The 576,716-nt window shown below is 37.8% G+C and overlaps 1 protein-coding gene and 2 pseudogenes across 3 annotated transcripts; 2 read left to right on the top strand and 1 right to left on the bottom strand.

The window, feature by feature from the left end:
* Positions 1–188,693: 188,693 nt before the first annotated feature.
* Positions 188,694–439,089, bottom strand: CDH2 (cadherin 2; the record flags this gene model as incomplete). The annotated part of the gene is made up of 16 exons (XM_080714497.1): positions 188,694–188,900; positions 202,686–202,850; positions 222,418–222,557; positions 224,509–224,742; positions 225,035–225,268; positions 231,596–231,738; positions 233,338–233,591; positions 236,829–237,014; positions 237,695–237,832; positions 250,139–250,311; positions 253,942–254,086; positions 257,189–257,344; positions 258,853–258,999; positions 260,640–260,866; positions 405,968–406,085; positions 439,030–439,089. The coding sequence occupies 16 exons, from the start codon at positions 439,087–439,089 to the stop codon at positions 188,694–188,696; spliced, it is 2,727 nt and encodes a 908-aa protein (XP_080570623.1).
* On the top strand, positions 428,491–428,898 carry LOC308275969 (acylphosphatase-2-like; annotated as a pseudogene). Its single transcript has 2 exons — positions 428,491–428,541; positions 428,654–428,898. The product of its transcript is annotated as an acylphosphatase-2-like (transcript).
* A 6,366-nt stretch (positions 439,090–445,455) lies between the features above and the next one.
* LOC308276123 (poly(U)-binding-splicing factor PUF60-like) lies at positions 445,456–464,004 on the top strand (annotated as a pseudogene). Its single transcript has 3 exons — positions 445,456–445,566; positions 448,440–448,571; positions 463,141–464,004. The product of its transcript is annotated as a poly(U)-binding-splicing factor PUF60-like (transcript).
* The last annotated feature ends 112,712 nt before the right edge of the window (positions 464,005–576,716 follow it).

Below are 576,716 nucleotides of genomic sequence, written 5' to 3'. Positions count from 1 at the left end.
GTGTTCTAGAAGTCAATATAATATTATAAGACTTAAATACAGATTCTGGATTTCTAGATAACTAGATATCTTGGGGCAGATATCTAGTTGCCTACTACTCTGCATTCTTATGTGAAATAAAGACTTTTTCAATGTGGATCTATGCTTATCGGACTCATAAAAATAGGAGCATAATCAAGCAGACCTTGGCAAAAATAGTTTCAATCTTCTACCATGACTTTCTGCCTATTCTAGACTTGATTGTTCTGACATATCTTGACGGAAATGTATTGCCTTGTATTTCTCTTTACTCAGTGAACCACCATTACCCACCCAGCCGGCTCTCTTTATTCCCACATGACCCAGGAGTGCCTGCCTTCACATTCAGGTATAGACTTGGTATTTTTATTCTGACCTAGCCGGTACCTTTATGTTCAATCAGTCTATGCATCTTAGGTAGCTGGCACAAGTAGTGTGTGACTTTTCTTGGCTCAGCACCTGGTCCCCTGGGCCACTTACTGGACACTCAGGACATGTTTCTGGCAGCTGGTGATGTGAGATGCTGTTGTCACTGCTGATGTAACATTCTAACATGAGCAGTGTGGCAGGTACAGCTATCAAGTCACACTCAAACAGAGGATCACCTTTAGGTGGGGGCCAATGCCACCCAGACTGATGATTGGCACCCAGGCATCCAGAAGCACTGCTCTGGAACAGCGGCCCATGCAAGCTTGATATGCAAGCATTGTACATTGTTTTAGACACAGTAAGCTTGATATTATTTTTTTCTTCTTTAAGGGATTTAGCAACATGTCCTCTGGGAGAGTCTAGTGTCCTAGAATTTGAAGTAGTTCTGTTGCTGAAAAGCTTCAAAGAAAAGCTCTCTATGAGTCTAAATATAAGAAGAAACGTAGAGGGTCCCTGGTAGGTGACTTAACAGATATTTTCTGATTTAATCAAAGGCCCACATGCTTTATTATGGATCGTCACAAGAATAGATCATGAACTGGTTAACAAGCAGGTGCCAGTGAATACATTGTACAAAATCTTTGTCACCATGTAGGTCATTTTCTAGTGCAGGAAGAGGGCCAAGAATGCCTATCCAATAGGGCTGCTGTAATACAATATAAGTGAGGCCCGGAGTGGAGTGGTGGGCTGAGACAGGAGGATGACAGGTTCACAGCCAACCCCAACAACTTAGTGAGGCTCTCAGCAAGTAGTGAGACCCTGCTTCAAAATAAAAAATAAAAAAAAGCTAGAAGTGTAGCTCAGAGGTAGGATGCCCCTAGGTTCAATCCTCAGTACCACCAAAAAAAAAAAAACCATATATATATATATATATATATATATATATATATATATATATATATACATACATATGTATATGTATATGTATATGTATAGGGTACACATTATATATATTGTATATAAAGTATGTATATATGGTATGTATTATATATACTTACATATATATGCATAGCTTATAAATAACACTAGGTATTTATTGCTCATGGTTACAGAGGCTGATCTAAAATCAGGCTACTGGCAGAGAGCCCTCTTCCTTGAAGGCCATAGTTTTAGTCTAACTTTACCTGGCAAAGAACTGAAAGAGCTCCCACGGGCCAGTTTTATAAGGACACTAATCCTTTTTATGGCAGCAAAGCCCTCCAAAGGCTCACCTCCTAATACTCATTCTTGCTTTGGGTGTTGGAATTTCAACATATCAATTTTCAGACCATCACAGAGACATAGAAAATAGGCATTAAATGAAAATAAGTCCCCTGAACAAAATAACTTGGAAAAAGAGGAAAGATACATAGACATGAAACAGGAAGGTTGGGGCTGCCCTCCCAGAAAAGAGGCCTAGGAGGTAGAGGAGGTGAGGGAAAGGACTGGGTCCAAATTCTTTTTTTTTTTTAATTTTATTTTATTGGTGCACTGTATTCATACATCATAGTGGGATACAAACTTTTGTAGACATACATGCACACATCGCCCAGTCAGCCCCCACCCGATCCCCACCCCATTCTCTCCCCATCCCTCCCTCCCATGCTTGGCTTAGTGGTTGACATCTAGTATTATAGCAATATCCAAAATTAAAAATGATAATCTCACATAACAGTTTCATTTGTCTGATGCCAAGCTTTTGATGATTTAAAGATAACATTTCAATATTTCTTTTTCCTTTCTTTCATACCAGAGCATATTTTTTTCTGTTTTTTGGTGAAACTATCATATATTTATATATTTATTTTTCAGAAAAAAATCTATCCTAATATGGAATATGAATTCTAGATACCCAAAACGATCTTGCAGAAGAACAAAGCTAGCAGATATATATTTTCTGATTTCAAACCATATAAAGCTACAATAATTGAAACAGTGTAGTACTGTTCTAAAGGCAGATATATAAACCATTGGAGTTAAATACAAGCCTAGAGCTAAATTCTTCCCTATATTGTCAAGTTATTTTTGACAAGGTTTCCACGAACATTTGGTGGTGGAAATAATATTCTTTTAACTAAATATTGTTGAAACATAATAATTACATGGAAAAGAATAAAATTGGACCCTTACCTAATCCCACATACAAGTATTAACTCAAAATAGATAAAAGACCTAAATATAAATCTTAAGACTATAAACTTTTAGAAGAAAATCTGGGTCATAAAACCTCACAACATTGAAATTGGCAGTGATTTCTTGGATATGATTTCAATGGCACAGGCAACAGAAGAATATACAAACTCCCTAAAAAATAAAAGAAAATATTGTATATCCAAAGACAATGTAAACAGAGTTAAAAGTTACTAATAGAATTGGATAAAATATTTCCAAATGCTATATATGAAGGTATATTAATATTCCAACTAGAAATCCTAAAAATTAACAACAATAAAGGCAAACAATACAACTTAGAGATAGGTAAAAGACTAACATAAATAATGAATCTCCACAGATAACCAATCTTAGTTATCTGTTGGATGGAAAATCTTGTTTCTCTGGTTCTGGTGTGTGTTACCTATTTCTTCTTTGTAGTTAATCTCTTTGAGTATTTTCTCTAGTGCTGGTTTTGAAGACATAAATTCCTTCAGTTTCTGTTTGTCATGGAAGCTTTGTATTTCTCCATTTAATTTGATAGAAAGTTTTGCTGGATAGGAAATTTTTGGCTGGAAGTTGTTTTCTTTCAGAGTTTGGAATATGTTACTCCAAGCCCTTCTGGCTCTCATGACTTGGTTTGGGAAGTCTGGAGTGATTCTAATTGGTTTGCCTCTGAATGTCACTTGGCCCTTTGTTTTTGTTGCCTTTAAGATTCTCTGCTTGGCTTGCACATTGGTCATTTTGACAATTATGTGGTGTGGGGATCCTCTTCTCCGATCCTGTCTAAAGGGAGTTCTATAAGTTTCCTGGACCTGTGTATCAACCTCTTGCTCTATGTTTGGAAAATTTTCTGCTATTACTTCCTTGAAGAGATTGTTGATCCCTTTGGTTTCACTTTCTTTTCCCTCCTCTATTCCAATTATTCTTAGGTTAGCTCTCTTAAGATGGGCCCATATTTCTTCAATGTCAGATTCCTGCTGTTGGATATTTTTTTCTAGATTAGAAACTATGCATTCATTTTTGGATTGCTCATCTTCTAAGAGCGAGATTCTGTTCTCCATGTGTTCTAATCGGTTGTTTGTGCTTTGAATTGAGGCCTTTACTTCATTAATTGCATCCTTTATCTCTTTTTGGCTCTCTCTGAGTTCTTTTCGAAGCACCTCTATTATTTCTACAGTTATTTTCCTGATTTGATCTTCTAGAAATCTCTGATTTTCTGTTTTATCAGGTTCTGATGTTGTGGGGTTGTGGGCGGTATTCATTGCTCCAGTATTATTCCTCTTTCCCATGATTTCGGATGCTTGTGCCTTCTCTGGGTTCTTCCCTTGGGTCACTATGACTTCACTTAAGGTGTTCTGGATCTCGAGTCAGTAGTATCTCAGACCCCACTACTCCTTTACTGGGTTTTATCACAGAGTCTCCGACCCAGGGAGTCAATAGAGGCTGTTTTAAACTATGGGGGGTGCCAGGTTGCACGTTCTCCTATGGTGTGATATCTCTGCCACCACCACTCCCTCACTGGGTACAGTGAGGTACAGTACTGGGATTTCTCCTTCTGTGGCCCACAATTTGACTCACTGTTCTTGAGTATGCAGATGTAGCTGTACTGGATTCGGCGAATTCACTGCTGCTGCCGCCGCAGGTGGCAATATGGCGCCGTGGCCACGCCCTCGGCCATGAGGCTGGCGTATTTTTTCTTCTCTGGTTTTGATTTCCACTCTGAATCCCTGCAGCGTGTGCTGAGCTCAGCCACTGGGAGCTTATATTCTCTCTGCGCCGAAAGATCCCGCCTGGCTGTTTCGCAGCGGCTCACCTCGGCTTGCTGTAGCCGTCCGATGAGTTCGCCGCTGCCGCCGGCAGTATGGCGCTGCTGCCGCGTCCTCGGGTGCGTGTGTCTCCTCTGTGGCCCTGAGCTCTGTTCTCAGTCCGCTTTCTCTCTGGAGCCTGGTGGTTTTTTTGTTTTTCTGGTGATGGTGTTTTCTGGCTATGAAAGGCGCTGGTTTTGTGGTAATGGAGATTGGTTGTTAGCAGGGCTCTTAAGCCCCGCTTTTCTCGGTCGCCATCTTCCCGGAAGTCTCCTCCAAATTCTTAATTTGTTTTAAATATAGAGTAAATGGTACAAGCTAATAGCTACATTGAAATACAAGAGAAAAAATTTTTAATTAAGGATAACATCACAGCTTTTGACATAGGCAACAGAAAGCAAAAAGTCTGGCATCATTTTCTAAAGCGAGCATTACTGCGTGAGATGGTTTATTACTTGAGCTCCATTTTAAAGATTAAGTTATGTATGTTCCCATTACTTGTGGGATTGACATGGGAGAGCTTTCACATGATGATGGTGGTCTTGAACCAAGTCAGCAGGCCTCAGGAGCCCACAGCTTCTATCACAAAGGCAGGTGGGGTCTCCCTGCTCCTCTCCATATCCTCCAGGGTTGTTTTGAGTGATGCCCTTAGAATCTCAGATGGCTCAGAATGGGCATAGATGAATGGTAGAACTGGAGTCTCTCCACCTGTGCTCGGGGATTTGCAAGCTGCCCTGCCAGTCTAGGACGCTATTCTGCATACTTCCAAACAGAGCAGAGGGACCTGCCTGTTCCCTTAGCTTGACATTTCAGAAATTCCTGCTGCTTATTTCTATCTATATATAGGCTGGTCCAGCCCCGGGCAGGTGCAGGATGCAGAACAAATCTCAGCGCCTCTTCTCTATACCACCCTCCAGCATATGGCATGTGGGTGGAATTAGGTTAAAAAGAACATCAAGGACAACCTTGGAGTAGAAATGAAATCATCACTGAAAGGAAATAGGCGGTGGAATAAAGGAGGGGGTGCTAGATGATAACGAAGATGTTAGAGCACTGATTATATATACAAGGAATCTGCCACTGACCATCTGTCTATTGTTTTTCAAAAGTTTCTACATAGACTATTAAGTTTCAGTCCCAGTAGGGGAGAAGGAAGAAAAGAAAAAGAGATTTACTGGTTATCTGCTATGAGCCAGACATTGGGATAAATACTTTGTGTATACCTTCACATCACCATATGGCTGGTCATTGTGCCAGTTTTATAGAGATATATTCCACTCAACTGAGTCCAGCTTCACAACTATCCAAGATCAATCTATAAACGCCATGAGGCCAGGAACTGTCCTGGCCAGGCTTTTTACTATGCCTCATGCAGCTCCTGGTTCTCTGTGGCTCATGGACTCTTTAGTTAGCAGATGCCTTTCTCCTTCCAGTCCTAGTCCCGAACCCAGGATCATACTTCTCTCCTCCACCCATCTCCCACCTCCCTTCCTCCTCGGACTGAGGGGAGGATGGTCTTAGATGCCCAGCACCGCTCTGTGCACATGGCAATGTGTGTAGCTGCGAGCTCAGCACAGCCGGAGAAGCCAGCAGTGGCTTTCTCAGTAGTAATGCTTCCTACCTAAAAGGGAGCAGCAGGCAGGCTTTGCTGGCAATCTGCAACATGCCCACTCAATGTGCACTGGAAAGGAGAGCCTTCCCTTTTAAGTAGATAGTTGCCCTGCATACATGATCTCCTGGAAGTGTATTGTTCCCCAACAGTTCTGCTTGGGCTCAGCTCTGGACAGACGCCTCCACTACCCGCCAGCTTTTGTGCAGCTGGTTGGGCCACTTCCTGTTCTCTGCCATCTACTTCTCTGAGTCTCTGGCCTTTATGTTTCTGAAGCACACCCAGGCCTCCTAATGGTCTTAACTCATGTACTCATTCAATTGCCATGTATTCCTATCAGAAACACTAACTAAAAATGCAAAATAGCATGTATGTGACATATATTAATAAATTGGGTAAAAAGCTATGGGCATAAGTTTTTAAAGAAAACAGGAGTACTTTATTTTTAATCTGTGTTTATATTTCTACCCAAATGATCAAGATTAGATTGGGTTTTTAATTTTACTCCAAAAAATAAAAATTTGAAAGAACAGTGTCAGACTATATTAATGTGAAATTGTCCTTCACTGATGATTAAAAATAAATTCACACAAATGCAGCAACAGTTTTAATCAGGTGCTAGCTAGTTAAAATCAGTTGCTAAACTTTTCAATTTTAGAGCAATAACTCAAAACACTTGAAATTTTCCAAGTCCTAAAACTCAATCAAAGGAGCAACCCCTTTCTTTACTTTTCTTTCAATCTCTTGACCCTCCCATCAGGCAACAGAATTTTTATTTTACCTAAGAAGTACTTCTGATCTAAAAAAAAAACTCATAATTTTGAAGTAGAATTTAAAATTATTTAAGTTAAAAACATACCCTTTTATAGTTGTGAATTATTCATCTTTGCTATATCCACGACACACTCTGATCTTCATACACAGTTTAATATTAGCAGGAAGAAAAAATATTTATAGTAGTACTTTTGCCACTGGTGGCTTTCCCTCCCCTGGAAAGGAGATACTTTATATTCCAGAGCATATTACCAGTGTCCCCTTTTTATAGCTTCTTCTTGATCCACTTCCTCTATGCACCTTCATTTTACTTATTTCTTTTGCTGATAGAGCATGGACTTTTCAAGTCCCAAATACTTGAAGCGATGTAGGCGATTTGTATCATTAGATCACAGAGTAAAAGATGTACTTGTCAGAGAGAAGGTAGCCAAGGTACTCAGCTTTCTGAGGATTTTCCTCAACACTTTTTTAATGTTGAGGATGAACTGTTTATGATCTGAGAAAGTCAAATCCTACCTTGGTCAGCTCTGTTTTGGTTACTTGATCAAGATGCTAAAAACTCATATTTTTAAGCCAGCATCTCCAGAAGAAAGTAAATCTCTTACAAGGCGATCCTTGTTCCTAAATTGACATCTCAGTCTTGCGCATTATTTGAGTTCTCATTGAAGAGCAGATGGCTCGCCAAGCATGGTGGCTCACACCTGCAATTCCAGGATTTGGGAGGCTGAGACAGGAGCATCGCAGGTTTGAGGCCAGACTCACCATTTAACAGGCCCTCAGGAACTTAATCAGGTTTCGTTTAAAAATAAAAAATAAAATAGGGCTGGGAATATAGCTCAGAGGTAGAACAGCCCTGAGTTTAATTCCCAGTAACACACAAACACGCACACACACACACACACACACACACACACACACACACGAGCAGATGCCTTTAAATACCATGCTTTCTTCTATGCTATATAATGTTTATATGCCTTTTACAATGATTCTTTTCAGAATGCATTGTATTATTTGACCTGGATGGAACTTCTATAATTGTAGAAATTTGTGGGAGATGTGCCATGCTCAGACTTCTTTTCAGGGAACCCATTTCATCCGTATCCCTCTCTTGGTGGGTTTATTCTTCACCAGGACTCTCCTCTGGACATCACAGACGCCAGCACACATGCCAGGAAGTGCGACATAGACATCGCTGGATTACCCAGCCACACAGCTTCTCGCCTTGGCAATATACCACACTTACCATGCCACCAAAAATGTAACATAAATATAACATTAACTGTAATACTTATAACATTTAACATTAAATATAACATATATATATATATATATATATATATATATATATATATAACATTAATTGTTCTTGAGTAGAAAGAGGAGAAAAAATAATCTACTCAAAAGCACCTGCACGAAACAGATGTTCTCTGATAGAAAAACGTGAAGATTAGATATGGAGAATCCTTGAGATAAGTTTTCACAACAATTCGTTCACAATGATCAAAGGGCAAACTGCTTTTCTTTAACAGACAGAAAAGAATTGCTTCTTTAACAGACAGAAAAGAATTGCTTCTTTATTAGAATCATAGTCAGTATCCCTGAGAGGAGAGGACCCACCCCGCATTCATGAGGGTCCATGAGGGTTTTGGCAGAATGTGTCTCAGACACACCCCTCCACTTTTCCTCAACAGACATAGATTGTTTCCTATTAAATTGGCCAAGGGCATCTCTTTTTCTTCTTGAGGAATTAAGGAGAATAACAAATCATGCATTGTGTTCACAGCCAGCTAAAAGGAGAAAGTTCAACACCGCGTGTCTGTGCTGGAAGAGGAAATGCCGTGGGCTGAATGTTAGGACCCAGATTCTTTTTCATCTTTCAGCTTGCTTACCCTCCTTGGAGGAAATGCAGTCATGAAAGAAAAGTTTGCCAGCTTTCCTGATGCTGGTAATGCATGCGTGCGCTCACACTTGCACGTATGCACGTTCACACTTGGAAAGGGTAATGCCTGCTATTTACAACAAAACCAAATGAGTGCTACATCTATGTTTTTCAGATAACTTAGTATTTCTTCTCTCTTTTCCTCGCCTCCTTCCCTGTTCCTTTCGTTCAAACCAGAACGCAGACTGATATACCTTCATTGCTCTCACTCCTTTCCTCTATGACTTGCTAGAAATTAGACTAAATATTTTATTTTGAAATTTTAATCTTAATATTTGTTTCATATCAGTAATAGACTAAGTAGCAAATGATGTTTAACCCAACATCCTCCCAAAATTGAGGAGGCTAAAAATATCATTGAAATAATTTATCTTTAATGTCTGTCTACATATTCTATGACTATTTGGTTTTGAAATCTCTGGGCTAAAAACGTATATGAAGTTTCACGGGAATTCATGGTAGTGAGAATTTCTAGATAGATAAATTTCTGGATAAAATGAAGCTTTCAAGTTAAAGCAAAAACATCCTACATCTGTAAGGGGGTGAGCACTATTTCTTCACGGATGTTTCTAAAATTTCCAAGCCCTAAACATTATATATTTCCAACAAATTATACATAGATAAATTGCTGTGATAAAAATATATTTTTTAAATTGGACAACACAGATTTAATGAGTATTCTCTCATTATATTGCTTACAAGTAACCCTGCATATCATGAGATAACAATCCTGCAGTTGGGAAAATGTCCTAGTTCTGACCACCTGTATTTTAATCATTTTTAACATCTAGCCCAGTGCTGCCTCATATGCCATAAAGGGTATCTTAACTGGTAAATGGAAATTATTTTAAAAGTTCTTTGAAAATTCCAAAGAAAATTGATCCAATTTTCTAATGCCTCATGTAAAAGCTGCACAGAAAATTGCTGAAGAAAAAAAATCATCCTCTGCTTCAATCTTCACAAAGAAGATCAAACTTTCTTTTCAGGAGGAGAAAATTTTCTTACAGAGCATTTATTATAGCTGGGAAAAGCCTCAGAAATGATTCTCATTCTCTCTCTCTCTCTCTCTCTCTCTCTCTCTCTCTCTCTCTCTCTCTCTCTCTCTCTCCCTCTGTCTCTTTTTATGATATTAGAGATTAAACCCAAGTACCCTCAGGAATTTTTTAACTTTTACTATTTATTTATTTATGTATTCATTTATTTATTTATTATTTCCCATGTGGAAGAGTTGACAGCCACAGCCCAGTAGATTCCAGCTCTTATGACCACACGAGATGGATTCAGCAGGCTGACAGTACCACCTCCCCACACTTCCTCCCGATTATGAGAAACAGTGTCTTTTCTATTAAATGTCTCCACGCCATGGGCTGCTGGTATCAGCAGAAGCAAACAAGAGTGGATATCCGCTTTCCCATTGTTTATCTAAAGACACTGGGAGACGATTTAGGAATTGTTGGAAAAGTATTTCTATTAAAAATTTTAATTGTTAATTTTGAGAGGACTTTGATGTCACGTGTTAGCTGTGCTTAAAGCGAGGGAGAGTTGACTTGGCTTGGTGACCCACCTGTTGGGACATAGGAAGGTGACAGAGAGGGGACAGAGTCAGGTAAGTACTGCTCTGGCTTCCCCTCTTTTCAGAAAAAGCACTTCCACACTTAAAGCATAATGAACCAGAACAACCCAGATTTATTTGGAGAGTGAAAGAAAAAAAACTAGTTGCTCTAAGTAGAACAAATTATATTGCAGAGTATTGAACTGTCTTGTAGATTCAACCAAGAACCATTTGTGATCATATTTGTGCAAGGAGGAATGGAAGAAACTTAAATAGACTACAAATTTCAAAGACATTTATTCTAGAAATTATGTACTGCTTGGCTTCATTCTAATTCTTTATAAAATCCTATAATGTATCATTTAACAAATGATCAAGAAACACTCAACAAATGTGCTAACACAGTTCCCTAAAAAAAAGTCCTAAAAGTACATTGCTTACTTGTTCATTTTGGATGATACAGGGGAATAATTCCATTTAAGAGTAAATCAAGATTCTGATGATATATCACATAGTTAATCATGAAATTTTTGCAAACAATCCATAAAAATGTTGATTGGAGAGCAGTGCAGCTGGACAGATTATTTATTAATGGAGTAAAGCTGAGTATGTTGAACATATTGGTAGTCCAGAAAAAAGAAACCCAAATGCCAAATTATGAGCTGCAATGACCTTTATGACCATCCCACCCCTCCACTCCTGTCACCAAGCTTAGGTTGAGCTGGGGACTGTCTTGACTCGGCCAGGCTCATCCCTTCCTGCCTACATTTTTTGTTTCTTTCAGTCTGGAGTGGTTTTCTCCTAGCATTTTGACTAACCGAATTTCTTTTAAACCATAGGCATTCCTGTAGGTATTAGTTTAAATCTCACGAATTTAGACATTTTCTCTAGACAGTCACCTACCCATATCTACCACTCCCATTCTATTCCTGTTTATTTCCTACCAAAGTTTATTTTCCACCTCTCCCACTGAAACATCAACTTCATAAAAGTAAGATCTTGTTTGTTTATTCACAACATCCCCTAGACATAGCCCAGTTTGGGGCTTCCATGGGTATTTGGGTTTTTTTTATTGTTGTTTTGCTTTGTTTTTGTTTTTTTGGTGGGTTGTTTTTTTTTTTTTTTCTGATATTGGAAATTAAGTCCAGGGGCATTCTACCTGTGAGCTACACCCTCAGCCCTTTTAATTTTTTATTTTTGGTGGTACTGGGGTTCCTGGAAACCCTTCTAACTTCAGGCTACATTCCCAGACCAATTTTTTTATATTTTTATTTGGAAACAGGGTCTCAATCTTCCTGTCTCTGCCTCCCAAGCGCGGGGATTACAAGAGTGTGCCACCATGCCCGGCTATTTTTTATTTTTGAACAGGGTCTTGCTAAGTTGTTGAGGGTCTCACTAAGTCTCCAAGGCTGGCCTCAAACCTCTGATCCTCCAGTCTCTTCAACCTCCCAAGTATTGATATTAGAGGCCTGTGCCACTGTGCCTAGCTTTAATGAGTACTTGAGCTAATGAATACACTAACTGATACAGTCCTAAGTGGCGTTCTTGTCCCCAGGCCTCCCCCTGCTCCTCTGTGTCCCAGCTGCCATGGCAGAGCAGGCTTGCTTTCTGTGCATTCCGCCATGATGTTCAGCCTCACCTCAAACTGGGAGCAGTGGAGTGCCCAGCATGGACCTGAAACTATGAACCAAAATAAATCTTACCTTCTTCAATTGTTTTCCTCATCACAGTGATAAAGAGTAGACTAACACATTTACCAATAACCTCAATAAAAAGGAAGGGTTTTCTAACTGTTCAGAATTAACCCAAAGTACATTAGATTATTCCATGAAACAGTGAATTCCTTGTCATCATAGATTCCCTCTGTGTGGTTGTGGGAAGGAATTCCCATACAATGCAAGTTGATTGACTAATGATTTATGACTGATTGTTTAATTATAGTTGGGCTCCTATAGTCCCTAATTTTACTATTATAAGGAATTTGCACTGAATTCTTGCATTTTTTTTATTTTGTGATGTACTATACATGAAAACCTTATTTGAATTGCATACATGCTTTGTCAATCTCTATAAATGATGAAAGTTTATAATATTTTATTATATGTTGATGTCAAGAAAAAGTCAGTCACTCACTCAGGAGCTAAATATTAGTCCATAAGCTAGTAATATTCAAAATGAAGAATAGACTTTATATCAGTAAACCAGGCGCTTGCCTCTAAATTTGTGGCTTGAGAAAAAAGAAAGTCCTGAATATAATAGTGTCACTGGCTCAGTAGGTACTTTAGCTCACACAGATAAAAGTCAAACACAAGCCACAAGGCAACAGAGAAGGTTAGCAAGAAGTATGTGTTGCACTGATTTGTACAACAAGGTGGCTACCCCATAAGCAGAATAGCAAGGGCATCCGCAGTGGACAGCATGTGCATGTTCAGGGGCTAGAAAGTAGCATATTCTTAAGCTATTTTGCAATATCTCCTTGCAGCTGCTCTAATTTGCACATCAAAAAGGCCAAGCATGGAGGTACATGCTTGTAATCCCAGTACTTAGGAGGCTGAGGAAGGAGGATTTGACTTTGGGGCCAGTCTTACTCAGCTACTTAGTGAGGCCGTCTGCAATTTAATTGCCCTTTGCAATTCTGTTTCAAAATAAAAAGAATAAAAAATAGGGCTGGGGGTGCAGCTTGGAGGTAGAATTCCCCTGGATGCAATACCCAGCACTGCAAAATAAATAAATAAATTAATTAATTAATAAAGCCAAAAATGTATTAAGTCTCTTTATGGGTATATCTTGTATTGTGTACATTCATTTAAATGAGGGTCCCTGGCTTCTTTGGAGTGAGCAGTTGCAGTCAGAGTTGCCTGCCCTGGTTTCCTGCTCTCTTGTGGTTGGTTATCAGCAGTGGATGTCCTTTGGGAAGGTCCTCTTACCATTTATTTCAAGCACAAGGTGGGAGGGCAGTTCTATTCTTCTAGCAGTCACCGTCTTAAACCTAATCCAATGCTTCTGCCTCAAACAAAGAAAAGATTTAGATGTTTATTATTATTATTATTATTAATTATTATTATTATTAGTGGTGGCACTGGGGGTGGAATCCAGGGGCTTTCTACCTCTGGGCTATACTCCCAGACCTATTTTATATTTCATTTGGAAACAGGGTCTCACTAAGTTGCTGAGAGCCTCACTAAGTAGCTGAGGCTGGCTTCGAACCTGTGGGATCCTCCTGTCTCAGCCTCCCAAGCGCGGGGATTACAAGCGTGCGCCACCACGCCCAGCAAGATTTAGATGTTTATAATTTTAAAATAAGAATAGAACTATGCCCAGTTAGAGGAAAAGAAACTGTGCTCTAAAGGACAATGAGCCCCCAAAATTGAGCAGCAAGCTCAGAGCTGGAGGTTGACCTTGCTTATCAATTCCCATAGGAGACATACACTTTGGGGTCATATCATAATGTCATCTAAAGGTGCCAGACAAGCCCATGAGTTCAACATATCTGTGGTGACCTTGAGGGAAAGGTCACCCTCTTTACTGCAGTCATTAAGCAACTCTGTTTAAGTTCACCTCTCAGAGGTTCTGGTTTATTATATAATCTAATAATGAGAAAAATGCTCCCATTCTAAATGCTCATTATGGTTTGTGAACTTTAATATCTTTTTTTTTTTTTTTTGGCAGTACTGGGGATGGAACCCAGGGGCATTCAACCTCTGAGCTACACTCCCAGCCCTATATTTTATTCTTTATTTTGAAACAGAGTCTCACTGAGTTGCAAAGGGCCTCACTGAGTAGCGGAGGCTGTCCTGGAACTGTGATCCTCCTGTCTCAGCCTCCCGAATGCTGGGATTACACGCGTGCACCACCACGCCTGTCTCTTTAGCATCATTTTGATTAGCACGAGTTAGCCTTCCCAAGTCTATAAAATGCCAAATGACCAAAAGGGAGGCTGATCACCCCCGGGACACAGAGATATCAAACATGATGGCAGCTTGGGTCGCTGTGTGACACAGGTGCTTGGGTTCCTCTCACCACATGCTGATCTCATTTGAAGCTACACCATTCTGTACCCACTACATGTATAAACATGAGCTTATCAAGCTGTGACAGAATTAACAGAAAGACATGTTTCACTTACTGGTATGAATAGCAGCCACTGAGCACAAGGATCATTAAGAAACAAACCTAAAGGGCAGAGAGTAATTTAGGGCTTTAAGGGGCACGTGTGATGATCTGGAAAGGCAATGTTCGAAGACGGAGGAAAGGCTCATATCGGGGGAGTTTCACTTATTTTTACACTACTGGGATAGAGCCCAGGGCCTCACACGTGCTGTGCAAGAACGCTACCACTGAGCTACAGCCCAGCCTAAAAGGCATGTTTTTAACAATTGGTTATTTTACTTATATTTTTATTCACTTATTTGTGTGTGTGGTACTGATAACTCAACCCTGGACATTCTACCTCTGACCTATTCCCCCGGCCCTATTTTTATTTTTTATTTTAAAGGATCTCACTAAGTTTCAGAGGGCCTCATTAGGTTGCTGAGTCTGGCCTCGAACCTGCAGTCCTCCTATCTCAGCCTCTCATGCACTGAGATTACAAGCGTGCACCACCATGCCTGGCTCAGTTTTTATTTTGAAAGAGTGTCTAAGTTGCTGCAGGCCTCGCTGAGGTGTTGAGTCTGGCCTCAAACCTATAATCCTCCTGTCTCGGCCTCCCAAATACAGGAATTACAGACATGTGCCACCACACCCAGCTATGAGTGACTGATTATTTAACACCTTAGAAATAAGCAAAGCAGCGCCGGACGTGGTGGCGCACGCTTGTAATCCCCGTGCTTGGGAGGCGGAGACAGGAGGATCGCGCAGGTTCCAAGCCAGCTGTGCCGGCTTAAGAGACCCTGTTTCCAAATAAAAATTAAAATAGGTCTGGGGGTGTAGCCTGGAGGTAGAAGGACTTCCAGGAACCCCAGTTCCACCAAAAATAAAAAATAAATAAATAAGCACAGCAGCCGGGCGTGGTGGCGCACGCTCGTAATCCCCGCGCTTGGGAGGCGGAGACAGGTGGATCGCGCAGGTTCGAAGGCAGCCGCGCTGGTTTAAGAGACCCTGTTTCCAAAGAAATATAATACAGGTCTGGGAGTGTATCCTGAGAAGATTTCCATCCCCAGAACCACCAAAAAACTAACTAAATAAAAATAAGCAAAGCGTGACTTCCATAGGAAAATGACTGGGGATAGAGCAGACAGCTAGCAGTATGCGCCTTTGCACCTAGACCCCCGGGCCTGACAAGCTTACTCACTGAGAGGCAAGGCCTGCCGAGCAGGGCTCCGCGAGACGCAGGGACACTGGGAAACCGCAGCTGCTAAAGGAGCTTCACACATTTAACCAGAAAGACGACAGCAAAGCCGTCTTCATCTGTGCACACTTTGGAAAATACAAAAGCTGCAGTTTGCCTTTCGCTGCCAAAAGAGTAGAAGGAGAAACTGCTCGGTGTGGCTCGAGTTGAGACTGAAATGGAGCAAAGCACTCTGGGGCCTCGGAGCTCGGCGGCCGGGTCACTGTCCCCACTGCCCCGGGGCCCTTTCCGCCCTCCATCCCGGCACTGTGTGGTTCACACAGAAAGGACGTGACTGTGTCTTGCATTTCTTTGTGCTTGGGCTGTGTTGGGGAGTGACTCAGTGACATCACAGCAGAGAGTTTATAAATGATGCATGAAATTAAATGCTCTTACCCAGTGCACAAAGAGAATACTACTGTTAACTGCGATGTGGCCCTGGTCCCTGGCAATTCAGCGGCTAGGGGCTGCGGAAAACATACACTCGGCGCTCCGACTCCTTATCACCCCGCCCCCAAATAATTTGCTCAGAATGTAAAAGAATTCTCTCCTATGTTTCTTCCTCTCATTTCTTAGACAGTCCCTCCCAGAGGTTGAGCCATACCCTTGGGGAGCAAATTATGTTCATAGACATAAATAGAAGTTTTGTTGATTTCATAAAAAGAAAGCATTTTTCTTTCCTTCTCCCCTCCTCCCTTTTAATAAAGGTTTGTGAATCTAACCAGGAAAAAAAATGAGGCGAAGGGAAGACAATGCCACTTGGCTTTGCAGTTGATGAATTCAAAGCCTAAACCGAAATTCGTACTTGCCCAGTAACTTCAGACCAAAATCCAGTTGCTTCCCCGGGCTTAATGAAACCGGCAGCCAACCTGTAAGGAAAGGAAGATGCAGTGGCCATCCAGAGACCGAAAAACAAGGCATAGAAGGTGTTTTTTATTGTACTGGTGCTCCAGCAAGTCAGTGCTAGATGCAGAAATTGGGAACTGTTGTACGGGGTTTTTCCTCACAGCCTGCAGATGGTGCAGCGGCTGAACCATGGGGCACCAATGCCCCTGCCCCTGCACACGTGACAGGTGACAACAATATTGATTATTTTGCATTTTAAGTCAGCTAAGCTCATATTATTTTATATGTTCTAAAATAGTTCAGCATCTGGAAATTCTAGATGCATGATTTTGTAGAGTGAACAAAACTGTGAGCTCTTATTATAGGACACGAGCTGTCTGTAAGCAGTGAAACAAAACAGAAAAGAATGAAGAATGGCCTCCCAGGTATATTCAAATCCAAATGGCATATGTAGCTTTTTTAACTCTTAACTTACTTTGGAAAATAGCCATTTATAAAATATCTGGAATTCACTATTTATGGAAACGGGGGTGGTTATTAACTTCCAAAGAAAAAAACTATCCATTTACTCGGTGGCTACCCTTCTCCAATAATGAGGAGCCCCTCTCTCTAGCAGGCTTGGGTATATCGTCTGGCTGTCCTACACCATTGGATGTGAGATTCAGTAAAGAAGTCAAAAGTCTGTTTTCAGCATTCCAAAAAACCACAGCAAACATTAAAACATGCAAGTAATGCAGCCAACTGTGTAAAAAAAGGACTAATTCCCAGATTGAAGTAATGAGAAAGCTAAGCTAGGAAGCCAATTTACAGAAGCCATATTCACCTGGCTTTAAGCAGGCACCTGCAGAGAAGCCATCAGAGTATCTCACCAGCCTGCCAAAACAAAGCTGGGCAAACTTCCTCTCTCTCAGTGAAGGATGCTAGTGGCCTAGCGCTTGGTAATTGTTTCAAAGACAATGAGCAGCAGCCACATTGCTACGGGTCTCCATCCAGGCCGCTTTTTCAAGATTCATGGTCTTGATGAATTCTGTTCAGTGACTCTCAGTGCCACAGCTTGGTGGAGTACTAGTTTGTCACTAATTCACAGAAATAACTATACTCCGGTATCAGATTCTGCCATCTCCATGTAAAGATGTGATCCAGAATGTGCGGATGTTTAAAGCATGGATTTATGAGAACTTAGATCTGAGGTAAAAAAAAATTGAGGCCAAGTTCTGAGACACCTGAGGAAATGTGATTTTTGTTTCCTTCTGAAATGAGTCACTTTGTACATGGAGATGTATAGCAGCTTGGTTAAACCTAACATACAATCGGGAGTAAATATATTTATTTCAGTGCAATTCATTGTGGGCTAAGGAGCTCAAAGCTCTTTCTTTATGCATTCTCTAATTGGGCAATGTTTTTGTAAGATATGAGGACTGTTGAAATCAAGAATTCTTCCTCAGCATAAAGACCCAGTTTGCTCTAACTGCAAAAATGCTCTTTTACTCATTTTCCTTAGGTAAATTTGCAATGGTGTTTTAACATCTGAAAATGCCATCCATGAATTTAAATTTCTGCATCATTAAATGGGCAACAAGCTAACGCTGGTTGATGAAAATATGAGCTGGAAGATAACAGCACCATATGGAATGATGATCACATAATGAACCAGGAAACCAAAAGCTAAATGAGTCAGGCTGCTTCGAAATATAAAACAAGGTTATAACACTCTTCTGAAATTACCATACACACAAATGGTAAAGGACACCACTTTCCCAACTAGATATTATCACCTCAGCTCAGTAAGTCTTAAAATAGCCCCAAATTGTTCATAAGGATGAGGTAGCTCTCATGAACTTCAAAGAAATTAGAAAAAAATGCTGACCCTTTCTTTTCTATAAAACTTCAGGCTATGCTTTTGACTCACTCTATTACTTCTCCACCCATAATACAAAATGTGATGATGGGCAGGCAATATTACTTTTAAGTTGAAAGCTCTAGACTTCCAGTCACAGCTATGGCTGGGATTTATACAACTAAATTGTTTTACTAACAGTAACTGGTTTCAATGAGCCATAAGTTCAGGATGATGATATAGAAAGAAACAGATAATGTTTTCTCCTCCTTGGTTTATTATTACTCAAGGTACTTTGATATGTTATGTTTTATGAACTACAACTCAATGGTCATGGCTTAAATTACAACCAAACAAGACTGCAGATACACATACTACAATATTACCTGCAATAATATCAAGCAGCATGTAAATCAAGTTGTAATGATTTAGATGTTCCCAGTGGGGTTTGTTTCTTGGTTGGTTGGTGGTAATGAGGATTAAACCACAGGGATATTCTACCTCCAAGCTACATCCCTAGCCCTTTTGTTTTTTTTTAAACAAAGTCTTGCTAATTTTCTGAGATCCTCACTAAGTTAATTTGCTGATCTCCACTAAGTTAATTTGCTGAGATCCTCACTAATTTGCTAAGGCTGGCCTTAAACCTGCAATCAGGACTCCTGTCACAACCTCCCAAATACTAGGATTAGAGAAATTCACCATCATGTCTGGCTAGATTCTCTCAGTATTTAAACCAGGGAATAGTAAATTTTCAAAGACTTAGTCACCATAACACCTTGACTAATATACTAAGATACGTAGATTACCTGGCATAGTCAATAGAAACAAGCTAAGTATGCACTGGATTTCCGTGTGAAATATCTAGTTTAATCCCCAAGAAAAGCTGTGAATTAGGTTTTACTATTTATCTTACATATAAAGATTTGAAAGACTTTTTCTTAGTTCACACAGTAAATATAAACAGAACTAAACCTAGAACAATAATAGCAAAACTTGTGAAGTGTTCTACCGGTTCATAAAGCATTGCTGAGAACTACACAGACTCCATTTAATCCTCAGGAGGAGAAACTGAGGCCCAAAGTCAAATGGTTCGTGGTTAGCAGTGTGGCACTAGAGCCCGTGCTTTCAACCATCACCTGGTCCTTCCTCTTTGATCTTAAGAGCTTCTGGATAAATAAAAGAAATACTGAAGCCAGGACTCTGGCTCAGTCTTGCACAGTGCGAATTGCTCTAGAATTATAATAGTAAAAAAGAATGATTGAGCTAGGTGTCGTAGTGCATGCCTATAATCCCAATACCTGGGAAGCTGAGACAGAAAGATCACAGATTTGAGGACAGTCTCAGCAATTTAGAAAGACCCTCAGAAACATAGCAAGATCCTGTTTCATAAACAACAAAAAAGGCTGAGGTTGTAGCTTGAAAATAGAATGCCCCTGAGTACAATACCAAGTATAAAAAGGAAAGAAAGGAAGAAAGAAAGAAAGAAAGAAAGAAAGAAAGAAAGAAAGAAAGAAAGAAAGAAAGATTGAGTTTCCAAATTTTCTGAAAGTAAATAATTAAATAAAATATTTTTGTCATTTTCAGATATTTGTTTTTATATTTTTATTGGTGCCTTATATCTCATATAATAATGTAATTCATAGTGACAACATGCTAAAATTGCTATATTTATGTCGTTCTCTTTTTTGGAAAGCAGCAATTTTGCTCTAAACCACCTAGAAATATTTAATAAATGACAATATTTTCATTTCAAATGTTCCTATACAGAACAGTATAATACAATATGATAATTTAATTACTCCAATAGGATAAGATTTGGTCAAAAGTGGAGATAAAGGAGAATAATCATAAAGTAGGTTTAATATAAATATTTTACATCTGCTTCCAAAGATTCTGATGCTGTAAGGATAAAAGACCTAGGACAAGCAGCACACGTCACACAGGAAGCACTAGATCATTTTGATGTTGTTCCAGCAATTTTTAAAAAATAAATATTTCATGCACTACTTTGAAAGAGTCATAGTCGCATTTTGCATTTTGTGTCAAACATATCTAATGAACTATTAATGGACTTGAGCATATCGTACAGTAGTGTCTTTTAAGTGATGGTTTGTAGCTGGTTCTGTATGGAAATGAAAATAAGGACTTAGAAACTCTTGGCATAAAATTTCTAGTTGTATGCAATTATTAAATATTAATATTGAGATTGACAGGTGAACCATGTGTACTAGACACTATCCATGTCTAGTGATCTAGAGTTTTTAATGTAATGTAGTAATAGGTCACATGGGATAGTTTACAAATTGCATTTAGAGGAAAGCAGAATTTATGAAGTCAGTAATCAATGAACTTTCTATTACACAGAGAACGTCCATAAACATGATTATTAATCATGATTTTAAAGGTTTCAAAATAGCCCGTTTCGTGAAAAATGGATTTAAATAAGGTCTCCATGGATAGTCATTGAGATATGTGACATGAAGATTCTGTTTGAGTTTTCTCACCATCTTCTTATTACAGAAATTCAGAAAATGCTAAGTTGAGCGAATGTGGACGTTGTGAAAATAAAAGTAAAAGAATAGCAAATACAATTTACTACTTGCCATTTTGAGCCTTACTGTTAAAAGAATGACAGTGTGGTATTCTCATAAAAAGGGGGTTAGGCCTTCTCAAGAAAGAAAGAGAAATGGCAAATTGAAAAAAAAATTAGACAAAGCAGGTCAAAGGTCCAAACAATAACAGCTGAGTTTCATCCTAACTTTACTTTGTCATGCATGTAATATTTCACATGGAGAATAACTTATTTGATTCAACAATTTTCTTAATTATAACGTTTGTACCAAAATATGAATGAATATAATTCCTACTAGAACTCTTGGGGGAAAGTATTTTATACACTAAATAGATTGTTATTAGCCTAAATAAATATTCTAAAAAAAATGAACCAAATACGAAAGAATAAATATATTTTAATAAAAAGAATAGCTATTTTAATCAAGTTACTATCCCTCTGCTTGACATAGTCCAGATATACCGAAGGCATCATTACGTGCTGTGTTGTGTCACCCCAAAAAGAAATGTTGACAGTCCAATTACCAATATCTGAATATGACCATATTTGGAAATAGAGTTACTGTAGATGTAATTAAACAAAGATGAAGTTCGCATTGGAATGGTTCCCTAATCGGTCTGACTGGGGTTCTCACATAATGACAGATGTACAAAGAGGAAAGCCCATGTATGTGGTAACAAAAGGTGAAGGCTAGAATCTGCTGCCACCGATTAAGGAAACTGAAATAGACAAGGAGGGCCCCTCAGCTAGAAGAGCAAGGTTTGCCGACACTGGGCTCGGACTTCTAGGGGACAGAATTATGAAATGAAATTTTCTTTTTTTTTTTTTTTAATTGGTGCACTGTATTCATACATCATAGTGGGATACACACTTTTGTAGACATACATGCACACATTGCCCAGTCAGCCCCCACCCGATCCCCACCCCATTCTCTCCCCATCCCTCCCTCCCATGCTTGGCTTAGTGGTTGACATCTAGTATTATAGCAATTTATCAAAAATTAAAAATTATAATCTCACATAACAGTTTCATTTGTCTGATACCAAGCTTTTGATGACCTAAAGATAACATTTCAATATTTCTTTTTGCTTTCTTTCTTACCAGAGAATATTTTTTTTCTATTTTTTAGGTGAAGCTATCATATATTTATATATTTATTTTTCAGAAAAAATACTATCCTAATATGGAATATGGACTCTAGGTACCCACAACGATCTTGAAAAAGAACAAAGCTAGAAGATGTATATTTTCTGATTTCAAGCCATATAAAGCTACAATAATTGAAACAGTGTAGTAATATTCTAAAGGCAGATATATAAACCATTGGAGTTAAATAAAAGCCTAGAGCTAAATTCTTCCCTATATTGTCAAGTTATTTTTGACAAGGTTTCCACGAACATTTGGTGGTGGGAATAATAATCTTTTAACTAAATATTATTGAAAAATAATAATTACATGGAAAAGAATAAAATTGGGCCCTTACCTAATCCCATATACAAATATTAACTCAAAATAGATAAAAGACCTAAATATAAATCTTAAGACTATAAACTTTTAGGAGAAAATATGGGTTATAAAACCTCACAACATTGAAATTGGCAGTGATTTCTTGGTTATGATTTCAATGGCACAGGCAACAGAAGAGTATACAAACTCCCTAAAAAAATAAAAAACATATTGTATATCCAAAGACAATGTAAACAGAGTTAACAGTTACTAATAGAATGGGATAAAATATTTCCAAATGCTATATCTGAAGGTATATTAATATTCCAACTAGAAATCCTAAAAATTAACAAACAATAAAGGCAAACAATACCCTTTAGAGATAGGTAAAAGACTAACATAAATAATGAATCTCCACAGATAACCAATCTTAGTTGTCTGTTGGATGGAAAATCTTGTTTCTCTAGTTCTGATGTGTGTTACCTATTTCTTCTTTGTAGTTAATCTCTTTAAGTATTTTCTCTAGTGCTGGTTTTGAAGACATAAATTCCTTCAGTTTCTGTTTGTCATGGAAGCTTCTTATTTCTCCATCTAATTTGATAGAAAGTTTTGCTGGGTAGGAAATTTTTGGCTGGAAGTTGTTTTCTTTCAAAATTGGGAATATGTTACTCCAAGCCCTTCTGGCTCTCATAACTTGGTTTGGGAAGTCTGGAGTGATTCTAATTGGTTTGCCTCTGAATGTCACTTGGCCCTTTACTTTTGTTGCCTTTAAGATTCTCTGCTTGGCTTCCACATTGGTCATTTTGACAATTATGTGGCGTGGGGATCCTCTTCTCCGATCCTGTCTAAAGGGAGTTCTATAAGTTTCCTGGACCTGCGTATCGACCTCTTGCTCTATGTCTGGAAAATTTTCTGCTATTACTTCCTTGAAGAGATTGTTGATCCCTTTGGTTTCACTTTCTTTTCCCTCCTCTATTCCAATTATTCTTACGTTAGCTCTCTTAAAATGGGCCCATATTTCTTCAATATCAGATTCCTGCTGTCGGATATTTTTTTCTAGATTAGAAACTATGCGTTCTTTTTTGGAATGATTATCTTCTAAGAGCGAGATTCTGTTCTCCATGTGTTCTAATCGGTTGTTTGTGCTTTGAATTGAGGCCTTTACTTCATTAATTGCATCCTTTATCTCTTTTTGGCTCTCTCTGAGTTCTTTTCAAAGCACCTCTATTATTTCTACAGTTATTTTTCTGATTTGATCTTCTAGAAATCTCTGATTTTCTGTTTTATCGGGTTCTGATGTTGTGGGGTTGTGGGCATTCATTGCTCCAGTATTATTCCTCTTTCCCATGATTTCGGAAGTTTGTGCCTTCTCTGGGTTCTTCCCTTGGGTCACTATGACTTCACTTAAGGTGCTCTGGATCTCGAGTCTGTAGTATCTCAGACCCCACTACTCCTTTACTGGGTTGTATCACAGAGTCTCCGACCCAGAGAGTCGATAGAGGCTGCTTTAGACTGTGGGGGGGTGCCTGGTTGCACGTTCTCCTATGGTGTGATATCACTGCCACCGCCCCTCTCCCGCTGGGTAAAGTCCCAGTGAGTACAGTACTGGGATTTCTCCTCTGGAGCCCGCAATTTGACTCACTGTTCTTGAGTACGCAGATGTAGCTGTACTGGATTCGGTGAATTCTCTGCTGCTTCCGCCAGTGGCAATATGGCGCCGCTGCTATGCCCTCGGCTGTGGGGCTGGAGTTTTTTTTCTTGGTTTTGATTTCCACTCTGAATCCCTGCAGCGTGTGCTGAGCTCAGCCACTGCGAGCTTTAGATGCTTCCTGCGCCGAGAAATCCCGCCTGGCTGTTCCGCAGCGGTTCCCCTCGGCTTGTTGTGGCCGTCCCGTGAACTCGCCGGTGCCGCCGGCAGTATGGCTGCTGCCACGTCCTCGGGCGTGAAGCCGCTTCCTCGGGCGTGAGGATCTCCTCTGTGGCTCTGTTCTCAGTCCGCTTTCTCTCTGTAGCCTGGTGATTTTTTTTTTCCTGGTGATGTTGTTTTCTGGCTTTGAAAGGCGCTGATTTTGTAGTAATGGAGATTTGTTGTTAGCGGGGCTCTTAAGCCCCGCTTTTCTCGGTCGCCATCTTCCCGGAAGTCCCCGAAGAGAATCTTAAAATCCCACTACTTTTCAAGATTTGATTTGTCATTTAAACTAAGAGGACAAATCCATCTGTTTCTACCTCTGGGACTGAGGGCTTTTTAGATTCTGGAGGCTTTCTGAAGAAGTGAAACATTGCTGCTGCGGAGGCTGCTGCTGCGGAGGCTGCGGAGGCTGCGGAGGCTGCTGCTGCTGCTGCTGCTGCTGCTATCTGAGGCTCGAGCCGCAGTCCTGAAATGAAATTTTCTGTTGTTTTAAGCCACCCAGCTTTTAGTACATTGTTACAGGAGGCCTGTGAAACTAGGATGGGCACAATAGAAATGCTATTTTTCTCCATTCTGAGATCCCTTTCTACTTACATAGAGGGCAGGATAAGGGAGTTTCATAAACCTGAGTTTGAGTTTGAATCCTGATGGAGCTATGTACTTGTAGTTTTTAGCAATTCTCTAAACTTTTCCAAACTCTGGGTCACTCCTCTGGAAAGTGAGAATGAGCAGTCATATGGTTCCTGAGAAGATTAAATAAGATGCTGTCTTTAGCGTGCCTGGTACATATGAGGCACACAGTAAATCATAACTTCAGTTTCTCCATCCCCCATCACATGTCGTAATAAAAATTAAACAGGACAGTACATTAAGTGCTTTTAGTGTAGAAACTTGCTATACATTTTCTTATTCTGATATCACCAATAACTTGGACCTGTAATGAAAGCTGAAAAGAGCCCCATCTCAAAGAAGGTGGTTGAAATCCTGAGTGTCAGGGGAGAGCCTGGGGAGAGTTTTAAGGGATATGAGAGTTTCTATTGTAATTCTCAACACTGTGATTCAGGACCCTGCCATAAACAGCAGAAGACTCAGTGCAATATGGTCGCTTTCAACACCCAAAAAATCCCCATGGAATGTCAGTGAAGGCAGCCTCTCCTTCGTTTCTTCAGCCCAGTTCCTTAAGAATTTGCCCCGAGTCCCTGGTCAATGGCAGCCTTCAACTCAACTCAAAATAAAATAAAATAAAATAAAATAACTTCTTGTAGCAAAGAAATGTCCAGAAAGACAAAGGACAAAAACATCCACTGACTATGATATTTGTCTCAGAAAACAATGTCAAGCTAGCATTTTGGTATAAGATTATAGACCAATATCCCTAATGAACATAGATGCAAAAATTCTAAATAAAATACTAGCTATACGCATTCAAAACCATATCAAGAGAATAGTACACCATGACCAAGTTGGTTTCATCCCAGAAAAACAAGGCTGGTTCAACATATGCAAATCAATACATGTTATTTACCACATAAATAGAATGAAGGACAAAAAACACATCATCATATCAATAGATGCTGAAAAAGCATTGGACAAAATCCAACACCCATTTCATAAAGAAATCAAATAACAACAAATGCTGGCAAGGATGTGGGGAAAGAGGAACTCTTTTACAGTGTTGGTGGGAGTGCAAACTAGTTCAGCCACTATGGAGATCAGTGCAGAGATTCCTTAGAAAACTGAGACTACATCCACCATTTGATCCAGCTTCACCACTCCTGGGTATTTTTCCAAAGGGGTTGAAATCAGAGAGCTACAGTAACATATGCATACCTATGTTCATAGCAGCACAATTCGTAATAGCCAAGAATGAATATAGCATGGTTACCCTGGACACTCATTGTTGGGAGGGGGAAAGGGAAAACGAGGGTGAGGGGAAGAGGGCACCAAGCACAGTTTAAATGTATACCACTTTTTTTTTCTAGTGGTACTGGGGTTCCTGGAAGCCCTTCTACATCCGGGCTACACTCCCAGACCTATTTTATACTTTCTTACTTTTGGAAATATGGTCTCTTAAGCCAGCATGGCTGGCTTTGGACCTGCGTGATCCTCCTGTCTCCACCTCCCAAGCACAGGGATTATAAGCGTGCGCCACCATGCCCAGCTATACCACTTATTTTCAATAAAAAAAAGATGTTTCCAACAAGGAGCTGCAGTAGCTATATTGAGTAAGGTCAATGCCAAACTCAGAGACAACCCAGGGTCTAGCCAGAAAGAGACAAATTGGGGTCCCAGAAGGTAACAAGACTATCTGAATCTACTCTAGTCACCTTAGCCTATCTTGACTAAACTTCAGCAATCTAAAGAAGAGGGGTATGGGGTTTTTTGTTGTTGTTGTTGTTTTTCTTTAAGAAAAAGGCAAGAATAGCTATTTTTGGTTTTGTACTGGGTATTTAACCAGGTTCCAAGGGTATTCTACCTCCAAGATACACCCCCATCCTTATTTTAATTTTTTTATTTTGAAAGAGGGTCTCATTAAATTGCTGAGGGCCTCACTGAGTTGCTGAGTCTGGCATGGAACCTGCAATCCTCCCATCTCAGTCTCCCAGGTGCTGGGATTACAGGAGTATACTGTTACATCTGGCTAATACTAGCCTTTAGAAAGGAGAAGGAGGAGGAGGAGGAGGAGGAGGAGGAGGAGGAGGAGGAGGAGGAGGAGGAGGAGGAGGAGGAGGAGGAAAAGGAAAGAGAAAGAAAGAAATTGGATAATTCTTAGAAATTGCTCTAAAATCTAAGAAAGCAGCTGTCAGGAACCCAAGTATTTGACTTTCCCTCTTTGGGTGTTTAACAGAGGAAGAAAGTACAATTTTCTTCCTGGCACTAAGAGTTACTCCCTGCCAAGTCATTCTCTTTCTTAGTCCCTTCAACTAACTTATCTTAGCCCAAGATGAAAAACAAAGCCATCAAACATATTGTCAGCTAAATATACCAAAGCACATCTCTGGAACCTATTTTTAAGTAAAGAAAATCTTCAGTTCCTATTCCAATAAAAAGATAACCCCCAAAATGGTCAAATGGTCAAATAATTCCAGGAATTATTGAACTTGAACGTCTCCTGCGAGTAAGCTGGTGTGTGACTTCCTAGGCCTTTAAAGAAGCATCTGGGAGAGGATCAACAACAGAACTATGCAATATGTAAATCATATGGGGCAGATCTGTATACAAACATCATGGTCTCTAAAGGACGCACAGAGAAGCAGCGAGGGTCACAAGAGGATCAGGACAGGAGGGTGAGCCCCAGGCACCATCCCTGCTACCCCTTCTCTCCTCTCCCTCTCAATGTCCAACCCCAGAGGAGCTTGAGTCCCATAGGAGGAAGAGGAACCACAGTGACAGAGCAGACCACACCCCCACTCCATGGCGGGTCAGGCTCCCTGGGGTACGATCAACCCTGCACTGGAATGTCAAGTTTGACGCTTGAGTTCTGAGTCAGATTGGTCCAGATTTTAATAACCATAACTGAAAGGACTGCTGTTCCAGATTTCAGTGGATAAAAGAATGTGTCAATAGAACACGCTTGAAAGCGATGATTGAATAAAAATAAACCTTTTTTGTGCTTGCACACCACGGAGCACAGGACTGCTTTACTGCACAGAAAGTTAAGGATCCAGAGGGAGGTGCTGCTGAATAACGCAGCAGCGCAGGTCTCCAGGACTAGGGAGCAGTGTGAACGCCCCCTGCTAGGGAACTAGTGGGCCACCTCGGGGCTAAGGGGAGCCGGGAAATGCTGTCCTTATCCTGAATGTAATGAGAAATCTCTGAAGTGAATGAAGGAGACATGGTGCCGTGACATTTGAAAGTGTGGGTTCTGGCGTGGGCTGTAGGATTCAGGGAGGATGCATAGGGGAAGAGCTGAGGTGACCTAACCTCTGTGGCCCCCTGCCCACCGGGGATGTGGTGCTGAAGTGGAACGTAGAAGGACAAAGAAAGGGCTTACTTTGGTGGATTAAGAATTGCTGGGTGGAATGACGGGCTTTAAATTACTTTTCAAATAATTGAGTTAATATGTCAAACGAATTCATCTGGTTAGTAGAGCAATGTTTGGAATCCCTCCTACTTGGAAGCCAAGTTTACCATTAAAAGGACAAATTAGGTAAGGTTCAGATAAGAAAAAGCTGGGATATTTGCTTAAACTAGAGTTTCTCTGGTCCACAGAAAGTATGGTGTTGGTTGGGGGGAGTGGTATTGAAACGCAAACACAACCCAGCTCAGCACTCTTTCTGGAAGCAGAGCTGACAGTGCTTTGAAACTCCAACACTAATTAGTAATAAGGAAGACATCTTATCTGTAACATCTCATCGCCCCTGCACTTATTCCCTTCAGAACTTACTATGGTGGTTGGCACTTGCATGAAAAGGTAGGTATTTAGGATCCCATCTAAGTGTCATTCATAAAGAAATAGCTAATGGTGTTGAGGAACTAAAGAGAATACAGAATTTGAAGAGAAATTATAAGAGAGCTGAGGGTATAGCTCTGTGGTAGAACATAATCTTAGCATGCCTGAGGCCCTGGGTCCAAATTCCCAGCATCCCCGTTTCCCCCAAAAAGAAGAGATAAATTGGAAGGACTACCAATCAACTAAATATCAAGCATAGACAAAAGGGGAAAATAGGTTCCTGTTTTTAGAAAAAAAATTAATGGAGAAATGGTGGTTTCACTATTAGGAAAAAAGGAAACGACAGATTTCAGAGCAAAGGGAAGAGAGCAGAGTGTGATTGGAAACCAGAGTGCCTGCATTATGTACACAGCACTTAGAAATAAGAGGCCAGACCTCCAGGGGCCGCATCCCTTCTCCTGCCTGCCTACCTACCCGTGCAGACAGAGGCTGGAGTTCTTCTTTGTTCCCTGCTAGAAAGAGAAACTGAGTCCCAGCTTTAGCACCCACCGTGGGTACAAGAATAAACAACAATCTAGTTTTCATGCTGACTGATCTAACTCCCCAAGAGTTGGCAATGTCTCCACATATTTGAGAGCAGAGACTCGGGGTAAGCAAATGCTGAACTAATAGCTAAGGCCTGCAACTGTAGACACTGTGAAGTTTGTGACAGGCAGTAATGAAAATGTCGAATGCCACATGCATGAGGAACTTGGTGCATAAGAAACACATGTTATTTAACAAGCTGCCACTGAGTGAACAAAAAACAGCTGAAATCGGGCTAGAGGCAGCCAAGAACACACTGCTGAAGTCATTACAGAGCAATATAGGATCGGCTCGGCACAGCAGAGCTGTGGTTCTCATTCTGCCAAGAGTCCAGATCAAGAGGGGATGCACCAGTGTGCAGGAAGACTGGCCATAAAGGAAAAAGCGACTAATCATTTAAAGCTCAGTACTCCATGGCATGGCAAGTGGAAAAGACAGAAGGCAATCGCCCCCCTCTAAAATGAGCTTGGCCCTGGCTTATCCCGTGATAGTCTTTTTAGGTTAGCTGCACTCTTAATACCTTCTACCAACAGGGACAATAATCTCCTGAAAAAGGAGGTTTCCAAGTGTACTTGGGACTTTGCAGAGTCCCCTCTAGCAAGAAGAACCTCACTAGATGCCACTACCTTATCATGAACTTCCAAGCCTCCTGAACTGTAAGCCAAATAAACCTTTCTTCTTTGTAAATTACTCTGTGATATTCAGTTTTAGCAACAGAAAATAGTACATGCTTAAATAAGAATTCTGCAATAAATTCATGCAAATAAAATTTTAATTCAAAGACCAATTAAAAAGTTGAATCTAATATCAAAAGAAGAACTAATTTAAGCATTTATAAGCTTTTTATTGGTGCATTGTTGTTATACATCTTAATGGGATTCATAAACTTTTAAACTCACTTTTTGTAAGAATTATGGTAGAATAGTTAGGAAGATTCATTTTAACATCCTAGTCTTGCAGTTGGCTATAGAACATGAGCTAGTTAATTACTCTTGTGTCTTACTTTCTTCACCTAAAATTGAATCTCATAAGAGTTCCTTATAAGGTACTTTATGAGGTATACTTAGAATTAAATAAAAAAAATGAGTAACATTCTTACAATACAATCAGGCACCTATTTCTGGTTCATTAAATGTTAGTTTAATAGATGCAAATCTGACTTCCTGCACAATCGAGAGAAACCAATTGAATTTCTATGGCCCAAAAACTTTCTCTAGATAAGAATTATTTGCATTGTATCAGTGCTATATAAGTTAACTTCTACAGAGTTAACTTCTAGTGTGTTAGTCAGCTTTGTGTTGCTGTGAACAAAATACCTGACAAGAACAACTTAAAGGAAAAAATATTTATTTTGGCTCATAACCAGAGGATTTAGGCCACAGTCTACTACCTGCAGGGTAGGAACATCCTGATGAGAGGATGTGGCAGAGGAAAGCTGCTCAGCTCATGCAGCTGGGAAGTAGAGAACGGGAGCTGAGGTGAAGATAAAACTGTGCAGCGCATGCCTCCAGTAACCTACTTCCTCCATTGAGGTCCCCCTTTCAGAAGTCCATCCAGCTATCCATTCATACTGATCCATTAAATGTATTAGTTGACTGATGAGGTCAGAGGCCTCATGATCCAATAATTGTCTAAGATCCCCCACATCCAAACCTTGCTTCACTGCAAATCATGCTTTCAACACATGGACTTTTGGGGAAGATTCTAGATTCAAACTACATCTAGTTATCTGTATAAAATGACAAAGTATCTTGAAGACAATTAAAATAAAAGACCCCATAGAATCAGATAACACTGAAAACTATGCTCCAAACTATGCATAATATTTTGATGATATCTGGCAATCTTTTGGACCAAATAAAAGTACTTCTGTCGGGGCCCACTCGGCAGGACCGAGGTGGCACCCAGGCTTGTTGCCAGCGTGGACTCAAGATGGCGCCTGGGCTTGCAGCCAAGTCACGAGGCTCACGAGGCTGGCGGTGCCCTGAGCCTGCGCAGTGAGCCCTATCAGGCGCCTTACGGATAATTAGCGACGCAACGCCTCGTGCTACCACCTGCCCGCCCAGGAGAAGGTTAAAAAGCGCGCATGCCCTAGCGGGAGAGAGAAAGGAGAAGGAGAAGAGAAGAGGGTTGGTGGACAGGAAGAGCAGTTCCTTGGCGGACTGCTCCGGGCTCCGAGCTGGGACGGACATGTTCACAAAGCCACCATTGTGACCGGTGTGTGCTGCGGCAGAGACGTAGAGTGCCACGGAGGAGGGTTGGTGGAGTGATGAGGGAGAGGATAGAAGACTGATGTTGTTTTTACCTGAGAGGGCATTGAGAGAGCATTAAAGAGGAATGGTAACTGTACAAGAACCTGGGGTAATAAAACTGCTTGAGGAAGATCGTGTAAGAGTCGTCACTGCGCACGACAAGTGGTGGCCCGTACGGGGATCTTCGCTTTGATCAGAACCTCGGCAGTCCCGGGCAGCCGGCTGGTAAGTACTCCTTTGACTCCGAAAAGGGAGGAGGAGGCTCCATTAAGGAGGATATTTTTTAGTGTTTTCCCCGATCAAAGGGGGCTCCATTAAGGAGGATATTTTCCCCGATCAAAGGGGGCTCCATTAAGGAGGATATTTAGTAAATAAGGCTCGCGGATAAGCGAGGCTCGCGGAAAAGCGAGGGACAGCGCTGTATTTTCCCCGATCAAAGGGGGCTCCATTAAGGAGGATATTTAGTAAATAAGGCTCGCGGATAAGCGAGGCTCGCGGAAAAGCGAGGGACAGCGCTGTATTTTCCCCGATCAAAGGGGGCTCCATTAAGGAGGATATTTAGTAAATAAGGCTCGCGGATAAGCGAGGCTCGCGGAAAAGCGAGGGACAGCGCTGTATTTTCCCCGATCAAAGGGGGCTCCATTAAGGAGGATATTTTTTAGTGTAAGCAAGTTATTTCCCCGATCAAAGGGGGCTCCATTAAGGAGGATATTTTCCCCGATCAAAGGGGGCTCCATTAAGGAGGATATTTTTTAGTGTAAGCAAGTTAGAGAATCGGGCTGGTCCTGATTCGACTCCCTCTCCTAATCCGCCACCATAGATGGAAGACACCTGAGGTTAGTTGGAAAAGGCGCCTAATGTGTAAAGGATAGGTCAGAAGATTAGTTCCTAACGTAAGAGTTGTAAACTGCTGCTCGGTACCGTAGAGATGAGTTGTTTTCTTTAAGATCTTTGGGGAATTATTTCTACTTTCCCTCTTCCTTTACCTTGGTTAATGATAGTTTAGGTTGTTTTATTGATACCTGTTTTCTGACTTTCTGCTATGCTTCTATGCACCCTTGGAGACTTTGGAATTTCTGCTCTTATTGCTGTAATTGTGGCCTCTGTGGCCGTGGCAGTTATTGCAGCCACTATAAATGCTCTATCCTCACATGTGGCTGCTGGCATGGCTCAGCAAGCTCAATTATCTGGACTATATGTATAACGTATGTGCAGTATCAGAATTTCTCCCATGCAGGCAATTTGTTTCGTCAATTAAGCAAGACGCTTCTAGGAACTTGGAGCCGTGAATTTGAACACACCATGATTGAGCTACGAGCGTCCATCGCTGCAATTAATTCTACCCGCGTGGAAGTTGCCGCAGTGCAACAATGAATGGACTTAATACACGGAACATTGGGTTTTTTAAAAGACTGGGGTGGCATGGCGTTCTGGGCATTCTTGCTGGTGGTAGCATGATGTTTCATGGTTGGATATATCAGGCGAACTCGACAACGCACACTGCAACAACAGCGCATATTGGTGCAAGCTCTGGCAGCCCTAGAAGCTGGCTTATCTCCCCATGTATGGCTCAGTATGCTGGATCGGTAGTCAGTGACGGGTAAGATCGTCCCCGGGACCTTTCAACCTAAGACAGGGAAACAATCATGCTATTGTTCTCCCAATGACGGGTAAGAATGGTCCTTGAGGGTCGGCAACCTAAGACAGGCACGATCCCGAGCCTTATTTTAATAAAACAAAAAGGGAGATATGTCGGGGCCCACTCGGCAGGACCGAGGTGGCACCCAGGCTTGTTGCCAGCGTGGACTCAAGATGGCGCCTGGGCTTGCAGCCAAGTCACGAGGCTCACGAGGCTGGCGGTGCCCTGAGCCTGCGCAGTGAGCCCTATCAGGCGCCTTACGGATAATTAGCGACGCAACGCCTCGTGCTACCACCTGCCCGCCCAGGAGAAGGTTAAAAAGCGCGCATGCCCTAGCGGGAGAGAGAAAGGAGAAGGAGAAGAGAAGAGGGTTGGTGGACAGGAAGAGCAGTTCCTTGGCGGACTGCTCCGGGCTCCGAGCTGGGACGGACATGTTCACAAAGCCACCATTGTGACCGGTGTGTGCTGCGGCAGAGACGTAGAGTGCCACGGAGGAGGGTTGGTGGAGTGATGAGGGAGAGGATAGAAGACTGATGTTGTTTTTACCTGAGAGGGCGTTGAGAGAGCATTAAAGAGGAATGGTAACTGTACAAGAACCTGGGGTAATAAAACTGCTTGAGGAAGATCGTGTAAGAGTCGTCACTGCGTGCGACATACTTCAGATTTTTTGGTATAATCTCCCCCCCTTAATCAAGGATAACTCTAAATAAAATTGTGGAAGGTTGATCTCATTAGCTTTGCCCTGGTCATTGGCATAGAGGCAGCAAGAATCCTTCTACAATTTGCTTTGGAAATCTGAATCTCTACAGTATTAAATACCCACAAAATTAACCATTCTTGAGAGGTTTCATTAGAAAATTTAGGTTAGATTTTTTTAAGTTTATCTTAGCTGCTGGCCCAGAGGCTAGGATATTAAGTCCCCTCAAAAAAAAAAATCTCTTCACCAAATTTGATCTAAAGTGTCCATAGGAAAATCCTCTCTTCTCAAGGTCTCTCTCCTGCCAGAGGTAACCTTCCTGGCCATTGTGAGGTTAGCCCCTATAAGTCAGGCTCTGGAACAGCATTCCTGAGGGGCCTTTATAGACATTGACTTTGTAGGAAAATCATAAATAAATAACATAATTCAACTTTGTTTCCTTAAAATTGTCTGTCTTACTTGATTAAATAGGAACCATTCTCAAATATGACATGATGAGCAAGAACTTGGTTTCACGTGTGATTAAAAAATTATATCCTTTTACAAAGGAGAAGAGATTCTTATTGAGCCTATAAAAATACAGGTAACTATGCTTGCCACGAACAAACAATAAGGATACTAGGTAAGTGTTACGATTTGGACTGTGACTGTTACCCCAGGGACCTTTGTTAGACCCCTGAGAATAATTCCAAAAAACCCCACAAAAGCTGCAGGTTCTTGTCCTGAGCTAAGGATAGATAGATATGCAAGAGCCCAGACTCTTGCCGAAGATTTAAAGAAGTTTATTTTGTGCCACATGAATCCAGAAATTAGTACTGTGGCTATCTGAAATAACTTTGGGACCATTTGAATAAAGATTTTAGATGATTTAGTTTATTAAGAAGATGTAAATACAGAGGACAGTTACGGCCTCATGTTACCCAAGGGGGGGCTTCGAACAAAATCACTGAAGTACAAAACACAGAACAGACATTTTTGGGGTTTTTTTTGGTGGTATTGGGGTTCTTGGAAGCCCTTTTACCTCTGGGCTACACGCCCAGACACCTATTTTATACTTTTTTATTTGGAAACAGGGTCTCTTAAGCCATCGCAGCTGGCTTCGAACCTGCACGATCCTCCTGTCTCCGCCTCCCAAGCGTGGGGATTACAAAGCATGCACCACCACGTCCAGTGGAACAGACTTTTTATACACATGACATCCTCCATCTTGTTTCACCTAATTCTGACATAGTAAAAATCCCTGTAAAGTCCCCCCCCCCTTTTCCTGCCGAGGTGTCTCCTTTCATGAAAGTCGACCCACTCCTTCCATCCTAGCTAGATTATCCAATTATGTAAACCTGTCTTCAGAATGAGGATAAGGAAGTCCTAGTTCCCCTCTCCTATCAACTTGCTAATTACCTTTAGCTAGGTTAATTTACATTAGAATAGTTACCTGCTTCTTGGCAGAAACCAAGTCCCTCACCCAATTTTTGAAATATATTTATTAATAATCAGAGCTTTGTCAAATCTTCCTAAGCCATTCCCAATACTGGTACAAGTTACAGGGGCTTTACTAAGTTGCTGAGGCTGTCTTGCAATCCTCTTGTCTCAGCCTTTCAAGTACTGAAATTATAGGCATGCACCAGTGAGACCAACCAGATTCATATATTTTATATATTCAAATATAACCTTGGAAAATGTGAGCATATCTTCTGATTTGGCAAATTATTAAAATTTATTTTCAGCATCATTTTATAAGACCTAATTATTAAATTAAATTTTACAGAGATCTGTATCTAAAAATCCTTTTAAGATATATATGAGATACTAAAAGTTATTCTAAAAGTTCTATCATACACACGTACACACATGCACAAACACACACACACACACACACACACACACATACACACAAGTTTTCAGAGAAAATCTGGGGCATGTGGTTAAGATAAGACTACAAATGGGTGCCTAAGAAACAACACTTGATTACTCATTTACTCAAAGTGACACCAAACCATTTAAAAGAAAACATAAAGGTAACAAAAAGCAAAAGACCATTAGTCTTTCATTTGAAGCTTTGTTCTTTGTTAGTTCTTTTCTCCCTAAATAATCTCGATGAAAGTCCTCTATAACTGTTTAAAGAAAATTTTTTAAAATGTAAAATCATTACTTTCATATAGACATAATATGAGCATGTGTCAGATTTTTATTTAACTCATTAGTTAATGAGGGAACTAGAAAAGGTGTTACAACCAGTTCAAAGAAAAATGAAAAGATCACTCTAACTCATAAGCCCATCAGAAATTATGAAATTAATTTAATTGACCCAACACTGTCATCTTCCACAGTAGGGGGTGGAAGTCAATTGAACATCTACCAGACAGTATTTTTTTGCATATATGTAGACAAGAATTAATTGCATTTGCTATTAGTGCTGACAAGTTCACTTTTCTCTCTACAGAGTTACAGGATAACTACAGATTACAAAGCCCCAAACTATTTGTTACAGATAACAAATAGTCCAGAAAAATGTGTGTGGCACCATGCACTAATATCCCAATGAAGACATCTACTCATCTTTGGTCCATTTAAAAGTCTTCTGAATTTTTTTCCTCATCCTCTGACACAATGGGAAGCCTCCAGGACCCTTTTCCATGAGCTAGCCAAACTTCTTAATATTTACAACCACTTATTAAATATTTTTACCATAATTCCTGCACATAATACAAAATAAGAATTTTTGTACTTGATGAGCTCTTATAACAATGGTAATGACAGATCAGTAAACAGAGCAAAGATAAGCACAAGGGACTTACAGGAGGAGACAGCCCAACCCAGTCTTCAAAGTCAGAGAAGGCTCTCTGGAGTTAGCAAGCAGATGGGGAAGAGTGGCTGGAAAGGAACAAGAAGAAAGGAGCTCCAGAAGGGAGAAATGGCAGCACCTCCCCTGGAGACCATTCAGACTGGTGAGTTTAGGGAACTTCAAATGCTCACTTAGGCTGTGAAGGTTTACTATTGTCCTTGACTCGGCTCAGAAATAAGCCCCTGGGTAGCAGTAGCTTCCTCACTGCTTTAAGGGATATAAAAAAAATTACATAGTAAACTCATAATAGTCAAAATATGTAAGCAGGGTATTGTAAATAATCCTTAGTCAATCTTAAAAATGGCTTTTGGCCATTCTGAATATTGCCTAGGAATTATTTATAATGCCTGATAAAACACTGTGTGATAACATAAGCACACACAATTGAGAGTTTATTAAAATTTAATCCCAATTTTAAAAGTAGTCAGAAAGTATTAACACTATAATAAAGTGTTATGGTTTGGCCAAAACGTTATGGTTTGAACTGTTACGATTTGGGGGAACTGTCCCCGAGAAAACTCTGTTAGGCTCCCAGAAACTATTCTTGTAACTGCAGGTCCTTGTTCTGGACTTAGGATTGATACAGTCAGAACTCTTCCTGAAGATTTAAATGAGTTAATTATTACAAAGATAGAAATACAGGTTGTAATTGTTATGGCACCATTAGAAAGAGGGAAAGATAGAGCTTAGAGTAAAGCACTATGCCACAAAGTGACATAGTGGGATGACCCAGAACAAAGTCACCAAAGATTCCTAGACACACAGTATTCTTATAACCAGACTTCTGACCCGACTAGATTCGCCCCCTCCAGGGCAGAGGGGCCAGCTCTGTCTCCAGCAGACTCCCATGCCTTTTGTTACACTCCAAAACGTGTTAAGTTGCTTATCTGGAGTCTGGGACTCCCCCACATCCATTGAGGAAGTCCCCTTCTCTTAGTAAAAAGACCCTAGGCTCTTGGGCTTCCTTTATCTCTTGCTAGTTACTCTTGAGGCCTGGAAATCTGCAGCCCTTTCCTTGAAGCTCCTGGCTTTTTTTTTTTTATTACCAAAGATATATTTTGAAAATGGAAAATATTTCCCAATACTACTACATTAATACATTTTGAAACCTTTCCCAATACTGGTACAAAAGGATTTTATTTTAAAATCAGCATCAACTTTTTTGAGTAAAAGTTATAAAAGACTCTTATAAGTTCAAATTACTACTTCCTAGGGTTGGTAAAGAGTATCGGGTGTGTGTGTGTGTCTGTTTTACTGGGGATTGAACCCAGAGGCATTCTACCTCTGAGATACACCCCCAGCCCTATTTTATTTTTATTTTGAAACAGGGCCTTGCTAGATTGCTGAGTCTCACTACTTGCTGAGGCTATCCTTGAACTGGAGATCCTGCTGTCTCAGCCTGCCAAGTATTGGAATTACAGGGGTGTTCCATCATGTCCAGCTGATAAATTTTTACATCAGCAAATGACTATCTTTTTGTATGTGCTGCCATATTAAACATAGGACTAAATTTTTATTACTCTTGGTAAGCAGGGCTATTAGGAAGAAATGCTATTGGGTAAATATGTCCCCAGCTATGCCTATCCTAACTCCCAAATTATATCTGGAAAAATGAGATTGTAATCACCTGGCAGATGGCCCCACAGGGAAAAACTCTTCATAAAAATGGCAGATACCATTTTCATTTATTTACTACATGCCAGAAATGTGAAAACATTACTACATGTTTTAGTTATGAAATTACCATCCTCATTTTACAGAGTAAACTCGAATAAACTAAGGATCAGGAAGATCAAATAAATTGGTCCTAAAGTCTCACAAATCTATAACCTCCTGAGAAAAATAGAGCTCCCCAAGGACTTTTAAATAATGGCATTTATTCACAGTAGTTGAGTATGTAAAAGAGGACTTTGTTTTCTGGGACATAGACTTTTGAACCCAAACCACACCTTCCTTGAATATTGGTAGAGACCTAGATAAAAATACAAATGCAAGTCCACATACCATACATCTCAATATTAAAATAATAAGCAAGACTAACAAACTATACTGCTTCTTTGATAAATATGCTTTGTAAAGACTAGAGGCCTTGTTACAATGTATATGCTCTCTGCTCACAGCTGGGTTCCTTGCATCTCCCCCATGCCCTCTATGCAGTAAGTCCTGGCTCTGTCCTACACTGCAGGGAGCCTGGCACACACCTGTGTGACTAACCCATCCCACACTCCCATCCTCCATCCACAACCCAGCTTCACTCTCCATTGGTACTGGAGGTGTTGTCTAGGTCCAGGGTATGGACGTATAGAGAAGTTCTACACAAGATCTGCAGGCAAACTTGAGGTTTTTGGACAGGGATTCTGAGGAATGCATAGTTAGAAATGCACTATTCAAAGGACCCTTTGATGCGGGTGTGATGGCGCAGGCTTGTAATCCCAGTACTTGGGAGGCTGAGACAGGAGGATCTGGGTTTGTAGACAGCCTTAGCTTCTTAGTGAGGCCCTTTGCAACTCAGTGAGACCCTGTTTCAAAAGAAAGTAAAACCACGCTTGGGAGGCTGAGACAGGAGGATTGCACAGGTTCGAAGCCAGCCTCAGTTACTTAGTGAGGCTCTCAGCAACTTAGTGAGACCCTGTTTCCAAATAAAAGAGAAAATAGGTCTAGAAGTATAGCCTGGAGGTAGAAAGCCCCTAGGTTTCACCCCCATTACCACAAAAAATAAAAACAAAAACTAAAATAATAATAATAATAATAATAATAATAATAATAATAGAATTTAAAAATAGGACTAAGGGTGTAGCTCGGAGGTAGAATGCCTCTGGGTTCTATCCCCAGTACTGCAAAAAAAAAAAAAAAAAAAGACTCTTTGAACCTGCCCTTGTCCTTGAATATTTATGACCAGTCTTCGTTCAGTGCAAAAATGGAAGTAAGCATTTTGAGTCTTTCCTAGTAATGTGACATTGCTGTAACTCCCAAGTCCAAGGTTTAGTATGTTTATTGCTTGGCCCAAATTAGGAAATTTTTGAAGGGGAGGGGGTGTCTTCCCCACAGGTGGATAGAAAAGCTCCATCTAGAAAGAGACTCGGGGAGATGCTGGGGTTCACTTCGGCCCAGCCTGCGAAGGGACCAAGTAGGAGTCTCTACAACAAAGACTTCCCAAAATGGGCATCTCTTATCCAGATCTAAGAGCAGCTCCGCCTTTTAAAATACCGTGTGTGCTTTCTCAGTCTTACTTTACACATCTGCACACGCAACGCAGACCCCTGGGCTCTGATTAAGCTGCTAGAACCATGGAAGCAAGCACTGAAATTACTGTACTGGCTTTGGGAATGCTACAGAACAATACACATAGCTGGTAAGTGGCTAATGGGAAACCACTAAGCCTGTACCACTGCTCCCAGCATTCTACTGATTAGCTGCAGCCGGAAAACCAGGTGAAAGCCAATAAAGTTCAGCTCCTATTAATTCCAGACCTTTTTTTTTTTTTCTTTTTTTGAGAGTCTGGGGATGGAACCCAAAAGCATTCAACCTCCGAGCTACACCCCCTGCCCTATTTTTTTATTCTTTATTTTGTTTTTGTTTGTTTTTTGTTTGGTGGTACTGAGGTTCCTGGAAGCCCTTCTACCTCCAGGCTACACTCCCAGACCTATTTTATATTTTTTTATTTGGAAACAAGGTCTCTTAAGCCAGCTAGGCTGGCTCCAAACCAGTGCAATCCTACTGTCTCTGCCTCCCAAGCATGGGGATTACAAGCGTGCGCCACCACGCCCAGTCTATTCTTTATTTTGAACCAGGGTCTCACTAAGTTGCAAAGGGCCTCATTAGGTAGCTGAGGCTGTCCACGAACCACGATCCTCTGGTCTCAGCCTCCCAAAAACATGCACCACCATGCCAGGCTAATTCAAGATTATTTTTATAGCCCAATGGAAGGATTATAGATCTGTTTTTTTCTTGCCTCAAACCTCAGTTCTTGTTGGAGACACATTCTACAGCTGTTTTTCCCCTCACATATCTGTTGATAAAGGAATTTTAAAATAAAGGGAAGAAATTTAAGGCGCTTTTTTTTTTTTGGTGCAGTACTAGAGATGAAACCCAGGAATATTTTACCTCTGAGCTACAAACTCAGTCCTATTTTAATTTTTGTTCTGCAACAGAATCTCACTAGCCTCAAACTTATGATCCTCATGTCTCAGTCTCTCAACTACTGGGATTACAGATGAGTACCATCATGCCCAGCAAAAAATAAATTTTTTAAAGAGTAAAACAAATAGGACTCAACATATTATTTGCAGGCATGTTGATATTATGGCCTAAAGGTGTTGACCAGAAATTAATATTTTGAAAAATGGCATGGGATAAAAAAATATAATTTGCCACTGTGACATTTTTCTCCTTATAATCTATTTGCTTAATTTTTAACATGTGTATCTCCCACTCTTTACCCATCTTCTTTATTTCTGCATTCCCCTGATACACGCTCATGTGCACCAACACCAATAAACCAAGAGCTGAAAAGCATAGTAATGATTTCTTTTTGTTTAAACACTCCATTTGACTATAAATAAATCATAAGCCTAGTAAATACATATTTTATGTAGCTGATACAATAGACTATCATTTTAAAGAAATAAATACCTAGCTCCAATTAACTCATTTTTATAAAACTGTCAACCTTTACTCAATCCTAGCTTACCTTGTAGAAATTTCCTCTCACTCAAAACTCAAAATTGGATAGTCCAGATTTTATGCAGATCAGCAGCAGAAAAGGTAAAGTAAAGGGAGTCTGCCTGAGGGTGTGTTCCACAGAGAAATTTCACTCACCTTCTCTCGTGCTACTTCTATATTTTGTGACAAATAGATCCCCTTCACTTAGGGCTAGGGTTTTGTTCAGCAAAAAGATCACTATTAACTTTATATGAAGGTTCTTAAAGCTTTTAAACTGACAGGAATTTTCAATATCACACTTAGAATTGCCTAAATAGTGTTCAGTAGCACCAATAACTTAGTGAAATGTGAGTTCCCATAAGTACATACACAATTTTAACCCTGGGATAGTCTGTCAACAATAACCCATTTGCTCAAACAGTGACGAGATCACTGTAGGCATGGATGGTTTAAGTCTGTTTTTCCTGAGCCTTTCTTAGTATTAACTTATCTTAGGTAAGCATATTTTCCCTCCCCCAGACAAGTGATTCTAAGCTTCAGTGCGCATAAGAATCATTCTGAGTATTTTTAAAAATTCAGATTCCCTAGCTGTGTTCTTAGACATTACAATTCGGCAGGTCTGAGATCTTGCCAGGAATCTGCATTTTAACAAGTATTCCAGGTGATTCCAATGCACTTGTTCCATGGACTGACCTAATTGAATCATAAATGGTTGACACCAGAATGGATTAACTAGTACCTACTGGCAATTCGAGCTCTTTTTATTTTGATAACCAAAGTATCATGATAGGAAAAAAGTACAACTTTAGAGTGACTCGCAATCTAGTAAGTACAGTTGCCCCTCAGCATCTGCAAGGCATTGGTCCTAGGGGGTCCCCAACTCCACCCAGCCATACCAGAGCCAAGGATGTTCAAGTCCTTATATGAAATGTTGTTGTATTTGCATGTAACCTACACACATCCTCTGTATACTCTAAATCATCTCCAGATTACTTATCATACCTAATATAATGTAAATGTTATGTAAATAGTTGTTATGCTGTATTTATTTAGGGAATAATGACAAAAAATTTGTACATATTCAGATGCAATTTAAAAAAAATTTTCCATCCATCTTTGGTTGAATCCATGAATACAGTTCCCACAGATACAGAGGGCAGACTGTATTATGTAAATTGAGTGAATATAGACTCAAATATTTTCAAAGTTACCAAAGTAAACACAGATTTATAGTCTCGTCAGAAAATTTTCATAATTAAAGTTACCAAAACCTAGAAATAAAGTAAAAAGATTACTGCATGTCATTTCAATGGTATGGCTAACAGGCTTATCCTAAGAATATTTAATAAAGAAAGTATCTACTATTTAATATTTAAATAAAGTCCATACATTGGGAAGTTGTATGTAAATTTGTATCTATAGGAAATATAATCCTAAAAGTTAAAGTCTTGTTGTTCTGTAAGACATTATTCAGTTTTGCATCCATGTGCAATTTATTTCAATGTTTTGTATCTTGCTGACAACATTTACATCTCCATTTTACAAATTCTCCTTTGAACCCATCTAACCTCTTACCGGTTATTTATTAAGCAATGGGTCAAATAAAGCATTGATTTGTATGAGAATCATGTCTTACTTTTTCAAATTGTGATTTGGCAGTTGAGGAAGTCCATTGAGATGCTAAGGCCAGAACCAATCTGTATTGGCTAAAAGTATGACTTCTTGCATCCTTTAAGCCCAACCACAACTTTTCTTGACCCCTCAAGTGATTTTGCAATTAGCACTCAACTCTCCAGCCCACTCTATTTCTTTATTTAGTTTCTTGCCTGTTTTGTGTTTTGTTTGTTGTTCTGGACCACATTCAGTTCTGATTCTCATATATGCACAGCTATATATTCTTTCCAACCAGGGGTAGCAGTAGGAATCTGGTTTCCTGACCAACAGATTGGCTGTTCCAAGATGATAGACATCTGCCCTCTGTGAGGGGAGACCACAGAGAAATGCTTTTCCTGTTTGTCTCTTTATGTGCTCAAATAAATTAAGAAAATATCGTAGACACATTAAAGGAAAATCACTCTCTGAGTTTGAGTTTTTGTGTTTCTGTGTTAACTCTGACATTTGGATCAGATTGTACACATTAAATGTGTGTCTGTGTCTGTAACTGATAAAAGCTTTACTTCTTTGTGTGAATTTGAAAATTTTCCTACCTCTGAAGGATATTCATAGACTAGCTGGCAGTGTCACTTGAAATAGAGAACTCTGTTTTGTATCGGTTTGTAGGGTTTGGTAAATGTCTACCTAAAATTATCATTCTTTAAATTCCCCCAGAAAATAAAGAAGCTGAACATTAAATGTGATAGCCCTTGAAAACTAAATAAATGATTAGCCAAGAAGGGTATTAATAGAAGAAGCCATATTCACATAAGCAAGATGAACCTTTGTATAAATAAAAATAGTTTGATAGTTTTGGTGAAGAAAACAGCTTTATAGCTGTTTATATAGCTTTATATATGATGGCCCACACCTGTAATCCTAGTGCTTGGGATCCTGAGAGGCTGATTGCTGGTTGGAGGCTACCCTCAGCAATTTAGGAAGGCCCTGAGCAACTTAGTGAGATCTTATTTCCAAATAAAAAATAAGAAGGGCTGTGGTGTAGCTTGGAGACAGAATACCTGGGTTCAACCCCCAGTACAAGAGAGAGGGAGAGAAAGAGAGAGAAAAAAAAACAGCTATGTATCTTTCCTGTAATTGTATCAGAGGTCAGTATGATATAAGAATGTTTTAATTTTTAGTAAGATTTGATTTCTTTCTTTCATGAATTTTTAAAGCTTCTTATGCAGTTTTCTTGGCCAAATAAGCAAATACTACTAAGATTAATTTTAAGAGCATGAAAAATGTATAAACTTGTGTTCAACTAAAATTAATTATAATTCTGATAAGCTTTTGATATAAACAGTAATTATGCTCTATAAAGTTTCAGCTTAAACATAATTTATAAGATCCTTAGTTAACTCAAGAAACCTTGGACTAATTTTAGAGAGTTACTTATTAGGTAATATTCAGGAACCTGGTTTATTTCTTTACCTTTTGTGTGTGTGTGTGTGTGTGTGTGTGTGTGTGTGTGTGTGTGTGTGTGTATGTGTGTGTGTTGCCAGAGAGGTTAATGATTGAACCCAGGGGTGTTCTACCACTAAGCCACACTCCCAGCCCTGTTTTATTTTATTTTGATATTGAAATAAATTCTTACTAAATTTCTGAGGTTAGCCTCAAGCCTGTGATCCTTGTCTCAGCCTCCCAAGTACTGGGATTACAGACATGAACCACTGTTCCTGGCTGATACCTGTATTATTAAGTAAAATAAAACAGATGCTTCTTGAGTCGTGATGGAGTTATGGCTCAAAGTTGAAAACACTTGAGTGTACTTGACCTAATAAACATCATTGCTTAGCCACAGTGCACACTGGAGAGGACCAGCATTTGCCTCTGACCCATGGCTGACTGTGAGGCTACTGGTCAGCATCCCAAGAGAGGATCACACCAATATCACTAGCCTGGGAAAAGATCGAAGTTCAAAAATGTATTTTTAAATTATTGAATACTTGTTTCTTTTGCACCATTATTAAGCTAAAAGCCTTTAGTAAAAATACATGTACACATACATGTTGAATATACATATTGTGCTTCTTAATATAATACAATATAATGGCTATAATCTTTGGTGATGTTTGCTATGAAGTCTGTTTACTCTTGCCATTTCAAGAATGTATAAAACTGAAGCTGTACACATTGGTGTATGCCTGTAATCCCAATACTTGGGAGGCTATAGTAGGGCACCCTGGTTTCAATCCCCAGTACCACACACACACGCACACACACAAAAATAATAATAATAATAATAATAATAATAATAATAAATAAATATATAAAACTGACATATGGGTATACTGGGTCTGAAACTTGCTGATTTTTTGGCTAAACTTTTTGTGTGATTTGAGCAACTATCAATGACCTACCTCTCTACAAATTAGAAGTTAATTTGGTAAAAGTTTTATTTAGTATGCATAATTGAGATTGTACCAGAAGAATGAGCAGCAGAGAAATATAACTGTGTATGTAAGGTAATAGGATGTATGTTTGTTTTTCTAAGAAAACAAGAGCGATTTTGTCCTAAAGAAGAGTGTTGTATTATTCCAAGATATTAAAGAGCCCAGTGAAGGACAAAACTTAAGTTGGAATAGCAAGTTTTAGATGTTTGGAAGGAACTGGACTTTGTTTGCATTGGCTTATAATACCCAATCTGAAAAACACAGTTTTGATAAAGTTTTCTGAGTCTCTCTGGCTTTATTCCCAAGTTAATTTGTAAAGAGCTTGAGAAACCTCTTCTGGAAAGTATTATACTAATGCAAATTAGCAAATGGCATTCTCTCTGTTAAAAATAATAACTGATCTTGAAATATTTAGTCTTAACAATGAAGAGTAGGTGGTTACACGTCTTTTGCATAATCTGTCTAAATAGAATCCATACTCATCATTATAATTTTAGGTATCTTTTGTTTTTTTGTTTTGATTTGTTTTTGTCATACTGGGAATTGAACCCATACTGCCTCTGAGCACACACCTATTCCTATTTTGTGTTTTATTCTAAAACAGAGTCTAAATTGCTGAAGCTGGCCACGAACTTGCGATCCCCCTGCCTCAGCTTTCCATATATTGGGCACATGAAGGGCACATGTCTAAAGATGGTGCCTGATGGGAGAGCCCAAGGAGGGGCCAGAAATGGCCTAACATGTCCTGGCCTCTCTTGATTGGAAGGAAAGTGTCATCACACACGTGATCAGTGCATGCACAATACATGATCACAGTAAAGAGTAATGGATAGAAGTCTGCGTGATAAATGTGACCTTTAAGCTGATTGGCCCAGCTACTCCCCTGTTGGAAACCCCCGTTTATGGTTTAATGCTTTATAAGAATGCTTGTTACTACAATAAAGGAGTTCCTGCTTTGACTTGGCTCCCTGTAGCGTCTGATTGTCTCCGGGAGTGGAGGCTGGGGAACAGGCCGACAGCGCACTCACCTTTCTCCAGACTCTTGCCACCTCAACCTTTAGGGGTGGTGGGCACGACCCCCCAACAATTACAGGCCTGCACCACCACACCCTGCTCCTTTTGTTGTTTTATCATGTCCTCCATCAAAATCTTTTTAATAAAAAAAGGTAAAAGTTTGCTCACTTGTAAAAGCACTAGATTCTCTAGAAGCTGGTGTTGAGAGTTGGCTTTCGGGGTCAACATTTACCTATTGCCTAAAGACTTCTACATGCTACAGGTTTGAATTTGTATCTCCAACCAAAGGATTGTCTCAGCAATTCATGAAAAGGTTGATAGCTGCAATTTCAAGGCAGAGACTCATGGAGCAGACTATGAAGCTCAAAGATAACTTCACTTAGAAGGGACAGGACAGAGCATATGCGGAGTAGGACATTGGCAGAAGATGAACAGTGTTGCCACCCCAACCCCAGACACACAGAAAACAGCATGGAGGCTCTGGATCATATGTGATTTATAGAGTACCCAGCACCGACCCAAATGGTCAGGCCTTAACACCCAGGATCTGATTGCCCACTGGAGAGGGTCACCTGCTAAGGAGCCTGCTTGGAAAGGCAGCTCTCTGCAAGCTGAGGAAGCTGTCAGTTAGGCTGCCTGCTGACAGATGAGCAAGAAGTCCTTCCCTGGGCAAGAAATGAGCAGCTCATCTCCATGCCCACACAGCCCCTGCCACTGTAGCCTTCTGCCATGGTCAGGTCTAAGTTCATTGTTGTTAGCTGGATTAAATGGGTGCCTGAATGCCCGATTTTATGAACCTGTGGTCCTATTTCAATCAAATGATCTCTTTCCTTCTTTCCCTCTTTCTTTCTTTCCTTCTTTTTTCAGGTTTGGATATGGAACCCATGGACATTCAACCTCCTAGCTACAGCCCCCTATTTTTTAATTCTTTATTTTTGAAACAGGGTCTCACTAAGTTGCGAAGGGACTCACTAAGTAGCTGAGGCTGTCCATGAACCGCCATCCTCTGGTCTCAGCCTCCTGAATGCTGGGATTATAAGAGTATACCACCACACCTGGCTCAAGTGATAAATCTCTTTCTAATAACCCTTAATTTTACTTTATCAGAATCAGAATACAAACATAGAACAGTTTTCATTGTAAGTTTTTCATCTTATAAAACTAACTTTGAGGTTTCTCCTTTGGCCCCTGAATACTCATAGATGTCTCTTCTTTATCCTATAAAAAGAGGAATGCTACAAACATTGGGCCATTATGACTCTACTTCAAATTTCTCAATTAGTTCAATGCTATTGTAAGAACGTTCATATAAGCTGTCAGTTCGAAGATTAAGTGTGAGTAAAGGTTATTATTAATAAAATTGTTTCAGAAATTATACCTGTACTTTACAGTAAACTTTCTCATAATGGGATCTTCAGAACTCATCTCTGGCTCTTGCCCATAAACACAAATTCTAGGCCTTGGATATAGCTTGGATATAGTAAGGCATGTGGCCCCTAAGTTTGAACTTTTACACCAAAGAAAAAAGAGAAACAGAAAGAGAAACAGAGACAGAAAAAAAAGTAAAAAGAAAAAAGGAAAGAAAGAAGTAAAGGAGGAGAGAAGGAAAGAAAGAAAAAGCCTAGATCCCACCCCAGAGTTACTGAATGAGAAATTATAGGGATGGGTCCAGCACTGCTTTAATATGCCTTCTAAGAGAAAAGCTTGCAAACCATTTCCTTATGAAATAGATCGAAAAGCCCTGGGAATGTGTTAATCTCCTCAATGTCCATTATGTTTCTTTACCCTCAGGAGAAACATTGGTCAGATTCTCATGAAAGATTTATGCATTTTATTACAAAAGAGAATTTTATATTTCTGAATTTTTATGTTATTGCTTCTGTAATGCATTAATCACGGCCTTTAATCACATTATCCAGCAGGTTTCTGTCTGACCTATTGCTGGCCTAAACACTTCTATCAACTACAGGCTTGAATTTGTATCTTCAACCAAAGATACAAATAGTCTGAGTGACTCATGGGAAGTTTGATACCAGTAACTTCAAAACATAGACTCATGGGTCAGACGATGGAGCTCAAAGATAATCTCACTTAGATATACCTTCTAAAGACAAAATCAGGATGTGCAATACATTTCACTCCAGAAGCATATGAGGTCATGAAAGCAAAACAAAAATTAATTTCATCAAACTAAAGGAAACATTGAGAAATAGTTAACTCTAGTTCTTTATTTTTAAATATACTTGTCAATTTTAATGTTCTATTGTCAATTGTTATATAAAAAGGCTTTTTATTTTTTTTAATTTTTTATTGGTGCATGTAGTCATATATCTTAATGGAATACAAGGTGGTAGAGGCTTATGAAATTTTAAATGCTCCTAATTCTCAATTTAGTAGGCCATGTTTCTGCTCATTGAAATGAAACATTTCGTAAATGGCAGTTGATATTTTTTAAACCCTCACCACTCAAATACTCTTAATTTTAATGATTGTATGGCTGTTTGCATATTTTTAATGGGAATATTTCTTCTTCCTTAATAGAGTATAATTGTACAATTTAATTGTGTGACCACAGCCATATCTGGAGTGTCATATTTGAGAGTGATTTTTACTTGATATGGTATAACTATCTCACCATTAAAAAATACGAATGACATGTAATATGATATGCCTACAAGACCATCAAAAAATTGCCCTGTAGTCTTTTCTGTTTCTTAAAAGTTTCAAGTATACAAGAGTAAGGAAAGTCATTTTTTAAGTAGTCAAACCTTATAAAACATTGGGAATATCTATGAGATAGGACTTCACTCTGTCTTATAAGTACTGAGGGTAAAATTTCCTGGAGGGAGTTTTCTGGCCTTGGTTACCTATACTCACAATAGAAGAGCAAATAACAGAGGCTTTAAAAAATCTGTGCCAAAATTCTTTAAGAAAATTTTCAAACAGTTAATTTTATCATCGTAATTTGCAAAATACTATTTGCTTGGAAAGCCTCACGTGTGTTATTTATACTTCTTGTTGCACCTATGTAAATAATCAAACAAAATTAAATGAATCTAGCCCCTTTTGTTCTCAAGAATAGATTCTGAAGATTATTTATAGTTATGGTGGGTTGTGGGAAAATGGTTGGGAAAATTCTTAAAAACAGAATATAGTTTAGAAAGTTGGATGTGCTTACAGTGTCATTGTTGAACTATGAGTTGCATAAATTGGAGAATGCGTCAATTGAATGTTGTTCAATATTTTTAATTAGGATTCAGACACTCTGAAATAATATGATAATTTGTCAGGTAGAAAAGATAATTCAGCATCTTACTTTGCACACCATTAGCCATTTTTTAAAACCTCTTCATGTAAATTTGTTTCAGCATTCCTTTGACAACCTGACTGTATAAATTTTTGCTTCTTAATTTCTCCTTTGAACCAACCCTGCCTTCTTACTGGTTTCCTCATCAATTAATGAGCTGAATAAAATCTTTGATATGTGTTCACTTTACATTAGTATGAGAGTCATATTTTTTACTTTGAGAATCTACTTTGATACTTGAGACTGGATGCGTTTTGGAATTCAAAATTCACCTGATTTTTTAAAATGCAGAGATATATATTTTATATATGCAGCACTCCATACACTAACTTCTTAAAATTTCTACAGGGAAATACATTCATATTTATACTCAGTGGCATAAAAATATTATAAACAATTTTATTTCAGATTTGGTTTGACCATGTTACTCTGAACCATATTCAAGACAGGTCGAGATACTACCAAATTAGTTATGACAGATGTGTCCACTTTCAGCACTTAAATTTTGGTAGGCAATTAAGGGATTGGGAACTTACAGTTTCTATTACAATTTCAAGCTATATCAATTCAGCTTTAAGGAAATCATGCCAAGCATAATATGGAAAGGAGGAAGCATGAGCCCTCAGAAACCATTCGTAATTGAATACCTCAGACTGCGATCCAATGTGAGCCATTTCCTTGAGAGAGCAATAGAGTTATAAAAATACAACACTCAAAATAATAGCTAACACTCTCTGATCCAAGTTTAGAAAGACTTCATACTCAAGAGCCCTAGCAATCAAATAAAAGAGCAAACAAAACTGAAGAAACATAAAAGATAGGAATAAAACTTTCTGAGGTCTAAAATAGGTAATACTTTTTAATAATAATCTGTGGATAAAATAGCAAATATTAATCTCTGCATAAAATAGCAAATCTCTTGGAGTCTTTAAGTACTTAAAAGCAAAATATTTCTAAAAATAAATTCCAATTTGTTAATAGCAAAATTAAAAAGTATCCTTTCACATTTCAGGCATGTGAAACATACCCTTCCATAAATAAGGACTTGAAGCATAAAAATTAAAGACTTAAAGCTGGGCGTGGTGGCGCACGCTTGTAGTCCCTGCTTGGGAGGTGGAAACAGGCGGATCGTGCAGGTTCAAAGCCAGCCATGCTGGCTTAAGAGACCCTGTTTCCAAATAAAAAGTATAAAATAGGTCTGGGAGTGTAGCCCGGAGGTAGAAGGGCTTTAGGAACCCCAGTACCACACACACAAAAAAAAACACAGATCATTTTATAAAAATAGGAACAGAAGAAATTTTACTGCAAATAAAACGTTTGTACATTTACCTGATTTTTTCATAATTTTATGCAATATTTATAAACTTGGTGACTTTGCTTTGAATTTCAAACTGCTAGTTCTTAAACTTTCCCCTTAGCAAACAGTTTAAATTTTTATTGCTCTGTTTGTTTGTTTTAATTTTAAGGAATAATAGAAAGGCATAGATTTCTGCTTTTAAAATAACTTATGGGGCTGCTGGGTGTGGTGGTGCACGCTTGTAATCCCCGCGTTTGGGAGGCAGAGACAGGAGGATCGTGTAGGTTCAAAGCCAGCCTCAGCTACTTAGTGAGGCTCTCAGCAACTAAGTGAGACCCTGTTTCCAAATAAAGTATAAAATAGGCCTGGGAGTAGAGCCCAGAGGTAGAAAAGCCCCTGGGTTCTACCCCCCCAGTACCACCAAAAATTTAACAATAACTAAATGAAACTTTCTCCCCCATCCCTAGTTTATCAGAGAAAAAAATGAAATAGAAGAAAAGGGATCCCTGGACAAGCAGGAGAACTGGGGTCACTGGGTAGAAAGAGGACCATTTGAATGTGCATCATAGTGGAACTGGTTCTCCTTTTGTTGCCTCCAAAGTTTAAATTATAATTAAATCTTTGATACCAAGTAAAATGAGACCAGAGAAGTGCTATACTGGTCCCAGTTGTTGGAAGTTCTGCCGGGAGTAGATCCCTATCTTTCCCATCTCTCAGTGCTATCACCCTTTTAAATTTGCCATAGTTTGAGCAACCTGCTCTGGTACATGGATCTTAGTGTCCAGTGAAAAATATGTGTGTACTCCCTCAGGTCCCATGGGAGGTGTAACATCGAAGTTGACCCTCTTCTGCCACCATCCAGGTATTTAGTCATCCAAGAAGAAATAAAAATGAAATTGCAGCAATAAGAAATGAACAAAAGATTGGAGCTGAAGATCTCAAGTGCTTGCCTTTTGCCCAGTGACCAGATAACTAGAACTATCTGCATTAGATATGCAGCATGGAGTTTTTATCATTTTTACCTAAAGATGCCTCTTTTTTGGTAATGACAAATGTGTTTTTTTATTTAAAAAAAACTGGTTTTTCTCAATACACCTTTAAAGGTGTTTAAATTGTTTTATATCTGGCCAAGTTGGGATTTCTTTAAGAACTTCATTTTTAATTTGTAATAAAAGTTTACCAAGAGGGGCCAAAATGGCAGCGGCCACTGTCGCAGTGGCAACTGTAGCTGCAACAACAATAGTTGGCAGCAGCCAAATAGGTCATGTATTCCTCTGAGAAACCCCGGGCATCAGATTTTAGTTTAATATCTGATTGGGACATTATATAGAGACATTTATAACAATGACTTTCTGCCTAAAATATAAGAGAGAAGAGACAGATCTGGATGGTAGAGATGGCGGCAGTGGTGGCAGCAGCAGCAGCCAGTATTCAGGAGAGGTAGATAAATCCAATCCAACCCGCCTTGAACTGTTGGAGAAATCTCCCCCAAAAAGGCTGTGCCTGCCCCACATGCTCAGGAATTCTGGACAACATACTATGTAAAAACAATGCTCTGGAGGAGGGCTAAGATGGCAGCGGCGACAGCAGCCCGTATTGGGGAGAGGGAGGTAGATTCATTCTAATCCACCCTGAACTTTTGAGGCCGGGCCTGGAGCCTGCCCTGGGGCACGGCTGGATCTGGAGCCAGAGAGGCCAGGCCTGGAGCCTGTTGCACCACAGGCCTAGAACTGGGGCCTGCTCTACAGCAAAGGGCCAGCAGGTTTCTTCGGCAGTGTGGCAGGAAGCACTAGAAGCTGCTACTGCCTCATCTAATCTCTCAGGGAATTTCCAGATCCAAGTGCCCTCTATTTAAAAAAAAATTGGTTGTGAGAGGATCATATTGTCAAAGTTACTCACCTTCTGGCTTTCAGGTTTTCATTGAGTGGGAATAAGTGTGGAGAAATAGAAGTTCTAATACATTGTTAGTGGAATTGCAAGTTGGTGCAACCACTTTGGAGAACAGTATAGAAAATCCTCAGAAGAAGGAAAACGAACTTACCATATCTTGGTATCTAACAAAAATAATGAAAACCAAAATATCAAACTAATGCATGAACAACCATGTTCATAACTGCACAGTTCACCATTGCCAAATTGTGGAACCAGCCAAGATGTCCTTCAACAGATGAGTGGATTTCAAAACTATGGGATATGTACACAATGGAATTTTGCCCAGCAATAAGGGAGAACAAAATTATGGCATTTACAGAGAAATGTCACAAAAAATAAGAAATCAGATGCTTTTCTTAATGTGCAAAATATTAGTGAGAAATGGGTAAAGGAGGAACTCTAGATGAAGAAGGGACCCTATAGAGGAGCAATGAAGGTGACATATCTGAGGGGATAAAAGGGAGGATAAGGGAAGCTCTTTAAAGCACACGATGTACTTAAACATGTCAAAGTCAATCAGGACACAAGCATGGGTAGGAAGGAGTGGGAGGGAAGGGGTTAGAGATCGGGTAGGAGCTGACTGGGTGATGTGTGCATGTATATCTCCACAAGTTTTTTATCCCATTGAGATGTATGACTACAATGCACCAATAAAAATTTATAAAAAATAAAATAAAGGTTTACAACTTGATTTTTTCAAAAAAGTCAACAAATTGCAAGCACCTGTTAATAAAGGTCTTAAATAATAAAAAAAGCTAGACTTAGATCTAGCTATGTGTCCTGTATTCGTCCACTAATTTATCTTTCTAAATTTATACACTAAACCAACATGCTTCTACTATATAATTTTCACATAATAATCCAAAATTATACTTAATACACTCATAGTACACGAACAGGATTTAATTCAATACCAAACATAAATCTAGCAAATACAGTGTTAAAAGCCATCTTTCCTAAAGTTTGTTCCATCAAAAATCATAACATATTATCTCAGCTTTAAAAACAACAAGTAATGGAATGTTTAATATATGATTTCTTACTTAAAAATTGCCATATGCAGATATTTTAAACTATGGTAAATATCACAAATAAGCATTAATCTTGTATATGTATTAATTTTAAGAAGTTAGCTGTTTTGTGTGTGTTGCAATTTGACATTCCTCTAGAAATAGAGCATGAATGCTGTGGTTTTAGAGTACATTTACACATTTGGTACATTTTAAAATATATTAGAAGCCCGGGCATGGTGGTACACACTTGTAATCGCAGCATTTGGGAGGCTGAGACCAAAAAATCGCGGTTCACGGACAGCCTCAGCAATTAGTGAGGCCCTCCACAACTTAGTGAGACCCTATTTCAAAATAAAGAATAAAAAACACAACAGGGCAGGGGTGTAGCTCGGAGGTCAAATGCCCCCAGGTTCCATCCCCAGACCTGCAAAAAAAAAAAGCATTGGAATTAGAAGCAGGCCTCTTGCCCTGCACATCACTTCTCAAGGTTTGTGGCCCATGCAACTGTCTTTCAAACATCACTATCCCCCGGCCAAACCTGAGACCAATTCAGTTGCACATAGTTTTTTCTTTTTCTTTTTCTTTTTTTTTTTTTTTTTTTTTTTAGATTTTACCATCATTCAGGCAAGAACCTATCCCTCAATTATTTTCTGAAACTCCTCGTATGGTTCCAATATGTAGCTGAGTTTGAGAGCCACTGCTGCTACTGGGAGGACCTTACTCAAGAGAGCCTTCATGAGTTTATTCAGGAGCTTTATGCGCTGTGGGAAAAGTCCCAGCAAACTTGAATGCCACTGCCCATTCTCCTAGGACCCAGTGAAGAGGAGCATGAAGATTCATCCATTTGGATGCAGAAGCACAGTCTACTTTGCAGCTGTGGGTAAGGCTACTGTGTCATTTAAGTCTGCAAAACACTTTCCACTGATGTTATGTGCACATGTGAAATTACCAGTGCCAATCTCAATATCATGTGTGGAGAAGGGGAAGGGTGGGGTGAGAGAAGGGGGGAGCTCACAAGGGCTGTGTGCATGTGTGTCTCTGAAATATACTATGATGTCAAACTATAATGCACCAATGAAAGTGCATAAAAGTAAATGTTTGGTTAAACAAACTTATTGTACCTGGGTGTGGTGACACACAACTATAATCCCAGGTTGAGACAGAATTGCAGGTCTGAGCAATTTATCAAGACCCTCTGCAACTTAGTGTGACCCAGTTTCAAAGTAAATGACAACACTAACAATAACTAATAATAATAATAACAACAGTAAAAATGGTTGGGTGAAATACAGAAGTAGAAAGACCCTGGTTCAATCCCTAGTAACAAAATCAAACAAACAAACAAACAAATTTGTTTTAAGCTTTTCTTGTTAACCTGTCTTGTTATAGCCATGAACCAAGCGGTGGATGAGAGAAAGTTTTTTTTCCAGTACCTGGCAGATTCTAGGTAGATTATGTTCTGAGAGATGAGTGGAAAAGAAAGGGAGGCTATAGGAATAGGGGTCCATTAGTCTAAGAGAGGTTTCACTTGTAGTTTCAGAATTGGAATTAGAAAGCCGGGCATGATGGCGCATGCTTGTAATCCCAGCATTCAGGAGGCTGAGACCTAAGGATCAAAGTTCGCAGACAGCCTCAGCTACTTAGTGAGGCCCTTTGCAACTCAGTGAGACCCTGTTTCACAATAAAGAATAAAAAATAGGACAGGGGGTGTATCTCGAAAGTTGAATACCTCTGGGTTCCATCACCAGACCCACACACACCAAAAAAACCTCTTGCTCCTACAATTTCTCACTTGCCAATAAGCCATACTTGTGTTCTGAACCTCAGGAGTGGTATCTTACTGGCTGTAATGGGGTGGGATTTTCTATACCCTATTAATCTCACCCACAGACTCAACTATGACCACATAATGCTAAAGCAGGAGTATCAGTTTGGTTAAATTAGTTTATCAGTTTGGTTAAATGCTACATTTTATAGAGAGAAACCAAATCAGTCCAGCCAGTTACTTGTGTCCTGTATTATGGCAAAAATAGAATGGTTTTCTAATGACTTAGCTTTTTCAACTTGTCAGTTGGCAGCAGGCACATACAGCTCCTGCTATAAACACTTCAACTTTTTTTATTAAAAGATAACTGAATATAACACTGAAGGAATATTTTCTCACATTCTACTTTACACAGCCCAAGCTACATTTTTTGGGGGGGGTGGTATTGGGGTTCCTGGAAGCCCTTCTACCTCCAGGCTACACTCCCAGAACTATTTTATATTTTTGAAAAGGCTTCGAACCTGCGCGATCCTCCTGTCTCCGCCTCCCAAGTGCGGGGATTACAAGCGTGAACCACCACGTTCGGCACCCCAAACTACATTTTAAAACTATGATTTGTGAATTAGTAAATTAAATATCAGTAATAATAACATTGAATATTTTTGTAAATCTTTGGCCATTTGTGTGTATTCTGGTCTAGTGCTCACTTAAAATATTGTTATTAGTGGTTTTACTATTGAGTCTTTGGAATTTCTGATATATTCTAGATACCAACCCCATGTTGGACATATAATTTACAAAGATTTTCATCTTTTTCTATAGTTGTCTCCTTTTTTATTATTTTCTTTGCTGTACAGAAGAGTTTAGTAAGGAAAATAATGATGAATGCCACTAATCATCAGGGAAACAATCAAAATTACATTGAGATGTCATCTCACTTCAGGCTCCTATCAATATAACTAAAGATATCAAGTGCTGGTGAAGACGTAGAGAAGAGAATCCTTTTATGTTGTTGGTGGAAATGTGAACTCCCATGCTTATTACAGCATGACTGGCAATACCCAAGAAACAAAAACAACCAAAATCTCCATCAACAAATGGATGGATTAAAAAAAAAATGTAGCAGGAACTCAGCAAGGTGGTGACTGAGAGATGAAGCACATCTCAGTCTTGTAAAACCTGAAATTCAACCACCATGAAGGCAGCTCTTTGACAAGAGGGGAAAAAAGCAGAGAAAAGTTGAACAAAGCCACAAAAAACTGAACTACAGTGGAACAAAATCTAGGAGAAAGAACAGGTGATAGCAAAGTGCCTCACGTGCACCTCACCGGGCAAATGTCTACACCAGGTGGCCATACCATTTTGGCTTGTCTGCTCCTAGCCAGGAATGCTAGCACTGTGTCCCTGAGAGACCCCCGACAAAGAAACCAACTTGATGTGAAGTAAGTGGCTGCAGATCTTCAGCATTATAATCTGAAGCACCTGGCTTCAGGTTCAACAGATATTCAATAGCCTGGATGCCTAGCCAGAACCTACAGCAGCAGCAGTGCACAGCACACCTCACCCTCCAGAGAACCAGAGAAGTGCTCGATGGTAAGTTAACTGTAAGTCTCAGTCAGAGACCACCCAGCACAGCTACAGGGATTCATGTGACAAGCAATAGACTCTCGGAGTCTGAGACTTTGCAGTTCACCCCTGAGAAGATTAGGTTGAAGGCTGCTGCCAAACACAGTAGAGGTTTGGGAGAGGCCCATAATGCCCAGGGTGCAGTATCCACACAGAGTTTCAAGAGATCTCCTCATGATTACCCTGGACACCTGCCATTAGTGTAGAAAGTGAGAGAGAGAGAGAGAGACAGAGAGACAGACCCAGGTCCTGTGGAAAGCACAGAGCATAGGGATTATAAGGCGTCCATTCCCAGTAACAACCACTGCCTGCATAAACAGAGAGAGACACAGAAACGAACCATGTAGAGAATGCTGATACCCAAGAAGGCAGCAGAAAAGGCACCAGCAGCACTCAGCACCTGCACTGACAAATAAAGACACCAATTCAGTGTCCTAATCATTTTAGAAGACCCAAGAGTGGGGCCGCAAACTGACATTGCTACTACAGATTACTGAGCAAATGAGAATACTTGGAACATGCTCAAGAACATTCTACAGTAAGTAGGCATTAAAGAGATTAAAGTATCCATGCAGACCAGGAGGACTGTAGAGGTTTGTACTTGTATATGTATAAGGTATTTTTGTTCGTCTGGTTGGTTGGTTGTTTTGTTATTTTCTGTGTTTGTTTGTTTGTTCTCTTCCCCATTCATTTTACAAAGAGCTTTCTTCCTCTATTTTTATTTACTCTCTTCCCTCCAAAGTTTTTCCCCTCTCTTCTTTGTTTTATATTAAATACATTTCATAACAAAGTGCCTAAATACTCTACATTGACTACTAGAATCCTCCTATATATTCACTCTCGATTCTATCATATATAACCTTACTACACTTAAACTCTCATTCTTCTTGATCATATCCTCTGCTTTAACCCATTTCTGTACCCATCAATCTGGCTCTTTCCCCCTCACTCTACTTTCACCATTGAATACAACATACCTTGCCCTTGTATATACCAGCTGATAACCTAAATACCTACTGCTGAGATTTCATCAAAGAGGTAAGCCACCAGAAAGGACTGCCAGACACTAAGGATAAACTAACCAAAGCTGATAGGTGTAAATGTCCAACACATACATGCTGAAGTTTAAAAACCCATAGGTCACAAGCTGTTCTGCTCACACCTCTGGGCCAACTCCATATAAAGGAGAACACCAGACCTTAACACCTGAAACTCATCAATGCTACCACTGCAGTGGACAGAAGGAATCCCAGAGTAAGCACAATACAGTATTGACAAACTACAGGTAGAACCACAGTGGGATGATAGTAGACACAGTTTTCAAGGTTAGTATCAAAGGGTGATAAATACACAACAGAGAACAGAAAAGGACCATACAAAAGAGGCTAATCAATTGTGAGGCATACCTTGTAGAAATACTTACCTCTATAAGATAATATTAAGAAAGAGAAAATAGACTTAAGAAACCTGTAGACTGAAAGAAAGCTATCATAAGCAACAAAGATATAAACTTAAGTTGAAAATTACAAACCAGGCATGCTGTTACATGCTTGTAATCCCAGTACAAAAGAGAGTAATTACAAAGAAGAAATAATAAATGCCAGAAGCAAAGAAACAATAATTTCTATCAAATAACTCAGCAAAGAAGAACAAACACTACTTCAAACAGAAGTGAAAACTCAAAATGTTAGTAATTAAAAATCATCTCTTAAGAATTATATTGAATATAAATGAACTAAACTCTCCAATAAAAAAGACGTAAGGTGGAAAAAATGGGTTAAAAGTCAGAATCCATCTATATGCTGCCTGCAAGAAACACTTCTTATAAGTAAAGATACTCACAAACTAAAAGTGAAGGGCTGGAGCAAAGTAATCCATAACAATGGAACTTGAAGACAAGTAGGAGTAACAACCATGATATCAGACAAATTAGACTTCAAGCATAAGCTTGTCAGAAAAGACAAAGCAGGTAATTTTTTACTGGCAAAAGAAATAATGCAGCAAGAGGAAATAACAATAGTTATGCAACAAGTTATACAAGTTATGCAACAAGTATGCCCCAAACATAGGTACAGCCACTTTCATAAAACAAAGTCTTTGTCACATTAAGTCACACATAGATCCCAATACAATAATATTGGGAGACTTCAAAACTCCTCCCACACCATTAGACCAATCTTCTAAACAAAAGATCAGTAAAGATACTTCAGGCCTAAAGAAAACCATAAACCAAATGAACCTATTAGAAACATACTGAATATTTCACCTAACTACAACAGATTTCTGAGCTGCTAACCAAACCTTCTCCAAAATGGACCACATCCTGAGCCACAACGTGAACACTAAAAATTTTTTTAAAATGTTACATAATCCCCTGTGTCTTTTCATACCACAATGGAATAACTAGAAATCAACTATAAAAAGACTCAGAGTAACTACGTATACACATGGAGACTGAACACCACACTGATGAATAAGGATTGGGTCATAGAAGAAGTAAAAGGTGAAATGAAGAAATTCCTAAATAACAAAAATATAGACACATCATATTAAAACCTCTGGGATACCTTGAAGGCAGTATTATGAGGAAATTTCATAGCACTGAGCATTCATGTAAGAAGAACAGAAAATCACCAAATAAATAGTCTAATGACATACCTCAAAGCCCTTGAAAAACAGGAATAATCTAACTCCAAAGCCAATAGAAGACAGGAAATTATTAAAAATCAGGGCAGAAATCAATAAAATAAAAAAATTTTAAAATACAGATAATTATTAAAACCAAAAACTGGTTTCTCAAAGAAAAGAAAAAGATAAATCACTACCAACCTATCCAAAAAAATGAAAGAATAAATCCAACTTACTAAAATATGAGATGAATAAGGAGATATTACCACTGACAGTGTGGAAATCCAGAGGATTATTCCAACAGAATGGAAAATCTAGAAGAAATTAACAAGTTTCTAGATACATACAAACTTCCAAATTAGTCAAATAGGAAAAAATAACTAAAACTATCCTTATTTGCAGATGACATGGTACTATTCTTAGAATTCTCAACAAACTCAACCAAATTACAAATTCAGCAAAATGTCTGGGTAAAATCAATCTTAAAAGATCAGAAGCTTTCCTGTATGCCAACCATAAATCCACTGAAAAAGAAATCCAGTAAAAACTTCCACTCACACTATCCCACAAAAAAATTAAAATACTTAGAAATAAACCTAACCAAGGAGGTGAAAAAAATATCTAGACAAAAATGATAAGCCAGGTGTGGTGGCACACGCCTGTAATCCAAGCCCTTGGGAGCCTGAGATAGGATTGCGCAGGTTCGAAGCCAGCCTCAGCTACTTAGTGAGTCTCTCAGCAACTAAGTGAGACCCTGTTTTCAAATAAAATATAAAATAAGTCTGGGAGTGTAGCCCGGAAGTAGAAAGCCCCTGGATTCCATCTCTAGTACCACACACACACACACACACACACACACACACACACACGATGATAAAACATTGAAAGAAGAAATCAAAGATCTTAGAAGATGGAAAGATCTTCCATGTTTTTGTAGAGGCAGAACAAACATCATCAAAGTGACCATTCTTCCAAAAGTGTTTATAGATTCAAGGTAATGCCTGTTAAATTAGCAGTCATTTCTCAAAGACATAAAAAAATCAGTCCTTAAATTCACTTGGAACAATAAAAAACCCAGAAGAGCAAAAGTAGTTCTCAGCAACACGAACCACATGGAAGGCATCACAATACCTGACTGCAAACTATACAACAAAGTCATAATAATGAAGACAAAATAATATTGGCACAAAAGCATACATGTAGAAGACTGGAGCAGAACAGAAGACTCAGAAACAAATCCACACACTTACATCCAATTGATTTTTTATAAAAGGGCTAAAAACATACACTGGAAAAAAGCCTGTTCAAAAAATGATGTTGGTAAAAATGGGCAATCATATGCAGAAAAATGAAAATAATCCCCATTTTCTCACCCTGCACTAGATCAATTCAAGATGGATTAAAAACTTGGAAATCAGACCATAGATCTTGTAGCCCCTTAAAGTGGGCACAGATCCAACACTTCGACATATAGGGACAGGTAAATAACTTTCTCAATATAACCCCAAAGGTTTAAGAACTAAAATGGAGGATCAATATGTGTGACTACATTGAACTGTGGAGCTTCCATACAGCAAAGGAAACTATCAAGAACCTCAACAGAGAGTCTTCAGAATGGGAGAAAATTTTTGCCAAATACTCCTCCAACAGAGGACTAATATCTAGAATACAGAGAACTCAAGTAACTCACCTCTAGGAAAACAAATAACCTAATCAAAAATGGGCAAGTAAACTAAATAGACACTTCATAAAAGAAGAAATTCAAATGGCCAATAAGTGTATGAAAAAATGCTTAACATCATTAGCAATCAGAGAAATGCAAATCAGAACCGCCTTGAGATTTCACCTAACTTCAATTAGAATGGTAATTATTAAGAACACACACAAAAAAAAAACAAATGCTGTCAAGGGTGTGAAGAAATGGAAACACTAATACATTGTTGGTGGGATTGCCAATTAGTACAACTACTAATAACTACTAAGAAAAAATATGGCATATCTATAGCTGAAATACTCTACAGGAATACCATTGAGCCATAAAAGGGAATGTTGTCGTTTGTGACATCGAGGAACTAGAGCTCAAGCACTGCATGATCTTACTTATATTCAATATAAGAAAGTTGATCTCATAGAAGATGAGAGTGAGCCAGTGTGGTGGCACACCTCTTATAATTTCAGTACTAGGGACCCTGAGACAGGAGGATTGCAGATTTGAGGCTAGCCTTAGCAACTTAGCGAGGCTTTCCAAAACTTAGAGAGACCCTGTCTCAAAATAAAAAGTACAATAAGGCTGGGTGCGTAGTCCAGAGGTAGTATGCCCCTGGGTTCAATTTCCCATTTCCCCCTCCAAAAAAAAAAGTAACAAAACAAAAATACAGAAGTTGAGAGTAGAACAATGGTTATCAGAGGCTGAGGAGAATTAGAGGAGAAAAGACCTGCAGAGAGTTGATCAATGGATGCTCACTTACAGTATCAGAAAGTTCAGTTGTTCTAAGCAATGGATGCCTTGAAACCAGTTTCTCTGGAAGCTGAGGCAGAAAGATCTCAAGTTTGTGGCCAGTCTGGGCAAATTAGGATAACTTGTTTCAAAATAAATAAAAATGTTTGGAGATTTAGTACAGTAGAGCACACTGGATTTAATCCCTAGTACATTGTTTAAAAAGAAAAAAGCTAGAATTTTGAGTGTGTGTGTGTGTGTGTGTGTGTGTGTGTGTGTGTGTGTGTTACTGGGGATGGAACCCAGAGCCATTCTACCTCTGAGCTACACCCCTAGCCTCATTTTTTTATTCTTTATTTTGAAACAAGGTCTCACTGAGTTAGATATGCCTTAACCATGTTACCACACTACCAAGTACAATTTTTGGTTTTATGTATTACTTAAAAATAAACTGAATTTAAGACCTAAAAATCTACATACACATGATAATTGGCTAAAGAAGATAAAGTTCGGTAATTACTTGAGGCAAACAGCCTTGTATGCATTTTATCCAAAGTATTATTTATCATATTAAGAAAAATTTGTCTATTTTTTAAAATAGGTAAGGAAATATCAGCAATAGGCACTCCATTCTTTATTCACAGTCTCAAAGACAGTATATTTGTAGTTTTTCAAGTAATATTGAAAGTAAAATGGAATGTTACATTCATTCTTTTCAAAAAGAAATTATTTGGTAAACAACATTATCTTGAAAGGAACTATTTCTTTTTAATGCTTATCATGCTTTCTTTGTATTCAGTTTAAATGTCACGCATCAGCATCTATAGGTGGGCTATTGTCAGTGACCTTTACATTATGTGGAAAAACACCAGAGTGTTTTTTTCTTGTATTTTCAAGTAAATGGGGAAAACACTCTTTCATTGCCAGAAACACCTGCAATCAGAGCTCAGTATTTGAAATTACAATCACAGTCAATAAATATTGATGACAAATTCAAGAGAATTCTGTGGATCCCTTGAGCAGACATCCAAAATCACAGGGTAGAAGTAAGTTTTTCTTAATAGGCAGAAAATGGTAACCTTAACCCAGGAGCTTCTATATTTATACAGAATAGAGGAGAAGAGCTTTGCCTAAACAGAAACTTGTATCCTAAGATGTCTTTATATATTTTATACACATATATGTATGTATATACAAACATGAGTCTCTATTGCAAATTAATAACAAAAAAGATTAGGTAATTAAATGTTAATGAATCAAACTGGTGTTTATATTTTGGATTTCTGGCTTAATAGGGTTAGCATTTAAATGGTCAGCTTTGAATTTAACACACAGCTATTAAGATGCATCGAGGGAATTCTTGGGCTTTTTTTGGCCATTGCTTTACATTGGCTGGCTATAGACTCAACAAAACAGCAGAGATGGGATTTACATAGTGAAGAATATTTTTGTTAATGGAAGGAAAAAAAAAGCTTTCTTTAAAAATAAGTATAGAAAGAAAGAAATGGTGTTGAGAGGCTGGCATGTGGGAAAAACAAAATCTTCCTCCCTCCTCCACCAGCCCTAAGATTCCCATTGTCATTCTCTTCTTTCCCTCTAATGCTTCAATGCAAATTTGTTCTTGTTCCCAAGCATTCGCCTTGTATGTTGCTCACAGCGTCTCAACCCCCTCTCAAAGGATTCCTTGGATCCTGAGCCAAATGCCTAGAAGATTCATTATTCTGGACTTTCTGAGGTTAACACCCAGATCCTCCCTTTGTGACAATACAGGTCCAGGAGGAATGGGGAGCGGATTACATGAAAATTCCTAAGGACATTGTCTATAGAAAAGAGGGCAATAATTAAGAGATAATGTGAAAAGGGAGAGAACATTCTCACGCGATAATGGTCTCCTGCTGCTAAAAGAATGCCAAGGCAAGGCCAGCACCGCTTATGGAAAATACATGCCAGGAGAGGGAGGTTAAGACATTGACTTGCAGCTCAGAAGAGACAGTCTCTTGGTAAAGTCCTGTTCCTCCTAGTCATCAAAGATGATTCTATCATTTTATCCAAGAGATATTAATGCAGAAGTGGGGTGTTCACTGTGTCATTAGCAGCCTGAAGAGTTAGACGGCTGTGATAAATATACATAGATAAATAGAAAATAATTGTCATGTTTTCCACTGGGTATGAAAGGTGAAAATATACTGTTTTATTTTGCTTTGTTTTGTTTGCTGCACTGGGGATGAACCCCAGGGCCATTCGACCTCCGAGTTACACTCCCAGTCCTATTAAAACAGGGGTTTCTTGAGAGGAAACCCTGCGTTTCCTCAAGATGAAACGGAGTTTCCTAAGAAGGAACTCGACGTTTCCTTACCGGGTCTGCAGACCTCGGGGGGGGGGGGGTAAAAGGTTTATTGGGAGCAGCAGGGAATGGGGGAGGGTGGCTGAAGACCCCCAAAGGGGCTGGAACTCTGGGTCCAGCAGCTGCCTTCAGGACAATACTTGAGAGTAGCCCAGGCTGAATTGCCTTCAGGTGCAGGCTGCTTTCTTCCAGAGCCCACGCAATCTGCCAGAAGAGAATAGAGAAAGTGACCAAACGCTCCAAAGGGGCTGTCGGGTCTCTGTTGTCCAGTAGCTGCCTTCAGGTCACTACCCGAGTGTCACCTGAGCCAAGTGCCGTCAATTACAAACTACTTTCTCCCAGAGTCCACGCAATCTGCCAGAAAAGAGGTACAGATCACCCCTAGGGGCCCTGGTCAGCCTTGATGTCCAGCAGAGGCCTTCAGGTCACTACTCGAGAGTAGCCCGAGCCACGTGCCCTCAGATGCACTCTGCCTTCTCTCAGGGCCAACACGACCTGCAAGAGAGAGAACAGCTCCCCAAAAGGGAAGGGGGTCCCGAGATGGAAAAGCCCCTTTTGCTATCTGACTAGGGCATTGCCAATGCCTGCTAGTCCTCTTTTGGTTAGGGTGACTTTTGGGATCCCAGGAATTCTGGGAAGCAGCTCTCATAATTTGCATAGGGTATTTGCAAGTCCTTGAAGAATCTCCTTTCAGCAGAAATAAGAGACTTGCTCTTGGGTTTGGGCTCCTGGGTTTGTTGATTAGTAAACCGATGGCTTTGTGAAGCTCTGGTCCTTCTTTTTTTTGTGTGTGTGGTGGTACTGGGGTTCCTGGAAGCCCTTCTACCTCTGGGCTACACTCCCAGACCTATTTTTACATTTTTATTTGGAAACAGGGTCTCCTAAACCAGTGCACGCAACTGGCTTCAAACCTGTGCAATCCTCCTGTCTCTGCCTCTCAAGCGCGGGGATTACAAGCGTGCACCACCACGCCCGGCGCTCTGGTCCTTCTTATCTCTGAGCCTTTGGAGTTTCAGATATTTGTTGCCCCTCGGGAAACTCTGGAAATTAACTTTTTTCTACCGAGGCCTTTTCCCTATCTGCCTATTTCCTTTTTATCTCCTCACTATTTTTTATTCTTTACTTTGAAACAGAGTCTCACTGAGTTGCAAAGGACCTCACTAAGTAGCTGAGGCTGTCCGTGAACCACAATCCTCCTTGTCTCAGCCTCCCGAATGCTGGAGTTACAAGCATGCACCACTTGCCCAGCTGCAAATATAATTTTTAACAAGGTCTCATTAGATTGTGCTCGGAGTGATTCCAATTGTTTAGTATCAGTGTGTATTCTATAGAATCTGTGTCAAAACTGTACCCTTTCCTTTGTTTTCAAAGAAAGGAATTGCTGTGGAAGTGGAAACTGAAGGTTGGAAGATCTGGGTACCAGTAAGGGGGAGGTAGTCTTTATAGCAGAAATATTTCAAGATAAGTGGGCTTTTCATACTGACAAGTCACACAAGACTAATTCCAGGGTTATATTTCTCAAGATGAACTCCAAAGAAATTATAAGGTTGTTTCAAATGTTAATAAATGTAACCTGCTGTGACAAGGTTGTTTAAGTGTTTTGAGTCACCCATGGAATGACACAACAACCTACTGCTTAAAAAACAAACATTAATACAGGCAAAATTTTTCCAATGAATGAAGTACACGTTTTATTCAGTCATGTCAGAAAGCATACTAAAGAACACTAATTCTGTACCTGTGTGACATTTCTAATTGTATTCACCATAAACAAAGTTCCAAAGCTACATAAAGACAATAAATATTTGGTAAACAACTACTATATATAGACATCGCATTGGTTATCACTGGACACATGACCTAAGTACCTGTAAAATATTTATATCCCAAGCAAAGAAGGACAACTGTACCTATTTTCAAAAATATAGACACCTGTAGCACTGTCACACACACCTGTAATCTCAGTACCTGAAAGAATCAAAGGTTTGAGGACAACCTCATGAATTTAATGAGGTCCTCGGCAACTTAGAAAGACCCTGTTTCAAAAAAAAAAAAACTGCTGGGAGTGTAGTTTGATGGTAGAGAACCCCTGGGTTTACTCCCTAGTGTAAAAAAAATTGCTAGGACCCAAGAAGAACCAATACATTCTAGTTATTAAGGTCATGGACAGCTTTATAGCGAGGTACATGATGACCAAGAATGGGACCAAATCAGGTGACAGGTAACCCTCTTTTATTTGAAACTCCCAGTGGCTCCCATATTGTTAGTTAGCAGATGGAGTCAGCTGGGACAGACTGAAGTTGACCTGCAGGGACTCACTTGACCCCCTCCTCTGTGGAAAAAGGACAGATAGGGGATCCACTGGAGCAAAGCAGAAGCTTACCTGCAGAACTTTGCACACTCTGATCCCCTTCCCTATGAAAAGGGAAGGAGAAGCAATTCAAGGTCACTAAGGTGGGACCTACAAAGAAAGGGCAGTCAATCCCCCAAAGAGATGTATCCAGAGGGAATCTCGACCTGTGACCAACTCCATGCTACTTTCCCAAGCCCAGAAACAGACCGTGTCAGACCCCATGGCCCCAGAATGCCTTTCCACTCCTGGGAGTAGCTCATCCCAGAGGCTTCCCTCTGGGACATAACCTTTTTCCCTTTTTTTCAGGGTCTTTCTCATAGGACACCTTCACTTTGCTAAATAAACCTCCTGCATACCATAGTTGTGCTTCCTGTTTGATTGCTTTCCAGGCAGATAAGCATGTGCTGAGATTGTATTGAATATTTTTTAAATCTCCTACCTGGCATAAATATCATTCAAGGTACAAGAAGAAATCCTTCCAACAGCCCACCAGCCGTCCATTCACTCTGTGGGCAGGCGTCCTTCCACTGTCCTGTTCTTTGTCCTGATCACCTGGGTCTCCTTGCTATTCTTAAAACCAGGGTGTTTAACACACTGCACCCTGCCCTGAGGTACTCCTTGTACAGGGCAGCAGCTATTTACTATGAGCTACTCTACTCTGAGCACAAATGCTAAGGCAGAGCTGTCACGGGAGAAGGGTTGATTTCATGAAAGGTCTGAAGCAGTAGGGGAGAGAGGAGAGCACAACTCAGGACTAGTGGGCCTGTAGCTTACTTGAGGGAAAGAAAGTCAACATAAGCCAGAGAGAAACATACAGACTCATTTAGGGATGTAGAAAATATATATGCATGGTAGAATGCAAGCACCTCAAAAGTGAGAGGCACAACAGGTGTGGTGGTGCATGCTTATAATCCCAGCGTTCTGGAGGCAGAGACTGGAAGATTGCGATTCCAGACAGACTCAGTTACATAGCAAGACTCTGCAGCTCAATGAAACCCTGTTTCAAAATAAAGAATAAAAATAGGGCTGAGGGTTTAGCTTAGAGATAGAATGCCCCTGGGTTCCACCCCCAATACCACAAAAAAAAAAAAAATGAGAGGCATCTTTTGGGGATCCATGGATCTCCTTTTAGAGGAGATTTTCATGTAAGATGGATAGGAGATATATATAAGGTATATATATATGGATAATCCAATGGCCACAAGATGATTAGGGTGGGTTGGTCATTTTATGGGTCCAGATGGGCCCTTCACTATCTTGTCAATAGGTATCTCTTTTTGTTAAACTGTTCAAAGACAGCTAACAGCACCCAAGGAAATTACTACTCTGTTGAAACCATTTACAGGTGAAATGGCTAACAGTGTCCAAGGAGATTACTTTTTTGTGTGACTTCTGTCTTCTGACCAATAGCTATCCCTCCTGTTCAACTGTTCCTAGGTTGAATAACTAACAGTACAAAGAATTTTGTGAGTTTCCAGTATAGTTACTAGCCGCCTTTCTAGATTCTTTGTGTGGTCTCTGTTTTCTGATCAATAGATAACCCTTTGGGGATAGTCAGCAGTACTCAGGGTAATTAAAAAAGACTTATAAATTCCCCAGCAATCTGGGAGTAACAGGCCTGGCTGGAGAGTAAGTGTACTGGGGGATTTTGTTACAGGTGTCCATATTAAAATTACATTTTCTTGTTTTTCTTTTATTTCTTCTAGCTTACCTTAGAATTACTTGGTAACTTGTTTGGGCAAATAGATAACCATCAGATGTTGCATATGCAGAAATTATTGAAAAGAATAATACCCAGCTGCCCTGAAGATTTATAAGGCACATTATAAATAAATTAATAATTCTAAAGAAAAATGACCACCCATGAACTTACCCAATTTAGCCAGAAGTACATGGATACATGAGTATAACAGATCCATATCAGGAAAATCAGGTCACTGAGCTTATAAAATATACCTGACCAAGAATGATGCAACACATAAAACACCTGAAACACATAAAAGGGAGGTGGCACCTAAGATGGGGACGCTGCAGCACACCTACCTGTCGTCATATCAGACTATCTGGTGAATGCATCCAGAGGATGACAAAGGATGAGCGTTCAAGTCTGTCCCTCATGCTCTAGCAGCCTGATCTCCCCACTTGGCGCTGCCTGCTGTCCTAACCTTCATCTTGAATAGTTTCTGCACCCTAATCAGCCCTGAATATTTTGCAGGAACTCAGGCAGCTGTGTTATCTCTCTACCTTTGCTTTTGCTTATGCCTTTTGAAATCCGTGGCTGCCTTAATCCTTTTTAGTCTTTCTGTAATATGCATATGTTAATAAGTATGTATATATAAAACATATAATATATACATATATGTTGATATGTATACATTTTATAAAGCATAATGTGCTATTTGAGTATTAGAGATGTTAGTAAATAAGATAAATATAGAATAAAGAACTTGTGAGTGCCTCAGTCGTGATACCAAGTGAATGGTCAGTATTTCAGGGAATTACATCCAGCAAAAATAATGCACCTGCTGAACTTATCATTATTCAATAAATTCAGACATTATGGAGAAACAGAAGTGTGTGTGGTTGAGGTCAATAGTATGGTTCAGCCAGGCGTGGTGGCGCACACTTGTAATCCCCGCGCTCGGGAGGCGGAGACAGGAGGATCACACAGGTTTGAAGCCTAATATGTGTGAGGTGTGGTGGAATGCATTCTCCCTTTCAACAATATTTTTCCTATTCCTTAGTCAGTAAGACACCTCCTTTGTGCCTGTAATTCCTGCAAATACTCTTACTGCTCTTGTTAGAGACTCTCCTCTCTCACCTTGTTCAGACCTTACCCCTGCAGGGTTGGGACATTCCTGCATCATAAAGCCCACTCTCCTTGTTCAGGGGTTTTCTACCCCAATTTCATGTCAGCACTGGACCTGCTGTCTTATGAGTCATCTTGCTGTTCTTTCCCTGAACTTGACTTTAGAACTCAGTCACTTAGAACAATTTTTTAAAAACAAATAGTTGCGTGCATAGGGGCATACACCTGTAATCTCAGTACGTGAGAGGCCGAGATAGGAGGATCACAGGTTTATAGCTAGCCTCAGCAACTTACACCCTCCACAACTTAGTGAGACCCTGTTTGAAAATAAAAAAAAATAAAATAGGGATGGGAGTGGAGCTCAGAATTAGAACACCCTTGAGTTCAATCAATCCTTAGTATAAAAAAAAAAAACAGCTACTAAATAAAATAGCAGAAAGGATCACAAGGATCAATGGTTTAGACCCATAGTTGAAAAACACTCTCCATCAATCCACAGTGGATAAATCAACTTAAATTTAATATAGATATTAGTATTGTTTGTGTTATATTACAATGTCATCAGGCATAACAGGATTCAACAAAGTGGTAGTTTTCACACTGAATGTTTGTTGCTCACTAATATAGACAAATTACTGGAAATATTATAAACTATATGAAACATTTGTTAAAATTCTTTCATTCCTTTTTGTGACTACAGTATAATGAATTCTACGTAACATAAATAGCAGCTATTACTATTTAATATACAGTCTTATTCTTATTTGGACTTCAATATTCTGTTTAATTAAGTAAAAGTTATACAGTAAGCAGGAGCTTTGAGGTGGAACTTGCAAGCTTTCCTCCAGTGGGGTGGGCAGTGAGACAGCTTTTAGTAAAAATGATGAGTTTGGAGAATTTGTAAAACTCGAGTCTTGATTTTTATAGTTCCCATTAGAGTTTCTGGATGAGTGAGTTTCTTTTCTGCTAATAATATTTTTAGAATTACTGGAAGAGAGATGAATTTTAAAATAATCTTTGGGTTTTTTTTTTCCTTTTCTTTAAGCAGTGTTTCACTGTGTTGGCCAGGCTGAGCTCAAACTCCTAGGCTCAAACAATCCTGTCTCAGCCTGGCAAGTAGCTGGGATCAAGAGCACATCGGCACATTTGTTTGTTTGTTTCTGTGGTACTAAGGATTGAACGCAGAGCGTTATACCTCTCAGCTACACCCACATCCTATTTCATTTTTTAATTTAAAATAGTGTCTCACTAAGTTGCTAAGGCTAGCCTGGACCTGTGATCTTCCTGTCTCAACCTCTCAAGTACTGGGATGACAGGCATGTGCCACCATGGCCCACTCATTACCACATTTTTTAAATAAATATTTTTATCAGAACAGAAGAAATTCTAAGTTCCTTGAAGTCCAGTTACATTCTGATAGACCTTATGTAATGGACTGATAAATGCACATGAAAAAGGAAAAGTCTGGTTTGCAGCTTAAGGAAGGACACAGCTTCCAGAAAGTAGGGTAGGAAACCCTAGGTACTCTGACCAAATCTACCTCACACAGTCATGTTGGGAAAATAAAAAAAAATTTTTTGAAAACATACCTAACACTTAAAAGTCACTCAAAACTATTTATTCTGGTGGTAGCACATGCCTATAATTCCAGAATTTAGGAGGCTGAGACAAGGGGATCACAGGTTCAAGGATGGCCTGAGGGGACCTCGGCATCTTAGTGATACCATTTAAGAATTAAAAACATTAAAATGGAAAAGCTGTGGGTGTAGCTTGGAGGTGTAATGCCTGAGTTCAATCCCTTCTACTAAAAACAAGATGAAACAGAAGCTGTTTATTTTTTCACTTTTTCTCCTCTCCATTATCGTTTTACTTACATTTTCTAGATATGAACCTTAATTTTTACCTAGGAAATTTTGATACATTAAAACATTTCATATTAAAATATTTTAGGCATTCAAAAATATTTTAAAATGATAGGTTAATAAAAACCAATTTTGGTAAAAAAAAAACTTTTAGTGATTTTTCTCACAGGTAACATGAAATGAAATATATTTTTACCTCTTCATTCAGCTAGGCACAGAGGGGGCATAACCAAAGTGTTCAAATATATATAATTTTTGTTCCACAATCCCTTCTTGCTCCATGGGTAGATTGTGAGTCCATGCAATTTTCCTAACTGATGATATTCACTCTACCATCTCCAAGTACAAACCTAGAAAGTCAGATCTAAACTGATGATTCTTCAGCAACAGAAAAATTACAATCATCTTAGGAAGTCCAACAATTGATTCCTGAGGTATAGGAACATAAGGATGTCTGACATTAAAATTAAGAATTTCTCATATTAAGAATGAATATATAAAATTAACACTGCTTTAAACTTGTAGAAGAATAATTGTCGTCATCTAATACTTATTGGAAATGAAAGGCTTATGTACCTTTCTCTTTGAAAAATGAAATAGCCTCATAATACTCATACCCTTTCAGCTCTTCTATTTGAGTATTAATTTCCTAATCCAAAATGTCCAGCCGTTCTCAAATATCTATATTGTCTTGCTATCCTACATAATATTTCTGACACAGGCATCATATGTTTCTTTGAGAATCTTTAAAAACCTGAGCATTTTAGCTTGTTGTAGGACTCGTTATTCTTAGGTGCTATGGTCTATTAAGCGAAGAATTCTCTGGGCTTCTTTTGCCTGAGTAAGCCAGTTTCACCCCTTTCAAAGAAAACCATGATTCTGTATGAAAGGGGCCAAAAAGTCATGTAATTATATTTGAAAGGGAAAAGAAGAAAAGAAGTTGGTTGTATGTGTAAGGCCTTTTCAGAATGGGAAAATTCAGTATAGTCTGACAGGAGGCCGGGAGAGTAGCTTCCAATATATAGAAGGAAAGAAGCAACTCTGCAAAATTAAAGATATATTTTGCTGACTTCATAATGTAAGCAGGCATTAATATATCTGCTCATCCAACACACTTCTGTTGAGTGATAACTATGTAAGGGAGCTTCTGTTAAGTTTTCATTTTGTTCAAACAAATTGTGTGAAGGCAAATATTGACCTGCATTTTAAGTTCTGCTCTGTGCTAGAAAGACCAGTATAGATGGTAGCTGCTATTCAGGAGCTTTCCTACAGTTTGAGTGTTGAATGTTCCCCGAAGGCCCTGGTGTTAAAGGCTGGATCCCCAGCATTGCTATTTGGAAGGTGACAGAACCTTTAAGAGTTGAGAACCAGTAAGAGTTCTCATTTCTTAAGTCATTAATAAAAAAAAAATTATTGAATTCTTAGTATGTGACTGTCATTGTTCTCGTCACTGGGATGCAGCAGTGAACAACACAGTTGAAACTTTTAGCTTACACGCTGACTGGAGACAAAGGTAAACCTATGAATATGTACAATTCATTACATGCTATTTTATGGTGAAGATAATAGGCTGTGTAAAAGTTGGTGCAAAGAGGACTAGAAAGAGGGAAAAGAGAGATGATGTGGAGTGCTCGAGTTCTTGTGATATATGATATAAACAAGGATGTGAGACATAAGGTCATCAAAACCACAAAATTGTCAGTCACAGTCCAAAGGCAAATGGTTGCCCCGGCTATGCATCTAGGGGGAAAGAGGATAGAGTCTAGGCAGGATCTTACAGTTTTCGAGGCCCTTCTTCATGCAAGTGGTTACATGGAGCAGAAGAGGGGTCAGGAGAGTGGTCCTTCCATCTGAAGACATGGAGTTCTATGGCTCCTCCCTCCCTCCCTCCCTCAGGTGCTTCCTCCCTCCTTACTTTGCTAAATTCCCCAAATAGATTTTTTTAACTAGATCACCATCACCTACATGTATTAAAGCAGAAAATATCTTCTTTAAATTTTCTGAATAAATTGCTAAAAAATACCTGCAACATTTTCATATAAAGTAAGAAAGCACTAACATTAAATTAAATTTTTCTTAAAAAAGACTTGATGGCTTGTGTTTTTCCAAAAAAATAATAATAATAATAATATCCACAACCATCTTTACTCTCTTCTACTTTCAAGTGACAAATAAAAAAGAAAATATATATATGATTATTGCTGGTTCTAGCACAAAATGATTAAACTATATGTTTCTAATTACAAATGACCTACTAAAATTGGAAAAAAGAATAGTTCTCAAAACATAATCAACTCCACAAAATTGTCCCTAAGGCTTAGTGAGCTGTGGCTTAGCCAGAGCTGATTGGGACCATCAACAAAGGAAAATCGTGCTTAATAATGTAATTGTTGGCTACCCCCCACTTCAGCTGGGGACTTTTCCATTTGGATGCTTCTGCGGACCCTGGGGAGGGAGTATTTGGAGAGAGCTTAGCATTGGACACTGACAAACTGCCTTTTTTCTGGCTATAAATAAGAACAACCATGCGTCTCAAGGAAGGTAATGACTTTTGCTGAGCGCAGAGGATAAAAACCAAGTGCATGTGGGTAGCTGTTCCTAAGCATGGATTTAGCAGGTTATATATATGTGTTTGTTGTGTATTGTCATTTAAGTTACAAGCTGTATGTGGCACGTGAATGAAGCCCTCGTTTTTCTAGTTTTTCTGTGAAGCAAATGCATTCACTTCCGTGAGAGGTGGTATCAATCCAAGGGGAACTTTTAAAAACTTACTTCTCTGTCAATTGACAGTATGTGAGAATGGCATAGCCAATCTCAGTGTTCTGTTTTGGAAATGGGCGAGTGGGGATAGGAAAAGCCCACCAAGTGCTGTGTGTATGCGCATCACTAACACTGCGCTGTGAGATGATAATGCATTACTAAATGCACATATCCACAACAATTTTACTGTCCCTTATATATTCAAGATTTCCTTTTATTTGGTATTTCTACTTAGCCAGAGTGCATTATATAAAATACATAAGCATTTAAAATATAGCATGCATTGCTTATTCTACCTTCAAGCTACACAGCTCCTGTCTTTAGTCCTTCATTCACTGTTTCAAACATCTCACCACCGGACTCCCTCTCTGCATTACACTCTGCATCCAGCCTCTGCTAAAGCCCCACTTTCAATAGACAACAGTCATCACTGGTTGCCAAGTCCACCCACTCTTCAGTGTGTTTTCTTTCTGCAAAATCACACTGCTGATCAGCAACACTCTCTCAAGTTCTCTGCTTCCTTGCCTAATAGTCCACAGGTTTTATTTTTTTCTCTTTCTTACCTAGAATTGCTTCTTCTGACTTTATTTCTAATCTATTTCCCTGCTTCTAGGTCCTGTAAATGGTGGCTTGAAGTTCCCTATTAGCCCTCTTCTCAATCCTCTGTTTTCTAGGAGAATGCACTTCAATTATTATCTCTAAGTAAAGGACTTGATTTCTCTCTTGAGTTCATCCCAAATATATGTGTTTCAGAGCAATTGGCAAAGCTAGAATAATGCAACTTGCAGCTGGCTCTGCTGTGAGCAGCCCCAAAGGATGCAAACACTTTTACTTCAACTGGAAGAGGAGCCAGAGCAGCCAGACCTCCTTTCCTTTTAGAGAGCTTTATAGAAAAGACAGTTGTCATGAAAGAAGGAAAAGTAGGGCAGAACAAAGAGGAAGAGAGAAGCTTGGGTGGTCTTCAGCTTCTGTTCAGCTGTCAAATCACAGTATTTGTGTTAGGTTTTCATCACTGGGACCAATAAACCAGGCATGAGCAGTTTAAAGGAGGCTGGTTTATTTGGCTCAGTTTTAGAGGCTCCTGTCTGTAGTTGACAGGCTTCACTCCTGTGGGCATGAGGTGAGACAGAACATCATGGTAGCTGGGTGTGGTAAAGGAGTGCTGTCCAGCTCATGGTAGCCAGGAAGCAGAGAGAGAAAGGTAGATGGGGGCTGAGGAGAAGATCAACACTTACAGGTCACATCCCCAGTGACCTACTTCCTCCACCCAGGTCCCACTTCCAATAGTCCATTCAGCTATCAGTGGATTAATCTACTGAAGAGGTCAGATCCTCATTATTCAATTGCTTTCCAGAATTCCCACCTCTGAACATACGATATATTGGGGGACATCCAGATCAAAACCATGGGGTGTATATATTGTGGTTTGGATCTTAAACGTCTCCCCCAAGCCCTATTTGTTGGAAGCTTGATTTCTAGCACATGGAGCTACTGAGATGTAGTGGAACCATTAGTAAGGTGGACCCTCCTGGAATAAAATTCGGTCATGGGGAGGATGTCATGGGAGTGGATGCTGGGTCCCTGGTCCTTTTCTGTCTTTTTCTTTCCATGAGATTAGTAACATTATCCCTCCACAATGGACTACTTCCCCAGAGACCCAAAGCAAGGGGCCAACTGACCATGGACTGAAACCTCTGAAACTGTGAGCCAAAACCAACATTTTCTCTTTTAAAGTCTATTGTTTCACCCGGACATGGTAGCACGCCCTTGTAATCCCAGTACTTAGGAGGCTGAGACAGGATAGGTTTGCGTCCAGCCCCAGCACCCTAGTAAGGCTCTCCACAACTTAATGAGACTCTGTTTCAAAATAAAGACTAAAGATAGGGTTGGGGGCATATCTCAGAGGTAGAATACCCTCAGTACTGCAAAATAAACAAATAAATAAATAAATAAATAAATATTTGATTATATCTGGCATCATGTCACAGTAAGGGAAACTTGACTAACACATTATCCTACTAGCAGCTAAAAGTTTACCTGGAGAATTTTTTAAATTCATGAACTCTAGTCTTATAATGTGGATCACATTAACAATGGCATATATTCACACATTACTTGGTGCCCTCCTCCCTTCCTTGCTTCCTCCGTCCCTCCCTCCCAATACTGAGTGTCCAGGTTAACAATGTTATATTCACATGTATATACATAGTCAAATGTAGCTTTTCCTCGAGAATGTTTAATTCATTAGTTTCCATCCCATTTTTAAATTCTTCTCTCTTTGTACTTGATGTTAATATCAGTTCATCTTTCCACTTATGTAGGTTTAAAGAATCAGCACAACTTTAATTCCTCTCTCTAGCTGTGGGCTCGTTTTCATTTCCTACCTTTTTTACATCCCTCCTCCATCCCCACTCATTCTACCTGGATTGCTGCTATAGAGTTGCTAACCACTCCTCACCCCAACAGCTCCACTCCTGTACCCTGTACTCTGTTCTCAGAGGTCATAAGAGGTCTAACTTTACAGTTTCTAGTTATACAACTAGGTGTGTGTGTGTGTGTGTGTGTGTGTGTGTGTGTGTGTGTGTGTTTTACTCAGGATAGAACCCAGAGCATTCTACCTTTGAGCTATACCTTCAGCCCTATTTTATTTTTTTTATTTTGAAAATGGTCTCACTAAGCTGTGGAAGGCCTCACAAGGTTGCTGCCTCTCAAGTACTGAAATTACAGGCATGGACCACCATTCCAGGCTAAATTTTTGTTTTTGTTACTGTATTTTTTACAGAAAAATAATTCTTTAAAAGTCTCAAGACAAATAATTAAAATTACCATGGTTGATAATGTCATGAAGCTCAAAAATGTGACTAGTAGGCAATTTCATAAATTAAGGTCAAGCTCTGTTTCTCTGTCCCAGCACCAACAGGGGAAGTATTATAAATATTCTTCTTTCCAATGAATAGTATAATTCCCTTGATTGTGAACAAAGGCCATTTATTAACATTACATATAATTAATGTTAAAATGTGGTTGTAAATATTCATTTGTAATCTAGGAGAAAGAAGTTGTAAGACATCCAACCAACAAGCAGAAGGCTTTGAATATAAAGAGAGTGAAAAGTCTACCTACAAAAAGAAGGTATGCTAGTCTGTGGAGCTGGCCAGGCAAGCTTTGATATGATGAGACAACCTGCCAGTAGCAGTGTGTGTATATATGTGTGGGTTTGTTTGTATGTGTCTCAAACCAATGAAAAAACCTCTGTTTCCTCAAAATAACCAACTTTGAGTCATATGAGGTCAAATACAGAGGACTAAACAAAAATTCCAGAAGCTATCATGTCATGATGATGATGATGATGCTGAGGAGATAGAAAGGAAATAGGCAGATAGGGAAAAGGCCTTGGTAGAAAAAGTTAATTTCCTGAGTTTCCTGAGGGGCGACAAATGCCTGAAACTCCAAAGGCTCAGAGATAAGAAGGCCAGAGCTTCACAAAGCCATCCTGAGTTTCCTAATCAACAAACCCACAGAGCAAGTCTGGCATTCCTGAAAGGAGACCCTTTAAAGGACTTGCAAATGCCCTATGCAAATTCTCCTTGGAATCCCAAAAGTCACCCTAACCAAAAGCGAACTTGCAAGCGGTCAGGCATCGGCCAGTCAGATGGCAAAAGGGGGACTTTCCCGCTCGGGACCCCCTCCCCTTTTGGGTCGTGTTGGCCCTGAGAGAAGGCAGAGTGCATCTGAGAGCACGTGGCTCGGGCGACTCTCGAGTAGTGACCTGAAGGCCTCTGCTGGACATCATGGCTGACCAGGCCCCTAGGGGTGACCTGTACCTCTTTTCTGGCAGATTGCGTGAACTCTGGGAGAAAGTAGTTTGCAACTGATGGGCACTTGGCTCGGGCGACACTCGGGTAGTGACCCTGAAGGCAGCTACTGGACCCCGGAGTTCCGACCGCCCCTATGGGGTGTTTGGCCACTTTTCTCTATTCCCTTCTGGCAGATCGCGTGGACTCTGGAAGAAAACAGCCTGCACCTGAAGGCAATTCGGCTTGGGCTACTCTCAAGTATTGTCCTGAAGGCAGCTGCTAGACCTAGAGTTCCAGCCCCTTTGGGGGTGTTCAGCCACCCTTGCCCCATTCCCTGCTGCTTCCAATAAACCTTTTACTCCCCTTCCTGAGGTCTGCGGGTGTCATTCTTCACTCAACATAGACAAGAACTCGCCGGGGTTTCCTCTCAAGAAACCCCCATTTCAATGCCACCATCATGTCTCCACATCCTGCTTTCAAAAGAACTAGGAGATGCCCCCAAAGTAAACAGCTATCAAAACAGAAGCCACTTACTGATGGGAGAGAGCATAGTAGGGCATTCAGATTTGCTCCTATTTTCCCATGCGAAGTTTTGTGATGTCAGTGATCTAATATTCTATGTCTGTCTCAGCAGCTCACTCCTTAGTCTAACTGCATCATAGACTGGTTCTATGTCTCTTCCCCACCTCAAAGGGAGCAACTCTCTTGCCAATCTTTGTGACTTGCCCATAATGTAAGTGACTCAATACATCAGGATCAATTGTTCCAGGAATGGTAGCACATGCCTGTAATCCTAGTACTTGGGAGGCTGAGACAGGTGGATCACAGGTTTGAGGACAGTCTCGGCAAGGTAGTAAGACTCTCAGCAATAGAGAAATACTATTTCAAAACAAAATAAAATAGGACTAGGAGTGTATCTCAGAGGTAGAATACTCCTGGGTTTAATCCCCAGTACCTCCCCAGAAAGGGGGCAATTATATTCATCACACTGAACATAAATGGCCTCAATTCCCCAATAAAAAGACATAAGGTGGCAAAATAGATTAAAAGCCAGAATTTATAATATATATATATATATATATATATATATATATATATATATATATACACAAAATCTGCTGCCTGTAAGAAACCTACCTTACAAGTAAAGATAGTAACAAACTAAGGTAAAAGGCTAGAGCAAAGTAATCCATGGCAATGAAACTTGAAGACAGCAGGAGTAGCAACTATGATATCAGACAAGTTAGACTTCAAGCCCAAACTTATTAAAAGTGACAACACAGGCCATTTTTACTGGTAAAAGGAACCATCTAGCAAAAGGAAATAATGATAGTCAACATTTATGCCCCAAAATAGGTGCAGCTACTTTCATAAAAACACACTCTTTGTAACATTAAGTCACACATAAGTCCCAATACAATAATACTGGGAGACTTCAACACCCCTCTCACACCAGTAGATCAATCATCTAGACAAAAGGTCAGTAAAGATGCTTAACACCTAAAGAATACCATCAACCAAATGGACCTATGAGACACATATAGAATATTCCACCAAACTGCAGCAGAGTTCACATTTTTCTCAGCTGCTCATGGAACCTTCTCCAAAATAAATCACATCCTGGGACACAAAGTGAGCAAAAAAAAATTCAAAAAATCTGACATACTTCCCTGTGTCTTTTCAGACCATAATGGAATGAAACTAGAAATCAACTATATGAAGACCCACAGAAACCACATAAACATGTGGAGACTAAATACCACACTGCTTAATGAAGAATGAATCATAGAAGAAGTAAGGGGTGACCCAAGAAGTTTCTAGAAACAAACAAAAATAAAGATACAGTATATCAAGACCTGTGGGACACTTTAAAGGCAGTTTTAAGAGGAAATTTTATAGCACTGAGTGCCCACATTAAAAGAACAGAAAATCACCAAATAAATAACCTAATGACACACCTAAAAGCCCTTGAAAAACAGAAACAGTCTAACCCCAAAGCCAGTAGTAGATAGAAAATATTAAAATCAGAGCAAAAACCAATGAAGAGGAGAATAAAAAAAAAAAAAAACAGAAAATCAACAAAACCAAAAGCTGATTTCTCAAAAAAATTAACAAGATATATAAAGCACTAGCCAATTTAAACAAGAAGAGAGAGAGAGAGAGAGAGAGAGAGAGAGAGAGAGAGAGAATCAAACCAAATTACAAAGATAAGAGATGAAAAAGGATATATTACCACCAATAGAGTAATTTCTAACTGTAGAAATTCAGAGGATTATCAGAAACTACTTCAAAAAACTATGCTCCAACAAAATGGAAAATCTGGATTAAATTGAAAACTTTCTAGATAAATACAACCTTTCTAACCTGAGTCAAGAAGATATAGAAAATTTAAATCAACCAATAGCAATCAAAGAGATTGAAACAGCATAAAGAGCCTACCATCAAAGAAAAGCCCAGGACCAGATGGTTTCCTTAGTGAATTTTATGAAAATCTTTATAGAAGAGCTAATCCCAATACTTCTAAATCTATTTCATGAAATAGAAAGGAATGGGACTCTCCCAAATATATTCTGTCAAGCCAACATCACATTAATACCAAAACCAAATAAAGACAGCTCAAGGAAGTAAAACTACAGGCCTATTTCACTGATGAACTTGGATGTAAAACTACTAAGCAAAATACTAGCAACACGCATTCAAACCCACATCAAGAAAATCATAAACTATGAACAAGTAGGGTTTATTTCAGGGATGGAAGGCTGGCTCAACATATGAAAATCAATCCATGCAATTCATCACATAAAACCAAAAACAAAAATCATATGAAAATTTCAATAGATGCTGAAAAAGCGTTTCACAAAATCCAATGTCTGTTTATGCTAAAAACACCACAGAGAATTGGAATAGAAGGAACATACCTCAAAATCATAAAGGCAATCTACAATAGTCCCATAGCCAACATCATATTAAATGGAGAAAAACTTCGAGAATTCCCCCTAAAAACAGGAACAAGACAAGGATGTCCATTATCACCACTTCTTTTCAGTACAGTACTTGAGACTCTAGCCAGAGCAATAAGGCAAGACAAGGAAATCAAAGGAGTACAATAAGGAAAAGAAGAACTCAAGCTTTCACTATTTGCAGATGACATGGTACTACACCAACAAACTCAACCAAAAGGCTTATAGAACTAATCAACAAATTCATCAGAGTGTCTGGATACAAAATCAATATTAAAAAATTGGAAGCTCTTCTGTATACCAACCATAAATCCACTGAAAAAGAAATCCAGAAATTTACTTTCACTCAGGATATCCCACAAAAAAATAAAATACTTAGGAATAAACTTAAACAAGGAGGTAAAAGATCTTTACAAAGAAAATTATAAAACAGTGAATAAAGAAACCAAAGAAGACCATAGAAGATGGAAAGATCTTCCATGTTCATGGATAGGCAGAATAAATATCATCAAACAGTATATACTTCCAAAAGTGATCCTCAAATTAAACCAATATCCATTAAATTACCAAAGTCATTCCTCACAGACAGAAACATCAGTTCTTAAATTCATTTGGAAGAAGAAACAAAAAACCAGAATAGCCAAAGTAGTTTTCAGCTACAAAATCCATTTAGGAGAAATCACAATACCTAACTTTAAAGTAAACTGAAAAACCACAGTAATAAAAATAGCATGGTACTGGCACAAAAACAGATACATAGACCAATGGAGCTAAATAGAAGACTTACAGCCAATTGATTTTTGACAAAGGGGGCAAAAACATACACTGGAAAAAAAAGCCTGTTCAACAAATGGTACTGGCAAAATTGGTTAGCCATATGCAGAAAAATGGAAATAAACCCCACTTTCTCATCCTGTACAAGAGTCAATTTAAGATGGATCAAAGACTTGGAAATTAGACCAGAGACCTTGAGGTTCAGCACTGCCACACATAGGCACAGGTAAAATTATCTCAACAAGACCCCAAAGCACAAGAAACTAAAAGGCAGATCAAGATGTGGGATTGCATGAAACTGAAAAGCTTCTTTATAGCAAAGGAAACTATCAATAACCTCAATCAAGAGTCAACAGAATGGGAGAAGGTTTTTGTCACTTACTCCTTTGATAGAGGACTAATATCTAGAACATACAGAGAACTCAAGAAATTCAGTACTAAGAAAACAAATAACCCAATCAAAAATGGGCAAGTGAACTAAATAGACACTTCATGAAGGAAGAAATTCAAATGACCAATAAATACATGAAAAAATGCTCAACATTATTAGCAATCAGCAGATGCAAATCAAAATTACCCTGAGATTTCACCTATCTCCAACTAGAATGTCAATCATTCAAAACACAAACAACAACAAATGCTGGCAAGGATGTGAAGAAGTGGGAACTCTAATACATTGTTGGTGGGATTGCAAATTAGTGCAATCACTTTGGAAAACAGTATGGAGGATCCTCAGAAGAATGGTAATGAACTTATCATATGATCCAGCAATACTCCTTCTGGGTATCTACCCAAAAGAATGGAAACAAAACTATCAAACTAATGCATGTGTTTACTATTCATAGCTGCAAAATTCACTATTGCCAAACTATGGAACCAGCCAAGATGTCCATCAAAAGATGAATGGATTACAAAACTATGGGATATGTACACAATGGAATTTTTACTCACCCATAAAGAATAACAAAATTACATCATTTACAGGGAAATGGAGGAAACTGGAGAATATTATGCTAAATGAGATTAGTCAGTCACAAAAAATAAGAAATCAATGACCTACCTAATATGCAATAGTTAGAGAGAAAATGGGTCATAGGAGGAACTATAGATGAAGAAGGAGATACTATAGATGAGCAAATAAGGTGACCTAACTGAGGGGATGGGAAGGGGGAAGAGGAAAATTCTCTAATGTTCATGATGTACATAAACATACCAAAGCCAATTACCAGGTCAAACATGATAAGCAGAGAGGGGGAGGGAATGGGATAGGAATTGGGTAAGGGCTAATTGGGTGAGGTGTGCATGTATCCCTCCATCTTGTACTGCATTAAGATTTGTGCCTACAACGCACCAATAAAAATTTTAAAAAATTAAATAAAAATAAAATATTAAAACAGAACTTAATTTGACCCAAATAATTGCACTCTTATTAAACCATTGTTATACATATATCCATACTCATATATATACTTGTAAATTCACAAGTTCTAAGTTTCTTAATGAATTAGGTAAGAACCTGTACCTAATTGTGCTAATTTTCTTCCATGAGAATATATTAAGCTGGACCCTAACTACACTTCAGATCATGTTTCTCCGGTTTTTTCCTGCCTTTTAAGCTCAGACTTTTGGCATTGTCCCATTTTCTCATTTCTTTAACAATTCATGATTTTACTGGGGTTTTTGGTTTGATAGTAGTTGTGTTTTACTTTTATCTCCACATGAAGAATTTAGTTAATTCTCAAATTTATTTTTTTCACCTTCTTAATGTTCAAGTTTCACCTAGAACATGATCTTCTTGACACCTTGGTATGGAAAAGTCCTTCTTCAAATGTTTAGGTGTACATAACCATCATTGCATTATTGCTGGCTTTTTTATGGGACTAGGGATTGAACCCATGAGCAGTCTATCTCTGACCTACACCTCCAGCCTTATTTTATTTTTTAATAATGAAACAGGGTCTCACTAAGTTGTAGAGTATCATTCTAAGTTTCTAAGGCTGGCCAAGAACCTATGATGCTACTGTCTTAGCTTCCCAAATATTGGGATACAAAGAAGCACCACTACATCTGGCATATATTCCCAACTAAGCCATGTGTTTGTTGAAGGTTTATCTTGTTCACTCTGTTGGTATCTAAAACACCTAATGCAGTGCCAAGATTGCTGTAGAGTTTCAATAAATGTTTGCCTAGTGAAGTCCAAAATATAAACAAGCATTACCATTTTGTTGTCTTTGGGAAGATTCTATATTCATTTATCAGGGGGGAAAAAAGTATACTGAGTCCTTACTTTCCTGAACTCTGCTAGAAGCATTTGAACTCATATCACCTCTGTAAAGAGATATGTTATTTTCTCTTTTAAGTATGTCACCCTCAGAACTCATTTCATCATGCAAGAGGTATTACTTAATATATCCAGAACTAAAATACCATATCTAAGGCTCTTGTTGTCCTTCCTGTGCAAAAATACTATTTATATGTTCTATATCATTTACTCTAACTACGTAACTATACATAGTACTTTATGTAGCAGATATGGTCCACAAAATGTTGCTTAAAATAAAATAGTATTTTCCAGTTAAATAGCATTGTCATTTCAAGGATTATGCTTTCTTTGTTTGTAGTGAACACCAATTGGCAGTAGTTCTTCATGTTTTGTTACTTCAGAATTTTTCTCTCAATTAATTAATTACATATAAATGCAGCTTAAAATATTGGAGAAGTATATATCTAAAGAACTCCTTAAAATGACTGCTTTTAATTCAATGAATGACACATTATTTAACCTTTGCATAACAACAGCCCACACATATCTGGGATTTAATGTGCCCTTTCTCAAAGGGTGTTCAATCAACATTTTATATCTGCAACAATGACATTCAAATTCAGTTTTTTCTTTTTAAAGGAAATTTTTTTCACTCTTACACTGCCAATACTGAAATTGCCACAACTAACAGATTTTTCAGGAGGATGAAATAATGTGTGTGAGGAAAAAAATGTGATAGGGAAGTTTGACAGTGTTTTCACTAAGCAAAGGCTGAAATTAGAAGCTGGTTACATGAGACATAGCTAAGAAGACATGACATTAAATATGCAGTGATATGTTAAAACCCTGTTCAAATAACAGATCATCCCAGTGAAAAGTATCGGTGGTTATGGTTATTTTTGCCATGAAAAATAATATTAAAATCAGAACATTAGAAGCTATCTTAATTTAGAATAATACACTTATAATTGGAAGAGGCAGGTAAGTAGGGATTTTTGTAGCCCCAATATGAACTCTACCTACCAGAGAACAATAGAGGGACCCATAAAAATGCTAGATGAGCTGTTAAGGCAGCACTTGCCTTCTTCGAGCTATTTCAAAACTCAGTAATCAAAGGAATTTTATTACATGTATCAGGGTAAATTCATTCATTCACCTTGAAATTCTAACACCTCCTTAGGGAAACAGAAAAAGCTATGATACATCTTGGTAGTGACACAAAAAAGATAATGTTAACAAATTTTTTTCAAAGATAAATGATTTGGGATAGGCAAATTTTATTTGAGGAAAGAATAAGAAATCCATCTAAACAATAGGGGTAAGAATCATCTCTATGGGCAATCTAGAAAGAAAATTCTGAAAAGAAATAGGACCCATTAAAAGAAAATGTTTGTCTCCTACTGGGTACTGATTTATTATCAGCAGACAGGGAGAAGTGTGGCTTGGATTCCTAGCACCACTTTCTCTGTCTTCACAGGAGATGCTGCATCTGCCATCCAGGTGCTGGTTTGGTCTATACTTGTTTTATTTATAAGAGCTGATGGGATCATAGCCAACCTGATATAAATGCAGATGTCTGCAGAGTCCCTAAACCCCTTGGTGGACAATACTTAGATGTGTCTTTTTCAGTAGATATGATCAGTTCAAAATGGTATCTTTCTATATCCATGTCTTAGAGGGCCAAATTGAGCCAAGAAGCTATGATTCTCCTTAAGCTTTTGTGATCTAATCCTTATCTATAGGAGAGCTAGTAATAGAGACTATTACTTTGTCTATAGGATTACCTAACTAGCTAAATATTGAAAAGTTAGTTTGCCTGCACTATCACACCAACCAATGTAAGTGATAATTGTAATTAAAATAACTGATTTCTTTAGTGCCACAATTCCCACTTTGTTCATGACATTTAGGAAGCCTGAAACTAGCTGTCCTGTAGATATGGGTACTAAGGTACATCTCAGAGACCTTTTGTTTCAAATCAGTATGAACTGGCTGAAGCCTTGGAATAATCTGGTCAAGCAGTTTCAAGGACTAGAGAAGAAGAAAAACAATAAGCATCCTCAGGAAGGTAAATAACAAGTAGCTACATATGCAAAATGTAAATAGCACTGCTATTTAAAACCCCTCAAAGCAAATTAAGATCCTTTAAGGCAACAAGCAATAGCTGAGTAGTAATCCTATCCCTAGCAGAGTTCTTCCAAGATTATTCCCAACATAGCCTTGAAAAGGCAAAGGTCCTGGTTCATTATCTGAGCAGCACATGAAACTATTCCATGGCCAGAGGAACATACTGGTTAGTAATTGTGAGTTCTAGATACTTTCCAAATGACCTGCTATATGGAAAAGGTTTCTCTCTTGGCTTCATATACAAGGAAATGTCCCTGTGTTATGGACTGAATGCCCCCACTGCTATTTGGAGAAGAGGCATTTGGGAATGGTTAGGTCATGAGAATGACCTCACATGCTCTATAATAGCTCAGACAGCTAGGTCTCCTTCCTTCTGCTAAGTAAGAATGCAACAGAAGTCAGAAGTCTACAGTATGGGAGAAGGCCCTCACTAGAACCCAGCCATTACCCTGACCTCAGACCTCCAGCTTCCCAAATCATAAGAAATAAATCTCTGTGGTGCCTAAGCCACTGGTATCTGGTGCTGTCTTAGAGCATCCCGAGCAGGCTCTGTAATTTTGCATGTGGCTATCTGTTTGCTTTCAGAGTCACATTGGCTTATGCTATGTGAATTGTAACTTTCAGCCCACCCCAAAGATATAGGAATGACATGTGACAGCTCTGGAACTCCTAAGCAGTACAAACTCCCACTGCAGTCAGTAGCCTTCCCAAGTCACAAATGTGTAGAGAAATTTTGTTCAAACTAAATACAAACCAGATACAAAGGCTCTACCAGTCATATACAAAGTTATGTAATCAGATGCAATCCAACCAATATATATGGGTATTATCAGAAATGCACCATTTTTTTTCATCTTCATAATAAACCTTTAGGGTAGCTCTTATCATCTCCATCTACCAGCTAAGTTCACCTGACCCATAAGTGAGGTGAAAAATGCAGAGCTGAGAGGCCAACTCAAAGCTGTCTGCCTCCAAAGACAGATCTTTCCAATAAGAACTGTTGTTTCTCTCTCAAAGGCAAATTATAAAAGAAGACTGGCAGAATGATGGTAGCAATGCTAATGGAAACATTAATTACCATTCCTCTTGCCATTGCTCCCAGTTACTCTCTACCCCACCTCTGTAATGAAAGAACTTAAACTTTTTAATTTCTTTTTTTTTTTTTTTTTTTTTTTGGTGGTACTGGGGAAACCCTTCTACCTCCAGGCTACACTCCCAGACCTATTTTTTATATTTTTATTTGGAAACAGGGTCTCTTAAGCCAGCCAGGCTAGCTTCGAACCTCCACAATCCTCCTCCTGTCTCCGGCTCCCAAGCACGGAGATTACAAGCGTGCACCACCATGCCCGGCAAACATTTTAATTTCTAATCAGCATCTGAGGAAAAAAAATTAAGGTCCCACTTGGGGAAATGATCTGACTGCATCCATGAACTAGTGCCTGACAATTTTGTCACTCTGATTCCATGGCTAAATCACTCGACCTCAATAAAATTATCTCTCTCTTCTTATTTCAGTGCCAGGGAAGAGGCCAAGGAAGGGACTCAGCCTCCTTGGTTCTGTCTAAATGTTTTATCAGTGGTGCCATATTTTATCTACATGCCCAAATAAAAAATAGGACAAGAGATAAAAGCAACACATGAGGGGCAAATGGGTGTGAAAAAAGCAGCACATGCTATCCATGTCAAGAGAAGGGAACAGTGGACAATGAATGTATTTTGTTGTTGAATTCACCTCATCTGTAGTGTCACTATGAGACAAATGTCTGAGTGTAAATTTTTAAGTTAAAATTAAAATTATCTACACACAGGGAAAAGAGAGAGAGAGAGAGAGAGAGAGAGAGAGAGAGAGAGAGAGAGAGAGAGAGAGAGAGAGAGAGAAGGGAACAGTGAAAGCAGTGCATTCGGAGCTAAACTTTGAAAACCCAAGAACTATGACTTTGACTGTTTAACTCAATTTCCTGCCCTGACTTGTCTGCTGCTGACTATTTTGAAGACAGCTGAAACCAACATGAAGCAGGGATAGAGGAAAGGGTGGAATTATGAGACCTACACAACCCTACACCATCAATTGCACTCATTATTTTCAGTTCATTGAAAGAAAATGACCTGAAATTGGCTGATCCTTTGGCCAGGGGAGAGGTGAACCTACTTCTCGACCAATCTAAAAGCTTCTAAGTCATTCTCTATGTCCTAGAAGAACTAAGCACATAATGTGCCCAAAGAAAAGTAATTCTAGCAAGTTTCATTAGTGGGTATAACTCAGAAGTAGATGCAGCAGTCTAGAATTTCAAAAAATACTGTATTAAGACGCATAATTTGTGGACAGTATGTAATTTTTTGTGTGTCGGAAATACTGGGAATTGAACCTAGGGGCATTCTTGCTCCAAGGTACGCTCTCAGCCCTTTTATCTTTTTTGTTTTGAAAGAGAATCTCCCTAAATTGCTGAGGGTTTCACTAGGTTTCGGAAGTTGGCTTCCAACCTGTGATCCTCCTGTCTCAGCCTCCAAAGTACTTGAATTATAGGTGTGTGACACCACACCCAGATGACAGTATGTAATTTTTTAAAACTCTCAATTTACTCAACTAAGAAATGGAAATATTAATATTATTAAATCATTGTGAGAATCTAATTAAATTAAATGCATACATACATATATATATATATGAGTATGTGTTGGTGTATGTATAAACATGAAATCTCCAGCCTTAAATGAATGAGTGCCCTTCTCTTTCCTGGCATATCCAATGCCTTGATATATCCAATGATTCTGTACTCTGAAACATTAACATTTGAATTATCCTTAATTTACTAGTTTCCAAGGCAAGTTGAGTTTTATGTGAGCATCAGTTTGTACAACTTACTTTCTTAGTGCCCATCATAATCTATCAGGTAGCTTGAGGGACTCAATTTCCTCTTCACTTTCGATCCCTGCTACCAAGGCCACTCTCATACACTGCCATGATCGATGCTTAAATCATGGAATTAGAACATTTAAAAGTAGGAATGAGCCGGGCGTGGTGGCGCACGCTTGTAATCCCCGCGCTGGGGAGGCAGAGACAAGAGGATCGCGCAGGTTCGAAGCCAGCCGCGCGCGCTGGCTTAGGAGACCCTGTTTCCAAATAAAAATGTAAAAATAGGTCTGGGAGTGTAGCCCGAAGATAGAAGGGCTTCCAGGAACCCCAGTACCACCAAAAAAAAAAAAAAAAAGTAGGAATGAATCCAACAATGTAATTCAGTTTATCCCTTCTCTGGCCATTTAATTCCCAAAGTGAACTCAAGGAATGGCATTCTTGCAAGTTAGTTTTGGTTTTTACCATTGGAAGGATGAAAAGCTCCTGGCTTCATATTTGGAGGGGATACAGTGAAGGAAGGGTGGCGGGGGGGGGGGGTGCATGGCCTTGAGCTCTCTTTTTCATGCATATCATTTATTTAAATATTGTTTTTGTGTTATAACTAAAAAATTATCTTGCCTGATTAAACACATTGATTCTTTTAACAATCATAGAAGTCACAAGTTGTGGCAATGCCTTTAATTAGAGTACTTGGGAGGATGAAACAGGAGGATCAAAGGTTTGAGATCTGCCTCAGCAATCTGGCAAATCTCAGACACCTGTTTCAAAACAAAACAATAAGAAAAGGACTGGAAGTATAGCTTGGAGATATCCCCAGTACCACATACACGAAAAAAAGTTTCTAAAAGACTGTCTTAGTAATCTATGTAAATGCAGATGTTTCATAATAATTAGCATATTGTAGGTGTTCCCTAATATTTGTAGAGAAAACTGAACAGGTATGTCTCAAAAATTACTAAAGGAGAGAGACTAAAAGAAAAAATAAATTCCTACTCATGGGGGATGGGGAATAACTCTTTTAGATGGAATGAGATTTACTGAGTCAAAATATATGAAACCAAATTAGACAGAAAAAGCCTTCTACAAAATCAAAATCATCTCCCAAAAGATGTAATGAATGTTTCCATATTTGAGTCACTTCAAACTATACTGAGCAATCTAAAATATGTAATTATAAAGCCCTATAAAAATAAAAATGTATGTTCCAAGGAAAGATGTTGTGCTCCTGATTTGAAACCAAGATGGACCAGCATTCAGAACATGCTAATCTCCTTAAATCTCAGTTTCCAGATCTGATAGCACTTACCTTATCCCCCAGGCCATCAGGAAGCTAATTAGCTGTGTGGGCAAGCTAACATGAAGACCTTTTCATGAAAGGTGTTACAGTTGGCCAAGAAATTCATCCTAGCATTTATTTCAACTGGAAAATTCCTTCAATTATTATAAGGGGAAAAAAATCCACAAATGAATCACCGGGTTTTATCCTTCATAAATTTTTAAATCAAAAGATCTTTTAACTTTAATATAGGTCTAATTATAGATAAAGTTTACAGAAAATTCTGAAGCACTATATAAGGCCAAGGAATCTGGGAATGACCAAACTTAGACATATATTGTCCCTGAAGTCTGTGGAATTACCTGTTTATTCTTGGCAATGGTTTGCAGGCCAAGGGGCCAGGGCTTACGTGGTAACATAATAGCCACCAGCCATCTCAATGAATCCATGAAAGACACTTCCCAAAGCACTTGATATTCAAAAGCAAATGAACTTGATTAACTCTGCCATTTATATTCCAAACTCTACTTGACTGATGGGAACATATTTCAGAGAATATTACTGTGAGATAGGTTTTGAAAGTCTTCTTCGACTTCACATTGGAGAAAAAATGCTATTATTCTATCCTCTCCTTCTAAGCCCACTTTTGTGGAAAGAAAAAAAGCCATAAAATCATTGGAGCATAAATGTAGTGAGAATATAGCTTTTTTGAATTAAAAGTTAGGAAGAGGTTTTTCTTTAATTAGCGTTTATTTCTCTATGTTATATAAGAAAAGATACAAAAATTGTTTTTGAAATTTGGTTTTTAAGGGACTATTTTTCTACAAAAGAGCATGATTGAATAAAATTTTTATTAGTCATAAAGGGATAACATATTGAAAAAAAACAAATGCAGGACTAGAATCACAAGACTAGGATTCTGTTTCTACCATGCTCCAGTCATGTGTTTTTGGTCAAGATGTAATATCCCTTCAGTTTTCTCACCTGTTAAAAGAGAGAGTATATTTGAGCTCCCATTTAATATGATTGTAATGAAGATTAAATAGGACAATGTATTTGAGCGCATTAGGAAATTGTAACAAAATTTTAAATGAAATATCATAGGTATATTTACTGCTAATATCTAGACCATATCATTGAATAATAATTATTTAATATCAACATATTAATTTAAATTTTTTATTGAATTTTTGTTCTTAAAGAAGGGGACATTTTGGCCAGGGGTGGTGTTTCCTGTAATCCCACTATTTGGAAGGCTGAAACAGGAGGATCACAGGTTCGAAGTCAGTTTCAGCAACTTAGCAAGACTGTCAGTAACCTAGCAAGAACCTGTTTCAAAACAAAAAATAAGGGTTGGTGATAGAGCTTGGAGGCAGAATGTCCCTGGGTTCACTCCCCAGTGCTACAGGCACATACACACACAAATAGGGCTGACGGTATAGCTCTGAGGTAGAATGCCCCTGAGTTCACTCCCCAGTGCCAAAAGAGGAGGACATCTTCATTATTATCACCTCCATCATTTCTTACTTTCTGTGTGATATAATGTTTAAATTATGTGATATTTTATCCCCAGATTTTGCATTCTTACTATTCAATCAATGTTGCTTTAGGTTAATATAAAGTTTACAAAATAATTTGATCAAGATTTAACTTTATGTTTCAGCCCTCCTTGGGAAGCCATTTGCTTCTCACTCACATACTTTATTTAGGACAGTAACTGCCTGACAGGACACAGCTCTCTAAGCCTACCATGGAATTTCTGTTCCTTAGGCCTGGGGTAAAAAAAAATTAAAATTAAAAAAATTAAAAAACCATTCATTTCTTACATATCACCAGATGCTTTCTTTTTCTTGTTTTTCTTGGGATAAAATATTCTTTTAAATCATTGCTATTTCTGAGAAGTTTACTATCAATTGTTCCTTCATGGAAAAACTTGTTCTCTTTGACTGATTTTAAGATATTTCTCTTCTTTAACAATTTGAAATTTTGAGCTGCACATGGTGACGCACACTTGTAATTCCAGTATTTGGAAGTCTGAGACAGGAGGATCGTGCAGGTTCAAAGTCAGCTTCAGCTACTTAGTGAGGCTCTCAGCAATTTAATGCGATCCTGTTTCTAAATAAAAAAACATAAAATAGGTTTGGGAGTGTAGTCCAGAGGTTCAAATATTGTGTCATCTCCATCCCTTCTGTTCTTATTCACTCTTATTTAAAGAGATATTTCCTATCTCTTTGTTTTCCTGAGCCATATTTGCAAAATATACCATCAAGGCCCTTGCTCTCCAAAGTTTGAGGATCACCTGATGGCTTAGTATAAATGCCATTTTCTGTGTTTTTATCCCAGAGGAACAGATTCAGATCCTATGTTTGACAATTCCCCAGGTAACTGCTATATACTTAAGTTTGAGAAGACCAGCTCTCTGCAAGTGTGTCTCACTTGCTGTTTACTCATGGTTCAACACGACCATTGCAGTGATTCTTTTAAAATTTCTGAAACTTTTATTGGTTCTTTTTCAAATTTATCATTCCTATTTATGGTGTATTTTTTCTTTGTCCATTTTGTTAGTTTGTTTGCTTGTTTGGTGTGTGTGTGTGTGTGTGTGTGTGTGTGAGAGAGAGAGAGAGAGAGAGAGAGAGAGAGAGAGAGAGAGAGTGTTTCTGAGGATTAAACCTTAAACTCAGGGGTATCCTACATCCAAGACACATGCTCCAGCCCCTTTTGTTTTGTTTTGGAACAGGATCTAGCTAGGTTGCTCAGTCTTAGGACATTGCCGAGGCTATCCTTAAACCTGCAATTCTCCTATCTCAGCCTCCCAAGTACTGAGATTATAGGTATGTGCCACCACACCTGGCTCCTTTGTTCCATTTTTTACTCAACTTTTTCTTTTTATACAATTTAGTAAGTCTATATTCTTTTATTTATTTATTTATTTTATTTATTCTCAACTGGGAATTGAGCCCTGGGGCATTCTACCTCTGAAATACACCCCCAGCTCTATTTTATTTTTATTTTGAAACAGGGTCTTGGTAGGTTAATGAGAGTTTCACTGCTTGCTGAGGCTGTCCTATTATCTCAGCCTCTCAAGTGTTAGGATTACAGGCATGCTCCACCACGCCTGGCTAGAAATTCTATATTCTCAGTGTAACTACTTTAGTATTTAAACATGTTGGGGGTCCCAAGGTGTGGCTCACATCTGCATGTTTTCAATGACTGTGGATTTGAATGCTGTGCTTCTATGTTTCTGGAGGTCCAAATTTGCTCCTCCCATTTGAATTTTGGTTCTGCCAAGTGACCTCATCGAACCAGAGATCACTTTCTAGTCTTGATGTTACCAACAACCATTCTAGGAAATCTCCCTGGATCCCAGTTTGCCTACCTAGGCTGTCTGCCCACCCAAGTAATAAGAAAACATGAAAACAAACATAAATTGTACGGTTTGATAAACTGGGGAGAAGCAGCTAGATTATTTCTCCTTGAGTCCTACAGCAGTAGGTATAATTTATTCAAGATAAACAAACAAGCAAAAAGAAAACAAAACAGGAGATACCTTGTTGTAGATTTAGCTAGCTGTGCTACCAGAGAATCTGTTCTTTTTAGCTTCTCTGGTTCAGGGCTGAACCAGGGGGAACTTTTTCAGTTATCATTATCAGCATGAGGAAATTCGAGATGCAGAAGAACAATTATCAGGAAATTGCTTTTAATTTTAAATAAACTCTATTTTGTAGAGCTTTTAATAACACAGAAAGAAGGTGACTTAATCTCCAAATCTACATGAGATGCTTATACCCGATGTAAATCCAGAAAGTTATCTCTGTCATCTCCCTTGGCCAGGATGCATTTTTCCTATCCAGCCAGTCACTGAGGGGTCCTACTCTTGTGTTAATGTCTTGCCATACTTTTCTTATCATCAAGGCAGCTCCATCCACTAAAGAGAGACAGGAATCTCTTAGAAAGGTATACTGTTAGCCAGGAAACTCACTGGGATTTTAGCTAAGATGTTTCTATCCCAAAATATGACAGATGTGATTTGCTTTAGTAATCTTATTCAACTTGACTTTCCTCATACTTTACAAATCTGTGTGATGTCCACCTTCCCTGTTGTATTAATGCATACAATCAATAGTACATATATTTATTGAAAAAATAGAACAGGAACAATAAAAGCACAATAGAATAGGTCTCTGCCCATAGTTAAATCTCCAAACTAGATGGTCTACTAGATATCTGCGTGCAGGAATCTCACCATAGTCCTGAAATAAAACTCTTACAGTGGAGCACCAATTTATGACGACATTAGCCTCTAAAGTAAGCACAGAAGCCACAATCAAATACAGGCAAATGTACCCTGAGGAATATGGAAAGCACAGTAATGACCAGAGACACTGTTGCTCAAGGACAACTCAGAGTGGGTGCCAAGCAGAATGCAGGGCTTGCCAGGATACTGTTCACGTAGCAGGTACCACAAACCATAAGGATTTAGAGATTCTAAGAAGTTTGAGGTTTGGATGTGGTCAGGTCAGCAGGGCAAACCAAAGAAAAATAATTGTACTGTAAAAAGGAAGCCTTCTAGATTCTCCTTCTAATTATGCCTGTCTAAAATGCTGTCATCAGATCTAACATACTGACTTAAATCTTAAGCCCAACAACACAACATGGATGTTTTCTTGTTTTTTAAGTGACCATAGCAATCTATTCTCCATTAAACAATTAGGGATGCAAACCACTGCAATGAAAATGATTCTAGGTAAATAAATACCTAGAGACAACCCTTCAATTTTGGAGACTTGTATTTAACTGTGAATGTTGCCTTCTATTACTGGAAACCACTTATAGATTCTCTAAAGTGGTCACTTAAGAAAAGAGTACGACTTCTTTTTAGAGACAGTTTGAGATTACTAACTTCTGAAAGAGGTGTGTGTGTGTGTGTGTGTGTGTGTGTGTGTGTGTGTGTGTGTGTGTGTGTCTCACTGGGGTTTGAGGCCAGAGGTATTCTACCTCCGAGCTGCACCCCAGCCCTATCTTATTTTTATTTGGAAACTAGGTTAATGCAAGTCTTACTACTTGCTGGGACTGTCCTCAAACCTGTGATCCTTCCATTTCAGCCTTCTAAGTACTAAGATTACAAATGTGTGCCGCCACGCCTACCTCTTCAGGTTGTTCCAAAAGGCATGGAACAGACATCTAGTGTTTTTCTGGTCAGGGCATGGAGGCATGGGAGATATTTATAATACGGTGACCTGGTAAGAGTAAGAGTGCATAATATTTACTTAAAATAACTAATTTAACCTAGTTTTCTTTCTATCATAGATTGATGGGATTCTTTTATTTAATCATTGTATGCATCAGCATTCTTCCACAAACATGTACACACACATATAAAGAAAAAGACGTGAAGAATGTAAGAATGTGTTGCTCTCTAGCAAGGGAGGCAAAAAACAGCCTCACAGATTAGGACAGGAGTATAAGGGATACACACCGAGAATGTGGTGGCAAAAAAGGAGAAGCAGCCACAGCACACCAGAGCATGAATGACCTCTTTCTTTCTTTTCTTGGTTCCAGATTCATCTAAAGGGACTTACTCTATAAAAAGCATCTTGAATCATGGCTAAGAGATGAGTGAGGACCATTTTCAGGTCCACCAGGTAAAGATGCTAAGACTGCAGCAGGCTGTATGGGAATATTTCCTGACAGACAGGTATGGAAGATGAGGCGTGCATGTCTCTTCTTTCCCCGACTTCTGCCTTCGGCGCAGAACCCTTTCATCAGGTCAGACTCCGAAGCTGAAGTGCTCCTCGTCTGGGCTCAGCTTGCCCCACCTTCCCAGCTTCTATCTGCGCTGTCTTCCTGGGGCCTTTGACTTTGGAGTGCCTATGGGTGTGAGAGCAGGCAAGTGCCAAGGAACAGGTGTGCCTGGCGAATTTCACTGTCGGCTTAGGGTTCAGGAAAACTGCCCAACATGTAATTATTCTGGTTATGCTAACTTTTTTTCAACCTTATAGATCAGGCAACTTCTTAAAATTCTCAAAACGTTACTAGCAGCAACCATCTGCCTCATTTACTTTCATAAGCAAAAAACCAAAACACAGTTTTCCCTCATTATTTCTATGAGGACATTAAAAAAAGATGAAGATAGGATGGCAAAGAACTCTGACACCTAACCAGCAAAGCCTGGTGCTGCCAGGAGGAAAACTCCTTTTATCTTAGCTGCAGTGATTCCTGGTCACCTGGAGATCTTTCTCTGAGGAAAGCCTGCCCGCTGGCTCAGCAGCTTCTGTGGTGTCCTGGCTGCTCTCGGTTCTGTTTGAAGCTGGGCTGTGCAGGTCCTCCCAGGACTCCTGGGTCCTTCCTGTCCAGTGCCGCTTTTCCACTGCAGTTCACTAAAAAGCAAAAGGCAGCAGCTGGTCTTCTGCTCTTTCTTGCTTTTTATCCCTCTAAGGGTGACTTAAACTACTACAAGTAAAAATTTGACTTTTGTTTTACAGCACCTTTCTGGAATATATGATTTCTGTCTCCCAAATGACCTTCCCTGACTCAGTAAAAATCTTAAAACAACAACAAAGAGAGCCAACATGGTTTTATTTTATTAATCCCCTAAAAGCATGCAATAAAAGATCAGGAAGAGATGACCTCTGTCACCTGAAGGGAGAATCATTTTAATGGCTCAGATGACTCCCACATCCCAGATCCTAGCTGGACACTATAGGATTAGATGTCCCAGAGTCTCACAAAATGCCACAGCATCGGGAACCAAGAGAAAGAAGAACAATATCCATGACCTTGATTTTGTAGACCTTAAATCACCTTGCTTCTCTGATTTCAGAATGGCTACTGCTGCTGGAGCCCTCCTGCAAGCACAGAACTATTTGAAAAACTATCCCTTTAAGGTACAATTGATTTAGCCATAAATAAATCCTGGAGGGAACATCCTGCTCTCTGCCAGTATGGCCAGCATGCACGATGTGCAAGTTCTTCCACACAGCGATAGTAGACAGGACCAGCATTAGCTGGAAAATGTAATTTGCTCCATGAAGCATACTCATTTCTTTCCCTGATTACTGGCTGCTCCCTTCACAAATGCACCCGCCCCTTGCCAGTCCACATCTACCAGGGTTTTTCTTGTGCCAGGAGCAAATATTTATCAGATAGGTTATTATTTTTATCATAAAGAAAATACACAGGTCAAATATCTATGTGAATTCAATTATAAAAACCATGTCTTCCCCCCAGCCAGTTTCTAATTGAGTAATTACAAGTATTACAAGGTTCACTGAGACTTTACCAGACACCAACAATACATTATTCTCTTATTTAGCATCCTTCTAAATCCATGATATTTCTACTAAAAGAGAAGGTTAATCTAGATTAGTACAGTGTTCACTGAAAAGATACTGTGTTCATCAGAATTATCATTTTGATGAGACTGGTTTTCATCAAGAGCTTTAAAATGAACAGCACTCGGGTTTTCTGTAAACACCAAAACACACTAACAGAAGTATATTTCGGTTTGGTCTTCGGGTAGGCCAGGGACCGAAGCAGCTTTCCTTTCTGCCAGTCTGTCACAATTCTCTCAATTACTGCTCCTTTCTTAGGTTTGAGTTCTCAAAGCGTGTGCCCTGTAGGCAAAGGAAATGGCTATTCTTATCTCCACAGGAGTAGAGCGCAGTGTGATTCCTCCCAAGAGATGACAAGAGCAAATGATTATCATTCCTCTAGGTTCAAATTGTCTTGGCTATACATCCAAGTTCGTGATGAACACAGTTGTTTATGGCTCAACGAGAGGAAACATCTTGACAAAGTCCTGGGGGGGATAGGACTAATAAATAATGATCATGAAGGGACATCTGTTTATGAAAAAGAGAGAGAAAAATTACAAACTGTGATATAAATTGTCTCTATTTAATTATCAAAAAATAGATACATCAGATTGGACAATTTTCATTCTGCTAGGAAATACTGTTGGAGTTGAGTTTGCAGTATGATGGGAAAGAACCTAATCTAAATTCCTAGATACAAACCCCACGCCGGCTCTTCTCACAGCCTGGAGCACCACTGCCAGCAATTTCCTCTCCTTCTCTCATAGTTTCTTCAATTGTTAAAAATAAAAAGGTGGTGCGCTCATTTGCAAGGGCTACTGTAACACAGCACTGCAAATGAGTGGTTTAGATAGCACTCCAGAAGCAGAAGGCTGAAGCCAAGGTGGCAGCAGGGCTGGTTGTTTCTGCCTTGCAAGAGGGAAGAATCTGTTCCAGGCCATTCCTAACTGCTTGTAAGGGGTAATGTTCTTCCTGTGTCTTTTCATGTCTTCTTTCTATGGTGTCTTTCTGTTCACCTTACCACACCCCTTTTTTTTTTGTGTGTGGTACTGGGGTTCCTGGAAACCCTTCTACCTCTGGGCTACACTCCCAGACCTATTTTTATACTTTTTTATTTGGAAACAGGGTCTCTTAAGCCAGCGCACACAGCTGGCTTCAAACCTATGCTATCCTCCTGTCTCCGCCTCCCAAGCGCAGGGATTACAAGCATGCGCCACCAGCCTAGCTATAAGGAGGCCAGTCTTTTGGATTGAACCCGCATGACCTCATTGTAACTAGATACATCTGAAATGACCATGTCTCCAGTCTCCAAATAGGACACATTCTGAGGTTCTGGGGATCAGGACTTCAGCATATGAATTAATCTGGGGGGTGTGAATTCAGTCTTTAATACTTGGACTGATAAAACTCTCTAAGTGTCAGCTCAACTGCAGAATTGGGTTTTTCTCTTAATAACTTATAAAATCCAACTAAAATAAATTGAAACAGAAAATAAGGAGTGGCTTTGGCTAAATTATATCATACACCCCCAGATCTTTAAAATAAGTATCTTGAAACAGGATCTTTCTAACTTTCTGAGGGTCTTAACTAAGTACCTGAGGCTGACCTCAAACCTGTGACCTTCCTGTCTCACCTCCCAAGTACTGAGATTACAAGTGTGTGCCAGACATCCATGAACACATCACTCAATTAGCCCTTACCCAATTCCTACCCCATTCCTTGCATTTTCTTCCTTTTCATGTTTGGCTTAGTTATTGAATTTGATATTGGTTGTTACAGTATATCATGTTCATTAGAGAATTTCCCTCTTTCCCGCTCCCATACCCTCAGTTATGTTGCCTTGTTTGCACATCTATAGTATCTTCTTCTTCATCTAGAGTTTCTCCTATGACCCATTTTCTCCCTAGCTTCTGCATATTAGGAGAGAATCCAATTTGTTATTTTTTGTGACTGACTATTCTCACTTAGAATAACATTCTCCAGTTTCATCCATTTCCCTGTAAATGACATAATTGTATTCTTCTTTATGGCTGAATAAAATTTCATGCTGATTTTTGTATGGCTGGATACAAAATCAATCTTAAAAATTTGGAAGCTTTCCTTTATACCAATCATAAATGCACTGAAAACACTTCCACTCAAAATATTCTATAAAAAATAAAATACTTAGGAATAAACTTAACCAAGGAGGTAAAAGACGAAGAAAATTATAAAACATTGAAAAAGGAAATCAAAGATGAACTTAGAAGTAGAAAGATCCTCTATGTTCATGGATAGGCAGAGTAAATATCAAAATGTTCATACTTCCAAAAGTGATCTACAGATTCAACCCAATACCCATTAAATTACCAAGGTCATTCCTTACAGACATAGAAAAATCAGTTCTTAAATTCATTTGGAACAACAAAATACCCAGAATAGCCAAAGTAGTTCTGAGCAACAACAAAAAAAATGCAGGAGGAATCATAATAACTGATTTTAAAGTATACTACAAAGCCATAGTAATAAAAAACAGCATGGTACTGGCACAAAAACAGATACATAGATCAGTGGAGCAGAATGGAAGACTCAAAAACAAATCTGCACACTTTCTACTTTTTAAAGACAGAGGAAGAAGATGGCAGCTTTACTCTCTAGCTATTTTGGCACACCTCCTCTGGGCAGCACAGGAGCAGCTGTGACACCTGACTTCAATCCTGACCTTTCTCTGCTGCTCGATGCAGATGCAGAAGCATGGAGCCCACCATAGCTGCTCTGAAGGACTAGAGACCCCTTTTCTTTTTCTTTCTTTTTTTTTTCAGTACTGGGGATAGGATCCAGGGGCATTCTACCTCCAAGTGACACCCCTAGCCATATTTTTTTATTCTTTCTAATTTTGAAACAGGGTCTCACTCAGTTGTGAAAGGTCTCACTTAGTAGCTGAGGCTATCCACAAACTGTGATCCTCCAGTATCAGCCTCTAAAATATTGGAATTATAAGCATGTGCCACCATGCCCAGACCCCATTTTTATTTACTTATTTTTACCACTCTTGAATCACTTTCTTAGATGATTTTTATTGAGTGTGCATTTTTAATCCAGAAATTCTAAAGCAGGCTTGTAAAGCACAAGGTAGGTGGTCCAACACTGTGTGATAGTGACATTAAGCTTCATATTTGCAACTAGTTGTTTGACTCAAGGTTTGAGTGTAGTACAGTCCTTTGTAACTTTCATATATGACTCTAATCACAGGTGAAGTGTGACATTTTTAATACTTACATGGAAATACTAAGTGTTCTCAAGTGTTGATATGGCCAGATGGGGAGGTGCTCACACTACTGAGAGTTTTTCTGGGTTGGAAATTTGGGGCTGCAAGTTGCTTTCTTTCAGAGTTTGGAATATGTTACTCCAGGCCCTTCTGGCTTTCATGACTTGGTGTGGGAAGTCTGGAGTGATTCTAATTGGTTTGCCTCTGTATGTCACTTGGACTTTTGTTTTTGTTGCCTTTAAGATTTTCTCCTTGGCTTCTACACTGGGCAGTTTGACTATTATGTGGCACAGTGAACCTTTTCTCTGAGCTTGTCTAAAGGGGGTTCTATAAGTTTCCTGTATCCATGTATTGACCTCTTGCTCTGTGTTTGGAAAATTTTATGCTATTGCTTCTTTGAAAAGATTGTTGATCCCTTTGGTTTCACCTTCTTTTCCTTCCTCTATGTTAAATATTCTTAGGTTAGTCTTTTAAGACAGGTGAAAGCCAGGCATGGTGGTACACACTTGTAATCTCAGCATTTGGGAGGCTAAAACCAGAGGATCATGGCTCATGGACAGCCTCAGCTACTTAGTGAGGCCCTCCACAACTTAGTGAGACCCTGTCTCAAAATATAGAATAAAAAAATAGGGCAGGGGGTGTAGCTCAGAGCTCAAATACCCCTGGATTCCATACCCAAACCCACACACAAAAAAAGACAGGCCAGTATTTCTTCAATATCCAATTCATGCTGTCAAATTGTTTTTCCTAAGTTATATACTATGCATTCATTTTTTGAGTGATCATCTTCTAGGAGTGAGATTCCATTCTCCATGTGGTCTAATCAGTTGTTTATAGTTTGAATTGGTCCCTTCACTTCAATTATTGCATCCTTTATTTCTTTCAGACTCTCTCTAAATTCTTTTTGGAAGTCCTATATTATTTCTACAGTTACATTTCTAATTTGACCTTCTGGAGATCTCTGCAATTCTATGTTATCAGGTTCTGTTATTTTGGGGTGTGGAAGTTCATTGCTTCCTTATTATTTCTCCTTTTCATGATTTCAGTAGTTTGTATCTGTTGCTTTTGATAGATTTTTCTCAGTCTCTAGATGTCAGCTGGTATATCCAAGGGTAAGTTGTATTGTATTCACCAGTGAAGGTTGGGTGAGGAGGAAAGTGAAGTCTTAAATGGAAGAATAGAGTAAAGCCAAAGATAGGGTTGAATAGAATAAGAGTATGAGTTTGGTAAGTAGTATATACTATAGATTAGAGATAGTAAAAATGTAGGAGTATTCTAGTAACCAATGTAGAGTTTCTGGTATGGTGATATAGAGTGGATATAATATAAGACAAGGGAGAGAGAAAAAGAAGTTAGAAAAGAGATAAAGAGAAGAGAATAGGTATGTACAAGGGAAGAAGCTTGATAGAGGGTTTGAGAAGAGGGTAAAAAAAACAGACACACACACACACACACACACACACACACACACACACACACACAGAACAAAAAAGCTAAAACATGCTGACCAGTGAGTCAGCATGCAGGAACACCATGGCAGAAAACTGCTGGGGCATTCTATTTTCAGCCGAGGCTTCTGTGCAGTGCTCCTATTGGTGGTAACAGAGCCTCACAATCTTTATACCATTGGCTTAAGGGGATTTCAGGGGAGAGGCTGACACTCCCAATTTCCATAAAAATGCTATCTTTAAAATAACACTAAATCATTTTTGGTAGGATTGCAAATTAGTGCAACCACTTTGGAAAACAGTACGGAGAATGGAAATGAGCTTACCATTTGATCCAGCAATACCACTTCTGGGTATCTACCCAAAAGATATGAAACCAAACTACCAAAGTAATGCATGTGTATCTATGTTCATAGCTATATAATTCGCCATTGCCAAACTATGGTACCAGTGAAGATGTCCATCAACAGATGAATGGATTATAAAACTGTGGGATATGTACACAATGGAATTTTACTCAGCTATAAAGAAAAACACAAAAAAAAATCATTTAAAAGGAAATGATGTAACTGGAGGACATTATGCTAAGTGAGATTAGCCAGTCACAAAAAAGAAGAAGAAATTGGATGCTTTCCCTAATATGTGAAAGCTAGGGAGAAATGGGTAACAGGAAGAACTCTAGATTCTATAGATGAGCAAATAAGGCTACCTAGGATGGGAGGGAGGAAGAGGGAAATTTTCTAAAACACATGATGTACTTGTATGTCTCCACTATCTTTTATCCCATTAAGATGTATGACTACAATGCACCAATAAAAAAATTAAAGAAAAAAATTAAAAAAAAAAAAACACAAGCCCACATAAGGTTATACAATGGCAGTTTTACAAAATGGAGCCCAAGTTAAGCTATTCCTTTGATAGAAAAGATATAGTTTTATTCTCACAATTTTGCCCTCTTTTTGTTAATACACTACTATTCTTTTCTTCAGGCATATAACTTTTGCTCTCAAGGGTGTCATCAACTTTAACATCATCAGCTAATTCACATCTCGACCTAAATGATTTTTCTAGAGAATTTTACTGGTGGAATCTAGTTCTTTAACTATTCCCTTGATGGCATCTCGGGTATAGTTGACAAATCTCTGCAGATTATACTATGATTTAGTCTACAAAACACAAAACCAAAAATAAGAAGCATACAATTTTGAATTTCAACTACTAGTCCTCTATTACTACTAATAATTTGCTTATTTCATATTATTTTGTGAATGAGTATATGTGTTTCAGTCAAGCTGGCATGAAAGTTACAAATAAGAATTTAAAAACCCCAGCAAGGTGCAATAAAAAAAAAAAACTCCTGTAACTCTAATACATAGGAGGCAGGTTCCATGACATTGTGCGTTTTCAAACTAAAAAATAAAATAGGGCTAGGGGTAACTCTGAGTTAACCACTCCTTTGGGTTCAATCTCTGGTATGACAAAAAAAGCTGAGAAAAACTTTATAAATATAGGTCCTGACCAAATAAATCTATGAGCTAAATATTTTCTATATTCTATACATTAAGGATCTCTGAAGTATACCAAGACTTTTTTTTTTCTTTCTGTACTGGGAGCATTCTACCTCTGAGCTATAAATACCCCAACCCTATTTTTATTCTTTATTTTGAAACAAGGTCTCACTAAGTTACAGAGGGCCCAAGTAGCTGAGGGTGGCTGCTAACCTGTGATCCTCCTTTCTCAGCCTCCCAAGTACTGGGTTTACAAATATGTGCCACCATGCCCAGCTTCTACCGAGACTTAAATTCACACATAATTACACTGAGAAAATTTATGTTAATTTGTAAATTAATGATGAGATATATCAGACTCACTACCCCCAAACAAATAAGTTAACATTTTAATGTATTTAGTGGGACATAGTTAGTGCTCATATCTGTGGAAATGCACGAAAATTCAATATTCATTTCCAAATAATCGCTTTATTAATTTTCTCTATCGAGAAAAATTTCTAGGAATTATAGTACTGTTTTTAATATACATGGTGAGTGGCCACAACTTTCAAGCAGTCATAATTCTATTGCATGTGCTCTTAACATAATCTTGGCGTCAAATAGTTTCCAGGTGCACCTGCAGAGAGCAGATGGCGCTCAGCCTCTCTGCTGTGGGCCGGGTCTTATTCTCAGCCTGTATCTCCCTTTCCTGGAAGCCCAGCACCAGGTGTTTGAGTCTCTTTTTTCTGTTCCATGCACACTGCATGCTCCTTTGCTTCCCAGATTAACAAAAGTATTCTTTACTCATTCTGTACTTATAATATTTTGATTAGTCTTTTTAAATTAATTATGTGACCCTGAGAAAAGTTGGCAAATAGGAATGAATTCAAGGGTGTAAATTTTCTCCAAGGACAGTAGCAGCTGGAGCAGCCATGTGAAGTTTCCTCATTTTACTCCACAACTAAGAAGATTATGGAAACGTTTTACCAGGAAAAATAATAAAGAAAAGGAAAAAGTTTACTATTTCTGTTCTTCTTCTCACTGTTTTTTATAAGCTGAGTTCCTAACAAGTAACATCAACTGTTCAATTGAGAAAGGATATAAATGTGTAAATTCCAAAAAGTAGAGAAACAGATTATGAGACAACATGAGAAAAATCACAACTTCAATTTAGCCAAGAAATAAAAATGAAAATGGGATATCATTATTTACTTATTAAATGGCCGGCCAATCCATTCTAGTATTAGTCTTAACTATTTCTAAAAGTAGAGAATATAGGTCAAATTTTTTGATGTTTCTACCACTTTTTTAAGATATTGGAGTTTTTAGGATATATATTTTTAAAATATACAAAAAAAGGATATTACAAATGTACATCAAGATTTTTAGTGCAAATGAATTATATTAACAGTTATTGGAAAAATTAAATTATATTCTTCTAACAAAAGGATAATTAAATCCATTTCCGATCACCAACTTAATAGGCTATCATGCTATAAAAATAATTATTTAGCATAATATAGCAACATGGAAATATACTTATTAAATAATGTTACATAATGTACATTGGTTCCTTGTGAGTACATCACTATAAAATTGTTCAATAAAATAGGGGTAAATTGTGTAGTTCAGTGAATTAGAGGAATGTGTATTTTTACTTTTCCATTATTTTTATTATAAAGTTAGTGTTTTAAAATTTGTAATACTAGCCGGATGTGGTGGCAAGGCTTGTAATCCTGGCATCGGGAGATGGAGACTGGAGGATCGTGGTTAGCAGACAGCCTCCGCTACTTAGTGAGGCTCTTTGCAAGTCAAAAAATAAAAAAGACTAAAAATAGGACTGGGGGGTGTAGCTCGGAGGTATAATGTCCCTGGGTTCTATCCCCAGTACCTCAAAAACAAAACATTGCAATACTAATATTCTTCCATAAATCCACAGTCTAAGTGGCAGCATCTCAGTTCAGTCAAAACCCAGCTGATCAGCATCTAAATTCAACAGTGCGGGACTGAGTAGTGACTGGCCCGTAACCATAATTGCAGATGTAGTGAGTGGTGCTGTTCTTCAAGGAAAACTATCTCTCTGCTAGTACCCAGGATTTCAGTAATAATTTTATGTTAGGATGCCATCCTTGATAGTTAAACAAAAATAAAATATCTCTGGCAATATGTACAATTTAAAACGGGATTTGACTTACTTTCTTGGGAAGCTTCTCTATGGCCTTTCTTACTGACTCTGGCAACTTCCCAGATTTCAAAGTATCATTAAAAGTTTCAAGGCAAAAAACAAAGTATGCCAAGCAACTTTGTCAGAGTGAAGCCAGAAGCCCATCTGCTTCATTGTCTTATTGAATTTGTCACATTTTAGGTAGAGTTCCTTTTCTAATGATCAATCTCTCCAAAGGATGACAAGAATTACCTCACTGTATAAGTAAATTGTGACAGTTGTCTACTTAGATATGACATTCTTTCTCCCAAAATTCCACTGTTTACACAAACATCGAAAAGTTTATTTTCAATATCCAATGTTGAAGTCCCTGCTGGTCCTGAATATTGAACAGCCTCCTTACTGGTCACCTCAGGTCGACACCCACCCACGTCAGTCAGCCTCACATTGGAACCAGAGGCACATTTCCAAAGCACTATTGCATTGTGTCATCATTTCCATCACCTCTGTGTTCTGCCCACTCCCATCACTTACTGGTGCCAAAGACCAGCTCCAGCCAATTCAGGGTTTCTCAAAGGTGGTGAGGAGTCGGCGACTTGAGGGAATGAGAGACAGCCGTTTTGGAGGCGTGACTCTGCCATACAGAGTTAATGCTTTATTTTTATATGCTTTTACACAGAAATATTTGATATTAACAACTTTTGACAAAACACATTCTCAATACATCTGGATATAAACAACATTTAGAAAAACATGTTTTCAGTACACCTAGGTACATTTTGCACTTTATCTGGAACAATTCAACCTGCCTCGATGAGCTCATATCCCAATACCCGAAATTATCCAAATTAACGTCATACAAATCATTCTGGTTACCTAGCCACAAACATCAATTTTATTCTAATTATTAACCTAACTAACAATGGAGCTCTGCAAAGCACGTTCAAACCTAAAGCTAAACTGAAAGTACAGAAAATAAGGGGCTTTTTCCATTAAAAGGAACACAAAGATTTTAAAAGATCTTTAAGGGGCACAAAATATTTTATTTTTATATTTTATATTTTAAATACTAAATATGCAGTTTATTTTCTTAAATTCTTATGATCTTTGGTCAGAAACATCAGAAAGGGGAGGCTCTGCCTAGCCAATTTCTCCATCACACATAATAAACTTTAACTAAGCTTATCCTTAATTACTAAATGCTAAACTTACTGTTTCTACTTCTAAAATTAGCTGCTAATTTTATCTCTTATTTTTTACTACTAGGTATTCTATAACTTATTTTGACCTTTACCACACATTCTCCACCTTTCCACTGCGGACCTGTGCAGCACCATGGTTGTAACTCCTGGTTATATATTCAACTGGACGTTCACCCTTCTGCTACCCTTCTCTGAGTTAGCTCTGCTCTCCACTCAGACCTCAGCTCCAGAAGCCTTTCCTGACCCTCCAGGATAGGTCAGACCCACCGTTGTACCTCTAGCTCTTCCTCATGCTTATCACCAGTTTATATGCTCATATACTTATTTGATATTAATGCCTTCTTTCCCACTAGTCTCTAATCTCCACCAAAACAGAGACCACACGATATTCTCTCTCAATCCTTAGCACTCAGCAGAGTTATGCTCACAGAGCAGGCACTGAGTAAATGAATTAAAGCCCCCCAAAATTTTAGTTTCTGTTGTTTTGCCTCTCTGGGTTCTTTTCCTCTATGCTTAATAACACTGTTATTTACCTAATATAGATTTAAAAAATCACCATGATCCTACTTAAAATAGTGTATATTGACATTGTTAATGTGAATTACCTAATAAAGTATAGGTGCTAAACAAGAATTTTTAATGAGTAATAGAAATGTCTAATGTATCTACCTAGCAAGATAAAAATGTGCAGAGTAAAATACAAATATCTGTTTACTCGATTTCAGATATATAAGGAAGGCAATCTAGAAAAACCAAAAATAGCTTGTTTCTTACCTTGTAAGCATTCTTTGAAATCTAGTTTTCCCCAGACACAGCATGGCTAGATTATATAGCTAATATAAGCACAGCCTCTGCTCTCAAGAAGTTTCCTCTGTACACAACAACCTTGCAACACTGGAGAGGTCTTTCAAATCTTGTTGTCTCACACTATAGAATTTCGGAGACATGAAGTTCTTTCCCTTCTAACACATTTTGTCATCAGTGTATTCATATTTTACAGACAGCCTGATCATCTTTGTTTTATGATAGGGGAAGCTTTCTAACATATCTATAACAGGTATTCCACAAATGTGTGTCAAGTGGATTTAATATTTATTTATGGTAGTTTTAAAAGCAAAATTTTATTACCACATGTGTGTGTGTGTGTGTGTGTGTGTGTGTGTGTGTGTGTGTTACTAAGGATTCAATATATGGTATTCCACCTCCAAACTACAATGCCCTCTCCCTGTGATTTTTAATTGTGTTGTCTGAAATAGGGTGTTGCTAGATTGATAAGGGCCTTGCTAAGTGGCTAATACTAGTCTGCACCTGTAATTTTTGTTTTAGCCTCCCCAATACTGGTATTAAAGATGTATGCCAGCATGCCCAGCTACTATCGCGTTCTTTTACCTTCATGAGCTCTCCCACTGGTCGCATGTAACTGTAATGGAAGAGAGACATCTTTCAACTAGGATCGGTTCCATGCATGATGATGAGAGACACGTGGCATAGATCAGAATATCCAAGTTGAAGATTTCTATGTCCATCTCTACATAGCCTTCAGCAAAGTCAAGATGTTTAGAAATATTAGAAAAATGAAGTCAAGATGTTTTGAAATATTAGAAAAATGATTGGGCACCTTCCACTGGAATTAGATAGTAGCAAGAGTCCAACACAATGAATTAAAAAATAGATCAAGAATTCTAGAAGTCCATGCATGAGCAACTTGACTGAAAGCAACTTTTCAACTGTAAGATGGGATAATAATAATTATGCTTTCCTCAAGGGTTTTCATTAATATTGGGAAAGTGCTTTAATCTGATACTAGAAAAAGATGTTTTAGAAGAAAGAAGTATAGTGTGGTGATAGTGTGGGTGCGTGTTGCATAAGCATCCAGGCATAGCTTTTTAAGAAAGTAGAAATTCAAAGGGATTTTGTTTTCAAAGCTTATGAAAAAAGTAAGAAGAGGTTGCATGATTACGTTTATTATATAACATATATTTAGCTATTTATCAAGTCATAGAATTGAAGAAACACAATAACAGCTGGTACTGGCTAAAAATTAGTATACTTAATTAAAAATTAGATGTAGATACTGGCAGCTTTGGTTTCACAAGATACCTGTCCTACTCACTGCAGGGAATTTCCATTCCACTTAGTACAATTAGTACATCAATGCACAGAAGCATGTTGTAAGCAGATACTGTAGGAAGGAGGAGACCAGCTACAGTGGACCAGGACAGCAAACAAAACTATAATTATTTCATTAAAATTATTTTAAATAATTTCAGTTGTGTTCATATTGACTTTTCAAAAATATGTGCACATTTTCAATTTTAGAGAATAAGGCAAAACATAGGAAATAAATGAAACTTACTCCTAGAGCTAAAATAGTAAAAAAAAAAAAACTATTTTTAAAATACTACTGCATTTCTTTCCAGTTTTATATTTGCATATATATATATGCATATATATGTACATTTGTATATATACGTCACAATTCCTCTTAAAAAATGATTATTGTATATATTCTCTTTGAGGATAGGATTAAATTTAGGATTCAGTTTAGAGATGTATTTAAGGTTAAGGTCATGTTTAAACATTTTTATTTCATTAAATGTTTTTATGAAATGTGTTATAATGACTGTATAATATTTAACCATATAATTTTGTGATGTTTTAAATGATATCCTCATTGTAGACATTTAGATGATTTTAGAATTGGATTTTTGTTTTTAATTTCCTTTTTTCTCATATACTGTTGAGTCTCTATGTTTAATAACTTATATATCTAACAGATTTTTAGATAAAAGTGTTTGAAATCATAAAGGATTTTTATTATGAGTATAGAAATTTTTTAGGACATTAGTAATTGTTATCAACAGTGTATTCAAGCATTCATATCAATACAAACTTAACAAAGTAAACAATAAAAATCTTGAACCAATTCATAAAATAATAATTTTTTTTGTGGTACTGGGAATTGAACTCAGGGCATTCTACATCTGAGATGATTTTGAAACAAGGTATCACTGAGTTTTTGAGGGTCTTGCTAAGTTTTTGAGGCAGCCCTGGAACTGTGATTCTTTCGTCTCAGCCTCCTAACTACTGGAATTACAGACATGTACCACCATGCCTGGCTCAAATCTTTATTATTATAATAATGTGCATTTTTATTACTAATAAGTTTACATAATTTTTACCTTGTTTTGCAAGTTAGTATTTCATATATGTTTCAGTAGTGATATCAGTATTTTTATTGATCTGTAAATATCTTAGATACCAATATATTAACTAATAAATTTGAACTATTTCTTCAACTTTTCTTTGTATTTTGATTTTGTTCAGAATGCTTTTTAATATTCATTCTTGAATTAGTTATTAAAAGATAAGTATAGGCAGTAGAACATTCTGAGCCCTGGTAATACAGAAATGAACAACACGCCCCAAAATATGGGCTTTGTGAAACTTGAACAAAATAGACAAAGATTCTGGCCTTTGTGAAACTTATATTATAGTTGATGAAAAATATAGCAGATAAAAAACTAATATTATGTTAGAAGGAGATAAATGATAAGGGACATAAAAGGTGCTACTTGGCTGGGTGTGGTGGGGACACATGCCTGTAATCCCAGTTCTTAGGGGCTGAGAAACGATGTTCACAGGTTTGAGACCAGCTTTAGCAACTTAGCAAAGCCCTTGGAAACTTAGCAAAAAAATTCTATTTCAAAATTTAAAAAAAAAAAATGGAACTTGGGTACATGTATCTCAGTAACACACACACACAAATGCTAGTTATACGAAAGTTGTAATTTTCTTTTTGTGTGTGTGTGGTACTGGGGATGGAACCCAGGGGCCTTCTATCTCCAGGCTACACTCTTAGACCTATTTTATATATATTTTTATTTGGAAACAGGGTCTCTTAGCCAGCAGAGGCTGGCTTCGAACCTGCACCATCCTCCTGTCTTAGCCTCCCAAGCGCAGGGATTACAAGTGTGCGCCACCACGCCCGGCATCTTTTCTATTTTTTGAAACAGGGTTTGACTGAGTTGCAAAGGGCCTTGCTAAGTAGCTGAGGCTGTCCATTAACCGCAATCCTCCTGTCTCTGCCTCCCAAATGATGGAATTACAAGTGTGCACCCTCACACCCCGTGGAAGTTGTAATTTTCCATAGGGAGGTCAAAACTTGAGCAAAAACTTGAAGGAGGTGTGGGAGCAGGTCAGGTAAAAGACATAATAATTACAAAAGTCCATAGCCGAGATGCGCCAGTCACATTTAAGAAATAGAAGGGAGTGTGGCGTGGTGGCATACACCTGTAATCCTAGTACATGGGAGGCTGAGATGGTTCAAGACAAGACTCAGCAAATTAGGGACACTTTTAGCATCCCAGTCAGACTGTATTTACAACAAATATGAAAAAGAGCTGAGGATCTTATCTCAGAGGTCGAATGCCCATGGGCTTAGTCACCAGCACTACAAAAGGAAGAGAAAGAGAAAGAATTCAGATCGAGATACTTACTTGGCAATTATCACCATATAGGCGATATTTAAAGACACGAGATAAGATATTTTTTAAAATTATAAATAATTTTATAAAGCCACTAATTTGTGATGCTTAAAGAAAAATGGAATATTTATTGGTATGGCATGAGTTAGCAATTATACAACACAAATTTCTTAAAATTAAGTTATAAGGCCGGGCACTGTGGCACAAGGTATTTAGGAGGCTGAGACAGAAGGACCACAGAATTGCGGCCAGCCTCAGCTACTTAGTGAGGTCCTCTGCAACTTAGTGTGACCCTGTTTTGAAATTAAGAATAAACAATAGGGCTGGGGGGGTAGCTTGGAGGTAGAAGTTCCCTGGGTTTCATCCCCAGGACAGCAAAAAAAAAAAAGTAAATTATAAGTAAATAGATGAGATTTCTATAAATAGCCTATGGAACTTGAGTTTCGCAAAACTCTTTGGGGTTCACTACTTTCGAGGTGATGATGGCTAAATGGAAAATGTCGCAGGTGAAGTGCTTTCTGCTCTTTTAAAAGATGGCACAAGTAAGAGGCAGATAAAAGTTAATTATCTCAGTTCTCACCAAAGAAATAAAGAGCCATGCAACAAAGTTTTAAAGTAACTCTGCAAGTCCCCTTGAGAGCTAGCTGTGATGGATACTAGGTATCTCTCATGGTAATAATGAATGCTCACAGGGCAAAGCAAAGAAAGAGTACTTTCTCAGAGTTCAGCTTAATCTATAAAAGTGCCGATCTTTCTGAAAAGAAATAACAAAAACCACTTTCATCTGATGTCTTCTCATTAAGCACTTCTCATTCCTGAAATTTTCCTTTTTGGTATTAGATTCTCATTGATTATTACATGTTTATGTTTATGGTTTTCTCCCTTTTTACATGGCAATCAGTTGTTATAATTTCATTACTTTTTACCTTATTGCCCTTTTTCTATTTGATCTAAACTCTAAAATATTTAGTGGTCCCTACTGGCCAACAGAAATAAGAAATGCCCTAAATTTAGGTGTTTGCATTTTTGCGTGCCTAAATTGTCAGAACCTGGCCTACAAAAGCCTTTATGTCGTTAGATAAGTAAGAAGTCATCGTGTTTAGACATAATTTCCTATTGATGCTAGTCCCAAGGATTATGGAATGAATTTATTCCACTGCTTACCCTAAATGCGTTGTAGCAAATATCTTTTATTAGCTTCTTCATTATTTTTCTAGGGCTGACATAACAAAAACTGGACAAATTAAACACTGAAATCTTCTTCCTAACACTCCAGGAGGCTAGAAGTCCAAAGTCAATCTGTTGGCATGGCTGCTTCTTCGGAGACCTACCTCCTCGGTTTCCAGGTGGCCACCTCCTCCGCAAGTCTTTGCGTGGCTGTCCTTCCAATTTGTTCTGTGTCCAATTTTTTCTTCCTTTTTCTTCCTCTTTCTCTTTCTGCTTGAAGTAGTCAAATTATTTTGTTTTTGAAATGTACCTATTTTGAAATATGAAATATATATGTGAATAAGCCTTACTTTAAAGATAAATTCTAGAGCCAGGTGCGGTGGCGCACACTTATAATCCCAGTATTTGAGAGGCGGAGACAGGGGGATCTGGGTTTGAGGCCAGCCTCAGTTATTTAGTTAGCCCCTCTATAACTTAGTGAGAGCCTGTTTCAAAATAAAGAAGAAAAAATGGGGCTTGGGGTGTAGCTCAGTGATAAAATGCCACTGGGTTCAATCCCTAGTACTATAAAAACATAAATAAAAACAAAAAGTAAATTTTAAATGCTGACAATATTAATGATCAAAGCAAATTATATGAACAATGAATACATCCTATGTATTATAAAAATGTTAATTTCTAATGAGGCTCCCTCTGGAAAGCATTTTGGTAGACTTTCAGTTTTGAGTCTGATATATATAAAATTTAGAATTCCTCTCCAAATACTTAAGTAAAAAGCTGAAGAAACTAAAAAAGCAACAACTCTTCTTACACCCTTTAGAGCAGATAAGTCCAGGGCAAACTGCTGCCCCCCAAACTAGAAAGACAGAAAGATCAGTGTAGTTAGGTGCAAGGTGCCACAGCAGACCAGCCTCATGGGACCAGCACCTGGGTGGGAAACATGAACTAGAGTTGATAAACTACTGGGATCCCTGTGAACAACCTGGTAGCTAGAAACTCTAGGGAGGCTAGTCTTGGATTGACCCTATACTTCTGTGAGTTATGTCTCTGGACACTCCACCAAGGTCTCTCAATAATGATTGGAGAAAAATCCCCTCCTGCTTTCAGAGAGGGAAGAAAGAGTAAACATTGTGAAGTATACCAGAGCAGTCTGCTCATCTTAATGAGACCTGCACAAAAACAACAACACAACAACAAAGAACGCAAAGAAAGTAGAAGCATTAGAACCAAACTCCTCCGATATGAAAGATACGTTGGCATTATCAAACAGGGAGCTGAAAATCAACATAAGCTGGGTGTGGTGGCGCACGCTTGTAATCCCAGCATTCGGGAGACTGAGACCGGAGGATCGCAGTACGAGGACAGCCTCAGCTACTTAGTGAGACCTTTTGCAACTCAGTGAGACCCTATTTCAAAATGAAGAATAACAAATAGGGCTGGGGGTATTGCTCAGAGGTAGAATGCCCGTGGGATCCATGGTTCCATCCCTAGTACCACACACACAAAATAAATCAAAACAATTAATAGGCTAGTAGAAAAAAATTAGACAATATGGAAGAACAGATGGATAATATAAGCAGAAAGATAACGATTCAATGAAAAAATACTAGAAAAAATAAAAACTATAGCAGAAGAAGACTACCTTTGATGGGCTCTTGTAGACTAGATACTACTGGAGAAGAGTCCTGGAGCTTGAAGACTTGTTGAAAGAAATATTCAAATATAAAAATTAAAGAGAAGAAGACTGTAAAAATATTCAAGAACTGGGATATTTATGAATTGGAAGGGAACTAAAAATATGTATCTTATGTACAGTAGGAATACCAAAAGGAAAAGCAAGAGGGAAAGAAATAGGGTAGTATTTGACAATTGACTGAGAATTTCCCAAGTTTATGTCAGAACTCATAAAACTCAACAATACAAAAGTGAACAACTGAATTAAAAACAGGCAAAAGACCCTAAGAAATACCTCTCTCACAGACTAAACAATATTGAAACTGGGTGTGGTGGCAACTGAATTAAAAACAACTGAATTAAAAAATGGGCAAAAGACCCTAAGAAATACCTCTCTCACAGATTAAGCAATATTAAAACTGGGTGTGGTGACACATGCCTATGAAACCAGTATTTGGGAGGCTGAGACAGAAGAATTGCAGGTTTATAGCCAGCCTCAGGAATCTCCTGAGGTCCTCTGCAACTAAGTGAGATCATGTTTCAAAGTAAAAACAAACAAACAAACAAAAAGTAAATAAATAAGGCTGGGAGTGTAGCTCACAGGTAAAATGCCTCTGGGTTCAATCTTCAGTAGGACACACACTCGAAAATGCGATATTGAAATGTCACTACATACCTATGATATCAGAGAAAATCCAAAACACTAATGAGTAACAAGAACCATCATTTATTGATGGTGGGAATGCAAAGTGATACAGCCAGTTTGGAAGACAGTTTGGCAGTTCCTTACAAAATCAAATTCTTATAAAATGCTTACCATATAATCCAGTTATGATGCTCACTGAAATGTACTCAACTAAGTTGAAAACCTAAGTTCATCCAAAACCTGTACATGGGTGTTTATATCAGCCTCATCCACAATTGTCCAAACTTGGAAGTAACCAAGATGCCGTTTGGCAAACACTTCGATGATCATGATGCACATACACAAAATTATCAATGCAACTTCAAGATCATGCACAAGGAGGCTGGGGGGGGGGGGAGGTTACTGAAGCCAGAGTTCTGAGTGCATGTATGTCTCAACTACTCTGAACTTCATCGTGATGTATGATAACAGTGTGTCAATAAAAAATTTTTAAATTAAAAAGATGTCCTTTGGCAGGGAAGTAGATAAATAAAATGTGGTACTTCCAGGCGATGGGATATTATTGAGTCCTAAAACATAAACTATCAAGCCATAAAAAAATTGAGGAAATTTGAAACCTATTTGAAAGAAACCTATCTTCAAAGGCAACATGCCGTACTTACATACCATAGGACTGATCGGCGGTGCCAAGGGTTGATGGAGAGGGAAGGATGGTTAGGCAGAACACAGAAAGCTTTCAAAGCAATGAAACTATTCTCTAATGGTGAATACATGTAAGTATATATTTGTTAAAATCCACTGAATATACAGCACCAAAAGTTAACTCTAATATGGAGTTTGGGGGATAAGGACGTGTTAAAGTAGGTTCATCAATTGTGACAAATGACTTTAGTGTGGAAAGTTGAGAGTGGGGGAGGCTGAGGGAGAAGGTACGTGAAATAATTCTTTACCTTCTGATAAATTTTGCTGTGGAAGTAAAATGATTCTTCAAAATAAAATCTAAGAAATGTATTTTAGAATCACTTTTTATTCATGTATAATATAAAAATATGAAAAAGAAAAATTCATCTGAACTGTTATAAAGAACACTGCTACTAACATTATCTGCCATCAAAATGGAGAGAATAGCATCTAAATATGTATTTGGATGTTTTATTTGTCTCTAGATTTCTAAACACAATAGTGTCACTTGCTTTTACCTAACTTCCATTGAATTGAAGTGATATTTATGATAAAGTAAAATTCACTCTAGAGGCAGTAGAATGGTTATAAGAAAAGTAAAATTATTCCTTTTGTGTATGAGTGCCGGAGATGCAGCTAACAAGATTCAATGCTCAATTTATTCATCTCTTTAATAGCAGAGATTGTGGGGAATGAATGAAAATAATTGTTATCAAATGAAAGAAAAATTGGACAAGAAGCATTGGACAATCATATTTTATTTATTCAGCTATATAAATGGTTCCCTTTACCAAAAAATCTCCAAAAAAATTAGGAATTAAGATGGATATTCAACAAATTTTCTATGAACTTTTCAACTACACTTGTCATTGAATAGAGATTTGTCAGAACACATCTTAAGTATTCTAAGAAAAGAGTTAAGGAAGGTGGAATGATAAAATGAATAAAATTACTCCGAAGTTATATGTTTGGCCTTATATCCCTATAAGAGTCCTTGCTATATCAATTACAAGAAGTATCATTCTTTGTTATGGGGTAAAGAATCTACTGTATCTTTTCCAAAGGTAAAGAGAAGTAGTAGCATAAATTCAGACTCTGTCATTGGACCTGTTTAAGTGAGCCTTCCTGAATACGATGACAGAATTATATTTTATAAGGGATAAAATTATAATTCTGACTTGCTGAATTATTTATGATAATTTCTCTAATGTTCACTTTTGATTGAAGGGTCCTAATCAGAAATACATTTGCTAATTCACAATAAGAAATGGAAGACTTAGCCAACAATGTGCTTCGATATCAACATTCAACAACTGCACTATTATCAGGGCTCATTTCAAATCAAGTATGTGATTCAGAAGAACTTGGAGTAATGAGTAGACAGCAGAAGGGTGGTGAAGAAGAAATATTGCTTCTAAAATACTAAAGTAATGGAGCAAAAGCTTTGAAAATGCAAGCAATCCCATTTGAGGTATATACTTGCCATCTCTATTTCACCAAAAAGGATAATTGTAGTCTGGTTTTCAATTATGCACTCAAAATGCATATCAGTGTGTTTTCTCAAAGTAGCCAAAAGCAATATTTCCATTTCTACCCTGGAGTTTATTTTACTAAAGGAATAAAAAAAAAAGGGATCACATTAAAATATATATACCCACATCTGACTTATACCCAAATAGTATATTGCCTCTTTAAGTGTAGTTTCCATAAAAATTTTGGTTCTTGTGGATTATGTAACTTCAGCCTCTCTAATCCTGAAATATTGTATATAGTGTCCTCTTTTTCTGTTAATAAGAGTGGAATCTGCTGGGTATGGTGGTACATGCCTGTAATCCCAGTACGTGGGATACTGAGACAAAAGGATCAAAGGTTCGAGAACAGGCTCAGCAACTTAATGAGACTCTCTGCAACCTCATAAAAAGGAGACCCTGTTTCCAAACAAAAAATAGAAAAGGGCTAGAGGTGTAGCTCAAAGGTAAAATGCCTCTGGGTTCAATCCCCAGTACCACGCATACAAAAATGGAATCTGACTACATTAAGCCGAGAGAGGAGGATTGTACAGGGACTCACAGGGTGGAAAAGGAGGAGCAATAGAGACTTGGGAAGCCAAGCCCCTTGGTAGCCTGGAGATGGCGTCAGCAGGAGCACAGACCAGCCTTTCGACCTTCAGCTTGACAATGATTTAGCTCCAATTTCTTCATGTCCTTGCAGGTAGCCCTGTTCGAAATTTCTCCATCAGCACCCACTTAGGGCGTGAATTTACCCCTCTGATAAACTGAGAAGGCAGGGGTGAGGGGCAGGGACAGAATGGGGACAGTGAAAGAGAGGAGAATCCCTGTGTCTGGATACTAGAGTGAGTCGCACCCGCACACGGATGGAGGGAGGGTATTTCTTCAAATGAGAGGGGTGTGCAGTCACCAGCAGAAGGAAGGAGATGTCAGGAGAACCCTGCCTTCCACTCCCCCCAAAAAGGAAAGAGGAAAATGATCGAGGAAATTACTCATCACAGTAACAAGGACATAATAAGTATTTAATAAATATTAATCAGAATGAATCTAGAATAAACTAAATAAACTCAACAACACATTTTTTTTTTTACAGGTCTGGGGATGGAACGCAGGGGTATTCAACTTCTGAGCTACACCCCTTGCCTTATTTTTTATTGTTTATTTTGAAGCAGGGTCTCACTAAATTGCAGAAGGCCTCACTAAGGAGCCGAGGCTATCCACGAAATGCCATCCTCCAGTCTCAGCCTCCCCAGTGCTGGGATTACAGGTGTGTGCCACCAAGCCCAACTTCAACAACACATTAAATCTATAATATGGGCCTTAACTGTGTCCTCAGAAAAAGGTTTCAAGTATTTTTCAACTAAATTATTTTTAGTTCTGTGATATTTGAAAAAGGAATCATTTTCTTCTACATTATCTAGAAATGAGAAGCAAAGACTTTCTTTAGAACAAGCTCAAAGTTAAGCAAAAGCATCCTCAATGTTGCATTTGGCTTTAACTCACAACCCTCGGAATTATTCTAGAAGCTTCTCATATTTAAAAAGAACTCTCAGTCAGGTGTGGTACAGCCCTCTAATACCAGTACTTGGGTCTCAGGTTCCAAGCCAGCCTCCGCAAAGAAGTGAGACCTTCAGCAACTTAGTGGGCCCTGGTTTCAAAATAAAAAGTGAAAAGGGCATAGGATGTAGCTCAGCAGCAAAATATGTTTCAATCTCCAGTATCACACACACTCACACACACAAAAAGCAGCTCTCTTCAATAATTCCACCCCCACAGCCAATGTCTCCTGTTCTCATTAGGCCTCTATCAAAACCCTTCTTGGGTGCTTCCTCCCTGACTGAGAGGGCTGTACCACACCTGACTGAGAGTTCTTTTTAAATATGAGAAGCTTCTAGAATAATTCCGAGGGTTGTGAGTTAGAGCCAAATACAACATTGAGGATGCTTTTGCTTAACTTTGAGCTTGTTCTAAAGAAAGTCTTTGCTTCTCCTCCCATTTTGACAGAAATAAGAGACTAAGGGGAGCCATTTGTAATCCCAGTACTTGGGAGGATGAGACAGGAGGACCACAGGTTTGCCGCCAGCCTCAGTTACTAGTGAGATCCCCCGCAACTTCGTGAGACCCTGATTCAAAAATAAAAAGGATAAGTTGGGCATGGTGGCCCATGCTTGTAATTACAGTATATGGGAGGCTGAGCAGGAGGATTGCAGATTCAAAGCCAACCTTGGCAACTTAGCGAGACCCTGTTTCCAAATAAGAAATAAAATTGGACTAGAGTATAATTCGGAGATAGAATGCCCCTGGATTCAATCCCCAGTACCAAATTAATAATAATAATAATAATAATAATAATAATAATAATAATAAATTAAAAATAAAAAGGATAAAAAGTAGGGCTCGAAGTATAGCTCATGGGTTGAATGCCCTTGGGTTCCATCTCTAGTACCACAAAAAAGAATAAAGACAAGAGAAAGAAGGAAAGAAAGAGAAGGAAGGAAAGAGATAAAGAAAGAAGGAAAGAAAGAAAGAAAGAGAAAGAAGGAAGGAAAGAAAGAAAAGAAAGAAAGAAAGCTAAGGGGGACTGGGCATGACATTACATACCTGTAATCCCAGTACCTGGGAAGCTGAAACAAGAGGATCACGGTTCAAGACCAACATTGGCAACTTAATCAAAATAGCGAGGCCCTGTTTCAAAATATAGATACATAGATAGATAGATAGATAGATAGATAGATAGATAGATAGATAGATAGATAGATAGATAAGGGTTGGTGGGAGCCAGGCATGGCGGCACACACTTGTAATCCCAGAACTTGGGAGCCTGAGACAGGAGGATGGCAGGTTCACAGCCAGCCTCAGCTAATTAGTGAGGCCCTCTGCAACCTAGTGAGACCTTGTTTCAAAATAAATAATAAAAAAGTAGGTCTGGGGGTGTACCTTGTAGGTAGAATTCCTCTAGGTTCCATCCCCAATACCACACGTACACACAAAAAGGTTGGTGGTATAGCTCAGAGAAGGTAGACTGAACCTGAGAAGAGAGAGAGAGAGAAGAGAGGGAGGGAGAGAGGGAGGGAGGGAGGGAGGGAGGGGATCTTCTCTGGCTTCGGAATTCCCACAGTTCTGAAAGGACAGGGCAGACCAGTGCTGAATGTTGCTAGTCCCTTTAGGATGGTCACCATTTGGAGGAAGAACTCCGAGGGGCAAGCACACTGCCACAAATAAGAATCTGCTCCAGTTCAAGCAGTTCTTCTTCCCTGCAAAGTCAGTGGGATGAAACTGTCTCAAATAATTCTGTTTTAGCTGTCGATCCGCCAGCCCCCTCCTGCCTTTGTTTTGAGTGCTAATCACTGCCAGAAAGCACTCAAATAATATTATTCAGCTGCTTTGGGAAACACCCTCTGTGCTCCTTCCCTTCTATTTTAGTGTTGTTTCCTTCCTTCCTGCCTCCCTTCCTTCCTGCCTGCCTTCTTTCCTCCCCTCTTCTTATGTTCTTTCTTCTTTTAACTACACACAAGAAAAATATAAGTTAATGAGGATGCAGAACAGTGGAATAAAATCATTGAGGAAGGTAAGAATTACAATTTTAGGTCTGACTCAGCCACCAACTAGCTGGGGTAAGAACCAGTCTCTTAAGCTTTCTGGGCCTATTTTCTCACATCTAAATGAAGAGGCCTGAGAACAATTATTCACGAATATTCTCTCACCCCAGGCAGCTCTGTGCTAGGCAGTGTGTCAGAAATTCCAGTTTAGAGATGAATAGATTGCAAAATTATAGGATATACACACAGTGGAATTCTACCCAGCCACCGGGAAGAACAAAATAATATCATTTGCAGTAAAATGGATGGACCTGGAGAACATTATATTAAGTAAGATTAACCAATCACAGAAAGTGCAGGGTCTTAGCTAGGGGGTAATTGGGATAAAAGAGGGAATTTAGGTAAAGGAGGAGAGAAGGTGGTCTTGAGGAGGGGAGAAAGGGAATTAATGAAGAAAATTCTTCCACTGACAGTATGTACCTGTGTGGAAGCACTGATGCCAATCTCAGCATCTTGTGTTGGGAAGCGGGAGCGAGTGGGAAGGGAGCAGGAGGAAGCCCGCCAAGTGCTGTGTGCACCTATATAACTATCGCTGTGAACTACATTCTGGTGTGAGATGATAATGCGCCATCAGGTATAAAAAAGTTCCCGTTTAGCATTTGTAGTAGATATCTTTTAAAAATATGTGAGTCCCCAAACCCTATCAAGACTATAGGTTTCCTCCCTTTCCCTTCTTGCAAAGAGTCCACCAACTGGCTCCCTGGACATTACTAACAGAATGAAGCGTCACCTTCTGCAGCAGCACATCAAAGTCGAGGTTGAGAACCCTGATTTAAAGCATGTAAGAAGTCCCTTCAGACTCTGACATGGATTCGAACTGGTTTGAGTTGTTCTCTTGCTTCATCTCTGAGGATAAATTAAGGACTCCTCTCAGCCCAAGAGAAGACTCTATGTCAAGGACACAGATTGAGGCTACCACACATTTTGGAGGGAAAATTAACTATACATAGCACGGGGCCGACATAACCCCTGCAGAATTGCTCCCCTGTGGCTCACAGGGCTTGCTGTTTTGTTTTCTGCTTTCTTCTTTCTCAGGTAGCTAGTCTAGTCGGAAAACTCTGCTTTTGCACAGCACAGTGGGACCAGGGATGAGTCCAGAAAAAATGAAGGTAGAAGCTAGACTTGTCATGTCTGCAAGTAACTAAAGGAGCTGTGTACTGTGCGCCTGACTGCACGATTAGGGCAGGAGTCCAGCATTCTGTGCTGACTCAGAAAAGTATAAAGATGACATGTATAACCAGTGTACATCCTCTGCACTTGTTCCCTGGGAAACTGAGGAACACACCAAAAGTTCAACTTAGCACTTGGTCAAGGTTTGAGCACGGCAGATAACCCAGAAGGCACAATGTGAGACGGAGTATCAGGCAGCCTCGCATGACTGGTTTTTGGTGGGATCAGAAAATTAGGAATGGATTCACCACAATTTCCAGCTCTATCACTCCTGGGTATACTTCAAAAGGGACTGGAATCCAAATGTTGTAGTAATATATGCATATCCATGCTTATAGAAGCACAATTTACAATAGCCAAATTATGGAACCAACCTAGGTGTTCATCAACAGAATGCATTACATAAGTACAGGAGATATAGATAGATGATAGATAGATAGATAGATAGATATAGATAGATAGATGTATATATGTATACACACACATACACACACACACACACACACACACACACACATATACACAATGGAATTTTACTCATAAAATGAACAAAATTATGTCATTTGCAGGGAAACAGATAGACCTGGGAATATTAGGTTAAGTGAGATTAGCCAGTCACAGAAAATGAAGGGTCATAGATTTTCTCTCACATGTGAAAAGAGGGAGTAATCAGAATACCAGAGGGACTTCAGATAATGGAGGGGAAACCCCATGAAGGCAGGGAGATGGTCTAGGGGAGGGCGTGGGGAGAGTGCGAATCAATGAAGGAATCAGAGTAAGAGTTTTTAAAGTTTTTAAATCACAAGACAAGAAGCTCTACCATTCAATTTTCTGATAATATTCAGATGTTACAATTCCCTACCTCCCCACAAAAACCTCTGCAATGAATGAAGCGTGGTTTTATTTCTGGATGGTGGTAAAGATGCCACCACATCTTTCATAAAATTGGAACTATGTAATAATGGCAAACTATTCATTGTTTATTGCTCATTCTAATTTTTATTCATGGCTAGTTCTGGGATTAGAGAAAGCAATTATGCTTGCAAATGAAGGTTGTATCTGCAGGAAAGTTGTTATAGGGAAAAAGGCATGTTGGAATATAGAAAATATTTGCTTATTTTGAGAATCACTGGGAAGTAGTTGGCCTACATTACTTTTAACTTGGAAATAATTCATGTTGATAAGCAATTAATTTCATGCAGGCTTTATAAAACATGCACTGGGACAAAGTATGGTAATCAAGATGCATTGATCACTTTTAGAAATTTATAGCAAGAGAAAGCGAGTTAAAACGTAGCTTTATGCAGCATATGTCTTATGATAGGGGCATGGATAAGTATGTTGGATTCAATTCTAATGCTAAAAATGGCCTATCCTAAAGGTAAAACGTGGTACTTGAGCCACAAAGTCCACATCCTGTGTGAGAGGCTCAAGGTCCTCTCTCACCTGGCCCATGCCTGCATTTCTGATCACTTCTTATCTCAACTTCCAACCCAGGAATGTTAACCCACAGCAGTTTCTAATCATACAGCCGGTTCTTCTGTTCCTTCATTCATGATCATTAGTTGCTTATTTCTTTTCTGATTAATGTGAGAGTTTGAAGGAAGCTTTATTGACCACTTAGCCCCTGTGAGGGCACAGAGCCTGACATACCATTGGCATTTATAAAGACTTACGAATTCGACTGAGAAAATGGTTTCTTTTCCATGAGGCTTTCTTAACAGAAATTCTGCTTCTCCTTAGTGCTCTCACAATATTTTATACTTTCTACAACTTTATTCTTCCTTCTCCTATTGCACAACTATGCAGAACAAGGCCGTTGTTCTTTTCCTCTTTTCCCATCCCTTGCACGGTGCTCGCCACATACTGAGATCAGATGTATTAACTGAGCTAATTATAGGTAGACCAGGGGTGGATCAAATACCTTAGTCATAATATTAATGAATGCCTTTTTATTCATTTTTCCTAATCAGCACTTATTAGTTTTTCAAGATTTTAGACAGTATGTTTGATGTCATGATAAAATCAAGTCAAATTCAAGATTGTTAAGAGTTAACCTAAGAATAAAAGCAAGAACATTAAAAATAATCAAATATTTAAAGGGTCAAATCCTACATAAGTGTTCAAAAAACATTTTTCAATCAAGTGATTTTTCCACTAAAATACATCCATTGATTGGCATTTTGGTTTTCTCAAACTTACTTGTTGTGTGGAGACAATTGCAGGTATGAGGAACACTGGAAAAATAAGTACCATCCAAGATTCCTCCCCTGGTACACTTTGTATCACAGACAGAGCCAGCTTCATTGCGTCTGTACATTGCAGTAACAGCAGTCTGGCAATGCGCCTCCAGTCTCTCACTCCATAAACTCTAAAAGATTCTAGCTGGGTGTGGTGGTACACACCTATAACCCCAGTACTTGGGAGACTGAGACAGGTGGATCATAGGTTGGAGGCCATTGCATATTATATTAGTTAATTCCTGTTTTTAAAGACAAACAAAAAGCCGGGCGTGGTGGCGCACGCTTGTAATCCCTGTACTTGGGAGGCTGAGACAGGAGGGTCGCACAGGTTCAAAGCCAGCCTCAGCTACTTAGTGAGGCTCTCAGAAACTTAGTGAGACCCTGTTTCCAAATAAAATATAAAATACGTCTGGGAGTGTACCCCAGAGGTAGAAAGCTCCTGGGTTCTACCCCTGGTACCACAAAAAAAAAAAAAAAAGACAAACAGGCTGGGCATGGAGCTCAGAGATAGAATGCTCTGGGATCAATCTCCAGGAACACAAACACACACACACACACACACACACACACACACACACACACACACGAGAGAGAGAGAGAGAGAGAGAGAGAGAGAGAGAAGAAAAAGAAGGCTCAAAGTTAAGTGTACAGCCTGAATGTACAATAACAAGACCATAATTTTAATAGTGTAGACTGGAAATTTGACAACAAAGGGGATTTTAGGTGTTATACACACATATACACTATACATGAGTATCTATTTGGCAATGTTAACCATTTCATCATGGGTGAACATATCAAAATATCATGTTTAAGGAGACATAGTGGCCCACACTTTAATTCCAGTACTTGGGCGTCTGAGACGGGAGGATTGCAGGCTGCTGTCCAGCTTCAGCAGCTTAGTGAGGCCCTCAGCAACTTAGTGAAACTGTTTCCAAATAAAAAAATAAAATAGAGCTGGAGCTGGAGCTCAGAATTAGAATGCCCCTGGGTTTCACTCTCAATACCATAAAAAGAAAAATGAATCATGTTAAGGCATGCAGCTGTAGCCCAGTGGTAGAGCACTTGCTTAGCAAGCATCAGGCCCTGGGTTCAAAAAAGAAAAAGAAGAAAAAGAAAAATGGCCCACACATATTTTATACATATGCAATAAAATAGACTGATAAAGGTCATTACATGATAATATAGCCGGGCGTGGTGGGGCCCACTTGTAATCCCAGCGCTTGGGAGGCTGAGACAAGAGAGAGGATTGCACAGGTTTGAAGCCAGCCTCAGTTACTTAGTAAGGCTCTCAGCAACTTAGTGAGACCTTGTTTCCAAATAAAGTATAAAATAGATCTGGGAGTATACCACTGAAGTTCTACCATAAAAGCCCCTGGGTTCCAACCCCAGTACCCCCCCCCCCAAAAAAAAACTACATGGTAAATATAAAAAAAAATTGTGATTTAAAAGACATGCTTCAAATGATAGTTCAAATATTAATTGCCACAAAATAACTACAATAAATACAATCATCTGACCTTTCACAGCTGAAAAGTGGTTTGACTTTCAATGATTTTGCACTTTAAGAATTACAAACCTAAGAATCTCTAGGTCTTCCTTTTTGAAACAGATTTGATAATGACCAGCCAAGTGGATCGTCTTTCTTTTTCTTTGTCTAGTTTTATTTGCATGGATGGTTTTTATCTAGTATCCAACAGCTCTCTAGCTCACAAGCTATTCAGCCCAAGTCGTAATTTCATGACAAAATATATTTTTAGCCAGGCATGGTGGTACACACCTGTAATCCCAGTACCTGGGAGGCTGAGACAGAAGAATCACAGGCTTGCTGACAACCTCAGCAATTTACTGAGGCCCCTCACAACTTAGTGAGACCCTGATTCAAAATAAAAATAATATAAAGGACCGAGACCGTAGCTTAGAGGTAGAATGCCCCTAACCAACTACACACACACACTTTTCTTTCTTTCCTATTTGGGAAAATTCTAGGCCAAACTTTACAGTGACTATACTGTAATCTTCAGTTACTTACTTGAGCCCTCTGTATTGAAGAAACCATGATTCAAATAAGAAGAAAATGTTTCCTCTTCATCTATTTTTTTCAAGGAGGAGAACAAGATTCATTAGGTTATGGCTATTCATGTTTTGGGCATTATAGTAGCCATGAAAGAGATTGTTAAAATTTCACTAATCATCCTTCATTGTCCGCATTAGATTGCCCACATAAGCCAGGCATGGTGGCACACGCTTGTAATCCCCGCACTTGGGAGGTTGAGACAGGAGGATCACACAGGTTTGAAGCCAGCCTCAGCTACTTAGTGAGGCTTTCAGCAACCTAGTGAGACCCTGTTTCCAAATAAAATATAAAAAAGGTCTGGGAGTGTAGCCCAGAGGTTAAAAGCCTCTGGGTTCCACCCCCAGTACCACCAAAAAAAAAAAAAAAAAAAAGAATGCCCACATAAACTTGGCATCCAGTATGGCCCTTGGCAGATACCAGTGCTGCCCTGGTGCCACTCTCAGCTAACATCAAGTCGTACACATTTAGTGGTGTGCTGCAATACAAATTCTGCTATTAGATTCTGAAGCAAAGGGCACTCAACTGATCACAGTAGCATAACTTAAAAAAATACAGAATTTCACTGAAATTTTTCTCTTTCATATTCTTTTTTTGAGACCAACCTAAGCAAGATAAATTATATAGCTGGAGGTATTTTTCCGAGAAAATTATTTGGGAATGAAAAATCGAGGTTAGCTTCCCATGGCCTCAGCAACCTTAACTGGAGCATCACTATTGCTTTTCCTTAAATTAGATTTTCAGCGATATCTGCCACTTGCTATTCGGGGCTCAGCCTTGGCACAGCACGTGCCCCAGAATGCAGGCAGCAGGACAGGCAATTAGATCGGCTCAGGTTGGTGCACAGTTCTGTTCTAAATTTGTCAAGTAAGGGCTTGAGCTACAAATAATATTAAAGAGCAGATCATAGGCTGATTCTAAATTTTATTTCTTTAAGATACTCTATCCCATTTTAATCGAGACGCAACATCTCACACATCTCAGGGATGGCTCCCAGGAGACTGAGAATTGGGTCAAATATGAACCACCTGGGAAGCTTTCAAAGCATATAAATATTCACAGTCTTGATTCAGTCCCTCTTTCCAATGCTCTTTTTATTCCCTTCTATGGGTGTAACTTGGAAAAAATTATCTGATATTTTCTATATACAGTGTTTTCTAATATTACAAATTACAGGGTTTTATGACACCAAACCTGGAGCTGAAATAGAGTTTCTTATTTGACAAAAATAAATTAATATTTTTTTAAAAAGGGAAATCTTTTGGCTTCCACTATGAAAGGGAAACATCCAAGCAGGTAGGAGTGGCTTGCACAGCAGCAGCCACTCCACTCAGGCTAGCCAGGAAATGGTTATACATTCAAGAGGAGAAGTAATTTTTGCCTCTCCTATATTCCAATCAGTACAATTCTCTGAAGCTCTATCCCAGAAAAAATAGCACAAAAAAAAATTGTCATTCTCCACAAGCATTTTATTTATGGCAGTATAGTCATGTGTAGAAGCATTTTTAATGGCATTGGTCATGTGTAGCCTAATATGGGACATTTTTTGAGAAATGCATTATTGATGGGTTTCGTCATTGGCAAACACCGTAGCGCACATTCACACAGACCTGCTTGGTACAGGTCAGTCATTAGGTTTGGTCTTGTGATTGAGTCAAGAAATGAAGTAAACAGGAGATTATGAGGCTGCTTTTGGAGTTACACAGCATAGTTTCGTACTGTAAACTATTTTTTAATAAGTGGGAAGATCGCACTTAAAAATAACAATAAAATGGGCATGGTGGTACAACACCTGTAATCTCAGTGCTGGGAGGCTGAGACAGAAGGATCTCAGGTTTGAGGCCTTAGCAACTTAGCGAGACTGTTTATAAATAAATGTTATAAATATATATATATGTGTGTGTGTGTGTGTGTGTGTGTGTGTGTGTGTGTATACAGGAATTAAAAATGTCTCAGGGTTCAATGTCCAGTACCAGAGCAATAAAATAATGATAATATTTTGGCATAGTATATAAACCAGAAATATCATTATTTATCATCTATCAACTATTATTACAAAATTATGTGTGTGATACTTTTATATGACTGACAGAACAGTAGGTCTGTTTAAGCCAAACTGGCATTACCATAAACACTATAAAGTGCTGTACTAGGACAATAGCACGACTACAATACTATTAGGTGAAAGAAAATTTTAAGCTCCACTCTAATTCTGTGGGATTTCTGTTGTTGACCAAAATGTCATTCTGTAGTATGACTGGGTTCTGAAAAACTCAAAAACAGGAAAACTATGCGTGTATACATATCGATAGCTTTATATCTCTCTATATATATTCTGATACACTCTAAAGACTGTTCACCAAAACAGAGACGGACTTGGAAAATAAACATTTCCTGAAACGCCTGTCTGAATCCTCCATGTGTGAATCTAGGTACCAGAATCTGGAATTTGATTTCTTATGTTTATGAATTCATGGTGATGACTCTTTCACCAGTACTCTTATTATACCTACACATTTTAGACATGGTCAGCAATGAGAAATGGACAATACAGCAGCCAAAGGTTGAGCTCTGAGGCCATGCAACGTGCTAGCGGGAGGTGCTGCTCTGAACAAGACCACAGGAAGCATGTCTGCAGTCAAACAAAGAGGTTTATGGACAAACGAAGAGGTGAGGCATTGGAAAGGTGGTGATACCTTAGTAAGATGCTATTTAAAAATATTGGGCACCCAGGCATGGTGGTGCACACTTTTAATTCCAATACTTGGAGGCTGAGACAGGAGGATCTCAAGTTCACAGCCAACATCAGCTACTCAGTGAGGTCCTCTGCAACTTAGTGAGACTCTGTTTCAAAATAAAGAGTTAAAAAATACGGCAGGGGGTGTAGCTCGGAGGTAGAATGCCTCTCGGTTCAATCCCCAGTGCCGCAAAAAAGAAAAAAAGTATTGGGGCTAGCTGAGCATGGTGGCGCATGCCTGCAGTCCTAGTACTTGCGAGGCTGAGACAGGAGGACTGCAGGCCAGCCTCAGAAACTTAGCAAGGCCCTCAGCAACTTAATGGACCCTGCCTCAAAATAAAAAACAAAATAGGGCTGGTGGTCCAGCTCAAAGCTAGAAAGCTCCTTGATTCACTACCCAGTAACCAAGAGAAAAAAAAGGATTGAGACTCATAAAGAACACAATTATGTCACTCACAGGAAAATGAATGGGGCTGGAGACCATTATAATAGGCAAAACAAGCCAGATACACATGGCTAGAGTTTGCATCTTTTCTCTCCTATTCAAAAGCTAGGAATAAAATGACGATGTGTAGAGGGGAGAATCTCAGGAAAATAGAAGGAAAACCAGTACCAGAGAGGAACTGGGTAATTCAACTGATCAAAATATATTATGTTTATGTACAAATATGCCAGATGGACTGAACCCAGGGCCTTCTGCTTTCCAGCTACATTCAAGACCTATTTCCTTTATTTCTTTTCTTGTCTTCCTTTTCTTTCCTTCTTTCTTTCTTTCTTTCTTTCTTTCTTTCTTTCTTTCTTTCTTTCTTTCTTATCAGTGTCTTACCAAATTGCTGAGACTGGTTCCCAGGTTTGAAGCAAGTGAGGAGACTGGTGTTCAGAGGTAGACTGCACCTGGATTCAACCTCTAGTACCCAAAATAATGGTCTTTTGTTTTACCTCAAAAATAATAATTTATAAGGAAACTGCTAATTGCTTTCCAGGTCTTATTCCCTTCAACCTTCCAGACAGCTCTGTGCGCCAGCTCTCTACTCGTCCTCATTTGTCACAGGAAGAAACTGGGTCACACCAACCCTGTGCAGAGCGGAGCCTGTCTAGGATGCGGCCCTGGCCTGGGCTCAGCACACACTGCCACATGCCCACCAGCAAACAGGTGAATGCATAGTTTTGTTCTGTGTGTGTGTGTGTGTGTGTGTGTGTGTGTGTGTGTGTGTGTATGTATGTGTTTTACTGGGGATTGAACCCAGAGGCATTTTACCTCCAAGCTACACCCCAACCCTTTTAATTTTTGTTTTGAAATAAGGTCTCACTAGGGTGCTGAGGGTCTTGCTGAACTGCTGAGGCTGGCCTTGAACTTATGATCCTCCTCTCTCAGCCTCCTAAGTACTGAGATTACAGACTTGCACCACCACCCTCGACTCTGTTCATTTTGAACAAATGATGTCTGTGGTGTGGCACTGTATTATTACAAAGCCCAAGGGCCTTGTTCTTCTCCCTGGTCCTTTTCTGAGCTCCTATTTAACATACATTGCTAACACGTTATACACCTGCCCCATCTTCACAGTGAGCAAGATGCAGAAGGGGAAACCGATAGGGACGATTCTATGTGGAGAGTGGTCTGAAAAGTCAAGTTGCGAGATTTACACACACACACACACACATTCACCGTGGCCTGGTTCAATTTGAATTTTAAATAAACCATAGTTTATCCCACAGTTTATCTATTTAAGTATAAAATTCATGGTTTATCTGAAATTAAAATGATCCAAGTGTCCTGTGTTTTGTCTGGCAATTCACCTCTAAAAATTTGGTGAATTAAAAAAAATCTATCCATGAAATAAATTTATTTTTGTTATCATCTTGGTTGTGACAAGAAAGAGATGAGTCTTCCACTTTTTGTGGCACTAGAAATTGAAGCCAGGGGAATTCTACCTCCCAGCTACATTCTTAGCCATATTTTATTTTTGAAACAGAGTCTCACCAAGTTGCTGAGGCCATGAACTTGTGACTTTTCTGTCTCAGCCTCCTAAGAACTGGGATTACATGTGCACATACACAATTTTGCGGGTCTGGGGGTGGAACCCAGGGACATTCGACCTCCGAGCTATACCCTCTCCCCTATTTTTCATTCTTTATTTTGAAAAGGGTCTCACTAAGTTACAGAGGGCCTCACTAAGTAGCCGAGGCTGCCCGCAAACAGCGCTCCTCCTATCTCAGCCTCCTAAATGTGGGGATGACAAGCTGCACCACCCCTGGCTTCCAGCTGTTCATCCACTTTTTGAGGGCTGAGAATTCTACTCTATTTATTTCTATAGTCCACACATTTAGCATAGGTAGACCACAGATGTTTTTTGAGCTAAAGGAAATTAGAGTCTTTATACACATATACATCAAAACATACATATAATGATTGAAGTTGGGCATAGGAGTATAGCATTTTATGAAAAACTTCAGCATTATCATTTTTTAAGAGTAAAGATGTACCATCTCTCATTCACTCAACAGTTCTATGAAGTCTCTATGTCCCAGGCTCTAATCAGCCCTGGAACTACAAAGAGAATCTCCCAGTTTAAGGAAAGCTAAAAGAGAGACTAGCTTAGCTAACTAGTAGGTATTTTCTAATCCTTTGATTTTTTATTTATCTTGCACATCCTTTAATAAACATTTATTCTTTGGTTTTGTGAAATGAATATGCTTTAACAGTTTGTTCAGGAGAACATGTAATTAATTTTCTCCTTGGCCTCTGTGACACTCATAAGATCTCTGGACTGTTGACTGCTGCCTGCTGTGGGAGTTTGGTACTAATTTAGCAAGCAAGCTTGTCCTAATTATTACTGCAGACCTGAGTCATAGTGGGTTTTGGAAGAATTTCTTCTCCCTATTGCCAGAGAACATTGATGATAACAAATAATATTTCAAGGTTTGGTCATCATAGAATAGACTGGTGACCTTCACAATTAATAGTAGATAGCATGAAATAGTTAGGAAAAGACTAGCCATGCTTTGCAAGGAAGATATTCATTAAAAACTTCATGCTAAAAACAAAAGCTAGAATCCATTGTCACAAATGTACAAAGAGAGAAGAAAAAAAAAATATATATATATATATATATATATATATATATATATATTCCACTAATTATTTTTCCTGAAAGCATTAATTGGATGTAGAAAGGCCTATAACTAAGATTTCCTGCTGTACATGTGTAATATCATCCTATGGATATTGAATACTATTTGATTGTCTGAGACATCACTGATAAACAAAAATGTCTAGCGATTGCTTGTCTTGGAGTTCAAGGAAAACCTAAGGATTCTCTAAAGCAGCTAAGCACCTAAGAAAATGCTCTAAAATACGGGAGGGAAGGCGAATGCAGTGGCACACACTTGTATTCCCAGTACTTGGGAGGCTGAGGAGAAAGATCACAGTCTAAAGACCAGCCTCAGCAAGTTAGCGAAACCCTGTTTCAAAATGAAAATTAAACTAGGGTCAGGTGTATAGCTCAGAGGTAGAATGCCTTTGTGTTCAATCCAGAGCACCACAGAAAAATAAATAAAAATGGGAAGTAAATAACAGCCTATAATGCCAGGCGTGGTGGCACACGCTTGTAATCCCCGCGCTTGGGAGTTGGAGACAGGAGAATCGCGCAGGTTCGAAGCCAGCTGCGCTGGCGTAAGAGACCCTGTTTCAAAAATATAAAATAGGATTTTTAGACTTCCGGGAAGATGGCGACCGAGAAAAGCGGGGCTTAAGAGCCCCGCTAACAACCAATCTCCATTACCACAAAATCAGCGCCTTTCATAGCCAGAAAACACCATCACCAGTGAAACAAAAAATCACCAGGCTCCAGAGAGAAAGCGGACTGAGAACAGAGCCACAGAGGAGATAACCGGCCTCACGCCTGAGGACGCAGCAGACGCGGCAGCAGCGCCATACTGCCGGCGGCACTGGCGAATTCACGGGACAGCTACAGCAAGCCGAGGTGAGCAGCTGCGGGACAGCCAGGCGGGATCTTTCGGCGCAGAGAGCATCTAAAGCTCCCAGTGGCCGAGCTCAGCACACGCTGCAGGGATTCAGAGTGGAAATCAAAACCAAGAAGAAAAACACCAGCCCCACAGCCGAGGGCGTAGCAGCGGCGCCATATTGCCACCGGCGGCAGCAGCACTGAATTCAGCGAGGCCAGTACAGCTACATCTGCGTACTCAAGAACAGTGAGTCAAATTGCGGGCCACAGAGGAGAAATCCCAGTACTGTACTCCCTGGGACTTGACCCAGTGGGTGAGGGGCAGTGGCAGAGATATCACACCATAGGAGAACGTGCAATCTGGCACCCCCCACAGTTTAAAGCAGCCTCTATCGACTCTCTGGGTCGGAGACTCTGTGATAAAACCCAGTAAAGGAGTAGTAGGGTCTGAGATACTACTGACTTGAGATCCAGAACACCTTAAGTGAAGTCATAGTGACCCAAGGGAAGAACCCAGAGAAGGCACAAACTTCCGAAATCATGGGAAAGAGGAATAATACTGGAGCAATAAATGCCCACAACCCCACAACATCAGAACCCGATAAAACTGAAAATCAGAGATTTCTAGAAGATCAAATCAGGAAAATAACTGTAGAAATAATAGAGGTGCTTCGAAAAGAACTCAGAGAGAGCCAAAAAGAGATAAAGGATGCAATTAATGAAGTAAAGGCCTCAATTCAAAGCACAAACAACCGATTAGAACACATGGAGAACAGAATCTTGCTCTTAGAAGATGAGCAATCCAAAAATAAACGCATAGTTTCTAATCTAGAAAAAAATATCCGACAGCAGGAATCTGATATTGAAGAAATATGGGCCCATTTTAAGAGAGCTAACCTAAGAATAATTGGAATAGAGGAGGGAAAAGAAAGTGAAATCAAAGGGATCAACAATCTCTTCAAGGAAGTAATAGCAGAAAATTTTCCATACATAGAGCAAGAGGTCGATACACAGGTCCAGGAAACTTATAGAACTCCCTTCAGACAGGATCGGAGAAGAGGATCCCCACGCCACATAATTGTCAAAATGACCAATGTGGAAGCCAAGCAGAGAATCTTAAAGGCAACAAAAACAAAGGGCCAAGTGACATTCAGAGGCAAACCAATTAGAATCACTCCAGACTTCCCAAACCAAGTTATGAGAGCCAGAAGGGCTTGGAGTAACATATTCCAAACTCTGAAAGAAAACAACTTCCAGCCAAAAATTTCCTACCCAGCAAAACTTTCTATCAAATTAGATGGAGAAATAAGAAGCTTCCATGACAAACAGAAACTGAAGGAATTCCTGTCTTCAAAACCAGCGCTAGAGAAAATACTCAAAGAGATTAACTACAAAGAAGAAATAGGTAACACACTCCAGAACTAGAGAAACAAGATTTTCCATCCAACAGACAACTAAGATTGGTTATCTGTGGAGATTCATTATTTATGTTAGTCTTTTACCTATCTCTAAAGGGTATTGTTTGCCTTTATTGTTGTTAATTTCTAGGATTTCTAGTTGGAATATTAATATACCTTCAGATATAGCATTTGGAAATATTTTACCCCATTCTATTAGTAACTGTTAACTCTGTTTACATTGTCTTTGGATATACAATATTTTCTTTTATTTTTTAGGGAGTTTGTATACTCCTCTGTTGCCTGTGCCATTGAAATCATAACCAAGAAATCACTGCCAATTTCAATGTTGTGAGGTTTAATGACCCAGATTTTCTCCTAAAAGTTTATAGTCTTAAGATTTATATTTAGGCCTATTATCTATTTTGAGTTAATATTTGTATATAGGATTAGGTAAGGGTCCAATTTTATTCTTTTCCATGTAATTATTATTTTTTAATAATATTTAGTTAAAAGATTAATATTTCCACCACCAAATGTTCGTGGAAACCTTGTCAAAAATAACTTGACAATACAGGGAAGAATTTAGCTCTAGGCTTTTATTTAACTCCAATGGTTTATATATCTGCCTTTAGAATAGTACTACACTGTTTCAATTTTTGTAGCTTTATATGATTTGAAATCAGAAAATATATATCTTCTAGCTTTGTTCTTTTTCAAGATCGTTTTGGGTATCTAGAATCCATATTCCATATTAGGATAGATTTTTTTCTGAAAAATAAATATATAAATATATGATAGTTTCACCTAAAAAAATAGAAAAAAAATTCTCTGGTAAGAAAGAAAGCAAAAAGAAATATTGAAATGTTATCTTTAAGTCATCAAAAGCTTGGTATCAGACAAATGAAACTGTTATGTGAGATTATCATTTTTAATTTTAGATAAATTGCCATAATACTAAATGTCAACTACTAAGCCAAGCATGGGAGGGAGGGATAGGGAGAGAATGGGGTGGGGACTGGGTAGGGGCTGACTGGGAAAAGTGTGCATGTATGTCTACAAAAGTATGTATCCTACTATGATGTATGAATACAGTGCACCAATAAAAATAAATAAATAAATTTTAAAAAATTATCTCTATTTAAATATATATATATATATATATATATATATATATATATATATATATATATATAAAATAGGTCTGGGAGTGTAGCCTGGAGGTAGAAGGGCTTCCAGGAACCCCAGTACCACAGAAGAAGAAGAAGAAGAAGAAGAAGAAGAAGAAGAAGAAGAAGAAGAAGGAGGAGGAGGAGGAGGAGGAGGAGGAGGAGGAGGAGGAGGAGGAGGAGGAGAAGGAGGAGGAGGGAAAAAAAATAACAGCCTATAATGAGAAACTCAGATGGAACTACCTCTCTACCTGGCATGTAGAAAAAGAGCAATAAATATGAATGAGCAACCTGATTGCATAAAAATAATTCACAGAGCCAGGCAAAGTGGCGCACACTTGTAATCCCAGCATTCAGGAGGCTGAGACAGGAGGATCCGGATTCACAGCCAACCTCAGCTACTTAGTGAGGCCCTTTGCAACTCAGTGAGACCCTGTTTCAAAATAAAGAATTAAAAAATGGGGCTGGGCATGTAGCTTGGAGGTAGAATGCTCCTGGGGTCCATCCCCAGTACCAAAAAAAAAAAAAAAAAAAAGAATTCACAGCTCACTAAATAACAAGCAGGGATGCCGCACAATGGGAAAAGGTGGAAGAGATGTGTTCCAAGAATCTGCAGGCCAGGTTCTGGATTTGCTCGAGCAAGTCCCTTGGGGTCCGGGTGATCTGTGCTCACAATGACTTCATAAGCAAAGGAAGACGTCCAGGACAGAGAGCTATGCTTTGTTGCTGACCTCAGGGCCTGCATAGTCAGTCCTGCACCCTCACTCTCCAGTATACTTTGCCCATACGATCTCAGTGATATTATATACACAAACAGATATCCCCTGCTAGGTAGTGCTGTATTTTCTAAGAGACTCATTTAGTTTTAAATCAAAAGGACTTATGCCTTTGATTTTGGACCATTCGGTGAACAAACTAAACCAGGATTGTAAAATATAGTCACCTTGAAGTGTCAGAGCTTGAAATATAGTTGAATCACACAGGGAAACTAGAAATACTAGTCACCATTTGTTGTAGCTTTTTAACAAATAGATTAGTGAAATCACCTGATCAAATGTTTCTTTGTCTAATCACCCTTCTTCATATGATAGAAGGCTTTACTTTCCCCAGGCCTCACAGCTACTAAATTCAAGGTATGTAAGAAATCCATTGCTACTAATTGTGTCTTCTAATGATTTTATCAATATTTTCCATTACTTATCATGTCTTTATCTCTCAATAACTTTAAATCAGTTATAAAAACAACCCCAGTTTTCCAATAAATTGAGGTACAAAGCAGAGACAATGTCTACAGTTTATGTCACGCACCATGCTCTGCAACTAATATCCCCATCCACAAAAAAAGTTAGAAAGTATTACATCAAATTAAAAAAAAAAAACTCAGTCTTAAAGGAGACTATGTAATTTGCCCCAAGTTAGAAATTACAGTCTGAAATTATTTACAATTATGGCCCAAATAAAATTGCTTTATTTAATCCTCTTTGAAACTGTGGCTTGTACAGATGAAATTTTGTCTTCTGCTGTTGCTGATATTTTCTGGCAAAAACTTGATGCTAGGGTATTTGCCTATATTAATTTTTTAAACGATGTTTCACCAATGTCTAACAGTAAGACCCTACTAAAGAAAATCTAAAGATTATATCATGAAACAGTTTGTCTTTAAAAATGCAATTGAATTAAACATTCTAGAGAAAGTTCAAAATGTTGGCTCACAATTTTAGGTCTAGAGGTATTCTTGTGATCTCTCAACTTAGTTAATCCTATACCATTATAAAGAAACACAGAGGGCCTCTGAATCATGTTGATCATAGCCTTGGAGAAAGTTTACAATTCTTCCTTCTTTTCTTTTGGAAACTTTTTTTTGTGTATATATATGGGGTGGGAGGTGGGGGTGGTTCTGGGAATTTAACCCAGAGGTATTCTACTTCTGAGCTACATACACCCCAGCACTATTTTATTTACTTGTAAACAGAGTCTCACTAAGTTGCTTAAAGCCTCTCAAGGTTGTTGAGGCTGGCCTCACACCTATGATCCCCCTGTTTCAGTCTCCTATTGTATTACAGGTATGCACCACCAAGCCAGACTTGTGGAAACTTTTCTCTTGATAAATTCGTTAACAAAACCCAGTGTCTGTCCATTGCATTTTCCTGCTCCGTTGAAAGAAGAGAAGAAAATCTTCCATTCACATTCCTACAATCAAAGCAGTGGAACTGGGTTTCTTCTCAGCAGCCCATTATCCCGAGATGCACGGCTAGAGGGCCTGTGGATTAGCTATTAGGAAAAAGGCTCATGACCCCTGAGGAAGAATTTGCCAACCAATTTCATAGGAATCACTTTGCACTTTGCCCCCTTCTGTCTGGATGGGTAAATCAGTTTCAATGAAATCATCTCAGGTCATCTTTCCTGCATAGCTTGCTTGTTGTGGATGTGGCTCTTGTCAGGTGGAATTCCCAATGTTTCAGAAGCACACCTGTCATACCTAACTGCCCGAAATGATTTGCCCAGCCAGAATTACACAGTCGGAGTCTAATCCTGGAATGGATTTTCTCATTTCCCAAGCAGTGCTGTACCCTTTTCCACTGCCTCCTCCCCCTAATAAAATTGTTCTAGCTAATTGCTGGATGAGAGAACATGAGACTCTATGAAACCTCCCCAGTGGCAATGAAATTAAAAGGGGAAGAGACAGGACACATCTGTGTGCTGATTACCGGTAGAGGACAAAAGTCTTTTTGAAAATCATGTTCTTTTCAAGCAATAAGCTCTTATAATAGATTCCCACCCTTAGAGATTAAAAAGCTTCAGGGCTGTACAAATAACAATAATCAGATCAGAAACTGTTAAAAGTGTAAGACAGATAAACCCAATGAGAAACCTAGAGGGGGAAGCAGATACGCATTGCATCTGAGTTAAAATGTCACTGAAGCTATTTCTCTCTGGAGGCCTTTTTTTTTTCTTGAAGAGAGAAGAAAGCACTGATTAGAAAGAGAAAAAAATCTTATGCGTTTTAAACAGAAAGATGATTCCCATCGAAGGCCTTTCTGTCTGGTGGTGTCTTGTTTCTTTTGCATCTAACCCTGTGTCACTGCAGGGCAGCTTGCTCTTATCTCTTCTAAAAAGTTGTGGCTAAAAAATGTTCCAGGCAGGTAGAGAAGTAAATGTAGAAGCAAATTGAAAACGAGGGAAAGCGTGTAGTTAAAACACAATCAGAGTGCTGGGGATGTAGCTCAGTGGTAGAGCCCTTGCTTAGAATGTGTGAGGCCTGGGTTCAATTCCCAGCCCCATCAAAAAGAAAAAGAAAAGAAAAGAAAAGGACCACCAGAAAGTCCCCCTACTCATCCCCCCCTTGACTTCTTGCCAGGTGTGGTGGCTCACACTTGTAATCCCTGCGCTTGGGAGGCTGAGACAGGAGGATCGCACAGGTTCGAAGCCAGCCTCAGCTACTTAGTGAGGCTCTCAGCAACTTAGTGAGACCCTGTTTCCAAATAAAATGTAAAATAGGTCTGGTATAGCCTGGAGGTAGAAAGCCTCTGGGTTCCACCCCAGTACCACAAAAATAAATAAATAAATAAATAAATAAAAACACAATCAGATTCAAAGTTGGGCTGTTGAACACTAACAACAGACAAGAAGCTCATGTATCGCTCAGTGCTTCATCCAGGTCAAGGAGGTTGCCAGATATAAAAGAATAGCAATGCCGAGGATTTCTACTCAGTAAGCCACCTAACACAGAGCCCCACCAGGACTTGGCTTCTATTTTTAATTCACTTTCTGAGAGTCTTGATTGCTTAGGAAAAATATAAAATGAGTCCTTGATGTAGATAAATGTTGTTTTACCACTTGGATACCAATACTTGATTTTAACACTTCTCTGAGTCACAGGCTCATTTTTTAAACAGCTTTATTGAGGTATAATTTACATATCATAAAGTTCATCCATTTCAGTTGGACAATTCGACTCGAACAGAATGGAGTTGTACAACCATCGCTATAATATTTTCTTTTATTTTTTGTTTTCTGCAGTTTGAATACAAATATACCTAGGGATTTTTTTTTTCTTTTCTGACATTTACCCCACCCTATGTTTTCTTGGTTTTCTAGATTTGTGGTTTTCCTCTACTATTAATTTTGGAACTCTCTGGGCCATTATTACTTCAAATATTTATCCCACTCAGTGTCTCCTCTGGCTTTCTGGCAGGCATATAGGACTCCTTTTGCAGTTATCTCACAGTCTTGGTGTCCGCCCTGTTTGGTTTTCTCTTCTCATTTAAGATCCAGAAGTGGCTAGTGACTTCCCTTTAATTCACAGGCTCTTTCCATGGCTATGTCAAAACTACTGGTCAGCCTTTTATAAGCACCCCTCAGTTATCATTTTTATTTTTATTTCTAAAATTTCCTTTTAATTCTTTCATAAACTTTCCATCTCTTGCATTATTGTTCTTGCATTTTTTATTTTTCAAGAAAGACTTTAGCAATTCAACATCTATGCCATATCTGAGATTGATTCAGAGGATCACTCTAACTATTCAGACTATTAATGTTTTTCCCTATAGGATACCTGATCATTCTTTTGCTAAAAGCAGGCATAGACGGTAAGTTAAATAGGCCCTTAGTGTGAGGATGTATGATTAGGATACATAACCAGGCTCTGATGCAAACTACTGTAAACATTTGCTAAAGCTACAGGTGCCAGTCTGAATTCATACAGTACCTCACCTCCTGATTTTGGGCATTCCTAAGTAGGCCTCACCAGAAAAAGTGTGTCAACTCTCATCCACTGGTATTATATTAGATATATTAGAGCCTTACTGTCCTGAAGACAGGTGTCGGAGAAGAAGAGCATTTTGTAATATTATAATTTTCATGTCATGGAGGTTGGAGGAGAGAGGGGGGGGAGGGGAGGGAAGGAGGGAAGAGAGAGAGAGAGAGAGAGAGAGAGAGAGAGAGAGAGAGAGAGAGAGAGAGAGAGAAAAGGAAGCCTTTATATAATCCCCAAAGTCGCACTCCCAGGGACTCACCTTCAGCCACACCCTACCAGCCTACCAGGTACCACTTCTGGGACCACAGCCCTTATAGACCAATTACATTAGCTCCCAACATTAAGTGAGCTCTTTAAGGGACATGGCTTCTCAACATGTATTATTTATTTTTGGAGAAAATATTCTAAATCCCCTCTTCTAGCTTTTGCAGATAAACAGTATATCATTGTGATCTATAATCACCCTACTATGCAATAGCACACCAAAAGTTCTTACTTTGAACTGGAATTTAGCACGCACTGAGCAACTTTACCCCATCTCTCCTTCCTGCTAATCTCACCAGCTCCTGATAACCACTGCATTACTCAACTTCCATGAAATTAATGACATAAATTTAAAATGCTGTCACACAACAATAAATATATTTTGTATTCAAATACCAAGTAAATTTAACAGAACTAAAGAGGAAAATACACTTTCTCATCCTGCATAAGAATCAATTCAAGATGAATCAAAGACTTGGAAATCAGACCCAAGACCTTGCAGCTCCTTGAAGAGGGTATACACACACGTGTACACACACACACACACACACACACACACACACACACGTGTGTGTGTGACACGTGTGTGTGTGTGGCCCTGAGGATGGAACCAAGGGGCCTCTACCTCCAGACTACACCCCCGACCTACTTTATATTTTATTTTGAGACAGGGTCTCACTAAGTTGCTGAGAGCCTCACTAAGTAGCTGAGGCTGGCTTTGAACCTGTGCGATCCTCCTGTATCAGCCTCCCAAGTACTGGGATTGCAACTGTGCGCCACCACGCCCAGCTTTGAAAATGGCATATATCCGACACTTCAACACAGGTAAAAACTTTCTCAACAAGACCCCAGAGGCACAAGAAATTAAAAGGAGGACCAATATATGAGATTGCACTAAACTGAAGAGCTTTTGTACATCAAAGGAAACTATCAAGAACCTCAACAATAGCCGACAGAATGGGAGAAAATAGCATGGGAATTATACCCTATAAAAATTTATCACAAGCCAGGCGTGGTGGCGCAGGTTTGTAATCCCAGCATTCGGGAGACTGAGGCAGGAGGATCAAAGTTCGCGGACAGCCTCAGCTACTCAGTGAGGCCCTCTGCAACTCAGTGAGCCCCTGTTTCAAAATAAAGAATAAAAACTAGGGCAGGGACTGTAGCTCAGAGGTCAAATGCCCCTGGGTTCCATCCCCAGACCCAAAAAAAAAAAAAAAATATTTATGACTACAGTGCACCAATTTAAGAAAAAAGAAGAAAAAAAGAAAAATAATTAATAATAATTTTTTTAAATAGGTGTAAAAAGAACTTTTTTTTTTTTTGGCAGTACTGGGAATAGAACCCAGGTGCATTCTACCCCTGAGCTACACCCTAGCCCCTATTTTTTTTTTTTTTTTTTTGATGTGTGTGGTACTGGGGTTCCTGGAAGCCATCCTACCTCCGGGCTACACTCCCAGACCTACTTTATAATTTTATTTGGAAACAGGGTCTCTTAAACCAGCACAGCTGGCTTCGAACCTGCGCGATCCTCCTGTCTCCGCCTCCCAAGCGCAGGGATTTACAAGCGAGTGGCCCAGCCCTATTTTTTATCCTTTGTTTTGAAACAGGGTCTCACTGCGTTGCAAAAGGCCTCAAAAGTAGCTGAGGCTGTCTTCGAACCGCAATCCTCTTAATGCTGTCTTAATGCAAATATTTTAATTGACCAAATTACTAAATAAAAATGGTATTCATAGAGATAGATGATAGCTGAAGGCAGTATTGGGACTTCAATTTTAGAAATATTCGTTTTGTAGTAATATTTTAAAAATGTGCGTGTAACTACCTAGGAAGAATTTGGTTATATGAATTTGAAATTTCAGTACTAAGGGCTGGACACGTTTATTTAAGATTCCTCATTACAAAAATAGCTATTAGGACAATAAATTCAAACAAGATCATTTATATTAATTCTTCTGAATTAGGAAGAACAAGAATACCTCACAATTGCACTAATGGTGCTTTGTAGATAAACCTCTTAAATTAAAAAGAAATGGAGTAAGCGATTATCTTGCATATATTAAAAATATGAACCTAGCTGGGTGTGGTGGCGCATGCTTGTAATCCCCACGCTTGGGAGGCAGAGACGGGAGGATCGCTCTGGTTTGAAGCTAGCCGGGCTGGCTTAAGAGACCCTGTTTCCAAATAAAAATATAAAATAGGTCTAGGAGTGTAGTCCGGAGGTAGAAGGACTTCCAGGAACCCCAGTACCACCAAAAATAAATAAATAAATATATATACATATATATATGTATGTATGTGTGTGTATATATATATATATATATATATATATATATATGAATGAGCCTATGGTATCAACTAATGTGGTATAAATAAATTACTGTGACCAATACGATTCATGAAATACACAACTACAACAACACAATATTATAAATTAATGTTATATATTTTGTCTGTTTGAAATATTAACCAATTTTATTTATTAAATGTTACATATATAGGAAAATATACCCCTAAATCTACCTAGACATTTTCTGAATCTGAAGCTCTTTTGTCCTGAGGCGAGATCAGCAATAATCCAGACCACTGTTGCCCCCAGGTCGTAAGTTGCTGTTGTTTTTCTCTAGCTGCTTTCCAGACATTTTGCTTGTAGTTAGCCGTAAGAGTTTGATTATGGTGTATCTTGGCATTATTATTTGGGTTTTATTCTTTTGGGGATTCATTCAGCTTCTTTTATCTACATGTTTATACCTTCCATCAAATTCAGAAAAAAAGAATTATTTCTTCAAAAATTTTAGCACTACATTCTTTGATATTTTTTATAATTCTGATGACAAAAAATGTTAGATTTCTTATTTTTCTCTAAAGTCCTATATTATTCTTTTCCTGTTTTGTCAATTAGATAATTTCTACCAATCTATTTTCAAGTTCACGGTCTTTCCTCTATCACCTTTACTAAAGTCACCAAGTGATTTTTTTTATTTTAGTAATTCTATTTTTCATTTCTAAAATAGACACTGGTTCTTTTTTTCTTTTTCTGGGGGGGAGGGAATACTTGTTTTTTTATATCTTCTGTTTTGTTACTAAAGTTTTCTATTTTAAGGTTTTTCATGGTCAGTCATTGGAGTATTGTTAAGTAGTTGCTTTTAAATCCTGCCAGATAATTTTAACATTTTCATTAATTCATCATTGGTTGTCTTACGGCATTCTGAATATTATGAGACTCTGTATCTAATTTTAATCCTGTGGAGAATATTAGTACTTTATTTTAATAGACATTTGACCTGATTAGTTTAGTAGTCAAATCTCAATCTACCCTCTATTGGATTTGGTTTTAATGTCAGTTTGACTCTTCTGGTCCCTCCTGTGGTTTTTTTTTCCCCCCCACTATTTTTCCTACTGAAGTATTGTTGGGTGCCTGGGATCTGAAATCCTGGAGAGATAGAAGAAAGAATAAAAGTCATCTCTGAGGCTCTACTTTCTGATTTTTAAATCAAAATTGCCTGTGTATCTATCTCTGCAGCACGGTACATACTTCTAGGTGTTGGTTGTAAAAACAAAAAGCATTAATAGCAATAAAGACTGTCACTACAAGATTTATTCTTAAATAATTGGAAACCTGCATGTGTCAAGTGATATAATCTTGAAATATATATATGAATCACATGTATACACACTAAAACTGACAATACTACCAAGAGAAATGGACAAGTCAACAATCTCAGAAAGAGTTTACTATCATTTTTTCTGGCGATTATTAGATTAAAGAGGCCAAATATCAGAAGAGATACAGAAGAGTTGAAAAGCACAAGTGAAAAAAACCTTAGTCCCATGTTCTTGTAAACGACACTGCACCCAGCAACAAACAGAATGTGTTCCTTTCAAACACTATATAAGATATTTAGAGGGTGTATTCATTCAAGTCACCCCTCCATGCCAGTCTGGTATGGAGCTGTACCTATCCTCTGTATTTCTATCTTTTAATAAACTTCTTTAAATCTTCAAAAAAAATATATTTAGAAACTTGAACACATAATGGATTACAAATAAAATCTCAATTGATTCCCAAAATTGGTAATCTGATCACAATTCAGTACTTAATAATAGAGTGTCTACTACCTGCTTACAAGCTCTGGCCTCCATGAACAAAATAGCACACCATTATGTTATATACCTTCATATAATTGAGAACTTTTAGGATCAATGACACACTTAACAAATACAAGCATGTGAGATTCCAGGAGGAATGGGTTTACATTAGGAATAGCCTTCTTTACAGACATGTGAAGTTCAACCACATTATACAGAATACTCCTAGGAAGGCCACTCAGTGTTATATGTAAAGGGTTAAGGTTGTTTACTCCTCCATCCTGAGGTCTCTCCTGTGAGTTGGCTTGGATTGAGGATGGTGAAATCTTGGCAATAGTGCAGCTTAGTTCTGAGTATGGTATCAGTGGGGAAAGGGGAGCTGTTGGAATATTTGCCTGTGGATACAATTTTAAGAAGAGCAAACGGAAAAGAGTACTTATTGGCACATACTGAGAGGAAAAGAAAAGAGCCTGCAGTGAGTCTCAAGATACCCAATTAAGATAAAATTAAATCATGCAAATATTGATCCAGTTAAATTTGCCAGGGGTAAGTCTTATTATCAGTCAAAAAATTTAAATCAAATAGCAAAGAACTGTAGGAAAGGCAAAACCTATATGTGTATACATTTAATCAGAGGAATAGCACTAATACAGTCAACACTTTCTCTTTATCTGCATTACTTATTATTTATTAACTTTCAGTTTTTTATTATGATTAATTATGTTTACAATATCAGACTCCTCCGGTGTTTAAATCTATCATAGATAATGTTCTACCCTTAAGGAGCTACCATTTTGTTTAAGTAAGATGCACTCAATTTTAGGCAATTTGCACAGAACTAAATACAAAATGGGCCACAGAATACCCATGAGCACCACAATGGTATGTGGGCTCTGGATGCACCTACACACTGGCTACTTACGATTCCATGGATTAGAGTAGTTGACTTTTTCATCACTAGTTGAAAATGTCTTTAACTCTACAAGTGTATTGGAATGAATGCACATCTTATTCTTTTTTGTAAGATTTGTTTTTTCTTTATTTTGAAACAGGGTCTCACTGGGTTACAAAGAACCTCACTAAGTAGCTGAGGCAGTCCACAAACCGCAATCCTCCAGTTTCCACCTCCCAAATGCTGGGATTACAAGCATGTGCCACCATGCCTGGCTAAGACTTGGTTTTTTCTAAAGATATAGTTCTCAAAAGCAAAAATCTCCATTAAAAAGTCTACATCAAAGCCGGGCGTGGTGGTACACACTTTTAATCCCAGCATTTGGGAGGCTGAGACCAGAGGATCTCGGTTCGCAGACAGCCTCAGCTACTTAGTGAAGCCCTCTGCAACTTAGTGAGACCCTGTTTCAAAATAGAGAATAGAAAATAGGGCAGGAGGTGTAGCTCAGAGGTCAAATGCTCCTGGGTTTCATCTCCAGTACTGCAAAAAAAAAAAAAAAAAAAGTCTACATCAAAGCAAAGTAATAAAAAGTATTTCATCAGCTGGACTTGGTGGCACACACCTATAATCCCAGTACTTAAAAGTCTGTGACAGAAAGAATGCACGCTTGCAGTCAACCTCAGCAACTTAGTGAAACTCTCAGGAACTTAGTGAGATCTTGTTTTAATAAAAAATAAAATAGAGTTGAGAGTGTGACTCAGAGATATAATGCCTCAGTACCAACACCAACACCAACACCACCACCACCACTACTACTACTACTACTACTACTAATAATAATAATAATAATAATAATAATGATAATAATAATAAATTCCCAAGAATGGTCTAAACAATTAGGCATTATCTTCATCATTTTAGGTAATTTTTCAAAGTTGTTAGCCATAAAGTAGAAAGGGTCTCTGATAAAGAAAGTAGGTGATATATTTTAAGTCTACCAAATCACAAGTGAGTGCAGACCACATCAAAGCAGCCATTTGAAGGCCACACTTGTCATTGGTGCTGACCTTGATCAACACATTCTGGGTTTTCATTTTTGGAATTGCATTCACATTTCACAAAGTATTCTGAAACATAATCCTTGGTGGAGGAGAATCTTCATCCTTTGACAGTGGATTTGATTTTTGAAAAGAAAGTTATGTGGAGTTCAGGATAGTGAATAGAATGGATGGTGACTCTTGTTAATAGAACTCTGGGCTAGAAATGAGTCATGATTTCAAACAATTGCAATTGCTCCACAGGACATTTCCAATGGATTTCACACAAACAACACCTTTGCTTAAACTTCCAGAGAACTTATTTTGAAGGACAATATTCATTTGTTTGCCTTAGTTATGGCATTGGCATTTAAACAACAATATCTTATCATTCCTCGCAGTGCAACCTTAGAGGCTATATAGCACCTGCTGGCCTGAATGTTGAAGGCTCCCACCTCTCTCACAGCCATTACATTTCTTTTTTTTCTAAAATACTTTTATCTGGGTATGGTGGCACATGCCTGTAATTTCAGTACTTGTGGGGGCTGAGAAATGAGGATCACAGATTTGAGTATAGCCACAGCAATTTAACAAGGCCCTGTTTCAAACTATAAAATAAAAAGGGCTGCGGTGTAGCTCAGAAGTAGAATGCCGTTGGGCTCAACTGCCAGTGTTACAAAAAAAAAAAAAAAAAAAAAAAAACTTAAAAGTTTCTTCTCATCAAAAGAAACCACCAAGAGCCTAAAGAGGAAGCCTACAGAATGGGGAAAAATCTTTACCAGCCACCACTCAGGTAGAGAGCTAATGTCCAGAATATACAAACAGCTCAAAAGACTCTACACTAGCAAAACAAACAACCCAATCAAGAAATGGGCAACTGAAATGAATAGACACTTCACAAAAGAAGAGATAGAAATGGCCAATAGATACATGAAAAGATGTTCAACATCACTAGCCATCAAGAAGATACAAATCAAAACTACGCTGAGATTCCACCTAACCCCAATCAGAGTGGCAAGCATAAAGAAATCAAAGAACAACAATTACTGTCGAGGATGTGGGGAAAGAGGAACTCTTTAACCTGTTGGTGGGAGTGTAAACTAGTTCAACCACTGTGGAGATCAGTATAGAGATTCCTTAGAAAACTGGGATCAGTCCACAGGGCAGCCAGGCCACTACTGGGGCCGTCAAGAGCGGGATCGGTCCTTGCAATGCGGCACGCACAGAGAAATATCGCAGAAAATAAAAATCAGATGCTTCCCCTAATCAGCAAAAACTAGGAGTAAAGGGGCAACAGGAAGAGGTCGAGCTATGGAAAGGGCCCTATAGTGAAGCAACTAAGGTGACCAATCAGAGGGTATGGAATAGGGGAGGGTGGAGCCTCTTTAAAACGCAGGAGGTACATAAACAAATATATCAAAGTTAATCACCAAACAAGCATGGGATCAAGGGAAGGGGGGAGGGAATGGGATGGGGGCTGGATGAGGGCTAATTGGATGATGTGTGCTTGTATATCCTCTCAAGTCTTGTACTCCAATGTGATATATGATTACCATGCACCAATTAAAATAAATAAATAAATAAATAGTATCATAATAAAAATAAATAAAAGTAATATATAAAAAAAAGAAAACTGGGAATAGATCCACCATATAATCCGGCTATACCACTCCTGGGTATCTTTCCAAAGGGGTTTGAAACAGGGGTTTCTTGCGAGAAAACCCGAGAGTGTCGCCCGAGCCAAGTGCCCATCAGTTGCAAACTACTTTCTCCCAGAGTCCACGCGATCTGCCAAAAAAGAGGTACAGGTCACCCCTAGGGGCCTGGTCAGCCATGATGTCCAGCAGAGGCCTTCAGGTCACTACTCGAGAGTCGCCCCAGCCACATGCCTTCAGATGCACTCTGCCTTCTCTCAGGGCCAACATGACCTGCGAGAGAGAGAACAGCTCCCCAAAAGGGGAGGGGGTCCGGAGCGGGAAGTCCCCCGCTTTTGCCATCTGACTGGCCGAAGCCTGACCACTTGCAAGTCCCTTTGTGGTTAGGGTAACTTTGAGATTTCAAGGAGAATTTGCATAGGACATTTGCAAGTTCTTTGAAGGGTCTCCTTTCAGGAATGCCAGACTTGCTTGGTGGGTTTGTTGATTAGGAAACTCAGGATGGCTTTGTGAAGCTCTGGCCTTCTCATCTCCTGAGCCTTTGGAATTTCAGGCATTTGTTGCCCCTCAGGAAACTCAGGAAATTAGCTTTTTTCTACCAAGGCCTTTTCCCTATCTGCCTATTTCCTTTCTATCTCCTCAGGGTTGAAATCAGAGAACTACAGTAACATATACATACCCATGTTCATAGCAGCACAATTCATAATGGCCAAAATATGGAACCAACCTAGGTCTCCATCAACAGATGAGTGGATTGCAAAATTATGGGCAAGACACACATGGAATTCTATTCAGCTAATAAAGAAGAATAAAATAATAGCATTCTCAAGAAGATGGAGGAACTGGAGAATATTATGTTAAGTGAGATTAGTCAAGCACAGAAAGAGAAGGGACATGTGTTTTCTCTAATGTGCCCAAACTAGGGACTAGTGGGAATACTAGAGGGACTCCAGAAGATGGAGGGGAAACCTCAGCAAAGCTAGAATGGAAGGAGAGGAGAGGAAGAAGGCTGAGGTTGATTAATGGAGGAGCTACATCTGAATATGTGTAAAACTATGAATATATCATGTTTAACCTGGATACTCATTGTTGGGATGGGGAGAAGGGGAACCGGCAGGGCGGGGGGAAACAAGCAAAATCTAAATGTATACCATTTTCAATATGTTCCACATGTAAATAAAAGTGTGTATGTGTGTGTGTGTGTGTGTGTGTGTGTGTGTGTGTGTGTTATAATTATACATGCATATGGTTTAAGAGTCTCTAAGTGGTGATAATAGCTGATGTGGTCAGGCCTCAGCTCTCTGGGGGTTGGCACCTCCTTGCAAATACCCCTGCCTAGCAGAAATGGAATCTCTAGCCTCCTGAGGAGCTCTGAGTCCCACCTCTTTTCTCTGTCTCAGAGGGGGGTGCTAGACTTCAAAGCTTCTTTTCCTTCCTCACTCCAGCAGCCCAGAGGCAGCCACAAATCAGGGCTGTTTCACAGAGGCTTAGAGAATGATAAAAGTGGAGAATGACAAAGCAGGAGGTTTCCTACCTTCCTATTGGTTAAAACTTGACAAAGACCAAGTCAAAATTTCCCCAAAGGAACACACAGAGTGGAGAGAGTTGGGGAAGCAAAGCAACAGCTCTTATGGCTCCAAGATGTGTAATCATGTGCACACACACCCCGGTTTCTGTGCAGAATCCAGGGTCAGAAACTTCCTCTCCTGCCCTGACTGCAAGTTTTCTCCATCACTTGCTGCTCCCTCCTCCCATCCCTCCTCCCACCCCCCCTCCCATCCCTCCTCCTCCTCCCTCCAGGGGTCTGGGCCCTCCTTGACAGTGCTTGGGGCCATTGATAAGTCTAATGGTCTAATTTTCTGGTTTTCCCTTTCTGATTCTAGAGAGATTTGCAGCCAGTTTCTCTCCTTTAGCTGCTGAAATCCCCTCTTCATTACTCTTCAGGCAGTGCAGTGAGGGGGGGAAGTGCACAGGCTGTGATTCCAGCCTTGGGAGCCACTTTCCCGAGTGTTACGAGGACTGAGCAAGTGGGTGCACAGGAAGCGTGGAGCATGACATTGGCCCAGAACAGGCCTTTGGGTGGATGCTATTAGTATTGTTAGTAAGACTTTATTTTCACTGTGCTCAGCAAACAAAACCTTCCTATGCCACCAGTGCAGGATGCCCTCACCCCACAGGATCCAAGGTCTTGCCCTTTTCTGCTTGCACTTAGTCCTTGAGGAGAAGGAAAGAGGAATGCCTGCCACCTCCCAAGACTTTTATCTGGAACAGGCTTTATCTCCTTCACCGTGGGGATTTTCCCCAGGCTCTTTGTTCCCTATTTCAGAGCTTATTTTGCTTCCCTTTTGTGTAGCATTTTCTTCTATAGGGGGGTAGAGTTGCCCTATTTACAAGAGTAGCTATCACCATGGCAACTTGGTATTTTGATACAGGCATGAAACAATTCTGAGGGAAAAATAGATCCCTTATTTTTCAACTTTGGCATGTAGATGTATGGGAATCAAAATACTTGCCCAACACTATATAGCTGGTTCAAATGTCAAAGCAAAGAAACAAGTTTTGTTGAGATTTTAAATAAGTATTGAGCAATCACAGCATGCCTTCAATTGAGCAGAACATTCTCACAATTAATTTCTGCCTCTTCGACACTAATGCCTGAAGGCAACGTGGCACATGCTTTGGTGAACTTATTCTGTGAATGAAAAATTGATATTGGTGGTTGGACAAAGAAGCACTGTGTTCACTCACATTGAAAAAAAACAGCACTGTGAAAGAAAGATGCCAATTGGAGTTTTGGGGATATTTTGTTTTTTAAGAGAGAACAAGACAGGAATTTGGGAAATCACCACTAGTGATCAGAGAAATGTGCGCATATCACTTAGATATTGTAAAAGGAAGAAGCGGGCTGGTTTTCGTTATTGAGTGCCTACTCTGTACCAGGCTCCCTTCTATGATCTGCCAACACAGGATAATGAACCATCACTCAGTCCTCTTGTCTTTGGCACTCTTTGTTTGGTAAGAAAGCAAATAATTATAATACGATGTGAAGCATCTCTATAAAAACAACTACAAAGATGCTGTGATGGAAGAGAAAGAGAGGTGCTTTGCCTTCCAGGGTGGACAGCTGGGAAGCTGTAAGGAAGACACCGGCTCCTGTAATCTGGCTGCCAACACTGTTCATTTATCTCCAGAGCATGAGCTTCTTGTGTTTCCTCTGGCAAACAGAAGCAAGCCAATCTTTACCTTGGCATCGTCCAACAACCTAGTGATTCCTAGGACTAGAGATTGCCATGCTGTTATAAAATAATTTTTCATGATGACATAAGAATAGACACATGTTCAAAAATGGCTCAGCAAAGTGATTTTTTTTTTTTTTTGCAAAAAATAGTTCTTGCCACCAGGGAAATCAAGTATGCAAACACACTGAACTAGAAGCTGGCCCAGTTTTTAATATTCCTAATGAAACTTTCTGTACCAAACTCTGATTGGTGGGAGTGTGGTTTCACAGACTCATGCAATTGGCTAGTTTATCTTGAACAGGTTGTCAGGGGAGGATTGGCATTTGGAATTTTTATTTTTATTTTTAATTTTTGGTGGTACTAGGGATTGAACCCAGGGTCATTCTACCTCCAAGATACACCCCCACCTTGTTTTTTTAATTCTTTATTTTGAAACAGAGTCTCACTGAGTTGCAAAGAGCCTCATTAAGTAGCCCAGGCTGTCTGCACACCATGATCCTCCTGTCTCAGCCCAAATGCTGAGATTACAAGAGTGTAACACCATGCCCAGTGGCATTCACAATGTTTAAAGAAATGCTAACTTATAAAAGAACAAGAGCTAAGTTACAAATGGTAGTTTTACAAAGTGGAGCTTAATTAAGTTATTCCTTTGCTAGAAAGATCTATTTATATTCTCATACATACTAAACTCATTTTTTACAAATGCACTAGTGTGTGTGTGTGTGTGTGTGTGTGTGCGCGTATGTGTGTGTGTGTGTGTGTGTGTGTGTGTGCGTGACCCTAAGGTTATTCTATCTCTGAGCTGCACCCCAGTCCTTTTTAGTTTTTATTTTAAAGCAGGGTCTTGCTAAGTTGCTGAGGCTGGCCTTGAACCTTCCATTCTCCTATCTCAGTGTGGGGACCATGAAAACATGGCGTTTCTTAGGCTCCCTTGTCTCCCTTTCTGCTAAATGCCAATGTTATATGAAAAGCATCTAAGCACGCCCTTGGAGATTCCATGTTGCCTCGCTCTGGATCCAGGCATGATGTCACCTTTGTTAACTCTGCACATCAGCCCTTTGTTAACCCTGGGTCCCGGAATGGTGCCACCTTTATTCTGCTTTGGTATATGCACTGGATAGGGACTAGGCACTGTGCAGAGCTCCTTTGCAGAAGCCTCTGGCAGAGCACTATTGTCCTCAGCCAGCTGCATTGGGTACTAGAGGCCTAAGTCTCCTCTTTCAGCCTACTGAAGCTGGAATAAAGCCATGCCTCCCCCAACTCTGCCACACTGACCCCCAGTGCTTCGCTTCTTTTATGGAACTTGCGAATTCCCAACCTTAGTAAGCTGTACAAGGCTCGCCCTCCAAAATACTAGGATCACAGATGTGCCCTACCATACCTGGCTCCTTGTTTTCTTATGTTTCCTCATCTTGTTCCATCTACCTGATATCTCTCTGCTATAGGGTGCCTCCCCCCTTATCACATACATGTTTCTTCTTAGTAACTTTTATGTCTTCCAGGCCCTGGCTTAGATGTCTCTTTCTGAGGTAACCGGTTGAGGACCCCCAGGGGGTGCTCTAGTGCACCTCCTGCAATATGTTGGTAAAAGTGCTTAGTCATTGACTTTTATCATCTTACTCATGCAATTCACTCCCTTCCTTCACTAGGGAACAATGTGTATTGCTCACTTTGTATTCTCAGACCCCAAATTAATGCCTGCAAAAATAGATGTATAAATGAATCAAAGGAGACACTGCATACTATAAGCGTCCAATAATGGAAAGAACTACTTTGTCCCACGTTGTTTCCTTGTATTTGTTTTAGAGAGTCTTCTTGAAAGATACAGGTGGCTAAACTAGATGAGAAATAAAAATCCCAATCCATTTCACTTTGCGGGTAATTTTATTTTAAAATAATTTCAAAATTGTGGAAGAGTTGGAACATTAGTATAAGTGGCTGCATAATCCGCTTACCCAGAATTTTAAAATGGCTTACATTTTGCCTCATTTGTTCTACCATTCTCTTCTTTGCTTCCTTTCCCCATATACAGACATACCATGGGGAAATTGTTTCAGAACTCTTGTGGGTACCAAAATCCAAGGATGCTCAAGACTTTTCATACAATGATGTAATATATGCAGATAACCTACACATATCCTATCATGTACTTTACATTATCTCCAGAGTGGTTATAATATCTAACACAATGTAAATACTATGTAAATAATTGTTATGCTGTGCTGTTTTATTTAAGGACTAGTGAAAGGGGAAGAAGTCTGTTTATGTTCAATAAAGATGTCTTTTTTTCCCAAATATTTTCAATCTGTGGTTGTTGGTTAAATTCACAGATGCAGAACCCTCAGATACAGAGGGCCAATTGTATATGTTCATGAACATAAATGCATTTTTTGAACCATTTGAGAGTAAGTTGGAGAGATTATACCGTTTTACTTCTGCATACTTCAGCGTAAATTTTCCATCAGAAAGAATCTCCTTTTACTATAATTACAGTGCAGTCATCAAATATGAAAATTTAATATTATGTTAATATCTAATCAACACTATATATTTAAATTTTATTAATTATACCAATAATGTTCTTTTTACTTGTTTTTACCCAGTCCAGGATCCAATCCCAGATCACACATTCTATATGGCTAGAGCATGTCTCATTATTGTTCTTTAATCTGGAATTATTTCTCAAACCTTCCTTTGTCTTCATTTGAAGAATATAAGAGAGATATTTGGGGTTAGTTTTTTCTTTTTTCCTTTGCAGGTCTGGGAATGGAACCCAGAGGCATTTGACCTCTGAGCTACACCCCTCCCCTATTATTTTTTATTCTTTATTTTAAAACAGGGTCTCACTAAGTTGCAGAGGGCCTCACGAAGTAGCTGAGACTGTCCGTGAATTGTGATCCTCCTGTCTCAGCCTCTCAAATGCTGAGATTATAATCCTGTGCCACCAGGCATGGCTTGGGGTTAGTTTAATGCTTATTCATAATTAGATCCAGGTTACTTTATTTTATTTTGACCAGAAATACTATAGAAGTGAGGTTAGGTCTTTCCTGGTGGAGCATGTCAGAAAGAGTATGATTTTAGTCTGTCTCTACACTGGCAATGGTAACTGATCACTTGGTTAAGGTGATTTCTCCAGTTTCTCTATTAAGGAATTTCCCTCTTCCATAGTAAAATTTCTGTTTATTCCTCTGTAGTTAACAAGTAATTATATGCCCATAGGTATATATTTATATAACTAGCAAAATAGATAGATATGGGCAGGCAGGCAGATTAGACAGCTAGGGACTTAGAAGGTAAGTTATTTGAAAACATTACTTTCTAAAACTAATACAAGAGAAATCGAAATGTTTTTGAATTTGTTAAAGAAATTAAACTCAAATATTTTTCTTTATAGAAAATATTATACACATGCAAACAAAGGTATGCACATGCGTATACACACATGCACATATGCAGATGCATGCACACACGTACAAACACGCGCGCACACACACACAAAACCTCTTGATTTGTCTTCTCTGGAGATACAAATGACTTTCATTCTTGGTATTAATATTTATTTTTTATTGATCAGTCTAGATGTTTTTCAATCTGTTGATCCTTTTAAAGAATCAGCTTTTAGCTTATTGATTGCTGGTATGTTCTATTTCTATTTCACTTATTTCTTAATCTTAATTTGTTTCTTCTTCCACTTGGGTTTAATTAGCTCAATTTTTTATGAAGATGGAAACTTGAACATTGACTTTAAATGTTTTTTGTTTAGAAACATTTAAATCTGCACACTTGGTTACAAACAGTTTCAGCTGTATCCCACGAATTTTGTCATTTGTTTCATTATCATTCGGTTTGATGTTATTTATAATTTCTGATGTGTGTGTTTAATTTCTCTTGTGATTTCTAGGACTCGTGGGTTATTTGAAAGTTTTCTATTTAATTTGCAAACATGTAGACCTTTTAAAATATTTTACTGTTGAGCTCGGGGTGTGGCTCAATGGTACAGCACTTGCCTAGGAAGTACAAGGCCCTCGGCTCAATCCACAGCACCACACAAAGAATACTATAAAGCCAAAAAAATTTATCGTTATTACTTAAACTTTAATTTTATTGTGCTCAAAGATCCTAATCTGCATATTTCAATCTTTTGAAATTTATTGTCTTGTGATCTATTATATGCTCTATTTTGCTGAGTAAGTACTCCATGCACATTTATTAGGTCTATGCATGTGTTAGGCAATTGTTAGCTGTTCTACAATGTCGATTAAGTCAAGTTGTTCAGCAGTGTTGTGCAGTTCTGCTACATAACTATTGATGTTTCATGTAATTGTTCTAGCAATGACAGAGAATACTAAAATCTCCAAATCTCTTAATTTGTTCATTTCTCATTTTATTGTCTTAAATTTGTTTTGTATTTTGAAGATCTGCTTTAAGAGTTTATGCTTTAATGGATCATTTCATCAATATTATATTTTGTCTGAAATCTATTTTTTCTGACAATAATACAGTCATGCTGGTTGTCTCATATCTATTGCTTTGTGGCATAGCTTTTCGCATATACTTGTTACTGACTTGTCTTAGCCTTTATAAACACAGTGTATCTCTTGCAAAACAAAACTTTGGCCTTGCTCTTTTCATTTTCTGACACTCTCTACCTTTAAAGAAAGTGCTTTGCGGGGCGTGATGGTGCTCACTTGTAATCCCAGCACCTGGGAGGCTGAGACAGGAGGATCGCGGTTCGCGGACAGCCTCAGCTACTTCGTGAGGCCCTCTGCAACTCAGTGAGCCCTTGTTTCAAAATAAAGAATAAAAAGTAGGGTAGCGGGTATAGCTCAGAGGTCAAATGCCCCTGGGCTCCATCCCCCAAATCGCAAAAAGAAGAAAGTGCTTTGTCCAGTGACAACCCATTTTAATATTGAGATTGGCTTTATTTGCCTGCCATTGTGATATTGGGTTTTTATTTGCCCCATATGATTTGAATCATCCCATTTTTTCTTTTTCTTTCTTTAGGGTCAAATATCTTCCAGGATATACATTTAATTTCTCTCTCTCTGGGAGTTATAGTATGAATCTTAAAATCATCATAGTCTACCAAGTATTATACTATTCACCTAAAATGTCAGAAGATTGCAACTGTGTAATCCTGTTACCATATTTTTTATCCTGATGTTTTCATATCATTTTTATTTATAGAAAAATAAAATGAAAAAATACAGTATTTTATGTTCACTCAAAGGAACCATTTTAGTATTCTTTATGTCCAGAAGAATTGTGATATAATTTCCTTCAGCTTGAAATTTTCTTTTTAGCATATTTTGTAGTGTAGATCTGATGGTGAATAATATTCCCACTTTTGTTTATTTTGAAATGAAGGCTTCATGTCTGAAAAATAGTTTAACTGGATATATAATTGTTAGTGGCTGGTTTTATTTTTCAACAGTTCAAAGATGTCACTGCACTCATAGTGTTTGGCTTTCACTGTTTTTTAAGAAAAAATACCAAAATTTATATTTTTGTATATGTCATTTTTATCTAGCTGTTTTCAATTTTTTGTTTGTTTTTCAGCAATTTTATAATTTGTCTAAATGCAGTTTGCTATGCTTAAACTTAAAGTTCATTCTATGAATATCTTTGATCTGGATATTATATTTTTCACCTGTGTGTGTGTGTGTGTGTGTGTGTGTGTGTGTGTGTGTGTGTGTGTTTAGTAAAGATTGAACCCAGGGGTATTTCTCAAAGCTACATCCCTTGCCTATTATTATTATTATTATTATTATTATTATTTTATTTTTATTTTTTTTGGTGGTACTGGTACTGGGGTTCCTGGAAACCCTTCTATCTTCGGGCTACACTCCAAGACCTATTTTATATTATTTTTATTTAGAAACAGGCTGACTTCAAACCTGCACAATCCTCCTGTCTCTGCCTCCCTAGTGCGGGGATTACAAGCGTGTGCCACCACGCCTGGCTTATTATTATTTTGAAGCCCAGTTTTGCTAACTTGCTGAGGCTAGCTACCAAACCTGCTATCTTCCTTTCTCAGTTTCTTAAGTACTGGGATTACAGGTGTGAGTGCCTTAACCCTTCCTGTGCATGGGAGTTCAAGCTAATCTAACATTTGGGCAATGCTTATTCACAAATTTCTGGGGTGACCCTTTAGACACATTCCTTTGATCTGGGACTTCCCTTCCTAGTTCCTTGTCATTTTGAGCTCCTCAAGGCTGACCTCTACTTTCTTGAGCAAGCCAAGGTCTTTGCATACGCTTAGCCTTCCTCCTGTGGACAACTGCATGTATTGTCAGCAGATGCACTATGAACCAAAACCCACCCACGGCTCTTCTCTTTCCAGAGAAAATTCCTCTCCAGATTTTGCCTGCTTTTGATTTCTGCTCAGTGCTCCTTGCCCAAAGTTTAGAATCATTATAGAGAGGAAATTTAGTCCATATATATATTGTGAAATTACCAAAAATGGAATCTGTCAAAGTGAGTTCTTTCTATACTCTGGTTTTCTGTATAAAATAAGAAAACATTCAACAACACATTTATACCAGATATTTGAGATTTTTGTCAAGATTTATTTTTGCTTCATAATATCTCTCCAGGTAACTTTATCTATAATCATGACCTCTTTATCTCACTTACTGATGCCCTCGCAGGCCTTTAACGTTTTAGACCATGCCATTCTCTTGAGCACCAAGTCTAGATTTTGAACCATATCCCTATCCAAATTAATCCAATTATATTTTCTTTGACAAACTTTGCACATATCACCAGTGGAAAATGGCAACCCCAGTTGTGGGTTTCTGAAAATTATATTTCTGTTTTCGTCTCATTGCTTGTCAGTCTCTGCATTAGGTCCTTGCATGTGACTGTTTCCCTAAATACACTGTAAATTCCTTGTTGCCAGAAGCCGTATCTCATTTATCTTCACACTGCTAGTACCTAACTCATTTCTTTTGCTGGAAAGTATTTATTGAAACCAGATTTCATAAGGAAAAAAAAGTCCTGGTTTGATAAAAGAAAAAAAGGTAGTATGATCTCAAAAAAGTTTTTTGCTTCTTATAAAATTGAAATGCTTGGTTTTTTAGTAGAATAATACAGGAGCTTTTAGGAATGTAAGTGAAGCAACACAGTGGCCCACTGCTTAAAAAGACTTTATTTATTTATTTATTTATTTATTTATTTATTTTTATTTATTTTTTTGCGGGTCTGGGGGTGGAACCCAGGGGCATTCGACCTCCGAGCTACACCCCCTGCCCTATTTTTTATTCTTTATTTTGAAACCGGGTCTCACTGAGTTGCAGAGGGCCTCACTAGGTAGCTGAGGCTGTCCGCGAACCGCGATCCTCCTGTCTCAGCCTCCCGAATGCTGGGATTACAAGCGTGCGCCACCACGCCCGGCTGACTTTATTTATTTATTTATGAGATTGAACCTAGGAGCATTCCACCTCCAAGCTACCTCCCCAGCCTTATTTTATGTTTTATTTTGTAGCAAAATCTCACTCCTTAAATTGCTGAGGCTGACCTTGAACTTGCTATCCTCCTGTCTTTGTCTCCTAGGTACTGAGATTACAGGCACGTGTAACCATGTCCAGCTTTGTAGAGATACTTTTAAAGGCAAATATTTAATTTTTATTCAATGAGATATTGACATCTACCTATTAAAAAAGAAGAGGTATACTTTTCTCAAAACATTTCTTAACTTCAAGTGCAGAGCTATATATATTTTGGGAAGTATATATGTTAACTTTTTCTGCTATAAGTAGAAGGGACTACTTCTCATTTAGAAAGTGATAATTTTCCAGCTTTCATTTTCTCACAAAGTAGTCTAATAATAATAAAAACAGCAAGTTCTAATATTTACTAAATATTATATACACAAGGCACCATTTAAAGTACTTAACATATAATAATTCATCTACTACTACTCAGAAATACTAAAATATGTGATATTATTATATTCGTTTTCTCAGTTAATAAAATCAGAAGTTAGGCTGAAGATAATTTAGTCTTTTTTTTTTTTTTTTTTTTTTTTTTTTTTTGGTAACTGAGTTTAACCCAGAGCAGTCCATTTCCAAGCTACACTCCCAACCCTATTTTACTTTTTATTTGGAAACAGGGTCTTGCTAAATGACTGACTCTGGCAGTGGACCTGCGATCCTCCTGTTTCAGTCTCCCAAGTACTGGGAGTACAGGATTGCACCTGCAACCCCAGCTCATTTCAGTCCTTCTTCCCCTCTTTGACCACAGACCTACTCTGTGAATACAGTGTGGTTCCTCTCTGCATACTAATTACTTACTTCTTCTACCAGCTTTGCTTTTACAGTCTTGTGTTTGCCTCTCATCTAATTCACAAAGCATGACTTCACTAGTGATCAATTACCTAATAGGATGTTTTTTATGCTTGCAATCTTGGGCAAAAGCTCCTTATCTCTATCACTGCAGTGAGCTTCCATTTTTGTCCTGTTATGGTTGTCTGTCACTAATTCTAACTTTGACTTGAAGAAGTAATCCTTTTCAATCACAAGAAGCCAATAAGCAATTTATGTCCACATAACAACAACCCTCAACCTGCTTACAGTTGACTTTCCTCCATGTTGAATGATCTGTTACAGTGTATTGATGTCCCTTGATATCCAGGAGAAGTGATTCGATATTACAAATATCATTTTTATAGGTCCTAGGATCTCTGAAGCGAGGATAGAAGTTTCTTCTTTTGTGGTTTATCATATCACCAGGTATTTAAATTTTGAGGTTTACTTTATATAAAAGGTACAGTAAAATTTTTGAAGCCTTATAAATTCTCTTTACCAGAATACAGCATACTAGTACTATTGCTGAGATAATGAAAACAATAATTCACTCACTTTTTACCATGCTAATTATTTATTTATGGAGAGATTTAGTAGACATTAAATTAGTATTTTAGTTACACATATATAGATTGTGTGTGTGTGTGTGTGTGTGTGTGTGTGTGTGTGTGTGTTACTGGGGAGTAAACTTAGGGGCCTTCTACCTTCAAGACACACCCCTAGCTCTATTTTGTTTTTTACTTTGAAAGAGATTCTTGATAAGTTGTTGAGAGCTTGTCTAAGTTGTTGAGGCTGGCCTTGAACCTACCATCCTTCTATCTCAGCCTCCTAAATCCTGGGATTACAAGCTTTTACCATCACACCTGGCTCTAGTTTTATTCAAGCCAGTATTTATATTTCAACCTGTAAAGAATTGGCAGTTAGTAAGAAACATGAAAATAGCAACCAAGACAAGAAAATTGTTTCCTTTTGAGAGATACTTATATGAGAAAATAGTATTGACAATAATGGGATTGTGGTTCACATTTAGAGGGCGCCCTGCCCGCGAGTACCCTTGAAGTAACACGTTAAATTTGCCTGTTTCTAACGTTCTGATTTATGCATTGCCTTATTCAGTATGTAGGAATACTGGTTTCTGAAGTGCATCCCATAATTATACGGCAATACCATTTCTTTTTGTTTATAAAAATATCATTAGTGCGCACATGAAATGTAACTTCTTGAAGCAGTGTCCTAGGAATCGATGGCATCTTTTTCTCTCCAGCTTTCATTTCACTCCTGTTCAAAAGGTCAAGATTTCTGTTTGGTGATGATTTGAAAACAGTGCTGCCCCAGAAAATAATAGATATAGCAAAGATTGAAAAATTGCACAAGCTTTTAGTGGATAGCATTTAATAAGTATGTGGAAATATACAAGCATATCAATTATTCATAATAATATAAGAAATAGGACATATTATTTCATTGAATTTCCTGGTTATTTAAGGTTTGTTTCATTTGTACTAGTAGTGTGAGCCAGGTCATTTATGTCTCATTGAGTTAGTTTGTATTTTTTAAAACATAGATATTATTAACCAAACTTTGGTCTTCAGTTTGGAAATCACAACATACATTGCATGGTCAATATTCTTGAAAAGAATACTGAAATTTAAAGCTACAAAAGAGTAATATTGTCCCAAACAAATTTTAAAATCTCAAATGTAAATTTTAATTCAAAAATTGATAAAAAAAAAACGTTTTAGAAAACAACTAGATAACTTGGAATTTATGCAATCTTATTTAAAGAGATGATGATAAAATGCAAATATGAAATTGCCTCTAGTTCTCTTAGCTAAAAGAATAAATCTTAGCTGAATCATTTATCTCTCTTTATACATATTCATATTCTTTCTGTAGCCTGAAAACTCAGAGGTAAAAAGGAAAGCCCTTTAGCAGTATCTAGGATGCTATTGGTAAACATATTAAAAGTCATGATATTTGGCAACATGCCTTCTTCTAGTCTCTTCTTCTTTCTACCCATGCTTACATTCTTATGGTGTCTCTGTCTCGAGCTAGGCTATTTTGTCTTCCTCAAATAAACCAAAATCAGATTCATATTTCATTTTAATCTGTTTATCCTAAGAAATTACCGCCACCTGCCTCTCATGAAGAACAGCACGTCTTTGGGTGAACTGTTAACATAACGTCTGGCTTTACCCTTTTCAAATGACATATGTATTGTTTGGCTTTATTGTATAACAGAAACTAATTTTACTAGGAAATTTCTACCATCTTTTTATGACAATTGGTATTATATACATAAATAAAGCATTTGAATAAAATTTATTTTTCCTTTTGCAAGATAGTCTTACGTTGTACTCATTGGGAATTATGAACCAATTAACCTTCCATGATTTTTGAGACTTCCTGTTTCTCATTATATTTTTAATAGTCCTTTGGTCTTAGGTAAAAGAAAATCACCTAAATTGTTTTAAGCAAAGAGCCAACCTGGTGCAAGAGTTCAGGGGCCTCTTTTGGAACCTGTGTGCAGTAATGGAGTTGGTGAATATCAGAGAAGGAGGGACTGGACCGCCTGACTCAAGCAAGCCTTCAGTCCCCTCTCATTTCTTTGTCTTTTTGCACCAGATGACTTAGTTCCTTGTTGAACCATTCTTTGCAGTTGATCCAGATGGTAGAAAATGGAAAAAGAAAAGAAAAGAAAAGAAAATAGATGCCATTATTGTTCGCAACGACATGATTTCAGATGCGAACTAGGATCAGCCCCACTTTGGTCTGAGGACTGAGTGTCTGACATGAACTAAGTGCTCCTGTTATAAAGTTTGTAAATGGTGAACAGGAGCTTTGAAGGAACACAGACGGCTTGGTTTTTAACTCTCAAATGACTTACATGAGATTCTGACTTACCAAAGAGATAAATGAGTAGAATAATAGGCTGATCTCATCTATTAATTGATTTTTAGTATTTGTCAGTTACCAAGCAGATACTATTCAAATATATCTAGAACTTTATTTAAGGGATAATTACAATTGGCTTTGTTTTGTAACCATGTCTAGTGAATCCTACTGAGATGTTAACAGTATTGCCACTTGGTATTATAGTTGGTGGCATACCTCCTATGGCTAATGATGAGAGCCAGTGGATTCGTATGTAGCTATAACTATGAAATATTGTTGGCCCTGACACTTTCCTCTGGTGTAATGTGGTTCACAGTCATTAGGTCAGAAGGCAGCGATGGCAGATGCACTGCTGAGATCATGATGCTTGTGAAGCAAGGTAAGAGGTGTGTGTACTGTGTGGCCCGGGCTTTTGTAGAAAGAAACTGACATCCTGGGACTCACCTATACTCCCTCTTAACATGTTCCATTAATGAAGTGTGAGAGAAAATGATTTTTTTATGGTAGTCCATATTGAATTCAGGTGCATTCTTCCCCTTTGCTATACCCCACTTCAATTTTATTTTTAGTTTGAAACAATGTCTCACTAAGTTGCTGAGGATTTCATTCAGTTGCTGAAGCTGTTCTCAAACTTGAAATCTTATCTCAGCCTCCAAAGTACTGGGATTACAGGTGTGTACTGTCATGCCCAGCTGCTAAGTTGCTTTTGATGCTGTTATAGAAACTAAATAAAAAAATGTGTCCTCTTTACTGTCCCTAGCATCAACTTCATGAATAAAGGGATTTTTTTTTTAATTGAGATCTTGGTTGAAGAGAAAACTCAGTAAGTCCATTAACTCTGGCCTTTAAAAAAAAATAACTTACTTTAATTTCCTGCATTTTGGAGGTCTTGTTGAGAAAGGTACTGCCTGTGTCTATATGTTGGAGTGTTGAACCTATTCCCTCCTCTAATAACTTTATAGTCTCTGGACTAATTTCTAAGTCTTTGATCTATCTTTAGTTGATTCTTGTGCACGGTGAGAGGTAAAGATGTAGTTCCATCTTTCTACAAATGGATAGCCAGTTCTCCCAACACCATTGTTGAAACTGTCTTTTCTCCAGCGTATGAGTTTGGCCCCTTTGTCAAAGATTAATTGATTATAGGTGTGTGGGTTTCTTTCTTTCTTTTTCTTTCTTTTTTTTTTTTTTTTTTGGTGGCACTAGAGTTCCTGGAAACCCTTCTCCCTCCAGGCTACACTCCTAGAACTATTTTATACTTTTATTTGGAGACAGGGCCTCTTAAGCCAGTGAGGCTGGCTTCGAACCCGCGCGATACTCCAGTCTCCGCCTCCCTAGTGCAGGGATTACAAACATGTGCCACCACACCCGGCATTATTTCTGTATCTTCTATTCTGTTCCATTGGTCTGCATGCCTGTTGTTGTGCCAATACCATGCTGTTTTTACTACAATTGCTCGGTAGTGTAATTTGAAGTCAGGGATTGTAATGTCTCCTGCATGGTTCTTATTGCTGAGAATTGCTTTAGCTATTCTGGGTCTTTTCTATCTCCATATAAAATTAATGACTGATTTTTCTAGGTCTATGAAGAATGTTGTTGGTATTTTGATAGGATTTGCATTGAATCTGCAGATCACTTTTTGCAGAATGGCCATTTTGATGATGCTTATTCTGCCTATCCATGAGCAAGGGAGATCTTTTCATTTTTCAAGGTCTTCCTCAATTTCTTTCTTTAATGTTTTATAGTTTTCATTGTAGAGGTTTTTTACATCTTTGGTTAGGTTTATTCCTAGGTAGTTTATTGGTTTTGAGGTTATAGTAAATGAAATTGTTTTCTTTATTTCTTTCAGTGGGATGGCATCAAACTAAAAAATTTCTGCTCATCAAAGGAAACCATCAAGAACCTAAAGAGAAAGTCTACAGAATGGGAGAAGATCTCTACCAGTCACCACTCTGATAGAAGGTTAATATCCAGAATATACAAAGAGCTCAAAAGACTCTATACTAGCAAGACAAATAACCCAATCAAGAAATGGGCAACTGAACTGAATAGACACTTCACAAAAGAAGAGATACAAATGGCCAATAGATACATGAAAAAAACGTTCAACATCATTAGCCATCAGGGAGATGCAAATCAAAACTACGCTGAGATTCCATCTAATCCCAGTCAGAGTGGCAAGCAAAAGAAGTCAAATAACAACAAATGCTGGCAAAGATGAGGGGAAAGATGAACTCTTTTACACTGTTGGTGGGAGAGAAATCTAGTTCAGCCACCATGGAGATCAGTGTGGACATTCCTTAGAAAACTGGGAATGGATCCGCCCATACCACTTCTGGGTATCTTTCCAAAGGCATTGAAATCAGATAACTACAGTAACATATGCATACACATGTTCATAGCAGCACAATTTGTAATAGCCAAAATACAGAACCAAACTTGGCCTCCTTCAACAGATGAGTGGATTGCAACATTATAGGAAATACACACAATGGGATCCTACTCAACAATAAAGAAGAACAAAATCATGTCATTGGCAAGAAGATGGAAAGACCTGGAGACCAGTATGTTAAGTGAGGTCAGCCAGGCACAGAAGGAGAAGGAACGAAGGGACATGTTTCCTCTAATGTGCCCAAATTAGGGAGTGGGAGGGATACCAGAGGGACTCCAGATGATGGAGGGGAAACCTCAGCAAAGCTAGAATGGAAGGAGAGGAGAGGAAGAAGGCTGAGGTTGATTAATGGAGGAGCTACATCCGAATATGGGTGAAAGTATGAATGTAGCATGGTCAACCTGGACACTCGTTGTTAGGAGGAGAGGAAGGGGAAGTGGGGGAGAGGGCACCAAGCACTGTCTGAATATATGCCATTTTCAATATGATCCACACAAAAATAAAAAAATATATAAAAAATAACTTCTCGCCGGGCATGGTGGTGCACGCTTGTAATCCCAACATTCGGGAGGCTGAGACCAAGAGGATCGTGGTTCATGGCCAGCCTCAGCTACTTGGTAAGGTCTTCTGCAACTCAGTGAGACCCAGCTTCAAAATAAAGAATAAAATATAGGGTAGGGGGTGTATGTAGCTCAGAGGTCGAATGCCCCTGTGTTCTATCCCCAGAACTACAAAAAAGGAAAAGGAAAAAATAATAACTTCTTTGCTTTCAACTACTTGTCTGTAAAGTATAGGGGTATGCTCTGAACTAATTGTTTAGCCATCCACATAATTAAATTAAATCATAATGTATATCATTCCTGCACCTCTAAATCATTTTGTGATTATTATGATTTTGCTACAATAATCAATTTGAATTTTCTTAATTCCATCATTAGGTTGGAAAAAGAAGAGAAAGAAGGAAGGAGAGAAGAGGAGAGTGAGGAAGACTGATAAACTCATTAGAAAAGATGTCTCAAGGCCCCTCACAGTGGCTTTTACTTTGAGAAGTTAATTATAACTATCTGAGCCTGCTGTTGAAGTGCACATCTATAATCCTAGTTACTGGGAAGCTGAGACAGGAGGATCGCAGGTTCAAGGACAGCCTCAGCAAGTAGTGAGTCTCATCAACCTAGTTAGACTGTATTTTAAAAACAGAGTTGGGAGTATAGCTTAGAGGTAGAATGCCTGTGGGTTTAATTATGTGTGTGTGTGTGTGTGTGTGTGTGTGTGTGTGTGTGTGAGACCAGCCCAGGCAACACAGGTGTTAGTTAGCTTTGTGTTACTGCAACAAACACCCAAGATAACTTGGTTATAAAAAGAGGAAGGTTTTTTTTTTTGTCTCACAGTTTTAGAGGCTAAGTCCATGATTGGTTAGACATGTTACTTTGGGCCTGTGCTGTGGCAGCATAACATGAAGGGCGTGTCAGAGGAGAAAACCGTTCTCATGGAGGAAGTGGAAGGGAGTCAGGCCCACTATACCCTTCAAGGGCACATTTCCAATGACCCTAAGACCTCCCACCAGGCCCTGCCTTCTAAATTTTTACCACTTTCCAAAGGCATCAAGCTAGTAACAAAGCTTTTTAACATAGGTAACTTGGGTAGACATTTAAGATCCAAACTATAGGATGCCACTGCAAACCCAGTACAAATTTAAGAGAACTTATTGGTTTTGATATCATAGTGTTCAAGGGCTAATAAATTTAGAGATATTTGATTGACATCTTTAATGTATTTGAAAGCCACTGGACAGTCTCATAGAATAATGTAAATCCTAAAGAGAAGGGATTAAACTGGGTGTGGTTGACACACATCTGTAATCTTAGTATTTGGGAGTCTGAGACAAGAAGGACCCCAGGCTGGGGGCCAGCCTCTGCACCTTCCTGAGACTCGCAGCAACCTAGTGAGGCCCTGTTTCAAAACAAAAGTAAAAAGGCATCGCTGGGGTGTGCCTGGGGGTGGTGTAGCTCGGCAGCAGAATGCCCCAGGGTCCAATCCCTAGTACTAAAGGAAAACAAAAGTTTTATTATCACCGAAAAGGTACAAAATATTTCCCATACAAGCAAGAAAAGGTGAACTGAATAGTAGCTTGTATCCTTATTCTAATAAGTAGAGAAAGGCGCGGCGGAGCGACAGTGCAAAGCAGGCCCGGGATTTCTCCATGGCACCTGCCCAGGCTCACACCGCCCTCCCACCGCACAGGCTCAGCTTTGTTTCTTCCTGGTTCTGTTTCCATTTCCGGTCTGGTTACCTGCTGTCTGCATCTATGTCTCTCAGTGAAGTCCCCGCGGCCTGACAAGATTCTGTCAGCAGTTGGGAGCCACTTATTTTTGATGTGCAGGTTTCCTTTCAAGCTACCAAAGGCTCCTTTAGTGCTACAATAGATGCCTTTTTCTATGGAATCGGAACGGTTGGTCAATTGTCTCTTTCTTTCAAGAAACCTTGCAGCCTGGCATGCTTGTAATCCCAGGGTTTGGGAGGCTGAGACAGGAGGACAGCGGTTTGAGGACAGCCTCAGCTACTTAGTGAGTTTCTTTGCAACTCTGTTTCAAAATAAAGAATAAAAAATAGGGCTGGGGTGTAGCTCAGAGGTACCAAAAAAAAAAAAAAAAAAGAAACCTTTCCAATTTTAGCACAATGTCCTTTCATGCCTTAAAGTTCATTTCTAAACCAACATTTCCCACACAATAATGTTCATAATCATTTATTGAATAAAATATGACCACAATCAAGAAACAATGAACAAAATCACCGACCTGAACTTCCTTTGGTCACTGCATGGAAACCATACTTATTTTATTTAGAACAAGATTTTGGAGGAGCGCTGTCAACACTAGAAGCGGGTTTTTCTCTGTGATGAGAATCCTGTGGGATTCTCAGAGTAGTTGATTTATATTCTCAAATCCCCATTCCTAGGTAGACTACAGTGTTTTCCTAGGCTTTAGGATTTTACTTTGCTTGAATTAGTAGTAAAGATTCTAGCACTTTTTGATGTGTTTTTTCTTCATGGAGATTTGATTGGTTCATAGCATTTGGACATTGAGTCATTTTGAAATACACTTTTGCTCTATTATACAGCTTGATAGAAACTATCATTCTTTCAATTGCCAATCATAAAATATGGTAAATAGGATGAACTTAATGCTTATTTTTCCCTCCCTCTCTATTAGCCATCACTAACCACATTTTGTGTGTGTGTGTGTGTGTGTGTGTGTGTGTGTGTGTGTGTGTGTACTGGCAATTGAACCTAGGGCATTCTACCACTGAACTATACCCCAAATCCTATTTTTCATTTTGAGACAGTCTCTCTAAATTTTTGAGGCTGGCCTCTAATCTGCTATCCTCCTGTCATAGTCTCCCAAGTATTGGAATTATAGCCATGTGCCACAACACTGAGCTTAACCTTCACTCTTGAATTGTTTCTATGGTTCTTTTTATTCTACTTTCCACATGGATTCATTTGCTCAAAGCACATCAGAGCATCTCCCAAATTGCTTGAGTCTTTCTGTTTTATCCAGTCTTACAACCACAGCCAAGCATCCATGACTTAATTATCTTATGTTTGGGTCCTGCAGGGCACAACTGCCTCATCGCTGTTTAGTCTTAACTCACTGCTTTTCATTCTTTCTGTGATAGCTTAGCTATTAGCTTATGAAAGGTAAGGAAATAAATACTATGATTTCATAGTGACATTTCACAACACCACTGAAATTATCAATATAAGCAAAATGAGAACATTCCCTACCTTTTCGTTTTTGCAGTACCGGGGATGGAACCTTGGGAATTCTACCTTCGAGTTGCACCCCCAGCCCTATTCTTTATTTTGAAACAGGGTCTCACTGTGTTGCAAAGGGCCTCACTAAGTAGTAGCTGAGGCTGGTCACGAGCCGTGAGCCTCCTGTCTCAGCCTCCTAAATGCTGAGATTACAAGCATGTGCCACCATGCCTGGCTGATTTCCTTACTTTTAAAACAATGCGTGTGTGTGTGTGTGTGTGTGTGTGTGTGTGTGTGTGTGTGTGTTACTAGGGTTCCTAGAAACCCTTCTACCTCTGGGCTACACTCTCAGACACCTATTTTTTTATATTTTTATTTGGAAACAGGGTCTCCTAAGCCACCAAGGCTGGCTTCGAACCTGTGCGATCCTCCTGTCTCTGCCTCCAAAGTGTGGGGATTACAAACGTGCGCCACCACACCGGGCTAAAACAATGCTTTCTTTTTTTTTTTTTTTTTTTTTAATCTTTCTCTTATGACAGAGTCACCCTAATATTAACAGTGTCTAAAACCTCTGAAGATTTTAGTTGGGCCCTGCAGACTCCAGAGAGCTACCATTGTGATGACTCAAGAAAATAAACCTAATAGTAGTTTTCTCTCATTCTAAATTCTTCCACAGCTTTCTGTAACACAAGGCATAAAAGTTAGAATTTTTTCCATATGTAGAGAGCTGAGCTTGCTCTGAACCGAACCCCACCTTTATTGAGTGTCATTTCCTGTCATTCTGCCCTCTGGTCCTATCAAATGACCGGACCATTTCCAAAGCATACCTTGAAATCATATCTTGTGTTGTACTGATTTATTGTCTTTGTAAAATGTTTCCTTCTAGAATTTTCTGCTTCGTCATGTGAGCTTGGAAGACTGTCTTTCTGTGACTCTGCCAGGATGAGGAAGTTGGGCAAAAAATTCAGATTCTGCCTTTAATGCCGCAGTGGGCTCAGGCTGCTTCTGCGGCCTCACTTCCCACCTCCTGCAGCACCTGGGCACTTGTTTACCTTGTCCTGCACCAGGAAGTCTTTGAAGGAAGATCACACATTTTATCTCCCCTTATTATAAACTCTTGTTTAACGTGGCTTAATCAATAGCATTTTTCAATGACAGCCTATCTTTCTAGGATGACATACAAAATAAAACACACTTCCTTTATTATTTGTAGTTTTACACTGCACAAAAGTTGTCTTTTAAGGAATGAAAAAACTTTTTTATGTCACCCGTGTTAAGTTTTTAGGCACAATAAAAAAGGCGAGAGAGACTGGTGCGCCAAAAAGAAAAGAATTTTAATACGGTCTTCTCTTGGGGATAGGAACTGGACTGCTCCTGAAGACCTCCGAGCTCCTCCGACGCTGGAAGGGAAAGGCCCTTCCTTTTAAAGTTTACATCTTGTGGATGGGGTTTAGCGCGGAAACTCCGCCCCTCTCACGGTATTGCCCAGCAGAGTCTCCTCCTTTCCTAAGGTCCCGCCCCACGGGATGAAACCTGTCATCCCGTAAAATAGTAAATTTAACAAAAGCCTCTTAAGAAGACTTCCCTAAAACTTGAACTATTTGATTTATGTCAATATATCATCCTGTTGCACTATCAATATAACTGTAAAATAGATCATAACTAAAAACAGGTCATCTTGGGCAATTCAGATATTTTAGCTTTATATTTTAAATTTTATTCTTAGCCATGGGAAACTGAGTTAAACTTATAGACTCAGTTTGTAGGTTTATACATAATGAACAATTCTCTGTTAATCACAAGCAGAGGTGAGAAAATAAAAATTAACATTCATATATATTTGCATTCTTCAAGGTTTCACTTTCACGTGCCTTTTTCTTTTTCTTTCTTTCTTTTTTTACTCTCACAATAGCCTTTTAGTTTAAACACACAGCACACGTTATTATTTGCTCATGGTATGGATAAAGGTATAGAGTCTGTCCTGTCAAGACTTCTTGGTGTATGTGTGGTCACTGCATTACCACATGGCACTTCTCGAGTTGCTAGTTGTTTATAACTCATGGCTCCTGGCTCCAAAACCCTTCTCTCTCCATTCAACTATCAGTACTCATCATTCTATGGAGTCAGCTACCTACAGCTCCCTTAAATAAACACAACGGTATATCTCTCATCCATTCTTTCACTGTTATTTTTTCTTTCTTATGTTTTCTTATCCCTTTGTATTCAGTTCTTTCTGCTTGGTTTCAAAGAGACGTGAGATAGGAGACCAATGATTCAACTTGACTCACAATAATAAAACATGCTCAAAATTTAAAGATATTCTAGTTCAAAATAAAACTTGTATTAATGCCCATTTAATCTACTGGCATAAAGAAAATGTACAAGCATAATAGTTATGTTAATTCAAATTCAAAATGCTTATTTGGCATTTTACTAAAGGATAGCCACCAAAAGAAAGAAAGAAAGAAAAAAGGAAGAAAGAAAGATAGATTAAGGTATAGGAACAGAAAAAAAATCAACCTTTGCATTATGTTTTTGCAATCAAAGTGGTTTTCAAAGATTTGAGGTTAAAGTAAATTTTACTTTGTTGTAAAGCAAAACCTGTATGATTTTTAAAAAATATTTCTCCTAGCAAAACACTGAAGACCATGACATAATACATATAAATTGCTTGATGTTAATGTAGTAGAATTTTTTTTTTTCTTTGTGGTACTGGGGTGAAACCCAGAGGCTTTCTATCTCCCGGTTATACTCCCAGACCTATTTTATATTTTATTTGGAAACAGGGTCTCACTAAGTTGCTGAGAGCCTCACTAAGTAGCTGAGGCTGGCTTCGAACCTGCGCGATCCCCCTTTTTCAGCCTCCCAAGCGCTGGGATTACAAGTGTGCACTACCACTCCTGGCTTAATGTAGTAGAATTTTAAAGCAAGGCATAACAATTAATTGGTCTAGTAACATACAGGCATATGCAAATATTATTTGCTAAAATGGAATGTTTTAAGGAAAGCAAATGCATTTTTAACAATAATTCAAATGTTTGAGTGACATAATATTTACAATCTAGATGGAAAAAATTTCATTAAATTTTAGAAATAAATCCTTAAAGTGCACACCAGGGACTTATCTTTCTTGGTTAGGAGAAGCTTCAGGGGCTTCTTTATGTGCTTTTTTTAGGAATGGACCTAGCATTTCCCACCTCCATTATTTCGTGAGCTTCCTCTCCTCCTGGTTTGGCTGCACCCAAGGCCTACTGAGTTTTCCCGCATTTTTTTCTTTGGAGATACCAAAGCAAGCATACTACCCTTTCATATATGAACTAATCATCTGAGTAAATTCCTGGAGTCCAAACAGAACTGGAGTTGTAGAAATATTCTTGTCTGTTAATGTCTGTCCGTAAGAGCTACAATACTTCTATTTCAATCTGCCATCCCCCTGCTTGCTCTGCGCTAATATTTCTACTGATTATTTACCTAATTTCCACAAAGCACTAGAAACACACAGAAGGACAAGAAGAAAAAAAAGAACAAAAAAGTAAAATACCACACTAGGCATGGTGGCGCATGCTTGTAATCCCCGCACTTGGGAGGCGGACACAGGAGGATCGCGCAGATTCAAAGCCAGCCTCGCTGGTTTAAGAGACCCTGTTTCCAAATTTAAAAAGTATAAAATAGGTCTGGGAGGGTATCCCGGAGGTAGAAGGGCTTCCAGGAACCCCAGTACCACAAAAAAAAAAAAAGAAAAAAGAAAAATGTAAAGTATCACTAAACACCTCCATGTCATTCATAGTGGAAATATATACATTGGGCGGTTTATATCCAATACAACATGCAAATAGAAAATGAGCATCAGATGTTACTGATGTTAATCTTTGCCCACGCACCTCATGCTCTTGCTGGAAATTGCAATGTGGCACCCTCTGGTCATCTCTTTCCACACTGTCTTAATCCCAAAGGGTTCTCTTCCTAAACAAAGACTTTTTTTTCTGAAAGAGGAATTCTTATATTGGGGTGGGGAACTAATTTTGTTTTCACGACTTCACATAATAAAATGGCTAACTTATCAAAGTTAAAAATAAATTAATAGGCCAGGTGTGGTGGCGCATGTTTGTAATTCCGGTACTTAGGAGGCCGAGACAGGAGGATCTGGGTTCTTAGCCAGCCTCAACTATTTAGTGAGGCCCTCCACAACTTAGTGAGACCTTGTTTCAAAAACAAAAAGAATAAAAAAACAGGGCTGCAGATGTAGCTTGGAGGCAGAATGTCCCTGGGTTCAATCCCCAGAACTGAAAACAAAAAACAAACAAACAAAAAAAAACAAGTTAATAGGCATTCATGGTGAGGCATCTTTTAGAACCTTCTGGAGAACTAAATAATGTCCTTCATTAGTTTTGAGAGTACTATTGTGAACCCTCTTCCAGGATTGTCTCCCAAAGCTGTAAAATCATCCTAAGGCTGTCCATGCCCAGTTACTGGTCTATATAGGGCTGTATAGGCATGACCCCTGGCCTCAATTTGGAATAACCACAAGGACCATCATAGCTTTACAATTTTTTGAGGTGTAACTGAAAGCCTTTATTGAGAACTCATGACAGTCCAACTTCTTCAGCCCAAGCTGGCCTCTTTCCCTTCCTTTCCATAAGAATGGATCTTAAAAGTACTCCCTATATCCTTTCTGCACACTAATATCCATCTCTTTCTGCTTCCTTTGGAACCCATTCCATTTTGGTATGATCTTCATTAGTGTTCCTCCATATGGTTACAAGCCATCAAAATCAGAGGAATCCCTCACAAACACTTTTATATAAAGCCAGATGGGTTCTTCTGGCTTAGAGAGTAGTATTGATTATATTGGCAATTAAGCCAGGTATTAGTGTTTATTTACTTATCTCCAGAAATTATAATGTGTAATAAGTTTTGGGAACCACTGGCCAGTAAACACTACCACTTTCCATTAAGTCCCTCTACTTTTCTGGGTGTCTTTTCCTGTTGAAAGTATCTTTGCTTCCATTGGGCCTGGTAGAACTCACTTGTAACCCCACATTTCAAAGGCTGAGTCATGAGAATCGTGGTTTGTAGCCAGCCTCAGCTATGTAGTGAGGCCCTTTGCAACTCAATGAGACCCTGTTTCAAAATAAAGAATAAAAAATATAGGGCTGGAGGTGTTGCTGGGAGGTAGAATGCCCCTGGATTCCATCCCCAGTACCCCCCCAAAAAACAAAGAAAGACAGTGTCTTTGCTTCCAGTTAGTCTCTAGATTCCACATATGACCTTCTGAGACTAGCTGATCTCTAAGTCCATCTATTTTCTTGTAAATTACATAATATTGTTTCCCTTTAAGACTAAAACAATTCCACTGTGTGTATATATCGAATTTTTATTATCCATTCTTCTGTTGGTGGACACCAAGGTTGATTCTACAATTTGGCTATTATCTCACCTAGAGTGTATAAGAGTTCTTACTTCCCCACATCTTTGCCAGCATTTATTATTTGTGTTCATGATGATGGCCATTCTAACTGGAGTTAGATGGAATCTCAGTGTAGTCTTGATTAGCATTTCCCTGATTTTTAAGGGAATTTAGATAAATGAAGAGAGAGAAGAGTGGAATACTGAAAGGGGACTGAAGAGGGGGAGGAGAACTGGTAAAGGAAACAGTTCAAGTAATGCTATGTCCATATATGAAGGTATCTATACAAATATCAGTGGTATGAATAGAAAGAGGTGGGTGGTAGAGTTGGATCCAGAGGGAAGCACACCAAGTCTTGACTAGGGCAATAGTTTTATCTAGTTCTTGTCTAAGGAGCCATGCTTTTACCATGTTGAGTCCAATGAGTGGTTTCAGTTTCCTTGGCTGAGCAAGCTGTTCATCCATTGTTGAAAGTCACTATGATTTGATTTATTCACATATTGCATCTTTCCTAGGTAACTAGTCATGTTAGAGCTACAGTATGCAATTGAAGAACCAACTTAATATATACAAACAGTGAAAAATAGGATTCTCCAAAAAACAAACAGTTGTTTCCATCATTCAATCCTTGTATCCCAGTCATATTTTCAATAAACTTTCTGGGGAAAAAAATCAGTGAACAAGAAAACCTTAGAGCAAATGGAAAGACTGATAGCTATACCCTTGCCCTGTTTTGCTGTCCTGGCATGTGTGTGTGTGTGTGTGTGTGTGTGTGTGTGTGTGTGTGTGTTTTGTTTGTTTTTGCGGGTCTGGGAATGTAACCCAGGGACATTTGACCTCTGGGTTACACCCCCTGCCCTATTTTTTATTCTTTATTTTGAAACCAAGTCTCACTGAGTTGCAGAGGGCCTCACTAAGTAGCTGAGGCTGTCCGCAAACCATGATCCTCCTGTCTCAGCCCTCCAAATGCTGGGATTACAAGCCTGCGCCACCATGACCGGCTTGGCATCTGTATTCTGACACAGGTAATCATTAGGTTACAGCTCATCAGAGAGTTGCATATTCAAAGCTCCAATCTAGATAGCACCTTTTTGATCATTCATATGCCCTTCATTTTTTCAAATTATATTTTCTTTAAAATTATTTTATTAATGCCTTACAATTATGCATCATAGTGAGGTTCAGTGATAAAAACATACATGCACACAGCTCATATACCTAAAACCTAACATGTATATAGCACTTTTAAGTCTATAAAATAACTTTGTCAATTGTTTCACTTTACATTCTTCAATTGTGCTGAATAATTTAATGATTTAATAACTTGTGTTACATTCTTAAAAAGGAGACCCACATCCTCGCCAGCATTTGTTGTTTGTGTTTTTAATGATTGCCATTCTTACTGGAGTTAGGTGAAATCTCAGGGTAGTTTTGATTTGCATCTCTCTTGTTTCTAATGATGTTGAACATTTTTTCATTAATTTATTGACCATTTGAATTTCTTCTTTTGTGAAGTGGAAAAGGTGTCATAGAAGTTCAGAACTCTAGATGAGGAAGGAGAAACCATAGCTGAGCAAATAAGGCTACCTAACTGAGGGGGATGGGAGGGAGGAGGGAGTAAATTCCCTAGTGTATATGAAGGACATTTATAACCACATCAAAATCAAACACTAAGCCAAACATGAGAGGGAAGGAGGGTGAGGGGTTAGGGTGGGAATTGGGGAAGGGCTAAGTAAGTGATGTGTGCATGTATGCCTCTACCATCTTGTACCCAATTAAAATGTATGAATACAATGCACCAATAAAAAATTAAGTAAAATACCGGAGAGAAAAATACCTGAAATAAAACACCTTGAAAAGGGGATCATGCTTAACAACAGCATTTGATATATTTGCTTCTATGCTCTGTATATACAGTTATTAAGGTTTAATGTTGCATGATGATCTAATTTTTTAATGATTCCTATACATGCAGTCAAAGGGTTTAAGAGGAATGATGCTGTTAAGAAGGAAATAATAAGAAGTGGGTGTAGAATGAAGTGAGCCCAGCTAAAATGTATGATTCTGCTAACAGAGCTGAGTTATTAAATCTGCATTTTAAATGCACAAGTTCACAGGGAAAATCTCCAAAGTAATAAAGTTTGATCTCTTTAGGATCTATTGCTTTCAGGCAATTTAATCATTTTTTAGCATTTCTGTGGTTCCAAGTTTCTTGGATATTCTTGGATATTCTTCCAGAGCTGGCAATTAAGGAAACCAAGTTGACAGGTGTTGAAGCTTTCTGGCCACTAGAGCCTGGAATCATGCATTATTTTACTTTAATAAACTTGACTATGATGGCTAAATTATATAAAACATATTAATACTGCTTGTAATATGTTTGAAGCAAAGACTGTGGAAAACTAAAATATTTTTCTTTCAATCCAAAGAGGCAAAAGAACGTATCTCATCAAGGTAAAAGCACAATGAAAGAGAAAAAAGAATACGTATTATAGAATTTAAAGTTCTTCCTGACAAGGATCTTCTACACTGCTGATGGGATTGTAAATTAGTGTAGCCACTATGGAGATCAGTGTAGAGGTTTCTCAGAAAACTGGGAATAGATTCAGCATATGATCCAACTATATAACTGTTGAGTATCTTTTCATAGGGACTGAAACCATAATATTATAGTGATATATGCATATTTATGTTTATAGTAGCACAATTTACAACAGCCAAATTATGGAATCAATGTAGGTGTCCATCGACAGATGAGTAGATCACAAATTTACAGGCTATTCGCACAATAAAATTCTACTCAGTAATAAAGAAGAGCAAAATTATTCCAGTTGCAGGAAAACAGATGGAGCTGGAGAATATTATATTAAGATTAGCCAGGCACAAAAAGTGAAAGGTCATTTGCTTTTCTCATATGTGTAAGTTAGGGAATAATTGGGATACCAGCGGGACTTCAGATAGTGGAGAAGCGCCAGTGGAGCAAGGGAGGTGGTCCAGGGGAAGGTCACAGTAGTGGTGGTGGGATAATTAATAAAGGCCACACTCCCATTGATATTATGTACATGTGTGAAAATACAAATGCCAATTTGAAGATCATGTATGGAAAAAGGGAGGGACTAGGGGGATCCAGGAGGAAGCCCAACAAATACTGTGTGCGTATATGTCACAATCACTCCATAATACATTATGATGTGAGGATACAATGCACCAATACGACTTAAAAAAATTCTTACAGAAGTTCTGTGTAAAGCTTTGCCAATACTGTCTGAAAAAACACGAATTGTGAAACCTTCAAATAATGTCCTCCAGTTTCATCCATTTCCCAGTAAATGATGTAATTGTGTTTTTCTTTATAGCTGAGTAAAATTCCACTGTGTACATATCCCATAGTTTTGTAATCCATTCATCTGTTGATGGACATCCTGGCTGATTGCATAGTTTGGCAGTGGTGAATTGTGTGGCTATGAACATAGATATGCATGCATCAGTTTGGTAGTTTGGCTTTCTTTCTTTTGCGTAGAAATCCAGAAGTGGTATTGCTGGATCAAATGGTAAGTTCATTCCCATTCTTCTGAGGATCCTTCGTACTGTTTTCCAAAGTGGTTGCACCAATTTGCAATCCCACCAACAATGTATTAGAGTTCCCATTTCTCCACATCCTCACCAGCATTTGTTGTTGTTTGTGTTTTGAATGATTGCCATTCAGTTGGAGTTAAGTGAAATCTCAGGTCAGTTTTGATTTGCATCTGTCTGATTGCTAATTATGTTGAGCATTTTTTCATGCATTTATTTGCCATTTGAATTTCTTATTTCATGAAGTGTTTATTATGTAAAAGCTAGGGAGAAATGGGTAACAGGAGGAACTCTAGATGAAGAAGGAGATACTATAGAGGAGCAAATAAGGTGACCTAACTGAGGGGATGGGAGGGGAAAAGAGGGAAACTCTCTAAAGCACATGATGTACTTAAACAAACATATTAAAGTCAATCGCTAAGCCAAGCATGGGTAGGAGGGATGGGGAGGAAATGGGAGGGGATTGAGTGATGTGTTCATATATGTCTCCACAAGTCTTTAATTTCATTAAGATGTATCACTACAATGCAGCAATAAAAAACTTCAAATAAAAGGCTTTTTGAGCATGAAAATATTTTCTCCTGTAAATTATAAAGGGATGTGAAGTTAACTATGGGTCCACTGATAAACATGACCACATCTTCCTAGCAGTAAATAGCAATAGCTGACTTCTATGGCATGCTATGTTCTATGTATTACAGGCTTTTCCCCCACAATACCCCTGGATATGCCCCTGTTACACATACCAGGTCAACCAGACATTAAACAAATCATTTGAGGCAATGCTGCTATTAAGGAGCAGAGGTGGAACAAGGTACTGTGGGCACACCTGCAGTCCCAGCTACTCCAGAGGCTGAGGTATGTGGATTCTTTCGGCCCATGTGTTTGGTAATATGATGAGACCCCATCTCTTAAAAAAAAATGCAGGGATGGTGTCTAGACCCAAGATAAATCATGCTAGTCTGTGTCTTCCAGTAATGTTTAATTTCCCCTGAAGACACCAGAGGATATAGAGGCTTTCAAAAGGCCAAAAATTAGTATATTAAAAAAAAAACAAACCAGGTTATGTTGGATGAAGAAACAAAAGATTCATCTTCCCTAGTGGAGAAGAAAATGAATTTCTGCTAGCAAACTAAATGTTTCCTCAGAGACTGAAAATATTACTTTTATTTCTAAAGTGTTCACCTTACCAATGGAAAATGAACCATCAGGGCCAGTATCCTGTCCAGGCAGATGAGGACAGTAAGGCAGCATTCTAGGACATAGACTAAAGACACAAATGTTGACAATGTGCCAGTCTCAGTGCAGGTGGTGAGAAAAAAAGAACCTAGTGAGTGTATTAAATTTTAAAATTTCACTTCCCTCTCCCAGGCATCTATACGAATGTACTTGCTTAAAATTTCATAGAATATGTAGTGTTTGTTGCAAAATGGGTGATTCATTTTTAAATTAAATCAGTTACATTGAACTGAATTAAAGATTTAATTTAGAAAAATAGAGAAATTTGGCTGTCTTGATCTTCAAAAATGAAGATCCTACATTTTTCAGGCTAATATCCAAAGAGAACTGCCTGTGGAATTGTTTTTCCTTTGCGTGCTTATCCCTGTGGTCTCGTTCAGTGCCTGCTGCAGTGTGTGGTAAAGCTATGTATAAACTCTACAGCCAGACAGGTGGGCTTCCATCCTGGCTCTGCTATTGAAAAGTGCAAAGTCTGAGGAAAAGTCATTTGACTTCTGCTAAATTCTTCAGTTAAGAAACTGGACTTTTATACCTTGAAATGGATTTCAGAGGCTCAAATACACTGATGCCAGCACTTTATTTATGTTACTAAAAAGCCTCACTGTAAAGTTTTCTTAACCATTGCAACATGCCATCTTTTAGGGGGGCAGACAATTAGTCATATGAAGCTTCATGATCTTTGGATTGTTAAAATGTGAGAAACTGATAAATATTCTCCAATCATGAAAGAAGTCAACTTTTGTTTATATGTTCCTGGTGGGGCCAGGGAAAATCTGGCACTGGTTTAGTTTGATTTATTCAGACTGTAGAGGTCTCACTGTAGTGGAATGGAGCCAAAAATTCCACCTGAAAGAACCCGGGACAAAGAGAACAAGTCTCATTCAGCTATGATTGGTAATGCATTTATCAATCCTTAAAGAGTAAGATGGAGGAAAAACAGGAAGTAAGAAAAGTATGTAATGAAACAAGAAATACAGTATTAAAAGTCTCAACCATCCCCCCAAATATAGAAGCCATTTAAAATGAAAATAAACCAAACTTTAAAATAGTCTCATCCATTACAGTCATATTTCTCCTCTGACCCTGGATGTTAATACAATAAACTTCTTAACCACACATAATCCTAAACCACATTAAAAAAGCAAACTCTAAAATTATACTATATACAGTTTATAATTCCACAAATTTGAACCTGAAAAAATAAGTCACCACTGATAAATGTATATGCATTAACCTAGGAGACAAAGGTCAATATCCTTAAATTTGAGTCTCTTTGTTCAAAGCTCATTGGTTGCAGATAAAGATCAGAAACACATTACTGTAGAAGCTGATGTCCATTTATTAAGCTTGCCATGCATTCCTGAACTTATAAATGCCTTTAAGAAGTATTCTTGAGGTCAACATGTTTGAACCTTAAAAGCAGCATAAATTAATATTTAATACAGATATTGGTTTGGAGTAGCAGAATATCTGCGCTGTGTCCATCATGTTTCCAATTCACACAAATGTTTCCAGTCAAGAGAGGTAAATCACCTACCCCACCCTATCCTACCATCTGTACCTCTGGCGCCAATTAGAGGTCGTACACCTCTCCTCATCTGGTTCCTTTCCTTAAGGTGGTCCACCAACTAATGTTTTCCCAGAAAGGAGGATATTTTGTGTATTATTATTCATTATTGAGAACATGGTAATAATACAACTTTCAAGTATTTTATATTTGCATTATTTCAAAATAGTCTCCCATGAGTCAAAAAGTGACAGTTCAGAACACTGTGATTCTCTTAGGTCTTCTTTGAGTTGGTCTTCTAATATTTCCTTTGAATTAAACAATGAAACATTTTTACCCCAATGAAGAAAAAAGAGTGAATGTCATGAACATCTAAAGAAATTTTAAAAAGCACAATAGAATCTTTTGGCTCCTCTGATGAAGAAAAAAAAAGGTAAGCTTCTATGGGGTAAATATGAGGAAAGAGATCTGATATTTTAATGCTTCTTCTACTTTTCACACTATGGAGGTTAGCTGATACTTTGTTGGCCAGGAGATAACCCAGAGAGCTTGGGGAGAGTCAGTGAGAACATGCCTTCCCATACATGGCTCACTGAGGGCACATTCAGAAATGGGGTCAAAGGTTACTGTTCCTTACTCCCTCCCTGCCTTTTTTTACTGGAGGTTGAATCCAGGGTATTGGACCTCTGAGACACACCCCAGCACTCCCACCCCTTTTCAGTTTTGAACAGTCATCTGCTAAGTTGCTGAAGCTGACCTCAAATCTATGATCCTGTCTCAGCCTCCCGAATACTAAGATTGCAGGTATGTACACCATGCCCAGCCATGTTACTGGTTTTCAAAGATGGTAAACTGCAAAAATCAAGTTGTCAAGACTGATGTTTTGGCCAATCCATTATATACTGCCTGTTTGAAAAAGTCAGTGAAATAAAATTTGATAATTTATGTATTGTATACAATGATATAAAAAACAAAAATATTCAGAAGTTGTTAATGGTAAAGAAGTGGACCAAGTTTTACCAGGCTGTAATCAAATACATATTTGGTGAATAAAAAAAGAAAAAGAAAAAAAATAACACCCCCATCTTCAAAAAAAAAAAAAGGGAGGAAAACAGGTGTGGCTATATTTAATCAGACAAAATAAAATTCAGAGCTAAAAGCACCAAAAGTTACTAAGTAAGATACTTCCCATTATAAAAGTACAGTCCTACTGTACTTTTAGGTCCAGGACTTTTAAGTACTTTTAACAAAGATATGAAGTTTTAAGCATATATCACCATGCCCTGGAAATGTAAAATTATTCAAAACCAAGTAGAAAATGTTAATAACTCTATCAGAATATTAGACCCAAAATAAGTAAAACACTAGGTACTTGAAAGAAGAATTTGTAGTAAGCTTGGAAAATCTGAACCCAATAATTAAGTAAACTAGTATTTACCAATTAATCAAGAAACTTTAAGTAGTACAATAAATAGGTACTTCTGATTATTTAATTTTAAGAAGATAATACTCTGCATTATTTTCTGTTAATTAATTTTTAAAGGCTGGATTATATTATTCAGAAAAATATAACGTGTGAAAACTGATCAAAAGGAAGCATAATACTTGAATATGCTAACCTGAACTAAGAAAAATCTGTTTCCACGATGGCAAAACTGCAGGAGAGTTTACCGCATGTTTTTCGGGCGGATAATCATAATTTATATGAAGCATTAAGAAAGAAAATGAAAAAAGTCAATCTTCCAAAGAATTTATTTTAGGCCAGCATAAACCTAGGACAAAAATTTAGCAAGAGTAGTGAAAAAACAGGAGTATAAGAAAACCACATATCATTTAAAATTCCTAAGTAAAATAGCAGCAAAGCAAGTCTATCAGTCCATTAAAAGAATTACTTTATGACAAGTAGAAATTATTCCAGGAAAGTGATCCAATGTAAAAGGATCTAATGACATCAGTGGCAATTCACCATATTAATGAGTTAATATATAATCATCTCGGTAGAGTGAGGGAACGAATTTCATAAAATTGAATATACACAATAAAAATATCAAATATGCTAGATATGATGTCTGATCCAGAGTAAGTTTATGTATAATGGTGAAATACACATACCATCTGATTATAGTCACGAATAAGAAAACTTTATAGTCATCACTGCTACTAACTGTATAGGGAAGAGAGCAAGTATTAATCTTGGAAACAAGGAAAAATGCCACTAATCTGTCAGGAATACCCAAGAAAATCATCAAAATCTATTAGAACTAATATAAGAGAAAAACAAGATATAAACAAGAAGAGTAGAAGTTGGTAAATCTCTGAGAGCAAAAAAAAATTCATTAGAAAAACTGGAAAGTAGAGACACTCAATAGTAAAAAAATTATCAAACAATAATAGTACAATAAAATGAGATGTTTAGTAAAACTCAATAATCTGAAAGGTGAGAAAGCTATTATAGTATTGGATGGGGTAATAAATGGAACTGTTAACTTTTCACAACTCAATGAAGTTTTTAATACAAGTTGTCATGGCACTTGACAAAAATGTTTCTAAAATATATGCACAAGATAAAATGTGGGAGAATATAGAAAATTTTGACTAAAGATAAAAGTGTGGAGAGTGGTTTGTCAAAAGTGACATTTTAGTGTGATCAGTTCAGAAAATTGTAGAAATTAAATATCAATGCAACAGAATAAAAGACCAAGAAACAAGCATATTTTATATGGCAATTATGTACGTGAAAGTGATAAAGTTTGAATGTCACATGATTGGGTTAAGGCTAAATTTTTTTTACAAGTGATATTTTGAAAATTGATCCTATATTTGGAACTTCTGAAAAATAAGTTAGATTTCTACATCATACAAAACAATTTCTAGGTAAACTGAAGTGTTAAATGTTATTTGGAGGTGGAAAGATTACTATAAAAATCAGAATAATTGGAAAGTCAGAATAAATGGCAAAAAAACCATCACTGATAAATTTACAAGATTAGCAAAATCAAGAAAAAATACATATGTAATTTATATATAATTACATTATGTATAATTATATACATAATATAATTTACTGAAAAAGGCTAATAACTAAATAGGGAAATAAAAACAGATTTAAATAAACACAAATGGCTAATCAACATTAAAAAGAAAATCCTCACCTCACATCGTGAGTGGAGTGGGGAAAGTTTAATTATTAATAAGAGATATCTTGTTGTTCATTATGGCAAGACATTTAAACAAGAGAAATGTCCGGGATTGTTGAGGACGAGGGTAAATAGTTTTTTTGTAGATAATGTTGGTAGTTTAAATTGATGTAGTCTTTAATCAGGGAAATTTGGCAGTGTCTTTTATTACAGAAAATGACACATTTCACAGGGATTCCAAGTCTCTGTGCATGTTTTGCATCGATCATACTGCAGAAAAGATCCGAGCCACCAAAAAATGGCCTAGGAAAACATGTTTCTGGATCAAGTCCGTAAACCATAGCCATAAATATAGTCTTCAAGGCTTTATTACATTACACAGTTAGTAATTTTACAGAGTACTTAAAACTAGTATTGTGGCCTAACTCAAAGGGCAACTTCTGAAGAAAAAGAGTAAGACCTTGGATAGATTGTCTTACATTTTGTGGTTGCTATTTTGAGCTGCAGAAAGTCCTTTGGTCAAAGCAGGAAGTTGCTGACTTTTAGAAAGCCTCATCTTTTAGCTAAAAGGCACTTTGAAGTGATGCTGAAACATTTATAATTTCAGCCATATTTACTTAACTTCCTCCTAAGCCTGTAATTCCAGCTCCAAGCATTTAATTTAGAGAAATACTCCCACAGAGAGACTTGCCCAAGAATATCAACTATGGCATTGTTTTCGATAGTGAAAATAACTGGAAAAACAAATTAAGTAGAAATGATTCAGTTCCACGATTATGCTCAACATGTTATGGAATAATCTATGGCAGTTAAAAGGTTGAGGTAGGTGATATATATATAAATTATATATATTTATATATATAAATTATATATATATGTATATATTTCTAAGATATTCCCCTAGTGAAATGTTATAAAAATTAACTTTATGAAAATGTGTATAAATGTTATAGAACAAGAATAAAAATGGCAACCAGAAAATGATTCAATAGCATGTTTGATTTTTGTGTGTATGTGAGAGATGTTACTGGAGATTGTACCCAGGGGCATTCTATCTCTAAGCTACACTACCAGCCTCATTTTTTTTTTTTTTTGTAACTCTAAGTTACTCTTGCTAAATTGCTGAGGCTGGCCTCAATCTGTGATCCTCCTGTCTCACTCTCCCAAGTACTGGGATTACAGGTGTGTACCACCATGCTCAGCCAATAACACTATTATTTTCATATCATGGAATATTATAGAGCAGCTAAAAGGATGAGGTAGATGTATATACAGAGTAATATCAAAAAATTCCAAGACATATTCCTAATTAAATTGTAGAAAAACATGTTATACAACCCCATTTTCACAAATAAAAGCACAATAAATTTTTGAAAATATGCATGTAAAATACTTCTTGGAATAAAATCCAGAAAGTATAACCATCAAAACACAAGTTTCAACTGTAGCAGGATAGGGGCTTCAAATTTTATTGGTTTATTGTTTTTGTAAACGCTTTTTTTTTTTTTAGTTTTTAGTCCTTTTATTTTTTATGTTTTATTTTATTTTATTTTTTGTGGTATTGGGGTTACTGGAAACCCTTCTACTTCCGGGCTACACTCCCAGACCTATTTTATACTTTTTTATTTGTTAACAGGGTCTCCTAAGCCAGCGCTGCTGGCTGGCTTCGAACCTGTGCCATCCTCCTGTCTCCGCCTCCCAAGCGCGGGGATTACAAGCATGCGCCACCACGCCCGGCTTTGTAAATGCTTTTAAAAAGAAAATTTAGTTATGTACTACATCTTCAAAAAAAGAGATGTTTTAGCCAGGTATGATGGTGCACGCTTGTAATCCCAGCATTTGGGAGGCTGAGACAAGAGGATCACAGTTCGCAGACAGCCTCAGCTACTTAGGCCCTTCACAACTCAGTGAGACCCTGTTTCAAAATAAAGAATAAATACTAGTGTTGGGGGCGTAGCTTGGAGGTAGAATGCCCCAAGGTTCCATCCCCAGTACTGCAGAAAAAAAAAATCTTTTTAAAAAAATATAAATTCTGACATTTATGGATTATGTATATATCTAAAATGTCCAGCCTCAGCATCTTAGCAAGATGTTGTCTCAAATCAAAAAAAGGGCTGAAAATTTCGCGCAGTGGTAGACTACCCCAGGGTTCCATCTGCAGTACCAAAAACAAAAAACAAAAAAGAAAATATTTTTAATTAATGTTTATTAAACTTTACATATACACTCAATTGAATCTTTTATAGTGTTTATCTAAATGATGTAAATTTAAAATGTTTGAATTTAAAAAGATAGTTCAGTTTTCATTTAAATATATACCAGCCAGGAAACAGTCTAAGAACTAATTTTAGAAAGCACTATTCCAATTAACAAATTTAGTAAGTTTTCATTACAAAATTTCCCGGAGGCAAGCCCTGCCATTTAATGATTAGAAAAGTAACAAGAAAAGGCTGGGTGTGGTGGCACACGCTTGTAATCCCTGCGCTTGGGAGGCGGAGACAAAAGGATGGCGCAGGTTTGAAGCCAGCCATGCTGGCTTAAGAGACCCTGTTTCCAAATTTTAAAAAAGTATAAAAATAGGTCTGGGAGTGTAGCCTGGAGGTAGAAGGGTTTCCAAGAACCCCAGTACCATCACCAAAAAAAAAAAAAAAAAAAAAGGAAAGGAAAGTAACAAAAAAGCATTGCCCAGAGTGAATCAATAGAAAAATTTTACTATTATACAAAACCTTTATGTTATAAAAAAGCTTACTAGAGGAATGCCTTACATCAGCATTTCTCAAAGTGTGCAGTATGAGAATAGATACTGTGATCATGACTGAAGTGAAGAGAAAAACAGCAAGAATGTCTTCAGGACTCCTAAAATTCACTTGTGGATCACAGTGAGATATAACACAATTTTACAAAGCTTAGAATGGTTTTTTTTTTTATGGTCCTGTTTGGACATATCAGACATGTCAAACTAAATCAAATGGTCAAGTCACTTCACCAAAGTTAGTCCAACCTAAGTATGATTACTTAGTATATAAACGGATGGCTTTGTCCAATCGCATGACAATTTCGGTGTCCACTGCAGTCTCCAGGTTATGAGTCCTGTAACCCACTTTCTTGAGTCTCTTATTCTACTTCTGTAATGGGCAAGCCCTGTTAGAATTAGCTTAACCATAAGCTTGAGAAAGCAAAACACACATTCTATTAAGAACTGCACCCAGGTTCACTGGCATTAAGGGATGTGATTTGTGTTTCACTGGTTGGTTCTACTCCCGGGTCTTGTGATGTTTTACTTCTGAAGATGAGAAGATCCAAGGATTGTCTGTGTGTGCACCACACCTGTGGCTGCTGGGCCACACATTTCAGTGGTAAATGGTGCAAGAACAAACGCATGGCTTTGTACTGATGTTCTCCAGTACTTGGGATGTTTGCATCACTCAAAGCAGCTCAAGTAGAAAAGAAAAAGTTCAAACCAGTCACCAGATCCAAAATTAGCATTTTATTCAGAACGCTGGGGTCAGAGGTGTATCATTTATATTCTGGTACACAATACAGAGGCAAAGCTGTTGTCAGAAGTCTCTCCAGTTTAAAAGCTTTTAAAATTTTTTTTTTTTTTAAAAACACACACTTAGTAGTGCTACCAGTGTCAGGCCACCCCTATCTTTTCTTGACTTTCCTTTTTTAATTTTTTTGGTACAAATTATGTAAAACATTTGTGCTAAGAACTTTTCTCCCTCCCCAAAACAAAACAAAAAAGAAAATAAAAATTAAAAAAAAATTAAAAAATTAAAAATTGAGTATCCTAACTACAGCTCAACAATTGAATCAAATGTCACTTTGTCTGTAAATACTTTATCCATAACGAAAGATATAAACATGCAAAAAACCTGAATCCATAGTCCAAGTAATACATACACATGTTCTGAGGTTTCTGCACTTCTCCGCAGACGATGCCGACAAAGCATTATGTACACAAATCATTTTTACAGCGAGGTGGAAAAATACAGTAAATAAAAAAGTGTACATGGATTAAGACCAAAATGTGTCTAACATTCTAGTTATGAAAAAATTCAATTTGCTACAAATTGGTGATATGAAAACTCCCTTTATTTGCAACCAGCTGCATAAGTTTTAAGATTTTAGTGAAAAAAAAATCTAAAGTCTAAAACTAGAAGTAATGTACATTTTCCAACCTCATGGTCTCATCCCCCAAGATAATAAAATCGCTCCATGAGTTCTTTTTGTTTGTTTGTTTGTTTAATTCTGTATTTTAACAAAAGCAAATGCAATGTAACAAAAGCGTGTTGAAGCATATCATGGTTTAACTTACTGCTCCCACCACAAAATATTTTGTCTTTTACTTATCGTTTCAGAAATCAGTACCATTAAAGCCTTAAACATAAAACTAATTCCAATCTGAAAAAGGTACAAAAAGGCACATAAAATCCCAGTGCTCTGTACTGTAAAATTCAAGTGTAACTGAGCTCAGTGTTTTCCAAACAGTATTGGATCACTGATATTCCCTCTGAGCCCAAATTGGTTTGCAGCCTATGCCAAAGCCTCCAGCAAGCACTGTGCTAGTAGACTACAACGTTAAAGCCTAGCTTCTGTATGCTTTTTGGGAATATCAGTTGAAATTGTTTGTACTTGTCCAAAAACCAAGTTCACCCTGAAGTTCAGTCATCACCTCCACCATACATGTCAGCAAGTTTCTTGAACCGTGGTCCCCAGTCGTTCAGGTAATCATAGTCCTGCTCTCCACCACTACTCGAGGAATTAAGGGAGCTCAGGGACCCAGCGGTGGAGCCACTGCCTTCATAGTCGAAGACTAAGAGGGAGTCGTAGGGCGGAGCTGTGGGATCATTGTCGGCAGCTTTAAGGCCCTGCAATTTGGAACGACAAAGGAAGAAAGAGTAAGAGAGGGTTGCACTTTGCAAAACCACAAGCTGATCCTAGGAAACTCATGGGATCATACATTTGTTTGCAAATTTGCATTCGCCAGCGTGCAGTGCTTTCAACACATAGAAATGGGGGTTATCACTGTTTGAAAGTTAGATGAAAACTAAACTATTTCTTTCCTCTGCAAAGAAGCAATGCTAAGGAGTTTGGCTCAGCATGGCCAAGACCTAAAATGGGGAGAATTTAACTGGTGACTATGCTTGACAAATGCAGAAGTGGAGGCGCAGTGCTTGAAGCAGTTAGAGAGGATTTTAAGTAACATGATATGTAGAACACGACTGCTGCTAGAATACAGACAATCTCATTGAAAACCAAGCTAAATTATCTCATGGTAATTACCATAACATCAATTCATTTATTCACTACACATGGGATAGCTACTATCCTTGCCAGGATGTCTGATAAATGCAACTGTGTAATAGCTCACTGAATGATTTCATGGTAGTATGGATTATTTGAAATATACAAAGGATATGAAATGTGTGACTCATGGTCCCCAATCAAAGTCAAGTTCAGGAGACTTTGGCAATTAACAAGTTGAACAGGAATTATATATGACATGGCAAAGAGAAAATTATATGAGTGCCAAAAGGCCCTTGATCCTCTGTCATATTATAGTTAGTCTAACAGGCATTTCCACAATATGAAACAAATGACAAATAAATACAAAACTGTGAAGTCTAGGCAAAAATCATCATAATGCTAAAAATGTTCTGACTACCATGACAAGTTAAACATTCATAGTGCAAGCTGCACTGTACCTGAGATCTAATTTTGGAAGGATATCAAGGAAAGATGGAAAATTTGTTACTGATGGACATACAATGTAGAATTAATTGATAAATTGTGAATAGGTATTAGTTTTTAAAATCAGAGTAACTTGTAGTTTTCATAGGCTCTAGAACAGTCATGATTCAATACTTGTACAAAATAGTATAAATATTGGAAAAATGCAAATCTTGTAAAAATTACGTGCAATATTTCACTCTTAAGATTTAAAAATGAAGAAATAAGGAAATAATTACCATCATTTTTTAATTCCTGCAAATAGGAAGTAAATTCCTAATTATGTACTACAAAACTTTTTTTTGTGGTACTGGGTTCCTGGAAGCCCTTCTACCTTCGGGCTACACTCCCAGACCTATTTTTTATATTTTTATTTGGAAACAGGGTGTCTTAAGCCAGTGCAGCTGGCTTCGAACCTGCACGATCCTCCTGTCTCTGCCTCCCAAGCATGGGGATTACAAGCGTGCACCACCATGCCCGGTGTACTATAAAACTTTTAAGTTTTTAATACTAGTCCTTTTAGAATTATCTTTAGTGCTTTCTCTCTTTCATTTAATACTCTGAGATACAACAACATTAAATTTCAAATATTCATTTCTTTTTACAACACTGCTTTTTAAATGGTGGTGGGCTTAGAGTGGCCTCATTTACCTAAGATGCATCACAGATTGTCCTCCTGGAGAGATCAATACTTCCAATCACATGTATTTTATGAACATGTGTCTGTGTTTTTTCTTTAAAATAAGCATGTGTTCATCTATTCTTTCAAGTTTGAAGAGGAGGAATCAAGAAAAAACATATGTGGAGGCGAGGGAGAAAATGGGTCATAGAAAGAACTCTAGACGAAGGAGAAATTTAGATGAGCAAATAAGGTGACCTAACAGCGGGGGATGGGAGAGAGAAGACAGAAATTCCTTAATGTACACAATATACATTCACAAACATTGAAGTCAATCACTAAGCCAAAGGTGAGAAGGAGGGAGGGGGAGGGAATGCAGTGGAAATTGGGGAAGGGCTAAATGAGTGGTGTGCATGTATGCCTCTACCTTTTTGTACTCCAATACGATAGATGACTACATAAAAAATCTTAAAAAATCACACCAAGAAAATCATACAGGACAGTACGATGGTGCATACTTGTAATTCTAACAATCAGGAGGTGGAGACTGGAGGATCATGGTTTGCAGACAGCCTCAGCTACTTTAGTGAGGCACTTCACAATTCAATGAGACCCTCTTTCAAAAATAAAAGGACTAGCTGGGCATGGTAGCACATGCACACTTGTAATCCCTGTGCTTGGGAGGTGGAGACAGGATAGAGCAGGTTCAAAGCCAGCTGTGCTGGCTTAAGAGACCCTGTTTCCAAATACAAAAATATAAAAAATAGGTCTGGGAGTGTAGCCGGGAGGTAAAAGAGCTTCCAGGAACCCAAGCACCACAACAAATAAATAAATAAATAAATAATAAAAAAAATAAAAGGAATAAAAACTAGGGTTGGGGGTGTAGCTCAGAGGTAGAATGCCCCAATGCCCCTAGGCTCTATCTCCAGTAACACACACACACACACACACACACACACACACACACACACACATCATACATCATGACCAAATAGAGTTAATCCTAGGGATGCAAGGCTAGTTCAACATATGAAAATTAATCCATGTAATTCATGGATTCACATAAACAGAACCAAAGACAAAAATCACATGATCATTTCAATAGATGCTGAAAAAGCATTTGACAAAATTCAGCATCCATTTATGTTAAAAGCGCTGCAGAGAACTGGAAGAGAAGAAATCTACAACAGGTCCACAGCCAACATCATATTAAATGGGGAAAAACTGCAAGAATTCCCCCTAAAAACAGGAACAAGACAAGGATGTCCATTTCACCAATTCTTTTCTTTTACTTGAGATTAGCCAGAGCAATAAGGCAAGAAAAGGAAATCCAAGGAGTACATATAGGAAAAGAAAAATGAAAACTTTCACTATTTGCAGATGACACGAAAATATACTTAAGAGATCCAACAAACTCAACCGAAAGGCTTATAGAACTGATCAAATAAATTTTAACAAATTGGAAGCTTTTCTGTATACCATCCATAAATCCACTGAAATAGAAATCCAGAAAACACTTCCATTCAGGATATCCCATAAAAAAAAATGGAATACTTAGGAATAAACTTAACCAAACAAGTAAAAGACTTGTATAAAGAAAATTATAAAACATTGAAAAAAGAAATCAAAGAAGACCTTAGAAGAGGGAAAGATCTTCCATGTTCTTGGATAGGCAGAATAAATACCATCCAAATGGCCATACATCCAAAAGTGATCTACAGATTTAATGTAATACCCATTAAATTACCAAGATCATTCCTCTTACATAGAAAAACCAGTCCTTAAATTCATCTGGAAAAACAAAACACCAGAATAGCCAACATAGCAGTAGCAAAAATCATACAAGAGAAATGCCTGACTTTAAAGTATACCATAAAGCCACAGTAATAAAAGCATCATGGTACTGGCATAAAAACAGATACATACACCAATGGAGCAGAACAGAAGACTCAGAAACAAATCTACACACAGCCAATTGATTTTTGACAAAGGGACCAAAAACATACACTGGAAAAAAAGATAGCCTCTTCAACAAATGTTGTTGACAAAACTGGTTAACCATATGCAGAAAAATGGAAATAAACCCCACTTTTCTTACCCTGCATAAGAGTCAATTCAAGATGGATCAAAGACTTGGAAATTAGATGAGGGACCATGAACTTCCTTTACGAGGGTATAAGTCCAACACTTTAACACATAGGCACAGGTAAAAAATATCTCACCAAGACTCCAAAGGCACAAGAAACTAAAAGGCAGATCGAGATGTGGCATTGCATAAAACTTCAAAGCTTCTGCACAGCAAAGGAAACTATCAAGAGCCTTAATTAACTGAGCCGACAAAATGGGAGAAAATTTTTGTCACCTGTTCCTCCAATAGAGGACTAATATCTAGAATAAACAGAGAACTCAAGAAACTCAGCATTAAGAAAATAAATAACCCAACCAAAAAAGGCACATGAACTAGACACTTCAACAAAGAAATTCAAATGACCAATAAAAGTATGAAAAAATGCTCATAATTAGCAATCAGAGAGATACAAATCAAAACTATTCTGCTATTTCCCCTAACTCCAACTTAGAATAACAATAATTCAAAACACCACCAACAACAAATGCTGGCGAGGATGTGGAGAAGTAGGAACTTTAAAACACTGTTGATGGGATTGCAAATTAGTGCAACCACTCTGGAAAACAATATGGAGGATCCTCAGAAAAATAGGAATGAACTTACCATATGATCTAACAATGCCACTTCTGGCTACCCAAAAAGAAAGGAAACCAAACTACCAAACTAATACATACGTATGTATGTTCATAGCCACACAATTCACCATTGATAAACTATGGAACCAGCCAAGATGTCCATCAATGGATGAATGGATTACAAAATTATGGGATATGTACATAATGGAATTTTACTCAGCCATAAAGAAAACAAAATTATGTCATTTACAGAGAAATGGATGAAACTGAAGAACATTATGTGAGATTAGTCAGTCAAAAAATAAGAAATTGATGGTCTCCCTAATATTTGGAAGGTAAGGAGGAACTGGGTCATAAGGAGGAACTCTAGATGAAGGAGAAACTTCATCTAGAGTGGTATGTAAGAGATCAGATATTGGATGACATGTCAGCTCTCCACAGTTGTAGCTGTGGGGCCTCAGCACTTCTTCCTCTACAACTGTAATAACAAGTTTATTGTGAACAGCAAATGTGGTAGAGGGATTAAGTTGCTCACCACAGTGCCTGGGACATGTGGAGCTTAATGAGTATCAGCTGTCGTTATATTATCATAATTTTTTTTAAGTTTAAAGAAAAATTTCTTGCTTTGCAATTTGAAAGAACAAAGTGAAGAAACAATAATTTAAGAAATAAAATGAAAGCTGCTAGACTTTAATAAAAAAAAACAAGAATGAGAAGTATACTCTAGTCAGGGATGGAAGTACACACCTGAAATCCCATTAGTTGGGAGGCTGAGACAGGAGGATCACAGGTTTGAAGCCAGTATTGGGGTTGAAGATGTGATAATTTAATGATAACTTAATGATAAAGCAAGTCTTCAGCAATCTACTTCAATTCATACAATAAATAATAAATAATTTTAGGAAGAATCCTCCTTATTTTTAGAATAAGCTGCAAGGCAATTTTGCTGAAGCTGAGAAGCACCACAGCCTAGTTTCTCGGAATTCCTAACTCCCTTCTGTGGTTGACTGTGTTACTGTCCTGAGTAATTCACTACCCTTTTTTTCTGTAGGGGATCCCACACCACGCTACCACAAGTGCCTCTGTGGAGCTAGAGTTCACTTCTCCCACCCACTGCCCGGTGGGGAAGGGACTGGCTGTGGCTGAGAGTGTAACTAGCAGTGAAGATTGGCTGCTCAGGGCGCTGGTGTTTTTCTACCAGTTTCTTCGGTTCTGCCCAGAACATCCTGCCCAGAAAGAGATATAACTTCCACCTCTATCTCTTGCAATGAAGAAGGCATGAGGGTCAGAAACTGAGCCCTTGATGGACTTTAGCTGACTTATAACTTGAGCAAGAAGCAAACCTTTGTTTACTTTGTAAGCCAACTATTCTTGGGCATTTTTAGTTACTGGAGACTTAGTTGGCAAAAGCCAAATGATGCCTCTTCATTTTACCTGCATTAATAGATCCAATTCAAGGAGTGCTGGCTGAGCGTCTGATTGTAACTTACTCTGCGTGGGGGAGGAGACATGGTTAGTAAGCTAGGTCCACTGCCTGGCCTCTAAAGTTTGTGTTCACACACACACACTCTTTCTTTTTCCTAAAAAATATAGCAATTGCAAATATGTAATGAGAAATTCCTTTCGTTCAGCACTATATAATTTGGGTCCACACAAGAACTTGACCCAAGAACGATCTGAAGAAAAATCAAGAAGAATCAGGTAAATTCCTGATAAGAAGAATGGATCCCTGGAAACAAGTATTAAAATTTCATTAGAACAACTGGTTTATCAGACAGCAGAGACAATGGCAAAGATCTCCCTGTTCATTCCATCAGCTTTTCACAATCTTCTCTCCTTCTTTCTTCCTCCTCCTCCTTCTTCTGTCAGTACTGGGGATTGAAACCTATAGCAACTACCTCTGAGTTACATTCCCAGCCCTTATTATTATTTTTTATTTTGAAACAAGGTCTTGCTAAATTGATGAGGCTGGCCTTTAACTGCTATCCTCCTGTCTCAGCTTCCCAAATAGTGGGATTAAGACCTCAGCCACCATGCCCCACTGGAATTAATTTTTTAAGTGAAAATACAGAGTACTGTCCATTCCTTACAGTATCAGCACCAAATTGGAAATACAGGAAGGTTAAAACTAAGATTAGCTCTCAAGAGTCAATAGCAGGGCCAAAAGTGTGACTAGATTCAGTGGAGGGAAACTGAAGGCCTATGTTTACTGTGCCAGGGAATAAACTCAAGAAGCCATCTGGTTTTGGCATGCGTGTTAAAGGAACCCAAGCTGAATGTGGTGGCGCACACTTGTAATCCCAGCATTTAGAAGGCTGAGACAGGAGGATCTGGGTTCGTGGACAGCTTCAGCTACGTAGTGAGGCCCTTGCTCCGCAATTCAATGAGACCTTGTTTCAAAACAAAGAATAAAAAATAGGGCAGGGGGTGTAGCTTGGAGGTAGAATGCCCCTGGGTTCCATCCCCAGTACCATAAAAAAAGGATCCCAGGACTGATGTCTAAGCACCCTAATTCAAGGGCTTAAAATAAATATAATGTTGGAGATAATCTACTCTCTTACCCATTACTGAGATTCCTAAAAATATTCTTTTGGTTTTGATTATTTCTTTTTTAAGCTCCTGCATTGGTTTTCTGATCATCCCAGTAGTTTTTGAATATGTTTTTCTTCTTTTAGAAAAAAGGTCTAAGCCAGAAAATTCATTAGTGAGAGACCACTGTGCTGTGTGAGAGCACGACACATTGTCTTAGGGCTTAATGATTACAGAATGGCAAAACCACTGAACTTTTCAAGAATTCTCAGGCAAACCATCTTCCTAGGTGGGAGGTTAAGTTCTTTAAGTCCCTTCTGCTTGGTAGCACTGATTTTTATCTGAGAATAAAATATTACTCTTTTGAATGAAGTATTATATACATTCTTGGTAATATTGTGGTAATTCTAAAATACCTGGAGTCTAGCCTTGAAAAACTGATGGTAACAGGCATGGAACTGGGCAGAATGTGCAGAATAAACATTGGGGAAAGAGAACCTTCTGGTCCTCCTTTCTGGGACTACTTTACTCTTGATGTGGATACCTTTTCTCGTGGTGCATAATGTGCTGTTGCCAAATTTATAAATTGACTTCATGTGTTTCTCTAGGTCTGTCTAAATTTAGCCAAGTATGCTCATTTTACCTTTCCTAGAGACACAGATCTCAAAGTCTATATATATTTATCTTGATATATTTTCTGTAGTTTGAGGCTCTGCAAAGTGAAAGAGGGATAGCTGAATTCTTGTTGAGCATATATTTATAGACTTCTGATCCTATACTTTCTGAGTGGAGACATGTTTTTATGGGACTATAAAAACCCACACATTTCAGTGAAGAATACATAATAATACAAAAAGAAAGAGGTCTATTGCTCCCCTTACTTTCTGTCTTCTATCTTGTACCATTGCTTTAGCTTAGGTTCTCACGACACCCTGCCTGGACCAGTCTTCCTATCGCTAGTACTGTTCCTGCTTCTTTCCTACAAATTAGTCTTGGTTTCTCTCTCTAATGCTAATGTCACTCCCCTGAGTAAAACCTTACGAGTGTTTTCTATGATCTACGGCAGTGTTTCCCACATAATGGAAGGGCTTCCCCAAGCATGTACAAAATGGTTTTTAATTGGTGCGTGGATACTTTAAAGCAATTCGTTTAGTTTAAGAAAATTAACTTTAAAATTGATTAAAAGTTTAAGTAAATGATAGAATAGATGTGCAGAGATGGGAAAACCAGGTGTTTCTCAATGCCTGCTGTTTGGGTGGCCTACAGGATAAAAGAAGGGTGTTCTGTGACACTTGTGTGTCCACGCTCTTCTATTTGTTACTCTCAGTCCCAACAAGCACGATAGGACCACTCAGCAAGCCTGCAAGTATCGTGTCCTTGTTATTGCTGTGCGGTCACATGCTCATATCCTTCTAACTGAAGTGTGGTTCAAATTGTTTGAAATGTTTAATGTTTCCTCTCATTTTAAACAAATCTGACTTAATACCCACAAATGACCCATCCAAAAGCTCATAAAAATGTGTCTTCTGCTGTGTGGACTTCCCCAGTCATGAGTGGGAGCCATCCCTGTGATCTCTCTGGTCCCTTCCTCTTTTCGTCATCCTGTTTGGAGTGGCTGCACTGTGACACTCTTGCACTCACATATGCACCCTGCTTTCTAATACAGTGCCAGGCACTTGGCAGCTATTCTACCAGGCCACTCTGCACTACTGTTCTGGACTTAGGTGTATGTGTATACATTTTCCCTCTCAGTATCTAGTTAATGTTTTTATCTACTCCTAGGAGAAAAAGCTGTGAGCTAGGTTTAAAATATATGTGGACATAAAAGTACATCATATTGATATTACAGTGAGATTCTGTGATTTTTACAGACCAACATTACTATTCCTTCTTTGGGGACTTTCATTTTGCTGAAAGCAATTTTTTACTTTTGACCAGACAGGATTTTATTTATCTTTTTAATTTAAAATTAGAAAACAGAATAAATTCATTTACTCCTAAAAGTTAACTGTAATATTCATTGATGTGTAATTACAAATAAGAGACTTGAGAATGTGACAAAAACTATACTAATTAGTGTACAGGGAAGATACCATTATGTTCACAGTGCAATCTTTTTTATTTATTTTTTTGTGGTTTTGAGGATCGAACTGAAAAGCATTCATTCTATCTCTGAGCTACATCCCCAGCCCTATTTTATTTAGTTTTGAAACAGGGTCTTGCTAAATTTCTGAGGCTGACCTTGAACCTAAGATACTCCTATCTCAGCATTCCAAATACTGGGATGTGTGATGACATGCCCAGTTCTCACTGCAATCTTAAAAGAAGGGTCCATTAGTATCACCATCATACAAATAAGAAAACTGGAAATCCAAGAGGTTAAATCCAAGAAGCTTGACCCTGAACAAGGTAAGACAACTGTTAGTGCGACAGCCAGATTTGAGCTCAAATACGTAACTTGTGCAAAAGTGTAATGGGCTATTTTAAAGAGAACAAATTAAATGTAAACAGAAGGGAAAATACTTTAAACCTTAATAGTTTCAAGAAAATTATTCTAGAAGAATCTTCCATGTTTCATAAATGATAGAAATCAAAAGACAAATTTTTAACAAGATGCACTTTGTTTTTATATGTCTGATATGCAAGTATTCAGGATTAGTAAAGTTATTGACAGTATGCTAATATATACTGTCAGGCTGAGATAAAAAATTTGTTTCAAATTTTTACTCTACATAGGTTATGACTGAAAACTCAAAGTAGAATAAAATTTGTAATTGAAATAAAAAAATATGTGACTTGCTGGGCATGGTAGCGCATCCTTGCAATTCCAGTACTTGGGAGGCTGCAACAGGAGGGTCGCAGGTTCATGGCCAGCCTCAGTTATAGTGAGGCCCTCTGCAACTTAGTGAGACCCTGATTCAAACATAGAGAATAAAAAGTAGGGTTGGGGGTGTATCTCAGAGGTAGAATGCACCTGGGTTCAATTCCCAGTACTCCAAAAATAAAAAGTCACTTGTTTTACTCTACCTACCAAACTGAAAATAAGTTTTCATTTTTTATATTCAAGGCAACATTCATTCATTATTTAAATAAACAAACTAGAAAAATACTCTCATGAGCTTTCCTATTCGTTACATGTCTAAAAACACTAATTATAATCATCAGTATATTATTCTTCCTTTGGAACACTCAGTATTCTAAATCAAGTAAGACCTGGAGATAAATGAATTTGTGCGCATTTTCAAGGATTTTACAAAATGTGCTTGAGTTCATTCTAGGTATCTTCAACTGTTTTAAAACTTAACATGTTTTATGTTTGCCTATTAAGTCAATGAAACATATCAAATATGTCTTAATGGGCATCTGGATGGAGGAATCTACACGATGTTTTTGAGAGTCATGATAATTTTCATCTCCCTGACCATCACATCCCTGGAACTCTCTGTTCGGTTGTTTGCTGTTACATCGTAACCTCCTTAGCTCTCTCTAATTGTAGGGACATTTCTATGTGCAGATTTTTGGTTCCCAATTCTCCATGTCTCTATTTTGTTCTCACATTCAATTTAATAGAATTAGTTGTCTTTTTAGAAATGATTTTCAAATCAAATCCTTTAATTATTCATCAATCGAAGGGGCCTCACCCCACCCCAAAGCACCTCTTCCCTGGACCATAAGAGGGCTCAGGCGGGCTGCAGGGACACCATGGCCTGGGTGTTTCCAAGGAAGCTGAGTTCCAGGTAGGATGGGCTGACACTGCTGGATGGCTCCTAACCCATGTTCTGTGCCCCTGACTTTTCCTGGCTTGGTAACAACTTCAAAAAGGAACAATTTATAGAGAAGAAGGAAGCCAATTTGAGGCAGGAAGACCAGCACAGAATGACAAGCTGCAACTGTGAATGATAAATAGGGTTCTCTGTTGCAGGCCTGTAAGATGCAGGTGGGGGAGAGGCCTGGGATGAAGCTGGCAATATAAAGCTTCAAAAACAGGGATGCTTGCTTGTGCAGAGGCTTCTCATTTAGGATGGGGGTTACATCCATTGTAGGTCATAATTTGAAAATGTATTTAATAACCTAACCTACAAACATAGCTTAGCAACACAATACATTTTAGAATCTTGGTTGAATGGGAGCTGCATCTTGCTGCCCCTGCCCAGCATGCCACAGGGTATTGTAGTACATTCCGCTAATTTGGGGAAAAATTCACATTCAAAACGTAAGGCATGGTTTATACCAAAGATTATCATCTTTGCACCCTTATAAAGTAAAAAAATCAAAATTCTCAACAAGTGCGGGTAGCAAAGTAGGAAACGCACACACAATAACCGTTCCTGCCTCATTACCTTTTATCTAATATTACTGGCAGTATGTTACATATAGCAGGCATTCAAGAGTCACTTGCTGAATGGATGATCCTAAACCAAGTTTGAAATGATTTAAAAATGAGCAATTTTAAACATATGCAGATGATCCTCTAATTATGACTCTATTCTAGAAGTTAATTTGCAATTGTTTGGAATGAAGTTCTTCAAAGAAGTAATCACACATGTTTGTTATGATCTGAAGCTGCCTTGTCGAATGTATAACTGACCTAAGCACTGTTACAGAAAAAGAAATCCCAAGAGAAATTCATACTGTGACTCTTTCTACTGTGGCATCATAAGGGCCCAGGTAACTGAACCTGATTAACTAGTTGCTCTACTCTATCTACCGAAGAAAAACAAATGCAGTCACTGCAACAACAACCAAAAAAAAAAAAAAAAAAAAAAAAGTCAATGAAGCCACATAGACACACATCCATTCAGAAAACACACACTAAATAATAACTTAGAATCACCAATATACTTGTTTTCTAAATGTGATCAACACCAGTGGAATAAAAAGCTTTAGATTTGGTGTTTACTGAATCTCATTCAAATGCAAACTTGGTGGTACCATCAACTTTGTGTCCTATACACCTGCTATAGTACTGCATGGCCTAAAATAAGAGAAGTTGGCAGTATACTAGAGGCATAGGTTATAAAGAAATGCACAAGCCATAGTCCTTATCCTGGAGAGAACTCACATCACTGAACTGGAGCACAAAATGAAGAGATGCACCCTAGGTGGGGAGGGTTATGGCAAAGGAAGCATCTTGTTGGCCTTTTCCACAGTTATCAAGGAAGGCTTCACAGAAAAGGGGATTTTTATGTTGAATCCTTACAGCTAAGGAGTCTTTAGATGGTCACAAAGGTATGGAGTTTATAGAAGGAATTTAATTTTTTTTGTACTGGGAGTTGGGGACTCTACCTCTGAGCTGCATCATGAGACTTCATTATTATTAAATTTTGATATACAAGGTCTCACTCAATTGCCCAGACTAAGCATAAGCTTGTGATCCTCCTACCTCTGCCTCTCCAGTCTCTGGGATGACAGGCCTCTGCTACTGCACGGCTTTGTAGAAGTTACTGTCAGTTCGAAAGTGTAGATAGTTTGGGGGGAACTGCTAACTGCTCATTAAGGCCATTAGGGAATGTAGGAAGAGATGGGGTTGGCAGGAATCAGTTTACAAATTGTCTTATAAATGCTAAGTTTTTATTATTATCACCAGAAAGAATATCATAGATAAGTTTGAATACCACAGAATACTGAAACTTCAGAAAGAGGCAGAAACAAGTAGTAAGTCTTTGTTGCATGACACTCAAGACAGAATTCCTGCTTTCAGCATCCAGCACTTATCCCTATGGCAAAAAAAATTATACGCATCTCAGAACCCAATAATCACCGAAACAACCCAACTATTTCTTATAATGGTAAACAGTAAATCATAAGTAAAATCATAAGTTATTCTTACATGTACTAAAGAATCTAGTCCTATATATAAATTCCCAAGAATGCCTCCAAGTAGGTCCATATGTAAAAGAACTGGGAAAAATGGGCCATATTTTTGTAGAAAAGGAAGTTACTGGCATTGTTTATACTTTCCATCTGCTTTTAATTCATATTTACTATAAATTAACCTATTATATGCTTTACAGAAGTGAGTATATATGTTTAGAAAGAGGTCTATTTTATTTAGAAATAGGCAGTAATGATACTTGTGGAGGTAGGTAAATATTCCAACATTGTTTCAAAACTTTTATTACAAGATGTAAGTGTACCTAAAAAGCTAAGGTAGACTAGTGATGTTTATATATTACAGAATTATTTCAAGTAGGTCCAAGAAATAAGCAGTTCCTTGAACACAAGATTGAAGGCTTCATATAACAGATGTATACCATTTCAAATGCACCGACACCAGTTGTTATCTTGGAGATACTGAGGATATGACTACAAAACATGCCTCTTGCCCTACATTCACAGTCAACATCAGTATGTGTCACTGTATTATACGAACAATAAAAATTCAATATGAGAATTACAGTAAAATCATAGCTATGATCAAAAAAGTATAAATTATTTTACTTCAAACCTTATGTATAAAATGTAGCACAGTTCTTGGTCAGTAATGTAAGAATGCTATAATGATTTTGACAGTAAAAATTGTAACTGTTATATTCAACAGAAAATTAGCTTCCTCGCACAGAAGCTCTTAGAACTCCTCAGCTAGGTGAGTATTAAATCATATAATATTTAATTTAGTTCCTCTTCCACTAATCTCCTCTGATAGAGTCCTTACATGTGCACTGAATCTCACCATATGTGAATACAAAGAGTACAGTGTGGAAAATTAAAAGGAACTATTGTTCTGTTTATTGTTGCTAATAGAAAAATTAAAATGCTCGATTATTGTTAGTCTGTTATTTGAAGTCCAAAGAAAAACCTTTCCTTGGAGAAAGTGGAAGTAGTATTGAAAATATATGATGAGTGTCATTTTACACAAGCAAAATATTAGTTGGCAGGTACTTTTTGAATAAAAACACCCAAATTTGTTTTATGTTACTGAAGACACACTTGTTTTCACATAAAGATAAACTTAAAAAATAATTGTTTTAATGAACTACATAGGTGTATTGCAAGCAACTTGTGACCTACATAGATCTAACATTAGCATAAAATAAAAAGCCTTATAAAGAAAGCGAGTCTTTCTCTGCACCTCATTAATGAAGTCCCCGATGTCCCCAGGGTGTGGGGCTGCAGAGCGGACTGGATACTGTGGCTCGGCGTGGATGGGTCTCTCGTCCAGCCGCCGGATTCCCGCAGGCTTAATGGCGTCCGGCTCCACCGTGTCCGGCTGCTGGAGCTGGCTCAGGTCATAGTCCTGGGAAAGACAAAGTAAAAAACCCAGGGTAGATGGGCGCAAAGATAGAAAATGACAACCTTTGTTTCTCAACACATACGCAGAATGCATAGAAATGAGTGAAATTTAACATAATGGAAAAGTTGCCACTAGGAGTTTTTCATGTTATGATTAAATATTTCTTTCACACAGCTCTTTCTTCTGTGTTTTTCATTTCTACAGTCTGTGCTCCATCTGCTTTCAACCCTGCCTCATCATTCCCCAGTGGGAAACAGCAGTGTGATGAGGTCTTGCTACAAAATGACTGAGGAAGCGACTAGAACCTAGAGTTGAACCACAGTAGCAAAAGAGCAAATCTAATGTCACTATCATTAAAAACAAAGTGGTAAGAGTGCCTTTTCCTGTTCACTAAAGGATCAGCCCATCAACATTGCAAAGCCATCCCACATCCCTACTAGAACAGGAGTCCACAAATTATGCTCTGTGGGCCCAGTCTGTTCTGTGGCCTATTTTTCCTTAAGAATGGCTTTTACATTTTCAAAGAGTTACTTAAAATATCAACAAAGAAAATACTTAAAATATGCTACAGGGACTAAATGTAACCCACAGAACCCAAACCCTCTTCTATCTGGCCCTATGCAGAAAAAGCTAGACAACCTCTGGTCGAGGGATGCTGGGCCAGGGAGTGGGAAATCTCCCTCCAATGCAACCCTGTGGAGTGTCTTCGGAAAACAGGCTGTCCACTTGCAGAATCACAGATTAGAACTTGTGGAGAAGGATGCTCTGAGCATAGGCTGGGCCCTCAGAACTATTTTCAGTAAATGTATCAGCCAGTGGGACAGGAATATATAAAGAAACTGACTATAAAATAGAAATGAATCAAAATTTTAGGTTTGGGCAAATACTTTACACTTTTCAAACCTTAAAATCTGGGGCTATAAAATGTCATTTCCCCAGCTTAACCAAAATGCTCCCATTCAACACTGACATTTATAGAAAGTACTGATTTTATGGCACTCGCCTTGGCTCAGGCTTCACCTCTCTAAGCTCTGAATAAAGCCTTTCACAGTTATCTCTACAGTGGTTTAGATTTATTCAAACTTAGACATTTACCGCGTTTGTCAGTGTTCTGGGTGTTTTACGTATGTCTGCTCATTTAATCTTCTAAACACATTTAGGAGACAAGGGAACTGAGTTTTGAGTAACCCAGATAACTCACGTACGGTCCTATATTTACTAAGGTATAGAAAGAGATTCCGATTCCAAATGCATGGGACTCCACTGCCTGGCTCTTGTCATAGATGTATGACCAAGAGGCAAGTTTGACTTGCACAGTGGATTTAGGGAGTGATGAACTAGACAGAAGAAAGTATGGAGAGGAAGGAATGGTCTGAGGAATGATTAAAGTGACAAAGGAGACAGAGGAGAGAGGTCACTAAACTGCAGACCCATCATCTTCCAGACTCTTAAGAAGGGGGTTAATTTGCTATGGTCACACAAGTTCTACACCATTAGGATGGGAATCAAATTATGTGTCTGTCTTTGAGAAGTCTGAAATAAAGCTTAACTCTATAGGATCATGGAGGCACTCAGGATGATAATATTCCCCCTAAATCAGAGCTTCATCTAGTGGACAGGTGACATCCTTGAGTTTCTGTGATGGACAAGCTCCTCTTCTTGCGAGTATGCAAGGTGGGGAGGAAGGCACAAACAGAGGAAGACATTTCAGAGTGAGGTGCGAGCACAAGGTACAAAATACTCTGAGAAGCCGGGTGCATTGGCACACACCCGTAACCCCAGTGCTTGTGAGGCTGAGACAGGAGGACTGTAGGTTTGAGGCCAGCATCTGCAACTTAGTGAGACCCTGCTTTAGAATAAAAATATTTAGGGCTACGGGTGTAGCTCAGAGGTAGACCCCCTTGGGGTTCAATCCCCAGTACTAAGGGGAGAGAGCAGTGTTGAGGGAGAACTGAAAAGGCGAGCAAAGCATCATAGCATTGCCAGGTCAGCCTTTCAAATCATCCACATAGGTCTCAAGTGGAAATGGCCTGGCTTTGCACAAATGTGCTCTATTTTCAATTTTATAGAACTATAAGTTGTAGAAATAATCTTAAGGGCCTACAATGATGTAACATGTAAAAGTTTTTGAAATATTAAAATCTATGCCAAATAAAAAGAGGTTTATTTAGAGAATTTAGAATGCTTTTATGATAAGCAGTTTGGTTTCTCAGACCATGTTTAATTACCTAACTACTGAGCATAGGAGAGTGGGGTAAATGACAAATAAGTTTGCATTGTAACTATTTCTTAAAGCTTTCTCTAGAAAGGGAAAAAAATAGGTGTAAGTATAATGGTAAAACAATGTTTTTACCTAGAGTGTGAAAATGCTTGGTTAAAAGTCTACAGTAAAAATAAGCAATTGACTCCTCATGTTTAAGGACTTCCTTTTACCTGGTGATATATTGTTGATTATCCTGGATATAGTCTATAATTCACTGTGACCATTATAAGAACATAGAGGCATTTTTTTGTATAATCAGTGACACCCCTCCTCAAATGTGGGCTTTGCTCATGCCATTCTTAACTTGTAAAGAACACCTCTATCCTGACTCCTTATACAACTTCCACTGTAGCCAAAGGTTGGAAATAAAAATGCATTTTCATTGGCCAGCAGTGTTTCAAATACATTCAAAGAAGACTGGCACCTATACATGTGTGTGTCTCACTGACATCTACTTCTGCAAAGACCCGCAGAGGAGAGCTCACTTTCTTTTTTTTTTTTTTTAATTTTATTTTATTGGTGCACTGTATTCATACATCATAGTGGGATACAAACTTTTGTAGACATACATGCACACATCGCCCAGTCAGCCCCCACCCGATCCCCACCCCATTCTCTCCCCATCCCTCCTTCCCATGCTTGGCTTAGTAGTTGACATCTAGTATTATAGCAATTTATCCAAAATTAAAAATGATAATCTCACATAACAGTTTCATTTGTCTGATACCAAGCGTTTGATGATTTAAAGATAGCATTTCAATATTTCTTTTTGCTTTCTTTCTTACTAGAGCATATTTTTTTTCTGTTTTTTTAGGTGAAACTATCATATATTTATATATTTATTTTTCAGAAAAAAATCTATCCTAATATGGAATATGAATTCTAGATACCCAAAACGATCTTGAAAAAGAACAAAGCTAGCAGATATATATTTTCTGATTTCAAACCATATAAAGCTACAATAATTGAAACAGTGTAGTACTGTTCTAAAGGCAGATATATAGACCATTGGAGTTAAATACAAGCCTAGAGCTAAATTCCTCCCTATATTGTCAAGTTATTTTTGACAAGGTTTCCACGAACATTTGGTGGTGGAAATAATAATCTTTTAACTAAATATTGTTGAAAAATAATAATTACATGGAAAAGAATAAAATTGGACCTTTACCTAATCCCATATACAAGTATTAACTCAAAATAGATAAAAGACCTAAATATAAATCTTAAGACTATAAACTTTTAGGAGAAAATCTGGGTCATAAAACCTCACAACATTGAAATTGGCAGTGATTTCTTGGATATGATTTCAATGGCACAGGCAACAGAAGAATATACAAACTCCCTAAAAAATAAAAGAAAATATTGTATATCCAAAGACAATGTAAACAGAGTTAAAAGTTACTAATAGAATTGGATAAAATATTTCCAAATGCTATATCTGAAGGTATATTAATATTCCAACTAGAAATCCTAAAAATTAACAACAATAAAGGCAAACAATACAACTTAGAGATAGGTAAAAGACTAACATAAATAATGAATCTCCACAGATAACCAATCTTAGTTGTCTGTTGGATGGAAACTCTTGTTTCTCTGGTTCTGGTGAGTGTTACCTATTTCTTCCTTGTAGTTAATCTCTTTGAGTATTTTCTCTAGCGCTGGTTTTGAAGACATAAATTCCTTCAGTTTCTGTTTGTCATGGAAGCTTCTTATTTCTCCATCTAATTTGATAGAAAGTTTTGCTGGATAGGAAATTTTTGGCTGGAAGTTGTTTTCTTTCAGAGTTTGGAATATGTTACTCCAAGCCCTTCTGGCTCTCATGACTTGGTTTGGGAAGTCTGGAGTGATTCTAATTGGTTTGCCTCTGAATGTCAATTGGCCCTTTGTTTTTGTTGCCTTTAAGATTCTCTGCTTGGCTTCCACATTGGTCATTTTGACAATTATATGGCGTGGGGATCCTCTTCTCCGATCCTGTCTAAAGGGAGTTCTATAAGTTTCCTGGATCTGTGTATCAACCTCTTGCTCTATATTTGGAAAATTTTCTGCTATTACTTCCTTGAAGAGATTGTTGATCCCTTTGGTATCACTTTCTTTTCTCTCCTCTATTCCAATTATTCTTAGGTTAGCTCTCTTAAGATGGGCCCATATTTCTTCAATGTCAGATTCCTGCTGTTGGATATTTTTGTCTAGATTAGAAACTATGCGTTCATTTTTGGAATGATCATCTTCTAAGAGCGAGATTCTGTTCTCCATGTGGTCTAATCGGTTGTTTGTGCTTTGAATTGAGGCCTTTACTTCATTAATTGCATCCTTTATCTCTTTTTGGCTCTCTCTGAGTTCTTTTCGAAGCACCTCTATTATTTCTACAGTTATTTTCCTGATTTGATCTTCTAGAAATCTCTGATTTTCTGTTTTATCAGGTTCTGATGTTGTGGGGTTGTGCACATTCATTACTCCAGTGTTATTCCTCTTTCCCATGATTTCGGAAGTTTGTGCCTTCTCTGGGTTCTTCCCTTGGGTCACTATGGCTTCACTTAAGGTGCTCTGGATCTCGAGTCTGTATTATCTCAGACCCCACTACTCCTTTACTGGGTTGTATCACAGAGTCTCCGACCCAGGGAGTCGATAGAGGCTGCTTTAGACTGTGGGGGGTGCCAGGTTGCACGTTCTCCTATGGTGTGATATCTCTGCCACCACCACTCCCTCACTGGGTCAAGTCCCAGGAGGCCCAATACTGCGATTTCTCCTCTGTGGCCCGCAATTTGACTCACTGTTCTTGAGTAGGCAGATGTAGCTGTACTGGACTCGGTGAATTCACTGCTGCTGCCGCTGCCGGTGGCAATATGGCGCCTCTGCCACGCCCTCGGCCATGAGGCTGGCGTATTTTTTCTTCTCTGGTTTTGATTTCCACTCTGAATCCCTGCAGCGTGTGCTGAGCTCAGCCACTGGGAGCTTTAAATGCTGTCTGCGCCAAAAGATCCCGCCTGGCTGTTCCGCAGCGGCTCACCTGGCTTGCTGTAGCCGTCCGTTGAGTTCGCCGCTGCCGCCGGCAGTATGGCGCTGCTGCTGCGTCCTCGGGCGCGTGTGTCTCCTCTGTGGCCCTGAGCTCTGTTCTCAGTCCGCTTTCTCTCTGGAGCCTGGTGGGTTTTTTTGTTTTTCTGGTGATGGTGTTTTCTGGCTATGAAAGGCGCTCTTTTTGTGGTAATGGAGATTGGTTGTTAGCGGGACTCTTAAGCCCCGCTTTTCTCGGTCGCCATCTCCCGGAAGTCTTATTTTTTATCGAGAGCTCACTTTCTGACACAACACTGTGCTGCAGCTGACCACAGCTCTGCCCTCTGGACAAGGCAGCAACCCCCGCCCTGCTTCACTTACTAGTGTGTGCATAATATACTTGTTATCATTACACTCTATTATACATGTACAACAGCATAAAATTGTAGGTTTTGATCTTTCTTTTGATAGCCTTTTTCTACTACTGAAAGAACCAGAGAGCAGGAGTAATCTTAATATTTCTTGGGTCCTACTCTGTCTCCTTGACCATTAATGTATCAGGCCCACAGAAAATGTTCTTTCAAAATAGCTGCTGAATACAATTTCAGTGATGATATTCATACCAGATAGTGAAAGGGCAGCTAGTTTAAGACATATGACTTGGAATGCATCACACATCACAGCAGAAATTCACAATGAGGAAGGAGAGAGAAAACCCTGGTGCACTGCTGAGAATCATTTCCTTGGTGACCCCTACCCCCATTATGGAAGCCTGCTGAATCCCTCAGTTGGAATGATACTGAAAATAGTTAGAAAGTCATTGGTTTGCAGGAAATTAAAAAAGGTTAGTTTCTCTGTGGTGGTTTCCACGTGTCTCCTGCATGTGGGACATGTAAAAATCCAGTGGTGGTACAGCAGGAAACATGTGGATGTGTCTTCAGGTCACAGGGGTGGGCTCCGCAGGGACAGCCATCTGTACTACATGACTGTACTAATTTTAGACCTTTTGATAAAGGGTCACCCTATGTGAATTTTCTAAATTACACATCTTTATAATCCCACAATGCTCTTCTTAAACACAAATTACAACATGTAAGGTGAGAAGTATCATAAGAGTTACAGAGACTAAAATGTTCTCAAGGTCTTAGGGGTCATGGCCTTACTTCCAAAGATTAAAAATAATCCACAAAAAATCTTTATTTGGTTCCTAAAATTCTGGAGAAATAATTGATCTGAAAATTCTCTTCTGATGGTCAACCCTCACAATGATAACTTCCTTCCCCAAATTAGATTTCAAATGAAAGCCAAGAAAAGGCTTGATTTAACTACTGCATGGAATATGAGCTAATTGTAGACATTTAAAAGGAGGCCAGACTTAGGGTTTTCAGAATACTAACATTATATGTAACTCAAAGTTTTCTTTTCTCTATGATTAAAATATCTAAAAGGTAATTCAATTCTAGGAAACTTACAAGTTAGTAAAGAGCTACCGTTCTTGTTCTGATTTTTATTGTTCTACTCTACTACTTGCAATGATTCATAATTTGTTGAGAAAATAATAACAAAAATTGAGGTCAGGGAGCTCGGCATGGTGGAATATGCCTGTAATCTCAGTCCCTGAAAGACTGTGACAGGAGGGTAACAGGTTAAAGACCAGCCTTTAGCAACTTAGCGAGCATTCAGCAATGGAGTGAGGCCCTATTTCAAAATAAAAATAAAGTAGGGCTGGGGTGTAGCTTGGAGGTAGAATGCCCTTGAGTTCAATCCCTAGGATCATCGTCATCATCATAGAATAAAATAGTGACGCATCAACACATTACCATACCACTGCTGACAAGTCAAACACTCTAAAGTTCCATGTAGAACCTGATTTTTTTCCTCAGTGAAAATATAGGTAATATGGTAGCTATATACCTATACAGGTAAAAATGGTGTGAAAAACTAGGCAGACTCTGGGATTATTAAAGTTCCCCACAAATAAAATATTTGCTGAAAGCTATTCTGGATCAAGTCATAGACATAGTAGAGATTAAAAAAAAAAAAAACCCTGAGGATTTAATATAAACAAATGAAGGATCTTCATTCTCTTCTTTCATATATATGTTAATCTTGTTGGGTAGCCAGTTCTCCGCTTTCCACAAGGAAGATAGCCGAGGCCTCTCTAAGAGGAATGTGTTCATCATTCCCACCTCAGTGGCTTACTGGGAATGCAGTCCAGCACAGTTTTGGAAATGCTACCTATTTACAGAATTGTGAATGAGTTGCGATTTTTTTCAAAATATTTTTCTTACTGTGAAATTTTGGCATTTTCCTTGGGTAAAATACAGCAAATATGCAGTCCAATTTAATTTGACTCAAATATTTTCCAAGTACAACTTGGGTCAGAGACTTGTTTAGTGAAGTCAGAGAGCTTTTAGTCTAATATTTCATTAAAGGGCATATTTAAAGATCATTAAGGCAATATATAAAATCTCAAATATTACAAAATACAGAGTGGGGATGTGAGTAGCTGGGAAGGAGGTATTTCTAAGAGGAATAAGTATGTGGATGCACCCAGCCTTCAAGATCCAGCAGGACAGGGCCTCAGGAAGACCATGCTCCTCCTGAAATCAGAGTACTTTCTTTCTCTTAATGTTTCTAATTTCTGGTTCTTTCCAAAACAACTCAGTTATAGGCCTACTAGAATGAATATATTCCTAAAACCTTGCAAGCACTGTCTGTCTTGAAGATAAGAGTTTAGTCACTAAATGTATCTTCATTTCTATATTTTCATCCCAAGACTCAGCTTCTCACAAAACCAAAAATGTAGCTGGGTGTGGTGGTGCACACTTGTAATTTCAGTACTTGGGAGACTGAGACAGGACGATCGTGCAGGTTCGAAGCCAGCCTCAACTACTTAGTGAGGCCCAGCAACTTGGTGAGACCCTGTTTCCAAATAAAATATTAACAGGTCTGGGGTTGTAGTCTGGAGGTAGAAGGCCCTTCAGTTCCATCCCCAGTACCACAAAAAATTCACCACTTGGATAAAGATCAAAATCATTAAAACAGTGAAGAAGGTGACTCTCTTTCAGGGGTCCCTCCTCCCTTTGTGTAGGGAGTTAATTACTATCTTCCCTTGATTTAAAATAAATTTTCATATTTCCGCAAAAATAAAATAAGTAATGAAGAAATGGCAACTTTGTTGGGTAATATGGTGAGAGAATGGAAACTTCCCCTAGGTTAAGCCATATCATTCTGGAATAAATATTCTTGGTTTTCTGATAAATTTATTCCTAATTCAGTTCATAGTATTTGACTTAAGAAAATGGATTTTGAAGTTAAGCATACTTTAATTCGAATCCTGGTTCCAGCACAACTTAAATATGTGACCTAGAGGAGGTTACTTAAAGTTATTGTGCTAAGTTTAGAAATCAGTATTCAATCTCTGCACTAAAAGTGAATGAGGACATGATTAATAAGTCTATAGCAAGGTTCAACAAAAATTTTTTGTTAGGGCCCCAACAGTAAATATCCTAAAGTTTTTGGGCCACACAATCTCTGTTGCAGTATCTCAACTGCTGCTGCAGTATCATACAAAATACATAAGTAGTGGACACAGGTCCTGGCTCTGCTCCAGTAAATCTACATTTGTAAAAACAGGCAGTTGCTGAATTTGGATACTGGTCAAACTTTAATCAAAAGCATTTTAGCATCTCAACCCCCACCCTTTGCACAGTGCTAATACATACTTGACATTCAAATTCTCATCAAATGTTATTACGGGGAGAATGTCAAATTTCCCTTTCCCTAAACCCAAATATAAATCTCTGACTATCCAGGAAAATGGATATTAAAATAATATAATATGTAAGGTAGTCTGTTCATTCACATGAAATGACAGGAGTAGCAAAGAATCATGTGCAATTATATGAAGATTAAAGGTATTTAATAAACAACAGGGACAGCCATATGTTATCTGTGGCTTGGCAATATGTGTCCCCTGGTCATAAATATATGGAGAATAGCATTCAGAATGGGCAGGGGAATGAGACAGTCGTAAAACTTCCTTCTATGAGGTCAAGGTCCCTCTTTCAGTAACTAGTACACTCTAGTGTTTACAGGTGGGTATAAATAGATTAATTGCTTGGAAACATCATTAGTAGGGCATCATTGTTGCTTTAGCTAACAATATAATTGTTGGAAGTTAAGTCTAGATTTATCCATCTGGTACTTTACTTATAAAGTAAAATGGTTTTGTAACACAATTATTTAAAAAAAATCGAATATACCATAATTAAGTTACACAAATTGATACCTGAGATTGCTAAGATATCCAGAGATACCCTGGCTCAAAGAGAGATCTCTTGACTCAGAAAAGTGCCTTGGTTGGCCTCAAGGGACTTTCTTGTACTTATGATCCATTCCTTTATGTAGACATCCTGCCTGGATTTTAGATTTTAGTTCCTGTTGTCCAAATTATATAATAAGATTTATTTATTTATCATAGTTATGTGGCTGCTCAGATTGGTTCTCCAGATTTTAACTCTGTAAAATGCGCTCAATTTTGCATGTTATAGTTAACCAATTAGTTGGGTCTTATCCTTTGCCTGTTCTAAAGCCAGATTACTAATGGTCAATTTATAAGCTGTGGCTGAACCTCTAGCCTTGCTGGTCTTACCCAGTACTACCTGCCTGCTGTAAACCAATGAGACTGAAAATAAACTTATACCATGTGATCTCCAGTGCAGTGCATAAGAGCTTGAACTCTTGCACCTCACAGACCTGGGTTTGAAACCACTAGTAGCAGTGTCTACTTCACAATCATTAGGAATAATAAGAGGTATGCAAACCAAGAGCACAGTATGGGGCTTGACACAGAACAGGTATGTGATGGAGGCTAGTGTTTATAAACACTGCAGTCATTTCACACAGATATGAGATCTCAACAGATGAAAGAGAAATGATCAGGGTTGTAATAATTAATCCTATACACAGTGTTGCAAACTAATAAGCTGAGGAATAAAGCCTAATGTAGTATAATTAACGTTCTGTAAGTACTGCCAGGTGCCAGCTGTCCTAAGGTACTTGCTGTCATTTGGACATGGAATGTCCAACAGAAATGTTTATATGATGACAATGCATAAATGTTCAGAGATGAATTAACTGAGTCAGGGCTCTAAACTCATCAATAGATGAATCTATTTATGGATAAGTGATTTGAATGAATTTAATACATGGTAATTGTAGAGGTGGGGAGTGGCTGGAGAAGGTAGGTCACTAGGGGTTTGATCCTCAGGACAACAAAAGCCCCTGGTCCCTCCCCTCCAATTCCCACTGCCTTGAGCAGCTTTCCCCTGTCACACCCTGACACCATGATGCTTCTGTATTGGAAGTGATTAGCCGTGGGCTGAACCCCTGAAAATGTGGGCCAAACAAAGCTCTAAGTTGTTCCTGTCAGGTATTTTGGTCATAGTATGAAAACGCTAACTAACACAGTACTAGAATACAAAGTGATTAAGACAAATGTTTATCCTCATAGAGCTAAAAGTCAGGACCAGCGTAGGACACCTAAGTTCAAAATGAAAGGAGACATGGATGCTGAGGAGCTGGGAGCAGAGCATTCTTTAATTCAGCCTGCGGCCCCAAGATGAGATGAAGCCTCATCTTGAGATGAATCTTGATGGCCTGGAGAGGTTGATACAGGGATTAAGCCAAGGAAGCAAAGAATAATATAGACAGGACACAGCAAGCAGCTCAATCCCGCTGCACTTTATTTAGTTTTTTTTTTTTTTGGTGGTACTGGGGGTGGAACGGGGCGGCTTTTCTACCTCTGGGCTGTACTCCCAGACCTATTTTATACTTTATTGGAAAGAAGGGTCTCACTGAGTTGCCGAGAGTCTCACTACGTAGCCGAGGCTGGCTTAGAACCTGTGCGATCCTCCTGTCTCAGCGTCCCAAGCACTGAGATTACAAGTGTGTGCCACCATGTGTGGCTTAGTACAGCTGCACTTTAAAATTCAAAGTAGAGGACAAACAAAGTCATAAATTTTAAAGTCTCTGTTCCTAAAAGTCAATTCCCAGGTCATGAGCACTGTGGTTTCTTGCCCCATCTCAGTCCTTTGCACTCTGCTGAACATTCCTGTGTCCTTGAGGCTCTAGGGATCTACTTAGGTACTGAGACTAATTTGCATGAGTAACCCAAGAAATCAATTTTGTTGTAAAAAGAAGTCAATTGATGCAGTAATTGCATCTATATCTTTTGGGCTAGAAACCTGGGATGCTCAAAGAATCTCATATTATGGCTCTGTCCTAAAACCATATGCGATTCTTGACATGTTTAAGTGCTCAGGCCTGCTCAAAAATACTCTATGGTGACAGAGAGCACCAGGTGCTTTCTCTAGTTTAAGGGAAGCTGCCCTCCTGGTTGTTGGTGAGCCCTGCACACTGATTCTCAGGTCCACTTTGTTTTTATGAGCTGCTGCACCTATTCTATCTCATCTGTGTCCATGGATGTATTTACCACTGGTCTGTCCAAACTGGCCAGAAAAAAAAAATGCAACCTATTGTTGGTAGGGTAAAAACTGTTCTCACTGAACCTTCTGAACAATTCTCTAAACTCAAATACCTAACCTGGGGGTTGGGGATGAGGTGGGGAAGAGACCTGCTGTTGTTTACTAAACCTATTTATTCTATTTTCTAGGCAGACAGCTAAAAGATATTGCCCAGGGACTTGGGAGTAGAACTGATGTGTGTCTCGTCCAGTCCTGATCCATAAAACCTCCCAAAGTCATCCTCCATAATTATGTATGGCTAGAGTGTCCTTGGAAGCCTCCTGTGGAAGATGGTGGAACTATGGGCTTGCTGTGTCCCTGAATTACTGTAGTGTGGAGAAAATATCCTAATTCTAGGTCACACACTCATGACCTGCCATCCAATTACTGTTAAGTAAGCATGAAACACATTTCAACTAGGCTTCTGCCACTGAAGCTTTAGAGTTTGTAATGGCAGCTATGTGTGGCTAATCCATTTTCTTTTTTTAAACAAGCAATATAAAAATCTATCACATAGTTTTAGTACCTTTTCCTTATGAAAATCTGTGTTAATCCAAAGACCAATGATTTAACTGTTAAGAACAGAAAAAAATACTTGATAATATATACTGATGGGCCAAAAGGCCTCAAAACAAAGCTTGAGGAAGGGGATGTTTCAAATAACATTATATCCATACATGAAGGTATCACTATGAATCTTACTAACATGTATAGAGAGGAAGGTAAAGAGAGTAAGGTGAGATACAAAGGGAAAGATGCCAAGTGCTGTGTGCACATATTTATGTATCACATTGACTCTCACTATGATGTATAATTACAATGCACCAATAAAAGGATTTTAAAAAGCCCAATAACTAGTATGTAATTTAATCAGGGCCTGTAAGTATACAGGCTGATAATATAAACCAATAAAACTTGTCTGGAATGGAAAAAAATGGAAAATTATTCCAACATGCTTGCCCTATTTAATGAGAAAAGCTCCTATTCCATTTTAAATAACTGTGTCATGAGAGAATGCTGGCTACATTTCTATATCTTTCCATTTTTGTAAAGGATTGGTAAATAAGAATTTTATGTGCATTTTTTTCAATTTTCGAATTCTTCAGGCTAAATGAAATACAGCTGTGGGCTGTATAGAAACAGATCACAATGTAAACTGTTATTTTAAAGTAGCACAGAAGCCATCTTTCAGTTGTGGCCCCCAAATCATGAGGGTTGGAATAAGGTGCTTTCTTTAGGAGTTCAGAACCATCTCAGATGCCAAAGAAACTATCTGTGAGCATATCTGCAAACTATGAGAAATAAAATTTGGAAATTCAGATGGAGTCTCACTCCTGAAACTTCAAACCCAGCATGTTCACTGAGCCTAAGAAGCACTGGGGCTTGTCTGAAGGGGTAATGGGACATCAGCTGATAGAAGACAGACCCTGCGTACAGTGTGTGAGGGCCACGGATCCTAGAGCATCCAAGAGAAATCTGATGTGGAAACTCAAACCACCACGCAACCCTTCTGTCGGGGTTTGCTCTCATCTGATCAGTGTCAGCTTTCATCTCCAATGAGCCAACACTACAAAGCCCTGTCTTCCCACTGCTGGCACTGCTCCCTGAGCCAACATTTAGGCTCCCCTGGGTTTTGGCTTCCACCAACAGCCTTGTGATTCCCCACCATAAATAGCAGCTCCTTCTCTCATAGGATGAAAGTATCCCTAGCAGCCCATGACCCCATGATGGATATCTTTACAGGTTAGAAAGGAAACTGTTAGATGTCCCAAAGCCTACTTCAAGGACAGGACAGCCTTCTGATAAACTCAAATGACAGGATGCAAGTCAGGGTTTTAGTTGCTTGGTTGAAAATGAACTTTGCCAAGAATAGTATAAGATATGGTACACACACCATCTTGTTTGGACTCAGGCAGAGAAGGATTTAATCCTCACATTGCTGCTTTCTAACAGAGTATGCCTACTCTGCTTGCTGCTAGGAATTAGTGTCTAATGAAATCATAGATATAAAACACTAAGTGTGGGGGTGCACACTTGTGATCCTAGAATTTGGGAAGCTGGGACTGGAGGATCGCGGTTCGCAGACAGCCTCAGCTACTTAGTGAGGCCCTCTGCAACTCAGTGAGACCCTGTTTCAAAATAAAAAATACAAAAAGGGTAGGGGGTGTAGCTTGGAGGTCGAATGCTCCTGGGTTCCATCCTCAGACCCTCCCTACACAAAATGAATAAATAAATAAAGCACTTAGGACAGTGTCTATCACGTAGGGTATAATGCACAATAGCTTTTTATAACATGGTGAAGAATATAGCTGCCTAAAGCCATGTGATGTAGGTAAGGTAGTTTAAATTTAGTGCCAGTGAGCATTGTTCACATGATATATGCTCAATCAATATGCATTTAATACGAGAATAATCATAGTAAAGTCTAAGCTTTAAAGAGCAGCAAGTAACTGTTCCTGTTTCTTATCCTGGGGCTAAAGGAGGATGATCCAAGGAAAGTGAGTGCTCAGCTATACTGTACAATTTCCCTGATTTTATTAGTGAAGTTGATAGGGAATAATCTGGAAGTAGAGATCACTGGAAGCGGTACTGTCTGCATCCAGCCCCACTGGTCTAAAGGGCACTGAAGGACATTTACTGATGAGGGTTATTACACAGGCCTTGATAGCCAGCAAGAGGCTGGCTGGTGATGGTGGTGGAGGAGATAAAGAAGGAATCTCAGCCTCTGAAAAGAGACCTGGACATTATGCTAAAAGTGTCTTTTCCAACAGCCCTGGAGATAACACTCCTGTCATTCTGTCAGAACACACCCAAGGCCAGTTTTAAAAATGTGCCTAGCCCAGGATCCTGACCTGCACTCTTCCCAGGACAGAATAACCACAAGCTCTGATGAACCTCCACTATACACCAGGCAAGAAAAAAAAAAAAAAAAGTTCTTTTTCTTTCTTTATGTAGGCTTCTCTTATTCTGTTAAGGAAATTAACAATCTTGGCACTGAACTTAGAGATCTTAATCAAAGGCTAGGAAGATAAGAACTCCCCCGATGAAGGACTGTTTTGCTGTTCTTTCTTTCTAATCATTTGACTGCCAGTAAGAGGGAAGGGTGGAATCTTGGCTAAGTCAGCCTGAGGAGGATCTTGAGACTACTGCCATATACCAGCCTTTGGGTACCCAGAGTCTCACTTGGTGTCCATCAGCTACCTAAGCTGGCCTTGAGATCCTTAAAACTGGACAAACAAAATGTGATAAATTCTTTTAAGAGAATATTATTCACCAATAGCAAACACCAATCCTTTAAAACTGTCAAGCTGAGACATGGAACCCACCAGACCTGCGCCTGGCTATGACTGTGGCTTAAAATCCACCCACACTAAAACCCACCCACACCTTCAGCTGACACACATGCTTTGCAAAATACCAGCTATGTGTAATGAGAACTGACAAAACTTGTCTATAATGTGGCATGGCACCAGTCCTATTTCCTAGGCCCATATCCTCAAATAATTAATAAAAATTATGATTCATATCCCATTGTCAGCAAGGCTTCATGCACACCACAAAGAAATACAACTTCTAATAGGGAACCACACGTGAATTTTCGAAAACTAAATATTGCTTATTTCAATCTGAGCAAAATTTCTTAGGAACTGACCATGGTCTTAAGACTTAAAGCAAGAACATCTATTTAGAAAATAAAGAACTTAAGATTAAACACACTTAGAAAGTAAGAAGATCACTAAATAATTTCCTTTTATCCTAAGAGGAAAAAAGTAAAACAATTCACCAAAAATCTTGAAAAACACATTTGAAGACTACACTTGGAGGTTTTACTTTATCAGGGATTAAGTCATCATAGGGGAGCTGGCAGCTGGGAGGGACATGATGGCACAAACCTGTGACCCTAGTATGTGGGAGCCTGAGACAGGAAGATCACAGGTTCAAGTCCAAGGCCAGTATGTGTAGCTTAGTGAGACTTTGTTTTAAAAAGTTGGCTGGGGATATAGTTCAGAGTTAGAGGACCCCTGGGTTCAATCCTAACTACCACCACCACCACCAAGAAAAAAAAAAGAAAAATACTCAAAGGAACAGTATTTAAAACAACATGGTAAATAGAAAAATGGAACATAGAACATGTAGTTCTGCTTTATGAAAGTGAACCAGAGCTGGATATTCATAAAGAAAACACAAATATTCTAATCATATCTTATACCAAATAGAAACATCAATTACAAATGGATCACAATTACTATAGGTAAAATGATAGAGCTTTGAGAAAATATAATAAAGATATTTTGGCCAGGAGTGGTGGCACAAGCCTGTCATCCTAGTACTTGTGAGGCTGAGAAAGAGGATCACAGGTTTAAGATTAACCTCAGAAACTTAGAAACTAAGTGACTAACTTGACTCCACAACACAGCAAGACCCTATTTCAAAAATAAACAAATAAGCCCATAAAAAACAGAAACAAGAAAGATAGGTGTGGAGGCAGAACTTCTCTGGGTTCAAATCCTCAGTAATAAACACAAAAAGGATACTTGGGGGGTGTTCGTTAAATTAGGGTAGATAAATAAAATACAAAAGCACTATTAAGAATAAAAAAAGTTGATAAAATGGACCTTATTTAAAATGAAAACTTCTGTGCTGAATGTGGTGGTGCACACTTGTAATCCCAGTACTTGGGAAGCTGAGACAGGAGGATCACATGTTCGCAGCCAACCTCAACAATCTTGTAAGGCACCTCTGCAATTCGTGAGAGGCTGTTACCAAAATTTAAAAAACAGGGCTGGGTGTGTAGTTTGGAGGTAGAATGCCTCGGGCTCAATCCCCAGTACCACACACACATACACACACAATGAACAAATAAAAAACTACAAAACAACCAGAAAACCTTCTGTTCATCCAAATGTACCACAGAAAGAATGGAAAAGCAAACTGCAGAAGGAGATGAAGATATTTGTAATACATTTACCTATCAAAGAACTCATTTCTATGACTTATGAAGACCTCCAACCAACCCCTAAGAAAAAGGCAGATTATCCTAGAGAAAAAAAAAAAAAAAACTGAAGAAATTTTAAAAAATGAAGAAAAAAAAAAAAAACCTGAAGAGAAACTTCATGGGATATATCAAAAAGGCAAATATTCCAGAAGGAAAATCCCAATTAAATCACAAGGAGACTCATACACTCAAAGTGCCTAAAGTTTATGTGTCTGAAAGACTCCAAGTGCTAGTGAAGATGATGACATGGGGCAATCAGAAATGTCATACACTTTCCTCCCTTTGGGAAACTGCAGAACTGCTCTAAAGCCACAAACATGCACGCACCAGTAGAAACTCTCAAGATGGTTTATATGAGCTTTAGTCATAAATACTCAACTGGATAAACTTCAGTGTCTAAGAGTAAGACAGTAGATAAGTAAAATGTGGTTAATTAAAAAGAAAAAACAGAATATATCAGACATGGTGGCTCACACTTACAATCTCAGCATTTGGAAGGCTGAGGATCACAGTTCACGGACAGCCTCAGCTACTACTTGGTGAGGCCCTTTGCAACTTGAAAGTAAAGAATAAAAAGTAGGGCTAGGGGTGTATCTCGAAGATAGAATGCTCCTGGGTTCTATTTTTTTTTTAAAAAAAAACAAAAACAAAAACAAAAAAACAACAGATTACTATTCATCAATGGCAAAAACGAACTACTTCTATATATAACATGGATGAATCTCACGGGTTATAATGTTGAGTAATGGATGCTAGACACAAAATATACCCAAAGTATGTTACCTGTTAACATTAAGGTTATGCTAACTTCTGCTGATAGAGATAATACAATACTTGTTACTTTTAGCAGCAGTCATGTGATTTGGTGGGGGGTACAAGGGAGGCTGCTGGAATTGTTGAAGTCAATAAAACAATTTCTTGAAGGGAGTGGTGTGGAAAGGGGAAGAAAGATTAAGATCAGGTAACAGTAAGTATCCCATCCATGCTCTAAGATGCTGGGTGGGAACCATCTTGGATCTTGCCTCTGGACCTCTGATTTTGTGCAGTATCTGGTTATTACTGGTGGTCTTTCAATTATCATTACTTTTACTGAAGCTTAAGTTGGCTTTAGGTTTGAAATGCTTTGAAAATGATAAATAATGACACAAAAGATAAACAAAAAGGTTTATAGGAATTGTGATAAATATATATTTGTTGATCTTAAATGTAGCTAGGAGAGTGAAAGGAGAGAGCAATTACGATTAAGCCAAACACAAATTTTAAGATTCAAAGACATTTATGAGCAAGAAACCCTGGGGTATATTTATAGAGCCACTATAATTAGTGAATATTCAAAACAACTTTGCACACTTTAGTCAACTTTTCAACATATTTGAAACATGCATCTTTTCTAAATGATAGTTGAGGTACTGTAAACCAAGCATAGGACCTGGGATAAGAAGATGTGGGTCATATCCCTGGCCCTGGGAGTTAGGAGCTCTGAGGAAAAAAAAATCACAATTATGTGCATATTTAAAAGGCAAAACTCTAGTGGGCTGCCACAAAAATTAAATACAAGAACAAAAGTAAATGCAGTTCGTAAAATAAATGTGATATATCCTTTCCTCAAAAGAAATGAAGAAATGAAAGAAAAAACTGAAGATTTGCTTTATTTGAGTCAACAGCCCTATCACTGATGTCTACACATATATTTAAAACAGTGTATTACTGCTGATGCAAAATCCAAAAATTCTGAGTTCTTTTCAGTCCTGGCATTTGTTTAAGCAAGCAGAAATGGCTTAAGCAATCAATTGTAGTTAAGAAATACCTGTCATAGTGATTTCTCATGGATTTCATTAATACCTTCAATCATTTCAAGAGGAAGTTTATCAACACAGTTAATCTGTGACATCAGAGACCTGAACGTATATCCTGCATCTATTATTTTCTAGGTACATTATTTTCTAGAATCCAACTTAGGTTCAATTTTTTATCACCCAAATTGAAGCTCTTCACAGTAATATCGAAGGTTTCAAAGACTTAAGAGATAACATTTAATGTACTTTCAGAAGGTCTGGCATGGAGTACAGATCTGATGAATGTTAGCTATTAAATATCTAAAATGTTGCTTCTGAGCACACAAAGATCTTTGATTTCCATGTATTGGTCATTTTAATCCTTAAAATGTAGGCAGCCCCATTAATTACACAGTGACTCCAAAGAGCATGTTATTTAATAATAAGAGAATTTTGACATCTATTGAACCACTGCTAAGAGCCAAGCACATCACAGAAACTATGGATACAAAGATCAACTAGATGTCTCATTTCAAATACGTGTGAGAGTGTGTGTGTGTGTGTGTGTGTGTGTGTGTATGACCCTTGAGAGCAAATATTTTTTGGCTCTGTCCACTTCTGTATTATAATAGATTAAGATCATGCATGGAATATTGAGTTTGCATGGTAAATTCGTGTGATTTAGTGCCTTTATTATCATACATACATTCTGATGTAGAAACACCTTTTAGTTATACTTGAATCAACAGTGAAGAGAAAATGCAGGAAAACATTTTAATCAGTATATTATATAACTGGAATTGGGTTCCAATCCTAGACTCCTTGAAAAACAGTAATTTTCTTACAAAATAAGAACAATAACACTTGATACTTTAAAAAATTTAATAAATATGTGGGAAAAATTCACCAGCTGATACTACAATCATAGAAAAGAAAACTGAAAACATTTCTTTCACCATTTAATTTACATGATGATAAAATTTTCTTTTAAAGATAAATGAAAAATAGTGCTCACCTGGTCTTCCTCTCCTCCACCTTCTTCATCATATTTTAAAATATTATCTCTGACATCATCTTCTGGGTCGATTAAAAGTTGCTTGGCCTGGCGTTCTTTATCACGGCGCTTCATCCATACCACAAACATCAGTACAAGAACTAGGCAGAGACATAGTAAAAATACACAATATCACAATTTTGAAAGCCCGACCTGTCTAATCACAGTCTCCAACCCTGTTTATATTTAAATAGGTAGAAGGTGTGTAATGCTTTAATTCTACTCTCTATATCTAGCCTTGCACTGAGAGAAATAAAATGAAGCCGAAAGAGCTCTGGGTTCCTTGAGCATGGGAAGACCTGGGCTCCAAGCCCTCATGACCTGTGAACTCACTAAGCGAATGTCTACCCTCAGTTTCATTACTGACACATGGGGCACAATATCATCTTTTGTCTTCATTTGGGCTTGCTAGAGGATGGCCCTTAAGAGAATGTTTCATAAATTCTGAAGACACAAAGCAGTAAGTTAAACTGTTGTTTCATTCAGACTCGCCAATCAGCGTTATATTGCTAAATTCAGGGAAAATGGCACTTCTCTAGGGGGCGAGTGTTGTCTTGATGACTTGAGTAAGAAATTGAAAGTGGATCCGAAATGGGATCTTAAGTTTTTTTTGACTCCCAAAGGCCAGTACTCTTCTTGCCACACTGTTCTAATTCCCTTTTCAACCCAACTGCAAGTTTCAGCTACAACTCGGAGATTAGTTTGAATGCTGAAAAAATATTAGGTTTCCATGCTTCACACTATGTGCTGGGTCCGGAACCATAAGTTTCTCAGAGTTGATGTTAAAATCAGCACCAATTCATTTTCCTTCAAAATGCCATAGTCACCTCTTCATGCCTTCATCCATCATACCTACATTTTTCTTGATAAGGTTGGCATTTACAGCACGTTTCAGTTGAAAGTGAAACATGTCCCTAAGTGCGCATCAAGGAATGAATTCTGTCTAAAATTTGAGGGTATCAGTTTACATCCTGAAACAAAAGATTTAATGTCTCCTATTTGAGCACATTTTATTATTGGTCATAAAAGAAAATATCCTCCTTTTAAAGCCAGATACATGATCTCATCTGCCATTGTTCCAGGGCTAAATCTAGCAAGTGGATTATTAGTATAGCATACAAGTTTCAAATTATAGCTACAAAAGTCTCCACACAGGAAGTAAAAAAATGCTCAGGCTTCTATAGTAATTGCTTAGAATAAAGGGATGGAATTCTAAATTACCAGAACACTTGTAAATGGAGAAAACATAAAAGAAATGGCCAACATTTTCAAGAAAGTGATTGGTGCATAAGCATGATCACACAATAAACTAAGTCCTGCTGCTATACTACAATAAAACACAGGGACCAGGCAATTTATTCTTTTAACCTGCATGCTTAGAAGCGGTTCCTAAAGTACTTTCCAGCGGTTAATTTCTTGCATTCCACTGAACCAAAGACTGCAAAGTATCTTAAAAAGAAGCAATTCCTTAATCTGCACTTCCTCTAAGGACAGACAATTTATTGAGCTGTGTAATCATTTCTATTATCAAATGTGCTGTGTGTGAAGTACAGTCTTTCACTATTTAGTACAGGTCTTCAGAAACAAACACCTTGATTCCCGCATGACTGGAGCAGGTTGCTGACTATGCTTTATGTGAAGGAAAGTGAAGGAAAGCAATATACTTATTTTCCTAAATCATCAACTATGTGCCACAAATTCATACTCAAATCATAAGTGCCCAAACTTAGGACTGTTTAACTTTTTTTTCTATGAAAAGAGTTTTCTATAGCTCCCCAAGCAATCAGCACCAAAAACAAAAAAAGATGAAAAAAATGGTAGGAAGGCATGGAAGCATTCTAAAGGATTGCTACAAACATGCACACACTTGAAACAATGCTCAGAGTTTCTTTATTCTTAAGGGGACATGGTTGTGTCCCATGTATGACTGGCAAGACAATACCCGGATGTCAGAGGACTGGTAGATTATTTTGGAAGGCAACAATAGTTATTTTGCTGGACATCCTAGAGAGAGGCAAAAGGAGTGAGAGGCTAGGACCAGGGGCCACTCACTGAGCAGGATGATGATGCACAGCAGGATGGCGATGATGGCGCCCGTGCCGAGCCCCGCGCCCACAATCCTGTCCACGTCTGTGCAGTCGCCGTTGGAGTCACACTGGCAAACCTTCACTCGGAGGATGGAAATATTGGACTTGGGAGGATTACCGGAATCTGTGATTATGATTGGAACTTCATAGATACCCGCTTCAAGGAATTTTATCTTTAAATTAAGCTGAGCAAAATCACCTGAACAAAAAGAGGGAAAAATATAGTTAGACATTTAATATAAAAAACTGTTGAAAGAAGAAATGGCTGGAATGTATCTGCTACCTAATCATAAACCTAAAGCAAATCATTCCTCTGGTGCATTGTGAAGAGAGTTGTGGCTTTAAGGGATCTTAATATATTACTTAAACTTTCAGTAGCTTTTAGAATATATTTAATGAGAAGATTATGAAGCGCGTAAAAATTAACTTTTCATACCAGGCTTTGAAACCTCTCAACTGCACATATATTCAAATAATTAACCTGTTCTTACCATTAAGTCGAGTGATGGTCCAATTTCTCTTAATAGTCACTGGAGATAAAGGGAGATCAAAAGCAAATGGTCCAGCATTTGGATCGATGTCATAATCAAGTGCTGTGATGTTAATTGAATTGGGGTCTGGAGTTTCGCAAGTCTCTGCCTCTTGAGGTAACACTTGAGGGGCATTGTCATTAATATCAAGTAAATAGATTTGCAGCGTTCCTGTTCCACTCATAGGAGGAATTCCTAAAAAGGGAGATAAATCACAACTGATGCTGAGCAACTGTCTCCAAGGAGCCTCAATTACAGTGAAATTCTCTAGCTTCCAGCCTTCTCATTCCCGCTGCTCTCTTTGTGGTTCTGGAACTTGAACTCAGGGTCATACTACCTCCCAGCTACATCCCCAGCCAGGTCACCAAGAGTCTTACTCAGTTGTTGAGGCTGATCTTAAGCCTGTAAGCTTCCTGTGTCAGCTTCCCAAGTACTAAGATTACAGTTAAGTGCCACCGTGCTCAGTACCTTCTTGCCCTTATTGCTGTGTTATCCTGGAAATATGTAGTTTCCCCTGTATCTGATAAGATGGCTTTTGGAACAAGTACACTTCTTTCCTCCCAGGGTGACCATGAGACTTCAGTGCTGGTTTGTAGGGGCTGAGCATTGTGATAATAGATACCAGGGATCCCAGGCCTCCCACACTGTTCATTGCTCAGGATCTGTGCACACTACACTCCCCCAGGCACTGTGGTGAGGTCCAGAACGCAGGGCACTCGGCTCACAAATTTATGGACTGCATCCTTTTGGCACAGAACTAGGACATGTGCATGAAAGAACAGAAGAGTGCTTTGAAAGCTGAACATGGCCGTGAGTAGTCACAATAGTCGTAGACAAGTGATACAGAACCACAGGTCTTGTCTCAGGATGGATACTACAGAGGAGAGAAATGTTATCTATTGGCCAGCCAACTTCATGCTTGAGAAAGAATTAGGTTGTTCTCTGAGATTATTTCACTGTCCCCCAATGAAGTATGTTTAAACAATGAGGATCCTCAGGCTCTGTCAACTGCTCTAGGGCACTTACTTGCTCTTATATAAAGGGTGGGGTGTTTCTAAAGACTGCTCTGCCCAATCCTAAACCCACTCAAATTCCACTATAAAATGTCATCTCTATCACCCCATGGGATAATTCAGTCTGGCCATTTGTCTTCTGTATATTATAAATAGTCATGCATATATTAAATTATACATATATATATACATAAATATTTTATAGCCATGCATACTGAGCACCAGAAATTTAGTGATCTACTCAAAATCATACAACTAGGAAGGTACACATACATATATAATCTTCAAAGAGAGGTAAGTAAATATCTCTACAATCTTCTGTGAAGAATATGATGATTCTGAGAGTAAGATCATTGATAATTGAAGCCAGGTTGTTTAAAATTTCAATATTACTTAAAACCACTATGATATTTGGTAGTTTCTTAACTTTCACATTTATTATTACACTTAAGATTACTTGGTTCTTGTAACGGCTTTATAGAATAGGCAACAGTCAAATAACTAATAAAACCAAGGCACAAGAGTATGAGAGTAGGAACATTAAGAAGCAAAACTGACACTCAAATTCGGGCCCTCTGACTGACAGTGACGTGCATAGTTGCATCCCAGATACATAGATTTTTTTTTTTTTTTTTTTTTGGTGGTACTGGGGTTCCTGGAAGCCCTTCTACCTCCGGGCTACACTCCCAGACCTATTTTTACAATTGTATTTGGAAACAGGGTCTCCTAAGCCAAGCGCGCGTGGCTGGCTTTGAACCTGTGCGATCCTCCTGTCTCCGCCTCCCAAGCGCGGGGATTACAAGCATGCGCCACCACGCCCGGCTTCCAGATACATAGATTTAATAGCTTAGCTCTCTTCTCTCTCATCAAAGCTCTTTTATTTATTTATTTATTTTGGTGGTACTGAGGGTGGCTTTCTACCTCCGGGCTACAGTCTCAGACCCACTTTATATTTTATTTGGAAACAGGGTCTCACTAAGTTGCTGAGAGCCTCACTAAGTAGCTGAGGCTGGCTTTGAACCTGCACAATCCTCCTGTCTCAGCCTCCCAAGTGCTGAAATTACAAGACTGCACCACCACACCCAGCATATAATAAAAACCTCTTTTAAAATAGGAAACAATCTACCTTGGTGAATCTCACAGTCAACACACACACACACACACACACACACACACACACACACACACACAATTTTATGATTCTTTATCTCTCAAGATTGTGGTTCAAGATATATTACTTTACTTTCCACTGTAAAGATACAGCTTCCTTGAAGTAAGGAAGTATAACAGACTCTAATGTGCAATGGTGTTAAATGGAGACTGTTCCTATAAAGGTGCAGCTCTAAACATTTGAACAGTATGTTCAAACTGTGATCCTCCTGTCTCAGGCTCCCAAATGCTCAAATTACAAGCATGAGCCACCACGTCTGGCTCAAACTGCACAAGTTGACCACCGACTGAAAGTCTATTTATTTTTAATATTCACATTCTTCATGGTCTAACTCTAAAAACGTTTGAAAATATACTTGTGATTCAGTATTAAAGCTATTCATTCATAAGAGAAAGATTTAAGTGCTTAGTATGTGCTAGGTATTGCTTTTAAAGTTTTACATGTAGAAACCATTATATCTTCCTCAAAACACTGATTTGGCTGTTGTTATTAGCCTGTTTAAGAACAATAAGTAGATACTTCACAAAAGAAGAAATTCAAATGGCCAGTAAATGTATAAAAAATGCTCAACATTACTGGCAATCAGAGAGATGCAAATCAAAACTACCCTGAGATTTCACCTAACTCCAACTAGGATGGCAACCATTCAAAACACAAACAACAGGCCAGGTGTGGTGAGGCACATTTGTAATCCCAGCATTTGGGAGGCAAAAACTGGAGGATCATGGCTCATGAACAGCCTTAGCTACTTAGCGAGGCCCTTTGCAACTCAGAGAAACTCTGTTTCAAAAATAATAATAAAGCCGGGCGTGGTGGCGCACGCTTGTAATCCCCGCACTTGGGAGGCAGAGACAGGAGGATCGCGCTGGTTCGGAGCCAGCCTCGCTGGCTTAAGAGACTCTGTTTCCACATAAAAATGTTAAAAAATAGGTCTGGGAGTGTAGCCCGTGGGAGTGTATACCGGAGGTAGAAGGGCTTCCAGGAACCCCAGTACCACCAAAAAATAAAAAAAAAAAATAATAATAATAAAAAAAGACCAAATGTTAGGGCTGGGGGTGTAGCTCCAAGGTACAGTACCCCTGAGTTCCATCCCTGGTACTGCAAAACAACAACAACAACAACAACAAACCATACAAACACCAACAAATGCTGGCAAGGATGTGGAGAAGTAGGAACTCTTAATACATTGTTGGTAGGATTGCAAATTAGTGCAACCACTTTGGAAAACAGTATGGAGGATCCTCAGAAGAAAGGGAATGAACTTACCATATCACTTCTGGGTCTCTACCCAAAAGAAAGGAAACCAAAGTACCAAACTAATGTATGCATATCTATGTTCATAGCTGTAAAATTCAGAATTGCCAAACTATGAAACCAGCCAAGATGTCCATCAACAGATGAGTGGATTACAAAACTGTGGGATCTGTGCACAATGGAATTTTACTCAGCCATAAAAAATATAATTACATCATTTACAGGGAAATGGATGGAACTGAAGAACATTATTCAAAGTAAGATTATGTCAGTAAAAAAAAAATCAATGCTCTCCCTAATATGTGGAAGCTAGGGAGAAAATGGATCATAGGAGAAACTCTAGATGAAGGAGATACTCTAGATGAGTAAACAAGGTGACCTAACTGAGGGGGATGGGAGGGAGAATAGGGAAATTCTTTAATGTACATGATGTACGTTCACAAGCATATTAAAGCCAATTGCTAAGCCAAATATGAAAAGGAAGGAGGGGGACAGAATGGGGTGGAAATTGGAGAAGGGCTAATTGGGTGATATGTGCATGTATGCCTCTACCATCTTGTACTCTATTAAGATTTATGACTACAAAAGCCGGGCGTGGTGGCACACGCTTGTAATCCCCGTGCTTGGGAGCCAGAGACAGGAGGATCACGCAGGTTCGAAGCCAGCCGCACACGCTGGCTTAGGAGACCTTGTTTCCAAATAAAAATGTAAAAATAGTTCTGGGAGTGTAGCCTGGAAGTAGAAGGGCTTCCAGGAACCCCAGTACCACCACCACCACCACACACACACACACACACACACACACACACACACACACACAAATATATATATAATATAATATATATATATATATATATTTATGACTACAATACACCAATAAAATTTAAAACAATAACAAAATGAAACCAATTAAAACCCCATCACCCCCGGGTATGGTGGCATACGCTTGTAGTCCCCACGCTTGGGAGGCGGAGACAGGAGGATCACGCAGGTTCAAAGCCAGCCTTGCTGGCTTAAGAGACTGTTTCCAAAATAAAATAATAAATAAAATAAAATAAAATAAAATAAAATAGTTCTGGGAGTGTAACATGGAGGTAGAAGGGTTTCCTGGAACCCCAGTACCACCACCAAAATCAAACCAAAACAAAACAAAACCCATCACTATTTCCACACTTAGAGAATAGTACAGCATTTTTGATAACCAAGGCTATGCACACTAACTACAATCTTGGCCACACAAATAGTATTTTGAGTATGTATGCACAGGATTAGAAGGTCATCCAACTATGATGCTTGTGATTACATGACTTTGTTTTTGTTTTTTCTTGTGTTTTTTGTTTCCTATAATGAGCATATTAACTTACAAATGAAGATTATTATTTTTTTTTTTTTGGTACTTGGGGGTGGAACCCAGAAACTTTTTTTTTTTACCTCCAGGCTATACTCCGAGACCTATTTTATATTTTATTTGGAACCAGGGTCTCACTAAGTTGCTGAAAGCCTAAGTAGCTGAGGCTGGTTTCGAACCTGTGAGATCTTCCTGTCTCAGCCTCTGAAGCATGAGGATTCCAAGTGTGCACCACCACGCTCGGCTCATAAAACATTATTTTACAGGGGAAAAAAAGGAAGTAGTAGAGGAGCTTAGGTCCAGGGGGTCAAGGAGAACACCAGAAGGCCTCCCTCTCAATGTGTGTGTGTGTGTGTGTGTGTGTGTGTATGTGCATGGTGCGTGTATATATATATATATATATATATATATATATATATAGCAAGTGCATATATACATATGGTGTGTGTATATGTATATATGTGTAGATATGGGGTGTGTGCATATTTATATATATGGTATGTATATATATGGTGTGTGTGCATGTGTGTATATGTATATATATGGTATATGTACATATATATAGTTTTGTGTGTGTGTGCTTGCATGGGTATGTGTATGTGTGTGTGTGTGTGTGTGTGTGTGTGTGTCATAATGGGGAGTGAAAATGAATTCAGGGCAATCTACTTCTGAACTATGCCCCCTACAGGCCCACTTTATTTATTTACTTATATTTTGAAACAGTATCTCACTAAGTTGCTGAGGGCCTAAGTAGCTGAGGCTAGCCTTAAATTGTGATTCTCCTATCTCAGCCTCCCAATACTGGGATTACAGGCAAGTGTCACCATGCCTAGCATAGAGCCCACATTCTTAAGCACATGTCACACTGAGTGCTAAGAAAACAAAAAGGGCCATCATTATGCTATTTAAGTCTCTTTATTTTAGATATCTAAAAAAGCACATACCTATTTATCTGAACCAACTGAAACCCAGCAAAGATCCAGAAAGAATACTAAAATGGTGTCAAAGTGTATGTTCTAAAGCCAATACCCGAATGCTTACATACTCACTTTTCTCAATTTATGCACATAACTTAGAGTCCCTTGCCCATGGCAGAGAGATACAGACTAATAGCCACAAACACACTAAGAAAAAGGAACATCAAAAGATCAACTAAGCCAGGCGTGGTGGCACATGCTTGTAATCCCAGCATTTGAGAGGCTGAGACAGGAGGATTGCAGTTTCTGGACAGTCTCAGCTACTTAGTGAGGTCCTTTGCAACTCACTGAGTCCCTGTTTCAACATAAAAAATAAAATAGGTCTGGGGGTATTGCTCAGAGGTAGAATGCCTCTGGGTTCAATCCACAGTACTGCGGGGGGGGGGGATAAGACCAACTCAAGTGACAAAGTCTGGGGACACTGAGGGTTGATTATTTCTGCAGTAATTGGGGCACCAATGTGTGCCAGGACAGGAAAATACCACATGTCCACAATCATCATGTCAGGCTACCATGGAAGATGTATGGACAAAGAGAACACTCATTACAGACAACAGAAAAATATGTCATAGAAAGCACACAGGAAATGAAAAATAAATATTGGGGCCCTATAAAAGAGTCGGGGCCCTATGAGTAGTAAAGGTCAGTTTTCTAGACAATTCAGTCTTATAGAAAACCTCAACTGTACATGCAATAATGAGGCTCTACTCTCTTTAAGCAATGTACAAGATGACACAAAGACTACATTTAATTACAAACCATTGTCAGAAGCAAGGAAAGTCGCATTATATATATTGTTTTTCACATTTGGTGATTCTCTGTCCAAAACAGCAATTGTAGTGATTTGACCATTCACAGGATCTATTTTTAACCAATTGGCAGGATCAGATAATTTTGTATATCTACAAAATAAAAGCACAGCAATTTTAGGGTTTTTTTTTTTACAAAACATAAAAATAAAGCTTGCTTTATATATTAAATTGCACAAATATAACCAGCTCATCAAGTTGCATTTTGGTAGATGAAGGGTAGAAACAGAACAGCTTCAACATAGAAAATAATTTTTGTGGCAGTGATTTGGGAGATGCATTAAGGTCAGACATGCAGGGAACACTCTACAGGTGTTTAGAGGAAAGCCCAGGAGCAGTCTCCCTGTTGCAGTATAAGGTGGACCAGAGAGATCTTCCTTTAGGATCCAACTGATAATAACACGGTGGCATAAAACAGCATGCTTATATTCAGGAACCCTAATGCACAGAAGCTTATTTGATATCACAGACTCCTTTCTTAGCACGACAGAGATTAATCTCACTGGAAAGATACCCATATAATCCCATTCTTACTAGCACATCTCATCCAGAGTCAACACTATCTATCTTTTAAAGAAGTATCATCAGTTGAATCCTGCATCAATAGGTATCAACTTAAACTCCATTTTCACTAGAGGTAAGTGAGCTTTTCAAGCTCAGTATCTTATGTATATAGTGAAGAAAATGTGTTTGCAGAGGTAAGAACTGTTGGATTTCAATACACTTATTAATTTAGCTTTTTAGCTATCTTGACTTCAATGCATGGTGGAGTGAAGGATAAATGCAGCAGTTCTGACAGAAATTAAAGTATGAGCTAATTTTAAGAATTATCACCAGCTATGGATAAGGATCACATAGGATACACTTTGCCAGTCATCTACTCCCTCATGAAGAAAGATAAATTAGATTTTGCTGAGTGTGGAAATATTTACAGGCACACTTTATAAATTCACTGTACAGTTAAGGGATGATTATAATTAGCTCTTAGATCTTGGTTTTAGCATGAGTTTTCTTTTTTTCCTGATGTGTGGAAGAGAGATAAATGCTAAAAGATTATAAAATTTCCCTATTTATTCTCTGAAATTTTTGAGGTGTTTGTTATAAAAGCACCAGCTAGATAACTAATTTTAAAAAGGAAAGATTTTTTTTTTCAAATGAGCAGGTCAATTTTACATATTTTTAATGTAATATGTTATAGGCTGAGAGAAATTAAGTAACATTATCTTGGAAAATATTTACCCCATTATGAGATTTTTCTATGAGTGTTGATGAACTAAAAAAGCCTTTTCTTTATAAGAAATAACCTCCAGCTGGGTACAGTGGCATGTGCCTGTAACACCAGTATTTGGGGGGCTAAGAAAGGAGGACTGCAAGTTTGAGGCCAGACTTGGCAACTTTGCAAGACCTTGTTTTTTTTTTTTTTTTAAAGAAGAAAAAAGAACAAAGGGCTGGGAGTGTGGCTCAGGAGTGGAATGCCCCTGAGTTCAATATACAGTCACAAGAACCAAAAAGAAACAAAGAATTTTTTTCCTCTCAAAAATTCTCTGTAAGATCCAAACATATTAGGATAAAATACAAAACATATAGTTAATAGTTTCTATGTTAAGGAAGGTTTCATACTCAAACGCATAAACTTTATGCATGGTATACAATAGAATATAATTACAAGCTACAGTGAACAGCACGCCATACCTAATATTTTGCTGCATATATCGATCTGGGTCCTGAGCAGTGAATGTTGTCAACATGGTGCCCGCATGAAGGCCTTCTTCTTGGCGAATGATCTTAGGGTTGGGGGCAAAATAAGGGTTTTCATTCACATCAATAACTGTAACAGACACAGTGGCAGTCGACTGAGGTGGGTGTTGAATTCCCTTGGCTAATGGCACTTGATTTTCCGCAGCAACAGTAAGGACAAACATCCTATTTGTTTCAAAATCTATTGGCTGGAAAAAAGAGAAAAGGGAAGCCATATTATTTTCAGAAATTAGGATATTTGTATTCTTAGCTCATTTTTCTATGAAATCCATTCCCAAAGCTTTGTTTTTTAAATTCATAGCTGGGCGTGGTGACACACACTTGTAATCCTAGTACTTGGGAGACCGAGACAGGAGGGTAACAGATTTGAGGCTAGACTCAGGTAATTAGTGAGGCCCTCTGCAACTTAGTGAGACACTATTTCAAAATAAAGAGTAAAGAATAAGACTGGGGGTGTAGCTGGAGGTAGAATGCCCTTGGGTCCATCCCTACTCTCACACTCCTAAGTTTCCTCTCAAATTCTTAGAAAACATGTGTTGGCGTGGTTAGTCATTGAAATACTTATTCCAGTTTAACCTAATTGTAAGTCTTGGCTACTTCAAAAACTTATGTCCAGTAAATAATGCATAGAACTGTTGCACAGATCTATTTAGGCATATAAAAATTCATTATTTTTAAAAGTAGCACTTGTCATGGTTAGATATACAATGTCCCCTGAAGAGCTCCAATGTCAATGTTCAGAGTTGATGTAACTGAGTCATCAGGGCTGTAATCTCATCCACAGACACATCTAGTGGGTCCACCTGTGTGGAAAGCCAGGCCAGGGGGGTGTTGCTGGAGAAGCCGCAGCCCCAGGGACTGTGCGTGTGTCTTTGGTCCCTTGCTTGCTGGCGGTTTCTCTGCTTCTGGCTTCCATGAGGTGAGAGGAGAGCCTCGCTCTGTCTCTGCTTTCTGGCACCATGCTCTGAGATGTGCAGACACTGGCTCCAGGTGGACTGAACCTGGAATCTCCAGAGACTAAATAATCCTGTAAATCTGCCTTCCTCCCTCTAAGATGTGTGGTCACAGTTTCTGTGGATTATAGAGTAAGAATATTGACAGAGGCAGCATTGTTAATCAAAAATACTAAATAATATGAGGTTACATGAGACAAGGAGTATACTCTCAAATATTGGTACAAGACCGCTACTCATCCAGGAAAGCTCTTACTAGTCTGTGACGAACTGAAAAACAAAAACAAAGCATTTGGGAGGCTGAGACAAGAGGATTGCAGTTCGCATGCAGCCTCAGCTACTTAGTGAGGTCCTTTGCAATTCAATGAGACCCTGTTTAAAATAAAGAATAAAAAATAGGGCTGAGGGTTTGGCTTAGAGGTAAAATATCCCTGGGTTCCATCCCAGTACCAGAAAAAAAAAACCCAGAAAAATATGCTTAGTATTATTAAACATTCATGTATTTTTCATAATTTGAAGAACACACATGTATGCACAAATACATCTTTTAATAGTGATAGGATTTTTAAATAGTTACTAACAGTAATTTCTGCCAGCAGGTTTTTTTCTCCCTTCTTTGTGATTTAGAAAATTAAAACTCTGTTGTCTTCAAAAACAATTTTGAGTATTTTCCTGGCTTGTAAAAGACCCCACATTTAAGAACAACATTCAGCTTATGATGCACAAGTAATTCTTCATGTAAATATGAACTTCCAAAGTTCCACTGAATCTTAGTGTCAATGGAATGTTTCAGGAGTTGAATGAGCAGTAAGATTTTTAAAAAATTTTTTTGGTGGTACTGGGGGTAGAACCCAGGGTATTTCTTTCTCTGGGCTATACTCCCAGACCTATTTTGGAAACAGGGTCTCACTAAGTTGCTGAGAGCCTCACTAAGTAGCTGAGGCTAGCTTTGAACCTGTGCGAACCTCCTGTCTCAGCCTCCCAAGTACTAGGATTAAAGCGTGCACCAGCACTTGGCTGAGCAGACTGGAACTTTACTTAACTTCTTTTGACCATCTTTTTAGTGCAAGTGCAAAAAAATCCTACAGTGTGGCAATAATAGGGAAGAAAGGGCAGGGCAAGTGCACAAGCCGTCACAGTGGCTGCAGAACGGAGCTTCCTGAGAAACCCACATCATCAGCACAAACCACCTCTTTTTCCTACCTAGGCCACCCCCCCAAGTGTTCAAACGCTGTTTTTCTTTTATCACTCCAGAATCTGCAATTCATATCCCCTTTATCAAGTATTTTAAACAAGACAGGAAAAATGGCAGAAAGTAAATCTTGGTTGATTTCAACGCCCAACATAAAATCTACTTATGCTAAGCAGTATTTGCAGAGTTCCAGGTCCTTCAATGTATATGAAACTCATTACTTTCATGGCAATGCCATTATTTAGGTGCTGTTATCAGCCTCTCTTTCTGTATGAGGAACCTGAGGTTAAGTGCCCAACAGGAGTAAACAGATCTGTGACAGGTAGCTGGGCTCTGGGGCTGGTGTTTTTAGTCACTATTCTGTAGTTGTTCAGAAAGTTTCTACAGCCCACCCTATTCCACTCATCTTATAAACAGTGTATGATTCTTAACAACTGGTGCTTCCACATACATTTCTCTAGGAGGCCAACGCTATGGTTCACTGAAAGTCAAGAATGCTCAGGTGAAAGGCAAAGGAGTTAATCTTCACTGAGTGGTTAAAAGGAAGGTACATTTGTTTTTTAAAAAAACTTTTACATTATAGTTATACATTTATTATATCTGAAAAATATTCCTTTTGCATCCAGCAATGAACGGTTTTGCTAGGTTCTTTTTTTGACAAAGTTCTCTAATGTTCATGATGTACATTAACAAACATATCAATCACTAAGCCAAACATGAGGAGGGAGGGTGAGGGAGGGGACAGGACCGGAACTGGGTAAGGGCTAACTGGGTGATGTGTGCATGTATGTCTCTAACACCTTGTACTCTATTATGATGTATGACTACAATGCACCAATAAAAAATAAAAAGAGGAATCTGTTCCTTATTTTTTAAAAGCATTTATATCAATACTGTAAATGAAAGCATTTAAAAAACCCAGGCCCTCTTCCTGCCTATTCATTCTATTTTGCTTCTGTGCCGTCTTTTGGTTCATTCACTACCTGCCAATATTCTAATAGCTCCAAATATGAGGAAAAGTAGGGATGGCTTATCATTCCTAATAGCTACCAACTGGTGATCAAAACCTCACAATGTGAAATATGTTTGTGCAGGGTGGTATAGCTGGGTCATATGGATCCATTCTCAGCCAAACTGAGTGTAAAACAATCATTTTCTAGTGATAATGGGAGCACATCTATCTAACCTATCAAATACATGCAAACTGCAGATTTGGAAATATCTGGCAGGGAAAATGGAAGAGGATCTACTGGTCACTGCTGAGCACTGGAAACACTTACTTTTACCACGGTGACTAACCCGTCATTGCTGTTTGGGTCAGTCTGAATGGCAAAACGTCCTGTAGGGTCTCCACCACTGATTCTGTACACCGCGTTCCAGGCTGGTGTATGAGGCTGGTCCTTATCGGTCACAGTCAGATTTGCTACTATGACATCCACCCTGTTCTCAGGGACTTCACCATAGAACTATGAGAAAGACAAACAGCAGTCAGAGCGACCATGTGGACCACTGAAGGATGGGTGGTCACGATGACCAAAATACCTTATTTTAACTGCCCCATTAAATCTCGATTATCTACACTAAATGAAGATATCAGTAATTACAGAATTCATGTTTGCCTTTAAAAATACTATAGTACTTTTCAGCATTTATGTTTGCCTTTAAAAATACTATAGCACTCTTCAGCCCACAATATTTTTACATATTATGTTAAATTTTCATTAATATTAAAATTAGCATCCATTTGTATCTAGGTGATTTATTTGGGATTTGGGGAAAGGACTTGTCTGTGGATATAATTTTACTTGAGATATAGATAATTATATGCTGACAAAGAATAAATAAGTCAAAGAGATCATGCACCTAAAAATATAAGTATTTTGTTATAATGGCACAAAGTCTTTTAAGGACATTTGTTCCACACAGCATATTTTAACATCTTTAACAATGGGACCTAGGACAATGAAAAGCAAACTACTCAGATGTCTGATTTAAAGCCCTGGAGACCAACGCCTCCGAGTCAGTGGCCATTCTACCATTAGGTTCAGCAAGCTCCACTTCTATTTAACACATTTACTATTTATGACAAAACTTCCACATAATGGGTCACAGACCTCAAGTTCCTTGAGTGACAAGCTGTACTTACTGTCATGGCGGTGAACTCTGGAGGATTGTCATTGACGTCTGTCACGGTGATGACGGCTGTGGCTGTGTTTGAAAGGCCGTAGGTGGGATTGCCCTCCATGTCTGTAGCTTGAATTATTAGCGTATACTGTTGCACTTTCTAAAAAGACATAAAGATAAGAACTTAAATGAGACTAATTCTTCAAGAAAGCCCAACAGTTGTTCTGTAAATGGCTCTTTATTACACAGGAAAGCACAGCATCATTCATGGTGATTAACATTACTTGAAATTTCCCAAGTGGAACTGTTTACTTTAAACTTACAAAGCACAGGTCTGGTCCTTGTCTAGAGACTTAACTGTGTATATTCACTTCTAAGCAGTAAAGAATGTGTTGCAGATGTGTGAAAATTCACAGCTAAGCTGAAGCCTCCATCTGGTTTCAACCTCTCCTTTTTCTTTACAAGACTATGATCAAACATTCTAGCCTTTGGGTTTATACTGACTTTCTGATGCTAATTTTACCCAGTTTAAGATAGTAAAGACAATGAAGAAGCTCAAGAAAGGTGAAAGCTTATATCATTCACAAGGTATAAATGCTTTGCATATACATTTATACACACATATATACATATGTACACACATATAGATATAGAATATATATGTGTGTGAATATAATATATATATATATATATATATATATATATATATATATATATATATATGTAGTAAGAGGGTTAATACAGTATTTTCCCTGAATTTTTATTAGTGCAACTATTCAACACTATTAATTACATTATGATGTGAGATTATAATGCATCAATAAAAGTCTAAAAATCTATGTAGGAGATATTTTTAAACAAAGTAAAAAGCTAATTGAAGCCAATTGGTTGAAGCTTGTGATCTCATTGTGATTGAGGCCTGTGCCTGTGATTTCAGTGACTCAGGAACTGAGACAGTAGGATTGCAAGTTTAAAGCCAGCCTGGGCAACTTAGTGAGACCCTGTCTCAAAAATATAATAAAATGAAAGACCAGGGCATGTAGTTCAGTGGTAGAGCACTCATCCCCAACACTGTAAAACAAATCCAAACAAAGCAAAACATAAAACCCACACAATACAAAGATAGTTTTGGAACATAATAGGTAATTATTTAATAACTGCAATCAACTGACTGATATTTAGATATAATACTCATGTCCACTGTTTTGATTTCAGGTCTAAATGGATCAAGATACAAATATGTTTAAGTAAAGATGATTATCATAAGATAGACATTCACTATTCCAAATTCCAGACTGACTATTTCAGAAGGGAGCCAAATTAAGATGTAATGTGTCAAAGAGAATATCCTGTGGTTGTCTGAGAAGTCTACAGCATTAGCCGACAAAGTTTTATATTAGGAAAATCTAGCCAAAGACAGTATCCAAGATAATCTAAAATCATTTGGAATTTCTGTAAAATTGGCACAGACAGAAAAATACAGATCATATTCATAAATGTTAAAACACTCTGAACAAAATTTACTTCTTCATATAAAACAAAAACCAAACAACCACTGCAGCAAAGTGTGGTTTTTCCTGCTTCTAAATATAGCTAACATTATGAATGGCCATTCTTAGGGGATTTCTGGAGCTTGGATAGATCAGGCATAAATTGTAGTTTTTCGTTTGGCTGTCGGAGGGAAGGGCAAGAAAAAGAAAAAAGGAAAAGAAAGGAAATCCAAACTTGCATATCAGATTTAAAGTCTCTGCCTATGCAAATGTCGACCACTAGCAGTTATTTACTTTAGTTAGTGTTAGTCTTCCTAAAGGAGAAAATACCAAATTTTGCTGAATTAAAAACAAAACCCTAAGCCGGGCCTGGTGGCATACGCATTTGGGAAGCTGAGACAGGAGGATCATGGTTCATGGCCAGCCTCAGCTACTTAGTGAGGCCCTTGGTAACTCAGTGACACCCTGTTTCAAAATAAAGAATAAAAACGAGGGCTGGGGGTGTTCCATTCCCAGTACCACACAACAAAAAACAAAAACCACAAAGGAGTCCACAAAGGAGTCCTGAGGTTGAAGCGTTTTACTTTGTTCATCTGGTCCCCACCAGGTGCCACTTAGGCAGGCTGCACTGTTGCCCAATGATTTCCCTCCTCAGCCAATGCCACGGGAGCCGACTGCTCTGCTGGTTAGAGGAGGTGTTTTAATCCTCCTGGTAGAGAAGATATTTTAGTTTAGCTTTCTTGATGAAAATAAAAATTTATTATGACTTTTGAAATTCCATTTTTATAAGGTTCTACTTAGAGAAACAGATGAACATTTCATAAAAAGAAAAAGAAGAGTTTATTTTTTAAGAACTTAAAAACATACAGATATATGGAGATACAGTGCTTTATGAGAATCTACTCTATAAAATATTTAAATTACAGAATATATAAACTATTTTACTTAGAGCTGAAATATTGGGATTAGTATCTAAAATTTAAATTTCCTATTGCTTCAAGCTAGTCTTCAAATCTTGAACTTTTAAAAGAACATTATTGTTTCTAAAATACAACATCTATGCAAATTAAATAAAACAACTGGTAAATAATATAATCTCCATTCTCAAGTACTTGATTGACAAAATGTTCTTATATTTAGTAAGATGACTTGATAGCCTATGTTTTAGGCAATCAACCCATACAGAACTTCTTGCCTAAACTGGTCATTGGGCATCTGCCTCTGACTGACTGACCTTTAGATTCCCTCCCAATTTGAATTCCCACTCCCACAGCACCAAATTGGATCCAGGGGATTCTGCTTTAAAATTTTTCATCACTTTCTGTTCTAAGGAAGTTAAAATCTCAGGCCATCTACATCCTTATTAATCCTTCCCTCTCTGTGACTCACCATGCTACGAAAGCTATCCTTTATCATTCATTTACCTTGTATTAATCTTCAAAAGTGCTTTCATGATGCCATGGTAATTGCATTTGGCAATTCTCTCTGCCTAGAACAGTGGTTCTCAACAAGGGTGACTGTGTCCTGCCAGGGGACATATTTTGTTGTCCCAAAGTGCAGAGCAGTATAGGCATCTAATATGTAGAAGCCAGAGTTTCTGCTGAATGTACATAGGACAGGACCTAAAACAAATAATTATGTAGTCCAAATGTCAAAGTGCCATGGCTAAGTAATCCTGGCCAGGACACCCTGCCTGCATTCTGAGCCCAGCAAACACAAAGTTTAAAAGTCTATGACTTTGAATCAGAGCTGTTTTTGTGTCCTCCAGATTGTGGCCTTACAACACAACATAACCACCGTTTCTAGTTTAATATGGCTGTTATAATGTGTATGTCTGTTTTTGCTGCACTATGCATATGTGTGAAAATACACACACACACACACACACAACACACACACACACACACACACCTTTCCAAAGATTCTTGTTTTGTTAATGTTTCTTCATTGATACATAGCAGTACATTACACTGTATAGTACAATTATTTATTAAAACTTCTATTGAGAGTTGGCATGGTGGCACACAATTGTAATCCCAGCATTTGGGAAGCTGAGACAGGATGATCACTGTTCATGGACAGCCTCAGTTACTTACTGAAGCCCTTTGCAAGTCAGTGAGATTCTGTTTCAAAATAAAGAATAAAAATAAAAATTAGGGCTGGGGGTGTAGCAATTCGAAGGTAGAACATATCCCTGGGTTCCATCCCCAGTACTGAAAAAAAAAATTATATTGAGAGCATAAACTACCATCCTTCAAGCTGCCAGTGATTCACATACAATTTTCCCAATTTTGCTGTAATCTCATATATCCATACCATGAGTCATTTCCTATTTATCATCCTTTTTAAAGCTGAAATTTATTTATTACAAGATTCATGAATGAAAAACAAGTTATCACTTGCCATAAATATAATTTTAAATAATAAACACAATACAATTCTTGGGTTCTGGCAGTGTCTACTTGGAATAGCATCTAAGAGGCATGGGATTTCTTCTGACAGGCTTCTCTGCGTGCATCAAGGCAATCCATTACACATTTTTTAAAACTAACTTTACTTTCTAGGACAGGTGTCATGCACAAACGGTCTAAAACTAAAAACAAAACAAAACAAAACAAAAAACAACAATATGGAGGATCCTCAGAAGAATGGGAGCGAACTTATATGATCCGGCAATACCACTTCTGGCTATCTACAAAGGAAACCAAACTTCCAAGCTAATGCATGGGTATCTATGTTCATAGCTGCACAATTCAAACTATGGAACCAGCCAAGATGTCCATCAACAGATGAATGGATAACAAAACCATGGAATATATACACAATGGAATTTTACTCAGCCATAAATAAAAACACATTTACAAGGAAATAGATGGAACTGGAGGACATTATGCTAAGTGAGATTAGTCAGCCACAAAAGTAAGAAATTGGATGCTCTCCCTAATCTGTGAAAGCTAGGGAGAAAATGGGTCACAGAAGGAACTCTAGATGAAGAAGTAGATTCTATAGATTAGCAAATAAGGCGATATAAGTGAGGGGATGGGAGGAGGGAACTGGGAAATTCTCTAATGCACATGATGTACTTTAACAATCATATGAATGTCAATCACCAAGCCAAACATGAGATGAAGGGAGAGGGAGGGAATGAAGTGGGAATTGGGTAAAAGGTAATTGGGTGATGTGCGCATGTATGTCTCCACCATGTTGTATCCCATTAAGATGTATTACTACGATGCACCAATAAAAAAATTTAAAAAAAGAAAAGTAGGCATTCTTCATCTTTAGTTTCCTAGCTATTCAAGTTCCTATTGATATCACTTTCTTGAGAACTTTTAATGGAGGTACCCAAACTACTCCTCAAAGCTTGAAGGAAGGAAGGAATATGTAAGATATTTAGAAGGAAAATGACAAAAACTTGATAACTGAATAGACTGGGGTTGGAGAATTGCTGTATGACTCTGGAAGACAGAAGAGAGGGTATTAGTCACATGAAATGAGAAATTCATTATGAATCATAGATTTAGAAGGATAGAATAGCATTTGAATCATAGTGTCAGAAAAGATACATAAGTAATAATGTCACAAAAATTTAAGAGGGAAGTACAGGTTTATGATCCACAGGTCAAAATATTTACTGCTGGTCCTGGTGGCACAGGCCTATAACCGCAGTACTTGGGAAACTGGGACAGGAGGATCCCAAGTTTGAAGCCAGCCTGGGCAATTAAGTGAGGTTCTATTTCAGAATAAAAAATAAAAAGAGTTAGCTGGGCGGGGTGGTGCATGCTTGTAATCCCCAGGCTTGGGAGGCTGAGACAGGAGGATCGCACAGGTTCGAAGCCAGCCTCAGCTACTTAGTGAGGCTCTCAGCAACTTAGTGAGACCCTGTTTCCAAATAAAATATAAAAATAGCCGGGCATGGTGGCGCACGCTTGTAATCCCCACGCTTGGGAGGCTGAGACAGGAGGATCGCATGGGTTCGAAGCCAGCCTCAGCTACTTAGTAGTGAGGCTATCAGCAACTTAGTGAGACCCTGTTTCCAAATAAAATATAAAATAGGTCTGGGAGTATAGCCCAGAGATAGAAAGCCTCTAGGTTCCACCCCCAGTACCACCAAAAAATAAAAAATAAGACTTCCGGGAAGATGGCGACAGAGAAAAGCGGGGCTTAAGAGTCCCGCTAACAACCAATCTCCATTACCACAAAAAGAGCGCCTTTCATAGCCAGAAAACACCATCACCAGAAAAACAAAAAAACCCACCAGGCTCCAGAGAGAAAGCGGACTGAGAACAGAGCTCAGGGCCACAGAGGAGACACACGAGCCCGGGACGCGGCAGCAGCGCCATACTGCTGGCGGCAGCGGCGAACTCAACGGACGGCTACAGCAAGCCAGGTGAGCCGCTGCGGAACAGCCAGGCGGGATCTTTTGGCGCAGACAGCATTTAAAGCTCCCAGTGGCTGAGCTCAGCACACGCTGCAGGGATTCAGAGTGGAAATCAAAACCAGAGAAGAAAAAATACGCCAGCCTCATGGCCGAGGGCGTGGCAGAGGCGCCATATTGCCACCGGCAGCGGCAGCAGCAGTGAATTCACCGAGTCCAGTACAGCTACATCTGCCTACTCAAGAACAGTGAGTCAAATTGCGGGCCACAGAGGAGAAATCGCAGTATTGGGCCTCCTGGGACTTGACCCAGTGAGGGAGTGGTGGTGGCAGAGATATCACACCATAGGAGAACGTGCAACCTGGCACCCCCCACAGTCTAAAGCAGCCTCTATCGACTCCCTGGGTCGGAGACTCTGTGATACAACCCAGTAAAGGAGTAGTGGGGTCTGAGATAATACAGACTCGAGATCCAGAGCACCTTAAGTGAAGCCATAGTGACCCAAGGGAAGAACCCAGAGAAGGCACAAACTTCCGAAATCATGGGAAAGAGGAATAACACTGGAGTAATGAATGTGCACAACCCCACAACATCAGAACCTGATAAAACAGAAAATCAGAGATTTCTAGAAGATCAAATCAGGAAAATAACTGTAGAAATAATAGAGGTGCTTCGAAAAGAACTCAGAGAGAGCCAAAAAGAGATAAAGGATGCAATTAATGAAGTAAAGGCCTCAATTCAAAGCACAAACAACCGATTAGACCACATGGAGAACAGAATCTCGCTCTTAGAAGATGATCATTCCAAAAATGAACGCATAGTTTCTAATCTAGACAAAAATATCCAACAGCAGGAATCTGACATTGAAGAAATATGGGCCCATCTTAAGAGAGCTAACCTAAGAATAATTGGAATAGAGGAGAGAAAAGAAAGTGATACCAAAGGGATCAACAATCTCTTCAAGGAAGTAATAGCAGAAAATTTTCCAAATATAGAGCAAGAGGTTGATACACAGATCCAGGAAACTTATAGAATTCCCTTTAGACAGGATCGGAGAAGAGGATCCCCACGCCATATAATTGTCAAAATGACCAATGTGGAAGCCAAGCAGAGAATCTTAAAGGCAACAAAAACAAAGGGCCAATTGACATTCAGAGGCAAACCAATTAGAATCACTCCAGACTTCCCAAACCAAGTCATGAGAGCCAGAAGGGCTTGGAGTAACATATTCCAAACTCTGAAAGAAAACAACTTCCAGCCAAAAATTTCCTATCCAGCAAAACTTTCTATCAAATTAGATGGAGAAATAAGAAGCTTCCATGACAAACAGAAACTGAAGGAATTTATGTCTTCAAAACCAGCGCTAGAGAAAATACTCAAAGAGATTAACTACAAGGAAGAAATAGGTAACACTCACCAGAACCAGAGAAACAAGAGTTTCCATCCAACAGACAACTAAGATTGGTTATCTGTGGAGATTCATTATTTATGTTAGTCTTTTACCTATCTCTAAGTTGTATTGTTTGCCTTTATTGTTGTTAATTTTTAGGATTTCTAGTTGGAATATTAATATACCTTCAGATATAGCATTTGGAAATATTTTATCCAATTCTATTAGTAACTTTTAACTCTGTTTACATTGTCTTTGGATATACATTATTTTCTTTTATTTTTTAGGGAGTTTGTATACTCCTCTGTTGCCTGTGCCATTGAAATCATATCCAAGAAATCACTGCCAATTTCAATGTTGTGAGGTTTTATGACCCAGATTTTCTCCTAAAAGTTTATAGTCTTAAGATTTATATTTAGGTCTTTTATCTATTTTGAGTTAATACTTGTATATGGGATTAGGTAAAGGTCCAATTTTATTCTTTTCCATGTAATTATTATTTTTCAACAATATTTAGTTAAAAGATTATTATTTCCACCACCAAATGTTCGTGGAAACCTTGTCAAAAATAACTTGACAATATAGGGAAGAATTTAGCTCTAGGTTTGTATTTAACTCCAATGGTCTATATATCTGCCTTTAGAACAGTACTACACTGTTTCAATTATTGTAGCTTTATATGATTTGAAATCAGAAAATATATATCTGCTAGCTTTGTTCTTTTTCAAGATCGTTCTGGGTATCTAGAATTCATATTCCATATTAGGATAGATTTTTTTTCTGAAAAATAAATATATAAATATATGATAGTTTCACCCAAAAAAACAGAAAAAAATATGCTCTAGTAAGAAAGAAAGCAAAAAGAAATATTGAAATGCTATCTTTAAATCATCAAACACTTGGTATCAGACAAATGAAACTGTTATGTGAGATTATCATTTTTAATTTTGGATAAATTGCTATAATACTAGATGTCAACCACTAAGCCAAGCATGGGAAGGAGGGATGGGGAGAGAATGGGGTGGGGATCGGGTGGGGGCTGACTGGGCGATGTGTGCATGTATGTCTACAAAAGTTTGTATCCCACTATGATGTATGAATACAGTGCACCAATAAAATAAAATTAAAAAAAAAAACGTGGGGGTGAGGTGGCCAGCTGGTGAAAAAAATAAAAATAAAAAAATAAATAAATAAAAAGGACTGGAGGTATATCTCATAGGTAGAATGCTTTTGGGTCAATCTTTAGTACCACGCACACACACAAAATTATTTACTGAGAACCCCAGTTCCCTTATCTGTGAAAAGAGACTGAACGCCCTATCTACCTTGTAAATTTGTAGTCTAATTTTTTTTTTTTCATGTTTGCTGTGTGCGGACACTGTCTTAAGGGCCTTGGGAATAAAAATCAATGACTTGATTGAGTTTGAGCACATTGTCAAGCATAGGGCTAAGCACTACATAATTTCAGTGCTAAGCACTACATAATTTCATGTGGTCCTCACAATAAGCCTATGAGGTGAAGTTTTTTTTTTTTTTTTTTAAATGAGAAAATTGAGTTCAGGGCTGCAACAGGCTTGTCAAGGACACCCAGCCATAAGTGGTAGAGACAAGACTCAAACCCAAGTCTTTCTGAGCAGAGGGAGTCTGTATCATTAATTGCTTCCCTACATGCTCTCCGAAGTAAGTTGCAGGTGTGCTGGGGCTTATCTGTTATCCTAGCCACCGGAGAGGCTCAGGCAAGAGAAACACTTAGCCTCATATGTTTGAGACCAGCCTTGGCAGCATACTGAGACCTCCCATTTCAAAGAAAATAAAAGAATACAGGAGCAACATGTACCTGTCTCCAGTAGGGAAGAGGCCAGGTTTCAGGAGGATGAGGGAAGAGTGGGGGCTGAGTAGATGGCTGCCCTGTTGGGAGGTCTAATGCCCAAGTGAAGGAGAATACCTAACTTGAACATTACTTCAGAGTTCCTGTGCAGGGTAGAAAGATGAGGGGCTCCTGTCTCAGTGAATTCCCAGAATAGGAATCCAGATATAATTTCTATCTAACATAGTCTCTGTATGTAGATATGTAGGCAGAGTCACTGTGGGTGCCCAGAAAAGGTGATAAGGATTGGCTCTCAAATACTGAGGATCAGCCTGGCACAGAGATAGGAAAGGAATATTTAGACAGAAAACAGGAACAGAAGAACATAAAATTCCACTGTTATACAAGAAACCACATGTGCTATGAATGGTTGGGCATCATTTGTTCAAAGTGGGAGGCAAGAAATTCTGGGGGATCAGGCCAAAAGAGGCACAGAGGTCAAGGCTGTAGGGCATTTATACAGTGCCACATTAAAGAGCTCTTGACTTCCTCTCAGGGAGCACAGAGAGCAGCTTACTATCCAGGAGACTCAGCACATTGGCTGACTATGGAGGAGCCTGAAGACAGGCCAGAAAAGCAGGAAACCATTCCCTCGGGACAGAACAAAGAGCAGAGAGCACAAATGAAAGGGTTAATAGTCTTGGAAAACAGAAAGCAGCATTCTTTCCTTGCCATGAGAAAAATAGGAGGAGTAAAAGTGATGCTGCTCAGTCAGTAGATGATGCAGCCATGGATGATAGCAAAGAGAAGAAAAATGACCAAGATATACTGAGCTCTATGCAGAACGGAACGGAACATGTACTATGTTATATAATCCTTCCAACCCTCCCATGAGATAGCTATGCTGGAGCTGAGATTATAGGCTAACAGAGGTCAAATGGCCTATAACAGGCAGAACTGAATTTAAACATTTAAGCCGTTGTATCCTATCATGGACAGTGTCCAAAATGGGCAGGAGACAGAAATAAAGAGAAGAGGAAGAGGAGGCCAGTATAGCCACCAGTAATCTAAGGAGAGGTCAGTGGAGATAAAGAACTGGAGACTGGATAACGTTGTAGGTACAGCTTTAGGTCTTAAGAAACTAATGAATACATTTGTTTTTAAATTGCAAATTAATAAAAAATAAAAGGTAGAATTTCAGTAAGCATTTCAATGATTAGGGATTCTATCCTAATTAGGGATTCTATATTGAGAGGATGAAAACTGGAATTACTTTTGACCAAAAGAAAACTGTAAATTCTAATACAAAGAAAAGAAATTCAAGCTTACGGGAACCTGAAAAAGTCAAAGTTACTTATCTTTGGCCACAGGCAGAATTACCATAAACCATCCAAGATAGATACTTTTTATTTGTTAAATGACTTTTGGACAAGGAAGATTTTCTGTAAATTTTCCTAGTAACTCATTACAGTGTTTAATAATTTCACTGTCAATAAAAAAATTCTCATAGTGTACTGAACCAGGACTTTATAGTTTCAAGTCCACTTCTGTCTTAGTGTCACCAAAGGGTAGTGAACACCTTCTCCCTCTATTGGAATATATACCTCACCATGATAATGGCCTCATTTCCAGCTTTCATCCTCCAAACTAATAGCTTCTTTGACTTTTAAACATGATTGGTCTACTTTAGGAACGATATTTTTAATTTGCCCTGCCTCATTTTTGCCATAAAACAGCCAGAGTAAATGTGATAGGAATATTACAGATGAAAACAAGATGAAGCCCTATTTCTGAATCTCACAATAACAGTGTAAAAGCAAGAGAAATATTAGGACTGTGAACTGAGCTAAATCCACATGGCATGTGGGCATCCTGGCACTCAAGAAAGAATACTGGAAAAATACCCCATAATCTCATATGAAACATAGCATTCATGCTGAGTTCACTGGCATATAAGAATAGTGTCCCAAACAGTAATAGAATAGGTGAAAAACATACATATTCTGAATATCACTGAACAAAAAGTACTTTTGCAAAATCTAAATTCATTTCAGCAAGCTCTGATGCAAAATCTCAGAAAGAATCACTCACAATCAAAAGCTAATAGGTACAATGTCACAAGCAGACATCTAACTCCTAAGTAAAGCTTTCGGCTCAATTGTGAATAAAAATATCTTGATTGGCTCATATTACTTTATGATGGTGCTCCTAGCACTAGCTTGTAGATATAATTAATTGCAATAGCAATGTTTTCTTCAATCCAGTTTCAGTGAATAGTACTATAGCAAATAAAGCATAAAAACAACTTTCAAAATCTCTGTCAATAATTTTTATTGTGTTGGGTATAACATTTCCTTTAGACATACATAATCTTATGTCTCATTACAGTAAAAGCTAGCTCAGCCAGAAATCCACAAAGTATGGATCTCTATGAGTTGACACTTTGATAATTCACTCAAGCCATGATTATAGATGGCCAGAATAATGACCTTGAGTTTCTGCAAGAAAATGGTCAGGAAAGAACAGAGAAAAAACATGTGGACATATTTTCATTAGGGCTACAGTTTTCAGGAAAAGATATAAACAGAACTTGAATTAGAACCTGGAGAACTGAAACGCTCAAGATCAAGAAAAAAATGCAAAGCATTCCTGGCAGAAGAGGTCACTAGAAGGAAAATACAGAGGTGAATATAAACACAACAGGTGCAGGGATCCCTTTAAGTTGATCCACTTGGAGATCTACTAAAACACTTATTTTCCCTGTGATTGTGATACTCTATGGTATTTCAATGCCTTCAACACTGCAGGCCTTTTCAGCAAAATATTGTGCCAGAAATGTGTTTCCCTACATTTATAGCTTTAAATGCTTGTCAGTAGAATTATTGCAGTTACTTCCATTCAAACCTGGTAAATAAATTAATCTTAGAGTCAAGGCACAAAGTTCTAATAAAGGAGATAATCTCCTTGCATTAAATCAGGCTACCCACAGGGGATGCAAAAGACCTAATCACATGCATGCTATTTGTAGCCTCTTAAAGATACAAGAGTTAAAAATTACTTAAATTTATGCATGCATTATTTGGCAATGATGTTTAATTTAGTTCTCAACAAAAACCTTGATTATAAAAACTGGGGAAATGCAAAGAACTAAAAAAAAAGATACAGAGTGTTGGCTTAACTTAGTCCATTACAATTCTAAATATTGTACAGGCTCGCAGTGATTTATGGAGTATACATACATCACAAACAATATGAAGTTTAGTTAAAGAATTATACAACCGATTAATGAACTTTAGCATGTGAATAACAATGTGAGGATATCACTACCTAGAGTTAAAATATATGACACTGTTCACCTTTAAGATTAAAAAAAATTCAAAGAGAGTTACTGGTTGGCTTACTTCTCGGTCAAGTCCAGCTGCCACTGTGATGATGTCGCCAGTCTCGTTGTTGATGGTAAACATGTTGGGTGAAGGGGTGCTTGGGGCCTGCGATAGGATTCTATACCTCAGCATCCCATTCAGGGCATTTGGATCATCAGCATCAATAGCAGTAACAGTCATCACATATGTTCCTAGGGATAACAGATAAGAAAAATTAACATTTATCCTTTATTTCTTATAATACAAAGGAGGCATATTTACTATGCTCATCTGTCTTCTTTCTGCTTTTTCAAAAGAGACATTTTAAATCATTTAGATGATTAAAAATAGAAAGCACAGTCCACCTAGTAGTTGGAAGAAAAAGTATAAATGCACACTCAATTTTTCCATAAAGCAGAAGCCAAATTCATCCTATCATTCCAAAATTGTTCATTTCACTTTGATATCTTAATTTACATAACATTCAAATAATAAAGTAAGATATAGATGGATCAGAAATTTTTTCTACGGCCACTGATTCCTTCCCTCTGTTGTGTTTGCTTCTGTTATGTATAACACTGAAAATGACATGCTGAGAATGATTCTCCTTAATGGCTTAGTCACTTTCTGAAAGTCAGCTCTGGGAATAGCAAGGCATACTTCATCACGTGGGTCATAAGGAGCCACCTCAGGCATTACTGCTTTGGTACATTGAACAGAGATTTGGAACTGCACCTCATTCTTCCTTGGAGATTAAAAGAACACTGTAACAACGTGAGGACCTCAATTTATCGAGTATTTTGGAATATAAGTCTATAATACATTAGGATCAAGTAAGTCTAAACTAACCAAAAAACTCTAATTTAGAAATCAAGAATATAAAAATAGTATTCAGAATAGTTTGGTCTATGGCTTTTTTTTTTTTTTTTTTTTTTTTGGTTTGGGTACTGGGAATTGAACTCATGGGATGTTCTACTTCTGAGTTACGCATCAGCATTTTTATTTTGAAACAGGGTCTTGCTAAGTTGCCGAGGATCTCACTAAATTGCTGAAGCTGGCCTCAGCTCTGTCTGTGATCTTCCTGTCCCAGTTTTCCAAGTTTTGAGATTTTAGGCATGTGCCACCATGCTCAGTTCCACAGGATCTAAGAACTGATATCTCTAGTCGACCTCCTTGACTCCATTTAGCTGTTTACTTTCAGTATTAAGAATTCCCCATTTACTCTTCTATCTGTATGTCATATTATCACATTAGAATTAACCATGGCTTGCTCATGTTATTCAAATTTCATTTCTGTGCTTATCCATCTGAACAGGATACCCTTTTTAGTTATGTGCCATCTCTTCATCCTTATTTTTACCCCCAAAACTTCACTGCATATTTGTTTGTTGACTCCTACAAGGGCTTGAAACTGCTTATCACTCATGTCCACAAAGACAGGAAAAGGCCTGACAAATAGCACCTTCTTTATATAAAGATTTGCTATATAAATGAACAAAATGTTAATATGAAAAGTATGTTTCAGAGCCTTGAGCCAAAAACTGATAGAACAGTCTGATTCAGGAGTGATCACATTATCAAACCTACCTAGAAAGATGTTTTCAGACTCACAGAAAAACCACAGGAAATACACTCAGGAGATGTCTTTAGTTCTAGTGATTACCCAGGGTCCTTTATTTATAGAAGGCTTAAATGGAAATCCATAGTCAAACGTATAATAAATACAGCTCAAATGGTTTATTTTTATCCATTTAGATGAGGGATTATATTTTATAAAGCTTGAAATAACAGAAAAAAATAAATGATTTAGAAAACAAAATATATTCAGTCAAAAAATCCCAAAGTTTATCTATTTTTGAGAATACTTGTGTACGGCATGCTTTTGTAGGGCTGTGTTTAACATGCCTCAATTATGTTGTATTTTAGAATGCTGAATAAACCTACTTTGAAATGTGAATCAGGAGTCAGAAGAAGCCTCCTGCACAGCCCCTGTCTCCTGCAGTAACCCTCCACTGCTACCCCTACTGCTTTTCTGAGGATCCATGAAAATGCATTTGGACCAAGAGAAAGTATGCACACAAGTGCTACCATTTATAACTTAGTTTATGCATAGGAAGTGACATCAACTGGTCCAGATGACTTTTGGAATGTGGAATGTTCCCCACCAAAGCTCATACATTGGGTAATATAATAATATTCAGAGATGAAATAGTTGAAAGTTGAGGGTTCTAACCTCATCAGTGGGTTAATTCATGGATGAATTAATAACTGGAATGATGTGCTGGGCGGTGACTACAGGAAGGCAGGGTGTGGCTGGGGTAGGTGTGTCACAGGTAGCATGACCTTGGGGGCTCTATCTGTCCCTGGCTCCTGTGTCTGCTCTTTGCCCTGAGATGAGTAGCTGCCCTCCGCTACATCCTGCCACCATGAAGTTTCTGCCTTGGAGCTGGCCGACCATGAACTAAACCTCTAACACTGTGAGCCAAAATAAACCTTTCCTGCTTTAAGTTGTTTTCGTCTAGTGTTTTGTTCACAGTGATGCAAAGCCGACCAATACAAGGACCAAGGTAGCACCGTTTTAAATGTTGAATCTTTACAGTATACAAAATGAGTAATATAGCTAATTCCATCTCTCTAAATACCAAATGTGTTCAGGAAGCTTTGCCAAACATTTACCATCTCTATACCAACTTTTCTTTCTTTTTCTTTTTCTTTTGGTAGTACTAGGGATTGAACCTAAGGCATTCTATCTCTGAGCTACACCCCCAGCCCTAATTATATTTTATTTGGACACAGGGTCTTACTAAATTTCTGAGAGCCTTACTAAATTGCTGAGACTAGCAGTGAACCTGTGATCCTCCTGTCTCAACCTCCCAAGTACTGGGATTCCATGCAGGACCTACTACACCCAGCCTCCAACTATTTTCTTGTCCTCTTTTCAAATTAACCATGCCTGGTCTAGGTTACTGTGACTGAAGTCTGCAGTGCTTTCAGTACAAAACTATGAAACCTTAGTCAAATACCAACATTACAATGGCAAGACACTTTTAGCAAGGGCAGTATCTAGGCGGGACCACTTTCTGTCATGTTAGTTTAAAAGAGGGTTGCAGAAATCTTTAGGGTCACTCTGGAAATAGCATCACTAGAGGGCAGCAGGTACAGCTGTCCCCATGTCCCCACCCTACTTGTGTTCACCACCTGGTCCTGGGCATACCAGGAAGCTTCAAGGCCTTTCCAGTTAGGTTTTGTGGTTGTTGATACTGGGAATTGAACCCAGGGGCATTCTACCCCTGAGCTACACTTACAGCCTTTATTTTTTATTTTGAAACAGGGTCTCCGTAAGTAGCTTGGGGCCTCATTGAATTGCTGAAGCTGGCTTTGAACCCACAATCCTCTTGTCTCAGCCTCCCAAATACTGAAATTCCAGGTGTGGGGTCATACCCGGCATCCTTTTGGATTTTCTTTCTGCTACGTCATATCTCCTCTAATGGATTCTGTGCTTCTCAAGTAGAAAGCCTCGTGTGGCCAGTGATCACTTTCAAGCTGCCCTGTTTTAACCACAGCATATGAAAGGCTCCCACAGATGATTCTATCCGATAGAATCCACTACTATAGTAACTGTTTTCAAGGATAAGGTAAATCATCTTGTGGGCAGAAGGAGATGTGTTTTATTTTCTATTTTCACTCTTCAATTTTTTTCTAGGTTACCTCCTTTGCCCTAAAAGCATATGAATGAAAGAAAATGACACTAAGAGGTTCATGTAATTTCTCCTTTCTTGTCTTATATGACAGTGCTGCTTACAGAGCATTTCCTCAAACCAAATTATTATATTCAAACTTACCAGGCTTTGATCCCTCAGGAACAGTCCCATTCCACACTTGGTGCAAGAACTCAGGTCTGTTATCATTCATGTCGATGACATTGATGACAATGTCAATAGGGTTCTCCACTTGATTGCCATTAATATCTACTGCATGTGCCCTTAACTGTAACAGGAATTGGAAAACACAGGTACTTAGCAGGTCTGCCACCAAGAACATACAACACAAAATCACGGTCAAGAATGGGATGGCAGCTACAAAACAAAAGCTCTTTTTCTCTAAAACTTTAATTTGTGTGTGTGTGTGTGTGTGTGTGTGTGTGTGTGTGTGTGTGTGTGTGTATGTGGTACTGGGGATTTAAGCCAGGGATATTTTACCTCTGAGCTACACCACTAGCCCTATTTTTTATTCTTTAATTTTTTGAAACAGGGTCTCACTGAATTGCAAAGGGCCTAAGAAGCTGAGGCTGGCTGTGAGCCGTAGTCCTCCTGTCTCAGCCTCCCAAATATGCTGGATTACAAGCGTGTGTCACCATGCCCTGCTCTTCCCCAAAACTTTAAGTTCATCCCTTTCTCTATATAGGTGCTCAATGCACAGTGGATTTTCAACTGAATTAATCCAGATACAAAAGAGTAAGGTGAAAATAAACCAGCATTTGAGGAATTGCTAGGTAACTAAACACTAGGGCACACTGCTCTGTCTGTTGACAGACCCCGGACCCAGAGGCAGTTCAGCCAACCTCCAAAATCCCGCCGTGAAGCTAGTACATATGATAGAGTCAGGGTAATGTGTGGTACTGCCACAGAGTAGTCATAATGATTAAGAGAACAGGCTAAGTATAGAAAAATTAAATGTACAAAGAGAATTTTCAGAGTAGGGTTATTTTTTACTCCTAAATAAATCACTCATTGACATTAACATGCATGAGTATATGAGATAGTTATTCCTCTTTGAAGCCCTAGTTCTGTGAACAGGTATTTTTTGTGATATTTTATATTATTACTTTTAAACAAATGTAATAATTCAGCTACTCTTTGCAGGGTATCTCCAAAATCTTTTCATCCAGTACATCAATCTGTTCAGTCCTTTTCAACGGCTGTCTAGTATTCCATCAGACTGTTTCTTTTTAACTGGAATGGTTTTACAATTTTGCTTTTATTTGTGATGCTGACTGTTGGTTTCTGTTGGCTATGTTTGACCAAGTTAAAGAAGAATCAACATATCATTCTTTTTAGTGATTACTAAACAAGAGAACAGTACAAATTTTATTTTGCTTTCCAATATCTATAAAGATAATAAATTTCCTATATTTATATTATGTATTATATTCCATTAACAGATTTTCAATACTGAGCCTTCATTATAATTATATAAAATACTGAATATTAATACTGCTTCTTAATACTTGAAATTCTTTAATTAATTCTATTTTCAGGGTATTTCTCATTTACTGCACACATTGCAATGAGAAATAATAAAAATAAGAAATAAGAAATTAGCAATGGCATTTAAAGAAAAATAATTTACTTCAAAACTGAACTGAATATATTTATTTCCTGAAATTTTTTTGTGGGTCTGGTGATGGAACCCAGGGACATTCGACCACTGAGCTATACCCCTGCCCTAGTTTTTATTTTGAAACAGGGTCTCACTAAGTTGCGGAGGGCCTCACTAAGTAGCTGAAGCTGTCCGTGATTCCCTATCCTCTGGTCTCAGCCTCCCGAATGCGTGGATTACAAGCATGTGCCATCACGCCCAGCTATTTCCTGAGTTTTAATCAAAGAAGTTCAGACAGTGATATTTATAATTATAAATTAGACTAGTCTGATTAAAGACTGTTCTAGTACATGCTACCATAATCAATGTTCCCTATTAATACCATGTAGTCTTGGTTTAAGGTTTAGAAGTTTTACTTTTTCTATTTTAGGATAATATAAAATAGAATTGCCTGCTTCCTCAAGAATTTTCTAAGATTGGGATGACAAAGCAATCAAGGCTTTGATACAAAAAAATAATGAGTAATGGTTCTTAGAACAGTTCCACTTTTGCATATGCATAATTGTTTGGATCTAGGGGAATCTGTTACAGAATCAATAGTTTAGAAAAGTGTGTAGGTGTAAGAATTCAACAACTGTATCAATGAGAAAAAAAAGAAATTCAGCAAGAAAGATATGCATCCATAAAATAAAAGCTTTAATAACAAAGTGTCAGCAGGGGAACTAATTCAATATATGGTATTGGGACAACAGGCTAGCTATAAAAAAATTGAGTCTCGTGGATCTGTACCCCTCTCTCCTTTTACTAAAATAACTCCACAGAGGATAAAATTTTAAATACAAAATTAAATACACAAAACATAAAATTTGGAACATGAGCATCTTGAACTAGGGAAAGCCTTTATTAATATTTCTGGAAAGCTAAAATGTATAAATTATTTGTGCTGGGGATTGAATACAGGGGCATTCTACCTCTGGGTTACACCCCAGCCTGCCCTATTTTATTATTTTTAGTTGGAAAGTAAGTGGCTTTGAACCTGTGATCCTCCTGTCTCAGCCCCCAAGTACTGAGATTACAGGAATGTACCAACATGCGTGGCTTGATAATTTAAAAAAATGAATTTGACAATGTAAAAACTTTAATATGATGTTGGCTGTGGGCCTCTCGTATTCTGCCTTTATGATATTAGGGTATGTTTCTTCTATTCCAATTCTCTGCAGTGTTTTTAGCATAAATGGGTATTGGCCAAAATTATAAACAATATTTAAGAAAAAACAAAAAAGGGAAATCAAGGCACAATTCGAGCATTCATAGGCTTAGTTGATAAAACGGTTCTTAATACAGAAAGAGGAAAAAAATCTACAAAAATTTAAAGTAAAATAGTAATAGGAGATTTCACTTTGATTGCACTACTACGCCTCCATCCACCTGCCTTTCGTTTACATGCTACAGTTTTGACCCGGTTCATATTAGTTTGTTCTTACACGTTTTTTTAAGCCATGTAACTGACGGCAAGTAGCTAAATGTAAAGAGTGATAAGATGCTAGGCAATTTACCTTTTTTCTTTTTTCTTTTTATGGCATTAATTTTTTTAAGCAAGAGCATTTATCAATTCTGTAAACACATTAAAATTATTATCATAAGTCAAATGGCTACAAATAAAATTTCTCTAAATATCCAGCCTCCCAGATTGAAATGAGGCTCTGGTAAGCTCCAAACACATTTAGAAGAGTATGCACACATAAATTTGTCAGCCGGTTGGAATCTTACATGAAATCGGGCTATCAGCTCACGATCCAAAGGCTTTGTCACCGACAGCTGACCTGAGATGGGGTTGATAATGAAGATGCCAGTCGGAGGCTGGTCAGCTCCAGGCCCAGTGACACTGTACCGCAGAGAGAGGTTTTTATCCCTATCGGACCTGATCTGAGGACCAAGAAAACAATCACATTAAATGAGAGACTAACTGAGCTCATTACCAGAAACAGGCACACCACTCTTCATGCCCTTGTCCATCAAACTTGCTCTATCTCTTCCCAGAACACCACTGCACCGCCCGTGCCTACCCCTCCTCTTTGCTTCTTGGTAATAGGCTTCAAAAGAAGATGTCACCTATCACCAGAAAGACTGGGAACAAACATTCACATCTAAAAGAGCACTTGCTAGGAATAGTGTGAAAAGTCAAAATTCAGCAGTGTCAGTTTTGAGACAGAATCTGCAGGTTAGACTATTTAACACAGTTAACAGGTGTCCAATTTCATTAAAATGAAAGTTGTTAGCCTTTTCCTACAAGCTACAGTAACACATAATTGTCTAACCAGAGTGTGAAATATCCTCTCGTGGAACTCTAACATATTTAAACCTGGACATCATATTGCTTTACTTGCCCTGTACCAAAGCTATTCATCACGAACAAAGCTTTCCATGTCATTTTAAGGTAGCATTGAATACATGTCTCTTTATGAATAACAAAGCATATAGGAAAGAACCTCAAAATACATTTTTAAACTCCCAAACACTACCTTCAGTTTAAGCTCACTTCCTTCTGTTTAAAATACACTACTCCCAGGAAAATTAGGTCAACCTATTGGCAGTCACCAGATGCCAAGCAAGCTATGGAGACAGACAGAGGAAGGCAGACACAGATACAGTTTGGAGGTAATGATAACAGATATGTATGTGGTATGCAAATAAACTTAATCCATTAATAGAATCCAGTCCTGTTCTTTTGTAGATGAAGCAACACTATTTTTCCACATTCCTTTGAGGTAGAAAAAAACAGAAAGCACCTTTATTTGGGGGTTATATTCATTTGTAAATTAAATGATAATGTGCATAGGACAGACTATACAACAAAAGTGGTTTACTCAAACGTTTTTAGTAGGCATGTGTTGGATGCTACAATAATAATCTATAGGAAATTTACATTTTAATAAATGGGAATATGATAATTTTGTCTTATTGTCCTTTTTGTTTTAAACGATGGGTTTTTAATTTATTAAACATGCAAAAAAAAAGGCTGTATTTTTATTTCTGTATCTGATGCTATGCATCTGGAATAACTGAAAAACAAACAAACAAACTTACTCCTCAAATTTGAAAGCTTCTAAAAGGGAAGTTCCAGTCTGTGCTATGAGGGTGGAGAATGGGTGGGAATACATGCTGGCGTTAGGCCTGCGAATACATACTGAACAAGCTTTATCATCCAGAGTGTCTAGGACCTACAGAGAGCTCTACTTAGAAATAATCCAAGAGATAAAAAAGGAAAACACTGAGAGGCTGTTTTTAACATTGTAGAAATTACCTCTATACAAATTTTTTTCCACATTACATGTCAACATGTCATAAGCTATACTTAGTAAAAAATAGATTATAAACTTTTCTAATGCGTACTTGCCACATACTATGAAAAAAATAAAATTGTGCCACCCTACCCTGACAAGCTCTTGTGGAAAAGGTCCTCTGGAGTTTTCTGGCAAGTTGATTGGAGGTATGACCCAGTCTCTCTTCTGCCTTTGTAGGGAGCCACTGTGCTTGGTGAGTTGTCTTGGGAAGATTATCTCTTGAATTTCATGGGATTCCTTTGCATTAAAATACAGTAAGATACTCCTGAGTACTAGAAAAACATCTTTTGAAAGAACATCAATATTAATGGATACCTAAGCATAGGAACTATAGTTTATAATGAACAAAAAAATAACTCTTATGGCTCTTTCCTTGTCCCTTTATTAAAATAAAAAACACTATAAATTTTGGGGTTGCACTGTTCATTAAAAAACTGAATTTTCAATTTATTAGAAGGCTCTGTTGTGTAAACTATTTGCAGTTCTATAAACCATCTTAGATAGTAGTTAATATTGAGCAAAATTTAATAGTACCCTTTATATATTTCTCATTAGTTTATACCACATTTCAGGTAATGTGCTCCTGTACATTAAATTTAGATCTTGATATGCTAAAATATAATTTGAATTCCAAGAGAAGTTTAATACATACTGCTAAGGAATGTCTCAAATATTTATGACCCTATTAAATCCCACAGAATTAATGCTGTAATTATTCTAAACCTATGTCAGCCATGATGGATGCTGTAAAATGACCCACTTTGCAAACTGGGTATTAATCTTTGCTATATGTCAACATTTTCTTCTGTTTCTCCAAATCTCTGTAGATATTTGGTGTTTCAGTGCACATATCCAAGCTAGTTTCCTGGGACACGGAGGACCAAGGATAACAAAAGCATCTTTTCACCTTATTAGCTTAAGGTTCCTCACTTTCTATTACCTAAGTGCCATGATTTCCTTTACCAGCTAATTGATTAACTAAAAGTCCACATAATGAAACCTTAACACCAATATAAGAGAAAAAAAGAGAATTTTTTCCTCTGATATATTCATTCATACTTGATTTAGAATACATATTTCACATTTAGGATTAAATATCAGAAATGAGTGCATGTGTTCTTATCTTTAATTGTATAATAAATGTACAAAATTTAAATAGTCATAGCTCTTAAAACCATGGACTTCAGAATATATAAGTAACTCCTCATATGTATTTTGGATTAACTTAAAAAGCACAACATTCAGAAGATAGTATTATCATAACCTTCCTGAAGAAGTTATTATAGCCTGTTTAAAATTCATGCTATAGTGACTTACAAAGTGTTCAATAAATGTTTGTTGAGTTGCACTGAACAGTATTCTCTTGGAAGTGTATCTTGTCTATTTTATCTTTGCTCACAGCACTTTCCACCAGAGGAAGTGTAACAGTAGTACAAATAATTCAAGCTCCCCAACTTGATTATTAAAGGACAAGACAAAACCCTAAGCTCATTACCAGCAACACTTTTCTTTCACTACTGTAAATCCGTATATCTTATCTAATAATAAAATTGACCACTGGCATCTTGCAAAAAACTGTTTACTGTGTGTTTCTATTTAATAGTTTGTAAAGCTTCTAAGAAATCTGAAACAAACTACTATTAATTTAAATTAAGAACTTAAAGAATAAGCAAATATTTCAAATAGAATTTCTAGTTGCTTAAAGTATACTTCCTCTAAAATTTAAAATGCCAAGAAAATACTAGTGAAGTGACTGAAGTAGATAAAAATTCTAATACTGACTGTCCATATATGAGTTATGAACCAAAGTAATACATTTAGTTCAAACTGCATAATATTTTTATTTTAAACATTAGCTCCCATATTGGACACTGTACCTTTGCTGGCTCCTCAGCTGAGCTTGGCTTGAGGCTCAGTCTTACTGCCACTTGCCACTTTTCCTGAGTTTCCTTGTCTTGGGCATAGATCAGGAACTTAGCATGCTCGGAAGAGAGCGGGATGCTCCTTACAGCATACACCATACCGTCTTCATCCACCTGGAAATCTGCAGGCTCACTGCTTTCATAACGCACTTTTCTTTTTCCATTGCAGTTGCTAAACTTCACTGTAAAAGAAAGCATATGTTCAATTATACTACAGGCATGAAGACAATCACCACCCAAATCTATACCAAGCTTAGGTAGGATGAAACATGAAAGTTTTATTTTTCTATTTTGATAGCCATATTCATTCTATAGATGCAGCAAGGTCTTTCATATCTGCAGATTCGGCAAAACAGGATTCAATCGACCTTAACAAATTGCAGATTGAAAATATTCCAAAAGAAAAAATAAAATGCATCTGTACTATTGTGCTAGACAGGTACAGCCTTTTTTTTTTTTTCTTGTCATCATTACTTGAATAAGACAGCACAAATAATGACAGAGCAGCTACACTGCATTAGGTATGAAGAGAAATCTAGAGATGATTTAGAGTATGCAGCAGTTTATGCATAGGTCATATGTACATTCTATGCCATTTTATGTCTGGGACTTGAGCATCCATGGGTTTTGTTTCTGATGGGGTCCTGGAACAAATCCCTCACAGATACCAATGGATAGCTGCATAAGATTGTGGTTTGAAACTTTTTTTTTTTCAAAGCCTCTCCTATCCCTCCTAGTCCCCTGGATATACTGGGCTTTCAGGTACATCTATTACCCTAACGCCATTCATGGATGCTGCCCTACTCACTAGCAAACTCCTGTCACCCTTCATTCCTTGCTCCAAAATCAGTGAAAGTAGAACAGACTCCTGTCTTCAGTCCTCAAGTAGCAATCTGGGCTCTACTACTAGCCTCTTGGCCATCCCTGAAATTCACTGGGAGAGAAACTTTACTGTAAATTTTCTTAGTGCTTTTGTATGCCCTGTGCATTTCCTGGCACAAAAATCCTGGAATGATTTTTGAACAAATGTTTAAAGGAAGAAATAATGCTTTTACATATCTTCTTTATTAATTTTGATGCCCACTATGCTTTAGAATTATAAGACCTTATGATTATTAAAGGTGAATAATTAAGCAATTTGTATTTCTTCATGGCACTTAACAACAGTTCTATTGAGCAGCAACAATTTCACAAATTTCCAAACAAACAAAAATAAATATATCTAAAAAATCTTAAATTTTAAAATCTATGCCCGAAGATTAAAAAGATTGAAAAGTTTCAGTGTCTGAATTATCTCAATCTCCGCATAATGACTAAAAGACATAAAATTGAAAAAAAACCCACTGCTTTCTATAATGAAATATCAATCAATTCATGTCTCAAGAGATAGCAGAAGTTAAACTATGTATTTATGCATGTAGAACTAGATATAGTCAAGACAAAATAAAATGATAAAATATAAGTCTTGTAATGAAGATTATTTTCTTTATTGTCCTTAATCATTCTTTCTGCAGTAAAACTCTATAAAAATACTATGTATGTAAGTATCAAACAAAACAATTTTTCATTTCCATAGACAACCGATACTGAATTCCTTCCACAATCACATAAGACACACTATGGGAAGCAACTGACAAGTACATATTACAAAGTATAATCACGAACATTCTTCAAGAATCGAAGTACAGATTTATAAACTCCCTCACCACCAAACATACAATCTGATAACAGTTATTTTGGTCTTCTTAGCCTGAATTCACTGAGACGTACATAATACCACAGCCCAATAACACACATGCGTATTTCCCTTAGTAACCATAAAGTACTTGATAGAAGCAAAAAAATAAATACTTTAACTACGGAATGTATTATTTTCCATGTGGCAGCGCACACAGCATCTTTCATACTTTGATTGTTTCAAAATGAAAATAAAAGTTGTATTTTCATTATTATTATGTTAAACCAAAATGTTTGCCTTTAGAATACTGGCAAAATAGCCGGGTGTGGTGGCGCACGCTTGTAATCCCCGTGCTTGGGAGGCGGAGACAGGAGGATCGCGCAGGTTCTAAGCCAAATAAAAAAGTATAAAAATAGGTCTGGGAGTGTAGCCCAGATGTAGAACTGTTTCCAGAAACCCCAGTACCAACCCCCCCAAAAAAATACTGGGAAAATATCCAATTACCCGTTTTCCGTGTCATGTGACTTAAATTTAAAATGAAAAATGGGTTATTTTTCTGGAGCACATTGTCACAGATTACCTTTTATTTACAACCAAACAAAAAGTGAGAATTTTTATTGGAATGTTGCTGAGAAGTCAAAATGACAAAGTTTTGCTATCATTTCGTGTTAAAGTACCTTTTGTGATCACAAAAGGAATTCATGAAATTTAAACTAGATCAGAAAAATTAAATTCCCTTCTGCATATTCTTGTTCAATCTTCCTGTGCTGGCATTAGCCCTCATCAATCCACTGCTGCCTCCTGGTTGATCTCCTCCCATCTCCAGGTCTCAGCCCACCCCTGAAAGACTAACAGTAATTTTTCTCCTCCCTGCTTAAAATCCATGATACTAGGCATGAACTCTCAATGCTCTCCTAATTCTTTATTTATACTTTTATTGGTACAATACAACTGTACATCATTGTGAGAGTCAATGTGATACAAATGCACACAGCATTCTGACCAAACATCATTTCCTAAAACATAATCTGTCCCATCAGACAGCCATCCTAGTCATAGTGAAACCCCAGAAGCATCCCATGGCTGCCACACCCACACTCAACACTAGCCCATTTTCCACATCACAGCCCTAGAGACCAGGCCATCATTCCAAGGCCAGAGCCCACTACCAAAATGCTCTTGAGAAGATGCCAGCCTATGTTCTCATTTAAGAGTGCTCTAAACTTTTTATATAATTTTTGCATTGCCTGTAAATTCAAATGTATTAACACTTTATTATTATAATCATTAAAACACATAATGCTACTTATTAATAGTTTCAGGCCACTAGATCTCACTCTAGACAGCCAATAAACTCATTTTGGTTTCTTTACAGGGAGTCTTGGTTCTTTTGTTAGCTGTGATAGGCAGTGGTGACGGGACTATACAAATGCTCATTAACCCCATTTAAACCCTGCAACTTTCAAAACACTACAAAGCAGACGGGAATCTCAGAAGTAACATTCAGCAACAGAACAAACAAAAAACACAGGTATTCAAATAATTTACTTTGTATCAAGTTGTTGATATTGCCAGAAAACTGGGTATTTGCTGAGTGCCTGTCCATTGCATGGGATAAATAAAATTAGGTTATATACTTTAACCTTAATAATAACTTCCTGAAGCTCAGAGTCATCTATACCCATAGATGTGTGACTTCCATGGGCATGAAAGTACAAAATTAACTAAAATCATGATCCCTAAGCCTGAAACCTAAAACCTTAAAAAATAAAATAAAAGATCTGACAAACAGGCCTGATGAAGGCTCATGAAGAGCCTCTTTTATGTGGCATGCCAAATTTATACTTCTGGGAGTAATATGGTAAGTGGTACATTAAAAAAAATCAAAGACAGCCGGGCATGGTGGTGCACACTTGTAATCCCAGCCTTTGGGAGGCTGAGACCAGAGGATCACGGTTCACGGACCGCTTCAGCTACTTAGTGAGGCCCTCTGCGACTCAGTGAGACCGTGTTTCAAAATAAAGAATAAAAAATTAGGCAGGGGTTGTAACTCAAAGGTCAAATGCCTCTGGGTTCCATTCCTAGACCCACAAAATAATAATAAAAAAAAATCAATGACACAGAATAGCCAAAGAAATTCTGATTAACAAGAACTATGCTGGAGGCATCATAATACCTGATTTCAAATTATACTACGGAGCTACTGGATTGGTACAGAAGCAACATGGTATTGGCACGAAAGTGCCACACAGACCAACAGAAAAGGATAGAAGCTAACAGAAATAAATCCACACACATATAGCAGGTTGACTGTTTACAAAAGAGCCAAAAACATACACTGGTGAAAAGATAGCCTTTTTCAACAAATAGTGCTGAGAAAGCTGTATAGCTATACGAAGAAGAGTGAAATTAGATTCCTATTTCTCATCCTGTACAAAAGTCAACTAAAAGTGGATCAAAGACCTGCAAATTAAAACTAGAAACTATGCAATTAGTCAAAGAAAATACTGGACCTACTCTTCAACACACAAGCCGCAGCAGACACTGTCTCAACAAAATCTCCAAAGCTCATGAAGTAAAACTGAGAATTAACAAATGAGATAGCATCAAATTAAAAAGCTTCTTGTGAGAAAAGGAAAGAATCAAGAATCTCAAGAGAGAATCTACAGATTGGAAGAAAATCTACTCTAATAGAGGACTAATATCTAGAATGTATAAAGAACCCCCAAAATTTAACACCAACAGATAACCCAATAAAAATGGGTAATTGAACTGAATTAACATGTCTCAAAAGAAAAAATATAAGTGACCAATAAATATATAAAACAGTTAAATATTATTAGCAATTAGGGAAATGCAAATAAAAATTACACTCAGATTCCATTTAACTCCAGTTAGAATGATAATCATCAAGAATATAAACAATAATAAATGTTGGTGAGGATATGGGGAAATAAGAATCCTTATGCATTCCTGGCAGAATTATAAATTAATGCAAGTACTATGAAGATCAGTAGAGATGTTCCTCAAAAATCTAGGAATGAAATCGCCATATCAATGAGCAATACCACTCTTTGGTACCTTTTCCAATGGAGTGAATTCAGAATACTATAGTGACAGGTGTATATCCATGTTTATAGAAGAATAATTCACAATAGTCAAGTTATAAAAACAATCTATGGGTCAAAATGAGTGGACAAAGAAAATATGGTACAAGGACTTCTACTCAGTCATAGAGAAGCACAAAATTATGTCATTTGCAGGAAAATCAATGGGATTAGATAATATTATGGTGAGATCAGCCAGTCTCAGAAAGTCAAGTGTTGTATGTTACTCTCATAGGTAGAAGCTAAAGAGAAAATAGGAAACATCAAGGCCTCTAATTAATGCAGAGAGGGTCCTATTAGAATAATGAAAAGAGATGGGGGAGAGAGGCAGGGGACGAAGAAGGATTGAAGAAAATAATACTATGACAATATGTGAAGGTGTTACTACCAAGCTGGAGCATGTTCAGGTGGAGTGAGCAGGCAAAAGAGGGAAATTCATACTTGGTACTGTGGGCGCTCTGGGGGAAAGAAGGCTTCTGAAAACAATGCATTTGGAAAAACCAAACAAAAGTGCCTTTTCTTCAGAGGGCCAAAGGAACCCTATGAATGAGAAATGGTTAGCTTTTGAGAGTCTGACACTAGGAAAACACTTTGGAGGAAACTGTATAAACACCAGTTACTGAAAAGTATTTAGTTATTCTACCTTTGCCTCTAACTTATACTGAGTTTGAATTAGTTAAATAAGTGTATTAAATTTTTCCAAGTTTTAACAACAAATGTTAATTCTCATTTGATCTAATGTTAAAATAAGCAAAATTGGGTGGGGTTTCAAATAAACATATAGCCGGGTGTGGTGGTGCGTGCTTGTAATCCCAGCATTTGGGAGGCTGTCAAGAGGATTGCGGTTTGCAGACGGCCTTGGCTAACTAGTGAGGCCCTTTGCAACTCATTGAGATCCTGTTTCAAAATAAAGAATAAAAAATAGGGCTAGAGGTGTAGCTCGAAGGTAGAACGTCCCCAGAATATGAATATAAATATATATTAAATTTCATAATTCCCTTTGTACATTCCGCTAGTACAAAAAAAATCTATATTCTTCAGTAAAAAAGTCAAATATCCATTAAAAAAGTCTCCTTGGTGAAATCTAGTCCTGACTTCATCCTAAGGTTGTAAATTATTCCATGTGTGTATTTGGCTAAATAATTTTAGCCATGTTTTGTTATTTTCAGGTCATACAAATTAAAATGCTTATTAATTTCAATAGGAAAAATGTGGATTCCATTTCTTGTCCACTGGTCAATATTGATCATTAATTTATTTGTAATGGGAATAAATCCAAAGGGCACTGTGTATTCTACATCCAAGGTATATCCTTGGCCCTACTTTATTTTTTATTTTGAAACAACGGTTGCTAAGTTGCTTAAGCTGGCTTTGAACCTATTATCCTCCTCTCTTAGTCTACTGATTACTGATTACAGGAGTGTGCCTCCTGTAATTACTGATTACGGGAGTGTGCCTACATGCCCAGCTTGGTCAATGTTTATTGTTTGCTACCTTCTTCGCATGTGATTTACATATAGATAGGTATATTTTCTCAAATTTGTCATTTACATCCCGGTCCTAGGATCAAGCTTTGAAACTTATTCGAGGATTTTTTTTAACAGAAACCTAGAAGTTAATGGGGAAGAAGAGGGATAACTCCTATATTATAGGATCTTGACTGTACTACTAATATATATTCATAATTTATAAATTATATATAGTTGTAGTTTACAAGCACTCAAAAAAGTTTTAGGATGAAATTAAAATAAGAGTGGTCAGAAACCATTTCAAAGGTGAAAATAAACAGCTAAGAGACATGATTTAATTATTAGAATTTAACTTTGAAGATAAAAAAGTAAATATCATGGACCTTTCATTCTTGTAAAAAGAGATGCATAGTTCACTGAAGCCAACTTGGTTCTATTATGAATATATATTCCTTTTGGATAGTAGGTAGAGATTTTCTACTTTTGTTTTTCAAAACATGAGCAGTTTTATCACTTTTTAATATGGGGAAGGAAAAATTATCTTAAAATGATACTATTCTGTGTGATACAAAAATTAAGCTATAACATATATTTGCAAAATCCATTGAACTGTACAATAGAAAATGAACCATATTATAAATTATGAACTTGAATTAACAACAATGCATCATTACTGGTTTATTCATTGTAACAAATACACCAAGGTAATGCAAGATATTAATAATATGGGAACCTGTGGAAGGGAGGGCTATATATGGAACTATGTAATTACCAATCAGTTTTTCTATAAACCTAAAACTAGTAAAAAGGTAAAAATAAATAAATGAATAAATAAATAAATGGTTTCCCTTATAAATTGTGGTCTAAGTTTCTCCTATTGATATCTCAAAAGAATGGATAGTTGTCAATATCCCCACTCTGTCCAAAATATTAGAATGTACTACTGTCTCAAAATGATATGTTGGGTATTATAACTGAATTAGTCTGAAGTATAGATATTGAGCTAATGTTTAAATAAAGCCATCCTATTTTATCAGATAAATGTAATAAAGTTGAAATTCTATTATTTTTAAAATGATCAAAGAACGTGACTTAAGATCTTTTCTTTTCTCTGACAGTTCAATATCACTTACATTATAACATTAATTTTGCTTAAGTACTCAGATCATACAAACTAGAAAATCCAGAATTTTATAACACAAGAAGAAAGGAAATGCACAAGCTTGGCCAACAAAATTAGTCACATTTTTAAAAAGTCTACAGACAATTAGTTTGTAGCTAAAACTACCATAATATTAAACGAGAAATTTTTATTAGACTATGTTTAGTTTACATGCATTGTACACAGATACTGTGTCCTAGCTAGCATAAAACTTTGTTAACATGATTAATACAATATTAAACACTAGGGAAATAATTAAAGTACATTTTACTCGTAACAAAATACTTCATATTAATGTTAACCATAAACCCATAATATCCTTATAAAGTATTAACAGGAAGCCATAGAACATATATGTATGTATGTAGTAGCAGCTAATGGTACTACATAAAACATATGAATTAAAATGTGCAAATATTCACACATGGCTTATATTTGCTCAAGCAAAATATCATACCATATTTAGGAACAATTATGAGAATACTGTATTTTCATATTTAAATATGCCTTTTATTTTTAATTGTTTTCCAAATTAACAGCTATTTTTAGGTAGTTTGGAAAATTCTATAGAGAGCTTGCTGAAAAGTAGTAATTTTATTTCCTTTATATCATGTAAGTAGAATAAGAAATTAAAATATAAAGTTTTAGGGAATATATGAACTACTTTATATGCATAAAACTTTCAATTAAAATATTTTAAATTTTTAATGAGTTTTTTTGAGTTTGTATTCTTAAAATACCTTTTTATAGTAAGTTTTATGATTGAAACATTAAATTCTTGACAATTGCAATTAATAAAAACTTTATTCACAAAAGTTTATGTCAGCAAAGGGCAATGTGATATTTATCACCTGTTCTCCAAATGACAAGAAATGTTCCACAAGTAATAAATTTATCAAGTATCATGTTCCTTCTTTTCCTCACACTGACAAATGAAATTCCTTGTGGAAATGTAACTGTTCTTTAGAAATTTTCCCACTCAGTATTTCAGAACAATGAATGAAACATTACCTTAAGCATTCACAGGTATTGCTCTAATAGTCTTAATAATTCTTCTTTAGTATCACAATGAGCCATTTTTATCTTATTCCCAAAGCTGAATTTTTGCTTCAAATTTATAAGCTCTATACATAGAATATTTCTGACAGGCCTTTGTGGTTTTCAATTAAGTTCATTCAGGTGCTCCAAAATGCCAGGTAAGCTAGCTATTTTCTCAAGTGAATAACTCTTCTTTAACAAATCTGCAATAAGTAATATTCAAACTTTCTCAGCATCCTTTTTTTTGGTGGTGGTGGTACTGGGGTTCCTGGAAGCCCTTCTACCTCCGGGCTACACTCCCAGACATATTTTATACTTTTTATTTGGAAACAGGGTCTCTTAAGCCAGTGCTGCTGGCTTCGAACCTGCGCGATCCTCCTGTCTCCGCCTCCCAAGCGCGGGGATGACAAGCCTGTGCCACTAGGCCCGGCTGCATCCATTTTTCTATTAGACAACATCGTCTTGAAGGAAAAAGAAAAGTGTCTATCAGACAGCTTGCGCACTTTGGTAAATATCAGTAAATCTGAGACATTAATTCCTTTGCATTAAGCTGAGGCCATTTATTTAGATTCATATTTTCATAGTATTTAGATTTATAGGCAATCTTTTATGTACAAGAGATTTTATGTGAGTAAAACTTTCAGCCTGATCTCTTAATGTGTACACTTCAAAGTCACTTTAACTTCTCTACGTCCTAGCACTGTAGTCACAGCATCAGCCTCCTGTAACATATGCTAGACATCATACTTGATAGTAGTCATCTATTTCCTTGCCTCCACAATTCACCAAAGTTTGTTTGATACATTTTTTTCAGAATAAATGATGACCTTCAAGAATCTTGTTTAGCATTAGCTTATTTACTTATGTCTTAAAGTCAAGGATATGAAATGATAACTCGTGTGTGTGTGTGTGTGTGTGTGTGTGTGTGTTTTACTGAGGATTGAACCCAGAGGCATTCTAACTGAGTTATAACCTGAGCCTACTTTATTTTTTATTTGAAACAGTCTCACTAATTGCTGAGGCTGGCCTCAAACCTATGACCCTCCTGTTTCAGCCTCCCGAGTACTGGGATTACAGGTTTGCACTACCACACCTAGCTTAACTTTCTGATTTGATAATTCTTTTGATTAGTCCATTGCTATGACGTGGACCTGCCATCACTTACTGTACTGGCTGGTTGTCCATTCTATTTCTTCTGCTTCACTGGTTCCCAGTGTATCATTGATGAGGTATAGGTAGGCTGGTAAAATATATTCCTCAATTGTTGGAATCATTTTGATTCAAAGCATTATGTGGGAAACCCTGCAAACTGTTTTTAAGGTTTGATCACTTAGTGCTGTACTCAGTCTTATAACGGTACTTTCCTACATTCTGCTCAAGATGTTTGTTTTGGAGTGAAGTACACACCACAATTTGTCATGCAGGTAGCTTCTTCACTTAATATTTTTGCATGCAAATGAAGTATTTAGCTTACATGTGTGAATAATTATAAGGGCATATGAATTCCAATTTCATAGGATGATTATAATATTACCAAGTTAGCTTCTTAATCATTTGGGTGATAATTCTAGTGACTCTAAAGTCATTTCAGCTTTCATTTTTAAATTATCCATTGGGGGATGAATTCTAGAAACTCCCAAGTCTTCCCAGCTTCTTTCTTACCCACTGTCTTGAGAAAGTAGACACATGTAAAAATGGTTTCTAAGAGGAAAAAAAACAGATTTCAGGCATGTATAACTTCATAAAATCTATTTTAAAATAATATACTATATGTAATTCAGGTGTGGTGGCACATACCCATAATTCCAGTACTTGGGCAGCTGAGACAGGAGGATTGCAGGTTTGAAAGCAGCCTCAACAATGGCTAGAGTCTTAGTAACTACTGATACCCCGTTTCAAAATAAAAATAATAAAATGGAATGGGGATATAGCTCAGAGTTAGAAAGCCCCTTGGTTAAATACACAGTACCACAAATAATAATAATAACAACAACAACATAGATAATATCATATGAAATAATCAAATATATGTATATACTTGAGATCATCCATATTTTAGAAATACTTTAAAATAAAGCACATGAAAACTTGGAAATAAAACATACATGAATCTGTAATAGATTAAGTAAAAGTATTTTAAAACAATCAATTCCTGAAACTTCTTTGCTAGTAATTTAGCAAATTTTATACTCAGAAAAAACAACTTAATTCTAAGAAATTTATTTCTAAGCAATTATTTCTAAATTTTAAGGAACTTATTTCTAAAATTTCAAGTACTATAAACAGAAATTATAAGGTATACAAAGAGCAATCACTGACTTACATCAAGACAAAGACTGACTAAATTTTAATCTTAAAATCCAATAGGAAGGAAGAAAGGAAGGAAGGAGGGAAGGCAGGCTGGCAGGCAAAGAAAAAGAAGAGAGAGAAAAAATGAAATTATACAAAACAATTTTCTAATATCTGACAAAAGCATTAAATAATATTAATATATGTCTTATATTATAGAATTAAATAGTAAAATGTGAACAAAACTTAAATTGAGATAAATAAATTGAAAGCAAATTAAACTGAAAGATTAAAAAATAACACTTGCATAAAGTTAGTCACTAAGCCAAACGAGAGAAGGAGGGAGGGGAAGAAATAGGGCGGGAACTGGTGAAGGGCTAAATGAGTGATGTGTGCACGTATGCCTTTACCATCTTGTACTCCACTAAGATGTATGGCTACAATTCAACAATATAAAATAATAATATTGCATAAAATTTTAACTCAGGCTAAACACTGACACTAAAGCAGTAACAAAATTAGCTTGGGGATTGTTTCAGTAAGCATTCTCACTGTTGTAACCCAAAACTACTGATCCCCCACAATTTAGGGCTGCTCACACTTGAGGGGATTTCAAAGGTTCAGACCACGTTAAGCCAGGTGAAGTGTGAAGAGTTCAGGGCATGTCACAGTCAGCAGAGAAAGAGGGAGAGCACAAAAGCACTGCTCTTATATCAAGAGGCCTGAAGCAAGAGAGAGAGTAAGGGAGGAAGAAGCACATACAATTCTCAAGGACATACCCCTATAGCCTCAGCACCCAGCCCCAGCTCCAACATGGCTGTTTTGTCTCTGGCATGAGATCAGGGAACAGTATAAATTCAAACCATAAAAGGGATTTGGTGTTAAAGTAGAGAAATTTTGTTCTTGCTCCTTGGACAAGTGTTTGATCAAAGAGAGGACCTGGGGAAATGCTGTGTGGGAGATACTTCCTACAATGAATCTATGCATGACTCACTCAGAAAAATAATAGAAAATAATAAAAAATTCTTTTCCAATTTTTAGAGACAGCTATTAAGAACAATTAAATATAATTTCAAACTTTTTATTATAAAAGTGTTTACTATCTAAGCTACACTGGATTCCATCCAAACCCAGTCAGAATGGCAATCATGAAGTCAAACAAAAATGCTGGTGAGGATCTAGGGAAACAGGATGCTTCCTGTACTGTTGGTGTGATTGCAAGTTAGTACAGCTGCTATGGAAATCAGTGTGGAACTTCTGCAGTGGGAACTGGGAATGGATCTACTATATGACTCTGCTATACCACGCCTGGGTATCTTTCCTAAGGGACTGAAATCAGAATATTATGGTAATGTATGCATATCTATGTTTATTTAAAAAATTTCTAAGGGCCTATGAATTCGGAATGAAGATGATCATTATCATATTATCTAATTAGTATATCAATCATTTAAGGGGGTATATTCTACTGACTCTGAAGTCAGTAGACTTCACTGACCAATAAGTACTGCTGGGGCAACAAATAGCTTTATCACAAAAGTAGAAACCTGTATTTCTGTGTGAAATTTTAAATTGTAAAGAAGTGGTTACATGCTGGTAGGCTCAACCAAGTCTTTAGACATGCTTTGTGTGATCCCAATAGCATGTTGAACAAAGTAATTTCATGTTATTCTGAGTCTTCTACCTCCTATGGGAGGTCCACAGATAAACCCAGACTCTAGTTTTCTCAGAAAATGAGACTCCTAGAGTGCTACCCGATATCTTTTTTTCACTATCCATTTACTTTCTACTACCTAATCCTATTTCTATTCTATCAACAGGGTAGAGGTTATTTAGACCAAAATACAATGGTGGATTGAATCAATTGAGAAATCTTGGAATTGTCCTTTGAAAAATTGAAGTAGAACTGCTAGGTGAGATATTCAGAAAGCCTCCAGAACAGAATGATGGAGGTAACAGGAACAGGTATGCAATTACTTGTTAGAACATCTCCAACCAGACACTGCTACCCTGTATACCACCCTAAAATTCCTCTTCTTGATACTTGGGAATTGTTCTTTTCTCACTAATAGCAATTCTGTACAGCAGAAAATGTGTGTCACTTGCGCAGTGAAACAAGGGTTGGTAGAACACTTGTATCCCATTCATTGCATTCCATGTGGGTTATGGTGGTCTGTTTTGCCATACTGCTGATAGATCAAGCTTTATATAGGCAAAATACTCACCAAAATCTTCAGGTTTTCTCCCCTTCTTAGACATTCAGAAAAATTACACTTATCTTCTTGGAACTTAGGTAAGACAACTGGGCCTGGGGGCTGAAATGATATATATCTCTTCCCAGAAGTATCATTTAAGAGTTGCTGTCCTATTTCCCTCCAGGGACAATTATGAAGAACATGTCAGATGAAAATACAGGACCATGGAGAGCTGCTCCCAGGGCCACCAGACCCATCATGAACTTTGCATGTCAGAGTTAAACTTAGCAATTTGATGATAGTCGGGCATGGGGATGCATGCCTGTAATCCCAGTAGTTGGGACACAGGTTCAAATCCAGCCATAGCAACTTAGTGAGACCCTAAGACCCTGTTTAAAAATTTTAAAAAGGCTGGGGGTGTCGTCCATTAAAAGGACTATAGGTTCTACCCCTCAGTACAAGAAAGAAAAACAAAAGAAATAAAAGAAGGAAGAAGAAAAGATGAAAGTAGGGAGGAAGAAAAACTGTTGGCAATAGCAGAATACATGCTTGATACAGCCTACACTTGGGGAACCTACAGCACTCTCAATGAAAGGAAATTAGGATGAAATGTTTAAAAAGATGCAATAAATTCAAAATTAATAAATTCAAAATAAATTCAAAATTACTGTTAAGCTCATGAAAGAGAATACTTTATTCCTAAAAGTCTTGATATTTCTCCCCACAAAAGATCTTATTATAATTTCCTGAGAACATGAAATCTGCTAGAGCAGGTGTCGTTTCTTTTCTAGGGAAAGTCATGTAATATTTAGTTAACATGTGTACACAAGTTTCCACAAGTAAAAAGAAAGGAATGAAGCACTATAATGTTCTTCTTCAATATGAAATTTGAAAAAAATAAAAAGTAGACAAGATAGAGAATAATGATTACACCAAAATACAAAACTTAGATTTTCAATAGCCTAATAATATTGTGTGTACAGTTTTACTTATTAAATTATTAGAAAGGCAGTAGGACCACTGCATTCTCTCTTGTATATATTATAATAGCTCAAAAATTTAAGCAGTTATTCACTTCATTGATATTCTTCTTCCAGGTATCTCAGTGCCAGGAAGTTCAATGAATAGATCCAGTCACAAATATGAAAATATCAATGCTCAGGTGGACTTTTCTTTCTATATATAGAACATACCCATTAACAAACTACACTGAAATATCACTGCATTTATTCAATTACGCTCATAGAGTTCAGGTAGCAGACTCTCCCTTTCCCCGAGTGTATGGTTATCAGCCTCTGCAATTTGATGTAATTTAGCTAGCTCTCTTTTCAGGCTACTTATGTCAATAAAGTATTATTTTTATAATAGGTTTTATTTAACTCTTAAAGAAGAAAAGAGTTTCCAATATAAATTTCTAATAATTGAAGTGTTTTAAAACATCACTAAAAAAGAAAAAAAATGAAACCATCAAAACCCTTTTCTTGTCTCATCAATTTCAACAATGTGGCCTCAAAATATGCCACAGAGACCTGTAAAAGTGAATGTGTCCCCACCGTGAACTAAACATGGACACACCGGGGAACAAAGAATGTTACATGTTTTTTGAATAAAAGTAAGAAGTACATAGGACATACTGTTCATTAAGCGAATTAGCCCCACTGGTACAGTATATCACATTTGTTGATATTAATGTTAATCAACCTACTAAAATCATATATGAAAATAAACATTTCCTAATGGTAAGGTTATAAAATAAGCAAAATAGTAAGATTTTACTCTAAATATTTACAATCTATAAAATATCTATTCTTTTACTTAGGAGAAAAATATCATGATCACATATGAAGAAAACAGCTCTTGAAAATTTGCCATAGTAGTATAGAACTCATAGTTCAAACCCTGATTTCTAAATTTATACTGCCAATCCGTCAAAGAGGATTTCACTGGGTGCTGGAAAGTACCTTGTAAGTAATGATACTGAACTTTTCATAGAAAGTAAACTATAAACATTTGATAAAAGCAACACCAAAGTCAAAATCCAGTTATTTCGAAAGGTTGCCTACATTTTTTGAACATTAGCATCATGATGTGTACTAAATATTTTATTAAGTATTTGAACTCTGTGTGTATATACATGTATACATACACATAGGATTCCATAAAAATTTCAGCAGTATTCTTATTTGTCTCAGAAAGGCAATAAAGTCATTGAAAGTAATAACATAAAATCTCTAAATTGTGCATCTATGTTCATAGCTACAAAATTCACAATTGCCAAAATATGGAACCAGCCAAGATGATCAACAGATAGATGAATTATAAAACTATGTATACAATAGAATTTTACTCAGCCATAAAAAAATTACATCACTTATAGAAAAATGGATGGAACTGGAGAACATTATGCTAAGTGAGATTAGTTAGTCACAAAAAGTAAGAAATCTTATATTCTCCTTAATATGGTGAAGCTAGAGAGAAAGGGGTAGAGGGGAATTGTCTAATGTACATGATGTACATTCACAAACATAAATGTCCGTTACCAAGCCAAACATGACGAGAGAGGGAGAGGGAATAGGATGGGAATTGGGGAAGGGCTAAATGAGAGATGTGCGCATTATACCTCTAACATATTGTACTCCATTAAGATGTATGGCTACAATAACCCAGTTTTTTAAATGAAAAAAATTATTAAATTATTAATTCAAATTCAATAATGTATTAATAATGATAAATTATATTTGGGAAATATCATCATATAACCTGGGAAACAACCTCGTCTCTCAGTACATCTTTTAATGATTGTCTCCACTCACTATTTTCCAACTTTTTGAAAAATTATTGCATAAACCCTAGAAAGCTGCTCTAGAAGCAGAAGGTACTGTTCCAACAACTTAAAAGAAATAGTATTTTTAGACCTAATTTAACTTGCTCTAGTTTAACACAAAATGGGACAATCACTGAAAACATAGAAAACACACACACACACACACACACACACACACACACACACACACACACCCCAGAACAGAAATGATGAAAGAACTTTCTAATGTGATGTTTTTGGTCTTAAAAATTAAGATATTAAGACTTTATGATAGTATAATATGACAGAGTGGGTTCAATAAAACGGGGAGAACAACATATAGTTCTTAATAAAATATAGTTCGTAGTTCTTAATAACATAAGTTCTTAATAACATATAGTTCGTAATAAAATATTTAAAGATCATTTGAGGCTGTGCATGGTAGCGCATGCTTGTAATCCCAGCATTCGGGAGAATTTGGGAGAATTGGGGAGAATTCGGGAGGATCATGGTTCGTGGACAGCCTCAGCTACTTAGTGAGGCCCTTTGCAACTCGGTGAGACCATGCTTCAAAAAATAAAAAGACTAAAAATAGGACTGGGGGTGTAGCTCAGAATGCCTCTTGGTTCCATCCCCAGTACCACACACACACAAAAAGATATTTAAAGTTCATATGATTTACACACATATATAAAATGCTTAAGTTGGGTAAAGTTTTTTAAATGCCAGTAGTTTTATTTGGAAATTATACTTAATGCTTACTAATTTTTATTATGGTATCCAGTAACTGTAGTCATAACAAAATGTTATCACTGGTTTTAAAAAGAAAAATGAAACAACAACCAAAGTATCCTTTTCAAAAATGTTCCCTCCTTGTGTCACTGCCGAAAGGAACATCTACCTCTATGAGCATGTGAATTCAGCCATCCAATACCTGCCGCTTCAACTGGGAATTATAATCCTTATCCTCGTTAATGGGATGGCATTTCCTCTTGGAGATATGACTGGACTCCTACTTCACCACTCCCATTAGTTACTTCAAAGTGGGTCAGTGGTGGTGCACTGTCACACTACGGCCATCTCAGGAGTGCTCCAGCTCCACACCACAAAATCTCAGTGCATGAGCGTTCTGCCAACTAGAATTAATCCCACTCCACCCCTCCCCAAATGCTGTTAGGGCATTTAGCTCAGCTTTTAGGCATACTCACGAAGGGTCAAGGTATCTTTACATGTTATAGAGATAAGGACTTTTCATATTTAATCTATCCTATATAAATACACAAGCACTTATTAAAAGATTTTATACATTAATCAAGATGATTTTAAGACAAATATCTTGCACACATGCCATTTGCTTCCAACTTACATTTCTCAATTTGTATGCATTAGCTACAATAAACTGAATTTAGCTGAAACAATAACCTCATCCCATCCTGATGAGCAGACTCAAGAAGCAGACTAGTCAGAATTCTATTCTTTTTCTTAAAAGCCCCAGCAATACAAATGTTTCAGGATAATATGCTAAAAAATCCTTTAAAAAACTAATTTACAGTAGATGATTAACCTCCAGAAGCATATAAGTCAAGAAAAACAACAGATGTGAATAATTAGGACTGCAACCCTCACCCCCCCAAAAACAGGAATGATGAAAGAATAGCTATTAAATGTGATTTTCTGTTGTTACAAAAAAGAAACTTAAGGCATGAATATTTTCTGAGAGCATGGCATGACAGAGTGAGTGTATCAAAATATACAGTAGTAATAATAAGGTATAAGAAAATTTAAAAATAGAAGAAACTAGATGAACTCCAAAAACATAAACTTGTCTCCCTGTGGGCCAGAAATGAACCAGTAAAATCATCATCTGGATAGGCCATCAGGGGCACCTGGAAAGCTCTGCCTCTGCAGGGGATGGCGTGAAAATGAGAGGTAGCAGGGTACAGCACGGGATGCCACCTGACTCCAAGAAACAGGGCCAGCACAGTGGCTGAGACTGGGTTTGTGCAAGTACAGGATGAGAGATGCGAACAAAAAATTTCATGCACAGAGCTTCAAATTACCAAATCATTATGCACACAAAAATTATCAAGTGCTAGCCAGGTGTGGTGGCCCATGAGAATCACACGTTCGAGTTCAGCGTCATCAACTTAGCGAGGAACTTAGCAACTTAGCAACACCCTGTTTCCAAATACAAAATAAGATAGGGCTGGGAGTATAACTCAGAGCCTCAACACTGGGTTCAATTCTTAAACACACACACACACACACACACACACGCACGCACGCACGCACGCTAAGGACAGACCCTAACCACTCAGAATGCAATTCACACATGGGAGAAGGCTTCTGGCTATTCATTCTTCATCATTTTTGATGCTTAGGGTTCAACACAGGACTTTCACATTTTCCATTTTCACCCTAAGTGATTTCAAGTAGAACTAAGGTTTAAAGTCATCTGTGTATTGAGAAGAATCTTGAACTTGGACTCTACACTTTGATCATTCTACTACGATTTATACTCCTATATCTAACTGCCCGGAGACATATCCAATAGGCAATTCAATCTGAGCAGATGCCAAAACCAACTCATTGTCCGCTTCCCCTCCCCAAGTCCTGGGTAACCACAGCTATGGTAGACACCTTTTGTCCTTCACTCAGATGCTCAGATCACAAATGTAGGAGTTATTTCTGACTCTTGCCTTATTCCTTCTATATGAAAGTTGTCACCTCCATTTTCAAAACATATGCCTAACACTGGCACTTCTACCAATCTTACCGTTGGTCAGTATCTAGTCTAAGTCGCAGACAGAACCTATAACTTTTCTCCGTTTCCACTCTTCACAATATCTATGGTAGTCTCTCTTTTTTCTTGTGGTAACTGGGGATTGTATCTAGGGGCATTCTACTTATGAGATACACTTCCATCCCTTTTTAATTATTTATTTTTAAAATTTTGAAACAAGGTCTTGCTAGGTTGCTGAGAATCTTGCCAAGTTCCTGAAGCTACTGTGGAATCTGCGATCTTCCTGTCTCAGCCTTCCAACTACTGGGATTACACGTTAAACCAGAGAATGAATAAAAGGAACATGTGCACTCTTCTTTTATTTATTAGCTGGCTGAAGTAGAAATGAGTTATATGAATCATAAAATGCATGGAGAGGAAAATGTAGTTTCTTCTTTTACATTTTTTTATTGGTGCATTATTGTCATACATCTTAATGGGATAAAAGACTTGTGGAGACATATACGCACACATCATCCAATTAGCCCTTACCTGATCCCGAACCCATTCCCTCTCTGTCCCTCCTTCCCATTATTGGCTTATTGCTTGACCTTGATATGTTTATTTAAGTATATCATGCACTTTAGAGAGTTTCCTTGTAGTTCTTAACGGCTAAGCGAATAATAAGGGCAGAAAATCAGCTTGCAATTTAGTTACTGGTCTAATGACAAGAACATCTAGCCATGGCCGAGATGTCATAAGGCACCCAGAATCTCAGCTTTGACCTTGTGTGCCACATTGCCTCCAAAGCAGAGCAACATTGGACTTTGAAAAAATTTCATCTGGCTCTTCAGCAGTAATATATAAGGTAAACGACAGCAATAGTTTAGTGTTGCTCCAGAGTTTGTTGATATATGCACTAAGTCTACAGCAAATTGGTGTCTAAAGAAAATAAGCACAAAGATTAAAAAAATAAGGCTCAGGATCTTATCCATCAATGAGAACACAGATAGGATGATACATAGCACATGGCGACAAAGAGGAAGGTAGACTGCTGATGTCCTCAGTTTCGACTGCAGTTGTGAAGAACATGACATCAAATGATTTCTTTTGTATACATGTGTAAATTCATCTTTATACAAAAGTGAGATGTTTAGCATTGTACACTATGCAGAAAAAATAATCAAATATTATTTTCCTCTCTCAGGAGTTCAGAATATCTGTGATATAGTATCTCAATTGGATACTATTGATCCAAAGACTCTCACATAGTGTGTGTGTGTGTGTGTGTGTGTGTGTGTGTGTGTGTGTGTGTTCAGATAATAGCTTCCCATACTTACATGTAGGAAAATAAAAAGCCAGGGAACCCAAGTTACCCACTCACATTGAAAGTGGTGTGTTGCAATGATGCCCAGATTAGGGGTGGGGATCTTGGTATCACCCACAAAATTGCAAGGCAAAGGAAAATTTCAATTTTAGTTGGATTGCCCAAGCTTATTAAAAATTAACCAAATGACTCCTAATCTGTCATTTAAGATGAAATTTAGAGATAGAGATGAGAAAGTCCCTAGTCATTAGAAGCATACATTTAGGGCAAAGAGCCTTCAAAAATTTAGAGTAATATGAACAATGCATAACAAAATAAGCAAAGCCACTTGATAGAAATGGCAGTGGCTTTTTTTTCTTTTTTGGTGGTACTAGATATTAAACTCAGGTGTCTTGTAGATCCAAGATATACCTCCTAATTATTTTGCTTTGAAACAGGGTCTTACTAGGTTGTTGAGGCTGGTCTTCAACTTGTGATCCGTGTACAGGGATTATGGGTATGTGTCAGTATGTGGGGCTGACACCTAGATTTTGAGATGATCCAAGCAAGATACAGGCAAAAGGTGGAAGCTTCACTGGGAACAGGGCCACGTACGCCAGGAAAGGCAATCTATTCACAGATTGGATGTCTGGTGGCCATGAATAGTTGGAAAGTATTTTTTCTAGGACAAATTTGTTTAGCATGGTGTTTTTAGGAGACATTATCTTTTTTAAAATTTTTATTGGTGCACTGTATTCATACATCATAGTGGGATACAAAAAAAACTTGTAGACATACATGCACACATCGCCAGTCAACCCCCACCTGATCCCCACCCCATTCTCTCCCCATCCCTCCTTCCCATGCCTGGCTTAGTGGTTGACATCTAGTATTATAGCAATTTATCCAAAATTAAAAATGATAATCTCACATAACAGTTTCATTTGTCTGATACCAAGCTTTTGATAACTTAAAGATAACATTTCAATATTTCTTTTTGCTTTCTTTCTTACCAGAGAATATTTTTTTCTTTTCTTTTTTTTTAGGTGAAACTATCATATATTTATATATTTTTTTCAGAAAAAAGTCTGTCCTAATATGGAATATGGACTCTAGATAGCCAAAACAATCTCGAAAAAGAACAAAGTTAGAAGATGTATATTTTCTGATTTCAAACCATATAAAGCTACAATAATTGAAACAATGTAGTACTGTTCTAAAGGCAGATATATAAACTATTGGAGCTAAATAAAAGCCTAGAGCTAAATTCTTCCATATATTGTCAAGTTATATTTGACAAGGTTTCCACGAACATTTGGTGGAGGAAATAATAATCTTTTAATTAAATATTGTTGAAAAATTAAAATTACATGAAAAAGAATAAAATTGGACCCTTACCTAATCCCATATACAAATATTAACTCAAAATAGATAAAAGAGCTAAATATAAATCTTAAGACTATAAACTTTTAGAAGAAAATCTGGGTCATAAACCTCACAACACTGAAATTGGCAGTGATTTCTTGGATATGATTTCAATGGCACAGGCAACAGAAGGGTAAATAAACTCCCTAAAAAATAAAAAAAAATATTGTATATCCAAAGACAATGTAAACAGAGTTAAAAGTTACTGATAGAATGGGATAAAATATTTCCAAATGCTGTATCTGAAGGTATATTAATATTCCAACTAGAAATCCTAAAAATTAACAACAATAAAAGCAAACAATACAATTTAGATAGTTAAAAGACTAACATAAATAATGAATCTCCACAGAAAACTAATCTTAGTTGTCTTTTGGATGGAAAATCTTGTTTCTCTCCCTCCCCGTCCCTCCCTCCCTTGCTTGGCTTAGTGATTGACTTTGATATGTTTAAGTACTTTATGTGTTTTAGAGATTTTCCTCTTCCCCCTTCCTTTCTCCTCCTTTGGGTTGTCTTGTTTGCTCTATAGGATTTCCTCTTTCAAGAGTTCCTCCTATGACCCATTTCTCCCTAACTCTCACATATTAGGGAAAGCATCTGATTTCTTATTTTTTGTGACTGACTAATCTCACTTAGTATAATGTCCTCCAGTTCCATCCATTTCCCTAAAAATGATGTATAACAAAACTATGGGATATGTATACAATGGAATTTTACTCAGCCATCAAAGGAGACATTATCTTTGTGAGGTTGGGATTTCTATAAAATAACGTCTCTTACTGAGTAAAGCAATATCCAGGTAGACTAAAATCCATTAGGCCAAAACAAAAATGGCAATATAGGCACAAACTACAGCTTTAGTTACAGATGTACATGAATTGGTTTATAGAATTTAAGTGCTGTATATTTATAAGTGTGTGACATCCATATCCCACAGCAGGATTAACAGCTAAAATTTAAATGTCACTGTCATTTTCCATTTACCTAATCCCATGGGTTTGACCAACTAATGTGAGGAAGACCATTAGAGGCATTGTTTAAACAGAGAGATTATTAAGAATACACAACAAAAATGTAAAATGTGATTGTAAAAAGGAGATTGATTTCACAAATAACACAGAAAACTCAGCTCTATCATATAACAGTCATGCCTTATATAAATTATAGTCTAGCCAACAGGGGCAAGAGATATGCAATTTAATTTGGACTACAGTACAGAAGTAACCTCCCTATCTAATGAGATGAATTATTAATACATACTAAAAGACACTAAAAAAAGCCCTTGCTTGTATGAAGGCCAACTCTACTCATATATTTTATAAGTAATCTTCAATAAGCCACTATCATTTTATACTCAATTGAAGCACAATCTCAACTAGAATGTTTTAGTATACTTTTTTCTCTAATTAGGTTAAGTTGCACTGATAACAGGATTCTTATCATTTCATTCCTACTTGGTGCAAAAGTGAAGAGTGGAAAATCAGCCAGTCCATGTGGCTCTGCTGGTGGTTCACAGACGCCAAATGGTTTCCAAATAGCTTTGTGTCCATCTCTTCAGTTGTAGTAGGAGGGAGTCTCACAATGTCAGGCCTCTGCTCTGTTAATGTCTTTTAAAGCACTACAAATCTGCATATACCAATAACCTAAACATCCACATCCCAACAAGTCCCCGAGCAAATAGCTCCTCTGAAGGCTAGACTCCTGTCTCCTTGCTTTATTATTATTGAATAGCCCTTATGAAGAATACAATGGTTTTTCTGGGACCAAAAGCACATGAGAAAACCTATAGAAATAATTTTTTTAATACTTATTATTTCTGGCTGTTAAAAGCAAAAATATTCCAAAGCAAAGTTAAAATCCAACTATCCCATCCCACATAATTACAGACAAAAGGGCAGCTATAACTATAGTGATAAAAATTATACTAATTATTCAATTGTCACTGTTCCTTTTCAATAGGTTAAAAAATTACTCAGGAAATAATGAATAGTAATTTATAATCTAGGTGCTTTTCTTTTGCTCAAATTTTCATGTCATCACAAAAAGGGAAAAAACATAAGCAATTCTGTTTGACATGCAACGGTTTCTATAATAGACCATTCACCCTTTCGGCATGAAATGGATTTCAATCATTTCAGCAATGAGATGTTACAATGGCTTTCTATCCTAAAAGAACAATTCTAAATATTGTAAATTCTAAATACCATACCTTAAATTTTAAATTCTAAATACTATACCGTAAACCTTTACTCATAATGGGTATCAAATAGAAAAGATAAGATTCAAACTTTTATAAATAAGAAACACAAAACAGATGTAACTCTGGAAAATAAAATTGTGTTTTTAGACGCCTATGGATATATTAATAATGTCTCAGCATTTACAAGATAGGATACATGCTCTTCAGGAAAGATAAATGGAGACTGGAGAGAGATATGGATAGAAAGCCAATATGATTCTGTTTCTGGTTTAAGTAACAAATGGGTAGGTGCTTCTTCAATCTTTTTGTCACATTAGTATCTTTTAAGATATTCTAATTGTATAAACTCAGTATTTGTTATAAAAGAGCCATTCTATATTCAGTTTTCTTATCATAATAGCCATACACAGACATTGCAGGGCAAGTTTTGCTTTGTAATGAGCGGCATTCTTTTTCTCAGATTCAAAGTCATTTTCCTTAACAGCCTACTTTATATGCACACATTACCTTTTGATAACTGTTTTCATAGAGTACAGTTTAGACTTTAAAACAAGCTTCTTTGTGGAATATTGTATTCCTACATAGTTTTAAACCCCTTGATCTTTGTCAAATTTTCTCAAAATTAACGAGGTTAACCTTCATTTTTCAGGCTTTAAAAATTATCTTTTATTATCACAGGCTTTTCAGTCAAAGATGACACTACATACTTAGGTGCTTTTTAAAATTTGACTTTTTTTAAGGAAATTTACTAAGCTCAAAGTAGACATTCAAAGAAGAAATATATATAACTTTCTTAATCTTGAATACGTTTATTAGGCATCTAAATATAGGTAAATCCTGCTTAAAATAAAATAGTCTTATAAAAATAAAAACTTCCTAACTGAAAATTAAAGATATATTAACAAAGGCTTCATTTTGCAAAGTCCCTTTTCTTAGCTTTATGGCAGCCTGGTGTCCCTAGTCTTTTTATGCTTGAATGTGTATGTCCTACTCCAAGGTAGACACTGTGAGAGATCTGGGAGTAAGCATCTTCCTATCAAGAACATCACAATCCCATCTAATTCCCCCAGCAAATTATGTGGACTAGGAAGAATATCTGCTTAATGGGGAATGGAGGTAGTAGGCCAAGAAATTTCAAAGCTAAAGTTAACATTTCATAGCATAAATAAATATCACAAAAATATAAAATTTAATCACAAATATTTGGTTTATAAAGTGCTAATTTACCTGCAGTTTGCAAGAAAATTTTCATTATAAAGAAAGAGAATATAGATTGTTGTTAAGTATTGTCAGCTAGATTTGAAAATGCACTTTGTTTTGAAATACAAATATACAACTCTCTAAACATACAACTCTAGAAAAGGCAAAAAAAAAAAAAAAAAATCTTGCAGCTTTTTCGGTCCTTCCTTAACCCATACCCAACTTCACAGAATAAAATTTGCAGGTTTTGTTATTATACCTCAGATTGATTTTACTTATTTTTTAAAAAATTTTATTGGTGCATTTTCGTCATACATCTTAATGGAGTACAAGATGGTAGAGGCATACATGCACACATCACACATTTAGCCCTTCCCCAATTCCCACGCTATTATCTCCCCCACCTTCTCATCTTTGCCTTAGTGATTGACATTGATATGTTTGTGAATGTACATCAGGTACGTTTGGGAATTTCCCTTTTTCCACTTCTCATTCCCTCAAGTTTGGTTGCCTTATTTGTGCATCTATGCTCTCTCCTTCTTCATCTAGACTTCCTCCTATGACCTTTTTTCCCCCTAGCTTCTGTGTATTAGGGAGGTCATCTGATTTTTACTTTTTGAGATTGACTAATTTCCTTAGTATAATGTCCTCCAGTTCCATCTATTTCCCTATAAATGATGTAATTTTGTTCTTCTTTATGGCTGAGTGAAATTCCAATGTGTACATATCCCATAGTTTTGTCATCCATGATTTTAGAAAAAGAAAATTCATAGAACCATTGAATTCTTTGTATAAAATATAAAATATATTTTGGACACAAGCCTTTCATTTTATGCTACTTTGTTTCCCAAGTTAAGGAAATCACTGTATTAGAGAGAATGAAAATAGCATTTTTTCTTCATCTGAAAGGAAAATTTAGAACTTTGCTTGATTCTTCAATTTCTCACTGAGGATACAGCTAGAGCTCCTTAATAAAAACATGCCATCGAGTTCCCAGCTCCCATAATCCTTCTGCTTAGTGAATAAAGTCATAATAGGTATGTCAGAATGAAAACAGGGATAAAGTTCTTTTGAGCTGACGGAAATGCCTAGGCAGCTTTTTATAACTAGAATACTGACCATCAGCAAAACAGAGATTGGGCGGCTCCAACAGAGCCCATATTACATCTGATTCACTGATTCCTTTCAAATTCTTGCCCCCAACCTTGGGCACAGCATTAAACCTTTCTGAACCCTGACAGTTCTTTTTCTTTTTTTGGGTTTGCAAAACAAAATACAATGTAAGAATAAACTTTCAGGGGCTGAAATAGCATTAACATTTGGACAAATCTCTCCCATTTGCTTTTTTTTAGACACATGTCCTATTTAATTTTTTCAGCTAGTAGCTATTTGTCACTTATCTTAACCAATCCGAGTAAATACACCTACAACTCTCCTGGGTTTCTCTGAAAAAATGAGTTAGGTGAAAAGTCAGTAGTAAATGCGTTTTGTATATCCATCAACACTCAAAATGCTTCTAAGATAATTAAGAACGGCAATGAATTGTTGGTTTTATACTTTAAATTAGGTCTAAGCCCAAAATTAATGTCAAAAAAGGGCGCATCTCAGACTACATGTTAAAATATAAAATTTCCTGATTAAAGAGATGTACTCTCGAGATCTGAGCCAGCGTGATGGGGACACGATTCTCTGGAGAAGGGACGATACGTGACTAGATGAGAGGATGCAGAATGGTGGTGACGGGAGAAAAGTGAAGGTTCTAACAGGGATTCCAGTATTTTGGTGGAAAGATGAACAGAAATAGGCTAAAATGCATTTCAGACATAATTTACTTAGCATTAAAAGATTATCTAATCTATATATGTTCTGAGTGTTTGACATTAAACTAGGTATAGCAAGTTCATAAATTATTATACAGGCCTTTTCTTGGAGGAGTTACTAGCTGTCTAAATATAGAAACAGATATACAAATTATTTGGCTAGCTGACATCCCAGGACTGAGGTGAAATTTCTTAGGAATAAAGTCATGACTAGCTGGCCGTGGAGGCGCACGCTTGTAATCCCCGCGCTTGGGAGGCAGAGACAGGAGGATCGCGCAGGTTTGAAGCCAGCTGCGAGCGCTGGCTTAGGAGGCCCTGTTTCCAAATAAAAATGTAAAAATAGGTCTGGGAGTGTAGCCCGGAGGTAGAAGGGCTTCCAGGAACCCCAGTAACACCAAAAAATAAAAAATAAAAAATAAATTAAAAAAAAATAAAGTCATGACTAATCTAGCATTTCTCTGCTGAGATCATCTTGTTTAGTTGTCTCACTGACAGAAAACATGAGAGCCATCTCATAGCTAGAGATCTCTTCAAAAATATATGAAAATGTACTGATGCTAACCTTTGCTTTACTTTGTCTTTACTGAATTATTTTCTTTCCTTTAGGACCTCTGGTAATTTTTTCCTTTCTTCTGCATCATAGTTTAATATGCTACTACTTTATCAAATGTAAAACTCACAAAACTACTTTAAGAACATCACTGGTGTCATAAATTACCATCACAACATTTTGAGCACTTACTGAATGCAAAATGCTTTTCAACTTTTATAAATCCCATGAGACTTTGCAATTTCTTATAAACTTAAGCATCTTTGAAAGTATTCATAATAACTCAGCAATCCATATCCCATCTCTGGAGTTGTACACAGGATAGTGGCCTCCATGAGGCCCCTATAGACTAAGGTCTCTTGAACAATGGCCTCCCAGATTGGCTTTGGCGTCACACAGAGTCCCTTCATTTCCTTTTTTTCCACAGCCATTAAAAGTTATTTTCTAGTCAACCTGTAGTCCATATTAACTGGCCTCTTGAGTGAATCAACATTCCTGACAACTATAGATGTGGCCACATTGAGGAGGGCCGGGACACTGGGCTGCCCAGTGTTCAGGGTCAGGACCCTGGTGCCTTAGTCCTGTGCTCAGGGGCATCCTCCCAGTGCTCCTACCAATCTTCCTTGGATTTAGGAGGCTGGGTTGGTAGTTCAATGATTTCACATCCATGATCTGTTTGATCTTTACAACTCTAGCCTAAGCAGGCAGAAACTCATATTCCCACTTTATGCATGAATTAACTATGTCTCAGAAAGATTTAGCTACTTGCCCTAGGTCCCACAACTGTCAAAAAGAACAAACTGCCATTATTAGGAATCAAAAGAGCCACAAATAATGATAAGTTTCTAGTTTACATTTAGTTTATGGCTTGTTATAATTACCTATTTTCTGCCCTTCTAGTGCCAATTTTTTGTGAGTGGGGATACTGGGGCTTGAACTCAGGAGTATTCTGCCTCTGAGTTACACCTCAAGGCCTACTTTATTTACTTTTTTCTTTTTTTTAAATTTTATTGGTGCATTGTAGTCATACATCTTCATGGGATAAAAGATGGTGTAGACATAAATGCACACATTACCGCATTTTATTTTTTTACTTTGAAACAGGATTTCACTAGGTTTCTGGGGCTGTGATCCTCTGTCTCAGCCTCCCAAGCACTAGGATTACAAGTATTCACCACCATGCTCAGCCCCGAGTTAGGATTTTGCAGTCTGTATTGTGTGTTTTGTAGTCCATCTTATGTCATCACTCATTTATAAGAATACATTTTCCCCCTATTTTACCAGCTGTAGGGTCAGGGAATGCCATCACACTTAAGAGACCTGTGTGGCTATGAAATAGATCTTGATCATCTACAGTGGTAGTATAAACACAAAAAATAAACCTAAGCTAAATCACTCAACATTAAAGGTACATGAAAAGGAAAGTATTGGACAATCAATTAATAGTTTGTGTCTTTTTAACCATACACTGACAGTAATGCATGTTTTAATATTGGCAAGCACTGGTGTGGAATGTCTAAATCGGAAGCATTTCTTCTTAATTGAACACATAAAATTTTTATTATGATATTTTAAAATAATAGATATGTTTAGTTATGCCCAAAGATCTCATTGAAATCCAGCTGAACATTAGTGCAAAAGGCCTGTGTTTAAGTATCCACCCAAGTGTGTGACATGCTATGGTTCTGACCACATGCTTTCCTTACAGTGAAGACACTGCTCTAGGAAAGAGTATTATCCCAGAGTTACTTCTTATCAAGATAGGAACAGTACCCCTTTCTCATGGCTCATAGCATTTCAGCAGTTAAAAGATTCACTTAAGCTGAGGCACATTTTGATTCCCAATATGGCAATACTCCAAAAACCAGATGTCATTGGAGTGAGATCCACTACACCAGCAAAGTACCAACTCACTTTGAATTAGATAAAATTCCATGATGAGTAGATAATGCAAATTTCCCCAGGCTGGTGTTCTGATACAAATTCTGTTTCTATTTTCATTATACACAAAAACTGTGTGTGTGTGTGTGTGTGTGTGTGTGTGTGTGTGTGTGTGTGTAGTGCTGGAGACTGAACTCAGGGGTACTCTACTTACAAGCTATAGCTTCAGTCCTGTTTGTTTTTGTTTTTTTAAACAAGGTGTCACTAAATTGCTGAGGCTGGCCTCAAATTTGTGATCTTCCTGTCTCAGTTTCCCAAGTACTGAGATCACAGGTGGGTACCACCATACCCAGCTTCAACACAAAGACATTTAAGTCTGTTACTTCCTGTTCATGAAAGTATTGAGAGTAAAATTACCCATAGGTAGTAAAAAGTGGTCACTGCTTGAAAAATATCAGATGCAGACAGGAGAGGAGCAACGTAAAGCAGAAGTGGAACCAACAGAGTCCAAATGAATTTTGATACAAATTTTTGTAAAGCATTCTCAATAAATATTGCCCTAGTAAGTGCTGAAAATACTGAATACCACAATGGGTAACTCCAGTCTTTGTCCTCCATACACTCAAAAAAGAGTGACTGAATAATAATTACAATGATTCTAATTCCTTATTTGTACATTAAAAGATCTTTGGTCCCTTAACTTAGTGATTATGCTAACCAAACTATAAAACTAGCTCATATAATCCTAATAATAACTCTAAAAGGTAGATGGTATTTAGAGACTAAAACAAAAACAAAAACAAAGGGAGATAAAATACCAGACCCAAGGTCAAGGGGTGGCTGAGCTGATATTTAAATATGCCTGTGTGATTCCAAAACCTAGCATGTTTTTACAAAAATCCACAATACCTTTCAGTTACTAAGAGAGGAGGGCTTAGGAAGCTTAACTGCAGAGTTAAAAATGAGCTATCAGTTATTATCTTTATGAGTAAAATATTTTCCTTTGAAATAGCACTAGATTACAAACTTACAAAATAATAAAATCTTAAAAATTTCGTACATTCATACTTACAGGAATCTCTTAATTGGCATGATTATAAGTAGTTTTCTGATGTGAAAATCTGTCAATTTCATTTTAAAATTAGGTATCCATATGCACCTGGTCTGCATAAATATATTTGACTTTTTTAAAATAAAAAACGAACCAGAATTCATTTAACTTTTTGCTGGAATCACACAATGGATTTTATACAAAATAAAGAGAAAATATTTCTACTGAATGCTTTCCACTTTAATCAGAGCCTGAAATCAGACTCAAGTCTCACCAGGCAATGTGCAAAGAGGGACAGTGAGCAGGCATCCATGGGTTTTCAGTGAATAAGTGTCCAAGACAACCAGAAAACATGCCACCACAGTGCAAGCACCATGTAGGCTTACCCAGAGAGATGAGAGAATTAGCCCAGCAAAGAATCTACATCTGCTGTCCTTCTTTAGATTAAGCATTCTAAACAGAATGCAGAAGCACTGCAGGAAGCGTGGACTTGGCTCGGCATTATTTTTTATACATGTTTCTGCATTGATAGAGGGCTTGTGTTCTAAGAGCTGCCACCAATAAACAATCCCACACTTTAAATGTTTTCTGGAGCTTCAGAAACAAATTACTATATTTGTAGTAACAATAAGAATCATTGAAATGCTTATAATTACTTGAAGAATTTCATTTAAATATACTTTTGTGGAAAAATAAGTTAACACTCAGAAAAAATTTACTTCTAAATAGTATTTCTCAATTTCATTATTCTTTTTGTAGTTACAACTGAGAAGCTGTTAATACTAGGAGGACAATCAACATTATAAAAACAGAAAATGAGAGAACTATAACTGGTGTATTTGAAATGTTGTACTGCTAATAAGCATTTTTATTTGGTGTATCTTTTTTATATTTTACTAGTGCATTTTATTTTTTAATTTTTCTTATAATATGGATATAAAAACAAAATTGTATTATAGTAGAGTATAATTAGATCAACTGATTTCTTTGTCATTTATACACAGACAAATTTTTCTACTTTTATAATGACCTGAAATAATGCTTTATTAATTAACTTTAGGAACATTCTACGTCAGAAGTTCTCTGGTACTTTCACGATTCCCCTACCACAGATGACATCTAAAGTGCTCTCTTCGATACTTAAATGCACTCTTAATGGTATTAAACTGGCGTGCCTATATTGGTGCTCCAAAGGAATATGAATAGTAACTTTGATAATTTCTGTTTTTGAAATACGGGGACAAGTCATCTTACTTTAATAAGTCTTATAAAATCATTGATTCATGTGACAATTACTTATTCAGCATCAACTATGTTCTAGGTACTGTGACAACCTATAGGGATGAAGCAGTGAACAAAAGAGAAAAACACAAAAACAGTGTTGAAGAAAAATAACGTACTGTTTGCACTGACTAAGCAAATTTTTATAGAAAGTCAAAGACTTAAAAACACTCTTAGCATTCTTTCTGGTTAAAGTCTATGAGAGGGAGTTCACCATGTGCACTAAAAATAAAATACTAAAATTCAGACTAATGCCTATAGCAGGAAGTCTGTCTGGCAAGAGAGATGGAAGCAGCACAGAACCCATCCTACTAGAAGAGATGCTGGTAACTGAAAAACAGGTGTGGGGTGAGGCAGCCTGGGGCCAGGTTCAAGGAAGGGCATCAGGTAAACCCATCAGTGGTGGCAGCAATGAGTTTTCACTCCATCTTGTTTCATTCCAAACGATATTTTTTCCTCATGAAATAAATAGTAAACTTTGATAATTTCTGTTCTTTTTTTTTTTTTTTGGAAATACGGAGACAAGTCATCTTACTTTAACATGTTGTATAAAAAAAGAAATGAATAGACATTTTGATGAATTTATTGAGGTACTACTATTTCTAACATACACATATATTATATTGTACTATACATTATGCTATATATTATTACATTTAGTTTAACATTTAATATGCTGACATATACTAATATACATTTAGATTTATTATTCAAAAATGTTGTTGGACTTTTTTTTCTTTGCGGCATTAGGAATTGAAACCAGAAATTCTACTCTGAGCGGCACCGCTAGATATTTTTTATTTTTTATTTTGAAAGAGCATCTAAGTTGTTGAGGTCTCATCCCCAAGATATATCATTATATAGAACCATTCCAAAGCCTAAAAAAAAAAGCAATCCCAAACACTTCTAGTTTCAAGTATTTTGGAGAGGGGATATATATGTAGATGACTTTGGAATCTGAGGTCTTCCCACATAAAAAATCATAGATGAACTTCTATTTGTGGCTCTGAACTATTAACTAATTGACCAATTTCCTGAGATAGGGTCTCCGTTCTGTTGTGCAAGCTGGTCCTGAACTCTCACACTGCAGTGATCTTCCTGTCTCAGGCTCAGGACACTATGCTGGCTCCTATGGTATGTGCATGCATGTGTGTGCACGTGTTTGCATGCATGTGTACACTTTCCCTCTCCATTTCCACGTGTATATGCACCTGCACATGTCTATGCCTATGTATTCACATATGCGTATACACATATATATTATACATCTAAAGCATCTGTGTGTATATAATAATCAGGGCTTGCCGTGCATGCTTTCAATAAATATGAGCCATGATTACTTCATTTTGGCTTAAATCCATCTCTAACCCAGTACTCTTCCTTAAGGCTCAGAACCACAGGAGCCAGGTATGGTGTCATGAGGCTTAGGCAGGAGGATCACTGCTCTCTGGCAATTTACCACCAGCATGGGAAATACCATAAAATTCTCAGAAAATAAATGATAAATAATAAATAAATACATTAATTAATGCTACAGATCTAAGTGCCTGTGTGGCTTTTTTATATGGATAGATCTCGGATCCCAAATCTAAAAGGGATAATTAGCATGCACAATTCTCTCTCACTGATCTTAAAGAGCCTCACTACCTACCGCAAGCCCCAGTTACCTAGCCACACATGATCATCTTAGCATCTTTAGACAGCTACTGTTCTCTGGGCCCTCAACACTCCTTGGCTCCATCTCCTCCACTTCTCCCTGGCACACAGAGCTTCCACACCTCTCATCAGCCTTCCAGTAATAGCTTTCTAACTGATGACAGTTTGCCCTTGTTACAATCACCTAATTTACCCTCCAAACAGCTGATGAATAAGTCTTTGTAAAACTCAAAGCTGATCAGGTTTAAATCTATTAATAGTCTTCATTGATTAGAGAATAAAGATTTACTCTTTGGGCCACTACACATGTCCTTCAGCGATATGGCCCTGGCCTCAAGTCAATTCCTTCATCGTGGCCTGCGTAGTGAGCTCTATTCCACTTGTATTCAATCGCTTATAGTTTCTGGAACACATTTACCCTGCTCAGACTTCTGTGGCCTTGCCTATGCTGGTCTACTGGGTGCAGTGCCCTTGCTAAAACACTCTTGGCAAGTGGCTACTCATCTTTCAAGGATCAATTCCTTTATGGAGCCCCAGCATATAAAGTCCTCGCTTATGATTGTGTTCCAACAATACCCCTTAAACACTCCCATCAGGGCACTCAAACTTGATTTTCACATGCTGATTTACTTATGTTCCCAAACTAAAGGGTAGAACTGTGCCATATATACTTAGGGGCTTTGGGGCTCAGCTCAGACCTGGCATAAAACACATATTTAATATATGCCTGCTGAATATGTAAAGATAAATAAGGCTAAACAAATGTCAACAACACAGAAAAAGAAAACTAAGAGAATTTAACAACTAGAAGCCAAGATGAGAGTACACTGCATACTCTAGACATTCAGCTCAGTGTCTTTCACGGGACCCACAACAAAACAAAATAGAATAGCCCTTTCTCATTGTGCTTTCCACTTATTAAGCAAGTACCCCATCATGCTTTCATCGGATGCCTAACTTCAGGTAACCAAGAATTCAATAAAGCTGTTGTGATACACTTTCAAAAATGATCCAGTCAAGCCCTCCTTTTTATTGGGTGGCTATTTCATCTGGATGACAATTGGAGAAGCATTATAAATAAAATATAACTCAGTGCTAAAAAAGCACTTTGCAAATTTACAGAATGCATCCTAGATGACAAAGTTATAAAAATTTTCCTCTAAACTAAGTAAAACCGATGCAATTTATCAAGAGTCAGCTCAGTCAATTAAAAAATAAAAAATAAATGAGCTGGGCATAGTGGAATACACTTATAATACCAGTACTCAGGAGACTAAGACAGGAGAATTGGAAGTTCAAAGCTAGCCTTAGCACTTAGAGAGACCCCGTGTTTCAAAATTAAAAAAACAAAATAAGGCTGGGATGTAGCTCAGAAGTAGAATGCTCCTGGGCTTCAATCCCCAGTAGCACTGAAAAAAAAAAAAAAAAAGAAATGAATAGACATTTTGATGAATTTATTGAGGTACTGCTAATTTTAACATATACATATATCACACTATTTATTATACTGTACTATATATTATGATATATATAATTATATTTAGTATAACATTTAATATGCTGACATATACCAATATATGTTTATATTTATTATTCAAAAATGTTGTTGGACTTTTTTTCTTTGTGGTATTAGGGATTGAACACAGTTGTTCTACTCTGAGCTGCACCCCCAGACCTATTTTATTTTTTATTTTGAAAGAGCATCTCACTAAGTTGATAAGGTCCTCAGTAAATTATTGGGGATGACAGTGAATCTGTGATCCTCCTGTCTTGGCCTCCCAAGTACTGGTATTACAAAATCACGTGCCACCATGCCCAGTTGGTAGACTTCTAAAAGAATTTCATGTAGAGAAAAAAGATTTGACCTATGCTGAATTAGAGTAATGGGTAAAAGTGGAAGAAATCTTATCCTATTAAGCAGAAGTAAATGTCTCCTTTTGAAGCAGCCTTAAGGTAAATACACAATGTTACTTCTGTGCAATCTAAAGGGTAGTTGAAAAAGACTATGAATTTCAAGAATCACGCATTACTGCAATGTGCTGGGAACTGAACGATTGTACTTCATGGGAATCCTGGAGGGATGTCTTTACAATTCAAGTCTTCTATGGCCTTGTGATCTGCCAGGCTCCAGGCAGTTCACAAACAAGTTACCATCATTCCCTAGGAAGTGTAGGAGAATCAACTGCATTATGGGGGGAAAAAAAAAAAAAAACTAAGCAACGTAAATACGAAGCTTGCTAGAAGCCAAGAAATGAGATAATGATAAAAGTCAGACTACCTATCATAGAAATCTTGGTCCTCTATACTCATGGCTGAGCAAGAAAACATATATTTTTAAAAAATCTCATTTTCTATCTCATCATGTTTTAAGAACAGAGGGTCAGATTGGTCTTCTCAGAAGGTAAGATTGCAGTATTTGCGATTTTACCCATTTAAAAGAAATGAAACAATTTGCCTTCTAAAATCATGCTAGACTTGTTAGTTTAGCAGGTATCAGAAAAGGGGAGAAGAAAAACAAAGTTTTCGCCTGGCTACTTAAGACCAGGTTGCCGTAGAGATCACTTCAAAATGAAGAATAAGGACATGAAACTTTGAATTGTGATGTAATTTTACTTCTGTTTGGTGTTTCATGGTAAAGAATAACAGGGAGGGGATGAAATAAGCTTTTCTATGACCTTTTCGCTTTGCCTGTATCTATCTGCTTTTCACTTAAAATTATGGATAGAGATTTTATTACGGTAAATGTATACATAGAGAGAATTCTACAGAATGAACCTCCCCAGGGGTAATAGCTAATAATTCTGGCTTTAAAAAATAAAGAATAACTGAATTTGATAGGGAATGTGGGAGGAGGGTTAATTGCTCCCAAGGCATACAAAGCGGTGCCCAGAGGCCGACCTATCGGTGCTGCAGCTTGCCCGCATTTATCACAGCTGCCATGTTATTCACAGTGCTGCATCCTAGCCCATGTGGAGGCATTCCTCTTTTAATAAACTGAAGAGCCATAACAATGACATGAATTTGAATGTGAGCAGAGAATGCTGAACCTCTAACTAAATGCACCAGTCTCTTCACAACACACTAACCCTGCCAGCAAAAACAACACACTAAATTTCTGTTGAAACACAAATGGTAGAGCGTGAAATAGCAGCCTGCCACCAGACACTAGGAGTTTGATTTTCATCAATGGCAGCTGAAACAGCCCTCTCCTCCCACTTCTGCATTGAAAAAGTAAGATAAAATAGATGATGCTTTGTGCATATGAGTGGGAGGAGAAGCCCGGCTGATCTGCTTGCCGTCCGGCAGCTCGAAGCCCACAGTAGCCCCAACACCTGACCACTCGGCTTCCTAGCCTGAATGAAACAAATACTCCTCAAACTTCACTCCAAGGAATACATGGTCATTTTATAAAAGATTCTGCTGGTGTCACATCATCTATCTGAAAACTTTTCAAACCGGAGGGTCTCTGATTGAGTTGTTCGGGGTCATGTGGATGTAAAAGGAAAAGTTTGGAAAAATAAACTTACAAGTGGTGAGAGGAAAATGAATCCAGCCAGGGAATGCATTTCAAAAGCTTCCTCTGTGATTACTACACAGAAATGTGCGAAGGACATCAAGGACTTGCACCAAAACCACAATCCCTAGGTGCTATTCAACTGTTTCCAACTCACCTGTTACAATGCTAAACACGCTCCTGAACTCTCTGCCTTCTGCAAGAGATGAAACTCTCATGCAGAGATGAGATGAACAATACACATATACACTGTGATAGGACTGATGGGAAATTTAGACCTAATAAAGCAGATTGATAAGATAGGTGGAAAACACCCTCAGCTAGATCCCATTATTACTGGTTCCAGAGAAGCACCAACCTATTTTAAAACTATTTATGAACATTTTTTTTTTTTTTTTTTTTTTTGCTGGGGACGACTTATTAACCAGAAGCAGAGTGACAGGATTAACTCATCACTGAGTATGAGACCACATGCACATTGTCAAGAAACAGTCAAATACCGACATCTCCATCACGGAAACATCTCAGCCAAGTCAAGCAGACCCCGTCATTGTTTTAGCAACTTTTGAAACAAATATTAACAATGATGATGGCCATCATCATTTCAACAGTTTGGATTATCACACAGCAAATATTTACTAATCTCCTTCCCCTGGAGTGAGTAGAATATACATTCCATTTCATAGATGTTGGACATGGAGACGTGTCATGTTTTTGACATTCTGATGTTGGTGGATGTAACGTAAGTAACTGTATGAAATGTGCTCCCCTGAGGGGCTTGTCTTCTTGGAGGATGCTACCCCGAAGCAAAGGTATGATCTGCCCACCCCTGAGTCAGGACAGGGGTAGAGGTAGAGAAAATCTAGGCTCAGCCTGTAGTTGGATGTAAGCCCATCTGATATCAGCTGAGTGCCACCCAGCCCACACATACTGCCGCAAGTGACTGATGTTCACAGGCACCAAGTGTTGGAGTGGCTTTTCACATAGCATCACTATGGCAACCGCTAACTGAGATAGCAATACTAATAATTACATAATTGCTATCTCAACAAGTGACTATAGATTAAATAACAGGGGCAAAATAAAGCTAAAATGCAGATATTCAGTATGTCTGAGGGCATATAATTTGGTTATATGCCTTAGTACAACTTGACCTCAATTTTACCCCCCACTCTGACTTTTCTATACCCACAAAGGTAGTTGCTGACATCCATTAAATACCATATCCTCGGCACAAAATCAATCACTTTCCAGTCTTTTGATTCTTAATTCACATAATACAAATATTCTCCTTTCCCACTGAGGAAACTGAGATGTGCAGAGATCTCTGAGATCCTACAGCTAAGGGGCTGCCGCTCTAGGCTTCAGAAAAGAGCTTCCTTCGTATTTACCATATTTGTTAGGCATTTTTCTATTTAGAAGTGTTTAAAGAGGGAACAAGAGGGCTCACAGAGGAGCTGTCATGTCCTCCTCACTTGTGTTGCTCTGTGGGGATCATCCAGCACTGAAAAGCTTTCCCACCCCAGATGGCCCACTTGATAAGGAGATGCTCTAAGTATGTGTGGAACTCTCTTCTTGAAAAGCAGAAATGTGGTAGGGAAAATTCGTAGGGAAGCCATAAAGTTAGCTCAAAGATCTTTTTTAAAAGTTTATTTTAGCCGGGCGTGGTGGCACACCCTTGTAATCCCTGCACTTGGGTGGAGGAGACAGGAGGATTAAGCAGGTTCAAAGCCAGCCTCGCTGGTTTAAGAGACCCTGTTTCCAAATAAAATATAAATAGGTCTGCGAGTGTACCCCAGAGGTAGGAGGGTTCCATCCCCAGTACCACAAGAAAAAAGTTTATTTATTTTTTGCTAGGATCATTAAGATAATTCAGTCTTGATATGGACTATGCATAGAAAAAATCCATTTTATTTTGTTAAAAAAATATATTTTCCTAACCAGGTATATTTCTAATGAATTCATACTGAAAACCAATATGAAAAAGGCTTAATATGCTCAAACAATTTTCCTTTTCTGATTCTCATCCCTATGCATGTTATGTAAAAAATGTAACTATGAGTATTTTTCTTGAGATAGTTTTTGAAAGATATTGAGACAGATATTAAAAATTTCCAAGTATTACAGTAAAGTAGTATTAATATTTCTTTTGCTTATGCAAGTTTTACCAGATATACTTCTTAATAAGTAGATGAGCTCTTTCATAGTGAAATTTAAGGATAGCTAAAATGCTAGGCAAAAATCTTTCAAAACTTAAGATGTGATAAAAATCACAAACTAAACATAATGATTAGGAGTAACAAAGACCTTGGGAAAATAACACAGGCATTAAAAATAATCCCTGAATAAATAATAGAATGACATTATCACTACAGTAATATTAAAACTGTAATTAAAAATGCCTGCTCATCCTGACTAATGCAGTGTGTGTGTGTGTGTGTGTGTGTGTGTGTGTGTGTGTGTGTGTACCGCACTGGTGTAAGAGACCCTGTTTCAAAAATATAAAATAGGTCTGGGAGTGTAGCCCAGAGGTAGAAGAGCTTCCAGGAACCCCAGTACCACAAAAAAAAAAAAAAAAAAAAAAAAAAAACCAAAAACTAAAGTGTTAGGTAGCCAGGCATGGTGCTGCACTCTTATAATTCCAGCATTCAGGAGGCAAAGACCAGAGGATCCTGGTTCATGGACAGCCTCAGCTGCTTAGCAAGGCCCTTTGCAAGTCAGTGAGACCTGTTTCAAAAATAAAAAGACTAAAAAATAGGACTGGGGGTGTAGTTCAAAGGAATAATGCCCCTAGGTTCCATCTCTGGTACCGCAAAAAATAATAATAAATAAATAAAATATTAGGTGCCAAACCTTTTAAATAAAAAAACTAAATAACTGAATTGCTTATGCAAATGACCATAATCAAAAGATGTCTGCTACCAATTTATAGAATTGTTAATAAATTTCCCAGCACTATTAGGACTGTCCCTCTGTCTATAGGGAAACTGTCTGACTCCACTTGCTGATGTGGTTAATGTTTACTATTACATCTTTTCCCACAAGCCACTTTGTGATACTAATAAGGACCTGACTGCATTAGTTCTTCCTGGGAATAGTTACAAAATACACAAAATGAAATAGTACAGTGACCTCAGAACACTCACCCAGGCTGAACAATTTTCAAAATTTTATCATGTTTTTCTTCTATCCCTCTTGTTGTAGTTGCCTAAGTATTTTAAAGAAAATCTGAGATTCCACTGATAGGCATCTCTAAAAATATGAATACATTTTTATGAGAACTGCAATGACATTACAGCACTAACAAAATTAATGATAATTTTTAGCATCATGGGATAAGCAGTTTATGAAGCTAAAGAAATTTCTTTTCCACCATACTATATTTTGAAAGCTCTATAGTTCCAAAAGTGAAAAATCAAAACATGAAAAATAGTTAGAAGTTATCATTTTAATTTTCAATTTATTACCCAGGAGAAGCGATTTTTATGAGAGAGGTATAACTGAAAGAAGACAGGGAAGCATTATGCATATCAAATTTATAATTAAGTTGATGAAGGAAAAGAAACCATTACTTAAATTTGAGTTTATATTTAAGCTATAAGAATATGAAAAACTAAATTTAAAGTTCTCAGTCTTTTTTTCCATTAAAAAGTACAGAAAAGTGAGCTCTGAAACACTTGCTTTCTTGGGTTTAACTTAAATGAAAAGCTAATATATTTAACAGTTTGCTTCTCTGCAGGGCTAATTCATACTTGTTTGGAAAGGGAGAGAAATTTGAAAGACTGCAGAGAAATGTTTCAAAGTAACTAAATAAGGCTCTAACTTCAATGTTGCAAATTCATCAGGACTATCAATAATGGGAAAAGAGAAAGAAAGATGCACTGAACAAAGCAACAACTGCCTGAAAATGAAAATGTATGTCCTTGACCCAGTCCTTCAACACCAAGAAAGAACTAACTGAAATGCTGAAACATGTTGACTTCTTTAACATTTAAAACATTCAGCAGGGGCCAGCAAGACCAGAACTGGGGCCTCCCATGAGGCAAGGCCCCTGCTTGAGCCAGGGACGTCTGGATCAGTCCACTGAGTAGCCAGGCCACTACTGGGACCATCAAGAGTGGGATCGGTACTTGCAACGCAGCATGCACAGAGAAATATCGCAGAAAATATAAATCAGACGCTTCTCTTAATCAGCAATAACTAGGAGGAAAAGGGCAACAGGAAGAGGTTGAGCTATAGAAAGGGCCCTATAGTGAAGCAACTAATGTGACCAATCAGAGGGTATGTAATACTGGAGGAATTAAAAGCAGGAGGTACATAAACAAATGTATCAAAGTTAATCACCAAAGAAGCGTGGGATGGAGGGAGGGGGAGGGAATGGGATGGGGGCTGGAGGAGGGCTAATTGGATGATGTGTGCTTGTATATCCTCTCAAGTCTTGTACTCCAATGTGATTGATATATGACTACAATGCACCAATTTAAAAAATAAATTAATTAAAAAAATAAATAAAACATTCATCAATCTCCTATGAGTCACTCAAAAATTATCTTCCCCATATAATGGGCTCAATTGTGCACCCCTAAAATGCACATATACATTGAAGTCCTGACTCATAATACCTCAAAATGTGATTGTATTTGCAGCAAAGGCCTTTCAAGAGGTGACTCGGCTAAATGGGGACCCTAATCCAATATGATTTGTGATCTCATATAAAGAGGAAATCTGGACCCAGGCATGCATGTGGAAAGACCATGCAAGGCACAGCTAGAAGGAAGCCAAGAAAGAGGCCTCAAAAGAAACTAAACCTGCCCGCACCGTGATCCGACTAACAACCTTAGGTAGGGTTGAAGAACACATTTCTGTTATTTAAGCCTCTCTGCCTGTGATTTGGGTTCTGGCAATTCAGGCTGATCACAACAGAATGCTGGGAAGAAAAAGACAACCTTCAAACTCTAAAAAATTCATCTTTGAATTCATTTGTAACCAGACAAGTTAATAGAAAATTATTTTAAGGCTAAGTTTTAAATATTTTCACAGATTATTTTTAAAGATAATACCTACTGCAATTCATTAAGATTATCAAGTTATCCAGTCAACAAGTTCTCTATCACAGAGAGACATAAATGTGTACATGCATTTATGTGCTTATATTTCATATAAATCTATTATACACATAAGTATACATATGTATACTACAAACCTAAAAATGCTCATACACATTTGTGTAAATAAGATTACAGTGAGATTGGATGATAGGTCTCTGCTACATGTTGAACTTTAAAAGGACCCTATGTTAGGATTAGTTCCCCTTGTGTTATTGAGAGGTGGTAAAAGCTTGAAGTGGTGGCCTTTGGAGTGTGCCCCTCAGGGGATGGTGGGGCTACGGTCTCTTCCCTTCTCCTCCTCCTTTGCTGCCTGGTCAGGAGGGGAGTAGGTGCACTGCCACACTCCCACCATGATACTCTGCCTCACCACAGGCCCAAAGCCACAGGGTGCTTGACAATGGACTGACTCAGTCCTCCAAAATTATTTGCCAAAATGAAAATGTTTTCTTTAAAGTTAATGATCTCAGGTATTTGTCTTAGTAACAGAAAACCGATAGACAGGGTCTCCTTTTGAATTTTGATCCAAAAACTGGATCACTTGTTCCATATCATTTAACCACAATCTAGATTTTTCCTAATTGTATTTCTTTTAAGTTTATACACTAGAAACTCCATGAGCTTCAAATTCTGTTTTTTGTTTGAAGGCAAACAAGGTCACAGGTATGTGCGTTTCTATCACAAGAACGAAGTAACAGATTGATTATCTTTCTGTCATTAATGATCACTGTTCAGGTTGTGCAAGCTAGTCATACCAATACAAGGGAAGCTGAGACCGGAGAATTGCAGGTTCAAGGCCAACCTCAGCAATTTAGTTAGCAAGATCCTGTTTCAATACAGAAAAAGAAAACTGAAGAGCTGCTGTGCAGTAAAGAGAACTAACAAGAACCTCAACAGAGAGTTGACAGAATAGATTTTTGACAGCTACTCCTTTGATAAAGAACTAATATCTAGAATATACACAGAACTCAAGAAACTCATCCCTAAGAAAACAAGTAACCCAATTAAAAAGCAGGCAAGCAAGCCTGGCAAGGTGGTGCAACGCTTGTAATCCCAGCATTCGGGAGGCTGAGACGGGAGGATCATGGTTCGCACACAGCCTGAGCTACTTAGTGAGGCCCTTTACAATTCAGTGAGACCCTGTTTCAAGGTAAAGAAAAAATAGACAACTGGTAGTGTGTCTTGGAGGTAAAATGTCCCTGGGTTCCATCCCTAGTACCACAAAAACAACAAAACAAGCCGGGCATGGTGGCACATGCTTTTAATCCCAGCATTTAGAAGGTAGACCAGAGGGTCGCAGTTTGCAGGCAGCCTCAGCTACTTAGCGAGGCCCTTTGCAACTAAGTGAGAACCTGTTTCAAAACTAAGAATAAAAAAGAAAAGACTAAAAGAAGACTAAAAAAAAATAGGGCTGGAAGTGTAGCTTGGAGGTACAATGCCACTAGGTTCCATCCCCAGTATTGAAACAAAACAAACAAACAAACAAATAAACAAAAAAGCGGGCAAGTGAACTAAATATACACTTCACACACACACACACACGCATGCACACACACACACACACACACACACACACAATATGGCCAATATATGTATGAAAAAGTGTTTAACATCATTAGCAAACAGAAAAATGAAAATTAAAACTATCCTGAGGTTTTACCTAACTCCAAGTAGAATGACAATCAGAAATACAAACAACAACAAATTGTGGCTAAGATGTGGAAAAGTGGGAACTCTAATACATTGTTGATGGAATTGCAAATTAGTACAACCTGTTTGGAAAAGAGTATTGGAGGATCCTCAGTAGAATGGGAATTAGCCTACCAAATGATCCAGCAATACCACTTCTGGGTATCTTCCCAAAAGAATAGAAACCAAACTACCAAACTGATGCATAACATATCTATGTTCATAGCCACACAATTCACAATATAGAACCAGCCAAGATGCCCATCCACAGATGAATGGATTACAAAACTATGGAATATGTACGTAATGGAATTTTACTCAGCCATAAAGAAGAACAAAATTACATCATTTATAGGGAAATGGATGAAACTCGAGAACATTATGGCGGGTGAGATTAGCCAATGACAAAAAGTGCAAAGTTAGATGTTCTCCCCAATATGCAGAAGCTGGGGAGAGAATAGGACATAGTAGGGGCCCTAGACAAAGGAGGCGAAACTTTAGATGAGTAAAGAAGGTGACCTAACTGAGGGAGACGGGAGGGGGAAGAGGGAAGCATCTTAATATACATGATGTACAATCACAAGCTTATCAAAGTCAGTCACTAAGCCCAGTTGGAGAAGGAGGAGGGGGAGGAAATAGAGTGGGAATTGAGGAAGGCTAAATGTGTGATGTGTTATGTATGCCTTTATCATTCTGTACTTTATGATGATGTAAGATTATAATGCACCAATAAATTTAAAAATTAAAAAATAAAATAGAAAAAAGAAATAGGAGAACTGAGATGCAAGATGGTGACAATCAAATTTTTAATCTCTTCTTTACTGAATAACTGCATTATTTGTATGATGAAGAACTTGCCATATGCTTAACCTGAGGTACAGTCATCGTAGGAAAAGCAAAAGAAGGATTTGATTCTTTCCTTTTATTTGAAAATTCTCCAACAATGATCAATGGATAGGTTGTATGTGTGTGTACGTGTGTACATGTGCACATATGTATGGGGGAGGTCTTTCCCTTTCCACACTGAAGTTATTCACTTTGGTAACAGCCACCTTGGCCTGGTCTTAACAAAACCAATAATGGTTGATAGTCTCTTGGTATCTGGCAGGGCAAGAGCTCATATTCTTCTGGTCTTAGACATGGACTCAACCGTTTCTTCAAGGAGCCCCTGTTCCTTTTGGTGATCTCAGTATAAATCTCAAGCATATTCATTGCTATTTTTATGGTCCTTATTTTCAAAAGATAAATCTTGGCAATCAGCGATTTTAAAATAAAATTATTTTTCTATTTCTCATTCAGATTCAGAATTTCAGTGTTTATAGTTAATGTCACTGATTTTACACTTCTACATTTTTTCTTCTAATCAAAACCATTTCTTTACTTGCTTTGTGCCACAGAGTATACATGAACATATCTATTTTCCAAAGTAGCAAACATAATTTTGAAACATAATTTTGAAAAAGGCTAAGATTAACCCCACTGCTTTTTTATATCAAGATATATACCACTAAGGATACATAGTCAGGTTTCTGAGTTTTAATAGCATTTGAAATGGTTCTTCTCTCTGGGTATTCCAGAAACTAGTTATACAGTGATTTTTATTTTATTTTTTAGTGATGGTTTTATACTTATGCAAAAATATGCTACTTCCAAAATCAAGTCTACAAAACATTCCCTTTGATAAAACAGTAGTACTATTTATTAAAAGTATTTCCCTCATCTATGCTATTTTTGCTTAATACTTTATCCTAGCAATCTATGCATAGCAGATGATAGCTAGCCCTCATTCTTGTGTGTGAGTTATTAAGAATTAACTGCAGGGGTAGTCTATCTCTAGCTATGTCCCAAGCCCTATTGTATTTTTTTTTATTTTGAAACATAGTCTCACTAAGTTGTTGAAGGTCTCAACTAACTGAGGGTGGCTCCAATCTATGACCCTCTGGTCTCAGCCTCCCAAATCCAAATGCCTGGATGACTGGCTGATGTCATCACGCCCAGCTCCCTCACTCCCTTTGAAAGGCATCAGTCCTCTTGCTAGCATACCTCCTAAAGTGAATGTACCAGAATTTACTCAGCTAGTCTCTGATTCATAGTCATTTGGTCTGTCTCAGTCCTTAAAATCTACAAACAGCTGCAACGAACAGTCTTTCTTTTTTGTAATAATTTTGTGAGATGTTTATTTTTTCCAGCTTTTCACCTTTTTTTTTTTTTTTTTTTTTTTTTTGGTGGTACTGGGGTTCCTGGAAGCCTTTCTACCTCCGGGCTACACTCCAAGACTCATTTTATATTTTTATTTGGAAACAGGGTCTCTTAAGCCAGCGAGGCTGGCTTCAAACCAGCAATATCCTCCTGTCTCTGCCTCCCAAGTGTGGGGATTACAAGCGTGCGCCACCACGCCCGGCAACCTATTTCTTTTTTAAAATTAAAAAGTGGCTAAAATTATTTCAAAAGGAAGAGACTAATGTAATGTAATGTAACAGAACAGTTTATTGTAAAAGTCATCCATTTGTTCACTAAATGAAAGGCGCTCTCAACTTGTCTGACAGAAAATATATAACATATTCAACTAATTAACTACAATTCATAATCTAATATATTCAATCAGAGTCAAAAATAGAGCTTCAGTTTGGCCTAGCTTTATTATTTTATAGCATATTATAGATGAAAACTATTATTATTCCCAGGCCTTTTTATAATGACATAATTTTTACAACTCTGTTACTGTAAATCAGTAATCCACACTGTACAACTGAGCTCATGGTACAAATATTACATATATTAACATGAAATCAGGCAATTTGGTATATGAAAAGTTTCCAAATTTTAATGATCCAGTAAGAAAAATGAAATAAAAAAATCACAAACTGAGAGCTCACATTTCATAAAAGCCTAATAAAGTCCCAAGTTGTTAAAACCATATTTTAATATCATAAAAAAGTAAACAGTGCCTTAATGCTACTGCTTAAATCTTGTCATTTTCACGGTGATTTTTTTTTTTGGGGGGGTAATGTAGCACTGCAAAATCCTATTTGATTTTTTGTGTGTATGTGTATCAAGGACGGAACCCAAGGGCATTTTACTTTTGAGCAACACTCCCAGCCTTATTTATTTTTTATTTTGAAAGAGGGTCTCACTGAGTTGCAAAGGGCCTCACTAAGTACCTGAGGCTGTCTCCGAACTATGATCCTCCTGTCTCAGCCTCCCATGCTGGGATTACAAGCATGAGCCACCATGTCCGGCTTGATTCTTTAAAAGCTATTTGGAAAAATTCACACACCAAAAAAATTATTATGGGGTAACAATGATGCTCGTATTAATTTTCTCACATCTTGAATATTAACCATTTTACTGAAGATTTCATTCTGAACATATTCACTATTTGACGTTCGTGTGTGTGTGTGTGTGTGTGTGTGTGTAGGATGGATGGTAATAGAAATTGAACTCAGAGGCACTGGGCCTACTGAGCTACCATCCCCAGACCCATTTTACTTTTTATTTTGAAACAGGATCTCACTAAGATCTGAGGGCTGGCCTTGAACCTTAAGACCCTCCAGTCTCAGCCTCTCAAATACTGGGATTTAAGTGTGCACCACCATACTGGTTTGGTGTTCTTCAAAAGCCAAAGTGGGCAGAGAAGTCAATAGCCAACAAAAGTGGAAGTACAATGACTACAGGAAAAAGGTTATCACATGTTTGAGAAAATGGCTAAAGAAAGATCCATTTAGGAATTGCTCAGTGAAGACTATGACAGTGTTTCTTAACGTAGAGCAAATAAAAATGGGGAATTCTGGCAATTTGTTTGCAGGGGCATATCCCCACCATTGCCCCAGATCTCTCCCTCCCATTGTAAAGAGCACTAAAGCATCATTAACAAGTCCTAAGGAAAACTTTTTACAAGGACTCCTTTCTACTCTACATGCAAAACTATATGTCAGCAGGAGGCCTTTAGCTTCAGGAAGCCATAAACTGAAGCTTGAACCCAGTAATGATCAGCAGCAGGGTGTCTACACAGACAAATGTACTTGGCAAGTATAGAGTTGACAGAGGAACTGTGTATACTTCTCTCTGTATGCTATACAGCCCTGAAATTTGCAGAGCTGCTTCCAAAAGGAGTAATGACTTCTCTACATATTTTCCCTGAATGGAGCTTCTTATTATTATAGATTACCATTTCTATTCTACAATATTCAGAAATCACCAGCAGTATATATAATGCATATAACCAGGCCCAATTTATCCTATCCTTAAGATCAACCGGGACACAGGAAAAGGTAATATAACATTTACTGCCTGCCTGAGAGGCGTTAACAACACTAACGTGTTAAAATATATCCTGTCCTTCATTTATTTTTCCAGACATGTCTGGATGAAAAACATCTGGAGATCTCTTAAAACTAGGAATTCTTCAAAGGATGTGGAGTGAGTTTTTCTCTTGCCTGTCTCAAGCGGAGCCTCACCTCTGAATGAGGCAATGGGTTAGGAGAACCCCTGGGAGTGGGGACAGTTTTCTTGCCCCTTTTCTATCATTGGCTTCCTTAAACAACTTCATTTTCCAGGAGGCTCTAGCCAGAGCATGTGGGGGCATAACAGTGTAAATTGAAAAGGGAAGTTAGAAGATGAGGGAGGGGGAAAACAAATGCATAAATGAAGAAGAAATAAAAACTGAGAGACTAAAGCAGAAAGCAAAAGATATATGATGGATCCAACTTTTTCCTCCAGTTCTCAGGTATGAGGGAAAAAAGTCAGAAGCATAAAGTCATATTTCACAAAAGTTCAAAATATGAAATAAAGTATTTACGTAAAGTAAGAAATCACCCAAGTTACTGGACACTTGAGAGATCCAGGTCCATTTCTTTTAGATCTCTCTAGGTAATTTATCAGAAATATTTCTAAATCACAATCTGGCTTCTCCTCCCCTTATTGGACACTCTAAAATCACTCCCAGCAAATCCCATTATTCAGGGTGTGAAAGGGAGGAGCTCTGAACCTTAACTTTCCTCTCCTTCATGATATACTTGCCTTTGCTGTTTCCTGCTCTCTCAGCTCATCTTCTCCAAGAACCATACATTTTCAGCTGCCTTTCTTCCCAGGAAGGATTTCTTGTACTCAAAGATGTCCTAAATGAAGCTGTTATTCCATTTGATTATAATGTTCAGTGGCCACTAAAAAACTGAGTTCACTGTGTCCAATCCATTTGGAGCTAACCCCAGCACTTTTCAACTTCAGTCCCTCTTATAAATTAAAACTCTTGGTAGCGGAGCCAAAAGCTCACTCACCAAGGTTTTTGTTTGTTTGTTTGTTTGTTTTGTTTTTCCCCCTACTGACACTTCACTGTTCAAAGAGGAGACAAAATCTAAGCCAAAATCAAAGCCAGTATCAGGATGCCGGTAGTAGATTGATCAGCCAATAGCCCAAACAGAATTTTAATTGCCAAAGATATGGCATAAAAAAGGGAACTTGAAGGGGGTGTAGCTTGGAGGTCGAATGCCCCTGGGTTCCAACCCCAGACCCACCAAAAAAAAAAAAAAAAAAAGAAAAAGGAACTTAAGAAATATCCATTCTAGAGCAATTGAAATGAAGCGATCTTTCAAAAGGACTGCTATTTTCAACTATATGTGCTTCTATTTCCTAATATGGAAGAAGGATTACTATTCTACATTCTCAGACACTGGCTCAAGTGCCAAGAATGCTGGCTACACTGATAATCCAGTCATTGTCAACCTACAAGGAAACCCATGGTCACTAGCTGTAGAATTGGGCTCTTGTTTGCCTAGGGTACTGGCATGATAAGTAACTTACATCATTCTCTTCTTCTTGATCATTATCATCATCATCCTGCTTGATTCTCCAATATTAAATTTTGCAGAAGACCATAACCAAGCACATCTGAGAGATATAGAGATCTCAGCAGTTCCCTTGGTTATAAGGTGGTTACTGACTCATAAAAGCAGAATTGTCACTGCCCTTCATTTCTTTCAGGCAGTGCCAGACTTAAATGCTAGAGGTTCCAAGAAGACCACAAAATTAAACTGTGTTCTTGTTAGCTTTGAAGATTATCCATGAAAATATGCACTAAATCCAACAAAGAAAGCATCGTATGGCTGCCCACAGAGAAGGTGAGGGGATGAAGTCAGGCTTGGGCTACATTCCCCTATTGGTTTATCAAATAGTGCAGAGTGTGCTATGTTTCAGGATGTGAGTGTGTGTCAGTTTATTTCACAACTGTCTCTGATAACAACCATTTAAAAAGTATTAAACACTGGATTTTAAGAAGTTATCCTTAAATTTAAAACATTTAACTCAACTGGACTGAACTAGAGGGCACATTTCTTGCAAGAGAAAAAAAAAAGACTAGCTACATCATTTACCAAATATAAAATACATTCCCTTCAAAATTAATTACAGATTAATTTCACATACAGATATTTTATAAGGAGAAACACCAGTTTTACATTATTAAAATATAACTTGGGTTTCTACCTAGAGTATTTTTAGATTTTAAGGCTGCCACCTTTAGAGCAAAAGTTCAAACAAAGGCTCCTATGTTTAATGCATCAAGAATTTTGAGAATAATTCTTGATAGGAATGCATGGAATTGTATTGACAACCTCCTTTTCCAAATAGACCCCATTTTGCTTTTCAAAAGCAAAACTCTTCTTTTCTTACTGCTTATCAAACAGACAAGCATGTAATTAAAACCATTTTACTAATTCTCTCTTTGGTTTAGATGCCATGGAAAAGCTGGTAGTACTCCACTGTTTGAATAATGATTTCTATTATAGTCAAACTGAATCCTAAATGTATAAAGGATAAGTTTTACTAGTGAATTGGACAGAAAAAAATTTAATTTAAAAATTACAAAAATGTTTATTGTCAAAATTTCAAATCCACAATATGAGCACATTTAACATTCAGAAATCTCAATTCTTAAGGTATTATGTATATACTCCTCCAATGTAAAACAAAACAAAAAATTGGAAAACTCACACAATATAAAAACTCAAAAGTAAATTTCAATAAAACTCAAAATAAAAGCCCTAAAATAAGAACAGCACAGAAATTTAGTTTCCGTTTTGGATCTTTTGCCTCATAAACAAATGAACCTCTAACAATAAAACTTCATAAAATGGAGGTGAAAATAAATTCTCTAAATTTACTAACAAACAGATTTCTGGGATTTACATACTTTCTGTTAGTGATAATAAGCAACTCATAAAAATCTTCACCAGCTCTGAAAGCAAATATTTTCATACTCATACTGATTATGAAATATATGCATATTTTTTGTTTTGGGTTTGTTTGCTTTTTGCCCTTTTCTAGTGGCAGTGCCTAATTTGTAACACTTTACTGAGGAATAATCCACATATAAAATCCACCCATTTATATTAAGCAATTCAATGACTCAGTATATTCATAGTTGTACATACACTGCCACAATTTTAGAATACTCCCCCCCAAAATACTTTGCACCTAATAGCCACTGCCCCTACTCCAATACCCCTGTCTGATAGACCAACTCCTCACCACTCAGCTCTAGGCAACCTCTAATCTACTTTCTTCCTATAGATTTATCTATTCGAGACATTTTATATAAATGGAATTATACGATATGTGGTCTTTTATGACTAGCTTATTTTACTTAGCAACATATTTCCAAGTTTACCCTGCAGTACATATATCAGGTATTTGGGTCATAATCCTGAAAAATACTATCCGAAACACAATGATCCCAAATCTTTAAATTCAGAAATATCAAAGTCTCTAAAGCCTAAAAATTCCAAACATAAAGATCCCAAAGCTATACAGTTCTAGGTTAAAAAAAATTCAAAACTACTCAAGAGACATATTTATGTATTTTTAAAGAGTTACTATTTGAGAAGCACAAAAACAACAGAATACTTCATACAATACTTTATACAAAAAAACAACGTATGTTTGCAAGCATAAATAGGGATAGTAATAGTAATCACATGATTCTAACAGCTACATGCAAACCATATTCATAAAAAATAGGTCATAAAGCTTAATGTATAAACGTGCATCACTACAGTGGCAAATGTCTGCATTCAGTCTTAAAACTATAGTCACGAGAAACAAAATGGCAGACAATATAAGTCGTTAGACAAGATGGATATAAAACTGTGATGGCTCATCCAAAGAGCCAGGATCTTGAAACATGTTCTTTCACAAATGAAGGACAAGAAAGGACATTTCTTTATTCACTGAGAAAGTTTCAGTGTTTAGAGGTAAACACATAAGGCATGTTGACATTGTGATAATGTGATTTCTTGAAGTCAATTTTTTTTTTTTGCAAAAAGTACATTAAACTTATTATATGTATCTCTACACAATTTATACCTCTGGTATTGCAAATGATGCAAAGATAAAACAACATTTTTTTTTCTTTGTGATACTGGGGATGAAACCCAGAGGCATTCTACCTCCAAGCTACATCTCCAGCCCTATTTTTTATTCTTTTTTGAAACAGGGTCTCATTGAGTTGCAAAGGGCCTATGTAAAAGAACCCTGATCCAACTGTCTCAGCCTCCCAAATGCTGGGATTACAAATGTGTACCACTACACCCAACTAAAACAACAAAATTTAATCCTGATTCTTTTTAAATGGGGCTAGGAAAAGGAAGAAGACTGAAGACTTTTTCAGTCTTTTTTTTTTTTGAGTCTTTTGAAAAAAGACTCAACATATGAAAAGCGTATCACGGGGATGGATAATGAGCAGTTACAGGGAGATGGTCCCTAAGACTGAGTCCCTTTTCAGGATTATTGACTATATTTTAAAGGTGTGCATCAAGACAAGTAACTGCTTTGTGGAGGCATCGCTGCTCTTGGAAAATATGCTCACATTCTTTTGCTGCATGGCACTACTCTTTCTATAATTGTATGGTGCACATCAACATCAGCATTGCCCATTAAACTATTTTATCTTCTGTGCCACGTTTCTATGTTGTGTAGGGTCTGGGAACATTCTTTCTGCATACACTCATACATAGGTCACAGATTTGGCAGAACCAATAATGGTGATCAAACAGCAACACTACTGTATGTCTCTTATCCTACCTACACATTATTTTCTAGCAAGTCAGTCATTTCATTTGCTTCTTCAGCCAAATGTGGCTTTTATTCATTAAACACTCCTATAATTTCCTTGATTGGAAGTAATGCAAATGAAGACAAATGACACCATTTTAAGCTCAGGTTTTTATTACTGTTGTATCATATGGGAAATACCTTCCCCATAATTCAAATTTCTCCTCTCTTATTGGCCCTTGTTTTTCCCCATGGGATTTGCAGTCATCAGTATTTGGACTTTCAATATTTGTGTTTATAATCTTTCAAGATTTTGATTCATAGGATTTTATATTTTAGGATCCTCAGTCTTTTGGGATTATGACTTTTGGGTTATGAATTTTATGATTTTTGATCATTCAAGATTCCATCATTAGGTATTATGGCATTTGGATTGATATTTGGAGATTATGATTAGTCCAGATGAATAAGTATTCTATTTTTATGGTTAGGTAATATAAGATGAAATGGACTTTTTACATGTTATATTCCCATTCATCAATGGATGGAAGTTGTGATTCTTTCCAATTGTCAACTTTCCCCTCAGTACTTGTACTGTGTCCAGAGCAGCAGGAAGGCTAGGCAAGTGCTCTACCACTGAACTACAGCTCAAGTCCCCAATTGACTCCTTCTTAAAAACAGTATCTCTTATCTCAATTTATTTTTATTTTATTTATTTTTTTTTTTTGCGGGTCTGGGGATGGAACCCAGGGGCATTTGACCTCCGGGCTACACCCCCTGCCCTATTTTTTATTCTTTATTTTGAAACCGGGTCTCACTGAGTTGCAGAGGGCCTCACTAAGTAGCTGAGGCTGTCCGCGAACCGCGATCCTCCAGGTCTCAGCCTCCCGAATGCTGGGATTACAAGCGTGCGCCACCACGCCCGGCTTTCTTATCTCAATTTACATTCTTCACTAGACGTTTATCCTATCACGCCCTATAAAGCACTCTCTCTCAAAATAAAATAATGTACGTTTGTTTAGATTGTAGTCAAAAGGATTCAATGTCTCTGAGAATCCAATTTCAATAATCATAGGTAAGGTCTACCACTTTCTGTCAAGTGCAATTTTCTTTCTTTTTTATTTTTTTATTTTTTTCAGATAGTGGGGATGGAACCCAGTATACTTCCAAGCTATACCCCCCAGCCCTATTTTTGATTCTTTATTTTGAAACAGGGTCTCACTGAGTTGCAAAGAGCCTCACCAAGTAGATGAGGCTGTCTATGAACCGCAATCCTTCAGTCTCAGCCTCCTGAATGCTAGGATTACAAGCATGTATCACCACACCTGGCTTTCAATTTTCTCATTTATAAAAGAATAGAATAACTACCAAAAGATATAATTTGATTTTAAAGTTTTAGGAAAGTAGAAATTGATGATCACAAGATGGTGGAGGGAATTATCAAAATAAAGCTAAAGAAAAACCCAATGTGCTATAGTAACAATAGTCTAACGTCAGTCGAAAAGAAGGGAAACAGAATTTCCTTCCTAGAGTCTTTGTTAAGGATCTCAGTGGCTTCATTCCTCCAGAAACAGAGGGTCAAAGAGTCCATGGATGATTCAGCCTCCTGGGAAACATCCCCAAATCTTAAACATTTGAAGCAATATTTCAAACTTTGAAAGCTATTGGTGAAAAAAGAAAATAAAAATTCAGAGCTCCTTGCTATAAGGTATCAACATTATTAGCAAGTGTAATTTTTTTTTTTTTTTTTTGGTGGTACTGGGGTTCCTGGAAACCCTTCTACCTCCGGGCTACACTCCCAGACCTATTTTCTTACTTTTTTAAATTTGGAAACAGGGTCTCTTAAGCCAGCACGGCTGGCTTAGAACCTGCACAATCCTCCTGTCTCCACCTCCCAGGTGTGGGGTTTACAAGTGTGCGCCACCACGACCGGCTTTTTTTTGTGTGTGTGAGTCTGGGGATGGAACCAGGGGCATTCGACCTCCAAGCTACTTGTAAATATAAAGAATGCTCCCAAGCCGGGCATGGAGGCGCAAACTTGTAATCCCCGCACTTGGGAGGCGGAGACAGGAGGATCATGCTGGTTCAAAGCCAGCCTTACAGGCTTAAGAGACCTGTTTCCAAATAAAATATTAAAAATAGGTGTCTGGGAGTGTAGGCCAGAGATAGAAGGGTTTCCAGGAACCCCAGTATCACCAAAAGAAGAAAAAAAAAACTTCCACCAGTCCAAACATGAATAGTCAGCATGCATTTTACAGCCCAACAAAAGCTAAACTAATAACACACACAAATACTTAGGTCACTATAAAGACCACTTTGAACATTCTGCGAAAAGACACACAGATAGATAAATGTTCCTAACTGGTACACACCATATCAACAAGTTAAAAATAAACCAAATTCACTCATAGTGTAGATAATGTAGACACACAGTGAGTAGAAGTTGTGAACAGCAGGACCAAAACAGACATTAAGCCTTTTGATGAGACCACGACCCTTGATATTCATATGTTAAGATATTAACATTATTAACTATCAATCAGTACTAGTAGATTTAAGAGAAAACATAGTCTTCAGACAGCTGAAAAGAAATGTCCTCCAGGTAAAGAGCTGCAGTGAGCAAGTGAAAGAGAGTGAGCAGCCGACCAAGGTGAACTGGATCCCAAGCTGTTGCATCAACTGGTGACTGATCTGACCCAACCTAATTGCACAATACTGATGAAGAGGCAGGCTATTCACTCTCAACTCTTCCTAATAACATAAAAACCTTAAATAGAAAAAGGACAAACCAATCCTCAGCATGTAAAAACCCATCCGTATTCTTTCTCTCTTGTTATTTTTGGATAACAGAAAAGGGACAATTGTCACATGTTACAAAAGGGACATATCCTAGAGTTCTCCCTTAGTACAAGAATAAACCTGGCAAGATTTTAAGAATATTTCTGTTTACCATATGCAATAGAACCACCATGAAAATTATTTTAACCACTTTGAAATTATAGTCATCTTGACTTTTATTAATTTGGGAAAATGTACATTATTTAAAACTTTCTATACAAAGATTCATATACCTCTTTGAGTGACAGTATTTTTAATTTTGGAAATATAATTGCACTGTAATGCTAACCTTTCCTTCGCTTGTTTATATAGAATTTGGTATGCTTCTTCAAAATTCCTTTTGAAGGGCCAGGCGTGGTGGCACATGCTTGTAATTCCAGCATTTGGGAGGCTGAGACAGGAGGATCACGGTTTCTGGACAGCCTCAGCTACTTAGTGAGGCTTTTTGCAACACAGAGAGACCCTGTTTCAAAAATAAAAACAATAAAAAATAGGGCTGGGGGTGGGTGTAGCTTGGAGGTAGAGTGCCCCAGGGTTCCATTCCTAGTACCTAGTACTGAAAAAAAAATAATAAAAAGAAAATTCTTTTGAAGAAAACAATATGAAAAGGCCTATACAATTACCCTTTAAGTAGATAAAAGGATAGATTTTATTCTGAACCTCCACCATCACTCCTGTCTTTCAAAGGAAGTACTTACTCATTTTATGCTCTTTCAATAATACTAACACCATTTGTTAAAAATTTCAACTCTCAAGTATGTAAATGACAACTAATCTGCATTTACACCACTTGCCAGGGTATCTTACTCTGAATGCTTCTCCCCTGAGATCTTGGAAATAAAAGACAGTATTTGACATCTCACCTTGTGCTGTTAGGAGAGTCCTTGGGCAGTCACGGGTTCAATTGATATTTGTGTTATCAACACAGAGACAAAAAAAAAAAGAGCAGATCTAATAGAAGGTGAGGCGTACGAAAGCACGCACTTGTATGTGGTGGGAGCAGTGACTATAATGACCCTGGGCTGTATTTAGTGCTGACATTCTGTCTTACCTGGATACATCTTAGGAACTTGTTTCTCAGCTTCCCACCGCACCATGAGCTCCTGTTAAGATCCTCTCTCCCTGAAAACTCAATACAATATAGCTGGCCTCTTAAAAATAAATAATCAAATTAAGTTAAAATCTACTCTAAAACCTCTAGAATAGCCACAGAAGCCTGATTGGCAAATGTGGGTTAAGGCAACAGAAAGCAGGGTAACTAACCAGACAGTTAATTTATACGCTTAAGAGTCAGAGATAGGGTGGAAATTAGGGGTGGTTTGAGAATGTGCCTTTGAAGAAAGCCAGAATTCATTAAGCCAAAAAAATTTATGCTTAATTTCTAGGTATACTATCCTCTCTCTATAAGGCCAACGGTAAACACTGTATGGGAAATAATAGTTTTTTTTAGTATGTCACTTTACAATTCCAACTATAACTACCACCATTATAATTTATGAAGTACTCTTATACTCATCTCACTTGAATCATATTATAAGCCCTATGAGGAAGGTATAATTACCGCTATTTTAACTGTTAGGGCTTGGAAAAATTAGTGAAATTTGGTAAGAAGCAGAACAGACTTTGAACGGGAGTGTCACTCACTCCACATCAGGTGCTCATTCTATAGTGCCATGTCCTTTCTCGTAGGAGGAGATGACAACCACCAGCACATAAAGAAGCCAAGGAGAGCTCTGAACCTCGTGCCCAGCCAGTGCATCTGAACAGAAAACACCGCTGGCCTGGCCTCCATGCCCAGGCTGGCCCTCACTTGCTCAGACAACCTCTGCTTTACAAACTGCTTGCCTCTCCCAGGGCAAATAGGAGCCCCTGGAATACACACAGCGCTGAGCCCTGTGGAGGCAGCACTCCTGGGCCCAGCCCCTCAGAGCTCATGGCCTAACTAGGACAACAAAGCATAAACAAGTCATTAAATATCACAAGGTGTAGGAGCGTCAAGCACAGGCAGGGAGGCAGCTGAGTGGAGTATGTCAGGAAACAGTAAAAAGCCATATTAGGAATCATGAGCAGTCCCGCTGGTGGTGGGATTTGGATTAAATTACAACTAGATTTGACTTACTTATTATTCAGGAGACATTCTGTTTTTCAATTATTTTTTCTCCTCCACATTAGGCCACCCATTCTTAAAGCCCAGAGCATTAATTTGATTTCCCACCAATAATTTGGAGATAATGATTTGTGTCTCGGTTCTGCCTGTATGGATCTTCCTCTGATAATTTGGAAAGAAAATGATGTGTGTCTCCCTCTTTTCAGACAGTGGCCTTAGGGATTTATTCATCATGGGGGCAGGGCTCAGCTTTTCTGACAGCTTTAGGAAACAGAAAGTCAGGAATCCAGAATTGAACAAATCTGTCAAATTCATTTTCTTTCAGAGGTTTTCTGCCAATTTTTGCTCCCTCCCCCTCTTCAACTTACATCCCTTTCCCCCCCTTCCTTTAAGCAAAAGAAAGAAATTGAAAACATTTGTCTGTGCTGTCCTAAAGACAGACTAAAAATGCTACTAAGCAAAATTGCAGGTGTGCACGCATCAGAAGGTCACTCTCAGCTCCTTGGAGATAAAGCAGGAAGTCAAGAAGAAAAAGTCTCTGTGAATGAAGGAGCAGGGGTGCAGGGGAGGGACAACTTGCCCATCACTGTCACAGTCTCAGAGCACTGGGGACAGCAGGCAGGCATCATCTGCCTTCTGGGCTGTGTGACTCTGACCGGCCTCAACCAGCTCTTAATCTTTCCATTAGCCAGAAAGCAGGAACGAAATTAAACCTATTTTATTGCTAAATAATTAACGATCCACTGGCATTCTGACAAGTTAGCATGCAGTTTTTTAATCAGCAGCCTAAGTAATTTTGTTTTTAAGCTTCTTAAGATACTGTCACTTAAATATTCTAGATGAGGCTACACCCATCATCCATTTCCTAGAGATAGCTTGCAGGAGGTGTTCTTCCACTTCCTCTTCCTAAGAGCCTCAGTGTGGCTCCTTTCTCACGCAGGAATCACACCACTCACCCTAGTGGCAATAATATGCCCACAATAGTCCCAACTTTATTAGGAAAAAAATGACTATGTTTATGAGACCTCCTTTTTTATATTATATCTCACATCATATTGTAGTTTGCAGTGATAGTGACATACGCACACAGTGGGCTTTCCTCTTCTAAGATCCTAGAAAATCAGCACTCAATAGAGAAAACAGCCCTCAACAAGGTTATCATGGACCCCTTAATTGCAAAAGTCAAGCATTCTGTACAATGTTGGTCAAGAAAAACACACTACAGTTAAGTTGGCACAGGTCTGTAATACCGATGCTTGAGAGGCTTAGACAGGAGGATCTCAGGTTCAAGGCCAACAGCATCTAGTAATTTAGCGAGACCCTGTTTCAAAATGAATAAGATGGAGTTGGGAGTATAGCTCAGAGGTCGAACAGCCAAAGGTTCGACCAATACCACAAAATGAAAATAAAACACAACAATATTTGACGCCAAATGAAACTGCTTCCCTCTCTGCCTCGGGTCTCTGCCCCCAGCTCCAGGCTCTAGGTCCCCAGGTATCACTCTCCCCAGCGCCTCGCCTATGTCTCCGTCTTCTCCCTTTTGGTCTCTCTGTTTTAGCTCTCCCTCGGGTTCCCTGGTTGAATCTCTTCTACATGATAGAAAGGCTCCTTGCTGTCCTAGCTAATCACCAATCCTTCCCAAACACAAGCCTTCTCCCAGCTTCGAAGACTTATTGTGAGTGTCCTGCTTCAGGGTGTCTGTGTTCAGGGTGCCTGACAAAGGTCTTCTCATCCTTGAAAATGACAACTGTCATGGTTCTCCATTCTTACCACAATCTCTGATCATGTACTTATTAGCAATCAATTGTACTAGTTTTATCAGGTCAGAAGCTACCGTGTTCCTTTAGAACTTAGTAATTAACCCATAAAGAGTTCTAAATAATAAGAGACTAAAAGCTATAGCCCAAAGATGGGAGAATAAAACTAAAATTAACCTTTTGCAATAATTTTACATAGGAGAAGCACAGAGAAACATTTACTAGTAAAAACACAGAGATATATTTACTTGTAAAATGCATTCTTCTAACAAAACTAATCAATAAAAAACTTAAATACTTGCTCACACAGCAACAATTTTTCTGCTTTATGCAGTTTAGTATTTGAAAATGAGGGTTATCATATAGTTAATAAAAATGCATATATGTTCAAAAGCATAGAAACCCCAGTTGGATTCACGGGTTTCACACAAGCCTCTATGTATAAATGTATACAGGTTTAGTGTTCCTAATCTAACATTTTCCAAATTGAAACACTCTAAAATCTAAAAAATATTGAACACTGACATGATACTTAAACAAAGTTTGGCTTTTGAAGCATTTCAGGTTTAGGGTCTTCAGTTCAGTGACTCTCAACCAGTAAAATATATGCAAATATTCCAAAATTCAAAAAACTTTAAAATCTGAAACCCTTATCTTCCCAAGCATATAGTAAATAAATGTTCAACCTGTGTATCTACATGTACTTATATATGCACACATAAAAGCATACCTGGAGTCCTTATTTCTGTCTTAGCTATCAACATACAAATTACCAATAATGTCACAAATTATTTAAGTGGTGACATAGAATATTTTATCCAAAAAAATCGTAACTTTATAGATGCACATGAGCCAGAGGGTACTCCAAGAATATCAATGATAATCATTATGCCTGTAATTTGGATTACATTTCCTTCAGTTCTCTCATGTAAACAAATCTTCCAAATAGCCCTATTAGTAAATGAAATATTTACTACATCAATAAAATTGCCACAAAATTTGCTGACCAAAAATGTTTTTAATGTAGAAAAGTTCATCTCACAAGGAATTTATTTCATATCCATTGTCAAGGTTCACATACCAGAAAGGCTTTTAATGGCGCCCTTTTCTAATGACATTGTTTTTAAGGTTTTTTTTTTAAAATCAATGTTAATATAAGGTTTCTTAGTTGGTTCCTTTTCTTTAAACATTATGAATCAAGTTCTTGAAAATGAAAATGCTAATTTAAATTGGGCTTTTAGAAATATTCCTTGCAATGAGTCTTTACATTATTTATCTGTAATTGTGAGGGGGGTGGTTGTAAGGATTAGGGTGACCTTGAGCTTTTTCAGTTTTTCACAAGCAGATATTGTTTGTTCAGATTGTAGTGAAGATCATAACCTATGAGAAACATTTGGCCTGGTACTTGGTACACAGAAAGGGTTTATTATTCACATTTATTGAACTGACAAAAAAAAAAAAAAAACTACTGAGGAATATAGTACAGCCTTCTCAGTGAGAACACCTGGATTCAAAATTAGTTTGGTTTTGTACTAGCCATGTGATTTTAGGAGGAATTTACTTACTTGTCCAAAGTTCAGTGTCCTTAAGTGCAAAAAAATAGCAAGACCACCTATCTTCTCCTGGGGTTAGTGCAAGATCCAATGAGCTAATGTATATGAAGAGCTTGGCACAGTGCCTGGCCGCTCATCATCTTGTTTACACTGTACCAATTTCATTAGCATGTGGGGTTTGGGGAGAGTACACTGGAGGCAGGGAGATATGTCCAAAGAATCCTGAAAGACTTCAGGTTCTCTACAGAACTTTTCTGTTATTTTTATTTACACGATTATTTTTTGAGTTAGCAAGTATTCTTAATTGCCCCTTGTATTCAGGTGTACAAAGAAATACAAACTAGTCATGTCAAGGTGGACTTAAAATATAATCCTTAATTTCTGGTCAATCCAAGGTCAAATGAAGCCATACCATGCTGAATGAAGTGCTGAGCCAGTAGGACTAAGAAAAGCAGTGAGGAAGCCTAGCATCACAGGGCGCAGGCATACGTGGACGAACCCCTCAGTGTGCCAGTCAGCCTCAACAAAACTAAACATTCATAACACCATGTTGTCTCTAATTTCAATTTTAAAATGTCTTCAGTTTTTTGGTCTGTGTTTAATTATTTTATGAGACATACAATAAAGGTTTAATTAGTTTTATATTTTGCAAGTTTATCACAAGTATGATTTAATTGTAAACCTAACTGAAAGAAGGCCTTTATTTCTCAAGTGTGAAAAATTTTTAGGAATGTGTTGATTAATTTACCAGATACCCTTAGAAAAACATATCCAATCAACCTTTTCTATCTCTAATAAATGAGAAAGCAAAGAATTGTGAATACTAAGTGAGATCATGTAAGATAAGACATCATGCAACATAAATACTTTACACTACCTGTCACTTGCCCTCAATATATGTTGGCCTTTATCATTATACTAACCATGTTATTATCACAGATCAAAGATGAGAATAAAACCTAAGTGCTACATAGTATGCATCAGATAGTAGAATTGGCAATAAATGTTAATTTTATCTTTTCTATTTTAAATAATTATTGTTTTTCTGGTACACTGGCCAGAGTGTTTTCTATTTTAAGTTGACTAAAACTAGTTAAAAAAAATACTATCAAGATTATGACTTGCACTATTGTATCAAATGTAATAGTGTGCTGTAACTTTCTCACCAAACTGAAAGCAATGAAAACTTAGCAAAGGAAGATATGATCAAATGTGAAATCACACTATATCAAAAGAAATATTTTAATAAAGGAAATCACCAATACCGTAACATTCAAATATTCTTATTTAGATCAATGCGATTCTCTTCATGATTCCTAAAAATCTGTGAATGCCATTTTTTTTTAACTGTAGAAGTCCTCCAATAACCAACAGAAAAAATAAAGAAAATTGCAAAATATTTCTTGTTTCAAAAAAAAGGAATAGTGGTTGCCAATAAGATTTATTGTTCACCTATAAAGTGGAAGCTTTGCAAAATTCTAGACACGAGCTCAAATCTGTGGCTACAGTAGGGAAGGCAGTACGTGGTTATCAAGTCCAAGATTGATTAAGGTCTTCTGGGAGAACATCAATCTGGACTGTAAACTTTATACCAGGAGACATCCATCCCATGGCACATATTCTGTCTCTTTGCAAAATATCCTTGGAAGCCGCAGTTATTACATGCCTTTTGAATTTCCACATGAAATGAAAAGAAGTTCAAAGTTAAAATCTTACAGTGTGCTTCTCCAGATCATTCTAGACCCCAGAATTCTTTGGATTAACTGAAAAGATTCTCCAAAGCTTAGAGAACTTCCCAGGTCAGCTGGCTGACATCATACCTTGGGCAAATACTACGCTAAACTGATTGAATCTATATAAAGGAAAGTACATGTGCAAATGAAAATGGAGACTCATTAAACTCGATGTCTTGAATAAAAGAGAGGAACTTGAACGTCAGAGATGGCTAAGGTAGAGTGTAGGGTAAGTGCTTCAAATAGATTTAGGAAGTCGAGGCCATAGTTGGTGACTAACTGGGGACAAAAAACCAGTTCCTAAGAATGACAGGTCATGCCCTACAGGGCCTTACCTTAGTGTGTGTGTGTGTGTGTGTGTGTACACGCACACACACAGGATTGATTCTCCAAACTAAATCCCCAGCCCTTTTTATTTATTTTGAAAAGGGTCTTACTAGGTTGCTAAGAGCCCCTCTAAACTGCTGAGGCTGTCCTCAATCCTGTGATCCTCCTGTCTCAGCCTCTCCTTCACACTGGACACCCATATACACTACAATTCTTCCTTCCAGTACACCAGGCTTCTCAGGACCCAGGCTTTCACACATGGACACACACATTTCTGCCTGAAATGCCCTTCTCTTGCTAAAAAATGCCTACTTATGTTTCAAGACCCTAGAGAAACATTCCCACACATCCAAAACTTTCTGTGCCCTTCCCCCCAACAGTTTAATCCCAGTCTTTTATGCATCCAAAGCACACTGCTCATTCTTCCATTGTGAGCAGCGTATTTCACATGGGGTAGAACAATCAAATTCCTGATAACTCAGTAAAGGACTTTCCTCCTGGATGCTAATAATGTTGTTTCTGAGCACACTAATCAGGAGAACCTACCTTTAACTGCAATTATTTGCTTACCTTGCTTTACTAATAGATTTTTTGGTTTCTTAAGCCTTTAGGAATTATCTTATTTATTTCTGTACCTGGCAAATTAGCAAGAGCTCAACAAATATTTGCTAAATAAAAATGTAAAATAGTCTAATATTTAGCTATCTAAATTGTCCACAACTTGTTCTGATCCTTAGCTAAATTTCTCAAAACAAAGCTGGAGCTAAATTTTAATTTGCCTTATCTTCACTGATAAGCAGGGACAGCAGTAGTTTTCACCCTCCCTCCTTTGCTCTCTAATATTTTTTCTATTCATTTTTAGTTTCTCCACTGATTCTTTAAAAAATGACACTGTTTAGACAAAGCAATTATTTCATAGTAAAGCACAATGTGTTACATGATTCCCACCCTGTTGTCAATGAGAATAAGGATTCAGATGTACTTGGGTATTTCCAGTAAAATGTTAATTTATTTTGCTTTCCTTTGGTGCATATTATTATGCTTTTTGAAAGATTCTAGCTGTTTAGTAAATCACCTGAATATTTTTCCTTTGTAAAGTGAATGTACTTTTATCAGAGATAAGATGACAAGTCCTTAAGAGTGAGAGCACCTGGTGCAGCAGGGCGTTGTCCAGAGACCTGCACCATCATGGCTGTGCTGTTGATGGAGACTTTATTGTAGCAGAGAGTGGGTATCTTTTTAATTTTATTTGATTTTTATTTTGTGGTACTGGTAATTTAACTCTGGGTCATTCTACTTTTGAGCTACATCCCCAGATATACAAATACATGTATATAAACATATATATGTGTGTATATATATGTGTGTGTGTGTGTGTGTGTGTATGTGTGTGTGTGTACATATACATATATTTTTAATTTTGAAAAAAAGGTCTTGCTAAGTTGTTAAAGGTCTTACTATTTTGCTAAGGCCAGCTTCAAACCTGAGATCTCTTGTCTCAGCCTCTCAAGTATAGGGATTACAGGTGTGCATCAGCAACTCAGCTATTCTAATACATACTATGAGAACCTTTTTTTTTTAAGTAAACTTTTTTGTTTGTTTGTTTCTTCCTTTTTTATTTCTTTTTCTTGAGAGAATGTTCCATATGTCCATAGGGTCTTAACTTAGTGTTAAAAAACTGGCCCATTCTTGTATAAGCAATAAAAAAGAAAATTTTAGCAAAAGGAAAATATAAAGACAGAAAACTGTCCTCTTATATCTGAACATAAAACTGAAAATCTCTAGAATGGCTTTACCAGAATGTAATTCCAGGGCCCTGAGGAGATTTTAGAGACTGCTGTCCAATTCTTTTTTTTTTTTTGGTGGTACTGGGGATCCTGGAAGCCCTTCTACTTCCGAGCTACACTCCCAGACCTATTTATTTTATGTTTTTATTTTGAAATAGGGTCTCTTAAGCCAGTGAGGCTGGCTTTGAATCTGTGCGATCCTCCTGTCTCTGCCTCCCAAGCAGGGGGGATTACAAGTGTGCGCCACCACGCCCGGCACTGCTATCCAATTCTTCAGGAAGAAGACAAAGCTGATATTCAAAGAAGAAACAAGACATTATCCTAATTAATATGCCTAACGATCGAGGAAAGACAAGAACCTGAGGGCAAAGCAAAAACCAAAATGATACTGGCTCCCAGGCCAAACAGAAACCTAGTAATGAATACAGACTATGCTAAAGTCTGGAAGCTTCATGGGGACTTTCTGAAAACCACACAAAATACCGTAATGCAGAAATATGTGTTTCCATCCCCCATTTACAGAGGCAATTTGAAATATCCCTAATCCCTGATCAACAAGAATTTAAATTTCCTACAAATTATGTTAGAGCACAAGTTTACAGTTCTTATTGGTTTCTGTAAGATATCTCATCTTCTAAATTTTAAACTGTGAAATGAAAGCACTACCACAGCACAAGTAAGGAAAAAGAAACATTCTAGGAAATAAAAGCTCTGAAACTTTTGTTTATCAAGAAATTCTCATATAAATTATCATGAATCTTAAAAGAGTTTAAAATTATTTTGTTTTTATGTTTACCGCTTATTTGTGAGATCATGCTAAAATTTTACCAAAGACCAACCTACCTCATGTCTTATGTAGGAAACCGAAGAGATAGAATTTCCTTCACTCATTCAGCTCATTTTACTGTATACCTGAGATGTCCCACATCTGATATAACAAGGACAAATATTTAATACAAAAAGCCTCAGTTTTACATCATATTTCCTATAGTATATAGATATCCTCTGAGCTTAACACCTTAACACTTAGTAAGTAACTACTAGAAAGAACAGACCTGCCTATGTGGGCTTTTGGTTTTGGAGGGGTACAGTGGATTGAACACGGGGGTGGTCTCCAACTGCTACAACTATGCAAAATCCTCAACACTTTTTTTTTTATTTTGAAACAAGTTCTCCCTAAATTCTCAAGTGACCTTGAACTTGCAATCCTATTGCCTAAACCTTCAGAGTGGCTGGGATTATAGGCTGGCACCTTCATGCCTGGCCATTGGTGCCTTCCACTTTGGAAGTCTACTTCTCCAGAAGCAAAAATCCTCAGAGCAACTATGGCATGGAGCCTGAGCCTTGCCTTCCTCACCTGAGAAGAGGCTGCTGTGTTAACAAAAGGCAAAGGGTCTACCAAAATTTCTTGTGCACCACAGTGAAGTGCTACATAAAGCTGCATCACAGAGTATTAAGCTCAAGATGTGACCTGTTCATCTGGGTCAGGATGAGCTCTCTTTTTCCTGAATCCTGCAAATCTAACACTTTAGTATATAATTACCTTTTAATTATTTAGTTATGACAGTAATCCTCCATAGCTACATTTCATACCCTTAGGACAGATGACAGATCCCATCTTATATATGTAAAATACTACTCAAAACGAGTATTAATTAATCCATTTACTATTGAAGGCTTGGGAAAAGCCATTTTAAAAATAAGCAAGTAATATAAATATCAATGTCAACTTTTAAAAGATGTTTTGAAATGATAAGGAATATCACATAAACAGGTTATTTTTAAAGTATTTTTAAAACTAGCTGTATATTTTATCTGATAATGTTTTATAAGTTATAATATGTCTTTAAATTCTTAGATCATCTTACAAAAGTAAATTTCTCCATTATATGTGTAAAAGTAGATTAATTGCATTATTTACTTATCATGTGTAACAATACTTCATGAGGAAAATCATCCAGTTTTATATGGCTCATAATGTTACGGATTGGGAGAGTATGGTTTGGGGGAAAACTGGTCCTGTGGACCCCTGTTTGGGTCCTGGACACAATTTCCCTCAAACCACAACAAAACCCAAAACGACCAAAAACGAAAAAAAACCGCGGGTTCTTGTTCTGAGCTAAGGATAAATATTCATAGCTTGAACACTTGCTGAAGATTTAAAGAAGTTTATTAGAAAGATAGAAATACAGAAGATAGTTACAGCCCCATGCCAAAATGGCATGGAGGGGTGACTCAAATGAATACACCAAAGGGATCACACGTGGACCGGACTTTTTATACCCATGACCTCCATCTTGTTTGCGTAATTCTGACATAGTGAACGTCCCTGTAAGGTACCTCCCCTTACACTGTAAGGTACCTCCCCCAACAAGGTGTGGAAAGGTGTCTCCTTTCATGAAGGTCGACCCCTCCTACAATCTAAGCTAGTTTATCTAATCATGTAGATCTGTCTTTAGATGGAGAAAGGCCTAGTTCTCCTCTCCTAAGATCTGTCTTTAGTTAGAGAAAAGCCTAGTTCTCCTCTCCTATAGACTTGTTAATTACTTTTAGCTATGTTAATTTACATTGGAATAGTTGCCTGCTTTTAGGCAGAAAGCAAGTCCTTGCACAGATTTGCCCTTCACCCAATTTTTGAAATATTAATAATCATAGCTTTCTCAAATCTTCCTAGGCCATTCCCAAATACTGGTACATTAAGACTGCTGAATAGTTGGTGAGTTTATAATCTACACTACAAATATTAGCACCAGTCAACAATGGTTTAATGGCCAGCTGGGTGCCTGCTGAACCCCGCGTATAACTTGGCATTAAGATAATGAAATAAAAATGAATAAATGCTTGCCAAAGGTGAAATATTTTAGAGGAGAGTATTTTATTTAATCAAAGTGCACAGCATACACAGGAAAGGAAACAAGAGCTTGGCATTTCCTTTAAAGGCAAATCTTCCATTCAATACCATCTTTTTGCAGTATCTCTTCTGATCATATAATCAAGTCCGAGATTAATTGAATGGTCTTTAAAATATTGCTATGTACCAATGACAAGATGAGTAAATGACTGACCCAGTATTTTCTACTTATTATAAGGACTATGGCCAATTTAAGACTTCTAAAAGCTTTTTAAGTGTCTACATAATATTTCAGGGCACAGTTGCAGTTCTTCACTGGAGACAGGATTACAAAGGTTGGTGTAGACTAACAAAATTAAATCAAGTTCTTAAGTATTTTTATCACATAAGAGACTTTAATAAGCACCCCCATCCAAAAATTAATTTACATTTTCCCTACAAATTGCTCAAAGATTCACAAAGCAATTCTTATCATCTCATTAATTCTATTTTATATTAGATGATAAAATGGTGCATTACACATGTTGTTTTATGACCACACAGCTGTTCTTTAAATTTCTGTTATCTTAATTGTACTTAAGCTTTAGTTTCTTGCATATAATAAAAAATTCACTTTAAATTTTTTGTTTGTTTGTTTAGTTACTGGGGCTGTAGCTCAGTGGTAGAGCCAATGCTTAGCACGTATGAATCTCTGAGTTCAATCCTCAGACCAAACGAATACAGAAACCAAAAAATATTTCTTAGGACACAAGGGAAAATAACAGGAAAAAGTACTGTCAATATACACACACGATGAGTTGCTATCATCTTTTAAATTGAAATTTTCAGCACCAGTGGAGGTCTAGACAACAGCAACCAGAAAGTTTTCTCTGTTTCCAATGTAGGACCATGGACTTAAGTTTAGTTTATATTCTTCAGGGTTAAATAATTTAACAGGGTCTAAAATATCTATGAGCAGCCTAAAAACAAGTAACAATTTATGCCAGCCAAGCAGATTAAAATGCTGATATTATATGTTCTTGCCTTTGGACTTCCAAGGGGAAAAGGTCTGGCAAAACATTTGTTGCTGTTGATCTGTTTGTGGAACCATTCCCTCAATTAGCTCCTGAGACAAAGATGGAATAATTAAGTAACTAAAAATAACAACCCCATCCCAGAAACTCATTTTCAACATCAAGACCAATTCTGCAGCAGTACCTTGCCTACATTTTGTATTTTATTGTCCTACTTCATCTCTTCCCAAAGGTGCTAATGAATAGGCAAATAAAGTATAGGCAAATAAAGTAATGGTTAATATAAGACTAAGAAGAAAAGGGAAGACTTTCTTGCAATAGAAAAGTGGGTAATCTACTATCTGATCACAAGTATTGTTATACTACAAAAAAGGGGACCATGTTGGACTGGGCAAAATACAGTAAAGAAAATAAATTGTTTTTAACATCTTTCAAGCACAATCTATGAACAAATTATGAACAATTACGAACTAGAAAACTCTTTAATGATCATTTTATGGCTGAAAAAAATAAAACCTCAGAAGTAAGAGACTCACTCAAAGTCACAAAGCTGTACAAAACTGGTGCTCACATATTTTCTTATTTGAAGGTCAAGGATCTGCTGCAATATGCCCTCATACTTCACTGCAGTTTGGTTTATGGTCTTTCATTCATAAAAGGTCTAATAAATTTTAAGACTGGTTGCAATATAAATACACAATAGTCAAGTGGATTAAAACAGGTTGTCTGAGACAAATGGGAACAGAGATAGCACTAAGCCAGGACTGGCAATCGTTGTCCTAAATTTAAGATTTGGTGCCCCACAAGAGTGGCTCTGAGAAGTTCTTTGTGCTCATGTTCTCACATGGCAATGATGGGAGGGTAAGTATTTTGGTTTAGTGAGCCCGACCTCTGCCTTGCTGAGTTCAGCAGAGAGCAATTTTGCTGAGTTTATAGAGAGCTGTGTTCAGCTTCAGTCATACAGAACCCGAAGCCTGTCTCTGCAGCCAGTAATAAATCAGCCATGAAGATTGTCTAACAAATGCAAATGTTCAATCATCAAGAATATAAGCTCAGGGCTAGGAGCTCACATGCATGGGTTCTGTACATTTTAGCTCTCTGTATTTAGATTCTGAACTTTCACAACTATCACATAAAGACAGTATCTACTATATTTATGTAGCCTAAGTTAATAGGGGAAGAATGTTCTCATTCATCTATTGTTGTTTCTTTGCTGTATTGTTCTTATGAGAAGACTCAAGAGCACAAAATACTAAGAATAGTAAGAACTGTCAATGTTTCTAGAGTTGCTTTTTGTGTCTTCATCTATGGTCAAATATCTGAGCTACAGCCAGAGAATCTGTCCCCTTACTCAGTTTCTCCAAGCCACAGGAAGGAGGAGGCCAATTTCCACACTATTTCTCACAGAAGCAGAGAAGGGATAGTACTGGGAAATGATGTGTCAGTACATCATAAAAATAAAAGGAGAAGAGGAAAAGAACATAAAAACACATTTTCACACTGGACTCATAGCCAACCAACATATGAGTCCCTAACCACCCTCAGTGGCATGCCAGCCAGCTTAACAACTGTTGTTTCCACTTTGGCCCGTTCCTTCAGCCCATGCACTCAGCAAAACCTCCACACTGGAAACAAAAGCCGACGATTTCTAGAGAAAATCTTGTAACTGCCTTAAGTCCTAATTGGGTAACTGCTAACTATCAAATTTGGCTGTTCTTCTTACAGCTTTCTCCCGTACCCTCAGGCAGGCTATTCTGATCTTTCACTAGGCTCTGGCTCAACCAACAGGTGACCTCACATCCCACACTCCTGGGAAGAAAAAGGCCACCAGCTGTGGTCAAAATTCAACTCACCCCTCTTCTACTATAAAGTATCAACCGCCAGCCATCTCATCTTCAGTACTCAGGTGGGGAAGCCCTATTCCTGTTAGGGACCAATCTCCCATTTTTTTATTTGATCCTGATTGAATCTAAAGACACAGTTTACCTAGTCTCTTCCTTTTCCAACTTCTATCTTTAGACTTCTTTGGAAAACATGCTATAAGCTTGTTAAAAATGATCACTACTGGGAGGGAGGAAAAAGGAAATTTTCTACAACACACAATGTACTTAAACATATCGAAGTCAACCACAAAGCCAAGCATGGGAAGAAGGGATGGGGAGGGAATGGGATGGGAATTGGGTAGGGGCTAAATGGGTGATGTGTACATGTATGTCCACACAAGTTTTTTTACCCCAATATGATATATGAATATAATGCACCAATAAATTTTTTAAATGGTCATCACCCCCCCACATGCCTCCTGCCCTGACCTTATCTTAATGTACTCTCTTCTCTACTTGGTAGTCTCTACCTCACCCACCATCCTCATCACATGCATAAACAAACATACCACAACACAAAACTCAAACATACCAAAAAAAGACTTTCCCTAACCTAGCAACAACAGAACTGCAAATACCACATTCTACCCTGCTTCTCTGAACAGGTATAACTTTCTACCTCAGGCTTCTAAATCACCACCTGCCCCTCAAATCTTTACCCAGGGCATCGTTCCCATGTCAGGGACTCTGTGAGTCATCTTGTATGATTTCTTTCAGCACTACATGGTATCTACATACCACTCCCTACTGAATGTTCCTAGGCCTGGGCCTTCTAGCTCAGAAAGTCATGTTCACATATCTGACACTGTAATGACTGTGGGCATCTCCAAGTTAAATACCATCAGGTACATCAGCAAATCCTCAACTTTCATCTAAACCTGGCCCTGTACTCTCTAATTCTTTTTCCTAGCACCAGACCATAGTCCCTGAATCCCAGTGCATAATAATGTGTGTGAGAATGTACAAGCACTGAAAGTAATGAGTGAACAGACTGATTAATTACTTCTAATACAGTTATCACCCATTTTCTATGAAATGAGCACTGGGACCTATGAACTAACAACATGATAGTCAATGCCATAGGACACAAGTGATAAACTCTCATCTTTTCTAAAGAGGAATAAAAGCATTGTCCATCTTAAATCATTTTCACCACTGACTTATAAGTTTGTTCTAAAAATGAATGACATTTAGTGACCAGAATATGAGACCTCTGAGACCACGCAAATTTCTGCCTAAGACTGGGAGAACTTCAACCTCCAAGCAGGCAGAAGCAGTGCAGCTAAATTTACTGTGGAATCACCTAGTTTTTAGCTGACAGAATTAAGAAAATGTGTTTATACAATTAGAATAAGGGATTGATGAGATTACTATTTTCTTGCCCCAATGATGCAGCTGTTCAGGTCAGAACTATCAGACAGTTCATTCCAGTGTTGAAATGTTATCATTCTTCAGGTATCTTTATGATTAAATAATTCTACCTCTGCTTAGTTCCTTCAATCTCCTCTCAAACTTTGGTAATTTCCTTGAATTACTAAGCATTCATTGTTTTTAAATAAAAGGCCCATATGCTTATCATTCAATCAAATCAGAAGCCTTCTGTCTCCCACTTAGACTATGCATATAACACAAATCTTCACAGTGTAATCAGAAATAGAAAAGAGAATATTTCCTGTATCAGACTCACACTCTGAAAAGACCAGGACCCTCTAAACTCTGTGGAGTCATTGATCATGGTTCTAAATAGTATATGAATCTGGACAATTACAAATGTATGGTTTTGCCTTTTGCTCATGCACGAGACACACCAGGGGCTTGCCTCACCGTGAATGGCTTCTTGTGTTCACTCAGTTTCCCAGCCTATGTTCTCATCTCATTAGAATTTCTGTATCCTCTGGTCCTGCAGAGTTCCCTTTACCTTCTTTTGTATCAGACAAAAGATGGTAATTTACGTCTAATTAACGGAACTGAGTCATAATGAGTTCTTTTCTCTTAGACAGCATTTGAATGTCCAAAATAACCAGGGAGATTGGGCTTTTTAGTCTTGCTCTAGCCTAAGGTTTTCTAACACAATGCTCTCATTCAGGCCTCCTGCTTTGCATACAGTCAGAGGGCTGGAGGTTATCCACATTGTGAAATTCTTTGGCTAGTTATTCCCATAGTGATTTAATAGCAGGCAGGCCTTTTTAATATTTTCTGCTAAGCAGCACTGTTGAAATAGTTGAGCTTACGAAGGCATCCTTTTTATGTCTCTTACTTAGACTTGGATATGATATCTTTTGCCAGTTGATGAATTTGATAGAAGCTTTATGAGATCAATTTCCTTGCAAAAGATACAAAAGACAGGATAAAAAGACAAGTTTGATGCAAAGTGCACAAAGGGCTGTGCATCTGTGTGAAAAGAAGCCTGATAAAGCATAGAACGGTTCTCCCAGCACCTTGAGGAGGACTGGGATGCATGATGTATACACCTCACTTGCCTAAAGAAAGCAGAGGCATATGTCCCATCAGAAGCAGTAATCCGGTGAAAGTGCAGGAAGCATCTTCTGTTTTGCTCATGTGCCAGGGTATTTTAAATGCCCTCTATTCTATACAGGTCACATGCTAGCACAAACACTCCCCAGGGTCTGGGCTCCACTGGCATCACGCCCTTCTGCAAACACCAGTTAGACACACTGTGTTTTCACCCCAGGAACTGTCTTCACCCAAGCTTTTCATTTCATTGGGGTAAGAAGAAAACAATAATCTTTCTCTCTACATATCAAATACATCAAAGCCCAAAGAGGCATTCCTTTGATATAGCATGTTTATATATAAAAAAAGTTTGGAGCAAGACCTCTGAAGCCATCACCAAACTCTGCTGAACCACACATTCATCTGTGCTACAGTCCTTACAGGTGTAGCCTCTCAACAAACAAATAAGCAAAAATGAAACCAAAACCAAACATAACAAAAATGAAACTAAAAACAACAACAACAAAAAAAACAAAACCTCCTAAAAGAAAACAAAAGAAAAGCAAGGCTTTTACTTCCATCCCAGGAGTCCAGGGATAGGGAAATTATAGTTGTGTAATAGAGCAGGACAGGCGGATGCGACCACACATACTCCGATATATACTGTTTGTCACATCGGCTCCTTTCCTCCTCCTCAAAGAGAGTAGAATGGAAAATTTATAAACATGAGTTCCTCCAGAGATACACTTGATTTGTCAAAATGGAAAGATGACCCTTAGGTAACTAGGCTGCTTAATGAAAATATTAAACCAGACAGTAAGTCAGAGAAAATTAAATACTAGCTTGATTAATTAGGCTTAATGGGTGAGAAGCAAGTCATTTATTACATTAAGTTGACAAAAACAGGGTAAAGAAAGAGACTATTTCACATCAGATTAAAGTATACTTTACTTTTTTCTAGGGGAGAAGGAATATATTGACACTCATATAATCAACTACATTTATAAGCACTACAGGCACTTTTAAGAAACTGCCCTTGCCTCTTGAGATTGAAAATCTAACGTGAAAAATAAGACATATATAAGCCCCAAGGAGAAAATGAGCTTGAATGCTAATTTTTAAATCTGACACTTGAACCACAATTCTTTTCATTCAAACTAAGTTGAAAATCATTTGGACTCCTCCAAGTTAGCTCAGATACCCTTTCTAGAACGAAGCCCAGTGATTTAGTAGCCCAATCCTGCACCCCAGGCTCACATCCTGGACGGTATTCAGACTCTCCACACTGGAGGAGACAAGCCAGGAACAGGTCAGACCTAGAGAGGCCTGGTGAGCTGGACCCCTAAAGAGATGGACAGGGACATAGGGGTTTCTTCTTCCACAGAGTGTGGGAGGGTGTTCTCTAGCAGGGTATGTTCCAGCAGCCACCTTCTGAGAAAGTCAAGTGTTTCCAAATTGGGGCCTCTCTGTACCTAACACCTGACAAGAGAGCCATGATACAAAACAGCACAAATGCTAAGGGAGAGAAGCAGATACGGCATATCACAAAACACACACACACACACACACACACACACACACACACACACACACACACACACACATTCCTCGCTGGGTGTCAGGAAAAGAATATAGTGAAGTTCTAAGAGAAATCAAGCTTGCCTTAAACAAATTAATACTTAAATTAACACACTAAAGTATAAGTTGGAAAACAGCCATTCTGAAGGGCTCTGCAAACAGACTACAACTCACACTATGTGGCCTGTTGTATTCATTTTTCTTTCTCATTACTGAATAGAGGTAGGAAGGAGAAAAAGAGACAGTACAACATCAGAACAGGAGCCTGTCCCTTTCACTAGTGATACAAACCTATCTGTGCTGTAGAAGATAGTTTCATTCCAGAAAAAAGGGCTACAAACAAATTTCATAAAAATCTAAATGCCAGACCAACTTCTCTGACCCTGTCAGATGTGGATACCCGTCAACGGATACCTCTACGAGAAAGATTTTAGGATTACAAATAAAGAAGTCAGAAGCACAACCAAAGTCCTTCCAGGTAATAACTAGAGAAAGAGCAATAATATGCAGTCACAGCTTTAAAGGGATAACTAATTGCATATATTTTTCCTATTATGATTATATAATCTTTGGTCATATTTTCTTTTTTTCTTTTTTATTGGTGCATTGTAGTCATGCATCGTAATGGGGTACTAGACAGTAGAGGCACACATGCATACATCAACAAATTAGCCCTTACCCAGTTCCTGCTGGTAACATTTTCTAAATGTAGCTGATTTTAAAAAATGGTTATTGTCCCTTTCTATATACAGGGGTTTGTCGTTCTTCATAACTTTTTTCCAAAAAATGGTTGCATATAAATTGACTGACAGTTGATGCTGTGGTTTGGCTGTGTCCCCCAAATTGCATATGTTAGAAACAATCTCCCAGGCAGCAGTGCTGGATCTGGTGGGTGACTAAATCATGAAGGCTAGGCCCCATGATTAGATTAGTGTTGTTATCATGAGAGTATATTAGTTATCTCTAGAGTGGGCTTGCTATAAAATGAACTTCATCCCCTTACACTTCTTTCTCTTGCCCTTCTGCTTTCTACCATGAGACGACCAAGCTGAAGGCCCTCCCTCCTCACATGCTGGCCATGCTCTTGGACTTCCTAGCCTCCAGAACAATAAGACAAATTAGCTCTGTTGTTTATAAATCATGAGTCTTGGGTTATAGTAGCAAAAAATGAACTAAAGTAGAACATTGTAATAAGAAATGAGGCTACTGCTATAAAAAATGTAAGAAGTGGCTTTGAAATTGGGTGATGGGTAGAAGTAGAAAAATTTGAAGAAGCAGGCTAGAAAAAGGTTGGATTTTCATAAAAGGCTGTTAAGGGCTATTTCAGTTAAGGGTCAGATGAAGAAGAGAGCTGTATGGAATGCCTGAATTATCTTAGAGATTACTTAAGTGGTCAAGACCAGAATGTTGGTAGAAGTATGGATGACAAAGACAATTCTAATGAGGTCTCAAAGGGAAATGAGGAACCAGGTATTAGAAAGTAGAGTAAAGGTCATATTTATTATAAAGTTACAAGGACCTTTTCCAAATTATGTCCATGCCTGAGGGCTTCATGGAAAATGAAGTTTAAGAGGGATGAGCTAGAAAATCTGGCAGAAGAAATTCCTAAAAATAATAATGAACAAGCTGCATGGCTACTTTTAATTGCTTCAGTCAAATTAGTAGACGGAAATAATATTTTTTTAAAAATTGTATGGAAGGGAATACACACAGTAATGTGTGCCCATACGTTTAGATCACTTTGAATTTCACCATGGTGTGTAATTACATTGCACACACCCCCCACACAAAAGAAAAAATGCAGGGGGGAAAAAAAGGGCTTGGAAACTATTGCCTGGACATGTAAAGAGTGAAAAAGCGAGTTTAGGAGAGGGAAAAAAAAAAAGAGTGTGGCAGGCAGGGCATTGGAGAGGGTACTCTTGCAGAGCGGATGAGTATGGATCAAAAGGTTGACAGAGACAATGGAAGAATGACCTCAAAGGCTTTTCAGAGATGGGGACCTGCCCTCCCATCACAGGCCCAGAGATTAAGGATGGTGGAATAGTTTTGGTTAATGGGCCTGGAGCACCCTCATGGTCTCCCTGGCTATAGCTGCTTTGGATTTCTGTTTGTGGAATTCCAGTACAGTGCTCATCTGTTGCCCAGCCATGGCTCAGGCAGATTCAGGTGTGGCCCAAACTACCACTGTGGATGCACAAGCTGGACCCACTGGAAGTGCCCAAATGGTGCTAATTCTCCTGGTGCAGAGAATTCAAGAGCTGTGGGGTGTGGCTTTTTCCACCTAGATTTCAAAGTTTGTTACAGACAGCCTAGTGGGCTCAGGAAAAGACCTCACACTATGGTGGAGCTACCAGACAAAAACCCTAGTGGAGCTGGCCAGGCTAGGCACTCCTGAGGCCCTAGAACTGTAGACATACAGGTGGATAATGCCATCTTGGGAGAGCCCTCGGGACTAGACTGCACCCATGGATAGTGAAGGTTGGACTAAACTTGTTAGAAAAGGAGTTCCCTAAAGCCTTGGGGGCCCATGCCCATGGCAGTGTGCCCAGGATGTGGGGTATGAAATCTAAGGAAATTATTTTCCAGCTTTAACACTTTATGTTTTCCCTTTGGGGCTTAAGACTTACTTAGGACCAGTTACCCCTTCCTTTTGCCTCTTTGTCTCTTTTGGAGTTGGAATGTCTATTCTATGCCTATGCCACCACTGCACTTCAGATGTATGTAACTTGTCATTTTCACGAGCTTATAACTAGAGAGTATTTGTCTTAGGATGAATTAATGCCTTTAGTCTTACTCATATCAAATTTAGATAAGCCAGGCGTGGTGGCCCACACTTGTGAGCTCCAGCATTTAGGGGGTGAGATAGGAGGATTGCAGTTCGCTGCCAGCCTCAGCTACTTAATGAGGCCCTATGCTAACTCAGTGAGACACTGTTTCAAAATAAAGAATAAATATAGGGCAGGGGGTGTAGCTTGGAGGAAGAATGCCGTTGAGTTCCATCCACAGCACCAAACACACAAAAAATAAAATAATAAAAAAAATTTAGATAAGACTCTGAACTTTAGATCTAGAGTTGATACTGGAACAATTAAGACTTTGGGGGCTCTGGAGACAAAATAGAGTTAAGTCTATAAGCAGAAGTCACTAAGATAGTGTTTAAATAGAATACAGTTCAACTTCAAAAGTCTTGATATTAGAGTTAAGGTTAGCTGAATACACACCCTATCTTATTACAACAAATACGTTCAGCAATAAATATTTACTGGGGAGTACCTCCTACCTACAGTATATGAACATTGCTAGGAATACAGGTGGACACAAGGGCAGGGCCAACATTTCCTATTGTAGTGGATCTCTCCACACTTTCAACCCAAGTTTATAAGACAAAATAATCTTCAACATTCACCATGAATCATGCTGTTAAAGACTCTTTGATGGTATTCTCTTAGTAAATCTTTGAGGTTATAATAATTTAAAAAATGGATAACTGTCACACTTCAAAATATTGTTGAATGCCATAGCTGCAAGAGTCTTGGAGATCACTGAATCTAGATGTTCTTTTCTTTTATGAATACAAGTACAAGAGCCAATTTTAAGTTTATAAACAAGACAAAAACACACAAAAACAAAGCACTATACGGGCCCTTTAAAAGTAATTGTTCTTTTGCACATCTGTAGACTAATATAATGCATCTGTAGACTAAGGTAAAGCATAGTAAAATAGCTACTTTGAATTCGATATGCTTTAAAATGCACGTGTATTACATTAATCTTAATAACTAAGCTAATTTGAAGAACAGTGACAAATGTGTGGTATTGGTTGGCATATGGATTGTGTATTCTGAGAAATCTTTCAGGGGTCCCTGAAAGAACCAAACAGCTCATTCATCTCCATCATATCACACCTGATGTACAACTGAAAGCCAGGAATGACTAAGCCATCTTCCCAGGCAACACTTAACTAGCAAGAACATGAGGGCCAACCTGCCTCTAGTCCTGTCCACACATACCTGCTATGTGCTACTCCAAAGCTTTCTACCACATAATAGAATTCTTCAGATACAAAACTCAGTATTTTCCTACAGTTATTAGAATCCCCCCTCTTTGGTATTTCAGAAAACTCTTGACAATGTTATAAATGTCCTTCTCCTTCCAATCTATGATAGTAAGAACCTAACGAAATCTAAAATATAACTTAAGGACAAAAGAAAAATTTTCTTTTATTGTACAGTAGAACGTTGTATTTATCATGGACTAAAAATACCTAGAAGCCAGCACAATATTTCTAATGTAATATGTATTTATTTTTGTTTAGAATGTGAAAAAAAATCCTTTCATTCCTTTTTACTCTGCTTACAACTGGAACATTGAGATAATAGAGATTAAGCCCTAAATTTTATATACAATAGTGGTTGAATTCAAGAGAACTGAAAAACATTTGTCTCTACAAGCTAATACACAATATGTTAGTCCTCTGGGCAGTTTACATTGATTTTGCATTTAATTGCTCGGGTTGACTTTCCCATATTTTCTAGGACAAAGTTATAAAAATGAAAGAATCTAGAGATACTCTGATATGAAGCCAAAGGAAGAAAGTAAATTTAGAAGTACAACCTATATGATTGCTAAGAGAATTTTTTTCTTTCTACCAGAAGTGGACATGGGATCATAAACCAAAATCAGAACAGAGGTGATAAAATTGCACTTTCTCCCCTCTTTCATTCTCTACCCCTCCCCTTTCTTAAATTACTCTGAGAAACAAAAGCAACAAAAATATTAAAAACCTGAAACACAAACATCATTCACCTACTCTGTAATAAATTGAGCTTAACCCTCTTTAGTTCAGTTACCTAATAGAGTTTCTCTTTCAGACTATCTGGCAAATATTTTATTTTTATTTTTTATTTTTTTTATTTTTGGTGGTACTGGGGTTCCTGGAAGCCCTTTTACCGCCGGGCTACACTCCCAAACCTATTTTATATTTTTTTTATTTGGAAACAGGGTCTCTTAAGCCAGCAAGGCTGGCTCCGAACCAGCGCGATCCTCCTGTCTCTGCCTCCCAAGCGCGGGGATTACAAGCGTGCGCCACCACGCCCGCGGCAAATATTCTATAATTATTTCCATACGTTTTTATAAAGTAGAAAAAACTCTTATTTGTTTTTATCTATAAAAAGATAAAAATGATATTCAGATAGGAATAAAGCAGTTAATTCTAATAATTGACTTGAATTTTTTTTCAACATAAAGGTTTACTAAAGCTGTACAGAAAACAATATTGTAAAGACAACCTACTGATCTATTTGAAGGCGCTACCATTGGGAAATTAATTAGCAAAGTACCAATGATTTCAGGACATCCTCATAGCAGTTCTATGGAAGTGACAAGGATGGGAACTATTTCCAAAGGAAAGGCTTGTCTTTTCATTTGATTGAGCTATTTTATTGCCCCTGTATTAACTGCTCTAAGTGACTTAAAGTACCACAGGCTGGGTTGCTGACTAACAGAAATACATTCTCTCACAATTCCGGAGGTTAGAAATCTGCCATTAACGCGTTTCCTGCAGCCTTTATTCTTTATTGTGGATGGTCATCTTTTCCCTGTCATGCGGTCTTCCCTTTAGTTTGTCTACATTGTCATTGGCCCCCTCCTCTTCTTCCTCCTCCTCTCCTCAACCAGGGCATCGCGCCTCTGAGTTAAACCCTTTTTCTTTGTTTTGTTTTCAAACGGGGTTTCCCTGAGTTGTTGAAAGTCTTGCTAAGTTACTGAGGCTAGTTTCAAACTTTTGATCCTTTGTTTCAGCCTCCCAAGTACTGGGTTTACAAGACCATACCACCTTGCTCAGCTCTAATCTCTCTTCTTATAAGTATACTAGTCATTGAATTGGGCTTACCCTAATGAGGGCACTTTCATGTAATTCTGTAAATATTCTATTTCCAAAACAGACACATTCTGTAGTTCTATGGGTTAGAATTTCAACATGTGCATTTTAGGGGGACACGATTCAATCCATAATACCCTCACTAACTAAAATATAACTCTTCATTTTTTAGTGGATCTATAATGTCTAATTTTTGTAGCCCAACATTTAACAACAGTATTATTTCTTTGTCCTCAGAGGAAAAGGAAGAAAAACTTCAGACTAAGTCAGGGACATTACTGACTATGATACCAAACCAACAACTTACTGCTAGTCATGGTGTAGCCTGAGCCCGTGTTATTGAAGGAATGATTATTTTTTATAACTTTGAAATGACCATTTATTAAATAAAATATGCATATGTCTAAAGAACAGTGCTAATCATAAATTTCAGACATCATTCCTCAGAAGTCCAATGTAATTAAACTATACTCAATCCAGTTATTAAAATTCCTTCAACAACCATATTTCAAAGAATTAGAATAAAATATCGATCAGAACAGGAAAAATGCACAAGTATAAAAAAAATCTAAAATCACAAAAGTCTGTAAACTTAGTGTTGACAAATGTTAACACATAACAGTCTTTTGTGAGACAAAAACTCTATGAAGATACTCTATGAAAGTACAGTAAGAAAAATTTCAGCCAGGAGTGGTGGCGCATGCTTGTAATCCCCACGCTTTGGAGGCTGAGACAGGAGGGTCGCACAAGTTCGAAGCCAGCCTCAGCTACTTAGTGAGGCTCTCAGCAACTTAGTGAGACCCTGTTTCCAAATAAAATGTAAAATAGGGATGGAGGTATAGCCTGGATGCAAAAAGCCCTTGGGTTCCACCCCCAGGACCACAAAAGAAAGAAAGAAGGAAGGAAGGAAGGAAGGAAGGAAGGAAGGAAGGAAGGAAGGAAGAAAGAAAGGATCTCATAGTTCAGAAATAGGAGCAAATCATATTTCTAGTATATTCAAGCCTAAGCTGCCCCATACAGCAGCTAGGTCACTCACTCTTTCCAAAGGCAACCCATGAGATGGGTTAGTTTTCATATTACTGAAGAAACCACAACTGCGGTTAACAGTGAACTGTTGCTTCTGCCACTTTCCAGGACTCTTGGAAAAGGACGGTGAGCCGAACTTGTGTGCCACTTCCTAAGTTAGCTCCATGTAGAGTCACTGGGGAACAGTATGCAGCAGCTGTTTTCCTCACCTTTTGTTCCAGAGGAAAACAGGTGACAATGCTATGAACCTTTCTCTAGGAGAAAACAACAACAACAACAACAACACACACACACACACACACACACACACACACACACACTGGCAATTCAGAGAGTCTAAATGCAATCTTAAAGAGTATTCTAAAATAGTCAAGCATGGTAGCACACACCTTTAATTCTAGTACATGAAAGGCTGACATCAGAAGATGGCAGGTTCAAGGCCACTGTGTAAAAACTTACCAAGACTCTGTTTCAAAATAAAACATAAAACAAAATTTTATGCCCAGAAAAGTAGAACACCGTTGGGTTCAATCCCCAGTGCCAGCCACACTCAGAATTACTCCTAAATTAAAACCTCTGACTTAGCTCAAAAAAAAAAGAGAGAGAAAAAGAAAAAGAAAGAAGTAAAGTCCGAGTTGCAAGATGCTAAGTGAAGTCTCACTTCTGAGCTTTCTCCTTAACTGAAAGACAGTTCCTATGTAATACTGGAATAAGCAACACTCTCTTAAGCTTTAAAAATATCAGTTAATCAATAATATACAGCTTCAAAGGTATCTTTCTGCCACTTATACTAATCCAAAAAGGAGGCAGCTATGACAGCATTGTCTATAGTGATTACAATGACACACCTTCATCTTTTAAAGTCTAACCAAAGTAAAAAAGAAAACAAAACATTGTATTGTTCTCAAAACTTCTAAACACTCGGCTGTTTAGAAAGTTCAGACAAAACACAGTGGAAAATACCATTAACATCAGCCAGTTGCATTTTGTCTTCCCTGACAGAAAAAAGTACCAATGTGTACATGTTTTGACACAAAGAAAACCAAAACTAAGCTCCAAAAGTTGACTTCAATCTCATCTTTAAAAAGAAAGAATAAATAAACTGGGCACGGTGCTGCATGCCTGTAATCCCAGTATTCGGAAGGCTGAGACAGAGACCTCAGGTTGGAGGCCAGCCTCAGCAACTTAGCAAAACCCTGTTTCAATATCAAAAATAAAAAGACCTGTGGAGTAGCTCAAAGACAGACTGTCCATAGGTTCAAGTCCTAGTACCACAAAAATAAAAACAAAAATAAAAAATACAGAAATACCAGTGTCACAGTGGTCAGTTTCCATGAAAGCAGAGATCTGAGCTGGTGGCTGAGCAGTCTGTGTCAGTAACACAGCCAAGGAGTTACACAGGCATGAGTCTAAATGGTTCTTGATCTGATTAAAAACTCTCAGACTTGAATGTGCATGGAAGCACAGAATGTTCTTCATTATATTTATAAGAAAATATATCCTTCTAGAATTTTGAGATAATCTCTTCCTGAGGAAAAAAAGAAAACTCTCAGCCAGGCTGGGGAAAGTTACAACTGCTTTAGAGCCTAATTTCCTGGACCATAAAAAGGAAGATTTAAAATAGATGGTTGCTGAAGCTTCTGTCCACTCTACTACATCTCTAGGACTTAAGACTTTTAGTGAAGAAGGCAGAGACTCAGAAGTATCCAGGCCAATTTAGCTAAAATAAAATCTATAAAGTTTGTGAAAACTATAAAGAATTTATAACATGTTGTAACATATATTTCCAATAAGTTCTGATCATTACTACTGTATGTAATAGTGTCTTGACTCATACTTTTTTTTTTTTTTGCAGGTCTGAGGATGGAACCCAGAGGCATTTGACCTCTGAGCTACATTCCCTGCCCAATTTTTTATTCTTTATTTTGAACAGGGTCTCACTGAGTTGCGGAGGGTCTCACTAAGTAGCTGAGGCTGTCCATGAACCACAATCGTCCAGTCTCAGCCTCCCAAATGCTGGGATTACAAGCGTGTGCCACCATGCCTGGCTACTTTTTAGTTCTTAAAGACCATTTGGAACTTTATTTTTTTCACTCAGTATGTTGTACTTTATTTGTATTTTATATGAATATTTTAAAATTTATATGTGGAACATACTGAAAATGGTATACATTTAGACTGTGCTTGGTCCCTTCCCCTGCCCTGTTCCCTTCTCCCGCTCCCAACAATGAGTGTCCAGGTTAACCATGCTATCTATATTCATACTTCTACACATATTCGGATGTAGCTTCTCCATTAATCAATCTCAGCCTTCTTCCTCTCCTATCCTTCCATTCTAGCTTTGCTGAGATTTCCCCTCCATTATCTGGAATCCCTCTGATATTCCCAATACTCCCTAATTTGAGCATATTAGAGAAAATATATGTCCTTTCTCTTTTTGTGCTTGTCTGATCTAACTTAACATAATATTCTCCAAGTCTTTCCATGTTCTTGCAAATGGCATGATTTTATTCTTCTTTATAGTTGAATAGAATTCCATTGTGTGTATTTCCCATAAATTAGCAATCTATTCATCAGTTGATGGCAACCTAAGTTGGTCCCATATTTTGGCTATTACAAATTGTGCCGTTATGAACATAGGTATGCATATGTTACTGTAGTTCTCTGATTTCAACCCCTTTGGTAAAATATCCAGGAGTGGTAGAGCTAGATCATATAGTGGATCTATTCCCAGTCTTCTAAGGAATCTCCACAGTGATCTCCATAGCAGCTGGACTAGTTTTTACTCCCACCAACAGTGTAAAAGAGTTCCTCTTTCCCCACATCCTTTGCCAGCATTTGTTATTATTTAATTTCTTTATGCTTGCCACTCTGATTGGGGTTAGATGGAATCTCAGAGTAGTTTTGATTTGCATCTCCCTGATGGCTAGTGATGTTGTATCTATTGGCCATTTGTATCTCTTCCTTTGTGAAGTGTCTATTCAGTTCAGTTGCCCATTTCTTGATTGGGTTATTTGTTTTGCTAGTCTTTTGAGTTCTTTGTATATTCTGAATATAAGCCCTCTATCAGAGTGGTGGCTGGTAAAGATCTTCTATTCTGTAGACTTTCTCATTAGGTTCTTGGTGGTTTCCTTTGATGAGAAGAAACTTTTAAGTTTGATGCCATCCCACTTGTTAATTCTTGCTTTAATTTCCTGTGCTTTGGAGGTCTTATTGAGAAAGTTACCTCCTGTGCCTATATGTTGGAGTGTTGAGCCTATGCCTTCCTCTAATAACTTCACAGTCTCTGGTCTAATTTCTAATTTCTTTGATCCATCTCGAGTTGATTCCCATGCACAGTAAGAGGTAAGGATTTAGTTCCATCTTTCTATAAATGGATAGCCAGTTCTCCTAGCACCATTTGTTGAAAAGGCTGTTTTTTTTCTCTAGCGTATGAGTTTGGCCCCTTTGTCAAAGATTAATTGACTATAGGTGTGTGGGTTTATTTCTGTATCTTCTATTCCATTTCACTCGTCAGTCTGCCTGTTGTTGTGCCAATACCATGCTGTTTTTACTACTAGTGCTCTATAATATAATTTGAACTCTGGAATTGTGATGCTTCCTGACTGATTTTTATTGCTGAGGATTGCTTTGGCTATTCTGGGTCTTTTCTTTCTCCATATAAAATTCATGACTGATTTTTCTAGGTCTATGAAGACTATTGTTGGTATCTTAATGAGAATTGCATTGAATCTATAGATCGCTTTCGGCAGAGTGGCCATTTTGATGATATTTATTCTGCCTATCCATGAGCAATGGAAATCTTTCCATCTTCCAAGGTCGTCTTCAATTTCATTCTTTAATGTTTTATTGTTTTCTTTGTAGAGGTCTTTTACATGTTTGGTTAGGTTTATTACTAGGTATTATATTGATTTTGAGGTTATAGTGAATGGAATTGTTTTATTTCCTTCATTGTGGATTCATTGTTGGCATAAATAAAAGCAACTGATTCCTTTAGGTTGAACTTTAAAGTCTTATTTCACACTGTCAATTACCCTCGGGCTCAAATGTTTCCTTCCTGAAAATTGTCTGGCCAGACTACAAGGACCCGGGATTTTTCATCTTCGTGTACTTCATGCTCAATAAAACTCAGCAGAACACATGAACTTCCAGTAAATTCATGCTTTATGAACAAACACACTAAGGAACAGATGAACAACCATGTATGAGCATGACAAATTAAAAATAAAAAAGATCTGAGAGTGGGTTTCAGAAGCACCTAGAAGAGGGGACAAATATATGTAGGAAAGCACTGATTACAATGTACTGTGACTAAGGTCCACAGTGGAGAACACACCCACAGCACAATAACAGCACAGAGAAAAATGAGGAAATTGGCGTGAGACATGAGGTTATTACTGTGACAAACTGAATGTGTTACAACATCAGAAATTAAACTATTTTGGAGTTATATACTAGCTCTGCTTCTCTTACAGGCCACCCTGAGGGTTGTTCAGACATGTGTTTCATGTCTGAACATGAAAAAAGTGTTCCATGTCAAGTGTTCCATGTCAAGTGAGAACCCAACAGTATGTGGTGCTATTCCCTCTACAACAGTGGACATATAAAGGTACAATTACAGACTTTACATTTAAATATGTAAAATAAAGAAGGGAATGACCTTAAATGAGACAAAGAAAGGATCCTCTAGGCAAATACTCAGCCAAAAGTTACAAAAGATTTAATACAACACAAAATTACAATAATACATATTATTACAAAAAAGATGCCTGCTAGTTATCAAAGGCAAATAAATTAAAGTAACTTTAAGATGACATTTTATGCTGCTAAGAAAATAGAATTTTTTCAAATAGCCCACACATAACATGTAATAATGGGAAACTTGGTAGATTAACTGATTTGCAATACATCTATTTGGAAAGTAATATAAAATACACAAAAACAGCTATGAAGCAATTTCATGTATTTCCATGTTGAAGAAGATAGGCTCAAAGATATGCCACAAGAAATAAAATAGATAGAAGCATAATTTGGAATTATCTATAATAATCAAAAATGGTACAACCTAACTGAAGGGGGTGAGAGGGGGAGAAGAATGAAATTCCCTAATGTAGATGATGTACATTCCTAAACATATTAAAGGCAATCACTATGCCAAAGATGAGAAGAGGGAGGGAGGATGAGGGAATGGAGCAGAAAGAAGGAAGGGCTTAATAAGTGATATGTGCATGTATGCCTCTATCATCTTGGGTCCTGTCTAGATGCAAGACTACCATGCATCAATAAAATAAAATATATGACAATTAAGATGAAATACTCACAAAAAGTAAAAAAAAAAAAAACAAGCACAAAATCCAAAATGATAAAATTAGGGAAGAATGTTAAATTAAAATGTGACAACACAATCTAATATTACATACTCAATAATTTATTATCATAAAGACACTAGGGAAACAAACCAAAAGTTATTATGAGAATATGTAAAAATATGAAATACCACATGCACTTTGTAAATAAGAGTTAAATAGCTATATCAGCATTTGCTCTTTTTCAGAAGCACTTAAAATAATAAGTTAGGCAAGTGCCCTACTTGAGAAAAAAATTCACGCAAAATTAAAAATCACTCACAAATGTAGTAAAGTATGTAAATTTATAGCATTAGATGATTTTTCCAATAATAATTTTCAAGTCATCTTTCAATGACTAGCATACATGCCACTTTGGTTCAGCCACTTAATTCTCACAGCAGAAAGTAATATTTTCTCCAAACTCTGTATTTCCAATGTATTTCGAATGCATTCTGCTTAGAGTCCCTGAGGCATCCGTCAGGATCTCTCTTATAGCAGAGGGTATAGATGTGCCTGCTCTAACATTCTGAATGGGAATGAGGGGTACCTTTTCTTTACTTCTGCATCTGTGCCTACAAGTAACAACAAATGTGTACTCATGTTTCTTGTGTTAGATATCTGGGAAACAAGCTAGAAAAAAATCAAAGATAGGTTGGGAATGCCTATAGACAGTCTGAGTTCTTCTGTACATCCATGGTGATAATATTCCAAAGAAAATAAAGTCATGTCGTTTCATTCTTTATTTTTAAAAAATGAATTCAAAATGAAATAGTCGAACCAGTCTCTAACTTCACCAATAAAAAGTAGTAGTTGGACTAAAAATAAAAGTCCTAACAGTTCCTACAGAAGCATTCATATCTAATCTACATTTCTCTCCATGACTAAAGGACTCTGCAATTCAACTTACATACATTAGAACAAATTTACTATAAAGGACCATTGAAATAAAAATGCTGTCTGTACTTTTTCATATTCCTATAAAGATAGTAAAAATTTGATAAAAAAGCAGAGTTCTTTGTTAATTTCCTTCTATGCAGATCACAAAGGAATCTTATAAAAAAACAGTTTTGATTTACATATGCTATGTCCAAAATTTTCACTTATGCATAAAACTTATTCTGTGAGAGTAATCATGGGTGTGATAAAGATTAAGATACAAGATGTTTTTCCCCAGAATTGCATATGACAGTGATAACTTAGAAAGAATAATTAAAGTGACCTATAAAAGGACCTTAATCGCCAGACATTACAGTAGCACACACCTGTAATTCTAGTACCTTGAAGGCTGCTAGAAGCCCTACAGGAGGAGCCTCAGCAACTTATTGAGACCCTGTTTTAAAATAAAGAATAAAAAAAATAGGGCTGGGGGTATAGCTCGAAGGTAGACTGCTCCTGGGTTCCATCCCCAGTACCAATAAATTAATTAATTAATTAATTAATTAGACTGAGATATAGAGCTCATAGGTAGAATGCCACTGAATTCAATCCCTAGTATCACAAAATAAATGACCATAATTAAATAAACTAATAGCACACCAGTAGGTTCTATTGCTACATAGATATTAAATTTTTAAAACATTTAATCACATAGAAAAATATCCCAAATATACTATTAAGGAAAATTCATAAATGTACAGTGGAACACAATTTTTGCAAAAGAAAAACATTAAAGTGATCAATGTATTCTCACTAATTAAACCTTTACGTATGGGAGGAAACTGAATTTACACTAAATTTACAAAATTTAGAAGATATAGCTTCTAGGGAATGGGGTTAGGTTCTTGCGGGCCTCTGGTCATATTTTTTGTCAACTGATCAATAACTAGTTTCACATGAATTTCCCTGTGTGTGTGTGTTACTGTCGGTTGAACACAAAAACATTCTACATCTGAGACATATCCCTCACCCCTGTTTTATTTTTTATTTTGATACAGGTTCTCACTATGTTGTAGAGGGCTTCATTAAGTTGCTGAGACTGGATAGGAACCTGTAATCCTTCTGTTTCAGTCTCTCAAATACTGAAATTACAAGTGTGCACTACCACTCCTGGCTATGAACTTCTATTTAACCACATCTTATATAGTGTATGCTACTGATTCATAATACTGAATGGATGGCCAACTGTACTGTAATTCTGACTAAACAAAATGTATCTGCCACACATACTTTCTCCACAAGGCACATCATAGCGTTCATGCACTTAGGAAAACCAGATAGCACTTCAGTACTACAAATATCAAGGGTTCATTTTAAACAGCAAAATCACCAACAAAAGTAAAAAATTGAAAAAAAAGAAAAGAAAAGAAAAGAAAGAACAGTTATTTTCAGCCTCAGAGCTGAAACAAGGCAGAGTGTCACCTGGCTCAACCTCAGCTGGAAGGCATATGTCCACAACTCCAGTGGGTTGCCTGGGGTTACAAATAAACCTTAGAGAGTATGTGAATTCACAACTGCAGAGCTCACGAATGGGGAGGATTGATGCTATCTACTCACAAGTAGAGAAAATAACTGGGTGGATATAAGGAGTACAGAACTCCAGGAGGTAGGTCAGGTACAGGTAATATTTATTACCTTCTTTTCACTCTGCTGTTTAAAGGTAAATTTAAAATGCTCTGATTATTTTTTAAAAAGGCACATCCAAGCTGGACTTGGTGGCACACATTTGTAATCCTAGTACTTAGGAGGATAAGACAGGAGGATCATAGGTGAAGTCCTTGCAACTTAGAAAGATTCTGTTTCAAAGTAAACAAATAAAATAGAGCTGGAGTGTAGCTCAGAGTTGGAATGCTTCTGGGTTCAATCTCTAGTAAAATAAATAAATAAATAAAACTCATTTTTATTTTCTTCCTATAGTGATATTTGATTACAGGAACAAAATGGCTATTGGCAAAGTCCTTTTAAGTATGGTGCTTCCAATGGAATTCTACTCAGCTATAAAGAAGAAAATCAGGTCATTAGCAAGAAGATGAAAAGACCTGGAGAACATTACGTTAAGTGATATCAGCCAAGCACAGAAAGAGAAGGGCCATATGTTTTCTCTTATATGCCCAAAGTAGGGACTATTAAGAATACCAGAGGAGCTGGGCATGGTGGCGCACGCTTGTAATCCCCATGCTTGGGAGGCGGAGACAGGAGGATCTCGCAGGTTTGAAGCCAGCCTCACTGGCTTAAGAGACCCTGTTTCCAAATAAAAATATAAAAATAGGTCTGAGAGTGTAGCCCGGAGATAGAAGGGTTTCCAGGAACCCCAGTACCACCAAAAAAAAATAAAAAATAAAAAATACCAGAGGGACTCCAGATAATGGAGGGGAAATCACAGCAAAGCTAGAATGGAAGGACAGGAGAGGAAGAAGGCTGAGGTTGATTAATGGAGGAGCTACATCCGAATATGTGTAAAAGTATAAATATAGCATGGTCAACCTGGACACTAATTGTTGGGAGGGAGGGAGGAGAAAGAGGGGGAAGGGGAAGAGGGCACCAAACAGTCTGAATGTATGCCATTTTCAATATGTTCCACATAAAAATAAAAATAATAAATAATAAAATGGTGCTTCTATCTTAAGATCATATATTGTTATTTGAAATTAAACCATGTACTCTGAACACTGGCAGTAAAAAATTTTGTCAAAAACTAAAAGACTGGAAGTCAAGAGGTCTTTATATTTTTATGGTGAAAATATCAGACTAAGAGAAAATAGAGTCAAATTATGTATAGTACAAACAATTCATTTTTTCAAAACACTGATGTTTTGCTTCTTTTTATGTTTGTAATAACATGAATCAGGTTGTTACCAGTTTTAGTTTTAATTTTTAGTTTTCACTGAACTTTTTTTTTTTTTTTTGTAGTACTGGGGATGGAACCCAGGGTCATTTTACCTTCAAGCTATACCCCAAGCCCTATTTTTTATTCTTTATTTTGAAACAGGGTCTCACCGAGTTGCAAAGGGACTCACTAAGTAGCTGTGTCTGTCCAAGAACTGTGATCCTCCTGTCTCAGCCTTCCAAATGTGCGCCATCACTCCCGGCTTTGAACATTTTCTATCAATCAATATCTAAAAAGCTGTTATTATTCAGTGAAAAATAAATATAAATGGCAAGAAGCCACTAGATAGAAACTTAATAAAGGCAAAACCAAAATGAATTATGGCAAAAAGAAGATAAATATTAAAGATAGGTACAAACCATATTCAATATAAATACTAATACACATAAATATGCAGCCAAGGCCATGAAAGTATAAAAAAATTGAGACATGAAAGTATAAAAAATTATGGAAGAAACTAAAAATGTGGAATTTAGGAAGAAAAAGGCTTATATATTTTTGCATATCTCTGAGTACAGTCAAAGTGGGTATAACCTTCAACTTAGTCCACATGTCAAATAAAGACATAATATTTCAAACAAGTATTTCTGACGATGTGGATTTTTTTAACTATCAAAATTACATATATTTCTAGAAATACCATACAAAAACTTATGATTCTTTAATTTCTCTTATGAACACTCATTCACTTGTCCATCATCTATCCATCCACCCATATATACATTCAAATATTTACTAATTCCTGATGTTTGTAAAGCACTCTCCTGAGGCAACAGACAGACCCATATGTGGTAGTTAATTTTCTATGTCAACCTAACCGGGTCATACAGTGTCCAGGTATGAGGCCAAACATTATTCTGGGTATTTCTAAGAGCTTGAATTTGGATGACAGCCACACTCACATCAATAAACAGAGCAAAGTAGATTGCCTTCCCTGATGTGGGTGGGCCTTCATCAACCAGGAAGGCTGGAAGAGCTTTACAAAAAGCTTGACCTTCCTCCAGGCACAAGAGATTTGTTCTTGCCTGACTCAACTGGGACATCAGCTTTCTCCTGCTAGCAGATTTAAACTCAAACACTGGTTCTTCCTATGTCTCCATCCTGCCTACCTTTGAACTAATCCTACATCAAGCTCTCTTGAGTCTCACAGTGATTCAGCGAAGCAAGAGAGGCTTGGAACTAGTTTTGAGACCGGTCAGATTCCATAATCACATGAGCCACTTCTTTACAATAAATCTTGAGAAAAAGAGAAAAGGTTTTGTTTTACTAAAAGATTTGGAAAAAGAAAAAAAATAGGCCACAGCATTAAAGGCCAGTGCACTATACTACATTCAGTGTTTCTCTGTATTAGCCTGTTTTCCATTGCTATAACAAAATACCTGAAATTAGATAATTCATAAAGAAAAGAGATTTATTTAGCTCACAGTTTAAGAGGATAAAAGTCCCAAAGTGGGTATACACGTTTGTTCAGCCTCTAGGTCACAATATGACGAAGTGGAAAGGTAACCAGCTATGGGCAGAAGGTGCAAGCAGATGCTGTGACACTACTTACTAACCATCTGTTCTTGTGAGAGCTCACTCACTGTAAGATCAGTATTAATCGTTTCCAAGGAGTACCCTCTCTCAATAACCTTGCAATTTTCTGCTATGCTCTGTCTCTTAAAGGTTCTACCACCTCTCACACTGTCATGCTAGGGACCAAGCTTTCAGCCTGTGAGTCCTTGGGGAAGACCATATCTGGACAACAGCACTGGCACTAACTGAAGCTTTTAAACCTTTTCTTTTACTGAGCAAGAAGGTATGAATGCAGTGAAAACAACTCCATCAACTTCATAAAGAGGGATTAACTAGAATTCATTCAAACACATGCTTTCAAAACATGAAAATTTACAAAAAGCATTAAAAGTGTCAGTAACATATTACCTGTGGTACTTCATATTTGCTATCAATACGTACTTTCTACAACATCCCAGTATAGAATCAATGATCACTTATTCATGATAATTTAGAAACATAAAACTTTAACTCAGCTACTGTGGATGACCAAAATTAATGTTAATGGTTTAAACAATGTTTGAGTCACTTTTTATGTGAATACCTTAGCAGTTTGAGTCCCAATCACTGTCGTACATATCCAAACTATTGTTCAAGGGTAGTTCCAAGCTTCCCACATTCCACAATTTTAAGCTACATAAATAACCTCTACTTTACCAGCAGTGTCATATGACAACTGTCACTATTTATATGACTCTCCTGACTGAACACAATTTAATTTTTATGCATCATAATGAAGTTAGTGGTGAGTTTTCCTGCCTTTCAAAGTCATCTGCACCTGGATGCATTTCTTTAATAGCTCCCTATTAACTTATATTTTTCAAAAAGCCACCTGGAGACTTGACTGTAACCACACCTGTGATTTATAAACAAATATACCATAACACATTTGGGAATTTAATTGCACCAACCTTATTAAATACCCATGTGCAATTTATTCTGAGTGAAAGGCTATGCTTGCCCAAAATAAGGGTTCTTGAGAATCTTAAGTTTTGAAAAGAAAAGAATTTACTGAAATTAAAAAAAATAAACTTTTCTGGAATCCAGGAAACTAAACTGCATAGCTTGAAGCAGACAATAGATTACAAAAAGCTGCCCTAAGCATGAAAGGCTTTCTAATTTCCTTGATTACATAAGAATTCCAAATATACGGAAGACAAATATATTTCACCTAACAAGATGCCCTACTTTAGTTTTACTGAAAATCTCATCAAAGTCAACATTAGACACTTGTGCACATGTTTCAGGTTTTTTTTTTCTTCTTTGTGATACTGGGGATGGAACCCAGGGATATTTTACCTCAGAGCTACACCCCCAGCCCTATTTTTTTATTCTTTGAAACAGGGTGTAGCTGAGGCTGTCCTTCGGTTTCAGCCTCCCCAGTGCTGGGATTACAAGTATGCATCATCTCGCCCAACTCACCCCCTCCATTTTCACCTGTTTCTCAAATTGCTGACAAGGGAAACAAGCATGTTCCTATTTCTATAAATAAATGGCCACATTTTATATCCATTCATTTTTATGAAGGAGGAAACAACTTGTCTCTAAAATCTGTTTGTGTCTTTAATTATCCAATTGGAAGCGAGAGCAAAAAGCAAGTGGGTCCCTCCTCTCTTAGGAGAAAATTACTTTCCTGTTGCAAACTGGACAAGCAAGGGTTATTTTTAAGAAGAAAACATTAAATGGAGAATTGAAATCCCAAGTTTTTTTTTTAATTGACGGGCTGTAAAATGCCTAAAGAATTAGGAAACTAAAATTTCAAACACAGTATGGCATTATGATCCATCTCTAAAGAATAATTTCTTAAATTTAAAACAAAAATGGAAACAGAGAGGCAGCAGCACAGACTAATATCCTTGCTCTCTGGTTCTATACATTCAGCCCTGTAGTCGAGGGTGTGAACTGTGTACAATATAGGAGGCCCATTTCCACAGTGCGATTCCAACAATGAGTGACAAGTAGTTGGTACCTTGGGAAAGAGGCATTGCAAAGCTGATTATTTTGTAATGAATATGCAAATTATTCCCTTGCCTTTTTAAGTCAAGAGTTTAGGCACTTAAAGTAAATTAAATATAGAAAATCATAATACCTATCTTGTGATGTGGAGTGACTTATGGTCATTGAGAGGCCTTATTTATTTGGCTTATTTGTGGGAATAGTGACAAGGTGTCTGAGAAATGGCCCAAAATTATTTATCTGAGGAACCAAAATGGAAAATAAAAAGAAACATAAAGTACAAAAATTAGTTTTAAGGCAGAGTGAGCAACACCATGTCTCTAAGAATCTTTAATACCTCAAGTGAAGCTGGTTTTCAGATGATAAAAAAATTTATGGCAAAAATCTGAGGTTGAGTAATAAACTTTAACATATATGCATAAATACATACATGTACCAGTATTGGAAAATGGCCTAAAAAGGCTCAAAAAAGAAATTTTGGTTATATATCTAGGTGTATAGAAAGCAGAGTTCAGATCTGTTAAAAAAAAAAAAAAAAGCATTTAGGGCCTGGTTACTGTCAGGCACTCAAGTAGCTGTTATAATGCAAAGTGAATGGAATTAAATAAATAAAATGACTAACAAATGCTTATCATGTGTTTATATTATATAAACTTATCAACAGGATTTTTAAAATGCAGTTTTAAAAATTGGAGGCTCTACAATGAACACCACTGGCTGGGAGGAAGCAGAGCAGCACTTCTGGCAAACGCTGCCAGCTGTGGCCAGTGACTTTAAGGTCCTGCAGCGCCTCTGGATGTCAACTTTCTGTGACACTTCCTGTCTGCATCGCCAAATACACAATTAGTATTAATTACACTAGGTTATATTCTTAATTTTGGCTCCTAAAATAATTTATATAAAGAAATTCTATAAACAATGCTATTAAAATTTCTATTAGTTGTCTACCAAATAGGTTGACCATGAAAATATTCACCATGTGTATTCATTAAAAAGACCCCAGGAAGCCAGGTATGGTGGCATATGCTTATAATCTGAGAATGGAGGATGATGGTTTCTGGATAGCCTCAACTATTACTTAGTGAGGCCCTCTGCATAAAAAATAGGGCGGAGGGCAAATGCCTCTGAGTTCTATCCCCAGACCCGAAGGGGGGGGGGGTGGGGTGGGAAAAGGGACCCAGAGCCTGGCGTGGTGGCGCACACTTGTAATCCCCGCGCTTGGGAGGCAGAGACAGGAGGATCGCGCTGGTTCGGAGCCAGCCTCGCTGGCTTAAGAGACCCTGTTTCCACATAAAGTTAAAAAATAGGTCTGGGAGTGTAGCCCGTGGGAGTATAGCCCGGAGGTAGAAAGGCTTCCAGGAACCCCAGTACCACCAAAAAAAAAAAAAAAAAAGGGACCCGGGGACTTTGTTTCTAAAGAAATTAACAAAACCAAAATAAATTAGAAGTGGCTGGGCATGGTGGGTGCACTTTGTAATCTCTGTGCTTAGGAGGTGGAGATAGGAGGATTGCGAAGGTTCGAAGCCAGCCTCCCTGGCTTAAGAGACCCTGCTCCCCCCCCACAAAAAAAAAAGAAAGTCTGGGAGTGTAGCACGGAGGTAGAAGGGTTCCATCCCAGTACCACCACCAAAATAAATTAAAAGTGTACAGGTGTTTGTTCAGTGTCAGAAAATTTATTCCCATGAAAATTTAAATAGCTGGTGTTCTCTTAAAAGGAGGGTTAATAAACAGATCACCTTCAACTGTCATCCTTTTCAAATATGTTTTTTTTTTAATCATAAAGCAAGCCGGGCATGGTGCTGCACACTTGTGATCCCAGTACATGGGAGGCTGAGACAGGAGAATCCAGGTTCCTGGCCAGTCTCACTACATAGTGAGGCCCCCCGTAACTTAGTGAGATCTGGTTTCAAAATAAAGAATGAAAAAATCGGGCTAGGCTGTAGCTCAGAGGTAAAATGACCCCAGGGTTCAAGCCCCAGCACGCCCCCTCACAAGCACAAACTGAATAAAAGAACCAGGAAGCATTCCAAGAATCTGATTATTTTATGAAGAATTCTTATCTTTTGTCATTATCATATTAAGCTGTTATTAAGAAGCAATAGTCCTAAAATTGGATCATAATAAGTTTACTTAACCTCATCTAAGAATAATTATTATCACCTTCATGGTTAATTCACAAATGGAATTAAAAATTCCTTAACAGGCAAAAAACACAAAATCATTTGACAAAGCATATATAGAGATGCAAATATATGTATGTGTGTGCATGTATATATAATGTAAACTAAAATAATGAAGTATACTTAAAATCAATCCACTCCCTTCTAACTTCTTACCTTGATTGGGCATGTTTAGAATGACATTTAATATATTTAACATCATACAAGACATATGGCAAATGGTACATACATTAATATGTATTATACAGCTAGTGTATGTTCTGGTTTTATTATTAAATAATATCAGGGCTTTATTTTTATTTTTCTTTCTTTTTTATTGGTGCATTGTAGTCATACATCTTAAATGGGTACATGATGGTGCAGACATACATGCACACATCACTCATTTAGCTGTTCCCCAATTTCCGCCCCAATCCCTCCCCTTCCCTCCTGCTCAAGATTGGCTTAGTGATTGATGTTTGTGAATGTACATTGCATGCATTAGATTTTTTAGAAATAGTATGCTTATTGAGGAGAATGTGCCATGGTGAAAAGACTTGACCTGGAGCTAGGTGGGGGTCCTGGGTTAGAATAGTTCTCACTTTAGCTATGTGTCCTTGGGCATGTCACTTGATCTTTCTGAAATACATTCTCTTCCGTTGTAAATTGAGAAGACTGTGGTTACAAAGCTCTGAAGTTCCATCCTGTACTAATAACCTATGAGTCTGTGAGAAAGTTCATAAATATTCCATAATCTTCCTTTTACCAAAATGTTACTTCCAAATATAGATAACCTTTCATGACACAAAGCAAATGTTATGACAAGGTACCTTTCAATTAATGCAAATTTTAAAGTTACTATTTAAAACAATTCAAAAATAGAGCACGCTCTATCAAGATGTTGTGATTTCAGATATATCAGAACATAACAGGTATCGCACGCCAATCAAAATAAATCTGAATGAAGCAAATTATAAAGTATGAATGTTAGAGTACCAGAATACTTCCAAATTCCTGCTATGATTTTCAAAGTAAGTTTTTCCTAAGGAGAAACAAATTCCTAATTAAACAGAATCCATTAACTATATATATATTATTAAAATATTTTTATTGTAATATTAAGAGAAAAGTTTAAACTGACTACAGAGCAAATTTTTATCGGTCATTCAATTAATCTTTTTCATTCTCATCTAACTTCTGGGCTATGGTCTGTATCACAAAACACTAAAATGAAAAAATTTAACTTTGAAAAATGTTCATCCAATTCAATGTTAATCCTTAATTAGAAACTAATTCTATTCATTAAATTATCATAATCAACAAAGTACTCTAATATGCTTCATGAAGATGTTTAAACTATTTATAGAAAAAATTAGAATGGGTTTCTAGTGAACCCCTACATGGCTTAATAAAAATCAAGTTAATTGAGGATTTACTATAAAAGCAATAACAAGAAGTTGTATTGACATGATGAGTAGGATGCATTCCTTTTAATAATTTCTCACAATAAGATGTGATTCACAGAACTCATTCACAAGTTCTCTGTTCTGAGATTGCTAATGTGAGATTCTTGAGAATTTTAATTTTCTGCCCCAATCAGTTACCATTAGCAAATGTGGAATAGGAAAGTGTTAGTTATATCTGTGTTATAAGCATCAACTTACCAAGTTGTTTCCCTTGCAGTTGGGTAGTTTGACCTTACCTCTTGTAAGAAAAATTACCCACAACAGTTACACATTTCTATATTTAAAAAAAAAATCACATCCATTTAACTATTAAACAGTTGAGGAAAGCCACAAGATGAGCTCCATATGTGTTTCAGAGCATCTACCTCATAGAGTCGAGTCTTGTTTTTGGCTTAATGAAACTATTCTTTAAAACTTTTTCCCATTAATGACAAATACCTATCAGCATTTCAAACCTCTAATTCATGTCCTTAAAGTAATTTATAGTGTAAGTTTGGCATCTATATTTATGGCATTTATGTCAGAGTAGCATGAGATAATTCTTTTTTACAATTTATTTATCTAGTAACATAGTTAGTTAAATTTATTTTGGGTGTAAGCAAAAAACAAATCAAAATTTTGTACGAAGGAGTCAACTCAATCTGACATTGGTTTTAAACACACACACACATACACACACACCACCACCACCACCACCACCACCACCACCACCACCAGTTCTATGACAAGTATTTTGTGCAATGAATAACCTGATAAAACCCTACAAGTTCAAGAATTAAAATCATACCAAACCAAAATATACCACCCTTTACTATGTAATGTTTCAGGAAAAATATTTGACTATAAGATCAAGGTACATCATTTCACTTAATCTAGATTTGCAACATCCCATTTTAATACTAATATATATTTTGTTTAAAATGGGGAAAATTTAGTTTATCCTTGCTCTGATAGTGAAGTATGGAGTAAGAGACGGTATGCATAGTAAATGAAAACTGTTCAATCATACAAGACTCTAGGAACACTATGCTGACGGTTTTTTTATTTTTTATTTTTGGTGGTACTGGGGTTCCTGGAAGCCCTTCTACCTCCAGGCTACACTCCCAGACCTATTTTTACATTCTCATTTTGGAAACAGGGTCTCCTAAGCCAGCGCGCGTGGCTGGCTTCGAACCTGCGCGATCCTCCTGTCTCTGCCTCCCAAGCGCGGGGATTACAAGCGTGCGCCACCACGCCCGGCTGCTGACGGTTATTTAATTTGGCACAAGATTAAACAAACAGAAGCCCAATGTAGAAAATAAGAGAATTATAAATGATTTGATACATGATATGCATAATATAATTATAAATATTGATACCAATCTTGTATGTATAATATTTTAAGCATTACAAATAAGCATATTAGAAGTCAAAAGAGAGATATGTCACAAGAAGTATGGTCTCCTTTGGGAAAAAAGTAAGTTTTTAAAAATGCATTTAATTAGCGTGTAAAAAAAAAAAGATCCAGTGAATAATACTAATTATCACTTTCTAGCCTTCACTAACACTTTGTGGTCTAGCAGAAGAGGGGAGGGAAAAAGGAAAAAGAAATAAAGAAAAACAATCTGACTCCAAATATTCAAGGCTTCCTCTAACACCCTTCTGACAAGATTAATCTTCAAAGAATTTTCTTGTTTACAATACAAATCTTCTTCTCTGTTACAAATTAAACCCAATTATCTGGCCAAACAGTTTCCATAATAAAACCTGGTAGACAGAGGAAGCAGAAACCTTTCCAGTTTTTCATTTCCAATTGATAGCCTGGAGGTTTCAAGAAGTGAAAACCACTCTTCCTTATCCCATTAACACATAGGTGTTGAGGGGCAAGGAAACCCCTGGAAAGATAAATGGCCTAGTTTTCTTTGGATCAGGCTTTGGAGACAACTTCCAAAGATCTGAAAGTGTTGAAAACTATCAGTGGCTTATTTGAGCAATAAATTTAAAAACTACTATGAGAAACACAGCACTCCTCAGAAAAGCATCAGTAGTGCTTTTTGATGAATGTATGCTATACTTATTGGTGTACCTAGACATTACTGAAGGATACAGATACACAAAGAAACAGATTCACCTGTTAAGAGAGCAGGGAGAATATAAGCACATATCACTAGAATCTTGGCCAAATCTAACTCACCCTGATATCTAGTCCAGAAGCTGCTCAAGACACATTTGTATCCCTGTAACAATCAAATATAACACCCATCCAATGAGGTATTTCAGAAAATCAAGTTTATTCTCAATCTTTAAAGTACATGCCTAATACATGCGACTTTAAATGACAAAATTAAAGTCTAGATCATTCTATGGCACTGTTTTTATTAGTCAGACAACCAATGAGAAGGTTTTAGCTAGTCATTTTCTAGCTATGTGAACTGGCCTTGCGAAAATAAAAGTCCTTGACAAAAATGTGCAGTTTGAACAGAATAGTCTTTTCCACATTTTCTTAACCTAATCTAGAAGCAGAAGTAATGTCTATATAAATAAATTTATTTTTCTACCTTCCTACTTTGTAGAAATCTATTTGCCTGGCCAGCTGAGAAAGGCAAAATAATGAAACTCGTGTCCAGTCATACCTCAACAGGCTTTGTTCCTGTTGAACATTAAATATCATACTGACAACATAACAGTGCTTTGCTAATACTAAAAGCAGTATGATTAATCGTATTAGACCAGCATCTGAACCATGGCTACCAGAAGATGGGAGAGGATTAGACTGCTAATAACATAAGGACTGTACCTACAGATTCCTCTTACCAGGGCTAATAAGGAGCAGAAGCAAATGTTCATGTTTAAACACCCAACAAGAATTAAGAACATATTCCATAGAAGCAAGACACCTATTGTAGCAAAGTAAATATGGTTTTGGTAAACTGACCTGTGACACTAACTTTTTCCTTATTAAGAAAAAAAAAAAAAAAAAGCCAGGCGTGGTAGCACACGCTTGTAATCTCGTGCTTGGGAGGCTGAGACAGGACTATTGCACAGGTTTGAAGCCAGCCTTGGATACTTAGTGAGGCTCTCAGCAAATTAGTGAAACCCTGTTTCCAAATAAAATATAAAATATGTCTGGGAGTATAACCCAGAGGTAGAAAAGCCCCTGGGTTCCACCCCAAGTACCACACACACACACACACACACACACACACACACACACGATATTGTTGACAAAGTGTTTTACTAATTTCTAAAAAAAAAAAGACAGCCAAAAAAAGATTGTTATCTAATTTTAAGTTAGTGAATTCCTATATTCTCACATATTTAGAAGTGAACAGTAATAGTTTTTTCATCCTTGAATACTTCAGGAAGGATTTAAAAGTAAATTCTGTCGCTGAACCTAGTGAAAACTTAAAGCTAAGCACTTTGGCCATATCTCCATTTAAGTATTATAGTAATAAATAAAAACAGACAATATAAAGAGTTACATATGGAACAACTATTCATGTAAGACACTTATGGGATTGTTATTCTTAAGAACTAAAAAAAATATTTATTTTTGCAAATTCCAATATCATTTAAGACAGAACCAAGCATTTGCTTCAAGGTGATTTCACAAGTAACTGGTACAAAAATTTCTTTGATGCATTTTTATACTTAACAATAATGAAACGTAAAAAGACCATGTCCAGATAATCCAAAGATAACAAAAGCTTTTTATGCTGTTCATAAAATTATCTATCCTATCATAAATAAAAACACATTAAAAATGCCAACACTTTTTAAGGGTTCTTTCTCACTTTCTTTTCCATATGCCAAAATAATATTTTATAAAAATGCTGGTTAATAAATGCTATTCCCTTGCTTTTAGGAATGATCATCCAAAAATTTACATGCTTTACTTCTGGACAAAATAATTTTTAACAAAAGGAAATATCATGGCAAGAACATACAAATCTGGGGCCACCTGTTGTCCTGTTTTGAGATTATGAGGCAATAGCCTGACACACTTAGGAATATATCCCTTTCTGAATTAAGAAGTTGGTGTTGCCCATGTTAATACATGAAATGAAACATGCTGGCTCACACTGTACTAATTACACATGGGATTCTCTGCTGTTATCTCTGCTGTTTAGCATTGTTCCCTGGTTAATTCTGCTTTGTTTTAGTTGCAGCCAAAGGCTAGCTTAACAAGAGTGTTTCCCTGCATTGGACCCTTTGCCAGCCCCATTCTTTCACTGTGGAATTTTTTTTTTGAAAATTAATCTGGGAGCTTTGTGAGTTGCTGAGTTAGGGCCAAGAGGAGAAAGAGATTTCTGCAGCCAGGACATTCGTGGGAAGCAAACTTAGGGAAAGAGGAATAATGAGGATAGAACCAAGAAAAGGAGTCAGCTGGCCAAATGGCCACAGCAATGGTCAGCAGGGCAGCTTCCCATCACAAAAGCTTTGGCCTTTGTCCCTCAAGCTTAAAATAATAAATTTGCACTGTAATAGGCTGATTTACCTAAGCAAGAGCTCACATTATCAGGGGGGAAATATTAAATATGCAGGCTCTTGGAAAACCAAAGGTAGAACAAAGATGCCTTCCTGTCATAAAAAATAATAATAAATTAAAATGAATAAGGAAAGGAATGAACGTGTAAGAAACACACAATTTATGTGCTAGAACAAATGTGTTATTTACTGCAAAGAGAGTTCTAAGGAGAAAAATATCCTTGAATATAAAGGGTACAGTCGAGGCTAGAGAGAAGAGGCAACCTTTGGCCGGCCAAGGGCATCTAGCTGCACAGAACAAGACTGGCTCTAGAACCCAGTTTGCTTTTCTCTAAATTATGGGTTCTCTTTTCCAAACCACACTCTGAGGTCCACCTCACAGACCAAAAGAAGTCAGGGTACATCAATCTGAATGAGATTATTGTGTGAGAGAAATAAAAGAGAATGCAAAAGAAAGAGCCTGCCCCACCAGCAAGGTGTGTGCAGTCACAGAGGGTGAGCCTCCTTGCTTACTTCTGTGAGGGGAAGAGTTCTTACCAACCCCCAAGTCTGACAGTGGCCCCCTGGCCTACTTACCTCTGGCCTTGGAAGCAGCCAAGACAAAAGAAGACAAGAAAACAAGAAAGCAGGGCTTTTATTATCAAATCTCAACGCCATGCTGGGCTTCCTCTGAAGCCCAGGTGCTGACCCACGTGGAGACAACCTGTATATCACACTTTTGTCCTATCCTTTCTCCCTGAACAGCAAAATTTCCCCTGAATTTCTTTTTTTTTTTTTTTTTTGGTACTGGGAGTGGAACCCAGGGGCTTGTCTTCTTCCAGGCTATACTCCCAGACCTATTTTATACTTTATTTGGAAACAGGGTCTCACTAAGTTGCTGAGAGCCTCACTCAGTAGCTGAGGCTGGCTTTAAACCTATGCGATCCTCCTGTCTCAGCCTCCCAAGTGCTGGGATTACAATTGTGCGCCACCACCCCAGGCCTCTCCCCTGGATTTTAAATATTACTTAAAATAACCTTAAAATAGAAGTGACTTTTTAAAAGACTGAAAACATATTTTAGGTAAAAACACTCTCTACTTCTTTATAGAAAAGAACTCTTAATTTGTGTGAGCAAAAAAAGAATCTTAGAAATCATCTAAGATATATCATTTTAAAGGTGAAAAGTCAGAGGATCAGAAACAGGTGTTTTTCTGCAATTCAAAAGAGTTCTTAGATGTTTTTTGATTGTCCTGAAACTTTTTGAGTAAAGAGTAAAATGGTGAGAACCTTAATTTTAAGAAATTCAAAACCTGGATCTGTACACGCTATCAATTAGCTCAGAGACTTGGAAAAGTCCTGCACCTTCTTCATACCCAGTATACAAATGTGCAACAGGGTAAATGATTGAAGAAAATAATCTATAAGGCTCCCCACACCATGTATATTTACTTTTGAGGGGTAGTTACTGGAGATTGAAGGCAGGGGCATTCTACCTCAGAGCTCAACCTCAACCTCATTCATCCAGTCATATATATATATATATATATATATATATATATATATATATATATATATTTTTTTTTTTTTTTTTTTTTTTTTTTTTTTTTTTTTTTTTTTAGAAATAGGGCCTCCCTGAGTTGCTGAGTCTGACTTCAAATCTGCGATTCTTCTGTCTCACGTGCCAGGTCTACTCCAAATTAAACAGAATAAATAATCAGAATAAAGTTCAGTTTAACAACAGTTAAAATTATCGTTTCAAAAATTTCAAGCTATGCAAGTTTTATAAGTGTACACTTATTTTTTTATAGACTTTCTTTCCTTGCCTCTACCACACACTCCTATTCTTCTATCGACAAAACTAGAAGGGCAGTTTGACCTTATCCTTTAAGGGTAACAGACAATGAGCCCGACAAACAATTAGCTGTTAACAGTTAGATATATTTAGCATTTAAGAAATGCACTATCAGTGCACTGGAAGTATTTGGAAAGTTCAGTCATCTGGAGATAGAGCGTGAATCACATCCATGTCACCAGCCACTTATCTAATCGAGCCCACTATAAATGCAAGACTCCATGGCTCCAGGGCTGGTTTGTTTCATATTTTAGCTCCACCGTCACAAATCACTGAACCAAAATAAAACTTTCTGACTTTCTGTATTCACTATCCCAAAATGGGTTAGTGATGTCTCAGCCTGCGGAATTCCGCACCGTAATCTTAATGAGCATGAAGGGATCCGGCTGCTCAGGCACCATGATAACAAATGGCCAGGCAAGAGGCCAGACTCAGATTCCTTTGAAGGAGGCAGGGAGGTGATGGATTCAGCAAAAGGCCGTGAATTCTACTACATAAAATTTCACTTAAAACTTCAAACACTTGTTAAAAAAAAAAAAGTTAACAAGTCTGCTTGAAAAAAAATACTGTTTCCTAAAGCCACATCACAGTGCTATCTGGTCATCAATGAATACCCAAGAATCTTTACTTCCTAAAAGTAAAGTATGTAACCTCCTATAAATATCATCTAATTGGTAACTTAATCCTTATTTAAAAAGAAAAAAAAAAACTTTGAGGACCTCTGTCCACAGTCAAAGTAACAAAGATTTACAAATTCAAACATACAGATCAAAGCCCAAACCCTTATCTCCACAGGGTGGCAAGCAAACAAAGGCCTGAGCCATCTACAGCCTGAACACTGATTCTCTCAGAGAAGAAAAGCCAACCAACCACAAAGACATCAAAGAGACTAAATCTGTGCACCAGAAACAATACAAAACAATTACATCTTTTTGACTAAAATTTTAAAATGCTGGAAAATGAGTAAACATACTGGAAAGAATGAACAGAATATGATGACGGTATATATTTTTTCAATACAACTAATATTTATCAGGTCTTGGGTAAAACAATGAACTGGGTATTAAGGTACAAAGAAACCAAACACGATATAGAACAGTACTAACTGATGAAAATATTAGGTGATTTGTATGTGTAATTTGAAATTTTCCAGCTACCAGAATATAGAGGCAAAAGGATAGAGGTGAAATAGATTTTGATAGTGTATTTTATCAATATTAAAAAAGAGATGATTTATTTTGTCACACACTAAGTCTTCTAAATCTGGAGTAGTCACATTACACATGATCTGAGTCTGCAGTGGCTGGTTACTGTCTACCATATTGGACAGAACATTTTTAACGCCAATGTTTTTATCAGAAATGCAAATGTGTCAAAATGCTGTTTTAAGCCACGTTTTGTGGTGCATGCTTGTAATCCCAGTACTTGGGGGCTGAGACAGGAGGATTGCAGGTTAGAGGACATCCTCAGCAAGTAGTGGGACTCTCATCCACCTAGTAAAATCCTGTTTCAAATTAAAAAAAAAAAAAAAAAATAGGGCTGGGGTGTAGCTCTGAGTTAGAATGCCCTTAGGTTCAATCCTCTGTACACTCCCCTACACACAAGGCTGTGAAAGGAAAAGAAAAAATGATAAGAATATTTTCATAAAAGATGTGCCACAAATATTTTCCACTGGCTAAAAATGAAAGGTGAGAAGTCTGGTGTGTTGGTGCCTGCCTGGAATCCCAGGCTTTGGAGGCTGTGACGGCAGGACTGCAGATTTGAGATCCAACATAGCAACTTAGGAAGACTCTCAGCAACCTTGTAAGACCCTGCTTTAAAATCTGTTTCAAAATAAAAAATCAGCTGGGAGTAGTGGCACACGTTTATAATCCCCGCACTTGGGAGGCTGAGACAGGAGAGTCACACAGATTAGATGCCAGCCTCAGCTACCTGGCGAGGCTCTCAGCAATTTAGAGAGATCCTGTTTCCAAATAAAATATAAAATAGGTCTGGGAGTATAGCCCTGAGGTAGAAAATCTCTGGGTTCCTGGGGTGTGGTGGCACAGGCTTGTAATCCCCATGCTTGGGAGGCGGAGACAGGAGGATCTCAGGTTTGAAGTCAGCCGCACTGGTTTAAGAGATCCTGTTTCCAAATAAAAGATATAAAAAAATAGGTCTGGGAGTGTAGCCTGGAGGTAAAAAGGCTTCCAGGAACCCCACTACCACCAGAAAGGCTCTGGGTTCCACCCCCAGTATACCAAAATAAATAAATAAAATAAATATAAAAAAATCAAATAGGGCTGGGGTTGTAGGTCAGAGATAAAACACCTCTGGGTTCAATCCCCAGTACCACAGGAAAAAAAATGAAGATGAGATAGATTAGGCATAAGTAAAAATAATTTAGACTTAGACATTAGATAGAACTTCGTAGCTGATGGGACTAACACATTTCTACAGTAGGCATACAGAATCTTCTTTTGAAAACTGTATAAAATAAGTGTGATTAAAAAAAAGGAATAATCTCTAAGACAGACAGAGAAAATGCAATGCCTCTGCTATATATATTCCTTTAAGCTTTTAATGACAAGTCCATCATAAAGACTGAATAATTTATATAAACTCCAAAGAAGCATAATCAAAATATGCATTTTACTTAAAAAATAATGGCAGTATTGGGAGAAAGAGAAATGAAAAAGACTACAACAAGAGCAGTCATCTAGAAAGAAATCAGATGCCACAGCACTTAGCAGTGCTATCCTCACAAGTGAGATGTTAAGTGGGGCCAGAAAACTGGATCCTAAAATATTTTCAACTTATTCCAAGTCTATGTGCACACACTACAAATTATCCTCATACAATCATTATAAAAACACATATTTGGTAAGAAAAATATATCACTAATATTTTTATTTGGGTTACTTAAGCTTTTTGAATTCCTACATTGTGCTATAAGTTTATGAACCATAAAATGGGCTTTAAATTAATTTATATTAGATTCTTCTCCTTTAAATCTAATGCCACAGAGCCGTCAAAGATAGTTTTTAATGATGACTCACATGTCAAGCTACAGCTTTAAGATGACATTATCTGGACTGGATGTCAGTAAAGCACGTAGATTATAATGTCATGAGAGATATAAGTTATCGGGCCTACAAATTTTGAGGTTGTCATTACGTTATTAATATGTTATGATCATAGGCACATTGCAACTTTTCGCTCATCCTGCCCATCTTTTTTTGTAAATCAGTGTATTACTCTCTATCTAAATTATAGGTTGCCTCAGAATGGAAAATATATTTGAAAAAATATCTAACAATGAGCAGTATTAAGGTTCAGCTTCTGTTTATCAAAAATGTGTAGACCAGCTGAGTGTGATGGTACACACATGTAATCCCAGTAACTTGGGGGGCAGAAACAGGAGGATTGCAGGTTTGAATCCAGCCTCATCAACTTAGTGAGGCTCTCAGCAATTTAGCAAAATTCTGTTTCCAAATAAAATCAGGCTGGGGAGTAGAGCTTGGAGGTAGAATGTCCCTGGGTTCAATCCCCAGCACTACAGGGGGGAATAAAGTAAGCACCTAATTCTTCTTAACCTTTTTCCTGCCCAATCTACCCAAGCAATATAACAAACCCCTAAGAGTAACAAAAGACCATAATTGGTGTTCAGTGACCTCAAGAAGAAGTAAACATAGCTCAGGGAAGACCTAAAGATTCTCACAATGCTGGTACTTGGTGTGGAAGTTACCACGGAGGATTTTATGGGAAATATTTCTGACAAAGATTCCCCTATCTACAAGGTGCCACAGTGATTACTTCCATAAGAAATACCCTGTGGAGTTATGCCTGGTGGTACATACCTGTAACCCAATACTTCAGAGGCTGAGAGGAGGATCTCAGATTCTAGGCCAGAGAGCAGTAACTTAGACCCTATTTCACTTTTTAAAATACAGAAGTCTGGGGGTGTATCTCAGTGTTAGAATGTCCCTAGGTTTCATCCCTAGTACGTTAAAAAAAAAAAAAAAAAAAACATGTGGGAAGGGTGCATGAGTCATATCCTTTAAAATCCTGCTCTGTTCATCAGAACCTCCAAACTGGAAGAAACAAGAATGTCCCCAGCATGAATCACTCTTCTGGGCTGATGGCTTCAATATCCATCAGTAACTTGGAAGAAGAAATAAAACTAGACAATCCCTAGAATTCTCAAGCACAGGACAGGGATGCTGTTTTCTACTGGCTGGTGACACAGATCCCTCTGATCTCTGGTATCTTTCTTGGAGAAATTTCTGATAGAAGAGTCCCCAGCTGCATGATCCTGAGGATAAAAAGGGAGATGCCTGCAGCCCTAAGTGTACACTCCAGCACCTCCACAACCAATAACCATGGGCCAGATTTCCAATGTGCTCAGAGTCTTCCACAGGCAGGAACTCCATTTATATAAACATGCCCATATGTGAGTTAGAACGTTTACAAATTCAAGTGATGGAACAAGGGGGAGAAGCTGAACTCCCCATTATTGACAGATCTTTGGTCTAGATCTGTCAATAAATATCAAGAAAAACAAGTCAATATATCTCATAAAATTTTAATAATGAATTTTTATTAGGTGAGTCTACGTTTGTCACATTATCCTATTTATCATTCTTGACATTAAACAATGTTAATAATTATTTGTTTACTTAATAAAATGGTTCTCAACCAGAGGTGGTTTTGCCCTCTACGTAGCCCTGGGCAAATGTTGGAGATATTTCTGGTTGTCCTAATTGGGGCATCTAATGGGCAGAGGTCAAGGACTTTACACAACACCTTACGATACAGGAAGTGAGCTCATGTGCTCAATAATTACCTGATTCAAAATGCCAGCAGTGCTGAGGTTAGAAACCCTGGCTTTGTTTTTACCAGGCATATTTTTTAAAAGCTTACTAGGTTTTAAAATTTATATGGGTTGGCATTTCTAAGCTAAAAGGGACAACTTGTTTTGGGGGCGATACTAGTAGGTAATAAAAATAGAGTTTAATTATCAAGAAATTTTTGTACTAGATGACTTAAATATCAGAACACTTACAGTAGTAAGAACAACAAGCCAGGTGTGGTGGTACAAGCCTGTAATTCCAGTACATGGGAGGTTGGGACAGGAAGATCACAAGTTCAAGACCAACCTCAACAATAAAGCAGACTCTCAACAACCTAGCAAGACTCTGAAGCATTTGGGAGGCTAAGACCTGAGGATCACGGTTCTCAGACAGCCTCAGTTACTTAGCAAGGTCCCTTTGCAACTCAGTGAGACCCTGTTTCAAAGATAAAAAGAATAAAAAATAGGGGTGGGGTGTAGCTCAGAGGTACAATGCTCCTTGGTTCATCCCCAGTACTGAAAAAATAAATGAAGAAATAAGTAAATAAATAATGTAAAAGAACTGGAATGTAGCTCAGAGATATAATGGCCCTGGGTTCAATCCTCAACACACACACACACACACACACACACACACACACACACACACGATAAAAGATAATATTTGAAAAGTGCTTTACATTTTACTAAATATTTTACCATAATTTCTCACCAAACTCTGCATTCTTTTGAACCACTTTGGGTCATACTATGCAGATTTTAGCTAAGCCAAAGCAATGCTTTTCAAGAAGTAGCTACTTCAGGGGGAAGTCAGTTATTTACCACTGTAAGATTTTTAAGTGGAGAGTGAAGGGCCATGCATGTGCCTATTTTAGAAACAACTCCTCAAAAGGCTAGAGTAAACCAAATGATACCAAAGGCCATTGACATTCAAGGTTCTTATATAAAACCAATCAATAACTGCTATTTCCTTGTTTGTCTTTGATCCCAAGCACAGAATAAGTAAGACACAAAGTTGTTTGAACACTCCATACAGAAACTCCTGGCTTCGTGAACTAAACCCAGCATTACTACATGCAACTGAGGTGCCTTTATGTAATAAGTATCTATCTTCAGAATAAAAGGAGAAGAATCAATATTTCATTATTTTAAAAACTAGATTACTCCAATTTTGTAGGCAGGGTTGGATTCATTAAGCAGCCTCATCATCTATAAATATGCCTGCAATCTGGTTTTGTACTCTTCCTCCCTCAGAAATCACAATATATTCAAATTACATTTTCTAACTTTTGAATATTGAGAAAGGGTTTGCTTATCATAGTCATTTTTTCACCCTGATATTTAATGTTCCTTCACATTAAAATTGATTGAAAATGTCAAAATGAGAAGCAATGACACACATATAGAAATCTATGCACCTACTGTCCAAAGTTCAATTTGTTTCCAATGAGACTAAATGAGACTGGAAATACCAACCTCAAACTAAATAAACTAATCCATATGGTAGACATGTGATCCAAGGGAAATATGGCTAAAGGGAAAATATAGGACTGGAACAAATGTTCACAACCAGCAGGACACGGCTATCCCTTCTAGGCAGGCCACCTGGCCCTGCACCCCTGCAGGAGCTCGAACTGGACCTGCTGCCTGCACCAAATTCACACCAATAACTTTGCTTTTGACCTGGTTCAGAGATCTTGTATAAGTGCTCCTAGTATACAGTGGAATTAAGCTCCTGATTGTAATTTAGGAACCAGAACTGAACATCACAAGTTCACAAAATTTATTTATGAAGAGTCTAAACAAAAGGAAAGGTACACAGCCTTAAAGAAATGTGAATTACACAGATGTATATACAAGTCCTGCTTTGTAGGTGTAAATTTTTTTTAAATGCTGACATTCTGTTTTATTTTGTAGTAGTTTTAACATGAAAATGATCAGTAAAATGATAATCATGGACCTGAAAGTACTCTTAGGAGTCACTTAGTACAAGACTTGCATTTTACAGATGAGGGCAAGGGTGACCAGAGGTGCTGCACGTCATGGTAAAGTTGAGCTCAACCTAAAATCCAAGCTCCTGGCTGTTAAGCTATCACTTTCCCCATAATGCTGGCCACTTGCCATCTAAACAACATGCAAACACTTGGGAAGACAATTTAATAGCTTTCATCTATAAAACCTAGAAACGTCACCTGACTCGATTTAAAAAGAACTTAAAGAGTGATGTGATAGCTCCATCTATATTTAAATATTTTCAAATTTCCTTCCAAATTGAGTCAATGTATATTCTCTTCTGTTTTCTCTATCAAGTGCCCCTCATGGTATGATTTTATACATACCATAAAACAGGCTTTCAAAAGTTATGTATGTGATTACTAATGTTCACATACTATACTTTCAAGGACAAGGAATAGTAAAAAAGGAGAGTAAGAAGTTAAGGCATAGAGATAATATAGGGAAAACAAAACTGGAAACAAATACGGATTTTGCTACAAAGGTACCACACATATTCACAGCTTGGCAAAGTGCTCCATCTTCTATTATGTGTAGCTTTTAGTGACATCCATATTGATCTTCATTGTTCTAATGTAATTAGATAATCAAAAAAAATAACCAACTCTTTTCAAAAGAATACTGCTAAAAAGGACAAATTCCAATGGGATGGGAATTGGGTAGGGTTTAAATCGGTGATGTGTACATGTATGTCCACTCAAGTTTTTTACCCCAAAATGATGTATGAATATAATGCACCAATAAAAAATTTTAAAAAAGGACAAATTCCAAAGTTCTCATTAAAGAGAATGACAAAAACAAGCTGCAATCTGGTGAGCCAAGAGCTCTTGTGGCCAGTGTTTCATAATACTGTCGAGGTTTCATTAGTTTTTGCTTAATCTTTTCTAACTTTGTGTGTGTGTGTGTGTGTGTGTGTGTGTGTGTGTGTGTGTGTGTGTTGACTTTAGGTTGTACAACGTGGAGGTCAAACTAGATTTTGCTATGTTTGGAATTTGAGGAATAAAAACCAAACAATGTAGCCAAGGACAGCTTAGCCAGCACACCTAATGATTTTTCATGTAATTCACTAGTTCTGTATCAAAACCAGACATTTCTTTCTTAAGATTGCTCATCTAAAATGTCTAGATGTTATAGTCTTATTAAGTTGGAAAATTAAAACTCTCACTTGCTAAATAAAGGATAAAATACACACTGGCTACTTTTCTGTTAAAAAAAACTTTCTTAATCATGTAAAAACAGACATAAAGTTGTTCACCTTGTTTCCTGACACGTTAAACTGACCGCAGTGTGGGTAACTTAATAATTTATTAAAAATTAGAAGCCGCCGGGCATCGTGGTGCAGGCTTGTAATCCCTGCACTTGGAAGGCAGAGACAGGAGGATCGATTGCACAGGTGTGAGCCAACCTCGCTGGCTTAAGAGAACCTGTTTCCAAATAAAAATATAAAATAGGTCTGGGAGTGTAGTCCGGAGGTAGAAGGGTTTCCAGGAACCCCAGTACAGAAGAAGAAGAAGGAGAAGGAGAAGGAGAAGGAGAAGGAGAAGGAGAAGGAGAAGGAGAAGGAGAAGGAGAAGGAGAAGGAGAAGGAGAAGGGGGGGGAGAAGCAAGAGGGCACAGACCACCAAACATGGATCTCTGTCACTAATTAAGTATCCTCTACCACACAATCAGATCCCTCAGCTATTAAAGTTCTAAAATTTGAGATCACTGCATTTCCAAAATAAGAGATTTTGTATGCAGAATTTGTGTAGCATTTAATAATATCTTAATATTGAACAATAATGAATGGACTTTCATTCTGGCATGATGGTGCATTCCACCATGCACCCAGTACTTGGGAGACTGAGACAAGAGGATCACAGTTCGAGGAAAATCTCAGCAAGTAGTAAGACTCTCATCAACCTAGCCAGAACTTGCCTCAAAATAAAAATAATAAAAAATAAGGCTGAAGGTATAGCTCAGAGGTAGATGCCCTGAGTTTAATCTCCAGTAACACACACACACACACAAACACAAATACACACATGTGCACGCATACACACATACACAAAAAATGGACTTTCTATAAATGATCAATAACAATGCAAACACAGAAAATTACATGTCTGCTATTTATTTATTTACTTATTTATTTACTTATTTATTGGTGGTACTGGGGTTCCTGGAAGCCCTTCTACCTCCGGGCTACACTCCCAGACCTATTTTATATTTTTATTTGGAAACAGGGTCTCTTAAGCCAGAACAGCTGGCTTCAAACCTTCGCGATCCTCCTGTCTCCACCTCCAAAGCGCGGGGATTACAAACGTGCGCCACAACACCCGGCCATGTCTGCTATTTATATGCACCAATACTATTCTGCGCTTGGGCAGGAAATGTAACCCAATATTAATTCTTACCTTATTCTATAATAATAGCTGTTGTATCCTGAAACACTACCACGAAGAATAAAAAGTGTCTTTCCTTACTTCTATCGTGCCTTATAAAATCCCTTGGCCAATGGCATAAAAGGCTAAGTGATATTGTGGAACTTTTAGATCACAACTTTAAAAAGAAGCAGCAGCCAGGTGTGGTGGTGCACACTTGTACTTGGGAGGCTGAGACAGGAGGACCACAGGTTCAAGGACAGACTCAGCACGTAGTTAAGATTTTCATCAACCTAGTAAGACCCTGTTTCCAAATAAAAATAGAATAGGGCTGGGGGTGTAGCTCAGAGGTAGAATGTCCCTGGGTCCAATCCCCAGAGCCACAAAATATAAAATAAAATAAAAAGAAGGAGCACAGTTGGTTGCCTGGACCAGGCCCTTGACTGGTGGCCATCTTGATTATGCAAGGGAGGACAAGGCTCTGGGAAGACGAAAGCTAGTGAGGCCTGGATCTCAGGATGACTATGTTACAAAGTCATGGTTCTGTACCTGGAATACTAAACTAATGCGTACATGTAAAAGAAATAAACTGTCTCGTTTAAATTGTTTTTTCTAACTCCTACTTCACACAACCAAACACATATCTTAATTAAAAAAATGAAGTGAACAACTACTTACAAAAATCATCCCCAAGTACTCTGGTTAAATTATGTCACAGAAACAAACATGTACATCATATATCAATAGGTATATATTGGTCTTGATCATTTTTAGATAACAGAGCAATGCTTATAGTCAAGATATTTCTTAAATTCCTTCTCCCTAATGCATTCACCTGGATTGGGTGTTTTAAAATATTATTGGTCCAGATTTAGCAAAGAAATTACAGAATACTCCGTAATAGAAATGAAAGAATACAAACATTGATACTTAAGTTGTATGTGCATCACTTGGCTTTCTTCCAAATATTTGATGTTATATGGTAATAGATATGAAATAAATATATGCCAGTGTATGACCAAATTTGACATGTAACCCAATCATACTTGGCTGAACAGACTACGTGTATTTAGCAAACAAGACATGATCATAAAGACAGATGAGCAATACTGGTAAAGAAACAGACATAGTAGGGTCACATGATTTATGCCTAAATTAGAAAACCTACAGTACCTTATTGACTTCATATATCCCATCCTAAATTGTGAATCTAAGAGTGAAAGAGAAGTATTGAAGAAAATTCAGATATAACACACCCATAGGTATCAAAAAGTTGTTTTGCCGTTTTAACTTTCTTTTAAAATGATTTTCAAATTTGAAAATTAAACTCTTTGGCAAAGTTTTCTGCCCTTGTCAAGAGAAAGCCCCACTGACCACAGGTGTAAGCTTTCACTAATGGAAATTGACTCCACCCCCAGGGATGGTGATAGTTTATAGTTACTAAGCTTGTTCCAAGTCAAGGGCAAATGGAGACATGCATGGAAACCACAGCAACATACTAGTACTATTCTGTGAAGCTTCACATAAGTATCCAGTACTTAGAATAAGTTTTACTCAATAGTAGCTTTCAGGCAACTGAAAACCACCACAAGAAATCCTTAACATTCTGGTTACTCAGAGGTGAAGGGTCAATGGAAAACACCCAAATAAACCAAATGGTCCAACATATCATTACAAATGGCATGCAAAACATGTGACTGTTTTTATAAAGAAACAGATATTTTCATCTTAACCACTCTATTTAAACTATTCACAGAAGGCCACAAAGACTGCTGCTCCTTTTCATTATGTCCCATTTTTCTTGGCCTCACTGCAGTATTCTAATTTCTTGGTCATTCTTTAATTCTGGGATTTTTCTTTCTCCTTAGTTTATATTTACTGGTTACTTCCCAACCTCCTTCAGTCTCACCTTTGGGTCCCACAATTTCATATCCAGTATTCTTTCTTCTTCTCTGTATTCTGGTTTCAAACACTATCTCTAATGCTTTAGATTCCCAAATTTCTTCCCTAAATCTAGGCCCAAGTCACAGCTATCATATGACCCCCTTGTCTTCCCGACAATTCATATCCATCATCATCTTTCATTAATTCAGTTCAAATATACTGAGTGTGGACCAAGCACCAGAGATCAAGATTACCAAGAAAAATAAGGTCTCTATAGTCTTAGTAAAATCACACTCACATTAGTGTAGCATTAAATAAAAGGTTTACTGGTAGCACCAAAGTACCCATCTCATTAGCTAAGCACAAAGCTGTGGATTTTTACAAGTCTCAAGCAGAAAAGTTAGTAGGGGCTGAGCTTGCTGGTGCATGCTTATAAAACTAGTACGTGGGAGGCTTAGACAGGAGGATCCAGGTTAGAGGTCAACAACTTAAGGAAATTCTCAGCAACTTAGTAGAACTTGCTTCAAAATTAAAAATTAAAAAAAAAAAAAAAGGACTGGGAGTGTAGCTTGGAGGTAGAAGGTCCCTGGGCTCAAGGGCTCAATCTTCAATACCCAAAAAAAAAAAAAAAAAAAAAGAAAGAAAGAAAAAAAAGAAAGAAAGAAAAAGAAAAAGGAAAAGAAAAAGAAAAGTTGAGGGAAAATTAAGAGGGTGGTTAGAAGGGTGCGAGTGGCATGTCAATATCACTACAACCTACATTATGATGTGAGACCATAATACACTGATAAAAGGATAAAAATTAAAAAGGGAGGGTGAGAGTGACGTGAGCACAGGCACGCAGGGGAAGGCAGAGAAGGCAAAGGCTTAGTTCAGTGGCCTAGGCCTGGAGGTGATGAGCCACTGCTGCCTCCTGTCCCACTCTCCGTACCACCTGGCCTCTGCCTCCCCATCTTGCTGAGTGGCACCTGCATTCTTCTTTTTTTTAAATTTTTTTTTTATTGGTGCATTATATTCATACAACTTATTGGGGTAAAAAACTTGTGTGTACAAACATGTACTCATCGCTGATTTAACCCCTACCCAAATTCCACCCCATTCCCTCCCCGTCCCTCCCTCCCTTGCTTGGCTTAGTGATTGACTTCGATATGTTTAAGTACATTGTGAGCTTTAGAGATTTTCCTCTTCCCCCCTCATTCTTCTAATCACTTTTATTTACAACCTTGAAAATCTTAGGCTCTCTGCTCTTCCTAGGATCCCCCCACAAGAGCCAGCAGAGCATCTTAAGCAGTTTCTTCTAATTTGTGCAGCTGTTTTAAGACTGACCATGGTATCTCTAACAAACCTTTCCCAACCTCCACTAGGAAAAAAGTAGTCACTGTTTCCAGGATCTTAAAATGTTTTGTCTATATTTGTATCAAAAATCTCCACTACTTGATGTGAAACTTATGAAAAGCAAAACTATTTTTATCCACATTTGTACCTCAGTCTTTGTATATACACCAGGTACTCGAAGGTGCCCTTTCTCCAAGTAGGTTTTAGGGGTTATTGTTTAGCTTGGTTTGGTACACCTCATTACACTAAATGTGGTTATGGAGAATATTCCAATTATCTCATTTTAACCTATTAGTAAAGTCAACATAATTAAGTTAGCTAAGCTGAATTTTTGCTTTAATTATTGGAATCTATAGTGGGAGAGGGAAGTCATATAATCTGCAAAACTGTTTCCAAGTCTAGAATTCTACTAGTTTTCAATCATAGAAAATATGGATCACTAAGGAAAGTTAGTACTAAGATTTCTAACTGAGAAATAAATTGTCTTAGATCAACACCATACAAGGAGATTTCTCCAAACTTTCTTAGACATTTTTTTTATTAGACAGACTAGATATACTTCATTTTAATACCCAAAGTATATACATTTAATGAGTATGAATATAAACATTTTCAGAAACTCAGTATAATAAAAACTGGAGAATAGAAATTCTTTAATTGGCCTCTTATGAATTATGTAATGTTCTTATACCAAAACAAATAGTTTCTAATATCTAGAATAATAATTATAAAGATACACTTTTGCAGCAAAAACCCCACAAAATATTGTAGGACATTTTGGGGCCATAATAGAAGTTTGTAAAAAGTAGATTGAGGTACAGTAGCCAACAAGGTGACCCACTATTTTAACATTTTACATGAGGGATCACATTTTACGCTGCAGTTACGCCTATCTTCATATAAGTGCTAAAAACTGATACAAATACTCTATATTATTATACTAAATGTAGAAATACTTTTAAAGATAAGAGAAACACTGTTTTAAAAACTCACTAGAAGCAAATCCTGCTCAAAAGCAAAACTCAAGCCTGGTATATGACAATCATCTTAGTACTTGGGAGGCTGAGACAGGAAGATAGTGATAGCAGGTTTGAGACCACCTCAGTAGCATAGTACAGCCCTCAACAACCTAGCATTACCTGTTTTCAAAATAAAAGATTTTTTAAAAGGGATTGGGGTGTAGATCAGAGGTACAATCCTTCTGATCCAAAGTCCTGTACCATAAACAAACACACACAAAAAAAACCTCAGGAAGTACCAAAACAATACCAAAACACTTTTGGTACTTTTGCACTTTGTTTTAGTCGTGCTACAAACCAATACATTTATATTAAAGTTACAGTTGACAGATCACCTCTTCAATATTATGATTATCCACATACTTTTATCATAAGTATGCTGCTAACCTGTGGGCATATTTTTATAAAATAAAAGATTTTATTCAAAGCCACTTAGTAGCAATCATCTTATGTGATTGTCACATATCAACTGAAGCAGTATTTTGCTAACACTCACTTTTTTTTCTTTCTTGAATTAAATTACTTTGAGTCACTCATTCTTCATTATTATAAAGGACATGTCTTTGGATAGACCCGAGAGTGAGGAGCGTGGAGCTAATTTGGAGGGGCCCAAAACTGTTGCTCCGTCCTGGTTAAATAGAAAAACCCTCAAACATAATTTTGACTTTGTGTTACAACAGAAAAACAGACACCTTCGTACCCCAGCAACTATGCTCAGAAGGGAATTACAGCACAGACTTTATTACACTCTATCGATCTCACTAAATAAAGGGTTTTGAATGTATTGATCAGTTCAGACTAAACCCCTGTTTGCAAGACTATGCGTGATGTGGAGCTCCCTTCACAGAGGAAAGACGAACAGAAAGCACTTTTGTTCTCGGGCGGCCACAGAGCAGCATTTTACACCAAGTAGTAGCTTAACATGATTAAAATAATAGACAGCATTCAGTTAGAGAACAGGGAAAGAGACAAAATTCGTGTTAAATTCAAAGATTTCCTAGTCTTAACATGACATACTAATAAGTCAAAGGTAAAATGGCTTTAAAAAGAAATATTTTCTTTGCATAGTTATTAGTAGAATGGCAATTTTGTTTTGATCACTTTCTACAAACCCCAAAATTTTGGTCATAATTATTTAAAAATTATATGCAAACTCCCCACCACCACCACCCTCTTGTCACTTTCCCTATAATTGTGACAGGGCGAACAGGGAGGGTAAATCCAAGACTGATGCTAAGGTTTATTTTGTACATCTGCTCATTTACATTTTCATTTGGAAGGACATGATTTTCTTTAGTCAAACTCAATTCTCATTCAAAGTTAGCCCAAATATGCTGTGAATTGATCTTATTACAATAAAATATTACAATAAAATTGCTGCCAAAATTTACAGTGAGCTTTTATCTCTGAACAAAAAAAGGAAAAGCACACCCCATTTCCTGGTTTTTAGAACACAGGCTGACCACTTTTCTGATTTTGTTAAGTGTCCATCTTGACACTGTCAAAAAGTTCTGAATCTTAAATAAAATTAAAACCTAGTTGTCTTTCTAAATATCAGCTCAGAAAACATTTCCCAAAAGGCTTTCCACCTTGTCTTACAAATTCAGTGGGTTAAGTATTCTGTGACTAATGGCAGATTACTAATTTGCCATTACTACTCCAATATTCTGGTATTTAAAACAGAGGAAGGCAATGATTTCCTATTATTTTATTTTTTATTTTATTTATTTATATTTTTGTTTGTGGTACTAGGGGTGGACCCCAGAGGCTTTCTACCTCCGGGCTATACTCCCAGACCTATTTTCTATTTTATTTGGAAACAGGGTCTCACTAAGTTGCTGAGAGGCTGACTTAGAACCTGTGCGATCCTCCTGTCTCAGCCTCCCAAATCCGGGGATTACAAGTGTGAGCCACCACGCCCAGCTCAATGATTTCATATTAGATTAATGCACTAATCCATCCATCCATCTATCCATCTATCCATCTATCCATCCTTCCTTCCTTCCTTCCTCCTTTTTCCTCCCTCCCTACTTCCTAACTCCCTTCCTTTTTGTACTAGAGATTGAGTCCCAAAGCACTATACCTCTGAGCTACACCCTTAGCCTTCTTTTCTTTTCTTTTTTTTTTTCCCCTTTCCAAACAGGGTCTCCCTAGATTGCTGAGAGTCTCACTGCATTGCTGAGGCTGTCCTCAAACATTCAATCTTCCTCTCTCATCTTCCCAAGTACTTCTGATAGGTCTAAAAGATGCAAAGTACTTGGTTCTAGTTCAAAGGAAGAGAATTCCAGCCAAGGGACTAAATTTCAACTTGAATAAAACTCAAATACTGGTTTGGCTACTGAATATTTGAATGGTGAGCATCTTTAGCAAACTACTAAGCCTCTCAGTTTCATTATGAGACATATGATTGTTAATTCACTGGGTGGGTTCTGAAATTTTTAGAATTGAAAATAGAATTAGATATCAATGAATTTATCCATTAATTTTTGTACTGTGGGGCTGACCTAGGAGCATCTAGCCTCCACCCTTCTTATTTTTTATTTTGAAACTGGATCTCACTAAGTTGCTGGGAACCTCGCTATGTTTCTCAAGCTGGCCTCAAACCTGTGACCCTCCTATCTCAGACCTTCAACCAGTGAGATTTCAGGCATATACCACCACACCCAGCTCAGATGAGCTATTTTTAAAATTGTCTGGGACTGAGGTTCTATCTTTATAGCCACTCTATCAGGAGTATGTTATAGCTGTCACAGAGATATTAAGACTTTTCAGTTAAGGACAGAGGAGAAACTTCTATTTCATAATTTATGTCCCAGTACATGAGATATGAGAAACTCTTTAATTCCTTCCTCCAAAGGCCAAGAAGCCAGAAACCCAATACACTACTGCACCATTAATGCTGCATTTAACCAATATTTACAAAGAGCCTAGAATAAATACAGGAACTCCTGTGGCTCAATTAAGACACTGAAAGTAAAAACTAGTATCGCCACAGTATTTCCAAAAAAGTCAGGGAAAGGAAAAAAGAAAAGCTAAAAAAATAAAAGCATTTTAAAAATTCATTTTCGAGCTGGGCTGCTGAAGACCAGCTCCAGCCAATGCAGGGTTCTCGAAGGTGGTGAGGAGTTGGAGACTTGAGGGAATGAGAGACAGCCTTTTTTGGAGGCATGACTCTGCCATTCAGAGTCAATGCTTTATTTTTATATGCTTTTACACGGAAGTATTTGGTATTAACAATTTTCAGCAAAACATATCCTTAGTACACCTGGATACAAATAACTTTTAGCAAAAGTACACCTGGGTACATTTTGCGCTTTATCTGGAATAATTTCAACCTGCCCTGATGAGTTCATATCCCAATACTGTGGTTGAAAAAACCACCCGAAATTATCTACATTAACATCATACAGTTCATTCTGGTTACCTAGCCACAAAAATCAATTCTATCCTAATTATTAACCTAACTAGCAATGGAATTTTGCAAAGCACATTCAAACCTAAGGCTAAGCCAAAAGCACATTACACGCTTGTCATCCCAGCATTCGAGAGGCTGAAACCAGAGGATCGCAGTTCACGGACAGCCTCAGCTACTTAAGTGAGGCCCTTTGAACTCAGTGAGACCCTGCTTCAAAATAAAGAATAAAGAACAGGGCATGGGATGTAGCTCGGAGGTTGAATGCCCCCCTAACCCACCAAAAAAAAAAAAAAATATATATATATATATATATATATATATATATATATATATATATATATATAATTTAAAGGGCACAAAGTGTTTTACTTTTATATTTCGTATTTTAAAATACAAAGTATACAACTGATTTTCTTGCATTCTTATATTAGGTCAGAAAACACTAAAAAGGGGGGCCTTGCCTAGCCAATCTCTCCATCACTCATAGTAAACTTTAACTAAACTTATCCTTAACTACTAAATGCTAAACTTACTGTTTCTACTTTTAAAATTATCTGTTAATTTTATATGCTATTTTGGACCATTAGGTATTCTATTAACTTATTTTGACCCAACCACCAAACCCATACTGAACTTATTCTAACATAAAATGTCTACACCTAATTTTCTATAATACCTATTAAGTTGTTTACTAAGAAAATTGTTTTGTGCTTTAGTGAGTAAGTACCAAAGAGGTCCCTGCCTACCCAGCCTTTCCATATCTATTTACATGCGAAAACCCATTTTCCCTTAACTCTTACTATCCATACTCCATCCTATATTATTCCTATAAAGGGGAGGGCTAGATTAGCTCTGGACCCTGAAGCTGCAACCATGGATGCTCTTTGATCATATAAACTGACCCAATTAATTTTGCAAGTATCATGTCAGGCTTTCCTTAAAAGACTCTATAAACAACTGTAACTGTTTCCATTTTTACTACCAGATTCTTACTCTTTGGGATTTTATGAATTTCTGAACAATTCCCAGGTTTCTTAATACCCTTTTCCTGTAACATCTTCATATACAAAGAACAGCATATCTCACTGAGACCACCTAGATTGTTTGGCTTTATTAATAATCCAATTCGAACAGAGAATATAAACAGGGTCAATGTGAGCGTAGTTGTCATCCTCCTGCCTTGCAGGAGTCTCCTCCTCTCCCTGGGACCTTGTCAAATAGCTCGAGGGACCTAGGCCTCACCACGGGGCATCATGGCGCACACTTGTAATCCCAGTATTCGGGAGGTTGAGACAGGAGGATCATGGTTCTTGGGACAGCCTCAGCTACTTTGGAAGGCCCTTTGCAACTCAGTGAGACCCTGTTTCAAAATAAAGAATAAAAAATAGGGCTGGGAGGTAACTCAGAAGTAGAATACCCCTGGGTTCCATCCCTAGTACTGCAAAAAAAAAAAAAAATAGCAATAATAATAATAATAATAATAATAATAATAATAATAATTTTCTTCTTAAAAAGGGGCCAGAATTAAATAAAAATATGTAGAGAAGAGAAAGAATGAGAAGTTGAACCTAAAATCTTATTTTACAAAATATATACATCTACCCTAACACTTTCATATAAACATGTAAATATGTAAACATTAAACATAAATTCACTTAATTTCTGAAAATATTTCATGTTAAAAGTTATAGAAGGAAAAAACTAAACATAATGAACAATTATTGAGCATTTACTACATGCTATGCAATTTATTCTGAGTACTTTGTACTAACACAAACAGGAATGTACAGTCTATTTCAAATATTAGTATTCTTTGTTTTCAATAAGGAAAATAAAGAGGTCTCACTTATGACCACAGTGATCATGACTCCTAATTATCAAATATATAGGTTTGCCTTTAGGAAATATTGGGAGGTATATAAAATACATGATATTTTTTATTTTTCCTTAATTTTGAATTGAAAATAGTATGGACCTTTAAAAATATGTAATATGTAAACTTATGGTCAACAGCATCGTCTAATATTTTGGCCACTCAGATTGAAAGGACGTGATTCACATTTTAAGAAAAACAAGTAAGTATACAATAAAATGAGATTGTCAGATGGCCATATATTGTTTATTCCACAGAAACATCCAGCCATATATTCGTAAAAACTGTATAATTCTTTTCTTTGGAGATTTCCATCAGCCTGAGAAAAACAGACCTTACGCTGGCTATTCTTTGTTGGCTATATAGCGTCATGAAATAGGTATATAAATAATATTTAAATAGAAATTATTATAGGTTAGTATGGCTGCATGATAAATCCTCAAAAAATCAAAATAAATCATTTATTTTAAATATAGTTCATAGCATATCCCAGAGTGAGAAGGATGGCACGTGGCATTTAGAGTTTTTCATTTACTAGGTGGATACTAATGCAAAATCTTTAGCGCTTTTGAATCTGCTTACTGGATTCCTTTAAAATAAGCATAGCTGGGCATTGTGGTGCGCGTTTATAATCCCCGCGCTTGGGAGGCAGAGACAGGAGGATCATGCTGGTTCAAAGGCTGGTTCGAAGACAGCTGGGCTGGCTTATTAATAGACACTGTTTCCAAATAAAAAGTATAAAATAGGTCTGGGAGTGTAGCCCAGAGGTAGAAGGGCTTCCAGGAACCTCAGTACCACCAAAAATAAATAAATTAAAAAAATAAAATAAGCATAAAATTAATGCTACCCCAATTGGTCACTGTAATATTGAGCTAATACACCAAGGACCTTAATGTAGTATGTGGAATTCAAGCATATTTGGTACACTTACAAAAATGTAAAATATAGTTAGAAAGCTTCTAATCTCTTATTGATAAATAATTATCTTTAAAAAAGTCATTATTTGGGGTAAAGAACTCACAGATGGACAGAGGTGGCCAGTAGGCTCAGGAGGAACAGATGAGCTCATGCAAGGAAGAGCAATGTAATCACCTGGTGCAGCTGGAACCTGTAAGTAACACTTCCATGTGATGGGACTCGGAATGTCCACAGGGTGACTGGACAAAAAAATCACAAGGTTCCAGGGCCAGATTCAAAGGCTAGTGCACGCTTGGCCCAGACAGCTGGACTTTCAAGGCACAGGGTGGGATCTTCAGGAGACAGACACAGTATCTGCTTTATATAACAAACTCCAGCAGCAGTATGAAAGGGAGCTTGAAGAACTGTATATTTTTAAGGACCAGCATTTATTTTGTGTGTGTGTGTGTGTGTGTGTGTGTGTGTGTGTGTGTGTGTGTGTGACTAAGAGTGGGAACCCAGGGGCTTTTCTACCTCTGGGCTATACTCCCAGACCTATTTTATATTTTATTTGGAAATAGGTTCTTACTAAGTTGCTGAGAGCCTCACTAAGTAGCTGAGGCTGGCTTCCAACCTGTGTGATCCTCCTGTCTCAGCCTCCCAAACCCTGGGATTACAAGCGTGCGCCACCACGCCTGGCTGAAGACCAGCATTTTATTACTTATAAAATTACTTCTTTTGTAGAGAGAAAGAAATAACAAGTCATCCTATCTGCCAACCTGAAGTAGAGAAAAAATACTAAAATTAACAGGGCTTTCCTCCAGGCTCCCATAGGAGCAGTTATGGATATAGTTGATAGATTCAGTATCTGAGTGGCTTGGGAATTTAAAAGCTCCCCAATAATAACAGCAAATTCAAATCTGGTAGCCACAGTGGCAGGTTTTTCTAGCCCTATATGAAACTGAGGAAGCAGCCATCGGCTCAAGGCCCTGAGGCAAATGGAAAATAATTTCTTCATAGTGAGCAATGATCAAATCATTTTACCTATTCAAAAGTATACTTAGGATTTTATTTAAAATTATTAAAATAATGCCCATTTCATTTTTTAAAAAGAAAAATAATCTCAGAGCTCCAAGGCTGACTACAACATAATAATTTGAGTCATGCCAAAAAATGCAAATATATAATGAATATAACTAGATTTGGAAAAAGTAGAGTTTATTATGGTAGAAAACAGAGGTACCTTAAATGTATAAAGATCCTTCAGTCAGGCATGGTGGCACATGATTCTAATCCCAGTATTTGGGTGGCTGAGACAGGAGGATTATGCAGGTTCGAAGCCAGCCTCAGCTACTTAGTGAGGCTCTCAGCAACCTAGTACAAATAAAATACAAAATAGGTGTGGGAGTATAGCCCAAAGGTCGAAAGCCCCGGGGTTCAATCCCCAGTACCACAAATAAAAAATATGTAAAAATCCTCCAATGGTATTTTACTCATGAATGTAATCAGACAATTATATCATATGGGAATAAAATATGTAATATATCCACTTTCACTTTATATGAACATGTAAACTGTGCTAATTGTATGGTTGACATATTACAAAGCTCTAAATCAAAGTGTATGGAAGCTACTTACTAAAGACTATGAAAGTCAAATATTTTGCAAAAATAAACTATCAACTTGGAGGGGGAATACTGGGGATCGAACCCAGAGGCATTCTATTTCTGAGTTATACCCCTAGCTACATTTCTAATTACACAACTTTTTAAAATAGCGTCTCACTAACCTTTTGTAAGCCTCCCTAAGTTGCTGAGGCAGGCCATGAACCTACAATCCTCCTGTCTCAGCCTCCTAAGTACTGGGATTATGGGCATATGCCAGTGTGTCCAACCTAAATTATCAAATATTAACTTATAATCTGAGTGGTACATATTTTAAGTAATTAATAAAAGGATAAAATAATAATCAATAAAAGTCATTTGTCACCTTGGGATACTTTACATATTCCAAAATTGACTAGAGGAAGCAGAAAAGTGACTATCAGGTAACATCAGGACACCACAAACAGCTAATGGAGTCTATGGCAACTCACTTAACATGCTTTAAAATTTTTATATTTTGTTATTCTCTAAATTTAAATTCTCAATATTCTGTAAACATCTTACATTAAAAATTTTATATTCCTTAAATTTTTAATGTTCTTCCAATATTCTTTAAATTTTTTTCATTCTTTTAAAATATTTTCTAGAAATCACGTCAATATTTCAATTGGTTTTTTGCAATGAAATGTAAAATAAAATCATATTAATAGGCTACATTAGGATATATAATTAGGTTCTGAAAACCTTTTTGAATTGTAACTAACTGTGACAATCTTAACACAACATTTATAGATCATTCATCAAGGACTTAATGGGTATAATATAATATTATGAGTATGTACCTAAAATATCATATGCATATTTACTTCTCATAATGTACATAATGTGCCTACCCTCCAGGGAATCTCAGCTGCTTGACTGCAATATCCCAAGTTTTTAAAAATTTCTTTTAATAGCATTCATAAAATAAAGACTTAATACATCTAGAATTTAGCCCGTGGTGTGTGTGTGTGTGTGTGTGTGTGTGTGTGTGTGTGTGTGTGTGTGTTACTGGGAATGGAACCAGGGGCATTCTACCTCCAAGTTATACGCACCCCTGTCCATTTTTTTATTCTTTATTTTGAAACAGGGTCTCACTGAATTGCAAAGGCTCGTTAAGTAGCTGAGGTAGGCCTCGAACTGTGGTCCTCCTGCCTCAGCCTCCCAAATGCTGGGATTATAAATGTTTGCCACCACGCCTGGCTTAAGTTTCAGCCTTTTATTGATGAGGTTACCTTTCACAGAAGGGCATACAGACACAGGAACAGGACGAATTTAGCCACATATTCAACAAGCAATCTGGTCTACTTATTTAGTTCCAGCAGATATGCCAGTGATACAAACTGAAAGCCTATTTACACCACTAGTTTGCTTAGAAATAAAAGTCAATTTGACTAATTTGAGATGCAAATGACGATGGATAGGATACATCTGTAATACCTAATAATATCAGACCTACATAGAAAGATTTCAAATTAAGAATCATATATAATGTAATTCTTACCTTTGCAATATGCAAATGCTCCTTAAAACACCTTATGTAATCTTCTGGTTAATATCTACTCTACTAAAAATTATTTTATTTTCAAAATATCACTGAGTCAAAACTTGACTCACTAGGTAACACTAAGATTATTTTTCTCTTAATGTATTACACGGGAGAGGCCACCAAGCACAGTCTAAATGTATACCATTTTCAATATGTTCCACATATAAATAAAATTTTAAAAAAATGTATTACACTCAGCTTAATCTATATAACTAATATCACATCTTTAAAAAATCTTAAACTTGTAAATAAATAAAACTTGTGTATAAAAATCTATCTGCGGACTTCCAGGAAGATGGCGACCGAGAAAAGAGGGGCTTAAGAGCCCCGCTAACAACCAATCTTTATTACCACAAAATCAGCACCTTTCATAGCCAGAAAACACCATCACCAGAGAAACAAAAAAACACCAGCCCCAGAGAGGAGGGGGGGGTCTCAGAACGGAGCTCAGAGCCACAGAGGAGATACTCCGGCCTCATGCCCGAGGACACGGCAGCAGCACCTTACTGCCGGTGGCAGCAGCGAATTCACCAGACTCGCTACAGACCAACGCACTCAACAGACCAACGCACTCAACAGCCCACCAGGCTCCAGAGAGGAGCGGCAGACAGCGAGTTGAGTGTACGAATAAAAAAAAAAAAAAAAATCTGTCTGCAACTTATGCAAATATACTTTAACTATGTTAACAGTCAAAAATATTTGAAATAAATCTGCCTGGGTATATCAGTATATGAAAGATAAAAAAATATTAAAACTTTATTTTTCTTAAGGAGAGTCTATCTTATTTGCAAAATAGATTATGATCTGTTAGAATTTAATCCTGGCTACAACTTGCAAAATACAAATTAATTCTCATAAAAAGTGAATGACTGTATATTAGCAATCATAATTTATATCTTTCTTATTACTCATTTTGGGACATGTACAATTGCAAAAGAAAAGTGTTATTAGGCCAACAAAGCAGAATTACTGAAATAATTTGACATTAATCATGGTGTCCTGCTCTGCCACTTCCTAGAAAGAACAACGAGCCATTTCACTTTTGGCTTCAGATTTAACTTGTAAGACAGCCAAGCACAGTGCCCACTCCTCACAGGAGACTGCAAGGCACACGGGAGCTAATTCACACAAAGCACTTTCGTACCCAGTACACGGTGTTCAGTGACTATTAGTCAGCAGCTCACGATGGTTTTATCATTGCAGTACACTAACAGAGGGACTGTGGTCACGGGCAAGTCACAGCTGGTCATCAGAGGTCTGCACTGCTGTAGGACAGGCAGAAACCCTTTGGAAAGACTTTGGAGACAAGTACTCCCTCCACCCTAGAAAGCAAAAGGCAACACTTTTTAAAGTGCAGACAGCAACACATCATTAGTATAATCAGAGCAGAAGAGGATGAAAAGTAGTGTATGTCTCAAAAGAAAGGGTAACACCATTTGAAATACATACATTAAGAGCCAGGTCTGAGGTCATATGTGTTCCTAACAAAACAACTTGAATACTACTGCTACCCTACAGGGTCCAAATTAGACAACTATTATAGGAATGACACCAAGCCCAGTCCAAGTCCTGTTGAAATGAAGAATTCCCAGATGTGTCATAACCACTGAACAGGGCTCTTCTAGGGGGCCTGCTTGAGAGAGTCTGGGCTCCGACCCCAGTGTTTTAAGTTGAAAACTGTGTTACCTCCTCAGGGGAAGGGTGAGCTGTGATCTGCCAGGCCTTTACAATGTGGAGTTAAGACTGTGAGAACAACAACCTTTCCTTTAACATGCTCTAAAATAGTCAAAGAATTAAATAGTATTTAGAAGGCTGAGCCATAAGTAACACAGATTTTTGATGAGCTACTTTTGAAAGATCAGGTTCAGGAAAAATTTTAAATCAGACATACAGGCAAACATACACACTCATCCATTAATTGGAACCTTAATTTTTTTTTCTTTTTGTGGTGCTGGAGATGGAGCCCAGGGGCATTCTACCTCCAAGCTACATCCCCAGACCTATTTTTTATTCTTTACTTTGAAATAGGGTCTCACTGAGTTGCAAAGGACCTCACTAAGTAGCCCAGGCTGTCTGCAAACCACAATCCTCCTGTCTTAGTCTCCCAAATGCTGGGAGCTCAGGAACCTTAATGTTTTTGTTTTTGTTTTGTTTTTTTGCAGTTACTGGGGATGAAACTCAGAGGCATTCTACCTCCAGTTACACTCCCAGCACTATTTTTTATTCCTTATTTTGAAACAAGGTCTCATTGAGTTGCAAGGGCCTCATTTAGTAGCTGAGTCTGTCAGCTGCACCATGATCCTCCTGTCTCCACATTCCTGATTGTTGGGATTACAAATACGCGCCACAACGCCTGGCCTTGGGAACTTTAATTTTAAAAATCTTTCTTTAAATAATTTTCTTTGATAATCAGACCTATGACCAATAAATTATTCTGAAAATCTGAAAAAGCAAGTATCAAATAAGGTAAACAAATTCAGTGTAACTCACTTATTAATTGGCCTTAGGCAAAAAGAAAGTTATCCTAACTTATATAGTAAAATTGAAAGTAATAATTTCCTTATGTTTTCCTACCTTTTTTTTTTTTACAAATTTAAGATAATATTATAACATCATGATTTTCAAACAAATAATAAAACTTGTATTTTCTGCTAGGAAAAACAAAAAATTGTTCAGTGACATTTCTGTCAGTTTTTAGAAATCTAACACTCTGAATCACTTTTGCACCTTTATTTTGTGAGAAAAGAGGCCAAAGTAGTAAAGATGATGATAGCAAAGTCTCTATACAAGCACACTGTGGTTTTCTAATGACCTCTGATAAAGCCTTCAACACAGCACATCAATCGCTATCATGTTGATTTTATATTATGATTTGATCTAGAAAAGGCCCTTGATTTTTCCCTATATACTTTTACAATATATTCATATAAGAAAATCAAATTATTTCAGAAAATATTTAGAAAAAATGCTTCATTTAGGGGGAGTAAAAAAAAAAAAAAAGATAAAGTGTAAAAGAAACATTCCCAAAGCATTCTTCATGGTCTGAAACAGTGTGTCCCTCAGTTAAAATTGCCTTTTGCCCAAATACTTTCAACCAATTTTTAAGCTAACATCACATTTCCATCATTCTAAAATATGACCTCATTAAAAATTTCAATAGTCTTTCTGCAATAAATAATATTCTATTTGACCCCGTTTTCTAAATTTCAGTGAATCTCAGCATTTATGCTTACATTCATTCATTCCTTTATCAACTGATATCAAATGGCTGAGATCTGACAGGGGCTTTGCTAGGTGCTGGGAGGAGGACAGAGTAAACGACACAGCCTCTACCTTAGACAGCTAACAACCATGCCAGGCCATAGTAGAAAGCACAGAAATAGCCAGGCGTGGTGGTGCACACTTGAAATCCCCGCACTTGGGAGGCGAAGACAGGAGGATCGCACAGGTTCGAAGCCCCTCACTGGCTTAAGAGACCCTGTTTCCAAATAAAAATATAAAATAGGTCTTGGAGTGTAGCCCAGTACCACCAAAAAAAAAAAAAAAAAAAAGCACAGCAATGAACCCCACGTCCAAGCAGCATCTTTTATGTCTCTAACATGATGCTTCCCTTTTCTGGCTATACCATATCCACCAGCCTCTCATTCCCCTGTCAGTTAGGAAGCGTGGGCTTACAACCCTGTCAAGGTCCTCAGTGGGACCCAGTCAGGGAGGATGCAACTCAGTGCACATAACAGGAAACTCATCTCTCACCACCTCTTGCAAGGCAACTGGTGGAGCTTATTAGCTAATATGCCTGGAGGCCCAGGACTAAGGAAGGCTTCTGGGTTATATAATTCAGTAGTTCTGTAATTTTACTTAGGGACAAATTTCTTTCCACTTTGCCTAAAAGTGGATGGCTGAGAAGGATACTTGGGATAATTTTTTTTCTTGTCTTCATCCAAGGAGGGAGAGAAACGGAAGGAGGAAAGGGGGGAAAAGACAACAGGATGAGAGGAAGCAGTATTCCCCTCACCTTGATCTCTGGCTCAAAGGGCTCCACTGTGATGAGAGGGATGGGGTTATGGTGTCTCATCCCTAGAGTCAGAGGAAGACTTAACTTCTCCTGAAGCTACGAGTGGCAGGTGAGCTGCAGGGAGCAGGTATCCAAACATTCACTGGAGGAATGGTCTCTGGGAGGTGCCAGTGTCCACTGTGAAACCATCTCACACTCCACATGATGCACTGTTCTCTGCCAAGCTCCAAAACTGCTTAATCTTTTTTTCTCAGCTGTAGGTAATCCCTACCCTAAAGCCAACTCAGATTCCTCATTCTGACACTCAAACATCTGCAGGACCATGTTTGGGGCGAGTATTCCGCAAAAAAATTGATCCTCCCATGTTAATCTGACCTCATGGGTTTACTTCTTATCTATCCTTCCTTCTTTATCTATCTAAACTCTTCTTCCAAGTACAGATCAATGACCTTCTCCAAAATGTCACCCCTGCCTGATCTGATTTCTCACTTGCCTGAATTTTGAGGACCACCCTGTGAGACAGCATGATACATCATTAGAAAAAACGCAGGGGCAGAAGCCCTGCAGGCCTGAATCATATCCCAGGGCCACCACTTACTAAGGTATGCCTTCAGTAAGTAAATTTAAAACTCGTTACAACTGAATTTCCTTGCCCACAGCACAGGATTACCACTTTTGTGAGGTCATTTTAAAGTCTAAAGATAGGTCCTACTAGGAATGTGGCATATATAAATCACTTTATAAAATCTATTGTCATCATGGAGCTGTGAAATCTCTGGCATTTCTAGGCAATATGCACTGCCTTCTTGTGCTATGACAGGATAGAGCTTTCCTTAGCACATATCCTGGAGTAAACAGAAAGAGGTATGGCTGTATCTCTGCTCAATTAACTTCTGGGCACTGTATATTACAAAGCCAAGATGTTGCTTTATGTGTTCAACATTTGTCTTTTATCATCTGCCATAGAAATGAATTTCTATCTCTTAAGCAGAGAACATTTGTCAGTTCAAGTATGCTGGGTAGATGGAAGACAGACGACACAAAGCACTTATTCCTCTCCTTGACCCTCCAACCAAAATATAAATAAGAGTAGCTGAGAACACATCAGGGTTCTAAAATGTGGAACAGCAGTACCAAAAACTTGAGAAGAAACTTGAGTGTACTCATTGACATTTCAAGGGAACTGAACACAGTTTTGTGCATTCTCAAAAAATGGAGAAAATAATCATTCCTGCTGGCTGGCACCATGGAGTTTAAAAATATAAGCAGTAGCCGGGCGTGGTGGCGCACACTTGTAATCCCCGTGCTTGAGAGGCGGAGACAGGAGGACCGTGCAGGTTCATCAAAGCCCCTCACTGGCTTAAAAGACCCTGTTTCCAAATAAAAATATAAAATAGGCCTGGGAGTGTAGCCCGGAGGTATAAGGGTTCCACTCCAGTACCAGAAAAATAAATAAATAAATTAATTAATTAATTAAATAAAAATAGGGTGGGGGTGTAACTCAGAGGTTGAATGCCCCTGGGTTCCATCCCCAGATCCGAAACACACACACACACACACACACACACACACACACACACACACACACAAACAGGCAGCAAGTAAGTAAGGCTAGTGGGCCAGGGCAGACGGATAGTGTCCAAACGCTCCAGCAGAAGCAGGCTTACCGAGAAGCACTGACATCACGAGCTAGAGGTTAAGGACCCTACATAATAAACACAAATCAGAACACAGCTGCAAAATATGTCCAGCCACTAACTCAACACTGATTCCACTGAATCATGATGCTCTGTGGACTGAGAATTGTGTGAAAATAGAAACACCCATGTTCTACCTGACTCAGTGAATATATTGAATTTCAGACAGCTAAAATAAAATTATTTCAGAGGTATAAAATGCTATGCAACTATGTGTTTATAAATAACCAATCTAAATGCCAAATACAAGGTGTTTCTTGCGGGTTTTTTTTTGTTTTTGTTTTGTTTTTCTGGTACTGAGGATGGAACACAGCAGCATTTTACCTCTGAGTACCTCCCCTGCCCTATTTTATTCTTTATTTTGTGTGGTAGTAGGGATTGAACTCAGAGGCGTGACCTCTAATTTAAATCCCACAACCCAATTTTATTTTGTTTTTTGTTTTGAAAAAGTGTCCTGCTAGATTGCTGAGAGCCTCACTACTAGCTAAAGTTGTCCTGGAACCTGAAGTCCCTCCTGACTCAGTTGCCCAAGTACTGGATTACAGGCATGGGCCACTATGCCTGGCTTTATTTTCTGTTTTGAAACAGGGTCTCATTATGTTGCTGCAGTTGGCTGCAAACATGTGATCCTCCTGTCTCAGTCTCCCAAGTACGAAGATTATGGGCATGTGCCACCACTGCTGGCTTCTTCCAAATTTTAATGTAGGAGTGCTGAAATGTCCATGTGTGAACAGCAGACATCATCTATTAGTAATTGAGCAAAAATTACATCTATTCTTACTAATTTCTGAGTCTTTTTGTTTTTATCACTGTTCAGAAAATAACAAATTATAATCATTTGTGAAGAAGAGTTAAATAATTAGGATATTTAAATATAAGACTATTAAAAATGGAAAAAGAATTTATGAAAAATTAAAATTTATATAGTAGAGTAAGAATGTGGTACAGAGGCTTTACAAGTTCAAGTAGTTGTTATGGGATTATAAGATAAGGGTCTGTTTTCCTACAATTTATATGCAACAAGATGCTTTAGTAAATGTGTCTTCTGCATGCATAGAATGGATGACAATTCAACAAAAGATGCCACAGCAGATCTAAGTGATTGAACTCAAAGAGTAATTACATGTATATATAATGTGAATACTTGCAAAATTTAATTTTACAAAAGAATTAGGAGAACAAATATTCAGTTCCATGGAGATTTTTCTCTGATCTCTTCATTCGGAAAATAATATTTTTGGCCTTTTAAACCATGTGGATCCAGGCATGGTGGCACATGCTTGTAATTCCAGTACTTGGGAGGCTGAGACAAGAGAATCACAGGTTTGCAGCCAGCCTCAACTACTTAGGCCCACTATAACTTAGTGAGACCCTGTTTCAAAACAAAGAATAAAAAATAGGGCTGCACATGTAGCTTGGAGGTAGAATACCCCTGTATTCAATCCCCAGTACTGCAAAATCAACCAACCAACCAATCAACCATGTAGAAATATAAAAAGAAAACATTTATAATTTATATGATTACCACAAACTATGGCTCTTTTCCCTACTACCATAACTAATCAAGTGTTAGCCAGGCACTAGCATTTTCCAAACAATGTACAGTGACTTCCTTATACACAATAGAAAACAAATACTGTTGAATGAGTGTGAAGAACACCCATTTTCTGGGCCAGGAGAACTTCCTTGTTAACACTTTCTTAAATTTGTAATACATAATAAACATGAGAATAATTTATTTAAAGATAAAACTTTTAAATGAAAGAAAAAGTAATAATTAACTGGCACTGATTTGTTGGATTTGAAAATATAATCCAAGACACTGCAAACTAAAGTCAAGTCCTAAGTTGAAAGGAGAACACTAGGAAGCTCAGCTGATGGCATCAGAAAGCAAAGGCAGCATTAGTGGGAGATCTCCCTGCCAGCAGTGCACGTGCTCGAAACACAGCAGCGAGGGCAAATGAGTTGCCCAGGAGGAGGAGCTTTTAGCCACAGGAATTAACTGAGAACGAGAACCTACGGGCCCTTTTCTATGCTGTATGCTATAATCTTTCTTTATTATTATCAATTAAGTAAAGAATCCTAGTCTCAATTTGCTTAATAATTATACTAGACCTTCCTATCTTATTTGAACATCTGGTGAAATACACCATCAGTTGCTTAAGGACAAACAAAAAATGTAAAAATTATACATACACATCTCCAAAAGTGGCACTCTGAATTTCAATCTAGATACGACATAGGTAATGAGTATCAGCATCAAAGATGATTCCCTAAAAGACTTGATTTTCTTACAACAGCAGAAAAATGAGGCATCCACAAAGGAACTTTATCCACACTGAGAAAGAAAGATTTATATATCAAGCTGCAACTTTCCCCTTATAAAAGAGGAAAACCCAACCCCGGTAATCTATAAAATATTTGACAATAAACAATTAAAGAGGCAAACTTTAGTTTCCTGTAGAGACACACTTAAAACTCAAAGTTACTAAAGATCAAACAAGAAAAACAAAATTAATCTCATATCAAAATGCCGTAAGAAACATCTTTGTCCTATATCCACCAGTTTAGGACAACCATTGACACTGTCATTCTATTGACATTAAAGTCTACAAGATGAAATGAGGCTTTTAACAGCTATAGATGTGCTCTGATAAGATATGTGCATTCTTGGCAATAATTTTCCATTTTTTGATAAAAACCAAAATTTATTTCTCATGAGAGATCTGAAACAGTCATAACTGGATGATTTAAATTCCCTGTTACTTATGTCTTCATGTATCTGCAATAGACATTTTTTTTCCATTGCCTGACATTAAGAAATTCTATTTTAAGAAAATCATAGGCCAAGAATTGAAATATAGTCTTAGCATGTGTCTTGAAGTAGCTCTAGGCTAAAATTCACCAATCTCTTCCTGATCATTTAATGATTTAAAGAGGGTGTGTGTTTGTGAGAGCCAGGGAGGAAGAGAGAAAGAAAGAGATCAAGCTCGATCATTTAATGGCTATGTCATCTGAAACTTATAGATTTTATTGTACACCTATGTGTTCAAATGAGGATTTAAAATAAGCACTGGAACTGTTTCCTAGGGCTACCATGTCTTTGGAATGTCAGCTGGGTCTCCAGATGGTGTTGAAGCTAGGGCCTTTAAAAAATAAATCTATAGGGCCGATATTTATGTACAAAAAGCAATTTTACAAGTGCAAGATGGTAAGAAGTTTATCAGAAAAAACTTCCAAGAGTTTAGTTAACTACAACCTTAGCAGGAGCCCACAAAATGGCACAGCCATAAATAATGCAAATTCCACCTGGGCTGCCCTGGCAGGTGCCACATCCACACCAAGGCAAGAGGAGTATCTCTGCTGCCTGTTTCAGGACACACTTGAATAAATTTCAGTTGTGGAGGGAACCTCAGTTTTCTGTTTGAAAGGAAAGAGTGAACAGAATTGCTCAAACATCACTAAATAAAGTGTTTGATGTTCAGCCTGGGGCTGGGCAGATTGAAGGAGGCCACGAGTTTATATTCAGGTATCCGAGGGATCCCTACAATGCAGTTTCCTCCCATAGGGCCCTTGCTTGTCTCTATAAACCAACTGATTCTGCAGAGGTGACAAAAGAAAGGGTCTCTGAGCTCCACAGACTCTCCTTACTCAGTGTAGCACCAGAGAAACCACTGGGTAAAAACTTAGAAACATATGCTTTGGTGGAACATTTAAAGAAATTGCTTTAACAAAATTCTCCAAAAATGGAGCAGACTTTGAAAGGGAATGATCCTTCCCCATTTTGGGGGAAGCTAGTAGCAGTAGTATTCTTGCAGAAACTGGATAACCATCTGTCAAGAATGTGGCAGCAATGAAAATACTATTTACATCATAGAGCACCACAAGGGTTTCATTTTCATCCTCCCTGCCATTTCTGTAGGAAAAAAAAAAAAAAAAAAAACCTCTCCTGCTGACATAAAATCAGCTGGCCAAAATGGCCAAGGGACTGTTAACCATTTAAGGAGTGACTGACCAACAGGTCGTACAGTGAGTCCCAAACACAGACTTATGAACACATCTGGGGAGGTGTGGTGCATGCCTGTAATGCCAGTACTTTGGGACGCTGAGACAGGACCAAATGTTTGAAGCCAACCATAGCAACCTAGTGAAACCCCCAGCAACTTAGATCCTGATTCAAAATAAAAAATAAAATAGGGCTGAGGTAGAGCTTGGAGGTGGAATGCCCTTGAGCTTGGAGGTGGAATGCCCCTGGGTTCAATTTCCATCCAGTACCACAAGAACGAAAGCAAGGGAGGGAGGGAGGGCTGATTTCTAAGTTCCACTGGGTCTCATTTAATTAGCCTATTTTATATTGTCCTAGCAGTTCTCTTCTTTCTTCTGTACCATCAGTTTTTTCCTCCTTACCAGATTCTTTGTCTTCATCATACATCTTAACTCCAATATTTTATAAAATATACACAGTTGACCTCATTCCCTTTCCAACTAACATTCGATTTCTTTCTTTTAATGAAAAATTCAATCATTACCAAACTTCCTTCCTCTTACTTATTGCTGAACACACACAAATCAAGTGTTTGATCCTTGTCCCTGAGAGTTTTTATCAAAGATACCAGTAATGCCGCATTGCTGAACCCAATGCAATGGTAAATTCTCAGTCCTCACCTGAGCTAGCCCTTCTTTAGCATCCGGAGTAGATGGGCACTTCACCCCTCTGAAGCACTTCCCCACCTTACCTCCAAAACATTACACCCTGCCCGTGGTCCTCCTGCTTCACAATTGGTCTCTCTCAGTCTCTTCCTCCTATTAATTTCAATTTCCTAAACGCACAGTCCCCAGAAGCTTGAAACTTACACTCTTTTCTTTCCTTGATTTCTCCTCCTCCCATCTCTCCTTGTGATTTTGCTCAGTGTAATGGCTTTACTTACTCTTTGGAGACACAGTACTTTTCACCCTGCAGTCTGGCCCTCTCCACTCAACTTGAGACCCATATTTGAATGTCTCCTTGATGTCATCTCAGCAGACCATACCAAATTCCTGATCCTCCCCAATACAGTGAATAACAACTTTCCCAGAGCCAAGAGACAATACCATGGAGTTTTGTGTTGACTCTTCATTTTCTAACACCCTTAATTTTCTATCCAATCCATATATTCTGTCATCTCCAACTTCAAATATATTCAGAGAAAGAAGTTAGGCCGCTATCCAATGCCATATACAAAATTAACTAAAAGCAGACCAATAACTAGCTATCAAAGTGCTTTTAGCTATAAAACTCTTAGAAGAAAACACAAGAGCAATTCTTCACAACCTTCAAATCTGCAATGAATTCTTGGATACAACACCAAAAGTAAGAACAACAAAAGTAAAACAAATTGCATCAGTTGTACTTCATCAAAACTAAAAACTTGTGCATCAAAGGACATTATCAGGAAAGTGAAAAGACAACTACTGTGGTCTGGCTGTTCATGCCCCCCTCATAATTCACATGCAGAGGCTCTAACCACTAGTGTGATAGTATGAGGAAATGGGGCATCTGGGAGGTAAATGTCATGAGCTCTTTGTTCTTATGAATGGTATTTGTACCCTTTATGAGAGACCCCAGAGAGCTCCCCTGCCCCTTCTGCCATGTGTGGTTACAGTGAGATGATGACTCTGTGAGGAAACAGACCCTCACCAGACACTAAAACTTTCAGCACTTTGATTTGGACTTCAGAGCTTCTAGAACTGTGAGATATCCATTTATCTTGTTTATAAATGACTCAATTTATGGTGCTTTGCTATAGTAGTCTAAACAGAGTAACACAATACAATAATATATAGACAGGGAGAAATAATTTGCAAATCATTTATCTTATAAAGATCTAGCATCCAGAATATATTAAAATATATTAAAAATTCTTATGACACAAAAACAAAAAAGGCCAGGTGTGGTGGCATACTCTTGTAATCCCAGCATTTGGGAGGTGGAGACAAGAGGATCGCAATTTTTGGACACCCTCAGCTACTTAGTGAGGCCCTTTGCAACTCCGTGAGACCCTGTTTCAAAAATAAAAAAACGTCCAAAAAATAGGGCTGGGTTTGTAGCTCTGAGGTAGAGTGCCCTTGGGTTCCATCCCCAACTAAATTAAAAACTGGGGAAAGGACTTGTGTAGAAATTTCTCCAAAAAGATATACAAATGATACACATGAAAAGATATTCAACATCATTAGTCATCAGAAAAATCAAAACCATTATTATTCATACCCACTAATGTGGAAACAAAATAAACGTAAAATAACAGTGCTGGTGAGTGTATAGAAAAATTGGAACCCTTGTGCACTGATCAGGAGAATACAAAATAGTTCACTTGCTATGGACAGCAATATAAGTTCTCAAAAGTTAAACACAGAATTATTGTATAATCTCTCAATTCCATTCCAGGTATATACCAAGAAGAATCAAAAACAGGTATCCAAAAAAAGCACATATTATAAATGTATATGCATGTTCATACAGGCACTACTCACAACTACCAAAAGGTATAAACAACTCAAGCATTCATTAACAGATGAACGGACAAACTTTGGAATATATGCGTGTGTGTACATATGTATAGATACATATATTCCAAATCCTGAGCCATAAGAAATGAGATACTGATATAACTTAGACCACAGTTGAAACTTCAAAACATTATGCTAAGTGAAAGAGGCCAGGTGCAAAAAAGACCTTGGGGCTGGAGGGATCAGGAAGAAAATTCACTTTGAAGCTGCGGAACTTCAGAACTGGACCAAAGTGCTGGTTGAAACATGCTGTGAAATGTACCAAGTGCCACTGTATCGTTGACTTTAAAATGTTTAATTTTAGGTTATGTTAGTTTCAGGTTAATACATTTTTTAATTCAAAAATTCCCTTCCCACCACTGCAGCCATCGGGGTCCATATCACCACTTTGCTCACCTGGATTATCACCAGCCTCTGGCTGATCTCCCCTTCCTCTGCTCTCCTTGGTCTTTTTTCAATGCAGCAGCAAGAATGATTTCATTTTGGAAGTCAGATCATGTCCTTCCTCTGCTGAATTCCCTCTAACAGCTCTTTACCTCCTCATAACCCAAGCCAAAGTCCTTAAAACAGTCTACAAAGCCCCATAGAAAGTGGGCCATTAGTGCTCTGAACTCATCTAACCTCTCCATCTCAGTCAACCCCACTCCTTTAACACTGATGCTATACTCCTGCCACAGGGCCCTTGCATTTGCTATTTGCTCTGTTTTTTTTTTAATAGATCGAGGACAGCCTCAGCTATTTGCTCTGTTTTCAATGCTCCTTCACCAGATACCTAGAGCTCTTAGATCAACAGCAACATCAGCTCCTCCTCACTGTCTACCATACAATGCTGCTTCCCTAGCCATCCTTTTTAAACTGCAGAACCACAGTCTCCCTTTCCTCATCTTTGCTTTTATTTTCTGCAGTATTTTTTATTACTTAACAGAGTATATTATACTTATTTATTATGTTTACTTTCTACTCCCCCTCAATGCTGGCCTAGAAGCCTAAATGGAAAGGAAGTTAAGAGTCTCTGATCTTATAAGGACAAATCTTGTATCTTTGGGGTACCTGATTGTTAATGTCAAGTATGGCAGACGTAGAACCTTGACTTGCTTCCTTTAACATGTATCTCCTGGTTATAAGTTTGTGAGGGAGCAAACCTCAGCTACTCCAAATTACCTCAGGCTAGAAATAACCGCATATGGACCTAAAAATGTGATCACCCACACTGCTTATCTTGGTTTGAAGCACTGCATTAAGAGTGCTTGGCCTCTGCCGGGCATGATGGCACAGGCTTGCAATCCCAGTTCTTGGAAGGCTGAGACAAGAGGATTTCAGTTCACAGCCAGCCTCAGCTACTTAGTGAGGCCCTCCACAACTCAGTGAGATCCTGATTCAAAACAAAGAATAAAAAATAGGGCTGGGAGTATAACTCAGTGGTAGAAAGCCTCTCGATTCAATCCCCAGCAACACACACACACACACACACACACACACACACACACACACACACAGCTTGACCTAAAATACATCCAAAGGAATAGAAAAATTTCCAAATACTTGAAGTCCAAATAATTATAATAAAAGTACGGATGAAAGCCCTTGATTCCTTCTTTGATCTTATCATATAGTTAATTGTTCCTAAAAAAACAAATTTAAAAAATACCACATATGATATGTTTTTTAAAAAAATGTCATTCCTGAGAATATCTGGCTCCATTTCACTTGTTCTTCCTTGAATTTTACCATCAATATCCAAGAGAAAAAAATCCTTGTACTTAGTACCATTTTCCACAATCAACTGAAAATCAGTAAAATGTAAGAGCCTGCCTGGATTTATAAACAATATGTTTATAAACCTAGTTTCCAAGTATTTTAAAACATTTACACACTCAATAACAACAAAGATTTATCAAAATAAAAACATAAATCAAACCCAAAGCCAAGGCTTCATACAGATTAATACAAATCTCTTTCCCCACTCAGTCATATATATCATAGAAAAGCACTCATATTATTTAAAATGGTACAGCTGTAGAGTCCTACTAGAGTAATAAAAATATTTCAGGACTGTTATCTAAAAATCAACTCCCACATTAACGTAGTCAAGCTTCAATCAGTAAGCAAACTAATCTAAATCAATTCCTTCTAGTTGAAAATACTCATCATGAGCTGCCCAGAGGTGGTGAATATGAATGGATTACTGAAAATGTTCATGTAATTGCCAGTTGCTATTTATATTGACAGACTTGGGGAACAAATGTGTAAGCCTGCAAACCACCAAGGCAACACAAACAGAAGTATCACTTGGCATCTACCCTAAGGAAGCCCAGGGTCCTCTCTACAATGTCACAGTGAGGTTGTCATTTCACAGTATCAGATACTGCTGGTGACAGAATGGAAATTTACAACTGCAGTTATTCTGTTTTTAAATAATTTGCTACCACAAGAGATTCTTTTTTTCTATCTCAATGGAGCATAAGTTAAACATTAAGGACTAAGTATCATTTTCAAAAGCCCTAGATTTTTTGCTTGAAAGCACATATGTACAAAACAACAAAGGGAAAATAATAGAAGGATATTTTTAATTATAGAAGTTGTTGTTTAACTGATAATCCCCAATTTCCATACACATGTAGCAACATACAAATCATGGTGTTAAATGCAAGAGAGGACCAGCCCTTGCCAAGAGACACTTGGATATTTAGGCCTGTTCCCTCAGCCTTCACCCCTCTCTGTTCTATCCTACAATGGTGTTTTATCATTACCATCATCAGAACTAGATTAGGTACTAGGAAACCAGGTCTAATTCCAGGTTGCAGCTAACAATCCGAAGAGCTATATAATCATGGAAAAGCCTATAATCTCTCTGAGCTCTAATTTGCTTGTCTATAAAATGAGGGGGTTGGCAATGAATGCTTTAAAAACAGAACAGAAAAAAAATGCAAGGTAAAAATGACTACCTAAACATAATGGAATCGATCCCAAATTATAAAGGGAACCACATAAATGCCATAGGCTAAAAAATAAATGCTTTTCACTATAAGAGAAAAGATAAAATGAGATAATTTATGAAACTACATGGTGATGAGGACAATGAAAGGAACAAAGATACTTTTAGGCCTTACAAAGATTTCTACAAAAGGAAAAACAAAAGTCAAACTCTACATTCCCTCTGACCTAGTACTTCTACTTTTGAACACAAATTCCCAAAGAAAGAATCTATAAAGAAAAATCAAAGTTCTCTAAAAACAATCTCTATAACAGCACTATATATAAGAGAGAAAAGTTGGAAACAACCTGTATGTTCAGAAATAGAGGTACAGTTAAGTAAAATCTGGTTGTACTAACAAAATAGAAGGACATATATAGCCATTTAAAAAAAAAAAAAAATTTGGGCCGGGTGTGGTGGCGCACACTTGTAATCCCCGCGCTTGGGAGGCAGAGACAGGAGGATCACGCAGGTTCGAAGCCAGCCGCACGCGCTGGCTTAGGAGACCCTGTTTCCAAATATAAAATGTAAAAATAGGTCTGGGAGTGTAGCCCGGAGGTAGAAGGGCTTCCAGGAACCCCAGTACCACCAAAAAAAAAAAAAAAAAAAAAAAATTTGGACTATCTTCAAACAATAGAAGTGTTCGTGTGATATAGCATGAGATACAATGACTGATCATGAAGGTTGATTACCAAATGCATTCTCTGCCTTTATTATCACTCACACATGCACAGACACTACTGATGAAAACCAAAAGATAAACTAGGGATAGAACTCGTTCTTTGGGTATGATATTTCTATAGAATTAATCATAACAAAAGTAAATAAAAGGGTAACAAAGAGGACTGAATTTTCTCTATATCACTTACTGTCCAGTTTGGACATTTCATGCTTCCTAAAATGTTTGACTAATATCACCTTATATCTTCATCTGAAACTCAATGATATTCAAGTTCATTCACTTAAGATTGTTACTCAATTATTTGAAAATTAATCCAAATTAATGATACCTTTGAAAAAAATATTAAACTTTTTTAAGAGTCCTAGTGTTCCCAATGTGTCTTATGAAACTATATTACACATTTTAACAGGCCACTGTCCTCTTCTCCCCAAATGTTATTAAGGGAAAATTAAAGTAAAAAGCCAGAGTGAGGAGTTATGCTATAAGAAAAATTCAAGGTAAAAATGGTAGCCAAAGCATACAAAATTGATCCTAACCCATAAAGGCAAACACATACATAAGATTTTAAAAAATGTGTTTACCAGGCAAGAAAGAGAAAATGAGAAAACGTTGAGAAATTAAGTGGCAATGACTCTAAAGACAACCTTAGAAGGGTAGAATATGCCATGAAGAAAATGCCTTGGAAAATTTTATGTGTAATGTGCCTCTTGTGTACAATTTCTTCTTTTACTTCTTTTCTTTAACACTACAGGACACTAACCCATGGACAAAAGTGATCACTCTGGTTGATTCTGCAGCTGACCTCTTCCTGCTGTATTGCTTACAAGGTGAATGGACTTATTGCAGTACATGGGATCCATGAATAGAATTATGGCATGGTGTTTGGCTTTCATGTATAGAAACAGTTTTGGATTATCATACACTAAAAATTCCAAAAATATATAAAAGGTAAAAGCCTGAGATCATTTTAAGTGAGAATCTGCTGAAAGAAGCATTACCTGGCAACAACACTCCTGGAAAGAGAAATGATGACGCTTTACAAAAGCCTAAGTAAATTCTCTTCCTTTCAAAACGTTATCTTTCTCTACTAATCAATATTTTTAAATGGTATGTTTTAGACTTGAAGATACTGGTGTCTTTTAATGTCTTCTGGGAATGATAAAGGAAAAAAAAAAGGAACTGGTATACCATGTGCAAAATTCTACCAGACAATATACACACTTCTCTCAGAGACTGCAGGAGCACAAAGTCAAAAATATTTTTTATTTTTCACATTTCAACTTCAACAAAAACCCCATGTTTCTAAGGTTATACTATATTGGCAAGAAGCTAAGCCAAATTTGTACCATCACGGGCATTATCTAAAAATTAGAAAACAAGCTATCATGTCTAACCCTATTCAAAAGCCCAAGTAATTAATCTAAGTCAATGGTTTGTAGTAACAGAGCATGTGTTTATGTGTAATCAACAAATTATAAGCTTTTAGGGAAAAGGAAGTATCCATTTAAAAATGAATCCCAAAAATATACTGCAAAAATGTAACAAATTCCCTGAGCTGTTTTATCTGTCTCAATTATCCCATGGAATCGTGTCAATATATTTTGCACTTTAAATAATATTTACACATCATATAGGTTCTAAGATGCCACCTAATAATTTACAGATTTAAAGCAAGTAATAAGCATTAAGTTAAACATTAAGTTGAACAAACTTTACATAGTGACTTGAATTAAACCACCATTATTTGATTGTTACCTACCAGATAAGATAGCAATGCAGTGTTAAGACAGAATAAAACTCAACACTTACTCATTTAAAGACCATGTAATGAGGCAGCAACAAGAACATGCTTTTAAGAAGATTAAAAACCAACTTTAGAAAGATCACATAGGTGCAACAAACCATAATTTAAATAAAAATTAAAAGAAAATGTAAGTTACACCAAAGAATCTCAGCAGCTAAGAGGCCATTTATATTGCAGGGTACTCTCACTACTGCATTCCTAAGTATGGTGCCATTAAGATTTGTCAGTGCTTTGGAGACACTTCAATTAAGGCTATGTTGTAGAGCTCTGGGTAAATTAATTAGTTCAGGTTACACAGATTTTCTAAATGCAGCTCTCGAAAACAGCCTCAGAGATATGCAAGATTTGCATGGAATTAAAACTGAAATAAAACTTACTAATCAATTCTTCTTGCTTTCACATTTCAATGACATTTTGTGTAATGATAAATAAGCCCATGAAAGTACTACTAACCAAAATTTTATTTGCTTTTAGTTGGAGCTAAAGGAAGGGGCTTTCAATTTTGCTTTCAAGATTCAAGCTTTATTTCAGATTTTATCTAGACTTGTTGGCAAGTATATGATAACTATAATGAACTTGATCCATATTTACATGGAAAATGAGTCTATATTCGAAATTCACATATGCTACAACTGAATTCGCTATCTAGTAATTTCTATAAACAATGTCATAACAAAAAATACAAAAATACAGATTTCATGCTCCTGCACTGAGATATCATTTGTTAAATTTCTTTATAATATATTTAAATATGAAAGTGTGACATATTTCATCAAAGAAAATATTATAAAATTTTCCTTTGTTTAATTCACAATACTAGGTGATAAATGATTTTTTAATCTATTAGAACCAGATGTCTGAAAAATATTATTCTTCAAAATAAGTAAAATATGTGCACAAAGAGTAAAAAGCAGTTGTGTGAAGGGTCTTAAAGTAAACTGAAAAAGGAAGAAATATGAATTCTTTGAGACCAGGAGCCTTCTAATTATGTTCATAAGAGATATATGAGCTCTTCTATAATACTAAAATAAAGTCCCTACAGTCTCATTATACTGGTTGTGAAAAATTCATACTTGTTATACCACAGAGATGATTCAGAGACTTTTTAATGGCTAATTTGTTTCAAGAGCATGGGCACTGTATGTACAAACATATCTTTTAAGATAGTACCATTGAGAAGAGGCTGTCCTTCATGCACATCCTTCGATAACACGGCACTATAAACATCTTCAGGAAATCCAGTCTTGCATAATGCGATTTCACCAGAAGCAGAAACCTCTACAGATGCCTGTAACACAAGAAAACAAAAGTGTGTGCGATGATGGCTACTGCCTTCAACTGAGAAACATTCCACTTGGCATCAAGCCTCATTTTTTAACTATCTTGTACAAACAACCCCTTTGTTTCTGAAGGGTTACAATTAGAATACAGAGGGCAAAGGGTTAATCTTTTTGATAACTGAAGTAGAAGAAACAAATCCCACTTGTCTAGTCTAGTAAAAATCTAAATAATACACATTCCAGATTCTCCTAAGGACCGATCATTTCCATTAAAATGGCCTTTGTGCTTGGAGAACTAGCAAGTGGGCATGGAGCTGGGGGGCAGCCAAGTGGCCTTTGGGTCCCACACACCACCAGTACCAACTGAACTGGCTGCTCATGAGAAATGTGTAAATTGAAGGTATAATAGGTTTTAAATTCTCATCTCTATGAAGTTCTCTATGAAGTTGTTTCAAAATGCTTTGAAATTAAAAATAAAACTTATTAAATGACACACAGCTCTATAAACCAAGTCAAACCAACCAATCAAAAGTATGTTTCTCTAATTTGGAGAATGGGACATATTAAAAATATAAATACAAGCCAGGCATAGTGCTGAAGGTCTGTAATTTCAGTACTTGGGAAACTGACACAGGAGGATCACACGTTTAAGGCCAGCCTCAACAGTTTAGGGAGACCCAGTTTCAAAATCAAAAATAAAATAGGGCTGGGAGTGTAGTTTGAAGTTAGAATACCTACTCCGGGTTCAATCCCCAGTATAAAGGAAGGAGGGAAGGAAGGAGAGGGAGGGAAGGAGAGGATGGAAGGGATGGAGGGGGACATTTTATTATATTTTAAACTAAAAATTAACCAAGAATGTCTTGTCATATTCCTATCAACACACAGTGATTTGGCACATTCCTATAATCCCAGTAGTTTGGAGACTAAGACAGTAGGATGGTAGGTTGTAGGTTCCAAGCCAGCATCTGCCACTTAGCAAGATCCTCAACAACTTAGTGATACCCCATTTCTAAAACAAACAAATACACAAAAAACAGAACTGAGGGTGTAGCTCAAAGACAGAATGCCCAAGTCCAATCCCCAGTACTACAAAAAAAAAAAAGTGCTAAAACTTAGTCACACCAAATGCTACTAAACTACCCCTCCAAGTTAGTTTCACTATTTCTATTTCCTCAGGCCCCACTAACACAATCACAGGATAACCTGTCCTAGCAGAGATCCAGGAACATTTACATTAATTACAGGTAGATCTACTAAACACTGACAGAGATTCAAAGAGAGGAGGAGAAAATAAGCAGAAGCTGTTTCACTAACCTAGACAGTATTAAAACAGTCCATACTGGAGAAGAGAATCAGAAATCCAGCAGCAAAAAACAAATAAAATAAAATAAAATAAAATAAAATAAAAAGGGAAGTCTCAGACACTGAGAGAATCAAAAATAGGTGTCTGGTTGAAGCAATACGATACAGCTTCATAATTAAAGGAATACCTGGACTGTGCATATAAGTTTTGCAAATGTTGAAAAAATTCAGACTAATCTAAGAATTAAACTATTCTTTTCAAACTTGAGAAAATTAAGACAAATATATTAAATATACAAAAGTGACAATGAGATATTAGTTCAGACTAGACTCAACAAATTTATGGACAGTTTTAAGTCTGTCAGGCACAAGAACAGGTTACATGAAGTCCAGAGTACACAGGAACCAATCCTTCTCCACTGGGGTGAGTGAAATCTGGTACAGTCACCTTGGGGTACAATTTGGCAAGTTTATTCCTAGGGAAGCGCTCTCTCCTGGAGGCTCTAGTAGACATATGCAGGGATGCTCATTGAAGCATGCTTATAACTGCAGAAATTGTAGTCTACATAAAAGTCATCAACGAGAATAGACAAATATATTTTGCAGAGCCAATGAAAGGAAGATAAGGGAGCTGGATGTGGTGGCAAATAATTGTAATCCCTGCATTCAAGAGGCTGAGACAGGAGGATCCAGTTCATGAACAGCCTCAGCTATTTAGTGAGGTTCTTTGCAACTCAATGAGATCCTGTTTCTAAATAAGGAATTAAAAAATAGGGCTGGGGCTATAGCTTGGAGGTAGAATGCCCCTAGGTTCCATCCACAGATCCCCAGTACCCCCCCCACACACACACACACAAAACAGAAAGAAAGAAAAGAAGATGAGCAACCTTAAAACTGAAGAACTGAAGAACAGAGCTACCTCTCAAAAATAAAGCAACTCTAAACAAAAATGCTCAAGATCCTTGGAAGCCTAAAAGAGAAATTTAACTGGAAGTCAAACCAGGGATGACTACTATTTTTAGTAGACTCAAAACCAATTTCTCTGACATTCCAAATTAAAAACAAAATATGTGGCAGTATGAATGTTGCAAAAAATAAAAAACAATAAAAAGCATGATTAATGATCATGTTTGTATAAAATTTAAACATCAAAGAGATAGTATAATGTTATGGACACATAACTATGTAGGAAGAAAATAAAGATGCACAAGGTAGTGATAATAGCTACCCCAGAGAGGAGAAAAATAGGAAACACATCAGAAAAGATTGTGCAGGTAGCTTCAAAATTATCTGTAATAATTCATTTCTTTCAAAAAGAATCTAAAGCAAACCAGGTAAAATGTGAAGACTGCCCTAGGCATGTAAATACAAATTGTTTTATTCCATACATATTCTACATGGTCTATATCTTACAATAAAAGACAAAAATTAGGAACCAGCTAAGAAGTGAAGTGCCCCATGCCCATCAAGTCTGGAGCAAACACCAGGAGATGTTAGGATACTTTACCCAGGTACCTATACTAGCCTGGCATAGAGCAGGCATGTGGAAAGGGAAGGGAAAGACCTTTTTGTTAGTCAACCAATGAAAATAAAGGGAGCTCCCAGTTTTCCATACGAAGTGGACAAATGTGACACAGACCTGAGTTCCACTGCCATATTAGGGGTCTACCTCCCTGCCCCTGGCTCAGGATTCTAACAGAGAAGCTGGTGGACCATATCCCACCAGGGGAGGTAGGTCCGGGAGAGCTGGGGAGGGCAGCTAGCCAGAAGCAAACAATGGGAGGCACTTGGCAAAGGGGATGCACATTTTAGCTTGGACATTAAGGTTAGGACAGGCTGTAGTTTTATAGAAAAGAACTTGCAAATCAATGAAATCTAAAGACAAAATTTAAAAAAGGAAGCTTTTCTTCAATTCCAGGACTAATGCCTAGCTTCCCAGTGGATCTGCCCTAAGGAATGGGAACTAGCAGTGATGGGCCCCTGGTCCAAACCCATAGGAATCATGCCCTCAACAAGGCCATAAGGAATAAGGTAGATGCTCTTTTTTGGGGGGTGGGGGGCGTTTACTGGGGATTTTCCACAGGGGCATCCTACCTCCAAGTTACACCCACAAAATATTTTTAGTTTGAAACAGGGTCTCCCTAAGTTTCTGAGGGCCTCGCTAAATTGCTGAGGCTGTTCTTGAACCTTTGGTCCTCCTGTCTCAACCTCCCAAATACTGAAATTGCAGGTGTGTACTACCATGCTCAGTGTGAATGTTGAGTCTCATGCTCAATCTCCCCCTTATTTCAGAAAAAGAAATTTTTGTTACCTATTACTTACATGTTATCCTATATCTCTCTCTGCTCATTTTCCTCACATTTGAAAGGATTTTGAAAACAGTATTTGTAAAGCGCATCTCTAACAAATCTTAGCTACTCATAATAAATACCCATAGAGGCCATGAGTTACCTTGTGACTTTTTTTTAGAAGGTCTGGGGATGGAACCTAGGGGCATTCGACCTCCAAGCTATACCCGCAGCATTATTTTTTTATTTTGTATTTTGAAACAGGGTCTCACTAAGTTGCGGAGGACCTCACTAAGTAACTGAAGCTATCTGCGAACTGTGATCCTCAGGTCTCAGCCTCTTGAATGCTGGGACTACAAGTGTATGCCACCACGCCCAGCTACCTTGTGACTTTTAAGTGCATTTTATTTAAAGACTTCTAAATTTTTCTTCCCCAAGAAAAAAAGTGGATCAAAAAAATAACATGCTATTTTCAATCTATAACATGTTTTCAGGCTCCAATTAATTATTAAAATATTTATTTTTTCTACAAACTTATTAATTTCCCCCCTTAACTTTCAGTCTAAAATAATAAAACATGCTCAACAAATAGGAAACACTCAAATCAATACAATCTTGAAAATGAGATATTGTAGGCTTACTTTATGCCAAGCTCTGTGCTAGTAAATCTACTCCTAGGCTGATGGTGGCATTAAAATAAGTCTGAAACTGGAGGAGGGGACCACAAAGCTGGTAAGCAGGATATACCTAGGGGAGTTAAATCTGTTCTCTCCTCTTGAAGACTCTGATGGCAATGGCTTTTCAACAAGAAAGTTCTCTAGCTAATTCTTGAATGTTCCTCAATAGTGGCTCCCAACCAGGGGTGATTTTAGCCCCAGGGGAAATCTGGCAAAGTACACACTTTTTTGGCTACTAAAACTTAGAGGGGATTACTGCTGGCTTCCAGTGATAGACACCAAGGGTAATACCAACCATTATACCATGTACAGGACAGGATCTACTGCAAAGATGTACCCAATCTAAAATACTGATAGAGCCAAAGTTAAAAAATCTTGTATACAGCAACTACAAAAAGGGCCATCCACCAATCCTCTCACACCATCAGTGGCTCACGGTCTCCTTAAGCAGTCCACTAAGTCATTGTTGGGACATCTTCCTTTTCCAGAAAACCAAAGCCCAGCCCCTGTGCCTTACTATACCTTTAACTGATCTCTCTGCCAGGCCCAAGGCGAAATTAGAAATTGAGAAAGGAAATCTCTGCCCTCAATTAGTTCACTGTAGATACAAGAAAAATATTGTGAATAGCACACATTTCCCTATATGTGAATAGTGCAAAGGCCAGTGGGCTTTTTCTGTGCACACAATAAGCAAATCTATTATTTTCTGTAAACTAGTAAATATTTTAGGCTTTACAGGCCTTGGGGATCTCTATTTAAAGTGCTAAACTTTGCTATTGAAATGTAAAAATAGTCACAGATAATTGGCAAATGAATGAGCAAGGTTATGTTCAATTCAATAAAACTTTCTTTTGGGGCACTAAATGTGAATTTGATTAAAATTTCAAGTGTCAAAAATATTCCTTTTCTCTTGATTTTTAAAAAGCATTTGCTCATTTAAAGCATGAAAAACATTCTTGACCACAGAAAAGCAGGCAGCAGGCTTAGAGACTACAGATCCTTGGGATAGTGTAAATTTTATGCAACACTGCTATCTCACTTAATTTGCCTAAAAGAATTATCAGTATCTTACAAATGAGCAAACAGGTTCTCACAGACATCAAGATACCAGACTTCACATCTAGGGAGGGGAAGAGGGAGGATTCCAACACTGTAGTCTTTCTAAGTACAACAAATAATTATAATTCTTTCGAGAAACATTTACTGAATGTCCATGCCACTGTGATACAGAGAATAGGGTACAGCCCCTGCCCTTAAGAAGATCAAGGCTTAATGTAGACACACAGACATGCAGAGGCCACGGACAGAGGCTTGGAGTAGCAAGACGGTGGGGATGGCAGGAATGCCATCCCAGGCACTCATTGCTTGAACTGAAACAGGCAGCAAGAAACAGCACAGCGCACAGGAATTACAATGAGTTCAGTGTCACTGGAGTCCAAGAAGCAAGGCAGGAAGTCAGAAGTCAAGACTGGCCGGTTAGAGAGGGTCAGATCATGGATAGTAGTTGGGAACTTGGGGTTATCCTACTGGCCAAGAGAAACCAGGAGGGCACAGATTGTATTTTATAGAGAATTCCCAGATTGCTCTGTGGGAATGAGGTGGATGACAAGTGACAGCCAGGGCAGGGGGGAAGGGTGAGAAAGGGGCAGATTTTATCAATATGCAGACAGTTTAAACTGAAAGGGCTTAGTGAGACCAGGGAGTCACAGAGAGAGGGAAGGAGGAAATGATGCCCCCCTCTACTTCCAGCTGAGTAACTGTGGACATGGATGCCACAAACTAGAAAAGATAATCACAAAATTATAATGCCAGAAACAAAATGCTAAAGAGGCAGAAAAAATGGGAAGATAAATCTGCCCCAGGAAGTCAAAGAAGATTCCACAGCTGAAGTGACATTTAGGATCTGACTTTAAAGATGATTAAAAATTTGCCAAGAGAAAGAGGAGGAAGTGGAAAAGAGCATCTCAGGCAAAAGGTACAGCAGAGCAAAGCCCTCGTTGATTTATGTTGAGCCTTCCATCCACCAGAAACAACCCTGATCTATTTTACCACACAACTGGCAAGTCCCATTTTCTTTTCTGGTTCTTTGCTGCTGATTTTGGGGCCTCTAGGAGCAGTCATTTACATTTAACCCTCTAAAATTTTAGTTCAATAAGTAATTATTCTATCTGATATTAATTATCCCTTTCAGCTTTACGTATCAAGAAAGTCTAATGAGACATGCCAATATTTTCATCAAGATGCCACTCGGATGCTAAAGCCAGGAGTCACATGCACAGACATGGCATACAATCTTTACTAGCCCAGAGCCTTAAGCCAAGCTCTTGAGAAGTGTTTGAAACATCAATGACTTCCAATATGCCAGACCACATGACTTTGAATCCCAGCACATCACTACTGACCGTGAGACCTCAGCAAAGTCCTAGTTCCCCCATCTGCACAGTAAGAGTAATAAAGATAATACCCACTCATGGGTAGGTTTGAGGATTAGATGAGCTAACATGTATAAAGCACTCAGAGCAGAGTCTGGCACACAGGAATTCAACTTATCAGCTATTAGCTATAGTGGTATTGACACTATTAGGACATCATGAATCCAACACATGGTATGTCTGTCACAAAGCCCACTAGCTCCCCAGCTTATTCAGCCTAGCTCGCCATCTGGAACATTTGTTTAAAATACTGATTCTTGGAACCTGAGACTCACTACTGCAGAATCTCAAGGAATGTGGTAAATAAATCTATTTAGCACATGCCTATCTGCATTTGGAGGAAGCATACCAAAATTTTGGCCCTAGTCTTCAAGTCTAATAACTTAGCAACAACAAAAAAAGAATAAAGAAGCCATTATTTTGCTGTTCTGTTTCCTCTTCTTTTGTTAGAAAACGACACCATCTCCATTTTGTCGTTTTTGCTTGTAATAGGGACATCACCCCATCTCCCATCCTTAAAATAATTCTCTTCTGCACAATTGCTCAAAGATGACAAGCAGTCTGCAGGTTTTCCCGGACTACCAGGGTGAAATTCATGCTGGTCAGAGGATCTGAACTCATTTAGTGCTGCCCGGGGCTCTTACACAATCAGCTCACCTATCTTGAGTTTCAATTTCCTCTTACAAGTATTTGCCCTACTCTTCCCAGGCTGAAGATCGACCTCACTGTCTAAAAAGGCAGAAGTGTAATAGGAGTTGAGGAGCTCCGCTTGCCTGTTAGGATTAGTCTCTCTGTCCTGGTTCTGAACTTGCAGTGATGGTGTTTTTTTTGTTCTTGTTAAATTTTCCCACAGTCTCAATAATGTGAGTTTTAATGCCCCAAGTCCACTACATTTTAGTTTCCCATTATCACTATTCTTTTTATACTCATCTTTGGTCCCTGGATCTGCTTTACAATTTCCTCCAAATCACTCCTAAAACCAAGCTCTTAACTATTCCAAGTGGAGCCACAGTGGACTGACTGACCTCCTTGCCTCTCCTTTCCACTTTAGTCTTGATCAAGATTGATATAAATATTGGCTAAAAACTTCATATATGAAAGCAGCCTGCACCAAAAAAAAATCTATTTTCTTTCTAGTATGAAAACTGCCTGATTCAGGCCTATACTCTGAATTATCATAAACTCTTAATCAACTGACTATCCCCTCAAAGTGTCCACCTCTTCCTTTTCTCCTATCAGATATTCCATGGGCATAACCTAGTTATAGTAAGATTATTGTGATTATCAAATGCAGTCAACAAAGGTAAAACCTTTTTGTATATGTGCTGCCTTCTCCTTTGGGGTAAGAAAGGTAAGAATGTACAGTGTTAAAATGGGGGACTGCAGCAAAGCTCTTGGGCTTTAATTCATCCACCCCAAAACCTGTATGACCTTGATAAGCTATATGACCTCATCTATCCTTCAGGTTCTTCCTCTACAATAGTAGCAAAGCAGTCATAATAGTTAAAAGTAGGGGTCTGTATAGGATTTTTGTGAAGACTATATAAAGGGCTTAAAAATAGCTGGTGGCTGGGTGAGGTGGTGCATGCCTATAATTCCAGTAGTTGGGAGGCTGCAATAGGGGGGTTGCAGATTTGAGCACAATGCATGGTAACTTAATGAAACCTCTATCTCAAAATAAAAAAGAAAAAGGGCTGGGGTGCAGCTCAGTGTTAGAAGATGCCCCTGGGTTAAATCCCCAGTGCTACACACACCAAAAAAAAAAATTCCTGAGTCACCACAAGACAAGATATTGCTAATATGTCTCTGCTATTTTTTTTTTTTTGTTGTTGTTGTGGATACTTTTATCTCTTTGTTTGGAAATACCTGAGAAATGTTTAAAAAGTAAGTTATGGGGAGCCAGGCGTGGTGGCTCATGCTTGTAATCCCAGCATTCGGGAGGCTGAGACAGGAGGATCCGGGTTCGCGGCCAGCCTCAGCTACTTAGTGAGGCCCTCTGCAATTCAGTGAGACCCTCTTTCAAAATAAAGAATAAAAAATAGCGGTGGGGGTGTAGCTCGGAGGTAGAATGCTCCTGGGTTCCATCCCCAGTACCACAAAACAAAAGTTATGGGGCAGAGAGTATAGTTCAGTAGTAAAGCATATGCTTAGCATGAATGAGGTTCAATTCTCAGTACCGAAATCAAAACAAAAACAAAGCAGAAGTAGGGAGATCCTAAAGAAGGCAAGGCTGTAAAAAATAAAAATTAATTCACAAACATGGACAAAAGAAACACAGGTGAAATTCCTTTCATAGTATGTGTGATTTGTGGGTTAAGGGGTGTGGGTAAAGGGAGGGGGCATGACTATAGTAATGTTTTTATTATATAATTATGTCATACAAATAATGTGAACAAATATAAACAATTAATGGAGACACTGATAAAGTTAGTTGGATGCATGGTAATAGAATAACAGAAGTTTTCAATACCAATTCTGCAGGACTATTTTAATCCAATTTATCACCATATAGTTGTATTTACAAAATTCTCCACATTTCACAGGATTCCATCTGTGATGTTGAAGGGTTCATTAAAATTATTTAAAAGTTACTACCATTCTTTAAAGACTTTCTGTGTCAGTAATGCTACAGATGACACTCTGAATTTCTGAAGTTTAAGATGCGCAGCTAATTCCTGGACTTTTGTTTCATCATTCTAAGTAAAAGTATGGCACTTTACATGGGTCTTTGACTCTTTCTGTACCTTCATGATACACTCTATACCAGCTTAGGGACAAAGATACCTGTCCAACGCCACACCCTTGCCCACCACAGGATTCTTTACTTTAATTATTTTATTAAGGTATCTTTAATATTGCACGTGTAACTCCTTTTAGTTTTTGGATTGCCATTGTTTAATCAAGTGATGATAAATAAAAGACTGAAATGATAACACTGATGCTGGGACATAAACCTGACAACCCTATAGATACTGAACTCAGAACGGCCATAAGAAAGTGCTCCAACAGCTTGATGGGCAGACATGTTGAGTGCAACATGCAAAATGCAGTTTAGAATGTCACTCTGGCAGGCGTTGCATCTATGGAAGCTTTCTACAGTATATAAACATACACATATCAGTATGGTCCGCATAGATTGTTGCAATCTCAGACCTACTCAGTTCACTTGAAGGGAAGCTCCCTAGGTTTCCAGGCATCCTCGAGGGCTCTCTCAAAATACAGGAGCTTAAAATTTAGTGTACTACATGGCTAGTAGAATGGTTAGTGAAATGCCTATAGGCTGAACTGGCTCCAGTAAAAGCTTAACACAATCATTAGATAGCACATCCCGTTAGAGAGGATCAGAGAAGAGGATCCCCACGCCAAATAACTGTCAAAATGACCACTGTGGAAGCCAAGCAGAGAATCTTAAAGGCAACAAAAACAAAGGGCCAAGTGACATTCAGAGGCAAACCAATTAGAATCACTCCAGACTTCCCAAACCAAGTCATGAGAGCCAGAAGGGCTTGGAGTAACATATTCCAAACTCTGAAAGAAAACAACTTCCAGCCAAAAATTTCCTCAAAGACATTAATTACAAAGAAGAAATAGGTAACACGCACCAGAACCAGAGAAACAAGATTTTCCATCCAACAGACAACTAAGATTGGTTATCTGTGGAGATTCATTATTTATGTTAGTCTTTTAGCTATCTCTAAATTGTATTGTTTGCTTTTATTGTTGCTAAATTTTAGGATTTCTGGTTGGAATATTAATATACCTTCAGATATAGCATTTGTGAAATATTTTATCCCATTCTATCAGTAACTTTTAACTCTGTTTACATTGTCTTTGGATATACATTATTTTTTTTATTTTTTAGGGAGTTTATTTACCCTTTTGTTGCCTGTGCCATTGAAATCATATCCAAGAAATCACTGCCAATTTCAATGTTGTGAGATTTTATGACCCAGATTTTCTTCTAAAAGTTTATAGTATTAAGATTTATACTTAGGTCTTTTATCTATTTTGAGTTAATATTTGTATATATGCTAGGTAAGGGTCCAATTTTATTATTTTTCATGCAATTATTATTTTTCAACAATATTTAGTTAAAGATTAGTATTTCCTCCACCAAATGTTCGTGGAAACCTTATCAAAAATAACTTGACAATATATGGAAGAATTTATCTCTAGGCTTTTATTTAACTCCAATGGTTTATATATCTGCCTCTGGAACAGTACTACACTGTTTCAATTATTGTAGCTTTATATGGTTTGAAATCAGAAAATATTCATCTTCTAGCTTTTTTCTTCTTTGAGATTGTTTTGGGTATCCTGATATTCCATATCAGGATAGATTTTTTTCTGAAAAATAAATAAATAAATGTATGATAGCTTCACCTAAAAAAAAAAAAAGAAAAGAAAAAAATATTCTCTGGTAAGAAAGAAAGCAAAAAGAAATATTGTACTATTATCTTTTAGTCATCAAAAGCTTGGTATCAGACAAATGAAACTTTTTTGTGAGATTATCATCGTTAATATTGGATAAATTTCTATAAAACTAGATGTCAACTACTAAGCCAAGCATGGGAAGGAGGGATGGGGAGGGAACGGGGTGGGGATCGGGTAGGGCTAACTGGGCGATGTGTGCATGTATGTCTACAAAAGTATTTTCTTTATACCATTATGATGTATGAATACATTGCACCAATAAAAAATTAAAAATTAAAAAATTTAAAAAATTTAAAAAATAAAAAAAGAAGCTATGCAATTAAAGTGCCATTAGAATTTCAGAGCTGGGAGTGATGGCACACATTTCTAATCCAGTACTTGGGAGACTGAGACAGGAGGATCACAGGTTTGAGGACCACCTCAGCAATGTAGCAAGACTCTCAGTGACCTAGTGAGACCCTATTTCAAAATAAAAATTATAAAAAGGGCTGGGCATGTTTCTTGAAGCTAGGATCCCGAAATTGCAAAAAGAAAACAGTTCCAGAAGTGCCTAGGGCAATTTCTCATCCAAAAAGATGGTTGATCTCTGATTAGACGGATTATCTCTATCCACTCCCTACACTCACCAGAGATCACAACATGCTTATAGGTCCTATTCAATATATCATAAGATAGTAGAGTACTTGGCATGAGATTGCAATTTTGTGTGTGTGGGGGTCTGAGGATGGAACCCAGGGGCATTCAACCTCTGAGCTATACCCCTTGATCTGTTTTTCTATTTTCTATTTTGAAACAGGGTCTCATTAAGTTACGGAAGGCCTCACTATATTGCTGAAGCTGTCCGCAAACCGCGATCCTCCGGTTCAGCCTCCCGAATGCTGGGATGACAAGTGTGCACCACCACGCCCAGCAATGCACTTATAATCAACCCAGGAATTCATTCAAACTAAAAACACTGAGTATCAAAGATTGTCAGTATCTATTGAGTGTTTACCACAAGCTAGGAAGTGTACCACAATTCTTCCCATGCAAAATACCCTAAATAAAGCCTCCTAACAACACTATATGGTAGGGGCTATGAGTAGAGTTATTTTTCAGGCAAGGTACAAACTGAGAGAAAACTATCCTTAGTCATTTGGCTGGTCAAAACCACTGCCCTGCTGTTAAAAACAAGCCATCAGAAAGCATCTACATAGACTGACAAAAAATGCCTAGCTGGAAAAGGGTTGGAAATTGTCCTACATAAATGGAGATCAAGTGAGAAATCTACCTTTTCACATAATTAATTTCCCCTAAATATGATGCTCACATATGATGTGATATAATACTAACTATATGTTAATAAAATAGTTTCAATGTTCTCTTCATTATGAAAAATATTGAAGAGAAAAACATTGGGTCAAACCTTCTTGAACATCCCCCCCCCTTTTTTTTTGTGGTACTGGGGGTGGAACCCAGAGGCTTTCTACCTCCGGGCTATCCCAGACCTTTTTTATATTTTATTTGGAAACAGGGCCTCACTAAGTAGCTGAGGCTGGCTTCGAACCTGTGCGATCCTCCTGTCTCAGCCTCCCAAGCACAGGGATTACAAGTGTGCGCCACCACGCCCGGCCTCCCAGACCTATTTTATACTTTATTTTGAAACAGGGTCTCACTACATTGCTGAGAGACTCACTAAATAGCTGAGGCTGGCTTCAAATCTGTGCTATCCTCCTGTCTCAGCCTCCCAAACGCTGGGATTACAAGTGTGTGCCACTATGCCCGGCCAAACATCCTATATTTTAACCAATTAAATAAAAACTATTCTCTTACACCCAAAGTCTTCTAAAAATACACATGACAAATGATCACTAGGTACTTATAGCTAGTTTATTAATTTTCAGTGATGGTGTTGATTAGGGAATGATTCTAATCTGTAAGATACAGTCTGTATACTTTCAGTACTCTAGAGTCCCTTGTATTCATGTACAATTAGGCCTGATTCATAAACCGTGGAGCATGGTTTCACTTTTTAAAAATGGTTACAGATGTTTACTGCCCCATAACTCTGATTTGATTTGAATATCTGGCCAGAGTTGCAATTTACCTAATTATGAGTCCCTGATAAGGTAAACACAACCCATGTGTAACATTATTCTTATGAGAAATAACATTCCAGGCAAGGCCTCCAGAAGTACACCGCAGTGCAAGAAGGGCACTGTCCACACTTCAGAGTTCAAAGCCATTCCTTAAATTACCCCAGGGCAATTCTAGCGGAGTTCTAATTAGACTGAGCTATAAAGAAACAAATCTACAAGTCCTGCTTGCTAACTGAGAGGCGCCCAACTAAGAGCCTCTTCCCCTTGGGACTCAGGGCCAAGGACTAGCCTTTCTAGCCCAGGCCTATCTTCAGAGACTTGAGCATTTAGTTAGTTTCACTGCTTAAGCTACAGAAAGAGCAGCTTCTTCCCCTCCTGATGCTGCAAACTCTCACCCAAACACTCCAGCTCTTTCCATTCCAACTTTCAGTCATACCTGAGTGGCTTTCTCACAGTACAGTCCAGGAGCAGACTTCTAGGAGTCTTCAACAATCTTTCAGGGGATCTGCACAAACTGATATACCCACCCTCAGTCCCTCCCTTCCTTCCTCTCTTTCTGTGTGTGTGTGTGTGTGTGTGTGTGTGTGTGTGTGTGTGTGTGTAGGTTTAACTGGAGATTAAACCCAGCACACTCTGCCTCTGAGATATACCCTCAGCCATTTTTATTACTTTTGGTTTTGAAACAGGCTCTCAGTAAGTTGTGGAGAGCCTTATTAAGTGGCTGAGGCTGGCTGTGAACCTGTGATCCTTCTGTCTTAACTCCCAAAGGCTAGTATTCCAGGCATGCACCACCACGTCCAGCCCCAAGACTGTTTTCATGATAACATTACTTGCCTTGTTCACTTTCATTCTCTCCTGCCAGTAAATGGACGTTTCCAGAGGCTACATGGTACATGCTACCTTAACACAGTAAACGCAGAAGCAATCATCGTATCGTTGAGCCAGGCATTAAATAGATTACAAAATGTAGAAGCATAATTTTACTACTCTTCCTATTAATTTTATTTTTCTGTTTTGGAAAATGTAGTCACTTTTTAACCAAAATTAGTATTTGTTTCATAAGCTTGATATTTTAAATGAATTAATAAATATTATAATTGTATAAATATTATACAATTTTCTTGGTTTAATTTCTCTGTGTTAAACACTGATGGATATTACCACATTATAAAAGCTCATTGGAGAATTCAGTCATTTTTTTGGTGGTACTAGGGATGGAACCCAGGGACCTTCTACCTCCAGGCTACACTTCCAGACCTATTTCATATATATACATATATGTGTGTGTGTGTATGTATATTTATTTATTATTTATTTATTATTTATTTATTTGGAAACAGGGTCTTTTAAGCCAGCAGAGGCTGGCTTCGAACCTGCGCAATCCTCCAGTCTCAGCCTCCCATGTGTGGGGGATTATAAGCATGCACCACCATGCTCAGCTATTCAGTCATTTTTGAATGTAGACAATTCTTCAGAGGAAGCAGTTTGTGTGCTCTTGATCTACAGAAGAGAGGAATGGGCTGGATTTGCATGAAGGCTGCAACTGAGAATGCCATCTGGGCAGCCAGTGAGCAACCTGCCCTACTCCTCCCACCTGGGAGTGACAGGATGCAGAAAACAAGTGTGCTCACCTCCTGTTCCATGCTGGGAGCTCAGAGATCCCCTGCAGCCAGGGAGCAACACTGCAGAGACAGGCCCAAGGGAAGGGGCACCCTCCAGCTTTACTCCCTGGCACTACTTCCCTAGCCCTTCTGACTGACCTTTCACTTGGTTCAGAACTTCGGCAGGGAGAACAGGTCCTATTCCCTGGGCTCCTTTCAAAGACTTCAAGTTTTGGTAAATTACCCAAGGACCTTGAGGAATAAAAAAGGAGTCCAACAGTGAAAGATAAAATAATAATCATGGTTCCCGGAGGGGCTGGGGCAAGGAAAGGGTTTATTTTTGTTGTTGTTCTTTGTTTGTGGTACTGGGGGTGGAACCCAGGGGCTTTTCTATCTCCTGGCTATACTCCCAGACCTATTTTATACTTTATTTGGAAACAGGGTCTCACTAAGTTGCTGAGAGCCTCACTAAGTAGCTGACGCTGGCTTCGAACCTGTGAGATCCTCCTGTCTCAGCCTCCTAAGGGCTGGGATTACAACTGTGCACCACCACGCCTGGCAAGGAAAGGGTTTATGACTCAGACCCTGCACTTTTGTTAACTTAGTGGTTGGCAGCCTTGACTGTGCAGTGTAGCTGGTTTTTATAGTTGGGCAGGTGGATTTTTAACATCTAGCTTTAATTTATGAACCACAGGGTGTTTTGATCTTGATGTGTGACCACAGCTTAGGGTGGCTTATTCTCCAAGAAAGTGGCTGTTAGAGATTCAGGAACTAGAACAAAAAATAGACCTCAAGAAAGGCCACAGGTTTTCAAGAAAGAGGCAGGGTGTGGTGCCCTTAGCCAGTGGTGCTGTTGCAGCTGGGCCCTAGTAAGATCTGAGTTAGCGCAAGACCTTCACAGGTGGCCATGGGCCCCAGACTGAATAAGGAGAGAAGAGTGAGGTGCAGAAAATGGGATTACTTCAACATCCACGGCCTGGAGACTAGTGAGAAGTGCAATATTTACTATTTTTAAGTGACAATGAGTGCAAGAGCCCTAGCAAAGCGCTCACTTTAAATTATCTGTGACAGGATCATGAGAGCTGCCTAAGGTTCAAAGTGCACTCTTCAATCAAGGTCAAAGAGGGCACATCTTGGAGTCTGTGGCTTGACCACACACTCAAGGGTCAGCCCCCACCAACTGGTCTAGATGGTCTTTACAAACGAAGAAGAAATCTACTCTTGCAGACAGCATCCTTTGTTCAAACCAAGTCCACACGTGGCACTGGGAAGAGCCAGCAGACTGAAAACACCTGCTTCCAAGGGGGCTTGCCAACCAGTCACCCACAGACCAAACCCACACTGATGCCAGCACTGGATGTCAGAATCACAGGGCTCCAAGGAAAGGAGGTTTGAATGTGTGGTTATGATCTGAGACTCAGCTGGGAGCAGCTCCCAGTGGGTGGTAAAGTTTAGCATCTTGGGGGGGGGGTCCACCTATGCATACTCTATTTTCCTTCAGAAAGGTAGCACTTGTAATACTGCCATCATTGTACAAGGCTTTGAACTGTCTAGTGGTACATGTCTTTTCCGATGCTTCGACTATCTGGCATCCAGGAACAGCTAAAATACAGAATATTTTCTTAGACCACCCTCAGTGCTTCTTCCCAGATAGCAAGGGCTCTGGAAGTACAAAAGTCTTTGGAACACTTAGAACAAGCCTTGGAAAACAGTTCTGCATGGGATAACTCATCGAGGAGTAGGGACTTTCCACCTCTACAGCTGCTGATGATTGTTGTGACCAAACAACAATGTGATCTTGCAAACCCACAGAGGACCAGAGTCTCAACATGAAGCTATAGATTTTCTAAGACATTATGAAGTTGGGAATAAGACCATCTTGAGAGATGTCCATCTCCAGTGTGTACTCTTAATGGTTAAAAACATTGGCTCAACTGTTAACGCAAACTCTGGGACCATGTACATAGAACCTTTAGTCCCTACTTCCATTTAGTGGACTATGCCAGCTGCAATGCTTATGAGCTCCGTCTACTTCTTGGTGAGCACCTAGTCCCTTTGCCAGCTCATTTCTGCTGGGAGGCAGCCAGTCAGCTCAAGTATTGTTACAATGCAGATCTTGCTGGGTAGGATGAAGGACAGGGTTATCCCAGGCTATCAAAAATGGGAAGTGAGGGGTAATTAGGTGGATATATTTAAGCCACATCCACCAACCTTGTCTCCATCAGTAATACAGGTTATATTTTGATTCTCATTTCCTGATTCTTTTGTCTTATTTTTCCACAACTTAGATGGAGAAGCAGCACTATATTTTAGGCTACTCCAAAGACAAAAGTTATCTACAAAGTCACAATTTTACTTAATTCTCAAGGGCACTGGCCAAATAACTGTTATGCCACCAGCAAGGCCATGGCCATGAGCCCTTTCCAATAGTTTGATGCTGAGGGCCTGAGAGCAGACATCCAGGACTCTGCAATTGCTTGGGGGAGCTGAGAACTGAGAACAGAAAGCCACAGGTGCCCTTAGAATACCGCATGGGTAAGGGTCTAGACAAAGCTATGTGTGATCAAAAGAAAAAGAGGCAATTTACTGAAAGAGCCATCAATCACTCATCAGATATTTGCAACTATTTTAGTCACAACCAAGGCACTGTATGTCTAGCAGCAGGCAGCCTATTCTACCTGCTTGTGGTTAATTCTGTTAGATCTTCCCTTAGCAAGGTCAAATTTGCTGCCCGAAACTGAGATCTTTAAAGTCTTCATTCTAAACTCCAAATCCAGGGCTAAGAACGTAGCTCAATGTTATAGTGCTCATGCAGTATGCATGAGGTCCTAGGTTCCATTCCTAGCCCCATAAAAAAATAAATATATAGAAATAAAGTCCAAATCCTCTTGCTCCCACTGGTTTTACAGATTTCCATGGAACTCTTTGAGTTGTTATCAGAGAGGTGTTAACTCAGTTCAAGCACCATCTGCCACTTCCTAGAAGCATGCCTTTCAGAGTAGTTTAAGCCAGGTGCCAAGCAGATGTTTGTAAATAGTAATGATAAGAATGCCTAATGCCTGCCTATTACAGGAGATTACAGGAAAGAATGCAGGTAAAGTGCTTGATATTGCACACAGTAAGCACTCAGCAAATACTATATTTCATCACAAGAGTCAGTTTTTAAGAAGGCCTGAAATCCTTGGAAATACAACTTCATACATGCCATTCCAAAGGGAATGGGCAGCAAGACCAAGCTGCAGGGAAGTTATGAACTTTTTCCAATGAGTTAGGTTAGTGTTCACTAGAGAAGAAAATGTCAAAACACATAAAAAATTCACAAACCCATTAGTAACCAGAAGAGATCAATTTAAAGCCAAAAGAGAAACAACTGTGTTGTCCATCCAGCAAACTTGAAATTTTTAATGTATGTCTTAAAATATTTTAAATTTATGGAAAAAGTATTTGGAGTTCTGGTGGACGAGTCTGGAAAATACTCTTGCAATATTTGGTAAAGATGAACATGTGCATAGCTAGCAATCCAGCAATTCTACTCCTACATACATACTCCAGAAAATAACATCATCCTATCACCTGGGAGCTGCCTGGACACAAGAGTTCTCAGGCTCCACTGTGGACTTACAGAATCAGAAGCTCAGAGTAAGGTTTAAGTAAGCTTCCTGATAATTCTTCCATGAGTTAAAGTTTGTAAAATACAGCCCTAGCTAGACCTGGTGGTGCAAACCTACAATCCCAGTACTTAGGAAACTGACACAGGACAATCTCAGGTTTGAAGTCAGCCTCAGTAATTCAGTGAGGCTCGAATCAACCTAAGGAGACTCTATTTTCAAATAAAAAATAAAATAGGGCTGTGGGTATAGCTCAGAGGTAGAATGCCTCTGAGTTCAATCCACCATATTTTACACACACACACACACACACACACACACACAGCCCTACAGTATTTCCTAAATTAATGCCCAGTGACATACATAGACATGTTGAGAGCAAAAATCTGACACTACACACTCAGGCACATCAGCAAGAAAAAAGTTAAGTAATCTGTTCCATATTCATAGCATGCAATGCTACACACCAGAAAAATGAACAAGTTATAGCTACACAACACAAATGAATGAATTTTACAGGTATAATGCCAAGGAGAAAGAGCAAATTAAAGAAAAAACATGATATATTTCCACATGTGCATGGTAATTTATCTATCTATGCATGACATATAGACATACATTTAAAAACTTCTAAATATACATATTCAGACGATATATACATGGATGATGACTCTATAAAGGAAAGCAATGAGTAAGTATTAGAAGAAAGCCAGGGAATAAGAGCGGTGGTATGGGGTCTTCCAAGTAGTGGCAATATTCTATTATTTAACCTGGTTTCTAGATATACCAATAAATTTATATATTATATTCTTTCAAGTATACAAATGTATTTTATATATTTTTCTAATGTACCATACTTCACAATGCTTTCAAAGGAGATGATTTTCAAACACATAAACAATGGAAATATGCTTTAGTTTTTCTTTTTTCTTGAATTCAAATTCATATCAAACCTATGGCATGAACATTCTGGCATCTGACTGCTTGTGTATGAATTATAAGAAGCTTGGGCACCTTAGTAAACCCATTCATGTGTTGGTATCTTCGTATATAAAATAGGTATTTCTCTGAGAAATTAAACATGTAAAGTGCTTATAACAGTTCCTAGCATATAGTGATTTCTCAAAAATAATAGCCTACTACTATAACAGAAGTCTACTAGGTTAAAAGCAACACTTCCATCTCGATAGAACAATGAGTCGACCTTCATTTGTTTGCAGATGCCACACTGACATCAACCAATGTAACTTCACAACCTCCTCAATTAGGTCTTCACTGTCATGTTAAAAGTATTAAGAGACTGAGTTTCAGGTTAGTCTCAACACACACACACACACACACACACACACACACACACACACACACTGTCTCCCCCCCCTACAAGTGCATGAACATGTATGCATGGGCCCATATCTGGGCATTCAAAAATAAAATCAAAGAAGGAAGAAGCAGATCTAAAATAGCTCCTATCTGATTACCTATTATCTCCAAATCAAATCACTTGCAGAATAACACTGTACATACACTAATCCCTTTTCCTAATTATAAAGAAGGTGGAATTGTATCAGCCTCAACAACATCTGTTAAAATTTAAGGAGGACTGCTGGGCGTGGTGGCGCACGCTTGTAATCCCCACCCTTGGGAGGTAGACACAGGAGGATCATGCAGGTTCCAAGCAAGCCTTGCTGGTTTATGAGACCCTGTTTCCAAATAAAATATAAAAATAGGTCTGGGAGTGTAGCCTGGAGATAGTACCAACAAAACACCAGTACCAACAAAAACAACAACAACAACAAAAAACAAAATTTAAGGATGACTGTTAAATTATGTGCCTTTCAAGGGTGGCATAAGAACATTGGTAGGTAGACCATACAGAGCTACAAGTTTTCCGGCTGCACTGCTAAATACAGAACAAAGCAGTATACACATTAAGTATTCAAAATTATCTGAAAAATTTTGTGTTTGTCTAAAACAATGGTAATGACTAGAATCCAAAATTTTCAATTAAAAAATCTAACATTTAATTCACCACATGAAAACATTCTTATACACACATAGGCACATTTATTCATCATAACAACCTCATGATAGAGAGTACTGATTGTATGTACCTTACAGATGGGTATAGGGTACATTAAGGCCAGAAATGTCCAGTATGTTATACACATTCACACTACTAAAAAAGTGTCAGAATGTCAAGGAATCAATATAGCTCTAGAGTCTTCTTTCTTAAACCCTGTATAATACTGCCTCTCTTGGCTAGTAAATCAGTGTAATTTAAGAGAGCACAAAGAAAGAGGTCCCAAATGTACAGAAATTCTATACTTAATAAAGGGAGCATTTAAATTCAGAAAAAATCAAATTTCATTTACCAAATGAGGATAAATGTGTTACTATGTGTATGTATAACATATATGCACATAGTTATATATGTGTGCATGTACATTATATATAATTATATACATATTATAATGTATACATATAAAATCTAGGGGAAAATAAAATAAAAACTCATATATTATACCATATCCAAAAATAGTTTTCAGGTAGGTAAAATATCTAAATGTAAAAATATAAACAGATAAGTAAAAACTTATATAGCATGAGGTTTCAGAAATCTGCTGATTTACATCTTGGCTCACACGCTATATTATTTTAAGATAAATATCAAATATATACATATGTATATTTTATTTATGAAGAACAAAGACAGGAAAAATAAGGAATTGAAATCCTGGCAATATCCACTATAGATGCAAATACAGCAATAAAAATATAATCTTTTTGTCTCCCAATTTTTTTATCCTAAAATGTTTTAAGCAATCTACAGGATAATCCATGGTTCACTACATTTAGATACACCACTAATCTACCTTTAAAACACAGCTCCATTAAGAAGGTCTTAAATGAATAGACAGACCATAAACCACATCATGGATTTAACTCAGTTTCATTACAAGGTACTGAACGCTGTATCAGGTTATAAATTTAATCAATGATTATGATATTCATCCCCAAATGTTCTTACTTATCAGTCAAACAGAGAGGACAGAACTATAAATAAAACTAAATGGCAGAAACACAAACAGTGATAATCCCTTTTATGGTTTTAAAAAAAGCAATGTGTTGAAGCTAAAGCAAGTTATATACAAATGACATATCAATAAGCAAAGCTCACACAATTAGTACTATCTTTTTTGGGGGGAGAGATTGTACTGGGGATGGAACCCAGAGGCATCCTACCTCCGAGCTATACCCCCAGTCCTATTTTTTATTCTTTACTTTGAAAAAGGGTCCCACTGAGTTACAAAGGACCTCATAAGTAGCTGAGGCTGTCCATGAACCGCAATCCTCCTGTCTCATCCTCCCAAATGCTGGGATTACAAGCATGCATCACCACGCACAGCTGGATACCATCTTTTTAGATAGAGTAAAATAAAGTCCAAACATGTAGGAACACAAATAAACTAGAACTGCCTTGACACCAACAAATCCTTGGTAGGCATCTAGCTATGGAACTTCATTGCTTAGTCTTCATCATTTTGTAGGAACTCTTCTACCTAACACACATACATTATAAACAGAGAAACCACAAGAAAAAAAGAAATGTTTGGACAAGTATGAACACTATGCAACTGTTGGGACAAACTCTTTAGATCTTTAAAAGAGCTACACAAACTCAAAAGAGGGTCAACTATACCCAACGGATGCTGAAAAGCCAGAAAACTAGCAATTTGAGGCATTATAAACCCCTCTAACTAACCTTTTTAAAATTAAAAACTAGAATGAAAACCAAGTACGGCTTTGTTGAAAAGTGGAGCACCAGTAGGCTCAGAGAAGTTATTAAGAAGCTTCATTAGATTTGAATAGGCTAACACTCAAATCTTCTGCATGGGTAGCAGGGCGGGGCGCGCGCAGTGGTCCCATGTGCGTCCTGCTGACGGCCGCAAAGTCGCCTCGCCTTGAATCCTGGGCAGAGGGCTCGCCGCTGCCATGTCTGCCACCAAGACTCTCAAATCCGTGGACTACGAGGTGTTCGGGAGAGTGCAGGAGCTCTGTTCTCCTTATATCAACATTTGGTTCCAAAAATCCCAGATTATGAAATCCCATAACTTTTAGATTTTTGTCTGAAGTGGAGTTCCCACACTTTTGTAAGGTGGGTGTTTGTTTCAGAATGTACACAGAAGGTGAAGCTAAGAAAATAGGAGTGGTTGGTTGGGTGAAGAATACCAACAAAAGCACCATGACAGGCCAAGTGCAAGGCCCAGAAGAGAAGGTCAATTCCATAAAGTCCTGGCTGAGAAAGGTTGGAAGTCCTAGTTCTCACATCGACCGCACAGACTTTTCTAATGAAAAGCCATCTCTAAACTCGAATACTCTAACTTTAGTATTCGATACTAATGGAAAGGAAATTCAAAATATAATGCTTACATTGCACAATAGACATCATATGTTAGGTATATATTCTATAATAACAGCAGAGTAGAATGTAAAAAGGGAACTTATTGTTCTGAAAGCTGTACAATTGCATGTAACTAGAAATGTCTGATGCAAATAGTTTCACACAACTATGTTTTTAACAAGCAAAGCCATACTATTCTAAAATAAAAATGCCATTAAAATATATAATACAAATATTCAATTTAATCTTGTCTCATGGAATCTAATTTCAGTGAACATCACAAATTTTCTATAAATTATTTTAGGTACTATTATTTATAGTAAATTTTAATATATTATGAAAAATAATTTGTTATTAAAGCTGAGTAATCCATTATTAAAGTTTTTAAAAGAACCAATGGTTAAAATAAATGTATGTGGTAATCCACATAACCATAAAAAAAAAAAACTTCTGCATGAAAACTTTTGGTCAAAAAAATATTTAGTCCTTTGCTTCTACCGTCTTTCTAATAAATGTAAGGGCAAGAGAGTATATTTCAAAAGAATTCCAAGTATCTTTAGCTCTTGGCTAAAGCAAAACTGCCTAATTACCAGAACTACAAAAAAATAATTTGAATAGGAAAACCCATAAAAGGTAGTTAGCAGCTTAACACCATAAATGTGTAAGTAACATTTAGTTGGAATGAAATAATTAATCTTAGCCAGAAGCAGTGGCACACACTTGTAATCCCACTACCTGGGAGGCTGAGACAGGAGAATCAGGATCACAGGTTTGAGGCCAATAAAAAGAATCCCAGAGAGACCCTGTTTTAAAATAAAAAAGTAAAATAAGATAGAGCTGAGAGCTCAGAGGTAGACCCCTGACCCTGGGTTCAATCCCTAGTACCACCTCACAGATATTTCTATAGTGCCCATGAACCTTTTCTAATTTTGTGACTATTACAAATATATATGGCAGGAAAGTATGGATAATTTTATGTAGTGGGTGGAAGATAAAACAGAGTATGGCATAAAACAGGAAAAAGCAACAAAATCTATGTTTTTAGAAATCAAGTAAATAGTTATCATTGGAAGATGGTTAAAATTGGAAGGGAACACTGCTAGAATGCTGGTAAAACTGTCTTGACTTACTGCTGATTAAAGAGGATGGTCAGTTTAGGATTATTTAGTAGAATGTCGATTTATCTATGCAATTTCCTGAATGCATTTGACACATCCAAAGAGGAAGTATGTGTGAGTGTGAGTGTGTGAGGGGGTGTGATCTGAATTTTGAATTCCTATAAAAATGAGGAAGACACCAGAACTCAATCTTCGAGATGTTGATACCAAATAAACTGTACCAGATGCAGATGCCAAAGGAGCTGCAAAAAGCCAGTGTTTCCACTGTGCAAAACTAATTTGATTTACTGGACCAAAAGACCATGAAGAATGAACTTCAGACTGAATCTTTGTGTTAACCAATTAAGACAATACAATGAAAAAAAGAGAGAAAACATAATAAAATATAATACAATAAAGTGGTCACAATTTATTAAAGATTTATGTTAAACAGTGATGGGCCCTTTTAAGCTTAATAAAATTAATGTTTTTTGTCATTTATTTAAAGTTTCACTTAATTGCTTTCCAACCAACTAATAAATATTTTGTGCAAGATTAAAGACAAGTCAAGTGCATCCACACACCCACAATAGGTCAAGTTACAAATGAAACAGTTCTAGGCTTTCTCATCAGTAAACAAATCAGTGCCTGTCCTCAGTCCCTCCACAAAATATCCACAGGAACCTGTTCGCATTAAGTCCTTTCAAGATGTGGACATAACACATATTTTAAAAGATTAGAAGTAACTTCATTTGTGAGAAAAAGTAATTAAAATATTTTAACATGGAGAATGTCATTAAACATTTAAACACTTCTAAAATTGGCAATATTTTGCATTTATGTTCACAGCGAAGAATAAAAAAAAGTAGTTTTGAAAAAAACATGTGTAGCCTGTGGCCTGAGACCTTATAGGATACTTGAAAGTAGTTTAAGTTCTAGAATTCACACACAAACATTATTTTAAAGCATATAATTTGTCAAGCAACACAATTTGAAAACCTTTCTAAAACGTGTAATGCGTCATTTCAGTTTCTTCTTCTTTCTCCAAGAGAACATATAAAAAGTGAATTAAAATATAAAGCATTACATTTTGGCTTCAAATACTACAAAAAAGGAAAATATATCGGACATACATAAGACTATGGAACTCAAGTATTAGTCACATAAAAAATAACAGCTGAGTAGAAAGGAACTGAAACTCTATTGTGATACTCATGTTCCAAGAATTACGTAAAAAAAAGACTGCATCTGGTAAAGGAGAAATCATATACTCTGGTATAAATTCACTTGACGATGACAGATATGCTTATATTCTAGCATCTCATAATGTCTCAGTTCCAGTTTTATCATCTTCAAAGTGGAAATAAAATCTCCCATGTCAGAGTTAAAAAAATAATAATTTGCAAAAGCAATATAATTGTTTCTTTTCCCTGAAGTAAAAAATACTTAATTTTTAGAATTTAATGTTATCGGAAATTAATTTGAAAAAAAAATTTGAAGAAGTAGAAGCAAATACTTAAAGCTGCAATGATTTTCTCTGGTGTGAGTGTGAATACTAAATGAAATGTTCTAAAATTGAAGATGGAAGAAAAAAATTAAAATGGCAATCTTTACAACCCATACTAAAAGCAACAAGATCAAAGTCCAATGTTTTGCAATAGGAGAAAAGTGAATAAACTCAAAATTTATTTTAATAATGATAAATCCCCCAGTTATTTGACTTTTCTAGTTGTAGAATTTCTAGTAAAGATTAGAAGTTACCTATCTTTTAATTTACTTTTTTTTTTTTTTTACTAATCATAAATCTACCAAAAATTAAATAATTTACTGCAACGGACAGAAAATCTGGGTATACATGTTTCAAATACTGAAGGTCAAGTACATGTTCTTAAAAATTAACAGAAAAACTAATGTTAGAGTATAATTACATTATGTAACAGTATATAAGTGCATTATGATGCAGCTAGCTTGCCTGCCTTCCTTTCTCCCTCCTCTTTCTCCCCTTCTTACCTTATTTCCTAGTATACTTAGGCATATTTAGTGAAAGAAATCCTTAGAACAGATCATGGATCAAGCATCTCTCCAAGTTACTTTATTATGCATATCATATATTTATGATAGCACCTTTTTTAAGCAATTCAAGCTGTTTATAAAATATTACAGAACTAATTCTCCCAATGCTACCTGAAAAATTCCAAGTTGAATTGGTTATCTGATAATCAACAGTCCATACACCCGAATATCTGATTCCTATAACAAATGGAATCTCAAGCTCCAGATACTAGAATAAGATCTACTATAGAACTATACTTCCACTATGAGAAAAGATAAAAATTAGATGTTTCTCTGGCTGATTAGAGGAATGTAAGAAACATCAAATGGCTTAGCCAAAGACTATAATCTCTCAGATACAGATAACGCAATGTGGTCTTTCCATGAGGTCAAAATGGAAATGTATCCATTATTTATGGACCCAGCGATTTAGCCTATCTTCCTTTAGACCTACTTATAAATTAGCAGCTATAGGTTCTCCTAATCTAAGAGTGATCTACTGTTAGTTTCAGTTCAGTTTTTTTCTACTTTGCTTAATTTTCTACTCTTTGGTTATATCTTATTATCTGTACCTTTGTCTAACCGATCCCTTCAGAAAACTGAAATCCCAATGATTCTTTGGCTATTCTCTTCTGTAATTTTTCTAGATGCATGTCTATTCTCCAAACATGGATTGGTTTAATAATCACTGTCTTGAGCCCATAGTAGTAAAACCAAAATGTGTTTTTACATACAGTAGGAGTTCTCAAATCTGGTTGGGCAATATACAATAATCTATTAAATCATTTTTAACTGATGGACATTTGGAGATCAACTAATCCAATCTTTACTAATCAGAAATAATGCTACAAATGAACATTTTTGTGTATGTATATACATCACAAATACATTATACTTACAAAAGAATAACTAGAGTAAGACTTTTTGTGAAAAAGGGCTATAGTTTTAATGCTGACTCATATTAACTCATAGATTCTCATGGAGGAAACGTATCCATTACGTTTCCATCCATTCCATCTTCTCTAAAAGAAATATAAAGCACAAAAGAAATGAAATAAACATTTTTTTCAAAAATCACTTACCTTTCTATAAACCTAATTCCCTCCTCAAAAATAGTTTATTGGTACTGGGCATGGTAGCGCACGCTTATAATCCCCATGCTTGGGAGGCAGAGACAGGAGGATCATGAAGGTTCGAAGCCAGCCTCACTGGCTTAAGAGACCCTATTTCCAAATAAAAATATAAAGATGGGTCTGGGAGTGTAGCCTGTAGATAGAAGAGTTTCCAGGAACCCCAGTACTAGTAAAAATAGAATAATCAATAAAGAAAAATTAAGTTTAAAAATCAAGAATATAAAAACGCAAAGCCAGATGTGATGGCACACACTTATAATCACAGTACTTGGGAGGCTGAGAAAGGAGGATCACAGGCTCTCAGCTAGCTTCAGCTACTTAGTGAGGCCCTCTGCAACTTAGTGAGACTCTTTCAAAATAAAAAATGAAAAATAGGGATGGGGTGTAGGTTGGAGGTAGAATCCCTCTGGGTTCAATTCCCAGAACCACAACAAACAAAAAAACAAACAAAAATGACATCTAACCCATCATGCTTGATAAACTGTTAATTTTCAGTAAGCCTTCAAAAATCACATTTTTCTATTCCGAGTATCTGAAAATTCCTGTTTTTTTATGAAAATTAAAATCATTCCAAAGTCTTAAAAAGAACATATTTCAGATATTTTTAAGTAATCCCAAGAATCACAGAACTGGAAAGTCCCTTAAAGATCAACTAATCTAACCAGGAACAAGATTGCACTGCTAAAGAAAATGAGGTCCTGGGAATTTAAGAGAGAAGAGCACATCCAGACCTCCAGCTTTCTACCCTGGACAAAGTTATATTCCTGATGACCAAATTATTTATTACATGCCCAAAGACATCAATCAAGTATGAACTGACGCTTGATGTTATGTATCTACTGAATGTTTCAGTAGACTTAAATGTAGATAGCAGTCCTCATTTTGTGTGTGTGTGTGTGTGCACACATGTGCACATGCACAATCCCAAGGCTCCGTATGTTGAATGACGTACACTGCAAGCACAGCTGGAAGCTCACACAGAAAAATGGGTAAGTACTGAATGAAGAGTAATCAGGAATAATAAACTTAGGACTTATGCATAACCTAAGTTTTCCTTTAAAAATGCTATCATAAGTCATAATCTTTAAGTCCATACCTTTTGAAAGGTCCCATTTATCTCTTGAATACACTTTTGTCTACTTTAAATTCATCATTTTATATATGGAGAAGATGTAGCTCTTTCTAAATTATTAATTTGTATATACTTCTTCTCAAGTGTACATAGGTAGGGCTTCTGAATTAAAATTTATGTATGGCCAGGCGTGGTGGCGCACGCTTGCAATCCCTGCACTTGGGAGGCTGAGACAGGAGGACACCACGGGTTCGAAGCCAGCCTCAGCTACTTAGTGAGGCTTTCAGCAACTTAGTGAGACCCTGTTTCCAAATAAAATATAAAAAAAGGCCTGGGAGTATAGTCCAGAGGTAGAAAGCCTCTGGGTTCCACCCCCAGTACCACCAAAAATAATAAATAAATAAATAAAAATAAATAAAATTTATGTATGATATTTCATTAACTACAATGATTATCATTTGCTTAGACTGATATATTTTTGGGGGGATACTGGGGATTGAACCCAGGGGTATTCTACTTCTGAGCTATACCCCCAGCCCTTTTTATTTTTTAATTTGAAACAGGGTCCCACTAAGTTGCTGAGGGTCTGTTTAAGTTGCTTGGGCTGGTCTGAAGCCTGTGATCCTCCTTACTCACAGGTATGCACTACCATGCCCAGTGATATAATTATTTGGAAACATAAAAATAAAATTTTAGTAGGAAAAAACACAGACATGAAGCTTGGACAGTGACTTGTTGATACACATTATATTTCAATATGTACTTCTTTACTCAACATGAAAACACTTAGGTTCTAGGTGTACTGATTGCTGATGTAAAATACTTATCCAAAAGATGAAATCCAAATTTCAAATCCAGCATACTTTTAAATGGTTGATAAAATTCAGTGCCAAGTGTGAGCAGTGCTTAAACTTGATTACTTTTTGTATTTGAGCCAAAAGAACAAAATTTGAATAATGTTAACTTGGGCAAAATGGTAGCATGTATATACAAACACTGCACTTCTTAAATAACAGCTCTGATTTTTCCTTGAAAACTCACTCTTCCAAGTTGAGAATAGCCCCTTGAAAACAGGATGCAGATCTGAGTCACTTCAGATTAGAAAAAGGCATTTTAAAGCAAGATTAACTGTTGCTTTAAGTCTTGACATTTTCTAATTAACAACCCTAAAGCTTAATGAGGCACAACAGATTTAAGAATTAAAGAATTTTAATGAATAGAAAATTAAAGACAGTGTGGTATAATATACTATCATCAACTTAATCATATAGATACCATAATCTAAAGATTATGGTATTGATAAGCAAAAAAACAAGAACTATCAAAAGATAATTTCCTCCTAAAATCTCATTTTGACCTTTTAGAAGATTAATGCTGACTTCCGAGAAGGTATGAAAGTCAAAAGTATACTCCATGTCTATTCTGAACTTGTTTTGTGAGGCCTACGTGTGTGTTGTTTAAAAATATGCCTGTAGTTATTTTAGGCCATATTAGTTATTGTTTTCAAATTACATCTAGTACATCTGCACTGTATTTGTAATGACCACATTTAGGAGAAAAGAAAATAGCAACGATGTTCAATACGTAAAATTAACTATGAATACAAACTAAGTTACTTCTTATTTTCACAAGAACTTAATTTAAACAATGAAAATCAAATAATCAATGAAAATGCTTTATATTTAAAACAATTATGAATCCTAAACTTTCACATCATAAAACAATGCTTTCTTTTTTGTTTTGTGTGTTGAATATTAGTCTCTTTAAAGTCTGTACCTAACAGGTGAGAAATGCATATGGCTTATGCATCTTTTCTTTCACGGTCTTCATCCATGGTCTGAAACTAGGACCTATGAGATAAGACTAAGAATCGAGAATTTCTATGAACATTAAGGTATTGTACTTGGTGCCTCATCACCCATTAAGTGTATTTAATTAGAACAATGGGCTATGCAATTAAGATGTGAACCAGAAAAAAAAAAAAAACAGGTTTCTAATCTATTAATTACTGGGCTAGTAGTAAAAGCAAAATTGGTTTTCCCTAATGACAAACCTAAGAAAGAATTTGAAAGTCACTTGAATAATTTAAAAAGAAAGCTAATCATAATTTTTCTTACTGCTTCATCATTTAAAGTTCAAACATTTTCAATGTAAAAGACAATGCAAATACCTTAAGTTAGAATGAGGAAGGGCAGAAAATCTTTAAGCAGAATATTATATTATGTAATATCAGTGAGAATTATATAAATCTAGGTAACACAATAACTACCCTAATAAAGATTCTCTCAAAGTAAAACAAAGATCTTGGATACTTTCAGTAGCAATCAAAAACAGAGCCCTCTGAGCACTCTACTCCTATCAATACGAATTACCTGCCCATTCTCTTTTCTAAAACTCTTGGATGCTCAGTCAGAACTGAAAAAAAAAAAAAAAAAAAAAAACTTACAGCAGAAGACTGCAGAGGAACCAGGTTCACCTTGCAGACAGATCTAGGGTTTTTTTGGTGTGTAAAGCAAACCATTAGCTTAAAGTGGTTTCTAGTCTCAGCTACACACTGACATTATGCATTTAACCCTAAAACACATGAGGCTTCAACATTTTCTCCATTCCTAATGACCTTTCAAGTCATTCCATTCTATTACTTGACCTGCACTCATGAGTTAGATAGAAGCTGTGAAACGACTTGATGACAAAGTAATAATGTCGTCTTTGTGAAGGTTTTAAAAGTCCACATCAGTACAGAAGAAACTGAGGAAGAACATACATGGACAAAGATAACCCTATTACCTAAGGTCTGCATAGAGTATTTTTAAAATGTCCAAAATTCACACCTGACTCCGAGGCAGATGGCTACAAGAAAAAATAAGATTGCTCCACATTTGACTTTCCATGGTATTAATGAAGGACAAACACCTAACGTTAATGAAGACATTAAATGAAGACAAACACCTAAAATACAGCATTGTTAGAACTTACATTTAGACTTTTAAAATAGAGTGAAAATTACTATCTACTTCTGGTTTCACACTCAAGATGTATTGTCTATAAATAAGTCTTTTCAGTGATATACAAGACATATATTTAAGAGTTTTGTTGATTTATAACATCTCCTTTGTTCAAAAAAATAGAAAAAAGTTATTCGGATATGCATAGGATTCTTGCCTTCCCTTTAACTTCCCCTCAACTGGAAGTAGCACATTTTTCCTTCTTCTCCATCAGCCTAACCTCTTTCAAAAGCTCCATTTTTAAAAAAAAAAGAAACAATAAATGAAGTGACAGGAGGTGAAAGAGTGAGGAGCTTGCGCTCTGAGAATAAAGGGCGGTTTTATAACAGGAGGTACTTTTGTTAGCAAGTGACTGGCAGGTCTCCTCCTCCAAGTTAGAAAAAATTCCATCCACTCCCCAAAACTGCAGAGGCCAAAAATGTCTAGTCTAATAGTTCTGAAACCCCAGAGTGGAGAGTGGAGGGAGGGCTGGGGGAGGGGGCGGTGGGGGAAGGGGAGAGAGAAAGACCGGCAGGAGAGGAAAGAACAAAAGAAGAAACCCAAGAAGGGGGACGGGGAGGACGGGACCCGAGCGACCTCGGAGCGGGCAGTGGGGACGGCCTCCGAGGGGGCGAGCGAGGCCCCGGGGGCGGTCTGCGGAGCCTGGCGGCGCCCCGCGCGCCGCGCCATGGCGCACCATGGACAGGGCTCCGCGCGGCCGCGGCCCACACCCTCCGGGGCGGCGGGCGAGCTCGGAGACCGCGTTCGCCGGCCCCTCCCGCCCGGGGGCGCGCGGGGCCCGACCGTGCGGACCCCGGGGCGACCCGCGCCCGCGACCCACCCCCACCCCAGCCCGCGCGCCTGGCGCTCGGCGGCCGCGCCCGCAGCGACCAGGGCTGCCCCCGGCCCCCGGACGGCGGCGCTCGGGGCAGGGGCTCCCCGCAGACCGCCGGGCCCGCAGCGAGGGCGACACACCCCTCTGCCCGGCGCCGGCCCGCGCGCGGCCTCGCGAGGGCCCGGGCACCCGGCCGGGCGCCGCGGGAAAGTTGGCCGGGCCCGGGCGCGGCGGGACCGCGAGCAGCCGGAGCAGGTGCCCTGCGTGCAGGGCCCGCGACGCCGGCCGGGGCGCGCTCCAGAGCCCGCAAAGTGCGGACGGCTGCGGGCGCCCGCGGCCCCGGACCCACGCGGGCGGGCACCGGCGCCGGCCGAGGGGCATCAGCCCCGGGGCGGAACTTCTCCCCGGCCGGCCGCCCGGCGCTGCGGGTCCCAGGCCGGGCTTCCCTGCCAGTGGGACCGCGACCCAGAAAATCGAGAGGCCGGGATAGGAAAGGAGCCGGAGGCAACTCTGGGCCGGGCTAAAGACAATGGCAGAGGAGCCCCGGGGCACGGGAGGGGCGCGGCGCCGGGCGGGGTGGGTCGAGGCAAGTTCCGTAACTAAGACACCGAGTGGGAATCTCTGCTGCAAACTCGCGACCCATCCCCGCAGGGGCGAGGGAGCCTTTCCGGCAAAGTGCGGTGCGAGGGCCGAGAGGCGCAGAAGACCGCAGGACCTGGGAGTTGCACGCCTCCCCTCGGCTGCCGGGGACGACCCCCGCCCGCCGGCGCCCGGCCCCGCCGCGCCCTGGGGCGGAGGCGCAGGGCCCGCCGGCCCGGAGCCGGGCTGCGCAGTTCCCCGCCGCGGCGCCGCACCTCCCTCCCGGGCGCGCAGCCGGCCCCGCAGCGGCGCGGGGAACAAAGGGACCGGCCGCCGCGCCCCGCCCGCCCGCCCGCAGCCCGGCCGGCCGCCGCGTACCTGGAGCAGGGCCGCCAGCAGCGGCAGCAGGGTCCGCGGCGCTCCCGCTGTCCGGCACATGGAGGCGGAGAGGGGCCGAGCGAGCAGCCGGAGGCGGCGGCGGCAGCGGCGGCGGCGGGGAGACGGCTCCAGGCAGTTTCCACGCCTTCCCTTCCCTCCCCACCCCACCCCCTGCTCGCCGCTCCGCGCTCCCGCCAATGGAGAGCGAGCTGGTGACAAATAGCGGGCCGCGGAGTCCGCGGGACTCGCACCAGGAGTAATAAAGCAGACCGAGGGCTGGGAGCGGGAGGCGGCAGGGGGCGGGCGCGGGCGAGGGCGTGGGATGCGGGGCTGGCGCGCGCAGGGCTGGCTCGCCGCGCGGCCTCCGGCTCCTCTCGGGCAGGCGCCGCGGGCTGCAGCCTCCGCCGCGCACGCCGCGCCGCCGAGGGCCGCCCCGGCTCCGTCTGCGTCCCCGGCGGGGACACGGCGCCCGGCCCGGCCGCGCGGGTGACGCCCGGGGCCGGCGCGGCTGCTACCGCGGCCCCAGCTGCCGCGAGCCCGCGCCCTCCGCGCCCCCTCCCGGCCCCGCGCCGCCCGCCGCCCGCTCGGCCTCCGCCTGCGCCACCTGAGCCGCCGCCGCCGCTCTCCCGCGCTCGCCCCGCCGCCCCCCCGCGCCGCCGCCCCGCCCGCGCCCGCCCGCGCGCGGCCAATGGGAGCCCCGAGCTGCCGCGCCGGCCGCCGCCCCCGCCCGCCCGGGCCCGCAGCCGCTGCAGCCCGCGGGGGGTCGCCGGCCAGGCCCGGGTGCGCCCCGCACCGCCGCGGCAGGTGGGGGGGCTGCGGGAAGACAGAACTTGCGCAGGAACTTGAGGGGCGGCGGGCTTCCCGTGGGTCCGCGAGGGGGCCCTTTTGGAGCTAGGGAAGGATGCCTGCCAGGCCGCCTAAGGCACGCTTCTCGGTTTTGTCATTCATTTGAGACGGGTTATTTTTCCGGGCAGGTGGCAGACACCGCAAACTAAGGACGTAAGCAAAGCCCATCCCGGCTATTGTCAGTGGAGAAGCTGGCCGGGAGCAACCTGCTGGCCGCGCGCGAGACGCCAGCCCCTGGCCTGGGCGCTTGCGCCTCTCCAGACCCCACCCTGTGCACCTGCTGGCACTGCCAAGTTTTTGTGCTCTTGTTTTGCTTTCTTTTGTCCATTCTGGGAGTTTGAGTGTGCGTGCTATTTTACTTAAAGTCCTTCGTCTTATATTTTTACCCGTTTGTGATACTGTTCTTGTTCGGGGGCAGTTTGGGGGACATTGACACCCTCCTGCACCACCCCCACAGTTAAAGATAGGATTAAAAAAGAGAATTAAAACCAGATCTCCCCGTGAAAATAGGATTATCTAAATGACAAAATGACCGATACAGAGTTCGCACCATGTAAAGGAACTGGGAAGGCAGCACAAAGAATGAGAGAGAGAAGTTTGGGTCTGGAGTCTTTATCAAACGGGGGAGGAAGCAGTTGATTCTGGCAAGGTAATGTTCTTTTCCAGGAACCTTTTTACAGGTAAATAAAATATCAGTTTTATGTAAGCATTTCAACACTTGGGAAGTCAGTGAACTTCATTGCAGTAAATGAACAAATTCGGTACTTTGAGCAACTGAAATACTAATATTATTGATATTATTGAAATTGATGGCGAAACTCAAAAAATTAATTACTAATTTTGTTAACTGATGTAGCTTTTAATAATGTACTATCGCTGGTTAGATTTTTAAAAATTTAATATTCAACTAATTAAAATATAATATTGTCTTTCTAAAACTCAAAAATTTTTCTGGATTTTCTTCTCTGAAGAATAAAAAAGGTTGTGTTGATTAAATTTAAAAGAGACAAAGGGCTTGGCTAGATAGTTATCAGAATTGCTTGTTGTTTCTCTTCATTTTATTGCTAGAAGTTATTGTCATATTTTTCATATTATTGATCATTGGCCTAAAAGTTACATGCCATAGGAAATTTATAAATTGCACTTTTAGGGAGTCACTCATAATAATAATATTGTTGCAGTATGGGATGTGTTTGTTGTATTCCTAAGTGGGATTCACAGATTTCATCTCCATGCCTACGAGTTAAGCTGTGGTCCTGGGCACGCGGTCCTGGTTGTGCCCTCAACTTCCCAGCGGGATTCATTGCTGTTTATTGCCCTTCGGGTTAATTTTAAGGCAGAACAGATTTTAATAGGAATAACTCCATTGCTTGTTAGTGTCATCTGCTTCAAGCTTTAAACATCATGCCCCCTATAAACTCTTGCTGTGACTTCAAAATCTGGAATGGTTATCTTGTCAACTATTTATCTGATTCCAACAGTTTTTGATCATTTGTGTAAGCATTTGCAGCATTTTTAAAATCCAGTTTGCATGCCTGTGGCTTTTCAATGGCTGTGAATTCTTTTGGAATCTTGCCTGACTTTAATCTGATCACTTGACCAGCTAAATCTTCCTAGTCGCCCTTGGATTGCTAGAAGAAATAGACTAGTCTAAATCAAGATGTTGGAGACTTTGTGCATCCCTTTGACTGTGGCACCGAGCAGAGCTTGACTTTTATAGCACCTTGCTTAATATCATCTGATAGTACACTTCATTTCTCTGAGCACGTGATGACCATATCCTCAGACTCTGAGTCACTGCATTGCATCCTATAAAACTTCAGGAATGCCGGACACTTGCCAGGGACCCAGGTGGTTTGGGAGGTGGAATGCAGGAAGAAAGGGATTTAATATAAATCAAGACTGGGCTCATATACCAGAAATTTAATCCTTGACTTCCAACCATTAGACTGCTGAGAATTTACTACAAGATGCCTGCAAATGTGTACATGCATTAAGCATTGTAGACAGACTGAATCAGCCATCCCTTCACACATAACCAGTTTTCATACACATGTGGATACCATCAGGATTCTTGTAAAACATCTCTTCAAAGAAGCCTCATAATAACCTTTTACCCTGGTATCTTTTTAAGACAATAGATGCTAAATGTACAAAAGTATCTTGTGGGTATAAAGGTCTTACAAGCTGGGCGTGGTAGCTCATGCTTGTAATCTCAGTGCTTGGGAGGCTGAGACAGGAGGAACAGTAATTACTAATCTGGTGGCCCAAAGATATTCACTAAATAATTCTCTCTTTACCCAGAGATTTCTAATGTGGTCATATATTAAAAAATCTCTGGCACATACCTATAATCCCAGTACTTGGGAGGCTGAGATAGGAAGATCACAGGTTCAAGGCCAGCTCCAGCTGCTTAGTGAGACCCTGTTTCAAAATAAAAAATAGGGCTAGGGATGAAGCTTGGAGGTAGAATGTCCCTGGGTTCAGTCTTCAGTAACACAAAAAAACAAAGAAAAAAAGTCTTCCTCACATAGAAACGAATGTCAAACAATAGTAGTGAAGTCAGTACCCTCTTCTCCATACACCTCCTGCAGACACACCTCCAAGGCAGGACCCACATTTTCCTTTGGCTGTCACCTAGCAGAGTGTCCTTCCCAAATGGTCAGTGAAGATCTTTCCTTTTTCCCAATTTCTGGGAAAAGTTAGGATTGTTCCATGTTCCTTAGGAAGGAAGAACTCTCAAATTAATCTTCCTCCCCACCAACCTGGTGTAAGTTAAAGCTGACCTTCTTTGGATAGTATCTCTTTCATAGAATCATTGAAAGTTCTAAAAGAAATGTTAAATAAGGTTTGGGCAGCCCAGCATGGTGTCACACTCCTATATTCCCAGTACTTGGAAGACTGAGGCAGGACGATGATGGGTTCCAGGCTAGCTCTTGCTGTAAGCACTTAGTGAGACCATTTCAAAATTAAAATAGGACTGGGGTTGTACATCTGTGGTGGAATGCTTCTGGGCTCAGTCCCCACCACCATAAAAAAGATGGTCTCTGTAATCCCCATAGTTTGCAGATGGATGCTCAAGGTTTTAAAAGGTTATACAAGGCTTGCAGCTGGCAAGAAGGCACACAGAATAGAAGGCAAAGTCTCCTCCTCCACATCTTACCCAGGCTCTTTAACCTTATTTCAAGAAACCTCTATAACATTATAAAATTTTATATATGGGACAAGAGGAGGATGGCCTAAAAAGGAAGAAGAAAAAGTAATGATGCTAAGAATCATTTGCTGCTTTCCCAACTATTTTGTTCAAAGCATGCATGAAATTGGGAACAGAACTCTGCTTTTCCTTCCATTGGTCTCAGTCCTCATGTGCCTCTCTTAGTGTGAGCATCTCGCCTTTCTTAGTGTGACTCTGGTACTTGACAATCCAACTTTTTGATACAGCCTGGCTGCTAAACACAAGCCAGCTGTTCATCTGGTACCCAACCAGAGAAGTAGTGATCAGTTCCAACACTAGAAGGAAAACCTGGCTAATTTTTTTTTTATTCACACTTGCTTTGAAATATTATTTTCTTTTGTTCCATTCAAAATCAAACTCAGTGACTTCCTGGAAGATACAAGGAATTAAGAAACTTGAAGTACATATGGATAGGTAAGTGAGTTACAAATTTGCCAGATGAGCAGCTCAGCAGAGGGAAGTAATTCATAAGAAGCTCTGTATTCATGAAAAGAAACCCAACTAAAAAGAAAATGAAGAAGGAATTAATTTCTGGAAGGTAGAAGTGTATAGTAAGTAGACGGGGCTTTGGATCAAGTAGAACTGGCTCTGTGACCTTGACTGAGTTTATTAACATTCCTAAGGCTCTTTTTCCTTATTTCTAAAATGTGGGTAACCTCAGGTGTTTGTGTGTGTGTTTTCTCCTCCTGGGGATTAGAAACCATTCCCTTTTGCATGCTTGACAAGTGTTCTACCAGGCTGGCTGGCCTTAAACCTGTGAACCTCCTGCTTCAACATCCCGAGCGGCTTGGATTATAGGCATGTGCCACCAAGCTTAGCTAATACCATTATTTGAGAAAGGCTGGCTGGAACACAGTTGGGTCTGTGCATTAAATTTACTGATTCCCACAGGGATTAGAAGCAGAATTACCCAGGAATCTCAAGAATGCTTTTCCCATCACCCCCAACTCTGTCTCCAATTATTTTTAAAGAAGGACTGTTAATAAAAATTTTATTTGGGTTGTTTGAATCTTATAGAACACAAAGTCTCTAATGTAAAAAGTAATGTTGACTAAATAATCTATGGACTGACCAAAGAGAGAAGAATTTGATGGCTTTGTAACATACAGAAGACCAATTTGGGCATATGAAAATTTTCATAGGAAATTTTAGTATCAATTTATTTATGTTGTTTTAACTTATAAATTTAAAATATCAACTTATAAATTGATAAATATCAACTTATAAATTTAAAATATAAATTTAGTATCAACTTAATGTATATGATGGGAAACAAATTTATTTCTCATCTCTTCAGTTAATACCAGAACGAGCACTACAACTAATTTTGCTTAGGATATTTCTTCTATAAACCTGACTTTTGTTGTTTCGGGAGTCATTTTCTGTGCCAGAAGCCCTCACTGAATTTGATCTCCAGCACTGCCCAAAACAAAAACAAACTCCTTGAACCATTTTCCGCCTATGCAACTCCAGAGTCCAGTTTGCATAGTTGATCTCATGAGTCCTGCTTACAAATGAGCTATATGAGAAAATATGATTTGCATGATATCCAAGAAATCTACCTTTTGCATGAGATGTTTGGACATTTATGAGGTGGCATCAGCACATTGGATAACTCAAAACCCAAAAGGCCTGTTTTTCAAGATAAAGGGACCTCAAAGGAAATGAAACATCACACTGAAGACTTTGGTAATATTTAATTGTGCCAAACTTTTGCCCTCATATTTGTGTGTGTGTGTGCTTATTAAAATATTTATTTTATCCCCATTTATTCACAAATTGTTAAAATAACATATGTATCATGCCCATTAAAAAGGCAACATTCATAGGTATTTGATAAATTATATCATTAAATGCACAACAACCATTCATACATTATGCTGTGTCTACCTTATGTTACAATACCAAGTGAATATAGATGGTCTGAGTATTTCTTTTAAACAGCAAAAAATTGTTTCTTTTAATCAGTAAAAAATTAACAATATTTCCCTTTACTACCAAATTTATAAGGTATGTCACTGTGATCCACTCTTTACATACTAGCTCAAATTGCTGAGTGATAATCACACATAAGCATTTTCCTTCCAGGAGGTCTATTACTTTGAGTCCTAGAGGAAAAAAAAAATTAAGACACCTTTGCAAGAGAAGGAAATAGTCTCATTTCTAAAGTTGTTATGACAGCCAATAATAAACATTTATTTGCATTGCAAAAGCAATTTATCCAAGTCAGATGAAATTGGAAACTCTTGGAGGCTGTCTGGGACAAGGGAGGTCTCAACTTGAGAGAAGAGGGCTTTGGGGGCTTTCTCATCAATGCAGCAAGGGAAGGGTGGAGGCAGGGACCGATGGGCAAATTGCCCATCAGAGAGGACAAAGCACTGAGCACTGTGCTCTGCAGTAAGATGCGGGCTCATGCTGTGGCTGGAATGTGGCTACCGCCAATCGACATGATTTGGGTAAGGTTATGATCTTAATAATTGCTCAAAACACATTTGCCCAGCTTTTGGAGCAAGTCAAGCAGAAAAGCAGGACAGGACATGGGATTTGGAAGAGAGCATGGGAACCGGCAAGATGCAATGAGATTCAGTCTGTCCTCTCCAAGAATTTGCACACACAAGGGCAAATCCTTGACAGAAAGAAAGATTTTTATGAAAGCCTGGCTGGGGATGCAGCTCATGTTCTCAGCTCTAAAACTAGTAGTACAGATGCTAACTACTGAAATTTTAAAAATTCCTATCTTAAGGTGTATTTGTAAGAGGAAATTATTTAAAATATGTTTTTGTACTTTGCACCCCTTTTCAGTCAAAATAAGCAGATCATTATATTCATGGGATAATATAAGCTTTAACTGAAAAAGATAAAAACTAATTTCCTGACTTTGTTTTCTCTCACTCTCTGAAATTCCCAGGCTTTGGGGGAAGTAGAAATTTCTCTACCTCTGATCCTCAATTTTCTTCCTCCTTATCTCCCACCTGTTCCCACTCTTGGTGTCACTCTCACGGCAAAGAAATGTCCAGGAAGATCTCTTGAGTTTTATCTTACAGCCTCTCTGATACTTTGTTAGTATTTTCCCTAGAGCTTTTGGTAGCACACTAATTTTGTTGGAAGAAACTTGCTCTTGTTTCATGAATGTTAAGAGCTTCTCTTATCTATTCACATATATTTTTTTTCGGCTTCCTGCTTTATCTGAGTTTCCTCTTTTATTGCTTTTCTTGCAGTGTTTGTTCTTTTCTCTATCTTTTATGTTCAAGGCTTTCTTGGGAAGGTGGTTATATTTAGTATGCAGGATTTTATTTAATCCTCACAGTTCCAGTGAGTACCATCCCTCAGTATGCTTGAATCATGAATTCAGAGCCTATCCTATGGCATCTTCTGAGACCATTCTCTTTGACACCCCCAGACCTTTTTTAGGTTGCAACAGAGTCTCACTAAATTGCTGAGGCTGGACTCAAACCTGTGATCTTCCTGTTTCAGCCTCCCAATTACAGAGATTACAGACATGTGCCACCATGCCTAGCTCCAGGGAAATTTTTAAGCTGGATGCATTTGGCAGTGACTAGTAGTAAAACAAACAAAACCCACCATGATAAGTTCTTATAGCTCCTGCTTTTGAAGGCAGGCAACGTCTGCCTTCAAAAATCTTTTAGGTTGTAGAACCTAGAAAAGAGCCGGGCGTGGTGGCGCATGCTTGTAATCCCCGCACTTGGGAGGCTGAGACAGGAGGATTGAACGGGTTCGAAGCCAGCCTCAGCTACTCAGTGAGGCTTCCAGCAACGTAGTGAGACCCTGTTTCCAAATAAAATATAATAAAAATGGTCTGGGAGCATAGCCCGGAGGTAGAAAGTCTCTGGGTTCCACCCCCAGTACCACCAAAAAAATAAAAAATAGAACCTAGAAAAGGCAACACCAGACCCCAGCTAAAATCTTAAATGTATTCCTCTGTGGGGTGTGTTGTATTCTTGTTTTGAACAGTTCAGTAGCTTGCACACAATAGACCTTCAAGATAACCCTTTGGATTCTAAATTCTGCAGTTTAGATCACTCTCAGCATCTTCTATAATTAACATAATTGGGGTATTATCAAAGATAAAGTAATATATTTGCTAATTCATAATTTTTCAAAATTAATATTTTAAAATTCTGTGTTTAATAATCTTCACTGTCTCAATGAAAAAATAGTATCTTCTTAAATCTTTAAACAACCAACATCATAGCTTTTCAGATATCAGATACTTGGATATTTATGCAGAATTTTAACATACAAGTAAAATTTTAAGCCAGGCTTGTAATCCCAGCATTTGGGAAGCCAAAAGAGGAGGATTGCGGGTCATGGACAGCCTCAGTTACTTAGTGAGGCCCTTTTTAGCTCAGTGAGACCCTATTTCAAAATAATAGAAAATAAGACTGGGGGTGTAGCTTGAAGTTAGAATGCTCCTGGGTTCCGTCCCCAGTACGGCAAAAAGTAACATTTTTACCTAGTTATCATTTTTCCAACTTTATTTTTATTTAGAAATATTTGACATTTTTCACTAAGTAATTTTTTACTTTTGTCCTCCTTTGATTAAAAACCATAACTAATAGAATGTCTTGCTTTTCTATGATGTATATAATTTGAAAAAAAATCTATTCTGAGTCATCTTTCAGTTTCTTAAAATCAAGCAAGAAAAAACTAGTAGGAAGGGAGTAGGTGGGAGGAAGTAACAAAAAGATAGTGAATTATAGCCACCACTGATTTTTTTGTTTTGTTTTTTGTTTGAATGTAGGATGCAGCCTTGCCCTTTCAACCAACCAGTAGGAGGTGCTCAGAGTTTGGAACAAACCTTTCTAACCTTTCTGGTTATTCCTAGTCTACTTCTTATGTTATGTAGAACTTCTATTTAATTTTAGAAATTTTATTTCATTTGAGCTTACCACTTGTACAAATTGTCAAACTGACAGCTCTGGGAACCTAAGCCATCCAATTAGTCCAAAAAACAAATGTTTCTGTGGCATCTATCACCACAGAACACCAATAGGTCCTCAGACAAACACAGGTTAAAAGAAAATCATGCATTTGAGAAGGAAACCCTTCATGGCTACTTTGCCTTTGGAGGGATATCGTTGATATTAATTAGTGTAGAGCAGTGGTCTTCAAGTTTTCCCAAGGGTTCTACCTAACTTTGTTAAATAGAAGGCATATTAGTATCTTGAATATGCCCACAGGGTAGAATCTGCTGTCATAACGCAGTTTCATAGCTGTACCTTATGGATACACTCAGACTGTATTCATTTTGTTTCTGCCATTCTTGCTTTTTGTTGGCTATAACAGACACAAATTGGAAACTTGACAGGTGTTTGACACAATTATGAATATAAATGGAACCAAGAAAACCAATGGACAGTACGCCCCATCCTTGGTGGATTTCCACCGGCCCCTCAGGCACTGTTTTGGGAACAGCTGGAGGATTTTAAGTGGCTTATTTGTAAGAGAAGTTATTGTCAGGGTTACAGGTTTCAATACAAATACTGTAATTATAATACACTGTGCTTTAACTACTTACATGATTTAATAATGGCTTTGATAATCCTGTGTCAATTATCAAGTTCAGTGTGTCACAGACTGATAGATTGATATATTAGTAATTTTTTAATTTAATTTTCTAGCTGGTTGTGGTGGTACACACCTGTAACCCTCGTTCTTGAAAGGCTGAGACAGGAGGATTACTGGTTCAAGGCCAGCCTCAGCAACTTAGAAAGACCATGTTTCAAAATAAAAAGTAAAAAGGGTTCAAGCTATAGCTCAGAGGTAGAATGCCCCCCAGTTCAATCCTCAGTACAAAAAAAAAAAAAAATCTCTATTGGAGGAAATAGAAGTACAACATTTCAAAATTGTACACCTCAGACAATACAAAGATAGGTTTTTTTTTAAAAAAAAAAATAATTACCACTTGTAGTCAACTTCTTGGGAATAGGAATACTCATCTTGCTTACTTTCATATCTTTGGCACCCAACTCACATCAGGCCTTAAGTTCAGGTATGTGCCTGAACTAAGAGACAGCATGTCTGCACTGCACAATGTAGATGGTGACACCTACTGGTGTCTCAGAATTTTGCACCCCAGATCCATAAGACACCCTTCTTGTCTAAAAGAGATAAAGATATTTCAAAGCAGTATTTTTCTGTTAACATTAATCTTGCCAACAAAGTCATATTGGAGCATGACTACCAGCTCAGATAAGACAAAGCATAGTGTGTTAAAAAAAAATCTCTAGCCCAGTGTGATAGTGCACGGTTGTAAACCTGGGAGGCTGAGACAGGAGGATTGCAGGTTTGTGGCCAGCCTCAGCTATTTAGTGAGGCCCTGTTTTAATATAAAAGAACAAAAAATAGAACTAGGTGTGTAGCTCAGAGGTAGAATGCCCCTGAATTCAATCTCCAGTACAAAAAAAATCTCTAGAACTCAGTGGCTTAAATTAGCAAAGGTTTTATTCTTGAACACATATTTAGTTGCAGAAAATTGAAAAGTCTTTTCCACTGTACCATCAATAATTACTAATCAGGTGTCCCAAGCGTATTCACTGAATAATTATCTCTTTACCCAGAGATTTCTGATGGGTCATATATTAAAAGCCCTGGCACATACGTATAATCCCAGTACCCAGGAGCTGACATAGGAAGATCACAGGTTCAAGGTCAACCTCAGCAACTTATTGAAGCCCTCTGCAAATTAGTGAGACACTGTTTCAAACTAAAAACTAAAATAGGGCTGGAGGTGTAGCTTGAAGATATAATGCCTCTGGATTCAATCCTCAGTACCAATACACACACACACACACACACACACACACACACACACACACACACCAACAGTCTCTCTGTGAAAATATATTTCTCTGTCTATTAATCAGAGTCTTTCTGTATTTGCATCATTTGAATGCTATTCTAATTACTGTAATTCACATTTATGCTAAGATGTACCTTTTACTGGTGTTATTCTTTAATTTTTTGTTATCCTCACCTGATTATTCTTCCAATGTTTATTATTGTTATTTGGTTAAACTACCTTAAATGACATTTGATTTTTATTTGAATAGCATTAAACTAAAAACTAATTTCATATGTATTTCTCAAACATATTTGGAATTTCATTCACATATTATGTTTACATTGAAATGGATCCTTATTGTGTTTTTGCTTTCATGTGTTTAAATCTTATTTACAGTAACAGAATAAGTTATATTTAACATTTTATCATCGAAAGTTAATAGGGCGTGTGATTTCCGTTTCTTTGCTTTACAAACTTTGGATCTGAAATAAATTTTCACACATGCTTCTTGTGTATTTTACATGAAGGATATTACTGAGGAAGTCAATAACTGTGAAAGTTTGACGTTTTCAAGATAGTTTCCATAGTTGTATAGAAGATATGTAATTAGTGCGTCAGACAAAGGATGTCAGTGTTCACAGTAATACTAGTGAATACTTTTCATCAACATTTTTGTGTCAGTTTTCTATACTGCATTTCTCACAGGATGAATGAAGAGGACCGGGTGACCCTTCCACTCAGAATGGATGTTACGGGAGAAGGGTCCTGAGCTTAGGGAATCTGATTCTTTTACAAAAGGCAGTAAGTATGCCTGCCTTCTGTTCTTGAGGGAGATAATATCTTCATTATGCTGGGTGTGAGCATCTGTGACTTTCACTCTAAAACTCCAAAAGCTTCTCCACAGTCGTTTACTATAGGGACATAATCTGGAACAGAGGCATACAGTACCTCTACTTGAAAGATGCGTAGAAATCCAAGTAGGGGTAATTATGTCTCAACAGGTGAGTGGAAGATGAATTTCCATATTATTTTACTTTAGTTAAATTCTTTAAAATTATTTTTGGCAGCTTGATAAAGAAATAGGCATAAAGATGGAGATAGTCACAAAAAGTAAAAAATCATATATGCTCTCTGTAATATACAGAAGCTAGGGAGGAAATTAGTCATAGGAAGAACTCTAGATGAAGAAGGAGAAACTATAGATGAGCAAATAAGGCACCTAACTGAGGGGATGGGAGGGAGGAGGGAAGTTTCCTAATGCACATGATGTACATTCACAAACATATCAAATTTAATCACCAACCCAAACATGAGAAGGAGGGAGGGGGAGGGAATGGGGTAGGGTTGGGGAAGGGCTAAATGAGTGATGTGTGCATGTATGCCTCCACCATTCTGTACCTCATTAAGACGTATGACTACAATGCACCAGTAAAAATTTTCAAAAACAATAAAAAGGATGGAGATGTTTGTCTTGTACCTATCTATGTATAAACCTATCCAGACATAAAAAAGTATTATGTTTAACAGTATAGATAGATGAGAAGTAGATAGACAAAAGTTATCTTTTGTGTGTGTGTGTGTGTGTGGTACTGGGGATGGAACCCTTCTATCTCCCGACTACACTCCCAGACCTATTTTATATTTTTTATTTGGAAACAGGGTCTCTTAAGCCACTGAGGCTGGCTTTGAACCTGCATGATCTTCCTGTCTCCGCCTCCCAAACTCAGGGATTACAAGCGGGTGTCACCACCCCTGGTGATAAAAGCTATCTTTTAAATTTTATTGCTTATGTTTTCAATGTTTTTATATATCTTAATCTATTTGGCTTTAGGTATCCTATATTATTTCTTTTAACATTTGTGCTTTTGTCTCTTTGTCTTTATCTAGCTACACACACACACACACACACACACACACACACACATACACACACACACACCTTCCCACTTTGGACTTAATATTTTATTTATATATGTATTTTTAATGGTGTATTGTAGTCTTACATCATAATGTAGTTTGGAGTGATAGGAACATGCATGCACAGCATACTTGGTCCCATTTGTATAAGTTGCCACAGCTACTGGTATTATTATTATTTAGATTTTCCTTTTAAAAGTAATATATCACAGGGTTATTTTTAATCAATCTAGTACATTTCACTTTTTTAATCAGGGAGTTGACACTGTTCCTTAAATATGATGGTCTAGATACTTCTGTTGTCTGTTTTATTTGCTTACCATTTGGCATCTCTGCTGCAGACCATTTTGTTTACTTTTGTCTTTTTATTGCTTTACCAAGCACACTTCCTGTGTTTGTGTTAGTGATTATTTAATTATTAGTAATATATATTCATAACTATTATTTATTAATCAAAATAGCTGTTATTTATTGTGCTTCCTCTACCTGCTCCTTCTCCTTCCCGGTCTTTAATGATTCATCTCTATATATTCCTCTATTAAAAATTACTTTGTACAGAGAATATTATGTTAAGTGAGATCAGCCAGTCTCAGAAAGTGATTATATGTTTTTTTTCTCTCATATGTAGAGGCAAGAATGTAACTAGGGAAGAGAAAAGGCTTCCGATAAATGAGGAGAGATGTCAGTAGAAAAATGGAAGGGGGTTGGGGGAGAGAAGAGAGCATACTTGATGAAGGAAGTATTCATGAAGCCACCTGTTCCAGTTTCAATCTTATGAACAGAAAAGGAGGAGGGAATGGAGAGATCTGGAGGAAACGCACTGAGTACTGTGGGAAGGTGTGTTTTTGTCACACTAAACCTCAATATGATGTCTGCTTACAATGCACCACGAAAAGAATATGTAAAATATAGCTGATGTTTGTATTACCTCAATGAGGCCAATTAATTTGAGTGTCTAGCGCTCATTTTATTCTCAGTAGTCATATTTTGCGACAGCTGCTGGACCATTGCTATCACAGGTAGAAGGCCAAGAAAAACAATTAAATTTTCCCATTTCTTTGCACTTTGGAGCTAAAGTGAAAGTGAACAGAATTTTAGTGTGTCTGAGCATCCAGCTTGAGGGAATGAAGTTGACCTTCTGCTCAGATAGGCAGAATGGTGGGGCAGGGAGGGAGGCTCAACCTTTGAATGCTGAGATATATGACGGGCTCCAGGGCCCTAGGATTATTGCTTTCCTTTTATCCAAAGCTCCTGTTGGGGCTGGAGCCTGTATCTATTTTTCGCTTCCTTCTTTTCCTTCTCTTACTTCCTTATATATCTAGTCCCATCTTACCCATTCTACCCACTAGAGGCCTCAAACTGTACAGTGTAATAAGCATACTTTTTCAAAGCAACCCAAACACATGAAGGTACTGTCTTAGTCTTCTGGGACTAAAAATAAACAAAATACCATAGCCTTGGGGCTTACACATCAAGTTTTTCTCCCCCCCCCCTCAGAGTTCTGGAATTTGGAAGTCAGAAATCAGATGTCAGTATGGTCAGGTTCTCTTGAGGGATCTCTTCCGTAACTGTAGATGGCACTTTTTTGTGTGTAGCTGATATGGCCTTGGGTGTATAGTATGATATGGTGCATTGGTGTATAGTATGCTCTCTCTCTTTCCTCCCGCCCTTAAAGAATTCTCGTATTATAAGGCTACCAATCCTATCAGATTATGACCTCACACTTTTACATTATTTAAACTTAATTACCTCCTAAAAATTATTTATCTCCAACATAGGTTACATTAGGGAATAGGGCTTTACCAATTATTTTTGGAGGGATACACCACTATAACACTTGAACACATCATTACGCCCAGAAAGGCACCTCCCACTATCAGTTAAATGGACAGTTTGCCTTAGTCTCTCAGGACTAGTTCAAGGGTCATCTCCAGGAAGCAAAGATTGAGTCCTTAGTTGAAGCTCAGATATCTGAGGCCCTAAGCTTCTGCCCTACCTGTGGATAGTTCTCACTGGTTGGTTAGTTTTTGTCATAAGCTCTTCAAAGGCAGGGCTTGTTTCTTATTTACCTTAGGGCTTCAAATGCCTTGGGCAGTATCTATCTCAGAGTGTGTGGGGAATACTGAATAAACATAAAACACAGAAACTAGGTCATTCATGTGGAAGAGACAGAAAGTATAGGGAGATAGAAGGAGAATGCGGCAAGGGGGATGGGCATGGTACCTGGAGGGGCAGAGACCTGAGCCCTGGGTGACTGAGTTTTGCATCCTGCTGCTTGACCACTAGGTCTTTGCAGGCGGATGGCAGGGGGATCCACAAATTTGTACCAGTTGAAGTCAGCTCAATCCCCTTTCAGAAATAAATATTTTGTGAATTAGTAAAATTTGCTACAAAAGGTATTAAGTCTACAGTCTGACATCGGGGACATTTGGCTGCATAGCTAAGCTGCCCAGAGGACATATACTTCATAAAGTGGTAGGAATCCATATAGCAAAACTGTCAGGGGTATTTAGGGAATAATATTAATCTCCCCATGCTGTCTTTTTGCATAAAATTCCTTTGCAGTAAAGAAGTCATCATGGTGATGAGCATGCCCTTTATGGATTAGATAGAGAGCCCCAACCCTTGGATTTAACTGGAAAATAAGAATAAATTTTAAACTCTTGTATAATAAAAAAGATTTGATGTGCCTTTTAAGAACACCAAGATGAAAAAATTATCAATAGTCTAATTATTTCCACCGTTGTTTTGCTTGCTATATACAATATGCCATAGGAAAAGGGAACGTTTTTTTGGGGGGTCACATCTCCAAGCCATACTCTCCCTTCTTTCTGGAACATACTTAACCCAAACAGAATGCTCTTTTTTTTTTTATTAAAAAACATACTAATTCTTTGATCTGCAGCTTTTCACAAGATGCTAAACATTTGAGGTAAAATAAAACTCTCCTATATACACTTAGCAGAATTGCTCTTTTGGTTGGTTTGCAGACTTATTTTTGAAGTCTGAACTACTTGCGAATTTCCCAATTAGAAGCTGGTGGGATTGCCACAGTAGCACCACTTCCTGCTCTAGGAAGCAGTCCTACTCTCCTGGCTTCCAGCTCCTGTGCTGACCTCCCTGGGAATTCCTCCTCACTTCCCTGCGTTTAGACCCAAGACCCCGGTAACCTGTCCATCACTGTGTGTATGTGTAAGTACTAGGTGGCTTGTGTGCAAGGAGCCCTCCCAGTGCCCTCTGCACACGCCTGCTCTGGCTCACCTTTCCTTGATAATCCATTCTAGTTCTACTGCTGAGCAGCCCTGGGCTCAAAACAAACTTCCTAGCCAGTAGAGTATGAAAAAGGCTTTATCTGGGCCAGACCTACTGTCTTTCTGCTTTCATTGACAACTTGAATATTTAAATAGTTTTAACTCTCATAATATTTTTAAGTATATTTTGTACTTTTATATTTCCAGTTACTCAAATAATATCTCATGTTGATTGATTTTTATGATAGTAGGGATGGAACCTAGGGGTTTGAATATCTAAGCACGGCATCTACCACTGAGTTACATTTCTGGGCTTTTTGCTTTTTTTTTTTTAATCCAATGACCTAATATGTATATTTATTTAGCTATTTTAAAAGTGGGGAGATGAGCCGGGCATGGTGGCGCATGCTTGTAATCCCTGCGCTTGGGAGGCTGCGACAGGAGGATCGCACAGGTTCGAAGCCAGCCTCAGCTACTTAGTGAGGCTCTTAGCAACTTAATGAGACCCTGTTTCCAAACAAAGTATTAAATAGGTCTGGGAGTATAGCCCGGAGGTAGAAAGCCTCTGGGTTCCACCCCCAGAACCACAAAAAAATAAAAAAAAAAATAAATAAATAAAAGTGGGGAGATGTATTTTTCTACGTTATAGAGACCTTTTGTTTAAAAATCAATCTACTAGTCTATGATTTGTTAAATAAACCTGTATATTCAAATTAGTTTTTCTATAATTGATGAGTTTAACAAATGTGTGGGTTTCTCGTTTTGAATTTAAGTTCATTCTTTAGCTTTAGTAATTTTCTTGGACCTGAAATATTAAAGAAACATTAAGGCATCTGAGTCAGAGGCTGTTTTCATTTCAGAGAACAATTTAATCTCAATACTGAACCTAGGAGCATTCTACCTCTGAGATACACCCCCAGACCTTTTTATTTTGAAACAGCATCTCACTAAATTGCTGAGGCTGGCCTCAGGCTTGCAATCCTCCCGTCTCGGCTTCCCAAATTCTGGGATTACAGGCATGTGCCACCAAGTTTAATCGTAGGCATTCCTTTCTGTATTGCTATAGTAATGAAAAAATCTGGAGTATTTAGAAATATTTTATACTATGAATGGATGCCCATAAAAATTGCCTTCATTGACAACTGAGTTAATTGTAGTAGTTCTGTTATTCAAAGCCCTATTATTTGACTACAAAAATCATTGCAGTTTAAAAATGGACTTACATTAGCTTCTCCATAGGTGTAGTATTTTACATACTTTAAAAAGGCTTGATTCATTTTCCAATCCACTGAATATAAATACTCTAAAAATATGTACATTCCTGATGGTGATTTTGTGATGTGAAAGCTGAGCTTTTGTATAGTAAGTACCACAATATTTTTATTGTAGATTTTTAAAACAACCTTGTAAGAATTTGCGTGACCATAGCAGAAATAAATTTTATAAATTATATTTATAAGCAAGCACTAGCTAATTAATGTCTTTAGTTCTCCATGCAGCTCTCTGGGAGGCCAGAGCGTGGCTATCTTGAAGCCCTTCGATGTTAACAGAGATCCTTTCTCTATAACTAATTCAACGCATGGCTATATGGGTAATTTTGAACAAGTGGATCTTTCTCCAACCTGAAAGGCTGCCAGGACAGAGAGGAGTGAGAAAAAGAGGGTTTCAAAAGGAGTCACAGAGAACCACAAAATAGTCACGAAGCACCACTGTATTGCCACAGTGCCCCCACAGAAGTGCATTGAGAGGTGGTGACACAGAACAGTGAGCACACAGCGTTGTCACAAAATACTCTGATACCTGGAACCACAGTGGGAAGTGGTTTTGTCACCAAACGCAGCACCCAAAACTGTAGGATGTTTGATGATGTCTGTGGGAGGAATTTTAAAAGAATTATTATTGCTCCCTTATCCTGTTATTTCACAGAATTTCACACAGCAGTGCAATATGAAATACAGAAGATTAAAATGTAAAATAGGAACTGCCATTGGAACCCTCATATATCACATTTAATGAAAAAACCCTTTTAGACAAATATTACATTATACAAGTATATAAATTATGATTAGTTATTCTAAATTTAGATATGACTATTTAATTGAATCTAAGGTGTTGGAATAAATTATTAAAGAGGGCTCAGTCTTCTAGCCCTCTGAAATCTTGACAAATGGAGTACATTCTGGGTCATATCATGGAAATAATATTGTTAGAAACAGAGGAAAAATTGATTTTGCAAATGGTAATAAGTATACTTTTATTGTACAATGAATATTTAAAAAAGCAATAGATTAAGACAGTATCATTGACTACCTAACCCATTTGTTGAATTTTAGTAAAAAAAATAAAACCAAAAATCTAAACAATACCAGGAATATGGTAAGGAATGATTCTTGGGACTAAGGCAGAAATCCTACTGTAATAGGTCCTGATTGCCCACAAGGGTCTCTATTTCTGAGACTAGACTTTGATATTGCTTAAATATTTCTTGTCAAATATAAAATTAATGTTAAATCCTAGAGTCGGGTAGAATACACACTTGGGGATCTACTGAAGATACATACATTCCCAAGAGATGGAGTAATATCATAAAAGTTCTACATTTTAATATTATCATGTCATGAATGTAAATTAGGCTAAATATAGTGGGAGCCGGGTGTGGTGGCACACGTTTGTAATTCCCGCGCTTGGGAGGCTGAGACAGGAGGATCGCACAGGTTCGAAGCCAGCCTTAGTGAGGCTTTCAGCAACTTAGTGAGACCCTGCTTCCAAATAAAAAATTTAAAAAAGGTCTGGTAGTATAGCCCGGAGGTAGAAAGCCTCTGGGTTCCACCCCCAGTACCACCAAAAAATAAAAATAATCATAAATAAATATAGTGGGAGTAGGTGACATATTAAAATTATTTTTTGGGGGGAGGTACTGGGGTTCCTGGAAGCCCTTCTACCTCCGGGCTACACTCCTAGACCTATTTTATAAATATTTTTTAAATTTGGAAACAGGGTCTCTTAAGCCAGCGAGGCTGGCTCTGAAACAGCGCGATCCTCCTGTCTCTGCCTCCCGAGAGCGGGGATTACAAGCATGCGCCACCACGCCCGGTTAAAAATTATTTTTAATACAAGAGACAAGACCAGTTAGGATGGTTTAGAATTCATTCATTTGTTTTTAAACATTTTATATACACCTGGATATATGAAAATAAATAATTGTTTATAAATTAAGTAGAGACATATTGAAATAACTCAAAGAGGACAATAATATTTATTTTATTTATCTTTTTGCGGGTCTGGGAATGGAACCCAGAGGCATTTGACCTCCGAGCTACACCCCCTGCCCAACTTTTTATTGTTTATTTTGAAATAGGGTCTCACTGAGTTGCAGAGGGCCTCACTAAGTAGCTGAGGCTGTCCGTGAACCACAATCCTCCTGTCTCAGCCTCCTGAATGTTGGGATTACAAGAGTGGGACATCACGCCCGGCTGACAATAATATTTAAAAGGAGTATTTTATCAGCATTAGTTTAGTAGCAGAAAAAAATTTTAGTGTAAATACATTAGAATCAGGGAATATACTTGGAAAACTATTATATTTCTATGATTTAAGTCTGGTGTGATAAGATCTTGAAATTTTAATTAATGTGTTTGTTTTTCCACACTTTTTTCTTCTCCTTGCTCTGTTCATCTGAAGTCTTAAGGGAAATGAGTATGCCTAAGGAAAGGATGCAAGGAATACATCTATGCTAGAGTTTGAAACTTGGTAAGAGCCGGGCGTGGTGGCGCACGCTTGTAATCCCCGCGCTTGGGAGGCTGAGACAGGAGGATCATACAAGTTTGAAGCCAACCTCAGCTACTCAATGAGGCTCTTAGCAACTTAGTGAGACCCTGTTTCCAAATAAAATCTAAAAATAAGTCTGGGAGTATAGCTCAGAAGTAAAATGCCCCTGGATTCCACCCCCAGTACCACCTAAAAAAGAAAAAAGAAACTTGGTAAGAGCCAGTAGAAACTGGGTATAATGGCACACACCTGTAATCCCAGGACTTGGGAAGTGAAAACAGGAGAACTGCAGGTTTGAGACCAGCCTCAGCAACATAGAGAGATTCTCAGCAACCTGGCAAGACTCTGTTTCAAAATAAAACAAAAAACGGGGTGGGGGAGGATTAGGGGCTCATAGCTCACAGCTAGAATGTTCCTGGGTTCAGTACCCAGTATCAAAATAAAAATAAAAAGAACTAATAGTTTTTCAAGATAATAGTGGGCATCAGAGGAGGGGAAAATGACTTATATAAAGAGCAGGAGTCCTTTCAAAAATGGTACATTTAGTCTAATTTTTTTTTCTTTGGTCAAGAAGCAGAGACAAAACAACTTCTTTATTGTAGGGAAAGAAGAAAGAAGAGACAATGAGAAGTCTGGAAGACTGAGCTATGTCTCAAAGAAGACTTGGCCCACCACCTGCCCACCTCAAGGATCAATTCCTGATAAGTAAGGATGATGAAAACTTTGTGGAGTTTGAGGGAGTTCAAGGAAGAGATGCATTGTCCAGCCTCAAAGATATACTATGGAGACTCCCCAAATCTTTGAAAAAGTCCTTTGTTGAACATTAGCACCTAAATTGTCAAGAAAAGATAGAGGCCATCCAAGAGATTCTCAAGGCCTGAGCAGACACAAAGAAAAAGGGTTAGCAAGTAGGCCCTGTGGTCAAGAAAAGGAGAAAGGATGGTGGCCACAGAGTGCCAGTGAGCAGAAGAAGACATTTCAGTCATGGGTGTAATGATGGAGACGCTACAAGCTTGAAGATCAGCAATACCACACATCTCACCAGAAGCCATAGTTTCAGGATGCTGATGCTTTCATACCAGTGCTTCTCAAAGGCATCATGATTACAGGCATTAAAACATAGGTTCCCAAAACAAACAAACAAATAAACAACAACAACAAAAAACCACATAGATTCCAGAGCCCAGAATTTCTGGTTGAGTAGATCTGTGCTTGGGCCTGGGAATTTGCATTTCTAAAAATTTCCCAGGTGGGTCTGCTGTTGCTGGTCCTGACCTTGCCGTGTACTCAGTACTTATGAGGATGGAGAGAAGTGAGGGAAGAAGAGGAAACACATCCTGAGAGCCTGAGAATTTACTAAAAGTGGCTGAGTTCACCCCCAAAATATTAAGTCTTGAATTCATTTGAGTGAATGAACCATGGTTCCACATAAAATTTACCACCAGCAGAGAAACTTGGGATCTGAGGCTAAATTTAGGTAAGTTGTAGAGAAGTAAATACATCATTTGCACAACTAAATTTCAGTCCCATGAAAATTAGTACCCAGTCTTCTAGTGTTTAGTACAAACTTTGCACTGAGATTTAAATACAAGTTTTAGGAGGACTCTTGGCAAGGAAACAGAAAGGATGTTTTCATCTGTTGTTATGGTAAAGTTGTTTTATAATATTTTGATTTTTAAGTTACCTGAGGTAAGAGGTTTCTGTAGCCCCAGGAGGACCATTCTGTTATGCATCCTCTGGGCCTCTTCAGAGAAGAGGAAAAATAGGCACTGCTGCTCCTGAGTGGACAGCCCTTCTGAGAACTGCAAGAAGGCAGAACATCTGTGTGCTTGGGAACACTGCTCCCAAGTTTCCAGTTCTCCATCTGGGTCCCCACATGAGCAGACTTAGTGCTCCATTCATGACTTGCCCAGGGGCCTTAGGCACTATGGAAAATAGGTATACTCAGTGGGGAAGGATCCCCTCCTTTCAAGGGTCTGGCATAAAACGTAAGAGTTTATCAGATGATATTTATACTTAGGCATACTGTAGGGCTTACCTCTTCAATTTTGAACTGGTTTGGCCCAAAATAAGATTGTGCATATTTGCTTTTTGCATTTTTATATGCTAACAAGATCTAAGTCTGTAGTTTACAACTCTTACCAAGATGAGTACACACTCATAAGATTTACCTGAAAGGAATCTAATGTTATCTAATGTCCCCACCTCCTTCAACCTCTTGAAGTCAATGATTCCTTTGATATACATATATCAAATATGTGTGAATACAGATAGTATATTTGAAATAGGATCTCATTAAGTTGTTAACACTAGCCTTGAACCTGCAATCCTCCTGTTTTAGCCTCCCAAGTACTGGGATTACAGGTGTGAGGTGTGCACCATCATGCTCTGCAATTCCTTTGATATTTGAGTCTCCAGCTCAAATAACTGAAGGGCTGATGGCTTTCTCAGGATCCTAAGGATCCTGCGATGAATACAGGATTTGTGTGCTCATATCAGTGGTATTATATATATTTCTTTCCCTGAATCACAGGTTTTTCACCCACCTGTAGTTATCTTATCTGTACATCTAACATTTTTTGTTCCCCACACATCATCCCAAGCTCAGACAGAACAACTCATGGACATTACCAAAAGCACCATATTCTATTTAATTTCTTCATTTTTTTTCTCCTACTGAACATCTACTTTGTGCCAAGTGATGTTTTAGTCCTTGGATTAAAGATTGAATAAAAGTAACCAAGTTTGCTATTGTGGTTTTTGTAATGTATGGTGATTTTCCAAAACACGGAAGGTGAATGAATGAGGGTTAGAGTAAAAAGCAATAAACTTACTCCTGCCTATCATGTGTCCTGACTTTTAAACCACAGAGATTTCCTTCCTTGGAGCTGTCTTTCTCCTGCCTTGTGAACTCCTGAGCTAACTCTCTATAGCAGTGTTTCTCTGACATAACTTTCCCTCGAGTACAAGGGCCACATGAGAACTTTTTTCCATTGAGCTACCAAAAGAAGATGGAACATTGAGAACAGAATAAAAGAGAACAGAATAATTTCAGAGTTTAAAGAGAACAGAATAATTTCACTTCCTTGTTCGCAGTTAAGTACCTAGGACCTTGTATGTCTTAACTAAAATTCCCATTTTAGTATTTTCTTAAAAAGTCAAGTTCCTTGGATTGGATTCAACAGAGATTAAGAGAAGCCTGCATAGATCATCTTCCACATTGGAAGAGGCAATTTACCACAGTCACCAACAAATTAGATCAGTAGAATATTTTAGGCTGTAGTTGAATGATCAGTCCTCATGGATTAGATCATGACAAAAGAGGAGACAGTTGGCCTGTCTCTGGGGTAAAGTGAAATGAGAATATCCTGTTGTTCCTAGTGAAAATTAAATCTCTTTTCTTTTTCCCCTAATAGCATATAGTAAACAGCACATTTTCCTAGTGAGGTCCTCTGCAACTTAGTGAGATCATGTTTTAAAATAAAGAACAAAAAATAGGGCTGGGGGTGTAGCTCAGAGGTAGAATGCTCTGGTTCAATCTCTTATACCGGAAAAAAAAAAATTCCTGATCAATAGCTGTATAATATATCTAAGTAGTAATGTTATTTACTTAAATAATGACAGAGACAGAGATCAATCACATCTGGAGAAGCAACCATCATTGGTGTTGCTTCTTTTTGATGTTTAAAATGCTCACTGTTTTTCTCCAAGGCCATCTTTCTTCATCCCTGGTAAAATAGAATAGTTGAATATGGACATATAGAAATTCTATATCTGCATACTTCTAGTTTTTTTTGTTGTTGTTCTGTTTTATTTTTTGGTGGCATTAATCTGTAGCATCCTCCCAATTTAATTTACTATTTGAAAGCCAGGGGCAGTTCCAAGGGCTAAGAGTCATTCCTTCCCAAACTAGGCATGTTGATGCACATTTATAATTCCAGTTCTTGGGCGGCTGAGACAAGAGGATCCCAGTTTTGCAGCCAGTCTCAGCAACTTGTGAAGCCCTCTGCAACTTAGTGAAACCCTGTTTCAAAATAAAATGTAAAATAGGAGTGGGGGTATAGCTTTGAGGTAGAATACACCTGGGTTCAATCCCCAGTACCAGAAAGAAAGAAAGAGAGAGAGAGAAAGAGAGGGGAAGGAAGGAAGGAAGGCCTTCTCAATAGATCATGGGTCAAAGCGATATAGGCATTCTCGCATTGGCTAGAGGTATCTTTGCCCACTGTGCCTTCAAAAATGGAGGAAATTACCTCACTTTATAAAACACACACATTGATGATTGCCTGTAGTTGACTGGCAAGCACAAGGGCTATGGCTTTATTGAGTATGAGAAGGCCCAGTCGTCCCAGGATGCCATGTCTTCCTCTTTGACCTGGGCGGCCAGTACTTGCGGATGGGCAAGGCCATCACGCACCCCCATGCCTCTGCTAACACCTACCACCCCTGGAGGCCTCCCACCTGCTGCTGCTGTGGCCACAGCTGCAGCCACAGCCAAGATTACAGCTCAGGAAGCAGTGGCTGGAGCAGCGGTACTGGGCACCTTGGCCACTCCTGGACTGGTGTCACCAGCACTGACCCTGGCTCAGCCCCTAGGGGAGCTGCCCCAAGCTGTCATGGCTGCCCAGGCCCCTGGAGTCATCACAGGTGTGACCCCAGCTTGACCTCCCATTCTGCTCACCATCCCTTCTGTGGGAGCGGTGAACCCCATTCTGGCTAGCCCCCCAACACTGGGTTTCCTGGAACCTAAGAAGGAGAAGGAAGAGGAGGAGCTGTTTCTTGAGTCAGAGCGGCCAGAGATGCTAAGTGAGCAGGAGCACATGAGTATCTCGGGCAGCAGTGTCCACCACATGGTCATGCAGAAGCTGCTTGGCAAACAGGAGTCTACAGTGATGGTTCTCTGCAACGTGGTGGACCCCAAGGACAACAACGACGACCTGGAAGGGGAGGTGACTGAGGACTGTGGCAAGTTTGGTGCCGTCCATCATGTCATCATTTACCAGGAGAAGCAGGGTGAGGAAGAAGATGCAGATATCATTGTCAAGATTTTTGTGGAGTTCTCCATGGCCCTCAATGGGGGCTGGATCGTTGGCTGCAAAGTGGTGGCTGAAGTGTACGACCAGGAGCGTGTTGATAACAGTGACCTCTCCGCGTGACCTTGGGCTAGTTCCCTGGACTTGGACTTGCTCATTTCCTCTGGGTTTTATAGAGTGATAAACAGTAGTGTCCCTGGGACCAGGCACTCTGCTCAGTCCTGCCTGTAGGGCAATTGATAATTGCTCTAGTTTGGCAAGGGTGTGGGAGCTTCTTCAAAGGACTGTCACACTACTTATCCCAGGTGCTTTAAATCTGAGGATGAGATGAGAGGCCATGAATCTCTGCTGTGTCCAATATTTTATAATATCTAGAATGTTTTAAATTATAAAAATCAAGTAACTGGTAGTCAGTATTACTATTTCAGTCTAATAGACACTATAATCCACAAACCAACTCCCGCCACCACTGTGGCTTAAGCCATTTTGATGACTACTTAACCCATCTACCTTCCTTGTCTTTCTTGTGGGATCATGCCCACCTTGTCTCTGGCCTCTGAGCATTAGGGCTTTGACCTTTGTCACCTCCAAGATCCTATTATTCCTGCTGCATTTTCAATGGAGTTACTTCTGTAACCATCATTGTAATTATCATGTCTGCTTGCCTGCCTGCCTGCCTGCCTGCCTTTCTTCCTTTCGTGGTGCTGGTGATTGAACTCAGGAGCATTCCAGTTCCAAGCTACACCCCAGCCCTATTTTATTGTTTATTCTTGAAATAAGGTCTTGACAAAGGACTAAGGGCCTTGCTTAGTTGCTGAGACTGGCCTTGAGCCTTCAATCCTTCTGTTTTAGCCTCCCAAGTATTGAGATTACAGGTGTGTGCCACCATGACCAGCACCGTTGCATATTTTGGTGCTTTGGTGGAGGAATGGCCTTCGGGTCTTTTATGTTATTATATTAGGGGGATGGGGAACAGGTCACACTTGATACATCAACACCACATTTCTTTCTTTGTAAATATTCATTTACCTCATACCATGGAAATTTTGACACATCGATTTTATTTAACTTTGGTGACCATGGAGTCCACCTGTCAGTTTATTGGACAAGTTTTTGTTGAACTACAATCATATATGTGTGTGTACATATATATGTATTTATAATATATATGTATTTACATATATATTATATTAATGCAGTTGTCTAAATGAATACACACACACACACACACACACACACACACAAACTCTCAGTCTAAGGGGCATTCTACCTCTGAGCTACACTCCCACTCCCATACCTATTTTGTTTTTTGGTTTGAAACAGAAGTCATACTAAGTTGACTGGAGTCTCTTAGTTGCTGAGGCTGGCCCAAAACCTGCAATCCTCCTGTCACAGTCCTCCAAATACCTGGATTACAGGTGTTTGCTACCATCCCCAGCTTACATTAATAATTTAATGTTCTCTTTTTAAAATATCACAGCCCACCAATAGCTCATTTCTGCCGGCATTGATGTTGTATTTTATCTCAAAACTAAGCTAGGCAGATAAGTATCCTATAGCCTACTCATTTTTCAAAGTCTATTTCTTTTTTTCATTAATTTAATTTTTTATTTAATAGCAGTTGAATAAAATGAAAACATACGAAAATTACTTTTTATGTTAGGGTAAAAAACACATTCTGGTGATGTAATCCTTTTATTAATATGGATCTCACAAAGTACAAAACTGTGTTTATCAGTAACAAAAAAAATCCTTATTTTACAACACAAATGAAAAGCACCAAAGAGAATTTGGCACGATAACTGATGAATTTCAGAGTTACTGATTTCTATAGTTCTTTTAAATTATATTGGTATTTAGTACTCAAAGTCTGTTTCTTAAGACCACTTTCAGTGCCAACTACTGTTTCAGAGATTCCTACCTGGAAAGAGCAGCTATTTATTTCAGACAGGAGAGGATTTAATAGAAGACATTCTATGCTTTCTTAATTGCCAGAATGCCTGTGGAAGCAAAGGTCACAGAATAGTTCTGTAAACTCTTGGTCTTGTCACTAACTTACAAAGGGATGGAAACCATTAGTAGTGACCACCAACATATACAGAACCACACTAGATTTATCAGGGAGCACCTAGAGGTCACCGCAGACCTCAGCTCTGCTGAACACCGTTCTGCCCATCAGTGACATAGGAGTAATAGTATTGATTTTTCTTTCTCGTTTCCATCTTTCAAATATCTCACAAATGCCTTTCATTGTCCAAATCCACATGAAATCCAGCTGGCAGGGGGTTTTGAGAACTGCAATTGCTAGGCTGCCAGACACTTGCAGGAGGGAAAGTCAAAGTGAGAAATTACTGCTGGGCTGCCCCAACTGCACAGAGGGCTAGGTTAAGGGCTCGCCCTATAATGAGCCTTTCTCATATAGTTTCTGAGTTTGATTGTTTTTAGTGATTTGACACAAAAGTGAAAAATTATAGGTACTTATATATTTACATCTTTATATTCTGCTAAGTAGATAGATGTTGATAAAAAGTTTGTGTTTCAAACTAATCCAACACAAGAAGCACCAGAGCCTACAAACATTCATTCTAATGTTGATTTTACTAACCTGCTTTTTTTTGTCATAAAAATAAGAACAGAAGAATTTTATCTTGACTGTTTCCAGTGACTAAAGAACCCAGAATAACATATTGCAGATGATAGTGAAAAGCAAGAATAATGTAAAACGAGCAAATGTTTTGAAAGATTTAGTTACATCCTTTAAAAATGGAAACTAAGCTGGCCATGGTGGCACATGCTTGTAATCCCAGTGCTTGGGAGGCTGGGACAGGAGGATCACAGATTGATGGCTAGCCCCAGCTACTTAGTGAGGTCCTCTTCAATTTAGTGAGAATCTGTTTCAAAATAAATAGTGCATAATAGGGATCGGGTATAGCGGGGAGGTAGAATGCCTTTGGGTTTAATCCTCAGTACCGCACACACACACACACACACACACACACACACACACACACACACACACACAAATAAAACTACATAACAGAATAAAGTTTTTGAGTGTAAACAGGATGAACTTTTTGCATTCAAGATGAAACTTTACATAGTTTATAATCAGTGACTCTATTGGCTGGATATAACCTGAAAGTTAATAAGTCAGGTCTTTCAGGATTTTATTTTTTCTTTGTACCTCTCTAGGAAAAACAAAATATTAATATTTATATTAGTAATAAAAATGAAACCACAATGATACCTTTTAAAATTACTAGTGTTCCTAACGTATGCATAGTTATTTACTATTTTCATAACTTTTTAAACTATATGACATAATCTAACAGTGCCTGGAAAGATAACTACCAAATAAATGTTAGTTGAATCAATGAGTAAGAATGCACACTGTACATTTTAAAGATTTTACAAAAAAAAAAAAAGAATGCGACAAACAGGCCTACTACTGCTCTTAAACAATGGTCTAGAAATCAAGAAAGAAGAAGTTAATTTGAGTTACCATGAGTCATTTTATTGTGGGGATTTGGAGAAATAATTTCAAATCAGTGTGCCTTATTTATTTCCATAATTAATTCTCTTGCCCCCTTCAAAGGTACACCTGAGATAATTATTTTGGATCAATCTGCTTTGGAAGAAACATTAGCTGTAGAGTTACAAGGTATATTAATAACAATACTCAGACTAAATTCAATTATATTACTGTAAGGAAAAGTTTAGACTTTAACAATTTCACATATACGAACATTGTTAGGAATTGGACCTGGAATATTCTCCCAAATTTCATGTGTTGAAGGCTTATTTCTAATGCAGCAATATTCAGAGGTGAGGGTTTTGAAAAGTGATTGGATCATGAGTGCTATGACCTCCTTGGCAGATTAGTCCACTGAAGGTTGAATAACTCCTTAGAGGCGGTGGAAGCTGTAGGAGGTGAGACCCAGTTGAGGGGTGTGGTCCCAGGGTTGTGCCTTGGTGACTCTACCTTGTCCCTTTCCCTTTCTCTCACTCTCTGTTTCTCAGCTGCCATGAGCTGAACTGTTTTCTTCCAGCAAACCCGGCTGCCATGATATTTTGTCTCTCCTCAGGTCAAGAGCAATGGACCAGGATTTAAGCCCCCCTACCCTTAAGCCAAAATAAATCTTTCCTCCTTCAAGTTGATTCTCACAGGCATTTTATCACAGTGACTTAGACAGGTATGATACATGGAAGGCTCTGTATGTATTTAAAAACAAAGGTTCCATAAGATCCTTGTATCCTGCCTATTCTCAAATTCTTAGGTCAGCTCTAAGAATGATATCTCAATTCTAAAGATGACAGGTTGTTTTTTTGCCTTTTCTTCTATCACTTTTCAGCTTCTTGGTGTTACTAAGATTTTCTCAACAGAGATTTTTCTTTCCTCCCAAGGATTTTCCACCCTTTAGGTGACCCTTCTTTGTAAGAACCTACCTAGTATAATCCCACTTCTAGATATCTTCAATGCATATGGCTTCCTGCTCAAGGAAAATATGTGATCTCTGGCCAGAATAGCAGCAGCTTGTCCTTCTCTTACACTGGCAAAGAACTCTGTGGGTGAGAACAAGTTCAATTTATTTCAAAACTGCAGGAGCCATGTATCAAGATTTTCCAGTTATCTCTTTGAAAGGTCTTTAGTTTACTGAGTGTGCAGTAGAGAGTCCCCATGCCTCACCCTGGGGTGGGTGGAGCTCACGAATCACAGGAAGTTCTATCTTTCATGACCTCTCTGAGATTGAGATTGAGTTCCACAAAAAACCCAGATATTTATTTTAGAAATGTTCATCTTCAACTACCACTGCATTTTAGAATTTTATTATCTGCTTGTTTTGGTGCCACAATGAACTTCCAATCTAATATTCTGTTAGATTTCCTGCAGTAGCACATAGCAGTTCCTTTCATTTTATGTTCTTCAGATATATGGAGGATTGACGTAAGTTTTAGATACTTGAAGGCCAGTGTATCTGTGTGCACTATTGACCAAAAAAAAAAAAAAAAATAGAACACCACATTTTTTTTAGTTTTCCTTTTCTTTCTTTTCTTTTTCTTTTTTTTTTTTCTTCTTTTTTTTGGTGGGGGAGGACCACAGATTTTATGAGACCAATGAGAAATTATTTTGACTTCATCTCTCTTCCCTGATGTTCAACCTTGGAAGGATGGGCAGAATTGGATTGAAATTCCTATGCTGGCAATTGTATCAGCCATCTCAGACATACTGAGAAGTGAGAATTCAGTATAATCCTTTTTTAAAAAAAAATCCCTGGCTTTATCCTTTTCTGTTTGAAAAAACTAACTAAAGCTCAATATTCTTGAAACATGGAATGTGGCTAAAAGCACCCCTTTCCATGTGTTCTATGTCTCTTCCACTATAGGGCTGAAAAAAAATGGGGCTTTCAATTCTCACTTGAGCTCAGTAATTATTGCTCTGACACAAAGGTTTTCATTGGTGGAGAAATGCAGTGTGAGGAGCAGGTGGAGTGGCCAGTGTGTCCAAATTCACAGTTCTGATGGTTTTATTTATTTATTTTTTTAATTTTTTATTGGTGCACTGTATTCATACATCATAATGGGATAAAAAAATTTTTGTAGACATATATGCACACATCGCCCAATTAGCCCCTACCTGATCCCCACCTGGTTTCCTCCCCATCTCTCCTTCCCATGCTTGGCTTAGAGGTTGACATCTAGTATTATAGCAATTTATCCAAAATTAACAATGATAATCTCACAGAACAGTTTCATTTGTCTGATACCAAGTTTTTGATGACTTAAAGATAACATTTCAATATTTCTGTTTTCTTTCTTACCAGAGAATATTTTTTCTTTTTTTTAAGGTGAAACTATCATAAATTTATTTATTTATTTTTCAGAAAAAAATCTATCCTAATATGGAATATGGACTCTAGATACCCAAAACGATCTCAAAAAAAAAAACAAAGCTAGAAGATGTATATTTTCTGATTTCAAACCATATAAAGCTACAATAATTGAAACAGTGTAGTACTGTACTAAAGGCAGATATATAAACCATTGCAGTTAAATAAAAGCCTAGAGATGAATTCTTCCATATATTGTCAAGTTATTTTTGACAAGGTTTCCACGAACATTTGGTGGAGGAAATAATAATCTTTTAACTAAATATTGTTGAAAAATAATAATTACATGAAAAAGAATAAAATTGGACCCTTACCTAACACCATATACAAATATTAACTCAAAATAGATGAAAGACCTAGATATAAATCTTAAGACTATAAACTTTTAGAAGAAAATCTGGGTCATAAAACCTCACAACATTGAAATTGACAGTGATTTCTTAGATATGATTTCAATGGTAAGGGCAATAAAAGGGTAAACAAACTCCCTAAAAAATAAAAAAAATATTGTATATCCAAAGACAATGTAAAGAGAGTTAAAAGTTACTGATAGAATGGGATAAAATATTTCCAAATGCTATATCTGGAGGTATATTAATATTCCAACTAGAAATCCTAAAAATTGGCAACAATAAAAACAAACAAAATTTAGAGATAGGTAAAAGACTAACATAAATAATGAATCTCCACAGATAACCAATCTTAATTGTCTGTTGGATGGAAAATCTTTTTTCTCTGGTTCTGGTGCGTGTTACCTATTTCTTCTTCTTCTTTTTTTTTTTTTTTGGTGGTACTGGCGTTCCTGGAAGCCCTTCTACCTCCGGGCTACGCTCCCAGACCTATTTTATATTTTTGAAACAGGGTCTCTTACGCCAGCGCGGCTGGCTTCAAACCTGCGCGATCCTCCTGTCTCCGCCTCCCAAGCGCGGGGATTACAAGCGTGCGCCACCACGCCCGGCTACCTATTTCTTCTTTGTAGTTAATCTCTTTGAGTATTTTCTCTAGCGCTGGTTTTGAAGACATAAATTTCTTCAGTTTCTGTTTGTCGTGGAAGCTTCTTATTTCTCCATCTAATTTGATAGAAAGTTTTGCTGGGTAGGAAATTTTTGGCTGGAAGTTGTTTTCTTTCAGAGTTTGGAATATGTTACTCCAAGCCCTTCTGGCTCTCATGACTTGGTTTGGGAAGTCTGGAGTGATTCTAATTGGTTTGCCTCTGAATGTCACTTGGCCCTTTGCTTTTGTTGCCTTTAAGATTATCTGCTTGGCTTCCACATTGGTCATTTTGACAATTATGTGGCGTGGGGATCCTCTTCTCCGATCCTGTCTAAAGGGAGTTCTATAAGTTTCCTGGATCTGTGTATCAACCTCTTGCTCTATGTTTGGAAAATTTTCTGCTATTACTTCCTTGAAGAGATTGTTGATCCCTTTGGTTTCACCTTATTTTCCCTCCTCTATTCCAATTATTCTTAAGTTAGCTCTCTTAAAATGGGCCCATATTTCTTCAATGTCAGATTCCTGCTGTCGGATTTTTTTTTCTAGATTAGAAACTATGCGTTCATTTTTGGAATGATCATCTTCTAAGAGCAAGATTCTATTCTCCATGTGGTCTAATCAGTTGTTTGTACTTTGAATTGAGGCCTTTACTTCATTAATTGCATCCTTTATCTCTCTTTGGCTCTCTCTGAATTCTTTTCAAAACATCTCTATTATTTCTACAGTTATTTTCCTGATTTGATCTTCTAGAAATCTCTGAATTTCTGTTTTATCAGGGTCTGATGTTTTGGGGTTGTGGGCATTCATTGTTCTATTTTTATTCCTCTTTCCCATGATTTTGGAAGTTTGTACCTTCTCTGGGTTCTTCCCTTGGGTCACTACGACTTCACTTAAGGTGCTCTGGATCTTGAGTCTGTGGTATCTTGGTCCCCACTACTCCTTTACTGGGTTGTATCGCAGAGTCTCAGACCCTGGGAGTCAATCGAGGCTTCTTTAGACCATGGGGGGCACCAGGTTGGGCATTCTCCTATGGTGTGATATCTCTGCCACCACCACTCCCCCACTGGGTCAAGTCCCTGGGAGTACAGTACTGGGATTTCTCCTCTAGGGGCCACAATTTGACTCACTGTTGTTGAGTGCGAAGATGGAGCTGTAGTTGACTCGGTGAATTCGCTGTTGCTGCCGCCAGTGGCAATATGGAGCCGCTGCCAAGCCCTCGGCTGTGAGGCTGGCATATTTCTTTTCTGTTTTTGAGCTCCACTCTGAGTCCCTGCAGGGTGGGCTGAGCCCAGCCTCATTTTATGGATTTAAAAATGTAAGATTAAAAGATTAAATACTTTCCCATGTTCCATGCTGCAATAACTTTACAGTAAAACCAATTGTAGATCATCTGCTTGGGTGACCAAAGCTGAGGTACACAAGTAGGTAGCTATTACCCAAATTTTCTAGTGGTATGACAATACAAAGGGTTAAGTACTACCAGGGGACAAAATATAATGAATTACCAATTCTTTTCTAATTTTTTTTAAAATTGATACATAAAACTTCCATATTTATGGCATATCATTTGACAATTTGATACATATGTCCATTACACACTGTTCAAACCAAGGTAAAAATAACTATCTCCACACAAATTTATCATTTGTTTATTGCAGGGTGGGGGTTACAGGTTTTACTAATTCTTCTCTCTTTTCTTGGGAAATAGAAAACATGCCTATTGATTTAAACTGGTGCTGGATGAACAGGTCAGCTCATTCTGCTGCTACAGTGAAGATACTTTTGGTTTAAAGTATATTGGTTTAAATAATGAAGGGAATTTATTGAGCAATATAACTAAAGTATTAAGAAAGAGAACTTAGACATTCAGATATCTGCCTTCTGCTGAGAGCTGGTCTGTCCTCAGGTGGATAGCACTGCTTATACTACAAGGCTCATAAATGTCCACAGAAGAACATCCTCTAGAGGGCCACTGTCATATGTCACATGTGTACCCACCCATTTGGCTGCAAGAAACATAGATTCACCTCATTGATGAAGGTCAGTCTGAAGGCTGTTCCAATAGGCTCTCCTAGTAAAGATACATGACGATTTAGCAGAGAAAGGGCAGGCAACTTCTCTGCCCATATAATAAATATGTTGAATTTAAACTAAAGTAATTAGAAGCAGTCAAAAATCACCTAAAGGTTTCTTGCTTAGGAAAAAACTAAGTAACTCCCAATGATAGAGGAACTTTTCTTTGTATGTAAGGAAATGTTCCCTAGATTTCCTCAAAGTTCTTAAAAATTCTGTCTTGGACACTCAGGTTATCTCTTTTTTAAGAGGTCTCTAGTAATTAATCTTTACTTCTTTATGTACTTGTGGACATGGAATGCATCTACATTCAAATTTAGTTTATCAAGGCTTAGATTGGGGTATTTTCTCTATGGGTTTGTGATTGTTCTTTGTTTTTTTCAAAAGCACTGATTTGATCAACATGTCATAGGACATTGAAATTTAGAGCTTAATCAAGATTTTATGTCAGATTTGTTTATACATCTCAAGTACTTAATTATTTTCTTAAGCAAGAAACCTTTAGATGATTTTTGACTGATTGTAGTTACATTGGTTTAAATTCAACATATTTATTACATCAGTCAGGGCTGTAGTTTCACAGAATTTTTACTTAGACCACACTGCCTATTAGCTCAAGAAATAGATTTTATATGGTTTAGATTGATTTGGTTTTAATTAGTTAGCTAGTATAAATAGATACTTGAAATAGCCACTAAGCCAATCATTGACTTTGCTTCATATAAACAAAGTTATTATGATTATTTCTGGCATGGTAATGTGAGTTTTTCCCTAAGAGTACCAAAAGTTTAAATATATATTCAAATTTCTAGCTAACTACTGATTTTAATTATATAAAATATAATATTTAAGCCATATTACAATTACATAATTGGATATTAGGTATTGCTTTAAAATTGCCAAGGATCTTGATCTTAAAATCTGGGTTCTATAATAAATGACCCTCCTTATTTTCATAAAAAGCATTTTATTTAAGAGGAAAATTTGCTTGTTTAATGCTTTTTTGACATTCCAAAATTTTGTTGTTCTGATTTTTCTAAACCTTTCTTGTTCTCCATAGTGCCTACAAGTTAATGTGATTGCACATTATAATTGAAGTGAAAAGGGGGGAAAATCCACCCGTGAATTTCTAAGCTACCATTTAGTACAAGAGAGATCAGAGTGAGTTTAATGTAGGCAAATGTAATCAGCCACAGTATAAGAAAGTTTAATTTATTATATCCTTAGGGAGAAACAAAATCTAAATCTGAAGATCAGTACAACTATAAGAGACATGATGAGCAAATTAAGGCAAGCAAACAAAACCTATTTTGTAAACGTTTATTTTTCAGAAAAGCTAATATATTAAAATTTGTAATCATCAGTATTCCTTTTCCCCTTGAATGTGACACCAAGTATTATCTATGAACCTTGAGCTCATTTAATATATTATTATATTATACACTCCACTTTTGCTTTCATTTGTGGTTTAATTAGTGCGTTTTTACAAATTGTTCCACAAATTCTTCAGCTACAAATTTAGTCATTATTTAGTTAAAATTTTCCACTATTCCATACATTATCATTAGAGAACTATATGGTGGCATCAAGAAGAAAAGAAGGGAAAATTAATCTACTCAAGGGATTGAAGGAAATCTTATGTCTTCAATATTAATATTAATATAACATCGTTGATATAAACTCACTGGATAGGCTGTAAATTCTCACTTACTCTACAAGGGTCAGTTGCTGAACATTTGCTTATACAGGACATTCTACTGCTACTCACACCTGAACTTAATTATCCCTCATAAGAACCTTCATGATCCAGGAGGCATTACCCTCATTTTATAGATTAAAAAATGTAAGATTAAAAGATTAAATACTTTCCCATGTTATATATACAACATGGATCTAGGGTTAAACCCCCATGTGTTTAATTACAAAATCCATGTTTCTCTATAACACTCTCCAATTTCTTCCTAATTATATTATTCTCTTAAAGTAGAATATTGATTTGACTTTTCTAGCTTTAATTTATTCCTAGTCATATAATCAGATATCACTAATCCAGAATAGATTTTCAGAATAACTAAAGTTAAGACCTAAGTGGGAATTGGGCTGTATAACATTTCATTAATTTTAATATGCTCATTTGTTCACAGGTTAATATCTCTGAAATCAGGATTGTGTTGTAATTAATGATAAGGAGGAAGTTGTAAAAGTTCAATTATGGTAGTTTAACTTTTCCTTCTTAGTGACTTTTAAACTAACTATATTTTTAATCTATTTCTTAGGATAAACAAAATATAGTACATAATTCCTCAATCAAACTCACTAAAATTGGGGGCACCAGGCTACTTACTATACCCAGCTCTACTTTAAGCCAGCCATCTGTCAAACTTGGCTGAGAAGAAAGATGTTATATGTAAAACTGGGGTGGAGTTTGGGAGTTTCATATCCCACTGCTTGGTCCACTTCTAACAATATTTCTGTTTCTTTAAAAAATCTACCTTCATCCAATAAAAAAATGGGCAAGCGAACTAAATAGACACTTCAAAAAAGAAGAAATTCAAATGGCCAATAAATGCATGAAAAAGTGTTCAACATCATTAGCAATCAGAGAGATGCAAATCAAAACTCCCCTGAGATTTCACCTAACTCCAACTAGAATGGCCATCATTCAAAACACAAACAACAGATGCTGGTGAGGATGTGGAGAAGTGGGAACTCTAAAACGTTGGTGGAATTGCAAATTAGTGCAACCACTTTGGAAAACAGTATGGAGAATCCTCAGAAGAATGGGAACAAATCTACCATTTGATCCAGCAATACCACTTCTGCGTATCTACCCAAAAGATAGGAAACCAAACTACCAAACTAATGCATGTGTATCTATGTTCATAGCTGCACAAGTCACCATTGCCAAACTATGGAACCAGCCAAGATGTCCATCAACAGATGAATGGATTACAAAACTGTGGGATATGTACACAATGGAATTTTACTCAGCCATCAAAAAAACCTCAATTGCATCATTTTCAGGGAAATGGATGGAACTGGAGGACATTATGCTAAGTGAGATTAGTCAGGCACAAAAAATAAGAAATCAGATGCTTTCCCTAATATGTGAGATCTAGGAAGAAATGGGTCATAGGAAAAACTCTATATGAAAAAGGAAATCCTATAGAGGAGCAAACAAGACAACCTAAAGGAGGAGAAAGGAGGGGGTAAGAAGGAAATCTTCTAAAACACACAATGTACTTAAATATATCGAAGTCAACCACTAAGCCAAGCAAGGGAAGGAGGGACAGGGAGGGAATGGGGTGGGAACTGGGTAGGAGTTAAATCAGTGATGTGTACATGTATGTACACACAAGTTTTTTTTTTTACCCCAATATGATGTATGAATATAATGCACCAATAAAAAATTTAAAAAAATCTACCTTGAGACAATTGAGAAATTATATTTTATTATTATTTCATTATCTACAATTTCTTCCTCCTCCCTCTTTTGTTGTCTTGTTAATCAAAAGTCATCTTTTTCTTAAGTTTTTTCCTTAAGAAATTAATGTCTTTAAAATATAAATAAAAATGAAAAATTTTGAGCTGTGCTCTTAACATTAATACATACATAGGATTTTTTTTGCAGTACTTGGGGTTGAAACCAGAGACATTCTACCTCTGAGCTACACCCCCAGCCCTATTTTTTATTCTCTATTTGGAAACAGGGTCTCACTAAGTTGCAGAGGGACTCACTAATTAGTGGAGGCTGGCCGTGATCCTGCGGTCCAATCCTCTTGTTTCAGCCTCCCAAGTACTAAGATTACAAGCACATGCCACCATGCCTGGCCATATATAGGATTTTAAGAGATTATTCTATGAACTATATATGCCTATGGTTTCCTTGTTGCTGTTCATATCTGTATGAGTATGAGGATATTAGATTTTTATTATATAAATTCCTACTATTCCTGAAGGAATTAATAGGGCATTATTATTAATTTTTTTTACCAAATGCTATAAGGTTGTGTCAAATATTAGATATTTTGAAGCATATCTGTTGCTATTGTCTCTTTACTAAAAGATCAGGATTCAAAGCATAGTTGTGTCATGCTTCCCAATTTGATCGGGGTGTCCTCAGCACTGTTGACAATCCAATTACATTTGTACATATTTCTTTACTGGTTGGAATCATGGCAATTTCTGAGTTTGTACCTATAGATTGACTGGGACTGGTTGCAGTCTCCCACAGGATAGGATTGTGGGAATGTCCATCTAGATTATGTGGTAGGACTGTTGAAAACTTGATGTTTTGCACACCAGACTAGTCCTAAGAACCATCATGTACAACACAAATATACCATAAGCACTCTAACTAGAACCATAATACCAGTGAATTTCTTTTCTGTATTCTGCTTTAAGGCCAAGAAGCAAAGCACGGTGACATAAACCAATATCTGGTCAGTTCAGATTCAGAGTTCAATATACTATAGCTTATTACCTCAACAACAATTCATACTGACCCTAAGGCACTGCAGTCATCAATCATATAAGAAATATTAAATTATCTTTAGTACACTGTACTTAGCAAGGCTGTAAAGTAGTCTAATGCGTTTTGCAAAGATTTTTTTTATCCATTTAAGTTGAAACAAAACTGTTTTTTCTGTATAGTTCCTCAGTTTTCCAAAAAATTCTATCTTGAGAAGTTAACAGAAGTTCCCTTATCAAACAAATGACTGCTAAAATAGGTCCTGTTGAGGTCTTAATTTTATTGGCTGCTATAATATACATTATAATATGCAAAGAACACACCCACCAAGAACTCACCTTGAAACATTTATTATCATGTCTCTAGGTCACAACTGGATATTGAAGAGAATGTCAAGTATCTACCTCCTACACCAGTGGTGCTGATGTTTGGGTAAAGGATCTCATTAGAGGAGAGGATAACCCCAGTCCCCCATGAACTCTTTTAGAGAGAATATATTAATCATTCCAAGTCTCCCAAACTTGCACTTGTAGTCCGTGATTTCAAAGTAGATTGTGCCGGTCATTTGTCTTTATTACTGGCCAACAACATTAATAAATATCAACTTAAATTCTAAGCATGGAATTGCTTCCTATAGATTCCAATTTAATTTAGGAATGCCTCAATGGAAGGAAACATCCTTTCTCTGTCTTTGAGAAATGAGCTGGTTTTGCCATGATAGCCAGCTACAGTAATAAACAAAGATGATAGAGACGTGAAGGTCTGCAGCGAGCTTTTCCATTGATTACCTCCAGACATTAATTTTCAGTCTAATTGCTTTGGTTGGCACTTTCACCACAGCAGCACTTACATATGCCTACAGATCTGTTTGATCACAACTTTTGGGTATTGAATTATTTAATACCCAATCAGTTTTAGAAATGTCCTTCATACCAAATCCAGATTTTCTGCAAAGCAATAAATATAATGTGATATTTAATAAATGTATTTCTAACCCACAGCTCTCTTTAATAGTGTACCATCTTTGCAGTGATGAATTATTTTCGTTGTTTGTGAAACAATCACTTAAGTAAGATAAAAATCATAACTTATTTTAACATTTCATCTTGGTTCAATGAACAATAAAATATGTTATTTGTAAGAGATGATAAATTTGTGCTTGCTTCTTCATGAAAATTATGGCTTTACAAAATTTTGTTCTTTCTGTTTAGCTGCATTCTTGTAATTTTTCATTTATAATTGTTATTTTATAGCTTTTAAGAGCTGTCCATATGAGTTTTTTCAAACAATATGCTATTTAAGACTGTGTGACACTACCTAGCTCTGCCAGCATTGGGTGGACACAGGCTTCAGCCTACTAGGTCTTTGCACTTTAGATATATCAACAGTGCTACCATAGTAACTGTGAGGTTCCATCTTCTCAGCTGTTCTGTTACTCCTCTAAACCCACTTAATGTTGTTATGTCATAAAACTATAAACTTTGCATTTAATTGTAACATGGCATTATGTTAATTCAGTGTTTTCCAAAGTAAAAAGGATATGGTTCTTACTCTTTGGGTCTATACTTACAAATTTATTTTCATTAATAATTTTCTTCTTTTCTAATATCAATGTATTTTAATTGGGACATCAACTATATTATATTAGTGCTAATTTATCTGTTAAAAATTTGATAGCTCTCAGAATATAATTCTAACTTTAACACACACAATTATATACATCTAATATATATAGCTCTGAGATATATACATGCATTCATATTTGGATATATATATATATATATATATATATGGCAAGCCAGATCTAACAGAAGTTTTGATATTCTGAGAAAGCCACATAATTTTGGATCTTTAAGTAACTTATTTACATAAATATGGCTAATGCTCACATTTATTGATATTACATTTATGATATTACTAAAATGATTGATTTACAGGGAAATTAAGTAGAGAATTATCTAGAAAATTTGTTGAATATTGCCATAAAAACAATTGTCTTGTATTACCCAAATTATTTATGGGGCTACTGAGAACAGAACCCAGGGACATTCTACCTCTCAGCTATACCCCCAGCCCTTTTTATTTTTATTTTTGTTTTGGCACAGGGTCTTGCTTTGTTCAATTGTCACTCCTGCCACTTGGGGGACAGAGCAATCCTATATGCCAATATTGCCCTACCCCACTTTTTTGAACTTACTGAAAAACCATCAGAGAATTCCCTTAGCAGAAGTTTTTTTCCTTCGCTATCTGCTTGGGAATGTGAAGTGACTAATTGACAACTGGCTTCTGTGTTTTTTTAGCATTTGTTACATGATCTGGACAGTGAGCAGTGTGCACTGTCACACAGACAGTTCACATGAACCCCCAGCTTCAGTGTGTAGCCGATCTGTCTTTCTAGTTAAAATGGTAATGGTTTTGCATATTTTCATTATGATATAGTCAACAAAGTCACTGGCTTTGTGATCTTACCATTTTATCATCAACATATGCTTTAAGTCTTTTTTAAGGTGGTGCCAAACATCCATTATCAATTTTTGTCATAGAGAAAAGACCAAAATAGTCTAACAAAAAGACCAAAAATCTCAAATGTGGTGCAAAGCCAGTTATCTCTCTTCTGTGACAGCTCAGGGCAAGCAGGAATGCATTGCTGCACATGGTTCCCATTTCTGTGTTCTCCAGCAGAAAGGGAAAAGGAAAGGACAACTCTGTGACAGAACATGATTGGGACAATGGCCATGTAGGTTGTTTTCTAATAAAAACACTGGAGTCAAGAATTGATTACTTTTTCAAGTTTTTACACTTTGAATTTAATATACTTCTTTTTCATTAAATACAGACCCATAAATAATGAACTCTACAATTACTTTAATGTTTGGGTACATATTTATATAAGAAATATTTATCCAACTTCATTACCATCTATTTTCAAACCAATTTACAGCAAAAAATAGGTGAAATAATGAGAAAGAAATGCAAGGTAAGGTTCTAATTAACCTAGACTCTTCATAATGATTTAAAATATTAAATAAATTGCCGGGTGTGGTGTGCATGCTTATAATCCCAGCATGTGGGAGGCTGAGACAGGAAGATTGCAGTTTGAGGACAGCCTCAGCTACTTAGTGAGGCCCTTTGAGACTCAAAGAGACCCTGTTTCAAAATAAAGAATAAAAAATAGGGCTGGGGGTATAGTTTGGAGGTAGAATGCCCTTGAGTTCCATCCCCAGTATCGCAAAAAAAATATTAAATACATTAAGAATATCAACAAATGATGCTGGAACAGTTGGGTATACATATGCATTAAGTGAACTTTGATCTTTTCTATTTCACATTGTGTAAAGAAAAGAACTAAAATAGATCATGAACCTAAATGTTAAAACAAAAACTAAAATATTTAAAGATGCCCATAACAGACAAATCTTTGCGACCTCGAGATAGGCGAATATTTTTAAAGCACCAAAGGCACAAGTCTTAAAGGACTTAAAATGGATAAATTGGAACTTCATTAAAACCAAGAAGTCGAGCTGGGCGTGGTGGTGCATGCTTGTAATCCCAGCATTCGGGAGGCTGAGACCAGAGGATAGCAGTTCACAGACAGTCTACTTAGTGAGGCCTTTTGCAACACAGTGAGAATAAAGCTGGGAGGCGGAGAAGCCAGCCGCCCTAGCTTAAGAGACCCCGTTTCCAAATAAAAAGGTATAAAATAGGTCTGGGAGTGTAGCCTGGAGGTAGAAGGGTTTCCAGGAACCCCAGAACCACCACTAAAAAAGAAAAGAGACCCTGTTTCCAAAATGAAAATACAAAACAGGTCTGGGAGTGTAGCCTGGAGAAGGGTTTCTAGGAATCCCAGTACCACCAAAAAAAAAAAAAAAAAAAAAAAAAAATTGGGCAGGGGGGTGTAGCTTGGAGGTATAAAGCCCCTAGGTTCTATCTCAAGACCTGGAAAAAAAAAAAAACAAGAAGTCTGCTCTTTAAAGACATTATTAAGGGAATAAAAAGACAGGCCAGAGACTGGTAGAAAATAGTTGGAGTCTTGTTGAGAAAGTTTTTACCTGTGCCTATGTGTTGCAAATTAGTGCAACCACTTTGGAAAACTGTATGGAGGATCCTCAGAAGAATGGGAATGAACTTACCATATGATCCAGCAATACCACTTCTGGGTGTCTACACAAAATATTATAATTCCAACTACTAAACTAATGCATGCATATCTATGTTCATAGCTGCACAACTCACCATTGCCAAACTATGGAACCAGCCAAGATGTCCATTAACAGATGAATGGATTACAAAACTATGGGATATGTACACAATGGAATTTTACTCAGCCATAAAGGAAAACACAATTACATCATTTACAGGGAAATGGGTAGAACTGGAAGATATTATGCTAAGTGAGATTAGGCAGTCACAAAAAATAAGAGATTGGATGCTCTCCCTAATATATGGAAGCTAGGGAGAAAATAGGATGAACTCTAGATGAAGGAGATACTATAGATGAGCAAAAAGGTGACCTAATTGAGGGGATTCGGAGGGGGGAAGAGGCAAATTTTCTAATGCTCATGATGTTCTTTAACAGACATATCAATGTCAATCCCTAAGCCAAACATGAGGAGGGAGGAGGAGGGAATGGGGTGGGAATTGGGTAAAGGCTAACTGGGTGATGTGTGCATATATGTCTCTACCATCTTGTACCCCATTAAGATGTATGACAACAATGTACCAATAAAAACTTTAAAAAATAATTGGAAAGTCCTATTTTTTTTGGGGGGGGGTGGTACTGGGGATGGAACCCAGGGGCATTCTACATCTGAGCAACATTTCCAAACCTATTTTATTCTTTTATTTTGAAACAGGGTCTCACCAAGTTGTAGAAGCTTCACTAAGTTGTTGAGGCTGGCCGTAAAACTGTGATCCTTCTGTCCCAGCCTCCCAAATACTAGGATTACAATGTGGGACACCACATCAGACTTGAAAAGTCAATTTTTGATGAAGAATTTCTATTCTAGAATATTCACAAGGAGGAAGGGGGGAGGGAATGGGATGGGAATTAGGTAAGGGATGATTGGATGATATGTGCAAGTATGCCTCTACTATCTTGTAAACTTTAGTCATACATTAAGATGTACAACTAAAATGCACCAATCAAGAATGTAAAGAGAATATGCACATAAGTCTCAATATACATAACTCTCAATACTCAAAACAATCCTCAGTAAAAATTTGTCTAGATGCTTAATTTCATTTCGGGAGATATTTGGTGGAAGACAAACACACGATGAAATGCTAAACACCAGTCAGCTGTTAAGGAAGTGCAGATGGAATCTACAGTACAGTATCATTACACGCCTACAAGAATCACTAAAATTGAAAAGACTGACCTACAAAATGTCAAGGAGGGTGTTGAGCAGTTGAAACTGTCACACATTGTTCGTGGGAATGCATAAGGGTGTAACCATTTTGAAAAAATAGTTTTGACAGTTTCTTAAGAAAACCACATGTCCACCTTATGACCTAGCCATTTCATTCTTTTTAAAAAATTTGTATTGATGCACTGTAGTCCTACATCTTAATGGATTACAAGATGGTAGAGGCATACGTGCACACATCACTCATTTAGCCCTCTCCTTCCCTCCGTCTCATGTTTGGCTTAATGATTGACTTTGATATGTTTGTCATTTCATTCTTGAGGAAGTAAATAAGATAAATGAAAATATATGTCCACAAAAAGATTTATACACGGATGATTGGCCATAGAAGCTTTATTTTATTAGCCTAAAACTGGAAACAAAATGTTTGCAATAAATGAACAGAGAAGCAAATTGTGGTATAGCCATACAATGGAATACTATTCAACAATTTAAAATATTTTCTATCAACACACAGCAACATGGTTAAATCTCAAATTAATTATGCTGGATGAAAGAAACTAGATAAAAAGAAGTATCAGTTGTGTGATTGTATGATTATCTTTGTATAAAATAATAGATTTGAACAAAACATCTATAATGAAAGAAAACAAATCAATAATGATGAAGAGATGAGGAGGGGCAGGTGGGGTGAACAGGCCAGAGGAAGAGGTTCCAAGGGACATGAGGCAACTTTGGGGCATAATATATTTATTATTTTGGTCATGATAAGGGTTTCATGGATGCAAATGTGGGTCAATAGTTACCACATTGTATACTTAAAACACATATAATCATTTTTATATGTTTATTCTTTTTCTTAAAACATAATTAAAAGTAAAACTTTAATGATTTTAAATTATTATGGTTTATAATAGAAACAGAATACACATTTACTATATTGCAACATTATTATAAAGATTAATCATTACATGGGTTTCATGGCATCGAACTTAAAATAGATATGCTAGTACTTACATTTTTGTGTTTGTTGTACTGGGGGTGGAACCCAGGAGCTTTTCTACCTCTGGGCTATACTCCCAGACCTGTTTTTATACTTTATTGGAAACAGGGTCTCACTAAGTTGCTGAGAGCCTCACTAAGTGGCCAAGGCTGGCTTCGAACCTGTGTGATCCTCCTGTCTCAGCCTCCCAAACCCTGGGATTACAAGTGTGCTCCACCACGCCCGGCCAGTACTTACTTTTAAAGAGCATTTTAAAACTATTAACGATCCACAATGCATTAAAAGATAATTGCTAACTCAAACAAAACTATTTTTTTTTCAGTTTCCAAGTTTACACAAATTTTAAAATAACAAAACATTAGCTTTTACAAACATTACATTTCTCCCATTAGATTTGGTGCCCTGATAAAGTCTGCAGTAAGCAAGTCTTTGCATTCTTTTTATTTTAGGTTAAAACCATTATACTTAAAAGGGCTGTATGTGGAGTTGATCATTTTGTCTTACCTATTAACTTTAGACATGAGTTATTTTTACTGCTCTTTGCCCTTAGAAATTCCTAGAAAACAATTATCTTTTGAAGAACTGTTTTAGCAACATAAGATAAATTTTAAAATAAACACTTAGGTATTTAAAACTGCTTCGAGCCAGGCGTGGTGGCTCATGCTTGTAATCCCAGCATTTGGGAGGCTGATATGGGAGGATTGCGGTTCAGGATAACCTCAGCTACTACTTAGTGAGGCCTTTTGGAACTCAATGAGACCCTGGTTCAAAATAAAGAATAAAAAATAGGGCAGAAGGTTTAGCTCGGAGGTAGAATGCCCCTGGGTTCCATCCCCAGTACCACCAAAAACAAAGAAACAAAAAAACCAAAATATTGTGCCTCCCCTTCTCTTCCTCTCTCTTCCCCTTCCTTCCTTCTCTCTCTTCCTCCTCATCCTCACTTCTTTTTGCTCTACTTTTTTCTCTTTCTATTTTTTGGTTGCTATTTAAAACAAATTTATTAAAGCCTTAAAAGATGGGTTCTGGAGATAGGAGGAGTCAAGTGCTTTTCTTGTTTTTTAATATTTGTCCTCTTGTTAGTGAGAAAACACAATCATATATACTTGAATGTGGACATTAACAGAGGAGAATGGTGCACACTGGGGGGTGGAGGAGCCAGGCTTCGGGTCCTGTAGATGTTTGGGGAGGGAATGGAGCCAAATATTGCAGCAGTCATGGGAAGTGTCAGCCGTTTAATAAAGAGTGAACTTGTCGTCCCAACCAGATAAAGTGCTACACATACAGTGATCATTCATAATCATTTTATTGAGTCAAAAGTAACCCATTTTGTAGTTTCCTGTCTCTTAAAAACCTTACTCGTTTAAATTTTTAATTTTTAAAATATTTTATTCTTTTTTGGTGCATTGTAGTCATACATCTTAATGAAGTCCGAGATGATAAAGGCATACATGTACACATCATTTATTTAGCCTTTCCCTATTCCCACCATATTACATCTCCCTCTTACTGTTTTTTAAAAGAAGAATCCCTAAATTCCTATAATTTGGTTTCTTACAATATGCATTTGAACCAAAATTAGATTTACAGGGGCCCTTTTCCTAGGGTAACCACCACATTTTAGTTTCTGTTAGGACCGTTCCAGTTTGATCTGTATTCATTTTCTTCAGTGATCATTTTGTAGTTAGGTAACCTTGAAAAAGATACTTAATTTTTTGAGCACTGATTTCCTCATATATGTAGCACTATTTTCAGAAATAAATTGGATAACTGTACCATCATGGCTGGACCATAAGAAAAGTCAAATAAATGTTGATGTGATTCCCACTATTGCTCTAAGTCATCTTATTCTCATTTCATAAAATAGACCTCATTTTATAAAGTAATGAAACATTTTATGCAAATTTAATTTTAGTTGCTAGAGTCATATATTCCTATTAGATCAATTGTTTAGTGTCTTCACTACTTAGTGGTCTTTATTACTAGAAATTAAATACAATTACTCACAGTGATTGATTGACTGTCAAGGCAGATCTCTTTGATGTAGGCAATGAGTGATAAAAATTAATAATCTTTCTGCATTTCTTTTCTTCTAGAAGATCTCATTTGAAAGCCCAGGCTGCTAAATTTTCTCTCCTACTACAAATAGATAGTATAACTTGTTGATAACATTAACTGCTATTAACTTCATATGTTGATTTTGTACTTAGGGCAGCCATAATTCAGATCTTACAGAACAAGGCACATCCAAAGTACTGTCCCATTGTGCTTTGTGATATGCACTTAGATTTATAATATCACACATTGTGCTTTTTGTTTTAGAACCTATGGTCAGTGAGTTAATACTGCTCACCTTTTTGGTTCACCGTGGCTCCACTCTGGAGCCTTAATCCTGAACTCTGATTCTTACCAGGATGCTCTTTGTCTTGAGTGTTGATGCAGAAATTTACCATTCTTATATATTACCAAGTTCATACTTACTTTGTGAAAAATTTGTCTTTTTTAATATTTGAAAACATGGTAAAATATCCTGAAAAAATCTTTTAGGAAATTTGACAAAGTCTTTCTGACCCTTTTAAAATAACCATTTAGCTAAGGCTGTCCATGAATCATAATCCTCTGGTCTCAGCCTCACAAATGCTGGGATTAAAAGCGTGCACCACCCCAGACCTGCAAAATAAATAAATAAATAAATAAATAAATAAATAAATAATAAAATAACCATTTAGCCAGGTGTGATGGTAAACATATTTAATTCCAGTACTTGGGAGGACTGCAGGTTCAAAACAAGCCTTAGAAACTTACGAAGACTCCCAGCAACCTAGCAAGACTTTGTTTCAAAATTAAAATAAAAATAAGAATAGGAGCTAGGAGTATAGCTCAGAGGTAGAATGCCTCTGCAATCCTCAGTAACTACTCCCAAGCAAGTATTGGCGTTTTACTTTCTGTAAGAGTTGATAATTTTGTGAAACTAGATATTTAATTTCCTGTCAAAATTCAATTTTAAGTAGATGTCTTATCAAAAAAAGTCAATCTTCATTCTACTTGAAGCTCATCCATCATTTAATATAAACACTATACTTAAATAGTCCATAATGGGAGGACTTCCGGGAAGATGGCGACCGAGAAAAGCGGGGCTTAAGAGCCCCGCTAACAACAAATCTCCATTACCACAAAATCAGCGCCTTTCAAAGCCAGAAAACAACATCAACAGAGAAACAAAAAAAAATCACCAGGCTCCAGAGAGAAGGCGGACTGAGAACAGAGCCACAGAGGAGATCCTCACGCCCGAGGACGCGGCTTCACGCCCGAGAACGCTGCTGGCGGCACCGGGGACGGCCACAGCAAGCCGAGGGGAGCCACTGCGGAACAGCCAGGCAGGATTTCTCGGCGCAGAGGGCATCTAAAGCTCCCAGTAGCTGAGTTCAGCACACGCTGCAGGGATTCAGAGTGGATATCAAAACCAAGAAAAAAAAAAACGCCATCCCCATAGCCGAGGGCGTAGCAGCGGCGCCATATTGCCACCGGCGGCAACAGCACCGAATTCACCGAATTCAGTACAGCTACATCTGTGTACTCAAGAACAGTAAGTCAAATTGTGGGCCACAGAGGAGAAATCCCAGTACTGTACTCACTGGGACTTGACCCAGTGGGAGAGGGGCGGTGGCAGTGATATCACACCATAGGAGAATGTGCAACCTGGCACCCCCCACAGTCTAAAGCAGCCTCTATCGACTCTTTGGGTCGGAGACTCTGTGATACAACCCAGTAAAGGAGTAGTGGGGTCTGAGATACTACTGACTCGAGATCCAGAGCACCTTAAGTGAAGTCATAGTGACCCAAGGGAAGAACCCAGAGAAGGCACAAACTTCCAAAATCATGGGAAAGAGGAATAATACTGGAGCAATGAATGCTCACAACCCCACAACATCAGAACCCGATAAAACAGAAATTCAGAGATTTCTAGAAGATCAAATCAGGAAAATAACTGTAGAAATAATAGAGGTGCTTCGAAAAGAACTCAGAGAGAGCCAAAAAGAGATAAAGGATGCAATTAATGAAGTAAAGGCCTCAATTCAAAGCACTAACAACCGATTAGAACACATGGAGAACAGAATCTCGCTCTTAGAAGATGAGCAATCCAAAAATGAACGCATAGTTTCTAATCTAGAAAAAAATATCCAACAGCAGGAATCTGACATTGAAGAAATATGGGCCCATTTTAAGAGAGCTAACCTAAGAATAAGTGGAATAGAGGAGGGAAAAGAAAGTGATACCAAAGCGATCAACAATCTCTTCAAGGAAGTAATAGCAGAAAATTTTCCAGACATAGAGCAAGAGGTCGATATGCAGGTCCAGGAAACATATAGAACTCCCTTTAGACAGGATCGGAGAAGAGGATCCCCACGCCACATAATTGTCAAAATGACCAATGTGGAAGCCAAGCAGAGAATCTTAAAGGCAACAAAAGCAAAGGGCCAAGTGACATTCAGAGGCAAACCAATTAGAATCACTCCAGACTTCCCAAACCAAGTTATGAGAGCCAGAAGGGCTTGGAGTAACATATTCCCAATTCTGAAAGAAAACAACTTCCAGCCAAAAATTTCCTACCCAGCAAAACTTTCTATCAAATTAGATGGAGAAATAAGAAGCTTCCATGACAAACAGAAACTGAAGGAATTTATGTCTTCAAAACCAGCACTAGAGAAAATATTCAAAGAGATTAACTACAAAGAAGAAATAGGTAACACACTCCAGAACTAGAGAAACAAGATTTTCCATCCAACAGACAACTAAGATTGGTTATCTGTGGAGATTCATTATTTATGTTAGTCTTTTACCTATCTCTAAAGGGTATTGTTTGCCTTTATTGTTGTTAATTTTTAGGATTTCTAGTTGGAATATTAATATACCTTCAGATATAGCAATTGGAAATATTTTATCCCATTCTATTAGTAACTGTTAACTCTGTTTACATTGTCTTTGGATATACAATTTTTTTTTATTTTTTAGGGAGTTTGTATACTCTTCTGTTGCCTGTGCCATTGAAATCATAACCAAGAAATCACTGCCAATTTCAATGTTGTGAGGTTTTATGACCCAGATTTTCTCCTAAAAGTTTATAGTCTTAAGATTTATATTTAGGTCTTTTATCTATTTTGAGTTAATATTTGTATATGGGATTAGGTAAGGGTCCAATTTTATTCTTTTCCATGTAATTATTATTTTTCAACAATATTTAGTTAAAAGATTATTATTCCCACCACCAAATGTTCGTGGAAACCTTGTCAAAAATAACTTGACAATATAGGGAAGAATTTAGCTCTAGGCTTTTATTTAACTCCAATGGTTTATATATCTGCCTTTAGAATAGTACTACACTGTTTCAATTATTGTAGCTTTATATGGTTTGAAATCAGAAAATATATATCTTCTAGCTTTGTTCTTTTTCAAGATCGTTGTGGGTACCTAGAGTCCATATTCCATATTAGGATAGATTTTTTTTCTGAAAAATAAATATATAAATATATGATAGTTTCACCTAAAAAATAGAAAAAATAGATTCTCTGGTAAGAAAGAAAGCAAAAAGAAATATTGAAATGTTATCTTTAAGTCATCAAAAGCTTGGTATCAGACAAATGAAACTGTTATGTGAGATTATCATTTTTAATTTTGGATAAATTGCTATAATACTAGATGTCAATCACTAAGCCAAGCATGGGAGGGAGGGATAGGGAGAGAATGGGGTGGGGATCGGGTGGGGGCTGACTGGGCAATGTGTGCATGTATGTCTACAAAAGTATGTATCCCACTATGATGTATGAATACAGTGCACCAATTAAAAATAAAAATAAATAAATTAATTAAAAAAAATAGTCCATAATGGGGGGGGGGTAAGAAATTAGGCCTTGCTACTATTGGGTAGAGTGAATTACTGTTTTTAATTATCTAAAATTGGTTTTCATTTAGCTCTTAATATCTGTGGTTTCTTTAAAAACAACAGCAGAAAGGGCAGAAAGGCAAATGAGCCCTTGAATTTTCTTTTTCTTTCTCATTGGCTATAGGGGCTGATTCTTACAAATTACAATTGATTGGATGTACCAAGTGGCAGTATAAACCATTGATTGGACTGGAATCTAATATGACATTTAATTTAATCAGTGTCATTTAATGAGTGCTCATTATAAGCTCTGCATTGAATTTAGGACTGGGGGTAAAAATACACTAGGAATAAGATACTTCCTAAATTTACAGAACTGGCATTCCAGTTAACTACTTTACTTGCTCTATGTGGCAAAGCATTTATACTAATCAATGGGAAAAGCTAATATTTGACTTTATATAAAACCAACGGTATAATTATCCAACTAAATTTTTCCTTTGTAACTGATTATTTTGGCAAATACAAGCAAATACCCAAGACAAATGAAAGCGATGAAATGTTTTGTTCCATTATTTACCTTTGTTCAGAAGTGGTCTGACAATAATGAAGAGAAATGATGGCTGAGTGAGCCAGAGTGGTAGTAAGGAAGAAAGACAGGAGCAGATAAGATTGGAATAAATTTTGGAAAAAGAGGTGTTGAAATTTTCTGATGGATAAAAAATGGGTTTGAGGAAAAGGAGATGTTAATTAGACACCCAAATGAATATCTTAGGAAGGAAGTTCACCAAGTACTATATACACATATGTTTCTGTCATTCTGAACTACATAAAGATGTGAGATTACAATGCAAAAATAAAAGTATTTAGCAGAGAAGAAGGAAGTTTGATATAAGTCTTGACCTCCAGGAAGAGGTCAGGTCTAGAGACTTGTAAGTTATGTTCTTTTTGAGGCGTCCTTTCCCAATAAGATTGATCTCCACTCTAACCTGGATGAGTTTGCACAACTGTCTGAAGGATGGCGGTCAAGCACTATGTCCAGATTGATAAGCTGGTGAGGAGTGTGAATTTTGGAATCAATTTTTGAAGCCTATTCTTGTTTTTTATTTTCTGTGTGACCACTCCAATCTGGTGACAGGATATGGTCACATTTGTGAAACTTAAATAATTCATTAAAGCATCTAATATATATATATATATATATATATATATATATATATATGATCAGTAATAATGTAATACTCAGTAATCTAATGCATAAAAAATGGTCTGAAGAAGAGTAACGATATTGAAAGAACATTTATAACTAATAGCAAAATCAAATGAGATTGTTGCACATTAACAATTGAGAGAAAGTGAGAAAAATATGAAAGACTTTTTTTTTGGTGGTACTGGGGTTCCTGGAAGCCCTTCTACCTTAGGGCTACACTCCCAGACCATTATATATATATATATATATATATATATATATATATATATATATATATATATATATATACACACACACACACACACACATAGTCCCAAGCGCGGGGATTACAAGCATGTGCCACCACGCCCCGCTAAATTTGAAAGACTTTTAAGTGAACAAACAAAATTATTACTACAGAAGCCCTATCTTTTACATTTCATTGTCTTTCAGCTATTTTAACAGCTATGTGAATTGTAAAAATTTTAAATAAATTAATACAATTCCAATCAATTGTGCCAGTGGAGATGCTGTTACTTCATCATTGTGGATTACCGTTATACATGTCTTCTTGGAATTCTTCAAACTGGTTGCAACATCTTAGTGCTTTCCTTATTCACTAATGAGTTCAAGAAGATGATGAATACATTTATTTTATAATTGTTTAAGTTATGAGTTTGCCTTTAAAATTATTCTTAACAGAACAAAAGAGTAATCCTTACCTATCATCCTTCAATTTAATGAAGAGAAATTGTAACCAACATAAATATAAAAGAAAACTACTACTATGCTGGGCATGGTGGTGCACACTTGAAATCCCCGCACTTGGGAGGTGGAGACAGGAGGATCATGCAGTTTGGAAGCCAGCTGTGCTGGCTTAAGAGACCCTGGTTTCCAAATAAAATATAAAATAGGTCTGGGAGTGTAGCCTGGAGGAAGAAGGGTTTCCAGGAACTCCAGTACCACCAAAAAAAAAAAAAAAAAAAAAAGAAAGAAAGAAAGAAAGAAAGAAAGAAAGAAAGAAGAAAGAAAGAAAGAAAGACTACTCGAGCAGGAGGAGGAGACCAGAGGATGGTGGTTTGCGGACAGCCTCAGCGAATTAGCAAGGCCCTTAGCAACTAGTGAGACCCTGTTTCAATGTTTCAAAAAATAAAAAGACTAAGAAATAGGACCTGGAATGTAGCTCAGAGGTAGAATGCCCCTGGGTTCTATCCTCAGTACTGGGAAAAAAAAAAAAAAAAAAAAAGAAAAGAAAGAAAGAAAGAAAAGCTACTAAAATATTTAATTGTAAGGTAGGATATAGGTAAATTATTTGATAAATGTTATTAGAACTGGATCATATTTACAATATGATAAAATTACTAAAAACTTGAAATGCTATGGCTGTGCTTTTTAATTGTTTCTTATGAAACAGTTATCTATTAAGAAAAGTTTGCAAATGTTCTGGGGAAAAAAAAGGAATGCCAACTTTAAATTAGTTTGAGAAAACAGCAAGTGAATCTAAGTTGAAAAATTTCTTTACTCTATAATTTCTAAGAGCCTTTACTGAGGTAAATGCATTATAAATATCAAAAGAGAAGGGGAGGGAGGGAGGGGAGAAAGAGAGACAAGAGACAGAGAGACAGAGAGACAGAAAGAGGAAATGGACACATTTTTAATATTTCCTTCATCTTATTTTTCATAAAAATTAAAATTAACCTTTATTAAGGCACATGTTAAGGCAGATTTATTTAATATTGATTTAAAGAAAAATGTGTGAAATTTCCAGTAAAGAAGTGACAGTCTAATAGAGAAAGGGTGAGATGGAATTGTTTCTTCCAGTCCTCTGGCTTCCGGGGACTACTTTGTCTGTCCTTAGAGGGTCACCTCAGCTCTCCCAGGTCTCAGCTGTAGAACAGCAGTGGCAGATAGCTGTCCACCTGCACCTTTCCTTTGACAGGACCCCCTGGGTGCATCTACCACTTTCTTCACAGTATAGAGGACCTATTTAAATGTGGTAAAAAAATTGTGATTTTATGTGTACAACACATTTGTGCCTAAGTTAAAATTTATTATACCTAGGTTATATTAGTTGTTTGATATTTAAAACCACATTATTCAAGTAATTAGGGAATGATAAGTTGGGTCCTGCACTCATGTGACTTTGTGTCACATGACCTCTGCAGGGCAAGGGAGGGGCTGAAACCCCCACGAGAATTGGGTGTTCCTGCAAGTAAACACCCATCTCGCGAGATGCATACCTTGAAAAGGAGAGCCTGCGTCCTCTAGCTTCGGACAGGCGCGCGGGCCCCACGGTGCCTCGCCCTGATCCCCGGGAGAGCCGTGCAATTAAAACTTTACATGCCACATGTACTGGACCTCTCTCGTGTTTTTCACACTTCGCCGTACTCATATATATTTTTTATTTTATTCGCATAATTTTTTATTTAACTTATCATTTGGTGCCGAACCGGGAGAACTCTTGGGTTCCTCCCCCTTTTTTTTTTCTTTTTTCTCTTTTTATTTTTACTCTCTTTTCGAGCCGTGGACTCTCCGACCTGCCAGCAGCTTGACTGCGAGGTCCCACACCAGCGCTCCCACCACTGCCGCCACTGCCGCCCCGTGCCTGCCCGGACTGTAAGCCTTATTCCCCAGCCCCGCGCTCTCCAGGAGAGCCGGCGGCCTTTATCCCCGGCCCAGGCTCTGCTGAGAGTCTGCGGCCATCTTTCTTGCTTCGCATTCTGCTAAGAGCCGGTGGCCATCTTTCCGGCCCCGAGCTCTTCCGAGAGCTGGTGGCCATCTTTCTGATCCCACGCTCTGCTGAGAGCCCGTGGCCATCTTTCTTGCTCTGCATTCTGCTAAGAGCCGGTGGTCATCTTTCCGGCCCTGAGCTCTTCTGAGAGCCGGTGGCCACCTTTCTGATCCCACGCTCTGCTGAGAGCCCGCGGCCATCTTTCCGGCCCTGCACTCTGCTAAGAGCCGGTGGCCATCTTTTCCCGCCCACGTGCTCTCTTCCAGAGCGCCGGCAGCCATCTTCCACTGCCACCGCGGCCGCAGCCACCACCGCTGAGGCGTGCAGGCTCCGATGGCCGCCAGGCTGCCAGTTCCACCCGCCCCGAGCCAGGCTCCTTGGGTGATGCTGGCACCTGCTCTGCCTGCCGACTGCCTGGGCGGGCCAGGACCTCTGCTGCCGCTTGGACCTCCTAAAACCACTGTTCCAGCTCGGCGCTCCGGTCACCGCCGGGACCTCTGGCCGGTTTGCCCCGCCTGTCCCAAGCCAGGCTCATTGGGCGGCGCACAGCCGGCCTCGGCATCCGCCGCAGTCACCCGAGCCAGGCGTAGCTCTACTCACTGCTACTGCTCTGTTCTGCCTGCCCAAGCCAGGCTCACTGGCGGTGCTCCTCGGGGCCCAGCCTCAGCGTCTGCCGCGTGCTTGGAAGCCATGTTGCCTCCACACCGCAAACCCGGCAAGCCACGCCGCCTGTGTGCCACCGTTTGATCCTGCCTGCGCCGGCCGCCAATGCCATCCACACCAGCCACCGGCATCCGCGTGCCCCAGCTCCACCACGCCCCCAGCAGCTTCTCAGTGCTTCTGTCGCAGCCAGCGCTGGCCGGCAACGCTTCACTCCGGTAAACTGCCTCCTTCCCTTGGTTAGTGAGTTCTAGACTTGGGTCTTCTGGTCCACTGGGACCCCCAAATCCAAGCGCTTGGTGACCCATTGTCCCCTGGTCCACTGGGACCACCCTCTGGATGACCAGGTCATCCTCTGGTTTTGAGAAGGAATGAAGACGTTTTTCCCTATCTCTTAACCTCTGTTTCTGAACGATTGAGCAGGAAAATCGGGGATGCCCATTTCTTGTTCTTCGTTTCCGCTCGTGAACCAATTATGGGGAGTCGAACCTTTATACTAGCAGATGCCCTGAGAGCCTGTCTACCTTGATATGAGTTGGAAAATGGGTTGCAGTGGCCCAGGAATAGTTAGGAACTTTTATAAGCGGTCTGGTATCCCTCCAAATGCTCTCCCCCATCAGCTGCCATTTATTTTCCTGCCAGCCACCATTTTGTGATGGTGCGCAGTCGCTGCCTGGTGACATCAAAGTCGCCATCTTGGCCCCCACCAGACTGCCGCTCCACATGGTCCTAAACGCACTTGGCTTCTGGCTCCCTTTCCAGCCTGCTCGGGCGTGCCCTAGGTGCAGCGGGAAACGCCGGGCCGGGGGCTAGGGCGACACCCTCTGCCCGTGGGGAGTCTGCATTGCGATTCTCGCCAGACACCCGCCCTGGAACGCGCTCTTTGTGTGTGAGTGTAGGTCCGTCGCAGCTGACAGAACCTTAATTTGGCATCTAAAGTTTTAATTCCAGAGAGAAATAGGCAGAGATGGAACGTACACTCCGACTTTGCCAAAAAGCAGATCCCTGGTAGCTGCCCTTAGGCTGGCGGTGGCGGCTCAGCCCTCTGGAGTGCCACCTAGGTGTGGAGGACTGAAACAACAACTACCTCCAGGAGCCTGCCTGAAGTGGGGCGAAGCCACGCCCACCAATCAGACTGTGCCCGGCATATGGCCAGGAGGGCTACTGGAACAGTGCCCTTGGAAAACGGTGAGCCCCAGGTGCCTCAACACAGGGGGAGCACCTTTCCAGACCAGGCCCTGCCGCTGGCCCTACTCAGTCTGGCTGAAGACTGACGGCTCCTGGATCCCTCAACCTCCATCCTCTTTGCCAGCTCAGGGTAGCTCTCCAGGTAGTGAGTAAGCCAGTCAGTCTCCTTTTTGGTCGCCTGGTCAATCTCATGATTTGTTTTTTTCTTAAATAGCCCTTGCCTATTCAAGCCTCCTCAAGCGCACATCACTAAGCTGTCCAGGGTAACCTCCAATTCACACTGCAGCTATGCACCCACCTGCACCCCCTTCTGGGGGACTAGACTCCCGACTCCTCCCGGCCTGGGGCCCCTGACTATGCCCCTTGACAGCAGGAAGAAGCTAGAGGGTCCAATCGTCATCTCTTATCCCTAACATCAAAAGGCCAGGATGATAAGTTGGGTCCTGCACTCATGTGACTTTGTGTCACATGACCTCTGCACGGCAAGGGAGGGGCTGAAACCCCCGCGAGAATTGGGCGTTCCCGCGAGTAAACCCCCATCTCGCAAGATGCATACCTTGAAAAGGAGAGCCTGCGTCCTCTAGCTTCGGACAGGCGCGCGGGCCCCACGGTGCCTCGCCCTGATCCCCAGGAGAGCCGTGCAATTAAAACTTTATATGCCACATGTACTGGACCTCTCTCGTGTTTTTCACACTTCGCCGTACTCATATATATTTTTTATTTTATTCGCATAATTTTTTGTTTAACTTATCAGGGAACAGTTTAATGACCTTATAAAGAAAGTGGGGAAATGATACTTGATTTAGGGATCTAGGTTTTAAAATAATGTGTTCTGGAAAGCCCTAAAATACATTGAAATGTTTAAAAACTCCTCTCTTGCAGCAAATCACTCAACTGTCCCATATTATACCACCCTTATTTTGAAGAACTCTATTTAAACCACTAATTTGATAAATCTAAACTGTGTCAATATTGGATTTATTCACTGACTTATTTTAAAAGTCTTTTCAATATTATTAAAAACTAGATATTATAAAAGAAAAATGAAATATGCTTGCTCTTTTATTAATGCAATGTTTCAAATGAGATATCTACGAATTTATTATTAATGAGATATAGAACATATATGAGAAATATAGAATTTTCTCTCTTCACTTAAAGCTGTATTTATGTACCAGTATTGGAATGGCCTAGGAAGATTTGGGAAAGCTCTGATTATTAATATATTTCAAAAGAAAATAATTAGTATATTTCAAAATAGTTGTGTCAAAATGGCGGCAGACATGGGTAAAGAAAGGACTTGATTTCTGCCTAAAACAGGCAGCTATTCCAATGTAAATTAACCTAGCTCAAAGTAATTAACCAGTCAATAGGAAAGGAGAACTAGGCCTGTCTCTATCTAAAGACAGATCTTAAGAGAGGAGAACTAGGCTTTTATCTAATGACAGATCTACATGATGATCTAGGGAGGATGGGACAGGGTTTGACCTTGCCCTCCATGAAAGGAGACACCTCACCACACCTTGCTAGGGGAGGTACCTTACAGGGTAAGGGGAGATACCAGATACCTTACAGGGACACTCACTATGTCAGAGTCACCCAAACAAGATGGAGGTCATAGGTATAAAAGGCTGAGTCCACCTGTAAGCTCTTTGGTGTACTCATTCCCCTCCATGCCAGTCTGGTATGGAGCTGTATTTCTATCTCCTGTATTTCTATCTTTTCCTCTTTTTCTCTTTTTCTGGGTTTTTTTTTTTGTTTTGTTTTGTTTGTTTGTTTCTTTGGGAAGTTTTTGAGGAATTATTCCCAGGGGTCTAACACAGATCCCTGGGGACAGTTTCCCCAATCTGTAACAATTTATTTTACTGAAGATTTAATAATAGATGTTATAAAAATAAAACAGTTGGAAAATGAGACAATGGATGATGTAAACAAGTGAGAAATTGTTTCATTGTTATAACAGCACATGGGAGAAAGAAATCTGTGTAGGTTGAGCCTGGAAGTAGGAAAAGGGTGTAAGGTAAAGGAAAATCCCAGATATATTTCAAGCACATGCTTGTTGGATTTGTGATAAAAAAAAAAAAGAAGGTAACAGAGAATGGAAGAAAAGATAAATCTTTTTCTAAAACCAAGTGTTTATGCTTAGGAGTAAGAGCAGATAATTAGTACAGGGCACAGTGAATTTAGATAAGAGATTTTAAAGTATTCTGACACATATTTATATGTTATCAAATAAGCTGCTAAACTATATGGACCCTTTGGTAAATTCTACCAATTTTAAGAGAAATATTTTTCTTTATAAAGAAATATATTTCTTTATATGTTCTTTATATCTTTATATGCCTTCACACCTGTTACAGTTTTGGGGAGAGTATGATTTGGGGAAACTGTTCCCAGGGACCCTTTCTAGGGTCCCGGACACACTTTCCCCCAACCCATAACAAAACCCAAAACAACCAAAAACAGGAAAAAAAAAAAAACCTACGGGTTCTTGTCCTATGCTAAGAATAAATATGCATAGCTTGGACAGTCGCTGAAGATTTAAAGAAGTTTATTAAAAGATAGAAATACAGAGGATAAGTATAGCTTCATACTAGACTAGTATGGAGGGATGACTCGAATGAGTACACCAAAGGGATCACACGTGGACCGGACTTTTTATACCCATGACCTCCATCTTGTTTATGTGATTCTGACATAGTGAACGACCCTGTAAGGTACCTTTCCTTACCCTGTTAGGTACCTCCCCCAGCAAGGTGTGGCAAAGTGTCTCCTTTCATGAAGGTCGACCCCTCCTACCATCTTAGCTGGCTTATCATGTAGATCTGTCTTTATATAGAGAAAGACCTAGTTCTCCTCTCCTACTGACTTGTTAATCACCTTTAGCTAGGTTAATTTACATTGGAATAGTTGTCTGCTTTTAGGCAGAAACCAAGTTCTTGCACAGATTTGCCCCTCACCTAATTTTTGAAATATATTAATAATCATAGCTTTCTCAAATCTTTCTAGGCCATTCCCAATACTGGTATAACACCCTTCCTGGGGTTTCTGGAGCCACTTGTTTTGTCTTCAGTCCCAGTGAGTAGTGGATTCTAGCTATTGTGGGACCATGCCCAGCACCTCTTAATTGTTCTTAGCACTACTACACTACCATAAAGAATTCTTCTTACCAATGCCTCAGTGGCCATTTAGTCTATACTGGTTGCATCTTCCTTGTACTCTGACCAAGGAAATAGCTCCAATTTAATTGGATAAACAATACAAACAAGACAGTTGAGTCCACAATATAATTTTGACTAAATATGTGAATATACCTACAATGTGTTTAATATACTATGTTATGAAGAATTAATTCATTTGGTTACTTATTAGAAAACAGTGGAACATCTACTGTATGCTGGGCATTGGTATATGATAGAAATCTTGCCAGTTCAAGTTTTCATGATACTCATATTTATATTATATTGGTTATAATAAATATTATCATTAATATACTAAACACAGAAATAATGTGAGGGGTTACATAGTGTCAAACATTTTATTAAGATGAATATAAATTAAAATAAATGAATATAAATTAAAATTTTAGTAAATATAGTAAATGACGTACTAAAATTTAAAAATTTTAGTAGCTCATTTACTATATGCAGAGTTTGGGGCTTTTAGTTTCAAAATGCATCATTGTATGTATGTATGTATGTATGTATGTATGATGTATGTATGTATGTATTGTACCAGTATTGGGAATGGCCTAGGAAGATTTGAGAAAGCTCTGATTATTAATAGATATATTTCAAAAATAATTGTGTCAAAATGGCAGCAGACCTGGGTAAAGAAAGGACTTGGTTTTTGCAGAAAGAAAAAGACAATTCCAATGTAAATTTACCTAGCTAAAGATAATTAGCAAGTCAATAGGAGAGTTGAGCTAGGGCTTACTCTTTCTAAAGACAGCTCTACATGATTGTCTAGGGGGGTTTGGAGCAGGGCGTTGACCTTTGCCCTTCATGAAAGGAGACACCTTGCCACACCTGGCTGGGGGAGGTACCTTATAGGGTAAGGGGAGGTACCTTATAGGGACATTTACTATGTTGGGTCCACCTGTGATCCCTTCGGTGTATTCACTCGAGCCACCCCCCCCCATGCCATGGCATGGGGCTTTAACTGTCTTCTGTATTTCTATATTTTTAATAAACTTCTTTAAATCTCCAGCAAGAGTCCGAGCTAATGTGTTTTTACCCTTGGCTCAGGACAAGAACCCGCGGTTTTTCTGATTCTGGCTTTTTTGGGTTTTGTTGTGAGTTGAGGGAAACTGTGTTCGGAACCCTAATGGGGTCCTCAGAGACAGTTCCCCAAAACCATATTCTCCCAATCTGTAACATGTATGTATGTATGTATGTATGTATGTATGTGTTTTTGTGGTACTAGGGATGGAACCCAGAAACTTTCTGGGTTACAATCCCAGACCTATTTTTTTATATATTATTTGGAAGCAGGGTTTTACTAAGTTGCAGAGGGCCTCATAAAGTAGCTGAGGCTATTCACAGACCGTGATCTTTCTGTCTCAGCCTCTCAAGTATTGGGATGATAAGTGTATACCACCATGACCAACTGTCATTTCATATATTTCACGTTTAGAAAAACTCTGGCCACACCCCCAAATCTACTTTTTATTTGGAAGCAGGGTCTCAGTAAGTCACTGAGTTGCTTATGCTGATTTCAAAGCTGTGATCATCCAGTCTAAGCTACCAAATTATTGTTATTTCAAGAGTTCACCACTACACCTGGCTATGATTATCATAATATTACTCCAAATTGAAAATGGCAAGTATATTTGAGACCCATTGTTTAATTTCTTGTTACAAAAATATCCAAACTAGAATCTATTTTTTCTTCTTCTTTTTTTTTTTTTTTTGGTGCTGGGGATTCTGCCTTTTAGCTACACCCCCAGTCCTATTTATTTTTTATTTGGAAACAGAATCTCGTTAAGTGGCTGAGAGCCTTGCTAAATTTCCAGAGCTGGCTTTAAACCTATAATCCTCCTTTCTCAGCCCCCCAAGTACTGGGATTACAAGTATGTGCCACCACGCTGGGCTTCAAATTAGAATTTATCTTTTCAAACTCTTACTCCTGACAGGCATTTTTATCTGCCTTCTATTTTGAAAATCTTGAGAAAAAAGAGATAATGGAGTTCAAACCAGGTATTCATTTTGCAAAATTTCCAAAAGATCCAACATCAGTGCAATTTCAGCTCTATCTTTTATATAAACAATATGGATCATTAGCTTTAATGGGTTATTGTTATATTGGTTTTATTTGTTCACTCTTAAGTAAGTGTACCAGTATTAGAAATGGCCTAGAAAGATTTGAAAAGTTTTGGTAATTAATATATTTGTCAAAAATTGGTTCATGTAGGTCAGATCTGTGAAGGAGAAGGCCAGTCAGGGCTTGGTTACTTCCAGGTATCAGGCAGCTGTTATAATGCAAATCAAACTAGCTAAAAGTAATTAGCAAGTAAAAGTAATTAGCAAGCAAGTAAATAGCGGAGATGGAACTTTGGACTTCCACTTTTGAAAGACAGGTTTGCATATTCCCCAAGAGGATGGGAGGAGGGGATTGACCATCCTGAAAGGAGAATAGAGAACATATGGCCCTTGACCTTGTGAATCATTCTGGTTTAAACCAAGAAACCTGGGCATAGACCAACAGTTAGGCAGGAAAATTAAGGGGCGGACTTTACCTATGTCTTAGGAGTATATAGTCAAGTAAGATGAAGGATGTCGTATCTATAAAAGGCTGTTTTATATTTTGTAGATGGTGACTTTGTTCGGGCCACCTCCTCCATGCTACAGCATGGGGCTGTATCTGTCTTCTGTATTTCTATCTTTTTAATAAACTCATTTAAATTTTCAGCAAGCGTCCGGACTAGTGCCTATTTATCCTTAGTCCAGGACAAGAACCCGCAGTTGTGGGAATAATCTCTGGGATTCTAACTGGGGTCCTCGGGGACGGTTCCCCCAAACCATAACAGGCCAAAACCATAATAGTTTGGCGCCAGTGTTTTGGGGCTGACTTTGTTTCGGGTCACCCCACTATGTCACTCTGTGTCATAGTGCTTTACTCTAAGCTCTAGCTTTCCCTCTTTCTAAGGGCACCATAACAGTTATGAAACTAACATTTTTGGCACCCACATGGGGCTATCTTTGGAGCCAATGGCAGTTCTAGCCAACAGTCGTCTTAGTATCACTGCACCCAAAAGTATGTACCTTTCTGGAGCGATAAGGAGTTCCCTCAGAATGACAATTGATTGTCCAGCATCTGGGAGGCAATTCTGGTTCATGGGGATGCCCTAGTCAAGAACAGGCCTGCATTCGAATCCCCTCCAGGAAGAAACCCCTTTAAATAGTGTAGGGGACAAGAAGGAAATTCCAGGCCCTCCTCAAGCTTAGTATATAAACTCATAGGCAACCAAGCAACAACTTGGGAGCCTCATGCCTTTTGAGGTAATGGCTCATGTTGCCTCATGTTCTTGTAAATGAGGTTAGACCTGTGTCAAGGTCTAGATTAGGTTCTGAGAAATGTCCACTATTTTTTATTTGTCCTGGTAGGTCCAAATGAGTGCCCGTCCATTCTGCCCCCATCAAAGAAAGATTGGACACTCTTTTAAAAGCCCTGTACAAAGTTAAATCTAAAGCTGTACCATCCCAGGTGCAGCTCCAGTGCTTGGAATTCACAAGGTCCCAGTGCCGCCAGATTACCTTCCAATCAACTAGGATGTTACTGGCCCCCGTAACAGAAATCTCTTTGTGGTTAGCTCTGATTTATTGGCAGTTTAGGCTTCTATTCCTACCTAGCTAATACAATGGTGTGAGGCAGAATATTAAAAACAGGGACCACCCATTCCAGGTCACTGAAAAATAGTCTGAAAAATACAGTGTTTTATTAGCTGGTAGCACTAAGGATTTCTGACCTCAGCCAGAGTGAGAAAGTAGAGGGTGGGAGTAAAGAAGAGACAGAGTCTGGGGTGGCTGAGACTCGCACTTTTACAGGCCCACCCTGGTGAGCCATGAGGAGCCACCCTCGCAAACGCTCACACACAGGTGCTTGGCTAGATTCACCCCCGGCCAAGCATTAGCTTTAGGAGAAACAGAGAACCTCATTCCAACAGAGGAAGGTCACACAGCTCATTGGACAGGGGAACACGGAGCAAGGGGAAAGGGTGGCAAAGCCCCATCTGTTTAATACCCTCCAGGTGGGTAGCAAGCTGGTGGGAAGTGAGGCTACCCTCATGAGGCCCACACACACAGGGTGCAGGGAAGAATTGCAACCTTTTGGGCACTATGTACCTCCCTCTGTCTTAGGTGGGATTCCAGCAATATCCAAAATGCTAAGGTAATTGGTTTTAGATTGGGAGGCTCTGGGAAGGGGGGTGACCCTGCCCAGACAGACCAATAAAACCCCACCTTTTCTCTCAGCAATCCAAAGTGAAGTCTGGATCTCCACTCACATGGGTTCTCCAAAATTGGAAAAAAATTGACACCAAAATGCTAAGGAAGAGAGATCTCATTTTTTTCTGCACCCAAGTATGGTCACAGTATGCACTGGGGGACAGAGAAATCTGGCCCCTTCAGAGAAGTTTAAATTATACCATTCAGCAATTAGATCTATTTTGTAAAAAGGAGGGCAGATAGAGGTAGCTTCTCTTCAACTGTTTTACCTCCAGGACCACCCAGATTTATTTAACAATTGCAGAGTTGAGACAATTGTGGCAGCCTTGGCTGAAACAAAGTCTAAAGACCAATTAGAAAAACAACAACAACAAAAAAAACAAACAACAAACAACAAGATGCCAAAGTAGTTCACCAGCCTTTCTCGCTAGCAGAATGAAAGAAATTAAGAACGATCTGGGAAGTTATACTACCAACCCTGATCAATGCATAAAGACATTCAAATTAATTTTTTACCTGGTAGAAGGGGAGGCCACCCTCAGACAGATTCTTAACTCAGTCACTACTGTAGGCCTTCACTTCAGTTTATAATAATAGGAACTTGAAAAGGGAGAGGCAAAAAGGACAAAAGTCATGAAATTCTGACTGCCCACAAAAGCCTAAGCTCAAGTCTGTTTTGAGTGTGGAGAGCAAGGGAATCTCTGGAGTATATGCCCTCAACAAGGAGGCCAAAAAGGCCCTCCAAGGCCCTGCTCATGGCGCAAAGGGGACCATTAAAGTCTGAGCGCCCCCAGGTCTGGAGGGACCTGGGTTCATCAGATCCAGGTTCCCAGCAAAGTTCTCACCACCTGAGCCGTAGGCGATCACAGTGAGATCTCAGATGGAGGCCAGATTTAAGGTGTTATCCTTCACTCCTGGCCTGAGTTCCAAAAGTTTAGCTAGGGTAAGGGGCTTATCAGGCCAGCCCTACACCATTTTTTTTCCTTGACATTTAGCCTGCTCCAGGGTGACCTTCAATTCTCCCATTCTTAGTTATACTAATATAAGGAAACCAACTGTTTTTTTTTCTCCCTTCTGCTGAATTAAAGTTACTGCTTAAGGATTTTTTTAAATCTCAACCAGTCTTAGCTAAAATGTAAACTCCTAGAAATTTCTTCAGAATGTTGTAGAAATTAGACCTCTATAAGATGTAATTACTTTTAAAGTTCTTTTCTCTTTGACAAAATTAATGTTTTAAGACACTAGTGATGCTTATCTGATGTTGTGGTTTCTGTGGTAATCTATAATACAGTTATTAAGTTGTGTGATCCAATATGATAGAGATTGTCTTTAATTTTATTCCTTTTGCAAAATTAAGGTTTTAAGGTGCTGTGGTGCCTACCTAATGTTGTAACTTTCCATGGTAATCTGTAATTCAATTATTAAGTTGGGAAAATGTAAAATTCAATACTTTAAAATGCTCTTAATTTCATAAGGTTTAAAGTAGCACTTAAGTCTTTTAAATGGGTTTTTAAATTGCTGGTATATGAACAACATTCTGAAATGTTTTTTTTTTTTTGGTTTAGTTTGTAGTAAGAACAAGAGACAAATGTAAAAGTGGCATAAAGTTTTTGGTAGATACAAAGAAATGGAAATTTTGTAAGATTAAGAAAGCATTTTGTAGACTTATCCTAAGATCATCCCAAATGCGAAGGAAAGGACCAGGATAAAAAACATCAGAGGGTTAAAGCAAGTTGTACAGCATTTGTGGTATGTTTGTTTGCATAAGTGATGAAAATGGTTTTATTAGTTAAAAGAAAGTAGGTTTCTAGTAAGCCAACCTCATGTAAACTGGCTTCAAGGTTGTTTACTGGAGAACAGTTATAGGAGACTGAGTTGAATCGTACAAGGATGTGAAATTTGCCTCAATTAACCCCCAAAACAACTTTTTAAATCCACCACGCAAGCAATCTAGAGGCTCATATCCAGGTGAAGATTGGCAGCTTGATTTCACTCACATGCCAGGGGGAAAAAGGCACCAGGTAATGTTAGTACTGGTCGATACTCTTAGATCTTTTCTGACTGGGACATAGTCCTAGATAACAGACTATGTTACCCAATTGGCAGTGTATTAGAAAGTTTGAAGTAAACTCCAAACAGTGCCGGAGGGGAAGGGGGCACTTTTGTTTTATCCAGGTGAGGAGGAGGGGATTGACCTTCCGAAAGGAGAATAGATAACACATGGCCCTTGACCTTCTGAATCATTCTTGTTTAAACCAAGAAACTGGGCGTAGACCAACAGTTAGGCAGGAAAATTAAGGGGCGGACTTTACCTATATCATAGGAGTACATAGTCGCGCAAGATGGAGGATGTCGTATCTATAAAAGGCTGTTTTATATTTTGTAGTTGGTGACTTCATTTGGGCCAACCCCCCCACCCCCCATTGCTATAGCATGGGGCTGTATCTGTCTTCTGTATTTTTATTCTTTTTTTGTGTGTGTGGTACTGAGGTTTCCGGGAACCCTTCTACCTCCAGGCTATACTCCCTGACTTCATATATATATATATATATATATATATATATATATATATATATATATATATATATTTTTTTTTTTTTTTTTTTTAAACAGGGTCTCTTAAGCCAGTGAGGCTGGCTTTGAAACTGCATGATCCTCCTGTCTCCGCCTCCCAAGCACGGGGATTACAAGCGTGCACCACCATGCCCGGCTTGTATTTTTATCTTTTTAATAAATTAATTTAAATCTTCAGCAAGAGTCTGGACTAGTGCATATTTATCCTTAGTCCAGGACAAGAACTCGCGGTTATGGGAATAATCTCTCGGATCCTAACTGGCGTCCCTGGGGATAGTTCCCCCAAACCATAACAGGCTCAAACCATAACACTCAGTATACAGATATACAGATAGAAAAATAAGTTTGTTGTTAGTTTCAAGTTAGATAGTAAATTATCTCAGACATTTTCCTGATTGTATTAATTTTCAGAATTAAGCTCTACTTTGGGATAATAAAATATATAGCACAATAAGGTCATAGGATTTGCAAATATCTATTGATGGCATAGTGAAATTTTATTTACTTTTTTAGTGATCTCAGGCTGAGAAAATACAAGGACATTGAAACCGGAAGTTCATAAGGAAAATATATTGTTTACATTTTACTTTTTGTACTGGGGATTAAAACCAGGGACATTCTACCTCTGAGCTACATATCTAGTCCTTTTGAATTTTGAAACAAGTATTACTAAATTGCCGAGACTGGCCTTGAACCTACTTCCTTGTCTCATCCTCCTAAATTCTAGGACTATTGGTGTGTGCGACTACCCTATGTCTAAAATAATCTATGGGTCTTAATTATAGATATTAGAGATTATTAGACTGCTGGTTCTCATTATTTTTATTTTTGGTACTAAGGGTTGAAAATAAGGGCATTTTACTTCTGAGCTACACTCTTATTCCTTTTTATTTTTTATTTTGAAACAGAGTCTCTCTAAATTGCTGAAGTTCTTGCTAAGTTGCTGAAACTGGCTTCAAACCTGTGATCCTCCTGTCTCAACATCCTAAGTACTGGAATTATAAGTATGAGCCATTGAGCCTAGTTTGTTGATCTACTTTAGAAGATCATGGGGGTGGGGAGAGAAGAAAATATCTCATCTCTCAGTTCAAGATTGTTAGTCGATTTCTCCTCAGGTAGAAAGGAAGTTCTTTAGCAAATGATAGGTGGATTGGCATGTTTTAGACTTAGAAATCTTTTTACCACTGGTTTAAATAAAGGCCACAGTTCTTCAGGAACTCTAAACATGAAAGGTGCCAGGCCCCATTCTTCATATACATAGATTTGATATTAAAAACCTCACCTCAATGAGAGGAGCAGCAGGAAACAAACACAATTAGCAAAGGCAGCTTGGATGGAACATTTAAACCCACAGCCTTTATGCATTAGCTCAATGAGTCATTTCAAATTTAGCTTTCCAATTCATCTGTCTCCAGGTGGCCTCTATTTCATATCTCAACCTAATTTTTTTCATAGAATCATGTGTCATTGGAACATCTGAGAAAATAAAATTTCACCCTCCCAAATTACAGCTTCAAAGAGCATAATACAGTGTTATTTTTATACAGAAAGTCCTGTAGTTGACCTCCAAAAACAGTGTTCAGGTTTTTCAACATATTATTACTATTTTGATTATTACATAAAACCCATTATTTGAGGGTTTTGAAATGTGCTGCTGCATTAATCTCTTCAGTAAGTGTTTTGAGATCACTGTCAGTAGTGTCACCCTACAGAAATAACAACGCTTGTGATTTCTTTCAGAATTAATCATTGGTAAATAAACAGATTTTATGATTCTGATGATTAAATATTTATTGAAACAATTCATTCTCCCAACCTATTACTCTACCAACTGGACTATGATATTCTTATAATTTTTTTTTAGTCAGCTAAGCCAAATAGCAGTAAATAGTATCCTAGATATTACTTACTTTACAACACACAAGAACAAAATTATTTGGCTCTAAACTGGTAATGATATGAGGTTATAATTTTAAATATTCAAAAGGAGACAGAAAGCTTTACAAATAATGTATCTGGGGTCTTCAACATATCTCTTATGAGGACTTCCAGGAAGATGGCGACCGAGAAAAGCGGGGCTTAAGAGCCCCGCTAACAACAAATCTCCATTACCACAAAATCAGCGCCTTTCATAGCCAGAAAGCACCATCACCAGTGAAACAAAAAATCACCAGGCTCCAGAGAGAAAGCGGACTGAGAACAGAGCCACAGAGGAGATACACCGGCCTCACGCCCGAGGACGTGGCAGCAGTGCCATACTGCCGGAGGCACCGGCGAATTCACGGGACGGCTACAGCAAGCCGAGGTGAGCCACTGCAGAACAGCTAGGCGGGATTTCTCCGCGCAGAGAGCATCTAAAGCTCCCAGTGGCCGAGCTCAGCACACGCTGCAGGGATTCAGAGTAGAAATCAAAATCAAGAAGAAAAATGCCAGCCCCATAGCCGAGGGCGTAGCAGCGGCGCCATATTGCCACCGGCAGCAGCAGCAGCGAATTCAGCGAGGCCAGTACAGCTACATCTGCGTACTCAAGAACAGTGAGTCAAATTGCGGGCCACAGAGGAGAAATCCCAGTACTGTACTCCCAGGGACTTGACCCAGTAGGGGAGGGGCGGTGGCAGAGATATCACACCATAGGAGAACTTGCAACCTGGCACCCCCCACAGTCTAAAGCAGCCTCTATCGACTCTCTGGGTTGGAGACTCTGTGATAAAACCCAGTAAAGGAGTAGTGGGGTCCGAGATACTACTGACTCGAGATCCAGAACACCTTAAGGGAAGTCATAGTGACCCAAGGAAAGAACCCAGAGAAGGCACAAACATCCGAAATCATGGGAAAGAGGAATAATACTGGAGCAATTAATGCCCACAACCCCACAACATCAGAACCCGATAAAACAGAAAATCAGAGATTTCTAGAAGATCAAATCAGGAAAATAACTGTAGAAATAATAGAGGTGCTTCGAAAAGAACTCAGAGAGAGCCAAAAAGAGATAAAGGATGCAATTAATGAAGTAAAGGCCTCAATTCAAAGCACAAACAACCGATTAGAACACATGGAGAACAGAATCTCGCTCTTAGAAGATGAGCAATCCAAAAATGAACTCATAGTTTCTAATCTAGAAAAAAATATCCGACAGCAGGAATCTGATATTGAAGAAATATGGGCCCATTTTAAGAGAGCTAACCTAAGAATAATTGGAATAGAGGAGGGAAAAGAAAGTGAAACCAAAGGGATCAACAATCTCTTCAAAGAAGTAATAGCAGAAAATTTTCCAGACATAGAGCAAGAGGTTGATACAAAGGTCCAGGAAACTTAGAGAACTCCCTTTAGACAGGATCGGAGAAGAGGATCCCCACGCCACATAATTGTCAAAATGACCAATGTGGAAGCCAAGCAGAGAATCTTAAAGGCAACAAAAACAAAGGGCCAAGTGACATTCAGAGGCAAACCAATTAGAATCACTCCAGACTTCCCAAACCAAGTCATGAGAGCCAGAAGGGCTTGGAGTAACATATTCCAAACTCTGAAAGAAAACAACTTCCATCCAAAAATTTCCTACCCAGCAAAACTTTCTATCAAATTAGATGGAGAAATAAGAAGCTTCCATGACAAACAGAAACTGAAGGAATTTATGTCTTCAAAACCAGCACTAGAGAAAATACTCAAAGAGATTAACTACAAAGAAGAAATAGGTAACACACACCAGAACCAGAGAAATAAGAGTTTCCATCCAACAGACAATTAAGATTGGTTATCTGTGGAGATTCATTATTTATGTTAGTCTTTTACCTATCTCTAAATGGTATTGTTTGCCTTTATTATTGTTAATTTTTAGGATTTCTAGTTGGAATATTAATATACCTTCAGATATAGCAATTGGAAATATTTTATCCCATTCTTTTAGTAACTGTTAACTCTGTTTACATTGTCTTTGGATATACAATTTTTTTATTTTTTTATTTTTTAGGGAGTCTGTATACTCCTCTGTTGCCTGTGTCATTGAAATCATAACCAAGAAATCACTGCCAATTTCAATGTTGTGAGGTTTTATGACCCAGATTTTCTCCTAAAAGTTTATAGTCTTAAGATTTGTATTTAGGTCTATTATCTATTTTGAGTTAATATTTGTATATGGGATTAGGTAAGGGTCCAATTTTATTCTTTTCCATGTAATTATTATTTTTTAACAATATTTAGTTAAAAGATTATCATTTCCACCACCAAATGTTTGTGAAAACCTTGTCAAAAATAACTTGACAATATAGGGAAGAATTTAGCTCTAGGCTTTTATTTAACTCCAATGGTTTATATATCTGCCTTTAGAATGGTACTACACTGTTTCAATTATTGTAGCTTTATATGGTTTGAAATTAGAAAATATATATCTTCTAGCTTTGTTCTTTTTCAAGATCGTTTTGGGTACCTAGACTCCATATTCCATATTAGGATAGATTTTTTTCTGAAAAATAAATATATAAATATATGATAGTTTCACCTAAAAAATAGAAAAAAATATTCTCTGGTAAGAAAGAAAGCAAAAAGAAATATTGAAATGTTATCTTTAAGTCATCAAAAGCTTGGTATCAGACAAATGAAACTGTTATGTGAGATTATCATTTTTAATTTTAGATAAATTGCCATAATACTAGATGTCAACTACTAAGCCAAGCATGGGAGGGAGGGATAGGGAGAGAATGGGGTGGGGATTGGGTGGGGGCTGACTGGGAAAAGTGTGCATGTATGTCTACAAAAGTATGTATCCTACTATGATGTATGAATACAGTGCACCAATAAAAAATAAAATTAAAAAAAAGAAAAAAAGAAAAAAAGAAAAAAAAACATATCTCTTATGTATATATTATCAAATTATAAGGTTTATTTATTTTTTTGTAGAATTGGGGATGGAACCCTGGGGTACTCTGTCTTTTAGCTACATCTTCAGCCATATTCTTTTATTCTTTATTTTGAAACAGGGTATCACTAAATTGTTGAGGGCCTCACTAAGTAGCTGAGGATGGCTGCGAACCTGAGTACCTCCTGTTTCAAGCTTTCCAAGTACTGGGATCACAAGCATGCACCACCACCACGCCTGGCTAATTATAAGATTTATAAAACTCTAATTCTTTGTGTTTCACTTTATTTACCGTGTGTGTGTGTGTGTGTGTGTGTGTGTGTGTGTGTTAGTATGTGGTACTGGGGATTGAATCCTGATCTCTTCTACCTCCAAACTACATCCCAGCCTTTTAATGTTTTATTTTGAAACAATCTCTCTAGGCTGAAAATATTGGTAGGTTATTGAGGCTGGTCTAGAAACTGCAATTCTGTCTCAGCCTTCCAAGTACTGGGGTCATAGGCATGCACCACCATACCTGCTTATTTACCCAGTCTTTTTTTTTTTTTATACTTTTACTGGTGCATTATAGACTCACATCATAATGCAGTTCAGAGCGGTAGAGGCCTACATGCACATAGCCCTCGACGAACTTTTCTCTCGCTCCCTCCTCACTTAGCCAATGTTTAAACTTCAAATATTCTTGTGATTCCTGAGGCGTTATCTCTGACTTGGTTTTCTACTCATGAGCTTTCATGATAACGAAAAGTCCTTGCATCTTCTCTAAAGATCACTATGTAAGAGATATTATCAAGGTCTGTATCATAATAAATGAGGAAATAAGTTTCTGTAAAATCTCCCTTAGGTTCTAGAAGGGATGAAGATCATAAGGAAAACTACAGTTGTGCAGAAGTACTTCAGTTTATCTGCCAAATAACTTTTGACTATTGCTCAGGCTGCTCAGACTTCGGCATCACACAACATCTGCTGATAGCCCTAAACCAGTCAGGGGCAGCAAAACAAAGAGCATTAAGATCTCTCATAGAAGAAAAAATATTTATGTTTTAGGAAGAAATTGCATGTTGGATCTACTCTAAATTAGTCATGTTCTTTTCCTACTTGATTACTAAATTTTGAAAAGAAGAGCGCGAAAGCAATGTTAGAAATTTGTCGTGTCATGAAAATAGAATGCAATTTTAAGTATCATTATTTTCCTTAAAATATTTTTGAAAATAAATGGCAAAGTTTTTTATGAGTATTTCTTTTCAAATACTATTTATTGCACTGTAAGAGCATCACAGCATACTATTTTTAATTGTGTGTTGGACTTATGTTAAAGACTTTTCTACTAGATTTTTTATTTGCTAACTATAAAACAAATAATCCAGGGGAAAAATGATACATACAACTTAGCCAGTTTAACAGATCAGACACTTAAGTATTATTATTTCTACTTTAAAAATTATGTTTGTATTTAAAATGTGTTGTCCTTTCCCATTTTGCTCAAGCAAATTCTTCCATGAATATTATAAAAAACAATAAATTTAAATTTATTATTTAAATAATTATTTAAGTCAAGACTTTAAGGGACTTCCGGGAAGATGGCGACGGAGGAAAGCGGCACTTACAAGTCCCGCTAACAATCCAACTCTACTACCTCAAAACCAGCGCCTTTCAGAGCCAGAAAACACCACAGCAAAGAAATAAAAACGGTAAATACAAGGGACAGAGAAAAAGGGCTGGAAAAACAAGACACCGGAAAGAAACCAGCCCGAAGTGCCGCGCCCGCGCGGCGCGGAGCGGCCGGAGCAGCCGGAGCGGCCAGAGCCGCAGCGCGGATTGGGGGGAGCCGTGGAGCGGAGTGGCCTGAGCAGCCAGAGCAGCCAGAGCCGCGGCGCGGAACAGCCGGAGCGGCCAGAGTGGCCAGACCCGCGGTACAGAGCAGCTGGAGTCGCGGTTCCGAGCAGCTGAGCAGAGCGGCCAGAACAGCCGAGCGGAGCGGCCAGAACAGCCGGAGCAGTCAGAGCTGCAGCGCGGATTGGCTGGAGCGGTGGCGCGGAGTGGCCGGAGTCGCGGAGTGGAGCGGCCGGAGCAGCCGGAGCAGAGTGGCCAGAACAGCTGAGCGGAGCGGCCAGAGCAGCCGGAGCGGAGCGGCCAGAACAGCCGGAGCAGCCAGAGCCGCGTCGCGGAACGGCCGGAGCGGCCGGAGTGGCCAGACCCACGGTGCAGAGCAGCCAGAGCCGCGGTGCAGAGCGGCTGGAGCAGCCAGAGCGGCCAGAACCGTGGTGCGGAGCAGCCAGAGCCGCGGCGCAGAGCGGCCGGAGCGGCGCGGCCTACATCTCCCCTAGCAACACCAGGCTCCAGAGAGGAGGGAGACTCAAAACAGAGCTCAAATCCAGAGAGGAGGTACTCTGGCCTCGCGGCCTAGGATGCAGAAGCAGCGTCTTACTGCTGGCGGCAGCGGCGAGTTCACCGGACGGCCCTAGACCAACCCACTCAACCAGCCACCAGGCGCCTGAGAGGAGGGGTGGACAGCGAACCGAGGTGAGCAGGTGCTGATCAGCTGAGCGGCAGTCAGCAGTTTTGTTGGTGCAGGGAACATCTAAAGCTCCCAAGGGCTGGGCGCAGCACAACTGGCAAGGACTCAGAGCAGAGTTCAAAACCAGAGAAGAAATACGCCGCATCACGGCCGAGGGCGTGGCAGTGGTGCCATATTGCCAGTGGCGGCAGCAGCGAATCCACCGAGTTCACTACAGCTCCATCAGCGCACTCAACAACCGTGAGTCAAATTGCGCCCCCTAGGGGAGAAATCCCAGTACTGCACTCCCAGGGACTTGCGCAGATAGTCTCCCTGGGTCAGAGATTTTAGCAGTGCAGCCCAGTGGGGGAGTGGCAGTGGCAGAGATATCATACCATAGTCACAACTCCCCACTGGAGAACGCCCAACTTGGCACCCCCCACAGTCTAAGCAGCCTTGATTGACTCCCTGGGTCTGAGACTTTGTGATACAACACAGTAAAGGAGTAGTGGTGACTGAGATACCATAGACTAGAGATCCAGAGCATCTTAAGTGAACTCGTAGTGACTCAGGGAAGAACCCAGAGAAGGCACAAACTTCCAAAATCATGGGAAAGAGAAATAACAATGGAGCAGTGAATGCCAACAACACCACAACATCAGAATCTGATAACACAGAAACCCAAAGATCTCTAGAAGATCAAATTAGGAAAATAACTTTAGAAATAATAGAGGACTTTCGAAAAGAATTTAGAGAGAGTCAAAAAGAGATAAAGGATGCAATTAATGAAGTAAAGGCCTCAATTCAAAGTATAAACAACACATTAGACCACATGGAGAATAGAATCTCGCTTCTTGAAGATGATCATTCTAAAAATGAACGCATAGTTTCTAATTTAGAAAAAAAAACCCGACAGCAGGAATCTGACATTGAAGAAATATGGGCCCATTTCAAGAGAGCTAACCTAAGAATAATTGGAATAGAGGAGGGAAAAGAAGGTGAAACCAAAGGGATCAAAAATCTCTTCAAGGAAGTAATAGAAAATTTTCCAAACATAGAGCAAGAGGTCGATACACAGGTCCAGGAAACTTATAGAACTCCCTTTAGACAGGATCAGAGAAGAGGATCCCCATGCCACAGAATTGTCAAAATGACTAATGTGGAAGCCAAGGAGAGAATCTTAAAGGCAACAAAAACAAAAGGCCATGTGACATACAGAGGCAAACCAATTAGAATCACTCCAGACTTCCCAAACCAAGTTATGAAAGCCAGAAGGGCTTGGAGTAACATATTCCAAACTCTGAAAGAAAACAACTTCCAGCCAAAAATTTCCTACCCAGCAAAACTATCCATCAAATTAGATGGGGAAATAAGAAGCTTCCATGACAAACAGCAACTGAAGGAATTTATGTCTTCAAAACCAGCGCTAGAGAAAATACTCAAGGAGATTAACTGCAAAGAGGAAATGGGTAATTCACGCCAGAACCAAAGAAACAAGAATTCCCATCCAGCAGACAACTAAGCAAAGAAGAATAAACAGTATCTCAAACAGAAATAGGATCTTAACATGTTGGGAATTAAAAATTATCTCTCTATAATCACACTAAATGTAAACGGCCTCAACTCCCCAATAAAAAGACATAAAGTGGCAAAATGGATTAAAAGCCAGAATCCATCCATCTGCTGCTTACAAGAAACACACCTCACAAGTAAAGAAAGGAACAAACTCAAGGTAAAGGGCTGGAGCAAGGTAATCCATGCTAATGGTACTCGAAGACAAGCAGGAGTAGCAACTATGATATCAGACAAGTTAGACTTCAAACCCAAACTTATTAGAAGAGACAAAGAAGGTCACATTTTACTGGTAAAAGGAATAGTCCAGCAAGAGGAAATAACAATAATCAACATCTATGCCCCAAACATAGGGGCAGCTACTTTCATAAATCAAACTCTTTGTGACATGAAGCCACACATAAATCCCAACACAATAATACTGGGAGACTTCAACACACCTCTCACAATACTAGACCGATCTTCCAGACAAAGAGTCAGTAAAGATGTCTCAGAACTAAAGAACACCATTAACCAAATGGACCTTTTGGACACATATAGAATATTTCACCCAACTACAGCAGAGTTTACATTTTTCTCAGCTGCTCATGGAACCTTCTCCAAAATAGATCACATCCTGGGACACAAAATGAGCACTAGCAAATTTAAAAAATGTTACATACTTCCCTGTGTCATTTCAGACCATAATGGAATGAAACTAGAAATCAACTATAAGAAGACCCAGAGAAACAACATAAACATGTGGAGAATGAACACCACACTTCTGAATGAAGAATGGGTCATAGAAGATGTAAGAGGTGAAATCAAGAAATTTCTAGAAACAAATGAAAATAAAGAAACAACATATCAAAACCTCTGGGACACTTTGAAGGCAGTATTAAGAGGAAAATTTATAGCACTGAGTGCTCACATAAGAAAAACAGAAAATCTTCAAATAAATAGCCTTACGACACACCTCAAAGCCCTTGAAAAGCAGGAACAATTGAACCCCAAAGCCAGCAGAAGACGGGAAATTATTAAAATTAGAGCAGAAATTAACGAAATAGAGAATAAAAAAACAATACAGAAAATCAACAAAACCAAAAGCTGGTTTCTTGAAAAAATTAACAAGATTGATAAACCACTAGCCAACCTAACTAAAAAAAAGAGAGAATCAACCCAAATTATGAAGATAAGGGATGAAAAAGGAGACATTACTACTGACAGCGTAGAAATCCAGAGGATTATCAGAAACTACTTTGAAAAACTATACTCCAACAAAATGGAAAATCTGGAGGAAATCGACAACTTCCTAGATAAATACAACCTTCCTAAACTGAGTCAAGAAGATATAGAACACTTAAACCAACCAATAACAATCAAAGAGATTGAAATAGCAATAAAGAGCTTACCATCAAAGAAAAGCCCAGGACCAGATGGTTTCCCAAGTGAATTCTATAAAACCTTTATAGGAGAACTAATCCCAATACTACTCAAACTATTTCAGGAAATAGAAAAAACCGGGACTCTCCCAAATACATTCTATGAAGCCAACATCACACTAATACCCAAACCGAATAAAGATAGTTCAAGGAAGGAAAACTACAGGCCTATATCTCTGATGAACTTGGATGCAAAACTATTAAACAAAATACTAGCAACACGCATTCAAAACCACATCAAGAAAATCATTCACCATGACCAGGTAGGGTTCATCCCAGGGATGCAAGGCTGGTTCAATATACGAAAAACAATCCATGTAATTCATCATATAAACAGAATCAAAGACAAAAACCACATGATCATCTCAATAGATGCTGAAAAAGCATTTGATAAAATTCAACATCCATTTATGATAAAAACACTGCAGAGAATTGGAATAGAAGGAACATATCTCAACATTATTAAGGCAATCTACAATAAGCCCACTGCCAACATCATATTAAATGGGGAAAAACTTCAAGAATTTCCCCTAAAAACTGGAACGAGACAAGGATGTCCACTATCACCACTTCTCTTCAATATAGTACTAGAGACTCTAGCCAGAGCAATAAGGCAAGAAAAGGAAATCAAAGGAGTACAAATAGGAAAAGAAGAACTTAAGCTTTCACTATTTGCAGATGACATGATACTATATTTAGAAAACCCAACAAACTCAACCAAAAGGCTTATAGAACTGATCAACAAATTCAGCAAGGTATCTGGATACAAAATCAATCTTAAAAAATCAGAAGCTTTCCTGTACACCAACCATAAATCCACTGAAAAAGAAATTCAGAAAACACTTCCACTCAGGATCTCCCACAAAAAAATAAAATACCTAGGAATAAACTTGACCAAGGAAGTAAAAGATCTCTACAAAGAAAATTATAAAACACTGAAAAAAGAAATCGAAGAAGATCTTAGAAGATGGAAAGACCTTCCATGTTCATGGATTGGCAGAATTAATATCATTAAAATGGCCATCCTCCCAAAAGTGATCTACAGATTTAATGCAATGCCCATTAAACTACCAAGATCATTCCTCATAGACATAGAAAAATCAGTCCTTAAATTTATCTGGAATAACAAAAAGCCCAGAATAGCCAAGGTAGTTCTCAGCAACAAAAACCACGCAGGAGGAATCACAATACCTGACTTTAAACACTACTACAATGCCATTGTAATAAAAACAGCATGGTACTGGCAAAAGAACAGATATATAGACCAATGGAGCAGAATAGAAGACCCAGAAACAAGTCCACACACTTTCAGCCAATTGATTTTTGACAAAGGGGCCAAAAACATACACTGGAAAAAAGATAGCCTCTTCAACAAATGGTGTTGGCAAAACTGGTTAACCATATGCAGAAAATTGGATGTTAATCCCACTTTTTCACCCTGTACAAAAGTCAACTCACGATGGATCAAAGAGTTGGAAATTAAACCAGAGACCTTGAAGCTCCTTGAAGAGGGCATAGGTCCAACACTACAACACATAGGCACAGACAAACATTTCCTCAACAAGACCCCAAAGGCACAACAAATTAAAAGGAGAATCAATACATGGGATTGCATGAAACTGAAGAGCTTCTGTTCAGCAAAGGAAACTATCAAGAACCTCAATCGAGAGCCAACAGAATGGGAGAAGATTTTTGCCACCTACACCACTGATAGAGGACTAATATCTAGAATATACAGAGAACTCAAGAAACTCAACACTAAGAAAACAAAGCATCCAATAACAAAATGGGCAAATGAACTAAATAGACACTTCACAAAAGAAGAAATTCAAATGGCCAATAAAAGCATGAAAAAATGCTCAACATCACTGGCAATCAGAGAGATGCAAATCAAAACTACCCTGAGATTTCACCTAACTCCAACTAGAATGGCCATCATTCAAAACACAAACAACAACAGATGCTGGCGAGGATGTGGAGAAGTGGGAACTCTAAAACGTTGGTGGAATTGCAAATTAGTGCAATCACTTTGGAAAACAGTATGGAGAATCCTCAGAAGAATGGGAACAAATCTTCCATTTGATCCAGCAATACCACTGTTGGGTATCTACCCAAAAGAAAAGAAACCAAACTACCAAACTAATGCATGTGTATCTATGTTCATAGCTGCACAATTCACCATAGCCAAACTATGGAACCAGCCAAGATGTCCATCAACAGATGAATGGATTACAAAACTGTGGGATATGTACACAATGGAATTTTACTCAGCCATCAAAAAAAACTCAATTACATCATTTTCAGGGAAATGGATGGAACTGGAGGACATTATGCTAAGTGAGATTAGTCAGGCACAAAAAATAAGAAATCAGATGCTTTCCCTAATATGTGAGAGTTAGGGAGAAATGGGTCATAGGAGGAACTCTTGGAAGAGGATCAGTAACTTTTAACTCTGTTTACATTGTCTTTGGATATACAATATTTTTTTTTATTTTTTAGGGAGTTTATTTACTCTTTTGTTGCCTGTGCCATTGAAATCATATCCAAGAAATCACTTCCAATTTCAATGTTGTAAGGTTTTATGACCCAGATTTTCTTCTAAAAGCTTATAATATTAAGATTTATATTTAGGTCTTTTATCTATTTTGAGTTAATATTTGTATATGTGTTAGGTAAGGGTCCAATTTTATTCTTTTTCATTTATTATTATTTTTCAACAATATTTAGTTAAAAGACTAGTATTTCCTCCACCAAAAGTTCATGGAAACCTTGTCAAAAATAACTTGACAATGTATGGAAGAATTTATCTCTAGGCTTTTATTTAGCTCCAATGGTTTATATATCTGCCTTTAGAACAGTACTACACTGTTTCAATTATTGTAGCTTTATATGGTTTGAAATCAGAAAATATACATCTTCTAGCTTTGTTCTCCTTTGAGACTGTTTTGGGTATCTAGAGTCCATATTCCATATCAGGATAGATTTTTTCTGAAAAATAAATAAATAAATGTATGATAGTTTCACCTAAAAAAAAAAAAAAGAAAAAAATATTCTCTGGTAAGAAAGAAAGCAAAAAGAAATATTGAAATGTTATCTTTAAGTCATCAAAAGTTTGGTACCAGACAAATGAAACTGTTATGTGAGATTATCAATGTTAATATTGTATAAATTGCTATAATACTAGATGTCAACCAGTAAGCCAAGCATGGGAAGGAGGGATGGGGAGGGAATGGGGTGGGGATCGTGGTAGGGGATAACTGGGCGAGATGTGCATGTATGTCTACAAAAGTATTTTCTTTATACCACTATGATGTATGAATACATTGCACCAATAAAAATAAATTAAAAAAAAAGACTTTAAGGTTGGCATGATGGTACCACTTGTAATCTCAGTACTTTTGGGAAAGTTGCTGGGAAAGGAGGATTGCTGAATCAAGGCCAACCTCTGCACTTTGGAGACACCCTCAGCAACTTAGCAAGGCCCTCTTCAAAATAAAATATAAAATGGGACTGGAGATGTGGCCTGGAGATACAATATCCTTAGGTTCATTCCCCAGTACAACATATGCACACATAATGAATAAATAAAAATAAAAAGCAAAATGTGCTGGGGGTTCATATCAGAGGTAGACTGCCCCTGGGTTCAATCCCTACTACCAAAAATTAAAAAATTAATTCCAGATTTTTCATTTTATAGTGGCAAAGTAGTGGATATGTAAGAGAAAATTCCTTTATTTATTCCTTTATTTATTTATTTAGTTAGTTTTTTGCGGGTCTGTCTGCCAGATATGGTGGGGCACACTTGTAATCTCAGTACTTGGGAGACTGAGACAGGAGCATGGCAGTTTTGCAGCCAGCCTCAGCTACTTAGGCCCTCTGCAACTTAATGAGACCCTGTTTGAAAATAATTAAAAATTGGGCTGAGGGTGTAGCTCAGAGGTAGAATGCTCCTGGGTTAGTTAAATCCCCAGCAACACACACACACACACACACACACACACACACACACACACACATTTCCTGTCATTTTCCACTTTCGTGGAATTGTTTTAGTGTCTGTTTCTCATTTACTCTGACAGCTATTTAAAAATAAGAATGCACACTGTATCTCAAATTTTTTAACTAAACTGGAAAGATAAGTAGAAATATTTAACAGTAAAACTTGATTTCTATTTAGTAAAGGCTATAGTTTTGTAGAAGTCATTTCAATTGCTGCATATACTTTAAGACTGATCGAATTTTAAAAAGAAGATTGCATATGATTCAAAAAATATGCTCTCTAAAAATACTTTAATCCCATCTGGGTTTGTAGAGAGTAAGGTGATTTAATTTTGGAATGCATATTTAGAGAATAGATAATAAGACATCAATTTTCTTTTTTAGAAAACTCATTTTGTATACCACTTTTGTTTCCATTGCTAAAATGTATTTTACTGGCAGGTCCTACTTTTCCTCATCAAATATTTATTGAACATTAATTTTTTTGCATGGGAATACAAAGGAAAATAGGACCCAGTCCTTAGGCTGTGATTCAAAGTCGTTTTTTTAGGAACACGCTGTGTGCAATGAAGATAAACAACAACTGAAGGTAGCAAATCTTAAAAGCTGTATCATGGCTGGCAGGGATGTGACCTGAGGCTGCTCCTTCTCTCTCTTGTGCTAATGGTAGACAATGACCATCGATCAACACACTTTCCTGCTGTGTCCAGGCACGGGGAAGAGTGAATCTTTCTCAGTTCTGAACTCTAGGCCAGCTTTCCTGTAATTCAGCATTTGCATTCAAGGTCGGACCTACTTACTATTCTTTTGCTCTGGGGAAGTACAGCAAATGATAGTAATCTAGGGAAAGGGGGAAAATGTCTACTGGAGAGGCAAGTTTCATACTTGTACTAAAAAAGCAACATATGAACTAATAGGTCAAGGGAATCTGACATTCTAATTGAGGAAACAGGTGCAAACAAAGAACACCGGTACTTTCACTTGTGGTGTACCACAGGAAACTATTGACAGATTAGCCAGGCAGTATCATCAAGGGTTGCCAGACTCGTGCTTTGCTGAGGTGATGGGAGTCACCTCCTTCCTATACACTACCCTCAGAGAGTTCTTGGATACTTACTTGGGAACAGATATCAACTTGGGAATCAGCTCAAAATAATAGTCAACAGAAATAGATGGCATCACATGGAAATAGGTAAGGAGTAAGAAAATTGACTCAGACTTTGGGGAACAGGTGACAACCCTGTAAAGGAGACCTAGGTGCAGTAACCAGCGGAATGGATAGTCACAGAGGCTAGTGAGGACTTTGAGAAGGAGGGAGTGGTGAACTGCGCCAAGTGGTCCCCAGAAGCCCCTGAAGGTGCGCACTGTGAAGAGTAGTTAAATTTCAGTGAGCAGATCAGTACAGGGAGTAGGAAAACAATCACATTGTTGATGTTTTAGAATGTACTGAAAACATAGGAACAGGTAAGGTTGTCTCCCATGTCCTGATTTGTTCCTCCAGTGGGCCCTAAGAATTTGCTAAAAATCTTGATTTAAATGATTAAATTTAAATTTATTTTTTATAATATTCATGGAAGAATTTGCTTGACTACAATGGGAAAGGACAGCACATTTAAAAAACTACACTGTCTTAAAACTACTGTGCTAGTCTCCTACCTGGTATATATTTACTAAGTAGATGTACACTTAATTAAATTTAATCTGTTAACAATATGCAGGATGAATTAGAGAGAATAGGTGGGAAAGAAATGGATACAGTTATTTAAAAACCACAATTTTTAAATAACCTACGCTTTATCTTCCATATGTAACTGCAGTCAAAAGTATGCCCAGAAAGAGGTAAAAACTTTTATTAAGTAATATCAAATTATTGATGTTATTATTTACCAGATTTTGATCTCATGGGTGCTTAAATCCTTTGTCTTACTGGGGGTTGCACCCAGGGATGTTATACCTCCATCCCATTTTTATTCTTTTATCTATTTATTTTTTGTTTCAAAACAGTGTCTGGCTAGGTTGCCAAGAGTCTCCTTAAATTGCTGCAGCTGGCCTGTGATCCTCCTGTCTCAGTCTCCCAAGTCCTGCGATTACAGGTGTGCACCACCATACCCTATTATCAAGTATAATCTATCCAATTGCAAACTATGCTACATAGATTTTTACCTCAGATTCTTATTGATGATAAAAGAATTAGTTATTAGCAAATGAACTTGAGAACTGAAACCACAGATATATTATCATATAGTAAATTTAAACTACTTATTTATAATATAATATATAATTTATATGTAATATATTTCTGATAAAAATTCTAAATAATCTCTGATTGATGAGCCAGAGATACCACTTGGAAAGGAATGGGTAAAAACGTTTTTTTTCTTAATACTTCATTTCTGGCAAATCCAGCTTATTCTCCTCTGCCATTCAGTGTTCATTTTCCACATGCAAACATAGTAGAAACTCCATTTCTTAATTAAGGGCCATTTTCACGATTTACAGAAAGCTTTTCTTCTTTCCTCGTGAAGGTTCACTAAGTTCACTTTAAATACTGAGTTTTAATCAATGGGGGCTTTTAAGAAGGTATCATCTCTCAATTACATTCTTTAAAATGCCAGCCCTAATTACTTATTATCTTCAATGGATTCTTTTTCTGCTGACATGATTTTCTAGCTGTTTGGGTTTTGTTCCTGGGCCCTTAATTGCTCAGCAGAGTAAAGGTTTTATCTTACATATTTTTTTCCAGGAAGATTAATATTCTGAGAAAAGTTTGAGCTGAAAACAATTTTCTCATGGTCAGAAATAAGGGTTTATTTCTATTTCCTGTTTAATTCTTTTAACTATCCTTTTTCTCGCCCTGTGCTGCACCTAGCAGGCTGTAAACATCACTCATTACTTTTATTGGTGCGGTGTCAGTTACATGAGCACAATGTTTTACTGGCCATTTATGTTTATGAATAACAAATATGTATGCAGCGAAACAATAATGAACATATGTGTACAATCTATTTTAAATTGAATATTTAGCTTGTTGGCAAAATTAAATTTTAGGAAAGCAAGTTGGAAGACACAATACAATACATTTCTCAAAATAATCTCTAGATGAAATTTCTGTAATAACGACCATAAAGCCACATGGCAGTAGGGGACTTGCAATTATTGCAATGCTCTCCACTTACTGTATTCTCATTTTTGCCATGGCTCTGGGTCTGAGGGAAAAAACAACAACATACGAATAAGGGAATTTTCTTTTTATTATTTAAAAAAATTTTTTTTTTGTACTGGGTATTGAACCCAGCAGCATTTTGCCTCTGATTGACACTCATCCATTTTTCATTTTGAAACGGAGACTCACTAAGTTGCTGAGGCTGGCCTAGAACCTGCAATCTTCCCATTTAAGATTCCCAAGTACTGGGATTCCAAATGCACAACACCATGCTCAGCCAAATTTTCTTTTTTGGGGGTTACTTATAGGTATGATATTTCATTTTTAATATTTTAAAAATATTTTATACATACTTTATGCATGAGAAAAGAGGATCTGAGAAGCTAAGTAACATTCTTTAATGGGATGTAGAAAATTGTTGTTTTTTTTTAAGCAGGTACAGCAATGCCCAAAGGAGCTCAAAATGTTTGTAAAAAATTAACAAGTGAAAAATGAAATGAAGCAAAGAAAAAACATGGAGAGGACATAAGTGTGGAAGAGAGTTAGGAGCATCTGAGGGTAAGGAGGGCTTAGAAGGCAGAGCTTGAGTCAGGGTTTTAGAGAAGAGCGGTTATGTCCAATAACCAGGCAGCTCCAGGATATGAATAGGCATGGTGCCTAAGGCCGTGGTGCCAGAAAATGACAGTGAGGGCTTCATCCTTCTTATTTCTAGACTATATTACACTTCATTACATGTTAAACATAGAAATTAAAGGAGGAGTCCAACATCAGAGTTTTTTTCTGCTGACATGATTTTCTAGCTGTCTGTTTTATACAAACGTGGCAGCAAGGCAGGAGAGAGGGGAGTGTTAAATACTGATCTTTAACATTCCACTTTTCCTTTTGAATTTCCTTCCCATTTTTCCTTCTTTATTTTTATTTGTGAGCTCATTGTTTAAGTGCTAAGGATTGCAGATCCGATTTATACAAAAATAAAAAATAAGAAATTAAGTTATTTACTCTCAGACTACTCAAGTGCAATATCAAAACAAAACTATATTGAGACTATTAAAAAAAATGGGTCTGAGGTTGTATCTCAGAGATAGAATGCCCCTGGATCCAATCCCTAGTACCACAAAAAGTAAAAAGAAAAAAGTTCAGATGGAAGCAGTGCATGGTGGCACACACCTGCGATCCCAGTACTTGGGATGCTGAGAAAGTGAGATTATAAATTTGCAGCCAGCCTCTGTAAGTTAGCAAGATCCTGTTTTAAAATAAAAAATAAAAAAAGGCTGGGGTGCAGCTCAGTGGTAGAAGGCCCTTGGGTTCCATTCCCAGCACAGAAAAAAAAAAAAGAAAGAAAGAAAGAAAGAAAGAAAGAAAGAAAGAAAGAAAGAAAGAAAGAAAGAAAGAAAAAGAAAGGAAGGAAGAGAAAGAAAGAAAGGGAGGGAGGGAGGGAAATCCAGATGGAGGGGAGAACCATATCTGGCTAGAGATTGAGAAAATATGAGTTTTGTTTTAGGAACCTTCAAACTTCCTCTCAAATTAATGTTTAGGACGAAACCTTATTTGGCTCTGCTTCAACCAGAAACTCGTGCTAACAGAGTGTCCAAGACTTGGGACAGTACTTGAGAAATGACTTTAGCCACAGTAACAATCTCAAGGTATTGATCTTCATTTATCATGCTGGGGATAGAACATGAATGCTAGGCAAGAGTTCTACCACCTCAGCCCTCTATATGTGTGTGTTTCTGTATATTTGAATGTGTTTGCCTAATTTTGGCTATGGGTATGGGAAAGCTGGAAAATATTAGATATAGAAATATTTCTCTATTGGAATACTTGGCTTGAATTAATAATTATTGTCGGGGCCCACTCGGCTGGACCGAGATGGCACCCAGGCTTGTTGCCAGCGTGGCGCCTAGGCATGTTGCCAAGTCACGAGGCTCAGGAGGCTGGCGGTGCCCTGAGCCTGCGCAGTGAGCCCTATCAGGCGTCCTATGGATGATTAGTGACGCAGCGCCTCGTATTACCACCAGCCCGCCTATGAGAGGGTTAGAAATGTGCATGCCCTAGCTGTGGGAAGCTTGGGATTGGTGGAGTGATGAGGGAGGGGTTATGAGACTGATATATTTGCCTGCTGTGGGCATCGAAGGGGAATGCCAGGGAACGCAGGGGAACGCCGGAAAAGCATCGTCAACAGACTTGGCGTTTGTGTCTTCTTTCCTGGGGCTCTGCGGTCCGGAGCCCTAGGGACGCGACAAATTATAAAATGAATTTAATAAGTAATCTGTACTGAGTGTCAGTTATGGTTCACGATGAGCAGGGAAGCACATCCCTATAATCACGTTCACACTTAACAGCCCTTCGGGATATCCTATTGGAGCAGTGAAGACAATTGGTCAAATGTACATTCAGTTTTGAACTCATTTTGTCACACTTCCCAGGGATGGAATGCCTATAAAATTCATAGTATATAATATATAATAAGCCATATGATAATAAGAGGGATATAATTATAATAATGTAAATTAATATGATAATATAGTTAAGTTCTAGATTATAACTTCCAACCCATTTTATTGCATTTGTGTCAATTTCCTTAAAATATTTGAGGAATAAAAACTTGGAAGCCAGGCATGGTGGCGCATGCTTGTAATCCCAGCATTCGGGAGGCTGAGACGGGAGGATTGCAGTTCGTGGACAGCCTCAGCTACTTAGTGAGATCCTCCGCAATTTAGTGAGACCTTGTTTTAAAAATAAAGAATATAAAAAAAAATAGGGCTGGGGGTGTAGCTCGGAGGTAGAATGCCCCTGGGTTCCATCCACAGTACCGCAGAAACAAAAACAAAAATAAAAAACCCCCAAAACCCCCAATGCCCCCAAACAAACAAACAACAACAACAACAAAAATAAACAAAAAACGTGGAACTTTTTTGGGCATGGTGGTGCACATCTGTAATCCCAGTACTTAGGAGGCTGAGATGGAAGGATCACAGGAGGCCAGTCTCAGCAACTTAGAAAGATACTTTTTAAAATCAAAGATAAATAGAGTTGGTAGTAGGGATCCAAGGTAGAACTCCTCTGTGTTCAGTCCTCGTGACAACAAACAAACAAACAAAACAAAACAGAACAAAACCCTTAGGGCTTAATGGGATTAGTTCAGTCAATTCAGTTCCTGAATTAATTCAGTGCTTGGTTGATTATTACTTAAATTCTATTTTAAAGGTATATAACAATTTGGATTTTTAGTAATGGCCATTTGCCACTCTCTTGCATTCTATATTTTTATAATGATGGAAGAGATGTGCTTTCTAATAAACCATGATTTTGTGGCTGCCATTACTGGGAAAAACATGTATCAATCACTTCTATTCCTCTTTCATTTTAGCTTGTAACCAAGAGCAAATTTACCTGCCATAGAGGAGGGGGTCTATAATCCTCTTAACATTTCCAGCAAAATATTCATAGGTGTTACTAAAAACATGTTTATGGGGTCAAATAATCCTGGAAAATGCTGGCGTTTATAAAAATTTCTCAACTACAACTTTTCAAAGCCTTTAATATGCTAATGGAAGTTTGGGGTCTCTAAGAGGGAATTATAGTTTGCTGAGTTTCCCAAAGCTGTTTGATTCTAAAAATTATTTTAATAGGACATCTTATCAGACAACCAGAGTGCATTCACTTTAGGGACTGCTGGATTAAGCATCCACCCAGCCAGCTTCCAGTCACTTCAATACTGTGCTTACCTGTATCTGTCAGGATGCTGGGCTGACTCCTGCATGCCTTAGTAGCTTGGAAAACATTAAAAGTACTTTATTCTCTAATCTACTGTGAGTCCAGATTTTTGGAAAAATTGTGGAATTGACTATAGTTGCTCTTTGTATGTTCTCACCATTCTTTACAGTGCTTTTCTCTATCCTCATTAAATTTCCTCCATTTTCACAAGTTTCTCTCTTGGTGTCATATGTTCTTTGGCCTGCTTCAGCATGTCAAGTCACTGTTGGCACACTTCCCTGGGGGTCTTTCCATTAAACTGGATCACCATGGGCCACAATGCCACCTTCCTCATCATGGTGCACTTGCTGTCCCTGCATTTCAGTGCAGTCCACCCCATTGGTTAGCTCTCAGATGACAAGGAACCTACAGATTATGACTTGTGGTCAGCTAAATGGTGAGCATTGACAGAAAGGAGGCAGAGATAACTTTGTTTATAGCTTAATATAAATGAATGAGCCTTGATGAATGAATCCCAGGTTCTCAAATACTAGGATTACAGGCGTGGGCCACTATACCCAGAAAGTTCCAAGGTCTTAGTTCTCAAATATTTCAAAGAAATTGATACAGATGCATTAAAATTAGTTGGAAGTTATAATCTGGAACTTAAGTATATTATTATATTAATTTATATCAACTTAAGCTAAGACTTCAAAGGCTTTAAGAAGAGGAAAGATTTTTGGTTATTGAGACCTTTCAACTACTTTAACATTTATGATCAAAGAATGGCAGAACTCTTTTTTTTAAAATGATTTAATTATATAACTTGGGGCAACACTGGAATTGTAATCAAGTAACTTTAAATATCTAAGTTTCATTAAGTAACTAAATAGTTATGAGAGCCTAATTGTTAAAGAGTGATCCAGAAAACAATTCCCTAAAAATAAAAAAGCATGGTAGACATAATATTCTCTAAAATATTTATTTCCGTAAAATGTTTTAAGTTAGGTTTAAATATAGAAAGGAAGGCTCACATATATTCAGATTGCACACAATCATCAAACAAAATTAACCTGGATACCAAATGTTTTATCAGGGACTCGATCAAGCTATAAACCACTATGGCAAGATTACTTTCCAGTTACCTCAGAGTTCTAATTTTACTGTTTGGCTACCAAGGTATCCCAATTTATATTATATCTTGGATGGTTTTTGACTTAATAGTGATGTGAAATGTGTACAAGCCTCAGTAGTGCCAGAGTATTAGTGACTAAAACTATTTACCACGTTATCATTTTAGCTTTTAACATTAATAAAGGAGAACATATAGAGAAACAGTTATAAATCTTTTAAAAATAATGCTCCAATTTTTTATACTAGAAATAAGTTTGTTTTGATGGATTGCTTTGCTTTGTTCTGTTTTCAAGAGATAAATGTGTTTAAAGAAAAAGAGTCAATATTAATACAAGACTTTTCTGTTCCATATATATTCACTTCTTTAAATAAATAGATTTATTAAAGATACAAATAGCCGGGCGTGGTGGCACACGCTTGTCATCCCCGCACTTGGGAGGCGGAGACAGGGGGATCGCACAGGTTCGAAGCCAGCCGCGCTGGCTTAAGAGACCCTGTTTCCAAATAAAAAGTATAAAATAGGTCTGGGAGTGTAGCCCTAAGGTAGAAGGGCTTCCCAGAACCCCAGTACCACCAAAAAGAAAAAAAGATACAAATATAAAAAGTAACATATTTTATATAACTAAGATGATACAGTAAATAAAAAATTAATAAGTAATGAATTCATATAGAGAGAATTGCTCCTTACATTTTTCATATTAAGTGTAACTTATAAGGTTCTTCTCATTATCTGTGACATTCTTCATCATAGTAATTTATTTCAAGATTTTAAATTGTTATTGTTTAGGTTTTGGGCTGGAATTTTAGGAACTTTAGGAGTGTGGAAAATATTTTGAGTAACACATCTTATTTCCCATATCTGCAATGAATCTCTGCTCAGCATGTTATCTTTGGGGAATCATGACACTGATAAGGGAGCATTTTAAGGTATCATTAGCATGACACCAAAATGCTTTACTTGCTCACATCAATTCCTTCCTTTGGAGGTTCCTCCATCACTACATTTTCATATGTGTATAATGTTGCTATGACATTGCTTTTTGCTTTTGTGTTTCAACCTGTGCATAAATTTCTTTCTTACCTGACCAACATTCATCTTCACCCCATAATCCTACCACAGTTTGTGGCACCCCTTGTATTTCTATCAGCCTCCATGGCAGTGATTACTGGGGAGAAAATCATGAAGACTGAAATATTATGATACAAATAGATGTCATTTCAAATTAAGGCAATAACATTCACACTCTAAACTCATCCTTAGAGTCTAACACATCACATGTAACTAAATTAAACTTCAAGCTATATTGGAAAAAGAGTGTTCTTCATGTTTCTGTGGAAACAGTATCAATAAATAATACCCTCTGCTTTATCTTTCCCCCCTCTCATCTTTTCCCATCGGGTCAGTAAAATATAAATGTAAAGTGTTTATATTTTATATGTATACATTGCTTTATGGTTTACCAAATACTTTCATAAATATTATTTCATTTAACACTTATTAGAAGTAGAAGATTATTAGAAGTAGAGATGAAATGGGTATTAGTTTTGATATGACAGTGAAGAAAACAACTTAAAATTTATTTTATTTTATTTTTATTTTTATTTTTTATTTTTTGTGGGTCTGGGGATGGAACCCAGGGGCATTTGACCTCCAAGATACACCCCCTGCCCTATTTTTTTATTCTTTATTTTGAAACCGGATCTCACTGAGTTGCAGAGGGCCTCACTAAGTAGCTGAGGCTGTCCACGAACCGCAGTCCTCCAGGTCTCAGCCTCCCAAATGCTGGGATTACAAGTGTGCACCACCACACCCAGCTAACAACTTAAAATTTAAATGCTACTTAAAATTTAAATGCTAGCCAGGTATGGTGGTGCACGCATATAATCTCAGTACTTAGGAGGCTGAGACAGGTGTATCGCAGATTCAAGGATAGCATTAACAAGTAATAAGATGCTCAGCAGCTTTGTTAGACTCTGTTTCCAAATAAAAAATAAAATAGTGCTGGGGATATAGTTTGGAGTTAGAATTCTCCTGGTTTCCATTTACAATAATGAACACACACACACACACACACACACACACACACATACACACACACACACACAATTAAAATTCAAAAGCTACAGTTGGAGAGGTTAACTCTCCCCTGATATTCATTTTCCTGGTCTATGCAAATTGATTTATATCTTGGAGTATGGCTGCCCATTAATAGCAACATTTTCTTTGGGCATAGTGGCACAGGTTTGTAATTCCAGTACTTGGGAGGCTGAGACAGGAGGATCACAGTGTCATGGCCAACCTCAGAAATTTAGCAAGACCCTGTCTCAAAAAAAAAAAAAGAAAAAAAAATTAAAGACCCGGGAGGTGTGTCTCAGGTAGAATGCCCTTGGATTCAATCCCCAGTGCCACAAAAAGTAAAATAAAATAAAATAAATTTAAATTTAAATAAATTAAAATAAATTTAAATTTAAGTATAAGTTATAAATTATAAATTATAAAATAAATTTAATTATAAAATATAAAATAAATTAAATTATAAAATAAATTTAAATTTAAGTAAGTAGCAACATTTCAAGTGTGACTAAAGTTTAGGCCAATGAGAAGAAAAGACATCTGACATGTTCAGTTTCTTCATGATATGATATGTCCCTACCTTGTTAGTCAGTTTTGATGACTAAATATGAAATGGTGACAAGACATCTTGCACTACTGGGTAAGGATAACACTCTGGGTGTGTCAGAGCAAAAAAGTGGAAGGACAGACTCCAGAATTTTCTGAAACAGAATCACCACCACATCAGCTCCGACTTTATATGAGAAATGAGTTTTGACTGTTTAGTAGATATTATTATTTCGTGTCACACAGCTAAATCCATGCCATAACTAAAATAACAGAAGAACCAGGTTTCAATTTCCTATTGCTATAACAGAATACCCGAGACTAGGTAATTTATAGAGAAAAGAGGTCTATTTTACTCACAGCTCTGGAGGCTGAATATTCAAGACCAGGGGTCCTCATTTGATTGGTCTCTTGTAAAGTCTATCTGACTGCATAACAACATGGTTGATAGCGTTCTAGGAAAGAGATATCACAAAGACTAGAGAGGAGCCAAGTTCACTCTTTTATAACAATATGATCTCTAGGGAACTAATTCAGTCCCTTGAGACTTAACTCACCCTTGCAAGATAATTCAAGATAACATTTATTCATGAGAGTGGAGACCCCGTGACCTGCTTTCCTTCCAGTAGGGTTACTTAAAGTTTCTACCTCCTCAATACCTGCACACTTTGATCTCAACTTCTAGCACATAAACATTCGAGGGGCAAAGCATAACCAAACCACTGAAAAATTTTTATTGAATCTACTATTAGTTATGGTGTTTCATACCTACAAGCTCATTTTTGTATGGTGTTTAATATCAGTTCTGTGAGCTCCCCACATGGAGAAATATGCTTTTAAATTAGATTAAATAGAGTATTTTTGTTCTCATATTAACTGAGAAATATACGTTTATTTTTGTTTCTTTTCATATGAAATGAAAGTGCAAAAGTCTTGACAATCTGACCTGCTTTATAGTTTCTCGCAAATTTATACAATGCTTAGGCTGTTCTTCACATTTGCTTCACCTCCCTCAGAATCTAACATTTTGGACAAAAGGTGTTCTCGTGCTGGTCCTCGTTTTGTCTTATTCTTTATGTTTACTGTGACTACAGCATGATTTGAAAAGTTGTAGTGAGAATTTATTGGACTTTTCCCTCTCAGAACAGAACAAGGAGTAATCAAACATGACTATTTGGGCAGGATTACTGTGGTATGAGTATCCAACGTCACACTGCCAACAATTTGCTGGAAGACTTAACTTGGCAAATAAAAATGGAATTTTTGTGGGATCAAAACAGCCACATATTGAACAACCTTTTTAATAATTGTAAAGCCTGGAAGTTTCTTGGTTCAGTAGTTTTTCTGGAAACAAAATCAACTTTTTTTCTAATTTAAACATTTTTTAAAACAGGTAAACTTATGTTCGACAGCTTGATATTTTGTTTGCTTTGCAAGGTTAAATTCTATTTAAGGTATAAGTTTGGGCTTCACTTTGGAAATGAATTGAGTCATTGAAAGCATGTTTTTATTTTAGTTCATTAATATGGCATTCTTGCCTGGTGTGGTGGCACACACCTATAATTCCAGTAGTTGAGAGGCTGAGACAGGAGGAGTGCAGGTCCAAAGATAGCCTCAGCAATGAAGACTCAGCGACCTAGTGAGACCCTCTTTCAAAACAAAACAAACAAAGAAACAAACAAACCAAACACCACCAACAACCTAGTGAGCTTTGTTTCAAAACAAAAATTAAAATGGGCTGGGGGTATAGCTTGGAGGTAGAATGCTCCTGGGTTCAATTCCCCAGTATATATATATAATTATATCAGTATCTCTCTCTTTGTCTGTTTGTCTGTTTGTTTGTCTGTCTGTCTGTCTCTCTCTCTCTCTCTCTCTCTCTCTCTCTCTCTCTCTCTCTCACACACACACACACACACGCATTTCTTCTTCAATCATAAATGTAAGAGTTTTATAAATAAATAAAAGAGCAGATACATGCATTTTAGATGCTTTGTTTTCTTAAATCTATAGATCTTGGCATGGCATAAAAAATCACACAACATTCAAAAAAGTGAAAGTTTAAAAAGAAGTTCAGAGTTGGCATTATTTATTTTATTTAAGCAATTCAAATTATTTGGTAATTACTTTAAATATACCTGACTTTTCAGGTGACTTCTTATTTTAATGGAAGAATGCACATAGTACATCATTCCTGGGTGATTTTTAGTTCTTTGGATTGTATTCCTTTGGAAATAAATACATTTTTTTCTTTCTTGGATATAATAACAAGATCATATCCCCCTTCTTTCACCTGTTATATCGTATTTAATTTTTATAAAACTAAAGTTTATTTCAATTCCAGTTCTTTATTGATTTTTATCTAAATATTATTGTTCTTCCATTCAAAGTAGCAACATTTTATTAGCAAAATCAGATCACTGGATGTAGAAAAAAATAAGCAAATAAAACAAAGTTCATTTGAGGAACCATCTCTTCCAGAAGGTCTCTCTAAACCCCAAGCTTATAGTACTTATTCATACAGGTTTTCTTTTGATGATCAGTAATCCATGACATTTAGAAGTGACTAAAAGATTTCTAAACCACACATTTTTTTTTTTATCTATGGAAGTTAACAAAACCCAAAGGAAGTTCAAATAGAAAATTGAGTGATGTGTGAATGTATGCCTCTAACATGTTATACTCCATTAAGATGTATGACTATAATGCACCAATAAAAAAATTTAAAAAAGAAAATAGATTTGTTTCAAAAATAAAAATCCATCTTGTGATTTTTTTTTTTGCAGTACTGTGGATGGAACCCAGGGGTCATTCTACCTCCGAGCTACACCCCTAGACCTATTTTATTCTTTATTTTGAAACAGGGTCTCACTGAGTTGCAGAGTTAATAAGTAGCTGAGACTGTCTGTGAACCATGATTCTCTGTCTCATCCTCCCAAATGCTGGGATTACAAGTGTGTGCCACCATGCCTGGTTCTCTTGTGATTTCAGTAAACTTTTTTGGGGGAACTAGATTGAACTCAGGGACATTCTACCTCTGGGTTATAGTCTCAACTCTTTTTCTAATTATTATTATTATTTTTTGCGGGTCTAGGGATGAAACCCAGAGGCATTTGACCTCCGAGTTCTACTCCCTGCCTTGTTTTTTAGGGTCTCACTAAGTTGCAGAGAGTCTCACTAGTAGCTGACAGGGTCTCACTAAGTTGCAGAGAGTCTCACTAATAGCTGAGGCTGTCTGTGAACCGCGATCCTCTGGTCTCAGCCTCCCAAATGCTGGGATTACAAGTGTGTGCCACCATGCCCGGCTTTCTTTTTATAATTAAAAAAATTTTTGAAACAGGGTCTCACTAAGTTGCTGAGACTGCCTTCAAATCTGCAATCCTCCCATTTTAGCCTACCAGATACTAGGATTACAAGAGTGTGCCACCACATCCAGCTATAAACTTATAATCACTTTATTATGATTATTTAGACTTATTACAATTCAGAAATTTTATTTATTAATTTCTTTACTGGTACTAGGGATTGAACCCAGGGGTATTCTGTCTCTGAGCCATACCCCAGCCCTATTTTTATTTTGAACAGTGTCTCACTAAGTTCCAGAGGGCCTCCCTACATTGCTAAAGCTGTCCTCAAACCTGAAATTCTCCTGTTTCAGCCTCCCAAATACTTGTTAGTCTCCTGACTCAGCTTAATTCAGATATTATGTATGTATGTAGCTTAATTATGTAGCATAATTATTAATTATGTATGTAGCTTAATTCAGATATTTTGAATAATTTAGGTGATATTTTGATATTGCAAGAGACATAAATAGATATGTAAGTTCAAAACTGTTATCTTAGAAAGTTTTTCCTAGGTTCAAAGTTCTAAAATTCTTTGTTGGTCATTTAGTTCTTGTTAGATCAAGTTTTCGGTTTTTTTTTTTTTATCACTGAACAAAACAGGCTTTCCCTACTCTTTAATGTGTGACTCAAGGACATACAGCTTAGGCATCACCTGGGAGCTTGGTAGAAATGCAGGCTCAACACATCAGGGACCCAGGTGGCTGGAGCTAAAGTTAAAGTCTCAGAAGCACCATCCCTTAAGATTCCCCATGCGACAGGAGAGTGAGCCATGTCCCTCAAGTTGCCCCATGAGCAAGGCTGGGCCCGGAGCCTGTTGCGTGGCAGACCTGGAACTTGGGTCTGCTCCACAGCAAAGGGCCAGTGGGTTTCTTCAGCAGTGTGGCCAGGAAGCACTAGAAGCTGCCACTGCCTCACCTACTCTCTCAGCAGATGTCCAGATCCAAATGACCTCTACTAAAAAAAATTGGTTGTGAGTGGATCATCTTGTCAAAGTTACTCACCTTCTGGCTTTCAGGTTTTCAGTAAGTGGGAATAAGTGTGGAGAAATAGAAGCTCTAATACATTGTTGGTGGGATTGCAAGTTGGTGCAACCACTTTGGAGAACAGTGTAGAAGATCTTCAGAAGAAGGAAAACGAACTTACCATGTGATCCAGCAATACCACCTCTGGGTATCTACCAAAAAGAATGAAAATAAAAACACCAAACTAATGCATGAACAACCATGTTCATAGCTGCACAGTTCACCATTGCCAAACTGTGGAACCAGCCAAGATATCCTTCAATGGATGAGTGGATTTCAAAACTATGGTATATGTACAACAATGGAATTTTGCCCAGCCATCAGGGAGAACAAAATTATGGCATTTATAGTAAAATATTACCAAAAAATAAGAAATCAGGGGCTTTTCTTAATGTATAAGATATTAGGGAGAAATGGGTAACAGGAAGAACTCTAGATGAAGAAGGGACCCTATAGAAGAGCAATTGAGGTGACATCTGAGGGGATAAGTGAGAGGATAAGGGAAACTCTTTAAAGCACATGATGTACTTAAACATATCAAAGTCAATCAGGACGCAAGCATGGGTAGGAGGGAGGGGGAGGGAAGGGTTAGAGATTGGGTAGGGGCTGATTGGGTGATGTGTGCATATATATCTCCACAAGTTTTTTTAATCCCATTGAGATATATGACTACAGTGCACCAATAAAAATATATATAAAAAAGATGCCCCATGAGACATGAGAGTGAGCCACTGCCCCTCAACATGGCCCATGAGACAGGAGAGTGAGTGCTCCTGCATGTGCTGTCACACGGGGACATTGTGTTCGTGGATGGAAGTCCATTTATCTGTGTTTTCCTATTCTAACAACAAAGACATTAGTGGTTATGGCAAAGAAATGGCTCTATAAATGATGAGCAATATTTGTTAACTTTTGAAGCATTATTAAATAACTAGAAAAAGTATTAATGTTTTATACTGCTAACTCTTGTTTGAATTGCTCACACATCTCAGTATAGATTCTTATAATTTTGTGTCTGTACGTGCATGCGTACAGTACTGGGGATTGAACCCAGGAGTATTCTAACTCTGAACTATATCTGCAGCCTTATTTTACTTTTTTTTTGAAGCAGTGTTTAAATTACAAAGGGCCTTAATGCATTGCTGGGGCTGTACTCAAACCTGCAAATATCTTGTCTCTTCTTCCCAAGTACTGGGGTAATAGGTGTGTACTACCATGCCTGGCTTTTACCTATAACATTTTATTTATTTAATTTTAATTCTTTTTGGTGGTACTGGGGATGGAACCCTTCTACCTCTGGGCTACACTCCCAGACCTATTTTATATTTTATTTGGAAACAGGGTCTAGTAAGCCAGCGAGGCTAATTTGAACCTGCATGATCCTCCTGTCTCCACCTCTCAAGCGGGATGATTACAAGTGTGTGCCACCATGTCCAGCTATTTTAATGCTTTTGTGGTACTGGGGGTGGAACCCAGGTGCTTTTCTACCTCCAGGCTATACTCCCAGACCTATTTAATACTTTGTTTGGAAACAGGGTCTCACTAAGTTGCTGAGAGCCTCACTAAGTAGCTGAGGCTGGTTTCAAACCTGTGTGATCCTCCTGTATCAGCCTCCTAAACATTGTGATTACAAGTGTGCACCACCATGCCCGGCTACCTGTAACATTTAGGAGACTGGCCTTTTAGAATCATTCTTTTCTTCTTGATGTCATGATGTGTCTATATGTGGATTTTTTTTTTTTTTTTGCACCTGGTATTTGGTAAATTTTTCATTCTGAAGACTTGTGCCTTTGTGCAATAAAAAAATCATGAAAAGGACATTGAAAGAACATCTTAACATTTAAAAAGAGCCTTTTTTTACTAAGCAAGGAAAATATTATTTATGAATATTACATGTTATTTTAACAAATACTTATTTATTTTAACAAAATAGATATTAGAGAAATATCTGTGATAAAATGCCATTGTCTTCTCTCCTTTTCTTCCAAACCCTGAGTGCCATTCTCCAAAAACAAACTTATGTTTTACTTTGTGCTGTTTTTATTTTTTCTTCCAGAACTCTAAATAATATACGTTTCTGTTTTCTGAATAAAATATAGGCACTATCAAATATGACTTTATATTATGCAAGCTGAGTATTTGCTTTTCACTAATTCTGTTCTCCTCTTTATTTGGGGAAAAATTTTTTTTTTTTTTTGTGGTACTAAGGATTGAATCCAGGGGAGTTCTACTTTTGAGCTACACCCTCTGGTCTCTTTATTTGTATTTAAACAGGGTCTCACTAAGTTGCTGTGGATCCTGCTAATTTGCTGAGACTGGCCTAGAACTTGTGATTACTCCTATCTCAGCTTCCAAAGTACTGGTATTACAGCTGCGCACCACCACATCCAGTTACTCTAAAACCTTCATATTTATGCCATTGCTTTTAGTCCCACTGAATATGATTTTAATATATGCATGTGTTTCTAGCTCCTGCTTCTCCAGCTTCTAATGGTGTCGTTTAGGCCTCTACTTGATAAGTGAGAATATTCGTGTCTTCGCCTTTCCCTTGGTCTTCCTCACTGCCTCTCTTCCCCATACTTTAATCTCATCTTCTGCAATTTAGATTTTTCTTTGATTATTGCTAATATTTAAATAATTAAAAGGAAAACAAAAGAAGGTCCTAAAGGCTTTGACCGTACGCAAAAAGAATATTTAAATTCCTATAATTTGTATATGATGATCATAAAAATGTTGTTGCAAGTGGATCCAGGTAGGCTTTCAGTTTATAATTCCTTCCTATGAGTTTAGTACTTATGAAAGAAACTATTATAATCATGCCCAAATGACTCTTTTTTACTATAATTGCTTTCAAAACAGTATCATATCATTAGCTGATTTTTTGTAATTATTTCTCTTTGCATTTCTGTTCTTACACAATTTACCCTTATTTCAATCTCAATATTTTTAGTCTTTATTACATATAATGTATTCAATCAAGCCTCCTTATTATCCCTATCCAATGATGATATTTTCAAAGGTATCCCTTCTTCTGTCCTTTTTTTGAGTTCTAACAAACAAACAAATAAATATCTTGGAACTTCTCTGAATTCTCCCAGATTGGACTGTCATTCCCATTCTCTCTTCCTCTCTATTCTTCCCTTATTTGTCATAGTAGACTCTCAAGTAGCTTTTTAAAATACTGGAGATGAAATAAATACTTGTGAGATGTCAGAAATTGTCCTTATTCTGGTTTATAGATGATTGATATCTGTCTTATTGTAGAATTCTGGGTTGAAATGTATTTCCCACTCAGAACTTGAAAGCATGATTTCTTTGCTTTTTGACATCCAGTGCTATTACTAAGAAGCCAGATGCTAGCTAGTTTACCTCTTTGATTCCTTGTTGGAAGCTTTTAGGATCATTCTTTTCTTCTTGATGTCATGATGTGTCTATATGTGGATTTTTTTTTTGCACCTGGTTTTGGTAAATTTTTTCATTCTGAAGACTTGTGCCTTTGTGCAATAAAAAATTATGAAAAGGACATTGAAAGAACTTCTTAAAATGAAGCTGTAAGGTCCTGAAGGATATGAGACTATGCATGTCTCAAGCTATGGCCTGGGAATGTGAGTTTTCATTATTTATTTATTTATTATTTTGGTGGTTCTGGGGATGAAATCCTTTTCCAGGTGACACGCCCAGATCTATTTTATATTTTTATTTGGAAACAGGGTTTCTTAAGCCAGAAAGGCTAGCTTCGAACCTGTGTGATCCTCCTGTCTCTGCCTAACAAGTGCGGGGATTACAAGCGTGAACTACCACGCCTGGCTGGCTGTAGATATTTGAAAAGATAAGACAATTACATTTTACATTTTACTTAGAGACTCAAGATGCAGGTCAAGAAAATGCAACTTGTATCATGGGCATTTCAGATATATATATGTGTGTGTGTGTGTGTGTGTGTGTGTGTGTGTGTGTGTTACTGGGGATGGAACCCAGTCCCTCAGAGCTACACCCCCAGCCCTATTTTTTATTCTTTATTTTGAAACAGGGTCTCACTGAGTTGCAAAGGGCCTCACTAAGTAGCTGACACTGTCCTCGAACTGCGATCCTCCTGTCTCAGCCTCCCGAATGCTGGGATTACAAGCGTGCACCACCACGCCTGCCTGTACACACATTTTTAAAATCTCCCCTTTCACATGGCCTTTACCCTTTCTCAGACTTTGAGATTTCCTACTAAATAATTTTTACTACTTTGTAATAAATCAAAACTACTTGTTAATATAAGTTCCTATTTCCATGCCTTCTTCAGAACACTTACTGAGAACTCTTTGAATCTGTTTCTCCTGAAATGCAATTCTAAGACCCCCAGAGGAAGTTCTTTTACAGTTACTGAGTGAATTGATTTTCAGAACTTGTATCCTGAGAAAATTTTATCTACTATTTTTTTTTTTTTTTGGTGGTACTGGGGTTCCCGGAAGCCCTTCTACCTTCGGGCTACACTCCCAGACCTATTTTTACATTTTTTTTTTTTATTTGGAAACAGCCAGCGCGCGCGGCTGGCTTCGAACCTGCGCGATCCTCCTGTCTCTGCCTCCCAAGCGCGGGGATTACAAGCGTGCGCCACCACGCCCGGCTTATCTACTATTTTTAAATAGTTTCTCTCTCCCCCCATTGACTTTCTTCTTTCTCTTCCTGTTACTGTAATACAGGAACTTTGGGGATGGGCTGCTCTTTCTCTGATAACTTCTATATTTCTGTTAAGTAGGATTTGGAGATGGTCATCAGGATTTCTACCTCCCTTGAGCATATCTCTTTTTTAATGACTTTCTCTTGAGTATAGGTGGGACCTGTGAATAGATGGGAACTCACTCACTTGGTCACTTTATAGGATAAAGGTGACAGGACAGCTCCCTTTAGTGATTTATATTATATAAAACTCCTCCTGTTGGACTGGGAAGAGACTGGCTTTGAAGAAGTGAGTTGTTCTGTTCTGAGAGGGTCATATGGATAGAAATGGAGGCAGGCCCCTAATAGCTGGAATGATGAATGTTCCATAGTTGACAAGTCCTACAATGTTTTTTTTTTTTTTTTCTTCCCCCCGGTACTGGGGATGGAACCCAAGGGCGTTCTACCTCTGAGCTATACCTCCAGTCCTATTTTTTAGTCTTTTTATTTTTGAAATAGGGTCTCACTGAGTTGTGAAGGGCCTCATTGAAGTAGCTGAGGCTGTCCAGGCTGTCTGAGAACTGCGATCCTCTGTCTCTGCCTCCCTAATGCTGAGATTACAAGCATGTACACAATACCCAGCTGACAAGTCCTACAATCTTTAGGAATTGAATTCTGCCAATAATTTGAATGACCTTGGAAGAACACCCCAAGACCAGATGTAAACATAGCTCAGCTAAAACCTTGATTTCAGACTTGTAAAACCTTGAGCTGAGAAATAGCAGATACATCTTCTGGACTTCTGAGCTACAGAAACTGTGAAATAATAAATGGGTGTTGTTTTAACCCATATGTTTATAATAATTTGTTTTGTAGCAATGGAAAACTAATACACTTTGTATTTTTGCCTTCTATTTATTATGGTAGCTTTATTAAATGTTATTTTCCACCTCTTCTTTCAGTAATATGTCTTAGAAATCATTTTTGAAAATATTGAAAAGCTTATTTTCTGTGTTTTTTGTTAATTTCACAGCATCCTGTCATTTGTTTAAACTTCTATAATTACTTTATACACAGTAGGATTGTTTTAAGTTCTCTCAGTATCCTTAATTATGTCTCTTTTCTGGGGAATCACTTTGGCATTTCTTTTTAATGTGATTAGATCTCTTAATGTATTTGGTAATTCTTAGTTTTCAGATTATAATTTCAAAAGGAGAAAATTGTTAATGCAGGTTTCTTTTGATATTATAAAACTGTCTTTTCTGGCAACTTTTAAGGGTCTTTTCACTAACTCTCATGGGTGATAATTCTAAAGGGAAATCCAAGCTTGGGTGCAACAGATCTAATTGGTGAATTGGCAGTCTTATAGATTGAAGGATTTATGAGCAGACACCCTGTCTTGCTGGAACTAATGCTGAATGAACGAGGAGGGCTGTCTTCAGGGTGGAGATGTTAATACTAGCTTTCCCAAAGTGTCCAGTTGTGTTAGAGATCATTGCTAGCCTCTCTTTCAATCAGAGGTGCCTGAGCTTTGCATGGGGTTGAATAAGAGTTAGAGATGATGAGGATGATTACTTATGTTGTTTCATGTACAAACTTCAGTTATTCTTTTGCTCTTTTTTCTTTCTCCCTCCCTCCTTCCCTTCCTCTCTACCTTCCTTTCTTCCTTTTCTCCTTCCCTCCTTCCTTTTCTCCTTCCTTCCTTCCTTCCTTCCTTCCTTCCTTTGTTCCTTTATTTCTTTCTTCATTTTCTCCCTCTCTACTTCAGTTTATTGCAGAACAAATGATTAGCTTGTTTTGTATAGCTTTCTCTTCATTTTATTTTACTTTTTCCTCTTTGTTCTTTATTCTCACTTTTATATTTCTCCTTTCCATATGTATTTACTTTAATGTACTTGGTAGAGGTATGTATGTACATATGTATACTATATGGACATATATTAGTGTCCAGCTTTATTGAACTTTAATTGGGAATAAATTGTACATATTTAAGGTGTACAGCATGCTATTTTTATATAAAATACATTCTGAAATTATTACCACAATGGACAATTAACATATTCATTATATGCTTTGTGTGTGGTGAGAATATATAATACTTATTCTCTTAGCAAATTTCAAGTATCCAAAGCAATATTATTAACTATAGTCACTATGCTGTATATTAGATCTATAGAATTTGTTGATCTTGCATTGATCTACCCTATTATCAACATCACATCTTCTTATTCCTCAATCCACCAGCCCCTACATTCTACTCTCTACTTTTATGAGTTAAAATTTCTTGGATTACAAATATAAGTGCAATCGCATGACATTTGTCTTTTGTGTCTAGCTTATTTCACTTAGCATAATATCCTCCATGATCATCCATGTTGTCACAAATGGCAGGATATTCTTCTTTTATATGGATGAATTATGTTTCATTATATATTTGAATATTACACAATGTGGGATCTGTATAGATATCACATTTTCTTTTATAATTATTTGCAAAATATATTTTTAAATGTTTACAGTGTTATTAATTCATACCTATTGTACTTTATATCATAGTTTTTCATTCAGTATTTTTCATTGCTTCAATATATGCATATCTATAAATACTATATATATATATATATATTTATACACACAAAACCTCTTCGTATAGAATTCAGATTTTAAAGTATAGCAAAACTGAAGACCACAAAGAAGAGAGACACTGTCAGAAATGGAGCACAGTCTAAATAAAGACAAAAGCTAGAACAGAAATAAATACTGAAAGCTGTTTGGGCCCTGGATTCAGCTAGGCTTAGAGAGATTTGCAACTGGATATTTTTGATGCTTAAACATAAACATTCTCCTTTAGTTTAATATAGTTTGGTTTTGATATCTGTTATGTAAACCCCAAAGAGTACTGACAAAATTCCTGTAACATATAGAACCAAATGTATCTTGAAGTTTAAAAAGATAGCTATCATATTGTTGTTTTACTTTTGTGGTTAAAATGATAATCTCATATTGCTTACCTTTTATGTTTATATTGTTCTTGGTAAGCATTAAGTTAATCTATTTTTAAGTAATATAATATTATTTTAAGATATATTTTGAATATGGATGCACATATGTAAACCTGTTATGAGAATAAGTATACTACTCCTTTGTGGTTAGTGCATGGCAAAGATTGAGGGTTTACATTATGGCATTTAAAATATTGCTTTAAAAATTGGGGGCATCACTTTACAAAAATGACTACATAACAATCTTTAAGCCCAAAGTTAATTTTTGACTTTATTTGTGCAACTATCTCTGAGGAATACCTGTGCTCTTTAAGTAGTAGAAGGTAGTGTTGCTTTAGTAAATGTCATTATTTCTGCTATTCAGTCCTGAATTCATTTTCTCAGTGGGGTCTCCTATGTAATTAGAGATTTTGTTTTTCTGAAAAAAGAGGGTGTTGTGACCTGTCGTTCCTGAAAATTTTCACCATAGTTTAAGTCTTACTTTTCTTTCTTTTTATCCTTGTAGTTTTTGTACTAACAATTTTTATTTGTGTGTTTGTCAACTCTCTAATAGCCTAACTACATTTTTGTAACTAGTAGTTTATCCCTTTTAAGGGCCCACTGCTCAATCATTTAATGATGGAATTATCCATTTACATAACTACTTATTTATAAAATGATTTTAAGTGGGCTTACTTTGATTATGCCTAAGAACTTCAAAATTATCTATACCTAAAATTTATCATTTTTATTTAATTTAATTTATTATTTACTCATTTGTTATTGTATTCTTTTCTTTTATTCTGTGTCTCGATATATGTCCTTTTATATTTTCACATTAATATTTTAATATGCTTTTATTGGTACTTTATAATTACACATCATATTGAGGTTTAGTGTGATGGAAATGTACATCTAAATCCAAACCATACTTTGTTATGGTTTGTATTTAGAATGTGCTCCTAGACCTCATAAAGAGAAGGCAGCCATGTTGGAGATTGGAAAGGCTCTCTGGGGGTGTAGTCTTGGGATTATATATGGTCTCTCCTCCCCTTGCTCTCTTTCTTGCTTCCAGTCTTCTTGATATGAGAGCAGAAGCCTCCTCTCTCTCTCTCTCTCTCTCTCTCTCTCTCTCTCTCTCTCTCTCTCTCTCTCTCTCCCTCCCTCCCTCCCTTCCTTCCCCCCCCCTCTCTCTCGTCTCTCTCTCTCTCTCTTCCCACTGCTTCATGTCTTGATCTTCATAGACTTCACTTGGCCTAACTTGGACCAAACCCCTGAAATCTGCAAAATTGTGGGCAAATAAATCTTCCTTCTTCTAAATTGTGTGGAGGTCAGGTGTTTTGGCTCACAGCAGTGAGAACACTGATTCCTCTAGATCCCACTCTGCTCCCTCCCCCTTCCTAGTCATAATATTGGAATTGTTATTGATGTTTCACATAGGTACACAGGATTATTTGAACTTCTTCCTTGATCAAGTCTCTCTTTTATCCTACCCAAACCCATGTCCACTATTCTACAGGTATCTCTCCTCATTTATATGAAGTCTCTTTTTAATGTGTTGTAGTATATGAATGTATGATATTCTGAAATAAAACATTTTTCTGGCAATACTGAGCAAGACTGGCCAATGAAGTGGTTGTGACACTGCAAGCCCCACTTCATGTTCCTCTTGGATTAATGCCAGCAGAGGTCAGAAGCAAGGTGAGTCGCATATTCATCCTTTCATCCTTCATTTTCTGTTTTTCTACTTATCCTCAAGTCTCACTGTGGAAGACCAGATTTCATACTGAAATTGACTATTTATTGAGTCAGAAAATTATAAAAATACTGTGAAATTTTGTTTTGTAATATAAACTAAGCAGCTTCAAATTATTTCTTTGCTCAGGCAACCAATTTCTATTTGGGAAGTTGCAGGTGAAAAGCAGGCAGCTATTTTTTCTTTATTTTTCAGGGAATGTTATACCAAAAGAGAGTACATATACTGTCTTTTTCTGATTATAGACATTTGCTTATTAAGATTGGGTTCTTTTTTACATTTTTAAGGACAATACAGTGCAGATCCTCTCAGAGTGAGAACCACAGTATAATAGATGATAGGCTGAGTGAATCCTGCACCTCATGGGAATCTTCTACTTGATCTTGTTAATCCTTGCTCTCTTAGTATGAAACCTTTTTGACAGCACAAGATGTAGCTCCCCAGAAGGAGATAAGGACAGTGCTGCTGCTCTGTATTACTCTCATGGAATCATAAGGGCTGTTCCCACCAGCTTATGAGTTCATGATTTTCTCTTATTTTACCTCTTATTTATCTTTCCTGAAGTATATTTCTTCTTCCTTTTCCCCAGTTTAAGTCATGTATATGTATGTATATTTGATTTCATGCTAATGCATGTCTTCCCTCTACAAGTGCCTTGGCCTTTGAAGTCAACAGTGGCCTTAGCTTCTTGGATCAGACAGTTTCAGATTGTATTTCACTCCATTGTCTGTGTTGTTACTCAGACAGCACACAAGCACTGCAAGCACTTAGCAAAACACTGAGCACATTTCAGGGTCTTCATATGTACTGATTGCATAGAGTTTTATGCAATTTTTATGAATATATAACTCACTGAGGGAGATGCACATCTGTTCTTTTTGTTCCAGTCAAGAGAAGAATTTGAGTTCAGTGAACATTCCAGTGTTTGTTTACCTTCAGACTTGTTCAGATTACTGGAGTTAGCTGATGTTTTAGCTCAATATGTTTGCATATTTTGTAACTGACTAAAGTATCAGTAGTCTTAACTAATTAATTAATTAATTACTTGTAATACTAGAGATTGAATCCAAGGACATTCTACCTCTGAAATACATCTTCAGCCTCTTTTGTTCATTTTGAAGCAGTGTTTCAATAAATTATTGAGGCTGGCTTTGAAATGGCTATCCTCCTGTTTTAGCCTCTCTAGTTCTGGGATTACTGTGTAAATTACCATACCCAGCTATTAGTCTCATTATATGGAAATAAAAACAACATGGTGGTTTTGGTGTAACAGAAAAATAGTGAGCCAGGCATGGTGGTGCATGTTTATAATTCCAGTATTTGGGAAGTTGAGACAGGAGGATTTTGGTTTGCAGCCAGCCTCAGCTACTTAGTGAAGCTCTTTGCAACTCAGTGAGACCCTGTTTCAAAATAAAGAATAAAGAAAATAGGGGCTGGGGTATAGCTCTTGGGTTTCATCCTTGGTACCTCAGACAAAAAAATAGTGAACTAGTTTAGTGAAATCACCCATTAAGCTTCCCGAGCTCCTAGTTTCTCTGTAGATAACAAAATCATAGAACTTGGCTCATTTTACTTTTTACTTATAGTATGTCATTCTAGGATATATCCAGTTGAATGCCACTTAGTTCATTTATTAACAAATTATGATCATATTTGTGCTCCAGGTGAAAGTTAGTTTATATTACATACAAACTTGCAAAGGTTGTACCCCTTTAGTAAAGTTCAAATTTTATTGTCACTTAAATTAAAGCTGGCATGATGGGGCATACTATAATACCAGTCCTTTGGGAGGCTCAGAGAAGAGAATCACAGGTTATGAGGCTAATGTAAGCAACTTACAGCAACTTAGTTAGACTATTTAAAAATATAATATAGGGCTGGGTGTCTAGATTAGTGGTAGAACACAACTGGGTTCAACCCCCAATACCAAAAAAGTAAAATAAAATAGCTTCAAATGTATTTCTTAATGTCAAAATTATGCTCTATAAATTTACTCCCCATTTTGGAGTTAGTATTTTATTGCATTTTGTTTGAAATATTCAACAAATATTGGGGTTGCAGTGGGACAAAGACTGGGAAGTATGTTTTTCCTTGATAGCTGGTAACTCTACCACCAGTGTGATGTCATAGAAATGTCGATGGTGGTGAAGTTCTGGAACTCGATCTAGATGTGGCTCCTTGCTCATGGTTTGTTCTTGAACTTCTAAGTTCCTTTAGCTTCTGTTACTGTGGGGGTCTTCAGAACTTATTTGGCCATCTATTCTGGCTAATGATGGTGTAACAACAATCATTTTGTTCATGATACTTTTCCAGAAACTCGAATTAATGTGCTCTCTGTCCCCTACTCTTCCGTTTATAATCTGACTGAAAAATGTTGGTATAGAAAGGTTAGCAATGTGCTGAAGAAATTAATGTTTTTATACTAAAGAAGTAAAGTATTTATATTATATAAACATTAGTTTAGGCAGAAAAGAGCATGGCCCATACAAAGATTTTCATGCTCTGGAAGTGTTTTATTGCACTGCATATTTTAAAAAGTTAATTTCAGATCACAGTGGTGGCTCTCAAGAATAATTTAAAATATTTGAAGCTATATACATAATAGCTGACAGTCTTATATATAAGGAAAATCAGTAAGACCTCACAAATACATTTTTAATGAATATAACAGATACCACATTAATGAGGATTAATAAAAAACAGTGGAAAAATTGGATTGAAAAATGAAGTAATGATATCTAAGGAAGCCTTTCAAATCAGTAGTACATTATGATCTCAGTCCTAGTTAGATTGTTGGAGGCAAGGACAGACATTGAAAGAATTGTCATTAATTTACTAGAATCTAACCAATGGAAAATTTGCTGTATCCCTTATCATGGCCATTGGGCCTGCTGATAGGAACATACCAACAGAAAGCCACCTGGCATATATTATCTCAGCCTCTGTACCAGTCAATAGTCTCACTGATGTTATCCAGAACAATTGACCACAGAACTTAGAAGAAGGAAGATTTATTTGCTCATAGTTTTTGGATATTCCAAGGGTCAGTCATTGTTGGGCTGAATTTCTGGAACTCAGGGCATGGTGGTGGGAGGCAGAGAGAGGGAGAGAGCAAGGGTCTGCGCTGCTTATTCAGAGGCTCTAGCAGTTGAAAGAGCAGAGAGGAGAGTCCTTATATAATCTCCAAGGCCACACCCCAAGGGCCCCTCCTTAGCAAGCAAGCCCTGCTGCCAACATTGCTGCCTTGCAAAATGGTTTGATTCTAAATCAAACCATTACAGCCTCTCTATCTCTTCACAGGATTTATGTGGAGAATAAGACAAAGAGTCATTAAAATACAAGAAGCTATATGGAGTGTTAAAGATTCAGAAAATCACAACTAACGTAACATAATATTTTAACAGCTTAATACTTTAGGGAGGAGAGAAAGTGATTGGAGATAGTCCTCCAGAGAGTTATTTTTATTTAGTTTATCCTGGTCTTATGCACAGGCTTTGGAAGAAATTCATTTTGACATATTTAAGAGCACTACAATATAAAATACCGACTGTACTATTTACTGCTTGAACAAATCAACACACTGGCACTTCTCACTGTCCTACATTGCCTAAGTAAATTGTAGTACAGTTGATAAAATAATAAATCATAATTTGGGTATTTTTCTGACAGATGGGTCACCTCCAGTTGAACACCTTTGCCTCTATGTATTTTTATTTCAGTTTTTCAAAAGAATATTTTAAAAGAAAAAATTTAATGAAGCATACAATATAGTCCCCAAACATACATTTATTTTCCCACAGACACCCATGCATGGCAGCTACCTATACATATATATCCTTTCAGAACAATTATTTCTCAGTTTGCCATCTGTGGGTATCTAATTTTAAAGATCCTTTTGTTTGTTTCTTAGCTTTTAGAAAAAATAAAACAATATAGAAAGTATTTTTTCTATTAGTGGCAATGAAATTATTTTCTTTAGAATTAAACTATCAAAAGTAACAATAAAAACAATAAAACCCTGCCAAAGGTTTCATTACTTATTATAATTTGCTGAATTGATTTATTTCTGTATTTTTCTCCTCATTGATGGCAGAAATCATGTTTCACTTAGATATTACACACAAGGGAACATGACCCAAGTAATGGTCAAATTCTCATTACAAACCATGGAAGCTGGAAGTCCTTTGGCTTCTTTTCATGTTTTGATTTACTTATGAACCAAACCATATAATTATTTAAAGATAAAATTATTACATTGTCTTCTAAGATTTTATAATATATGTGGAAAAGAAATATTATAAAATAAATAATGATTACTATGGTAGTAACAACTAAAAGATGTGGATATGGCTTTGAAAGCAGGCAGTGGCAAGACCGGGAAGAATTTGAGGACTGAGCCTGAGAAAGCCTCAGCATCTTTTATAGACTTAATAGAAATATAGACTTGAGGACAATTTCAGTGAGGATTCCAAAAGAAGTCAAGATCATGTTAGAAACATATGGAAGGGAGATCCATGTAACAGAGTGGCCGACATCTTTGTGAAATTTCTTCTAGAGTTATGTCAAAATAAGAGCACCTAAGTAAGGAACTTGGTTATTTTTAACTGAGGGCAAATCCAAACTGTTAAAGGAGTCACCTGTTCTTGCTGCTTATGTTAAAGTGTGAAAGGAGCGAGGTAGAGTGAAGGAAGAAATGATAAGCCAAATTAAATCAGGACTTGATGATTTGGAAAAATTTGAGACTTTCCATGTGGCACAAGATTCTGCCATTAATTAAGCAAAGAATTCCTAGTAGAGTCACTACATACTCTGTTCTTAACTAAGGAGTGTATAGGGTTAAAATCACTGATGCCTATCACAGAAAGAGGCTTGTCCATAAAGAAAGACTGTTCAATCAAAGCAGAACTTGGAGAGAGGGAAAGAGTTGATCACTAGTAAAAATGATTAAAATCTGGAATCTGGTTATAGTTGTTCTGTCTGTGGATTTTTGATCAATAAATGCATGAATTTTATTTAATTTAGTGTCAGTGATTTTTATTATGTAAAATTATGGTTGACATGACTAAAATTTAAAGAGAAAAAATTAAAATTAAACCCCCTACACGTAAGGAATAAAGCTCCTTATGTAATACATCTGTATGCCTAGGTTGATAGAAATATAGGATTGCAGCTGGGGTGGTAGCTCATACTAGTAATCCTAGTACTTGGGATTCTGAGACAAAGAGAATTGCCAAATCAAAGCAAGCCTCAAAAATATAGTGAGACCCTGTTTCTAAATAAATAAACAGTCTGGTGGTGTAGCTCAGAGGAGAATGCCCTGGGTTCAATTCCCCATACCCAAATCAACAACAACAACAACAACAACAACAGCAATAGCAACAACAACAGCAATAGCAACAACAACAGAAAAGAATAAAAGAAAAAGAGAGGATTGCATCTTAATCACATTTTATAATTTGCAATTTTTCTACACAGCAACATAGAGCTGGTAATATGATAATGATAACTGGAGTTGACATGACCCTTTTCTGGGGAAGAAGACTTATGTTAAGAATTTGAGCCGGGTGTAATTTGGAGAACTTATGTTAAGTTATTATAATATCCCAAATATCCTCCAATTCTGATGAATGAAAGTCCAAATACATGTTGGGGGGGGACATTGTAGAGGACTGAAGTGCAGTTCCCGATAGGTGGGTCTTATCTGTAGTAGCACTACTGAAAGAGCACTCATTTTCTCTCTCTATAACTTTTGTCATTCTTATTCATTAATGTTGACATTAGACATGTTTGAGTATAAACAAATAACTTTAAACTTGTTTAAGGAGGTTAAGATTGTACTTTTGGAGAGACAACAGCTTTTCTATCATGTGACTGAGAGAGGGAAGTGTGGAAATGGATGTGCTAAGAGCCAGAGACTCACCCAATCCATCTAATTTCCTTGGGAACCTCCTTTGTGTAAAGGCAGATTTAGCATTTGAACCCCTTAATCAGCCAACTTATAATTCTTAGTGAGAGAATAATTACTTATACTCATTAGGAATGGACTCGACCTTGGAGAGTCAGTTGACAAGTGCAGCGCACAGTAGAGCATCTGGCCCAGGCTTTGCATACAGCTCTAGTTCTGTGTGTTTGCACAGGTGGATATTACTTGATGGATTTTTTGGTAAAGCTTTAATAAAAGTTATTCTTTTATAGAGAAGTAGTGGGAGGTCTTATGATATACAGTATTTCCTCTTTTCCTCTATCCTTAGCCCCTAGGAATAGTTTTGAGTCTATTACATGGTTTCTCTTTAAAGAAATAGGGATTGGCTAAGAAAAGAGAGTACAAAACTCATCATCATACAGGATTCGAGAAGTGTTTATACTTTTAAAATGCTAGTTTTATTTGAGAGTTTGGATTCATTGTTCAGGGAGAAAAAATTTAAAAGCCTGTAATAACCCATTTTATTCTAGTGTCTTTAACAAAACTCTGATTTTCTTTCATATTATTTCTAAGAAATATGACTGTTCAGCTTGCTAGTCTGTGAAAGAGTTTTAAATACCTTTTGTATTTAATATCTTGCTGTATTTTTACTCTAAGGCTATGCCTCTTTTTAACTTAATAAGAAAAATACAAAAACACAAAGAAGAAAAGTCATTATCTTAGGTTGGAGTCAATACTGTCATTGCTATTCAAAGGTAAGGAGTAATAAGATATTAGCGTGCAGCCAAGGAAACCATTTTATTTGTAATAGAGGAAACAAAAGCCAAAGCCTGGTGATGCATTAGGGCCTGAATGAGGCACAGGGGGAAAGAAGAGGATCATTCTTACTAGCTTCCTTTTATTTTTCTCTTGACACTTCAAACATGTACTTCCAAATTACAGGAGATTTATACAGATAGATTATAGGTCATCTATCCATCAAAATATTGATGAAGTATGTCAAATTTCCCAGTCTAATAAAGAATCTTTCTGTTTATCCTATGATAAATGTTGGAATTCATTTACCCAAATTAGAATATGAATGTGTCCAGTTTCTGAAGGTATCTTAGTCTCATTATATTGTTCATTAAGTTTTGTGTTCATTCATTCAATAAATATTTAATGAGTTCATAACGGGTATTTTTATATATGCTGAAAATGCAATAGTGAATAAAACAGATATAAAACATTGCCCTAATGGAGCATAGATTATAAGCTCCCTAATATAACCAAATGGAAAATAATTTATGTCTCTAAAACAAGTACTTATGGCATTGTATCTCAGTCTTTGTTTCAAAAGCATTTTTTTTAGTGGTACTGGAGTTCCTGGAAACCCTCCTACCTCTGGGCTACACTCCCAGACCTATTTTTTAAAAAATATTTTTATTTAGAAACAGGGTCTCATGCGGCTGGCTTTGAACCTGCGCAATCCTCCTGTCTCCACCTCCCAAGCACAGGGATTAGGAGTGTGCACCACCACACCCGGCCAAGAGCATTTTTTATAGTTATTTAAAAATTATTATATGGACCATGGCTCATATTTTAGGCATATATTGTCCAGAGTCTTTAAAATGAGCTGTGAGTTTTTTAGCTAAATCTTTTGCTACATTCTTTGTTAGTATTCACTTTTATCTCTACCTGTTTCCTCTGGAGTGATTGACTTGATCACAGGCCTCATTTATTCATTCATTCATTCATTCATTCATTCATTCAAACCACATTTGATCATGCTCTCATAAAATATATTTCTTTCCAAAATAAAACATATTTGTATACCAAATAGGAGGTAGTACTAATAGTTTTGTTCTTCTTTATAGCTGAATAAAATTCCATTGTGTACATATCCCATAATTTTGTAATCTACTTATCTGTTGATGGACCTCTTGGCTGGTTCTATAGTTTAGCAATGGTGAATTGGGCAGCTATGAACATAGATATTTATGCATTCGTTTGGTAGTTTGGTTTCCATTCTTTTGGATAGATACCCAGAAGTGATATTGCTGGATCATATGGTAGGTTTGTTCCCATTTTTCTGAGAATTATCCATATTGTTTTCTAAAGTGGTTGCGCTAATTTGCAATCCAACCAACAATGTATTAGAATTCCCACTTCTCCACATCCTTGCCAGTATTTGTTGTTGTTTGTGTTTTAAATGACTGCCATTTTAGTTGGAGATAGGTAAAATCTCAGGGAAGTCTATTTTTTTTTTATTTTTATTTTTTTTTTATTTTTGCGGGTCTGGGGATCCTACAACCCCTGCCCTAATTTTTATTCTTTTATTTTGAAACCAGGTCTCACTGAGTTGCAGAGGACCTCACTAAGTAGCTGAGGCTGTCCATGAACCACGATCCTCTGGTCTCAGCCTCCCGAAAGCTGGGATTACAAGTGTGCACCACCATGCCTGGCTCCAGGGAAGTCTTGATATGAAGATTTCTATTTGCTAATGATGTTGAACATTTTTTCATACATTTGTTGGCCATTTGAATTTCTTCTTTTGTGAAGTGTTGATTTAGTTTGCTTGCCTATTTTTGATTGGTTTGTTTGTTTTCTTAGCATTGAGTTTCTTGAGTTCTTTGTATATTCTAGATATTAGTCTTCTATTCTCCATCAGAGGAATAGTTGGCAAAAATATTCTCCCATTCTGTCAGTACTCTGTTGAGGTTCTTGATAGTTTCCTTTGTTTTACAGAAGCTCTTCAGTTTCCTGGAGTTCTACATAATGATCCACCTTTTACTTTCTTGTGTCTTTGGGTCTTGTTAAGAAAGTTTTTTACCTGTGCTTATGTTTTGAAGTATTGGACCTATGCCCTTTTCAAGAAGCTGCAAGGTCTCTGGTCTAAATTCCAAGTATTTGATTCATCTGGAATTGACTTTTGTGCAGGATGAGAAAGTGGAGGCTATGTCTATTTTTTTGCATATGGTTAAGACAGTTCTGCCAACATCATTTGTTGAAGAGGCTATCTTTTTTTCCAGTGTATATTTTTGGCTACTTTGTCAAAAATCAATTGGCTGTAAGTGTGTGGATTTGTGGATTTGTTTCTGAGTCTTCTATTCTGCTTCATTGGTCTATGTGTTTGTTTTTGTGTCAATACCCATGCTGTTTTAATGACTATGGCTTGTAGTATAGTTTTAAGTCAGGTATTGTGATGCCTCCTGCATGATTCTTATTGCTGAGAACTACTTTGGCCATGGGATCATAATTTGAGTCTAGTTCCATTTGATACCAGTTACAAGAAGTTTGCAAGAAATCCACACATTGTAGAAGACTGGCAAAAAGGAAAATGACTATAATGTGATTCTTTTTGCAAGTTACACAGGAAATATCTAAGGAAGTGATTATCAAACTGTTCTGCAGGGTCCTGTGGTTTCAATGATGAATTTCCCAACAAATACAAAAAAGTACAATTTCTTCATAAAACAGGTCATCATTTCATATTTGGCATGCTGGGTGCTTTTGAACAATTGTATTTGAGAAGCAAATGAATTCTGCTACAAGTAATTTAAAAGTCATTGTCTGGCATAGGGGTGAGTAATTGAATACTCCAAATAGGAAATATTAGGTTAAACAAGCAAAAAAAAAAAAAATCCCAATTGGAAGTTCAATAGTTCTCAAAGTTAACTCCAACACAGTGACACAGGCAATCCTTGAAATGTGTGAGATTGCAATTAAGGGAAGAACTTTGCTGAACTTTGCTTGGGCTGTAACAATTTCCATTTTAGTCGGGATAATAGCTACTACATCATTATATCAGTAGTGATGTGTTTAGAAAACATTACAAAAGTAATCATGTCAAAGTCTTTTGAGAAGAAATCCTGTCTAAGTGAAGTGTTGCCAGACAAGAGAAGTAGAGTCAAGGAGAAGTAGTATGATTAAACCTGGCTGGAGTACTCTGACACAGCTAATCACAAAAGACAGCCTAATCGAGCCAGCTAAGTACTTCTTCCTTATCTTAACTCTGGGACTTTGGGGCATTTTGAATTTTTATCTGTGTGACAGCTGAGCTCATGCCGGTCAGAGCTAGTTAATATTTCAGATAACTTATTTAGGTATTTTAGCTTAAGGGTGAATTAAATGCTGATTGAATACATTTCTGGAAGATTTTGATGATGGCAAAATGTACACATTATACAGAACTTATTTATTAAAGCCATCATTTTTAGATATAATAGGAAAAAATTTACCTTAAAGGTCAAAATTTTGAACAGAACATAATATTCATGGTTCAAATCTAAAAATGAGAAAAATGGTCAAACTCATTATTTTTCTATCGTATTTTATTTTGGGTTTTATGATCTGTCAGTTATCATCATTATTTATGTTTTCAAATGGAATTTTTGAAAAACAGCAACATGTTCTTTACAACAAATGACATAATATGATTGTCTTTTTTGCCTGCCTTTATGGGCAGATAGAATATCCTGTGAAGAGCTCATTTATTAATATTAACATTCTGGGTTGATATAGTTAAATCATGTGAGTTGTAGTCTATCACTGGATATGTCTATGCTTATTGGGCGGTAACCTAGGCCCATTGGGTGTGGCTGCAGAAGGTGGGTCCTGGGAGACTGTGCTGGTTCCTGGACTCCCCTTGCTTGCTGGCTCTCTCTGGTTCCAGACTCGGCGATGTCAGGAACAGAGTCTTTCCCTCTCTCTGCTTTCTACCACCCTGGCCTCGTATGGACTAATCTGTAAGATCTCCAAAAACGGAGCAAATAAATCTTCCTTGCTCTAAGTGTTATGGTCAGGTTTACTGGTATATGGCTCTGAGAATGCTGAGCCACTGCTCTATGTGAGTCTTTTGCAGTCTCTGGGTCTTATGTCTCTTTCCCTGATGCCAAACCCAGTTCCTGGCACACAGTGGTCACTCAATAATTTTTTCTTACATATATCCACATTATATAGCCATATATGCCAGTCTTTCATAAATCCAGTGTGGGTGAAAATCAGACAGGTTAAAAGGATGCCAAATATGTAGGTTGATTACCTTGCAAAAGTGAGAATGTGTGAAGGGTCAGATCAAAGCATCATGAGCTTTGACTTAGATGGTTTTTATGTTAAAATTCTCACTTTGCTACTTATTGGCTGTGAAATATTGGCCTAGTTATTTTATCTTAAAGCTTTAATTTTCTTATCCATAAAGTAAAACAAATAAGGTCAGACTCACTAATTGCTGGAATAATAAGTATAACAATGTACTAAAAACATAAAAGTGCATGTTTTTGGCTACTTACAATTTAAGGAAAATATGTCAAAATTCTCAAAAGCCTATATTAAGAGATTCTCTGACTTAAATTCTCTTGCCTATTTATTCTATATAATGGGTGTGATTTAACAACAAAGTCATTTCCACATTTTGTAGAATTCTCCCTAAACTTAAAAGAATATTAAAGAATCAGAAAGGAATTATTGATATTTTATTATGTTTTGAGGGAAAGATGAAAAAACAGTAATACAGCATTGTGCACAGACAACTTCAGAAGCAGAACAAAAGACCAACTGCTCCTTTTATTTTTGGTATTAGAGATTGAACTCAGGGGCTTTATATCCTTCTTACTTCCCCAGTGAGTGGCACACAGTGTGAGATTCTTTCAGGGAAATAGAGAAAGCAGCAATAATTAGTGAAATAATTATTTTTAACACTTTAACTCCTCTTTCTAATAGACAGACATCCTCCCCCTCCTCATTCTTCACATTGGAATCTACAATTGTCTTTTCTCTTGAGGTTGATCTCAACTATATTTTACCAATGTGAGCATGTTTAGGGGTGAAGAAGATAAACATTATCTATCTATTTATTTACTTTTGATGCTAGGACTTGAACTTAGGGCTATTCTACCTCTGAGACATTTTAATTTTATTTGTTTAAATTTTGAAACAGGAACTTGCTAAGTTGCTGAAGCTGGCCTCAAACCTGTGGTGTCTCTTTTTCAGCTTCTTCAGTATTGGGATTACAAGTATATGCCACTATGCCTAGCTAAGAAAAACTTTTAATTCAGTTTATTTGACAAATATCTACTTAAATCTATTATGTACGAAGTAATATACAAGAAACACCAAATATTACTGTTTTATGGATTATATATTCTTAGGAGGAAGAGGTATCTAATAATGAACATTATAAATAAAAAATAGGCAAGTCATGTAGCATGCTTGGAGATTATGAATGCCAAGGAATAAAGCAAAAGTATAACAATGAGGACGTGGAAAGAGGTGGGAGTGAATAACCTCTGATATATATTATTGGCCAGGTCTCACTGAGACGGTAGTATAGTTGGGGGAGCCTGGAGAGATAAATGCTATATACAGTCTGAATGTTTGTGTCTTTCCCAAATGTGGAATGTTGTGTCTTTCTCGTGTGGAAATCCTAACCTCTGAGGCAAGGATATCAGGAGGTGAAGCCTTTGGGAAGTAATTAGATTATGAGGAAGGCGTCCTCATAAATGACATTGGTGCCATGTAAAAGAGGCCCAAGGGAGCTCTTTGACCCCTTCCACCACAAGAAGTCGCAATAAGAAGTGCAGTGTTGCTGGGTGTGGTGGCACACGCTTGTAATCCCCGCTCTTGGGAGGCAGAGACAGGAGGATCGCGCAGGTTCGAAGCCAGCCGTGCTGGCATAAGAGACCCTGTTTCCAAAAATAAAATAGGTCTGGGAGTGTAGCCCAGAGGTAGAAGGGCTTCCAGGAACCGCAGTACCACCACCACCAATAAAAAAAAAAAAAAAAAGAAGTGCAGTGTTGAACCAGAAGCAACCCCCACCAGGCCCTAAACACACCACCTTTATCTTGGGATTTTTGCCTTCAGAGATGCCAGAAATATACCTCTGAGTTTTCAAGTACTCAGTCTAGAGAATTTGTTTATAGCAGTCTGATCAGACTGAGCAGTAAGAAAGTTACCAATACAGGTCACTGGGGGAAGAGGGGTTGTGGCAGCGGTCACTGCTTATGGAATGGCCTGAGGGAGCACAGGCATAGGTACATTGGAGGACTGGAGTGATGCCTAAGAGAGAGCAAGGGCAGGGAGACATTTGGTGGGGCAGACCTGCAGACCCAGCTCTACGGGAGAAAGTGGTCAGCAGACAGACTCCAGCCATCCACGTCACTGCTTCTGTAACAGAGTTAACTCATCCAACATCATGTCCTCCCCAGGGCGGAAGCTGCAGCTAGGGCATGCCCAGCCATTTCAGCTCCAGAGGAACATGCTGATAGCAGTCTTGCTGCAGGGCTGGAGGCCAGAGGATGAGGCTCTGCTAGGCTTGCATCTTAGGCAAGATTTCCTTCTGTCAATTTTGCTTCCTCCTCTAACTTTGACAGGTTTTGCTCTTCCCAAGAAGCTGTAACAACACAACTCAGTGTTGTTATAACTTATTGCAGTGTGGATTACTTCTAAAATTCCTGACTTTTAGGAGGAAGAATTGCCTGTAATTCACAAACTTTGAATTACAGCTCTTGTCATTAACTACCTGCTCTTTGACATGTTTCTTAAATTCTGTAGTTCTGAATTGCCTCATTTGGAAAATTAGGCTAATAATTTTAATGTGCATGATTTTAGTGTGAATTAATCACATTATGTAATAAGTAAAGTTCTGTGAGTGTTTTATTGGGCACAGTATAATCACTCTACCATATAATTTATTCATATACTACCATTTAAAGAACACTATTACTCAATAATAGTGATCCTAGACTAGGTATGTACTAAATTGTATTAGAACTTTTTATGATGTTAATACACAGGGCAGAAAAGTGGACAAATCTATACACAAATTTTGCTAGGTGACCATATACAGGTAATTAGAACCCAGATCAAGAAACTGAACAGTACTCAGACTTCAGAATCTCCCCTCAAATCACTTTCCAGTCATTAGCTCACCAAAGGAAACCCTAGAGATTAATTCCACCATGGTTTCCATATATATATATATATATATATATATATATATATATATATATTTTATATATTCCATATCTCTCTCTCTCTCTCCCTATATATATATATATATATATATATATATATATATATATATAACATGTATCATTTTTCATCTGGCTTTTTTGTGCGCACATTGTGTTGACACTCATTTTCATTACAGTAGTGTATTCCACTAGATGAAAATTCTACATTGATTGTCTTTTCTATTGCTGATGAGCATTTTGAGGCTATTGCAAGTATTTCTGCTATGAATATTTTACACTCATTTTTGGAAGGAATAGATATGTAGATAAATACTTTTCGCTTGGATGTTTTCTAGAAAAGAAATTACTAAATTTTCAGGTATGCATATGTGTATTCCTACTACTATAGATACATCCTACTACTATATATTCCTACTATTTATATTCCAAACTATTTTCTAAAGTCACTGAACCAATATATATATATTCCTATGAAGTCTATGGAAATTCTGGCTATACTGAATGCTTACTAATTTTTGCTAGCACATTTTTTGTTGTTGTTATGGGAGATTGAACCCAAGGCCATTACACCTTAAAGCTACACCCTCAGGTTTTTATTTATTGAAACAGGGTCTCACTAAGTTGCTGAGGGCTTTGCTGAATTGTGGAGGCTGGATTCTAACCTGAGATCCTCCTGTTTCATCCTTCCAGGTATTGGGATTACAAACATGTGCCACCATGCCCGGCTTGCTGGAAACTTTTAATAATAATTTTTAAAATTTAGCTATTTTGGTAAGAGTATACTGTGTCACGTTGGGGTTTTCATTTGTATTCCCGAAGATTAATGAAGTGAGACAACTTTATTATGTTCAAATTTTTTGTAAGTTTCCCATTCACTTCATTTGTCTATTTTTCTGTCTAGTTTGTTGTTGTTTTTCATTTTTGATAATGTTTTAGGGGTTGTTTAATATTCTAGATAAAAGTCCTCTATTTAATTTATGAGTTGGACTATCTTTTCCCATTCTATAATTTGTCTTATGTCTTGCTTGATAGTGTCTTTTGTTGAACACAAGATATGCGGATTGAACCCCAGGGACAGTCTACCTCTGAACTACACCCACAGCTCTAATTTTTATTCTTCATTTTGAAGCAGGGTCTCACTAAGTTGCAGAGGCCTCACTAAGGTAGCTGAGACTGTCCATGAAGCTGTGATATTCCTGTCTCAGCCTCCCAAGTACTGGGATTACAGGCATTCACCACTAAGCCCAGCTATTACAGTATAATTTAATATTTTTATTAAGTGAATTTTTATGTCCTTAAGTCTCATTTGAGAAAGTTTTGCTCACACTAATGTAATGAATTGCTTTTCTATATTTTCTTCTGAGGACTTCACCATTTTACTTCTGACATTAAGGTCTGTAATCCATCTGCAATGGATATTTATATGTGAGGTTAAGTAGGGGTCAAGGCACTTTTAAGAAAGTGTGCAGATCCAACTGATTCATTTAATGGAAAAGCTTTTCCCCCATTACACTGTAATGCCATCCTTGTCATGAATCACCTGTGCATGTATGTTAGGTTTGTTTCTTGATCTATATTTTCCAATTTTTCAATTGTTTATTTTGTTTCAATATACTATAATAGTTTCTATAATGTTTTATTTATCAGACATCTTTTTTTTTTTTTTCGGGTCTGGGGATGAAGCCCAGGGGCATTCGACCTCCAAGCTACACCCTCTGCCCTATTTTTTATTCTTTATTTTGAAACTGGGTCTCACTGAGCTGCAAAGGGCCTCACTAAGTAGCTGAGGCTGTCTGCAAACTGCAATCCTCCGGTCTCAGCCTCCCAAATGCTGGGATTAGAGACATCTTTTTTAAAGAATTGCTTTGGCTATATCTGGTCTGTGGTATTTTATTTGAAAAATTTAAAAGTCACAATTATTTTTATTTTGGCTCCTTTGGAAAGATACCCAGGAGTGGTATAACTGAATCATACAGTGGATCCATCCCCAGTTTTCTAAGGAATCTATATACTGATATCCATATCGGCTGAACTAGTTTGCAATCCCACCAATGGTGTGGAGGGATTTCTATTTTTCCACATCCTCACCAACATTTATTGCTTTTTGACTTCTTGATGATTACCATTCTGACTGAAGTTAGATAAAATCTCAGTGTAGTTTTGATTTGCATCTAATGCTAATAATGTTGAACACTTTTTGGTATATCTATTGATCATTTGTATCTATTCTTTTGTGAAGTATATTTCATTCAGTTGTCTGTTTTTTTCTTTATTTCTTTTGTTTGGGCACGGGGGATAGAACCCAGAGGCATTGTAACTCTGAGCTATACCCCTAGTCCTATTTTTCATTATTTATTTTGAAACAGAGTCTCTTTGAGCTGCAAAGGGCCTCACTAAGTAGCTCAGGCTATCCTTGAGCCACAGTCCTCCTATCTGTGCCTCCCAAATGCTGGAATTACATGGGTGTGCCACCACGCCTGGCTCAGTTGCCCATTTCTTGATTGAGGTATATATGCATAACCATGTTCATAGAAGCACAATTTACAATAGCTAAATTATGATACCATCTCAGGTGTCCATCAATAGATGAATGATCTTCAAAATTATGGGAACTACACACAGTGGAATTCTACTCAGCAATAAAAAAGTGAGATCACCCAGTTGCAGAAAGGCAATGGGCAAATGTTCTCTCTCATATATGGAATATAGAAAATAGAACACCCAAGGGACTTTATATGAAGGAGGAGAGAGATCAGTAGAATAGTAAAAAAAAGTATTGTGGCAGGTTGTTGGGGAGGGGAACAGATGAATGGAACAGTTTAAATAATACTATATCAGCTGGGCGTGGTGGCCCACGCTTGTAATCCCAGTAATTGGGAGGCTGTGACAGGAGGATCACAGTTTGTGGATAGCCTCAGCTATTTAGTGAAGACCTCTGCAACACAGTGAGACCTTGTTTCAAAATAAAAGAATAAAAATTTGGGTGGGAGGGTAGCTCGGAGTTAGAATGACCTTGGGTTCAAACCCCATTACTGCAAATAAATAAGTAAATAACTGAGATGTCTGGGGTATGGAGCTGGGTGAGATCTAGAGGAAAACAAACCAAGTGCTATGACATTTCTGTTTCTATCACTTTGAACCTTCAACATGATATATAATCATAATTCACCAATAAATGTCTAAAAAGTTGAAATTTTTACTTAGATTGCACTAATTCTATGGAATATTTATGTCTCTGAAATATTGAGTATTTTCTTTTTTACTCTTTTAATATTTAAACTATATTTTTATTAAAAAATTTTTTTGGTGGTACTGGGGATGGAACCCTTCTACCTCCAGGCTACACTCCCAGACCTATTTATATTTTATTTGGAAACAGGGTCTCTTAAACCAGCAAGGCTGGCTTCAACCTGCGCGATCCTCCTGTCTCCGCCTCCCAAGTGCGGGAATTACAAGCGTGCACCACCACAACCGGCTAGTTTTTAATTTAAAATTTTTTTTTTATTGGTGCATTGTAGTCATACAGCTTAATGGGATAAAAGACTTGTGTAGACATATATGCACACATTACCCAATCCCCACACCATTCCCTTCCCATCCCTCCTTCCCATGCTTGGCTTAGTGATTGACTTTGATATGTTTAAGTATGTCATGTACTTTAGAGAGTTTCCCTCTACCCCCTCCCATCCCCTCACTTAAGTCACCTTATTTGCTTCTCTATAGGATATCCTTCTTCATCTAGAGTTCCTCCTGTTACCCATTTCTTCCTAGCTTTCGCATATTAGGGAAAGCATCTGCTTTCTTCTTTTTTTTGTGACTGACTAATCTCACTTAGCATAATGTCCTCTATTTCCATCTATTTCACTGTAAACTATGTAATTGTGTTTTTCTTTATAGCTGAGTAAAATTCCATTGTGTACATATCCCACATATACATACTGGATTCAACTTGTTACATATGTAGGTCTTATTTTCACCTGAAATATTATATAACATTACATTTAGCACTAATGCACAATTTTTATTTTATTTATTCTTGACTGATATTTGTGATACTATCATAAACTTAATTTTATAAAATTACATTTTTATTTGTTCATTTTTAGTTCATAGAAACAATGGCTTTTCATATATTAATTTTAATAATTTTCACTTTCAATGACCTTGTAATAATCCATTATTAATTCTAGTTGCTTGTAAATTTTTTGATATTCTAGGTTTATAATTATGTCTCTTGCAAATAATAAAGTTTTGTTTCTTCCTTATCAAGTCATGTCCCTTGTAATCATTTCACTGTTATTTTCTTCTTTTATTTCAGAATATTATTTTCAGTGTACTGTTGAGTATAAATGTACTAGGCATCCTTGTCTTACAATTTTATTTAGAAAGTATTCATTATTTCACGATTATGATTATCCTGTAGGATTTTTCAGGTTTTTTTTTTTTTGGTGTGTGTGTGTGTGTGTGTGTGTGTGTGTGTGTGTATGTATCTTTGTTTAGAAAAAATTTTCTTCTTTCAAAAACATCTTCTTAATGAAGGTGTTTTGGCAATAAATTTTCTCTCTCAAAAAAAGAGAAAGTATTTTTCTTTGATCTCCTTTAAAGGATATTTTGGTGGGTAAGAATTATAGGTTAGCACTTATTTTTCTTTCCTCATTTCGATGTCATTCTATTGTCTTCTCTTTGAAGACACTTTTACTGTTGAAAAGTTGATTACTGTTGGAAGCAATCAAAGTTGTTGTGTGCTTTAAAGATTTTCCCTTTGACTTAAGTGCTTAGCAGTTTTTCCAAGATGAGTCTTATGTGTGGTTTTCTTTGTATTTGTCTTACTTGGAGTGTGGCAAGACTTGTGATTCTGGAAGTTTATATTTTTTATATATTTTTAAGAATTCTTGGTTATTATTTTACAAAAATTTTTGTACCCCATTTCTTTTTCAACTTTCTTGTACCCCATTTTATAGACCACACACACACACACACACACACACACACACACACACACACGTATATGTATATTTATTTTACTTTGATCCACATATCTTATAGCTTCCCTTCCATCATCACATTTTCCTCGGTGCTTCAATTTAGATATTTTATGTTTGTGAGTTTACTAATTTTGTCTTCTTCCATGTCTAAACTGTCATTGAACCTACTTATGGAGTCATTCATTTGGGTATTGTTCTTTTTAGTTATGGAATGCTTACTGTTAACTTTTCAAGAGCTTCTGATGCTCCTCATCACATTTCCTCACTTTCCTTAATTTGCCTTAACTTTCTGGGACTCTGAAGTTAGTTTTTTTAGCCTGCTTGAGTCGTGGCCCCCCCTGTAGAACTACTTCTACCAGGTGAGCATTCCATGGGTATCATGGGTGTTGTCCTTTTGCATGCTAGAGTGCTGAGGCACTTATAAGCAAGATCATCTCTATGGAGCTGTATAAACTCTTAAATGTTTTGTCTTTGAAAACTCTATCAATACCTTCTGGTTAAAATAGATACCGAACACCTTCAAAACACTGCAAGAGACATTTTGGAATATAAAAGTCTCAGATGATCCTGACCTCTGTAGAGATTAGAGTCAAATTAGGGTGAGAAAACAGTTATAACACAATTTTGTAACAATTAACTGTTAAGTTGTGTGAAGGAAACTATAACAGTAAGAGTTCAGGAGAAAGGGAAGCTAGTGTACACTGGAGTTAGTTGTGATTATAGTAATACATTGAAAAAGAACCAAATTCTTTTCTAACAACTGGCAATATAACTTGTGTAGTGATGTGCTTGTGTAGTGATGTGTAGTGATGTGAGAGTTAGTTGCCTTTTATTTTAGATAGACTATATCGATAACTTCTATTATTAGAATAGTTTCTGGTGACGTTAGAATCTCCCACATTTCTAAAGTATATTTCTGATTTTGAGATTTCTAGTATTACTGTTAATTTTGGGCAGCATATGTGGGTTCTAGCCACTATGGGTTCTCTCTCTTTTGCCATGTATATCATTAGCTCTTTGTCTTTATGTGTCTGACTTCTTAAAAAAAAACTGGAATGTGATTAAATTAATTGGTTTAAGAATATACTGCATGTCATGCTGGGAATATTGGGTTTAAATACAATTGCAGTAGGTTGCACTAATTAATTAATTGGGCTTTATTCTACAAGCTTGGAGTTAAGGATGCTTGAACATGATATGCAAATTTATGCAAAATGTTCAAATTAGTATTTTGTTTCAAGCATTTTGGCACGTAGGGAAAAATACTGGAAATAGAATGTGATGTTAGCTGGATTTACTTACCCTATGATTTGAATTATTACCTAAGTAACTTGAATGGGGGCTGGGTTGTGGGGGAAAGAAAAATGTGCATAGAAAGGTAGAAACATAGAACACAAAATATTCTGTTAACTTATTTCAAAATCAACATATACCAAATTCCTAAAGATAGAAGAAAAGGGTATTGATCAAATGAAAGCTTTTCTGAGTTGACTATTCATACTTTAATTGATGGTTTCTCTTTCATTACTCCATTCTAGAGTTAACCTCAATTCGCTCTACCAGTGTTTAATGAGCTGCCATAGTCTGCTTAGTACTTGTGATAGGATTAGAGACAGATTAAAGGAATGTGGTTCTTCTTGAGGGTCTCACAACTTGGGTATTGATGTTCACACAATTACTTATGATCTGTTGTGATAATAATGCTAATAAATTCCATGGTTTCTGTCATATTTGGCTTGAAGCTATTCATCTATTCCTAGAAATCTGGTCTGGTAATCAAAATTGGGATTTTTACTTGATTATAAGAATGCATTCAGTGACAGAAACTAAACTATGATGATTGAAACCAACACTAATTTTTTAAAATAAAACACTAAAGTACTGGTCACATGCATTAGTGACCAAGGTACTAAGGTAGTGGTTACATGCATTAATTTATGGCTCAGTGATGCTGATGCTTACGTTTCTAAGATTTTCTTGGCCTTTATTTTTAAGGGCCAAAATGACTGCTTCATTGTCAGCTACCAGTTCTGCTTCATGGAGAAGAAATTAATGAAGAAAAAGAGAAAAGGGCTGTTTTTCTTTTAACAACTTTGCATGTTTTTATTCAATAATTAAGACCCTTCTTTTTAGTTAGAATTCCCATTACATCTATTAACCAAAGCCAGAATATGTGTTTAAATCGAGAATAATGACCAGGCAAGAAGAATGCTACTGCAGTGAGTGACAGGTTGCTTAAACTCTTGGAGACGGTGTAGATACTCTCTTAGATCAGGATCTGCCTCCACCTGCTATTTGGATTTGTTTTTAGAACCAGGGAAAAATGAAGTAGTGGAGTTTAGTTGGCTGCAACTTTCACCTCTGAAAGAATATTGATAGATATAATTCTTCATTAAAATGAGTACACTAAGATGTGCTTACTTGTAGATTTTCCAGACTTTCTATTTAAATTTTACACTCAGATTCCCAGAAAAATCCAACCGCTTTGCTGAAACTCAGAGCTACTCTGTTTTGTCAATTTCCCATCTCTTCTCCCTCCTTCACCTGCATTTCCATTTGATCTATTCACACCATCTTTCTTCACTAAGTAATGATGACCATCTTTCCAGAAGTCCTATTTGATGTTTCCAACTGAGGAGGCGTCCTGGATGAACATAACTACTTCCTCAACTCTACTACCCTTTCTTGAGAAATTCAACCTCTTATTTAAATTCTGCACTACACAGTACAATCTAAGAACTAATCACAAGTGATCTTTCATTCTCTGAAAAGGATAGAAGTGCAGCAAATAATGTTATATAAAAACAAAAAAATACTTAGATATGAGACTTTTTGTATTATGTGATAAATTCTGCTGAAGAGGTTTGAATGAATATTAATCAGTATCATAGGAAGTAAACTGAAAAATTGAGAGAATGAGCAACTGACCTGTTAAGGGTAACATGTGAAATAGATGCTCAGCATCATTAGCAATCAGAGAGATGCTAATCAAAACTACCCTGAGATTTCACCTAACCCCAATTAGAATGACAATCATTAAAAATACAAAGAACAACAAATGCTGGAGAGGATATGGAGCAATAGGAAGCTAGAGAGAAAATGGGACATAGGAAGGACTCCAGACAAAGGAGGAGAAACTTGAAACGAATAAAAAAAGGTGGCCTTACTGAGGGAGATAGAAGGGGAGAAGAGGAAAACATTTCCATGGACATGAGGTACATATGCAAACTTATCAAAGTCAATCACTGTGCTGAGGATAAGAAGGAGAGAAAAGGGAGGAATAGGGTGGAAATTGGGGGAGGGCTCCGTGAGTTCTGTGTGCAATTGTGCCTCTACCATCCTGAATTTCATCAAAATGTATCATTACAATGCACCCATAAAAGATATATCACTTTCTATAGAATAGGAAAGCTATAAAAAAAAAGACAAATACTAGTGAGTATTGGTGAGGATTTAGAAAATTTGGAACCCTCATACTCATGAGAGTATAAAATGTTGCAGCCCATTTTGAAAACAGTTTGGAAGTTTCTTAGAAAGTTAAGCATAGAGTTTCCACATGACTGAGGCACCTATTCCTGAGTAAAAACCCAAGAGAATTGAAAATGTGTTCACAAAAAGTTTTGACATAAATATTCATAGTAACATTATTCATAATAGCAAAATTATGAAAACAACTCAAATTTCCAATGGAAATATAGTATATCAATACAATAGAATGTTCTTAAACCATAAAAGAATTAAGTACTGATGTGGGCTACAATTTTTCTGCAAAAGTGCAAGCACTACCTTGTGATTCATAGAATCAGACTGTCTCGAAAGCCACAGAACAAATTACCTCCAGAAAACAATCCAGTTAGGGATTCAGCCCCACAGACAGGTTTTGGTTCTGTTTCCCAGTCTTAAATAATGCTCTCAAAATGATGACTCAGGAATGTGATATTTTGGGTTTTATTAATGAGCCTTGAGTTCAACCTATTCTTCCTGACATTCTCTAGATAAGTGTATCAGGTTTAAACATTCCACCCCTCCAAGCAAAAGGGGCTTTCTGGAGGAAGTGCTTTAAATCAACAGAGTTAAGTAAGATATGGCCATTAATGCATATTTAAAGCATATTTCAAAGAAATTCTATTATAAATTTTATTCCACAACAGTTCTCTTCTATTATGATAAATTTTAGAGGGCCATACCAGATGCAACATCTTAAATTTTAGGTAAATTAACCATGAATTACAAGAGGATTTAGAAAACTGGTAAAATATCTGATTGCTAATGATGTTGAGCATTTTTTTATACATTTATTGGCCATTTGAATTTCTTTTTTGTGAAGTTTCTATTTAGTTCACTTGCTCGTCTTTTGATTACTCAACATCATTTGCAATCAGAGAGATGCAAATCAAAACTACTCTGAAATTTCACCTAACTCTAACTAAAATGGCAATCCTTTAAAATGCAAACAACAAATGCTGTCAAGGATGTGGAGAAGTGGGAACTCTAATACATTGTTGATGGGATTGCAAATTAGTGCAACCACTTTGGAAAACAGTATGGAGGATCCTCAGAAGAATGGGAACAAACCTACAATATGATCCAGCAATACCACTTCTGGGGATCTACCCCAAACAATGGAAACCAAACTACCAAACTAATGCATGCGTATCTATGTTCATAGCCACACAATTCACCATTGTCAAACTATGGAACCAGCCAAGATGTCCATCAACAGATGAATGGATCACAAAACGATGGGATATATATACAACATAATTTTACTGAGCCATAAAGAAGAAGAACAAATTATTACATCATTTACAGGGAAATGAATGTAACTGGAGAATATTATGCTAAGTGAGATTACCTAGTCACCAAAAGTAAGAAATTAGATGCTTTCCCTAATATGTGGAAACTAGGGAGAAAAAGGGTCATATGAGGAATTCTCGACAAAGAGGAGAAACCATATATAAGCAAATAAGGAGACCTAACTGGGAGTGATGGGAGAGAGGAAGATAGAAATTCCCTAATATAACTGATATACATCCACAAGCAAATCAAAGTCAATCACTTAGCCGAGCATGAGAAGGAGGAAGGAGGGAGGAAATGGTGTGGGAACTGGGGAAGGGCTAAATGAGTAATGTGTGCATGTATGCCTCTACCATTTTGTACCTCATTAAAATGTATGTCCATGCACCAATAAACAATTAAAGAAAACTGCTAAGTCTTTTTACTAGGCAAAATGATCTGTAGTATAGTTTGAAGTCAGGTATTGTAATGCCTCCTGCATTGTTTGGATGCTGAGAACTACTTTGGCTATTTTGATTTTTTGTTATTCCAAGGGAATTTAAGGACTGATTTTTCTATGTTTGTGAAGAAAGGCCTTTTTTTTTCTCCTGTAGAGTAAATTGAACCCAGGGACATTCTACCTCTGAGCTACATCCCCAACAAAATTTTTTATTTAAAACAGAGTCTCACTAAGTTGTGGAGGGCTTCACTAAGTATTGAGGCTTTCCTCAAACTTGTGATCCTCCTGTCTCAGCTCTTCAGGTACTGGGATTATAAGCTATACACATGTGCCACCATGCATAGCTTGCCTTGGTAATTTAATGGGTATTATGGGTAATTTAACAGTTAATTGCATTGACTCTGTAGACCACTTTATGAAAAATAGCAGGTTTGATGATATTTATTCTGCCTATCAAAGAGCATGGAAGGTCTTTCCATTTACTAAGGTCTTGTTTCAATGTATTTTTTTCAATGTTTATTATTTAACTGTTAGGTGTATTCCTAAGTATTTTATTTTTGGGGTGAAATATCATGAGTGGAAGTGTTTTCTGGATTTCTTTTTCAGTGAATTTATGGTTGGCATACAGAAAAACTTCTGGCTTTTTTTTTTTTTTTTTTGTGGTACTGGGGATGGAACCCAGCGGCATTCTACCTCTGAGTTACACTTTCAGCCCTATTTTTTTTTTTTTTTTGTCTTTTAGTTTTTTTTGTTTTTTTTTTTTTTGCAGGTATGGGGATGGAAGCCAGGGGAATTTGACCTCCGAGCTACACCCCCTCCCTAGTTTTTATTCTTTATGTTCAAACAGGGTCTTACTAAATTGCAGAGGGCCTCACTAAGTAGCTGAGGCTGGCCACGAACCACGATCCTCCAGTCTCAGCTTCTCGAATGCTGGGATTACAATCATGTGCCACCACACCCGGCTTGTCTTTTAGGTTTTTTTTTTTTTTTTTTTTTTTGCGGGTCTGGGGATGGAACCCAGGGGCATTTGACCTCCGAGCTACAGTCTCACTGAGTTGCAGAGGGCCTCACTAAGTAGCTGAGGCTGTCTGCGAATCGCGATCCTCCAGGTCTCAGCCTCCCGAATGCTGGGATTACAAGCGTGCGCCACCACGCCTGGCTTGTCTTTTAGTTTTTAAACAGGGTCTCACTGAGTTGTGAAGGACCTTCCTAAGTAGCTGAGGCTGTTTATGAACTGCCCAAATGCTGGGATTACAAGCATGCACCACCACACCCAACTTGATTATTTAAAATTAATTTTGTATGCAGACACTTTGTTGAATTTGTTGGCCAGGTCTATAAGCCTTTTGGTTGAGTTTATTGTATCTTATAAATATAGTATCAAGTGATCTGCAAATAGATATAGTTAAATTATTTTCCTATTTATACTCCTTTGATTTCCTTCTTTTGCCTTAATGCTCTGGCTAGAGGCTCAAGTACTAGATTGAAAAGAAGTGGTGATAATGGACAACTTTGTATTGTTCTGTTTTTAGAGGGAACTCTTACAGTTTTTCCTCATTTAATATGATGTTGGCTGTAGGCCTATTATATATTTCTTTTAAGATGTTGAGGTATTAGGATTTGCTCTTCTAAAAAGGTTTTATATAATTCACTTGGGAAACCATCTGGTCCTGGGCTTTTGATGGTAGGCTTTTTGTTGATGCATCAATATCCTTGATTGCTATTGGCCAGTTTAAATTGTTTATATCTTGACTCAATTTAGAAAGGTTGTATATGTCTAGAAGTTTGTCAATTTCATTTAGATTTTCTATTCTGTTGTAGTATATTTGATCAAAGTAGTTTCTGATAACTCTATGGATTCACATGCTGTCAGTGGTAGCATCACCTTTTCCATCTCTCATTTTAGTAATTTGGGTTATCTCTTTCATTTGGTTTGGTTGGCTAGTGGTCTATCTATCTTGCTTATTTTTTTGAGAAACCAGCTTTTGCTTTTGTTGATTTTTCTATATTTTTATTCTCTACTTCATTGATTTTTGCTTTGACTTTAATAATTTTCTGTCTTCTACTGGCTTTTGAAGTAGACTGTTTTTGTTTTTCCAGGGCTTCAAAGTGTGTCATTAAGTTAATTATTTGGTGATTTTCTGTACTTCTTATGTGAGCACTAAGTGCTATGAATTTTCCTCTTAATACTGCCTTCAAGGTGTCCCAGGGGTTTTGATATGTTGTGTCTCTATTTTTGCTTATTTCTATAAAGTTCTTTATTTCTTCCTACTTCTTCTATGACCTATTCCTTATTCAGCAGTATGGTGTTCAGTCTCCATGTGTTTATGTGGTTACTCTGAGTCTTCTAATAGTTGATTTCTAGTTCCATTTCACTGTGGTCTGAAAAGACTCAGGGGAATATGTCACATTTTAAAATTTTCTAGTGATTGCTTTGTGGCCCAGGATGTGGTCTATTTTTGAGGTTACACAAGCAGCTGAGAAAAATGTGAATTCAGCTGTAGTTGAATGGAATATTCTGTATGTGCCTAATAGTCCATTTGGTTTATGGTGTTCTTTGTGTCTGAGGCATCTTTACTGACATTTTGTCTAGAAGATTGGTCTAGTTGTGTGAGAGGAGTGTTGAACTCTCCCAATATTATTGTATTGAGATCTATGTGTGACTTAATGTCACAAAGAGTTTGTTTTACAAAAGTGGCTATACCTATATTTGAGGCATGAATGTTGACTATTGTTATTTTCTCTTGCTGAAATTTTCCTTTTACCACTAAAAAATTACCTGCTTTGTCTTTTCTGATAATTTAAGTTTGAAATCTAATTTGTCTGATATCATAGCTCCATCCCTTCATCTTTCATTTGTATTTTTACTAATAAGTTATGTTTCTTGAAGGCAGCATATAGGTGGATGCATTTTTCTACCTTATGTTTTTTTTTAATTGGGGAGTTAAGGCCATTTATATTTAGTATAATTATTTAGAGATAATTTTTAGTTCCTACCATTTTGAGTTGAAACTTCTGTTTGAGGTAGTTTTTGTTTTTCTTTGAGTAGTTGTTTGTTTGATATAAATTATTGTTTCTCTGGTTCTGGTGTTTATTATTAATTCTTTTGTGTAAGTAATCTCTTTGAGTATTTTCTCTAGTGCTGATTTGGAACACATAAATTATTTCAGCTTCTGTTTGTCATGAAAGATTTTTATTTCCCTCTCCTATTTTTGTTGGATAGGATATTCTTGGCTTAAAATTGTTTTTTTTTTCCTTCAGAGTTTGGAATATGTTGCTCCAGTCCGTCCTGGCTTTTATTACTTGGTTTGGCAAGTCTGGAGTGATTCTAAATTGTTTGCCTGTGAATGTCACTTGATTTTTTATTGTCTTTAAGATTCTCTCCTTGGTCCCTGCAGTAGGTATTTTTATTACTATGTGGTGTGGTGAATCTTTTCTCTGATCTTGTCTACTGGGGGTTCTATATGTTTTCTGTACCTGTGTGTCGACCTCTTTTTCTATGTTTGGTTAATTTTCTGATATAACTTCTTTGGAAAGATTATTTATCCTTTGTTTACTTCTATTTTCTTTTCTTTGCCTATTATTCTCAGGTTAGCTCTTTTAAAATTGGCCCAAGTTGCTGGGCATGATGGCACATGCTTGTAATCCCAGCATTCAGGAGGCTGAGACAGGAGGATTGCAGTTTGCAGACAGCCCCAGTTACTTAGTGAGGCCCTTTTCAACTCAATGAGACCCTGTTTCAAAAATAAAAAGACTAAAAAAATAGCGTTGTAGATGTAGCTTAGAGGTACAATGCCCCTGGGTTCTATTTCCTGTACTGCAAAAAAAAAAAAAAATACTCAGGTCTCTTCAATGTCCAATTCATGCTTATTGTTTTTTCCTAAATTATATAATATGTATTCATTTTTGGAGTAGTTATCTTCTGGGAGTGAGATTTTATTTTTCATGTGTCTAATATACTGTTTATAGTTTGTATTGATACTTTCATTTCAATGATTGCATTCTTTACTTCCTTTAAGGCTTCTTTTGGATTCCTTTTTATGGTGTCTCATTTTTTTGTTCATTTATTTCTTTATTTCTTTCAAGTTATCTCTGAATTCTTTTTGGAAATTCTTTATCATTTCTTCTATTAACCTTCTTTATTGTTTTTCTGGCAATTTCTGAAATTCTGTGTTGGCTAGTTCCCTTATTTTGGGATTGTAGGAGCCATTGTTTCCTTGATATTCTTCTTCATAATTTCTGGTTTCTTAAGTTTATATTTTTGTTGCTTTTGATAGCTTTTTATCAGTCTGTAGCTTTCTTATGTCTATTTCTCTTTACTAATAGTATCTTATTGTGGAAATAGATATTTACCAGTAGGTATGCCTTCCAATTGAATAGCTTCTACTATATGGTTATTCTCTGTTCTCCGTTTTGTATTTATCACCCTTTGATACCAGCCTTGAAAATTGTATCTATTATTACCCCCACTGTTTTTCTACCTATAGATTGTCAGTACTTATTTCCAGTTACTCTGGGATTCCTTCTGCCCACTGCAATGGTGACATTGATGGGTTTCAGGTATTAAGTTCCACTAGCTATCACCTCTATTACAGGGAGTCGGTTCAGATGTGTGAACAAAAGTTTGTTTCCAATGTGATTTTACCTCGGTGTGTGGGTTATATGATTCCTTCTGTCTCTATGCCTCTTTCTGTCTCTGTTGGTGGCAGGTGTCATTGGGGCTGGACTCAGTGTAAGCATGGGCCTCAACACTGTGGGCCCTGGGGTTGGTTCTCTCTCTCTCTCTCTCTCTCTCTCTCTCTCTCTCTTTCTCTCTCTCTCTCTCTCTGCCTACACAGGTGGCAGGTGTCCTGTGCAATGTCCATCTCTGGAGGCCCTGTAAGGGTGTTGTTCCCTGTATGCAATGGGCCTCTCCTGCACCTCTGCTGTGCCGGCAGCAGCCTCCAACACAATTTCCACAGGGTGGACCACAGAGTGACTCCATAAGTCTATTGCTTGCTATGCAAATCTTTGTGGCTGTGCTATGTGGTCTCTGCTGGTGCAGGTAGTTAACTTACTGTCCAGTGCCACTCAGGATGTCTGGAAGAAGAGCTGGGCTGAGCCAGTGCTGCCATAGGCTCAAGAGGTCAAGGAAAGATGGTATGCTGGCTGCTACCAGTGCCAATCCCCAAGTATGACATGCTCAGAGTATTTTTCTACCCCTTGTTCTGTCTTCTGGCTTTTTATCTGCTGTGATTCAATTTTTGCTGCTGTCTTCCCCTCTTGTGAAGAAGCTGCCTTCTTGGCAGTTGAGCTTAGAGTTTGACAGCGACTGATATGTGCTGCTTCACTCAGTCACCATCTTGCTGCAATCATATATCAATTCTTAATCACAACTTTTAATGCCTTTGTAGAAAACCACAAAGTAATTGCACCATGTGTGTGCATTTTCTACACTATTCACCTTAAGATATACCCTTTTTTAATAGGTGAAGTACATCCATTCTCTTTTGAACCCTCAGAAAGTGTGGTCTTTTCTTAGCAACCATGCCAGTTCGGGGTGAATTTTATAGGAATTTCTTACCAAGATTTATTAATATCTGGCTTCAATAATTTACACATTGACAATACCTGAACATTCAACTCAGACTTTATTTATTTATGCATATAGTCATCACACAATTATAATTAAATTTTTTTTGGTGGTACTGGGGTTCCTGGAAACCCTTCCACCTCCAGACTACACTCCCAGACACACACACACACACACACACACACACACACACACACACACACACACATATATATATTGTTTGGAAACAGAGTCTCTTAAGCCAGCAAAGCTGGCTTTGAATCTGAGTGATCCTCCTGTTTCTGCCTCCCAAGCGCAGGGATTACAAGTGTGTGCCACCATGCCCGGCCATCACACAATTATTAATGAGTTAAATAAATTGAGTGTTTTGGATTTAATATAATGATAACAGAAAACATTTTCCCAATGGTCCATTTAATATCTAATCTGTAGACTATGAATTTCATGCCCAGGAATGAAATATTAGGGATATCATGTAGATATTTTCATCACTCTAATGATTTTTTAAAAGTTTCAGGTTTTCTTTTTTCTTTTTTTTTTTTTTTTTGTGGTGCCGGGGATGGAACCCAGAGGCTCTCTACCTTTGGGCTACACTCCCAGACCTATTTTGTATTTTATTTGGAAACAGGGTCTCACTAAGGTGCTGAGAGCCTCACTAAGTAGCTGAGGCTGGCTTTGAACCTGCTCAGTCCTCCTGTCTCAGCCTCCCAAGTGCGGGGATTACAAGCATGCACCACCACGCCTGGCTAAAAGTCTCAGGTTTTCATCTGAACCAAGAACAAATACCCTTCTGATTATAGAACTATTCTATACTCAGAGTGTTAAGAGTTATAAATAAAATTCTGAATTCTTGCCTCACTTTGCTATTACTTTAGGCTTGGAGATATATAATACTTGCTTTCTGTGGATACTGGTATTCTCAGGGTTGAGTTTGGGGATGTGCATACTCCTGTTTCATGAGCACAGATGGATCCAGTGGGGAGGATATATAAAATTATTTTGCCTTTGTGTATTTTCTGATATTTCTTTGATGAGCATTTCCAAAGGAATGTCTCCAAAGATTTATTTTCATATCTCCTCTTATTTACTGCGTATGTGCCCTACTTTAGTCTATTTCAAATAGACTATTCTTGTTTTGGTTTTCTGAAATAATAAGAAATATGTACTTGACCTCCGGAACTATCTTCTGTCACAGAGCTTCTGAATCCCTTGGAATTTCCAAAGTGATGTGTCTTTTTGTCTGGTTATAGCAGGCTCCAGGACAGCTTCAGGATGAGGGGTGGTTTTTACAAGAACCATCCATGTGATTAGAGGACTGCAATTTCAGACTCATTGCCTAAACTTGGGGAAGGGAGAAGAGTTGGAAGTTGAGTCAATAACAAATAGCCATGATTTAATCAACCATTTTTATGTAATAAATCCTCTATAGAAACCCCAAAGGAGTGTCTTTAGACAATTTAAAGTTTAGTGAGGTGTGGGAGGGTGGTGAGGAAGTTCTAAGACCTGTCTTCCCACACACCTTGTCCTATGTATTTCTTTCATATGGCTGCTCCTTAGTTGAATCTTTTTTAATAAATTAGTAAAATAGTAATTACTTCCTTCCCCTGAAAAATATAGAAAAATACAGAAGCTAAAGAAGATATAGTTGAAGCCTCTGGTTTTTGGTTGGTTGGGTAGAAGTACAGGAGGCCTGGATATGCAATGGGCTTCTCAAGTGGGGATAGTCTTCTGTGACTGAACCTTTTAACTTGTGGGAACCTGATTTTAACTCTGGGTATCTAGTATCAGAATTGAACTAAATTTTAGGACAACCGTTTGGTCTTCGTACAACTGAAGAATTTCAAGTGTCAGAAAAATCCTTATGTATACTGGTATCACAAGTATTTGAGTGCTATGAATTAAAGTTTTGAAAAAAAAGTTGATCTTTCCTCTTTAAATGTCAAAACCCTTCCAAGATTTTACTTAGCTCTTGGTTAAAAAAAAAATCTATATATCCCTGTCCTGCTATTCATAAATGTGTGACTCGTTCCTGTTAAAGTCCTCTAATTCTCTTGAGACTCTTTGTCCAGGTGGGCACAATGGCCATGTGTCATCTATTTTATAATGAAACACATATCAGGTTCAAAACCTCGGCACAATGGCCATGTGTCATCTATTTTATATGAAACATGTATCAGGTTCAAAACCTCAGCTTTCCTCAAGTGTCAGAGGACATGTACTTACAGTAGCTTCCTAAATCCTCTTCTTCTGGTCGAAGGTAAATCACCTCCATCACTTCCTCTATCTCTTGAATAACTCTCCAAATAATCAATTTTTCTGTTGGAGGAGGCTGATGATGGGTGTAACCACATTTTCTCAGCATGATTTTCAGGGAAGGCATGGCACTGTTCACAGGGATGATGCAACTCTTGTCATAGCCTTGGTTAAGCCTTCCAGGTCTCAGGTGAGTCTGCAGTAGGGTGTATGGTGATCAGGCATTCTGCATATTCAGGTATTATTCTAGGCACATATCTGACATTGGAGGTAAAAGTTAAAATTGGATAAGCCTTGGTTTGTGCTTCTTTGTAATATATGTGTTAAGTGGTTGAGACAGATATCTAAATAGTTAATAATGCAAATCAAACACTGTAGAATATTAGACACTCATGTGCCATGTGAAATATTTAAATTGTTTTGACCCTGTGTCTTACTTTGACCATGGCTGCCTTAACTAGAAATTTGGAGACAAAATTTGGGTGTAGGTTCAATGTCATAGTGCCCTTTGGCACTATGGGAGAGCGCTCATGGCCATGTCCATTTCTCTGATGCCACTGGGGCACAGTGCCCTCAGGAGCCTCATTGAAAGATCAGAAAGGGAAAGGGCACTAACCCTATGGGGATCTCAATCACACTTATCCCTTTGCCTATTTTTTTGGACATTTTTGAGGTCTACAGGTACGTTAGCATCTAATTCTAGCAAGATTTGCATTTAGAATCTACATTTTCATACAAACATATCTCTGTT

The sequence above is a fragment of the Muscardinus avellanarius genome (assembly GCF_963383645.1).
Source record: "Muscardinus avellanarius genome assembly, chromosome: 17".
NCBI classification, from domain to species: Eukaryota; Metazoa; Chordata; class Mammalia; order Rodentia; family Gliridae; genus Muscardinus; species Muscardinus avellanarius.
The sequence above is the reverse complement of the archived record's forward strand: the minus strand, read 5'-3'. Positions and strand labels throughout refer to the sequence as shown.